This window comes from Takifugu rubripes, chromosome 19 (assembly GCF_901000725.2).
Source record: "Takifugu rubripes chromosome 19, fTakRub1.2, whole genome shotgun sequence".
Classification (NCBI taxonomy): Eukaryota; Metazoa; Chordata; class Actinopteri; order Tetraodontiformes; family Tetraodontidae; genus Takifugu; species Takifugu rubripes.
In genome coordinates, this window is record NC_042303.1 from 10,511,830 (window position 1) to 11,076,736 (window position 564,907).

Here is a 564,907-nt window from a genome sequence, read left to right on the forward strand (position 1 = left end):
AATCTCTGGTGCTTTCTCTCACATGGGGGGGGGGGGGGGGGCAGCTCAGGAATAATCCACATTCTAAGCTTCAAAACTATGAGGACAGCACTTCCCCTTTCATTCACTACATGTCAGGTGAAGCTCTACCCTCTACCAATCCCCTCAGGCCTGACAGGCCAGTTACAGCACGCACGCCTGTGACCTCCAGCTCCAAAAATCCAAGAACCGGTGGGATCCGACAGATACACTGCAGAACATTTCTTTATGATGACTCACTGGGTCGGTGGTGGGTGAGTGTGTACACTGCTGCAGTCCAGCAAAACTTTGTAATAAATCAATAACCGTGTTGAGGAAGAGACTGTTAACCTCAAATTCTTGGTTACTTAAATGTATTTTTAAAAAAAAAAAATTTATATGATATAAATAAATAGGAAAGATTTACTACACAAACATTTCATCACCTTCACTCGCCTATCTTAAGTGTGAGCCAAAGTAATCAATAACAAGACAAAAGGATGTTGAAGGCTGTTAAACCAACTCCACATGTCCAATTCATCCAGCACCTCAAATCAAAAGACAACATGTCCAACAGTAAACGTTCATGCTTCGAGCATTCTTAATGCTGCCAGGAATATGTGCTGCACAGAACATGTGGATACCTGCCTTCCAGTCCTGATGATGGAAAATATCTCTTCACTAACTATGCCAGAAGGATTCAGAGTGTTAGTGGGCAAGCTGGGCAGACTGACTGCTGTGGGACTAGAACGGTGTTCTCAATGCTAGGTTTCTTTAAAGAAACGGGCTTTTAAGCCAGATGACAGATTCATGAATAACAGTGAATGAGCAGTAAAAAGACATGAAGTGAGCGAGAGCTGGTGGAGGAAAGAAGATTGAAATAAGCCATTGGGGAGATGGCAGCTGTGGGTGCCCTTGAATTGCCTGACTCATTACTGCAGCAGCACGGCAGTGCATGGTGATGGGGCACTCAGGGAGAGAAAAGCTCTCGGCTGGGCTCCGACAGCCGGGGAGTGAAAGAAGGGTGTGTTTCTGAAACCACCAGAGGGACGATACAAAGAGCCGCTGCGCTGCTTCGGGCTTCTCACGACATCCTGCATTAGAGCCAGGCACCAAAACACCCAACATTTGGAAAGGCATGAATGTGGTTTAACAGAGTTCTGGGATATATACGGGACAATATATATGCACGGGGGCTCTGGAGTGACAGCTCTGTGTGGGCGATTCAGGAAACAAATTTCTGCAGCTTCCACCCAGATGACATTAGTGCACATCCTCCTACTGCTATAATACAGGGATATAATAACAGGAGTGGTGCACATCATGGGTGCAATCAGCCAAGATGCAGGGAGCCCAGCTAAATTCAATCCATCATATATTCATATAAATATTAATGACATGACTGCTCTACACAGCAGAACCTCGGTGTCAGCCTGATATTACAAAAATAATTTTCTTCTTTGTTTCATTTCCATCTGTCTCCAATTAGATGCTCAAACTCTTTGTAGGATTTGTTTAAAAACTGATTAATAATTAAGAATTTACGCAACACCAGACTAACGTAGAAAGGGATGAAGTTCGACTGTCCACAAAACACAAAAAATTAAATATTTCTGTCTTCTAAGAGACCAAGAGATTAAAAAAAGAGCAACTATTGTGTTTAAAGCTTGAATAACACACCTAATTCCCAAAAATGAATGGGTAAGGAGCCATGGTCGTCTTTTCCCTCTTATCAAGTCTTACACTGCTGTCAAATAGAGCGGAAACATGTCCCCAGGGCAGGCAGACAGCAGGAAGAGCCTGTCTCGCCCCGGTCACTCGCAGCCCCGCCGACACTCTTCATCATCACAATTAAAGCGCAGAGGCTGCTGTGGCCTCCATGGGAGCCGACAGCCAAATTATGGCAACATCGAACCGTCATGGAGAACGCCGCTTATCCCTGCACAGCTTCAGCAATCCAGACAAGCTCTTTGAAAAACACTGCCAGAGCTCTCAGTGGGGAGAGTAATCTAAACACCATTACCTAAGTTGCCAAAAATAAAAAGGTATTATTTCCCAGAACATCAAGCACTTCAGGAAATGAAGGATGCGCCTTTGAAGAGAATGTCTGGCTCTTTTTCACAAACTCTGTATTAAATTCAAAATTTAACAGGCAGAACAAACTAAGACACATTTCCACTCACACAATGTTAAGATACGAGACTCTGAATTTTACTATTGGTAATAGATCAAAACACCACACTCTGCTGCTTTCACTTTTCAATTCAGTATAATATGATGGTAAAAACCAGCTTAAATCAAGGTTGAATCTGCATTGCTGTGTCATTTATTTTGAGAAGTTCTCGTGACCAAGCTGATGAGGCCACAGCTGAGTTTACAGGGATGACAAGCAGCGGGAGGTAAAGCTCCGGCAGGATCTGAGGTCAACAGAGTGACATGCCAGACTAAGGAGATTACAGCCTGCTACACACCAACCAAAGACTGGCTCCAGCATCGGGCAGCCAAACACACTCGTCAACAGAGTTAAGGATGCGTCATCACAGACTCCTGTCACACTGGCCCATCGCTCAAATTCATGTGATTATATACGTAACTGGACGCTTTTCTGGTGAAACATGGAAACGAATGCTGTGCAGAAGACCGCTGACCTCCGACAGGATGATGGAGGACATGTCCACCCAAAAGAGCCAATATCCTGAACAAACTGCAGGTGTACTGCCATGTCTCATGAACGGTGACTCAATATTTCTCCAAAATTAGAGGGGCCAGAGAAAATAGAGACACATAAAACCAGAAAATACAGAAAATCTAAATGCCTAACTTATCAGAACGCTTTCTTCTCATCTACAAACTTCACTTCCGTGAAAAAAATAAAAATAGCTTTACTTTAAAAGAGGCTGCCAAGCTGGCAGGGCGCACGTCCTTCTGTCCCACACAGTCAGAACACTGCAGCTGACAGCTGATGCACTTAAACGCATCGTCGCCGTGTTGTTTTGGGATTTAGATTAGGAATGGCCGGCACTCAACATGATGCTGCAGGCGCGTCTTTAACACATGCTCCTATCTGCTTACTAAAGAAAACGCACTAGGCTACAAGTAAGCCTTTGACAAATATCAGAGAGCAGCACTTTCACACCAGATTTGGGCAGTTCAGACACAGTAGAACAGAACTGTTCCCACGGAACACCATGGGAACATGGTCTTGTTATACTAAAACACCTCGCTTGTAGATCTGAAAGGGCGAGTATGCCAGGCTCATCATCATGCTTGTTATCTGATGGTGCCTCTATGTACTCATACTCCTTTTCAATGTTGTAGCTTTGGGAAGCCTCCAAGCCTCCTGCCAGAATACAAAATGGCAGATGGATGTCGTAAATCGAGCTGCAAGCAGAGGAAAACTCTGGATTCCAAGAAAAGGAGAAGGATCTTGTCCTGGGCCTAATTATTTCTGCTGTCAGATTATACAGTTTTACCTTTCTCAGGGTTCCATAGTCAGAAGGAAGCTTAAGATGTCACTGTGCTGTTTAATTACATTTCCTATGGAAAGAAAACCAAATCAAAAGCAACTTAGTGTTTACAAGAAGTCGATTTAACTCTTAAAGATGTGTGTTAATTTGGGGAAAACTTTCATTTAGTGGTCACTGGTCATGAGAAAAGGTAAGGGTGGCGAGTATTTTCAGGAGGAAGCCAAAGAAAGGAGGAGAAAATTGTGCATCAACACATTATTCCCACAACACAATGCTCAAATTAGTATAATAGGTTCTTTCTGCAGATTCAGAGGAAGATCCTGTTCAGTTTCAGTACTGATGGTTATCCAAAAAAACACATTAACTACAGTCCTGGAAACTGAAAAATAGCTCCAAGTCAAAAATCACGAGGCTCTGATTATTTCAAGATGTGCCCAAGCATTAAGGCATCTGAAAACATGCACGACAAACACTGAAACTAGTGGAAACTAAAAGTTACTTTTATAAAGGGAATGTCTTTATAGCACACATTTTTCTTTTATATCCCAAAACAGACTGAACCTGAGTGAAACTCATAACCTAGAAGAAAGCAAGCTTGAGATTATTAGAGGACACAATAACAGTTAATTGTTCACAGTAGCTGGAGAAGCACACGAATATGAATAACAGGAAAGTTTAATTTTACATCTACAACCACGGTTAATACTTTTGAGTAGCTGCCAATGTGACGGTTTGTGTTGGCGTGAGCTTTAACCAACACGATCCACCAACATTCTGCTATCTGAGAGTTCCATCTCCCAACTGCTGGTAACTAGAAAGGCAAGAGAGGATTTAGAAGTTACAGACCAGAGTGATCAATAACAGCAACCTCAAGAAATGACAGGCTCCGTGGAGTTAGAGCGGGATTGCTTTCTCCGGTAAATGGAACAAAGGTAGAACTAGAAGAGGAGCCTTGTTTCACTGTTATTGCATTTTGGCTACATAATAATACAGCCACTGCCAGGAAGGCAAACAGAGGACCTTTTTGTTACGGCAGAGCAAATATGATATGTGACATCACATAGAAACTGATGAAGAAAAAAAGAGTCTTAATTGAAACGTCCCATTTCCATGAAAGATTCCAGCTAGTGCTTTCAAGATATTGGATTTTTCAGAGCCCAGACATGTCAAGTGTAAAATGTAGAACAATACGATTGCAGCACATTAATATGATCATTGCTGATGGTCGCTACGTAAAGCATTTATACCTTATTACTCAGCACAAACTGTATCATCATTACTCACGAGCGGAGCTGCACTGTGGCAACAGAGGACTGAGCCGTCAGGGCAGCTCCCACACAGCCAATGAGTTTAGCTGAGTGTTTAGAGTGCTGTCGGGTATGAAAAACATTTCAACCTCACCCTTTCTTCTAAGCCGTCAGCGCGTGAGTGACCCAACTGACCTGTATCTCCTCGTAGGCTTCGTCGATAGTGGTTACTTGGTGCTGCTCGTGTAACGCCGGCTCGTCGCAGAAGAAGCACACCAGGCTTTTGTCAGTCAGGCAGAAGAGCTTGACCTTCTCGTGGTCCTTGCAGGGGTAGGAGCTCCTCTGAGCGTTGAGGATGGCGTCCAGCGGGAAGGCCGAGTACCGCTCCACAATGTTGGACAGTTTCAGACTTGGCGAGAGAAGAGGGTCGATGAAGGTCCTCCGACACTCCGGGCAGTCCCGCGTTCCGTGAGGCTCCTGCCTGCTCCAGTGCTCAGTGATGCACTTTCTGCAGAAGTAGTGCTCACAACCGAAGCTGACGGGGTCTTGGTAGATGCTGAGGCAGATGGAACAGAGGAGCTCGTCCTTTAGAGAGCAAGCCATTTGAATCCCCCGACAGCGAGCGGCATCTACGAAGCCAAACCTAAGGAGCTGTGTGATTTAAGCTTGGAGCGTGTGGATCACTGCCATGTGATGAGTGGCAAGATCTTCAGAAAATTGGTATTTCTGTTGTATCTGTTAAGATGGAGAAAACACCTTGATGGAAAAACAAATAATTGATGAGTGTATTCTAAACAGTAAGTTTCTTGGTCACATTTTAATGGTTGAAAACATTCACTTGAAGAATAAATATTTAAGCAAAGAACAAACCTTGTAGAACTAGAGGGAACATAGATCAAATAAACGGAAATGAAAGCAAAATTAAACCCGATCTCGATCAGTTTAGTGTTCATTTACGAGGAACCCCCTCCCTCCAAAGCATCAAGTTACTTAATGACTTCCCTAACTGTGAGAATGTTTTTTAGCCCCATCCCTCCACCCTGTATCGTTTGAAGGTTTTGCTGGCTTGACCAGCAAGGAGCCTGCGTCAACCAGCCGGGAAATGGGGCAACACCTGCAGCGGAATTACCTCCCCTCTTCCGTGAGCCGGTGTGAAGACGCTTCCTTTTAAATGCCCCAGTGATGAGGCGGTTCACCAGCCCGAATCACGCTTTCTACTATGCAACATTTACCACGCACCGTCGCGCCAACATCTTCACTGCAGGTTGTTAAAGGTGCTATTTAAATGGCCTCATCTGCCCTGTTTTTTCCTCCCGGCTGCGATTGTAAACATAAAGGACCGTGAAGGCAGCACGCACGGGGGCAGAATGTGAAGGCAAACATAAAACTGGCTAAACACTGTTCCAATAAGCTACCTGTTAAAAAGTTTAGATTTTAAGGGAGAAAAGGAGAAGTGCCAGCACCAGGATATGACATTTGATAGGAGAAGAGATGCAAAAGGAGTGAGGTGGGAAAGCAGCAACTTACCGGCCACTCAGAGGGGACTTGAACGACTCGACCGCAAGTGTCTTTCAGGAAGAAGAGCAACACACAGCGGCAACAGACGCAACCAACTGTGTGTGGCCACGGGGGAGTTTTAGCACAACGTTAATTAAATAACCGCTTTTATGCGATCAATTTCCTTACGAAACAGCCGTGGTGTTTATATGTAATTCTGTAACGTACAAGTGAAGGGTGAAAATGTTTACAAAATCAACTTATGCGTTTTAATAGGGAAATGGTTCGGACCGCCCTGCTCTCACCCCTTCCTTCTCCCGGTTAGCATCAGCGCTAAGATACGTAAATTACGATAAAACGAATAAGACATAATATTACGCGACAACGATCAATTATATTGAGGGCAGTTTGACACGAGAATAAAGTAAGACTAGGTAATAATATCTCATTAAACTGTCAGCCTGAGACGTTTTTATGTCCTGTAGAGAGGTTTCAATGGGATGCACTGTCACCATGTGACCTGCAGGTGTCAGTAACGTCCGTAGATAAAAGAGAAAGCCCCTAATTCCCAGCACACATCATTTAAATTTAAATAAATCAATATGGTATCTTATAGCAGTATATACAGCTTGCTTACTCGTTGTGATTGTGTCATTTTATTGCAATTGCTAATTCTTAACCATTAAGAGTGCTGCCATGAAATACTGTATTTAAACATGTAATCTCTTAATAACATGTTAGAATTACAGGTGTTCTAACATCTTTCATCTGGCAGCTTAGAATTTATAAGATATACTTTTATTTTTCATAATGTTATGAATAGCAACTCATTTTCAAATAAATTAAAACACCTCCTCACGCACATGCACTGATACACCAAATTAAATCTCTCCTAAACAAAACATTCTCTTTGCATTTGTTCTCTAAGTCTAAAAGTGAAATTCATGATAAGAAGCTATTTTTGTTTGTTCTAAATAATGTTAAATTATATTGGGTGTGTTAGAATTTGAGCTTTATTAATTAGAGGATTTTTTAAAGGTTTTACTCAGCAGCAGACTGATATAATCTTTTGTATTCATTTGCAGTAACTCTTCTTCTTTAAAGGCTTTACAATATTCATATAGTTATTTACACCGAATTATTTACACCTACAAACAAACATTGCACTTGATGGCAAGTCTTGTTGCACCTAGATCTTGTCTGAAATCTCATTGTTTCCAGCACTGTGCTTTGACCCAAACAGAAAAGCAGTCTTTAAATGTCTCCTGCAGGTGTCTCTTGGTGTGCTCTATCCTGCGCTCTCTTGTACAGAAGTCATAAACTGTTTTCCTGCTTCCTGCTGTAGGATGCCCAAAGCCTCCTCTTCCGCTCCAAAAGGGAGCTGAGGGTCTACCTTCAGGTCTGTTGGTGAGACTTTGGGAGTACTCCCAGAGCTGTTTCCTATATGGAAAGTGATATTCACATTGACTTGGGGACTAGTGGTCACAGGGCTGATGATCTGTGGGGTGGCGGGCTGGGAGGAGGACTGTGCATGGACGCTGTTCTGGGGAGGAAGAACCTCTCTCAACAAATTCATCGACTCTTCAGAATGCAGATCGTGAAGAGGAAGAGTGGAGTGCAAAGGGCCGATGGACTCGGAGCTGCTGCCGTTCTCGGTTCTGGTTAATACGTCAGTGCTCCTGCTGCTGTGGCTGTGGTCACTGGTGCTGGGCTCACTTTTCTCCAACAGACACTCCTGTTCCGGTGAGGTCATGTTCAGAGAAATCAGCTGGGTTTCCTGGAAGTACCCAGGTTTCATCTACGGGGGAATTAAAGGGAAAGAAATCTAGATTTGCACTGTCATGTTCTGATTGTACTGAAAGTAAACAGAAAACTCAACAGACTCACTTTCTCAGCAGGCCCACAGTTCCCATTCGCATCCACTTCAGGGTGACATTTGCCAGCACCTGCGACATTGGCATCAAAGAAAGCAGGGTGACGGGGCGTTGAAGGCCATGATTTATCAAGTTAATATCTAAGTGAACACAATGCAACCTTTCCTACACAAGCTGTTACCTTTTCTGCAGACTGTGCTCCAGCAGAACAGCACGATGGCAGAGACGAGAAGGAGCAATATAACCGGGATGCAGATGATTAAAGCTGAGAGAGGAAAACAGGGGAAGGAGAGATTAACGTTAAGGAGACTGCGTGTCCTTAAAGACTGTTTAAAGCAAAACATCAGCTGCCGCACCCAGGTTGTTGTCTGATTTTGAGCTCGGCAGTGGGCTTTTTGTGGGCTGGTTAAAGAAAGCCTCTGGAGCAGGAGGGCTGACGGAGGGTGTCACAACTGCAGGTGTTGCTGCTGAGGCCGAGGTTGGGGTCGCAAACACTTTTGCTGAGACTGGAAAAGATTCCCTAGGTTTACACACAGTGTTGGCAGTGGCGTTGCCTGCTCTAATAACCCTTCCTTGGCAACTGGAGAGACAGAAAGACACACTGATCATGATCTCAGCTGCCAAAGAAAGTCTTATTACAAATAGGTGAAGCAGTCCTCTGCTCACCTTTGATGAGGCTGACAGGGGTCTGTGCTAGAGTCTTTGTCAGAGAACGTGCCCTCAGGACACGGCTCGCACCTCACGTCCGAGTTAACCATTCCTGACAAAAAAAAATTTAAAAAAGCTTTTTGAAGATTTTCCCCTGATTTTCATTATCAAATGTAATTGGAAAAAGTCGGTGACGTACCTGGTTTGGACACTCCGTAGCCAACGTTGCATGACCTGTACCTGACACACGAGGAACAGTCTTTAGAGCCCACCTGGCAAAACATGTTGGGTCTACATCCACACTTGGACATGGTCTGAGCGCTGCAGTTCTGGATGTACTGTAAACCTTTGGCTGGGGTTATGGAGAAAATGCTTCTTTACTTCAGTATTCAACTTGAGTAAAGACTCCACACTGGACCAGATGAGAAATCTCAATCCAGTTTCAGCAACAATGATTTTAACGACATTTGTTGACACTGGATCTACTCACAGAATTTGCATTTTTTGCAGGGGAAGCAGTTGGGTGAGTAGTTTGGGCTCTCTATGTACTGTCCAGGGGGACACGGTTCACACACAGTCTCTGAATTTCTTGAACATTCTTCTTTTAGCCGTTCGCCTTTGGAAACCACAGAAATTGTTTTTTTGAGATGCATTCACGCAGTTTTCTCAAGCCTCATTTATCCAAAATTACCATTTCATTTGATAGGTAAATGAATAAGTATTCTTATTTTTTATGGAGAAAAAGAAATTAGGTGTAATAACAATTTTAAATGAACTTCATTGCTACCTCAATGGCGCTAATGCAGTGGTCCAGTTAGGCTACTGTTTAAAATTATACTAATTCAAAAAATAGGTTTTTCCTATGCAAATGTGTGTTAATGAAGTAACTTCCAGGCCGCCATAGTTATACCACGTACCAGGTTGGCATTTCTTGCAGCACAGGTTAGAACCATCTAACTTGTACTCTGTTGCAGGGTTGAGGCAGTTTTGATCAGCCAGGTACGGCAGAGAGCGGACCTACGAGGGAAGAGAAATGAAACTTACGAACAGAACGCTGTTGGAAGCTCAGCTAAGAACAAACAAGGACAGAAAAGTCCGTGTGAATGGCATATACAGTACATAACGTGTCAGTTTATGAAGTCATTTCATGCGTGATTGTGTGAGAGAAGGTGAACTTTGTGGTTTTTGTGCAGACACAGTGTGGGCTGGAAGGCCCAATATAGGGTCATCGTTCTCTGAGAACCACTGAGAACCTCCCGCTCAGTTATCGGTATGAGTCAACTGGAGGTCTTGGCAGTAGTCTGAAGCCTGTATAATAAAACAGGTCCATTTCCCATCAGGTCCATCAGGAGCAAACCTGCGTGCAGAAGTGCATGATGCAAGTTTCCCTCTGTCAGGTATCAACACTGATGAAAGAACGGCCCCTTGACCAATCAATATCCTGGGAAATACAGCGAGAATCTTGGTGCAACTGTGTACTTTCTGAAAGGTGTACTGAGTAAGAGACTTCCCTTTTCTCACCCCTATCTGTTTTTCACCGTTAGTTTTCTTTTTCCATCTATAGCACATTTAAAACAACGGCAGCTGGCCAAAGTGCCGTACGGCTATAAAACAAAAGGGGTAAAAGCACAAGTAAAGCAAATGTAAAAAACAAAGGATTAAAAACAAATTAAATACAAAAAAACAACAGTTAAAACAATTAAAAAATAATAATAATAAAACAACATGACTAACTTTCCTGAGAACTACTCATTGTTTTTACTGACTAATTACATCCTGACATGCATTCAGCGCCACTACGGTATTTTTGCACATGCAATATTGGAAGATCCAACTCTCACTTCTGTTTTGAAAAGGTTTTAGCAGCATCCAAATCTACACTTGACAGATTACCATTAAGTGTTACACGCATAAACTACGTTCCAGATTCAGCTACTCCTCTTGTAGTTTTTAAATAGTCCAAACATTATTTACTAATGTTGCTGTGCAGAGGTTAAAATAAAAAGGTTATTTTTAGATGTGCTGAGGTGACACGTCCGCTGAATGACCCACAAAACACTTTCAGCTAAACGATGTTACGTTTTGCTTCTAACAAGCGAGAAAGGTCGAGTCAGTTTGTGTGTGAATGAATGTCCTCTGGATGGTGACAGGTTCCGTGACCGAGCTAAAGATCTCCTCCTGCTTTTTGTTCTATCTTTCGGTCCATCTGATAAAAACGCATTTATAGCTACTCTTTCACCCAGATAAGTTTGTAGAGCTTTTTATGAGTGCTGAGTCCACGTGCAGTCAGAGAGGCTGCCTGCCACGGCAGGACCTCCTTTGAGAAGCTAGCACAGCTCAAATGAGTGAAAGCACACACAGAATGGCACGTTCCAGTACATCATATAAAGCATTTAGCTGCATTTGAGTTTCACCTCATACAGGTCCAGATTTTTGGGAATAAAGTTTCTCTCACACCCTGTTGTGCAGTGAGGATGAGTCATAATTTCTGAAAGACCTGTGCACGTGACTTGTTTCTTAACACAGTGGCCCTCATTGACAAGAAAGAGGAAAAAAAAAGATAAATGTGATGACAGCAGAAGTTTTTTTTCTCGCATTACAGGAAACAGGGGTGGCACCCTGGAAACCTTTGCTTCAGACGTGCCGACCTGCACTGCGGTGCCACTGCTGGTAAAAGAGTTGAAAATAATTTCATGACTCTTGGCTGCGCTGCAGCTATTTGGCGGTACAGCAGTGATCACGGATAAGAGCAGGTTTCATCTCCAGGGCTCCCAACAATGGAGCATTCATCCTGAAGCTGCAGTTGCGGAAACTAAAAATCCCTGCAGGTTCAGGTAGTGCGAAGCTGAACTCTGCCAGGTCGCCTCATGGAACATTTAGGCGAGTTTAAGCGGAGTCCTTTAGTTTCGACAAACGCTTCCTTAAAGTTCAAATGATGCCTGAAATTAATTTGAACACACACACACACACACACACACACACACACACACACTTACCTCAGAAGCTTGGATGTTCAGCAGAAGCAAGAGCAGAAGTGTGTTCTTCATCGCTCCCTCACAGAAACTAGAATGAGCGCAGGAATCAGCTGCTGTGTGAACTGGACTGACTGTATCAAAAAAAACAAAAAAGTGGGTCAGCAGTCGGTGCAGACTGGAGCGATTTCCTTGAACTGTGCATACTTGGAGGAAGTAAACGAACAGGGCGTCTCTGAATAAGCAGCATAATGTTTGAGGAGGAAAACCCAAGCCTTGATTCTTAAATCTCTCCTGCTGTTTTGACCTGCGTCTGATCAGGTCGCTTGTGCCATTTTAACATCAAATAGTTTACTTAAATTATAACAATACTTTACAGGTTAATTGCATAAACTGCATTTGTAATAATGTAAATCCTCAAATTGGTTCACGCTCCCTCAGTTGAAGAAATGATTTTAAAAAAAGAAAAGAAAGTGAAAACATTTTATCTGCTCTGGAAATAACGGCAGGTTTATGACCTGGTCACTGGACAGACCTGATTTCATGAGCAAGATAAACCCGCCACTGTATCAAAAGAGGAACAAACCTTTCTTTATGTGCCCGTCCAGAAACAGCATGCTTCCACATTAACTGCCTGCAGAAACAGGGTAATGTGGAAGAGGTCGGTGAGCTGCTGAGTTATGAAAGTGCACAACGGTGTGACTGTGACTGTGGTGGCGTATTAAGATGCGCTGTCTGGATTTTGTGAACTTTTGTGTGTCTAAAAGCCAAAAATAAAGCTAACTGCAAGCTCTATTAATGTAATGCTGCAAGGATTTGAATTGAGATATGAATGAAACCATTATGTTAGTGATACATAAGATATTTTGCCTATTTGTGGTTATGTAGATGCACAGGACTTTTTCGGAATACTTCTTTTCTCATTTCTGCTGTCATTTAAGAGAATGCACTAAATTGTTGTTGACATTTCACTGTAAAGTTTCCCCTCCCACGGCAGCGGTCATGATGTAGCCCAGTCGCCTTTTCACTGATGGTTTTACACTGATGATGTAATTTCATGATCAACCACTACAATGTATGCGTAAAGAAAGCACAAACATGTGCTTCTGCTGGCTGGTTTTGTCAGGCTGGCTATTTCTTGATTAAATGATTACTAAGCAGTAATAATGTGCTGATCTGGCATGTTTGTGCCAGTGATTTATGCAATTTTAGATTATTTTAGCATACGCTTCACATATTCTGATTACTGATCATCACAGTTTCACCTCCAACCTTCATCGATGATTACATTAACTTGGAGCTTCTCTCAGGGCTGTGGGACACCCCAGGGATCCAGATTGGGACCTATTCAGTTTGTGTTCAGCCAACGCTCCAGATCACAGACAGCAAGCGTGTCAGCCGTCCGCCATTTCTTGCAGATGATGTCGAGATGCATGGCTCATTCAGGGCATCTGACTTCCACGATGAGCTGTGGCCAGGAGAACGCCAACTTTTGCAACATGATACTGTCTTTGGAAAGAAAATGTCATATTTATAAATGTCATCCTACAGGTGTTTCTAGTGAAAACGATTCCCTTTAATGAGTGCTATTAAAGCTGTGGTACATTTTAAAAGAGCCTCATTAAAAACAACAGATGAAAGCAGGCATTCAAAAGAACTTTCAATTTTACAAAAAACTGTAGCTCTCACACGGCATGCTAGTCCTGCTCGTTTACTTTCTGAGGTCATTTCAAAAAATTGCTGATTGATCATTTTCACTGGAGTTGCTGGCATACTGTCTGCAGCTGAGCAACAGCGGTGTTGTGCTGTGTGCAGTAATGTTTCCTGTGAACTGTAACCTCAGCGTACTTAATAAAACCCCAGCCGCCTCAGCTCGAAATCTTGCATGAGCCCCGGTGAAGAAATCAAAAACAGAAGCACAGGAGCACAACAACTGGAAAAGGAAGCAGACTAATGTCTGAGGTGATTCAAAATGACTTCCTGTTACAAAATAAGTAAAACACACTATCAAATGGTGCACAACAAGCCACTCGCACACTTAATCCTAATCAGGGCTTCAGTGGTGATGTCAGTAAACACATTAAATGACTCAAGCTGAAACAAAGTTTCTCTTATTGAGTTACCCTTTTCATACAGGTCTCATTGAGTATTTTGACTGGAAACATTGCTTGTGCTATTGATGTTTATTTTTAAAAAATGGATTTAAAACAAGGGATTGCACTCAAAGCTATCACTTCCTGCTGAAACATTTACTGCCCCATAGAAAAGGCAGATACGGTGACGTTATTAAAATGCAGAAGCAGACAAAGGGAATCCTCTAGATGGCGCTGTTGTCACAGGAGCAGTTCAAAAGTGCCGCCTGGCCTTCTTCTTCTTCGGAGAGTCTTGGAAGGTGTGAGGAACCAGGAGAGGCGCATCGGACACCTGGTGATTCGATGCTCGCCGTTTAGAAAAACCCTGAAAAATCACAGCAGTGCTTCAGAGGGGGGAGCTCATCTTTCTGATGATGCTTCAATGAACTCTAACCACTCGTTCTGCTTTTAATTAGGTCCATTTGAACTTTTTTTAAACTTATAGTCAGGGATTTATTTCAAGCACTGTGATATTTTATTGGTGATGTGCGCGATATAAACGCAACTTCACCTGACAACTGATTACTGACGATACAGTGAGTCACAGAGGCGCCCGCTTCCCCTGACTTTCATTATCAGAAAACCTCAACACTCCCAAAGCTTCAACAATATCTTCTGACAACATCATCCAACAGCCTGCAGTGGCTCACCTCCTTCCCGTTCACGTTGCTACGCAGATCGAGGCTGCTCGGAGCCGCAAGTGTGTTCTGACTTCTGTTAGACCAACCCGCGAGGCAGTGCTGGGCAAGACCGGAGGAATTAACAGCAGCTCTTACTTAGGACAGTTCAGTTTGTTCAGTTACTCACCGAAGGCAGCCCCAAACTGTCAGTGTTAAAACTGCGTCGCCGGTGAGCTCTGAATTTGTACGGTGGCAGAACAGCAGCGCGAGGGATGCTGACCCTTTAAAAATCAAAATTGGAGGAGCCACGTAATACATGGAATTAGAAGAAGAGTCTGGATTCATCCATTTCAGAAGGCTAGATTAGTTGTAATCAGACGCACGTCGCATTTACCTGACAAGAGCTGGGTTTTTCAAAGTGTGAGGATGTGAAGTTTTGTGCTTCTTGCAAACAATGCAACACTCTGTGTGAAGGGAGACGGGGAACAGTCTGCTGTTCATCCTGTACCAGAATGCACCTGAAATAAGTTGTGACAGACAGAGAAAAAAGATTACTTAGCTATACTGACAGAAGCCATCACAGAATAAAGAGAATTAAGTCCTCCTACATTGATGGGTGTCCAGATTAACCTCCGGGTTGCCCTCATCGTTTAGCGCAGACAGGCCCAAAGGGGTTTCAGACAATCTGCGACACAAATGAAAGATTATTTCTCATCAATCACACGAGAGCCTGTCCTATAAATGGACCCAGATGCTCACTCTGTTCGTGAGCTGTGGACACACTCGGATTTGTTGAGTGAACGGAACAAGCACAAGTCACTGAAGAACTCATCCGAGCGTTCGATCACAGAGTCCTCAATGTCCAGGACTCCTTACAGGGGACAGAGATCAGGTTTTACAGCTTTTATTTTTTTTAAAAGTGACTTATCTTGGATGAAATCATCAGACAGAGGGACCAACATGATACCTGCTATCCAGTCATACCCCAGTAAAGGTGGCAAATGATGTCTGGTGGAAGCAAGCAAACCGGCACATTCACTAAATGAGACCTCAGGGCTCCCACCCCTCTAGAAAAACAAACAGGTATCACAGCCCATTAGAGGTAGTCTAATAATACACTGCGCAATAAATCAATATTGATACATTAAAAGATAGAAGCATACTCCACGGCCTTCACTTTGATGACACTATTTGTAAACCAGACCCAATTTGTAGCGTTCTCACCGTCCTTTCCTCCTGGTTTTCTGTAAATGACCAAACGCCAGTTTGCTCCTCATCAGGTGATCTGTCATCGTGGATGCTCCTTGTTTTTGTGAAAAAGTCTGAAGACTTGGAACATTTGGCTGATCCTTGTCTCTGTTCTGTGGTCAAAGATGTTGGTGAAACCTCGTGCTCGCAGACTGTATCTGATGAACACACACACACACACACACACACACACACACACACACACACACACACACACACACACACACACACACACACACACACACACACACACACACACACACAGATCACTTGCATTAGGGTCACAGCAGTAGCGCTGGTGGTTCTAAACAATACACAAACAATGGTTAACTGGTTTAAAAGCACGACACACAACGCCACCGTTACCCTTTTCAGCGGATTAAATAAGTACCTGCAAATCTCACGCTGGGCTTTGCTGAAGTTGCCCCGGCGGAGCTGAGTTCCTCCCCCGTCAGAACCTGGAACTCTGCCCGCATCGCCTCCGCATCATAGCGGCCACTCAGGCGCTCAAACGCCCGCTTCTCCAGCTTCAGTCGTTTCACCAAATCTTTGTTGTGCTCCCGCAAAAGGTTCAGTTGTTCCATGCGGGACAGTTTTAAAGAAATTGTGTCAAACTACAATCACAGGATGTTTCTTTTGTGATTTCAAACTGAGGTCCTTCGGCTCCATAACAACCAGTTAGAAACAACGACGTGATTGGATGGCAACGTTTTACCCATCATGCCTTGCGTTTTCTTAAAGCGACAGTGACACTTTGGAGGTCTGGTTTTAAGTTACAGGAATAGGAAGTGAACAACAGGGGGCGCTGTTTACCAACGCAGGGGCGCAGATATAGATGATTAGCGCTGAAATAAACACAGGAAAAAAGGTATTACGAATAAAATGAAAGGAAAAACGCCAATGTTCAAATAGTACTTTATGCTGTCATCACATCAAGTGATTATTATGTGCTTTATTAAGATTTGACCTTCAAATTAAATGTTAAAAATTCAACTAAATTCAATAAAGTGTACAAATTCAAAACGCCTGCTACTTTGATTTACAATAAAAAAAAATAATGGCACAGCTATTCTAAGTTTAATATTTAATGTCAAAGAACATACATTTCCAAGCTGGTGCTTTTTCTTAGGGTATTGATTTACCTTTACCCTATAGTATAGCGCATTCCCACAACACATGACAAACTGACAATTTATTTTGCTTTACGTAATTACATTATTGATTATCGTGTGGAATAAAACATTTTATTCTGTTTTATTGTACGCTTATTATGGGTATTCCCACTGTGATATTTATATTATAATACATATTCTATGCACATGCATCAGATACATACTGGAGGTCTTCATATAGACTTTTTTTTATTAGACATGAACATCTCTTATCATGCAGCATTTTTGTCTGTTTTTATAGCATAGCAACAAGATGATGTGATCAACAGGTCTGCACACAGCATCACCAAGTGAAAGTAAAGATTCTTTGGCTTGATTCCAGTGTTAATGTTTTGATACTGCCCTGCTGTCAACCACACTCCGGTGTCTTATATTATTTACATTAAACCTGTCCATCCGTGGAGCTTCTAATGACGGGGTGGCAGGTGTTGCAGGGTCACAGTCATAATCGTATGCTCGATCCCCCATGGAGAGAATGGCATGGAGCCGCGTGGGCGAGCTGCTTCTCAGTATTCAAGTCACGGCTTGTTAGCATTGAGAGTCGTCTAAGCCAGTCCAGTATGATTAGTTGACCACAGTAGTGTGGAGTTGTACCCTATTATCATTAAACGCTGCCAGTCATGAAGTCATATACTCCTCGCTGTCCTTCTAATTACACCCCCACTGTTAGGCTCCACACAATTACTGCTTGCAGCTGGAACGCTTCATTGTTCATTAGACACAGGGGGAAAAAAGGACACTTCAAAACAAAAACACATGAAAAAGCTGAATTACTGCGACGTACCATGTTGCTTTCCCCCTGAACTGTAAAAGCTATTTCGATGAGAGGTTAAATGCCTTCAAGAATGACACAGGTCCACTCAACATGAGCTGGATCTGGATGACTGCAGAGCAAACACAGAATTGCCTGTCTTCAATGGCGACCCTGTTTTAAACCAGTTTAATGCTGCAGCGTTTGCACGGTTCTCTGCATGTAAAAAGGGTGGATTGCTGTAGAAATCAAACCACCGTTAGCGCTCGTGATGTAAAGGATGCCTTCGGTGTGCTTTCGAGAATGGTTTGTGGTTCGTGATGTCAGACGGGCAAGGACTTCATACTGTGGTAGATTGCCATGGTGACACATCTGTTGCACTGGTTATCTAAACTGGTGGAAATATGTATATTAATGCCACCTACTGGTTTATAGTCTTGGGACATGAGCAGATTATGTTCCAGTTTCTCATTCCAGTTTCACAATCACTAATCGTCAATCAATCATGCTCCATCTCAGCATCCTAGAATTATGAAGAAGGCTACTTATATGTATGGCAACACCAGGTACGAGTGTTAGAACAGGAAAACTAGAGCACCCAAAAATCTCTGAGGCTTTTAACAATGTCACCGACGATGATGTCACCATCTACAGACATTAAGGCTGTCATACAGCTTGTCTCTGTACACGATTCTCTGAGCTACAAAACTTGTTTATAGACCAAGTACTGTTGTGTGCTGGGTATGACGAGACAGTCTACACGGACCATCTATAGGGAACATCTATAGGGAACATCTATAAGGAACATCTACAGGGACCATCTAGGGACCATCTTTAGCATGAGTGGGCAAGTCCAGTCCTCGAGGGCTAGATCTGCACCAGGTTTTCTATCCTACAGACACGCAACAACCCTGATCTATAGGGACCATCTACAGTGTAGATGGTCCCTATAGGTGGTAGATTCTACAGGGACCATCTACAGGCACGGTACCAGTGAATCTCACGAACATTTTACATTGGCAGCTGGTTTGTTCCTGAAGAATGATGACATTGAATAAAGAAGAACAAGGCATTTTTACTGGTTCTGGTGATACAGAGTAAAAGGTCTCCTGTGGAAACATCTTGTGTTTAATGTAACACTTCATCCAGTCAACATGAGAAGTTGAGACACAAGGCACCTCCACTTTTATTTGAAATTTGTGTGACTTCTCTTTATACAAGGGCAAAATGGCCACATACAGGTCTCTACTGGGTCCTGCAAGACCTCCACCACTACTGATCACAACTGGTAGTGATGCCTTTAAAGTTGGCATGCAAAGACACTATAGGAGGTACAGACTAAACATTATTGCTCAGCCCTCTGACACAGCGTCACTGAGACAGCAACAGCTACGACTCCCAACAAGCTAAAATGCACGGTCTCACACGTGCCAGGCTGAGAGCATGCGCGTGAACATTTGGACAAATCCCTGACCCTGAAGACCTGCTGAGGAGACTGACGGAGGTAAATGGAGTGGGGGGAGGTTTGACACATTGAGTGACCAGCAGGATTGTGGAGGGGAAATGTTCTGTGCTGATAAAGAAACGAAGGAGCGATTGGTGCTGCCGCTCTGGTGATAGCGGCAGATGCCATTAAGATAGGGAGGATTAGACCTGCCAACAACACTGTCCAAGCTGATGCAACCTGAGGGGCAGGTGGAGGGATCCCAGCCACGGGGGTCCGCCTTCACTTTGCTTATGTGACCCCCAGGGGTTTAAAAGAGCTTCTTAAAAACTACAAATGCCTAAAGCGCTTCAAATTTAAAATATTCTATATGCTGTGGCCAGATGACTGATGTAACATAAATTATGGAGCGTTTTATAATCAGCGTTCACGTTATAAATGGTTTATAGCCAAGTCAATCAGATTTGCCTCAGGTTCAGACATAAGTCAGACAGAATCGGGAGCTTTTTTCTGGGACTCATTGGTGGTTTGTGTGTTGCTGCATGTCTGTTTTATGGCTGTTTAACACCTGTAGTAAATCAGCCGAGCAGGAACATTCCAGTTAATCACCAGCTTTTGTCTGCAATGGTTTAGTGTGTGTGTGTGTGGGGGGGGGGGGGGGGGGGTGCTGGGGGACATGAAACTGAGAGAATGCTGTCGAGCTGACATGGAAGGAAAGAAAGTGTCATGTCAGACAGACACACGTCTTCAGGAGTTGCACGCTTCAAACCACCAACAGTCGTCTGTGCCGCTATTTCCTCCTGACTGCTGCTTGTAGCAGCTGACACGATACGATCACCTCCTTTCTATGCACCTTGAATATGTTTTCTTTTTAAAAAACAGGGCTTTAAGCCAAGCAATTAAAATCTGAAATATTCCACTCCGGTTAAGCTCCTGCTGGGCTAATCCATCACTGTCTAAAATAGTCCATAATTAAGAAGGAGGGAGAACATAAAGCGGGGATAGCTGTTATTGTCTGGTTCTGAGCTAAAGAATGGAGTTTTTTTATTTTATTTTTTTTAAATGGAGCAAATGTAAAACAAAAACTCTGATTAATGAATCGGGGTCCTAACATGGATATTTTCATAACGGTGTACATTGTACAAGAAAAGTACATTTAATGAGTACACAACCTGTAATTAGGGCTTCCCCCCCCCCAGCAAAGCATTAAAACTACTTCCCCATGATGGTGGCAACAGTGTTTTCTGCTCCGAGAGTTTCCCAGCTTATATTTACTTTACTTTTTATCCCACAGGCTTTTGCAAAATTGAGCAGCCCTCTCCATCAAAAACATACAGGAGGATTCATCAATAAAAGCCTAATTAAAAAGCTTTCAGGCTTGTTTTTCCACTAACACTAATCACCAAGATGGTCCAGTATTTGTTTATGGCCTTTCTCAGAATAAATATACACTGGCTTACAGAGAATGCATTTCCAATAATCGAATTTGAGAGTGCCTGCTTAAGATAATTAGCTTTATGCTTGCATTTGCTCATGTAATACCCAGATTTGAACCTGCAGCAGAGCAGAGATTTGATATTGTTTGGAAGGTCTTACGCAACGAGATGCCGGTGCACTCCACAACACAGATGTGGAAGCACCAGCACAAAAAAGCAGGTCGCGAGTCCCAGATACGTGTAATATTAAAGCTGAAAAGATCGGAAAAGGCCCTCCTTTAAAAGCACCAATTTGATTTGCTCTTCATGGAAGATCATATTAGCAGAGGCAGATTAGTCAGAGCAGATGCTCCTCTGCAGAAACCATAAATCAGCTTCCATTTAGCACAGTTTGCAGCGAGGCTCTCACCAAGTCTCTCCTCATTACTGTGACTAAATACCTGAGAGGGTAAATTAAGGTTTCCAAAATAATAAATGGGATGCAGGTTTCATTTCATTTTCAGACAGAAACTGCAGTAAACCTAGAAAAACACTGTAGGTCTGAGGATACACTCCTCTAGTAGTTCTTGTTTTGTGTCATGTCAGATTTATTATCCCGAAAACAGTTTTGCTCGGTTTACACACACGATTTTGCCTTCATTTGGCTGTCCGGTTCGAGCACTTATAAGTGTATTCAACCTCCCAATAGCTGCTCCTCCCAGTCTTTCCTAAGTTGGAACTGTGCTGTTGATGGGTGGTTGGAACAAGATTTCCACTTATTGTTAAAAGAAAGATAACACAAAAACAGGATGTTACCATTCCTTCCTGTTTATTACGAGGAAGATATGGGCAGTATGAACATTTAATCCTCATCGAGGATGAGGTTTCGGATATTTAGCTGCCTTCGATTGGGCGCTCTGAGCATTTGGGGAGGAGTTTGGTGCTCAAGGGCACCTTAGCAATGCTCTGAAAACTCTGCTGCTACAACCTATTTTTTTTAATATTGTAGATCTTCACCAGCACCAAAAAACTTCCCAAATCTCCAAATTTGCCCTTAAAATCCCCCCCCCACACACACACAAAAAAAAAAAAAACGCTTCCCAAGGACGAGGTAGATTTATAGCTCCATCAGGTTTATATTTGTTATATGATGGTATCAAAGCAGGATGAGCCTTCAGACTAACAGCTGTACTGTAGGCTGTGCTTAGAGACGCTAAACCGATATGCTGATTTGTGGCATCCTCAGTGCCGGGTTCCTCTCTGTCCCTTTCTTGAGACCCGATCTCAGTCAAACCAAATTGAAATTCTATTGAATTCATGTCAAAGTAACATCGGAGAGGAAGTACGGACAAAATTTGTACATTGATTTTGCAAACAATGTACAGATTCCTGGTTTTTGGATCAAACCTGGCTGTGGTTCATCATGCTGATAATGAGCACAGGTGCCACGTAATCCTGGTCTGACCCCGGTCCGAGGGTTGGGGTCCGCCATCTTCCATCTTCCTGAGGAGCAGCTTTTTTTTCTGCATATGCAGAAGAAAGCAGTGTGAGAAGGTCAGTGACTGCTTGTTTCACAGAGAGCCCTGAAACTGATTCACAAACTCTGCTCTTGGATCATCCGTCGGCGGGTTTCACGAGTGTCTTCCCTCCTACGGATTCACCGGACCTTTCTGCCCATTCCTGCCCACCGAGCTCATGCATAGAGGTCATATCATAGCTGACCTCCACCCTTCATGCTCAAAACTGTTGACCTTTTCTTCCTATCTCGACGGTGTCATTTGAAAAAAACCCAATGCCATCAGCCCACCCTCCCTCCCGCTCTCTCTCCTTCCCTCCCTCCCTCCCTCCCTGCGTCCTCCCTCCATCTCATGCTCTCACTCTTTCTCCACTGCCTCACTCAATCCCTGAGCGGCAAACTGAACCGGATAACATCTGCAGCTCGCAGCACAGACTCATTTCTCTCCACACCAGCTCTGAGCGGATGCTCAGCAGGGGTGTTTGAGATATTAGCCCGCTGCGGAGGACCGGCTCGGGGACGTCTGCCATCACCACAGAGGTGAGTCCCTGGGTTCTTGAGGCGGACTGGGTTGAAGTTGCGGCATCAGAAATCCGGGGCTCTTGCATGTCCTTCGTGCATCAGCACGTCCCCTAAATTTACAGCCGATCACTGGTGTGAATGCACGCCGCTTTTGTGGAGGCAGAAACGCTGAAGTAGAGAAAAAACGCGCAGGCGGCTGGCAGCCCGAGCAACGAGTTAATCCTTGTTTGGTTTGGAAGGCAAAGTTTAGATAAGAACAGTACCAGTCAGAGATCAAAGCCATATGTAATCTTAATGTGCTTAACTTCAGAAAACTCCAAAACATTTAGTAGAGATTCGAAAAAGGCAATTTTTTTTAATTGTTTTGAGGATTTCTGGGGGGGGGGGGGGGGTGACTGCAGACATCATTGGTGCTGATGTGTTTTTAGTGGATGTCTCTCATGCATGACTGGGTCACTGTTTTGGATTCGGCCGTTGGTGAATGTTCCGCATTTGCCCAGTAACTCAGCGCTACATGAACACATTTCAAGGTTTCATTGTTTTCTGTTTTGATTCCCAACATTCTAATTTTGGTTCAAAACCCTTTAATGGCTGTTTAGAAAAGACGAGGTCAGTATTGTTAGATGGACAAATACACTGGCACTTCTGTCAGTCAGCTCAGAATATTGTGCACGTTGCTGCCATCAGCTTCTGTGAAGATTTGATGACAATATCGGGAAACGAATGCACCATCGTGGAATAAGAACAGGGTCTGCTCAGAACTGAAGTTTGAAGGATTTAAAAAAAAAAAAAAAAAGTTTGAATCAAAACTTAATTTAGCTCTTTAACTTCTGGAGAAAGAGAGATTTTATTGAAGGTTTTTTTAATTGCTAGATGTTGAAGGTTATTTGAAAATGTTTTTGATTCAATAATTTTTGAATTTGTATTTAACAACCCCGTTGTGAAAAAGAGTCTTATTAAGCACCAGTGGGAACAGAGCGGGCTGAAGGCTGAGTGACAGCTGTGTGTTTAATTTAAAGCGACTGCCGTGGTGTTTTCTGCAGGAGATGCGGCTAAATAAATTGGATCCATCCAAATGACGATCAGCATTTATACAGCACATTCGTTCATGTGGTGGCTGCATTATCCTTAAATTTATTTGTGTAATTACTAATGAAGAGATTGTTCAGCCAAAATTAATTTACCTTTTCATCCTGTATGGTTTTCATCATCCCAGTTGTATTTTTCAGAACCTCATCTTGTGTCAGTGTCTGTGTGAGGGTCTCCCACTGAGCCTCGACCCCCCCACCTGGTTGTTTCGTTTGGAGGGTTATTCATTATTGAACATGTCACATGTCTAAACACTTCAGGTGCAAAACTATATTTTTCTGGACCTTTTAGGGTCTCCTAGCAGTCAGTTTAGGGGCCAAAGCAGAGAGAACAATAACTATCCTGAGATTGGTCCTCAGAGGCAGCTCGTGTGCTGTCCAATGGTGAGGATGTCTACTCTTCATCACCGCAGTGTCAGAAATGTGGTGATGAGTATTCATCAGCAGGGGCTCAGGGGCCACACCCCAGATTTACAGCCCTGTCAGCCGTAATGACCAGCAGGGCTGCTTATGAAGGAACAGGTGCTGCAGGGTGAGCAGATGCTGCTGAATGCCCCCTGTGATCGTCTTTTATCCCCCCCACAAGCGTTCATTTCCAATATTGTCTTCACACATAATTGCTGTGCATAGACAATGGTGCTTTGAAATGTTGGTTTGTTTTGTTTTTTCTTTCAAAATAAGAAAATGTTAAAGGGTTATTTACTGCTCTGAATAATGTGAAAATTTCCCCGGAGTGGCATTCAAAACAAAGTTATTAAATGTTTTCAAGACTCCTCCATGGAGAAACACGGTGACCAGACATCATGCCACGTTCTATGAAATATCAACAAAACTCATCTGTTCTATTTGTGACATTCAGCTTCTCATGAATTGTTTTCCTAATTAACAACCAACCAACCTTTTTTTTAAACCATAACTTTACAAACTGTTTATTTGCATTTATTTTCCCCTGTTGGTTGTTTACACATTGTTGTGTAAATCATGTTTTTCTCCAAGTTTTAAACAGCGTTTCTATAGTCTTAAGCAGTTAATCCTCTTGTTTTTAATTGGTGCAATAATAATAAGATTGCCTCGTCTTTAGGCTGAAACATTTGACATCACATCACAAACACGTGTTTTCAGGCTCAGCAGTTTTGTAAACTCCTGTCGGTGAAGTTGTTGTAGGTGTTAGTCGTTGAAGCTTATACGCACTGCAGGTCAGCTGGCACCGTTTTACTGATGGATCACTACACAGCCCCCACATACACAAACACACACACACACACACTCTCTCTCTCTGCACGGACCATCCCACACTCCAATGCTGTGTTTTCCACAGAGCCGGCTGTCAGGAGGAATATGGGCAAATCGGAAAGCCAGATGGATATCATGGAGAAATCTAATAAACCCGGAAAACATCGCTGGACGGCCACAGAAATCGGCCTGTTCGTGCTGCTGATGTTGGTCAGCTGCGCCCTGGCTGGCCTGGTTGTCCTCTACACCTCGGCAGCCAAAGGTAAGGCCCCACTGTCAAGCTCACAGGGGAGTGATCCGATTCTCACAAGCGGTGACGCTAATGGACACGGGGGATGATCCCGACCCCGACGCAGGAGCACGCTGTTTTATGCAAAGGCGATGCTCTTATCACCCTGTTACCCTGTGACATGAATTGACCCCAGCAGATTCTTGAAAGTTGGAGTTTGAACGCGGATACATAAGACATGGACCCAATACAATCATTATGGTTTCTTATGATGAAATAAGCTCCGGCCCAAACTGCGTCTGATGTCTGTAATCTGATTTTCTGCAGAGCGGTCCAACGCATCCAGCGTGTCGAGGAGCACGGCAGGTGAGTGTCGGTGGAAAGGATAAACGGGCATGTGTCATGTGGAGGACAAAAGTCACTGGCATGCTGTAACGGCAGATCGGTAGAGCATCAGCACGTCACTCCTGACATCGACAGTCCCGATTCACCGGCACGTTTCCACACATTTCTGAGCTGTTAAAACAAGATAATAACTTGTTTTAATAAATGCTTTTTCCAGGACAGCTGCTCCAGTCCAGCCTCAACCCCGTGTGCACCACTGCAGACTGTGTCACTGCAGGTGAGTGGACGAGTGTTGGCCTTTCTGTCGCTGTTTCTTTCTCTCTGCTTAGCGCTACAGCATCAGTTCCCTGCAAAACACTTTTTCTCTCCACATGTGATTTTCTGTGGTTCCTCTGTGATTCCTGACCTCTGTGCACCCCCTTCTCCATCCCCTCCCTCCCCACTTGGCGTCCGCCGCGCTCCGAAGCTGCTCGGCTCTTGCAGAACATGGATACATCTGTGAAGCCTTGTGATAATTTCTACCAGTACGCCTGTGGGGGATGGCTGGAACGGCACGTCATCCCAGAGACCAGCTCCCGCCACAGCGTCTTCGACATTCTGAGGGACAAACTGGAGATTGTCCTCAAAGGTCAGACGAGGCCCACCGCATCTGGAGCCCTGCCTTCGTTCTCAGATGACTATCCTCCCCCCTGTGTGTTCTGTTGTTGCAGGTGTTCTTGAGACGGAGAGAGAACAGGACAGGGATGCCATCAGGAAAGCCAAAGTCCTCTACAGCTCCTGCATGAACGAAAGTGAGGTTCTCCTGATGCGGCTGGAACATGAGTGGCCACTTTAAGCATTTAGTAGATTAACAAATACATTTTGTCTTTCTAAATGAGGTAGTTGCTTTTCCCTGGGATTACTTAAGAGAATTTTACATTTGCAATACATACTGCAGTTCAAAGAGCTGAAGCGCTGAAAGTAAGTGTGTGTGTGTGTGCGTGTGTGTGCGTGTGTGTGTGTGTGCAGGTCTCATAGAGCAGCGTGACTCCCAGCCCCTGCTGAACCTCCTCGAGAGCATCGGCGACTGGCCTGCGGCATCAGAAGACTGGAACACAAGCGCTGGTACGAATACCTGCACCCCCCCCCCCCCACACACACACACAAGTATTCAAGTTCCGAGCAAATATGTTCTGTCACGCAGGGTGTGTAGCTGTGTTTGTGCCGAGTAAATTGCTGAGTTTGTGCTTTGTTTGCTGGTTGGAGGCGCTGCCGCTGAGCCGTCAGGTGCGAGGGTGAGAGCGCGATGAGTGGGCAGAGAAACGGGCCTCACTCAGGGCTACGAAGGATGTTTTAAATAATCCACTCTGCTCTTCCCCGTGCTCCCAACTCTTGCCACTTTAATTATATGTAATCATAAGCGTAGGCTCGTCACACAAGGCTGCGCGGGCAGATTTAGGCCGGCAAAAGCGCTGCTGAGGAGAGTAATTGCTGCGGGCCGTCGCATTTAATGTCGCTTTGTGCAGGGACAAATTTTTTTAAATGAAGCACACTTTGTTTCTATTGCAGGGGAGGCGTGGAACCTTGAGGACACGCTGGCCACGCTTACGGCTCGCTTCCACAAAAAGGTCCTGCTGGACATGTACGTGTGGACCGACGACCGTGACTCTCGCCGTCACATCATCTATGTGAGATCTTTGTATTTGCTTTGTGCTGCTCGTTTCAGTTTCATTTGACCTTTGGTGCAGATGAGCTAAAATACCCTCCCCTCCCATTTTAATTAGATTGATCAGCCCAGCCTTGGAATGCCATCAAGAGATTATTACTTAAATGATGGGAACTACAAAAAGGTGACGTTTACTTCAATTTCACGGGAACGGTGTCATAGTCACAGCTGTTTTTGACTTGATGGTTGGATGACACAGGTTCGTGAGGCCTATCTGCAGTTCATGGTGTCTATTGCAAAGATAACCCGAGAGGACAGGAACTTGACCCAGGATGACGAGCGGCTTTGGGAGGAAATGACCCAAGTACTAGAGCTGGAGACAGACATTGCCAATGTAAGCCTGGACATGGAAGGAAAGGGAATCTGTAGATGGTGGAAATGCAAAGTTAATAGAGATAAACTGGAAATCGGTAAAATCAAACCACAGCTAAAGAGTTTGTTTTTTTTAAACTCTCTCTCATGAATTAGGCCACCTCGCCAGCAGAGGAGCGCCAGGACGTCACCATTCTGTACAATAAGATGACAATTGGAGAGTTACAGAACACGTTCAACTTCAATGTACGTCTCACTTTATTTTGTTCCATCTTGTGTTACAAGCTGGACCAAATAACTGTTACCTTCATGGAAATATGATTGCAGTATCAGGTTCAACCACACTGTGTGGTTATTTAAGTCGTGTTTTGTTTTCCAGGGTTTTAACTGGACGCGGTATATTCAGGGTGTGCTGTCCTGCGTGTCCATTGACGTCCTGCTGGAGGAGGAGGTGGTGGTGTACAGCTCTCCGTACCTTGAGAAGATGAACGACGTTCTCCCCAAACACAGCGTCAGGTCAGCTTACAGGCACGATGGTGCGTCAAAAATGCATAGAACTCTCCAACAGCTGACACCAGCGAATGTGCCCTCCCAGAACTATGCAGAACTACCTCATGTGGCAGCTCATTGTCGACAGGGTCAACAACTTGAGTCGGCGTTTCAAAGATGCCAGAGCCCGCTACAGGAAGGTACGCTTATCATGACCCCGCGATCATTTTGGCCTGCCTGTTACAGCATTAACGACTTGTGCCCTCAGACTCTTTATGGAACCACGGCAGAGGATGCTTGGTGGCGGGAATGTGTCCGTTACGTCCAGAGCAGCATGGAGAATGCAGTTGGAGCTCTGTACGTGCGTGAAACCTTTGCTGGAGAGAGCAAACAAATGGTAAGTGGGCAAGTTCAAAGCTTTGGAAAGCTTTTGTGCATCACAACAGTCCCAAGGTCCAATATTTCTTATTTTCTGTGATGAGCAGAACTCAAGCAATATTCACACAGGGATGGTACCTGAAATTTTTGGCACAATGAAGCTGCAGGTGAACTTTAATGAACCTTCACAGTGTTTTCGTCTGAAAGTTTACCGATTTAAAATATGTTTCAAATTTTAAAAACCTTGGGGAAGTGAAGATGATTCAAGTCTGGGCTCTTATCAACACAATGATCTTGAGCTGGTGTTTGCTGTCAACGGCCGTCAACAGGGGTTTGGACTCCAGGCCGACCTTCTGGAGGAAGGAGCACACAAATGTTACTTGGATGAGGGCAATGGTGGAGCAGCATGCCTACTGGCTTTAGAAATCACTGAGAAAGAGCTAGTTTCCTTTTCACGACCACCTGAGAGAGCTCACCAGAGCTCCTTTCATGAGCATGTTTTATCTCATTGTCTCCACTTAACCCTGAGTCTCATTTGGACCTTGCCGCCTTCAGACAGTAAGAATGTGATGATTGGTCTTGACTTGGTGGTTTTGTTTTTGTCATATATTTATGATTTGTTTTCCTTGCTGATTGTTTTCAAGCACAATCCAAAGCAACTGTCACCTCATGGCCATGTAAAACTGGTCTACAGCTTCATATCTGAAGATTCAAACTCATGACTGTGTTTGTTGTCGATTGCGTGAGGCTTGTTTCCACAGCAGGAACTTCCCCCTAAGGGCCATTTGCTGGAACTTTTATGGGGCCTAACCCACTCCCTGCTCTAGGGTAGGTAGTTACATTGGCCTTGAAAAACTGTGTGGTGTCTGAGGTTTACTCAGCTGTTTACTTATTATTTCTCATCGAAACTGTTGCACAACTCATAGCAAGTGGTCCTTCCCCACATGGGAGATACCACCATTGAGAGGGCCAAGTGAGAGGACTGGTTCCTATAATGTTCCTGCCCCCATATTTACCAGGAGCTCCTGCAGTGGTCTCCTATGGTTTGGTTCTGTTTTACTAGCAGTTGAACTGCTGCTTTAAAGGGAGTAAATAGAATAATGAACAAAGTCAGGATTAGGAGTGGCCTTCCATCAGGCATCTTCTGAAATATAAATTTGTAAATTTGCATCTCATAAATCAGGAAAAACCCCTAAATTCCCCAACACTGCTAAGATGCAGCCAGTGAAACCTAGACACCCTATGAGTTACCGTGTTCACAGGTCAGTGACCTCATCAGGAAGATCCAGAAAGCATACGTGGAAACGTTGGAGGAGTTACGCTGGATGGATGGTCCATCAAAGGAGAAGGCCAGGGAGAAGGTAAAGGAGACACCCAGAAACTATGGCTGTGTTTTACACACAGTTTGGGTGTCATCTACCCTTTATTCCTTATCTTATACAGGCCATGGCGATCAAAGAGCACATCGGTTACCCGGATCACATCCTGCAGGAACGAAACCAGAAGCTTGACCAGGAATACGCACAAGTATGTAAAAGCTGAGTGCATCTCCGCTACCTGCTGTCGTAAAATGAAGGCTCGCATGTACTCATCACCCATTTGTCCTGAATCCCCCTAAAGCTTAATTTCAGCGAGGAACACTACTTTGAAAACATCCTGGAGAACCTCAGGTGTGAAGCGCACAAGAGCCTGAAGAAACTCAGAGAACCGGTGGATCCAGACATGTAAGTTCTGATCCAACAATCACTGCTACATGTCCCCCAACACAGGCTCTTACAGCGCCGATGGCAGGAGCAAAGCACTGCAGGCAGCAGACTGAAAATGTGCTCTCTGTGATCACTTCAAACCCTTTATCTCCTCAGGTGGATCATCGGCGCCGCTGTGGTGAATGCCTTCTACTCACCCAACAGAAACCAGATAGGTAAAGTTGGAATCAATAGAGCCTGTCTGACCAATTGGCGTACTTATGGACCGTCTTTGGAAAGATGTAGTGCGGTGCTCACAGGTTTCACCTCAGCAAAAAGCAGCAATGAAAGACACATCAGAACTTGTTTGGTGTAGATTAAACTCACATTCATGGATATGCGGCTCATTTCCTCACATAATCTGAATGTCTCACAGCCTGACCACGGCAAATCAGCGCTCACCCAAGGTCGAATAGAGTGAATCAAATCGGTTCAGTGTGTCGAGTAATTTCTTTTTTCTCTCTCTCTGACAAGTTTTTCCAGCAGGAATCCTGCAGCCGCCTTTCTTCAGCAAACATCAGCACCAGGCCCTCAACTTTGGGGGAATAGGAATGGTCATCGGCCACGAGATCACGCATGGCTTCGATGACAACGGTGGGATGCGAGCGCTCCGGCAGATATTTTAGGGAGTCCAGCCCATCAGATCCAGCTCTGCTCTTCTTGCCCTTCTCAGATGCCACTCTGTTTCCACACAGGGCGCAATTTTGACAAGGACGGCAACATGTTAAACTGGTGGAGCAATTACTCTGCTGAGCACTTTAAAGAGCAGTCCCAGTGCATGGTGCAGCAGTACGGCAACTTCAACTGGAAGCTTGCAGGAGGACAGAACGTGAGCGGGGCCTTGTCCCACATCACCGGTGTTTCAGTGTTAAGCCTGTTTTCAGGGTTTGGTCCTTGTGGTTGCAGGTCAGCGGAATCAGCACTTTGGGGGAGAACATCGCCGACAACGGCGGCGTTCGTCAGGCCTATAAGGTGGGACATGGACTTGAAGACAGGTTTTCGGGACACACTGCAGGTCTGAAACGTATGTGTGTGTCCGCAGGCTTATCTGAAGTGGGTGGAGACAGAAGGTGAGGAGCCTCGGCTGCCTGGGCTAGACATGGATCACAAGCAACTGTTCTTTCTTAATTTTGCCCAAGTAAGTGAGAGAAACGCCAAGTTTAACCTCTGGCAGATCAAAAACGAGGCAATCAGTAATCGCCTGACTTGTATCCAGGTGTGGTGCGGTGCTTATCGACCCGAATATGCCAGCCAATCCATCAAGACTGACTCACACAGCCCATTAGAATACAGGTAAGGAGTTTATATACCGAGCCAATATCATTATTTTACTATATTCTTACAAATATCCTCCTATAGTTATGGGGTTGGTACCTACATTATAACATAAATAACAGGATATAGTTTTTCTTCATTTTGACTACATCACTGCTACATTCCTTGTGTCTTTAGGGTGTTCGGGTCCCTCCAGAACTTTGAAGCTTTCTCAGAAGCTTTCCAGTGTCCAAAAGGCAGCGCGATGAACCCTGAGCTGAAGTGTCGCGTCTGGTAGAAGCGTTTGCTCACAGTGTTATTTATTTTATTTGGTTTTTTTTTAAACACAACTTTAAGCTTGTACTTCTGGAAGCTGCTGAGATGTTCCGCAACACCAGAACATTTGGGGCTCACAATGCTAACGAGGATGTTTGAATCGAGAAAACACGCAGAAGAAAAAAAGTCCCGTAAGTAGGGAAATTTTAGTAGCACTTAGCTTTTATAAGACAACAACAATTCAACGACGTGTGGTCGTGAATGTGGATAAATGGGGCTTTTCTGGACAAAGCGATGATGGTACTGGATTAGACTTCTTGATGTCTTCATGAGATGTTCTTGCAGGTGTACTGTGCACTCTGTGTATTTATCTATGTATTAAAATGGATGACACCCTCTTTTCTCATCTACATTGGAAACAAAACTCTTAAATTTCATCTCCAGATGTGCAGATCACTCAATTGAACTCAGTCCTAAATCTCTTGTAATGAACATTCCTCCTTAATCATTAATCACGGGCTTGATTTAGCACCACTGGTGTGTCATAGTGAAGACATCCCATAATTTCAAGAACCACAGTATGGGAGTTTGCTGAGCCACGTCTGAATTAGTCACACTCTGCAAGGTTGCTCATTCATTGTTACACAATTATCCAAAGACTTTAAGACTGTTAAATCTTTGCAGCTTTAAACTTAAATTACTCTGAGAACTATAGAAAACTTACAAAGCTACTTTTTTTTTGTTGGGGGGGTGGAGTTCTTCATGTTCTGCCAGTTTTTGTTGAGTCACTGTAAAAATGTATGTGTCCTATTTAGAGATAGAGCACTTGTTGGCAGGTGAATCAAATTATATATATTATTATATTGTGATAGAGACAGTCGGGTGGAATATTTTGACTTTTAGAATGTTTGGCTGCTATCAACTGTGCCGCATGAGATGCAAATGCACCCTAAGTGCGCGCGCTAGGACGCAGAACCACCTGAATTCACTTTAATCAGCTCTTTGTAACATCAGAGGGCGACCAGGACAGTGGAACCTAGTGTAGCCAGAACCACAGAAGAATGGAGACAGTCATTATAGAGGCAGCCGGGCTGTTATTTTCTACTTTTATTAACAAGTGATGGCTGAAGGATCAAAGCAAAGAGCTTTTCCAAGGAGCATGCAGGGAGGTATTGACTGCAGGTGTTTGTGCCCGATAGAGTGTTCAGAGGAAGAACAACAACAAGCGCGTCGCTCGTTTTGTGTGTTTAGCTTTTGTTCAAACCCACGGAACAGAACATGACTTTTGAGGTCAAGCTGACTGCGCGTTAGTGTCGCTCTCTCAGCCTTTAGATTTAACTATTGTCATGTGAAGCATATCGGTGTCCATGGTAAATAAAATAAAAATGATAATACTCTTCTATCAGTCCTTTTGATGAAGTTCTATGGTAGGCGGAGGCTGAAAAAGTTGATTTAGAGTGTAGTTTCTGTTCATGGAGCTGTCTGTGTTGCATTGTTGTGGATTGGAAAAGCTTGGGGAGCTCCAGTGTTGTAGTGCACAAGCGAGCACAATTGCGATGTTTAACATAATCCACGTGGGGCAGAAATGTTCATCTGGTTTGTTTGGTCAGGCACTTCACTGGTTTGAGTCAGCAGCGCGTCGTTTCCTGCTGGAGCACAGCTCAGTTTACCAGCGTTCTGTGTCAAAGGCTGTGTCATCGAGCTGATTGTTTAGTCTCTCGCTGTGGTGCCTGTTGGTCCATCGACAGTTTTTTGGACGATTTGATGAGGCTGATCACGATGTAGAAGAAAGATGCTAAGCAATCTGCTCACTGTCAAATGGTTGTCGGGTCAATATGTTAAACCCTGAACCAGAGAAATGTTATTATTAGAGGAGAACCACTTGGGTTCTCGTGTTATTGTAGAAAGTCAATGTGCTGTATTGCAGTAGTTACAGTCTGGACTCTGGAGGCTTTAATTCTGGCTTATTACTTGTATTTAAATAGTAAAAATGTCTCGTTATGAAAGTAAAAGACAAGCACATATAGAGTTTCTTGTTTTATATGAATGTCTCAGCTGTAAACCAATCAGAGTTTATTTATCTACATAATTATTTATGGTGGAAAAAATATATAGCATTGTTGCTTTGTTGCGAGAATTCCAAAATTTAAAGATGTTTTATGAATGTTCCTGCTGCTATCTAATTATCTAGACTGCCATTAAACTCTCAACTTGTTGGATCTCAAGCGTTTGTTGACGTGTCGTCTTAAATTCTTTTACGCACTTGAAAGTCACCCAGGCGGAGGTGAGAGCGCCACGTGCTTTTGTGACCCCGCCACGGAGAGAAGGACGCCGTGTTCATGTCACAGTCTTTTAAATGAGTAATGAATTATTCTACTGCTGTCATGAGAGGCAGGGCGGCACTGTAATTCCAGTATTTCTTTCCATTTAGTCCATTTCCATTTATTTCCAAGGTCATGCAATCAGATTAAGTTTGTCATGACTTTCAGGAACCAGAGTACAGAATGGAAACTTTTATTATTGTTAAATACATACAAACAAAACTGTGAGCAGAATGATGTGTAAATCAGATAGTAAGTCTTCAAAAACTGATCATTTAAATGAAGATAATGAATATACTATAATATCACTCATGAATTAAAAAGATTGTAGGCAGTGCTTCAACATTCCCACTCAAATCTCCACTCCTGTGTCCGAGCGGGAGGTTGTTTATGAGGGTCAAAGGTCGTCACCGTGTACAAACATCATCGTTACACTGCAAGAAAGGAGAACAAGACCTTCAACAGGGATGAATTCAAATAAACTCAAATCAACTCCAGTGCTTCAAATTTGGCTTTTAAATGCTTGGTTTCATCTCCATGAACCCATCATGGTGACATTTGCTTTAAGAGGCAGACAACACGTGCCGTGAGCTGTGACCGGCAGGTCCCCAAGTGGGTCCCCCCCAGTGGTGAAAGCGGGCAAACCCGGCATTTAAACAGAGTTCAGACAGAAATGAAAAACTTTTGACTTTTACTATTTGCAAAGTGTTTTGCATCTACAGTAAGAAGGTTCGGGGTAGAAATCCCGGTCCGCTCTGCTTTGTGCATTGATCCCATAATTTAAACATGCACGTCACTGTGCTTAAACTACTTAAGAGCGTGTGAGCGGATCCAGGACTGGTGAACGAGCCGAGCTCAAGCTACCCTCTACCTGGAGTGAAGGACCAAATGGGTGTTCTACAGCTAAACATATTCTGTCGTCACGAGTAAAACATGAACACTCAAACGTCAGAATTGAGGACTGAGGTTTCAGCGGGTAACGCTTCAGTCTGACTTATAATCAGTCTGGTTTGTGGGCCTTCGTCAACATTCACACCAGCTCTCGGCCCTCTGACATTCCCAACAAAAGGAATCATTGACATTATCACGATAAACCTATGAGCTCATATTTGGGGTCGACGGTTATTCCGCACAAGAACATCAGATAGCGTGTGACCCACGCTCATTTCGGTGCCCTTTTAACTCCCGGGAGAAAACAAGGTCTATTCTGTTCCAGAGCTGCGGCGATGACATCCGCTGCACTCACACGGGTCATGGGGAAGCCTTGGTGGAAATCTCCCAATCGGACACGGTGCGGCGCAGTCAGGAGGCTGGGGCCCTGAATATCATGCGCCGGGAGTCATGGCCATCCCCAAGTGTGTGACATTAGGAAGCAAGGAATAATACGAGGAATAATAATCTCTCTGTTGGCATCTCCAGCGTGACGCCAGCGCTCAAGACAAGGGTTCTGAGGAACCGTGACACTGACAAGGACAGAGTGTGGAGACAAACTAACCGGTGTGAAATTCTCTCTGAAGAGGGTGCACTAATTCACCTCTGCCTCCTGATGTAAACCAGTCTGCTGAACTGACCACTGTGTTAGTTCTGTACATCTAACGGTCTTGTTTCAGTCATGTGCGAACAATTTCACTGCCGGGTGTCGATAGGGGATGTCATTTGGATGCCTCACCACCGGTCTTTGTCCTGCTTTTGCTGTGGCCGAGATCCCAACAGCGTTGGAAATATCTTCCAGAGGAAGGTAGTCTCCTGGGGAATCCTGGATGAAGTGGAGGAGCACCTTTCCCCCACCTTTTACAGTGTGATATGAGTTTAGGATGATTTTTTTTTTCAAAAACAGTTATACATATAAACTCAGATCATAATTCAATCTACATGTCTAAGCTAACTCACCCCAATATTCATCTTAATTTCTAAAATATACCGTTAAACGCTGTGTCGCTCTAATTTAGTTTATCAGCTGATTCTTTCACACAGAAAAAGTAGAGAATACCAATACAAACAAGAACATAGTGGTGTATATAGTCAGTGATACTGTATGTGAAATATATGGTGCACTTTGATGCCATAAAATCTCTTAAAACACTGGTCTGGTACAGCCTTGAATGCAAACTCTGTCACTTCCATGAACAATATTTGTTACTCCTCAACAGCAAATCACATGAAGGCAGAAGTGTGTAACAATTTCTCGAAAGAAGTGGTGGTTTGCTATAAACTTTAGGACCAAATTGGTGCTGCGTTTCCCTCTAGAGGACGGAGCAAGAACTACACTCCTTTTAAATATTGAGGATGTTTGTACCTTAGTGTTGAAATTCTGTCAATACTTCGTGACCCTAAGTGCTCCCACTCAGCTATTTTTTAAGTCTTAGAGGGAAATTTCTTTTCTTTTCTAAATAATGGTAATGAACGTTTGGACAACATCGTAATGCCACACAGACGTGCAAAACAAGCTACAAAGTGCGCCCCCTTGTGGTGATGCCCAGCACGTCCGGTGTGAAAACGGTTCATACCTTTGGCCACAATTAGCATGCCTCCACTCTGCAACAGGTCACCAGAGAAATTTCCCTCGACGCCATCAGCTTTGGCCTACAGAACAGAGAGTAAAAAGACATCAGATGTAACCGAGTCGGTCTGGCCCTCGTCCCACCTGCAGATTCATGTGGTAAAACGGTGCTGTTTACCTTTGCAGCAACATCACGTACTTTCTTCCCCATGGCAGCAGGGACAACACTTATAGCTGTGTATCTTTGGGAGATGACAGCAGGCAATAGTTAAGCAAAATTAAAAGTGATACTTTTCAGAACAAATAATGATCATAAATATGCCAGAATTTGCATCTAATTGTGCATCTTTCTGTTGAGTCAAATCAAGATCAGTCATTGACCAACAAAATAAATTATAGAACTTTTTGTTTTTAAAAAAACAAAGCTTTTTCATTTGCATCACATATATTAGTTACCTTTTGAAGCCCAAATCTTTGTAGGTTTTCTTTTTTTCATCGACATAAATGGCTGAAACAAAATATTACCAATGATCTTTTCTGTTGTTTGAAAAAAAAAAAAAAAGCAATGGCCTAAGTAAGGAATCCCTGCACGTTCAGTATGAGTGAATCAATATTTAATTCATATATGTGAGGAATGATTACTATGACAAGTGTTATTAAATTGCATTTTAATGACAGGCGCTTGGTCTTTAGCCAAGTCCTTGTCATCCACTTACTTCCTTTGAAAAACCCTCCATCCTTGAACTCTTTGAGCCCGAACTCTTCAGGCCCGATGCCCACCAGGGCGACCCCGCTGGCTCTCAGGTCCGGTTCGAGTTTGCTGATTTCTGCAGCTATCCACCGGCAGATCTGACAGCCAAACCTACGCAGGAAGAAGAGAACCACGGGCTGGTCCTTCCACAGAGACTGGAGCTCCACGGTCTGGAACACAGAAAGGGCTGTTATCAACAGAAGAGCTCGCTTCAGATCTATTCCCTTCAGATCTTCATTACGCCACCCTGGAGGCGCCGCATTAAAGCAACTGCATCATTAAAAGTAATGGTGTTGCGTAATGACAGGTTTAACACAAATCCCAGCGGAGAGAAGATGCACCCGAACACAGAAAGCCAACATTATGTGTTTAAATATGAAGGACACACCTTTAACTCTCTGGGCTCAACAGTCACACAGCTGTTCTCACCTCTCCAGTTTCACTCTTTAGAGAATTCTTTCCAACGGCTGCGAGGTCGATATTCGCCATCTTCGAACGGAACGGTAAAGAGAAGGTGAAGGTCTGTGGAATTTGTACTACACTATGAAAAACATTGTAACTCCCGCAAAGCAGTTACAAAACAGTGACATCCTGATACGCCCACTAAGTGGCTTCATCCAATCAGATTCGGCTAGGGCTAGAACAGCCAATCGCAGTGGAGGTAATATACAAAGAGGCGGGGCTTCCCCTGAGTGGTTTCCGCATTACAACTATGCGAATTAGCCCATCTTCCTTTAATAAACTGAATATTTTTCTGCTCTGATAGTTCATTTCTCCAGATAGAAAATGAAAGCCACAACAGGACAGTGAAGTGCAATTAAATCTGTAAAAAAAAATAAAACAATAAAGGAAATGTCAGTTGTGTAAGATGTTCCAGGTGAGCTCAAAGGTAAAAGGTAAAGGAGGCATTTATTGCGTGTTTGCACTTCCTCGCCTTTTCTCATTGTTACCTTTGTTTTCCATTAACTACTCGTGGCTCTCGGGCCAGAGGTCTCATAACCTGTTTGGCAACCACTCGTACGAAACACAGTCAAACACAGTATTATTTCATGTACCTTTTATTTCCCCTATTTGTAGTTGTTTTTGAGGTTGTATTGCACTTCCTTTGTAATATGTTTGGATTACTGCAGGAGCTAAACAATAATAACTAGCCAATCAACTGTAAAATATAGTAAATATAACTTACATTTAACCAACCTGTATAGCTAAGTGAGTTAAATGGTGAAGACAAGAAGAACTACAGAAATGATAGAATAATAAGAAGAAAGCAACTTGTTAGGTGTTTCCAACTGTTGTTAGGCGATCACAACTGATCATAAATATGTACCTGATAATGCAATAATACACCTTTTTTTTTTTTAAAGAAAGAATTGCAATAATGTCATAAGGTCAAGAGGATCCGTTTAATGTGTTCGATTCAAAATCTGTTTGCAAATTAAAACCCGCATATCGTGCAGATGTTTCCATGTATTTTATGAGTGGTGTCTTGATGTATGGCACGCAGGTTGTGTGCGGACAGACGAGCCGGTGATGCATTTGTCCATTTCTCAGTTGCGACGCTGATGCAGGGAGGGGCGTGACGTCACGGGAAGGACCGGGAGGAAGAGGCAATGGGGGTAGAGGAGAGGGAGAGGGAAGAAGGGATGCTTAAGAGGACGTGGTGACTGCACGAAATGGAAAGCAGAATAAGCATAGCTGACTCCCAGTAGCCGTGTTTGATTAAGAACGATGGCGTGTCTCCTCAATATGCCGCAGTAGACATGAAGAGCGCCCCCCGCGCAGGTAATTACCGTCTTTGAATTACGCATTTTCCCCACAGTTGAATCTAATATGTGATCCCTGCTTTATAACCCATCTGTCAGAATCGAAGGAACTATTGCTGATAATTTAACCATGTGGACAAGAATCGAACGTCAGCGTGAAATGCGTCTGTGTTGGTCCCACGTTCGTTTTAGATCATTCGTGTAGCCGAACCGGCCTTTGAAACGTCAACCCTCGGCGCCTCCATTGTGTCCGTTTTGCTCTCCATGAAAAATTTAAATGGAAACAGTCATCGTGCAGCAGTGCACTCTGCCGCGCGGCAACCACGCCGAGCACATGGGCTTTGCGCACATCACTAACATGCGCATTGGTTGCAGTGCGTCTTGCCCATCGTTGCGGTACTGTTGTTGCTGTCAGCTGATGACTGCAGTGTCCTCTTGGTAACACCTCACCGGAAAAGATTGCCACCCCTTTGAGACAGAGTGATGTGAAATTGAATGACCTCTAATAGAAAATCCATCAAATGCTAACTCATTTTCACATTCTCAGCAGTGTAAGCTTGCTTGAGAGATGTCATCTCCAGGAATGGGCACCCCCAGTGACCCCCTTTTGTCTAGTCCTGGAAGGAGGACATCCTCAACACAGGAGGGTCTGTGGAGGAGCTCGCTCCCCAAAACTGCCAGCTTTCCGACTTCCACCACCCGGCACATCAGTCACCGTGCCAACAACTTCCAAAGGCAGCCTAAGCGTCAGAAGTTGATACGACCTTCGCCGCCGCCACCCCCCAACACACCATGCCCCCTGGACCAGCTCGACTTCAGTGAGCTCCCCCCGAGGCGTACTTTTCAAGAGCTGCTCTTCAATGGCTGCATCTTGTTTGGTATTGAATTCAGCTATGCCATGGAAACAGCATATGTGACCCCCGTGCTTCTACAGATGGGTCTGCCCGACCAGTTCTACAGCTTGGTCTGGTTCATCAGTCCCATCCTGGGTAAGTGTTGCTAACCAGCAGTGTTGTCATGAACCGTGGTCGGGCATATGTCATGAACCATCATGAGCAGCACCTTTCTGTCTTTGGCTTTGAAGGATTCCTGGTTCAGCCGCTCATCGGAGCATGGAGTGATCGCTGCACATCCCGGTTCGGACGAAGGCGACCTTTTATTTTCGTTTTGGCTTTAGGTGAGAAATTAGATGGCTGAGATATGGGAATTATTTAAGTTGTATTAACTCCAAAGCTGCAGCCTTCTATCAGTTTTGTTGAACTCTGTTCACGACATGACAGTATTCACATTCTTCTTCTCTGCTTCTTCACAGGGGCTTTGCTCGGTCTGTCTTTGGTGCTGAATGGACGAGACATCGGGGGTGTTCTGGCTGACACGGCATCAAATCACAAGTGGGGGATTATCCTGACTGTGTGCGGGGTGGTTCTGATGGACTTCAGCGCTGACTCAGCTGACAATCCGAGCCACGCGTACATGATGGATGTGTGCAGCCCAGAGGACCAGGACCGGGGACTGAACATCCACGCGCTACTGGCAGGCAAGATTCATCTTGAATAATCAAGGGTTACTTTGTTGTAGCAGAGTACAGCCAACAGCTGTTGAGTAACATAGCAGAAAAAGGATGGATCCATTATTGACGATCAATTAATGGCTTTATAATCTTGCTCCGCAGGGCTTGGGGGTGGGTTCGGCTACGTTGTCGGTGGCATCAACTGGGATCAGACTCATTTCGGGAAGTCGATGGGAGGTCAGCTGAGAGTGATCTATGTGTTCACAAGCATCACGCTGGTGATCACCACAACCATGACTCTGATGAGTATACCTGAACGACCCCTACCAAAGAGCCAGTCAAACAAGAACTGCAGCAAAAACCATCTAAAAAGTCCCAGCCTTCCCCTTCCTCCCTCGCCCCCGGTGGCCCAGGGCTCGGCCGCTGGACCCGATGCAGCAGACGAGGATTACAACTACAGTTTCTCTGCAAAGTCTCAAGGGTGTAATTCGGACCTTCTGGCACACTCCTGCAGTGCTAATGCACGCCTCTGTGCCGGCCTTACGAGCCCCATATCGCCTCTGAGCCCCCTCACTCCCAAATATGGCAGCTTTATTAGCAGGGACAGCTCGCTCACTGGCATCAATGAGTTCGCCTCCTCATTAGGGACCTCCTACATAGACAGTGTGCTGATAAACTGCTACATAGGGGGGCAGACGCCGCAGGCATTAGCCTCACAGGCCAACACAGTTCCCTTGCCTCCAGCAGACTCCCTTTTCCTGGACGAGTCCACCGGTGGAAGTTCAAGCCATTATTTCGAACAGACTCAGGGTGAGGTGGCGTGTCGTCCTGCTGGAGAATCTCAGGATGTTGAAGCACCACAGCCCCAGCAGAGTGACACTCAGTCTCATGGAGCACCTAGGGCCACTGCTGGGGCTCAGCCTGGTACAGGGTCACACCAGGGTTCTTCCGCTGGGATCCTGAAGCGACCCCAAAGTCTTGCACTCATGGAAGAGCCTGTGTCGGCCCAGGTGGTTGGGCTGGAGAATGGAAGGAGGAGAACAGTGACCTTCAGTCAGCAGGTCAGATATACTAAAAGGCTTCTTGGCTTGTTTCCCGGGTGTTGTTTTAACAAAATGCTTTTTTCCCCTCTGATAAAGGTCGCAAATATCTTGCTGAATGGGGTGCGCTATGAGAGCGATCTGAGCGAGAATGTGGAGACTGTAGAATCCCAAATGTCGATGAAGCTGCTGTGTATAGCCATCTACAAGATGCCCCCCTCCCTGCGGAGTTTATGCACTAATCATTTTTTGGGTGAGACTAATCTCTAGCCTCACACTACAGCACACAGCACCGCCCCGCTCTGAATTTAACGCTCGCTCTCTGTGCTTCTTCTCCAAGGATGGTTATCCTTTGAAGGAATGCTGCTTTTCTACACGGATTTCATGGGGGAGGTCGTGTACGAAGGAGACCCAAAGGCGCCCCACGACTCAGAGGCTTACCAACGATACAACGCCGGCGTCAGCATGGGATGCTGGGGCATGTGCATCTATGCATTCAGTGCTGCTTTCTACTCAGGTAAGCTGCTCCCAGGCCAGGCAGCTGTCGCTTCAAGGAATTTGTGGAATAATGAAAGCATCATGCACCTTCTAACCTGTCGTTATTTAGAAATGTAGGAACACATTCACTTTAAAAAAGTGTTTATAGTCCAACTGGACGTGCCTGATCCGTACACTCCATGTGTTCTCAAAGTTTCTTCTCTTTCTCTGGGTTTCTTCTCTTTCTCTGGGTTTCTTCTCTTTCTCTGGGTTTCTTCTCTTTTTCCAGCCATACTAGAGAAACTGGAGGAGCGTTTCTCTCTCTGCACGCTTTATTTCTTTGCTTACCTTGCGTTTGGCTTAGGCACGGGCCTGACCACGCTCTCCACCAACATCTATGTGGTTCTGTCTCTGTGCGTCACCTACGGGGTGCTTTTCTCCTCTCTATGCACTCTGCCTTACTCTCTGCTGTGTGAATACTACCAGAGCCCACAGGTGAGCCTCTGCAAATGTCACTTCGTTTAACTTCGTCTTAAAGCTTCCTGTTTTTATGTAGTACACGTGTAGCCACCGCGAGCTCCCACGCTGCACCGCCGAGTGCAAAGAAGCTAAAAATAACATTCTCTCAGTGGATGCTGTGGGGGAGCTCTAAAAGTAGGTCCACATTTTCCCAATAGTGCTGCATTCCCATGGATTCAGTCCGACGGGAGACTGCAAACAGAGGATAACTGTTTGATGGACCGAACACGCAGTCCGACAGAAGGACAAGACTCCTAAACACTTGAGACTGATTGACAGTGACGTATCATTGTTGGGGAACCATTGTAGGAATGCTTCTACCAAGTTCTTCATTATCCCGAGGTTGGGAGAACAAGAACAAAGTTTGTTCTGGGACATTTCAGGCTTCAGAACTAGCACAAGTGCAAAACCCCTGCAAAGTCCTCTTCGAGTCTTCCCGCTGCAGCAGCCTTTACACATGCTCGTCATCATTTTTGCGCTGCCCATTCACATGTCTTTATATGACATGATGTGTTGTACTAATTTTCAGAATATCTTCCCTCCTTGGCCAGCTGTTCCTCCCTTTTATACAAGAAGAAATAGGTCTAATTATTGTTTGTAGCATGACATTCAGACTTGGGGTTGAGTATTTGAAATTTAAATACGGACACATTGAAACTTCTCAATAGAGTCTAAAAAGATTTTAAAAATTTACACAGGTATATAAATTCCTGGTAATAAAAGTTCCTGGAAATATTGTTGGAAAAGGGACAGAACAAATGTCTGAGTCAGTGAGCTTTCCCTCCAGCTCACTGACTTCTGCCCTGCATTGGTTACACTAAAATTAAACTATTTGTTCCCCAGTTTTGTGGCTCCTCGGAGGAAGGGACCAGACGAGGGATGGGGGTGGACATCTCCCTGCTCAGCTGCCAGTACTTCCTGGCTCAGATCCTGGTCTCCGTGGCGATGGGTCCTCTGACGTCACTGGTGGGTGGGGCCCAGGGAGTGATGTACTTCTCCAGCCTGATGTCATTCGTGGGCTGCCTGTACTCGTCTCTCTGTGTGGTGTACCAGCTGCCCCCCGCTGAGGGTGAGCACCCTGAAAGCGAGACCCAGCCACTATTGGTGCACATTTAGAAAAAAAAAACACCCTACCTTTTTTCACAATACCTCACACACACACACACGTACACACACACACACACACCGCATATCTGAATGTTGACACACCGAACAGCATGAGTGTAAATAGTTTTCCACAGATCAGCACTGTTTTTCTCACTCACTCACTCACAGACAGACAGACAGACAGACAGACAGACAGACAGACAGACAGACAGACAGACAGACAGACAGACAGACAGACAGACAGACAGACAGACACGGGCGTCTTTATACTTGAATTGTGTCTTTTTACTGCGTGTACCCTGAATCTCTTTTCTAAACTTTGCAAACTCAAATCTGTTGTGACTGCAGTGTGACAAATTTGTGCGTCTGTTTAATATACTCTAATTCTCATTTGTCTGTTATTGTTTCCACGACAAATGTCAGTCTCTTAGATCCAGCTAAACCCCGCCCCCCTTTCCTCCCCTTATCAGTTGTGTGTTGTCTGCATGAGCTACTCCCTCCAAGCTTGTTTCCCTTCTTTGGCCAGGAAAAGCTGCCTCCCTGCATTATCATATTGATATTACAACATTGTTGTTTTGATAGACATAAACACGTGTTTAGTATTCACACACGACAGACAAAGTCTTAAAACAGATGCATCCTTGAAGGCCTTAATATTGAGACACCGAGCCGACAGTCTAAATAAAGCCCACGTTTACGTACCATCTAATTTTTGGACACACAAACCAGCCGCGGCTAACAGCTACAGGACGCACGCTTTAAAAGAAAAACCTGACGTGTACCGCTGGCAAACTCATTCTGGGGCCCCACTAGGCCATGGGAAGGCGTGAGCTGTCACCCAGGCCATGACTTTTGTAATGACGGTCATTCTTGTCATCATCAGGAAGAGACGTTGAAACTGGGGTGTGAATCAGCATTCGGTTGGGAACCCAGCAAAACAGAAGAACTGCAAACAGGGGAGAAGACTCACGTGAACTGTGGGTAAACCCAACAGCGGACGAACAGTGGATGAAAGGACTGGGGGTGGGGGGGTGTCACAGAGCCAGCAGCTTGTGCTTACCACCATCAGTAGCGTGCATGCTTCAGCTGTTTAGGCTTCAGTTTCACTGCGCTCAGCCCATCAACTCAGTTTTGTGTTGATCGAGCATGTTAGCCAGACTCATAGGCTAACGCGGGACGCGCGGTCCTGCGTTCATCCACAAGAAGCAATATCACACCCCCCCACCCACCCACCCCACGTTGTACCATCATAAATTGCTTCATTCGTTCACAACAGGCAGAAAGCCTGATTTCAGGGTGTTTCAAACTTTTCATAGAGTTTATGTTGTGGAAATAGTTTCGGGAGTTTCCCCTGATTGGTGGACACACCAGATACAGTTCTGGTGTCGATAAAAGGTGCTTCCCCAGCAGAATGTCATCACCTAACATGTTAGGCTCCTGGGCTGGCTGCACATACGCCACACTTGTTTCCGAGGAAACATTATCTGTATGGATCATGCTGTTGCAGCTTGGCTAGGTGGGTTTTTCGATCTATGGCCCCCATAGCTCTTGGGACATTATCAGCAATGCTTGTTTTATGAAGGGCTGATTTAAAACTGATCCCTTTTGACTCCTGCATCAGTGTTCTCCCCCCTGAACACAACTGGTCTCAAATTACTAAGTGGGTTTCTGAATATCGATCCGTAGTGTCTTAAGTACACCACTTGGGGGAGCCAGGGAACAAGTCTGTTGTCCATTGTGCGTCCCCTTTTCCATTACCGACTGAGATTATGCCTGTTCCATCCTGAATCTAAGACAGCCATTTTCCATGTTGAACAAACTGGGTCAAGTGACATCATCTGCTGCAAAATCCCAACTCTGGGCAGCAGTAAAAAATTAATAAAAAGCAGGTACCTCACAACCAATCAATACTTAAGTAAAAAGACAATTTATTTGTTATTCAGAATATACAAAGCAGTGGCTGAAGTAACCGAATGTCATTCTGGTTCTGGAAAAAGGCAGTCTTGGACGCAAAACTGGGCCACCCAGCCATAACATAAAACTCGCTGAAATCATAACCCAAAAAAAAACAAGTATAAATGGTACAAACTTGCGTGGAATGCATACAGAACAAATGACCAAAGCATTAAGATTTAAGAGGGGTTAATTAACATCAGATAATCCTGTCGCCATTTAAACAAGATCAAGTATTCTTATCACATAGGCACAGGACATCGCCCCTTTTATTCATTTGCACCATCTGTTATGTTAAGAGGGCAGCCAAGCCAGAGATTAAGTAGCAGCTCAACATAAAATATTACGGCCTCAACTAGTAATGCTAACTGTCTATTACCCCCTGCTTAAAACTTATCTTTGGTCCTTTAAGTGAATCTGAGAGGTCAACATGAGCCTTGGAGGGGTGAGCAGCTGCCTGTATGAACGAACTGTCTGGTCAGCACCGGTATAATAAAGATTGTGCTTTTAACATACCAATATAAAAACATGTGAAATGAAATGAACTGATCTCATGATGTGGCCCTACTATTACAAGTAAAAAAAAGCTCATTTTAAAGACCAATAAATAACATTCCATAAAAAAAGGATGCATGGCCACTTTCTTGAAAGACTCCAGTGCAATGTGAAAACATGGGAGTAAACCAAAAGGACTATTTAGCAAAATTACAGAAAGCACAAGCTCTACGGCACAATGTTGACCAGGCTGGTAAGACAGTGCTGCGAAAGGTGACGGGGGAGGCCTTAGGCCTCCACTTCTGCCTCTTTCGAATCTCCATTTTCCTCCGTCTTCTGCTTTTTTGTCTCTGCTTTCTCCTAATAAGAAGAAAAAATATTCATGTATTAGCAGGGATCAAAGCACTCTTAATGAGTCACCACGTAAAAAAAAAAAAAGGATTAAAAACTGGATTTCTATGCTTGGTGTCAACCCACCTCCTCCTCTTCAGCTGCACGCTTCACAGGCTGTGCATCAGTCTCCTCAGCAGGGGGCTCCTCCTCTGCAGTTCCTGTAAAGCAAAATGTGTCATTTTCAGAAAGTCCATCCCAACGACTCAAAAGGAATCAATATATATATATATAAATATATATAAAATCAGGGCCGTGGAAGTGATGGACATGACCAACCAGAGGAGACACAATTAACCAATTAATAAAACTTTTTGAACATTTATCAACACACCGTCTCCATTTTCGTGTTTCTCCTCTGCTGGTTCTTCCACTTTATCGCTGTGCTCAGCACCGTTCTGCAACACAAGAAAGAAACATCAGTCCAACTGCACGTCCACAGTGTTTGTTAGGACTTTGCTGCAAAACCAGGAAACTGATAAGTAATTAGTCACCAATTGGACGTAACTGGAGACTAACAGGTGCTTCGCTAAATTAATACTTGAGGGAAAAGGGCCTTGCTCACGTCACTCCCTGGAGGATTGGCCTCCACGCCATACTGAAGACACCGGTGGAGGAGACATGCTAACTAACATCTGTGCCGTTTCAGGACCCAAACAAAGCGCTGCGTGCAGAGCAGCTGAAGGGGAGGGGGGCAGCAGTGACACCTGCATGATGAGGGCTAAGACAAAAGGCCATGAGGCTGGTTCCCTTCAACTCACGGTGCCATTAGCAGGTGCTTCCCCCTTGTCGGTCTCCTCTTTCTCCACTTCTACTTCTTTCTTCTCTTTCAGCTCCTACAAAATAAAAGCATGCGAGAATCGGCAAAGCCATTAGTTTGGAAGTGCAAACAACGCCGCGCGAGGTTGATTTAAGGGGCGATAAATTCACTGCGAGTCATAAACGCCAAAAAAAAACAACAACAACGAGCAACTACTATCGGGAACACTTTTAGCCAGGCTTGTGATGCAACGTGAGCGTTACTCGGGCTTCCCGCCCACAGCAGCGGCTCCGCTCTCACCAGCTGGAACGGCTCTACCTTTGTCTGCTCAAGAGGACATTTCTCGCCAACCACAACTCGTTCGACGAAGTTTCCAGACGAGAAAATGAACTGCCGGCGCTAGATGTTGCATTTAAATCATTTCCGAAGAATATCGGTCGACAGCGAGGTGCATTTCACGATAAAAGCCCTTTAGGCAATACCCCCCCCCCCCCCTCAATTACCGCTTTAACTTGCACTAAGTGGCGCTGACGGTAACACGACCGCAAAAAGGGGAAAAACAAATGGAGTCGCAAAAGCCTGTTCTCATTACAAAGAATAAAGAGGACTTTAAGACTTCTCACAACATTTTAACACAATCATTTTTTTTTTTTTTAAAAAGCCTTGAATGAAACCCACCTTGGCTGTAACCTCTGCGGCAGCGGTCGTGTCAACAGCTGTGTCGGCCATGGTTGATTTGGTGAATTAATGTAGATAAAGGTAACCCTGGTCAAGAAAGAGTTTGTTGTCTTTTTTTAAATATCCTGGCTCTTCGCCTCCGTGTGGTCAACCCTGAGACGCTGAGAGAGAAATGGTGCCTCGCCGTCTCCGCTTTTCTCTCGAGCTCGTTGAAAATTCACCCTCGTAGGATGCCGAGAGCCCATCTCGCTCCTGATTGGCCCGTTCCGACCGTTGCCGTATTCTATTGGTCGAGCACCTCGCCAATCTTAGCATAACGTCCCGCCTCCTACCTATGGCGTCGCTGATTGGCCAATTGTCTTAAAGCGCCGCTCAACGGCGAGTTCTTTCTTCTCCAACCGATCAAGCAGGATGTTTAAGCATACTTTTATCAATCTTCTAAAGGTCTGTGGTCTGCTGGAACAATAACAACCGACTGGAAAATACGGATAGATGAATTTATTAGGCTTAGGTAGAACTGATGGTAAAAGTTTATGCACATTGACACACGAGCGGCATCTTTTGTCTTATACCCTACAACCTACATGATGGGGTTTCAAATTACATGCGGGAAGATTGTGACGGCGTGAAAGCCATACGACCACTCCCCCTTTCTATATTTAACACCGGTAATGAGACGTGTTCCTGCTTTAACTGTGCTTTAACTTTCACTATGCGCAGTCCCGGCCAACGGATGCAGACCAGTAATAGCCACATTTAAAGTTTCACACACAAACGTCATGGCAATGAAGCACTACATTGTAATCAGAAATTAAAATGCACATTCTGCAACAATTTTGTGAATTAGGAATTCATGTTAATATATATAATCTGATATACAAATGAAATTTTATAATTGTGGTGCTGTAAATGCAGTGTAACTATATGGCTTTGGTTTAAGGGACAATGTCTGATTATGTATGGGCCCACCATGGACTTACACTATAAATTATGTGTTATTTTTTTTCCAAGGAGATTTTACTCTAAAAAAAAAAATCCATCTTCTGGTTAAAAATGTTGTGCTCTTGTCAACGCACCCGTGCTTGTTATCTCAAAATGTCAGCTCTTTGTTTAAAAAAAAAGAAGTAATCTGATAATGGCTGACTCTCATTCAACTGTTAAAACAGAGGAAGTAGTAAAATATGACTTTGTGGATCCTACACGCTGTAAAACTGCACGGGGTCATTTTTCAGTCAAATCTGACTTGTGACTACAGTTATTTTCTACCAATATCAAACATTAGAATGCCTTTAATGGCTTTTTTTTGCTCCACCTTTTTTCTCATTTCTACCCAGGAGCAGCATTCACTAACAAGTTTAACTGTTGTTTTGTCACACAACAGTCTAACTGGGTTACCCACATTTCAAAGCAGGGACAGTAGGATGATATCTTGTCAAGTCTTTTTTCCTTTCTAATTTTAGGACATCCTGGGACAAATCCTTTACTGCCTCAGTTATGGCAGCTGCATAGAAGCCCCTTCTAGAGCCATTCATCTCAAGTACTCTTGTGAAAACTGGAATTAGAGCGCAAATCAAAGGCCCATGTGCCAACAACTTTGTGATTTATTGTCTTCAAACACCAGAATGGGGGAAAAGGAGTTAAATGCATCATCAACAAAATGTAATAGCAGTGCATTTTAGCCAGGATTTTTAATTAAGGCAAGGGCAACTAAAAGGCTGTACTAAATTTCAACCAAACACGTCATTTTAGCATCTTTGCCTTTTATTTAAGACCGCACTGAGATCGCAAAAGGCCTAAAAGTGCATAGAAACCTCAGTGGAGCAGACTTAGGATGCATTACTCACTACCTTTCTGTAACTGGAAAATGGGAGCAATCACAAAGGCTTTGTGAGATCATTTCTTTCCCCCTTCTTTGCCCACCTCAAATGTTTATCCCGACATATTAATGTATAGAATAAGACGAGCTGTCAATGACCAGCTTGTTCATTCTGCACCTGAGAACTAGGGAAATAAATGTTTCAAAATGTTCGGTCATCAAGGATAAGCCATGAAATATGTGCAGTTTGCGTAGGGATTATTACAAACCTCTTATTTGCCAAACAACAGAACTGTTCATCCCACTTTCCGTAAGCAGAAACTGGAAAACCCTTTTTTTAAAATGCTATTCAGATTTATTAGACCACAGAGTGCATAATGTATAAAAAAAAGCCTCACTGTGTTGATAATGACCTTTTTGAAAAAACTCCTCTTGCCAGAGGAAATATTGCTTTAAATATATTCAAATATTCAGTGTTCTTCTTAACATATAAAAGTATAAAGCACCTTCATTGTACCTTAATTTCTTGATGACAAAAGGGCTGACCTGACTTGAGGAATGTCTTGGTGGGGGTGCCATGTGGGGCCCATCATGGAGCAAAGGTCAGGATTAGGCGGGGGAAGGGTCTGATAATTGGAGGAGTCGGCAGTTGCAAACTGAGCTCTTTTGTTTCGAGCAGCAGTATACTGTGTTGTCTTCCAGGATTTCTCGGCTTTCTAAGGAACCAAATACATTTGACTTCTCCCTGGGGTTCTCGAGTTGATTTTGCAGCTAGGGTGAGAGCGTCCTTACATAAGTGATCCATGATTAACACGATTAAGTACAGTCACCATTGACAATGAAGAGAAGACGCTGCCCTCTGCCCCCGACACACACTCTGTGTCCAATGAAAAGTTCAGGGATGTTCTGTTTAGTTTGATAGAAAGAAGCATAGGTAGAAGACAATTTCATGCAGAAACATGCTGGATTGAAAACGAAACAGAAAGGAAACGTATGTGACATACGAATCAGTAATATGATGAACTGAAAGAAAATGTCACCCAAGCCTCCTCAGAGGTGGAGATGCTGAAACCTGTTGCTCTGGATAATGTTGTGTTTGACAGGTCTCACCGGTATCACTTGGATTAGTCTGCAGGTGCTTTGAGGATTTGGAAGAGCTCTAACAGGTATCTCCAATGAGTCTGACATTCGTGTCTGGCGCTGCAGCCGCAGGACTTCAAAACCTCACTGGACTTTGCACGAGGATGTTTGTTATCTCCTCACCCCCCCTCCGTGGTGATGGTGGGCAGGTGCCGATAGGGTTGTTCGTGTCAAGTTGTGGCTGTATTTCACTCAATTCTTGCAACTGGCTGTAAAAATGATCATATTTATTTACCCAGGTTAGATTTATAGTGATGATGTTTTGTAATGAAAAATAGTGTAAATAAGCTAGTTAAGACATTGTTCTTCTCTGGGGAAATGTGAATAGACTGCTTGATGATTGGGAACTGAACTGGCTGACCTTAAAATATGGTAGAAGCTTCAAAAGGTTGATTGATGCTGAAATGTAACAGAAACCGTTGACTTCCTGTGTCTGAAGTCTAACTGACAGAACAGTGTTTTTCCTTCTCTCGGGTCCTGGATTTGGTAATAAAATGGGTAATAACTGTAGAAATTAGACAAGGTGATGAAACAATTAATGAAAAAAAGTCATTGTAGTATTCTACTGAAATAAAATTTATTTTTCTTTTAGTTTTCCGTCTTCAGTGCAATGGCCACACTAGCTTATTTATTTCAGCAAGTAGCTCCGCCTCTCAAACGAACAGCTGCCCTGCCAGAGAAAAGTGGAAATTTCCAGTAATTCCTGCTGCTTTGCAATACACGCTCCTCCTCCTGCTCCTCCTTCACATTTCCCGCCTTTCTCTCTACCTGCTCCTTCCTGCAGGACCTCATGGCCCTTTCCACAACTCTGTGTAGGGCTGGATGTCTCTTTTTTGTAACAAAAATGAGAAAGAACTGAAACGAGGATTTAGGTGTGTTGTTGTTTCATTTGGTTGAGAGCCAGACTGACTGACAGTATCAGAAGAACTGTTAAGGGTTAAGCTAAGGGGAAGTAATACATGATAAACACGGCTTGTTTAGGGATCACAGAGCAGATGGTGGATTTGCATCACCATTTTTTCCCATGGCTGATCTTACATTCCGATTTATTTCAGAGATGACAGTGCTTCAAAGGGTGTCCTCAAATGACACATTTCAGGGTCAATAAAAGGGGAGGAGACCGCTGCAGATTAAAAAAAAGGTGTGGTTCATATGAGGAAAAGAATTTGATTAACTGATCATTAACTTGTTTACAGGCAGAGAAGATGAGGCTGATGCTACAATGTATTTGTGGTTGTATAACTTCCCGTTAATTCAAGGCCACGGCATGACAATGCATGCACATGAGAACCCCCCCCGAATGCTACAAAAAACACCATTTAATAAAAACTACAAAAAGACGCAAATGAGACAGCTGGACTGGAGAACTTTGAGCGTGCGTTGATGGCATGAGCCACAGTGACCTTAGACCCATTGTAAAGCACCAACAAAGAGCCATCTGCACAGCAACCAAAGCAGAGATGTGGGACTCACACACAGGGAGACCGTTGGTGGGAGGGAGGAGAGGAAAGGGGGGAGCACGAGGACCTGGGATGTAAATAAAGACTGTAATCAATGAAAAAAGAAGAATTTAAAATGGACATGATTTCCTGAAGCAACACAGAAAATATACTACAGAGACAATTCAAGACAAGAGCTTCCCACTTCCCTTTTTTCACGTCATGTAATTAAAGCATTTAAATAAATATCTAAACCAAATTGGCTTACTTGCACAATTGGTTCATCTACTTCCAACATGAGTGCGAAATATGTAAATGGAAAAAGGCACTGAAACCCCAGGTTTAATCTATATGATTCCCCCCTTTTTAGAGGAAATACAGTGGATTTCAAAATGGTGAAAACAAAGACAAAATGGTGTCAGGGACCTCTGTAAAATCACAAATATTTAACAGGTAAGACACGAGACTCAGGATTGCTTAGCAACAGCAGTAAAAAAAAATACTCTAGCAGCTTGTGTGGCAACAGACATTGAAGCTGCTGCCACTCAGTGGTGGATGAGCTCCTAATGAACTGAGAAAACATCAAATGACACATTTTGCCAACACCAGCTTGGCCACTGGTGCTTCCACTACAATTCTTAAAAATGTACATTAAACCAGATGGACACTGGAGTGTAAAAATAGGTGATCTCCTCTTTCCATCCGCAAGACCGTTCAAAAAATCATATTCAGTCATTTGATTGGCCGGAGCATGCACCAGTGCTCGTGGTGGGCAGTTGCTTAGCAACACACATGGGAGGGTGGGGTGTGGGTGGGAGGGTGTGAGTTTCGAGGAGGGTGTTGTTCCTCAGGGGGATGGAGCCTTCTGGGTACAGGCAGACTGGGGAAATACCTGGCACGGCTCCTAAATAAACAAACAAGAGAAGGGGGGAGAGAGAGAGAGTGAGTGGATGTGTGTGTGTGTGAGAGAGAGAGAGAGCGAGAGAGAGAGAGAGAGAGAGAGAGCGAGAGAGAGAGAGAGAGAGAGAGAGAGAGAGAGAGAGAGAGAGAGAGAGAGACTGGGGTATTTTTCAGTCTTGTGTTGTGACAAAAGGGAACATGGAATTTTTATACACTAACATAGTTTTTTCCCCAAACTGGAGCAGCGTCAGTCTGAGGAGTTGACAAAGGACAAAGCAGTCATGGACACCAGCATTGTTCTACCAAAGACTGAGAGGGGGAGGTAGACTTTAACAGGATGTAAGTCATTTTAGCTGCTCCATCAGTCTGATGACAAGCAGAGCAGGGCGGCAAGAGGTCGCAGACATGTGCGCAGCTGCCAGATAAGAATTTGGAAAAACATTACCTGTGTGTACATGTTTGGGTGTGCACACAAGGGTGTATACCTGTTTGGATAAGTCCTAATTATGGTGCCATGATCTAAATATAACAGTGTCAACTGCACAGAGTGTGGCGAGAGGAATAAAAAGAAGGGCTGAAATGAAAAAAAAAAGTATGTTACGGTGTGCTACAAAAGGAAACTACTGAGCAGAAGAAGGAAGAAAACGGAGGAAGATGGGCTTCTGTAGAGAGGAGGGCTGCTGCTGCTGCTGGTACAGCCTGCAGGAGGAGGGCTGTCTCTGAAGGCAACGGAGACTCTTTGTCAAGAGTAGGAAATGAGGTTTCTGTTGTCATTTAAAGGAAGGTTTCTATGGCAATGTAGAGAGCCGTGTGCACAGCAAATTTGCTGGGAGTGGAGGGGGCAATGTGAGAGTAGAATTTCAAAGAACTCCTCCTCCATCTCGTCCCCCACCACTGCCGCCCCTCCGCACCGCCACAGTTCCCTTTTATCTCTGATAATCTGATTTCACAGCCGCACAGAAGAAACTGCAAGAGGGACAAGTCACAGATCTATCAGTTGCAAATGGAGCTTGCTTCGCTTCTCAAAACTGACTCTGACAAAATCCTAATGATCCACCTATTAATTAACACAGGACCTTATTCTTTTTTTTAGTCTATTTATATATCTATCAATCTTATTCTTGGGGGTCATGTCAGCCCTGACAGGGGATGTTTAGGCTTAAAAGTCTACACATCAGGTTCCTTTGGACATTTCAAACTGCATTTTTTTGGCAGGAGGGCATGTGATAACAGCTTGCAGATATGCAAAGTATGTATATTTTGATAAATGTGGCTGTTTGAGGATTCATATTGACTGATATTTATGGAGGTGGGGCGCACAGGCAGATGTCTCATTCATTGCAAGGCAAAGAGTGACAATTTGAATAATCATGGAGATTGTATCAGAAAACCCGAGGAATGAATGTGATCCTCCAGAATGAGCAGGCTCCGGTGTAATGTCTAGCAATAAAAGCTCTTCATCACCTATTTGGAAACAGGATTAAGGGCTACGCGTGCTTGCAAATTCAAATACACAAGGTTCTGCTGCCCCCAACCTCTATGTTTGAGCATAGCAGCATGTGCCATGTAGCGAAGCCCTGTGAGGATGAGGAGCAGACCTGACTGTTGGAGGAGCCACACGGCAACTTACAGGTGAAAAGGGCAGCTGGGAGTCAGAATTTGAATGTTTTTTTTGTTTTTTTTTATTGTGGCGACAACTAAAGAAATTGCTAAATACATTCTACATTAATATTTCACTCTTGGCCTAGGACAGGATGGTTGGAGTCTTGTTTTATAGCAAGCGGCTTGCTTCAGCTTTTTTGAAAGCTTGTATGTTGAGAAGCCTGGCGGTCTTTTCTTCCATCACTGCCAGGTAGGACATGATTTTGTCCTCCAATGAGGACTCCGGTGCGCCCTTGTCCTCATAGCCCATACCAGAGAGAATACTGGCTATAACTGGGAGAGGAGAATGCAATTTTTTATCCATTAAGCATACAAATTAGAATTAATGGAATGTGAAGCACTAAATTTCCTCTGTGTAGACCAATTAAACATTCCCCCACCTGTTTTAATGTCTTTCAGGTTGTTGTTTATCAGTTCCTCATAGCTTTCAAACTCTTCCACTTCAGACAGCAGTTTTGAACACTTGTTTCTGAGGCCACTCAGAAAATCTCCACCCTTTTTATCTGAAGCACCTTTTTTTGAAGAATGGTAAACCTCCCCTTGTATCTGTGGATTCCCAAAACACAATGTTGGGTCAGTGATTTTATCTACATTCCCCCACACATGGTGTTAAATAGCATTTGACAGCTAAAACTTGAATTCACGTGTATTCAGTCAAATATAAATACTTTATTTCTAAATGGGGACAAGATAAAGACATGCTTACCTGCCGAATAATATCGTTATGCTCCTGGATTTCATTTTTTTGATCACATATCAGAGTGTAAAGTTCACATTTTTGGTTTTCATCTACAAAGTGAGAGAGTGAATCAGTAGGTTGTAAAAAAAATCCAAAGTGAATGGTAAAAATCAACTTACCCTGGAGGAACTTGGTGACCAGCAAGTCCAAGGTGACTTTTTCGAGATCCTCCAGGTTAACCACTTCTTCATCGTCCACTTGGAACTCTACTGCTTCATACGTTTGGACCTCTTCTTCATCACCTGGGCTTTCCTCTGTGTCCTCCGGGATCTCCACTAGAAAAAACATGTGTCAGCATTAGTATTTTAAAAGTGAAAATAAATAAATTCTCCTCCATCCATCCAATGTAAGACGTATGTTGTTATGAATAAATCCTGCATTATTTTGTGCCGCCCATGTAAATCAATCACAAGTCACAGTCACAGTCACCTTCTTCTTGGACAGTTTCCTCGGGGAATAGTGCTGCAAGTTCTTTTATCTTTCTTTGGGTTTTGGCAAGGGTGTTCTCTTCCTTCTTTTTCATCATCATAATCTTATTGTCAACGCTGGTCCTGAATGATAGCGCACAACAATTACAATTACAGGATCTAAATGTGGTCAAGTACCATATCACATATCAAACCTCAAATCTCACCTGTCTTCACATGCGAGGGTAGTACGTTTCATATTATCCCTAATGTACATGCCAAGATCATTAGTAACCTAAAAAAAAGTATATTAATGCAAGTGACCTTAACTTGTGTAATGATAAAAAGAAAATACCTTTTTGTGTGGGTAAGTGGTCCGGTGTAGCTGTAAACGGGCACTCTCCTCATGCTGATTCTTCAGCTCTTTCTTCAGTTCTTGGATTTTATTCCTTTGGCTATCAAGGTAATTCAAAGTCTGGACAATTCCACAGAACAAAAGCCAAGTTCAGGTAATGCAAAACTAACGTAAAGGTAAGCTGCTAAGTAGTCTGTTCATAGAATTTCTATATTCCGAAACTTACTCTTAACAGCTTCTTCTCCAGATACTGTACTTTGTTCTGAACCCGGTCTCTCTCTGCACATTGAGTCACGATAGATTTTTGTTTTTTATATTTTATCGTCTCGGTTGTCATGGTTGTGATCTGCCAACCAAGAAATCAAGTGGGCGGTAAACCAAACTATTGAGAAACAGGAAGTGACTGTTGGACAAAATGCACATGTACCTCATGGTCTAGCTCTTCTTCACAGCTCTTCCCTTGCTTTAGGGTTTTATCTATCAACAATACGGCCAGAGTCTGTAGTTTCTTCCTCTTTTCATCCTTCTGCGTCGCCTTTGCACCCGCATTAAGAATGTTTAGGTCTATCTTGAGTTCTTTCTGCTCCTTGACCAGTTTTTGGATGACCTGCCTTTAGTCACATGACAGGAAAACTTGATTAGGCACAACATCAATTCACTCAAACAATACTGAACATTTGGCATTTGCTCACTGTTGTTTGTTGAGCTGCTCCTGAGCCACACGGTTGCAAACCTTCCTTTCACGGACCATGATGTAATAGAGGTTATCCAGTTTTGCTGTGTCTGTTTCAGAAAGATGTTGATTTAGTCTCAGCCACCAAGTCATCAATAACGCCATGAGCAGTAACGGAAAATAACAATACCGTCACACGTTTCTGCTGCTTTGCAGGCAGATAAAAACATCCTCGCTGATTGTGTCGGCTGCATGGTTGAAAATTCACTGCAGAAAAAGAAATTTAAATCCAAGCTGAATTTAGGAATTCCTAAAATATGGTGGAACAAAATTTGGAGAGTAAAACATTCATTACGGTTAAAACTATAAAACCATGTATATTACATTCAATGGCCGTCAATAAATGATGATAAAAACGTTATTCCCGTTGATTGTGAAATTAATCTAAAAAAGATAGAATTATTTTGTAGTTTGCTCTTGTTAGTTTGATTGATCAAAATGAAAATGGGTTTAAAAATAGTTAATGTGAGTAAATATGTGCTTTGAAGACCAAAAAGCGAATAAAATGTAATAACATAAAAGCCTTTTTATTTGGTTGAGGTATCACTGTACGTTTAAAGCAAATGTGTTTAAATATTTGCAAGACATTTCAAAGGGTAAAGGGAAGACCTTTAATGGACACACTTATTTAAAGGGCATGTGTCCACATCCTTTATGAGATCAATGCCATCCCAATTAAATGCTGCTCAGCACAAAACAAAATATTCTAGGTTTACATCCCAGTCTATCGCGATTGCATTTTCTTACTTTAGATCATTGTGGCGGCTTTAAAGGTTAGAACCAATCACCCGTACAGCTTTAAAGAAATCGGCCATCATCCCAACTGCCGTTTCTTTCATTTAGAAATACTGAATCAACGCTTCTCTATGCTATCATTACACCCTGTTGTTAGAACAGTTAAAGGAAGTGTCTCTACATATTAGAATTACTGTATTTGCTCCATCATAATCAGGACGTCATTTCAGCCACGACACCCTCCCCAGTCGTCAGCTCAACCTCACACCTATTTCCCCAGTATTTTAACCCCAGCCTTTGATAAATGATGTCCCATTGTTTGAGCTCCATACCACACTGTCCATTGGACTGATTTTCTGTGGACCCTGCCTGTTCCTGACAGGCCAGATTGTCTCCTCTCCGCCACAGGAAATCACCTCGTTTTCCACCCGACCTTGTCTGCCAGCTCCTTGCCTAGTTTTTGAGCTGGATTACTTACCCGAGGGAATTGTCTTCTTGGGATTTACTTTCTGCTGCATGTCAACATGTCCTTTATTCTGCAAACTGTTTTTTCAATAAAGTTCCTTCTGTATACTAGTGTATGCTTGGATGTAAAAAAGAAACCCTCTTGATTAAAAGCAGGGATTCTAGACCTTGCCATTTATTTTAGTTGGTCTTTGTCCAATTTGGAACAGCCATATTTGACACAAAGTACCAAAGTGCTGTCCATCATGGAAGTGCGTAAGAACATAAAACAATGAAGGCAATAAAACAAGACAAACAATAAAGCCGGATCAAAGACTGATACTGTGTTTTAAAAGCCAAGGAGAGATGGGTTTTAAGATGGCTTTTAAAAATGGGCCTTGAAGAGGCCTGCAATAGCAGGGTTCTCAGAATTTAGAAACAGCAATTGAGAAGGCTCTGTCCCCTCTGAGCTTTCCCATAGATTTTCTTACCTCTAGGAGCACAATTAAAGCAGCTCGGAGAGGTATATGGTGATGTGAGGGAGGACCAGCAATGTCCAAAATTAATACATTGCAGTAATCCAGCCAAGCTGTAATAAAGAATTACTGCTGCCGTGAGTGGATGGTTTTCACCTTTGCAAGTCGTCCAGCAGGTCCTAATTACAGGCCCCGATTGGGTGGTCCCATCTGAAGCCCAGGTTTGTGATTGTTAGCTTAACATGTGGTGCCAAAGGGCCCAAGTCAACAAGGGGAATGACTCACAGGAGCCACTGGTGCCAAACACCATCATCTCTCACCTCCTCTCATTACAATGTAAGAAATTGAGGGCCAGTCTTTTCAGTCTTGGCATGATTAAACATTTCTGTCTTTTGGTCTCAGGCAACAAAGCTCTGGTCCTACTAATGTGTTCCATGATACCTTTTCACTTTAGCCACTCGCTAAAATCTGTGTGTGACTGATTTTATGTCAGAAGGTAAATCTATTGTTGTATATGTCTCCCTTTGTCAATCTTTGCAGCCAACTCCACAACTATCAGACACTTCAAGGCAAATTAAACTGTGCACTTATTCGAATAATGTATTGTTGACAAAAATCACAAGAAGGGAATGTTGTGGATGGCCTCAAGGTAAGGAGTCAGACATCCCCCTTGAAGAAAAATCACATTTCTAAGTCAGAAAATAACTAAAAGCCTCTTCAGAAGAACCATCAAAGGGATCACATCACACTTATTGGGATAAGGATGCGGGATGCATATTCTAAACAGAAACTCATCCCCCTCAAACAAAATTAGGCTTGTGAGACATGATGGCAGGAAAAAACCTGAAATGAGAGAAAGAGTTACTGCCAGACTAAAAGGACAAGAGCAGGAGTTAGTAAATAAGAACATGAACTAGCCTAGCATTGCAGGAAAAAGTGCCAGTCTGAGCTAAAACCTTCGGTCACCTGGATAAATTCACCAACCTGTTTTGATATTTTCTTGCGAAGCTCTTCCTGTGAAATTGGCCATTCTTCCTCATCAGTGAGAGGCGCCTCATCGGGCTCATATTCCGCACTGAGGACACCGAGTTAAACAGGACATTACTGGTCAGACCGCAGTTTGAATCCCAAATGTGAATACTACATATAAATTAGAAACAATATAAGTGGCCCACCTATTCACTGCAGGTTGGAAACTGATTGGCTGCTGAAGCTGTTCTGTATTCTGACTCAGGAGGAATTTAGCGAACTCTTTGGGTTTGTTCCTGTCTGCATTCTTGGAGATGAGAAAGAGCATTTTTGGAATACTTCAACTGTTGCGAAATCATGCAGGACATATTCACTTGTTAAGTGTTTACTTTGGAATTAAGGAAGGCTTGAATGCTGAGCAGTTCAGTGGTCTTGTCCTCAGTTAGACCCAGATGAGACATGATGTTCTCAGCAAGCCCCATGGTGGAGCCCAGGCTGTCCTCTTTGGTAGAACAGTCCCACTCCATTTTCGAGAAAAATCTACTTATGACTGCGTATCAAAACATACACAATATCATAATTAGTGTCAGGAAGATGGGTGTGGGTGTGTTAATGAAGGAGTCACTCATCTTTTCTTCTCTGTATCCCATAATGCACAATTGCATCACTATATTAAACCATACGTAACTTTATGTTTTGCCTATAAACCATAATGTTCATCTTACTTTGGCAAAAGTATTAGCTCAAAATACAGGAATGAGCCCTTAAATGACTGCACGTACTAGAAAATTACAAGAGCATTCTTAAAATACAGATAACGGAAACAATATTCCCACACCTGCTTTAACGCTCCCCAGGATGTTGTCTATCGAGACGGCTTGTTTGTCATAGTTTTCAGTTTGAGATTGAAGTTTTATTTGTTTCTCTTCGATGTCAGCCAAGAAAGAGCCATGGTCCTTTTCATTTTGCAAACTTTTGTCTGTAAAATGTTGAATCTCAGCTTGAATCTGTAGGTTCCCACACAGCAGAGATATATAAGTAAGTGAAGCAAACTGCACTTTTTATCAAACCCACGAGAAAGGACAAGCAAAAGAAAGATGGAAACAAATACCCACCTGGCTGATTTGTTCCTTCAGGACATCGGCTTCATTGTTTTGGTCATTTACAAAATTGAAAAGTGCAAATTTTTGGTCTTCAACTACAAATTGAACAGAGACACAGCAGTGAGATATAGCCAAGCTTTTGCCGCAAAGAAAGTTTTATTATTGTTATCGTACACAAGAGTGACGACATAACAGAAAGGTTAACTCTCTTAAAATGCTACTGAGTGTTTTGATGCAACTTTTTAAACATGTTCAGCACCCAACATAGGTTGTCAATGCATTGATAGAGTTAAGAAGTACATAAGATGAGTTTTCTGAATGTGGAATGAAACAGACTTACCCTGGATGAACCTAGTGACCAACAAATCCAAATTGTCCTCTCCTGTTATGGTCTGGATCTTGCTGAACACCTCCTCAAGAGCATCATGCGACTCCTCCCTTGAGTCTATCCTCTGCTCTTTCATCTTAGACCCTTGAGCAAACAAGTGTCATTACCATCAGCATCAAACCAGAGACTCACACAATATTCTCTATATCGGGGATGTCAGAACCCAGTCCTCAAGGGCCAAAATCCAGCCAGGTTTTGTGTCCTCCCAGGCAGAAAGCAGCTTTCATCGAGGAAAGTGAGAACCCAGCTGAAGGGGTTGACTAAATGGGAGGTCACAAAACCTGGTTTTCGACACCCCTGCACTGATAATGAAAGTTACACATATTGCTCATTTCAACTGGATGTGATAGTTCAGATTAAAGACCGGATGGGAGTCTCACACTGATCTCGAACACTGCGCTCATTGCACTTGGTGGTCATGAACTCCTTGAGGTTACATTCATGTGCGATCAGCCTCTCCAGGTCCTTTATCTCTGCCTTGTACTGGGTGAGGTCCTTCCGTGCTTTCTCCTTCAACAAGATCATCTTGGACTGAGCTTCAGCCCTATATTACAAGAATAATATATTATTTACAGTAAATGACCCAAATTTGTAATATTATCATAGTACTTGTCTCAAATCTTACCTGTCATCATAAGCAGCAATGGAACAATTCACAGCTCCAGAGATCTTTTTGTGTAGATCATGAAGTTCCTATATATAACATAAAAAAACACACATTAACACATAAATACATGTTAAAAACTACGAGACTAAAACAAATTTCTGGTCCCACCTTTTCCAGCCTGTTTCGCAGTTGCTGGAAACGGATCTGCTCAACATGAAGAGTCTGCAGCTCTTTTCTCAGCTCGCTGTTTTTTGTCAGTTGCTCACTAAAGTGAGTCAAAGCCTGAATAATTAAAGGAAGAACACAATCTAAGTGATAGAAGTAATAGAGAACAATGAAACAGAATTCATCCAGTGCCAGTCACTGCCAATAACAAGTGTTTTGTTGCAGATTATATGACTCACTCTGTCCAGCTTAATTTCCAGCGTACGTATGGCCCTCTGAGTCTGCCCTTTCTCAGATGTTTGAGTCTCATTAATGCAGGTCTTTTCCTTTCTAATGTTTGCTATCTTCATTTGCATGTCTGTGATCTGCCGACATTAAAGACACGTAGCATTAACTGTAGGCCATAGAGCAAAATATTGTAGTGAACTTGGGTTTTTATTTTCTTAAGCAGGCAGCCAGTAACTGCCATCCCAGGGTGTGATTTACCTCTTTGTCCAACACTTGTTGATGCTCCTTCTCTTTTATCAGGGATGCATCTATCACGTCTTCCTCGTCCAGCAAAGCGCGGAGACTCTTGGTGTCTTCGTTGTCACGGTGTAGATGTGAGAAGTTTTTGCAGATGCCCAGGTTTCGGTGAAGCTCTTCCTGCTCCTTCCTCAGTCTATCTATTTCCTGCCTGAAATCACATCAAACAATCAGTCGATGGGGGCCACAAAATCCTTGCATGCACACAGTTTGGAGAGTGTGTTTTTTTACTGTTGTTTGTGGATCTGTTCCCGAGCCTGACGGTTGTAGGTTTTCCCATCCCGATCCATGATCCTGAACTGTCGCTCCAGTTTGGCTAAGTCTGATTCTGCAATGAAAACACATTCACATCTTTTAACACAAGTGGATCGACACCATGAATGGAAGTTGATGAATTGAACAACACATGTACCATCAGCCTCTCTTTCACTGACGTATGAAGGGGCACTTTGGGTTAATCGTCTGTGTGCCATGGTTACCAAGATTCACTGCATGAAAACCAAAGGTAAAAAGCCAGTAATCACTTTGAAGGTTTGATCTGCAAGAAATGGAGAGTGTAGTGGATGTTTTCTAGATTGCAAAAGTTGATCAAATGTCCACAGTCCCCTTAATATCACTGTATATCACTTCAGTAAAAAAAAAAAAAACCCATCACATTGTGATTTATTACATACTGCAGCAGTGTACATAGTATTGAAATTCTGTCAATTGATTTTTAACAGCTGAGTAATCAACGTGGATTAGGAACTAAAGCTACCTCCATTCTTTCCTTTCATGTAAAAGAAACATTTGATCTACAATAATATTAGGAAAAAGATGATTGAAAAGTAAAAATTAATCAACAGGGAGAATAGAATTATAATTGGGTTTTACCAGTGCAAACCTTCAAAAATCGAAATTGCTCGATGTGAATTCCTTCAGGGAAACGCATAAAGAAGAAGTTGTTAGCGACCGTTGCTATGCATTGAGTATCTCTATTCCCTGAATTCTGACTGTCAGGCATCTGTTACGTGCGCGCCTTAAGAGCTCATATGTTGCTATTTATGTGGCTTCTAAAGAGTCCACCCTCCATGATAGACTGCATTGATGAAAATAAACACACTTTTGACTGCAGAAAACTGCTATTGTAAGATTTATTAAGGACCCTTTAACATGTACCTTAAACAAAGCTGTAACCTTGCTGGATTCAACAATCACAAATGTCGGCAACACACAATAAGAAACTTTATTTCATTTAATGTCCACACGCACACATGTCTAAATATGAAAATGCTGTAATCCCTTTATAACACACATATGCAGCACTTGGTCTTCCTAAGTCCTTACTTGGTAATAAACATATATGAGGTAAGGATGAAAAAAATTGCACTAAATTAAAACAGTTTTCCTCAAACCATACATTATAAAACACATAAATCATAAGAATTCTGATGTTTAATTTCTTGATCTGACTTTGGTCTATTGCTCTGACTCTGTCTGGGTCTGTGGTTCCTCTTGAGCTGGTGTTGGTTGGAGACCTTCCAGAAAGGTACAGAAGTGATCTGCAGTATTAAGCTCAGGTGTTTTCAACAGGAAGTAACATTTTGGGATGTAGTACACCGCCACCAGACCCAGGTCGCTTGCTAGGATAAAGGAAACATAAACAATGGACCTCAATTTTTCCCCCAGACCGATGTAGATTGGAATAAAGGTCACCCAAATGACACAGTAGATGAGGGAGGAAAAAGTGATGTCCCTCGCCAGGTTGTACTGATGAAGAGGTTTTGTTGCCATGAAGGTGCACATGAATGACATGAGCGCCATGGCAGCAATGAAACCTTGCATGAGGGCAAAGCCAGAGAAAGGCAACACTGGACAAGCCAGAAAGGATCTCACAAAGTCCACCCTCCTGTCTGCCAGATATTCAGACAGAGACGGTCCGTCCTGGACAAACCAGCCACAGATGCCGGCCTGCACAGCACAACAGGTCAGCAGGAGCAGCCACGTTCCAGGACCTCTGAGTACATGCAGGTAAGAGGCTGCTAAGTTTGGGAATTCTGACACAAAGAAAATCTGTTTCAAAAAAGAAGGATTTGAAGTTAAGTAACATTGCTGTACGGCACAGCGACGAGTTTATAGTTGTTCCTCACCTGCAGAGAAATGGACATGATAATGGAGAGGGGCACTGTTTGGAAGGCAGAAATGAGGGGCAGCTGGAGACGACACACCGTGTCCCCTGGTTGTCCCAGGAACAGCAGCAGACTGAGACAAGCTCCCATCAGACCGAGCAGAACCACAATACTCAGAGTCCCCCCTGAAGCAGTCACCAGCACCGTCTCCCTGTGGTTCACGAAGACCACAACCACTGACCCCATGAATAGTACGACCAGCACTATAGCCAGAGTCAGTAGTAAAGCTTCTGGTGTGTCCCAGGACAAGTAGTCATAGATGGGGTCGGTGCACCTGGAGCTGCGTGCCAGAGACCACTGACGGGGAGGACATGGGGTGCACTGAATGTCCCCTGTGAGTAAGACATCATAGTCAACCAGATGTAAAGAAAGGAAGTGTTGAAAAGTTTTGCACAGACAATAAGAGGAACTTATCTGCAAATTTGTGGAGATTCAACTAATAAACTAAGCTTAACAAGGTGAAGCTAACCTAAACCTCAAATGCTGCCCACTTTTACCGTCTTGTGCCTGGTAGGTTCCTGGTAAACAGTCAATACAATCAAAGCAGCAGGAATGGAATCCTTTGACTCTGTGGACCTGGCCTTCTCCACACGCTGCTGAACAGGTGGACTGAGGAACCTGCAAAGGTTGTTGCATTATTTCAGGTGATTTTCGTAAACTGCAATGTTTCATTTGATCAAATGTTCAATTGCATTATAATGGGGTTACATTTTAAATGCTGACATTACCTCTGAGTTTTCGGTGTGCCATGTGAACAGGGACTTGTTGATTTCTAGTTTCTCATTAAAGCTTCCAATATCCTTAAAGTCTAAACCTGATTCTGTCCAGACCCATTCAACTAAATTATAGCCAACATTTGGATTACCACTGGCGTCAAACTCTATCTGTGTGCCACTAAGGTTCAATGAAATGTTCTTTAAAGCCTCCAGCAGCTGCAAAAAGAATTGTTTTTGTGAGTGTTATTGAAAAATGGATCTCATCTTAATCTTTAATCACATATAAAATAAATACATTACCTTCCAGGGATAGATTTTGACAGGCTTTTTACATGCAGTTGAATTGCACTGCAGCAAATTGTGCAGTGCCTGTGCTACACTGTAGATGGCAGCATAGACACTAAATGCTGAACGCTGCACCACAGGCGCTGTCACCAAGCTAATATTAGCGGGTGACAACTTCCAGCAGTTTGGGCAGGGATTAGAAGGATTACCAGAGATTTGTGCTGGAGGGGGTGAGTCTGCACGCTCTTCACTCAGTTTGGTTAACAGTGCATGTGTGTAGGCATCGAGAAGATCCACATTTTGTGTCACATCAGTAAATGCCAGGATGGTACCAACAGACTGTATGTTGGGGAGAGAGGTCACTTGATTGTGGATGCCCCAGCTTGTGCTGCTAATCCACACCCCTTTTAGTTTCATTCTGATGACCTGTTTGAGATGAGACGGGTCAAATCCAACAGGATTAAAGATCAATAACTGTTTCCAAATGATCTCATCCAGTCTTTACCAACCTCTTTGAAAAAGATTTCTGCCTGGTTTGAGAGAGAAAACACAATCACTACGCTGGCTTTAGTTGAGTTGATATTACTGAGGATGGTTTTAACCATTGGTTCCGGGTCTGTGTAGACTGGAATTAACCCCTGATACGCCACACAAATGGACTTATTTGCTGCTAGTTTGGAGAAGTCCTGCACTCCTCGCTGTCCATACGCCTCATCACTGCCCACCACAGCCACCCAGTTCCAGTTGAACTCCTCCAGCAGAAGAACCATGGCTTCGACCTGCCATTTATCACTGGGCACCGTACGGAAGAATGATGGGTAGAGAACTTTATCGCTGAATTTTTCACTTGTGGCACCATAGCTTATCTGAAGACAGAAGATTATAATATTATGGGACACAAACATCACCACTTTTAAATTCCACCATGTATATCGGTTATATAGACAAATTTCCCCCCGATAATTTCACATGACATTAAACTGCTATTGTTCTATAAGAGCACTTTCACAAACAGAACAAATAACAAACAGTAATTTAGAAAATTCTGTTATTTATTTATTTATTTTTTAAATACCGCCTGCCTGGAACAATCTCTGTTTTGTGTCTGTTAACAGAAAATTCTATTTAGACTATCTCAGATTGATTTTACCATCAGGTTGCTTCTACAGACATGTGATTCAAGACATGCACCACAGACAACACATTAAGAACCAAACCTGTGGCATCAAGAAGAATCCTAGTAGTTTTGCTATGACTGACACCATCTCTGACCCATACGGTCCAATCACAGCTGATATGCTGGTCTCATAGTTGGTGTAATTACATTCCACAGACAGCAGGTTGTTGGATTTTGCCGTGAGGTAGGAGATTGTTGGTCTGACGATGACGGCTGACTGTCTGCAGGTGTCATAGATTTCATAACCCAACTGGATTCCGGGCAGCAGAATTTGGTTGGCATTGATTTCATCCACTGTGTATTTCATGGCGATAGCCATGCCCAGTCCGTATGTGTCTATCCTGTCGGGAAGGATGCATCTTATCAGGTTAAACATACATATCAGTTCAAAATCTTGTGTTATTTTCCCTAACGGTCACCTGTCACAGATGATTTGGTCCGGCTCCGTCCTCTGGCTGAGGTTGCTGGTGAGCCGGTTGAGGGGGAAAAGCCCCCCAAGCTTGATATCTCCAGGCAAGTTGAAGAGACTGGTCGAGATGTTTTGGAACCACGCCGGAGTAGCACTGGTCAGTTTAAAAATCCAGAATAAAACCAGCAGAGTGGGAGATACGGCCATGATGCAGGTGGAAGCTGCAGAAATGAGAACATATGCTTCAACCTCAGATGTTGTCATATGCAAAGTGACGCCAAAGCCCCAAACCAAACTGGTCTGATTGGTGCTGGCCCTTCTCCACCCACCCTTAGGATCCCCAAATCACCTAAAATAATAGTTTATATATCATCTTATCATCAAGCATGTAAAAAGGAGTTTGAATCTAGCCGAGCACAGCTCAACATGCTTAAATATCAAAAAAGAGTCGGTTACCCACAATATGAGCAGAATATGAGTTCTCTTGGGTTGTTGTGCATATACGCACGAGTCGTCGATCATCTTTCCGGAATATTTAAATGACATTTGTTTGTGGTTTTCCCTTTGAGCCTTGTTAGTGTTACTAAGTGACAAAGATGGATCTGCAGCAGTATCAGCTCATCCTTGATCACTCCAAGTTGTTGTTAAAGTAAAGCCTCACTTTAACAGATGATCATTTGATGGTGGCTTTAGCATGATTAAAAATGACCATGAGCTTTAGACTTGATGTTTATTCTATGAGAAAATTGAAGAGCGCACAGTTAAATAATCCTGCTGTTTATTTTGTCACAGAGATTAAATAATGGTTAAAATGTTTTCCTAAAAACTCGAGCAAAAAGTGATTTACGATAATCTTTGGGTAACTCATTCTTCTAATTTCGAGTTCTGTTGAGATGAACTAATAGTGAGCTCACAGAGAGAGCTGACAGCACAGTCCAACAGAGCTGGGTGAAATCTATTACACCATGTTTGTAAATGAATACTTTTACCGGCAGTTGGTTAGTTAACATTACAGCAAGGTAGCCCATGAGCAGAACCCCCTCTGTGGACCTCTCGCTGCATCATACTGGGCTGCTCCCAATCCAACAGGTTTTGATGTTTTGCGGTATAGTTTCCAAAATCATCTGAGCCACAGAGCCCAATGCTGTTTAAGTTCCATTTTCTGACATTAATTGCATGTGTGGGCTTGGGTAAAGTACCACTGTCTCTACACATGCTGAGGAGACTCAGAAAGGCATTCGGCCCATTTATGTGGCCAGAAAAATCCAAAAACCTGCAAGTAATCAGACAGTTGGAAGAACTGGACCTGAGCTGTTAGCATGTACAAATGCCATTGACAAACTCTGGCTGACATCTTTCAGTCCATTTATCGGATTTCTTTCGGAGTATGTGTGCGCATATTAATGCAAGACTTTCATTTAAAACAAAATAAACGCACGAGTTGTGTGATCTTTGTGTTCATTGTCCTGCCTGTTTCCTAGACTCTACTCTGCCGATTTGCTCAGTCTGATGCCACTGCCATAAGAGAGAAGACCCCTGGTTTTTCCAAGTTTTTTTTTTTTTCCCATTTCAGAATAATTTCAGAGGCTCCTGGGGTCTGTGCCTCAACATAATCCTGTCTCTGAGCTTTTGAAGAGTTGTTTTGACCTCATGATTTGATTTTTACTAAGGTATGTATTATCAGCTATGAGACCTTAAAGGCGCAGTTTTTTGTCTTTACAAATCCTGCCTTCTCAATTGATTTTTACTAAAGTTTATGGAGTAGAAATATCTAAATGACAATCAGGACAAATTTCTTGAAACATGTTTTAGAACTGACAGATTTTGATCCTGATTTACAGAGCAGCATGTAGCTCTTCTGACACCTCTGTAGCGGCTCAAAGGAAGCTAAGGATACATGTAAAACCTCTGGGAACTGGTTACTGGAAACAGGTCACCAAATGAGAGCAAAGATGGCCACGTATCAGGCTCAAAACACAACAGGAACAAAGAATGACCCAAACTCAACCGTTGATTAATGCTATTATGCTGCAGCTATATGGTTCTATATGGTTCATTTCTTTTCATATTTATTTTTGTCATTTGCATAAACAAGGTGAAGACTCAAATGGACTTCAATGGTTGTTTTATTTTAAAGTGGGTCTTTACTTGCCAGTGGCCCCCTCAATAGGAATTTGGTGTTTTCCTTTATTAGAACAGGTGAAAAAGCCAATAAAATCGTATTCATGCAACAATCATTGTTTTCTATCAGGTACATCTATATCTCTAACATAACACGCTGCTTTATCTTCATTTCATTTCATCAAGAGATTGGGGTGGGGGGTGGGGTGGGGTGGTCAGAACAGGTAAAATATATAGTAAACATTATCAAAGGTCAGGAATTGTTAAAAGTTAACTTTGCTACTGGAAAAGCCTAACCTGTTGAAATTAGGTCTTTCGTTTTACGTTTGTATACAGGTGACTCCACCATGTTGGAGAAGTGACTTCCTGTCCCAGTCACATGACTGTCACCTGACATTTACTATATGTCACTAAGAGACATACTGGGTTCTACAGTAGTCAGAACTATAGCTAGATAAGGTAAGGTTTAAGTAGTTATGTCACCATGGTTTCACAATTCAACTCTTTCAACTCTTTTAAAAGCTTTACAAAGCTTTGCACTACAGATCCAAATCAGTCTCTAGTATCTGCTTGCATGCAAATATGTGATTCTCAAGGAATTCCTACTACATATAATATTTGCTTGAACTAGCTTTGGTCTATTGCTCTGACTCTGTCTGGGTCTGTGGTTCCTCTTGAGCTGGTGTTGGTTGGAGACCTTCCAGAAAGGTACAGAAGTGATCTGCAGTATTGAGCTCAGGTGTTTTCAACAGGAAGTAACATTTTGGGATGTAGTACACCGCCACCAGACCCAGGTCGCTTGCTAGGATAAAGGAAACATGAATAATTGCCCTGCGTTTTTCCTCCAGACCGATGTAGATTGGAATAAAGGTCACCCAAATGACACAGTAGATGAGGGAGGAAAAGGTGATGTCCCTCGCCAGGTTGTACTGATGAAGAGGTTTTGTTGCCATGAAGGTGCACATGAATGACATGAGCGCCATGGCAGCACTGAAACCTTGCATGAGGGCAAAGCCAGACAAAGGCGACACTGGACAAGCCAGAAAGGATCTCACAAAGTCCACCCTCCTGTCTGCCAGATATTCAGACAGAGACGGTCCGTCCTGGACAAACCAGCCACAGATGCCGGCCTGCACAGCACAACAGGTCAGCAGGAGCAGCCACGTTCCAGGACCTCTGAGTACATGCAGGTAAGAGGCTGCTAAGTTTGGGAATTCTGACACAAAGAAAATCTGTTTCAAAAAAGAAGGATTTGAAGTTAAGTAACATTGCTGTACGGCACAGCGACGAGTTTATAGTTGTTCCTCACCTGCAGAGAAATGGACATGATAATGGAGAGGGGCACTGTTTGGAAGGCAGAAATGAGGGGCAGCTGGAGACGACACACCGTGTCCCCTGGTTGTCCCAGGAACAGCAGCAGACTGAGACAAGCTCCCATCAGACCGAGCAGAACCACAATACTCAGAGTCCCCCCTGAAGCAGTCACCAGCACCGTCTCCCTGTGGTTCACGAAGACCACAACCACTGACCCCATGAATAGTACGACCAGCACTATAGCCAGAGTCAGTAGTAAAGCTTCTGGTGTGTCCCAGGACAAGTAGTCATAGATGGGGTCGGTGCACCTGGAGCTGCGTGCCAGAGACCACTGACGGGGAGGACATGGGGTGCACTGAATGTCCCCTGTGAGTAAGACATCATAGTCAACCAGATGTAAAGAAAGGAAGTGTTGAAAAGTTTTGCACAGACATTAAGAGGAACTTATCTGCAAATTTGTGGAGATTCAACTAATAAACTAAGCTTAACAAGGTGAAGCTAACCTAAACCTCAGATGCTGCCCACTTTTACCGTCTTGTGCCTGGTAGGTTCCTGGTAAACAGTCAATACAATCAAAGCAGCAGGAATGGAATCCTTTGACTCTGTGGACCTGGCCTTCTCCACACGCTGCTGAACAGGTGGACTGAGGAACCTGCAAAGGTTGTGCAGCTGGATTATATCATGATATTGTGAAAGAACCGTTCAAACTCAATTACAGAAGAGTTTTCATGTTTTCATAACTTGGTCCCGGAGTGACAGAAGTGGCCACACGATCTACTAGGCTCATGCAACATCCCAGATTCTCTCTCAGTGAAATCCCCAGGCAGATGCGCACAAAGACAGAATGATATTTGGTTTTATTATTGCTTGATTTATGTTTTCATCTTAAAGAAATAAGGCCATGGAAATTCCAATCATTCGGTTATTTAAATGTTGTCAGCTATATTTTGACACCATTGGTTAATCCACAATCATTTTTAATTCTTAAATTACCTCTGAGGTTTCAGTGTGCCATTTGAACAGGGACACGTTGATGTTCAAAATCTTATTGAAGCTTCCAACCTCTACAAATTCCAGTGTTGAATTTTTCCAGATCAACTCAATCAAATTGTATCCAACATTTGGGTTGCCATTGCTGTCAAACTCTAACATTGTGCCATTTATGTCCACTTTTGTGTGTCTCAGAGTCTTCAGCAGCTGCAACAGAAAAAACACATTTTATGACAGTTTTGAAAGTTACAATCTGATTTTTTTTCCCACTCCTTGCCCTGTATTGAACAAGAAATTACCTTCCAGGGATAGATTTTGACTTCAGACGTATTTTTACATGCAGTCGAATTGCATTGCAGAAAATTGTGCAGTGCCTGTGCTACACTGTAGATGGCAGCATAGACACTAAAGGCTTTGCGTTGTATCACAAGGTCCGTCACCAAGCTAATATTAGCAGGTGACAAGTTCCAGCATTGTGGGCACGGATTGGAAGGATAATTGGAGTTTTGTGCCGAAGAGCGTGTGTGTGCACGCTCTTCACTCAGTTTGTTTAAGAGTGCGTACGTGTAGGCACGGAGAAGGTCCACACTTTGTGTTTGTTCGACAAATCCCAGGATGGTCCCAACCGTTTGGATGTCGGGGAGAGAGGTGACAGCATCATTTATGGTCCAGCTTGTGCTGCCAATCCACACCCCTTTTAGTTTCATTCTGATGACCTGTTTGAGATGAGACGGGTCAAATCCAACAGGATTAAAGATCAATAACTGTTTCCAAATGATCTCATCCAGTCTTTACCAACCTCTTTGAAAAAGATTTCTGCCTGGTTTGAGAGAGAAAACACAATCACTACGCGGGCTTTAGTTGAGTTGATATTACTGAGGATGGTTTTAACCATTGGTTCCGGGTCTGTGTAGACTGGAATTAACCCCTGATACGCCACACAAATGGACTTATTTGCTGCTAGTTTGGAGAAGTCCTGCACTCCTCGCTGTCCATACTCCTCATCACTGCCCACCACAGCCACCCAGTTCCAGTTGAACTCCTCCAGCAGAAGAACCATGGCTTCGACCTGCCATTTATCACTGGGCACCGTCCGGAAGAATGATGGGTAGAGAGCAGTATCGCTGAATTTTTCACTTGTGGCACCATAGCTTATCTGAAGACAGAAGATTATAATATTATGGGACACAAACATCATCACTTTTAAATTCCATTCCATTAAATTCTCTCTAGTATCAAAACAGAAGGCCTAATATACAGTCTTAATTATAATTATTACATAGATTTCTGAAATTTGTTCTTGCCTCTCTATGTTACTGTGTTAGGCATCTTCTGGATCTTTTTAAAAACCATATTACTATAATTACTTGAAGCAGAGGGATTTAATTTGGTAAGTTGCCAGATGTTATAGTATGGAAAGGTCACACAAACTGGATTTGATGTAATTAAAAGAAAAATCACTGGAAAACACTGGAAACCAGACCAGAAAAAAAAGTTGTAATAAGGTTTATCTTCTCCAAATATGCTTAAATTAGACTACTCTTTACAAAAAAATCAGAGATATTCACATTACTAAACCAGGTGAATGAGTACTTAATATAGATTTACAAAGCACTGTTCGGGTGCTTACTTACTGTATTATGTGTCTATGGAAGACGATATTCCTTGGGTATCGCTCAGTGATGATAATATTTTGGTAAGATAAGAGTGAACGTGTGTGTGTGGGTGTGTGTGTTTGTGTGTGTACAACCAAACCTGTGGCATCAGGAAGAATCCTAGCAGTTTCCCTATGACTGACACCATTTCTGAGTTGTTGGGTCCAATCACAGCTGATATGCTGGTCTCATAGTTGGTGTAATTACACTGCACGCTCAAAGTGTTGTCATGTTTTGCAGAGAGGAGTGAGAGGGTTGGTCTGACGATGATGGCTGACTGGAGACAGGTGTCATAGATTTCATAACCCAACTGGATTCCGGGCAGCAGAATTTGGTTGGCATTGATTTCATCCACTGTGTATTTCATGGCGATAGCCATGCCCAGTCCGTATGTGTTTATCCTGTCGGGAAGGATGCATCCTATCAGGTTAATCAGTTCAAAATCTTGTGTTATTTTCCCTAACGGTCACCTGTCACAGCTGATTTGGTCTGGCTCCGTCCTCTGGCTGAGGTTGCTAGTGAGCCGGTTGAGGGGGAAAAGCCCCCCAAGCTTGATATCTCCAGGCAAGTTGAAGAGACTGGTCGAGATGTTTTGGAACCACGCCGGAGTAGCGCTGGTCATCTTAAAAACCCAGAATAAAACCAGCAGAGTGGGAGATACGGCCATGATGCAGGTGGAAGCTGCAGTAAAGGCAGCACTTTAACACTGTCCATCATTCGTATACAAGATTACGTAAAAGCCCAGATATAGGTCTGATTGGTGCTGGCCCTTTTCCGCCCAGCTGAAGGTGTTCAAATCATGTTAAATGAGCCCTCAAATATTGACCTACATTTACATTTGTGGTGTATATTCTCAGGAAGTCCAAAGTCAACAGCCCATGTTTATACACTAAATGGATTTCTTAAATCTCCTCTGTGGATCCGCTTTCTGTGCATATATGGGGTCCCCTTTACCTTTTCGGTCTATTTTGTGTGTTATGACTGTTGATGATTCACCGGGTGGTATCATTTTAATAAAACCAGGAATGCTATCCGATTAGCTTCAGCAGCTTCTTTAAATGGCGCACATCACTTTTTTTCACGTGTTTTTTTTAGGTGCTCTGTGTCTTTTACCTCAATCTTTGGTTTTGCATTTCCCATTTCCATGCAAAAACCTACAAATCAAATTGACACATTTCCTCCCACAATGTTTGCATGAAAACTAGACCCAGCTTTTTTCTTTTTTTTTTTTTGGAAACCTAATCACTGTTGTAGGCTAAGGGATGTTGCCTTTATATTGGAATTGCTCAACAGAGCAGTCCTCTGTGGGGCAGGTGTTAAACCCAAATTTCGGGAATAGATTTGCCACCCACATCATCACTCTGGAGGGCATTTCTTCAGCCAGCAGTTCAACTGTGAGGAGATTAAGATTTGCATAATATTAAGAAGCTCCGTGTCTTAAACTGATGCTGAATCCATCCACGTGTTTATTACTGCTAGACTGGAGTTTTTGGTTTAATTGTTAGAGGGATTTCCAAACGATTACGATCCAAAATTGCCCAGATGCAATGATGAGAGTAATGAACAAAAGTGACTTTATTCCTCTGATATTTTCTAATTTTCAGCAGCAACTCATGAAAGTACATTATTCCTCCTTTAGATGGCCGGCCATCAGCAGCTGCGGACAGACGTTAAAATACATTTCACCACTTTATTCGTAATTATTGAGATCAGTTCAAATCTGAGTCCAGTTCAATAAAATGACCTCTTTGTTGTCTGGGCAAAGAAAACAAATGATGCTTCAAATCCTATATAACGCTTATCTTGTTTGTATTTACGCTGTTCTACCACTAGATGGCAGATGTGCGCGTTTGATGATGGGTAATTGGTCTATGAGTTGTTTGAAACCTGGCTGGCACCGTGCTCGTACCTTCTTAAAATAAATATTTATGCTATGAAGATTTGGAGGCTCAGTGTGAGAATATAATATAGACAGGTACAGTTTCTCATGTAAGGATGGAGTGCAGGTGGACCCACAGGTATGTTGCTGTGAGGCCAGCGGACACAATCTGTGGCGTATGTTGTTTAAACTGATAACAGAGGCGAGTCCACCTGCATAAATTGCTCAATCTTCTTTTTGACGTCTTTGCTTCACTCCGAGAGTGTAGAAATGTATTTTGCGATGCGATCGTATGCGGTGTTCTGCAGCTTTCATGGATTTGCTGTTTGACCTGCAAAGGAGGGACATTGTTGCACAACACCTCTCAATCAGAAAAAAAACATGTTGTTTTAATCAAGAGAAAAGCACGTGTCCTGAGGTGGAGAAATGGTTGCTCTTGCCCTTTGTCCCCCTATAGAGGTAATGCATGTTAGTATGGAAGTCTAACAATGGCCCCACAAACTCATGAAACCCCACACACTGACAGCCTGAAAAGAGAGAGAGAGAGAGATCTGTGCAGCAATACCATTCCTTTGCTTCCTTTTGCCCTCCTTTCCTTCACTCTTCCTACCCTCCTGCCTTCAGAGTGGCCAGATCAGCCTTGCTCTCATCAGATCTGAACACTGGGCCTGTTGTTGATGTGCTGTCCACACGCCCCACAGGGGCCGACAAATTATTAGCCAGCCCCTCTGAGCCGCGAGGCAGAAAACTGAACAGAGCTACTGGAAATCCACATCTGCCCACTGATCACTGGTGCTGGGAGAAACGCCTGAATGATGCGGCTCTGTGACGGGAAGGGAAAAGTGTGAATGTACAATCCAGGCCTGAAAACATGTATTTTGGAGATAATTTGCAACCTCACCTAGAAGGGTTAAACATGGCATTTGTCCTCCCCCTTCTTGCAGTAAAACTCGTTCTTCTTTGTGTCATATCTCTGCCTCTCTTTCTGTCCCGGCAGCTCATAAGTATGTTGCAACCTGTACTTCTGTTAGCATGTGCATCCATGTATAAACAGTATGGGATCCATTTAAATGATTTAACACTGCACTGAACGCTATACTGCAGGAAGAAAAACTAACTAAACTACCTCAGTTCTCCGTTTTTGGAGACTGAAACAATGATGTTTACACGGCAGCTTGACGAAAGGAGGAGGTGGCGGTGGGGGTCTGGGGGGTGGGGGGTCCTGGGGGTCGACCACATGTGGTCCAAATCAGGGACAAGAGCTTCCTCTGTGCCAGGCTGCTCTGCTGCTTACACAACAGTCGGCGTCTCGGTGACATGCTGGGGACGCCAAACAAACGCTGAGATTTTATGAGATCCCTCATCATCGAGCGAAGGATCAGAAGCCTGTTATAAAACGCAATGAAAGGCTGTTGGTTGTCACGTTAAAAAAAGATAAAAGGAAAAGATCAAGGCTGGCAGAGGGAGGAGTGTGAGAAGCAATGATGAAGGATCCCGAATTTGTTCTCTTCCTCTATTACGCAATGGCCTAATGTGGTCACAGCCTTTAGTGTGAGGGATGGAGATAGGAACCCATGCACATTGTTAATGAGATACCCTCGGGTGCATCTGGAGCTTACCTGCTCTGGTAATGTTGTCTTTAATTGCACAAGTGTGAGGTCCAACATTAAAGTGACCCAGCTAACGATTGACACAGGGATTCACAACCAGAAGCTATAAAGCAATTTTCAGATGGCAAAAATCGCCTGCAGTGTGATGCTCCAGAGCACATATACACCTTTCCCTTTGTTCTACATGCCACCGCCACGACAAATCTGTCTTGCATCAGCCAACGTGGCTGGAGATCCGATTTGTTCACGCCTCTGGTGTTTTTACCAGCCCTTTGGGCTCTGCCTGTGTGTGCATGTGCTCCTGGCGGTGTGAGGGTGTTACGTTGCATCCTGGAGGTAAGTGATCGCTCCCGCGTGTCATCCTGCTCGCTGTGAATCATTACAGGCCTTATTAGTGATCCGCTGCTGGGTTTTTTGACCGAAAATGTATGATCCAAACCAGGACTGGAAAAATGTTCCGATGCATTTTTATTATCATTGTTGTCAAAAAGTTGCTAAATACTGTTAGGATGTGAAGATCTCATGCTGTTGCTGTCTTATGTGACAAATTTTTATTCTTTTTCCAGCTTATGTTAAGGAACAATGGGCAATGTTGCCAAAGCCAGATGTTCTGCTCATTGAATATTTGCCTTTTATTTTTCAAGGTCGTTGTCTTAAATATGATTGAAGATGATGGTTATTTCCTTGATGATGTAAACAGTGGACGACAATATTAAACTGGGGCTGTTTTAAGGTAGACGAAGGTGAGACGAACGAGGCCAGATTTAATAATTAGGAGGAGGTTAAACTGCTGACGACTGAGCTGGGACCTTTCAAAGTTCTCATTGGGCTGCTGCTGAGTCCATCTTTTCATCACCCCCACCCCAACATTACTTCACTGTTGTCTGGCAAACAGTCTGGCTCCAGCTCCGCTGTTCTGGATCCGGATGAGGCAACAACTGAAACTTGGACTCCATCATTTTTCAAAGTTTTCTTTAGGTTTTACTAGCCATGCTTGAACAGTTGATGGCAACACCGCCCCCAATGGCATGTTCAGATACTGCACCCCCAGATACTGCATCAAAGCATTCCCATCTTACTTTATTAGTTTGAGGAGTTTCTAACAACAATGCCAAACACTGTTTTCAATTTTCTTAGAAATACACCCCACACACATGCACACTCACACACACCTTCTCTGTGTTCCAGACCCTTTAGAAGTGAGGTAGCGTGTTTGTTAGCAGCTGGAAAAACATCCTACGCGTGGGCGACTGGATCTGAACAGTAACAAATTGTTTTCGCTGCGGGGTGAAAAGACTCGGATGATAGAGGAGCAGGGAGCAAGTGAGCGCTGTGGAATTTTACCAGATCGACCTTATGCAAGAGGCCGATGCAGGACAGATGGGGAGAGCTAGCCAGACAACGGTGGAGGAAAGAAAGAGGCGATTGCCCTCACTAACACAGGCTGAAAACAGTCAGTACGTTTACATCTTAATTGAGCTGTGGTCAAAATTCCACTTTGATTTTGGAATTCAGTCCTGATGGGGTTGAAGGGGAAGTAAAGATGGGGACGTCTGCCCGGAACCCTTTCACTCTTCATTTCCATCAAGCACGTGACTCACAAACAGGCTGTCAGTCATCACATGATTTTATGTGTGTTTATTAAAGGAAGGTGTGTCTTTTCCGCTGACTCAATGATTGCTTCCTTTTGAAAACAGACAGTGATTAACATCTGCTGTGGAGAAAGAGGATTATTAGGAAGGAAGAGGGAAGGAATGGGGTTATGGTGGGGGGGGGGTTGCCTGTTTTTAGAAACATAACAGCTGCCACGGTCCCTCCCCCGGGCTCTCTGTCCTCCTCACAGGTTCGAAGCTCCCCCGTGCAGCCACATGCCTGATCGTTTCAGGTAACCTGAATCTGTCTGCATGGTTTTACTGACTCCAACACATGAAATAAAGGTGTGTTTAGACGCGCGGCTCCTGATGTGGTCAGGCATGTAATTCAAGATTTCAAAATGTTATTTATGTCAGTGTGGCCTGTACACACACACACACACACACAGACACACACACACAGTAAGATTTTTTCTTTTTTTCAATCACTTTTCCTGAGTGGTTTTGCAGCCCAGAGCATCAGAACCTTCACAAGCAGCTCAGGCAGAGATGGGAGGTCTCTGGTGTATTCTGACTCCGCCACGTGTCTCCTCCTTGCCTGAGACGTCCTCTGCAGTTATCCTGTGGTCCAGCAACCTTTGACCTGGTGAGAACCAACGGCCTCAAAGCACATTTAGGTCCAGCAAAGCCTTGTTTAATGTGGGCTGGTGTCCACATTGTGTGGACGAGCCGGGGCTACCTCCGTGCCGTTATGAAGCGTACACAGAAGTGTTACAGCAGCAAAGCTTATGGTGTCATAAATGAGAGCACTAGTGTTCAATAAGGCCAATAAAATTCTGGAATCCCGTCACAGTCACACAGCTGGAGCTGGAAATCCTGCTGATAAAAATTATAAAATGAACTGGGGGAGTGCGAGACAATGAGCTCTCCCTGAAACATTATGGAGCTGAAATGGGCCATCAATGCTGTCTAATTAAGGCTATTTAATATGTTTCACTTGCAATATTTTAAATGCTACTGTTATATTTTCGCATAACTTCACGATTTACTTCTCTCTGCACACTGGCAGAAGCACAACACCATCCTTTAACTAGAACAGCCTCCACATCACTCTTATCACTCCATCGGCATATGCTGATGGAGCCCCAGCACCTCCAGCTGCTCATTAGAGCTGCTTAACAGTGTGTCACTATTCAAATTATTTCTAGTGCCGTTAGCCAACGGGCAACTGTGCGCTTTCACAGGAAGAAGGCAGATATGATAGACAGTGCAAGGGAGGATGAACTTAATGTGTAAAAACAAATTGAATATGATTTACCCAGTAGGTAAGTCAGTGAAGTTTTGCTTTTACTTTAAAATGAGCCAGCCTCATCTATTCATTGTCATTATTTGAGCAAAGCTAAATTAGGCTCAACTTTCCTGTTGGAAGAAAGGTAAGGAGAACTATATTATTAAAATCCCTTTAAATTTTCTCAAAAAATCCCCTCTGCAAGCTACGGCAGGTGAGTGACTACAGACCAGTGATAATAGTTGTTCAACAGGGCGACACGTGCAGATGATGATGACAGCAGAGTTCTGTTGCAACTTCTTCCATTTTTTACACCAGCTGATAAAACAAGATAAAATGAGAAATTTAACTGCATATTGAATAATAAGAAATCATCTGATATTTAATGGGTCCTTTATATGTCAGAAGATTTTAAAACTGACTTGATATGCAGCAGTCTGCGACAGAGCACGCTTTATATTGAGATAATTCAGGTTGGCCAGTGAAATTAAGCAAACACATCAGCCCAGTAAAGGCAGCTGATATTCATATGAGGTAAAAGCTTTTAAAGGTCCTGCTCACGCAACAATTATAATGGCCTTTATATTGATAGATGGCCTCAGTTTTTGTGCTTCAGACTCAGCTTTTGCGTCATTCCGGTGACCTTACAGGAAAATCCACATTGCATTACTCAGGGCAAGTGACACTACCAGTCATCACCCTGATCATACACTGGTAATAGAGCTTGTGATGAGAGGTTAGCGCTGTGAGAGGACCGGGCTCCGGACCCAATCACACAAAAGGAACATTTATAGGTCAAGTCTTTAATTTACTCTTTTATCTCTCTTTCTGCCCTTTAACATGATCTAAATGAGTGGTTGTTATCCACACAGTAAGTGCAAACCCTTCCCACCAGAGACACATCAGTCGTATCTGCGTCTGGTCTAAATCTGTCGGTGTGTAAACACAGACGTCCCGGCTGCAGACCCCCCGAATGTCTCCAGTGCGATGAATGATAACCTGCGAGCTGCGGCTCCTCCTGACTGACAGCAGGCTCGCGTGTGAAGATGAAGGCTGCCTCACAACTATAAACCTGAAAGAAACTGGGGAAGGGGTTGGCCTCTGTCAAATTGCAAAACACCTGAATCTGACTCACAGAGTTAATCACACACCTTTACGGTGCAGCAGAACACGAGATGACTGTTTCATACCTGACCTGGCCTGATCTGTCGCCAATAGAGCTTCTCAGATTTTACTTCCTGGGAATCGAATAGTTTTACTGCTATTACCACAGTTATTTCGCTCTTGTTGCACATTTGAAACTCTCCCCTTCAGCCTGCGTTTGTGTAACATTCTAGTTTATTCCTACATTCTCTCTCAACTGCCTACATTAACGAGGCATCGTCCTTGTTCAGTTTTGTCTCGTAGGTCCTCCATCTCTTTGTTTGCATCTGACTGTTTTGAATAAAAGTATTAATCAGGAGAATTTCTACTGACATGACAAGCGACACAAATTAGAAAGGCGACACATTTTAGTTGGATTCTAGCAACATATAACATGTAACTCTATGTACTAATGGGGCAAAAACACCTTTAAGATGGCGCACCTTTAAAGCTCAGGCTCATGATAAAAGGTCAGATTATTGCATTTGCTTACAGATGTTTGGTGATTTCAGTCCCTCTGTACACACTCCATTGATTCCCCCTTAATCCACTCAGGATCTCCGCATCAATGGTGTTAAATAGTGGATGATGTAGTCTTACCTGAAATATTTGTATCCTTAGAAGCTGCCATTCTTACAGTACAAACACTTCAAACATTAAGAGCATTATTTATATAGATGTGTATATTTCAAAACAGAAAAGGGAAAATAATACTTCATACCAAATCACATTGACACTAATATTTAATTGTGTGTGTGTGTGTGTGTGTGTGTGTGAATAGTGTGTGTGTGTATGTGTGTGTGTGTGTGTGTGTGTGTGTCTGCTGTGGGTAAAGTGGATGGTTGACTCCACTGGAATGCGGCGCTGACTCAGTCTGTCTGTCAGCCATGGACATGCTCACTCTGTGGACTTATTCACACTCGGCGACCCTTTCATGGGGGACGGCCTGTTGCTTCATGTTGGATTTCCGGCAGGACTCTTGGAATTTAATTCAACAGAACTCCAGGAAGCTCTGCTGTGTGGCCTTGTTTTTGTCGGGGCTTTACAGCCGCACAGTAAATCCTCACGTTTTGATGAACCTATCAAATTTCTTCTTGTGCAGACTGAAATGTAGCTGTCATGATTATGGGCTTGTCACATGTTGCATAAAACAGAAAAACAAGTTTTTTTTCTCTCCTGTGTCCTTTTATCCCACGTGGATACTTCTGTTGATTTGTGTTCATGGTTTTTTTTCTCAGAAAAAGCCCAGACATCATGAGTTTCAGTCCATTCATCTGAATCTTGACCTGACCTCCAACAGGTCAGAATACCCTCCGTGTTAGCATCAGAAAATATCTCGTCAAGATTATATTACACCATTCTAAGTATTTTGTAATAAACTGATTATATCTGGGCAGCATGATGGTTAAATCTGTCATCATGCAGCAAAGAGGCTCCAGGTTTGAATCCCCTGGTTCTCTTTGAGTATTCCCTCTTCCTATCACAGTCTGGAGACGTCCATATGGGTCAATGGTGAACTGGCAACTCTAAAGTGGCCTTAGGTGTGAAAATAAGTGTGAATGGGTTAGGGCTAGGGCCTTCAATGGGAACACTCACACCAAGCCAAAGGTTCACCTGAGAGCACCCAGTAATTGATGACAGTGGGAATTGGAGAGTGGAGAAGGCACTGTAGGTGGCAGAGTCGTGCCTGAGACTAAAGGAGCTTGTGGTGGCCGTTGCAGTTGGCAGAGCTGGTTTGGGCTATTTCTAAAGGACCCAGGTCGGCAAGGCCTGGGGAAGAGCCATTGAGCAGAGCAGTAGGCCTCTGGCAGCATGGAGCATGGACCAGGCAGTGTCCTAGCATCTTTCTGTCACATCTTTTTCCTGGTGCATGCAACAACTTGCCAAGCCCAGTAAACCTTCTCATCTGGGGAAAGACTGAGGCACACCCCTGCCTGCACTGCTCTGGATGAGGCTCATTGGAACATCACCTCAGCAGCTGCTCAACGGTTCTGGCAGATGGCTGCTATCATTGGTGATAGGCAGTTGTGGAGAGTCTAACGTCAGCCATTAGCACCGGAAAGCACCACCCACCGAAGAAAGCAGTCTGCTTCATCCAAACTGCAGAGAAACCCCAGGTCTGAGGCAAGATCAACGACAGGCCTTCCCCACCCAGCCTCCGATTGGCAGCTGCGGGCTGACTTGGGAAGCCGGCTGACATTCCCATAACACATTACAGCAATCTGACATTGTCCAGAAACTGGCAGTGCAGAGGGAAGAGCACATAGAGGATGCCAACAAGAGGAAAATGTGTCAAGTACCAGGAACTACTGGAGAGGAGCAGGGGCAGAGGCTGGAAAACATTCTATGAGCCCACTGAGGTCAGCTGGATTTGCAGGATGCTCACTCTGCAAGGTCCTTACCCAGCTGAGCATCACAGCAACAGTCAAAAAGAGGGCCATTCCATCTGCCAGCGAGCCTGTGAAGAAAGCCACTCGCTGTTGGGACACAAGTCGGGGCCTGATCAATCCTGGCTGGGTCGCCTGGGCGAGGATGCATGTTGAGACCCAAAACACCCTTTGACCCCAGGTCACAACACTGCTGATGCACCCCAGCGTATCCTTGGAGATGTTTTCTGAATACATGTTAACTTTGACTACCATACATTTGATCTAATTTTATGTGTAAAACTGCTAACTGAGCTAGTGGTTAGCATAAACAAAGTTTTAACGTGCAGCCTTGGCTTACTCAAAGAGTCTTAATTTACCTTTAATGTTACTGGAGAACACAGACTGGGCTATTGTATTAACCTGTAAATCTTTTTCGCACATCGCAATCCTGTTTTTACGCATCATATTGGAGGCAACGCTCATTAAAACGGCAGCAACCTCCGGGCATTTCGTCATCTCCGCTTGCTGTGTCTTGGAGGGGAGGTGCTGTTACATGACAACAGATTGGCAGGTCACAGAGAGGAGCAGAGAGGCTCAGTGGATCCCAGGCTAAGGAACCTTCATTCTGATTTAATTTCTCCTTCTAATAAGCAAACTATTTCAGTCTGATCCCAGTTTTGTTAAATACAGAGATACCATTCAAGCACTTTCAAGCACTTAAACTAAACTTTATGCAGTTTTCAGAAATTGCAACACTGAAATTCAAGCATGTTCAAGGATTTCAAGCACCATCAGGACCCATATATTACTGTATATTCTCTGAGCATGTTATCAGTCTACATAGACAAATTTTCCAATCAACTTGGGTGGTTTGTTTACCTTGCTCACAAACCAGCTAGACCTTGGACAACGTCTGTTGAAACTAGAAAGATCTGAAACAACTACGGTAGATGGATCCGCATGTTTGTGTGTGTGAGATCCTTCTTCACCTCGTCCTGGTCTGTCAAAACATGAGAATGAAGAACGCCAGACAGACACAAAACACTGCTTGTGCTTACTTTAGCAACCACGAATAGCAAAATTAAAACCAAAAAAGTACTTAATACTACTCCTGCTACTAAACATGACTTGTGCATTTGCTAATGCTGGCTTGAGCGGGACCGTTGGGGCCGATTGCTGAAAAAAAAAACAGGTTTCTCACTCTCCCACTGGCTTGTTTCAGCTGCTAGACTGTTAGAGTTCTCACACTGCGCTGCAGTATTGACTCGCTTTACTTCCGCTGGCGAGCTCAAATGTCAAGTACACAGAGTCTAAATCAACCGGATAGACTTAAAAATATGTCTGTAGGCAATTGATCCCGAAGGATCAGTGTCCACCCCTGAGCAAACAGCAGCACACCTCCTGGGGGGGGGGGGGGGGGGGGGAATAGGAAGGTGTCGAGGCATAGACCCGGCATCGATCACGGCCCTGAGCAAACTGCCATTTCAAGACTCAAGTTTTCTCTGGGAATCCTGTGCATGTGCATGTTTCTCTCTCTTCCCTCAGTATAGAACTCTTCCAGCCTTTGGTATGAAATACACACACACACACACACACACACACACACACACGCACACGCACACGCACACACACACACACACTATACTACCCTGGGGCAGAATGCCAAAGAGCTGGAGGAATGTAACCCGCTGACCTTGGCTTGCTGACTTCAACATGGAGACTGGACACTCTGCATCGGAAGAGGAAGCCAGAATAGCTGCGGTGTCCAGTAACGGGAGACAGACTGTTTGTAAACTGCAGCCAGATGACACAGGAGAGCCTGCCGCGCACATGCGTGTGGAAAAGGTGACGGAAATATCTGTGTAACATCTACCAACTGATGCCCAGAGCTTTCGAAGCGTGTGATGACGGGGGTGCTGTGTCGGGGAGGGGTTAGTGACTTTAAAGGCAGCGCTCTCCTGTTCATCTCTGGGTTAACCCCTCAGCCAGGTTTCATAAATCCTGACTTGTTTGACATTTATATTATTTTTTTAAAAACACATGCTGAGTACAGAGGGAGGAAATCCTTGACTCAGTCAGCAGTACTCCAGGTTGCGTCTGAAATATGTTTTCAATTATTACCATAATTTGGGAAGAATCCAGGGTGAATAGGCACAGAGTGAGCAATGCACACGCGTAGACGTTGGCTGCAAAAAGCAATTTTTGCAGAAGTCTCTGGAGAAAAACACCCTTGCATGACCTGACCACCTCTGTGACGAATGGTTGCACAACATGCTGCCGTTTTTTTCCCCCTCTCCTTTCATGCAGTACATGCTGGATCCAAGTTAAGCATCAAAGATGGTGCAGATAAAATGTCCTACAGCGTGCGTTCTTATAAACTTCATTCTGGTTCGTATGTGTCGCTGCAGCCTTGGTTCCCTCGCAGATTAAAAAGAGGACAGCCCTAACCCACTAAACTCGAGTGTCCATGTGATTCTCAGGAAAACAGTATAATGCTGCTCATTATAATTATGCAAGATGTGTATTTTTTTGCTCGTTTGCATAGACAGGCAGGGGTAAACTCCACCCTCTGTGCTTTGCGAAAGGACAGAGATACATGTGACAGATCAGGTTCAACCAGTCACAGATGACAAACCTCCGGAGTTGCCCCATGATAATCTAACAAACAGTTAAGAACGCTCGCCTCTGAAGAAGCTTCATTTATTCACAACAAAACCTTTCACTGGGTGCATCTAAGACTCTTTTCCTATTTTTTTTTTTGTTCCTTTGATGCAAATGCTTAGCACAGCTAATCCCACAAAGAATGTGATACTATAAGCAGGCTCTCTAATCTCATACTTCAGAATATTTGCATTCATGTAGCCAGGATGGTCATGTTTCCATTGTTTGGAGGTGCAAGTAACCCCCCTGCAAGCTGCGCTTATCACAAAACAACGCTGAACGTAGTTGCTCAAGAATCGCTGGGCCTCGCTGTCTCCAGTCCCAGCACTGGTTTATATTAGCACCCTTTTGATTTGGCTGAGCTCACAGGTACAGATTTTACCTGAGGCAGACGGTCTGGTGCCAAACGGCTGTAAAACAATCAGGCCGCAGCAATATATCCTGCTGTCTCGCTGACGGAGCAGGAGACAAACAGCCTGTTGATCCAGGAACAAACAGAAAAATCGGGATGTGGGCCCCCTCCCCTCCCCCATCCGGGCCCAGGGTAATCTGTTCTGGTCATGTTCCATCAGTGACACTCAAGAAACAGGCTGTCAGTGACACACAAAAACACTCCAGACTTCCACCACACTGGCCACAGTTGCCAATTATACACTTAGCACCTCAAGTGTTCGTTTCTGGAATGTAACCAGTTCATTTACTGCAGTGCTATACTGGAATACCAGTGGTTTTAATCAGGTATTTAACCAGGATAAGTGCTGTTTGGATTTGAAATCTGTTTCTGAAGGGAACCAACCACACCTGCAGGCAGCATAGAGTCACCAGTTCACCCGTAGTGTAAACTGGAATGCCTGGAAAACCCATGGGGACATAAGGGGGCTGGGGGAAATGTGGTAAATCCTGAACCAACCCCAATTAATTTATGGACTACAGCATGCATCAGAAACCTGACAACTGCATTTTGAATAAGTGCAGCATACTGTATTGCATGTACCTAATTAAAATGTTTTGTTTTTTTAATATTAAACTAATTTAAAGACCTTATTTGCTTATTTGCTATTTATCCAACAGAAGAATCTCAGAATTCTTGTTTCACACCTTATAAATATGTATATTTATCTTATTTTGTTTTATTTAAATTAAGATCATAAGCGTAAAGTTACGTAGCACATTCTTCTGGCTACTGTATGAAACCTTTATTTGAAATTTTTAAGTGGAAACACAACTGCGTTGTCAGTCACATTGTTTTGACAAAGCTATTGTGTACATGACGTGGCCAAGAGATAAAAAAAAAAAAAAAAGGAAAAAATAACTCATTTTTAGTGGGAATTCATTTCAATGCAGCAGAAGAGGTCAGAGGCGTTTCCATTCCCATAAGCATGCGTAGTAGAAGCAAAATGAATTCCATTGTCATTGGCATCACTTCCATGCCATCTATTCAGGTCATGCTGGGAGATGTAACTATCGCTACGGCAACAAGTAAAACAAACAATGTGTGGGTTCTTTATGTGCGTGAAACACTAGACAGAAAATGCAGCTAGTGGGAAGAGAAGGTCTGCGCCCATTTCAGGCTGGACTCTCAACCACGTCCTGGCTCTGGGAGACGCGGGGTGGGTGGTGGGATTCTTAAAGCGGCCTCGCTCTAATCCGCACTCACCACCACCGTGAACTCTGTAAACACGGTCACGGCGTTATTCCAGCAAGCCAGTCTGGTTGGATCCAAGGAACACGGCTCTCTCCAATAAAGGGTCTGATCCGAGTCCGAGTTGAGCCGCTTGCCGATGAGCTGTTTACATTTTCCCAGGCTTTTGGTAAAGGCGGCGCAGTTTTCAGCATTTGAACTGGCTTTGAAGTGCACAGGTGTTTAAAAGGATCTCATGTTCTTTAATAACACTGAAAGCTCGATTCGACGGCCGGATACTCAGAGCTCCTACATGCTCACAGTGGGGGATTTAGCTGCGGGGCTATTGAGTAATCAGCTATAAACAGCCCGCACTCCATGAAAGCTTCACATTGGGTGTCAAAATGTGGCGTCCATGAGCCCAGCGCATTTCAAATGTCCACCGAGGACACTTCAGCTTCATGCACCGTGCATATGTGCCGTGCCCGTCGAGCGTGCACGCTAACTATTCCACCTGTTGTTATCACAGGTTCTTATCTGTGCGTCCATAGGAGGGAGGGTTTTTATCAGCTCTGCAATAGCAGCCAGAGGGAAAGAGAGTGTACACAACATGACCAACAGCACACCTCGAAAACAGGAAGGAGAGGCCGAGCCAGCAAAACAGCAGGTGTAACTGGTGGCAACATCAGCGTTGATGGGTAACCACGGACTAAAGCAAGACGCACAAATACCGACAGGACAAACAGTCGGAACTCTGTAAGACTGCCGGGCAATATGGCTGACTGGTTTTTCAGTGTGAAAAGGCCAACTGGTGATTCAAAAACGTGCTGCAGCGCTCAGTTTCTTATCTGCTGAACAGGCTGCACAGCCTCACAGCTCTGCTTAAAACAACCGGCACGACTCCGACTGCCTGCTTTCTGACAGCCTGCTCTCGAACTGCCTGCTCTGACACGCTGCATTTGAACTGTTATCTCTTTACTAGGCTGTTCTGTGACAGCCTGCTGTCTGACAGTTCTGTCTCACTGTCTGCTCTCTCATTGCCTGTTTTCTCTTACGCTGGCTGTTCTTTCCGACCACCTGGTCCCTCTGACCACCGGGTCCCTCTGACCACCTGGTCCCTCTGACCACCGGGTCCCTCTGACCACCGGGTCCCTCTGACCACCGGGTCCCTCTGACCATCTGGTCCCTCTGACCACCTGGTCCCTCTGACCACCTGGTCCCTCTGACCACCGGGTCCCTCTGACCATCTGGTCCCTCTGACCACCTGGTCCCTCTGACCACCGGGTCCCTCTGACCACCGGGTCCCTCTGACCACCTGGTCCCTCTGACCACCGGGTCCCTCTGACCATCTGGTCCCTCTGACCACCTGGTCCCTCTGACCACCGGGTCCCTCTGACCACCGGGTCCCTCTGACCACCGGGTCCCTCTGACCGCCTGGTCCCTCTGACCGCCTGGTCCCTCTGACTGCCTGTGCTCTCTGCCTGAGGCAGCACGGCCTGCCTGTGTCCCAGCAGTGTGCCAGCGGCTCCTGACTCAGCCCTCTGTGGTTTGTGTGGGCGGCCTCGCTCCTCTGACTACTCCCTGATCTCTCATCTCTCTCTGACTCTCTCACACTCTTCCTCTTCTCCTTTATTTCACATGAGTCATTACACCAATTCAGCCCATTAATATTTGTAATTACAGCTTCATCCTCACTTCCTGGTCATGGTTTGATTTGAGCTGCCATCAAGTGTGCACAGGCTTTGATTCATAGTGACACATGCTTGTTTCCTTCTTCACATGAACTTGTGCTGATGAAAACAGAAGGTGAGGAGATGGAGGCAGCAACAGTTGTTTACCCTATCTTTGCCCCTCTCCTCCTCCCTTTAGCTCCCAGGGCAAAGAGAAGCCAGGGGAAGCAAAGCTGTTGTTTTGGCTCTCCACTGGGTGCTTCCTGTCATGATAGCGCACCAAGCAGAGATATCTCTGAAAGGAGCTGTTGGAGTGGGCCAGGGAGGGAAGAGCTGGGTGTTTGGGACATCTTTCAGTGGCGCACCACCTTATCTGGCCTGATGTTGGTATGCATCCACAACTTGGGCCCTGGTGGAGTGGGAGCAATCCAGAAAGCAAATAGGAAAAACTCCCTAATGAAATTAAGGACGACTGCAATGTCACCTTCATCCATGATGGCTAACACGTTTCATTCATAACACTATATGGCTGATAGGTCGTTTACGTGACAGTCATCACGTTTGAGTCGGCCCCTGCTGCATGGACTTAGTTTAAGCTCTAATCTGAGTAAACACACAGAGCAGCCACCTCACCGTCTGTCTCGCCTGTCTCCTGCTCTGTCTTCTCTCTTGTTTATGACACAATGGCGGCCTTAAAGGCTGGATCCCTCTGTTTGACTAATGCAAACAACTGGCTCCACTTCTTTCCATATCCCGGGATGCACGTACAGTAATTGTTGCGGGGGGTGGAGCGGGGGTGGTGCGTGTGTGTGTGTTTGTGTGTGTATGGATGGGGTGGGAGGTGAGGGTTAGGTAGAGGTCAGCATTTTTGCTCAGGTTTATCTCATAATGGAGACACAAGCATGAACAGGATGGCTGTCTGCTGATGCTTACGACTCACATATTACCGGAATACAAGTGTAAAATTATTACTGCCTTAATCTCAGATTCTCTTCCAGGGGTATTATGGCAACCTTTTAATTACACCACAGGCTAATTACAGCTTTGACAGAGAGAGATGCTTTAATTTTCTTCATCTTCCTAAAACGATTTTATCTGATTCTGTTGGGAGAATTTTGTTCAGGATGGCATATTTAGGAAATTCAGGTCACGAGCAATAACACAAAAGGTTGTTTAACACACGGGGTGCCACAGTGGGTCCTAACCACTTTAAAACCAGCCCCCATTTAAAGCCAATCCTTAAACCAAGCCAAAGGTGAAAAGGTCAAGTATGCGAGTGTCCTATCTGTTGGAGTATGTGTAAAATGAATGTGTTTGCATGTGGGTATCATAGAAGGTGTTTCACAGAATGTTCCAAATGGTTTAGTAATTATATCAGGATGCTTAAATATGGTTTTAAAGCAAGATTAGTGGGTAGGGAGAGTTAAGTACAGGCTGCCGCTTTCAAAGTGTTGCTTGGAGTGTGGAAAAGAAAAATCTGCCTGTCTGTATTTGAATGTGTGCGTACGTGCCCGTGTGTGTGTGCCATTCCTGCCCACGCACAATTCAGTTTTTTTTTTTATTATAACATGTAGCCTCTTCTTTGCTTCTTTTCAAAGTGTTGCTATTTTTGTTACTTTTCCACAGATGCCGCGGAGCTCTCCCTCTCGCCCTTCGGGCCCCGGAGACCCGTACAGGCTTTGATGTGGGACTGATTTATTTCCTGATAGGCTAAGGTCTGCAGGGTTTGTGCAAAAGAGTATCTTTTATCAATTATAATAACAATTTGACCTAATTGTCTCTAGATGTAACATAGTACAAGCTGCGAGCTGAGGTTCTGAACTTCCTGTTGAGCTCTGCCTGAGGCAAAGTAAATGACACAAAAAGTAATGACACAACTAATTATCAGTGTGGCCAGAGTTTTTCCCACTGTTGAAGCAGAGAGCGGCCATCTTAGATCAAGTTGCAAGCTTCAGACTTGGAAATTCCAGCTTTTAAGTACTGGTAGAATGCTACCATTAGCCAGTGTTTACAGTAACCTGTCTGAAGTGACTCAAACCTGATCTTGCTCCAAATGTGACAGTGAGGGAATAGATAAATCTGCCCCGAATGATGAGCATCATCAATCAGAACATGGAATAGGAGGTGAGATGCACTCAGCAACAGCCAGATCCCAGCTGAACAATGAGATCTGCAAGGTGACGAGTGCCTTTGAACACACCTTCACTACTCACATGAATGCAGATGTAACCCATTATTTTATTGTCTGTGCAGCTCAGAAATTATCTTTAGATAATTACAGTCTTTTATCCAGAGTCTGCTCCCAGTCTAGCCTGTATGAAGCTTGGGATGGAAGGGGGGTGGGGCTGGGGTCTTCTGTTGAAGACCAAGCTTTTTTCCCTATTTTCAACAGTGGGATTATAAAAGTGTATTAACAGCGTACACAGTGTGCATCCACCTGATGATTCCCAGCATCACACGAACTACTACCATGTTTGGCCTCAACATTAAAACCATTTCAAAAAAGAACACCCTATTGTGTGGCACTGTCCTGGGTGCCAACAAGGTGTGTTCAGACTGATTTTGCTGTTTTGATCATGATCAGGTGATGCGACTCTCTTTCTTAAATTAACCTGGGTGTGACACACACTGTTGTAATATGTCACATATGTTTGCGTGACAAGCAAAATGTCAGAATTTATGACAGCCACGGGCCGTGGCCAGCTTGGATTTTATCTGGTGCGCATTGCCCTATTTACATATGTAAACTGTAAGTCACTTCCTGTCCAGTTTCATGGAGCTGTTCTTTGGAAAAAGAGAGCCAACGTTTTGTTGGTATCTGACTGGAAATACAATAAATTTGCACTTAACTCAGTCATTTAAAAAACTATGCTTTAGTTACTATACCACCCTGCTTTGTGTTATAGTCATGAATAAATACATAATAGAGACTTTCTTCCATTTAATTATTCAATGAGTTTTAACCATATTTAAATAGCTTTCACATTAAAACACATGCAAACTTTAGAGTTCTCACATGAGGATTAATTAACTCTCAAGAAAAGGTACAACAACTGTCACGGTCCAAGGTTATTCATCTGGCTGAGCTCTTAGTTTGAACCCCCTGGGCCATCACAGTCCTCCTACCCTTACTGAGTTTAGGACAGGGCTCCATTGACCACCCACGCACGGTTTTCCCCCCGGAGGGCTACATTTTGCCCCAAACATATGCATCTGCACAGCCAGCATGCCTGTGAAGGATGGAAAACAAGGACTGGACCACGTCTGTGTTCTCCTGAAGCCATAAGCGAGCTCATTAAGAGCCCGGTGTGATCAGTGATCCACAGCGTTGGCGCTGGGAGGAATTAATGCGACTCTGGATCAGGTAGTCTGGCTGACTTCATCCGAAGGCCTAAGTCCACGTGTGTATAGAACAAAAGGCGCACTTACAAAGCGCATACTCTGCCCTGAATGACTCAGTCCCTGTCATCGGGCCGCGCCACATGCACTCAGTTATACACACATGGAGAAGGACTGGTTCATCACATGTATGGCCTGCATCCTTCTCTGCAACACACATGTGTGTTTTCCCCCTTTTTACTGTACCTGGAAAAACATTCTTTCAAATCCATGTGCCTCCTGATTTATGCCTCGTGAAAAGTGCCCTGCTTTGAAGGTGAACTGACTGTTGCCTCTGGTGGAACACATCTGATATCTTTATCAGCAGGACCGGGCCATGTCTCTAATATCCCCCACAAGGGAGGGGGAAATCAGGAAATCGCAAACTCTTCTGGGAGACACTCGCTGTTTAAGATTAACAGATCGCCACATTAATAAAGCCGAAATGCTCTCCTTTCCAGGCTGACACCCGGAAATCTGGGATACTCATCGGCCATATGCCAGAGATCAGTGTTTTGAAATGAATACAGGCACCACGCATCTGAAACATGGTGATGTAGCACTGCAAAAAAAGAAAAAAATGAACATTAAGGCAAGATATAGGTGGTTAAAACTGGAAATCTATACATGTAAGCAGTTTCCATCTGCGTAGGCCGGTCCTGTAGAGTTCCAGTGGTGCAGGAACTGGCTCAGGACCAGAGGCCGAACCAGCGTGACGCTCTCGTTATACCACAGCTGTCGTTTTCACAGCTTCTCCTCTGACACCAGACACAAATGAACGTGTTTGTGTGGGTGCCTGTGTATCATATTATGTGGGACGGAATGTGACTTCCAGTTCTGAGTGTTCCCTATTTATTAATACTTCCCAAAATAATTAATACAGGATGTTATCCCCGCGGACATCCAGCCACCATAATTACCACTGTGACTCTTAGTCAGGCTCAGTCACAGGGATGAGTTTGCCAGTAACTCCTCCAGTCTGTGTCTGAAGTGATCCTTGGGTTATGGAGTCTAAACACACCCTGACATCATCAAGGAGGCGGACTGGGTGTCTCCACCCCCTCTCTGACGGCAGGCTGTGGCTACACTTCAAGCACTCAACATAACAATGTGGAGGAGTGATGCAACGATGACTCCTTATTGCTGTTCCTGATTATAATGCATTCCAAAGAAGAAAATACCTGCTTGTGAGGCAATTTACGATAAAATCCTGCAGATTCCCAGAATTCTTTTCCGCCCGATACAGGAAGTGATTAATAAGAGAAGCAGTCGGGGGACTTGGGCAAGTTTGGTGTGGGGAGGTAGAAGGTCTTAGGCTGTTGCCATGTGCTGTCATATATGGAGCCAAGTGTGTGTACGGGTGTGTGTGTTTTACACAGATGTGCCAGTGGTGTTGAAATGTTATCTTTATCTGCAGATGTGGATCGATGGGAACACAAAAACAGGGCCAATGATTAAACAGGAGATCTCTGCCACACCTGTCGCCACCATCTGGACTTTTACACATGCACCATGCCATGATCATCACACACTCCACCACAGATGCTGCAGACCCTTCATGTCTGTTTTTGCTGCAGGCAAAGTGACATTTTTATTTCTCTTTTGAACTGCAGCAACAGTCCGCATGTGTGAGTCCACAAGGTTGCAGACGTTGCTGCTGCAGCTGGAAACTCAAAAGTCATAAAAGCTTAAAGATTTAGTAATAGTAAAAAACAAAACAAAAGAGTGAAACACCAGTTTGCTTCTGACAGGACAGGGTTGACGTCACCTTGAACCCTTTGTTGATGTGCTTGTATCAGTGTGAACTTTGGACAGGAGTTAAATATGCACATAATTTAATGACCTCAGCAGGCTGAGGCAATGCAAACCGTGACCTCTATAGTCAATAAATCATTTACAGTGACAGTGCAGTTGTTCCCATCTAAACTCCACCCTGAGAACCTTCATTTGTGTGCCCTGGTGTTGCAGCACGAAAGGAAACTGCTTCCTCCCTGCACCAGACACAGTTAAACCCCCTCAAAAAAAAAAGAGAAGCTAAAAACAAATGGGCATTTTAATGTGTGTGGATCAAATTTTTCGTGCATCACGGTGCAGAGACAAAGCAGTTTCCTGACATGGATATCATCTTTGTCACCAGTGCTTTCATCTGCCATCTAGAAGCTTCACCACGGCTCGCTCTGCCTTATCTCCCTCCCCAACTAACTTTATAAGGAACTTCCTGCAAGTGATGACATCACAACAGTGCTGCCAAACAAGGAGGGTGGTGGTGGTGGTGGTGGTGGTGGTGGGGGGGGGGGGGGGGGGTGCAGAGGCTGGACAGACAGTTTGCACATGAAGCACATTTATCCCTCTGAATTTGTCTGTTTGGCTGGAAAAGTTTCTGTAGAAAGATTGAATTCACACCCAGACACGTCTGACTGAGCTGGATTCGACTGACTCCGAGTTTACACGAACACGACCAACCACGATGATGTCAACTTAAATCACTTTAGACCCAAACTCTGCTGCTCCTGTTATCCATTTTGCCATGTTTTTTCCTTCTTTCTTTTAGTTTTCCAGGAGAATCCCAAAAATGTGCCTGCAATTCTAAGAAGGGATTAGCTGGAATCTTTTCAGCGCAGGGGCCAAATGTGGACTGAGAGGCTTTTCGGGTTTGGGGATCTGGAGCCCAAGCTGTAAAGGATTTACTAAGTCGGACACAAGAGCACTCTGTTCTCTCCGCACACACCTCGGCTTTCTGCCACTATTGATTCAGCGCGAGTTGTTTGTAGCCATTGTGTTGCAGTGTTTGGTTAGTGTGCATGTCACTGCTGGGTTTGCACAGCCCAGGTGACACCGCTCGCACTCTCAGTACCTACGGAGCGTGTGAAGAACGGCATGGCCGAATAAAGACGAATTTATGCACAAGAATCCCTCCACAAGGGTTCTTAATTGTGCCCTGTTTTATGTGAGCATGTCAGGTAAGCAGAGAACAAGTCTGGCTGAAAGAAAGTGCCCAGGGTGATCTGATAAGCAGGCAGCAAAACAACCCGGGCCCTATTCAGTGAGCAGAATACAGTGCTGATAAGAGGGTTTCTGCGCCCGTTGTCTTTGTTATCTGTTCTGGAGCCATCCTCATTAGTGGCTGTCTCCCTGGCTGCATGAAAATAAGCAGGATGCACTTTTGAAGTGTTATAAAGTTCACAGAATGTAAAGTCTCCCACTACTGTGGATGCTTTAGGTGTTTAATACCAACATAAGGCTCAAATACATAGAGATGGGTTGCAAAACTTTTACTGCACACTGTGATCTCCACCAATGCGCGTCTGAGGGCGCTTTCCCGCACCGTCTCCGCCTGTCACGCCGCACCTACGCTGCGGCAGAAGCGCAGCGCCGACGCTGTGCCTTTAAGGGCAAGTGCGCAGGGTGGAGCGAGCGCCTCTGCGCCGCGGTGAACCTATAAGACATTGCTCTCTACAACAGAAGACTCAGCTCAAAGTGTCACATTATATCCGGAGCGTCACCCAAAAAGCACTGGCGTCCCGGTCCCGATGAAATCTCAAGTTTGAAGTCTTCCCGCTCCCCCCGCCTGCCAGGAAAACCGAGGAGCTATATTTGACTAAAAGAGGAGCGACTCCGCCAGCGGAGGATAACTGTGGAGTTATTTTGGTGAGTCCGGAGAGTGGCTTGAAATGTCTTGTGTGGGCTACCGTAATAGCCCGTGTCACGCCTGCCTATTGTTTTGTATGTTGGTGCCAGCAGGACGGACACCGCTGATTGATGCAAACTTGCGACTTCTTGCTCTTAAGTTTTTGTTTGGTTTTTGTTTTTTGAAGCCTTTTTACTCTCCCCTTTAAACTATTTTTATTGAGAGATTTATATAAAACAAAATTCAAGTGAACACTTACCCATATTTACACATGGATCTCATAAGCATTTTGTCGTCATCTAATGTGTATTTTGACCTCTTTATTGTCTGCTGGCTAAACCCGAGCCTTCTCTATTTTGGGATATTTGTAATTTTCCATCCTGGAAAAAAGGAAGATGACAGATCTGTCTATATCACCATTCATTGCCGTCGCCAAATAGCAGTCTTGTATGTTGTGGCGTGAGTCACCTGCCTGCTAGAGGGCTTCTAACCATTATTATCTCAATCCGGTAAAGTGAGGGGGTGTGCACGCTGTTTGCTTGCCGCACAGGTAGAGCGGGTATGGTTGCTCGGAAACCGCTGCAGGGGTGTCGCGAGCGGGGTGTGAACTCTTTTCAAGCGCTGTGTGTCAATCCAGTCACAGGCGATGTTTTGCATCACCGCCAGCCCCATTAGGCCTCCTCTCTTCTGACACCCATGGCCCCTGTTATCTCCCCACTCTCTCGGCCTTCCTATTGTATAACCAGCGCATGCCCATAAAAAGGTTCCTCAGATGGTCAAAGTATCTAAATTAAGTGACTTAAAGAATACCCCCTTGAGCAGGTTAATGCTCTGCATGGCTGCACATCATTTGTTTAATCCTGTTGCCTGTAAATGCTCCGGTGGTTAACTGCCAGGATGAACAGTCTTTGCACCTGTTGCAAGAGGAAGCACGGGCCCCCGAGGGTTCATTATCGAGGATCATGTTGCTTCCCATCCCCGCCGAACCGAATCGGTGGCCCCGTGTGTGGGGGATTGCATGCCTTGTTGGGCAGTTTGGCTCGACTCGATGCCTCCAGTCTTCCTGTTGTTTTAAGGCTTTGTTTCTGGCCAGCTGTCAGGCCCCGCGCATAAATATGGCTCACAGGAGACGCAGAATTGACGGGGGCCGTGTTCCTCTCAGTCATCACCCCTACATTATACAGAGGACAGCATGTCCATGGGCGCGCACGAACCTCTTTTGTATTTTCCAGGACCGATGGTAACTGGGGCCATGGGTGCACCTGTTTTCCTGCAGTCTGGGAGAAAAATGGATTAACAGCTACGGGCCAATGAGGGCAGTGTGTATGTGTGTGTGTGGGGGGGGGGGTTCTGTGAGCACTGACATGGTGGCTGCACTCAAAAACCCGCACATGCAAAACAGGATTTCACAACAAATTTGTCCTGATACGCCGGAATATTGCTGCTGCACTCCACCATACCTTCACCTACTGTAGGCATTGTGTACTCAGCCCTGACACATACTTGACATGGCAGGAACATTCAGGTCATTTCATTGGAGTTCTTGCAACATCAGGAGGAGCCGTCTTCCTTTGCAATTCAGGCCTGGCAAGATTGTAGCACCACAGCACAGCTCTCTCTCTCTCTCTCTCTCGATCTATCTATCTATCTATCTATCTATCTATCTATCTATCTATCTATCTATCTATCTATCTATCTATCTCTCTATCTCTCTATCTCTCTATCTCTCTATCTCTCTATCTCTCTATCTATCTGATATCAACATGCTCACAGGTCGTCGGTGTCGCGATGACTGGCATCGGCACCAAGTTGGGCTTTAATGATCTAGCTTCACCTCCAGAACTTATTGTAACTTGGTTACCAGCATTAGAGCAAAAGTCATTGGTTGCACATTCACATCTCTTTTCAGGTGGTTTGTGGGTTTTGAAAGTCAGGGATGTCCACTCTTCTGCTGTGTTTGTGTAATTTCAGTCACATTTTTTTTTACATCCTTATCACCTGTTAATTGGATGACTTTGGCAAACTTTAGCTTTTGCAGCACAGCCTGTTCCATTTTATTGCTGTAGCACAGGCAACCACTGCTCCTGACTGGATATCGAGCGTCTGGTTAGGTGGCTTGTGGGCCGCAAATGAACCCAACAGATTTCAGAAGAAGCAATGTGACCGTGTCCTAAAACATCTGAATTCTTAAACAACAACCTCTGTCAAGCTTAGACATTGCTTACATCTTGTCTACCTGAGGGAGGCTGCTACACTGTCAGCTTCAAGGCAGGAGACGTCATATTTACATGATTAAAGCAAATTACAGAACAAAAGGAATGACACACATAGTTTGAAGCAACAAATAAACTCACTTGATGTTGCTTTTTGTACAATTTGAATTCAGTTCTTGCTTGGGTTTATGGCCCCATAACCATCGTTTTACACGAGTGACACCACAAATATTCTTACAGTTCAGGCTGTCCTAGAAAAAAGACTGATGTTTGACTGTGTATTACAGGGCTGAGGCAGTTTTATTAGACAGTAAATCCCGGCAAGCCTAAAATGGCTTAAAGCAAGCTTTTGTCACTCATCTCTCATTGGAGATTGTTATTTTTGTTGAGGTCTAAAGATCAAGTGCAAATGGGCAAAAGGCACAAGCTTTTGTACGTTAATATCAGGGTTTTCTTTCTTGGCTCAGAGGTTGGGTATTGGCTTGGCTCTTCCAGAGTATTTTCCAATATGCGGCCGCGTCCTCTCTCTCCACGCATCTGCTTTAGCCGTCGGCCTCCTTCCACCGTTGCTAAGGTCTCCATCTTGGCTCTGTTGCAGGTACACCAGGAGCAGGAGCAGCCGGCCGAGCCATCCGAGTGTTTCCTGGCTTTGATGCGACCCCAGTGTACCTGGAGCATGTCCACAGTAGGCCTGACTGCCCAGGAGATCTCTTTTCCCATAGAAAACCCCTTCCTAAGGGGCAGCCACTGTCACAGCATGGCTCAATCCAAACCCACCTGGAGCTATCCACGAGAGCTGGACAAGTGAGTGTTCAGGTGCCACGACAAGCCCTCATTATTTTTATTGTACTTGTATTATTTTTTTTATGGCACTTGGAGAAGCACTAAACGTTAAAGTTTAAGTCGGTCTGTAAAGTAATGAGTCCAATTTAAACAGGAATTGATGGCATTTCTGTAATTGACAGCTTCTACTTCACCATGGAAAGTGCGCACACAGATTACAGCTCCCGTCCCCAGCTGAAGATTCCACCTCAACTAAGTTATGAAAGTAGGTAAATGAAAGTAGACGTCTTCTGAAATCCACGCAAATCTGAACCAATGACTGGAGGACGAAAATAAGAGGTCAATCCTACTGTCCTCATAGGGATTAACTCTGTCAGCTCCATAGAATCCTCCTATTCTGGTGTTCCAACTTGACCTAAGTGACCTTGTGCAAGAGTTTATACGTCTTCCGGGTTCAAACCTATGTTGCAGACTTAGTCCAATATCAGAATGTCCATCCGAATCTATTGAAAACCTAAATACGGATGTTGAAACGACAGAAAAGCTCTCGCTGTTGCTGCTGGGCAGCGCAGTGAGGAGAGATTAGGCTTATGTATGAAACTGCAGTCAAGTTATGAGAAGATTATACGGGGAAGTATTTTATATACTTTCTTTTTAATGAAGGATTATGTTGTCATTCACGAACATGCCCTTAATGACGGGATTATTTACTGATGTTTCCTCTTTGACAGGACTTAAAAACAGTCCGGGCTCGCAGAGGTTGCTTCCAAAGAAATGCCGGCCTTCCCATGTTTCCTTGTCCTGCAGTGTTGAACCATCCACCCCGAGTCCTTCTGATGACACCCAGGTGGTCCCCTCGTTCGAGAGGCTTTCCATGTGCAGCAGTCCGCTGGGCAGAGGCTCCAAGCCGCTGCCTCCCACTCCCCTGGAGACGGACATCTCTCTCATGCAGTCCATGGACAGCGAGGTGGAGTTCTTCCCGTGCACGGACGACACCTGCTGCCTCGTGGCCGAACATTGTTCCAAGCCGTCCCCTTTCCGATATGGACTCTCTGGTCGAAGAAGCCTCAGGGACTGCGGGCAGATAAACTATGCTTATTATGACGGTCCGCTGGGACAGCAGACCCCACGGGAGCCCGAGGCGCAGAGTCAGGGACCTCTCGCGCAAGACGTCCGGGAACAGCAGGCGCAGCAGCAGCAGGGGACGCTCGCCTGCGTGAGACAGCAAGCTCAGAGAAAGCTTCGGCGCTCGCACTCGGGCCCGGTGGGCTCGTTTAACAAGCCCTCGCTGCTGCGCCTCACCTGCCAGAAGCGCATCGCTAACGGCACGGATATGCCCGAGGTCCCTCCCCCCGTCCCCCCACGAACACCTAAGGCGGGAGACCTCCGGCGCTTGTCAGGGGAGTACATCGAGGAGGACAAGCCACCCGTGGTTCCCCCAAGGGAGCCTTTGTCTCGAGGCAGCTTCCGCAACCACAGCCCCAAAAGTCTTCCCACGTACCAGAACGGAAAGATGCCCCCAACCCAAAGTTTTGCACCGGACCCGAAGTACGTGAGTTGTCAGGGTTTACAGAGACAGAACAGCGAGGGCTCCCCCCGCATCAGACCCGTTATTAAGAACAATGAGAAGGTCAGCGACACACATTATTATCTCTCATACTGCTGATTCAGTCCGCACCCAGAAGTTCGCAGACGGCCCATCGGCACGCGGCCCAGACCCCTGGGACTCGGCGCCACGCGCATGCCGGCAGGGGGGCGCACGTGGATTTGTTTTAAACATTCAGGTGGAAGTAGCACAAGACTGAGCAGAAACACTTGAAATAACCAGAGAAAAGGAACTCTGACGTCCCTCAAACTGCTGCTTTTTTTCTTTGTTTTTTTACCCCTTCATGTATTCTGAACACACAGGGTACGTGCGCACTGTATTCAGTTACTGGTAATGTTGGAACAACCTGAGATGTGTGTAAAAACAGTCTCTAGTGGGCAGAAATCAACATTGTAGAGCTTATTTTTGATATGACTTTTATTTCATGACATTCAATGTTGTCCTGTTCTTTCTTTTTTTTTTTTTTTTTTTTTTTTTTCTTGGAAGGGGGGGGGTCAGGGGTCCAGGCAGGTCTGGAACCTCCTGCTCTGTGTATTCTGTGTCTGGAAGGTTGAAGATGTTTTTATTGAGATAAACATGGAAGCTGCTTTTTATCTCATATGGGACAAAAGGTCAGTAACCAAACCATGTGACACTTCATATATGAAGGCTAAATGTAAGGCCTCTAATCTGCCTAAGGAAAAATGAAGGATGCCAGCACACAAATCCTCATTCAGTTTTCTCCTCTGCGTCCACACTGTCTCCCCGCCTCGGTGAAGTTACAGTCTTACTCAGGCCGCTATATTTGTCTATAATAGTTTTCTACGCAGTGCGTCACTCCGGTATATTTTACAGACGTGGGCGCATGACCGGTGTGACCAGTGGAAAGTCTGGTGCAGCTCTTCTGGTGCGCTGGTTTGAATGGTCGCGTCCGCGCACCGGCACGGCGGCGGAGACAAGTGTTGTGGTGACAGCCATATTTGTTACTGTGCCCGTCGCGGAAAAGAAGTGCACACCTCCGGGCGTCCGGGTCTGTTTTGACGCACAGAAACGGGCCTGTTGAATGTTCTGTGAATGTATGTTATTCTTACTGAAATTCCATCAAACAGTTGAAGTTTTCTTTCCTTTTTTTTAATCAAGCTGTGAGTTATCGCTCGGAACTAATTTGCCTCAAGCACTACCTCCCTTCGACGTTCATCCTGTATTTCATGTGCTCCTCAGTTTAAAAAAAAAAAAAAAGAAAAAAAAAAGGCAAAAACAGTATCAGTTGTGCTCTGCGAGGGGGAGAAAACCCCCCCATAAAACCCAAACAAAGACAGCTCAGAGCGACCTGACAGGGTTTTTAATCGAGTTGGAACTGAATTGTGGGTTCTGATCAGATATCCTCAGACACAGATTGGATTACGTGTGCATGTTAGGCCAACCTGTTAACAGGCGTATTACAAAGAGTGCAGGATTTACCTACCTGACACAGACTTTCCTGTTCTGCTCATGCATTCCTACCTTACATGATTGCAGTGGGTGTGGTCTGAAAGACTTTGGCTGCTGGCAGCCCAGAGACAGAAAATCGATGATTTTTTTTTTTTACTGTTGTAGACTATTAAGAGTGTCAGGACAATATAGAAAATGTAGCACGTGTGTTGAAGTATCAAACATGGTGTTCACTTTGGGATAATTACTAAGGTCAAATGGTTGTTGACGCATAGATTCCTCTCCCTTCTGCTCAAAGAGGAACAAAAAAATATACCTTTGCTTGTGACTTCAATGTCTGACACAATGTTTACATCATACACTGATGCTATTTAATCTTAAGGTATTCGTATGTCTTATTAGAGATGATAAAAAGTGAAGGAAGACTCGTCTATGGAGACGTAACTGCGAAGACGTGCACTGGGGGGGTACAGTATGCTGTGTACAGTATTTAACAATTCCATTTGTTGTCATGGAGAGTTGATAAAGAAATGTAGTCTTTGAAAAGAAAGCAAAATAAAGTGACTTATTTATGAGTCTGTTCTGCTCTGCCTGTGCCATCCGTCAAGCCTAAACGCTTGACTCAGCTGTTTGTCCTGTTTTATCACCCACACACCCTCATGCTGCGTACCTTATTGTGACTGGCCTCTATCCAGAGACACAAGACCGACTCACAATGGTTGATTGACAGGTGTGCAGGCTTCTTCCTGGTTACACGGCGCTCTTTTTCTTTGTGACGGCTTACATCCTCCAACTCCGGCCCACAGGTTGCTGGTTTTTTTTTTTTTTTTCTTTTCAAGTGCTTAACAATGTCGCGAGTGTTTTGCATTTGACGTGCGTCCATGTCAACCTCAGCAGAATCCAGGGGCCATTATTAGTCACAATCATGATGTCCATCATGAAGCCACGATGGCTTAAACTCGGAGTTCATTCGCCCGGCTGCCCGTCATAATTTTGCACTTTCTTCATATCAACACGTCTTGGACTCGACGGTTTCCACCTTTTCAGCTGTGATCAACTGGTTCCTTTAGATTTTTAAACCTTTTCCCACTGCTGATTTTATATTGCATCCTTCATAACAGAGGCATTGGAGATTTTAACCTCATGTATTCACATTTTGCAGCTTTGGGACATGTTTTAGGGGTTGAATTTTGCTACTTTTGGTCTGAACCATTGCCTGCTTCAGGCGAGCTGCAGGGAAACGAGGAATCCTTATAACGAATGGGTCTCCAAACCACAGGGTTGAAATCCTAGGTCAGGTCACAACCTAGGATGCCCCTGAGCAAGGCACTTCCTCCTTGTATGCAGTGTGAGGATGGGTTAAATGCAGAGGTCAAATTCACTAATTGTGCAATTAGATTGTGCAAATATGTCTTTTTTTAACTGCAGGCAGCGAGGATCAGGTATGAATAAAAAAAGACAAAAAAGTTTAAAAAAAAAAAACAAGATACAGGATTCACACCAGCCTCGTTCTTACACAGGCTCCACATCAGTTTAAATCCATAAAAAAATGAATCATCCTCATAAAACCTGACTCTTTTTATGTGAGTTTATTGTTGTAATCTTGAGTTCAGTTTGTTGACAACGTGGGTCAGTTTAATTTCATTAGTTTTAATAGTAAAAATGAATCTGGCCCTGGTTAATTCACTAAAAATCCCCAACTGCCGAGCCAACAACTAGAGCTTGCTCAAAGTATTATAAATTTTGTTCTTTGTTAATTGGTATATATTCTGTATCAAATCTTAATTTCTGAACAGCAAATTCGAGTTCTGCATACATGAACACATTCCTTATTTATGTGCCTTTAACTGCACATAAATGTGTCTCATTTCTTAAAATTGCATGAGAAAGTCAAATTAAACAGAAGCTAAAAGGCAGATTCATGCTAAATTAACCTTATGTTTGGTGTAACTTTTATTGTTTATTGTGAGGGGTGGACAGAGCTGTAAATATTTAACTTGTAGCAAAGAGCAGTTGGTTAAATTTCAACTGGTAAGGCAAATATGGCGGACACACTAGGATGAATGCAAACACACACAGATCATTCAGGTAAAAGCACCAATCAACTGCGTGATGGTGCAGTGGTGCTGGAACCACATGCATCATCCCATGTACACCCGAAAGAGACATGGTGTGAACTCTATATACTAAAATGTCACCCTCATAAGCATGATATCTGCAGTTATATTTACTTTACATGAACCGGAGAGTTTTCTTAGGATCAAACTCACGTCTATGACGCCATCTAGTGGTGAAACCTTAGACTGACCCCAATGTAATAAAGGAGAGCAAATGCATATCCTAACACAAAGGGAGTTTTATCAAATTTTATTATGAATTCTTCACTGCTGCAACCAAAGCAACTGAATCACAACATGATGTATTTGAGAAGTCCCAGCAACAGTCTGTCCATTCTCCAGATATCTGTAAAACATCCTTATTCTGGATGGTTGCTCAAGCTCCGTTTTTAAATGTCACACTTCTGCCTCCTTCTGTTCTTCTTGCACACCCTCCTCTGCCCTGGCCCGTCGACGCTCTGCCTCAGTGATCGTCATTGGGTGCAGAGGAAAAAATCCTGCCAGACCTTCAAGAAAGATGAAGACACATTACATCACAGTTGTGATTTAATATCGAGGTATTCAATCTCAGGGCATGGCTGTTTGCCAACTCCACCCTTTGGTGCAGTGGCTAAAAATCAAAACATGTTTAGATGCAGAAAACACACCTAGAAGTTTGGCCACTGGCTTGGTGGGGTGTGCACCACAGCCGATCCAGTATTTGACTCTGTCGAAGTTGAAGCTGACGAGTTTCTCATTGTGGATGTTTGGGAGCGGATCGTAAGTGCCCAGCTGCTCGATATATTTACTATCTCGCGCTCTTTTGTTGTAAGCAGCCACTATACGATAGAAGGGTCTGTTAGCTTGTTTGTGGCCGGCAAGAGCCATTCGGATGACCACATGTCCTCCGTGGTAGCCCTTTAGCAGAAGTGATGCTGCAGGGAGAAATAAGAACAGCAAGACCTATCATTGAGTAGTAATGAAATTTGAAACGGTAATCACTTTTCTAAATGTAAAGCAATGTGAATCCAATCCAAAACACAATTTAAACCACTTCAAAACAATTACGGTAGTTAAATGTGTCTTCACTCAATACCAGTCCCAGTAATAATGACACAACTCTCATATTTCACATGGAATTTTTTAAGTGGTGCATCTGGAGACAAGTAAGAGATTTGGTGCTATAAGTATATTTAGACAACATGAATGGAATACATTTTTAAGACTAGTAAAGGTTTACACTCCTAAATGATGAATTATAGTTAGAATTTATAGTCTAGCCTGCTCATCCTTTCTTTGAGGAAAAACTGCATCAATGGTTAATACACCATATACAACAGTATATCTATATTTTTAATATACAGTGGACCCTCAATGACAATTTATAAAATTGATTTATTTGACAAAAGATATCTTTAGCGTATCTGAACCTGCAATACAAGCAATTTTAACCCATGTGCCACAAATAGATAAACATGTTAATATAACGTGTTGTAGAAAATGTTTGTGGTCACAGTGTGTACTCACATAAATGAACCATTATGCTGGCAGGGCGATTCTGCAACAGAAAAATACCACCATTAAACACGAGTAATTTTGGTTTAACAATACGATGTATGAAAATCACAACATTATCAGATAAAATGCTTCTAAATTGCAATGGACAGCAGAGCTATGGCTAATGGCTAACTTGAACGGTGTGGATCTTCAGCAGTTTAGAAGATACAGTAAGATAAAAGTGAACAATGTAATAAATCGTATGTATTTACAAATTGGAAAAAAATGGAGATAGTTACCTGTCTGGTTCGTTTACGAGTTATAAAATATATATGTATCGTTATAAGGATGTATATCCCGCACCACCAGTAATGTCACATCTACCAGAGCGCCGCCATGTTTAAACAGGAAGTGGCGTCATTGCAGCGTGTTGTTGATGTCATTATATCAGACCGGCACGAGGTGGCGCTGTTGCTCCTGCTTTGCTGTCAGAGTGGAATTGCGGAGGCTCATTACAGTATCTTTCTTATATGAAGTTTTTGGGTTTTAAAGGTGCCTACTAAACTATCTATCACCACATCACATGACACTAGTGAAAATACAGTTCTAATCAATCAAGGAAGATTAGAAAAGAATAACAGCACAGTGAAAGGTGATTATATCCAGTGGGAGTTCACATGGGCCAGAAACCCAATGTCACTAACTATAATTTTGGCTAAAGAAAGCCTGCATCTTGTGGAAAAGTAATATAGCATTTATACAAAGGAAGATGGAGCCACTTGTATGGTAAAATGTCGTACTGCTTTCTTATTATGATAATGAACCCCAACGATCAGACTCATTTTGCCCAGCTGAGACCTGCATATCACAATTGCACGAAAGGGCTATTTAACCATTGATGCAGTTTTTCGTCTGTAATATTCTTCTGCTGTCACTCTGTCAGCTTAAAATTAACATTTTCCGTTAGTCATATCAAAAGATTTGTTGTAAAAATAACCAATTTCTTTCTTTAAAATGGCTCCTCTGTGGTAGAATAGTGCCAAACCTCCTGTCTGCAATAAGATCCAGTAAAATATGGAGGGAAAACTGCTTGTGTGTAAGTTGTGAGGCACTAATAGCTCAGGTCTTGTTAACTTACATAACATATAGCCTGAAATGAGTGTATTGTGATAGACATCTTTAACAAATATCAAGTTTTTTTCAGATTGGAGGCCTGGCTCTTCAGCCCTTGATATGGTATATAACGTTAAGGTTTTTGATATATGTAATGATATCATTGCACCCTTCACCCCCTTGTCTTTGTTATTTCCCTTTTGAGTGAAGTGGTATCAATCAGTTTCCACCCTGGATCTCAGAGGAGATAAAAAACCGATGAATCTCGGGGTCACTTTGTTACCTGACATCTCCTCAGATTTCTCCTTCCTGGCTGGAGCCCAGCCACCCCCACCCCCCCACAACCCCTCACCCGTCTCGGAACATGGTGATTTCACACTGCTGTTGTATAAAGCTTGTTTTTCTGTGTGGGTGTGACAGACACATGGTTTTCGGTGAGGAGAGGTCACTGAGAAAAATAGAGGAGTCCTTGTTTGAAAAAAAGGGAAAATATGTTCATAAAATCAATGCATTTACATTCACACATGTGGTTTAAGGAGAATTTATTTATTTGGTTGTTTGTTTGTGTGTTTTTCTACCTACATACCTTAAGGCTGTTTTTTTTTTTTTTTTTATGTTTTCCCTGAAAGATTTGTCAGCACAGATGTGAAGTGCACCCACATTCATTTATGTCAGGACTCTGCAGTTGTGATGCTTTTGCAAATTATTTTCACCAATTTTAAAGGAAAACGTGTCCAATTATCAAGACAAAAATTCCATTTTGACCAAATTGAAAGTGATTTTAATAAACAGACCTAATAGAATGTCACATCCCGACACATGTTTGAAAGGAAACAAATGAGATTACAGGGATATTAGTTATTAATTTGTACATTTTGTCAGTTTGGTTTGTCACAGGAATTATCTCATCAACCAGGCAAACAACTTTAACATCTGAGCAGGAATTTCGAGAGGAAAGCGTCACCATTGAGTTGACCACGTCTTTTCCATGAAAAAAAAGAACCCAAAATGAATAGAAGCTTTACACGGTCAGGCGGCAAATAAAATGCATCTTACATGGTGAATCGGCAATGCGTGATTTATCTGAACGGTGACATTGATTCCAGTTGTGGCTCCCTCTCTCGTGAGGACCTCATGCTCTTTGGAATACCAAGATGAGTTGTTTCTCTGCTAATCATCTGTGACAGTTCAGTTAGAAACGTTCAGATGACCGTTTTTAAAAAAAGAGTAAAAGCAAGGAGAATCTGTCTTTAAACCGAAACGCTAGGAAACAAATATTCTACGATGGTTGATAGTACCACTCTCAAAGATCTTTACATAATCTGGTTTTAAAGTCTTAATTGTGGATTAATGGGGTGCAGAATGAAGGCAACTATTTTCAGTCTCACTTTATATTTGTCTTTATTAAGAGTTTAAACACCTCAGGGAGCTTAAAAGTTATAAAACCATTTGTGTGATGCTCCTCTTTATTTGCAGCAGAGGTTTGATATCACACAAAGATCAAAGAGAAAAGTTATATAGTCATTTTCTAAACAGATCCTGAAGCTTAAGAAGCCATTTTGTGCTAAGCTAACAACCCAACGGACATAATGGGAGAGGCAGCAGCCGCCAGTTCCACCAGTCTGTGCCTGCAACTTGAGTTGATTTAATGCTTGAGAAGAATTCCAAGAAGTTGGGAACTGTGTGTTGCACTTTCTTAAACTCTGAAGTGTTTACTTTCATCGCTGTAATCGCTCCGAAGCCACTTGGAGCACATGGAATATAAGGAGAGGCCTTGTTTTCTCTTCCACACAAATACAGTGTACAAACATTTATTTATGCACTGATGGCGCCTTTCTCCGTTAAGCCTTCAGGAAACATGGCCGGCCGAGGACGCGTGAAAAGAGAAAATGTTCCAGGGGTGAATCTCCTCTCACAGCATCAAAGTTTTCTCCTGAACTTTGACGCCCACCGACTCACATTGGTGTTTATTCGCGGTGTCGCCCAACGTCTGCGTGGCGTAATCCATGTGTGGTACTTATATTATTGATTTTGCCTTTTTTAATATCTCAGCAGTGCGGAAACCGAGAGCCATGTCCAAAACATTCAAGTTTGACAATAATCAGAACAAAATTGGGTTATTGACTTTTTATAATGTCGTTATTACATCAAATATATATATATATATATATATATATATATATTTTTTTTTTTTTTTAAGTGGTTCTAGACGGATGATTTATATAAGCTTTACACATTGCTGTAAAATAGAACTTTTCCGGCAATATCAATAAGTATATTTCCATAATATAATATTTTTTAAGTAAACATGAGTAGGCATGTATTCATTGCTATATATAAGATATATGCTTATATATGGTGCAGGGTTGGGTTTTCTTTCCAGAAGAATGAGGCCTTTCAAACTTGGACCATGTGACTTCTGGTCTGTGCATGAGACCTTTGTGATGCAGGCTGCTTCTTTAAACGGGGATAGACGTTACGGTTGCCGAGAGTACCTAATGGGGAGACTGGTTTCTGTCACAGGCCAGGGTCAAGTGATCTTCCTTCTCTGCGAGATCATTCAGATGGCGGCGCTGAGACTAATTGTGAGTGCGTGCAGAATGGAGGCATCGCTTTTATCTCCATCAACAAAGAGACTTTTTCTTTTCGGATTCTTTATTTTTTCCAAGATGTTTCTTTTTTTGCACTTTGTGATTAAAGCAGGAAGAGAAAAGAAAGTTCCTGTGTGGTCACTTCAGTTTACCAAGCAGAGACTCCATCCATCCATCCATCCATCCATCCATCCATCCATCCATCCATCCATCCATCCATCCATCCGTCCATCCATCCATCCAAGAATCTGCAGACTAAATGGGGATATTCATTCATAATGTAAAGGTTCTCCAGGTGACCAAACATGCCAACCCATCAGGAACCACAGACACGATCTCATTACTACACCACACACACACACACACACACACACACACACACACACACACACACACACACACACACACACACACACACACACACTGTAGTGCACTGGAACCGTATTTACAAGCCATAAACGATTCAAAAACAAGGTCCAGTCCTTTATAGGGAACAATTTAAAGCCGTACAGTGCAGACGGGGTAACAAACAACCCGTCAAAGGTAACTTTCTGCTCATATTCATCACAGTGGGAGCGGTCCGCCGGGGGTCGCGCCCTCGCCGCTGCGCTGCTGCCCGCTGCAGACCTCTGCTGGTGAGGCTGCAACAGCCCAGACACACTGGTGGGTTGTGTGAGAGGACAAGTGGATTTGGCATGCACATCAGAGCGTGATACCCGAGTATTTTGGTGCTATCACATGCCACACACACACACACACACACACACACACACACACACACACACACACACACACACACTCAGTCACACCAATCCAACACACGCAGAGCATCCTTGGTCGTGTAAAATGGATTGTTACACTGGCCGCTGTAATGAAATGATGCCAGCAAATCACTGCATTCCTACAACTGCTAAATGTTTCTGTAAACTGAGCGCACTCGCCGCAGAAATGGCGCTTCCAGCACATGCAAACAACAGCTGTCATACCTTTTGGCCCCCTGAATTCAAAAATAAGGAAAGAAATAACGAACCCGGCTGTTTTTAAGCTGGGTGTCTTAAGCTAATTTTAGCAGAGCAACAGACATCGTTCTAATGCATCCTTCAAGGAAAACTGCTCATCTGTGATCTTTCACATTTCATCGTGATCCTCGCCTGTTTTTGTTGGGGGGTGGGGGGTGGATAAGCTGCCAGCAGCGAAACAGGCTAACATCTTGTGTAATGATGCCCCCATTTCAGCAGAAACTGACACTCAACCAAACATTGCCTTATCTTCGGGACATCGTAGGCGACCATGACAAGTTACACACCATTTGCGTGTTGCTTTATTTCCCGCCGCTCTGAGGCGAATCATCAAAGACAGAAGATCAGCGGTTGGCTGTGATATGCTAGCTTGTTTATTCAGAACTCAGGGTAATGGGCTCGGCACTTGAACTCGCGTCCAACGCCGTCCCCTGCATGAACGAACGTGAAAATAAAAGTGTGGTGAAAGTCAACCTGTGATTTCATGTGACAGTGAAACAGAAGGAGCTACTTTGATGGCTTCTGTTGTGTTAAACTGAAGCGGACAGGTGAGCGCTGCAGTGGCCTGATAAGAGCCGGCGGTTCACACACAACAGGTTTCTCTTTGTTTTGTCTAAGAAAGATTAAAAAAAAATCCCTCCCCGGGACGCAGAAGAGACGGCAGTTTTGGTGTCTTTGTTATAAGACTAATCGGTTGCGTGTTGCTTTCTAGCTTCTAACTCTTGGACTGTCCTCATCTGAAAACACCAGAGCGTCTCTCTTTGTCTACATCATTGACCCTCATTTCTGCTGTCTTCCAGCCATTTCCTTCCTCCGTGTGTCTGCCTCTACGTGGTCGATGACGCTCAGCTTTCACACTGAAATGAGCAGTGACAGAACGTCACCCACTCTGCCACAGATCTACCGGATCTAAAATCATCTGGAACAGCCCGCCTGTTCGCAGGATTTCACCTGACGACACCTCGCTGTCGGCCTGGTGTTGCAACACCGGGCAACATTGTTCCCTGGATTGTTGCGATCTGACAGTCTCGTCTCCTCGGGCTACGGTTTGCGCTGAAAGCTGCTAGCATGCAAATGAGGACAACAAAATAGGAGGATGAAATAAACCCCCCTGCCCGAAAAAGAGATCTGGAGAAATGATTCAGATGGGTGACATGCTAACTCCAAACGGGCCAGAGCTGAAGCCTTTTAAGTGATGAGATGAGCCAACGTTTGAGGTTTAGAGGTTCTAAAAAAAAGAGGTAGGCTGGAGGGAAGACTTCACCACCCAGCTTCCTCCATCGGCCCCAAAAACACCTGCTGAGACCGTTACCAGGCGTGCACGTGGCCTTCGTCACCCTCAGAAAACACATGGAAATCACGCCGAGGCGTAAAAAAGTTGCAGCAGTGAAGATATTTATTAAATAACCAGTACTGACTAAATAGATATTAATCAACTGTTGGCTCCTGTGTCAGCTTAAAGCAGCTCAAATTAACAATGTTAATATTATTTTCTTTGCTCCATAAAGATGAGAGAGGACGACTTTACATCTTCTTCGCTTGACTTTGTGGCTTTTCTCCAGCTTTCCCCTCTCAGTCCACAGAGTGGAGACGCTGAACTGCCTCTTGGTGTGTGTGTGTGTGTGTGTGTGTGTGTGTGTGTGTGTGTGTGTGTGTGTGTGTGTGTGTGTGTGTGTGCGCGTGTGTGTGTGTGTCCTGTGATGCCTGGTGTGTGTTCTCCCTCTTTCCCCGTGAATGCTGACAGGACAGGTTCCCTGGTCCCACTAGTTGTACGGGTGCATGCAGGAACTCTCCGAAAATTCCATTTTATTAAAATGAAAAGTCATAATACTGTCATAGCCCATACATGCATTTTAAACACTACAAATCCATATTTTAAAACAAAGCAAATACAATACTAATATCACTACTTACAGCCTTTAATAATAATGATTAGGATTATAATCAGATTTGATCTAAACTCAATATTTTGGGATGTCCCACCTCATGTTCACCATCTATCATCACGTAAAAGACTTTTTTTTTCTTTTAAAGTGTTCTTCTGGATTTTCCCCCAGTTAATTGCGGTATTAAAGACCCAAATGGCTCATTGTGTGTCGTGTAAACAGTGCTGAAGTAAATCTGATTTATCAGTATTTTTAAAGACAATAAAGATTTTTCACATTTTCTCTGTGATTTTGTCCTCTCGGTTCTTTTGACTGGCAGCTTCAGCTTTAGAAGCCGGATGATTATTCCTGACCTTCTGCGCGTGGACCTTCTTGCAGCCTCACCTACGTATGTGGAGCGCCGTTTATTGCATCTTGTTCTCAGCCTGCATGGAGCTCGAACTGTTCACACATGGCTAATTCAGACCAAATGAGTGTGAGGAATGCTGCATCTCACCCTGCGTATGCACCCAATGTCAGCTCCTCTGTTTGGACCCCCCTCCTGTCAGCAAACATCAGCTTTTTTCCCAAATAAAGTTTTAGTCCAGCTTCCGTCTTGCACACACACTCTTCAGGAGCAATGACACTTCCAAAATGGTCCGCAGATGTGAAAATATCTCAATAAACTAACAAACCTTCACTGGAGTGGAGGGTTCCTGTCTGCAGACGGACTGGGGAGGCAGCGTTTCTCCTCCTGTGGATTTTAGATTTGTTTCGAGTCGTATTTGACTTAATTAACCAACAAAATGTGATGACTTATGTAGATTCATGTTTAGAAATCTAGTTATCCTTGATAATACATAAACACACGATTGATACATAAACTAATTCACCTTTTTCGGACTTTAATTTGTTGTGAAACCATTTTACTGTTATTTATTTATTTTATTTTTTGCCAACAGCCCAGGCAGGTTTTTAACTCCTGGTGTTTGGGTTGAATTTGGGATTGTAGGAGATACAGAGCACAGAGAGGAGATCAGAGGTCAGACTGGGTGACATTTATAAAAGATAACATGAGTCACTGAGATCTCACCAGAAAATATAAATGCTGCTCAATTTAAATTCTCTTTAAAACAAACTATTTGTCTCTGCCCCTTAAGTCTGTTCTCATTTTCTTTGTTCACCTCAGACAGAGAAAATTGGTGATGTATCAGATTATCTGAGGTGTGTGTGCGTGTGTGTGCGTGTGTGTGTGTGTGTGTGTGGGGGGGGGGGGGGTCTCTTCACCTACAAGCCAAAAAAAGTTGGGGGAGGGGGAAAAAGCAGTTAATAACCATAACACAAATAATGAGAGGCTATGTAGGAGAAGTGTTTGAAGAGAGGTTGTGATCAAGATAAGATTTGAGACAGTATCGGGAGAGGAAGTGTGTTTTTGTTCTGTCTGCTGAGGCTGGAAGGAAACTTCAGTGACAGAGTTGCTTATTTGAGCCAGATGCTGCGCAGGAGCCCGCAGAAACGGGCGGAGTGGCCCGGGTTTAGGGTGTGCTGAGGACACGGTGCGGTTCAGATCAAGCATGAGGCGTTCACGGGACCACAGACGCTTAAGTCGCCCACTAGCGGACACAACAATGTATGGACATGTTATTTTTGTTTATGCTATTTTGGCGATAAACTTTACAAACTCTTAAAACGACAGATGTCCTTTCAATGTTCCATCTTAAATTCAGGATCCAACGTGCGCTGATTTGGAGGTTTACGCTTTTCAGTATGAACTGCGACCCAACGTGAATAGAAAATAAAAAATAAAATCAAAATATATTTTTATTCCAAGTGATTGGATTGTGAAAGGGATCGGGAGTACCATTTAAAACAAAATCAAGAATTTACCAAATGTATTGCGCAGTTCAGCCAAACACGTCCCTCAGAAACAATAAAAACGTAACCTGAATGAATTTTAACGATTCAGATCATTTCTGTCGCCACAACAGTTTCAGATCATTTTCTCCAGCGTCGATAATCAGGTTAACAGAGAAAACCTGGTGGACGGAGGCCAATACTGGTGCAGAGATGGGCGTGCGTGCGCGTTGGATAATTACCTGTTGTAAATGCAGAGAAACAACAACGCATTTTAGTATTGTTGGGATTTCCCGTGATTGATGCTTGATTGAATCCAGTGTTTCTGCGTCTGCGGGAGGGTGAGTCGGTCTCTTTGTGCTCTCTGTCCCATGTGAAGCAAACCAAAGCGGGGGAGTGAGGGTCAGAGCTATTCGGCAGGGTACCAGATCGTTCCCACTGGCACATCTGCATGTGAAATCGCCATTTCACCCCTCCACACTTCCTAATTGTTGCTAAAATTATTTGTGAAATTGCCTTCCACCAGGAGTGTTTTCCACGGCAATTGTCACACAATTTACATGCGGTGGGCCCACAGAGTTGACACACGCACCTCTTCTTTTCCTGAAACATGTGCGCTTTTTTGTCAGGGTGGTGGTGGGGGTATTTCCTTAACAATCACCTCCCAGCAATTATTTTAGGGGGGGGGCAGCAACCTGTTGTTTTCAACAGCAGGTCGACCCAAATGTTTTAATTACCGGAAAAGTTAGAGCAGCAAATTTAAATGCTTGTCCTGCGCGTGTTTAACCAGTGGAGAGGTGAACAATTCCAGTCTCCAAGCGGACCAGTGCGTCTTTACGCAGCGTTTGTCCCCATCGGCAGCTTGACATAAGTAGTTTGGATGAAAAATTTAATTTACACACGCTCCCGTGAAGAGGCGACTTCCCATTAATTGGTGATGGCCAACAAAATCTGGAAGGAGGGAGAGTCGACTCGGCATTTTTAACGTTTATTGAAAGAAAGAAAAAAAGAAAGAAATCAAGAAAGAAAGAGTTCCACAGGTTTGGGCAGTTATCTCTGGGTTTAGACGAAGCTTTAGCTGTAATTCAGCTGTTTTATTCGGTGTGTGGAGTCTTTATGAGCGACGCGACAGTGAATTAAAAGTGGAATGTGTCGCTCTGATTGGTCGCTGCGCTTCTGGCTAAACCCACTCGCTTTCATCCATAAAAGAAAGGCCAGGGAGCCTATGGGAGCGTACGGCTGTCTCCTCCTACGACATGCAGGAAAGTTGACCACTTAAACTACTTCCAAGCAGCCGGCAGACATTAGACTGAACCCAAACTACACCGAGGGAAAACAGCACATCTTCCTTCTCAGTCACACCATCGTCCCGCATATTTATTCATATTCATTCCTAGTCGTGGTTATTTCCTTTTTAAAAAATTTTGGCACGTTGGTTGCAGCAGAGGAGAGCATCCTTTCCCCGGTGGTAGGAGGGCTTTTCTCCCAGTTTTCCGCCAGGGACTGTAATTTGACAGCAGACCAATTTTGTAGCGCCGTCAACATCAGCCCACGTTTGACTTGGACTTTGCAAGAACAGCAGGTTCGAGTCTTTTTGTTGTTGTTTCGAGTAGCTACATGATGGCTACTTTGCCAGGAACAGTGCCTCGGATGGTGCGCCCCGCGCCGGGCCAGAACTACCCCCGAACCGGCTTCCCTCTCGAAGGTAAGGGCGATGACAGCATGCGGGATTTCATGCGTGAACTTGCGGTCCCTGTGACAATACTCGTCAAGACTCCGGTCTGTCAGCGTGAGGGGGGCCGCACGGCTCACTCAGCGGACGCATGCTGGCAAATAAACGGGAGTGCGAACAAATAGCGACCTCCAGTCAGCGGTGATTAAGCCTACAACCCAAATGAGGCTGCTCATGGGAAAACGCAAGTGCGTGCGCGGAAACTCAACACGCAGCGTTAGATGAATTATTTATATTTATTTCAACAAAAACGAGGACTATGTTATAATTTGTAACTCTTGCGTTTCCATGGTTATTGTTTTAAAACGAGGCGGGCTTATTCGTGGACAACACGGTTTGGATTAAAATGCCGTTTTTTTACACCCCGAATTCACGCGTTTATTTCATCAACCTCCTACTAAAATTACAATGAATCCAAATAGGTCATATTGGAGGATGTGCCCGACGGTAATATAATAATATTTGGACGCTTAAATTTGTACACCAAACCGATTTTTGTTTAATTCCTACATCACTCCTGCGGACATATGGGCAGTAAAAAGGATGCCTGCGGTATTTGCATGCATTTATGGAGACAGTTTTCCTGTTAGGCTCCGTTCGTGCTCAAGTGCCCGGGAATGAAATGCTGAAAACCCACGTAGCACCCGAGTTCCTCGAGCTCCGGGATTTGCTCAAGTGTTCTGCTGCTGCAAATGGCAATAATACACACGGCAAAGAGATAGCTCAAAGGATCACATCAATATTTGTACAACATGACTAGGAATAATGAAGGTGGGGAAGTGTCGCCCTTTTTAGTGTCTCTTGAATGTGTAATTGGATGCTGAAGTGGCCTGGGACCCGGTCAGACACACTGCTTTAAACATGTCCAAATTGATGGTGCGTCCGGTCTGCAGACACCAGTTCTTTATCACAGGCTCCATTTAGGCCTCCGCTGCTCCGCGGGGAACCTGTTAAACCTTTTCTGAAGCGCCTTGGTGTTTCTTGTGTTTCTGAGACTTCTGTTGTTCGTTGCGGCGCAGTGTCCACTCCTCTGGGCCAGGGTAGGGTCAACCAGCTCGGCGGTGTGTTCATCAACGGGAGGCCCCTGCCCAATCACATCCGCCACAAGATAGTGGAGATGGCCCACCACGGCATCCGACCTTGCGTAATCTCGCGACAACTGCGAGTCTCTCACGGCTGCGTGTCCAAGATCCTCTGCCGATACCAGGAGACCGGCTCGATTCGCCCCGGTGCCATCGGAGGCAGCAAGCCCAGGGTAAGTGGGACCTGCGGAAGTATAGAATAATTATTATAGCAGTAATAATAAGATTAATTATTGTTATTATTATTGTAGTTCACTGTTATCGTTAGTTTTACTATATCGTGTCTTTGATTTGGACTCTCAAAAAATAAAATCAAAACAAGATACGTCTCCCTGTTCCCGTTCTTTTCAAATGTGATAATTCATAGAAATTACAAATGTAAAATTTAACTCTTTCTTGACATTTTAAAATCGATCATTTAAATCCTCAAAATTGTTTACATCGTTAAATATTTAGAATCTCTTTTTTTCCCCCCAAACCTGCAGCAGGTGGCAACTCCCGACGTGGAGAAGCGGATCGAGGAGTACAAGAGAGAGAACCCGGGTATGTTCAGCTGGGAGATCCGGGATAAGCTGCTGAAGGACGGAGTGTGCGACAGAAGCACAGTTCCTTCAGGTGAGGCTTCCTCTGGTAAGCTGCACTTTTTTTTACTTTTTTCCAGCGAACACTGCAGCATCACGTCTCAGCTTCCAACATGTTTTTTTAATCCCCTCAGTTACTGATAAAAATGTTTCAGTGTGGCAGGAAACAACCAAAACCCCGATATTGTGAAACATCATTTAAATTAAAAAAAAAAAAATGCAGCTTCATCATGCAAAACTTTTCTTGTGCCATTTTTGATACCCCCCCACCCCCCCCTTCTTAAATGTATGATAGGATTATATGGATCTTTTATGGATTTTAGGGCTAATCATCCATTTACCTTCTTGTTGCCATTAGTGAGCTCCATCAGCCGCGTTTTGAGGGCCCGATTTGGCAAAAAAGATGACGAGGATGACTGTGATAAGAAGGATGAAGATGGAGAAAAGAAAACAAAGCATAGCATCGATGGCATCCTCGGTGATAAATGTAAGTTTACAGCAGAAAATATATGGCCCTTTTGTATGTCTGACACAGCCATTATTATTATTATTATTATTATCATTATTATTATTATTATTATTATTATTATCATTATTATTATCCAGGGGCGCAGCGGTGTAAGCAGGAAGTAACCTTTATTCTAAATAGATGTTTACGTCCTCCTGGGAAATTGCTCCCCATCCGAGCTAAACGCAGATTTATTCCTTCTTTAAACTCTGAGCCAACAGTTGTTCCTTCACTCAATTATTTATGAGAGCCTTGGCAGAGGGCATTTAGCGGCAGAAAATTAATTTGTGTAGTGAATTCCACCTCATTCACTCACACGGTTAACGACCTCTAAATGACAGCTGACAGTTGACCCGAATCACAATCGATGTCAGCCCGCCGACGTTTCACCACTTGTCAGCTGCTTTGGAAACCAGTGTTTGTGTTATTATTTGTTATATTGGCATCGACAGGAGGGATAAATAACGACGCAGGTATTCGCGTTCAGCGTTTGCCCCATTTTAACTGTTTTGATAAACTGCCTGCGGTAATTCCGGCGGGAGTTTGCGCGTCATCGGAGGAATTAAAACATAGTCCATCAACAATACTTCATATAATTTAATAATATATTTATTTCATTTTTAATGGGATATTATTGGCCTAAATATGTAACAAAATGTATTATATTATTTAATTAGAACATCAACGTTTGTATTATTTGCAAATGCTGTAAAAATGCGCAATTTATGCTATTTAAGCTGTGTTGTTATTACAAAAAAAACCTACTCAATTTTGTAAACTAGAAGACTCCGCTGAGGCTTTTCTAAAAGTCCGAGCTACAAACGCAAATCCTGGAAAGCTGGAAAAAATGAGTGCATGGGCCCGTCTATTCTTATTCAAAATTGGAGCAAAAGAAAGAGAAAAGTTTGGACAAAGGGCACGGAGAGACATAAAAGGAGATGAATTATTCAGCACACCCCGCTGCTAGATAGTTTTGTAATTTTATATAATGGCCGGTTGGAGAATAATCAGTTGATAGCGTGAAAACGGTCCCCATTTTGCGCCACACCACGCGTGAATGTTATGTGAAAATGTCACTATTTAGTCTCAAGTATCCCCAGTGTTTCCATAAAGGGCCAGCAGGGCCGCCGAGTCGGGGGCTCCGCCCGTTGCGCATCGTTGCAGCGACGCAGTGTCGGCGCAGTCCTTATAAAAATTCCTAATTTTATGTTGTTAACTGCGTTGACTGTATTGTTATTTACTCGCGTTCCAGTTACCTTCTGCAAGTAAAGCAAAGACTAACGCCATCCGCGTGGCTTCTAATAACGTTAATACTTATTAGAATAAGCGGTGCACACGATGTTCGCTGAATAGGTGGCTGTGTTCGTGCCGAGTGTAATAGCTCGCAGGCATAGTAAAAACTGTATTTATCCCCAATCAGCCTCTCACTCTCCGAGTTTGAAGCGCAGCCCTTCTGTGGAGAGGGGTTTTAAAGCAGATTAAATAGAGCCTTTTATTTCTTTTCACTTTCATCTCGGAGCGGAGCTCGCAGAGGCTCGCCCAGGGCAGAAAAAAAATCATATTTTTTTTCGTTGACTTATCCAGATTTTAATACTTTATTATTTATTTATTTATCCATTTGTTTATTAGGGCTGTGTGTGAGTGTGCGTGTGATTTGTCTCAGAGGTTACATCACGGATTTATTCCATCTGTAATCTATCTTTATTAGACGTGTATTTATGAGATATTTCTGGATGCGACATTCTGCTCTGAATTTAGCTCCACCTTTTACGCGGCTGTTTTGGCCTTTTTTTTCCTGATACGTATTTTCATTTGGAACAGACTCTTCTGCAACCCAGTCCGGAGCACATGCACCCATTTTGCGAACATTTGTTCCCCAGTAATAACAGCGATGTGTCTGCAAACTTGGGCCCCAGAAACCAGTTAAATCTGTCTGTCACAGCTAAACACCCAACCTGACTGTCAGATGGGTGCGCAGACAGGCGATGGTCACTTCAGCAAATCGCGGGATTACCTGAGGTCTTCGAAGTAATTAAACAGATGCCAGATGGGATTATTTCCGCGCGTCGATGAGAGAAGTGACAGAGAAGCGGGGAGAGGATGTCAGAAAAGATCCAGCTGGTTAGCCACTGGGGGGGAAATCCCTAGGCGTGTGTCTAAATATTCAATAAAAATAAGAGTTTCTGAAAACAAACCAAATCATTTTCTGTCGGCGTTAACAATGTCAGGTCATTAATGTGTGTGCGTCAGGACGCGCGGAGGCTGCGCGCTCTCCGCGGCTCACACGCACCGTATGGTAATATAATGTAGCTATATTTCGGGTCTAAAGCCGCGCTGAATGAGGAGGACAGGGGAATGAAGCGAGAGAGCACTTCAAACAAATCCATCTAGAACAGTGTGTGAGAGATTCACTGAAAGTATGGCGAAGTTATTTAGCTATTAATAACGTTTTTTCCTCAGGCATTGAGAGTGACTCCATCTGCACTTTCTCGCAGCTATTTGGCTGGGTGGAAATTGAGGGAGACCCAAATGTTGGGCAGAGATAACATACCCATCATAGCCCAGACCCTGCGCTGTGCTTCACTGCATTAAACTCGGATTAACCTCCCCTGTCCCCGCAGCCACTCAAGCCACATTTCACTGGAATTTATAACGGTGGGCCTATACTCTTCCTAAAAAGAGCAAGAGGGGCCGAAAATAATAATAATAATAATAATAATAATAATAATAATAATAATAATAATAATAATGCGTTTTATTAAATCTAGTTCTCTTATCTAAATATAAAAAATGGCAGAAATAGTTTTGTGTCATGTCTGAATTTAAGATTTCTGCTGTTTCTCCTGTAATTTATTCTGTGATCCGTTTTTGACATTCAAAATAAAAGATTTGATTTAGGCGTGCATGCCTCCTCAGTAAGAGGTGTGTAATTTAATATTGCTATGCCTTCCCAAAAACATATATTTGACATTTAAATATTTGACTTAACTTAATTTTATTTATTGCGGAATCAATTAACGTGGACTAACTGATTATCTAATTATTGCATTTCTTTATTTAAACATTTGTTTGAATTGCATTTTAAAATCGTTTGCATAAATTTACCCTAAAATTTACCCTCGTCCAATTTACTGATATTTCCATCCAAAAGTAATTCAATTTTTAAATTGCAATTTAAACTTGCACTCTAACTAATGATACATCCAAATGCAGTGAACAGCTACCACTGCTGTAGCAAATTAGCCTATTGGTTCCAGCAAGGTAATACGAGCAAACCGTGCAGCATAAAACACGAGAGCCGTTGCTTATGAGTAATGAGCAATGCATCAATTTTAAGTAGTGCAGTTTAAGGTTGTAGTCCTTCCGTGCGCTGCAGATACGTTTGAGTGTCAGCAGCTTTAAGTGTCGACAGCATCAGACTAAATAAAAAAAAAATGGAGTGGGCTTAAACTCATTGGGTGCTGGCATTTGACTTTGATCACATCAAAAATATTCATAGAAGCACAAACACTGGCTCTGCCGCCATTATTCAGGCTGACAGTGATACCTCTCAGGGCTGTCTATTAATTAAAGTGGCGCTTACCATGTGGGACGAGTCCCTATCTGGGCACAAAAATGGTTTTTCCATCTCTTGTGGGGCTCTTGAAAAGGGGGCAATCTTTCCTCTCCAGCTTCTTGTGGGAAATTTAAAAGTGTACAGAGGAAGACATGGGGATTTCTAGCTCATTTATAAAGACGAGTTTATAATCCTTTCCTGCTTAATAACTTAAAGGGATTCAATTTCTCCCCTCATTTATGGGGTTATGATCGTACATTGTTAGGCACAGATAGCAGCATTTCAAGGTTAACATTTCCTGCTCCAAAATATCAGAGTTTAAGCTGTAAATCCATAGGTGCCCTTTGTTTAGTATATTTCCCCCCACGACTGCTGATAGATCCATTTCAGATGTGGCGTCCATTGATGTGATAACAGCAGAGACGGAGACGACCGACTTGATAAGATGAGTCTCTGCCACCGAGCGCTTTTGCAATGATGTGATATTTAATTACAGCCTATAATTTCCACCATCGAGAATTAAATTCAGCAAGCTTTACGCCGTCTCCGAGGGGCGAAGGTCTGGTGGGGGGGGTCCCCAAACCATACGAGACAAATTAAAGAGGGAGTGTTGCCCTCCAGGTATCCTGTCACAACATCAGGGGGCTTGTGTGCGTCTCTCATTTCGGTCTGTGTTTTATTTCACCCATTTTTCACTGTGAGCGGCTTCAGGACGCTGCGCTGGGCCTGCAGCCCCTCAGCGAACAGCTCAGCTTTGCTCTGTGCAGCTAGGACTTTAAATTCTCTTTCTGTCTTATGCTAACTTCATACAGGTCAACAGGTTGGCTTATTTGATGGCGGAGAGGACGAACCAAAGCTGATCATTTGGCAAATATTGATAACCCTGCAGGCTTCCTTTTTTTTCTCTAGTTCTGAGTGCCCTGAACCCCCTCTAAATATTTACATTTCCCCTTAAAGCCTTTAATGTATTCTCCAAATTGCCGCAGCTTTGTTAGCGGTGATGTTTAATTGGCTGGAAGAAGATGAATGAGGCTGACAGGAATCAGCTGTCTGTCCTGATTCCCCTGTGAGTCTGACTCGGAAATCATAACCTGACCAGCTTTTCCTGCTCCGCAACCAGCTCGTTGAACTTGTCACATCTAATTAGAGTGTTAAAACACTCCGAGTGCATCGGTGGGAAACAGTAGGTGGTTCGTCCGGGGCAGCCAATAAGGCCTTTTTGGGTCAGATGGTGAAGTATTTGGGGGGGGGTTGCTGAGGTAGGGTTGGAGGGGGGTTAAGGAGCGTGGTTGGATGGCGATTGTGTTGAATTGGACCGCTGTGGGCTTTTATTTTCCAAGCAGGCCTTTTTTTTTTCTGCAATTACTTCAATTATGGCCATGCAGCGGGCTAAACAGGCCGGCCTGCATGGGCTGCACAGGCCTGTTTTAATTAGGTATGAAATTAATTAAAGCAGACACATCTTAAAGACTTTTAAGTTTGGCTAATTTTTTCTCCGGCATATTTAAAGGTGTGGATTAATGGCTTACAGCCAAAATGACGTTTTTATGACATCGTGTCCGAGCTGCACATCTAACAGGTGTCAGAATATAACTAAAATTAGAGGAATAAAATCCCATTCATCAGTTTGAATTATTTTTATCTTTAAAGAAAAGTATTTAGCATCACAATCTGCAATTGACGCAACACTTGGTTGCTGATCTGAGGTCTCTGCAGCTTCATATCATCATTTATCACTCACAGTTTAAAAGGCAGCGTTTTCCCCTTTATTTATTGAATACTTTTTTTCCCCTTCCTTGTATCGCCACAAAAACAGACCTGTGATGTCTGACAGCCCACTCTCGCCATTGTTCAACGAACAGCGACTAGAAAAGGACGAGAGAAAGGAGAGGGAGGAGAAAAGGCCATTCTGTTATTTTCAGTCTTGAGTCTTGCTGCATAGGCTATTCAGGCAAGTTGATGAACTCCTCCAAAAAGTTTATTAAGGAGCCGAAAACAATAAGAACTAAAGCCTCTGGGTGCCCGGGCAGACAGTTTATAAACTAGCTTCTATTGTGCCTCAAAGGCAGATGCATGAATACTTTTGAATAGGGGCCTTCAAACTGACACGATCAGGCTGGACAGCAGCAGTTTTAAAGGAAGAGAGGGAGCTTCTGCTGCAGCTCAGATCTCTGTCTTTCTGTTTGCATTAATGTACATCTGCAAAGGAAGGGCTTTGGTGGGGGGGGTTAGGGGTGCCAGGCACTATCTGCCATGGCCACGCATGCTTTTCTCTGGGCTTTGTGCGATCCGGGTGCACTAAAAACTAAATTAAAAGCAGATATGTTGGTGAAAAGACACAAATTTGTATATTTCCCGTGCAGACTTAACGCATGCCGATAATTTTATCATAAGATCTGAGTGTAAACATCGACTTTGAGAAGTAAAAGTAATGGAAAATTTTACTGAGCTTGCGAAACGCCGCAGTCTTTTGTGAAATGGATTAAAAACTCACACTTTTCATAACATTTATGCACTGACGCAGCTGAGAACGCAGCTCTCCCTGATATATATTTGAATGAGGCACACTGGTTACGCGCACTCTAGAAGATACATTATTCTCCTCCTTTTCAGTAAACAATAGACTGTCACTCTTTATCCCTTTCCCCTCCTCTGTCCCTCCCTCTGCAGCGTTCTCTTTCAGCCCTCTCAGTCTCTGGCCCTGACAACATCAGAGGGAGTCCAGTGATTTGTGACCCCAGCAACCCACACTTAATCTCGCTAAAGAGGGGGAGCATCCAGTTTTGCAGCTTGGCGGGCCCCAAATAGGCCAAAGCCTGCTCTGGCAGGTGTCAACATTAGCAAACAATTGGTCCCCAGTCCCATGCCCCGTACCCCAGTGTGACACTGAACCTAAACTATTTGAGGCGCGCTTAAAGGAGCCACATAATGGGGAGAGTGGAGGGGGAGGAGAGGCGGGCGAGGACAAGGGAGAGATTACACTTTGAGACAGCTATTAGCAGGGATGAGGCTTTTCTAAACAAACAACAAAGAAGAAGATCAATACTGTGTTCGTCTACAAAGTGGAGTCATCACTGGAGTATTTATTTTCTGCCCATTGTTTTTCTCTCCGTCTCATCGTCTGAGGGCCATATTGGCAATCCAATTTAGTTCAGAGGAGGTTCCACAGGGCCTATTTCTTCTCCCGGCCAGTTGTGTGTTCGTGCAGTGGGCAGTTCATTCACAGATTTGGTCCCTGTGTAATGAATCCTGATTGGTGGATATTACCTTCAGAGTGGACCAAGCTGGTCAGGGGGAAATTGCACCCCGGGGTTGACAGAGCAGCGCTCGTCCCCCCGTGAGAACAGCGCCCATCGCACTTCATTAGAAAGAAGTGTTTTAGCAAAGACAGCAGTGGAAATGGGACAGGAGTGAGTTGACACCAGGGCTGCTGCTTGATCTCAGGTGGATACGTGAAGGCCGCTGCTCTTCCAAGGCCATTTATTTATCCCTTACTGCTTATTCCTGGAGGAACCACCGGGAGAGAGACAAGTTAGAGAGACACGTGTCCCCAGTACGGGAGATTAGCTTCTACCTGGTTTAACTGCATTTAAATGTGACCCTGGGGTGAAAAGAAACCTGGTGGCAAATGCAGGTGCATCGTGACCCTCTAATAAAAACAAGTAATAAACTGAACGTGCAACCTCTGCAGGCTGCGTTTGTAGCCTGCTGGCCAAACACAAAAACCATATTAACAAGCAACTTAATGATTCTGAGCATTCGGAGCTTTGAGAATGTTCAAGATGGAGGACGTCTCCTCAGGTCAATCAGGCCGCTGGTTTCCGTTTGTCTTGTCCAGACGACAGTTTGCAGAGAAACTGAAGTTTACAACCTACTGAAGTCAACAAGCCATGGAATTCTATTTCCAAGACATTTTGCATAATAACGTATCTGCCAAAATCAGATGTAATAAGAAGTAATGAATAAAAGCTCTCTCTGGCACAGAAGCGGCGTCTTTACCAGTTTGGGTTTTGGCTAATCGCTTGTACTTTGTAGCATTTTGAATATCAACGCTAGAGCTGAGAGCTGATTGAGAAACATAGAGAGAACCATACGGTGCAAATGAATTTCCTGCCTGTCGGAGGTAATCTTGGAAAATTTTCAGATGGATGCCGTAATAATAATTGGAACCTTTGTCGCGCTGATTAACCCATTGTTATCCTGCCAGACAATGAAGCTGAGGTATCACAAATGGGCGTACGGTACACCAACACAGTGTTATCACGCCCATGTTAAATCGTGTGGTAGATGATGGGGTCACAGGCGCACCATTTATAGAAAGGATTGCCATTTCCTCCCATTCGTTGTGCCACCCAAGGATGTCAAACTCTGACAGCTGGCACACATCCGGTTGGGTGTTGCGTTACGGCCATCCGCTGCATCGGCAAGAACAAAAAGCATTTCTGGCTAATTTTATTACAATACAGGAATTGCCCCCATAATGTGCAACAGTAATTATGTTTAGCGCAGCGTGCCCGTGCTCTCCCTCAGTGATGAATGAGAACCATTGACCATGGTCCGCTAGTTTAAAAATCACCATTAGCCTATGCTACTTAGGGCCAGAACATTTCACATTTTATGCTCTTGATCTGCTCCACCACAGAAATATTCAATTGTTTTAATTGCGTGCATGGTTTTCCACAACCACAATGACAATAAACATGTTCCCTGACTGTTGCAAATCAGGAAATGCGCCCCCCCCCCCCCCCCCCACCGAGTTAAAGTGTGTGTAAGTGCTTGTCCAAACAGTGGGGTGGGGTGCGTTCTTTCCGTCCAAATAACAACTTCAAATGTTGTCCCCTATTTTCAACTAATGGGCTTATTTCTGCATCGTCAGTCATTCTCTCCTTGGGGAATATGGAGTCTCTGTATAAAAAGCTTTGCTACTGTGCCACATTACAACCCCTCAATATGGAGGCATCTCACAAATGAATGCCAAGCGCTGTAACACTTTCAGTACGCTCGTAACAAAGCTGAACATTCCTTCATTATAACGGGGAAGGTAAAGGAACGCAGCAGCGATGCTTGGAGTGATATATTTTTTGTGTGTTTTGTCCAAAGTAAGGGTGAATTGATTTCATGATGTACCGAAAAGGTGCTAAAAAAAACCCTGCTACATTCCTCCCTTTTTGGGTTTATGGTAAGGAGATTTCTATAGATTTTTTAAAATTGTTGATGATTTTTGGTTATGTTTCTTCGGTTCCACGTGTCCTCGACATCGCACCAACTTTTCCGCTGCCTAGTCCTGTCCAGAAAATTAGAAAACTTCCCTTGGGCACTAAAAACTGTCCGCTGTGCATTCCTATACTGTGCTCAGTAATCTCTCTTTGGCTTTGTTGGGAAAATGATTTGTTCCTCCAGGAGACCTTGGCTCATAGCCCTGAGACATTACTTTTGGATTTCCTGCAAAGGTTTTTTTTCCAGAGCTTTTCGCCGGGTGAACGGGTGTCATTGCCCCCACCCCGACGGGCCCCTCTTTTCCTCTTAACTTTTTTTATGTTCTCTGTTGATTTCATTACTTTCGTTGTGACCTCAATTAGCAAAGACCCGGGCTCAGGCGTCGACTATCTGCTCCACGGGAGCAAAAACCTGCAAAGCTCCGTCTCCATGGCGCAGTGAGCGTTCGCACATGCTGGCAAAGAATCCCCTTTTTTTTTTGCATCCTTTAAAGTTTTCAAATTTCAAAATATGCACAAATGCTAAAAAGGTGTGAAAATCCAAAAGCCCGGACGAAGCTGTAGAAGTGGCATTTATTTCATGTCAGAGCACAAAAACATCCACTTTGCCGCTAATATTGTAGTTTTTGTCAGGAGCACATTAAAGGAGAAGAATCCCACCCCTCAACCTCTAAACGCTTTCTCAGCGAGGCAGCGCAGAGGCATAGGGAGTCAATATGTCAGCGTTTATGGATGCCCTGCAGAGCTGCACAGGGCTGTCAGGCCCCTATTCATGCTCTAATGGCCCCCCGAGGAGCTCGTCTCTCTGGGCTGAAAAGGCCGGGAGGCCCAGTGGACGCCCTGTTGTTGAAGGTGAGCGTGCGCAGTCATGGACGCGCCGCGCCTTCAACCATATGACAGGAGCCATAAAAGAGCATCGCTCTCGCTGCTCTGTCTCCTCTTCTCTTCTCCCGCAGCCCCAACTCCCCATTCTCCCCACCTCAAACAGAGAAAAGGGGGCTAATTGTTTGTTGTGAGAGCCAAAGATTAGAGAGCCTCCCATCTTTATTCCTCCCTTGCCTTTTTCTCCTTTCCTGCAAGCCCCCAGCTCCTCTTCTAAAGAATGCGATCCTGTCCGAGAGACAAGCGAAGAAAAATTTCGGTATTTTTCCTGAAAATCATCAAAGTTAAAGACCCCAAAATCTGTGGAACGAGCGGGCCGATTTTAGTGAAGGGAGAAGCTCTAGTCCTTTTTAACATCTTGCTGTGAAGCATTAGATAGAAGATACATTTTTACTTTAACTTTTGTACAGCATAGAGCTCATTTTGACTTTTACTTGAAATTTTACCTGATAGGCATGAAACAGAGCTGAATTCAATGACATCTGTCCATAAAGGTGAGCTAAGAGTGATGTTATTCCCAATAGGCAGATGACTTTTATTAGTCTTATGTATACTTACACAACTCACCCAGATTCAATTTCGGCTAAATGTCAAATCATCACCCCGAGAAGGTCACTGACAACCAGAGGAAATCGATGATACATCTTGGCCTCCTCCCAAACTGGCAGAAATAATAAATAAAGGCGCTAACTCCATTGTTGAGTACACGCGCCGCGTTCTTTATAAGTACTTTTGCGGAGTTTGAGTTTTGGTTTTGCACAGGCGGCAGGATACCTACAGGAAAAGATTATTACGTCTCTAAACCACTCTGGTTATCGCTGTCATGTATCTTGTATTCACATAAGGTTCCTATCTTTGATACATCCTTCAGTAAATGCCTTGAATCACATGCCTCCTTTAACTCAGCAGCCCCTGTGGGATGAACAGGCAAGTGCATTAAGCAGAGATGCTGCACCATTCTCAGAAAAATGCAAATTGGGAAGTTGTTAGTTATTTGATGTTGCTGCACACACACATACACAGACACACACGCACGCGCGCACACACACCCCACCGCCCTCCAAACATCTCTCCGCTCCAGTGTTGGTGGCTGAATCGTATGCAGTCCCGAGGACAAGACAAGGCTTTTTATATGCAGGCCTGGAGCCCCAAAGACAGCGCAGAGACAGATGCATGTCAGAGATAGCAGATCTGATCTCAGGCACATGCTTCTTATCACAGGCCTGTTTGCATAATTAGGCCTTTTGATATTCTCCCCCTCCGACTGACAAAAAGTATAATTGCAGCATCAACTACGACAAAAGGCAGGCACAAAATAAACAAGTCACCATAAATAGGGAGAAAAGATGCTATGTTATTTTTGTCCTGTGGGAAAACAAGAAGAGGGAGGAAAAAAAAAAAATTTTTAAAGCAAATCTGCTGTCAGTCACAGTCAACTGGTGTGACTCGGTGCTCAGAGGCTGGTCCTGTGAATGCCTGCAAAACACAGAGCGCGAGGCCTGATTGTAATTATGCTGGAACTAATATGCTTTTCAAAATGAGCCATTATGAGCTAATGCTGCACTGCCAAAGCCCCGTCTGTTTTTGTCCCAATGTCTTGGATAGTTTGCAAAAGGTATGGCTGATATTCGGGCGGCGAGGTTTGACGGGAGGCCTGAGTGAGCGGGTTGATGCAGCTCACCGGTGAGATGAGATCTACACAGACGAGATCCCCCTCATTACAGATTCAGGTTTTATTTTCAGAATGAATCTCCGGTTTCTACCACAACCTTGTTTTGCTGTCTTTGCACGCAGCCTTTCCGATGCTCCGGGTTGTCGTGTGAAGCCAGCTGGTTTCCCGCTCTGCAGGTAGTTCTGTCAGCTCATGACTTAACCTCAGTGTCCAGAGGTTGTAAGTTCGAGCCCCGGGGTGATGTGGGATGAGCATATCAGGTGCGCTGAAGCGTCTAACACATGCGGGCCCGGATGCAATGAAACGGTAGATCCATGTCTTCAAAGCTCTGCAGGTTGAAGAAATATGTGCTCTTTTTTGTCCGTTCTTCTTTTCCTTGGTTTGTTTTGTTGCAGTCTCCCGTCATTGTCTTGATTCACTGTTTTTTTGGGGGGTTTTTAAAACGCGGGACCTCCTGAGAGACGCATGTGCACATCAGAGAAGCATTTTTCAGATTTTTCTGCGCTTATTGTGATCCATCAATACATAAGCATACAGCTAGATCACTTGGTGAGTCGCCTTTGAGCAGACAGAATCTACTTCAACGTCTCGGGGGTGAAGGTGGAGGACGGGAGTGAGTTTGGGGATGGAGGAGCACGCAGGGAGGGGTTTTTGAGGGGAAACAGGGTGATGATGAGGATTCCATGTGCCTGCAGTCTGAGGGGTTTGTCTGTGGGGTCAGTGGTGGAGAATGAAGAGAGCGAACAGGCGTTAAACCTCACAGTGACCCTAAAAGTATTAAAGCAGCAGTCCTTTAAAAAATGCTGGGTTTCATCTGGCCTGGTCCTAATTACATGAAAGCAAAGAGACACCAGGGTGAAATTAGAGGAGGGTTCAAAACAAATAAGTCAATTTACTGTAAATATGTAAAAAAAATTGTAAACTTCTGGCTAAAGTTTAATGAAATTGATCGTTCACTATTTCAAGATAATAATGTTTCTTGACTTTAGACTTTAGAAAACATATTAACCATGACTTTAGAAAACATATTATTTGCCTCCACCTTGTTTATGAGAGTTTATTTTCCGGTATCTTTTGTAGAATTTACTCATTATCTTTGCTAATCTCAAACAACTGCTCACCCACACATTCTAATGCCTGAACCTGATTAATTCCTGTTTATAATGGGCACAATTGTAAATCAATATCAAGAAAAAAAGCCCCAAGTGGTCCCCGGAGGAGAGGGTGCTAATCGTGCCCAGTGGATGCAACATAATTAGATTCTAATTGGACGATAAGTAATGAGAAAGGGTGTGAGAGGTTTATCAATATCCCACAAACCTGTGAAAGGCATTACCGGAGCAGCATTATACAAACACCTAATCAGAATGTACCTTTTTGTGCCGAATGGGCCGATAAGGAATTGACCCCAACACGCCTGCAGGGATTTTGTTCAGTTGGGCTGTAATTGCAAACTCTGAAACATGTCGTCTTCTCGCCGGAGTCTCCCATCGGCACGAGGGGCGTCCATGTGCGCACTCCAACTGCAGTCCCATTTGGCCCCATGCGTTTCCATTTTCTCTCACTCGTGACAGACAGGAGGCCTCTTGACCTTACGCTCCTGGTTCATGTACAAAAGCAGATGCATTAGCTGTGTGGAGCTTAATGGGGAGCAGCGCTGCCAGCTATTGTCTGCTAAGGTTTATCAGTCATTAGCCTGATAGCATGCAAAATGTGACATGAGTGCTGCAGCAGTTTCGGTGCGAAGTGAAATCGGTAGAAGCGCTTGAAACAAAGGGGAGTCAAAGAAGATGTAAGGAGAGGATAACGTTGGTGTCTTCCTCAGAGCCCCCTTCGAGTATGTCTTCTGTCTGGCCCCAGTGTCTCCCCGTAAGATTCGGGGGTGACTTTGGAACGTGATCTGCAGACCGTCAGGCCGGTCTCAAGTGTCGTCATGGCAAGTTAACGGGCAAATAGAGACACGCATCCTCATGAAAACCAACACAGGGATATGTGGTGTATGTACATATTCAACTTTGTGTGTTCAAGGGTGTTCTGCTGCGGAGTGAGTCCGTACTTCAAGAATCAATCTTTATTAAAAAGGATAAAACTGAAGAATTGATTTAATGAATGCGGCCTCATGTCCTGCGGCCACATGTAATCCGGCAAGAATCGTTGCGCATGAGCTCAGGGGGACAGAAAATGTTCGGAGAAGACTCGCAGAGTGGCCTGTAATGATAGTCTCCATATAATCCCATAATTCCTTGTTTAATTAAACTCTGGAGCTGGCCTTGAGACTCTGCCAGCTCTGTTGCTCTTTTGTTCTCACAGTTGTTATTTGGAGGCTCGCTCTGAGTAATCTTTTGTCCACTTATGTCGAAATGTTCGACTGGAGTGAGCTTTAAACGCAGATCTCGGCCGTAAAACGACGAGTTAGGCGGCAGGGACTCGCTCTGGAGAGACGTTCAGGTACGTGATAGAGTTTGCATTCGAGCTGAATTGCGAAGGGCCTCTGTCACAAGCGGAAATCTCTTCATACACCCTCGTCTTCAATGTCTGCCTTTATTTTCCCTCTCCCACTCTTTCTGGACTGAGCCGTGATGCAATCCAACAAGGCCCCGAGCAAGCCTGGCACATCACGCTGCCTTGTCAATGTCTCAATGAGGAAATTATGAAAATATAAATTTTATGACATGGAATGAAAAGGGCCATGTAGTCTGAATAGACGTGCAGAGGTGGTGAAAATGATGCAATTTTCTAAATTCAGTTATAATGGTAATGTGCAATGGTAATGCGTATTTGCTGTCAAAAATTTCCCTGTCGGCCCGGATTGTGGAGCTTTGTGCTTGCATTTATGTTCCTCGAGCAAAAACTCAGCTTAGTTGAATGCCTAAAAAGTAATGTAAAATATGTTCTAATTCATTTAATGACAGCAGATGGAAACACATTGAGCTGAATGGTTTCGCTCTGACATTGTGTTCTATTTTATACTCTTTGGCTGTGTTGAGCAGTGCGCCCTGGGCCAAAAAGCTGGAGAAGCAGGGTGAGGAGCTCAGATTAACCCCTCTACCCACCAACTACCGTGTTTTCACACCCGTTCAGGCCCACACAGAGGCAGAACCAGTTGTCAGAGACTCAACTCTATCAAATAAACATCTGCAGTTACAGATAATATTGCTCCAATTGTATATTCACACAGCAGAGGCTCTCGCTTCATCAGTTCTAAATGTGGATCCGAAGAATGGATCTCAGTTGGTTTAGGGTTGCCTCAAATGGACCCAAAGACAGTTAGTCATCGCCATGACGTCCAACTGTGCTTTTTTTCCACCTCAGGTAACCGCATTGATGACGGGTCGGACGTGGACTCGGAGCCAGACCTGCCTCTCAAGAGGAAACAGAGACGCAGTCGCACCACCTTCACAGCCGAGCAGCTGGAGGAGCTGGAGAAAGCTTTTGAGAGGACACATTACCCAGACATCTACACCAGAGAGGAGCTGGCTCAGAGGACGAAGCTCACGGAGGCCAGAGTGCAGGTTAGACAGGAAGCCGGCGTGGCTGCACGCTGGTCCTTAATATCCTACTTTAGTCCAAATAAGACCATGATAATTGGAACGGAAAACAGATTTGGGTCAAACATGTCAGAATTTGCCTTACTTCTATTTATTTTTCCTGCAACCTTCATTAGAAATCCTGATATTGATCAAAGATCACAACAATATGAGCAACTACAGTCCTATCACTGCCACAAAACCACAGAGCCATGAGCAAAGCCTTATTTAATTATAAATAAAGCAGATTTGAGATAATGCAAGATTTGTACTAGTTTTACCACAATGAAACCTCTGAGAGTACAAAAAAAGCCAGAGTTGAAGGCTCTCCCTCTAAACGTGCAGTAATATAAATATGATGCGCCAGAGAGAACATCCAGCCGCAGCTTTACCATCAGACATGTTTTGACATTTCCGTGTTCACACCTCAGGCACACAAACCTGCCTGACTGGGCGGTCGCTCAGATGTTGCATGTGAGTGAAGGGAGCCGTGTACAGTAGAGTTATAGCAACAGCTGTTCCTCCAACAGGGAGAATGAAGGGGGGAGGAGAAGAGAGAGCGAAAAGGAATGCATTCCTGATGGATTTGTCATTTCGGCCTTTGGCCAGGATCTCTTCCCATCACTTTCAAGCTTGCCGCTGCTTGTAAAACCCTCCACATATCACACGGGGTTCCTCATCCTCTCCTGGGACCCTCTGCCCCGACAACAACATTAATCAATCAGCCGCTAGGAGGGGGGGGGACTGGGGCACCCCTCTCCTCTTACCATTACCATTACCATTTCACACTCCCTCTGAAGCCTGCAAACTCCTCGCTGCATGCTAACTGTTCCTCACACCATAAACATGCAGCGGGGGTAACGGGTTCCACACATGTCTTTGTCCATCTTGGAACTCCACGACCTGTAAGGAAGCGCTGCGAGACTAAGGTTTGAATGCCTCATTCCACGGAGAGGATGGAACACCAATAAAAATAATGTCTGGCAGCAACCACAGCTAAAGGCCTGTGCGGTGTTCTCCGTTGAGAAGTAAACAACAAATTAAAATATATTCTCCTGTAGAATTCCAATTACTTATGTGGTACAAATATATATACGAGGCACAGGATTCATTTTTAAAGCTTGCGATAAAGTAAATGGCATGTATAAATTCATCAGCCTAGTTGGAATGAAAGTGAGCATGTGGGGTAGTAACACCTCAGGTTTGAGAACAAAATCCATTCTTTAATTAGTGGCTGGGTATTCATGGAGCCTGACAGAAATATCTAAACATTAAAGCGCGAGAAGGAATAAAAAAAGAATGGCTGCTGTGTGTTTGCCGTTAGATAATAGACTTAAATGATGTCATGTGGAAACCCGCAGAATGCGAGTCATGGCTATAATTTGCTAATGCTGTTTTCTTCGTAATCTAATTTTTTAAAAGGCTTTGAAAGTCTGAAAAGGTCAACTCAAACTTAATTTTCTTTGAGGGGTTTTGAAGAAAAGGCGCACTGGTGGCCAAAATAAATTCATGCAGAATTCGGAGTGCCGTTTGTCGGGCATGTAAACAACAAAGTTAATTATAAGTTAAGTTAATTTTATATTCGAGGAATATAAAAAGATGCATATCTGTCTGATAGCGTCTCTCTAAATGGGCGTGGATGCTGTCTGGAAATGTCCAGCAGCTGGGTTTTCACCGAGGTGCCCAAACGCCCCATCGCAGGGCTGGAGAGAGGAGACCCTTTGGCCTGGGAGCAACGTATCTGCACAGCTGCGCTGACATGTCTTCCAGATGTTGCTCACAGGCTAACCAGTGTTCGCACCTTAAAACTCATCCGCAGGCAGAGGGGCTGCGGCTATTCCCACAGAGTCATATTTTAGCTTGAATTTGCGCCCGCCGTTGCGTCTCGCTGTTATCCGTTTGTCAGTAAACCTGACGTTGAAGTGTACCCGTGAGATTTAAATATGGCTGCCCAAAGCTGCACTGTGTAAATTACATCGCTGGATTCTTGCACAGGTGACGGGTGTTTGGCTTAGCGCTGACTCACAGCCTAAACTCATAAACAGGTCTGAATATCCCCCCCGTGTGTCCTCGACTGCCATTTTAGGACCTTTTCACCATCCATCTTTATCAGCCCCGCAGCCCTTTTCAGCAGAGCTACCAGCGTCGCTTCACCGCCATGATGCCTGCAATGGTTTTATTACCCCAGCTGACAAATTGAGGGATATGATCCGTATCTCTCACCAATTAGTTCCAGGCTGTCTCTGTGGGAGGGGTCCTGCCAAGTCTACCTTCAGACTGCGCTGCCACTTTCCATCTGATAACCCCGCAGTTTTAACAGGAGCAGGCAGCACAGCCATTCCTCTAGAGGAGCGTGAGATTTTTGACCGCCGCCTCTGCAACGCGGACCAGGTGGGTTTGTTGCAGATAGTCCCCATAAAGCAGAAGCATTCTGATCTATTTAGACTGAGGTTTTGTTTTTTTTTAAGAGGGGGGAATTCTGCGTCTGGGCCGAGGCTCGTCATCTCAGCGTGGCGCCTCTGGCTCGCTTCACCAAGTCTGTCGTATAGATCCTCTTTCATGACCAATAAACTTTCTGCATGTGGCTATTGTACTTAGTGGAATCTAATAAGGTATAAGTACTGCTTTTCATGAAGCGTGCAAATCAATTTGGTCAAAAGGTTTCTTCCCTAAACTGTGGCTTGCGCTGGATCGTTAAGGCGAGGGATGAGCCCTGGTAAAAAAGAAAAACCAGTATGGCTACTGGCATTGTGTCAGAGACCAGTGCAGGCAAACTGGTTACAAACTAGTTTTCCACACACGATAGGAGAGAATAATCCTAGCGGTAGCAGGAGGGAAAGCTCAGTTTCTGATTGTTACATTATCGTAGCAGCAAGAGCGAAATTTACAATGGAGCCGAGTGGTGACGACCAAACCCAACAGGCAACTGTATTCCCGCCAGTATGGGTTTATGTATCATAAAGGAATAAATAGGATTTGTGTAGATTGTCGGGGAGAAATTGTTGCAATGCATCAGTGAGAATGTTCTAACAGTTTCTTATTATTAGAATTTAAATGACTTTGGTACAGTGCTTCTGTACTCCTGATACTTATCAAGCTAATCCCACTCTCCTCTCACATTCACACTCCTAGCTACTTTAATTAGCATAGTGCCAGTCTGGAAGGCAAGCAGGGAGGGAATCAGAGAGAGGGGAGGGAAGGAGGGAGTGGGGGCATTGCGTGGTAGGAGACAGACGGGGATTTGTATGTTGAGTCTGGTTGCATCACCCATCTGTGTTGCCGTGGATATGAAGTCAGCAGCACATTTTGTTTTGTCATTATCTCAGCTCTCGCTATTCATCTACCGAATGTTGCAAATTGGCTCCTGAAAGACGTCACGTATTCACTGCTGGTCTTTGTCAATATGATTCATGGAGGATGGTTTGAACGGGGGAATGTGAGTGATCCGATTTGAGGGACAAATATACTGCAGAGCGGTGTCACATTGATGATGGTTCAGTGTATTATCCCTGATCTTCGATAAGGAAATGAGGAACATCGCTTGATCCCACCGAGCTGATACGGCAGATTAATGCATGGCAACAAACTGGGGCTGGGGACTGAACTGTGAGTGCTGCAGCTGTTGCCTTCTGCAGGTTCACCAAGGTTTGAGGTTTGCAACCGGGCTTCCCTCAGGTCCGCAGCAGCCTCCACCCTCCTGTCTGCAGGGCTCCGTTTGGCTCCTATCTGACGGGTCACAGCTCCTCCGTCCTCGCTGCTCCCCTAAACTTTCAGAAGACGCGGCCAATCCGAGAGCGTCCAGGGGAACCTTTTAGTCCGTGAAAACGAAACAGAAACGTGCACATGAATGGAGAGGTGCACTTGTAGGTAGAGACTGGGAGACATGAAGGAGCGCCGCAGCCCTCTGTACTGCAGAGAATTAAACCGGATTGTGGGGAGCAGAGGAGAATCTGTGGTCCAAGGTGACTTTGTGATCAGGTTCCAGAGCGCAGCTTCAAATCCTCAGCTTCAGGCTGTGGAACAGTGCGCTTATAATGTATGCAAGGGTGCGATAGCATACGGGTACTGGTGCAGGTTTATCCCAGCCGGCTGAGGCCTGATGATTGTTGGACAAAGTCCCTCAGCGTTGCTCGTGTCTTCTGTATTGTCCTGTGCTGACAAGCTGGACCCCAGCCTCTTGGGCAACTTCAGTCTTAATTATATTCATATTTCATTTGTTGGAAGATGTAAAATACAGATCCATTACTGTAAATTATAACAATGCAGTGTTTTCCTGTACATAAGTATTGATTATGATTATAGATCTTAGTAAGTTATGCAGGAAAATTCCATAAAACATTAAATGAAAAAAAAAAATAGTAACATATAAACAAAAAAGGTATAGCATAAAATGTCATTTATGTATTAAAACAAAAAACAATTTAAAAGAAAAAACACTCATCCATTGATAGCAAGCATCTTTTAAATGTTATGTTTCTGTGTTGTCAGTATAAAACCTTTATATCAGTATTTGATAAATAGAACACAAAGTAACCAAAATATTTCCAATAAATGCAGGATTTTTTCATAGAGACAGCTTCATAATCTGAAAGCAGTATGTACCATAATAGTCACGACAGTACAAATTATTTTAGCTTGGTCACGTCACATTCAATAATCTATTTTTGTCAACATTATGAGGACTGACAACAAGCACTCACATTCAGAGTGAGAGAAGGAAGTGAATCTGCTGCTCTGAATAGAGGCTAAATGCTGAAAACAACAACTTGAATCCATTTTCGGGGAGTTTTGTCTCTGCTGTGATGCAAAACCTTCTTCCAAAGCTTGGATGACCACGGGGGAAGGAAGTTAAAGCCGACATAAAAGAGGGGTGGAGTGAGTGGATGAGGTCAGAGGTGAAGTGGCACCGCGGGGTGGGGGTGAAGAGGAGTGTGTGGAAGAAAAGGGGTGTGCCCTCCCCCTCTCTCACAAGGTGCCCCCTCCCCTGCATCAGGCAGCTGTTTGTCTGGCGCAGTAGGAGCTTAGTTCAGGCCCTGGACCACGCTCCACTACATCCCAATAGCATAAATTTCACCAGAGCTACATTTGTTTTGGAACAGACTATCGAGGGATTCAGACAGTTCCTTTAGGCGTGATCGGCCCCGAGATAAAGATTTCATGTTGGTTTTCCAGTTGCATCATTGTTGCAGGCATTGCCTGTTGCACCTTGATCTCCTCTGAGCACCAAGAACTTATATACCAAGAACACACACACACACACACACACATGCCAGGAAGTAGGAGGAAAAGAACCACTTTCAAATTAAGATCTCTGATCGGCAGAGATCCCTTTTAGGCCTCTTCAAGTTTATATGTATGTTTGTGTGTGTAGAAAAAGAGGCAGACCCCAAAAAGGCAGCGAGTATGGCTCTGTGTAAGTCCCCTTGAAAGTGTCCGTCTTTAAGACCTGTTTAAAAGGGACGCCCCCTCTTTGTGTCCACTGTTCTCTGTGGCGTATGGAGGGGCTTTTGTCCCCCTCTTTCATGTGCACTCACAATAGCCCGGGCCATTTGAAACACAACAGTAGATGAACTGCGCTGACAGTGTATTAAACTCTGATGAATTGCCTGTGCGAGGAATAGATCAATGTCCTTCAACCCTTAGCACACAGTGAAACCCGGGCCTTGTCTTGGTTAAATGGAACAGGTTGCTGCCTCTTTTCAAAAGGGCCTGATTAAATTCATGTTTTGTTGGAGTTGAAGCCTTTTTTTAAATGTGTAAATCTTCTGTGGTTCATAAAAAGACCCTATTTTGTCCCCCTACTTTCTTTGGGGCATTCAGCGCTGCTCATTTTGCGAGTATTTGTCCATTTTTAGCTTTGGATTAAATGTTAGACTTTTTTTTTCTCCTAAAATGGATTTTCCCCCCCTTCAAAAACCTCCCAAAAACCACATTAATAGCAGGACAGAGGTGTGGGTCTGCATGTCTGGCCCTTCACAAAGCCACCAACAGCACCACAATCATACTTGAGTTGCTTGGTATGGAGGTTAGTGGCCCATGTCTGACCTTTAAATGACTTCTTCCCACTAAAGAGGGCTTAGGGCAGCCTGTTTACACAGTTCACAGCTTCAGACCCTTAAGCACAACAGGGATGGACCGCAGGGCCTCAGTGGCAGCTCCCACGGGGACCGCTGACACTCCGCTCCCAGCGCTCCACCTAACTGGCCCATTATGTACAGGTGGCAGAAGCCTGAGTGTCTGCTGCAGCCCAAAACTAACCATGTAACACCCAGAGAGTTTAATAAATGAAAAACAAGACCAAATGCGTGCACAGGTACACCTGGAACACATTCTTATAATTTTTTCAGGCTTTTACTGCTGATATTTAAGCATTTATATGCTGTCCGTCCTGTTCCATTTTACATTTTGCAGCAGCCTGTTTGTATTTTCTCTGCGCCCTCTGTTTCCCATTACAGGCTTGGGGAAACAGAGACTTTCTTCTTCTTCCTCTTCTTCTTCTTCTTTTTTTGTGCCAACAAACACATCATATAGAGATTTAAAAACCTTGCCTGAGCACGACACTCAAAAAAGAGAACTCTTACTTTTTTTTAAGAAAGGGAGAAGTGGGATTCAACACTTTTTACCTAAATTGTTGTTCCTTTTACAGGTGTGGTTCAGCAACAGGCGCGCTCGGTGGCGCAAACAGGCCGGAGCCAATCAGCTGGCAGCTTTTAACCACCTGTTACCTGGGGGATTCCCACCTACAGGGATGGCAACTTTACCCACATACCAGCTACCAGATACCGGCTATCCCAGCACCACACTATCACAGGGTAAGACCAAAATGAAAGGGGTGAGGGGGGTGAATGAGGTTCACTGTGAACTCTGATTTTAATGTAATTTAGGTCAAAATCATATTAAGTTCTATTTTTTGTTGCGTCAGCCTTTGTGCTAGTTTTAATAGCATTAAGAATCATATATAAACCATGTGCTTATCTAAGTGTCACGCTGCTGGCAATTATATTTACAATCATATGGTTGTTGGGGAAATAGACGTAAGCTGTCTTTGATTTCATTAAGAGAGACCCTTAATATAGGATGTGTGACCCATGGAGCTGAAACCAGGGCCAGCGTTTATTTTTCAGCTTCAGCTTTCTCTTACCTGTCCACCGTTTGTCTCCTTCTTGGCGTCAGAGGGCAGCACGTTACACCGGCCCCAGCCCCTGCCGCCATCCTCCATGCACCAGGGAGGTCTGAGCGCCGACAGCGGTGCCGCGTACGGCCTGTCGTCCAATCGCCATAGCTTCTCCAGCTACTCCGACACCTTCATGAGCCCCTCGGCGTCCGGCAACCACATGAACGCTGTTGGTAACGGGCTCTCCCCGCAGGTCAGTCCAAGCAACCTCCGCGTGCCTGTGCGAGCGCAGCTCAGTCCTGTACCCGTGCTCTCCAGCCGCCCCTCCTCCACCTCCCCGCACCGCTCCAAACACCGTAATTGTATTTGATTGGAAATTAAAATTCAGAAACAGCATGTTCAGCAAAATAACCGCCAGTGTGGGCTTTTTTGTTCGCCTTCCAAAGCCCTGGATTTATTTTAGCTACTCCAAATTGCTACATTTGTAAAACAATTGGATTAACATCAACAAATTAAAATTCATCTTGATAGCACCACAAGTACTCGAGCTGCTCCAAACAGCGTCTTTGACTTTCCTGGGACGCCTAAATCCTGCGCAGAGCAGCGAGAACACATTCTGATGAAATAATTAGCTAAAGCTTATAAATGTAGGCCCGTAATCTTCTCCACATAATTGTCTGCAGCTCAAAGACTGGAGTGCTAATTGTGATTTCTCTCACCTCGATACAGCTTGGTTCTGATTCCCAGCGTCGGAGCTTCTCCTAATGTGTGTTTTCATGTCCCTTTGTCCACGTTTGAGCCCTCATGTCACAGCAGAATGTTAGCTTTCCTAATTGTGGTTTTAGTCTCTGGAAAGCCAAATATGTCTTTGGTTCTGCACAATGTCAGTGAAACAATGTTATATACGCAGTCCTACGTGTGGATTTCACATGTTAACCTCTTTGGACACCTCCATTAATGAGCGTTCAAATGGGACTTTGTGGTTAGGGTTGAGCCGTAAGAAGCCGCGAAGGAAAAATGATTTGTATTGATGCAAATCGTGTGTGCGGAGTGAATTATATACAATTATCCATCAATACTGGCCACTCTTGCCCACCCTCACCAACAAGATGTGGTTAACAGGCAGAAAATAAGATTGAAATGGTGTGTAAAGAGTTGAAAATGAATTTCAATGCTGCATTTGTCCACAATTACCCCGTCGTTCACACGTGTTTTATTGGGAGTTTTTTTTTCTTCTTCTTCTCCTTCTTCCTCAAATATTTCTCAAAGCAGATTGGAAACATTCTTGGTATTACCCTCTTTCTTTGGAGAAGAAAGAATTAAGGATTTTGTGACAAAAAAGAGATTTTCTCTCCTGCTGGAGCGACGGAGGATAACACGGAGGCTCACAGCGTGTTTGATTGTTAATCGTGGCACAGGGGCTTTAACTGCTAATGCTCTCGCTGCAAAACCTGCAGAAAAACACCAGGAACATGGAGGTGATTTTTTTTTTCATTAATGGCTCTCTCTAATGCAGGGGGGGGGGGGGGGGTCGCTGTGGCTTTCACTGCCTCCTTTCACACACAGTCAAGAATGTGTTCGGATATTAAACACTTCCTGTCATAGGGAGGATTAACACAGGAGCCTTTGGGCAACAGTACAGAGGTGGATTTTCACCTTTCATCTACCTCATCAAGAGGGTTTTGTCAAAGATGCCTTTCATATATATATATTTTTTTTATTGACATAAACTTTTAATATAAATAGTGGTATAGCTGTTTTCTTTTCATTGGGACGCCGGGGAAAAGCGGCGTGGCTGTTTTGATGTGTCACGCTGCATTGAATTGAAATGTACTGAGTGCATGCAGAATGCTGTGTGGCATTCCCATCACTTTCCCAGCACGGACACAAATGTTCCCACTGACAGCAGAATCAGAGTTCGCGCTGTGGCACTGCTGCCTGCTGGGTCGAGCTGGACTGACACAACACCCACCCCGCAAAAAACCCCCACTACCACACACTCATGTCACTAAAACCCACAAACATGTCACATAAAATGCACCTCATCCAGGTCAGGCCCTGTTTGTTTTTGCCTCGGACTGCAAATCGAAAAATTATCAATCGGCATTCATAGCTTTGCAGCCTGTTTCTCCTTCCTGTGATGGAAACACAACAGCAACACAAACAGGTTCTCTACAGAGATGGAAATAAGAATCTCAAATTGCGTGTCGCAGACGGCATCTGTTTGCCCAAGATATGCTTTTGCGTTGGTATGTGCGAGCTATTTCTTCAAGGGCATGCGACTGATGGCCGTAGCTGTTGCTGCAAAGATTGACAAAAATTCTCTGATTCCCAATAAATGGGCTGCAGAGACGAGGTGCCGAGTCTGTAATGGAATCCTGCAGCGTTCCGCGGTCCCAACAGGAGCCCGCGTCCATCGCAATCTCATAACCTATCCCGACAGCCCACATTTTCCCATTACGGGCGGTGGAAAAGCCGTGCGCGCGCAAACTGTTCGCTGTCATTGTGGGATATACAACGTGTTTGGCTGGCGGAAGGAGGCAGCATAGACTGGGGTAGTGGGAGCGAGGCCAGGCACGGCCAGGGGAAGAGTGTGAGGTTTTGTTGATGGTTTTGTTTCATTTTGAGGGCTCAGCAGGTTTCATGAAGATGGAACAGCAAGGACGGGTTTTTCCTCTTCCTTTAGCTGAATATTTAACCTGCTTGATGTTTGTTTTTTCCCATTTAATTCAACACAAACCTTTAAGAGGCCTTCGTGATGTTTAAAATGGAATCTGAAAATGGTATTAGCTTAGCTCTCCTCTCACTGAGGAGGTGGTGCTTTTACAGCTGACACAGTCGCAGCTCCAACTAACCTTGTAATCAGAAACGCTAAAGAGCCTCTTAGATACTTCTTTCGGGCTCTTTGAAGCGGCGTTTATGGGCATTGCCTTTGTGGGGCGACGTTTGGACGGAATTCCTCATTATTGCATGACAGGGACACCTGCTGGGAGAGGAAAGAAAACAACTGTACTGAGCGGAGCGCTGAGGCCAGGGCTGAGATTGGATTTCACCGCTCAGATAAATTTCCAGAAATAATGACACCAGGTGGAAATAAGTGTTTCTCTTGGACTGCATGCGCAGTAGAATAATGTTTTCCTGCATGATTGGAGGGCGGGATACACCAACTGTGAAGGGGGGGAACTCGTGGTGGTCAGAGATCTCGCTGTTACGGAAAAAGGAAGTTTGCAAAGTTTTGTGGGGAACTTTTTTTTTCTGTTTTGCAGTTTTATATAAGTGTTGTGTGTTTTGGAATGACAAGGATGTGAGTGTGTGCGTGTGTGTGTGTGTGTGTGTGCGTGCGCGCGTGTATGTGTGTATATGAGGGCCTTTGGGCTGTGTGAGTGGGCCGGGGCCTACACATCCGCAGAAGCACACGTGCACGCGCGTGCGCACACACACGTACACAGGATCAGAGGCAGAGCGGCTCTCACCCCTGCCTCCCTTTGATCTGTGTCCCCAGGCCTGCCTGCCCGCGCTGCGCTGCACCGTACCACGCACGCTGACACCATGCTCACCAGCGACTCCCCACAACTGTCTGACAGAGATAAGCCAGGGGAGACTCCAAACTGTGCTACTGCTCTTCCATTAGCTAGTGCAGACGCTTCTTTTAAAAACTGGATGAATTATTTTTAAGAACCGAGCTCAGCCGTTGCCAAAAAAAAAAGTGGAGGGTGGAGGGGGGGGAATGTACGTAACAATCTGGAGCTCTGGCTTCATTCCGCCTCCCTCTCTGACTTCTAACAAGACATTCTGCACCTGAATACCAATGAGAGGGGGAGATTCGTGTAGTCCCCCACATTATTAAAAGTTGGGCATTAAGCCTCTCGCCGGGCACTGTGTCAGCTGGCAGGCTCCACTGACAACAAATCAAAGGGGATGAGCACATAGCCTGCATTCATCGCTCAACCACTCGCAGAGCAAGAGGGGGAATACATACTGGTTAATTAGAACTCCCATTAAAACAAATACTGTTTCAATTTGGCAAGTATAAAAAAAGATGTAAGAGGCTTTCAAAAAAAAAAAAAAAGCAGACCTGCTGTTGGCAGCTGCCAAGAAAATCCAGGGATTGTAAATCGTATCCACTGGCTATACTGTTTTTCCTCAGATTATTAGACTTTGCTGTATTTTTAACACTGCTGAACTCTGAGGAAGAATTCAACGACACCAGAAATGCACCTTTGCACACTCTCTCTATCCGGGTTTGTCTTTGCACCCATGGGCTGAGGTCATCACGTGACTAATACAGAACCGGAGGATTTATCGGGGGCCCTCATGCGGTCCAGGCTTCAGCTTTTGGAGGCTCCATTTGCAAGTCACTCAGAAACTCTGGCAGCTGATTGGCTGTTGGGGCACCTGAGCCATTTGTTGCTCCATCAATCTTTCCGTCTGCGGAGCGCTCAAATGAAGCCACCCTCCTTTTCATTCCAAAATATTTTTGGTCTCAGCTTTATGTATTCATAATCTATTTTTCACCTACCAACATTCCTTCCCTCTATTTGGCTTTTTGTCATCCCATGATGCCTTGCCAATAGCGCTTTGCTCTCCCTCTCTCTTTCCCCACCTTCCTCTCTTGCTCCAACTCTCTCCCCTGGAGAGGCAGCTCTTCTCCCTACGCCCAGATGAAAGGCTATGGCGGACAATAAAAATGCTATTTAAATGCAAGGGTGTTTGTGTGCGGGTGAGAGATATTTCCTGCTGAAAGTGAGCTGCTGCATCCTGATAAATAGTAAATATAAGGGAATGTGATTTACATTTATCTTGCAGAGGCAGCCAATATGAATTTCAGTAAATCCTGGAAGATGGGGATTTAAGGAGGAAAATGACTGGGACTGATTCACACGCTGTGTGTCCCACGCAGCTGAAATGCCTATAAGGTGGAGAATGATACTGCCTTTATTAAAGCACAGGCACAGACATCGATCCTATCTAAAATACCTATTACACACAGACATACACATGCTCCCCACAACCCCACTAGTTGGAGGCAGTGCAATAATAATAATAATAAAAATAATAATAATAATAAAAATAATAATAATAATAATAATAATAATATGAAGGACACTCCACCTCTTTGGGTCAGGGGCTGCAGAGGTGATGGGACAGCCAGGGGATGAAGGAAGGCCAGTCGGTTGTGAACCTGTCCTGCTAGCTGGAGGTCTTGGGATGTTGTTTGGCTGCATATGGTCCTTTTTAGTTCCAGATACCTCTCTGACAGGTGCATTGCTGTGATTAATACTCTCTCTGACTCTCTCTCACACCCGCATTTTCCCATCCAACCCCCCCCCCTCTCTCGTTTGCTGTCAGGTCATGCTTCTGGCCCCCTTTATGAATTTGATCTACAGTTTTCCAAGCTTCTGTACGTTTATATAAAGCAAAGCAAAGACTGGGTGATTTGAGCTTGTCTGTGGCTCTCCTTCCTGTCTTCCTCTGGATAATAAGATGTGAGTGTGGGAGGTGGTCGGGGTCCTCAGCTGGTTGTCTTATGCAGCAGCTCTCCCCTCTCAGTCTCCAGCTGAGAGCTATTTCACTATTTATTTACATGTAATTATGGCTATGAGGTGCAGATATTAACACTGTCAAGAACAATTTGACCTGACATTTTTCCTGAGACCTGGCCCCTGCTGTTTTCTGCAAACAGCTCCTGCTCTTCTCTCCTCCTCCTCGCCCTCCACTTTTTGCTCCTCCTCTTTTCCTCTTTCTCCTTCACTCTCGATCGTCCTCGCTTTCCTCCTGGAACTGCCCCCACAAACACACACATACATAGACACACACACTTTAACTCGCTGCACATTGCACCAACGCCTCTTCTAAATTAAACGGCAAATTTTCTGATTCCAGGAGAGTGGTTTTTGCTCTCTGTCTGTCTGTGTGTGTGCGTGTGTGTGTGTGCATGTGTGTGTGTGTGAAGGGGCCTCTCTTGTTCTCAGTGGCTGAATCCATCCCATAGTTACTCAAGCATATCACTAGCAGAGAATAGAGAAGCGCTCCCCACACGTTCTCCAATTGCAGTCCAATAGACGGCATATTAACCTGTGGTTAGGGCTGAGTTTATAGCTTATACTGTGTGTGTGTGTGTGTGTGTGTGTGTGTGTGTGTGTGTGTGTGTGTGTGTGTGTGTGTGTGTTTTGGGGGTTCCTTTAGCTCAGACAGCTCTGAATTCTGGAACATTAAGACTAGCATAAGCTAAAGTCTGCTGGACATGATTTGATTTGATAAAACTCCACAAACAGGGTGAGAATTCTATGGAGAATCCAAAGATAAATATGAACTCTGCTCCAGTTTTGCGTAGCTCAGCCATCTTTGATGCAGCCTGGTGAAGCATGCAGGCGCAGGATGGATAACATGTTGTGAGGAGTGACAGCTTGTTCCAGTGCCCACTAATCGTCCTCATCTGTGCCCGCCTTGTCAATGCCCAGATCCTGTCATTGCCAATCAGCCAATTAATTGAACACAATTAGCACTGCACTCCAACCACCCCCCACACCATATCTTCAAAGGACGCCTCCTCTGCTTCTCCCACCCCCCCCCCACCCTCCATTCTGCCTGTGTCTCTTCATCCTGTGGCGCTGGTGGAAGACACTTTTCAGTTTTTATTAATGTGCCGAGGCCAATTAACGCGGTGGCATGGAGGCCAGAGCCCGTCATCTGCTGCCTGCCACCATCCAGGCTGTCTGCTGTGGCCCCACGCCACCCCTCGCACCACCTCCACCGTGACCAAAACGCTTTAATTCAATTTATGCAATCACTGTTATTTTTAAATAGTCATTTTGTCTGCTCAGATGAGGGGCCTGACTGCCCGCTGGGCTGGCCCTCTCATGTGAGAGATGGGGGGGAGGAAGGGCGGAACATTGTGGGAGCAGGAGTTGACTGACTTGGCGTGGAAGGCGTCTGTGATATTTTTATTTATAATTTGCTGCCCTTTTCTTTGTCTCGTTGTTTTTGTGCAGGTTTGACGTTTATTGCACTACAGATTTTGAAGCAATACAAATGAAACCACCTAAATCTATTGGAATACACCCTTATTGTAGCCAAGATTTCTGCTGTTCTCAAAGTCAGACACTGGCTAGACTCAGGGGGCGGGGGGGGGGGGGGGGGGGGGGGGGGGGGGTGTAGTCACCGATTTAAACACTCTTCTCCCCCTGAAATAACACCCGCAGGACTGGCCATCAAATATTGATCTGAAAGTCGGTGTCATCACTGTGGATCTTTAATCATCCTCCGCCGAGGCGAGTATCAGCCAGGCAGATCTGCTAAAGGTGTAAGACGCTATTCTGCAGCGCTCAGATAACTTACACACATTTGGAGTGCTCGTTTCCCCCCTGTCTGCCCCAGTGACCTCTGCCCAACTTAAAGGTACGTCTTGGGGGCATTTTGATTTGTGCAGAACAGGGAGCTATCGGTGACAGAGGAACTAATCCAGTCTTGCGCAGATTAAGAGTATTTGTGGAGTGGGGCGTGTTGGCGCTGGCGCCGGGGATGGAACAGAAGGGGCTCCTATCAGCTCTCCAGGCAGGCTAGCCCTCAGGCCAGCACAGTCCTACAGGAGTCTTTGTACTTCCCAAAGCCTCCACTTTCCCCTCACTCTCTACGTATCACTTTCTCTTTCCTCCGATGCCCCCCCAACCCTCTTTCTAGAGGCTATCCTTTTCCCACTGTTCCATTTCCTTCCCTTATATTTGCGTGTTTGTATTGCGTTAATTTAACAGCAGAGGAGTGGTCAGGGGCGGGGGTGGGGTGGGGTGGAGGGGCATCAGAGTGTCATAGCAAGAAGTTCACATTTCACACAAAATATGAGAACAGTGGTTCAGCAAGTTTGAGGAAACTGGCAGGGTTGAAAATGCTTTTTCTGTTATTTGTTTTGCTTTTTCCCTCTGGTTTTGTCACATTCTTTCATTCCGTCTGGGAAGAAACCCAACAAAAAGCATCTAGTCAAACATTCATGTAAACAAAAAATAAGTAATTTGACTGTTCAAGAAATTAGAGATGTATGAAAGGGCATCGTTTTGTGTCTCAAGTGCTCTGTTTATCTGAAAGGATGCACATTGTATCAATTTACACTTCCCCATTCACTTCGCCACAGGCTACAGCGCTCAGAAGTTAAGAGAATTAATTACTTTTTTTTATTATTATTTATAAAGTAATCTATCTGTAGAGAGAAAGAGAGTGGAGAAACAGAGGCAGTGGGGGGAAGAGTGGGGTGGGGGGTGGGGGGACGCCCTGGAGCATTGTCCTTTAAACTGAGTCCTGGCTCACATTATCTCTCCCAAACCAGCACTCACACAACGTCAAACAACAAACGAACTCTGGGCTGCTGAGGACGCTGCATGCAAGAGAGGAGAGGAAGGTGTAAGGGGTGGGGGGAGGGGGGTAAGGAAGAAATCTTCTTCTGCTCTGCATACGGAGAGCGCTGGGGAAGAAAAAAGGTTTGTCTTTTTCAGATTTCAAACTCTAAAAGAGCCAGAAGCCGTCCTGCTCTGACCAAAAGTCTATTTTCCGCCTTTGCTAACGTGTCCATGTGCTACAGCACATATTGTGACCCACCTAATTGATCAAATAAGCAATTTTAGTGAGACACTTTCTGTCTTGTTTCCGCAGTCCCACTGTGTTAATCTCAAAATAATGAGGTCAGGGCTGTAATGGTGCAAATCCCGACTGGGGCTAGCAATGCTGACACTGATGCTCACCATTCTGATGCTTCAGCTCTTACAAATAACCTGTCTTCCTCCTGGGAGTCCAGGCCCGCTTCAAACGTGTCTGATGGATTGTTGGAACCTGATTTGTACCACATTTTGAACTAAAGTTGTACCACAAGAAAGGGAGAAACAGAAATCAAGGGGAGGTATAGCTCTAAAAAAAGATCTTTACATATTTTCCAAACAAGCGGGAGTTCTCTATATCTATATTCAACTTTGTTAAGTATTAGAGTGCTGAATGAGCTACATAAACTCCTTAAAAGCAAGTTAAGATCAAGTATATTGATCAAGTATAAGTTTTATAGAAGAGTAATTGACACATTAAATAGAACATAACTCGTCCCATTTAGAGAAAGTGATCATGAAATTAAATCATTAAAGCAGAATCTTCCTACTGGAGGGAAAAATGAGGAGTTTTGATGTCCTCACAGATGACAACACTTGTTAGACTCTAATAAAGCTGACCCAATAAAATGGCAAAAGCTGCTCCAAAGACAATGATAAGAAGTCATTTTCTTTTGAGGAACTTTTATCAGCATGAATAGTATTAAGGCCAATTGTTGGGATACTCCATTTCTCAAGGAAGCGATGTAATCCGGCTGCAATTAACCACTGACTAAAATGGACGTGCCCCCCAGCTGTCATTCTCAGGACACGTCGACAAGCCCCCCCCCCCCCCAATTCAGCATCACAAAGGCATTGGGATGAAGCATTCCTCTCCTTCAGCTCCATATGTGAAGAAGCGCCACATGTGTCCGGCATGAGCAGAACCATAATTCTCTCTCTTATAGATACATGTCACATGCTTTGTCTGCACATGTGGAGGAGATAGGGCGGGGGTTTCCATCCCCATAGAATTAACATGTGGAAACGACTAACCGGCCCTTACGTCTCTGATGTGCTCTGAGTGTTTTATATTTCCTGGGAGGGCTTTTCTAATGATATGATTAATTGGCAGACTATGGTTAATTTTCCCACAGTGGGGTGTTTCTGGCTGTACTGCATCATTTATGGACTGTTTGGCCTACCTCTGCAGTGCGCACGTGACTGTCCATGCGCGTGTACATGCAAACACATGTCCGCGTGTACTGGCCCTTTTTAACCAGCTCCATGATGGGCTAATTGGTTTAGCAGCCTAGGGGCCAAAGGCCAGTTCAGCATAGCAAAACTCAACATGAACCTGATGCTGAGGGGAAGGCTTCCCTGTTATAACAAGAGAGCATGTGTGGGACAATTCCTTTTTACCACACACATCTCTCTCTCTCTCTCTCTCTCTCTCTCTCTCTCTCTGTTCCTTTTCACTTCAAAATATGCAGCATGAGAAAACAAAATTCTTCGCACTGTTCTGGGACGCTGCGCTTCAGTCTGGAGTAGCACTAGAAGTAATCTTTTCCATTTTAACATATTTTGAGACCTTCTTCTGAGGAATGTCACATGCTATTACATTAATCTAGAATATTGAATTGGAGGCTTTTATGTACTATGAATAATACAGGCACTGTGATATTCAGGTTATAGCCCCAACCTGCTCTATCAGTGGGCCCCTCGGTGAGGTTTGTGGAGCCTACTTTATGTGGGGATCTGAGGGGATCATTTACCAGTTCCAACTCCATTACTATTCATGAGATGGGTAGGCTAGGGGCGAGGGATTAGGGACTCCCTTGGTGCTTGTTGTGCTGTAGGCTCAGGCTCAGGCCTAAGGCTCTGGGACAGGGGTTGTCTGGCATGGATGGTGGGTCTATTATTACCCTGGGACCTTTCTGTCCCCCAATAGAACATTTTCTGGCACCCCCAGCTAATGGAAACAGTGTCTCTTGTTCCTTTGCCCCATGAAAAAAAAACATTAAAAAGAGATGGGGAAGTTTTCCATTTTCCCCCTATTTCCAAGTTAAAATGGTGTGTTCCTATTGGCATCTGTACCGTGACATGCCAGGATGGCTCCATATTTGCAGGGGGAAAAGTGCTTTTCCTCAGCTCTGTCAGCGCTTTGATCCTCAATTTTCCAAATTTCTAACATCCTCTGTCCCCTTGCTTCCCTCCCCCCAGGTGATGAGTATCCTGAGCAACCCTAGTGCTGTATCCTCCCAGCCCCAGCACGACTTTTCCATTTCCCCCCTACACAGCAGCCTGGAGAGCTCCAACCCCATCTCAGCTAGCTGCAGCCAACGCTCTGACACCATCAAGAGTGTGGACAGCCTGGCTTCCTCCCAGTCATACTGCCCTCCGACCTATAGCGCCACCAGCTACAGCGTGGACCCCGTCACCGCAGGCTACCAGTACAGCCAGTATGGCCAGAGTGAGTGAATCCAGCATTAACTTTTATGCACTATCATTTTGTTCATTGGAAGCTGTAGCATAAAGAAGCATTGAGATTTTCAAAAGCCTATGAAGCGATGCCCAGTTCTCAGGCAAAAAAGCCTCCTGACCTCTGCACCCTGCTGGCAGAGGCTGACACGTGCTCTTGATAAAGACACCCCCCCCCCTACCCGCTACAAATACACATACAGCACCACTACCACAATCACCACTACCACCATCCTCCCACGGAGCTGCCTTAGTTGCACCCCACTCCAGTTGGATGGAAGAGAGGAGAGGGCCACTTCAAAGAACGGCACACCCTCAGGGGCCACAGTGTCCTCTTACCCACCTCTCTTCCTCATTCTCTGTTCTCCATCTCACACACACATGCACACACACACACACACACACACACACACACACACACACACACACACCCCTAGGGCAGGAAAGAGTTTACTTTATTAGATTAGCATAATTGACTGATGCTGTCATAGCCATTCATAAGAGGTAAAATGGAGCGCAGTTCCTGAAAAATTTAACCAACTCCAGCTACAGGTCCAATAATGAGCCATTGCATTGCCTTTAAAAAAAAAAAAAAACTAATTTCACAAATTAGCAAACAAGTTAAAATGTGATTAAGTCAAATGGAGGATTTTTTTTCACCACTCAGCGTTTAGACATCTGTCCTGTCATGGGTGATGGACATGCAGCTGTTCAAAACAACACTGCCTTGTGTTGTGAGGAAATAACATTTCAAATTTCCTTGAAAGAGTGTAATGAACAATAGTCCAACTCTGTATCTACTGTTAATGTCTTTAATTTGTCTGTGAAACGGCACACGGATGCACGTGACCTGGCCTCGCGCGCCGCGCACGTTTTTGTCAGCGGTGAGAGACTGACGGCAGTGCGGATACGAGCTGATGTGAGGTTAATTAAGATGGTGATTGAGCACAGTGGCTGGTTAATGAATGGAGGAGAGAGGAGAGAGCTGCTGTCTGAGGATGAAAATGATCGGCCATGTGGAGTGTGGAGGGCATGAAATCAGAGATGCCAAGAGTAATGAAGACTGGCACGTAGAACACACACAGGGAGCTGTGTGAGTGACAGCATGGAGACTTTAGCAGGATGCACATGCTGCGTGCCAGCGGCGTGCCAACCTTAGACAAGGGGCGGCGGAGGTGGTTTTATCTTTTATTTTCTGTCTCTGTCAATCGCTTTGCTTCTGCCACAACCTATTTTCAGCCATTGGGCGACAAATGAATGGAGAGCAAACGGGACCCGTGTCTCTGGTCTCGTCCGCCGATCTGATGGCTGTGTTCTTTTTCCGTGCAGCTGCTGTGGACTACCTGGCTAAAAACGTGAGCTTGTCCACCCAGCGCAGGATGAAGCTGGGCGACCATTCGGCCGTGCTGGGACTGCTGCAGGTGGAGACGGGACAGGCCTACTGAGGCCTCCCAGGCACCTCACTCTCCAGCGCCCTCTCTCACACTCCTCCATGTTCCATAAAGTCTGGACTCTGCAGCCCGGCCATGACATCAGCACACCGCCTCACTGTATCACAGGAAGAAAGACACTTCGAGGGCGTGACAAGGCTCAGTGGGGAGCGGAACTAAACTTTTAATTCAGTTGTCAACCACCAGGCGGCTCTGCACCCTGTTTTATCTCTCAGAAAAGCCAGTCGAGACCTCAAAACATCCGGGGATAGATGGCCGCCTCGGTCCCGGGCTCCTCTTTGTCACACGCGCAGTCCGACGCACATTTAGAGCCATCAACAACACTCTGACCTTGCTGTTCATAGTAGTTAACGAGCCGATTTCATTTGAATGACTCTTATTCACATTCCTTTTTGATATTATTATTGTTGTTGTTACATGATTATGGGTAATGTGATTTATGTTGTTCTTTGATTCCATTTGTATCTCTCTCCTCTGTTAGATGTTGGTGTGTGAAACACAGTCAGGATGACTGAGACGATCCGGGGAATGAGTGTCTGTTGCGTGTGCATGTTTCGCGTGTCGGCACAGTCACAAAAGAGAGGATGATCGTTTTCCAAGCTGCTTTTCCTCTGCCTGTTCCCTGAGCTCCAATGTTCGCGAACGATTTGACCTTCCCACTTTCATATTCATCTTGACATTCCGTAAGAACTTGGCCACTCCGTGGGAAGTCTGGCTGGATGCATCCTGCAGGGAATTAAAGCAGAGTTTTGGCGGCCAACAACTCTCCCCTTCTAACCCCCATCCCATCCTTAGCCACAGTCCACTGGGAGGGGGGCATTGTTTACAAAAACAGGATTGGGAAAATTAGCGTATTTTGTGTAGAAATCTGGACCCATCCAAGGATGGCCAACTCAATTCCCCCCCACTCCCCTGTGCTCCTCCCAAATCCCATACGCTGAGGAGCCCTGTGTGAGAGCAGATTTAATCACGCAAAAATAATGTCAAAGTTAATTCTCAGTGACCCTTCCCAACCAAAGTCAGCATTCCTCTTTCTGGGACTCATTAACACTGTGTGTAAATGCACCTTCGGCTAATTTCAAGTCCCGGACTCCACAAACATTCCTCCAAACATTCCACTCACTCCGTCTGCAAATACACAATAAGCACTCCAACACATTCTGATATGAGATTAAAAAGCACTCCCGCTGTGCCATTCACATGCACCCTGGAAAAATCAGTTAATCCAGTCAGCTGTGAAAGGGCACAGGTAAGACCGCTGATTGCCCCCCCCCAACGCTTCCCCTTCCTGGTTTGAACCTGAGCCACATCTAATCCTCCGCTATAACGTAATCACTGAAATGTAGAAAAATATTCCAGCGCCTATGAAGCATTTGTGAAGCACTCAAAAGTTCTGGCACGAGCCAGGACCAGACGTTCCCTCGAGATGTGTGTAATTTCTTTCTTTTTTCTTTCTTTGTTTTTGAATTGAACTGATGTGCACGAGATCGAGTCCTCAGCCGCCTTTTAAGAACTGTACAGAAGGAGGAGCAGTTTGGGTGTCGCTTGTTAATAAAGATTACGTTTTATACTAAAACAAAACTATGTCGGGTGGTAGATAGGCAGGGGATATGCGGACGTTTCCTTAACTGGCTTGTTTCCTGTTCCTTTATTTGTTTTTCATTTTTATTTAATTGGTTTATTCGTTGACCAAATGTTTTCTTTCATTTCTTCGGCCCAGGTGAAGATGAGCTTGTATAAATGAATGAAATTGAAAACAAACAAAAAAAAAAGTGAAAATGTTCCAATTAAAATTGTATAGAAAAGGATCAAACTGAACGGAAAATTAAAGAGCCAGACAACCTGCCTGGACCTCAGGACGGCTGCGAAAGGTGGCTCTGTTCCGACCGCCTGAACTTACAGACTGATTACTAGTGCACACCAGATTTGACTGGACCTCAGACCTGAATGCCTCTGAATGACATTTTCGTGTGACTGACACAATAATGGTGGTAGTGATGATGATGATGATGGGGATGTGATGGTGAAGGAGCGGGCCAGGAGAGCCTTCGGGAAAAAGGAATCAGGTCACATTTGATCTGTGGACCAGGAGGACTTCAGGAGAAGGAGTCACAGTAACTTCGCACTGAATTGCTGCAGTTCCTGCTGCGCCGCTTAGACGCTTCTCTCATGTGTATATTTTAAAAAGAAAAGAATTTTAGAATCGTCTTTAGTGTATCAAAACCATTTCTAACACTTGCGTCAATAAACATTTGGATATTTAAAACTCCTTACCCCTCCCTGTCTGTTTGAACCTAACTTGTTTAGTTGCTTTCTGACATCTGTGCTTTGAGTTCCACTTTCTTCTGTTGCGCATGTGTGTATATTATCATGGTATAATTTATTCTGCTGTATGAAGTATTAGAGTAGTGGGAAACTTGTACTGGTATTTACTACCTTCAGCCTGTTGGTGTGTTTACTGTAACACTGGCGTAACTGTTATCAATTAAAGCTCCAAAACTGATTGGTCTCCTTTGTGTTTACCTGGATGTGTGTGTGTGTGTGTGTGTGTGTGTGTGTGTGTGTGTGTGTGTGTGTGTGTGTGTGTGTGTGTGTGTGAGACATCAGCTGAGCTCTGCATTTAGCCAACAAAAATATGTCAGTTCATAACGTAGCATTTGGTTTTCATTAATATAAATAAATTTACATGTTCTGCCACTTAGTCAACCAGTAATACTTTAGCACTAGAACTGATGTCAGGAAACATCTTAGGGGGACACAACGTGTGCATGCATCCTCAAGCTCATCAGTGGAATCAGAACGGTCACTGTTCCACTGCTGGGCATTTGATGCCGGAGCGATGAGAGATCGGACATCCCACTCATGAGACACAGATTGAACCCGTGTCTAGTTGCAGCTTTAGGAATTCTGTGCAATGACTGCGGAAGAGCACGTCTAAATCTCCCTGGCACGGTGCAAACAAAGGGGGTAAACTGGCTGGTGGAGGATGGATGCATCCGCTCTGCTTTAAATTACACATCAGGACAGATGAGCTGATTCAGTTCTTACCAGCAGCGCTGTTGGAGGTATGTCAAACACGCCTATGGCATGTCCATTCAGTCCAGACAGATTTCAAATACGCCTAAAACACGTTACAGGAGTCTGGAGGAGCTATCAAATATCTGCATAATCTGCGCATAATCTGATGTAAATTAGTCAAGACAGAAAATGATGCCACTTTGTGAAAGATGCATCCCCATTTTATATTCCGCAGAATGAGAACACTTTACTGTTCATTTGCAATTAAATGAAGCTAATTAAAAGCATTGCTAATCACAGGCATTAGCATCATTAATATCAAATAGTATTTAGACAGAAATTGATGCCAAATAAAGTGAGTACTCACATGAATGAACTTTTATTTACATTTAGGTAACTGTCAATCACATTTCGAACACTTGACAGACCAGAGCGGCTCGCCGAATATAAATAGAATATTTGGTATACGCGTTTGATTTACAGATTTAAACCAGCTCCAAAGTGCAATTTTATCGCCAGATTATATCACAGAGGCTCAGTTACATTGGAAATTCTCATCAGCATCTCATTACAAAATATACATCTTAAGAAAATCCATGCCATCTGGAATCCAAAATAGGACTATCGGGTTTCACAGTGTGGTCTTGGGTGGTTGTTTGGCGGCTGCGCATCATCCCTCAAATATTCTGCTGAAAGTTTGTGTTCTGGTTGTCCAGATTAGACCTTGGCATGTGCTATGGTTGTCCCCTCTGCTCCAGCTTGTCTCCTGAGGTGGCGGTCTTGGAGTTTTGTCCCCCCGTCGGTCTGCTGTCAGTCAGAGTGGACGAGGTGGCGGCTCAGGCGCTGGTGTGTGGGAGAGCTTTGTGACACTCTGCTCATCTTCTCCTTTGATCCCCTAATTGATTGACTACAGGAGCACAGGATAAACAGAGCCAAAAAGAGCCGATTCCACTCGCCTCTCTGGAGCAGTTTAGATAAAGTGCAGGGGCCCGGGCTCTCCGTACCTCCGTACCATGGACATGTGGCCATTGAAGGTGGCTCTGTGCCACGGTAGCTTAGCTTGTGGGCTGTGTCCTCAGGCCCGGGGTTTGTCTACTGCCCCTCTGCATAACTGGCGGGCAGTAATGGGTTTGTTTAGATCACAGGGATGGAAATGGAACTCCTGAGCCCCGCTGACGGGACCAGGAGGCCCTATCGCTCAGGAGGCAGCGATAGAGAAATCTCAGCCACCGCCCGGTCATACTGGCTTTCAGGGCCCAGCCCTGGAAGAGGCGCTGCGACTCACGTCTAATTTGGGGCCAGCCTCCCGAACCTGGCTACGCTGTCTGTCGTAAATAACCCACCGCTGAGGGGAAGGCACGCCGAGGAAAAATCTCCACAGAGAGGACTTTTAGAAAACAGGCCAAAAAAATGACTTTAGAATGATTTACACTAGATATGATAATTATATTCTAATTTTACAAATCTGTCTTCAGAAAGAGAGTTCAGAACCGTGTGCAGGTATGCTAAGAAATGATTAAGACATGCTCTGGGGGTCTTGGTTTTATTCTTTGAGATTATGTGTCACGGGGAGTAAAAAAGCTCCCAGCTGTCGCCATGAAAGCTCTTACAGTATAATAATCCCCCAAATCCTGTAATTATGCCAGCATACGCCGTGTACCTGAGCCTCAGCTTTGTGCTCGTCACCTCAAGGATCCCACTGACACAGACGCACAGCTTGGCGCGCATATATTCCCAAACCCGAGTGTGTTATTTTGCATAGGGAGAAAATCTTATTTTCGGAACATTTTAGGTGTTTTGAATTTCACGGTTACCCCTCTCAGGTATTAACCAAAGACAATCTCACAAGAAAAAAAAAAGCAGAATCCTAAATAAGGTGCTGTAAAATCTTAAATTCATTTGAGTGAATAAAATGTTTTCTTTATTTGGGACAACTTGATTTAGTTGTCTGTCGTATGCACAAATCCTGCGCACACACCTTAATTCCAGCCGACCTCAAAACAATAAATACCTGTAAAATAAAACAAAACAGATAAAGTTTGAGAAGAGATCAGGCTGTTAATCATTGTTAATCTAACCTTGAGTTCTATTCAAAATCTGAGCCATCTCTTTCTCTCTCTCTCAGAGTAATTAATATTAATAACAAAAATGGAAATGAGAGCAGTGGCGGCCATAAGTGAAGAACATGCTGGGTGCATTCAGTCAGGAGATTCATATATGAGCCCTTTCTCAGGAGAGGTGGGCTCCAAACAGGCGTGACGGCAGGGCATAGACCGCCATACACAGTGACAATTTTTCTAGATAATAGCCTATCACGCGGGATACAATTTAAATTAAAAAATGCAATTTTCACCTTGAAATGAACAAATGATTACAGTTTCTATACAAATTAAGGCATCCAGGCTGTGCCTCAGTACTGTGCCAAGGCCATGAAACCTGACATAATTACCATGAAATACATTTTCAAATATTTGTATTTTGTCCATCGCTTTAAAACATGCCACTCTGCCTTCTGCGGGTTTGTGATCTCACCTTCTGGGGGAAGTGTGGCAAAAAAGAGAGGAAGAAGAAGAGGAGAAAAAAAACGCCAGAGATGAAAAGCTCTTCAACAGGAGAGATAAAAATGGAGGGAAAAAAACAACCTCCCATACACACAGCAAATCGGCACGGCCTCGGCTCAGCAGCCCCCGGAGCTATCTCTAAAAGCCAAATTACAGCTCCTTATCTAAGGAATCATATCTAGCCGTTATCTTCTCCTGAGATTGGCTCGTCTCTCTCTTATGCCTTGCGCTCATCGCTAGAAATGCTATTTATTCGTGATTACAGACAGCCTTTGAATAAAAGATGTTTGTGTTTGAGATCCAAAGTTTTCGGCAGATTCTGAACTCCTCAGATTCTTCAGAGGGTATTGAAGGCAGAACACCTTATTTGGCCAGCCTTGCTAGGGGTGGTCTACTGCGGAGAGATGGATGAAAGTGTAGCCGATGGGAAATATGAGACAAGACCTCAAAACTTCTCTGACGCTTCATATCGCATATGCTTTCAGAGGGGATTCATACTGAGATGAGGTGTCGAATTGACTCTAAATGCAGAACCTTATACTTGAAATACACAGCGGCACCGAGTTCTGGCAGGTATTTCGTAAAAAGCTGCCAAAAGCTGCAAAGTTGGGCTGTAGAGTTTCTCTCGCTATCTAAACTCTAAAATGAGGGTCAGGCGGTGATGTAAGGGCCACAGACATTAAAACGGGCCTCTGCTGCATCTTCCTTATCAGGTCACAGGACACATCCCTGCACACACATCTTTAAGCCAGAGTAATTGAGCATCTCCAATCAGCCGTGCAGGCTTTGGAACTGTGGGAGGAAAACCAGACAGACACAGAGAGAACATGCAAACTTCACACACAACGTCCCCAAGCTGAGATTTACAACCCCGGAACTTTCGAAACATCAGCAAAAGTCAGAGATGTTTAATTAACACGAATCTACTGAGCTTTTCCTGGTTTTGTAGCTCTCCCGAGCAGAAATCATGCAGTGAAGCTCCCATAATAGCCAGGCTCCCTTGATTCTGATTGTTTTAACCTTGCTGTGGTTTATGTTTGTCCATCATTCCGAATCCATTGTTTTGTCTGATTTCACACTATTTCTTAGATTTTTCTGTCTTACCCTCAGGTGCTCAGGCTCAGAAATAATTGTTTGCATCGTATATATTTATTATTACATTATTTGTTTACTTATATTTATATATTTTATTTTCATCTCAGTGTTTCTGACTGCCCATATTAGTTTTTTTTTAAATGAAAAGTTACAGCGTTTAAAGAGATGTCGAGCTAGTTAGTTAGCTCCTTGAGGTAGCAGATAATTGGTGTTTTTTGTGATGCGATTTAGGGAAATGCAACTTCAAACAGCATTTACATAAGCATCTCCATCACCAAACAATCATTCTATGGCATCATTACATAAATCTCTTTGATCAGAGCCTCAGAAGCATATTTTTCTACATTTTACCCCCAGTGTTGTTAGAACATCCGATGAAATGTCCTTTTAGAGCGGCAGAGCCAGAAATGACTCTTGACCCCTTTAACAAATTCAAAGGCTTATTTTGAAGTGCTTAAGACTCCGACTCCAGTCAAAGATGTCTTCTTGAGAGGATGTTTTTTATTTTTATTTTTTAAAAATCCTCCCTGTTTCTTCATTTCTTACCTTCGCTCTCTGTCCATCTGTTGAAGTCTCTCAGCCAGGGAAGCACACATCAGATTTCAATAGTTGACCTCTTAATGCCGAGGTCAGTGCTGCAGCGGCAGCGATTTCACACTCAAGATGAAAGGGAAATGAACACTGAGGATACTGGGGGTGACATGGGGCCCTGACCAGGCCAGCCATTGCCACTCTGACCGCTTCACTGCACCGGACTGGGATCTGAGAGGAGCTGAGGAGGAGGTGCTCAGATTGAGGTTAGCCACCTGTGTAACAATAGTTTTCCAAGTCGCCCGCCTAAGATGGCCAAGCACTGATTGGTTTTCAGCTGCGTGGTTACCTCAAAGTGAACTGTCGTGTTATTATTGATTTCTGATGCGGCACAGGAAAAGCAGACGCTCAGTCCTTCGCATGTCTCCCAGAATTGGCAGGTCAAGAGAATCGATGTTCCATGTGACCAAAACCGAACTTCTCACCGTCTCAGTGAAGGCCTTCTTTTTCTCCCCTCCCTTCCTCCTCCCGGGGCCATTTGAAACATCTCCTGATGCTTAGTGTCAGACCTCCAGCTGGCCTGCCCGGTTACAAGTGCTCATTACTGCTGCATTTCTCTGAGGCCATTATTGAATGAAGACTGAGACAAGGCCAGCAGTGAATGGACAGTCTGGTCCCGCCGCCCCGAGGCTGGAGCTCCTCGGAGTAATGTACCGCCTAAGTACCTGTCAGCTTCATAAAGGAGGGAGTAGACTGTGTAAATGTGTGTGTAAATAGAGTGTCAGATCAGGACCTCAGGGAGCAGAGGTGGGAAGTGTGTGCGCACGTGTGTGTGTGTGTGTGTGTGTGTGTGTGTGCGTGTGTGTGGATGATCTTTTGTTCACTGAGGCATAATGTAAGTGAGTGCATGTGCTTGCGAGAGTCACAATAATGATCATTTAACCCTCCTCAGCATTCCCTAGAGCTCCATGTTTCCCTCTTTAATGCCATGATGCTCTGGGCTCTCCCCCAGCCCAGCCCACCCCTCACCCCCTCTCTCTCCCTCTCTTTCCCTCCCTCTCTCGCTCGCTCTCTCCCTCTCTGCTCCTCCTGGCTGGGCACAGTCGGGGTGCAGCTCCTTATTCATTCATGAGAGAAGCACCGGATAAATAAAAAGGTTCATTACTGTGCTAAAGTGTTACTAATGACATGTACCTGCCACTGAGCACCTCCGAAAATCTAATGTGACACACTAGAATGGAAAATCTATTCCGCCGCGCCGAGGCCTCCGATGGCGCCGGCGCACACTCTATGGAAATTTCTCTCCGCTTGCCCTCCATTTGTGTCTCCCTAAAACCAATATTTACAATCCCAGAGCTATTATGTCCTACTACGCCCTCTGTGCCTGCTGTTGTGACCTCCGCATTAGCTGAAAATTGGACTTTGCAAACTTAGCAGGGGAGGAGAGACTCTTCGCACAGATGAGAGGGGGCAGCACCAGGGGGGCTCAGCATGAGGGGAGCACCGCTTCTCAACACCTTGCTGCCCCTGAAGTGGTGGTGATAACAGCCAAATGCCGAACAGAATATGGGTGTTTACCGGGCCACTTTCTGTCATTTCCACTCCATCCAGGGAGATTTTAACTGTTTAATCATTAATCACCTTAGACGAAGCGCGAATAATAAAAGCTCAATTCTGAATCTTAATTTTTTTAAAAAACAAAAAACTAAATGATCCCTTGATTGCTTAGATAAGGGCTTAGATCAATGATAATGACTTTATATTTGTCATTTTAAAGCTAAACACAAAGACAAATGTGATTTTTAGATCAATGCAATCTATTTATGAAGACAGCAGACCTCACAAATGCATTTATCGAGATATAAGTCAACGTATTCACAGGTATAATGATGTAAAGTGAATGCAAAGCGAAATAAGCTGAGTCCAAGTTCTATAAGTCATAGTTGCGGAACCATGGTTGCGGCTCTTCCTCCTGCAGCTAAAAGGACCTGTTGAATCTTTAAATGTTTCAGTATCTAATCAAATCTGCTGCTGAATTCAGCTGATTAATTCGTACGGCGGCAAACGAAATGTTCTGCCTTGTTTGTCATGTTTGTCAAGGACTGCTGTCAGACGGGAGGGGAAAGAAACGGAAGGGAAGTTCACTTACTTATATAGTAGAATATCGCCATTATAATCAGATAATTCTATCTAATCCAGACACTGTAAAAGTCTCACTTTGGCCATTTTTACATCACCTCTTGGAAAACCTTTGTGTTCAACATCATATGATGGAAACTAGGAAGAAAAGAACCAAGTGTTCTTCCACTTATGCACCCATGTCAGCTGAGGCAGCCATGGCGGATAATAGCAGCTGGAATTAAAAGTCTCATAATGAAATGTTAAATGAGTTAAACGTTGAATGTTGTTATCAGCGACAGCCGTTTAATTATCCTCCTCCCTGATGCTGTGTACTGGCTCTATGAAGCACATTAGCCAAGTGGATGATTACATGCGCATGAGGAAGCTTCTCCATCAACCTGACTCAGCTGAGATGCATGATTATTTTCTCTCTGTATAGTCAAAATCAGATTTTTTCTTTAAAAGAATATTTTTCATTTTTGGTCTATTTGCATCATGAGCCACAGTTTTTCAATTTATGGGTCAATATCCGAAACTAGCGACTGATTGAACCCACATTTGTCGCACCATTTGTCCTTCAAAAGCCGGCTCAGCTGCTTATTCAGCAACCTGTTCAGTCTGTGATTGACTTTTCCCTCGGCGCCCCCGCAGCAGCTGAAGGTACCCGCCGCTTAAACCTGTTACTGTCAGCTTCTCACCTGGATCATAAGAGCTGCTGCTCGGAGCATGCAAACCAATATCCTGCTATTCTTCGCTCTGGATTCACAGCAATAGCTGCTCACAAAGAGCAGGCCAGACTGCGGCCCGTGTTATCTTATTGAGTTACCTGTAGCTAAGCTCTGAGCGGGCACACACAATGGCAGGCACTTAATGACAGCACAGGGCCTAACCCCTTGTCCTGGGCCTTTTCCTGAGCCTCATTTCCGTGCGGCGGCTGCCATTTCACAGCTGTTAGCCACAGACTCTCTTTGTCATGATTAAGGACAAATTAATAGATGCCTCCTGGTAATCAGCTTTCATTAGGGCTGTCAACCCGTCAGTGGCGCTCGCTCTGCCCCGGACACTGGGTGATCGCCTGCTAGTTGAGAGACACTGCCACTGCAGCCGCCGCCGCCGCCTCCCAGCTGCTGTATTTGTGTATTTGCTGTGGCTAAAGTGTGGGTAACCAGTGCATTAGCACGCTCCTTCGTGGCACAAGTGCTTGTAGTTGGTGCATTAACAGTTCTCGGTGTGGAGCTGCAAGATGGAGGTCATCTCGGAAATGACATAAAGAGCAGTCTTTCTGCTGGGTGTAATTGGCCCCAGCATGCTGAAAATGGACTGTGAAATGTAAGGGGGGGGGTCAAATAATTGATTTTCCCCTGAATGCAGAATCCAGGGCAGGGCTGTTTAGTGAGCAATTTACAAGAGCAGTTCAGCTCAGGCTGACTGGCATATCTGTTGAAAGTTCCCAGGGGCACAGGAAGAGATAACACACACCTGAGACCCTGGAGCAGATGGACAGCAGTCAGTGTGTGATGCAGAGGGCAGAGGCTCCACATCAAACTTACCTCCACACCAGTGCATATGCTGAGGACACACACACACACACACACACACACACACACACACACACACACACACACTCACTCTGAATGCTGGACTATTGTACAGTGAAATGGACTCTCACTTTGTCCACCTCTCTTTTGCTCTGTCCGTCTCTCTTCTCCTCCACTCTGTCTCTCTGCTGCATTTTTGGAATTGATGAAATAAACTCATCAGACTTCCAGCAAGTTTGGCATTGTGCAAGAGAGCTGAAGTCATTTCAGTATGTAGATTTTAGCCTTAAACCCATAACCGCGTTGCATGGTGCATGACCACCCCCACCTGCTGGAGAGAGAAGGCTGGGGTGTGCATGATGGGATAGCGACGTCTGTAAGACAGGATACGGCCTGGCCCTCTCAGCGTTTTTTCTCCCTTCTTCCTCTGCTGCAGCCCAAGGGAATTAAGACAAAAGTCTCATGTCAGATGGCATAATCTTGTGACAAAATAGCATGATATTTGGTGTGCCGAAACTGTGCCCAAACACATGCGCAAGCTAATTGAGACGAGCCATCTGCATGGGTAAATTGGTTTCACCTTCGATTCGCAGCGTTCCCTCAATAAAACGGTGAGTGAAGACTGTCACGACGCAGGACGTTTGTCATTTGAATTCACTGGGAACACAACGATCAGCTACTGTTGCTTTGTCCCTGAAAGACATTGATGTCAAAGATGTCGAGGAGCCATCTAGAGCTGGCATTTGTATGCCACACGTTCAGTTCTCCCGAGCGCTAAATTGCACAAAACAATCTTGAAGATCAATACCAGCATCACCACCCCACCACCACCACCAAATAAATAAATAACCCAAAAAAAAACCCCCAACAACAATGCACACAAATCTCCATCCTCACCCCATATTGTGTTGGGGAGGGCCCCTGTGTTTGCATGAAGGTAATTACAGTGGGATTTGATGTTGTGTTGTATCCAGAATTCTCCAGCTTTAGATCAGGCTCAGGGTGCTCCACCCCATTAATACTCCATATGGGGAACCCAGCTGTGATCAGAATTGGAAGAGCGGGAGGAGAAATCGATTTCATTTGCAGGATTATTGATGTAACCGAGATGCAGTTTGTATGAAACATAAAGTCTCATTTCAGAGGTTATGGATAAAACTAGATTGAGCGGCTGGTTGTTTGTTTTATTCAATGAAACATTACAGAAACAGAGAAGTCAATATATACACTCCCTCAGCCGCACTGCAGCAAGTTACGGAGTTTGGAATGATTGATAGATAGATAGATAGATAGATAGATAGATAGATAGATAGATAGATAGATAGATAGATAGATAGATAGATAGATAGATAGATAGATAGATAGATAGATAGATAGATAGATAGATAGATAGATAGATAGATAGATAGATAGATAGATAGATAGATAGATAGATAGATTACATTGTGTTTTATAGAGAATACATTTATTTGAAAAAAAACATTAAAACTTTAAACAAATCTGTTTATTACGCTGCAGGGGTTGCCGTCTGTTCTTTATGCCAGCATATAATTCCGGCATTTTACATCTTTCACTCGCTGCCAAACCTTCCCGTCCACCTGTTCCCGACATTTTTTACAAGGCTTTCATAAGTCAGGCCTGACGCGCAGGCGAGGTGATCGGCCATACATTAAAAACACCAGCAGACTTTCCCAGGGCTCGGATGGCCTGACAGCTGTATCTTTCAAGCGAACCCATCCCTCTTCCCTGTTATTCCTCCCTCTTTTCCTTCCTGCTCCGTGGCCAGTTTGAGCCCACAGTAGTTCCCACATGTATAACAGTAGCGTTCTGGGTGATGCCGAGCCAGACGGGATTTTTTTTTTTTTTTTCCTTCTTGGTTCTCAAAATTCCATTGGTGACAAGATGAAGGTCAAGATGAGGTAAAGTATTCACTGAATTATTTTTCTGGCTTGATTAGTCTATAAACACAATAAAACACCCTCTAGCAGGTGTGTGTCAAGTTATTCTTTTGTCATAAAATGTATTTTCCTATCATAAACCTGAAACGCGGAGGCCTTGTGGAGCAAATGTTCAGGGTCTTTCTTTTGATGGCCTGCGTAAATCAGCTTGCCTGTCACCTAGGGAAGTTTTATCACTGGACCAACTGGGCTGCAGCCTTTTTGTTAAAAATAAGAGAAGGAAATATTGCCTGCTCGCCATCCGCTTCTTTTCGCTGTTGACGCTCTTTGAAGGGTGCAGCAGGCTGTCACCGGCTCCCATAAGTATGTCATTCATTTTACACTTTACACAAGGACACACAAGCTGCGGCCCCCACCGTCAGTCCTCCCCTGAGCAACTCTGTTTACAGTGACAACAATTAGACGCTTAATAGTGGAGAATGTTGAGGATGATAAAGGAAATTGCAGAATTCCATCACAGAGCATTTGTATTTTGACAAGGGAGAAAGCTGAGCCAAGTAGGGGAAAAAAAGAGAGAACATGCCATGTTTGAGCAGTGTCTGTGAGGGGCCGGTGTTTTGATTTGTGCCTGTGAGGAGGGGGGGGGGGGGGGAGCGGGCCCCTGTCTGGAAGAAAGGGCCAAATCTCTGTTATGGAGCTTAGCTCTCCATCTATCCTAATAAAAAACACTTAAGCCAAACAGCCCTCTCCTGCTCTCCCAGCGTTGGATCCTGGGAGCTACCTGCAGGCCCTCCACAGAGCACTTTTAATAATGGCCCTCACCCCGAGCGGTGGGCTGTCCGTATCCCTGGCTCCCTGACAAAGGTCTACCATATGACAGGGAGGTGTGGTTTGGCTCCCTGCAGTGTCTGTTTTCAATAATGAGAAATTGTGCATTTTGGGGGTTTTTTTGCGACCTTTACCGGTTTCGCCTAACCCGGTTCCTTTTTGTTTATCTCTTCCCTGTTCGCTCCCCACCCCCCCATCCCGTTTCTCATGACGCCATTCTTTGATGGTGTTTATGAAAGCAGTTTGAAGTGGTTTCCATCCGCCGCCATAATCCCTGTTTCTGCTCCACACAGACCCCGATGTGAATAAGCGGGAACGTAATGAAAGACTTGTGCTTTCAATGGCGTAAAACCGGAATAAAAAGTGGCATTTTTTATTTGTTTTGCCTCGTGTTTGATTCTTGGTAATGCAGACAATCAACAGGGTAGAGGAGTTAAGTGCATTATAAATTACTGAGAGGGAGCCACCTCGCTCTTGGAGCTCATCCTGATGCTGCTGCTGCCACTTTGGGTTATGTGAGGAGTAAAGTACTTTAGCGGAGACCGTGGAGCTGCTCCACAGCTCTCCTTTGCATATCAAATAAACAGCAGGGCACGATGGCGGTGCCAACCAAGACAGCCGCGCTACGCAGAATGTACACAGCGCTGCACACGTCTGTAGAGGTGCCATTGAAGTCCCCTGAATACCTCGTATGATACAGATCATAGTGACATATTGTCTGAGACTGAAGTGGCTTGTGTGTGAATATGTATAAAGTCCTGATGATTCAGGCGCTCAGCTTTACCTTCAGGATGCCACTTTTGATTAGAAGCACTGCAGGTGAATATGGTAATGAAAATAAAGTGACTTGTTGGGATGAAGGGTACACAAGAGGGATTTCAAATTAAAAGCGTAAGGCTTGCATGTTTACAAATTACACCGCGTTGATAAAAGTATGCATTCAAACGGTCCGTGCCTTTATTCACAGCAAAAGAAGGAAAAAGAAAAGAAAAAGAGGATTTCCATGCTGAAAGGATGCTGTTTATAGCCCCCTATTCTGTGTGCTCAATCCGTAAGGTGAAGATCCATGACTTTTATTTTCAGGGGTCCAGCAAACAAACTGTTGTATGGATGTACTATTGATTTCACATTCACACGTCCGCTCTTTAAGAGACTATGGGATTGCCCATGAATCCCAAATCTGTGTGCTGCTCACAGTCTGTCAAGTTGACATCCACTCTCTTCTGTAAACTGGCGAGATTATTCACTCAACAGGATCGCTCCCCCTTTCATCCCGTGAACTACAGGCCAATCCGGCCGCTGACAGGCTGGTGATAGCATACAGATGGAAATGAAGGCGAGCGGGGAATGGTGCTGTTTGTCAAACACCGGGGAAAGCTTCTGGGTTAAAGGAGTAGCGGCTGATCTGCCAAACTGGGTCCTCCGCTTCACTTACTGGGAGATTTCAGCACTTGAAATCTGATACTTAACACAGTTATTCTGAGGGCCATATGGATGTCAGACGTATGATCTGAGTACCGTGGTTGTGTATGTTTTCAACGTGGCCACCCAGAAAAGGAGGAGAGCTATCAAAGCATTCAGGAATCCAGTGGCAAAAAGAAAACTTGAAAACAAAATATAACAACTAAAAACGCCCTGAAAACTTTCTCTGTCCTCATGAGAAAAGAGAAAATGGAGAAACACACTTTCATAGCTTTCATTGACTGTGTAATATATATTTTGAAAAAAATATAATTCCTGTCAAACTGGAAGCAACAACCATTGTCTCCTCCGGATCACAATTCACAGCCGCTTGAATGAGACCAATTTAAGCTCCTTTTAAGATAATGAAAATAAATATCAGCGTCGATTTCTTCTTTTTACTGCCCTGTCTTTCACTGTCTTATCAGCACACAGAGCATTTCTCTCTTTCTTAAGGGTCGAATGAAAGGTCTCTCTCTTCTCCTGAGAATCAAGGCGGAGAAGATGCCTGGTCCTGGACTGATTCATGTCGCACACACTGGTGGGATGTTATGCATGGATAATTGATTGTCGAAGCAGCATGGCCACCGTTGGATCTTGATGGTGCTGCCGAAATGTCACCTCACTGATGTTACAGTGGCACGATATTAAAAAGGCTGGTCTCAAAGGCTTCCATCCACGCACGCTTCTCTCCCACTGTGTCTGGGAGAGGCAGCGCTGTTTGTCAGGCTTCTATTTCAGAAGGACAGATCTTGCATTTGCAACCTTATCTGTGCAGGACAGTGCTCCCATTTCCAGAAGTGCATTGAACATTTCCAATCATGGGGGTTTATCATTCTGCTTTTAAAATGGAAATCAAAACTTTAAGGATGGTGAAGAGGGATGGAAAACCTGACATAATTGCACAGGACTTATTTATAGGTAGTTTGTCTTGTCTGAAAGCCTGAAAAATTACACTCCTAAGCTGCAACTTCGCCGTCAATAAAGAACCCATCATTGCTGTGGGAACGTTTTCATACCAATTCATACGACTTTGTGAAAGAAAAATCATTTGAAAACATTTCAAACTTCCCCAGATGATGCGGCAGGCGTTTATATAAAAACGCCGGAGATTAAGTGGGTAGAATCCAGTTAATTTCAGAGTGAGGACGGTGTAGGGAAAGCCGAGCAGGGACTGGTAAACTGCCTTAATCTGCAAAGGCACACGCAGGTAAAAATAGACTACACCTGCACGCCTTTTTGCCACCATAATACTGCAGAGGGAGACCATTCAGCATCCATTTCCATTACTGCGCGGTGGAAAAAGAATGTTCTACCACTGGTTTAACGGGGCAAGATTGGGTACATTGTTCAAAGATTGCAGCGTAAACTGTTGCCGTCATCCTGTTGCACAGTGATACCTGTGCAGGATGTTGCACCATGAATTTTTAAAGAATTCTTTTTCATTATGAGTTTTAAAAAAAATGCAGTTTATCCTCAGAAAGGGGAGGTGACATTTTGATGGTGATAATATAATGTTTACGTTAAGCATTTGGTGTCATTCAAGCGTTTGATTTTTTGAAAAGATGCTTTTTTTTCTGTGCACATCTCTGACACGCTGGCACAAAAGCAGGTTCCTCTTCTAGTAAAGTGTGGATGAACATGTTAGCGCTGCACTAACAGAACGTTGCGTCTCTCCTGCACAACAGCGCGTCGGTGCTGCTGTGTGAATCTTGGCTGGTGTGACAGAGGCGCATGCAAGCAGCAGAGAGAAGAACACCTAAAGCAGACAGAGGGGAACCGACTACAGGGAACCTGGAGAAAGGAGCATTAACAGCCACCGTATGTCGACATATTCTGGGGTCTCACGCGTAAATTTCATTACCCAACTCCCAAAATGGACCATCTAATAGATGTAAAGTGGCCTGAGACAGCTACCATGTGAAAAGCGAGCTGTCACGCTGGGGTTTTTTTCACGAAAAATGAGGGGTAGCAGCTGTTTGGTTCACCTGTCCGGTCCTGTACACGGCTCTCCATCAAACCAGAGGCTACTGTTCTCATGGGCCTGCACCCACAGACGGGTCCGCTCCCTGTAATCTCAGAGGTAACACTCCTACATAATCTGACAACATTTACAAGACCACAGTTCCATGTTTATCGTACTTGTACCATTACATGGTGTTCCGTTTGTATAAACCTCCTGGTTATAGTGGGAAAAATATATGAAATAAATCCATAAACTGCTATATTCTGGATGTAAAAGCACTTTCCTTTTCCCCCTGGTCTCTAAGTGGGCTGAATAAATTAAGAAAGCCACTTTCCTACTGGACTAGATTGTCATGTAGTCTAAACTAGGCACACAAGGTAATTTTCAAGCATTTTCTGGTTGGAGTTGTAACTTTCTGTTTACTGTGGGAAAGTCTTTAGCAGAAAAATATGCAGCGTATGTGATTGAATTAAATTAACTGTTTGCACATATGTTCCCTTGTTTAAAGGGGGAAAGTTACTACAGCTCTGCTTAAGCCTTGGATTATCTGTCTGCGTCCTCTGCCTCTTTAGCATCAATATGAATTCACCCACTCATAGTCTATCGCATATCCACAGAGCTCCCTGAGAGAGAGTGGACCTTAGGGAAGCCCAGGCACGGTGGTGGGGGGGTTCCGGCGAACAGGAGCACAGCTGAGCGGGGTTGCAGTTGAGCCCATGGGCATGGCCCTCTCGGTCTCTGGCAACCACTTTGCTAGGCACACAACACTAATCCTCCTTGTGTCTTTATTGCCCTCTGCACAGAGTAGCAGGCCAGGGCTGGGGGGTGGAGGGAGAGTGCATCGGGGGGGGGGGGGGTAGCGGTGGCGTTGGTGATACCGGCATCGCCGCAGGGCAATGTCAGCATCCCTATTCGAAGATAGGCAACATTGTATAACATTAAGGTATCTAGTAGAAACAAGCTGACAGCAAAATAGACTAAATAGCAATAAAGACAGTGAAATAGAAACAAAGTGTGTGAGTGTGTTTGTGTGTGTGTGTGTGTCTGTCTGTCGGGGGGGGGGGCAGAGCAGCGCCTGCATTAACGGCAGGCCTGAAGAACTGCTGTCTGCCTGGGCAAAGCATGGATGTGCTCGGTCCATGTGTAAACCGGGATCTCTGTGGATGAGTCTCGGGCTTTTAACAGACGCTGAGGCACAGGCCCGTTGCTTTATCTGGTTGGTAGCTTTGCAAGGAAAAGTTTCTGCTTCCTTCCTTGTGTTTTATTCTGTTTCTGAAACTATTTTTGCAAACACCCACAAAGGTCCAGCTCAAAGTTGGCTCACTCTACTGGCGCCACCGTGTGTCTGAGTGCGGCTGCGGCCTGCAGGCGCACAGGTGCATGAAATTCAATGTCACCTTCCACCCCCCCACCCCCCTCCCTGAATACCCCCTCCCCCCTACTGTCCACCCCCAGCTGTCACCTGAGCTCTTGGCAGCATCAAGTAATAGCATCAAGATGCAATCAAGATTATATGCTTGTCCTTCATCCCACGTGCGCACTGTCATATGTGACACACACTGGATAAAATCTGTGCAAAAAAGGAGAGATAAAATGCTTCTAAATGTTAATTAGGGTTGTATTTTTAAACTGCGTTGATGCAAAGCATTAAAACTGCCACTGGATTACTGGTTAGAGGTAATTGGGTTAAATATAGTAGTGAATCTATAAAAAAAATACATAATCTCGCACTGCAAAGTATTTTTAAAGCAGTTTGTATCATTCTTTCTCACTGGAGGATTTTTTCTAATGCAGCTGTGGGCCTGTATCTCAGCTGAACACAACCGCTGCTTGTAAGTGACATCCAAATTAGTAGTCTATTTCCATGTTTACACTGCTCCACATTCTTTGCGATTGTAACAGGATTACTTGGCGACAAATGTTAATTTGCAGAATTCCCTCATTTCAGTTTGAGGATTTTCTTTTCTTTCCGTTGCTGTCTTATATTAAAGAAGAAGAAGAAAAAAACTTTCCGTATTCTTGTCTCCCCGGAGGTTTGATTACGGAAGCCCTTCAGGTTTGGGAGCAGACCTCTGTGAGGAGCCTGATAACACCAGGCGAGGCCTGCATGCATGCATGAGGGAAGACGGGAGAAATAATAAGAATAATACAGTGCAGAGGAATACTCGGCGTTTCCACTATCCCCCAAAGACTTTATGTGATCATTATTTTATGGCGTCACACATATAAACCATGCCAATCTTCAAATAATATACGATTGATCGACTTTTCCAAAGCGCAATATTTAACCTCCCTACAAAATAAAAGCAGCATTTTTAATGCGGCATTTCATCGAATCAATGCAAAATTTATAAACTTTTCACCTTTGTACCGTTATAAAATTAATATTTGGCTGTTGCTTTGACAGTCTACTGCAATGCCTGTTTTATATGTTTTCATGTATACCTTTTAATGGGAGCAATTTAAAAAGAATGGCTCTGTTTTGACCCTTTGTTTGCACGTCTTAACATAATTTGCCATTCTTGCAACTGTCACTAAAATATTTCCTCACCGAGATCCAGCATTTAACGATCGCGACGCAGGAAGATTTGGAAAACGCACACAAGTGAATTAATGTATGGAAATTTGCTCAACTGCCATCGCGGGTCTGGTTCCGTTGATCCCCCAGCTGCATATCTTGGTAATCACCGCTGCCTCTTGGATTCACTCTCAGGCACGCAATAAACAACCTTCTGCCAGCACCCCCTACGCTTTTGTCTAATCTGCCGTTTCACTGGGCTCTAGTTTGCTACACAAAAATCTAAGTGAATCTTTGAATGCACACAGGCACATTAACAAGGGCGGCTGCCTGCACACTGACGGCACAGACGTTAAATCTAGGATGCACCAAATAGATTCCCGAAATGCTGCTGCAGAAGGTAAACAGGCGGACGCTCCATGCTCGGATCCTCTGGTGCCTGCTGGTATTTTTATTAATGAATAAATATTTAGACTTGATGGTAAAGACCGCATTAAAATGCAGAGTATAAATTCATTTTAACTAGTTCTGTGTGCCTTCTAGGTTGACTTTAACCAGTATTTCACAGGCTTATTTAACGTCAACTTCTAGACGCATAGGCAAGAATCTTTAGTCAATGGCGCCATCTGCTGGAAATAAATGAAAACGACCAGGGACGTCTACCTGCATGTCACTCACAAGGAAAATAGTTATTTCTGTGCAATGTGTGCCTGGACTTTCTGTCTAATAACCTACTTTAATGATGTAGTGACCTACAATACTGGTAACTTGATATCCAACATCATTTTTTTTTCTATTAGTGACGTATTTTGCCAATTTAACATTATGGTCGAAATTTTCTAAACATAAAGCTACCTCTCTCTGACTTAGAGTTTACTAAATTGCCTTCATGTAAAGTAGTAATGACGAACAAACTGTCTAAATTGTTTTGTTGTTTTATGTTGTTTACTAAAAGGTTTTTAAAAATACCTTAGTAGAAGAAAGGGCCAAAGCACCAGAAATACTGAAAATGCATGGTGATATCATGCTGCTTTGAATTAGCTGATTTCAACAAGATATTTAGCAAGATATTTTAAGATTATCTTCTTAATAAATGTGCATCGTATATTATGACATATTTAGAAACGGGTATAGTCCAAAGACGCACGGACGATAGAAACTGTCTGCACTTCCGGTTTCGTTGGCCTGCGTGTTCTACTCGCGACACAGTTTTCTCATTATCATCTCGTTTGAAGTGTTTATAAAAATCTCCAGCTCTTACTTTAGTGTCTGCGTGTTGTATGGGAATGATTGCAATCTGTGGACACATATAATTCCTCCAATGAAACGTATGATTCTGCTTCTAAACGTTGAGGGGCGGCGCTGTGACGACACCCACACGCAGAGATTAGAGGCGCAGAGGAAAGGTTTTATTTGTCTCTGCAGATTTCTTTAGCACTATTTCCCACTCGTTGCACTGTGCAGTTTAACCATGGCCGCGAAAAGAGCATTAGTTATCCTGGCTAAAGGTGCAGAGGAGATGGAAACTGTCATCCCCGTGGACATCATGCGTAGAGCCGGGGTTTGTAACGCACCTGTCAGCTTGTTGATTTTATTAGCACTTAGCGTATCTAGCTAACAGTGCTACTTGTGATTGTTATTTAACAACTTAACATGAACTTTAAAACTTACCTTCAGTTAGTCTTCATAATTAATATGATTTAAGTTGTATTACCCATAAAACGTGCCGATCATAGGTTACATAATCCGTTAACATCGCCCAATGTACTCGCTTATTTCACCCGTTAAGGTCTTGTCTGGTGACGTTCTTTTTTAGTTTATTTTTTCCCATCTACTGATATTTTATAGTCATCTTCGGTCGCATTCAGGGAATATATAAAGTTGCCAACGTGAGTTTGGATGCAGGTCATTTTAAATGTCAAAGTCTAACGTGGTTGCACTTCTCCGCCATTTGATCGCCTTCATAATAACGACCCATCAGCAGACAGGATGCCATGTCGGGATTTTGTGCTAATGCTGTCCTTCTGTTTTGCCCTGTCAAACGTGGAGATTGCGGTGACGGTTGCAGGTTTGACGGGAAAAGAGCCAGTTCAGTGCAGCAGAAACGTTGTCATTTGTCCTGATGCCAGCCTGGAGGATGCCAGCAAACAGGTTGGCAACATTAAAACAATAGTCTGGTTCATTTCTCACAGGTTTATTCTTCTTTATGTTCAATGTCTCAAATGGGGAATAAAGCACAAATCTCACAATGTCTGATTATTGTGTTTTAGGGGCCTTATGATGTTGTTCTCCTGCCAGGAGGAATGCCAGGTGCTCAGAATCTGGCAGAGGTGAGAAATGGTCAGATAAACGACTTTAAAGTGTCAGTATCCTCTGTGAAAGATCCCCATGATAACACACTATTGCACCAGCCTGGGTGGGTTCAGAAAGATCTGTGCGTCCTGCTGTGGGTCACAGATTGTGCAGGGATGAAGGTGCCCTTTATAAATAAATGTCACTTTAATGTCTAAAAGGCTGCATAAAAATTGATTTCTTTCTATGAATTTGACATAGGAGGCTAACGGACGACATGCTTGCTGTTTTCAGACATTTGTAGGGTTTATATGTTTCCATCTAGGTCTGGAGATTGACGGCACATTAAGAAATGACGCAGCCTGCAAAAGTAAATTCACCTGTTTTCCATGTCCTCTTTGTAGTCTGCTGCAGTAAAGGAGGTGCTGAAGGATCAGGATGGCAGGAGCGGTCTGATTGCAGCCATCTGTGCAGGTATACTTTGTGAATAACAACATTATGATTATACAAGGCTAACGCCTAATATTGACATGCTTCTGTAGTAAAGTATGCCGGAGTGTGACCCCTTTATTATTGGTCTTATTTCTTTGGATTTATCCACAGTGAGGACTGTGGTGCTTGTTTTTGTATCAAAATAAAATGGAGGTTTGTACTAACTTATAATATTGGATGGTATTTGATTAGGCGTGCTCTTGAAATAGTTTAATATGCACCTTTGCTGCTTCAACAGTTGAACCAGTTAAATAATTGGCATTATTCATTTGAGAATCCTTTTTTGGCATTTGGAATGAAAGGTTGAGGCTTTGATTAATATCTGTTCCCAGGTTTGCCCACAAGTGCTGACATTTTGCTAGACAACCTCCATATTGAGAGAAAGGACACTGAAGGACATTTTTAACAGGGACAGGAACCAATGCAGTGGTGTGGACTGAAGGATGTCCTAGAAAAGGAGTCAGATCCTCACAGGAATACACATTTTACTGAACCCGCAAGACCCACTGTTGTGACCCAACATGAAAATAATTATCCTGATGTTTAGGACAATCAAACGGACCAAACCCACCACCAGAGAAATGGGTGGATGCACTAATGTACCTTTGTGTCCTCCTTTTAAGTTTTGAGCCATTTAATTTCTAAGGTCGTGTCCACGGAACTTTGGAAAACCAATTTTATTTTACGATTCATCGGATATCAGGAGGATGTCATAGCCTTTCTCTCCTCTCTGCCTCTCTCAAGCTTTTCTGGTGTCCCCTGGGTGGGGAACCGGCTGTAACAGGAGAAGCTTGTTTTTGGCTGCCAGGCTCCTGTTCTGCCAGGCGAAAGTGTGATCTTTATACTGCACGGGAAGCCATCCAATGGGTATAATTGATAGCCTTCTATTAACAGTTTTCAAATGATCTCTCTGCAGTACTTGGGAATTGTTAATTCAGAGCTACCTCATAACTGCAGCCTTTTATCCATTGTTTTTTTAGACCTGCGGTGTAATTGGAAATGATTGTACGGCTCAAAATGAAGAGTTGTAGGATTCATAGAGGTGTTAAATCTACTTCTTCTTTTATACAGATGTTTATCTGACAAAGTCAGGTGACACTTTATAGGAGGAAATGGTGAAACAGGACCTAAATAGCTTTGCCCTTCTGCAGGTCCCACTGCTCTTCTGGCACATGGTATTGGATATGGCAGTACAGTGACGACACATCCTGCAATGAAGGACAAGATGATGACTGGAGGTAAATGAAAGGGGATAGAAGAGAAGGCAACTTAAATTGTTCATTTTATATAGTTTATTTTAAACACTAATACATGTAATTGTTTTTAAAGGGCAGCAGGTGGTGCTATTTAGCTATAGTGGTCATTTAATAGTAAAACCGCTAAAGACAATCACAGGAGTCTGGCAAATGCAGTGATTTTTTTATAGGGAACTGACCACTTCGAATGATTATGCAAAATGTGTTGCACTTGCAACTCAACAGGATGTCTAATGATCATCCTTCAGTCCATAGCTGGAAGCACTTGCATTGTTGTGATTCTTACGGTATTGCTCTTTGCCTTTTTTTAGACCACTATAAATATTCAGAGGCTCGAGTACAGAAGGATGGACATTACATCACCAGCCGCGGGCCAGGCACCAGTTTTGAGTTCGCCTTGACAATAGTGGAAGAGCTCATGGGGGCAGAGGTTGCAGCACAAGTCAAAGCTCCTCTTATGATGAAAGACTGATTGTAGACGTCTTCGCTTAACTTGGCAGCATCAACACAAGATGGCTAAACGACTGTAGCTGGCACAAAGAATCAAAGTCAAATGAGACAAATGGTTTTCCCAGAGGAGATGCCGCTTCTGGTTCATTCATTCTGTGTTCATTTGTTCTCTTCATATGTCATTCTTGCATACTAATGAAAGATACCATTCTGCGACATAATGCGTATATCTTCTAAAGTGGCTCTAGAGATTAAAATTATTTTATTTAAATGCCCCACCCCCCCACACTCAAATAGCTTCAGCTATTAAAACACTGCTGTGTCAAAGATGCGTCCGTCTCCACAGGTATATGTTGCCCGTGAGGTTCTTTTGCTAATTGAAGGTCATTATCTTGCAGCGGTTGTTGACAACTAAATATAGGCTATATCGTGTAATGCATTGTGAACAGTTTCGAACGCGGGAAGCAGAATCCAAACAGATTGGCAGACGTCACAGCCAATCAGAATTTAATGCCCGGCTGCAGTTGTATTCTAACCGACCAATAGCGTGCCGGCCGCTGTTAAGAGGGGCGGGGTCTAATGCAGCGCGTGGTAGTTGTGTCAGAGCAACAAAATCCTGAGGGTCTTCTGTCAGTGGAAAAGAGAAGAGAAAAACGCCAAAGGTAAGAGCAACTGGCCTCTGTTTTATCCATTTGCGTCTTCATTTTATGCAGCCTTGTCTACATTGAGGTTCTGTCAGAACGAGAGACATGGCGCTGGGGATTTTTCGTGCCGGCTATTAAACGCTGGTAACGCACTTTCCGCAACGATCATCACAGCAAGTAAGATTGGCTATTAAACGGTGCCGACATTAACGAAACACTGAAATAGAGCCTGTTGGTGATAACACGAGAGCAGCGCAGGGTTACGGGATGAAAAGTGGCTGATTGTTTAATCAGTAGCCGTGATTACCCTGCCAAGTGTGAAGAGTCTCAAGTTCACATCCACGGTTTGACATCAGCGACTCGAGCCGACGCCGACGAAACGGTGCGTTCATTTGATGCTCCCGGATATAAGATGCGGTATGAAATCGCATCATATAAAGCCGCGGACGGAGCGTCGTACGTCAACGGCGGGAGTTGGTTTTGCAGATGTGGGCCGACACCGAGACGTCAGGTTCCAGAGGCTCACCATCCTCCGCCGCCGCCGCCGCCGCCGCCGCAGTCAGACCGCGCCGCGCCGTGCCGCGCCGCGCTGCGCACAGAGGCTAAATGCGCTACAGTGCGGCGGAGGCCAGGTTAATTCCCCCATCAGTGCGAGGCGTCTCCGTGACAGCTGGAAACAATAATCGCTGTCAAACATGTGCGCCTGTCGGCGTGTTCAGAATTAAAGGATTACGGGCGACGCCGCAGAGTGACATATTGGTGAAGTTAGGTCAGGCTGGTGCAGCAGTCATGTCCTCGGTGACACTCGCGTTTGTCATCCCTCTATGAAAGTAGAAGAGCAGAGTTTCACCCTAAGTGACACCGAGGCTCTTTTTTCTTTTAAAGGGTTGAAACAGGAAGGATGGGAGGCGTTAATATCGCCTCTGTCACCCAGCATTTCACAGGAAATGTGAGTTGGTTTCTGGTGTAGACAGCGTTTGCAGTTGCTGGAAATCCACCTGCAAGTCATGCTTTTTAATTAAAATAAAAAAACAAACCGAAAGAGATGATGCAGAAACACACAAGTGACTAATCACAAAACAGGAAGATGTGTCTGAAATAGGAAGAAGGCATAATGCACCTTTCATCCACCATTGTGGAACCAAACAAAAGTGAGTCAGAAGGACTGCAGGGCTGTTGCTCCCATTACAACCCGCCACGAACGCATTAGTTACTTTTATAAATCACATTACATCAAAGTCAAAATGCGTTCAAGTCCACGTGTGACCCGTACCTGTAGGTACGTTATAAAAGGATTCTGCTCAGTTTGGGTTCTTGTTGTCAGTCCTCAGCATTTTGGACGAGCTTGTGCCTGTCACGTCGAAACATCATCACCGAGTCATCGTGGGCAAATATGTTTTACCTCTTTCAACATCCAAGTCTCATCTGTGCTTCCTCATGACAGTTGTGCTGCATGCTCTCAATAATCCTACATTTTTCTGATGGATATTTCTGGAACATTAACATTTTGCACTGTTGCACATAACATGCTAGAATTATTCTGCTTGAGCAGCTATACAGTAAAGAGCTCCGGGCCTGACTCCCTATTTCTGGATGGGGCACTGAAGGCTTGAGTGGGGGAGGGTTAGGCAGAAGTCCTCGTAACTGAGTCATTGGTTTAGCTAATGATGCAATTAGTGTGTTGTACTTTCCGAATTTATTTGAGCGAGATGCTTTGGCAGTAAGAAAAAAATGTTTAAATTGCCCCCTGGGGGATAAATAAATTTGAACTTGTACTACTAGACATTTTTCAAATATCAGCTAATTCATTTTCAATCTCTTCTACAGGTTTATAGCTCCTTATAATCATACAATGTGGAAAGAAGTATAGTTAGGTAGTTCCTTATACATTCAAAGAAGCTATATATTGTGTGCTCATATTTATAATGCAACTGTTTCTATGCAGGTTATTCATTTGCATCCACCAAAACCACTTTTGCACACTTTTTGAACTAGAACAAATACTAAAATTTGAATAATTCCGCATTCCAAGTTCACAATGATGCATTATTTACCCAACAACAAAGGAAAGGAACAAAGAAAATCCTAGTCCATCCTCTTCTTTCCAGGCATTGCCAAAACTTGATCTTTAATTGTTTTTATGAGGGACAGTCCCCAGAATGATGAAAGCTGATATTTATTAGGGCGGCATGGTGGTGTTGGGGCACAACGAAATGGAAAAAACACACACCCGTTCTAAATTGCCCTCAGGCGTGAGTGTGTGTGAACAGAGTGTGTGCCCCTGCGATGGACTGGCGACCCATCCAGGGTGTACTCCTGCCTCTTAAACATTGATTTTAATTAATCCCACGTGTCCTTTTTCCTATCCTCTAGAGAAAGGAGGGGCTTTGTTACTCACTGTGTTATCGCTGCCTGGGTTTGAACTGTGTTTCCACTGAGCTGCATGGGCCGCTCCATGCGTTTCCATTTTTATAAGATATTTCAGTATTAGCAGCGCATCAGATGTTATTTGGCTGCCAAACTTCTATTATCTCTCACCATCAGTCCCACACACAGGAAAAAAACCTCACAGAAGCCAGGTCAAGGTTTACTCTGACGCACTGCTGGATTTTCTGCTCGGTGCAAATGCAGCTTGAATGTCATTAACTAGGGTGGGACTTGCACTGCTGCTTCTGTCCAAGAAAGATGCGTCTCAGGGAAAAAATGGCCAATGAAACCCAACCCAGCAGAGCTAATGATCTATAACGGTGGCTAATGACATATATGGATGAGACATGGTGCTGATAAATATCTCAGTCCTATGTATTTGCAGTACTACACAATCTGTTGATTTTATATATAATACTGATTCACCTTAATGTACAAATGTAAATCAGTATTGAGTATTCGGCTTTGCTACTATAGTACCTGCATTTGTGTGGAGTCAGTTTGGCCCCTCAGACACTTTGACTGTGTTCCTGTTGAAGTGAAAACATGGCTGTCCGCCATGCAGACCATAGAGTGAGAAGCGTGACAAACAAGCTGGTGATAAACGGTCTAAATATAGACTTCATTTTCCTTCTAGTACAATATTAGTCTCATTGCTTTCAGAGTATAGCGGGGCTATAACCTTGTATTTCTAGGTCATATTGAATATGTTCCATTGTGTATTTATGCAAAAATGCTTGAAATTTGTTTTTTACTGCTTCTTTATATTTTAATATTAATGTACAGAGAAATATAGTTTCAACACCAATACAGATATTTTTGCAATTGCATATTTTCATAGTTGATTTATAGGAACCGTTGCCCTGGTACTACGTACGACAGTTTCACAATGAGAAGAGGAAACTTGTGCGGTGCTATTTTACTCTGCAAAGACAGAAGTTTGCCATTGTGATGAATGTGAAGTTCCAACAGCTATTCCATCCTCCTGCTAGCAGATCTGTGACTGTGGCCCAATGAGAGCTGAGCGCACGCTCAGCCATGCTTGATGCCTTGATGGCTACAAGCAGAGGTCTGAGATGTTCTGACTGGGTTAGACCTCAGAGAAAAGCCGGAGACAGTGGTGCGCAACAATGGAGCTGGGGCTGCCCCTCTAGGCAACACGCATAAATATGTACACAGGACGGCACACCATCCTGACAACAAACCAGCACATTCAGCTTCCATTTAAGACTGTTCAGAGAGACATCATTGTTCCAGATATTAGACTGGGTTCAAGGCAATGGTGGATCAGACTTGTTGCTGCAGCCACTGTCAGTGGCTGCGTGTTTGTAAGTCTGACGCCTTCGCTTTTATCTTACGGAACTAAAAAGCTTCTCTATTTCACGGGGTTGTGTGGACTGTGGGGCCGCCGCTTCTTAAGTTCTCAAGGAGCATGAACGCGGTGTAAGGCGCAGTAAGCACATGTTCCCTGTGTTGTTCCAACATGCTCCCCGCTTCATTTCTTCTGGCCCACCCGTCCCCTCTTTCTCCGTTTCCAGTTCCCTGTGATTCACTGGAAGCCTGCTTAGTTGAATGCTGACAGTGCAGAGGAAGCATCTTTCTATGCGTGTGTATTTGGTTGTGCGTAGCGGGGAGGGAGGGAGGGAGGGAGGGAGGGAGGGGCATTTCCTTTAAAGCATGCTCTGCTCACTGTCTCTCAAATCTTACGCATTTCTTCCATCTCTCCTCTGCTCCTTTCTTCGGCTCACTCCCTTTACCCACCCCCCCTCATTTCTGTTCCATTCGCCACTTTCTTCCTGTACCCTTGTTTTCTGTCTCGCACGTTAATCCGAGCCGAGCAGGAGCTCCCATTTGCCAGACTTGTATTGTTTCTGCTCTTCCTCCTCCTCTTTACTGTTTCCCTGATCAATCTGGCTGTTGCATCTCCATCGCAGCTGCGGCATTCTGCATTTTCTGCCTGATCGCTGTGTCAGGAATCTGGAGCACACCGAGGTGGGTGTATTAGGAGCATCTTGGCTAAGTCTTGCTCAATTCTCTCTCTTCCAGCCTCTTGTCACTTTACTCTGTAACCAATAGTTAGAATGAGGAGGCCATTCTGTCTTTGTGTAGCAACTTTCATACGTACTATGGCAGCAGTAGATTATCTGCCTCCCTCATTGTCTCCGAGCTGTCAGTACGTTCAATAATTCCTTCGCTGCACTGAAAATTATGGCCTTGCTGGCATGTATTTTGCTTTTACTTCTGTCTCCACTGGATTACTCTCACCTCTATGAGACACCTTTATAAAAAAAAAAAAACACTCTGAGGGAAATAATATCCCCTGTATTGTAGGATTTGGAAAAAAACAGCCGATTTTGTATTTATTTCTTGTTGCAAAAGAGTGTATGAATAATGAAACTGAGAATTGGTTCAGTGTTAATGGTATTTGTATTCCTAGTTATATCTCACATGTTGGAAGAGAAACCTCCCAGTTAAAAGTCATCCCCAGTGACCACACTTCTAAAGCATTGTTGTTATATGTGTTAATATAATATTGCATTATCATATTTCCCAGACTTTGTGCGTGTCTACATCCATGCATGCCTGGTGTGCATGTATTTGTAGGCATGTGTCACGCTGCATAATCCAGTTGAAAATGTTAAAGGTATTGCTGACGTGTGCTTTCTGCTAGATATATCTAGTTATGTGTCTGGACTCCTTAAGTTTGTAGGTTATATTCTAGTTTTAAAGGATGAATTCTAGCATGTGTAACAGGTGTTGAGGTGTTGGACTTGTGTTTGCTGTTTCAGGGAGAGGAGAAAAAAAGCTCTGAATATCCATTAAAGAACCCCACTTGCACTTAAAACTAAATGTCTTCAATTGCATCCCATCACACAACAGAGAGGAGAAGTCGATTCATCTGGAAAGTATTTTCATGTCACGTCATTCTTAATAATTACTCTTGGATCCAGAAGAACAAACAATACCTTAGTTGATGCTACTGTTGAGAGCTCACTCCCCAAAATAGGATATATCTCTGATATAGAGTGTGTTGTGGAAAGGACGGTTTTTAAAATTTTCAAATGTTCTTTCTTGTCCTTTGGCTACTGGGTATAAGTAACATTAGAGCAACATAAGTGGGTATATTATTTTGACCACTCCTGTAAGCTGGATGATGCTCAACCTGTGGACACGTGTGCGTTACATGTATCTTTGCCAGGCAAATGTGTTATTTACTAAAGGACACTGCTACACAACAGGCCTGTAGTAGGAAAATAAATGACAGAACTTTTGAAATGCGGTAATGCACTATCACAATACACTATTACACAATACACTACTACATACAAGTATTGTTTTGGTCTCCGCTGACGTATTTGAAAATGAATTTTACGCTTAAGTCAAAAATTATGTCATAATTAGAGAGACCAATTTCATTGGATATTAAGGTTCTTTTATAGATCTGTGTGAAGTTTCATGTTGGCATTAATGCAGTTATGTAAATCAAACATTTAATTTAGTAAACATAAATATTACGAGGTCAACCTTTATGAACCACCAGAGCCTTATGGGCATGCAAAAATGCAGACAGTAAAATGGTGTAGTCACACTTCTCATTTACACTGATCTGCCTCATTTGGATTAAGTTGTCACCCAACTTATCATATAATTGGATTCAGTCCAGGCCTACTTGCAGGCTGCCGGTCCTCGTCCAGGATCATATAAGTTCAGTCTTTACTAGTTCACTAAAGGGATGCTGGATAAGAAACACTGGTTTGCACCTGATAGTCCATGAATAAGGCCATCCATTCTTGTCCTCGTCATGGTTACGGGGGCTGCTGAGGTCGTTCACAGAAGTCATGGGGTGAGAGCAGAAATATGCTCTGCATAGGCTAACAGTCTGTCACAGCACACACATCATATAGTCACACACTCACATCTAGGAGCAACTTGAAATCCCCAATCAACCTGATGCGTATGTTTTTCAACTGAACAGATCTTTCTGTGGTAACTCTGCAAACTGCTTCATCACCTTTTCACCACTTACATATGTTAAACGGCATAAATCATAATGTGCTGCAACACCACGTGGGCAACTCCTGAAGTATTGCAGCATTTTGCCTGTTGGGAGTCACGAGTGTCTTGAGCATGTTGACTTTTCTGTCAGACTTTTAAAACAAGGCAAGTGATGTACAAGTCATTGGGGTCGCGCCTGCATATTTCTGGAAATGTTTTGAATGACGACACGCTCTCAGGCGGCAGCTTGGGTTACTGGCAACATATTTCTTCCTCATATCTGGACCGCTGTATCACTAAAGCTGGCTGTTAAAATGTGCTGGCCCACATGATGCTTCTGGTGCAGCTGGATCTTTGGTCTGCCGTCCTCGGTCAGTTCAGGTTGACGTGCGCAAATAATTTTTCTGTGTGAATGTGGTTTTATTTCTGAATGAATTTTCCCTGTAGAGATCCAGAAGGACACACGACTTGTGCATTTGAATAGCTATCGTGCAAAATATCGACCGGCTGTGGTGATGTCGTAAATATTAGTCAATTATATAGAACATTTTGATTGGGTGGGCCTTTAATGGTCACAACTTTGAAAGTAGTGTAATAACGTCGGACATATTTGATTTATTGACGTTAACACGTGAAATTAAATGATCCCATTTCAGGTCTTTTGATTTGTTGGTGCTAATGTCTGTGATGGAGTGATAAAAGAGGGCCAGCTGACCCAGCAGATAGCTCTCAGGCACAGATATAGGAGAGGGGAAAATGAATAGATGGAGTGAAGAATTCAGAGAACCCGAGAGTGCAGGAAGAAGAGAAGGAAACCTCCTAAAAGCTTCAATTTACTCATTTTACATGGCTGCTTTTCAGGTTGAATTAGCTGTTTTACTTTGTTTACATTTTATAAGACTTGGCTACTAATTTTAATTTGTCTTTTATGATTATTGAAAAGTATTGACAACCTTACAGCACGTTATTATCACCTATACCTGGTCCAGAAAATAAAGCAGAGTGTTTATTCTGGGATAAGCTAACAGCATGGGAGGCAGATGGACTCCACCATAGGAGGCACAAATTGTACAGATCAGAGGTACAGTAAATGTTAGTGAACGTTAGGGTGTCTCACATTCCCATATTACAATATGGCTGCATTTTTTTCCAAGAAAGAATTCCATGAAAGATAATCGAAGGTGAGTACAAATATACAAAAACACTTTTGTTTTTTTCAAACATTCGTGACGTCTCGGGCCTTGAAGTGATCATCTGATTCATAGTGAATGCACATACTGGTGTGTTTACAGTTGATGTCCCTGATTTCAGATTCCCTTTCTGAATAAAACACACACTGACATCCCCTCATGCCAAAGCTGTTTGCACTTGTGCAAAGGGTGCAATGATGGAGGATCGTCTGCTGTAATCTCCTCAGTGAGTTCCTGCGCAGGGTTTTAGGATGACAGGGACACAGTCACAGTTGGTCAGAGTTTACACCCGCTGACTTGATCGGGGATGGTGTGTACATTGTCTGAGGGCCAGTACTTTTTGCAGAAGAGCTGTTTCTTTGGGGATACAGTAATCAAATAGTAAGCAAGTACTGAACAGAACTGGCCTTGGCTCTGCCAACAGCAGATACATGGAGAAGAATAAACAACGTAACGTCAAGTCTTGATGCTTCAGAAAACCTGCCATTAGTTGCATGCATGACTGCTTGAGCTCTATGGTGTGGTGTGATGAAAAAAGACGTAGATGGACACTGGCTGTCAATCTTTTTATGGAACCTTAAATAGCCGCTACATTAAAGCATGGTTAGATGGATCTATACAGTCATCGTTGGGGCACGTCCTTGTAGCCATTAAGTTCGTCCTACTTTGCAAAGAAGGTTCACTGACATTATTACTGAATGGCAGTCACAACACACAGACCAGGCATAACCTTGTAGTGATTAGTTTGTCTTTATCATAGCTTGATTAAAATCTATGTGAAGCACATAAGGATGTAACGCTAATTGACATTATCATCATAGAACAACTGCATATGCACGGAGGTAGGGTATTTGTGCAACAACTGACCCTGCCAAGTCAACCATCACTATGAGCTGTGTAGATACATGTGGATAAAAAGACTAGGACCTATACCTTTGCTCATAAGTTGGATGATTTTTATCAGTAGTCCTGAAATGGATGACATTGTTGATATGTTCTAAGATGGAATTCCAATTAGATCATGACAATTGAGACAAATCTGCATCAATACAGGGCTAATATAATCCAAAAAATCTAAAAACTGGAGCTGTAAAATGTAATGATGCAAATTGTGTGCGCTGGGGTGTAGATGGCACCGAACAAAAATAGAAGCAGGGGGGTGAGAAGAAGAGACAGGGCAGAAAATGTGAAAAACGCTCAGAGTGGAATTCCACTGTTTCACGTGTCTACTTGAATGTTGGGCCGCTCGATGACTGCAGCGTGCTGTCAGTGTTTCGGTGCCTCCACGGAAAACATTTCATCTATAGAGCCAGGTTATTTAGCAGAAACAGCACAAACTAAGGCCATTGTCAGCTTTAGTCACAGAAAAGGCTTCTTCGATTTTAAAATAAATAAATAAAAACCAAGCAAACTCCAGGCAGCGTTTAGCCCCACATGCAGAACACAGGGTAAAAACTACTGTATATAAGCACTCAAAATAGCTGAAAGTGGGTTGTTTAATATTTAATCATATTGTGGCCAACATTGGCAGCTTGACCATGCTTATAGGTTCCTTTTGCTTTCAAGGAGTATGTGGAATGTAATGACTGATGTCTGAGGAGCGTGCAGGCCAGGAGAGCAGTTCTGGGACTGATCACACTGAGCAGAAGCTCTTCTGCAGCACAGTGCACCTCCTCTTTAGCGGTGCCCTCTCAGCACGTGTGCGCGGGCACACATGCAGACACCTTCCTGCACGTCTCGATCTTCTTTTCCATATATTTCCTTCTTTTAAGGCATTCTTTTTACTCCCTTGGTCCTTACAAGGCGTGTCAAATGTCACCAGTCTCATAGGGCCGCTCGGTCTGCTCAAACCGACTTTGTGGCAAATTTCAAATGCAACTCTGTACTCTATCCCTGTCATCCATCTATCCTGATCAGGTTATTCTAGGGATGCTGCATATGTTAAAACATTAAGTAGCTGATTCCCAGAGAGGGAGACTTTATTGAAGCATCGTTATTCACTCTCTTTTGTTGGTTGAAATATGTTTTTAGTTGGAGTCCCTGCAGAGAACCCAGACAGGAAGACAGGTAAACCCCACACAGACAAACCCCTGGCCCCCTGGGGAATTGAACCGGGGAGCTAGTTGCTCTTAGACGACAATGGTGCTTTTCATCTAATTTGGGTCGAGACTCTAACCATGACCAACTTGGGTCTTTTACTGAAGTGTGAAATGAAATGACTATTGTTATAGTTGTGCTGATCAATATCTTTTAAACTCTTTGGCCAACTGTATATTTCAGACATTGAGATGATTCTTTTTCTCACTACACCAGGTATCCTATATTTTCTATCATAGTGATGCAAAAGACGCTGATGTTGAAGAGTAAAAGAGTACAAAATAACTGCCACTAACATCGCGAGTATAAAACGTAGGTGTAGCGAAAGGACCTGCGGGCATACTTAAGTGACATATATTAGCAATTTATTTGAGCATAGTCATCCCTTAAAGTTACCTTGTTCAATTTTGCTCAGTGTTACATTTAGAGCTTATTGACTATCACAATCCAACACAATGTTTCTCTACCTCCAGGTTGCCTGTGGACATTTTCAGTACAAATACCATGTGTCATTTGTCTTTTTCTTTGCTGTGCAGAGCTGTGATGGACCAGAGGAAGAAAAAGATGGTTTCATATTTCTACTGCAGTGTCTGTCTGTGCTCTTGGTTTACTGCAGCATTTTCCTTCCTCTGCAGTACCAGGACAGGCCTTATGTCAGTCTCACAGGCCCAGAGCTCTGCTAGAGTACCTCCCTATGTCTCTTTTGCCATTTTTCTCATGATTTCTGTCTATCCAGCTGGTCCGTAAACAAGACTAGCGTTTAAATAATTTCACTATGGTTTAATGCAGGTTCACTTGCCAAAGTGCCCAATGTAAAGTGATGGGCAAGGGCACACAGACTGCTGATTCATGTTGGTGCTGTTGGTGATACAGGCAGCCTGGGCCCATACGTTTACACCACATAACAGTGTATTTGTTAGATCTCATGTTGACTGATGACTCTTTCTCTCGCTCTCTCTGCAGATAGAAATTCTGTGTGAGTGAAATGTAAATGGGGTTTGGACCAAAATAGTATCAAAATTGGGTTTTCCTGTCCTACGTCTTAAGGATTTTTACTTCAGCGTATATTTCCCTACATTAGCCCAGTTGCAGCCGATGATTGACGTGGCTTAAAGTTTGACCATAGAATGAAAAGACAGTGCGTTTAAAAACAGCTGCAGCTGACCCAGAATGTACTGACTTCTGACAGCAAGTCGTGCTTTAAACTGGTCGGAGGAGGATTTGTTACTGCGTTTTACTGTACAAAAATGCACTTCATGCAAACTGCTCTCCGCTTTTTATTTCTCTCTCGCAAGCTGCGACCTGTAATCAAGGGCCTCCCATAGCCTATCAGAGGAAACCACTTATGAAGCTGCATGATGATAGAGGGGGAAGGATGGTTTTTCCTCTCCTTTGATTCATTAAATGTCATAAACGAAGGGGAGATTCTGTTGGACTCTTCTGTTGGCTGATGGAAAATGAGGTTAAGTTTGCTTCCCTCTTACACTCTGCCTGACTGAACTCCATGTAGGATATCCCCGGCAGTTCTCGTCTGTTAGCCTGTCTCCCTCTTCCACAGCCATCTGCTCGGGTCCATGTGTGTTTTCCACAGCTGCCAACATACTACACAACACTGTGCTGCGCTTTCCAGGCCAGCAATGCCTGCTCGCTTTTCTCGCTCACATAAGCTCCGTCTCAAGAGGGAATACACTCAGGCTGGGTGTAGGTGGATTTAAATATGAAGAACAACCTTTTGTGATTCACTTGTGCATTTTGTTTGGAAGACACTGGGATATTCACTAACTAGCCCAACAGAGAATATGAAAATGCTTGTTTTTTTTAATCATTTTTAAATGTTTGGTGATACATGGTACATCTACACATCAAATCGCTTTCTTTTTTTTTTAACTGACATTCTTACGCTACCTGTAATTTAAGGGTTTATTTAATTAATGGTTTAAAGTTTATTTTTAAATGGATTTCGGACTAACATTAGCATCAGTAATGCATGTTCTATTGGGGGGGGGGGGGGTCTACTGGATGATACTGGGATTTTAAAACAGAACCCACATGGCATCAATCCATGCTCACTTCAACCATAATCCTACACTGAACACACAAGCGGCTGCAGAGGTGGGTGTCTTACTACTTGCTCCAGGGTACTGGAGAAGAGATCTTGTACAAACCAGGAAGTCCGTTCTGAAGGCTCTGAGATGCCTGGACATGAGGTCTGAAAATATGTAAATGTTGCCGGAAATATAGAACATTTTCCAACAGAAGCCTATAATGTCTGTTAGTTACATTTTATATATATATAATCTGTTGGTCTATATGCATCTTTAGCTCTTTTCTGGACCAGTTGTGGTTAATAAAAGGTGATATTTCTAAATCCGTTCCTTTTTCATCCTTCAACACTTCCTGCCCCCCACCCTCCAGCCCCCTTCACTGTTCTAACTGCGTTTTAATCTGCAAAGTGCACCTTGGCCCATTAGTGCAGTAAATCTGAGCTCTCGAACTTGAGCCAGGATCAGTCCGTCGTGTACCGCAGTGCTGCAGTCAGCAGCAGCAGCAGCAGCAGCAGCAGCAGCAGCATCTCCAACCGCAGCTCACTACAGGCATCTCTTTGAAATTGCTGCATTGCTCTACTGCGTGCCAGACTCAGCGATCAGGTGTACAAACAAAATGTTTGAAGCCATATCAAAAGGGGTGGAACAGCTGATGGCGCCGCGCTAACTTCAGAGGCTAAATGAATAGGTGATGGAGCCCGGAGGGCCCTGTGTGGTGGTTTTCCCTGCCACTTTGCTCTTTGAAATAATCAGACGCGAGTCCGGTGGGATGTTGTAGCCGTCAAATCAAGGACGATATAAACTTCTATCCCAAATTCTCTCAGAACCTTTGTAGATTAGATAGGTAGAAGTGGATACTATAAAATGTCTCTGAAGTGCCATGAAAAAAACACTTTCCTATACACCCTTTATTCAAAGATTGTCTTATAAAGTTTTCATAAGATAGTAATTGTAAATAATAAGAAATATGGTACAATCCATAGCATTGTCTCTACGATTTAAGGCATTACAAAAGCAACCGTACAAAAGTTCCTAGTGCACTTTAATATCTCTTCAGTCCAACACATGGTGTTCTCTGAGCCGCATCGGGGAGGCTTTTCTGAGCTATGTAGTAAATCTGCTATGAAGGTGTTCATCCCACAGGGTCACGGCACCCTCATCATCACCTGAGTGCATGTATGACGGATATCCCATTGTGGCGTGATTGAAATGAATTGACCGCTGAGCTTTAAATGGGTCCTTGGAAACATGGGGTCATATATCCACTTCCGAAGAAAAAGTGATGAGAGGACAAAGTCACCTTCATGTTATCGTGTCAGTTATGAGCTATGACTCACATGAGCGCAGCCACTGGTGAAATAGGGTAGCGTGGCACGGTGCTGCTCAATTCACCGCTTTGTCAGGGTGACATAGATGCCAATCTCTCCGCGGCACTCCTCATTTAAATTTATCCACCAGGCTAAAGTGGGCTGAAGCAGCAGTGGTCCATCTTCCCTCAGGATCTTATGTTGATTGGAAATCGTCTGATGAGATTTTTCAAATGTGTGTTAATAGCATCTGTGCCTTCCTAACCCATCACCCATCCATCTTTGATGCCCGTCTGTGTGCAGCGCTGGCCTGTTTCTTGGGCAGACTCTTTGAATTATTCATAGAGCGAAGTCTCTCTAAGCTGTGGACCAGCTACAGGTTTACTGTTGTGCAACCACATATGCACGGTCCACATTCGCCACAGAGGATGGCGCATGTAGGGTTAAGATCCTCGTATGTTGGTTAAGTAGATTTGCTGCAGTTTTATTTGAGGAGCAGTATTTTTTTTATGTTGTAGTGCCAAATGGCATCAAAAGGACTTTATTATGAGGAGGTTCTGATCATCTCAGTGCAGCAGTGAGAATCTACAGTGGCTTCTTTCAGCACATCATTTAATATTTAAGCTTGAGTCTGCAGAGTGAAAGCATGACTCCATCTAGTGGAGGTGTGGTTGTCTACATATTCCTGCCAATGCAGAGGATGGCAAGGAGAGGACGTGGGGGTGTTTACAATGCATGCACATAGCAACTCTGTCCGCTCCGTACTCCGAAAAGTCCTTAAGAATTCCCTCAATGTCAACCTAAAACAACCAAAGTGGAAAATAGAATTGCTTGTGCGGATTTAAGTCTAGATCTCCAGGATGTAGGCGGGGCATCATCACAAACTCTATATTATCAGTGTCAGTTACTTTACCTTTCAGGCTTCTGACCTTCTGTGGGACATGCTGGTCAAGATAAACTGGTCGTTGATGCTGATACTGGGATGCACGAGTTGTCAAATTTATTGTGTTAGCCAGTTACATAGACATTTTGGGTTGTTTTTATGACAATGATTACCATAGCAGACATGATATGTTCTGCAAATATCTGCAGAATGTATGTAATGATATAACAGACAGAAACATGGTTTTAAAAGAAAGAATAACTGTGTCACCAATGCACACTCATTCTAGGCCTATACTAATAATACTATTAATAATAATGCTATTACTACTACTACTAATAGTAATAATTCGTGTTATTATTGGTATTATTATTATTTCAGGGTTGTCAGAGTAATTAACTCTTAAATGAATCAGTCCCATTGGTATCTATTTTTACGTTGCAGATTACTTTCAGTTCTTTGCACATGAATCAAGCTCAGTGCACGTCAAGGAAATTCCTGGGAGTTTAAAGTTTCATTTGTTTTAATATCAGCCTTTTTAAAAAAAAAAAAAAAAAAAAAGATGTTTGACTGAGCTAAGATTAGTGTGCAATTCTAGACATGCATCATTTGACATGTGTGCTCCTTCCAGACGCCCGTACGTGACCCACTGCACCGTACGGTCCCCGTGAACGAGCTCCATCCTCGGCAGGTTGGCCACACCCTTTCCCTCCCGCCTCCATGTATCCTGAATCTACCACAGACTCCCCGGCTCGCCTCTCCCTCCGACAAACTGGCTCACCTGGCATGATCTACAGGTGAGTGAACACTAAACAGATAAAACCTCTTAGAGCTGCGGTACGAGATCCGCAGCATCAACCTCAAAACACTCTGTAGTTTCTAATGCACTTTATTCCATTTCCTCCCTCACTTATGTGCTGAATCCTTTCTTCGTCACCCTGTGCCTTGTCACATTTGCCCTTTTAACTTTCTCTTTTCTATGTGGTTTAACCAAACTTCCCTTGTTCCTCTCTTCCTTTAATGCCTTCAGTGCACGTTATGGGAGCCCCAAACGGCAGCTGCAGTTCTACAGGTATCTGCCTGGCTCGCTCTGTCATGTACATGTCTTTGTATTTGCAGAAGCTGATTTACTTTTGTCTCTGCTTTTTTTTGAGAATTTTGGTTTGTTTGAATTAGCCATACTTATCTGTTCTTGAGCATAACATTTCCAAAGCACTCTTCCTTCGCTTCCTTCACATTGCAGCACGCTGGCCACTCTGACGCGTTGAAGAATATTGAGTATAACGGGCATGTGACTGAGCACACAGTGTCATTAGCAGCTTTTATGTGTCATCACGTCGGGACACCCTGCTGGGGATTGTTACTGTTGTTTGCTACAGTGGCAGGCATATGTATAGGTAAAGAGAACAGCAGGTAAGTCACATTGCTGGTAGCCTATGCTAATGCTAACTGTGTTTCTGTTGACTGAATGGTTTTGTATACATTGTTAAACAGTCATCCTATATCACTGACACTGTGAGGCTGCCTGCTTTTTTTTTTTTTTAAACCTCATTATATTGTGGTATATTTTGTGGCGCCTCATCATTTTTAGTTTGTTTGTTCATTGGCTGCTCATGCATTCATTTTCCTATTTGCTCTCTTTACTTTCTCTCTTTAATTTAAAGGTGTTGTAAATGACTTGGACTGGCAGCTGGTCAGGTCAGGTCTGCTAGTCTGTTATGCCAGTAATAAACTGAGGCAAACCCTGCCCCTTGTTTTCCAATTTACAGCCATTAATCTATTAGTAAACCACTGCTCCGGATATTCCACTCATGATGACAAAGTCTTCAGCTGGTGATGTGCGATCCAGTTTAGAATGGAGGGTTGCTAACTAATGCAAATGTTCTCAATCAGTGTCGGTGTTGCCTGTCATTGCATCATTACTATTGAATGCAGAAACAAGCTACAGTACGTGGACCCCTGAGATTCTGGGTTTCTTGTTGTTTTGAAGCAGTACCAGTTTTATTTTTAAATAAATTAATTCTTTTAAGTCTTGTCTTAATTTCTGCAGGGTACATTAAAGATGCTTGGGATAATGTCACCGGTTGAGAAACCATCGTGTAGTTAGGATGACATATTATTCCGTCCAGGCTCGTGTTTATTCCTTCTTCTGCATTAGATTAGGATCATGTTCCTCAGTCTTATTGCATCATCGCCGGCAGATTAAGTTACTTTAAAATTGTAACAAGCTGCTTATTTGGTTAATATCTTGGTGCCTTTTACATTTGACCATTTGAAGTGCAACCCAGCGTATTCCCTGACCTTTATAAGGCGGCTTGATTTAATCCCCCCATTGCTATCTGTTGCTTTAAAAAAAACTGTAATCCGTTTTTAAGGCAACCTTAATGATTCTTGACATAAAATATTTTTACCTATTCTAGTGCTTTCACCATTTTGAGGGACTGTTTGTTTCCGTAAGAATGAAAGAATGAAATTTGGTTCATGACAAATGTCTGTGTCACAATAAAGAACCAAAATGCCCGAGGTTAAGCATAGGTTCATTACAATTACAACCCTGTGGACAGTTTTATACCTTTAGGAGTGATGCCAGTCATTAAGTGCAGTTGGGAAAGTTTAGTATTTTGTCATCAGTTCACATCAGTTATGCTGTAAGCAGATTATATTATTAGGTTCTGTGTGTATGTAAAGACAATAGTAATTCTGCATCTGCATCTTTGGTCATTAAATCCTGAGCTGATCCTGATATCTCACTGGTCTTTGGCTCCTCCTGCCTGCAGGTTACTTGTCTGCACTTCATTTTTACCCAGGTCTTCGCTGACATAATGGAGCGTTTTCTGTCAACATCGCAGCCAGCCACTAGAGGGCAATACTGCCTCCCTTTGTGCATTGTGTCATAGCCAGTCCGTGTTGTTTTTCACTGAAAATGTTGTTGCGATCTCATCGTATGTATGGAATCAGGAAGTTACTTTACTTTTTGTATTTATTGACATGCTTAATGTCTCCATTTTTAGAGCTCTTATTTTTATATGACATCCTTAATTAGACCCTTGAAAGAAAGGTTACTCACAGGCCCCACGGCTTGATTAACTGCTGACGTTCATGATGTTCATGATGGGGGTACACGAACGTGTGTGGTTCGTCTCTTCTGTGCACACGCGTGCGCATCCAGCAGCAGCGGGCCTGTGTGCGGCGTGTGCACGCACCACTCAGGCCCTCATTAGTGTCCAGCTTTTAGTATTCTTTCCTGTGGAACAACAATCAGAGGCTTTTAGCGCAAAAGCTTTGGTGAATAATTCAGGGCAGATATTATTTGCTGCGGGTAGCAGAAACAAAACGGGCCACTAAATGACATAAATGGATTTCTTCCACGAGATCTGACAGGGAGGGGAGGTGGAGAGGTGTTAGCTGTGGTGATAGAGTGTGGTCCGAGTGAGGAGGGGAGGGAAGGGATGCACTCTCTTATTCAATAACTGGTTTAGATGTTTCCTAGTAAGACACTCCCAGTTTGGGTGGACCCACTTTAGGGCTGTCTGCAGCGTGTCTTTATAAGAGCAGGCAAGAACCCCCACATCCCCGCTCATGAGCCGACCCCAAAGAAATCGGGTGAGTTGGAGGAGACGTTTGAAGTCATTGGCAGCGTTTGTCCGGCGTCGGTAGCGTTCAGGAATGCATGCAGATGCATGCTGCATGCGTGTTTTCTTATTTACACTGAAGGCGAGGAAACAGTTGACAGAAGTGCTCCTGTTAGAGGTTTGTTACTGACATGTTTACGTCTGCGTATTCAATGATTCCACCATTGCAGTTATTAATGATTACTGCTGGTCTCATTCTTATTTCTGAATCAGTTTTAATGTTGAGAATGATGAGAATGCTTCTCATATGCTTTATGATTTAGTAAACTTTTATATGATCGATTTAAATATTGAAGGGACACTACAGTGATGGCTTTCCTGATCTGGAAGTTAGTTTTTCATTCATATTTATTAATTTCCTCCAGTGAAATATTATTTCATGTTTTGCAGTTTCAAATTGTCAAATTTATGTTTTTAGTTGATCACATTTAGTGACGGTAAATTTGATAAATTCTGTTTATAATAAATTTGTTGATGCTACAGCCACATTAGGTTCAGGATATTAATATGGATATAGATTTTGTAAAATAAAAAAAAAGATGCTCTACCTAACAAATGTTCCTTTTTGTGAATTTACACATCTTTGATGTGTCATTTATTCTGACCCTTTTAGACGTAACTTTAGATATAACTATGCATTTACTGCATATGATTGACTGAACCTTTATATGCGGTAACATATACAACATATACAACAACTGTGCATATTAAAAATATTTGTTTAAACTGGGCCAACCTTCTAAACCCAAATTAGGGTTTCACACTACATTTGTCTTGGGGATTTTGGTGTTATGTTCACGTTTCACTGTGCACCGCTGATTGTGTCTTTTTGTGGGACACACACAGAATTCTCGTCAGCAAGAATTTCACAGAGGGAGACAGTGGCACGTCTGGCTTTGCGCATGTTTGAATGTGTCCAATTTGCAGATAGCATGCACCCTCTTTTGAACCTGCGCCTTAATCACCAAAGAGGTACCTGAAAGCTTCCTGTCAGTGTAACCCTGCTGTTGTGTTCTTACGGGGGGAGGGTGTTGTGGTACTCTGATTACAGGATGCATGGCTGTGTGCTGTCCTGAGCAGCAGAGCTGTTTTTTTTATGAGAACAGGTGCTATTTAAGGAGGTAGCTGTGACCTGCTGGCTCCTCTCTCCATCTGTGTCCCCACGTTATTCTTTACTGCACGAGGTTACTTCAGCAACTCAAAAGAAAGAGGGGGCATGTTTGCGGGAGGGTATGCCGGAGGTCCGCAAGGACCTCCCGGCAGACGCCGGTCCAGTTACTATCCTCCTGAAAACCTACAGATTTCCAAACCGGCAGCGCCAGGCGGTGTTCGGAAGAGCAGCAGCAGCGGCAGCAACAGCAAGATGCTGTCTATGACATACAGCGAGAGCATCCGCAGTGGAATCAACAGATACCACTCGGACCAGGGGCTTAATCAGCCTACGACCCGGCCCCATGACCAGGCTGAGCTGCAGAGACTCCGGGAACAGAGACTTGCCGTTCAGATTAAGAACATGGAAGACTTCCTGAAGATGAACGGCCTTGCCCTGGAGGAGTGTGTGTCCTATCAGACAGGCATGAAGTACAGGTAAGAGGGAGGCAGAGCTCGGCACTGACATGGATACTCTCAAGACCTGGACAGAGAGGCTGAGAACCAGCAGGTGATGGCAGGACTTCGGTGGAGAGAGATCAGATATTCAAGAGTTGCTGAACAGGTGTGTTCAGTTAAACCTCACTGGCTCTGAAGTTGCAATTGGCCTCAAAGACAAAACATCTGTCTGTTGATGGCCATCAACACATCTGAGTAAATGGTCTCAGTAGGAGATGAGCCAAAACATTCAGCTTTTTTTCCTTCATCAATATCAGTCCAGCCTTTCCTCTGTCCTCTGATCAGATCATGCAAAGGTACTGGCTCAGGTTTTATTTTAATCATCTAGGTCAATGAAGGACAGGCTGCTCCTTAAGGAGTTACGTGTCCTCTTAAAAAGTTACATTTGTGTTGTAAAGGCAGCCTCACTATGAAGCTAAAAGCTTAATATATTATAGGGTCATACTGAAATGTTTCACTGATGAATAACCAGGCTGCAGTGAGTGAAAATAGTAATCGCATTTTAGGTTTTATGTTCATTGGTTTAAATCATTTTAAGAAAACCAAAAAGATTGCTTTTGTGGTTGGCTCACCAGGTATGGGTTGATCAGTCACCACTGCCTTATATATGGTTGCATCTCTCTTGTGCAAAGCTCAGTCAGCGGCAAATAATTCATTTGAGTTCATGTGTAGAAAAGGACGTAAAGTCATCAGTCAGTGTAGTAAAGCAGCTCTATTTTAGTGCTTCTCTAGAGGAGTAGTTGCTGTTCTACACTGGGAAATCCTGTCAGCATCCTCCATGTCTTACTTGTTCTTGCCCACATTTCTGTAATTAGCGTAGCAATTGTATCAGTGAGTACATACAACCTCCCTCCCAAGCTCATCATTATTTAAAATGTATGGTAAAGAAGAAGGACTAGCATAGTTAAGCACTATTTAGTTATTCTAGGCACTGCCATCACCTTTTCCAGCAGACAGAACATTAAGCAGGTCACAGGTTAATTTCTTTAATGTAATTTGATGTTTTTCCTCTAGCCATTGCTGAAATTGTGTTAGTGTTATTGTTATAAATAGGAGCTTTTGCTTGTAAGAGGTTTTGAAAAAGTGGTTTCAAAGTTGTAAATTGTATCACTTTACCATTTAGTTACGCTTGAAACATGGTGCTGCTACTTAAAAGGCCCATTTGAGCACAGAAAACGCTTCTAGTGTTAATGCCTGCTGACTCCAGAGCCCACTCTGCATAAAAGAAGCCAGTTAAAGTTGGATGAGGTGAGACAGGAAGCCCTGTGTCTCCTTTGTTGGGAGTATGTGGATTGCTAGTGACTCACAGACCTTAATGCACATTGTAATGATCTCCACTAAGCTCTTCATACATATACTCTAAATAGCTTTCCTGTGAACTTTACTCTCTTTTGAATGTTGTATTTAGAATTATTCGTATTAATATTATTTTCCAGAGATGTGCCGTTCCAGCGAAGCCAGGTAACAGGAAGATACATTTCCCTATGTTGACCACTAGAGGTCAGAGAAACATTAAACATCCTCACAAGCAACAGAACTCGCAGCAGGTTTTACTGGAAGCATAATTATATTTATTTATCTGGTCACCATAAAGTTAAACACTCTAAAATTTTAAGTCAACAGTATGAGTCTCAAGGATAATTAAAATGCTTGGATTATTGTAGATGGATGGATGGAATTTGCAGAATATTGAGCCACTTTTAGACCCCCTCACAATAACAGCTGACCTCCACAAGGTGGTGCTGTTGTTGCAGCGTTGCCTCCTACTGAAAACAGAGCTTCACTCATTGCATCTGGACCAGATTCAGTTTAAGATTAATCTTCTTACTTTAGAGTTTAAATTGTTTCAACATGCGCGTGAGCATCCATACATTTACAGCTGTCCTTCTAATTATTGCATATGGAATCCTTTCAAAGAATTGCTGCTGCTCCAAATAATATAAATGTGTTTTCGTAACATTTTCACCTCTCTCACGCATGCAATTAAATTAGTGTACGGACAAACCCTCTGGTTAGGAAGTCCTATAAATCTCTGCCTCTGTGAGCTGTTATTTTCTCAGCCTCACTGCAGCGTGTGTTGGTGTGTGTGTCTGTGTGCATCTCTGTCAGCATGGGCAATCGTGACGTTTTTCTCTAGGCAATCCCCTACTCCAGAACTAATTTTAGCCACAAATGCAGCTGGATAGAGCTGAACATACTTCATCTGAACCTGTGCTTCTGAACAATGTTTACTTCAAGCCCACGGCCTGGCAGTTTGATTCCATTGACGAGAATTGTAGAAGTGGTCGCGCTTTTTAGGTGGTTGGAGTTAGATTTGTTTTCGAATGGTCATCTCTCCGGTTCCACTCTCTGCCATCTCTGGCTGGCTTAGGCTGACAGCTTGTCAAAATGTTCAACTCAGAGATAATGTGTGGGAAGAGACGGGAATGCTGCAGTTCAAAATTCTTGTTTATAGCGGCTCGGCAAGAAAATATAAAGGCTGCTCTTTCCCTTGTAGATATTGATATTTCGAGATTTGTCCTTGACAAATTGATTTCTTGACATTTTTGTAGTGAGGGGCGATCATTTTGTATGGCAATGGCAGCTCCATTTATACTTTAATAATTATATAGGAAAGCCAGATCTTTATCTCATAGCCTCGGCATGGAAATTAGATGGTGATGATGTGACCAACCTGTAGAGATACTTAAGATTACTCCCCCCCCCCCTGCTGTGTCTATCACAGGAGAACACAACATCCATCAACTACTGCTCACTAAAGCTCACTATAGTAAATCTAACTAAATCTATCATGAATTGTCACTCTAAGTGATATTAAAAGGCCAAATGAACAAGTAACAGTATCGATTTGTCGATGAAGTCCTCGTAATCACCAGCTGCCTCTGGTGATTAGTGCAATAATATTATTCCTCCTGTCCTTTATGTTCAAGTTATTCCTGTGTTATTCTTTATAGGCTTCAAGGGGATTCTCTCTTTATATAGGGAGAATCTTTGCGATGGGATGAAGATGACAACTCTGCATGCGCCCCCAGTTTCTCTACACATTGTCACTTTTGCTACCATAAATGTGTTGCTTCAGGTTCACATTTATTTATATAGTACATTTTTAACCATCTTAAAAGAAACAAATAAATAGCTGGTTTGACGACCACTAAGACCATCTGTTTGACTGCCTTTACTGCTCAAACAAGAGTGTGAACGTATAGAATGTAAACATAAAGAATGTAAACATAATTGTGCCATTACATTCCTTGCATCTGAGTTAATTTTCAATGTAATTCCTTTATTCTGCTAATCTAACATTTATTTAGTGCCGTGGGATTCCCAGTTTGATCCTTTTATTTCTATTTTTACCTGCACTGCAGTAAGAGTAATTACGCAATCAAGCTGAATTGTGTGGACCGTAGTGTCGACTCCTCCGCCGCTGCGTTTGCTCACCTCGTCTGTTCCCTGAACCGCAACACGCAGACAGTTATTGTGGTACAACAGACAAAAGCATTAAATCACAGCAAAAGTTATAACTTTTTATACCCACACAAAAGCCCGAGAGCCACACCAACCTACTCGACCTGCTATACTCAATTCAAGCCCCTACACTCGCCCACCAGCTCACAGAATTACTAGCTTCAAATGTATAGATGTGATGGAGGAGCGGAGCAGCACCGCGCTGACTGCGGTGCTGACGCCACAGCTGAGAGCAGCAGCAGCCCTCAGCTTTAACCTTTCTGAGAGTTACGGATTTACTGTTAAACAGTTACGGATTTACTGACTGCATTTAAATGAAATTGCTGACCAGATTTGTATCTGTGTGTATTCTGGTAAGACCACACAGTAAAGTGGCAAAGATATAAATAGCCATCTCCCTTCATAAGCCCGGTTTAACCCCCTGTCGTTCATCACTTATCACAAGGCCATCAGAAGCCTGATGAACTGATGACACGGGTCAGTCTGCAGCTGTAGCTTGCTGACAATAGAATCCCAGCACAAAGCTATTTTTTAGCCAATATTTCATGACCATACCGTGACCATATTACATGACCATATTACATCAACAGTGTCATTCTTCCCTTCTTAAAATCCAACTTGAATCTTTCAAAACACCATTGACAAGCACATATAGAAAACATATCAATATTAAATCTTATTACAGGCTCCGTTTCAGCCTGTAAAAGTGTTATGTAAGAGCAGGGGTTTCCTTTCCTCCTTTTTTTTGGCTGTCTCAGCTCTCCTGCTCTGTTAGACATGTCAGTGGGGACCGCTGAAAGGACGGCTCCTCCTGAGCTCCGCTGTGTGCTGGGAGTCTGTCACGTTCACGGGGACTTCACTCACTAATCACAGATGTGACCCGTGTCTCATTCCACTCCTCCCAGGATGAAAGAGATTCTTAAAACAGAACCGAACATAATTATTCTGTCACCTTCCATGATGTTGTGTGTAGACGGCCAGTAAAGCTGTTTTTATATCATAGATTTTTCCAGTGGTCGGTTAGCATGTTTTCTATAGTTAACGCTAGCACGCAGACGTCCATTCTTCCATTAATCCTCATTACAGTGATGAAACGTTCAGCTGTTGTAAAGATTAAGACCCAGGCCGCAGGGTGCATGGAGCTGCTTGAACAGCATTACCGCATGCGTCAATCAGGTCTGTCAATCTGTCTGACCTCACATCACTTTCCATTACTCACTTAAGCCTTTTCACCCACTCTTTTCCGTACACAGTCAGTCATGCACATGCTGCCTCTACGCCGCGTTGCCACCCCCATGTCAGGGCTGTCAACCTTATCAGCCCTGTACTCTAAGTCTCATTAATGCTGCTCAGTTCAGCCCACAGTGCAGCTTAGTTAAATTTTCAGTGGACAGCTGGACAACATCCCCACAAATAAGTGAGTGGTCATTCTCTGGAACACTGAACTGTAACGTGACTATTTCCTTGAATGATATGGGGCACTTCCTGTGGATGAAATGCCCTGGGCGATAAATGAATACCTGACCATATACTTCCATAGTGACACCCTGCTGTGTCTCCTGCTGTTTTTTTTTTTCCTGTCTCAGCATGTTGGCTCACACAGATTTATGTTGGATCTTTTTAATTACCTCTGAGATCTGCAGCTCATTAGATTTTTACCAGTTGCTGACAAAGTTGGCAGCCTCTCCACACCTTCACCACAGATGTAAAATTTACTGTTTCATCCAGTATTTGTTAGGACTTTAAATGCAACGTGATGGATTAACGTAATTATAAATGCAGTTTTTTTTTTTAATAGTAAGTATATTTAAATGTCTATTCAGGGACCCTTGGGTTCTGGGATTGATGCCATATCCTTGAATATGTTTACCCTATTTTACATCAAGGGTTTTGGTCACTTTGTCATCAGTAACTAAATGGCTCCCCTGTTGTTTTCAAATAGGCTTACTGACTTGGACACTGAGTAGATTCATGGTAACGTGATTGTGTTGAGTCTCATTAACTGTATGATGACACAGTGGAAATCACCAGCCCATCATTTTTGCAGCATTTGACATAATGCGAGCGGAGTGTGTAGATTCATCGTGCTACTCCTGTCAGCTGAGGCGTCCTCAGTCAGCCGGTGGGCCACTTTCATTGGCAACATCCATGAAATAGCTTTGCCTTCAGACAGACACGCTGAGGTTTTGAAGGCTTTTTCTGCCCCAAAGAAAGAATTCCGCAATCACTTTTTGGAGGTATTTGAGCTGCCTTAATATTAGCTCAGTACTCTGACAGAGGGCGATACTATTATCAAAATAAATGTCAAATGCATGATTATTATTTTTTTTAAATTGAATCTCCGTTTTGAGTAGCTGTGGGCATTTGCACACTTTGCAGTATCCACTGGTCCATTGTCTATTCTCCAGGGAAATGCTGCTGATTTGGTGAAGAATCACTGCTAATGATAGTACTCCCAACCCCTCTACAGTCAGAGTACTTTGTTATGCTCCGATGATCATTTCTCTCTTTCTCTCTCTCTCTCTCTCTCTTTCTCTCACACTCACTCTCTGTGTCTCTCAAGGATGTCCTTATGATGCTTCCTTTTCCACTAACTGTATACAGTACAATGCTGGCTTTAACCTGAACATTGAATGAAAGATTCACTAATATTGATTCAATGGGTGCAGATTTTTGGACAACCACAATTCACGAGACCAATCAATGCAAGGGGCTGAGGGCTGAGGTATGGGATGTAGGAGTGGGTGAAGACGGATTTCTTCCGTCTGCGTCTGAGTCCAGTACTAACTGGTTTTAGTTTTATTCATTTTATTCATTCAGTGTAGTTTTAACTGTACGGTTGCCAATTAGGCGTAGCACAACTATAATACAATAATTATTGCACTATTCTACCATGGATGTTGTATTATAGGTGTGTGTTATCTGTGTTATGCAGAACAAAGAATTTGAAATTAGCCACAAATGACCGAGATTACAGAGAAGCTCAAAGTTCTGCCCTATTTTGTTTAGAAGACATTGAATATCTTTATTATCGACTGAATTTAATCCATAAATCCTTTTTCAGGCTAACCTCAACTAGTGACATGTCACATCCACATGCTTTACAGCCCAGATGGAATGCTTTTAAAGGAATGAGAGCAAGAGTTCTTAAATTAAAGACAAAAAAAACCTTTAAAGAACCAAGCAGTGAGATGTCAATCATACATTAAATGCACGGTGGAAAAACCTCATCTGCCTGTTGTGTTAATTTAATTTAATTCAGTCATATACAATAATTTGTGGCCTTACTGTTTGTAAATGTTGCTTATTAAAACTGTTCCGGTTCCTTTAGAACTCTTTAGAGTCAATGTAAATGATAAATACAACAGGCAGATGTATCATTGTGAAATGGCTGATCAATAGATTAATTTGTGTGATGGATGTCTAGTGAGTGGGGTGATGCATGCCCATATTGATCAGCTATTGTTGAAAGTCAGTCAATAAGATGTGTATTTTTCCAGACGAAGAGACAAAAAGACAGCCAGCCAATGAAAGAAGCTATAGCAAGGAGAAGTCCCGTGATGATTTTGCTCAACTAGTAAATCTTGGAAGCACAGAACAATACACAGAACAATACGCAGCAAACATGTTTAATTTTAGCACATTGTTTGAATGTTTTCATGTGTCATTTTGAGTATTGGTTGTTTTGTTTTTTTTGTGCGATTGGCAAATGTCAGACCACTGGCACTGTATCTGTACTGGCTGAACCCAGCCCCTCATAGCACTGTCCCCATGTCACGACTCCCGGGAGGTGGTGGGGGGATCTTGGCATCACATTTCTGCAGCTCTGGCGGTGAGTGCATGGACTCTACCCTACGGTAAAGGGAGGCATGGTCAGGCGTGCACGCTTAAATACCCTGTCACAATGGGCCGTGAGGAATGGGAGAGGGAATGAAAATCGGCCCCAAGTGTGCTGCCCATTACCCCGACTGCATGGTGAACCTCCTGAGAGTCCATTCTTAGTGCATATTCTGCTGCCACTGCTGTTAGGCGGCAGTCATGTGTTTAAAGTCGAGGTCATTCCATTCATACTCAAGCTGATATTTACTTCTTTTAAAAAGGAGCTTTTGAAAAGGTCATCGCGAGCTCAATGTAGAATCCAAATCAGATTTCCGTTGAATTAAACCGCATTTCACCTCGGGGGGGCTATTTAAATCCAGTAGAGCAAAAGGTCGTAGCTCCAAGTATAGGGTTGTCAGTTAGCTCCGGCTTGTTTGCTGGATTCCTTTAAAGGAGGAGGTCATTTCTTCCCCTCCTTTATTCACATGTCTGCTCCTGATGGCATCTCGTTTAATTATCTCCCTCCACACTCGCTGGCTCCCTCAGATAAGCTCCAGTATTATATTACTAGAAGCATGTGTCTCATCTGCTGTCTCTTCAGTGTGTGGCCACTGTTGCATTGAGCCACATTTCCATGGTGTTCACTTTCAGACGCCTTTATTATCATAATTTTATTGTTTCCAAGCTGACTTAAAATGCTGCTGTTGTTCTTTAAATCAGTAATTATTCACCCGGAGGAATACAAATAAACAGGTTTGGTGTCCCAAAACCTTCTTTAATTTGGCAGCTGAAGATTTAGCTAAATTAAATAGCTCCTAAACATATTTTTTTTAACTAGTGCTATGATATTGCCACAGGACTTGTTGTGTCTGTGACAGTGTTTCTTTGGGCGTACATTATCACAGATGAAGTTACATAATGAATATTTCATGGGCAGTTGGACAGACCCACGTGAGAGCCCCTTTTTCTGTGACTATGGGCTGTTGTCATGACCACTGAGCCTTCAGTGTCTTCTTTGTCATGAAAGAAAAAACTACACTACAGGGCAACTTTCTGACACGGAACACAAAGCTGTGCACATTTTTAAGCAGAATTATAAACTTGCATTTAAATGAAATTCTATTTCATGCGGCTGTAGCTCTGAATATTTCTTCTCATAGCTCCTCTCCATATCCCTCCCACCTCTCTCTCTCTCCTTCTCTCTCTCTCCCTCTCTCACTCACACCTCCCCCTCTTTTCCCTTGCCTGTGTGCACCATGCCTCTTTACGCTGTGTATAACATACAGAGATGCAAGTTTAATCTGGGCAACGGTCAGAGCTGAGAAGTCACCCTCTCGGTAACGTGCAGTAATATTCAGCAGCCAGTGCTGCTGTGAAGGCGGATTCAGAGAAGAGGTGAAGAGGAGATGAAAAACCTACTGGAGCTGCATTCGTATGTCATTCTGTCCATCTCTTTGTGTGGATCCATGTGTTTCTATTCACAAAGCTTTGCAGCAAAAGGTGTTTTTTCCAGCACCGGGCTTTAAAAGGAAATTCTAATACCCTCGCTGCCAGTCTCTGAACATCTGTCTAGATGATAAAGTGTGCCTGAACTCCCAGGGCAGAAATTCTTACGAGCTTTCTCTTTTGAAGATTGGGATTTTTAAAGAAAATTTTATTCTGTTTTTTCTTTGTTTTGGACTGTTCCTAATCCTTCTGGGCTGCAGCTGCTGTAATGTTGGACTTGGACTTTGTTAGAGAGGATTTTGTTTTTACCTGATGAATGCTCCACTGCAGTTTGAGCACATTCTGATCTGCCTGCTGCTGCTCCGGTTTTTACTCAGACACTTTAGCGGCTGAGCAGTGATTTCTCCAACAGAGGCAAGCGCGCGTGACGCACAGTGGTTGCTTCCGACGGACCGAACCGTGTCACACAGCTCAGAAGAGCCACGGGCTTCCCATCCTCTGCAAGTTTGTGCCGAGTTTTAATCAAGCGCATTTGCCCGCAGTTTGGGCAGCTGCCCCAAAGTCAAGATGCAGGTATCGCTCGTGTGTACGGACCACCGTGGGGGGGTAAGTCGCAACACAGAGGACCGGCTAAACCGACAGAATGCCAACAGCCCCAACCCGGGCACCCGCAGCAAGTTCAGAGCGGTGGCGATGGTTGCTCGCAGCCTGGGACAACTCTCTGTTCAGAGTGTGCCTTCCTCCAGTGAGCAAAGCATGAAGACAGGCATGAAGTATAGGTAGGACATGTCTGCCCTTTATGGTCGAAGATCAATGCCGTCAATTGCATGGAGCAAAAATGTAGGTCTGAAATTTAGAGTTAGGTTAAGAGCCTAAATGAAAAATGTTCACATAAACAGCAAAATATAACACTGTTTTCTTTTATTGTGCTTGCATCACCTGTTAAAGACTGCTGACACTCCGAGAAAGTACATGAACTATGTGAAAGCACATATTTACTATTTAATGCTGTCCATGCAGTTTTTTGTTTTTTTTTCAAGCATGACCACAAAACATCTTACATTTATATTTTTGATTGTTTTTAATGATTAAATATTAAGAGATAAATTACCGGTATGTCATGAAATGTAAACGTGCCAGTGGCCATTGATGTTTAATCTTCTCTGTGCAGAGAACAGCCAAGCACTACAAAGTACCGTACAGTAATCTACACTGAGTGAAGCTAATTAGAATTTACCCTGATTAGTCTCTCAAATGCAAAACACCACTTTGATTCTGAACAGTTTAAATGTTTGCCTGGATTAAAGTGATAAGTCCCTGATAATTATAATTCACTGATTAAGTTATTCGTGTAGCTTTTAGCATTTGTAAATGTGATGCTTTTATTACCTGAGTCCATGTTGTGGAATTTATAGGAGACCTTTTTAAAAACCTTCATTTATTCATTGAGTTAATTATATTGTTTACACTGTCATACTGTGAAATTGTAATTATTTTATTGATAAAGCAAAAAAGTGTCAAGAAATAAAAGTTGACCTGGCTGCTGATAAAGCAGGTTTTGCCAACGGACAGGTGTAATTAAGATCCGTCACAGATATGAGGAATTCCATAATTCCCTCTGAAGGTGCGGCAATAAGCATTCCGTCTGATTCAGCTGGTGGGAGGCTGGCCTTGCTGCCACTGTCATTATTGAGGTTGATGATATTGAATGAGTCAAATCCTTTTTAGTGCAACGAGGCCAGAGGCTGTCGGTGCACTTCTGCAGTGTCATCCAAAGTATAAAACAAGGTGTGTGTGTGTGTGTGTGTGTGTGTGTGTGTGTGTGTGTGTGTGTGTGTGTGTGTGTGTGTGTGTGTGTGTGTGTGTGTGTGTGTGTGTGTGTGTGTGTGTGTGTGCGTGATGTGGAGTTTTCAGAGATGCACTTTGTTTTTACACTGAGTTTTGTGGAATTAAAACAGAATTGAAACTGTTTAGAGATTATTTCCTTCATAAACATTCACAAGAAAAGGGTGAAGAGGAGCAGAGTACCTGCCTCTCAGGCTCAAAGCTTACTGGTAAAAGGAGACGTGAACTTTCTTATTTATCTTCAGTTTTTCATATTCCTGTTTAGACACCTGAAGAGTGTAAGAAGTCTCCTACGTGGGAACATTTTCAGGGCTCATCCACCTTAGATTATTTTACTATTCACAGAGCAGTACAGTGTGAAATTCAAATTGCTTTCATTTGCATACAAGCCCGGCTCTCTTCTTTGTTGGTAGCCTTGACTCAATGGCCCAAGACCATTAATGGATGCAGGTTGAATTAGACCTGATCTCCCACAAGGCCAAGCAAATCCATCAAGGTGAACATCTTTGGAAAGAACAGTGGTTATTGTGGGTTATATAACAGTGGAATGAACCATTTTATTATGTGGCACTGGGTCTGCATGCCGTGACTGGTTAAAATCCTCAGATTTGACAGGGGGAGCTCAACCGACTCCAAGAAGTTATTAAAATGCCCTGTCAGGAGTGAATTAATAGTGCATGTGAAAAGGTTCGTGATTATGTAAAACAGTATTCCTCAGGAAACGGAAGAATTACTGAGAGATTGGGAAGGCAGCACAGGTGGAAACTCAATCCCATAAAGGCCTTACTTTTTAGTGCTCGGGCAGCCAACCCTAGAGAGGCCACAGCCAGTTATTTGGCTTCGGTCTAGAAAATAAGCTGTTGATAAGGTGAATATAGGTGCTTCAGTGGGTAGTATAGCATGCAGCTATAGGAAGGAGTCTCCAGAGGATCTCTCCAAAGCACTAATTCTCCCCAAGGGTGATTTTATTCTAGTTACATTTGCAGTGCCAGCAGCAACTGTGAAATGACATAAGCTGGCCGATAGCAGTGGTATTTAAAGGATGCAGTCAGCAAATTCAGCATCCACAGGATGGAAGATGTGGCATTTATTTTCTTAATTTCTGTTTCTCTCTCAGCGCTGTGTGATTTATCCTCTCTACCACCAGCTGTGCAGAAACAAAGTTGGCCTGGTATTTTTAAATACGCTCACTGTTTCCTCAGTAGAATAGATGTTTAGAAGTCTATGGCCATGGTCTAGACCCTGATGTTGGAGCTAAATTGTTAATTGTCTAAACTGTTTACCTTTTGGTCCCTGTGGTCCCAACACCAATGAAATTGTACTTCTAGCAATTAGATCTAGTTCAAACCTGGTTACTTCAATGCAGAAAAATTAGATTTTTTTTTTTCAAATCATCACTTTTTTGTGATCAACCATTGTTTTGTGTGATATACCCTTACTATATACAGTATATTATAAACAACATTTTAAGACACTGTTTTACAGTTCTGATAATTTTCTGCATGCAAGTTTGCATCAAAATGTCCCAAATGCTTCTGGTTTCTTTATGAAGTCAGTTGTTTTATTTTTACTGCTCTGGTTAAACAAATCAGAGCTGCTTCACCTCCCACCCTGATGTAAATCTAGAAGTAAACAGGACTCGGCCCAGACTGTCAGTAGGATTCCTCACATCTCTGGAGGTCCACTTTTAGTTGCAAAGTTGACAGTGAGTCACAGACTGAGTAAGTAGCTGCCGGCAGTGTTGTGTAGGTGGACGGTATTTAAACCCAACCCAATTGTGATGTATCTTCATCAAAGATGATGATACATCACAATTCATCAAAGATGAAGATACATCTTTCATCAAAGATGAAGATAAGTTGACTGTGGTGGAATAAACATGCGGTTCTGTCTCCATGCGTACGGTAGCTTGGAGTCATCATGAAATGGATCAGTGGAGTCCTTGAAAGCACATTGTGAAAACCCAGGGTTGATGCCGCAACTACACAATAGCTACTGTTATGCTTCTATACTGTTTTGATGATCACGTTTTAGGTGCAGTTACAAACACTTGATGGGTGCTTCAGTATGGGAACATTCTTGTTTTAATCACAGATTTTTCCAGCATTGTTTTTTTTCCAATATTGTGTTATAAACAAAAGCAGAAGCAAATATCACTCGAGCTTGGGCGACAAAAGCTGTGGGAGTGAAGTTTCAGGCTTTGTGAGTGTGGGTGATCACTGGGATGTTTTCCTGCTTTCTGAGGACTCCTCTTCAGAATGCCAATTTTCCTGCACTCCATTTTAGATTATGAAACATATTATAACTACATTATTGTATCAGTACCAGTGCGTGTCCTGGTGAGAATTCACAATGTGGGCAACAGCTTGCCCACATTGTGAATTCTCACAATTGGCCCAGATCTGAGCCACTTAACGTATATTTTACGTGCATTCACCATCTGTTTGCTCCAGGCATCAGAAGAGAAATGGCAATACATAGATCAGTTGATTTAGGTATAAGTTTCACTGTAGGCTCTGAGGTTTTGTTTATTTTGGTGTGCATGCATGTGTGTGTTTGCTGCGTGAGAGCCACACTTGTGTGATGCTGAAGGAGAAAAAGAAGACAGCTGTTCTTTATTTGCATCACTGATGGAGTTTAATTAGAGCCTGTTTGGGAGCTTGTGTACGCACACACTTTGCATGTGTCTTAGCGCCACCAATTTCTCACAGCATGTATTTTCTTGGCTCCAGAAACACTAGAAAGAACCTCAATCCTTGATTCGCTCGGTTGCACAATGCTGTCATTTGTGTTTTCCTATGAGGTATGATAAATCCAAAAGTATATCAATTTATTTATAACATAGCAATTTTATTGCTTCTGCATATATTTTTCATCCAAATTGTGTTGATTTCCACACTATTGACTGCTATCAAAGAATTGATATTTTCTGTTACGGGCCTGCGTGATTGTGCTGCTACATTGTGCTTTCTTTAGTAGTGAAGTGTAATTACATCTGTATCAAGTATGCATATAATTTTCCATGCAAAATAAGATGGTGAAGATGTCTTGTAGCATTTAGAAGGAAGGCAGGGAGGTCAGAGCTTGGCCTTTTCCTCAGGCAGGATAACAGTGGTAGCCCAGCAGGGAAAATCCAATCTCACCCCATAGCACCATGCTTATTCATGTGTATTAAGAGCATCAACACATTTTTAGTTGGGCAGATGGCACCATTTTCCTCTAAATAAATATATTTACACATGACTGCATTACCGCGCTTTAATCTTTTACAATAATTATCTTAGACATTGTGTATGCTTGCTAATTTTTACATAAACGTAATTGGTGGTGTACAGAGCAGAGAATAAAAATAAAGTGTCACAACTTTTAGTCCTGTATGTACACACAGTATATGATAAGAAGGTGTTTATCTCTTTTAAATACATACCAAGCTACTTTTTTTATCAAAAATTCCATACAAAAACAGTATTTAAACCTGTAATCCCCTCCGCAGACAATTTTATTTTTTCCCTCATTATCAGAGTTTGTTCCCTAATTGGTTTTGATGTATTGAAGCCTGGCAAGAAATTGTGATGAGAATCAAAACAAATCCAGCCCCCAATTGTTGTTTTGTTCAGTCCAGCTCGGTTTGGCATCATATCTGTCAGTTTTGACGGACCAAAGGGTAATTAAGAACAGTTATTTCTTTTTATTGCCAGTGTTTCGGCAATGTTTACATAATTGTTCTCAGATCAGATTGTCTCCTATCATTCCATTAATTTATAGCCTTTTTTAATGTTAAACCTCTTTTAGTCTCTTGGCTTTATTTGAAGTGAGTTTAGTCTTTGCTTCCATTCCATTTGTAGAAAGTCGTAAGAGAATGCTGCAGGATTCCCACAGTTCATTCACATCATTTTGTCTGAGCACTGGGACAATATACTTATGAATGTGTAACTGATTTAGCAGACAAGATAAATGTCAAAACTATTTTGAGTCATTCCTTTAATTAGTTAATGTGTGTAAATGGCTTTTCAGTGCAAAGTAATCCCACCCGTCATATTCAATTGCCTATTTGCGACATTTAATCCAATCTGCGTACTCAACAACACCCCCTTGCTACCTTTCAGTATAATGGATGTTATGTAAACCTGAATAAAATAAACCACCTTCATTCAGCAGGAGCAACTGGCCTTAGAAGTTTCCCTTAAGTAGGAGCACGGGTTTGGGAGTATTAATAGTTCTGCTCCATAAACACATCTGTCAGCACGGTCCTCTTTACGACTCTGCGACCTTGTTTCCATATTCATTGCATTGCCCGTCCTGACCACTAAGTTCAGCTTTATATGTATATATTCATATCCACACGAGCACACTTGTGTGCATCGCAATAAATTCAAATGTCACAAAAAAGTAGATTTATTTCAGAAAATGTCTGAATGGTGATTTATTACTGATATATTTGAAGCATTCATTTCTTTGCGGATGCATTGGAATAAAGAAAAATATGAACAGATACAGAACTCAATACTTGATTGAGACTCCTTTTGCTTGAATCACAGGAGCACTTTGGTGTTGCATGGGCGCGATGAGTCCCTGGCACTGCTGGTCATTTCATACTTCCATTGTACTGACCTCTTTGGGGGGAAAGCTTTTTTTTTCCTATAGGTCACCTTCTATCAAAAACTGGTGATTGGGTTGATTTTATTATATCTGTATTATATCTTATACTTGCGAAGCACTTGTAAACTGTTGACTAGATCAAGTGGGGAGGGAGAGCAGAGGGCTGATTTGACCTTATGCTTCAACGAGACTTGTTGTGGTGTGTGTGTGTGTGTGTGTGTGTGTGTGTGTGTGTGTGTGTGTGTGTGTGTGTGTGTGTGTGTGTGTGTGTGTGTGTGTGTGCTGTGACTTCCCTTTGGCTGCTGTGCTGCTGCTGTCATGTTCCCCTTGTCTGCTTCATTATTGAGGAGGGTGAGATAGAGCTGACTTTTCCTGATGTGGTTCCTGCTGGTCAAGGCCCAGTGGGAACCCGATCCCTGTCTGCTCCTGTGCTAGAGGGCAGTTGCAGTAAAATATTAAACCCAACAATGTGCTGACAAAGAGACATCCTTACAGTGAGAACAGAAGCAAGGGCAAGGCCATGCTTTCAGGGAAGCACTGCGTTACTACTGCACGTGCAGTGTTCAGGCTTGTGCAGAAGAAGCTTTAAACTGCGATAAGTATCGGCAGATTGTCTATTTAATAATGTCTAAGTTTGCTGAAATCAGTAAAACCTTCAGGTTAAGCACGCATTACTGAGTCTAAACAGCCTTTTACCTGTGTGAAAATCCAGCAACAACATTTTTTTATTCCATTATTCTTAAATAAAGTGCAGCTTGACTGATATTTGACGGTACATCAACATACTAAAAACTTTTTATTTACATTTTATTTTACAGTACAGAATGTTAAGAGATTGTCAAGTCTGCTCCGTAATTCATTACTTTTAAGAACAATATACAAATAGTGGTCGATCTTATCCAGCAGTTTGCCAGAGGGGACTTGTGTCACTGTGCTGCATGTGTTAGGGAACGTGGTCCAAATAGATCCTCTTATCTCTCTTTACTTCTGCTCTGTGGTTTCCTTTGCATGCTTTATTTACAATTATAGACCTCCCTGACCAAAATATGTATTTAATTCTGGAAAATTGATTTGATTGCATGTAAAACGCCCTAGATTTGTTTTAATTATTGTTTGTCGTTTGCTGGCTGAGCTGCGACATTGAACTCCTAAAAAAGATCACGAATATTGTTAAGTCTTGTTAGTGCAATGAACATTTAACTGGCGTGAAAGCACATTTGGGAAAGTAGATTCCCAAATTTGTTTTCAAAGGTTTAGTCTGTGTTTTTTGGTGCAGACCACATTGACATGAATGTGTTCTTAGTCACTGCAGAAACTCAGCAATCTTCACAAAACACCCCCACACACATGCGTGCGTGCACACATTTAACATCAAGCCTCTGTCTCCCTCTCTTCTCCCTTTCACTGTATTTCTATAGAGGCAGTCGTATAAAAATAAATTAGATATCCTCCCACCCACTCACTTTGACTCCTGCACATGTTACATCATCTCTAAGGCCACATTTCTTTTAAGTCTTTACACCGGCAGCTTATCTTTTAAAGGGTCTTGACCAGGCGTGCCGTAACAAACCTGCATTTGTAGATTCTGTATTTTGCACATTAGCAGTATAGAGACGCCTTCCAGAAAATAAAATCATAAAAAGCAAATTACAGCAAATAGAGTTATTCCTTCACTTATAATAAATATGTTTAAGTTTTTCCTTTTAAACACACACATCTCAGAGATGTTCAGAAGCTCCACAAAGACGCAGCCAAAGCTGTGATTGTCAGCAGAGAGGTCTGTCTGGGCTGTGATAGGCTCAGAAACGCCAGCTTTAGGAGCAGTTGTTGTGAGTAGCAAAGCTTCTGCTTTGCTATGGGGGATTTTAGTCAGATGGCGGCTGAGTGATCCTCGTGTGCTGGAAGAAATTTTACTGGATGTCACGGTGGGCTTGTCAAAGACCCACATCTTGTCTTTGACTTTGCTCTGGTTTTTCCCAGTCATATACAGAATATTTACATGTATGTTGGGTGTCATCATATATGCCACTGCCATAGCTTTAAATTTCTTTGTAGAGGTGCAGATTGAGATTAAATCGGTCAATACATGTGCCCTGTTCTTCCCTTCTGTGACTTTAAGCTCCCCCTACAGTAAGAACTTGGAGGAGAGCTTTCTCTAACATCAAGGACAAATGATAATACTGTTGTTGATTTGTGCATCAAGTAACAATTAAATTAGGCTTTAAGACCTTATTTTTATGCTCATATCTACTGCTGGAAGGTTGTAAAAAAACAAAACAAAAACAAAACAAAACACTGCAGCCTTGGTGCTGCTTTAAAGCTAATGCAATTATTTGTGTTGACAGAAACCTTGGGAAGTCAGGCCTCCGGGTGTCCTGCCTCGGATTAGGTAAGAGTCACATTTGCTGCATCCAAACAAATTTGTAGAACAGTTGTGAGGACAACTGAGTAGACATTGTTGTTGGATACATCTTTGAGTTCCCAGTGAATGCTGAAGCGCTAAGCCTAAAGGTTAAAAAAGAACTTCCTTAGCCATATTCCATTTCTTGCTCGTGCAGAATCCCATGTGCCAAACATGTAACCGACTGTCTGCACGTGTTTTTGTGTACGTTCTGACCCCCACATTCCTTGTCTCTGTAGGAACATGGGTGACATTTGGTGGACAGATAACAGATGAGGTGAGAGCAGATGGATTTTGTCATCTTCTGTCAGTCAAAGCATATAAATGGATCCCTCCATATGAGAGGAGCTATCCTGGTGTAACTAAGAAGCCTATTTTTAACAAAAAAACATCTAGAGTGAGTCAGAGAAATGCAGCAACTGATAACGTCATAGCAAAACATTAACAGAGCCTTATTTTGTATTGTTTAATGACTGAAGGGTCGTTGGCTGCCTCTCACCCCATCCTCTCCCCTCTCTCGTCCACCCTGACTCTCTCAACAGATGGCAGAGCAGCTGATGACTCTGGCCTATGAAAATGGCATCAATCTGTTTGACACAGCGGAGGTCTATGCTGCCGGAAAGTGAGTATATCCAGTGCCACAGATCAGTAGGCAGTGAGGCCAAATAATCTATGTGATTAATCTTAAAGGCTCTGGGTGCAGAGTACCCTTACGCTGAGCTGCTTGTGGAACAAGGATTAGAGCTGATGCACAGCTTTGACACACCTATACACACAACATAAAATCCCCAACATTCCACCAGAAAACTGGTTTATTTATTTAATCCATGTATTTGTCTTGTCAAGCGTATGAAAGGTCACGTGTTTACTGTCCATATTTTGCCTAGACTGACCCTGGATTGCCTTACAACTGTGCATTGTTTACAGATGGGTTAAACTGAGGTAGGGATTAATCTGGTTTTGTACTAACTTGGATGCTTTTAAGTAATCCCACGGATTATCCTGCGGCAGCCGTATTCCTGATTAACTGCACCAAGTCCTCTTTTTTTTTTTATACTGTCCAATGAACATCCTAAGTATTTTCTCTCGAGGATACATCAGAATTGGAGTGTCTCGAAATAAAGCAAAGGGAAAAGATGATGATGGCGCTGTCTGTTACAGTGGCTTTGATCATTTCTCATTTTATACCTTAGAGCTGCTAAATAGCCTCAGCGCTCACTTTTCTGCTCTGGGGACAATTCAGCAATCTGATGTTTTGGGATATGACTGGAAAAAAATGTTAACAGCTGACACAAAGGTATTTGTTCACTCAGCATCAATCCATGAAAATAGAGACAGACAGAGCAGCAAATGTTTGTGCCCTCTTGACTCACATGGCATCATTGGCAGCTCAGGTGTTAATCTTCATAGTTCAGAGGATGACGTGAATAAATCAGTAAAAAAAAAAGAAAGGTACTGAGTGGTGATTGTACATTCAGCTGCTGTGATGTTGCCAGTGTCAACGGATAAACAAACCTGTATGTGGCAGGAGGTTCTTGTTGTTGTTTCAGTCTATTTGTCCCAGTTTAGCCCAGCAGAACTGGATAGATACAAAACAAACCTTCAACACAGATAAAGACTCATTTTTAATTCTAGCAAATTTAGCATAACCGTCCTAATTTGCTGGCTGCTGTTTCCCAGAAATCTATAAATAAACATGTGTAATTGCAGGAGCAAACAGGCCCAGCTCATCATATGGAGCCGCCGTTATCAGCACGCACATATGGTGCTGAAGCAAAAATGAAAGAGTGCGGGTAATTGGCAGAACAGCATTTCACTCGTTTTCTTTCAGGATTAAACATTTTGCTCCAGTTGCATTTTAATTGCTTTGTATTGTCTTATATCACTGACAAATTGGATGCACATTACAAGGGAATCTGAAAGTAATAAAATATTGTAAACCATGAATAATTCAGTATTATGTCATTGGCTGTGCCGAAAGTCATGACATCAACTCAGAATACAGACCTAATTAATGGTGGATGAATGGAGTCCACCTGCTCGGGGCTCACTGTACCTTATGGTGAGGTTATGAGAGTACTCGCATTTTCACAGGGGCAGCACGCTGCGTGGGTCTTTTCCGAATGCACTAGCGGAGAACGGGAAAGCTGCACGTACAAACACAAATGTTATTGTTCCCAGGGGAGTGCTGGATCGCTTGTTGTTCAAATGGTTTGAGTCCAGCTGGCAGAATCTCAAGGTGCCAGTCATGGCCTGTTCACCTACTGTAGCCTTGTTGGATGTGGGTTGAGCAGACTGTGAGAGGCGTATACGCACCCGCAGGTCGACAACGAAATAGGGAGGGCTTGATTATTTGCTTGTTGCTGCTGTTAATTTACCTTAACACAGCTGGAAGGAAATTATAACACAGTCCAGCATTTATTTCTAAAGTATTACCCTTTTAAACATCTGAAATGTCTTATTACAGCTACTCATGCAGAATTAACATTAGAAATTAAATTACATAAAATCAGAAATAAATAATCGCCTATTAGAGCAAAGTAATACTGTTCCCACATAAATAAGAACAATAAAGTAAGTAACAAGTGAAGAGACACTAGTAAATGTTTGTTGTAAAATCCGTGTGATATTTGTATGGAATAGCTTAGACCATTTCAAAGCTTTTCACATCTGGTTTTAACTGACATTTCTGCCAATGTGGTGGTCCACTAGTCTTAAACAGACTAGCATAGCTGAAAATAACATTTCTGGTTGTCATTTAATTCAGAACCACATCGGTTAGAGGGGCAAACCTTATATATCTGCAGCATTCAGATACATTTCATATCAGCCATCAGTCAGGAGGATGTGTGTGTGAGAGAGACAGCCTCCTGACAGGTTTCAACTCGGCTGTAATGAGCCCCCTCGTTGGGCTTAATGTCACTCATTGGGACCCCTGTGGCTCCTGCTGAGTGACATAGCGGTGGTTCCGTTGCACAGCTGGACAGAGGCCATGCTCACTCAGCTCCCCTCACTAATTCACACTCAGCAGCCTGGTACAGGTGTTCTTTCTAACATAGACTTCCACAGCAAGAGCATTGAGTTGGACTACTTTGTTTCATATGTTTTCCATTGACTTCATTCAATCTGGTCTTTTTCTCACCCCCCCCCCGCAGGGCAGAGGTGGTCCTTGGAAACATCATAAAGAAGAAAGGATGGAGGTATGAAGGCAGACTTTAATTGAGTTTGCTGGGTTTTAATTTCCGTCCCAGCCAGCCCTTCACTAATCTTGCCATCTTGACATCACATGTTGGGAGGGTGGGTGAGCTGTGGACTGGAAGGATAAGAAATGGGAGAGGCAAGATTCATGCAGGAAAAGAAACTAGAAGAATCAGTGAATAAAGGATGAACTTTCGTGCCTTGTTGCCGTGGTTAGCTCGGTCAGGTTACACACCCACAGTGTTCCCTGATGCTGGTCCAGTCCTGCACGGTCACACTCACTGTGGGATGTGGGCATGTGTGATAATGAGGGGAGAAAAAAGGTAGAAGCACTTGGTTTCCCAAATGACATGTAGGCGCTCTGATACACGCTATGACTCTTTTGTTTTTGGAATAGATCATCTGTTACCGATGCACTGAGACGTGCTTTTATTTTTCAGGCGCTCGAGTCTGGTGATAACAACAAAGATCTTCTGGGGCGGAAAGTATGTTCCATCTGTTTCTTTGGCAGAGATCACACTCTCAGATGAGGGATAATTCCTCCTGTATGATTTCTATTGACAGGCTGCTCCGGTAATGGGGTCATGTCATCCAGATTGATTTGATGTAGTTTCAGTAAACATTCTTCATTAGATCCTATATTTTAACGATCTCCTTGATGATACGTTACCATGGACATCAGTTCTGGTTATTTGTTTACATCGGGGGTTTTTGGGGCTTTGTTTTTGTTTTTTTTAGAGCTGAGACTGAACGAGGTTTATCCCGAAAACACATTATAGAAGGTAAGTAGCAAAGCTTCGGGTTATTATATCAAATGCTGAGACTTCAGCAAAAAATAAATAAACACTCTGAGTATAATTAGTTGCTTTGGCTTGAGGGAATCACAAGTGCATTTTAATAACTGACAGTTTTGGGGGTTCTGGAGTTGCCAGTAAAACTTTTGTGTTCAATATTACATAAGAATAAACAGCTCGTCTGTGTTACTGCTGCAGATTTTGATGCCATTACCAAGGAAATGAAGCAGAGCTCAGGCTCTCACTAAGTGTGGCACTTGTTTCTAGGTTTAAAGGCCTCTCTAGAGCGACTGCAGTTAGACTACGTGGATGTGGTCTTTGCCAACAGACCAGACCCTAATACGCCGATGGAAGGTAATTGCTGTACTGCTTCTATTCACTCTTTCATTATTTTGATGTATTCTCACACTAAATGGTGTTTTTTTTTTTAGATTGCATGTTTGAAACCACACCTCTCTTCCGTCTCTATGACTACTGGAACATGAAGACTATACAATGTGAACTGAAATGTCTATTTTTAAAGTCCCACCTCCACATTCAGAATGAGCAAAGATAGTGATGCAGGAGACCTTTAAATGGCAGAGTGCTAACTGTGTGTGTGTGTGTGTTGGGGGGGGGGCTCAGTTGGTCTCACAGTACACATCTGCTCCCGTCTCAGAGCCCATTTGGTTTAAAGTTCGGTCAGAGGTCACTTTCCTGCCTTCAGCTCTACGTTCCTTCACAATACTTCTATGAGTAGTTAGTCAGAAGTAGCTGGTGTTGCGTGACATTAAAATCAGGATGATTATTTTGTCCATCTGCCCTTTAAAGAAGGCACAGTTCACATAGACAGATTTGAGTCTCTGTCTTCAAACCAACTGCGGTCAGACCATCTGGCATGAATTTATTCTGGTATTAGCTGTGGGGAAATAACTCTGGGGAAGAGGAGCAGAGCTGCTGTTGTGTCAGTTAACAGGGAAACTCTGTTAACGCAAGCACCTAGAACATGATGGGGGGGCTAGTTTGTCCAGTTTGGTTGCAGCAACACCCCTGATTTATTAGACTTTGCTGCTCCTGATCTTGTCCTAGCTGAGCTCAAAGCATATTTTTTGATTTTATTTTATTTTTTTTGCCTTGGGGGGCGAATTAAACCAAATCTCAGCAAGACGGAAATTAGAGTCGGTCGAAGTAAGATTATAATCACTGTCAAACGGGGGTTAGATATGGCCGTGAGATGAAATCCCATATCTGATGGCTTTAAAGGAAATATCCTGTCACGTTAACAGATAAAACACATCCTTGCTCTAAACGCTACAGCAAAAATCTACCAAATGTGCTCAGGATATTTACATGCTTGTGTTTTTTTTATGCTCTTTTCCTGATGAGAGAAGAAGCTGTCCAACTCCTCAGGATGTTCACATGAATGTTCAAGTGCATCTCGAGCAGATGAATAGCTGTCCCGCTCATCAGAATGAATCACTCCACTTTGATTAACATAATCAGCTTTTCCACTCCTCCCATGTGGTCCAGTCTATTTGGATTGCAAATGATAACAAATACATCTTTTATCATAAGCAGCTCGTGTGCTCGCGCACCACACTACCCTCCAAGGACACGGTTGAGAGTGACGAGAGAAAGGGTTTATCTGTAAACGCATCGGTGATGAAGGCACTTAGACAAGTTTTGTGTTTCATACAGAAACCGTTCGAGCCATGACCCACGTTATAAACCAAGGCATGGCCATGTACTGGGGAACATCACGCTGGAGCCCCATGGAGATAATGGTGCGACTGTCGACGATGAGTTATTCAGACTGATAATAATCAGCCTTTTCAGAGGATCTTTGATTCATCCCCCATTTCTGTGTCTTCATTCTGTTTTTAGGAAGCTTACTCTGTGGCGAGACAGTTCAACCAGATTCCTCCCATCTGTGAGCAGGCTGAGTACCACATGTTCCAGAGAGAGAAGGTGGAGGTGCAACTACCTGAGCTGTTCCATAAGATCGGTGTGCAAAAGCTCATCCCTGATTTTGTTAAATCAAATGAATTACACTCCAATGTTTGACCAATAAATGTCACCGTCAGCTCTCAAAACTAGCTGATTGCGATAATTGATCCTGCTAAAAACAAATCACTATTGATTTTCTATTTTGTTCCCATTTGTGGCCGCATCTGTTGCAACACCAGGATTTTAATGTTGGTCCCTTCTGTCCTCAGGTGTGGGGGCCATGACATGGTCGCCACTGGCTTGTGGGATCATCTCAGGGAAATATGACGGCAGGGTTCCCCCCTACTCACGGGCCTCTCTGAAGGTAGAAAAACCTCGTTCACTCGTGTTTCTTTCTCCCTCTACGATCGCCGGCATCACTGTAAACTGTTCCCTGCTGGTTGAAGGTTGTTTGTTTATCGTTTGTTTTTGTCTTTCAGGTGCACACCTCATGCTTGTGTATGTGTTGTGCGCCGTGTTGACGCCGTGTCCTGTGTACCTGTTCCCCAGCAACGCTGTTTGCCAGCTGGTTTCAGCTTGTCACACATTAAGCCCACTTCTTCCATATGCTCACACGTGCATCCACACTGCTGCCATACACACATTTAATGAAGTCTGCTGGCTTTATTTCAGTGATACGCAACCGATTTGAAACCACAACTGAAAACAATTTTGACATTAACAACAGTTTGAACCGCAAAATAATCCCAAGACCCCTGGAAGCCCCGGGAACATGTGACATGATGTGTTGTGATGTGATGCAACCATGTGTCCGTGTAGTGCAGTGGCATGTTGTCTGTCCGTGACTGTCGTTCTTCTGGGTCATCAAGTCGAGCTCCATTTTGGTGTCGTACATGGTGTTTGGAACGTGCTGCTCCGATGTTCGTGCTGCATTTGCTCTTTAAACTCCGTCCTAATGTTCTCTGGATTCTGCCTGGTTGCTAAAGGTTTCTTTAAAGGAAAATGCTGATAAGCAATAAGTGAAGATGGAGTTATTCAGTAAGTGTGGGTTCCTCTGTGTTTCCCTGGCTGCAGTGTTGACTGCAGGAGACAGAGTCGCCTGTTTAAAAGCAGGCCCCGGTGACACAGCCCGACCTGTGTGAGCAGGGCTGTGTTTTTGAGCAGGTGTGCTGTGTTTTCGACAGGGTTACCAGTGGTTGAAGGACAAGATCTTGAGCGAGGAGGGCCGGCGTCAGCAGGCGAAGTTGAAAGAGCTGCAGGCAATCGCGGAGCGGCTGGGCTGCACTCTGCCCCAACTCGCCATTGGTACGCAGATGCACTTTGCCGCTCTCTCTCTTTCTGTCTGTCTGTCCGTCCCTCTGCCTCGGATGGTCCGGGGTCAGCGACGCTCTCGGATTTCTGGTTTGACTGTTCCTGTTTTGTCATCTGTGTGCGCGTGTGTGTGTGTGCGCGTGTGTGTTTTTAACAGAAATAATAAGAAAAGTGGGACATAAAGGATGGAAAAAGTGATTCAAGAGTAAATAATCCAGCACTGATGGTCCTGGCTTCCATTGACTCCAGTCTTAGACATCATTTTAATTTGCCCGTGATGAGAAATGCAAACATTTCCAGTCTGCATTTGCTTCATCTTTGCATGTGTCTAAGTCTCCTGTGTCAGCATGAATAAACCAGCCCAGCCATAAGTCCTGTAGCCAGACAGTATTGATTCACTGCCGGGCAGAAAAGTGAGACTGCATACCCCAAAGACGCCGATCCCCCAGCCGGTAAATTCGAGCCTCTCTCTTCTATCTCAGTGCCGATCGCAGCAGATTTTTCACTCTCACAGTAATGCGGTGTCATAGATTAGGTTTCACGGGCCATTAGTGGAAACCCTCATCTTTCCCAATTACCATAAATCCTTCCAGCTCTGCTGAAGGCGCGCACAGGAGATTAATTTCCCCTGTGTAGTCCTCTGCATCACTGTGGAACTCCGATATTGAATAAAAACGATAAAACTGTCTACGGCTCAACGCTGAGGCCCATTGCTCCCTGAGCCAGTGCTAAATCAGATGTGAGCGACAGACAGTTCATACATGCTGTCGGTACCTCAGTACTTTTTTTTTGTCATTTTCGCTTTTTTGGGGGGGTTTAATCCCAGTATTTGTACAGCTGGATTCTACATCCCTCTGTGCTCTAATCTCTTTAGGAGAGAATTTTCCTCAATTGTAAAAGCACATAGTTGCATTGTATAACAGAGCCTGTCACCATAATAACACAACACAAAAAAGAGCGTTTCTGCCAGATTGTTCAGGCAGATCTTACAAACTCTTAATTATTTTTGTCTTTTCTCCCTTGTATTGTATTTCACATGAGAATGCGCTGACTTCAGTGCCTCAGTCACGGAGCCACGTTTCACTGTTGCAGATTTAGATTAAAATCTACAATAATCTCAGATTTATTTTAGGCAGCCTTATCGGTAGTGTGATAATAATCGACTTTGTGCTTCTCAACTGTATTATTAGGCACAGATGAGGTGGTTTCGGCATCTTCTTGATCTGTTTCAAGTCTGTTGTGGCTGGAATTTAGTTAGATGCCACTTGTCGAGTGGGATATGTTCATATGTTTATCAAGATGTTGCAGTCGTGTGTATGTGTGCGTGTGTGTGTATGTTAACATGCAAATGCATGTTTGAGTGTGAAGCAGAGGGATGCTGTGAATGTGACTGTGTCTGGTGGTCGGGGGTGTCATTGCTCTTTACTGGTCTCCTGCAGCGTGGTGCCTACGGAACGAGGGGGTCAGCTCTGTCCTTTTAGGGGCTTCCAACACTGACCAGCTGATGGAGAACATAGGAGCAATACAGGTGAGTGTGTGTGTCTGTGTCTGTCATCATGCAGAGGACAGTCAGAGGTGTATTTGTAAGAATGTGTCCTGACCTGTTACATCAGGCGCCGTATTCGTGGCTTTTATTCCATAACAGCAGCCCCCGTCTCCCGAGTACACTTCAGCCTCTTGGGCACTGCTGCACGCTCTGGTACGCTTTACTGTACTGTGTTAATAAGGTCGGCCGAGTATCTTTAGCCGGCGGAGTTGGACAAGGCAGCAGCCATCTCTTTTTCTCTTGATAAGATGCGTCCTCCTAATGGACTCTTCTGATTGGTCAGGGTTTCTCTTCCCTCCGCACATTTTGCCTGGCTCAATAAAGAGCGTGTGTGTGTGTCTGTGAGTGTGTGCGTGTGTGTGTGTATGTGTGTGTGTGTGTCTCCTCTCTTATTGTGTTTGATATTTCAATTTCCAAATGCTATGCTTACATTTCCCAAGGGCTCTGTAGATTTCCTTTCAGTGAGTTTTACATCACACACACGAAACAGGCACACAATCCTGAATCTGAAGAAATGAGATCATATTTTTATCCTTTAAAACTAAAAAAATACAAATCTTCTTCATTATTACTGACATCCTATAAAGTCTTTCTTTAAATTCCTATTTTCAACCAAGCACGGCATCAGCTACTGTGCTGAAACTCGCCCTTCAGTGCCTCCTACAGGCTGCAACGTGTAACTGCAAATGTTTTCTAAAATTGTTCTCTCTCCCTCTACAGGTTCTTCCAAAGTTATCATCGTCCATCACACATGAGGTGGACAGCATCCTGGGGAACAAGCCGTACAGTAAAAAGGACTACCGCTCCTAACGCGGGCCCCCGGCAGGGCTACACCGGGCCTGCAGCTGTAGCTGCGGCCCACCTTTGCCTGATCCTCTGTTTGCTTGAGCTTTTACTGAGTGAGACCCTGGCGCATGAGTCAGCCAGGGCACCTCATTTAGAGTCACGGGGATAAGAAAGGGGGGTAAAAAATGCAAACACATCTGTGGGAAACAGTAGGGCGTGACAAAGAACTACTTTAAAGAGAGATTAGAGATATACGCTCATAGTAAAATCACTTATACATCCATTTCAGCTGAACATTTTTTTAAAACCATAGACAAAAATATCTTTAAAAAGTTTAAGCACACGCTTGCTTGGCAGCCAGATTTTGTTTTTCTTTTATAGAATCAAGTACAAGGAAATCCATAGTGTATGAATATGAGAATTAGCCTGTTGCACATGTACCATAGCCATGCATTTGTTCCTTGGACATTCTGTTTACAAATGTGTACTGTACTGAGTCTGTCACGGTTTCTATGAAAAAAGCAAAAAGCCGTCTGTGTCGTTGATATTGTCGGTGTACCAGAACAATCAGCACTTTAGTATTGTCAGTATCAGTGTTGGAGGGGAGTCGGGGGGGTATTGTAGTTGTCTTATCTCACAGCCATTGCACTGTAGAATCCTATTGCCCTCTCCTCCTGTCTCCGTCTCCACTGGCAGTATGATGCTCCCCATCTGCCACCGAAGAGATTAGTTGTGTGTGCACCCCCGACACAAGGAGCGGGGCGGGTGCGCGTCGCCGTGTCACCTGCTCTCCGCTTTCAGGCCGCGGATTTACTGTGGAGGATGCGTCCCTATCGGCTCGGGGCTCACGTCTGAAGGGACCCAGTCAAAAAGACGCCGTGTGCAGGTGTTTGGCCTTAATTCCACTTGCATCGGGCTGTGAGGGCTCAGCAGCTGCACAGCATAGACGGGAACGCTGACTGGTAGAAGCAGCGTATTTGGTTGCGAGGTAAACGGTGTGTGTTTAATCGTTGAGTGGCAACAGCTCAGGGAACAGAGCAGGAGGCTTTAGCGGTGTGTCGACGTCCACGCGGTCGGGAGTTTGTCTTTAATCGTCTCTTCCTCCGTCACGTGTGGACGCTCGGGAGGACCAGTGACATTATATCATGGCTTAAGCCAAAGATCTTCTCTGTCATCACTCTGTCTCTCTCACAACGGTTTCACTCTCGGCTCCTGCAAGATTCTAGAAGTCATCTTGAAGCATGTGCTCTTTCAGCTTGTTATCTATGATATGGACTTTATGCCATGTATATCTTTACTTGAGGATGCTGTTATACTATATAAAAAATATCTCCATATACCGAATGCAGAGTACTCGCTTAAGGATGTTTAGGTTACATACAACCTGAGTCATGCCAGAAGTATTATTCTAAATGTAATTGCACCCTATATCATTTTCTCTATCGGGTGCTCTTGCTGTGATTAAAGCACAAGTGGATAGCATGTGAAACACCATCAACGCATGGATCAGCAGCCCCACAGAACATATAGAGTGATTAAAACAATGCTACTTCCACTTATTAACACGCATAGATAAGGAATCTTTACTAACAGCGCATTGACTCATAGCGGACAGAGAACAGGCAGATGCTACTATAGCGACCGCGCTAGCAGGAATAATGGTATGAATGAGCTGTAGGTGCTTCTCAGCAGAGATGGGACTGAGGTTTGTTACACCTCCAAAGGGATTTTTAACAGGTGCAAAATAAGTTCATGTCTTAATGTGGATCCCTTAATGTTGGTGTGTGTGTGTGTGTGTGTGTGTGTGTGTGTGTGTGTGTGTGTGTGTGTGTGTGTGTGAGAGAGAGAGTGTGAGTGTGAGGGGGGGGGGGGGGGGAGGACAGATAAACTAATCCCTTGCTTTGATCCATGTATATGTTTGGTTTGCTGTGTCTGACTAGATTGAACCAGCACAGGCTGAGCTTTTCTGTCACAAGAAGGGGAAATTAAGCATATTTAGGTTGTTTAGTCAGCATAGTGCCTGTGTCTTCATGTTTTCATCTGTAGGGAGGAGGTTTGAGACTTGGAGAGAAAGATTTAGTAATTGCTTTTTAACTGGGGCCAGGGGTTAACCCTAACCCTCTAACCCCTAACCCTGAATAAAAGAAAAAAACTAATGGTGGGACCAGAGGCAGGCTAATTTAGCTTAGCATAGAGGGGAAATGTGGCTTAAATCCAGAGCAAATATGATGCTCAACACTCAATGTTGGGGCAACCCAAAACTCCAGAGGGCACAAAGGAATCAAACCTGATGCTAAGCTAAGTTAGCCAGTTTAAGCAGTTTTCATCTGTGCTCGGTACACACAGAAGCATTAACCAAAAAAAAAAGCAGAATAGTCCTTTAATCGGTATCGCTGTGCATCTTTGTGTGACCGTCGGTGTTCTGCCGCACCGACAACGATCCTGTGGCGTCCTGAGGTTCCTGCACGTTCCTGAAGTAGGACTGAAGCGTACGTTCCACGTGCCCTAAACTGTGTAGGAGGCTCTCGTGCTTTTCAGTGGTCCTAGTTTAATGATGTTCACTGTTCTTAGATAAGGAGAAAGCAGAGCCGCAGACGACAAGATGGCTCTCAGTTATACAGAGAATATATTTTTATGTTTTAGCCTTTAATGAGAACAAAAAAAGAACTTTTTTATTTTTTTCCATCATGCTGCATTTTTCCTATCAGTGTTGTATCAAATTTCAGACTGACAAAAAAAAAGACGGTGTGTAGTGGATGCTTTACGAGGAATGCTCTGAAACGAAGGATGGACGGCGTTAGGAGAGCCTGGTATTTCTGTACATAGTGACATTTGTATATCTTTCTGGTCGTGATCACCTCTGCCTTTTATTTTTCTTTCTTTTTAAAGTTTTTTTCTGCAGGCGTTGGCTATCTGCACTGTGCTTGAATCTGAATTTAGACAGGATGTACAGCTTTGATCTTCAGTGAAAATGAAGTAACGATAAAATAAGAATGGTTAAAAAAAAAACTGTGGCACCGTCTTTATTTGCATTGGGGTTTTTTTTTGTTTAAAAAATCTACATGGATCAGATCTGCTGTGATGAAGACACTGTTCAAACGTATACAACCGAGTCAGATATAAATATAAGTGATTTTGTACAAACAATAAGCCAGAGAGGGAATTTCAGGTTCTCTAGAAGGTCTGATCAAGGAGCAGTGATGAGATCTGCTCTAGAATTGATGCTGAATTGATGAAGGAAAACAGTCAAAGACTTTTTATAGGATTAATCTGTGGATTTCCCAGCTGAAAACGGTGGAGATTCACTGAATTCACAAATGGTCTTTTTCTGATCAGTGAGCAGTAAACGCATCACAGCACCTTTGACCTAAAAGCTGAGTGACAGAATACAAAATGTTGCCCTCATACCACATTTCCAGCAATATAAACAGGTTCTTTTAAAAAATATATATTTACAGCATCAACAAAATATATCAAAAGCACCAAAAGGCCCAGTCCGAGTGTGACAGTGCAGCTGTCAGGGTGTTTGCATGGAGCCCGTCCAGGTGCCGCTCGCTGCCACGAGCTTCGGCTCACGTCGCGTCAGCTCAACGTCGCCGGGTTCTCTCCCGCAGACGCGGCGCGTTCAGCCGCTATAAGGAGTTGTGCTGTGCGTCTCTCCCGCCGCCGCCGCGCGGAGGCACACCTGCGGACACGCAGAGCGACGCGGCCAGCTCAGCAACCGCCGGAACAAAGAGGAAGTGCAACCTCAGCGGCTGTGCATCAAAATCAGACAGGAAGCTGAGTGATGTCAGCACTTTTAACTGCTTATTTACTCTGATTTCGCCGCGTCAGCTGAAACGTCAGCTCTGCTCTGACTCAAGGGAGAGCTGAGCTCGTCACCTGCTGGAGCCAAATGAATGATGCAGCAGAAGGTGTGTGTGTGTGCGTGTGCGTGTGTGTCCTTTGTTACCGCACCTTCCTGACAGGCCGGCCCGATCCAGCTGTGTCGGCAGCTGCAGCGGCCGTTGCGGGGGTCGCACTGGGCTCCGTTTTCACACTCGCAGGTTTTGGCGCAATCTGGCCCGTAAAAGTTCTCCGTGCAGTCTGACGCCAACGCACAAAATGTGACGCAAACAACACAAATGCAGAAGAAGAGCGGCTGTTATTTGAGGTTTCAACACAACCCGAGTTACTGGTCAGCAAGAATAAACCACAGGTCTAACAGAATAACGGCCTCTTCCCGTTTTCCCCATAACTGCCTCTTTTAAAGACAGTAAAGGGAAAATTAAAAAAAAAAAAGATTCTAAAGCTCTTATGAAGGTTACCGATGTCACATCTGGGTCCAGTCTTTCCTGAGGAGCAGAGGCACCTTCCCGTCACGTGGTCGCACGCCGCCGCGCCCTCACAGTTGCACACTTGTGCACAGCCGCCACCGAAGGTGCCCTGTTCACACACTGGGACAAGATGGAGGGGTGGGTGGGGTCAACAGGAGGGGTCAGCGGCGGTCGTCGTCATCAGCCTTGTTAGACTCACGTCTGTGGCAGCGAGCGCCGCGGTATCCCGGGGGACAGGCGCACTGGCCGGTTGCCGGGTGACAGGAAGCTCCGTTCGCGCAGTCACACTGCAGCTGGCAGGAAGGACCGTAGAGACCAGGAGGACAAGCTGAGGATGACGGATCAGCACGTCGGCATGGTTCGACAACACCCAGATTCATGTGTTGGAAAAAAAGAAGCGCTTTATTTCTACTCACAGTGCTCACACTGACGTCCGTAGTGACCGGGGCGGCAGCGACACGCCCCCGCCACTCTGTCACAAGTGCTGTTGTTCCGACAGTCGCATTTGAGCCGGCAGTCGGCGCCAAACGTGCCTGCAGGACATTCTGAGACGACAAAAACGGGTCAACACAACAAACCACGGCAGATCCTTTACGCGACAATAAACCATGAATGAATCAAGAATGCGGGTCCTGGTGGCACCTTCATCACAGCGCGCTCCGGTCCAGCCGAGGCCGCAGCTACAGTCGCCAGTGGCGGCGTCGCACCTGCCGCCGTTGCTGCAGTTGCAGCGATGGAGACAGCCGAGCCCGAACCAGCCCGGGGGGCAGCCTGGAACCGGAGAGGCGCTGGGATTAGAGCCTCTTTATTTATTTACTACAAGCAAAACGATGAAAACTACCGAACGCCTGCACGGGCCCCGATGTCATTAATGGCCTTTGTGGCGTCTCACCGTGTCCGCAGTCCTCTCCCCTGCGTCCGGCGCCGCACAAACACCGCCCGCTGACCGGGTCGTTCCGGGCTCCTTCTCCACACGCTGCCACCCGAGCGCAGTCTGGGCCGAAGCGCCCCGCCGGACAGGCTGAAACCCCCCGACATGGACACGTCACGCATTGGTTGTTTGTCGTTTGTGCTTCACCTGATGGTAGTTTCACACTCACTGGTGTTGCAGCGCGCTCCTATGAACCCTGCCGGACATTCGCACGCCCCGGTGGAAGGGTCGCACCTCCCGCCGTTATCGCACTGGCATTCTCTTTCACAGTCCGGTCCGTAACGTCCTTCCTCACAAACTAATGACAAACACCAAGTTTAGCCGAAGTTTTCATCCTGTGACGTTTCTAACGTGAATAAAATATCTGACGTACTTCTGTCACATCTGGGCCCGTGAAAGCCGGGGGCGCAGTAACACGTCCCGGCCACAGGGTGGCAGTGTTGGTTGGTCTCAGAGCACTGACAGACCTGGTTACAGTTGGGCCCAAAAGTACCTGGAAGACAAGCTGGCGGAGGAAGATGTTGTTTCTTAGCACAGCCCTTCATCTAAACTTTAGACTGTAAAGGCTGTGAAGCCAGAGGTGAATGTTCCTGTGGCGCTCACTCTGCTCGCAGCCGTTTCCCATGAATCCCGGAGGACAACCGCACTCCCCAGTGACGTGATGGCAGGAAGTCCCCCGAGGACAGCTGCAGCGCTGCTCGCAGTCTTTCCCGTAGCTGCCCGGCAAACATGCTGAACAGATGAAAGCAAGAATGTGTTTAGAACTGCTAATCCCTCTCTTCTGTCATTTCAAATTAAACATTTTGTGAGTCAAGTCTTTTTATCCAGTTGTAATTTTTTCTTGTGCCCTATACCTGTAACAGCCTGAACATATCAGCTCCAATGTCTTTAAAATGATTTGATCTATCAAACAAATTTAAGTTAGGTTTTCAGGCTTTCCAAAGAGGAAAAAGGTGAATTCTCTCTACATTTCTGTTTGTCATTTTTTTTGTATTTCAATAAGTCATCCTGTTTTTTTATTTTTTATTTATAAGACTTAATTGTTCTCAAACAAGCTAAGAAAGAAAAGCACTGAAGGTGTGTGACCGGTCAAGTGGCTACCTTTGTCACAAAGTTTTCCTCTCCACCCTGGGGGGCACCGACACTCCCCTGTCACGTGGTCACAAGACGCCCCGCGTGCACACTGACACCTCGCTTCACAGGCGGAACCAAACAGGCCCGGGTCACAAGCTGAGCACAGGAGGATTATCTCAATGACAAAACTGCACGCCGCTGCACTTCCTGTGATGTCACAGTGTCTCTCGTCCGCTCACCCCTCTCGCAGCGCTCTCCGATCCAGCCGGCGCTGCACCTGCACCGTCCGGTCCGCCTGTCACACTGGCCGCTGTTTTCACAGTCGCACTGCTGCAGGCACTCCTCCCCAAACCGACCCACATCACACTCTGCAAAACAGGAGCGGCGCAGGAGGCATGAGAGGGTATCGGAGGCCGGAGAGACCTCTGCCAGCAGATAACACAGTAGAGTCCAGAATGAAAAGACTGTAGGCTGAAGGAATGATGCTAATGATGAGCTAACCTCCGGCTGATCCCAGTAACACAACTCCAGCTACACTAGAACTATTGTGATGAATAAATGCATATAACAGCAGTTTATCTCTGACTTGAAATAATGGTTTTACCAAGTCAGCAGTTGCTGTAGCAACACTAGGAAAGCTGGTTTATTTTGTTTGCTTGCTAATTTTGAACCGCCTGAATATGATCTGGTGTAAGTGTCAGGAATTCAAATGCACTAGAAATTTCTTTTGTGGGTCCTCCACCATCTTACCCAGCTCACAGGCTGCACCCCTCCACCCGCTGGCACACACACAGTCCCCGTTGGTCTTATTGCAGAAAGCTCCGTTCTGACACAGGCAGCGATGCAGACAGTCTGCGCCATAAAACCCCGCAGGGCATTCTGGGAGAGAAAAATGCAGAGAAACACATCTCTTCACCCATCAGTCACCTGCTTAAATGGCTGTTGTGCACTGCTTTTTGTGTTCTCACCCACCTTCTGTGCAGCTGGGTCCGGTCCAGCCTGATGCGCACGCGCACTGTCCACTGGCCGGGTGGCAGATGCCAGCGTTACGGCAGCTGCAGGTCTGGTTACATCCTTCCCCATAGGAGCCGGCGGGGCACGCTGCCAGGAGAGGGGCAACAATATCATTACCTCTGCATGAACTCTGCTGATCAAAAGTGTCTGATGAGTGATCTGGGTCGTGGCACTGCGGGGGCATCTGTGGCTCATCGTTTGGAAGCTTTGTGTGATGAAGCTGTAACTCACTCAGGTTGCAGAATGGTCCGATCCAGCCAGCTGGACAGGAACATTCTCCGTTGATATGATTGCAGCTGCCGCCATTGAGACATAAACACTTTTCCTGACAATCCAGGCCGTAGAAACCCCACGGGCATGCTGAAACAGGTCGAAACATATTGGATATAAATTTATCTACCCGCTGACTAGAAAATAAACATGAATTTGGATTTCCAATGAGTGTAATTGTCTTACGCTTCTCGCAGTAGGTCCCTGTCCACCCCTGCTGACAGGTACAAGCTCCACTCACATGGTCGCACAACGCGTTGTTTTCACACTGACATCGTTGGCGACAACCGAGACCAAACATACCTGTGGGACACTCTGAGGGAATCACACATGCACGCACACACACACACGCAAATGATTGATTAAAACATTAAATCTGCTGCATTGTGTTACTATGGCTCCCCCTGTTGGTGGTATTAGGTATGACACTTTACAATGTGCCGCCGTGCAAATTAGTCATAAATGAATCGTGTTTTTCAAATTCATATATTTCTTTGTAGGCATGATAAAACAAATTACAAGAAAACATTTCAGACTGATCTAATATCAAATGTCACAAGGACTGAGCAACAATTATCGACATACTTTGCTGACACTGGTGCCCAGTGTAACCAGCCTCACAGTTGCACTGGCCGGTCACAGGGTCACAGCTGCCATCTCCGTTTCTACAGTCGCATGTTTCAGCACAGTCTGGACCCCAGTGACCTGCATCACAAGCTGCAGCAGATACGTCACATTTGACATAAACCGAGAGAAAATGACGCATCTGCAACTGAATCCTGCCGCCGTGACGACGCCGGCGCTGCACTGTTACCTTTCCTGCAGTGGTGTCCGGTCCAGCCGGCAGCGCAGGTACACCGCCCGCTCACCCCGTCACAGCGAGCATTGTTCTCGCAGATACACTTCATTTGACATCCTTGACCGAAACGTCCGCTCGGACACGCTGCAGGAGGAAAGAAAACCAGATGCCGGTTTTAGGAAACTGGTATTCTGGGGGACGTGTTGCATTGGTTCGCATCCAAAAGCAGCACTGAATAATTTCAAGGAATCACTGCACCGCCATCTTCTGCAGCGGGATCACTGTTTAACACGTTACTACGGAAACCAAGCAGTGCACAGTGCTGATACTTACAGTTCTGACACAATCTTCCCATGAACCCCGGAGGACAGAGGCAAGACCCGTTATGTTTATCACAGACACCTCCGTTCTCACAGACTGGGCAGGTTTGTGAGCAGCCGGGACCCCAGAACCCTTCGGGACACACTGAGAAAAAAATGTTCAGAGGATGTTTGTCACAGGGGACAAACTATAGCAAAGGAATACAAACATATGTAGTTAAATATATATAATACGAGCACTCACAGTCCTCACAGTGCTTTCCTGATGTCCCAGCTGGACATTTACATTGACCCGTCACTGGGTCACACACGGCGCCGCTGCAGTTACAAGAATGTGCACAGCCTGCTCCAAACTTTCCCTCTGGACACTCTGTTCACAGGGGAGATCAAAATGAACAAAATCTAAAAGCAGCTGAGCCAGACGGCGTTTAAGCAGTGTGACCTCTGTAGGCTCCCGTACCCTGGTCACAGTTCCCGCCGTGACGACCCGGAGGACATTTACGCTGGCACTCTCCGGTCACATGGTGACACGACACTCCAGGGGGACACGTACACCTGCTTACACAGTCGTGTCCGAAACTACCGGGGTCACATTCTACAGACAGAGCGGGAAGTTGTTTGACCTTTGCTTCCTGTGAGGAGCTGAGGAATCTGACAGGCTGCTCACCGTCTTTGCATGTGCTGCCCCTGTAGCCTGGTTTACAGACACAGGTTCCGTGGCGGCGGTGACATTCTAACGCATTCTGCTGGACACACCGACACTCCTCAGAGCAGCCTGGACCAAAAGCCCACTTAGGACACGCTGTTGGTGAGAACAACATGCAGACCAATGGTGGTTAACAACAGAAAAGACAAGAGCTGTGAAGTTCCTGCGAAGTATTTACAGGCTAGATTTACTGCCTGTGGCTGCTAGGAACATTTAGAGTCCTTCTGTTCCAGATCTTATGATCTAGTCTTTCTATAAGAGCTGGTCAGGTACAGTAGAGAGACTCACGGAGGTGGCAGAAGCGTCCGTAGAGTCCAGGGTCACACAGACAGGCTCCATAGGTCCGGTGGCAGCGCCCATTATTGGCGCAGTTGCATTTTTTATTGCACATTTTCCCAAAAAAACCCTTTGGACAGCCTGCACGCAGGACACAAATCAACAAGATATTATGATGGCACCATTAAAAAGAACAATAATGTGCAGGGACAAATAAAGAAGCTGCTCACCATCCTGGCAAAACTCTCCGCTGACCCCTGGTGGACAGCGGCAGCTCCCAGAGATGGGGTCACAGCTCGCACCATTTTTACATTTAGAAGGGAAGGAGCAGTTTTGACCAAAGAATCCCTCAGGACATGCTGGGAGATTGAAAACCAAACAGTCCCATCACTGCTAATAACAATGACATACGTGTGTGTTCCTGTGTGTCTCACTCTGGTTGCAGATGAGGCCAATCCACCCATCGGGGCAGTCGCAGCCAGTTTTCCACTGATTACATTTTCCCCCGTTCGTACAGTCATCACAGGTTAGACTGCAGTCGTTGCCAAAAGTGTCATCCAAACACACTGGAGACGACACAGCGGTGAGTGAGACACTAAAAACCCCATTACGGCAAATTTATGGCTATTAGGGAATCAATGGGTACTGTGGCAACAAAGGTCAAGAAAGATGGAAAACTTGCTCTGGAGGAAAATAATCATCTAACTTCCTGTTTCAGGCTCCAGTTAGCTGCCAGGACACATGAGCCTCAGCATTCCTGGAGCAGCGGCGTTACAGTACATACAGCAGTAATTAATCCCTGACGTTTGTGGGTGTTTTCCGCCTGCAGTAAATGAGTCTCTGACAGTTTGGCCCCCCTCAGAAGTCAGAGTCTGGTAATCAGATACAGCTTCCTGTTCATGATAACGAGCAGGCAACACTGCGGCGACAGCGGGAGGGAGGCGGGCTCACCAAATTTCTCTGCCAGGTTACTCTCAGCCCTCAGCTCGCCCTCGTCGTCTTCATAGTCGTCGTAGCGCTCCAGAGGCAGGCTGTAATCTTGAATCAGTGTGAGCTGGGGTTGACCGAGAGGAAACTCAGTGGCGCCTCCGCTGGACAGGGCTTCAAACACATCTTCTAATGCTGCGGAGGAACATTCACGGTGAGACACACATCAGAGAAGCCCGCGTCATGTATAAACTCTCTCTGCACATCATCTTTAATAAAGGTTTGCTTTACTCCAAAGTTCCAGCGCTCTGTTGCTAACAGGCTAAACCTCTTATTGCATTTTCGGCAGCGTGCGTCTGGTGCGATTGTCTCATGTCTGCTCTGCTTAACGTGACCGCCAGTACTCACGGATGCAGGACTGGCGGTCCTCGTCCAGGCGGAATCCCCGGCGGCAAAAACACTGAAAGGAGCCGGCGCTGTTCTGGCACGTGTGCTCGCAGCCGCCGTTCACAGCCAGACACTCGTCTACATCTGAACACAGACGCAAGAGTACGCTCAGAACTGCAACTCTCCCACCGTCAAACCAAAAGCAGCCGCCCGCGTGTTCTGTGACGAGGCCCTCCGAATCGAACCAAGACAAAAGTCTTCAGTCACTGTGTCGTCTGAGGACTTAACGTACCGTTGCAGCTACACCCGTCTGAGCTGAGCCTGTATCCTGCCGAGCAGTAACACTCGTAGCCTCCGGGGTAGTTGGTGCAATCCTGCTCACAGCAGGAGCTCTGCTCTCCACACTCGTCCACGTCTGCCAAGTACAAGAACCACAACGCTGAAACTACCCCAACCAGCAGCGTAACGCTCACATAATGAGGTCACGTGAAGCTGCAAAGGTTCATTAGGGCTAAAATTAGAACCAGAAGACGGAACCTAAAGTGTTTCCTATGAAACATTTGGCTTGTTCAATTGACATCAGTGTTTGTTGAAGCTATTGGGTCATTTCTAATAAATCATCATCATTTACACATTTACAAAACCCTGACTAATGGAATAAAGGCTTCTTGTTGCAACACCTTACCAATACAGGTTTTGAGATCATCATCCAACCTGTAACCGTGGTTACAGGTGCAAACGGGTCCACCGGTTGAATGCTGGCAGTGGTGCAAACAGCCGCCGTTGTTGCTCTCACAGCTGTTCACGATCTCCATCTCGATTCCTGTCAGAACACGAGACAACGTTAAATTAAAATAAACATCTGCTGCCAGTGAACGTGAGGTGTGATAAAAGTCATTTTTGGACACGGAACACACTGTAGCACTGTTTCCCGTCAGATCCCAACTCGTAGGCTGCGTTGCACACGCAGACGTAAGATCCCAGCGTGTTGTGGCAACCGTGAGCGCAGTTGCTGGTTTCTGTCTGGCACTCGTCAACGTCTGCGACAAACACATGCAGGAGAGAAGGATGTCATCACGGTAAAGAAGGGCTGCGTCACGCGTTCATGTCATGAGACGCACGTCGTTGTGAAATGATGCCACCAGTCTGTCAATCTACCTTGACAGGTTTTTCTGTCTTCTGCCAGAATGAAGCCGTCTCTACAGTCACAGCGAGGCCTGGTCCCGTCCAGCCGGCACTCGTGCATGCAGCCTCCGTTCTGAACCGCGCAGGGATCCGGCACTGCACCAGAAAAGAAACCCGTTACCGTGAGCTCACAGGGGTCAGCGGCCCTGATGCGCAGCTGGTGAGGAGTTTCCACCCGTTTGCATCCTTCTATCGTTCCCTGCATGGTTCTGCATGTGTTTGACTTGTTTAAGCCTGTCTGGCATCGCTGATGAGAACCTTCAGTTCTGCCAATATTAAAGGAAGCTGTTCACAGCCAACAATTACAAAATAAGAGGCAATCCAGTACAACCGCTCGGTCACGGAGATGGGACCGATTAAGTGAAGGAAAGACGGTGAAACGCTCATTACCAAAAATGAATGAAAACACATTCCACCAGCGCAGACATCCTGTGATATAGCTTTAACGGTATGAGGCAAAATATTTTTTTTATTGTCTGGTGGTTTTATGAGCGCTCGTCATCCGTGTTTTCCTTCTGCCTCAGCTGAGCTATTTAGTTTTGCTTCAAATAAGAAGTCGGACACTCACGGGTGCAATGCTTCCCGTCCTCCGCCAGCACGTAATTGGGTTTGCAGCGACAGCGGAAATGAGTGGAAGATTGCTGCACGCAGTAGTGCTCGCACCCTCCGTTGCTGATGGCGCAGGAATGGACAGCTGCAGGAGGGGAAGAGAGGAGGCAAATTATGGCACGGCTGAAGGTCAGACAGAAAGCTGAAGACAGAGACAGAAGAGGAAATCATGTGTCAGGGACCATAAAGCGTGACGGCCGAGCTGACATGGGTACAGAAGAACACCGCAGACGGCCACGTGACCCCTCCATCAAAAGGTCAAAAATCAGAGATCTAACTGTCAGGAGCTCTGAGCCGCTGTTTTCCTCAATCATCTCCTGCCGTCTGTCTTCGTCCTCTTGAGCAGACGTCCTGGACGCCGAGCCTCAGATGAAACAACCGGCTCGGACCCAAACGGCCCTTCTTAGAGATTCTTTTCAACACCCATCCATCATAAGGGCGCGTCAAACCACAGGCTGCTTTTCCAGCTCCAAATTGTTAAGAAACACGCCAAGTTTGTGAGATACACCTGACCTCAAGCTGGATCGATCTGAGGACCTTCGCTCGGCTCCTTCTGGGATGATTCCAGATTCTCCTAGTCGGCCTCGGGCAGCGTGATTATCGGCAGTCGGGTATGCAGCCCTAACGGGGAACTCGCTCCAGATGTGGACTCCAAATTAGCTCCGCAATTGTACATTTCTTTAGCGAGATATGTCACAGGCTCCCGGGGACAGCGGGGACGAGACTGCTCCATCCGATGAAGCAATGCTCCGAGGAGAGCCAGGAGAGACATTGATTGTCTCTAAATGACGGAACAGGCTGTCTGCATTCCTGACTGCAGGGACCAGGGCCAGGTTTATAATCTCTGTTCTGTTTTTGAGCAATCCTGCTCACATTTCCCTGATGTGACAATGAAATCACACTCTTGTTGGGGTTCATGGAAACGCCACGAGGTCAATGCTGCTGGGAGAACATTCAAGATCAAGCTGTGAGGTTTCCGTTGGTTTTACTGAATGGGCCAACTATTGTCAGAACCACATAGAATCCAGAAGATATCAATCAAATTTCTCAGGAATTACACTGACACCCTGTCAGAGAGCCACACGCACACGCCCCAACAATAACCTCCTCACCGAGGCAGGTGCGCCCGTCCACGTGCAAACGAGATCCTGGGTGGCATTCGCAGTAGTAGGATCCCCTGGTGTTAATACATCTGTGCTGGCAGCCTCCATTGTGGACCTGGCACTCATCAATATCTGCAGGCAGAGACAGGAACAGAGACAGACAGAAGGAGACAGATGGGAGATAAATGAGCGCAATTTGCCCAAATTCCTCCATTACGGGAACAAAAAAGCCTATTAGAGCTGCTGATTCTGAACTGAGAGAGGTTTTAAATGCAGGTTCTAGGATAAAGGACGTGATGGATGAGAAGGAAAAGTGTTCCATAAGGGGACCGCAAATCAAACAAATTCCCCATGTGGTAACAACTACTGAACATTTAAAACCCAATTTAAATTCCTTCACTTCTCTGGTCCTTGGGGAGGAGCTGATCCATGGAAATCCAGATTAGAGGATGCAGAACATACACATTCTTTTCAGCGGCGCGTTCAGATCACAAATAAACAGGAGGAGGTTCTACGTCTGGGAAAGTGACAGCGAGGGAAAGAAGAGCGGCCTCACGTGTGACAGGATTCCAAATTTAAAAAAACACATTCTGATGGGACTGGCAGCTGTGATTGGAGTTCTACACCATCAGATTTAAGCAGCTCAGCTTTGTTTGGGTCCGAAGGAAAACTGAGACACCAAGTGGAAAAGTCCAGGAAGTTTTGTTAAAATTAACCGAGAGTGGTTAATGACGGTGTGGCTGAAGCAACCATGGCAACAAGGTGACGAAGGTGAGAGCGAGGGTGCTGCAACAGGCCTGAGAGAGCGGCCAACGCATCATAAAAGACGATCAGTCTTCTCCTCTGACAGTGAGAGGAGCCGCCCGGCACAGTTTTGACTTCAGGCAGCGGTTTTCTGCAGATACTGTTTCAAAGATTCACACAAAGATTGCAAAGATTCTCTGACTTTGTCAACAACTTCAGGGACTTTACCGATGAAGGATTGATTTCACATTTTTAGGGTGGCAGATCATCTTTGGGACTGAAGCGGCAAAGAAGCACGCAGTGGAGTGTAAATAAACTCCAGTCTGGGAGAAATAACCGTCACATAAACACGGTTTACTGTCGCCTTTGTCTGCTGCTTCACATGAGGCGTTTGGGGTCTTTTCTCCTGCACAGTGAAAACTAAATGTCTTGATTAAAAAACAGAAACTCTGCAGGATCCACCGGGTTTCACAATCGGTACTTAACCATTTTAAGAGAAAACGCTAACTAAATAATGAGCTTAACGGGAAATAAACACGAAAACTATTATGGTCAAATAATGAGTAATGTGGCAACTATTTGGTAAAGGTAAAATATGTGACAACTTAAGCCCCAAGCTACAACTTTTGTTCTCCTGATGAAAGAAAACAGTTTTTCCAACAAACCTGAAAGCTGATGTAAAAGAAAGAAAGTAAGTCTTTTCTGATGGAAGCAGAAGTCCTAGAGCAGCATAATATAATATAATATAATATAATATAATATAATATAATATAATATAATATAATATAATATAATATAATATAATATATATAGTATGGGTGGTTTTGGGAACAATTATCTCTTCAGCTTATAAGCACTCACACATGTTCACCATCATGCTGCTGCTTTGGTGCCTCAAACTAACGTTCTGTAGAAGGAGAATCGTACCGGCACACAAGTCTCAGCTGAATGAGAATTAAATAAAAATAATAGCATTTTTTTAACAGTATTCGAAGCAGGAAACAGCTCCTGGAGGCCAAACTTCAGCCGTCCGGGAAATCTGGCAGCAGCCGTCTTTCCATATTTTCCACCCTTTCCGTAGGTTCTGGTTTGGTTCCTCGTAAAAGGAAAAGGGGGGAAAAGGATGTTGGTGTGTGTTGGCGTTGAGCTGCTGTCGTATCAGCTGCAGACTCCAGAACACGATCCCCTCTGAGCTCCAAGCCAAAGCCTGAACAGTGGCTGGCTCTTACAGGAGATGCATTAATCCTCCGACCGCCGCGCAGCACCGTCCTGCTGGAATACTGGTCTGGGCCAATTCCAGAGAGATGATTTATTTATGAACTGAATAGAATGATTCTGAGTCTCCAAGGCCAACAGATCAGAGGGATTTTTAGCGCTAGTGGCATTAATAGATATGAAATACATCCCAGCACAAGATCCACTGCAAATAAAAGACTTGAAATTAGCACAATCTGTCAGTTTATCTGTTTAGACTGTTTATGTCTGATGACTCATGTTTTTAGACTGTAATCCTTATTGATAAAGGCCAAGCGCCCTCTCTGATGGGAGCCAAACAATCTGTGCAGTGTCAGACATCAGGACAGCAGACGCCTCGTCAGCCTGTTTAGCTGCCCTGTCAGCAATGAGGCAGGATAAACATGCTTGAGTATGATTTCATGACTTACCTGGTGCCAGGTAGCCAATGTGGTGGCCTCGGTATCCATGGTAACAGTGAGGTCTGTAGCAAATCCTTCTATAGTAACTGTACTGATAGTTTGCCGCGGAGGTAACAGATACCATCGCCAACAAGAAAACCCAGTAAACTGGAGAGAAAATCATGGCTGGATGGGGAACGCAACGCTGGAAAATGTCAGCAGCAGACTAATTAACTCAGACTTTGTATTTGCTGAGTATTTGTCCTTAAAAAAGAGTGAGCGGTTTCCAGGTGCTGAATCCTGCTCTGACATTGGTGCAGCTTTAACTTATTCACTCCTGATCCATCTCTCCTCCCTCCATCCCTCCGTGTCCTTCACCCTCCCATTCACCAAAAGTAGAAATATTTACTAAAAGGTCCTCATTCCCCTCTCTCTCTCTCTCTTTCTCACTCACACAGATACCCACATCCTTCTATTACTGTCTTTGTGAGGACTTTTATATACATAAAACATTACCCAGCTCCCAACTCCTAAGCCCAACCAGCCTGCCCCCAACATGAACCCAATCCTAACCTCAACCTTCTGACCGTGTTTTAACCCTCAGATGGTCTTTTGAAATTCTAATATGGAGCAAGAACACACACTACAGGAGCAGGATCAGTCATTAACACAGCCATAAAGCACAATAATATTCACCATCATTTCCAACGACAACCAGTCCCACCTGCAGAAACCGACCAGCGTCATGTGAGTAACAAGGGAACCAGTCGCCACACAGGTCTCAGGGCTGGTGATGGCAGTCAGGAGCCAGATTATACATTTATAATCTCACATAACAGATCGCTCAAAAAGTGGAGTTGCTTCAAAAGATGGGGCTCCCACAATCCTCAGACAGGTGCTGACAGACCAGTCCTGCCACTGTCGAACCCACACAAGCTGCTGGACTCCACAGCTTTGAGTCAACAACACTGATCATGTAAAAATCACAAGGAGCTACTCAATCGAACAGGCGGCATCTCAGCCAACATTTTATTTTTACTCCATTCAACAGAGCCGTATCAGATTTCCGTGTCAGCGGTTTTTGGCGTATTAACTACTGGCAGCAACTGTTTTTCATTAAATTGGAATCTTGAGTTTTGCCAAACGACAGGATTCCCAACAAAAGCCGGGTGGTTGTAAGAGATCCAGTCCCCCAGAAACCTATTCAGCAGCTGAATGAATGGACCTCTTCTGTGATCTGCGCCCATAAATCTTCACGCCGGGGCAGAAGCGACTGCCACACATGTGGTAACCGCAACCACGCACATCATTCTCCCTCAGTACTGCAGCCAATTAAAGGCTATTACAGCTTTAAAGCTGGGAGCTGCTGTTTTCGTCCAACCTACAGCCGTATGGCAGAGGGAGAGATCAATGCCAGCTGTGACAACTTTCCCATCAGCTCTCCTCATAACCGTGACAGGAGCTGGTCTCCGACTGCTCCCTGCTCCCCCGGCCGAACTGCAGAGGAGCTGAAGCATCTTCTCTCCGGGCTTGGCTGCAGCACACAGGAATGGTTATTGATCAAACGGAGCCGTGGCGGACGCCTTCCAACCAGCGACATCAAACTCTGACAAAGTAAATGGAGGAAAAAGCTCAGTTTTGTGCTGTTTCATCATGGAGCTTTTTTTTATTTTTATTTTTTTTTTTTACAGATAATCTGAGCCAGGAGCGGTTCTGCCAGTGGATTTAAATGAGATCTGTTTGATGTTTGCTGTCGGCAGAATCCAGTCACTGAATCAACCTTCAGCGAAACACAAGTCACTTTATTTAAAACCGGTTGATGCTGACCCACCAGACATGAACACAAACACACAACGCCACGGTACCGGTTGCACACTTTCACGTGTCGGTCAAGCGGCTTCACATTTGTAAATGCATGATAAATATATAAATATAATATAAATATATAATAAATAATAAATGTATGAACGCTTCAGTTCACATCAGCAAAGATCTTCGCCATCTGTGGACCAGATCAGTGTCCTTCAGTTCTGGGCTCCCAGTGTTAGTTGTTAAATACATAAAACTTTATTGCACAGTGATCCTTGTGGCGGTTACATGTCAATACTTAGATGTATCCTGTTGAGAGCAATGTGGGACGTGTACCGTGAGCAAGGCAGGATTTCTGGAGCCATGACTGACAACTGAGTTTAATAGGGCAGAATGACCTTGACCTTTGACACGCTAGCAGCAAAAGTCAAGGCAGCTTGTCTGAAAAAGTTGAAGACATTCTTTTGCTGTGTCTCACAGGAATGAAAGAGACTGCCGGGAAAATCTAAGCAACAACGGAAGACTCACCCTGGCAGGTTTTCCCATCTTCGCTCAGCTTGAGTCCAGGAGGACACCTGCAGTAGAAGCTTCCAATGGTGTTACAGCAGAGAGCCTCACACCCCCCGTTCGTCTCCTCGCATTCATTCACATCTGAGGGCAAAGAAGGTGCAATCCGTTAAAATAAAAATAAAAAAACAGCCCAGCGTTCTGTTTTGGACACCGTCATCTTCATGTCACTGAATCTGTTTCTACGGTAATTAAAGGTGATCTAAAGCATAATTGCAGGAGACTTTGCTTATTTTTACCCTCCTTATTTCAGACTTTAAGAAAGCTTAAAAATAAACTAAGTGTATTCCAAATCATTAACATCACACCACCTCCCCCTCGGAAGCAGGATTCTGCTTCATTTTTCACAAAACCACCTTTTATTTCAGTTCCTTCAGCCTCACATCCTGCTGAAGCCATCATCGGCCAGACCAGATTAAATCTTTCTCTCCTGTTTCCAAACTCCGTATAATGGCTGTGGGCTGATGCAGGTGCTGACAGCTCATCACATTTGTGTGGCGGAGCTCCTGCATAATGTTTAAGCATGATGGTAGAAATGGACTCTTCTGCTCCGTGCTGCAGTTTCAGGATATGGATTTGTTGCTGGCAGTTTTTTTGTATGTGTTCTCTGGGAGCTCACGTTTACACTGTGTTGTCTAACTCTGTGAGGTCTTTAGTTTGCTGAAGAAAATAGGGAGGAAGAACTCATTTAACACCCGCCTGCCTGTAAAACATCTCCGTGTCCACAAAAGCAGAGTGTCGGTGCACAAAGGAAGGTTGAAATTGAAATGAAAACGGCTTTATGGAACATTTTTTTTCATCCTCAAGCAAAACTCTGCCCATTGCATCATTAAAACAGCAATAAATGGCTTCGATTCAGGTTGTAACACATGGAAATGGCCACAATGATAAAAAAAAAAATCACACATTCAAGTAAAACATTACTGGTACTTCTTACTAGCTGAGTTTTTTTTTAAAAATATCCATATAATATCTTTGTGCTGAGATGTGTTTTTTATTTTGTTCAGGCCTCACGACAGATTGGTTCCATGAGTCTGGGTCCTCGGGTCAGAACGGCTGACTGCCTTTGGCACAGTTGCTGAAACTTATAAAAGCAAAAAGAATGTGTTTAAAGAAAAATATGCAACAAACAAGCCAACAATAGTCTGATTCATGACAACTGGTCAGAAATAGCAACCAGAAGTGAGGAACACGCTGGTGTGTTTGTGCTCTCTCTCGGCCTGCATCCACCCCCGAGGGCCCACACCTGCGTGGGAGCCGGAGCTGCTCAGGGTCAGTGTCATGCTTGTCACTCTCCCACTTTCTGCCCAGTAAGAAAACAGGAATGTTGATCTGGTGCAGGTCGGGAAGACAAGAATGTAGAGGAGCGGCAATAACAGTTGTTTGTGAGGAATTAAAGGGTTTCGACACAGCGAAATTTGTCTTTTTGTTTGGCTTTGCTAGCCGCTTCAAATAAATCCCCTCAAACTACAATAGTCCGTTACATCACAAACTCAACTCAAACAGAAACCAAACCATAAAAGTAGATAGTTCGCTCTACGTGGAAAACTCAGACAGGTACAGGTCTGAGGTTTAACTGCGGCTCTACCTTCACCTGCCTCCAGGGTACGTTGCAGCCGTACATCAATCCAACACTAACGGCGCACGTCCAGCTGAGTGTGCAGACGCAACTGAAAAGAGCAAAACAACTGCAAACAACAAAATGTTTGAAGATCCCCTCTTCATCAGACCACAGGCTCCGCCTCCCAGACCCGAGCCTATCAGACAGCTGCCTGTCTTGATCAGATCCTTGTTTCTGAAAACAGAGGCGTCTGCAGACTCGCCTCCACCCCGGGTCAGAGTTAAAAGGTCAGGGTGGAACACATGCAGGGAGAACCTCAGGGACCCCTCAGCATGTAGCGGATGTTCAGACAGTTGATACAGGCCTTTGTGTCACAAGATACTGACTGAAAATAGGTGAAGAACCAGCAGCTGCGATGTGATGAAACTTCAAACACAGGTTCAGCCCTTTAGGTCAATGGAGAGGTGCGTTAGCGCGCTAATTTAGCCGAACAGCTGGACTCATTCAAGCAAAAATTGAACATTTTCAGCTGAAACAAGAAAAACATTCAAACTCAAACTGAAGTTTTCATGAGAAGGAAAGAACTCCTCAATGCTGGACAGTACTGGACCTGTAGTTCTGATCAAGAGCTTGTTGTAACTACAGTAAAGTGTATCATGGGTTGTAATTAATGGTCTTTAAAATCCCACATACAGCTGTTGCCAAGCCAATCAAGTAAAGAATAAAAGTAAATAAACTGGGTTTCTCTAAGTTGTGCTGAAGAACACCACCTCATGTGTTTTGTGTGATTTCCTCTGATAAAGACCGCTGGCTTCCCCACCCTGGACCCCAGATATCATCTCCGGAGGTCATGGGCCAGAAAACTGTAGCACACATTAGCGATCGGAGACGCCACTTTCTATCTCCACCATCCTCGCAGATGCTTTCTTTTACAGGTGCTATGAAGAAGACACCTGGCAGAGTCTGAGCGATCGGGCAGAGGGTTTGTCTCTCCGTGACACACATCAAAACGTGGCGGCGCGATGGTTAATGACATCTCCCCATTCCTGAACTGGAACTGATGATTTACATCAAATTCCTTCACAGAAAAGTAATCTTTGACCTCCAGTGCAGGGGACTGGAAAAGCACTTTACTACATGTAGCTGATGGAAATATAGTCATTTACATTTTAGAGTCACAACTCTGTCCTCTGGGGTACAAAGTTGTAAGATATATTGTGATTATTATGTATTTTAATCTCAACGAGCACTTCTGCACCACATGCACATCACGCTTTATACTGATCAGCAACAGTTAGCAAGTTACATTTGTTTTATACCAATTTTTTATTTCCATCTCCAAAGGCAGAACATCAAATTCAACAATGCCCCCTGCTGTTTATCGGATGCTACATCATCCTACATCTTGAGAGAACACAGCTGCCACAATACAATAACTAAGAGTCAGGGAACACCACATTTTACTTGTCAAAGTGCCCGCTCTGGGAAAACATCGTCTGCCCCGGTTCACCGCGCTGACGGCTCCAGGAAACTATGCGTGCTGCACGAAACATGCAGCCACTTCCAACGCTTTCATCCCGTTTGATCCATCCTGATTGCATATTTAGGGAACAACTCTCTTCCCGCTTCCCTGCAATTGTGGCCAGCTGAGTGGCGAAGCGGCGCTGTCGCTCAGACCCAGCGTGGCCTTCCTGAAACCAAACCCACAAACCGTTTCTCATACTGACAACAAGCTAACCGAGACCACTGAGGTACTGACACACGAGGAGCCGTGCCTGAGGGGTAGAAGCAATTCAAACAGTCCCGCTATCATTAATTAAACTGCATTAAAGTCCTTACATGTGAAACGCGTCTATCTTAATGGTCAACAGATGATCGTGTGCTGATCCGTGATCGGCCCCCCTCATGACAGCTGGTCACCGTTGGCGCTTTCTTCCACCAAAGGTTTCTCGTGTGTAAAGTCTCTGGCTGTCTGCCTCTTTTTTTGAAGGTCGTTTTGTTTTCCTACGCCTCTCCTCCCTGTGGCGTTGACGAGAGGCGACAATGGAGACGAGAAGCTCTGACGGGAAAAGCTGCGAGAAGCCGTCTGACAGTAGAATGAAAACTATCAGTGGCGCAAAATTGAGTATTTCTGTATGTGTGACCACGGAGGATTTGAACGCTACATTAAAGAAAAATCCAAAGCTGGAGTTTATTCGGCGAACATTCTGCTCTGCTGAATGCTGAGTTCTAATCCCTGTTCTGATCCAATTCACTGCGCTTTAACTGAAGTGTGTGTGGGTCCTCGTGCCTGCGTGTGTGTGTTATGGGACACCCTAACTGCTTCCCAGCCGTGTTGATCTTGCTGTTTTTCTCCCTCCCTCGCTACATCTGAATACCTCAACTCCCTCGTTCCCACTCGCAGACGACTCAGATCCCCTCATTTTGAGTCTCGTGATGATGCAGCCTGTAAACAAACATCCGCCTGCTGATAGGACGACCTCAAATGGTCGTGTGTTTCGGTCTGAAGAATGTGTTTCCCTGTGTCTCACACACACCTGACGATAAGGTTGCAGGCAAACACTCCGACGGTGGTCTACCCCTCAAGTCCCCACAGCGGCCATGTGGTTTCCACAGATATCCACACTTGTTCCACTGGAAAAACTGACAGATTCCGATCTCACATCCAAAGGAAGCTGGCGTTATTGTAGACTTCTGTCATTAGCTAAACTCTCTTTATGTTGGACCTTCAGTGATGCAGAGCTAGAGTTTATAATTATTATTTGCTTCTACTGAATAATAATAATAAAAACAGTTTCGAGAGGTTACGTCCAAACCTGAAAAGTAGGACTGAAAGTAGGGCAGATGCATAAATTGTGTCTCCGGAAGACCATTTTGACCTGGGGGAATTGCCCTCTGACCATTCGTGTGTGCTGCGACCTGTTGAGGCCTGCGGCCTCCAGCGTGGCTCAGAATCTCTGGGATGGCACATGAAGGCCGGCATAAATCCAAAAATTACGGCTCAGCTCTCCTTGTCTGATGTGTGCTGCAGATATGCTGCTCTGGTATGTGGAGCAGGAGAGGGTCGGTGCATGACAGGCCATCGTGTATGTGTGTGTGTGTGTGGGGGGGGGGGGGGGGGGGGGGGGTGGGGGGGGCAGCAGTCAGCAGGAGCCGGCTGACTTCTGACTCCAGGATTATAGCCTGTTGTTGTGTGAGATGTTCGACAGGATGGTTGATATTTTCATTCCAACTGTTGCTCGCAGTAGAAGGTCAGACACAACAAGGAGGGAGCTGCTGCAGCTCTCACAGTGGCTCCACCCTGAAACTTCTACATCAACCGATTAAAGATTCCAAATATGAATGTAATATTTTCAACTCGTTTGTGTGGGATTGTTGGATGATGGATTTATGTTTCTGTCCTCTATATGGTCTTTGTGGCACAGATTTGATCCCTAAATGGGAGTCAGTGGGATTTTTCCAGCATCGGATCATTCAAGAAAATAAAGTTAAATTGCTAGAGCTAGAGTAAGTGTTTAATGTCACAAACAAACATCATATTCGTTTCAGCCGAGCTGTGAGGTGGATGTTTGGGTTGAGCAAGATTCTTGTGGCTGTCTGACATTTTTGTGGGTTATTTTCCAATAAATGCTGGACTGCTGGCAGCAACAGAGCGAGAAAAGCATCTTTAAATGCTCGAATGAAGGCCACTAATCACTTGTTTTCACGCCTCACAAGCAGCCGACACACACTTGAAGAGGATGACCGCTCCTCCAGAGATAAGGCTGCAGGCAAAAGTGATTCACTACCATCAGAGGAAACACAGGCAGGACGGACATAAATCCACACTGATGACCCCTCTAATTGTGTTTTGCCAACTCTTGTCGCTGCCGATTTAGCGTCAGCCGTCATTGTCTCACTCAGGGGTGACCGGGAGCGACCTTTCATCAGAAATGCTGTAGAGAGCCTAATGAGACAGGGTGGGAACTCAGACTCAGCATAATTACAGGAGATTAGGGAGTCCCGGCAGGTAGCTGGGCGAGGATGTGCCCCGCCACAGAGCAGCGCACACCCTGTCATTTCAAACGCCTTTTCTGACTCCACAGGCTGCTCTGATGTCACCATAGGCTGTCTCCGTTTAAAAATAAGAGAGGGCGACAAAGCATCTGCATTTAATATGTTGTTTACGTGCCTTTTTAATATCAGTGATCTCCACGCCTGCCTGTGCCTCTTTATCGACTCCCTCCTCAGTGTGAACAGTTTTTATAGCAGAAGTGGAATTCTCGCGTTTGTGCCGAGAGCGTTCTTTTTATCCAGAGTTCTGTCGCTAAAAGTCTCGTTAAAGAGAAAGTCAGCAGGAGAAAAAGCAGCGGAGAATGTGTGAGAAAAGACTTCCAGGAGAATTTCTCCCTGCAGTGTCCACATTTCCATGGCTTCCCTCTGGAGGTCACACTACGCCGGCTGCGGACAAAGCCGAAAGAACCGGATTAAACTCTGACACAAAAACAGCAGCGGCTCCATTTAGTTTCCACTTTACGGCTGATGAGAGCGATCGTCTGAACCAAAAAAGGAGAAAAAAAAAAGATAAGACGCGAGATTAAGTCACCACCTGACTTCAGTTGAAGCAGCTTTCAAGATGCTTTTTACATCTGAAGCAAAGGTATCGCCATTAAGGCTTGTTTTGGTTTGGGGTTTGTTAAAGTCATCAGAGCCCTGAGAACGAGTTACGCTGCCTCTGAGGAGTCGAGATGTTTCCTCTCCTGGAGACTCAAACGTTCTGCTAAAACACAGGTTGAACTGATAAGACAAACGTGTCCATCACGTTACAGGTTAAGAAACCTAAATTTTGTTTTTGACCTCTTAATGGAGCGGGGTCACAGGGTCATGAGCTCCTCCCATTAATTACGTTCTCTCTGCTTTTCATCTTTACATTTAGTTAAATCAATAAATAATTAAAGTACAGCCGGATGGTGACCGAGCATGTGTGAAAGCTTTGACCAATTTCTACTTATTATTTGAAAAGCGGGTGGGGGTGGGGGGCGTTCCCAGGACCCTACTTCCTAACACATCCCAGGGGAGAAAAAGAAATGCTGTTATTATTCATATAAATGTTTTATAATGTGACATTTAAACCACATCGTACACTCACAGGTGCAGCTTTTACTTTCTGTCAACACTGAAGGTGGAACTAAAGAAGAGGAGCATTGACAGCGAAGCAGAACTTTTGCCATTCTCAGGGACGGAGGGACTGAAGGCGATAATCTGTGCAACTCAACTGAACCCGCGCCAGGGTAACCGACCCCAGAGTGCACGCGTGGTTCTTTTTTTCCCTTATCTTCAGCTGTTTCTCAAGTGTTTTTCTCCTTAGAAAATTCTGACAGGATGGAGAGTTGAGGGATTTATTTTTACTGCGGGAGGAGGGCCAAGGCCGCCGTGCTAAAAACGCCTTTCTCGTTACCGTCCTCTGGTGCTGACCCTGGAGAGCAGGTGGACCCAGAGCCAAAGACGGATCCAAGAGTGCTTCTTCACAGCTCTGACCATCAGTCAGGCCCTCGCCGATGTCAGCATCATGTGTAAAATGACTTCCCCATCCGCTGAGGATGCTATCTTTAACAACGCGGCCCCACGCGGGAACCTCCAGCCCAACTAGGACAGACACCATCTGTGAGTGTGGCTCCCCTCTGTCACTGACAGTCTGGGGGGGGAAACAGCACTGTCAGCACCGTGGCCCCCTGCTGTTCAGGAGTGCTGAGGAGCCCTCAGCCATTTCATTCACACGCTGGTTTGATCTTTGCCTCTTTGTTCTGTGAACATGAGGTCAACACAAACGTCACCCCCGTCCTTGGGTAAATCACTCCAGCGAGCGGTCAGACTAATAATGATCACTGCTGATTTTACGCTTCATAAGGGGGGGAAGTGATGCGCTGCTTTGTTGCCATGTTGGAACTAGAACCAAACGCCCAGTAGGATTAACGACTGATGTGTGAACAGCAAAGTCTGGCACCGGTAGTTTATGTGTACCGTGTGTACCAACTGAGTCAGAATAAACCCTGTGTGAATACACCCAAATGTTTGTGCAAGTTTCTTTTCGGTAGAGAAGAGTGGCGTCAAGGGTTTCAAAGACATTGGACTCAAGAATAAATGACACCTACAGAGACCTTCCTCTTGCAATGAATTCTTGAACAGACCAACCCTGCAAGCCTGTGAACTTCAAACGGGGCTGAGACGCTCAACAAGTGGCCTTTTACAAGACAATGAATTCCCACAATGGCCCCGGGGTTGCTGTCCTGACCTTGCTACCAAGCTAACAAGAATTCAAACTCACAGTGCAGCTTCAAGACGAAACCAGAATAAATGTGTCAAGTCACATTTATCTCCAACGCACAACTTGTTTTAAGGCACATTTCAAATTGATGGCACATTCAAAATATACAAAATGTGTTAGGGGTTGAAGAAAAATCTGATTTTGAGTCACTACTGGTTGCTAATCTACACAGAGCCTCAGATAAAAGGAGTCAAAGATGATAAACGTGGCTGAGACAGCTGGATTTAGATCCTGCTCATCAGTGAAAGGGTCTGTCATTAATAAAGGGCTGGTTCTTTTGGTCCCGCCCTGACCCTCAAAACTGAGACCTCATTTGGGGAGAGCAAATAAACACCTTTACTGTACCAGGGAATGAGCTCTTTCAGTGAAACATTTCACAGATTGGCCACAACAAACACGAGTCCAACAAACACTCGCGGTGCAAAAACGAAGGAAGGACAAAAGCAGCAGGTCCACATGTGGCTTGGAGTTTAAACAGGACCTTTTTCTGTCCACATGCCAAGATTTACCCGTGTCCACACAGATGCTTGTAAATATCTTCAGAGGTTAAGGGCTCTTACCCAATCCATCGGGTTTAGGTTTAAAGAAAATATTTTACTTTTTATTCAGACAAGGGTGGAATTTTTAAAAGCTAATCCGACGATGTTTCGTGTTTCTGCCTCACGAGCATCTGTTTGTCTGCATCTGAGCCCAGATGTCAGCTGGTATGAAGATATCTGCCTTGTTAAACCTTTAAAAGCCTTGAAGCTGTTGATCCCAGCACATACCGCCTGTTTACTGATGACAGGCCGGATACCGAGTCCCTTTAGGTGAAGACCGCCGTCATGAACTCTCTACTTGTAAGGTTACAAATAACATCCCATAACCTGAAGTATCCATATAGATGTGATGTCATCGAATCTAATCTAGTACCTGCGCAACATGTCTGAGAAAGAAGGAAGTGGTGGTAGATGTTGTTTCTGAGAGGAAGGCAGCTTGAAGGCAGCCGTCTTCACTCACCACCGACTGGAGCAACCACCAAAATCCTCTGTCATTACGGCCCAACGCATCACTCAGATGTCTGCCTCTATCTATTGTGGGCTGAGGACTAATGGTCCCCTACGTACAAGGCAAAAACACAGACATCAAAACGCTTCAGGTGGGCATCATCACGCTGAGGAATAGTCAAAGCCCACCGGATGACGTGGTGCCATGAGGAAGTCTTTGCAGCCGTGTAAACAGGACCAGTGTGGATGGACGGCTGGGAGGAGACGCGGTCTGCAGGGACGGCTGAAGTCTGAGCTGTCTGCGCTTCTCTATGATTTCACATGGTTTGACAAATTCTCTCCAATGATTCCACATATTAGTTGTTTATTATTAGTTTCCAAGTTGCCTTCGACCAACCTGTGGCTAACTCTCTAGTACAACGTGTATTTGCCCCCAAGAGGGGCAGATGTGAGTCATCCCACCCACACCCACATCCAGCTCTTTCTGTGCCAGTCACTGGGCAATATAACTTCCTAAAAGGTTTACGGACTAATAGCCCCCAATAGAAGGATCAGAGTGTGTGTGTGTGTGTGTGTGTGTGGGGGGGTCTGCTGCATTACTCCCCACCACTGAGGGGCCCTCACATACCCACTGATGACAGTTATCATTCACACGGCAGAACAATGGCTGTGGAGCTCAGTGTGTGGGGGGTAAAGGAGTTTAGGCGAGCTGCTACACAGAGCGGAGAAAAGTAATTGTTTTCTTTTTTTCAGCTAGCTACCGTTTGTCCACTCTGGCTAGTTGGAATTTACAGCTGACTCAAAATGTTCTAATGACTTTACAGTATGGCAAAGAGAACCAATTATTCAATGACTATTTTAGAATACGAAGTAAATTGAAAGGCCAGAGGTACAAAATATTCCAGGATTTCTTTTTTTCTTTTTTTTTTAAAGGCATTTTAACACAGAAATGTTCAGGTGCTGTGGTGGAAGACAGTCATATGTTCTTTCTCGGTGTGTGTGATGAAGATATGTTTTTCTTTTCTGCTTTCTTTTAACGGAACACCTGAGTATATGTCAAAACAGCTGGTAGGATTCCAAAGCTTATCAGGAAACTGTCTTGTGTCACTTAACAGAGTGAAATTACTGCTGTCTATCTCACAAACACACCTTCCCCTGCTGCTTATTGGCAGAAGCTTGGAATCCTCATTAACTTCAGGAGCATCTCATCATCTTCCCATGACATACGAACACAGAGCGCCTCATGTGCACAGGAGTTAGGCACCACCGGGCGCTGTAAAACATCAGTGCTTCCCTGTGAAATATGACACTGGGCTGGTTGTGTCAGAGCCTGGACCTTGTGTCCAAACATACAGAACATCGCTGTTAATCTTCACTAACTTGCTGTACAATCAATCGCTGATTTAATCTGAGTTTATCATCTTTATCCTCTCTGCCGCCCCACTGCAACACAACGGCCATCATTTTTAATCTCTGCTCTTTCCAGCAGCAGGGAACCAGTTTCAAATGTCTTTGACAGTCTTTGGCAGCTCTACTTTGGGTTTATTTTTAATTTTTGAGCCCAGGAGGTCGCCTCTTCAGCAGCGATCATCATATTCAGCAGATGGTTTCAATCCTCTCAGAAGGCCTCTGGGCCCACCAGGACGTGTTAAAGGCAAATAATGGGTTTAAGCAGTGCCACCACGGGTCTGTATGGTCATGGATCTTCTACTCTTATGATTAAGACTGTCATTCGAGCGTGAAGTAATCAGAAGTAACGGCGGTCAGCTTAGCCACCACGGCGAGCACTGATCACAACGATGTGCTGTAAGCACTGCGCTCCAAATGGTTTGATCTCAAGTAAATAGAGCCGCCAACAAGGATGTGAGTGTGGTCAGATGTGTCATGAGGAGAGTGGTCCTGAATGTCACATGAGTGAAAAAGCTGCTGCCAGACAGCCTGAAACCTGCTCGGAAAACAGGTCGCTGGTTTTCATTCAGCCTTGTGCGAGATCCGATTTCAGGGACAGACGCGGATGAATTGACACGGAGAGGAACTTCCTGTCGTGTGGTATTATCAGAAAAACAACAGAATCCTTCACTGTTTTACTTCAACAGCCTAAATTCAACAATGGAGCTGCTGATAAAATAGTTGAGCTGCTGGTAGCGCAGCCAAATGCTGATGTGAGAAGATTCTCAGCCGCTCGTGGAGAAAATGATCGCTGAGGCAGAGTTCAGCGGGGATGCTCGGCGGGCCAGACAGCCAAAAAGGTGTTTTTAATCGAATGGCAGCGTGGTGTCGCTTTAATAAGTCTGCAATGTCTGTTCGTAGCTTAAACCCTTGAGGTTTCTTAAATATACACCACCGAGGCAGGATGTGGAAAAGTTGAGAACAGGTTTAAGGTGAGAAAGTCTTAAAAGTCAGGTCTGAACACATCATCTCCATCAAGTGAAATCACAGAATGTGTTCTTCCACCGCACTGAACCAACAGAAAGGAAGAGGAGCTAAAATGGAGTGGTAGGTAGTGGTATTTGAGCGGAGGGCTTTGAGCTCACCATACTGGCAGCTGGGTCCGCTGAAGCCTGCAGGGCAGTCACAAAGCTGGGTAGACCCCTCCTGACAGCGGCCCCCGTTGAAGCAAACGCCGTAGCTACACACCGCTGAAACATAGAAAAAAGGAAAATATTAGTAATAGTAGTAATATTATAAGCAGCCTCAGTCCACCTTCCCACAGAAGGAGAATCCAGATCGTGGATTCTGTGAGGACACAAACTTTGGCCCAACTGAAAGAACAGTCTATTTTTAAACAGTCAGGATTTAATGTGAGCACTTAAAAAAACAACCCTCTTTCCAGCAGCGGTTCAGTACGTTACCTGAGAACAACCCTAACTGTTGCGCTGAAGCTCAATCGTTTTCACAAACCGCAGCGGCACAGATGTTAAAGAGGGATAAAATCACAGAGTCCGCAGGGCCACTGTCTCAGACCCAGTGGCCCTGCGTCCATAAATCCTTCAAATTCAAGACGTGAAATTCAAAGAATCCAGGACACATCAGCGCAAACAGACAGCTAGCATGCGCGTCCACCTCATGGGTGTGCTGCTGCACACATAAATCATGATGATCCTTCACCTGAATAGAGCGTGCACGTAGAGTACATGTCTGCCAAAGCCTCCATGTTAGCACCAGCAGAGGTATGCTTGAGTTCACGACCACATCGGGACGTTTAGTTCCATTGTTTTACATTGTTTTTATTCAACAACTTCTCACAAATTGTTAGCGTAACTTGCGCGTTATATAAAGCCTGAATTGTATAAGGGCCTCTAGAGTCTCTGCTCTCTTCTCACCAATGTGAGAACATTGTGTGAGGTGACAGATGATGGATGAACAGGGGAAAACTGCATCACACTGGCCTGTGTTAATTACACCAATTTAAATATCTCCCATTTATTTGGGACAATTAAGTCGCTGCCAGCTGCTTGAATTCAAATAGATGTGACAGCTCTGCGTCAGCATGAAAATGTTTTAAATTGCTGGCAACAAAAAGAAAGGTCAGATGTGTTGGTGAGTTGCTTCAGGGTAACGTGACTAAGTGACAACCAGTGGAATGTGCCTTCCCGTCTGAGAGCTGGGCACTACACCAGCACATTTTTGGTCCCTTCTCCTTAATCTCCCTCTAAACAGCTGTCTGATGTGACAGTGAACGCATCAACAGCATTAATGAGAGAAAATCAGCAGCTGCTTCACAAAGAACATAGTGAGCATCCTGATCCGGGAACCTGAAAATGAACAAGGAGCTCGGCTCCTGGACGCGACCGCCGACCGTGAGCTCGTCTACAGTTGATTGATCTGCCCGAACCACAGAGAGTAACTGTGTTTAGAGTCACTCACACACACGAAGGTCGGCTCTCAGGCCTCCATTAGGTGCTATAATTGGCACACGCAGGACTCAGAGCTTTATTTTACAGCCATCGGGAATATAATATTTCAAAGGATTCCTGTGAAAACTGGCAACAGAAACGCTCAGATGGTCTCTAAAAGGTTTCTTGAGCAAGAAGGTAGGTTAGTTTAGCAGACAGCTAGCTACTGTTTATTCTGTGAGTTTGTGATCCGAGGAAGTGGTTTATTGGTGCAGATTTTATAGTCTTTGAAATGGTGCGAAAATATCTGACATCATCAAATCTGGGAACTTGTGGGTGGAGCCAAAGGAAGGAACGAGGAAAGAGGACGTGATGTTCTGCATCGCTGCTGTCACGGGTATTGAAACATCAGGTTAATAGATAACCCATGTCCACATCTCGAGGATGCAAAACTGCTATTATGAAGCTAATAAAACTTTGTATTATACTAAATTATACTTATTCAGCTCTCTACACTTAATTCAAACTAAAGAATTTCATCTCCAAAATTGGATTAACTGCTTTAATTTAAATTACTGATAATTATGTCTATTTTCGTAATCATGCAAATCATTTGGACCTCTCAAGAGGATGGCAGAACTAAAGCCTTCACAGCATCCAGATTATTCTGTTTAGTCAAAAACTTTCAAGGGACTGCCTCAAATGGCTGTAATGTGGTTGCTGTGGAAGATCTTGAATAAGGATGGATTTTGGATGTATGTTTGTGTTTAGCTACACATAATGTAGACCCAGTGAGTGTTGACTTAGCAGCCGAGTTGTTGACATGTGTGATCTCTCTTACACTCACACACACTCTCATACACACACAGACCACCCATGGCTAGACAGACAGACGACCATTTCCTCACTTTTGGCCACTAAGCCTGTTTCACATGGAGGGATCTTCCCTGGCCTGCTGCCCGCCACAAAAGGTCAGTACATATGGAGCAGTTAACGAGGACGACAAACGGGCAGCTCCATTGTCCCGGACCCTCAACCTCCCTCACAAAGAGCGCTGTTGGCGTCAGGCATCAGAACTGACCAGCCCTGTCTGTCTTCACCCAGCCCGTGCCTGCCGCCTGAGCTAAGAGGTCGGACTCTTGAGTGAATGGGCCTCCAAAATGGTGAAGGGGAGGAAGTCACCGGCAAAGTGGAGAGCTCTTTACGTTGAGGAGAACCATTTAGTCATGGAGCCAATCGAAGCCTTCCAAAAACAAACAAGTCTGTTTTCAGAAGACAGAACGCCATTAGATCAATTGTAAGTTTAACAGATGTGGAGCCAAACTAGATCGGACAAAACTATCTTTGAGGGGATTTGACAGAAAAAGAAAGTGGGAGTGGAAGTAATCAGCATCTTTTGTGATAAAAGCTGGGAAATTTAGGAAATGTATTTGGGAGCAGAATTTAAACATTTGGTCAAGAACTGATAGAAAACTCCTTCGGGTCAGATAGAATAGAAATGGCTGGAAACATTTGAAATAAATGTGATAATAACCAGATGTTTGCTGTGTTTTCTCTGAATGTGGCTCTAATTATGCTTGCAGGAGTACAGCACCACAGCCGTGGCCGGCTCTCACTGTGACCCTACTCTAAAGCTGTAGCCTCGACATTACAACATAGGCACTTTACCCTCTCTTCGGAATAACTATTGACGGCCGCATTGGCACTGGCACTGGGACTCAGACCCTCTCCACCTCCCTGGTCACAGCCACATCCGTGCCGGTTACAAACCAGATTGATAAATGAGGCCTAACAACTGCAAATCATCCCACTAATTACCTGACACTGACATTTCATTAGGGAGCTGAAGGGGACAACGCAAGAGACCTCGGTGCTGCCAGGCTTTAAATCACTGTTCTCAACACAAAGCATTCCCATCATCCCAATCTTCCCTTTTTTTAGGGGATTTCAGAGGATTTGCTAAAGCTGTACATTTTGCCGAGCAGATTTTCCCCCTTTGAATATTGGTGATCCCGATGAAAGCAGCCTTACAGATTGCATTGTGCTGACGGAGGAACAACGCAGATAGCGCGCTGCAAAGTGCACAGGAGTGGCACAGGGGAGGATTGGGGTGTGAGTTTCTTTTTATCCCGCTTCAATGGCTCAGAGAGAAGGGGTGATTAGTTTGTCCCACCTCAAAGCGCTGCCTCCTCTTTGGTTACAAAGATAAAAAAGCCCGGCCTCACGTTGAAGAGAGCAGCCATTGTCACAGGGAAAAGGAGAAACAAAGCCTCCTCGTGTATTTAAGTGGAGGCAGACACCGGACGGTCCTGAGGAATGCTTCTTAAAGATGTTTTTCTTTAAGGCAGTGCTTTGGGTATTTAAAGACAAACCAGACTCATTGAACAGCAGACATGATAATACTTCCTTGTATAATACAATACTGCAAACCTTTTTCCCTGGAAACAAAGAGGTCTTTGAAAAGAGCGCAGATGCCATAATAAGGCACTGATGACAGGCACTTACAGGGGATCTGCTCCTGCTGGCCATCCCATTCCCATCAGAGCAGACCTGGAGTATCGAGGTTGTTGTGGTGCTTTGATGGGCAGTGAACAGACAGGTTATTTCCTGGTAAACCGCTGAGGGCGAAGCACCAGAGACCTTCCTGTCACGCCAGCAGACGGGGTGACAAGCTATTTACAGGAAGCTTTTGCCAAGAGTCCACCTATGGTATGCAGGTTATGCGTTCTGGATCACTGGCTGTAAAATCCCATCAAAGACGACTTCGTGGTCTCAGCAGTGTGAAACTAAGCTTATCCACCAGGAGATGAGCTGCTGGCATCCCCAGTGTGACTAACGGAACTATTTTTCCACACATCTACCCATCAGGGAGGATTCACGCCATATTTGTTGTTCTTTGTGCAGCTCAGCAGGTGGTCTCTCCAGTTCTGTATGAGAACGAGGAACGCCAATATTGCGGAGGGGCAGAGGTCACAGATATGACCTCATGGCAGGAGGACTCTGGACCTGTGGAATATTCATGCATTTTTTAAATCACTTATTAATCTCCCCAGCATAAATTTCACCAGGGCCGTGAGGGCAGAAGAAAAACACAAGTGGAAACTTCCTTTTAAAAGAACGAGAGCCGCCCACATGGCGCTGGCGGTCAGGATGGGCAGAGAACTGCTTAACCTTTCTGACCTTTGCCTGAATACATTTCTGTCAAGAGGTCTGCGCCAACAATGAGATGATGTTTGAAGCACTTCTTTCCCTTAAAAATTTAGGGAAAGGCTTTTTTCTCCTCCCCGTGCCCAGCCTCTTTCTAATTGACCAGAAAACCAGAAAATATGAACATCACTGGATACTTACGATAGAGACAGCCAGCTTCCCCGTTAAGCTGGGACCAACCAGGACAGCATTTGTTCACAGTCTGATAATCCTGCCTGTACACCTGCCTGTAGGCGGTGTAGTACGCTGTCCTGTGAACATGACAGAACATTCAGAACATTCAATTTAAAAGCGATTCTTCCATTAACACAATCACGGACCTTTGTGAATGACTAGCCGCAGAAAAAGAGAACAACAATCACGTGAGCTCCTCAAATGACTCCTGTTGAGCAAAGTTTCCCAGACTTTTTAAGTAAGGTGCCGCGTGTGAGACTGGCAGACTCGATTTCAAAGAGCAGTGCCCTTCCCTTTACTTTGGGACCCCTCTCATTGCTCCTCAGTCATTACACATGGTTTTGTTTACAGCGCCTAATTGTGGCCTTGGGCGACCTTCAAAGCAGCCTTTGACTTTGCAAGAGTAAATAATGCAGAGAAAGCATGTGAGTGACCTGGCGAGAAACCCCCTGACGCCGAGAGATAGCCTAAAATGTTAGCGTTGCTCTCTCAAAGGAATGCGTGACTGCAGAGACGCCCGGGTGAAGCAGCTCGTAACGCCCAGTGACACGGGGGCGACACCTTCCATTTACCTGCGTGAGAGGTTCAAAAGGTGTGATTTACAGATGAAGAGGGGGCAGGAAAGAGGAGATCGGGGCGTGTCATCTCATCCCATTTGAAGATGGCCCTAATGATGGGGCCCTTTGGGATAAATTCTTCTTTGTGACTCATCAAAAGGGCAACAGTAACGCGGCGCATTACTCACCTCCTCTCGTACCCCATGCACCACGACTGTCCCACGCAGCCTTGCTTCCACACTTTTACCATGCGTGTGAAGGCCTGCACACATGGCTGCCTCTGAGCGACCAGCGTCATCTCCCTCTCTATACACACATTGGGCCTGGGACCAAAACAGGATGAAAACAAACATGGCGTCAACGTGTTATCCAGGGTTTTTAATTTAAGAGCCCACAGACAGACACGAGTTGCGAAACAAATGTAAAACTGACAGATGAATTGAGCTTTTTGTACCTGTCAACACTGTCATGTTATTAAGACTTTACCCGTGTTGTGGTGAGCAGCTGTTTATGCTGTCTGAGTTTTGGTATTTTGAAGACCTCGGGGGAACTCCAGCGGCGCTCCATGAGCTACAGGGAATGACCTGACAAATCTGTCAGACCTCAAAGTGAAATTGTTTCTTATGTCCCCCGAGCACATGTACATTTCTCTGTCAGAACAGATCATTTGACCCTAGAAAACATCCTTATTCAAACTAAAGTGTGGCTGTTTGGATGCAAAAAGCAGCCACATTCATGGTTTTCAATACATCTATAAAAACACAGAGATTTTTCTGAAAGCAATTGACAGTAAATGTTTACTGTTTTTTCACCGGCCGTGCATGTTTCAGCCTGCAAAGATGAGACTCTGCTTCGGGAGATGTTTAACATTTTTAGCCTGGGGTCAAATACAATCAATCTTTAACTGCATATGCACACACAGTGTGTCTGGGTTGTTCTCCAGGTCCAACACTGATGCCATTCACCGCATCCATGCCCAAACGTCCATAAAACCAGAGGAGGCAGTTCAGCATGTGGAAATCTGCAGGAATCTTGAGACAGCATCCAGCTGCTCTGTTTCATAAACAGCAGTAATTACTCTTACCTCCCCCAGCTCCGCGTGGTTAAAAACGCTGCACACAGACCACGCACATATAAATCAAGTTCATTCTCCGTTAATCACTAAGAGGATGGAAGTGTCTGTAATAATATTTGTTTGTGACGGGGGTGCTGACGAAAGCCGATAAGAACATCAGAGCGCGCAGGAGCGCAGTCGGCTTCATTCTGGCAGCACTAATCCAACTGTGGTTCTGTTCAGGTGAAGCTTTTCCAAAACAAAAAGTGCAAAGAAATTTGAATCCATATTAACAAAAGTGTACACCAAGAAATAAGAACAACGGCAGCAGGGATACTCACATGTATGATTGGAGATTGTTGGCACCGTCGTAACCAAGTCCGTGCGTAACTCCAATAAATATCAGAAAAAGGTAAAAAATAACTCCGTCCATATTGCTTCTTGGCTCAGTTTCAAAGATTACTCGCAGATTCACTCTTGGGAAGCCAACATTTCATTCATTAAAACTTAACAAACACGGCAATTAAGATAAATCCGAACGGCGGGGTGAATTTATAAGGCGCGTAAATGATCCCCGGCGAGAAAATGGTCCAGAAAAGCGGCAGCCATAAGGGACGGTGGGATTCCTTCCCTTTTGGCCGGTGCGCGTGTGTGTGTCGTGACAGCGCAACCACCTTCGCCACCGCAGATGTTGGAGTGAGGGGTAAAGAAACTCCTGGAGGCAGACCACTTCACTCCCTCCATTGATCGTGGCAGGAGCTTGGGAGGCGTGGTGGAGAGAGGTGGGGGTGACATTTGTTATTATAAGCTCCTGAAACGGTCACGGGACACCCTGGAAATGCGCCTGTGATCTCGTCTTGGTTCTGGAACTCGCAATGTTCGTGTTTGTATGAAAGTCGCAACGCGCGTGAATGAGTGAATCTATTTGGCACTAATGATTTTAGATGTTTTGATAATAGTTGAAATGCGACTTGTTCGTGTCATCTGTCCGATGTCTCACTTAACAGAACAAAAGCAGGTGGGAAGACGCGCAGGAAGACGCGCGCAAAGAGCCACGCAGGCGGAGGACGCCTGTGATCTGTGACCTATGTGATGACCCGTCAGTGGAGTCAAAGAATGTTTGGGAGCGAGTGCGGACGAGGGTGGGGGTCCACGCCACCTCTGCTGGTCACTCTTCGGGGCAAACAGCCGATGATGCGGTCAAAGGGCCAACGGCCCGGAATGACTACCGCAGCTCTCAAAACAATGCTTTCATTGCGCGCATGGTGCGTTCATGACCCCAAGGGGTGCAGGGTCACCGCAGTCGCTGTATCCTCCCAGCACTCCCCCTCATACACCAGGCACCTCGAATTAGATCAGGGGCTCTTAGACTTGTCAGAACTATTAGACGATTGGACGTGTTACCGAGGCGCAGCCAAACCTCAAACCAAGTCATTTCAAGTGACGTCTCCATACGATTGATGTGTTTTTCGAGAGTTTAATGACGATTTTTTTCTGGAACACAAAACAAATAAATACTATAATTGATTAAATCAGGAATATTTGGGGGATTAACAACATAAGTCTCTTAAAGAATAAAGTAGATCAACCATATTGCCAAACTCAGGGATAAGTGACTGTTGTGCCAACACTATTAAGCTATAGTGTCAGTTAGTTTCAGAGGTAAATTTCATTTTTAGTCCAAGATCCAGGCTGACATACCTGGACATTGTGGACCACGCTGGAGTTCCAGGATCAGCTTCTAAAACAAATGGGTTAATGCTGCCACCGTGTGGTAGATGTAGGACACTGCGATGCATCCTTGTGGCAAGTGAAGGCATCTTGGTTTAAAGAATAAACAAAAAACAACAACCCATTAATTCTAAGAAATACATGTCTGGGAGAAGACCTGTTGGCTGTTCTAGATTTGTTGTTTTACAAATTACTAATTAAAAGGGTGATTTTAAATGCGTTGACTTACCACCTCCAGTTGATGCATCAAGAGAGATTTTTTTCCCTTCATATAATATTGCTTAGTTTTGGTTAGTTAGTTAGTTAGTTTTGTTTAGTTAGTTGAGTTCCAAAGTCCAGCGTCTACTGTGAGGTTCTGTGCGTTGTCACTTTAAATAGAAGCTGCCAGCTGGATCACTGACCCTTTTTCTTGAACATGCACTGTGTCATACACAGAGGACGTGTCTCTCTCATAAAAAGTTCTTATCTTAAGGACGCAGCAGTGCAGCTGACGGCGTCTGCAAGTGGCAGAACTATGTCTACGTCTTCAGAGAAAAGGCCTGTTTCCCTGCTGGGAACTATGTCGTTCGGTGGCCGCGCAGACGCCGAACAGAGTCGGGACATGGTGAAAGCTTTCTTGGACAGGGGACACAACTTGGTGGACACGGCTTACATGTACTCGGACGGGAAATCCGAGACCATCATTGGGGGCATGCATTTGCCTAAAACAGGTATTTAAGAAGACACGCCGGGTGCAGCTGTGCTAACACATGTAGCCTTTAGCTTGAACGGTCGCTGATGGCAGCAGCTGGGAACTCTGGGTAACCACGCAGATTCAGCACTTATTTCATTATTTTTTAAAACTCTTTTCAAACAAATGTGTTTTAAAGCACAGTTTTATCCAAAGGTCTGTCGATAAAAAGGAACTCTTGGTGTTTGACGGTCAAATGGCTGACCTTTATGGGTTTATGTAACAGTAAGCTTGGCTACCAAGGCCAATCCCTGGGATGGGAAGACTCTGAAGCCAGAGAGCGTGCGTGCACAGCTGGAGACCTCCCTGCAGAGGCTCCAGACAGATTGTGTCGACCTTTTCTACCTCCATGCACCTGACCACCAGAACCCAATTGAGGATACTCTGAGGACCTGCAACCAACTCCACAAAGAGGTAAAAAAAAAAAAACAACAAAACAACCCCCCCCACCACCACCACCAAATAGTTTAGCAGAAGTCTAACCTTCCATGTCAAAAACTAGTCCCCAGTTTTTCAAACTGCTGACACCATGCTTTTAATATTAAAGCACAGCTTTGTTTACTCACATTTATATGATTTCCAGGGGAAATTCAAAAACTTTGGACTGTCAAATTATGTGTCCTGGGAAGTGGCTGAAATTGTGTGCATCTGTAGGCACAACGACTGGATTGTTCCTAGCGTTTACCAGGTATTCTGGCACAAAACCAGCTTGTGAAGATTAACCCTTGTTTTTCCCCTTAGTGACCCCTTTTACTTTTGTCCTATCCTTTTAAAGGGGATGTACAATGCAACTACACGGCAGGTTGAGACGGAGTTGTTGCCGTGTCTGAGGTACTATGGAATGAAATTCTACGCATACAACCCTCTTGCAGGTGAAATTAACACAACATTGCCACAATAGTTCAGTCTTATATGTTGGAATGCCGAGTTTGTTGTAGTTGATTGAGGGATGCATTTGTTAAAATCTTGGATCAGAATTTGATCAGCTTCTGCAGTCTAACCATACAAGATACTAATGTGTTGATATTTAACTCTTCAGGTGGCCTCCTAACTGGAAAATACCATTATGAAGACAAAGATTTGTCCCAGCCAACGGGGCGATTTTTTGGCAACAGTTGGGCCAAAGCCTACCAAGACCGGTAAAAGAGCAGACATTTTTTAAATGTCATTTGTGAGTTGTCACCACAGAGAGAAAGTACAGTGTTTTTCTGGTCAGATACTGGAAGCAGAGCCATTTCCAGGCGGTAGATGTGGTTGAAAAGGCTCTGGACATGGTGTACGGATCAGAAAAACCCACTTTAACCTCTGCTGCCATGCGCTGGATGTACCACCACTCTAAACTGAAGGTACCTGCTGTGCAGGACAACTATTCAAGCCTGGGTTGTCATGGCTGCATCTGCACTGACAGTTACTTGAAAAAAAAAAAAAATCTTCTGCTGTTCCAGAGTGAGCATGGTGATGGGGTCATCATTGGCATGTCAACTATGGAGCAACTGCAGCAAAACCTGGCTGCTGCAGAGGAGGGTCCCCTCAACGAGCGAGTGGTCGCTGCCTTCGACGAAGCCTGGAACCTGGTAGCTCACGAATGCCCCAACTACTTCCGATGAAGATTTAAACTTAATGAGATGCACCTAATAATTGGATAAAATATCTAAAGCCTTTTTTCTATTTTTCTAATCTTTCTACAATTTCTTAATTTATCAGTTGGTGTCTAAATGAACATGTCATTGTTCTTCAGCAAAGCCGACAAACTCAGTGCTTCAAAAAGCAAAACAATGATCACCCTATCTGAGCTCCTGAAGCAGATGGGAGAAAGTCCCAGGTCAACTATCGATCCAGAGTTTAATGGTAGCAGCCAGACAGAAGCCTCGGCTCAAAAAAAGTCATCAATGGTGTAATCAATCAGTGCCCAGGATTAATAAGCACGTTGCGAACAAAAAGGTAAATATTACATTACATATTCAGGCTGTTTTAAAGGCAGGAACCATGTGAGCTGACTGGCAGGAGAGGCTGTTGTTCAGTTCAGCCCCTTTTATGCACATTTCACTATGACGAATATGATGATCTGAGTTCAGTTAAGTCTGTGCTGGATAAAAGCTATAATACAAGACCTTAATACATGGAATACAGACCTTTAATTAAAGGTCACCCAATTGCAGAAAATACATAGCTCATTCTAGTATTGGACCATTTTTGTGCAACAGTGGTTCCAGCAAAATAAAAGATTCCAATGTGAATTTTAAAAAAATAATTCAGGTTGGCTTAAATGGTCAAGTATAAATTTAATCTTCTGTAGTCTTAACATTCCCCATCAGTATTCAGCTCTGGTCAAACAGGGCTGCTTTAGAAGAGGGGTGACCATGCTAGATGAGGCTCTGAAAGATTTCAGTGCCAGCCACAATCACACTGGAAACATCCAGCAACAACAACCAAATGGAGATCTATGCATGTTCTCTTTGTTGAATGTGTTATTAAATGTTAAAACTTAAGACAAATTGCTTAAGAAAAAAAACATTTTTTGCAATCTGTATCGAATAAATTTACATTAAAATACTTTTCAAATGTGACTGGATTACTGAAAACTCAACTTTGAAACAAAACTGAAAGTAGACACTAGAAGTTCAGGTTATGGGGACTTCAGGGAGTCAGGATGAACACAAGTTTCTTTGCTGACAAAGGTTGGCCAAACAGTCTTCGAATGACATGTAAAAGCTGCTCCCATGCGGGAGTTTTATTCTCCATCATCACTGTCGTCATCATCCTCATGGTCCTGTATGGACTCTTCCTCTCCCATAAAGTTCTCAAACTCCCCCGTTTCTGAGTTCCACATGCATTTGATCTGCACCTTGAACTCTGCCATCTCAATGCCAAAAAGTTTCTGGAAGAGAAAAGCAACATATGATTCACTTTGTCTCATCTTTTTTTAATTACATGTGGACTTCTTGCATATGCAAATAGCAATATCATATATGACCATAAAGAAATTGGCCACAGGTGAAACCAAAACCCGAAGAAGAGCGACCACACAGATAGATCCCATCAACAAATTTAAAGGATATTATCCTTTTTTGGCACAATGGTCTTAACTGAAAGATGGATATTGCGGGGTTTTTTTATTGAAAGGGGCTAATGGACATTTGCTAAAAAGTGTTTGCATATTGGGAGGCTTGCAGTATTTATGAAAAAAGATCAAATTTTGCCCTTATTAAAAATGACACCTTAAATCTGATTGAGGCCAAGCAGCATATATATAAATAACCACCCCAAATAAAAAAGCAAAGCATCAGCAAACTCCAAACAAAGGATCATCTTTTGTTTAGTACACATAATCTTTATGTGTTGATATATGAGTTGTTTCTTTTTTCTTGCCATAAAATTAAATTAAGCAATATTATGCCAATAATTCCGATTCAATTGTGGTGCTGCTGCTCTGGGTCGTGGCTCTAAGTGACATGAAGCAGTGCATCACTCCCACAGAGGGTGAAAGATGAAACGTGACCCCTGTTCTCTGTCAGAGAATTAAATAGTCCAGAACTCACCAGGATGCGAGTCTGTTCAGGAGTCAGCACATCTCCTTGTTTACAGACTTCGTAGTCTTTCAGCAGCGTCACCACACCTGTCCGAACATCACACAAACGTGCAACAATTACATTACAACTTACCAATAGGGTTAAAAGAACGTGGCAATTTTGAAAAAGAAAAAACACCCCACTCAAATGTGGTGTGTTAAGAGATGTTAAAGTTCATGTTAAACAAGCCTAAACTGATCTACAAAAGAACTTAATAGTTAAAAAAAAAAAATCATTGAGAATTCAAGTCTTACTCCATATCTCTACCTTTTTTGAGAGCAGCCGGGAGTCCCAGCTGCCTTAACTGTGGCTCCATGGAGTGAGGAAACTGTTCCAGCGGTCCCTCATCCAGAGTTACATCCATCTGTGCTTGGTTGCCTGACCGTGCATAATCCATCTCCTTAAAATTACTGAAATACCTGATGTAGATGATATTTGTCAACAGACTTGCAAGCTGGACCTGATCACTGCAATGCTAGTGAAGTACGTCATGCATACTTACTCTTGTACTTCATCTTTTGTTTTATTTGTGAAAAGAAGCCCCACTTCTCCTCGTAATTGCTTGCTGACCTGTAAACAATCATCTTCACTTAAAAAATAAAACGTATCTTTATTCATTAATAGAGGATCTTACCTACCTTGTGCAAATTATCTCTGTATTCATCTGTGTCTCCTTTACCCAGGGCTATGATCATGACTTTATTTTTGCCAAAGAAAAACCTGTGGAACAGAGTGCAAACACATCAGGGATGGATTAAACCTGACGTCCATAACATTTCACTGACCAGTAAACAGCCACCTGTTGTCATTCTTACCTGCTGTGTTTCCAAGCTGTTCGGATGTCCTTTATTTTGCTATTCCTCATATTGGCCACGGAAAAAATGAACAGATTTCTGTAGGTGTCCACACATTGCCGCAGCTGCAAAGCCAAACGTTGAAAACTGAGGATCGAAGCAAGTAGCTTGGAACAGCAAACATTTTTCTTTAAATTTTCAGAACATGCCACACAGCTCTTACCTCCGTGATCAATTTCTGTTTAACCTCTAGTCCTTTCTTGACCGTTTTCGTTAACGAAACTGGTGAAAACACACAATGATGCTACTATCAGCACGATATACGCCAAATGCTGCAAACAGGAGCTCAGCTAGCTTTTTGCTCAACGTGTGTGTAACTCCTCAAATGTCACAAACAGCGAATGGGTCAAAAATGGTAAAATGTTTTAAAGGCTACAAGCTCAATATCTGACGGTTTAGTTTGAAATGAAGATGAAAATGTACTTACTTTTCTTGTCTCTCTTTGACTTCGGCATGGTTTCCTCTCACGAGCAACAGACTCACACGTGAAGTAAAAGGACCCCAACGTGTTTCTGGTCTAGATTGGCTGACCACGTCACGCCTGACTACAAATAAAGTGACATGAGGAAAATGTCTTAAAATAATCATCACGGAACTCTGTGGTGATTGGAAAGTCATCCAAAGTGAAAAGTAACATTTAAATCAAAGACCACTGGATAATTTATTACAGGCGTTAAACCTTTCTGTTTTACATAGGTCCCTAACTTACTGCTATATTTTAGTATCTATTATCAAGGAATATCCATTTTGGTAGTTTAAATGTTCAATGTATTACTGCTTTTGTCACGTGTAAATGAAACTTTATTATTTCCAAGCAAACTTTACTGACATACAAAAAACCCTTAAAACGTATACAATACATTATACGGGTTCTACCACGAGGGGGGGTGTTTTTAGTATATTGATGAAAGACTCAGGATAAGGATAAGGATAAGGATAAAGGATAAAAGACTTTATTGATCCCACATCGGGGAAATTGCACGTTACAGTGGTAGCCCATGGTGTACAATACAGAAAGTACTAAAAAGAAAAAAAGAAAAGACTCTTCTATTATGTACATTGCTATGTACATTGTACAGTATATACAGAAATTAAAAATTATGTACAGGAGTGTCGGACAGTGTGAAGAAAATTTAAGGTTTGTATATTTTAAAAATTGCTTCTTTGCCCTAACTAAGCTCAACTCTAAAACACAGCCGCACGTCTAGTAAATCCATCACGAAGCCATCAACTAAAGTAGAACATTAAACACTACTTATAATTTGACCATAAACAGGCAGTTGTGTCCTTTGTTAACTGGTTTGGAAAACTGTATGTAAAAATAGACCCTTACCGATAAAAAAAATACATTAGCTACACTGATCAAGAAGGAAAACCTAAATTAACCAGGGCCTGATGCGTCCTGCATGGCTTAATTTGTTGGATGGGTCGGCGCGCTGTGCGTCGGATGTATTTATAGGGGGAGGTGACGTGGGCGGGGCCAGCGTGGGTAACGGTGCGGAGTTTGGCACTTCGCAACATGAACCGCGCACCTCACGAGGAGGCCGGCCTCCGACGTCCTCTGCCCTGACACCTTCCGACCGCACCACATGGATACCGGATAGAGGCAGAGAGGGTGGACGCTTTTGTCCGGATTGTGCGAACCGGGTCCAGCACCAGCAGCTCCTGACACACAGACGCAGCGATGAGGCTGACGGGAGGTGCTGCTGCTGCGGCTGCTGCTTGTTGTGGTCTGCGACAGTCCTCTGGCTCCCCAGGAAGGTAACGATGCCTCATCAGAAAGGACTTTCTGGGATTAATATCTGCTTGTGCTGCAGTTTTCTTGCGTTGTGACTGACCATCCAGCAGGGACGGTGATGCTAACCAGCTTCCATCCTCATAATCTCTCTCCGCATCTGCATTGTGAGGTAAAAGCCCTGCGGGAGGACACCGAAGGGATATGATGAGATAAAACTGACACTGTTTGCCGCGCCCGAACCAGACACAGGTGGAGTACCGGCTGTTGATGTTTTCCAACATGAACTCGCTCTTTGTGGCCGACCCTGCGCCCGCTCCGGTCTGCGGCCCCGGCGGCTCCGGTGCGGTGACCAGCGCCCTGCGGAACGACCTGGGCTCCAACATCCATGTGCTGAAAACGCTCAACCTGCGATTCCGCTGCTTTCTGGCCAAGGTTCACGAGCTGGAAAGGAGGAATAAGCTACTGGAGGGTCAACTTCAGCAGGCTTTGGAGAGACAGCAGTACCGCCACATTTACGCCCGTGAGGTTGCCGTGCAGACGGACGGAGCGGAACCTCGACTGCCGGGCACCATCTGGAGCTTTACCCACGTCCGGAGGCAAGGGGAGCGCTTTGAGACCCTGCAAGGGCCTGGAGTGACGTGGATGCACCCGGACGGAGTCGGGGTCCAAATAGACACCATTACCCCGGAACTGAGGGCTCTTTATAACGTGCTGGCCAAAGTCAAGCGGGAAAGGGACCAGTACAGGACAAAGTGAGTAAAAAGCCCAGTCAAAAAATCATTCAAGATGTGTTCCTGCTCCACATCCACTATTTAACACACTTTATTACAATTACCTGGTAGTTTTTTGTTTTCCTAAATAAACACAACGGATAAATTAATACTGATTGAGAGTCACACCATCGCATTTTCACAATAGTATATAAAATAGGACTTGTTAAAATTGGAGTATTGCTTTTTTAAATGTTGGTTTGTATTAGTTCATAAACGGGAAACACGTTTAGCATTGTTTTTTGTAAACTAAAACACTTATTCTCTAAGCTCTACAATGATTCACTTCCCTGAATTCTGAACTGAAGTTTCTGGTTTGGGCGATTTTGCCTGAGAAAATGAGACATAAAGAAGGAAACTACTGAAGAGTCGAGCAGAAACGGAACATCGCATGGTGTAGATGCGCTCTGCTGACACGTTCCCGTCAGCTGCAGACGGAAACAATTATTAACAATTATTCATTCCAAAACTTCAATTAAACTCAAACATAGAACTAACCAGTCCCATTAAAACTGACTCATATATCACCTGTCAGCACAATCACACCCAGGGGTTTATTGTCTGTCATGGCCACCCTGAATTGATCCATCAGGCAGATATAAACATCAATCATGAAGGAAACGATCTCTGAGAGCCTCCATTGTTCACATGTGCCCGTCACTTCCAGCAGGACTTCTTTCTGCCCCCGTGTGGGCGTGGCTTGCCCAATGACGCCTCGCCGCGTGGTTCACCGAGATTTCACGCCGGTATTATGCTTGAGGCAGTTTTAACTTACAGTGGATGAGCTGGACTAATGTTTCTCACACACATTTGAGGAAATTCCTTTGGCTATTCTCACATTCTCTGGGTTTCCTGGAGGGGTTGCTGCAGCGTCCCCGGCTGACCCACGCCACTGCTGGCCTGTCTGTTTTTTTTGGTGATGGGATACATGCCAGGCAGTGTCACCCCCTCCCCCCGTACACACACACACACACACACACACACACAAACTCTGGCAGTGTGAGGTCAGCTGTTACGAATGCCGACTTTCCCGTGAGTGTCCAGACACAGAATGTGGGTCCCACTCTTCTGGGAAGCTCCGCATCCTGTCCAGTCATTCTGCGTAAGACCAGCATTTCCTTTTTTGTGCTCATCCACTCCCGAAGATGAATGGGCAAATTGAAAACGGCTGTTGGGGTTTAAATATTTGGGTCTCCTCCAGCACAGAGGGAGTGTCTGTGGTTTAATTCACTAAAATTTATTGGTGAGCTGCATGTTGAACATGACTTATGAGCATAGTACTAGGTACTATTTTGGGTGTCTGGTCATACTTCTGAAAGCTGACTGAAGACTAAAGGTTGCACTTTTGAGTCAGTATTGGCCCATTATAAAGAAAACCTCTCTTTTCCTGCCCCTTACATTCCTTCTCTGAGCTCGGTAATTGCGTCACTGCCGCTAAATCCTCTTAACTACAGTCACGTTCAGCGTTCAATCCCACGAGCCCCGTCCTGCAGAGCCTTTTCTGAGCCTTTACTTCGTCCTTCACTCGGCTCTCTGTCAGCGTCGACCCCGCCTCCTCCCTCTGTGTCACGCAGGCGGCTTTGTAAGGCACATCTCCCAGGCTGATTTATGAAGGCCTCACCAGTGTGGACACACACAAGGGTGCAGACGACCAGCTGATACATTTCTAATTTGGCCCTTACTCTGGCACCAGGAGGTGCTTGACTATCATTTTACAGTCCTTTAAAAGTTTTACGCCTCTGAAGTTTGATTAGGCTGGTTGGAACGAGGTTATTTTGCTCGTAGATTTCCCCTTTAGTTACTTAAAGGAACATTTAAGGATAAAAAATGGTGTTGTGATCAGCCTCTGGACTCAGATGAAGCAGTCCCTCGTTTTTACCTACCTTCATCGTAGCCGAGGTTGAGGCAATAAATAAATAAATAGTTTTGCTGTTCTCATCCTAATTTGGGAATTCCTGGAAGTAAACTGCGCAATGGGTGTGTCTCAGACATTTATTGGCCATGGGTGGGGTTCACATGTGAAACTGCGTTAGAGGAGCAACTCCACACACAGAGACACGTGGATACAACTTCATTGTGTGCAGACAAAGTGATAAATACAGATCAAATTTTTCGACTAAATCTGTGCACATTTCACAGCGGTTATTTGAAATCATGTAAGTAAATATACTTGTTTTCTTTTTCTTATCAGCCCAGTAAAGCATGTGAAATAAATAATCTTTGATGCCTCCCTTAAGCAGAACATTTAACGAACCTCCTGCCTGTACTGACCTACATTATATTTCCCAGTCAGCTTTACTCCGTTTTCTATTAGCAGGGAATAATGTGGTTCTATTGCAGTTACAGGATGTATTTGTGGATCTGGACAAAAGCTCTTTACTGGCTTGTGCCACATCACGGACTAATTTGATCTTTATCACACAGTTAGGACCTGTTCATGCCTTCTAATGTACAAAGGCTCCCTCCGTGTGGCCCAGCCACTAACATACAGGACAGGTTTCAGGCTATGAACACTGACTCCTGTCACATTGCCTGCCTTCCATCAAAGCAGGACGATGGAGGTCAACAGCAGCGCCCTCATCCTCTCTGGTATCGTCTCACTGCATTACACCTTTATAAAAGTCATCACTTCCATGTCATTGAGTCTGAGGAACTGTCGCCAGCATGTGATGGCGCATAGAAGGTTGCGAAAACAGTGGCTGACGCTGAAGACGCCAACTGACGGAGGTATTTGTTTGTAATTTACATGTGGATGAAGGGGTATTTTAGAAAGGATTGTTTTGCTTGCAAATTTGCTGATACATTTCAGATAAGTTCACCCTTCCCCAGGGCTCTCTGGGAAGGCGCACGGTCACCTCATTCCCTCCCGCAGTCTAAAAACATGCACATTTGCGTGATTCTAAATCTCCTCTGTTAGTATGCGGTGACCTTTGACCCTGATTAGGAAGGGTTGATAAAAAATGGAGGGGATGGACAGTGTTCAGGCAGCAGTGATACTGGATCTCAGGATGTCAGAGATGGGCTGTATTGTGATTCCACCCCCCGCCCCCAAGGCGTAGTCCCCCTGCATGAATAATTCACACACTGCTGAATTCAGATCAATGCAGCAAGAATTCGGCTAAGATGCTTTCCTCAGACTGATCTGTTTTACTTTGTGCTTCCTGCTTTGAGCGTCGCTTTGGAGACAATTCAGGGGGGTGACGTGATGAAACAGCAGGGTGATTTATTCTGCCACCCCAAAGCAGACGGTTGCCCTCTACTAAGTCGTGTTTCTCTATTAAGTTCAACCCAGATGAGCTCTTCGGCCTCAGTCTTTGCTGCTGACCCGCCTTGCGTAATCCAGGCCGTCTATTCATTAAAGGGATTTTCTCTAAGCCGTCACCTAGCACCGAGCCTTCACCCTTCAGCCAGCCCTGCACTGCATCCTGGCACGCAGCCGCTGCAGCTCTGCACTGGGGGCCTCTGGAAGTGGAAGACTCCCTGCTGCTGAGATACACAGGGAAGAAAGGGAGCGAGGTTCACCAAGTCTACAGCCCTCGCCCTCCCTCTCACTCCCTTTTCCTGTCTGCCTGGTCTTTTATCGTTTCTGCACTGGCCGTGTTTTGCACTAAAACGGAATACTTTAAATCTAATTTTCAGCTTTAACAGCAACAGCATCTATAGAACAGTTATAGATTTTTTTTTAATATCACATCACATTTGGCATCTGTCCTCTGAGTTCAATCTCATCTCTGCTTCTTTCGTTTTTGGGGACTTTAACTGTGTTGCAGTTAAGTGCTAATGGGGAGACACTTCTGAAGGCTTGCTGTTCGGGGACGGTAGTCAATGTTCTAAACTGGAGTTTCAACCACAAATGCTTCACCATTTAACAAGACTGAATGGTTAAAGAGTAAGTGAGCACTGAGTAATTGATTTGGGATAATGGTTTTAGAAGGACTGGGGTAACTGAGGAGCTGAAACACAGAGCCACCGACTGGAGTTGAAGAGAAAACCGAGAGATACCCAGAAAATGTACAGAGTCAGACTCAGATAGAGCAGAAAGAATGTATTAATGATCTGTGTTGGAGTAGCAGAAGAGTATTTCTGTTCTCTCCGTGCTTGAATATTCATGGTTATCGATGCAGCTGGGAGCAGTGGTGGCATGTTAAAGCATTTGGGAAGTTCACTTGTGTTTCAGCCAGATCCATAAGTGCTACCTGAAAGTTTTTAATTCACAGGGAAAAAAAATAAAAATCAAACAAGCACATTTTTGTTCAGGCCCGTTCAGTAAATGTGGAAACGGAACTCTTTTATCAAAGATATGAATGTGCTGACAAAACACAATGGATTCATTACAAAAAATGGACAAAAAGACCACATTTTGAATGATTGGTAATGTCACTTCTTTGGGTGAGGATGATTCCTGAGAGATGGAGCACCTGTGGCTCATATGATCCCGGTCCTTTTGTCCTGAATGCTTCAAGTCTGTATGGATGAGTTCTGCATTATTGTGGTGGACAAAAGGACAGGAAGGGGTGTATCAGGCTTTTAAAATACAGACAGGAGCTGTTATGGATCTGTTATGAATCTGGTCAACGGGACGAGATCTGGAGTTCTTTGTTCGCCATTTGCGGTGAAGAAATCCCCTTTAAATGGAGCAGTCGCAGAGATGTTTGCTCCTGGGCTTCGTCCTGCAGGTGTGTGTACGCAGATGTTTCACCTAAGCTGACAGTAAACACCCTGACCAAGGAGAATTCACAACAGAGATGACGATCGTTAGCGTTCCTGCGGCCCCACCAGGGCCCGGCCCAGGCTTGCGGGCTGTTGCCTCACAAAAAAACGTGACTTTTATCAGCTGAACCATCAAGCGTCTGCACCGGCAGCTCAGAGATGTGTATTAGCATTTTATTATTGAGGGGCAAACCACAGTGACGGGAATTGGCTGGGGAAAAAATGTAGAGTGGCACTGCAGGGGAAATAGACTTTACATCAGCCGCTTTGCTGCAGAATACAGTAATAAGCAGCTTCACTATTGTTCCCCTGCAGCGCTGAACACGGAGCTCAGAGTCAATAAATGCTGCAGTGAAATCACTCTAACAGTGTCATAGGAGTCACGCATTCTCTGGACTTCAAAAGTTGGCGTTTGTTAATCTATAATTGTTAATAGGTTGAGGCTAGATCAGGGGCGAAACAACCCGCTCAGGTTTCTACAAAGGCACACGCTGAACAGATCAAGGAACTGATCCAGGCATGAACAATTATCCGTTTGTCTTCAAGGTGTTTGAAGATCTTAAATTGTTAGATAATGATATTTTTCCAGGTAAATTATTGCAGTGTGTTTTTCCCCCTGAAGCTTGAACGGAGCTGTGGCACAACTCAAGTCAGGGAGAGGATGGTAATGACAGGCTTTGGTAGATTACTTCATAATGCTTGTGCAAAGAGGAAAAAGCTCCAGCCCATACGGCCACGGAAAAGCAAATGTAGAAGCGTTGTCGGTCCAGGTCAGGATGGATGGTTTTGCTTGTTGCAACACTGTCTCAAAATAAAGGGGCGGATCCAAACCTTTTCATACTTCACACTGTAATTATATTGTTCGGTGTTGGAGTTGCATCTCGTAATAGATATACTGTGATCAGGCAGAACTACAGCTCTGTGATCACATGTTGACAGCACCAAGCTCTTGACTGCACCAAGAACTCCGCAACAATAAGTCTTAAATGGGATATTTATGCTCAGGAGAGATGATAATTTCAACTCAAATACATTTAAGATTTAATATTTTTCGGGTACTGGGATTAAAACCTCAGACTCCTGGACTGGAATCAGGATCTGAGACCCACTCCTGAACTACGACCTGATGATTGAACACGATAACTCCAGTTGAGCACGCCATATTAGAACGACCTGCCTCACATCTCACATTATTCCATTTGGTTTTGCACTGATCCATACGTGCACCTTGGGCAGGGTGTGGAGGTGCGTGCATCAGCTGATACCGAGCTAACAGCCCGTCTAAATATGAAAATGCTGCAGTCAGATATGCAAACATATTCACTGACCTCTGTCCTGCAACTAATGAGACTAATACCAGCATAATCGAGTTATTCATGAGGATAAACTGCTGCTTCAAACACTCTCTATGGCTACATTGTATATTAAAACAAAAACTAAACTGTTCAGATTTGCATTGAGTAAAATATATATCATTGTAATTTGGTCTAACTGAAAGTTCAGTGAAAAGCTGCACACCATCAGGATTTTTTTTATCGCTCCTCTTCTGGGATGCCTGTTGTTAATAAGCTGTCTGTATTTTCTCATGGAGGGAGCCTCCCTGCAAGTCAAAATGTTACTGGCCACAACTCTGAAATGCTTCAGATAAAGACGAGCCCTGCAGGCCGACTACAGAAGCAGAGAGGAACGTTTCAGCGTTCCAGCCTCTGCTGACCTTTTATGGTCAGCGTGATCGGTCATGGTGTAAAGTTCAATTTAACCCGGCTCGGCTTGTTTGAAGATACTTGATCAGCATCAGGAACAGCAGGAAGCTTTAAAATTAAACTGTTCCAAATATGTGTTGTAACCTCAAATGGTTCAAATGGTTATTTCTGACTTCTGTGACTTCTGAAGTTTTTAAATGAAGGTAAAAGTATTCAGATATGCAGATACGTAAAATAGGACAGAGGTCGAATGTCTTTACATCGGTTTTGTGTTTTACATTGCATTAAGAGTAAAGGTGCTTTTGTAGCTCTTCAACTCATGGATCAACCATGAACATCCAGGATGCTGTAGAAAAGACGGGTTCTTTTAAATGGAACAGTTTAACAGCAGTTCAGGATCAGTCCTCAACAGACTTAATACGTGATTAAGATTACACAGCGTAGACGCACCACATATGTCCGCTCATGTTAATGTCCATGCAGGTCCACACCCATTATTCACAGCCTGTGTCAAGACTTTTAAGAGTGTTCAGATGGTCCAAGAAAAATCAATTCATCATCAAGTTATGGCAGAAATAACAAAATGAAAGGGTAACACGGGGGCTCTGGCAGGGAACAGCCGGTACAGTTTGTCTCTATAGATTCTCCAGTGTTTAAGGTCACAGGTCATTGATTTTGGATCTGAGAAAAATCGAGTTCCCATCATTTAAAACATGCCAATTCACCCTCCTGCTGATGGGCCATTAAATACCACCCAAACCATCACGTACTTTGAGATAAGAATTAAAATTACATTTCAAAAGGAAGTCAACATCCTTTATGTTGAGTCCAGTCTTGAGGAAGCTCTGACATCACGCTGCCTTGGGAAAATGTCTGCCGTCACTGGGGTACGTTTCTGTCCCGCCTGCCTCGGAGCGTCTATATTTAAGTCTGCTCGGCTGATGAGCGATGATCCTTTCAGGAGTTTTTACCCAGCTCACACCAGCAAGCCCAGGATCTTTATACGCGTTTCCTTATGTGCAGGGCGGTGGCGCCGTTTCCATGGACACAAAGGAAATGAAACGAGCTTTGACCTTGGTGTGTCGGCCTGACAGCAGAGACCCCCTCACGCCTGCCTCACGTGTGTTCGCCTGATCCGTTTCCCTCGGCCTCATCATTAGCATGCTACACATGTGTCCCTCTGGAGTCTGGGAACACTATAGATTACAGAGCGCCATGGCATCTGATCGATGACCTACTATAGGGCCCCCCCCACCCACCTATCCCCAGAGCCTGACATTACTCCCCATTTCCATCTCCATTCCCATCATGCTCCTCCCATCCTGCTGTGATTATTGAGAGAAGGGGGTTCTGAAAATAACTGAGTAGCCCAGCCTGTATGTAGCTGCGAGGAGACATCTCAGACCCCCATAGGCGTCACGGCTCGTGCCCAGGAGTCACGTGCGTGCTCAGATGTGATTAATGAAAGCTGTCAGTGTCTGCACATGATGTGAGCAGCTGAGGTGTTTGCCCTGCATGTAGCCTGCTGTATCGATCCCCCGGGCTCTGGTCATATAGCACTTCCTGTCTCCGCTTTGTCAGTGAAGACAAGAGCTAAAATCCTTGCATTTGGATTCATAGCTGCAATTTAGAAAACATTTTTGGAGGCACAATAATATACTCGAAAAGACCAGTTTTTACTCCAATTTCCAGGATTTGACATGGAGCCTGGGTGTCTGTGGAGCTGCCCCAGGTTAAAACTGTCATTTAATCCTCCCTAGTGTCTGCAGACTAACAGCTGTTTACACTGGAAAACATCTGGTAGAAGGAGCTCTGAATTTACTTAAAGTAAAGTTAGTTTTTTTTTTTTTACAATTATTTTTCAGATTAAAAAATGGAGAGTGACTAATCCGGGGGGATTGGAAAGCCTCATGTGTGTCTTGTTGCTTTAGATCACACTTTGAGGTTATCCTTTAATGTTTGCAGAGCGATAAGTTCCGCCCTTTTATGTTTTCCACTTCACTGCTTTACACTGGGTGTTGTCTGACTTTAATTGTATTTGTTATGAGTAGCTAAGGTTTTGTGCGTTGAGACGCCGCCACACCTCAGACGTTTCCCTGTTCTCCTTAGGTATTTACCGCCTGTTTCATAACTAGTGGTAGGACTGTTAAGGTTGGAGCATCAGAGAAATAAGTATAATTCCTCCTAACAGAGGCAGAGCTGAATTAAGTCTAAGGATTCTGAAAGCTGCCGACCTTTCTCTGTGTTTTTGTTGTTACAGATGTGGACTCGTCCACACAACTTTCAGACGGCTGACAAATCCCAGACATAACCGCACAGGATGGGGAGTGTTGCAGGAATGTTATTGTGCAGCAATCCTTTTTTTAACCATTTTCACAACATGTAATTCTGTACCTCTCAATATACATCTGTTTATTTGTCTTCAACAATAGTCAGAATTAAAGGCAAATTGTTCAACAAATTAAAATCCCCAGGAATCGTGGCCTTTTCAAAACTTCCACTTTTATATGAGAATGGAGGTGAGAAAATTCTTGATTCTGACTCATTTTTGAGTCACACATCCTGAACGAACAGCAGCTTTGGCAGCTGACAATGTCCTGAGGTCTTTTGTCCTTGTAAGGAGACTCTGGGTGTGTTCCAGTAGATACCAGCGGTGCAGCTGTGGCTGCTCGGACGCCCTCTCTGTTTGGATCAGACGCTCTCATCTGGACGCCTGGAGACGGCCGCCGGTACAAACGGTTGTTAAGTCGACACTCGGATGCCCGATTTTGTCAATCAGTCGGTTTGATCCTACTGAAGGGAATAAGGAGGTGTTTTATTCAGGGTGCGATCACACACTTTATGATGCACAGCCAAGTCTGTGTCTGCGGGGAGGCGATGCGGTCCCGGACTCCGGTGACCTTATTGGGAAACCTGCTGCAGACGGGCGGGTGTGTGGGTGACGGCGGAGCAGCGCTGGCTGCATTTTTAGAGCACGGATGTAATCAGAGCGCCGGCTGGCACACCCTGCACAGAACACTTCCCTCTAATTAGACTGTGTTCATTCTGAGTGTCCTGAATAAAAGCATGGCTCCAGGTTCTAAAAGCAACTTCTGACCACGTTTGCATTTGTACGTAATAACAGCCACACATAAAAATGACCCACAATTCTGCAACAATGTCATTTCAGCTGTCTCCCCTTCGGAGCACATGTGGGCAGATGTGTGCTGTTTAAACTAGCCTATCACTCCATGATGTTAACAATCATCATCTTCTGTGTTAAAATGGACTCTGCTAAAGTCAAACGACATTGCAATATGGAAATGACTATGACTACTAAAAGTATAATTAACCACAATTGAGCCATTATTATTATATGCATTATATACAGTATAAGTGCTGGGTGAGGGCTGAGGACAGAAATAGAATGGAAAGACAGCATAAGCAATGAGAATTTAAAAAGAAAAAGTTGAAGAGAAAGAAAGTGCTGATGCTGTGAAACACTCTGGAGTCTGTCTCATATTACTGTCCACTGGAACCGTCCATGTGGGCCACAGTGGCTCGTCATCATCATCACAGGGATGCAGGATGGTTACTGCAGAAACCTGAATGGGCTCCTGTTCCACGCTGTGACTCAGCACCTACGTTGGGGGCCCAGAGGAGCCTAACGGACCGACACAGAACTGTTAAAGATGTTTCATATGTCTCTGTTTTACTGTTAACATGAGTAATGTGATCACGAGGGGAGGGGGAGAGATTTATGCTACTGTGGTGGTGCTGGGGGTATTTTTAGACTTCCTATTTCTGCAGCTCCTCCGTGTGATTGGTCACCTGTCGCCTGTGGCCTGCTAAATGTAAAGTAATAGGTTATTAGCCATAATTAGAATGGCAGCTGCATTATCACCCTAAAGAATGGGTTTATCTGAGAATCACAGTTCCAGTGTGAGGGTGCTTAAAGCCGTGGTTGGAATGTCGTTGGGGGAATTTGTGGAATTTCTCAGCCCAAAACTGCGTTGCAGCATAAGCGACTGCAGATGGAGAGCGTGTGGGAAATGTATGTGCACAGAGGGAAGCGTGAAATCAACTCTGCAATTCAGTCCAATTTTGTTTTCCCCAAAAAATATTTAAAAAGTTGGGGAGGTAAATGGAATTCTAACGCTGTCTTCCTTGTCGGGACAACGGGCTTTAAAGGAATTCCATCACTGGAAGGAATTTGGGATTGAGCAGAAACAGTCCTGCAGGACTGTTTTCATACTCATGGACGTTTATGTGCAATGAGCCAAACTATTCATGAGAAGTGTTTGGAGGAGGGTGGAGCTCCATTCTTTGCTTTTTATTTGAGGCCCAGGGGTTGTAAAGATCGTACAAAGGAACAGGAAGACAAAGGGCTGAAAGCAGAGGGGTGGCGCCTGATCCCCCACTGACAAGGACATTTTGAAATCAAAGATGGGAGAATTATTCCCACAAAGGGCTCATTAACCTGTGCCGTGGCTCTCTGGAGTTATTGACCCACCTCTGTGCTGTGTGTTGCAGATGGGAGGAGGAAAGGTCCAAACGAGAGCAGCTGGAGTCGACGGTGGAATCCATGCAGCAGGTGACATCTACAGCAACATTTATGTTCAGCTCAGATGTGTGTGTCAGATACCATCGAACGCGGCACGGGCCCATCGGGGACGCCAGAAAATCAATTTTAAGGACCTTACCCGAGACTGTGTTATAACACGTTCCTCTCTGCTGTTCCCGGGATCGATCAGGAACAAAAACGTCCATTTTTCTCTGATTCTGGGTCAGCAAAATCCCAGTTAGAGAGGTGGAATGCCATCCTCCGGGGACTGGTCCCTTTTAGAGCACAGAGGCAGATGTGTGGACCTGGAAACCTGAACAGAAACAGACAGGAAAGAAGAAGCCATTAGGAGCTCACATCCAAAATGGCTGCTACACATCAGAGCCGGTGTTTGTCAGGTTTCTGTGACAGAGGTGCTTCAAAACTAATGGGATCCTTCCAGACTCATAATGTTAAGAGACGGAGGCTGGGAACATGGATCTTAGTAACATTTGATGTGAAGACATCGATGTTTGTGGTGAGACATGGAATTCTGGGAGGTCAAAAGCCATGATTTAACAGAGGAAGTGCGCATTCTAAAGAACACCCTAAAAAACCTGCGTCATGCAGGCAATACAGTAGCTCTATTCAGCATCGGTTTCGCAACAGGCCCACGTGCAGTGATCTCTCATCACAATTCAAACCCAGATGCGTCACACAACAGCTTCTAAGCTCCAGAATACCAAAGAATAACAAACATTTTATCTTCCCCAGAACATGAAGATTACATAATAAAACAAGCACATTTGTGTGAGTTAAAGGGATGCAAAGATGCGCCAGGAGTGGTAAATATGAGGAGAGGATTTGAATACATTTGATTTTTATGGCAGCTGTTTTCTCCTGCTGCTGTGTTTCTTGCTAAACAGGCTACTAGTTAGTGCTCTTATAACCAGACAGCTTGCAACTCTTCCATATTAGGACCCCGAATTCTGCATTTGAATAATGCCTCCTCCTGTATTTACACATGCAGTGGCAGCAGAAATGGGTCCCTGGATCAGTTCAGTTATCATCTATGTAAATAAAAAATTCAACTCTGAACTGGCCATAAAAAGCTAAACACTAGTCAATATGAAACGGGGACAACAGTATAAAAGGTTTGAATATGTAAAGTGGTGTCGGTTACACAGATAGTAAAATGGCCTTGTTTGACACATCTTAGGATTTATTGTGTTATTAGAAGCATGCTAACAGTATCTTTACTGATCTGCCGTGTGGCGTGTTTGAATTCCCCTGCTGTGATCAGAGTGCCCAGGAGTCTTCAGAGATCCAGGATGAGCTGCGGGAGAAGGTGGACAGGCTGAAGGCCGAACTCGTGGTCTTTAAGAGTCTGATGAGTGACGTAAGTGTGGCTTCAGAACAGCGGCGTCGGCGCTTCCCCGAGCCCGATTAAGCATTCACGCCAATAAGTGCTGCGTTAACTCACAATCATAATGTATTTCGACAATGCCTGATTTTCTGTCTGACAAAGAGAAACATTCAGGGGGTGGAAAGCCTCCAAAACACAAAACAGGCACTAAGCAGCACTTCCTGTTGCTTCCTGTGGGGCTAAATACTGCATTATTCGTGCTAATAGATAAATACAGAGACGGAATTATTGTTTTGTTTTTTTAAATCCTGTTCATCTTCATGTTTGGCATCTGAACATTGTAGGTTTTTTTTTCTTCTTTGTTTCTCACTCTCCTTCCCTGGTGGTTTATGACTCCAGAGGCGGGTAAGTCACGTGGAAGCGCAGGTTCATCGTAGGGGACGTAGTCCTTAATTCCTGTCTGCTCTAGATTCGGTGACCTCTTGTTGCTGCTCCCAGAGGAAAAAAAAAAAATACCTTGTCAGTGTTCCACCTTTTACAGCAACAGGAAAAACCAGTTTGTGATTTAGTGGTAATGAAGCAGTTTACACTTTCAGCAATGATTTAAATCCAGATTCAAAAGGAGTAACAATCACTAAATGCTACTATGTTAGCTCCACATTTAAAATCGTTGACCTTAATGGGGGTTCCCTCGATCCTGCAGCAAATGTCCGAGCTGGACTCAAAGATCCAGGAGAAAGCCAGGAGGGTGGACATGGACATCTGCAGACGCATCGACATCACGGCCAAACTGTGCGACGTGGCCCAGCAGCGCAACTCCGAGGACATGACGAAGATGTTCAACGTCAGTCCGGCGAGATCGCTCCCAGAGAGGGTGAGTGAGCCATCTGACAGCAAAACGATGAATTCAGGAGTGGCGTCAAGTCAGCGCTCTTCAGATGGAGCCAGAGCCGACTGTGTGTGCGTGGGTGGGTGTGTGTGTGTGGGTGTGTGTGTGTTTGGTTTCATCATGGACTGAGTGACCCCTCTGTTGCAGCGGTGCAGTCGCTGAAGAAAGCGTTTCACAGCTACGCATTTGTGACCATTTGAGACTATTTGTGACTATTTGTGACTATTCTGTGCTCATATATACGATCAAAGAAATCCAAATGTCCACGGGTCAACTTTTTGGTGCGCACAAGTCCGACAGTGCTGATTAAAGCCGGAGACTAAATCCTGTGCCAGTCAAGCTTCTTAGGTTGCGTGTTAATTGGATTAATTAAAGTTGGACTATTTATAAAGTTCCAGCATCAAGGTAGGCCGAAATCAGCCGGTAATATGGGAATAAGCTGCAGCTGAGATGCAGATCAAATGGGTGCAGCAGGAGCTAAAAGTAGACACGTGTTTATACACAGTAATATTATGCACGGGCAGGGAGGTTGGAGGTATGGCACCCAAACAAATGTTTAGTCTACTTGGTGTGTGTGTGTGTGTGTGTGTGTGTGTGTGCGCAGGGGGCTGTGGCATGCTGCAGGAGGAAAGAGCGAAAAGCAGTGTCCGATGAGGAGAGCTCAGAGATGGACGCCGAGCCCAGCCCTTCAGAGGAGGAGGCCCCAGCGTCACTCAACATCACTGATGAAATGAAGCGAATGCTCAACCAGCTGTAAGAGATGACTCGGGAAAACACGCACGCGCGTGCACAAGCACGCACAGGCGCAGGGTTGAGAGAGAATTAAATACTGCGGATACTCTTAGTGCTCAGTGCTTTCCTGCAGCGCTGTTAATGCCTTCAGCGCCATCTAGTGGTTACAGGGGGTATTACAACCTCAATGCATCGCGCTGATTAAGCATAAATCACCAATTGGTTAAATTTGCTTTGTTTCTGTCATGCAGTTCTTTTTGTGTGTTTTTACTGTTGCAAAAAAATCCTTTCCACTAACTTTCCATGTAACCTCTTGTCATTAATTGTTTTGTCATCTTACTCGCCACATCCTGTGGTTGTGTGACCTCTGCTGGCTCCTGTTACACTCGTCTTTCCTCTTGTCTTCTGTTCTTTCCGCTCCCTCTCCCACGCAGACATTGCTCAGATAACTCCTCTGTTGCCAGGCGCGAGACCTTTGAAATAGACGACGACTGCGACAGTCTGACATGGGAGGAGAACGAGGAGACCCTGCTGCTGTGGGAGGACTTCGCCAACTACAACATCCCGTGCACCATCGCACTGGCGACCTGCTCCAACGTCGGTCCAGCCGACGGCCCCGGCGAGGCGGCTGAACCGGTGAGCCCTCTCCCAGGGTCGTGACCCTCTGTGTGGTCATTAAACCGCTGTGTAGTCACGAAACTGGTGCAGAGCAGAGCCGAGATGACAGAGGGATAAAAGAGTTCCTCATACATGATGAATGAGGCCTGTCTGTGCTCTCTCCAAGGACTCCCAGGATGGAAGTCTTGGCAGCCTTATTGATGAAACCGAGTCACTGTTTAAGACCAGAGAGCAGGAGTACCAAGAGACCATTGGCCAGATCGAGGTTGGTATCTAAACTTCCTTGCATGCTTGTATCAAGGTTACGCCCAGGCTTTCGGTTTTGGAAGTTTAAGAGGTCTTCGGCAGACCAAACGAGACCACGTGAAGTCTAACGAGCAAACGGTCCCTTGTGTCAGATGGAGTTGGCCACAGCCAAGAGCGACATGAACCGGCACCTGCACGAGTACATGGAGATGTGCAGCATGAAGAGGGGCCTGGACGTGCAGATGGAGACGTGCCGCCGCATGATCAAGGGCGGCAGGAGCTCTCCCTCTTTCAGCTCTGTGGCCAGCAGCGACTCAGGGAACACGGATGAGATCCAGGATGAAGGGTCCGAGAAGGACACCGAAGCAGAAGTCCCCGTCAGCTGATGCCGCGTCCCGCCTCCTGGCAGAGATCGCCGGCTCCCACGCGTGCAGAGACGCACGCCCGTGCGGGCCGGTTTGAACTGCTGAGGTTCCGACAGTTGCTGACCCGGAATGGTGCTTTTATGGTGTTTCCGAGAGTGGGAAGATCTCAGCTGTCCTCCTCGCTGTGGCCTTGCTGGATCCTCGTCCAGAACTTCACAAATTCCAGGCGACTCAACTAATGCTCTCTCTCATGCTTTAATCCTGGTTTAAAGGTTTTTGGTTGAGATTCTTCAAATTTTGTTGGTTTTTTTTCCCCAAAAGAATCGCAACACAGCGCCGACTCAGCTCCTCCACACACATTTCCTGTGATTTCGTTTTACGTTGTTTGGGACGATTGATGCTGCACATGAAGCATTTGAGGCTGAGTATGTTCTCACATGGACAGGAGTCAAGGAGACGCTTCCGAGGAACCAAAAATTGCCAAAGTCGACAGAGGAAAAGACCCTGGATGCATCTAGACACTACTGAAGTTCTATGCAATCTAGCTAGCCTTATTTTTGGACTGGCTTTTTGCCCTTCCTTGTTTGTCTTAAAAACAATATTATTAGCCTTTTAAGCAAAGCAGGTGTTTTATATATATCTTATTTGTATTTTGGATGATTGTTTGAGTGTGATAATATATCAATATAATTATTTTTTCAGCAGTAAAAACTCCAACAGTGTCGTCTGGAGCTGAATATGATGCTAATATTTGCTAGATGCTATCGGACATCGTCCCGATCCGTACGCGAGTGGAACTGCTCCTTCGTTTGTGGTTCGGTCTGTGGACGTTTAACTGAAGAGTCGTTTCAAAGAGAAGCAGAACCAGAGAATGAAATTAAAATGCTTGAATTTCCTTTGCGCCCTCTGTCATTTACTGTTTTTTTTTTTGACTGTGTTGTTTCCGATGATGCCGTATCCTGTTCTGCCAGAGGAACTTCCTGCTTTGATCTTTTCAGTCTTTGGACTAAACTCACCTAACTGAACCCAGAATGCTGCAGGCATGTGATCGGAAACCCCAGAGGCCTTTTTTTCAGTTCATATCAAACTGTTTTAATAAGAGATGTTGGATCTTTTTAATCACCTTTCTACTGTAATGTTACTGGATGAAAGATTTCATCTCAGCGTCTGACAGAAGCAGAAGGTCGAAATTCAGGCCTTTATTATCCCTGAATGTTTGAGTGGCAAACTTAGCGGTTACAATGTTCTTTGCTTTAATTTTAAACATGGGATCCGGGCTGTTATATTCTTTATCCTGTGTTTGAAGCCCTCTTTTGTTCATGTTTCGTAATCGTTCTGTCAACAAAAAGTGCGTCGCTAAGACCATATTTATCATTTATTGACTCTTTCCTGTATTCCAGATCTTCGTTCCGACCCCCTGAGGTCGCTACTCGAAAAACTTGTATGCTTTTAGTTTTAATTTGATGTAAAACCAGCCTAAAGACTAACAAAGAGCCATTTTTAACTTGTACTGTACTTTGTATCAGCATCATCAAGTGCTTCATGTATGGATTTACTTTTTTCGAGGCTGTATTTTTCAGCATAGATTACTGTTTGTGTCTTTCCCGTTGAGACCAGCGAAGCAAAACACAGCTCCGAAACGAGCTACCGACCTCACCAACGGCCTGCGTTCGCACACATTTACACCATTTGTCGCCCATTCCATCCCCTAAACACAGGTTAAATCTCAAAAGCGACCCGGTGCAGCGATCGTAGCCCGCTTGGAGGCCAGCTGAGGCCGAGGCAGGTTTTATATGCAGCCACGTAAATGCAGGGATACGCGTCGTGTGGGTTCCTCGTGCTGTGTAAATGATGTAGCAGCCCGTGTTTGAGTGTCGCCAGGTTGGGTTGGTAAAACTGGTTTTAACAGTGAAACATTCATCTGCTTTCAGAGCACTTTTCTCTCCGCATGTTCATGTGTCGCTGGTTGTTGTTTATGTTTCATTGCAGCAACACGCGTGCTCGTTTAGAATCTCTGCTGTCGGGGACACTTCAAGCATCACAGGCAACAACTATTCAAGGTCATCATTCTGCTTTAATTTTGCAGCTTTTGTCATCTTGGGTTGTTTTCTATTTTGTGTGACACCGACTATGTATTCATGTGGTTCAGGTGATGGCTGTTTTTAATTTTGGGGATAAAATTAAATATAAATGATGGTTTGGATAAAAATCAGGGATATTTCTGGTTTCTTTGCTTTTTGATGGAATGAGTACCGTAGAGATCATTTCAAAGACTGAAAGAAATCGCTGCAAAAACGCATATTTAATCATTTCTAATAAAAACGAGTAATAGAATTACACAGGAAAACAAAAACTAATTACAGAGGCAGTGTTACAAAATTATTTTTAGTAAAACGTCAAGAATCAGCATAAATCCCACCTGACTAAAAACCCATAGTTTCAAAAATGTGATCAAAACCTTGTTCTGGCCATATTTAAAGAAATTAGTACTCCAAATTTGACTAAGAAACACCTTAAAAGTTCATCTGAGCCGCCCAGGCCTCATTTTGCTGTTTGGTTTAATCCTCAGCCACCTCACAGGAATTCAAAGTCATGAGTACCTGCGGGTTCTGACCATGTGGCGTCTCCACCTCTCGCTCTCCGTTGTCCATTTTCATACCTTCAACTCCAGGAACACGATTCTTTTGGCCACAACTTCCTCGCCGTATTTGTCCCGCAGCTGCTCCCGAATGGCCGCATCGCCTGACACCAGCAGGTCGTCGTCGCAGCAGTGCCAGCGCGGCCTTGAGCTGAGAGGGTTCAGAAGCAGAAGCCGAGCCTCCGAGAAGTCTCCGCTGGTCTTCAGCAGAGCTTTAGTCACGCTGACCAAGTCCTGCAGCACAAACGGGGAGATCTCACCTCATTTTGATGAAGCCATCTAAGTCATTTAGCACCAAGTTGAAGTGGTAAAATCACAAGAAGGTGTCGCTCACCTGTTTTGTCTCGCACATTAGCTCCGTAAGTCGCTGTTTGTCATCTTCCAGCTGAGCCTGCGTTGGTGAAACGTTGGAGATGGTCTTCACCGGTGGCTGCAGGTTAGATCCGGCTGGAGCCAGGCGGTCACCTGAAGAGGCCTGAGAACCGCCTTCCTCCTGAGTTTCAGTGTCAAAAATGAACAGGTGGGCCCTGGACATCGCATCGACGGCCTCTACAGTGCCCCCTGGTGGTTGACAGGCGTTACTCGGGGCCTGAGTCTCCTGTAAGCTCTCCTGAGGACCCGTTTCAGGTTCAGAGGTTGACTGTGGGGAGGCAGCTGTGTCTTCTGTAATTAAAGGAGGTTCTGTTTCTGTGGGGTCCTTCATGTCTGTTTTAGCTGGATTATCAGCAGCTTCCTCATCAGACTGCAGGAACAGAAGATAAGGGCAGAAGAAAATGACTCTGTCCACATAATAGGCCCACTCACAATATTGCTCATCTTTATCATATTGTACAAATTTGATTCTTAACCAGTAATCTTACATCACTGCTATCTTCAAACTCCTTAGTGGCCATCTCAAGAATCCCCAAGTTCCTCTTCTGCTTGCTCTTTGCTTTCTGTGGTGCAGGTTCTACAAACAATGAAATGACTCTTCTATTGATGGTGTCATCACGTTGGACTGCTTCACATTGATGAATGTAAAACTAACCTGTCTCAGGAGCAGAGGCTGCCCTGAAGGCCTTATTAGGACTCTCTGAAATTCTCTTTCCTCTGGCTTTCTTAGAAGGTGGCTGTTCCACTCCTCTGTCCTTTTGAAGATCAATCTGGGCAGCTGATTTGGTCCTCTTCGATCGCTCCTCGCCATTTATGGATGATCTGAGGTTTCTGCTGTACTGTTTTGGTGACGGGGACTTGTCAAGCTGAAGGGGCCTGCGGGGTGACCGTCGCTGCGGAGTTACCGACCCCGGGGAGGACGTGAGCTTCTTTTTTTTCTGTGTAAAGGAATCAGGCTGAGCTGGAGAGGACTCCTCTGGCACGGGTTCTTTTTGTGGAGAGACAGCTCTTTCTGGTTCTGCTGTCTCAGAGGGAGCTGGTTCATGTTGTTGGCAGTCAGATGTTTCCGCTTCAAGGGTGTCCTCTGGATTACTGACAGGTTGTTCCGCCTTTGAGTCAACGGCTGCTATTTTTTCTTCTGTGCAGATGGGCATTTCTACCTGCATGTCTTCAGCTGATGGAGCTGGCACTTGAGTCTGTCGGAGAAAAATCTGTTTAGTTCCTTTCCCCTATTCCACCCATGTCTCAAGCTATACTCTGGTTTTCATTTAAAATGTGAGTTTGAGTCGGAGCCTCTCTAATAACACTGATTTTAGTCAACATTGAAAATGTTGCCGTTCATTAAAGATTTAACTGTACGATAGCCCCATCTAGTGGCCAATATGGGGAAGGACTATGGCGCATTTAACTGATATTTTACATCTGTTTTTAAATTCTATCCTTGAGCTCTAAAATTATTTTTTATTTGTTAAAATATGCTGAGAAATGCATAAATTAAGACTCGACAAAACATGGGTCAACAGTTTGATCGCCTCTGCTTCAGTTTCCACCTCTGTTGTTGCCATCTCCAAACCCTCAGATTGTTTCTTTGCCAGACAGACTTTGTAGCGGCATTTCATTGACTGCCAGCTGTGGCTGGTCAAGCGCTCCTTCTCCATTTCTTGCCAAATACGGTTTCCCCCAGCGTCCATCTTGTGTTTGCTGACATAACTGAGAATAGCAGCATCTTCTTCCGCTGTATAAGAAAGCCTGCCTGTTTACAATCAAACAATAGATATGAATTGTCTTAGAGAATTCAGATATATGAGCTGTTTTCTTTTGAGTGCTGCCCAAATGTCCTATAAATGTTATAATTCCTACCTCCATGAGCTCTATGTTTGGTGTTTAGCGCAGCAGAAGACCCAGGAGCTGTGACGGGATTTAGCCTGTAGCTCTCTACATCCAGCTGCTCGTTGTTCTTGATGCAGTCAAGAATGTATTGCGTGGACACATACCTTAAGAGAAAGAACATTTGTGGTTTTCTAGATCATGTACAAATGAACCAGAAATTTACTATCCACAAAAACTATTGAACACATGGAGTTTTATATTCACAATTGGATGCATCGCAACAAGTAAAAATTTAAGTATATTTTCAAATCGACAACTGCACTTTTTATTGCCTGTGTGCGATAGGACGGATTTAGATCTACCTGATGTCAGCTTGTCATGACTGACAGCCATGCACTTTTGAACTAGCCCAGGGGTCGACAATCCAAAATGTTGGAAGAGCCATATTGGACCAAAAAAACAAGAAACAAATCTGTCTGGAGCCGCAAAAAATTAAAAGCCTTATATAGGGCTTATAATGAAGGCAACACATGCTGTAAGTGTCTATATTAGCTGTATTCGCTTACGTTCCAAATGATAAGTAGGCTACAAACACATAATGATGAAATGTTTATTTTCCTCGCAGCGCATCCTGGAGAGGATGATGCACCACGTGGCCACTCTGCTGTACGATGGCGCTTCAAGTTTAACTTCCAATATAATGAGATGTTAAAATTAAATATTTATTATACACATTTATACAGCATTGGAAAACTTTAAGAAAGTTTGTCACGTTTTTCCTCCTACCAAAATTATATTAAAACAATTTCCATTTTCATATTTTTGAAAAAGCTCCAGGCGCTAAAGAGCCGCGGGTTGCCGACCCCTGAACTAGCCAAACTGGGTTAATAGGACTTCTCTTGTCCTAAGAACCTTTAGCTTCAGGTAGCACCCACCAGTGAGTGGCATTTTCAGGAATGGAGCTTCCTGCCGCGGGATCGATCAGCAGGATCGAACCCGGCTGCTGGACACTGCACAACACCCCTCCTCCTGCCACGATCAGCGGCTGGAGTTTACGTTTGACGGGGCCCGGACACAAGAAGAAGTTCATAGGTTGGCCATCCACATCCATGAACAGAACCGGGGAAATTTCGGAATTTGTGACATCTTTCTGCTTAAACACCATGGTCCAATATTCCACCTGGATACAACACAGAACTAGAGAAATTGGAGAGGGCAGAAATTAATGTACAGAAATCAAGCGATATCGTGTGGGACTTGCATTTGTTGTGTACACGTCGGTTTACACCATTTACAGGGTAATCGATTTTCTTACTCCATAGATAACGCCAAAAAAAAAACCAAAACAAACACGCCGTCTGCAATGACAGCAATACCAAATTACTTTTTATGCACAAGATGGATGATGGACGGATAAAGTAATAGCATAGATGTTTATGATAGTGTAGATACTTTCTAGATGAAACTCAGAATTCGTATTACCGATGTCTTATATCGAAGGATTTGCCGCCGGATCCACAGGATAGAAAAACAATCTTCTTCCGGGTTTGCAACTTCTTCATGGAACGCAACTAAGTAGTATTGTATTAGCGCCCCCTAGTGATCACAAATAAATATAATACTCGAACTCCAAAACAATGCTTCATGTTTAGTATTTCGTTTTCATATTACTATTATATGATAATTATTCACCGTAAACTATACATATTATGCTATATATATGTATATATTAAAAAATGTCTTTCTCCTGCCTCCTTCCTTCAACGGCTGGGGAGTCTGAGGGTTCTGTGCAGGATCTTAGCTGTTCCTAGGACTGCACTCTTCTGGACAGAGATCTCTGATGTGGTTCCTGGTATCTGTTGGAGCCATCTACTGAGCTTGGGTGTCTGCCCCTAGTGTCCCAATCACTACTGGGACCACTGTTGCCTTCTCTCTATCTCCTCTTTTTTTCCTTGGTATTTTTCCAGCTTCTCGTGTTCCTTCTTCCTGATGTTGCTATCACTTGGGATTACTACATCTATCACCACCACTGTCTTCTGGTGTTTATCCACCACCACTATGTCAGGCTGATTGGCCACCACCATCTTGTCAGTCTGGATCTGGAAGTCCCACAGGATCTTGGCCTGCTTGTTCTCCAGCAATTTGGGGGGTGTCTCCCACCTGGACCCTGGGACCTCCAGTCCATACTCAGTCCAGATGTTCCTGTACACTATGCTAGCCACCTGGTTATGCTGCTCAATGTATGCCTTGCCTGCCAACACCTTGCACACAGCTTTCCTTGCCTTGATGTCCGTGGCTCGTATCTCTTCCAGTGGCCAGGGTATTATGCCAGCATGATTACTGGCAGTGCGTAGGTGTTTATGGCCTGGGTCTTATTCTTAGCATTCAGCTGACTTTTCAGAATCTGCCTTAACCTCTGGAGATATTTGGCTGGGGCTGACCTCCCAGCTGCCTCCTCATGGTTACCATTTGCCTGTGGGATCCCCAGGTATTTGTAACTGTCCTGCACATTGGTGATGTTCCCTTCAGGTAGTTCAACCCCGTCAGTTGCAATCACCTTTCCTCTTCTAGATATCATCCGCCCACATTTATCTAGTCCTAATGACATCCTGATGTCTTTGCTGTAGCTCCTAGTGAGGTGAATCAGAGAGTCAAATTCACGCTCGTTCTTGGCATACAGCTTGCAGGAGGGACAGGGCATCTCCTTGATATATGCCACATCTGATGCTCACCTGCGCAATTGGCTTTGAGTTGGCCTCCAGAGTCGTGTTCCACAGCTTCATGGAGTTCTGGATAAACTCTTAGTGTCCTGTTGATGTTATACAGCTTTAGGCACTCGAGTATCCATGTGTGCGGCATTGAGTTATAGGCTTTCTTGTAATCAATCCAGGCAATCCTTCTGGGGGTCCTTCATTATGAGGACAGTCCGGCCTTGGGTTAGCCACTCTGGGTGGTTCCCTGATGTTAGCGGCTGGTTTACCTGTGCTACCAGGCATTCATGGAGTGCAGTCAGCTTCTTAAGCCGGTTGACGTGGATCTCATTGGGCCCTGGTGCTGTCCAGCTCTTCATTTTGGACACTCTTGTTTGGATGTCTGCTAAGGTGATGACTACTGGGTCTTGTTCTGGAAGTTGGTTGTGCTCTGTCTGCAGGTCTTGCAGCCATTGGGCATGAACAGCCAGATGGAGCAAATGGAGAAGGCTAGAGGCAAAAATCATGGCCACGTGGAGGGAAGAAAAAAAAAAAATATATAGTTTCTTACACAATTTCTCTACTAATATTCCTTTAAATTTGTGTAGGAATAAATGAGGCCTTTATTTACTGCATCTACACATTTATGCATTAAGGGTAACTTCACATCCTCCTTCAAACTTATAAATAACACACACACAGTTTAAAATAGTGTTGATAAAAGAAAAGCAGACTCAACAGACCTCTGGAATTTAAAACATAAGCGTAGGCTCCAGTGGGAGAAATTATGTTTGATGAGCTTGAATCTCCCCATGAGATCTCATATTCAGTCTCACACAGGTTTAATATTTTTGTGCTCTTGTATAAAAAAGAGAAACATGCTCATTTATTTGGACATAGAAAAGCCCAGTGTTAATTTTAATTCTTCATTTAGAAAGAAAAGGGAAGGAATTGGGCTGGCCTGTTTACAGGAGGTCTTACTGACCTCGCCTCCTTCACAGTCCTGACAGCAACCTTATTGTTATTGGCTCCTATTGTTCCTTTCTGTCTTCAGCTCAGCTGTCAACCAGCTGAAACAATATAACAGGTCCAGAGGTCCAGAAACTCCTAAGAAACATTCGGTGGGTATGTTTGCGAACAATCTGTAGTGATCTGACAGTCACTCCTGTTATCCATCTTTGACCTCTGCCTTCAAATATTCCCCCCTTTCCTAATCTGTCATCATAAAAAGGGCTGATGTCAAATAGGTTTTACGCTGCAGTGTGATTGTAGCCTGCAGAGGGAGATATTACACAACTGCACAAACTGTCAGTTACCCATCAAACGTAAACGTCTTACTGATCACTCACACCAACTTGAAATGAGTAGAATTATAAAAATAACCCCAACAAAGTCAATTATTAATGAGTTCTACTCACAGTCTTCATTCAAATATCCTATTAAGGCAACTTTAAAACCCTCCTTGGTGTGGTGAGGCTGTTTGAGGTGAGTCCACCTGAAAGAAAATGTGGAGATAAAGTTCCTGCACAGGTCAAGGCACTTTGCTTTACACAAAATGGACTTCAAATCAGTTTGTTATCTGATCATACATTATTTTCTCTCTATGTTTGAGAACATTCTTACAGGATAGTGCCTGAATGGTTAACTTACCAGTGAAAAAAGACTGGAAAAATGGGAATTACGTTCAATATGTGAATGCCAAAAAATTCCAAAAGATAATAACTTGCTTGCTTTCTGAGAGCCGTGCTAGTCTATGTTGATGTATTTATGCTAAGCTAACATTAGCTGACTACTCCATATAGAAAGAAGGTGATTTTACGCTGATTAGCGGATTTTTACTTCTTTTTTTATTGTTTTGGTGTATCACGCGTGATACACCAAAATGTCAAGACGGAAATTTCACAATGGAAAATTAAACCAAATCACTTGTGCTTTTGTGTTCACATGACAAATTACTTCATCTGAGTCATATGACTTGCCTAATTTAACCAGGTCACACTCTAGTGCACTACACCAACGTCACACTCGGGTCTCATTCAAAGTTAATGAATGAGTGAATGACTCTGGAAAAGCAGACAGTTAAACCTGACATCACGCAGAGTCTGAGGTGAGGTTGCTTGAGTGCGCTTCATTTATGTAATTGTCCCTGTTTGAACAACACTATAGGACTGCCAATGTGGTCACAAAAGTACACAATTTCACCTTATAACTGTTCATTGTGGTTTATTTAACAAAAGTTTTAGTTGATGTAGATGAAAAAAAGGAGTAAAAATTTAGACTTTTGCACTTTTAAATCTTTCATTCTTGAATCAAAATGATCCAAACAACATTTTAACATTTGTCCCACTTCAAGTTATAGTTGAATTATGCACACAAAAGGTGACATTCAAATTTTTTGTATTAATAAAGAAAATAATGAAAATTACAGTTTTATATCAGTAATTGACCACAAATCAAAGACAGCTGGAAAATAACACATTTTATATTAGACATATTTGATGCTGAACACTGATTAGTTACGATTCTTAATCAAGTTTTTATAGATTTAATGTGTAGACTTTAGTGGAAACAGTCAGTGATTTGTGTTGTTTGTCTCACAGTAGCAGGTGGATCCCTTCAGAAATGTGGATCCACTCGCAGATACCACACCCTGGTGGGAGTTGAATTCCTCTCCGGTCCGGAAAAACAAAAGAGGTTAAAGGAAAGCTGCCGTTTCTTAAGGAAATTAGACTAAAACAAAACCTCCTCGACTCAATCGAAGCCGGTGTCACTGGAGAGCAGAAATAAACTTTGTGGGAAAAAAATGAAACTGGCAGATCCCCAGCTCAAGAATCTTGGCAGTGTCCGGGCAGCGGAGAGCTCAGCCGTAACAAAACGAGGATCTGCTGAGTCAACATAAAAAGCCCCGCATTTCATAACCATCATCGGCCATTCAGGAGGGCTGTCATCATCTTCAGAGCCAGAAGTCCTCCCACCATCATCTCCCAATCCAGACTGTTATTTTTAGAGTTTTTAACATTCTCACGCTCCGACTCTAATCTCATCTTCTTTTTTCTTTCCTACAGCTCATCCACGTTCCTCATGTTCCTTCACAGATCATCTCCCAGTGTCTTCCTAAAGTTATTTCTGTCTGACTCACACATACATCTAAAATTTTAACTTCAAGGACAGATTGGCTTTGACATATGACAATAATCCTCTTCCCTTTATCTTCCTCGGTACTTTTTGGTCGGATCGCCTATGCTCTGTAGAAGGCTACAGACAAACATGGACTTTTACTTTTACTAGTTTTCATTTACATTTACTAGTATTGATGAGGTTGACTTTGACTTTTACCTAACAATTTTCAATTTATGATTCTTACTTTCATGGAAGAACAAGTGTTAGTAGTTTTTTTTTTCATTTTTAGTCTTTCTACACAAGAGCTATACATAATCAAGATAAATGACTGTTTCTCATATCAATAAACTTTTTATCTGCTAATACTGATGGACTTTAACACCACAATAGGCTGATGGTATGACAAGTATAAATTAAATATACTGGAATTGGTCATGAATTTAAACTGTTTTTTCCTCATATACATACACAGATTTTGAAAGAAAGGAAGAATCCTAAGAGGACAGCGTGTACGGTGTATCCAAACATACATTACCAGGTGTTTTTAATAAGGCTGACTAATATTTAGGTTCCACTGATCCATATATTTGTAAAACTTGATCTAAGTGTCGCAGGCGACCGAACACAGATCCGTCATCTCAAGTGTGCTCTGACTGTGCGCTTGCTTACAATGCAGAAAAATCCAGACAATGTAAATGAATGTGCGGTGCTGATCTGACTCTCACTCCTCCCGAATAGTTACACCAGTCAAAGCATTTCCACGTCCGATGAGATCTGAACTCACAGACTTTAGTCACTGGCTCAGTTCAGCAGAGTTCAGATGTTGCAATCATGTGCGTGTGTGTGTTTGATAACACACACTGAGGGCAGCTGGTGTAACAACCACCCAGAATGCTTCCAAGAGTTACTGGCACGCTTCAGGGTTGTATGTCGGATGTGCATTTTGGAAATCTGAAGAGTGAGGCCACACAAGATTTTAAAAAAAAAAGAAGGATTTTTTTTTTATTTGCAGCTGAGGCATCCATCCGATCTGGCGGTCTGCATCTCAATTTCCCAGGAAAAAAGAAAAAAGAAATCTGACTGACATGGCAGATGCTACGCACGTAGTCAAAATGATCTGAAGGGTCAACAACTCAGGCCGACAATCATTTATACAAAAATAATGTCCATAACAAATATATACTATTGCGTTACATATCCCACGTTTTAAAATGGCGTTAGAAAAGGCACAATATGGCATACAAATAAGATTGGACGCGTGCCTGTCGCTGGCTTCACACTTTCTCATGAAAATAATAATCTGAGAATCTGCATGTGTGTGTGTGTGTGTGTTTTCACATTAGTTCTGAAATGGGCTCCTGCCTACAGTGTGTGTAAAATATTCAGATATTTCTTCCTTATGACACAGCCCAGATAAGCCTCAGCTCATCCCATTCTGTCATGTTGTCCCCATTGTTGCGGCCGGGTGCAGTTTTGAGTTGGAGGCAACTAAAAACTGTCCAGGTTCAGCAGTCCCTCCATGACCGCGCCGCTCGGTTCTCTCATGCCGCTGCCTCGACGTATTTCATGATTCTCTCATTCGTCCTCGTCTCTTTTCAGTCAACCTTTCCGGCAACCTCACATTTCTCTTAAAGACGCCGACACCTTTTTCTCTCCTGGTCCATGTTCAATACAAGTCCTTCATGATCTCCTGCAGAAGCGGGTGCAGACACATGTCCACCTCCCTCTTCTTCAGCAGCTGGATGAAGTGGACGTGGTCGGTGACGATCTGGCGCAGGTCGGTCATCTTCTGGAGCAGCTTCGCAAACAGCTGCAGAGAGTCTGGGTGGCTGATCTTCAGCTGCAGCTCCAACGAATGAAGCACCGTCTCCTGGAGACGCTCGATGGGCTTCACGTTCAGCAGGCCGGGACGGTCTGGGTGAGACAAGTGACACATCTTTTGAGGATGGGGCAAGGAGTCAATAGAAAGCAGTGACCCTGCATCGAGAGCTGCTGGAAACTACAAATTATAACGGATTCTCCGTGTCTGTAACAGGAATGCTCTTTTACGAAAGCTCTGTTATCTACACTTGGAGCGCCACGCTCCGTCCTTTCAGTTAATTATTGACCTGATTTGTATCCGCATCAGGTCAAGGATTAACTTTTATCAGGCACCCATAGCCAATTGAGGATTATTAGAAGATGACAAAGAGGTTTTAAAGTGGGATTGCGTGACCAAAGAAAAAAAAGATCAGCAATAATATCCTGCGCCTGTCAGAAGAGCCTGATAAATAGTTCAAGGTGGGCCATACAGTCGGACCTTTTTTATAGTTTTTATTGCTCACTGACCTTTATGTGGACTGTCCTAATGTACCCAGTCCGCCAGTAAATTACTATTAAGAAACAATAAGCACTCTTTACAAACTACAGAGTTTTATAGCAAAAGTGTAAACTATTTCAGAAGTTGTGTCAGTGTGCAGTGGGGAATAGAAACCGGGCCAAATGGTGACAGTGTCTGACATGTCTTTTTCTGGCGTCCCTCAAGGGTGCTCCCTAGGACCCTTTTTGCTTTAGTGTACAATCATATTGAATAAGTCCATCGTCTTTTATATATGTGGTACGATCCTTCTATGAAACTAGGAAACACATCCGTTGTGGGTTTAAAATGAAAGCTACGCCGAAAATCCGGGCTCAGAATAACGTAACTAACTAACCTCCGCTGAGGATGATGACGGCCAGAAACAGGGCCATGTCGTTGTCATCCAGCTCCAGAGTGTTGAACTTGACAGAAAACTCAAATTTCGGTTCCATCATTTGACCAAAGGGTTTCCTGAGACTCTTGAGGAATTCCCGTGTCATAAAGATTTGTCCATAAGAGATGAGGGTCCCGTCTTTGTTCATCAGCGGTGCCATCATGATGATCAGGATCTCAATCACGCCGTACTTCAGCAGCGTTACCTGCGGCGAGAATAAAGACACACTGAAGAGTCGAAGTCGAGTCTGACCGTGCTTTGTCTGTTCCTTTATATCAGCGGTTCTTCTCACCTGGTCATTGAGATCCAGGTCTATGAAGCCTGGGATGCTCTTGGCGAACTCAGTCACTTCTCTCACTGCCTCAACGGAGCGAGACTGACAGCTGTTAAAGAAACGCAGCTCCAGCTCATCGGAAATGTTGCCGTCCGACCCGCAGTGAGCTTCAGTGAGACCTGTGTTTGGATGAGACGTGTGGTCTGACTTTCAGGGATGGAAACACTGGACGTATTTTCGCCAAGCTCTAAAGGCCGTGGTGCAGCGACGGACACAATATGTCGATGCTTCAGTGAATGAAAAAGATATTTTGAAATCTTTGACCTAAAGGGAGCTATAAAACTGCCCGACGTCTCATGTGGGAGCATGAATTGATAACTAATTGATTGTACGCTCCCTCTAGACCAATGAATCACCACAGATATGTGGAATGTTTTTATTTATATAACAGATAAGAAGATAATCTCATGATAGCTGGATTTGAAAAGTCACTTCAGACCATGTGCGTCTAACCTGCGAGTCCTGGGGCGAGGGCGGGCGCCAGCTGCTGCTGATGATGCTCTTGACAGGGAATCTGTCTGCAATTAATGAACTGCTCGCCTTCCATTAGAGACTTCATGTCGTGGATGACAAAAGGCTGGTAGAGAGTGGATAATAAGGGGACATTCAAGTGAAAACGTGTCCCCCAGCTCCTCATATCTTTATACAGAACAGTCAAAATGACACAGGTCGACGGCGCAGGCTTCAATCAGCTTTGGGACCAATGAAATATTAGTTTAGCAACTTTAGCAATTCCGTTGTGCATTCAAGTTAAAAATCTAACAGCTGTGTTTAGGGCCAGCTGAAGCTATGAAGAACATTTAGTAGAAATTTAGGCACATTTCTTGAGGAATAAGCCAATCCTGGCCAAAATTTTTCAGGTCTTTTCAGGTCTCTTAAAATAAAGAAATCAAGACAAGCAGGCTCTGGCATCACTTTCAAGAGGATGAACGAAGCTGCTGTTGAAGCTCCAGTGCAGACACGCACCAGCCCAACACATGAATGACACCATTTATGCACTCAAACCCTCCTTTTTCATCCGTGAACACGGATGAAACAAGACAGCCTGCAGCAAAGTAAAGTCAGCGATGCTTTTGTGAATCAAAAGGTGAATTAATCAGGCTGAGCGAGTATCTGTTGCCAGGCAGCAGACTTGGGCTCCCAGCTGAAGAAGCCCTGTTTTAACTACGCAGTCACGACAAAGAGCAGAAACACGGGAGGCACGAGAGACCTTTTTCTCGCATTGGAATCAAGCCGAGATTGATAAACCCGCTTATGATAAGGAAACTCGTATAGTTGGATTGGCTGTGGCGTCTTAATGGCCTGTGATGATTGATGAAGCCTCACATGTTGTTGTTTCACATTTCTGATGGGGCCTTTAAATATTATACATATAAAATCACAGGAAAAAAAGGATGTGAAGGCATCCTTGCTTGTTTCAGATTGTTTGCGGTGCTTCGAAGGAGACAGATGAATTCTTAGAGGTCTTTTTAAATTATTATGACGGCTGCTGAGCCCACAGCTGTGTGTTATGCTCCTATATCATCTGCTGCTTTCTTACGCTTTGACCACTGCAACATGAGCTGTTTTCTGAAGGCCGAGACCTGCAGAAACCTGCCCATCCACTTCCTCTTTCAGAGCACAAATAAAAGAGCCGAACTAAATAAGGGTAAAACACACAGCTACTGCTAGCTGACTGAGGAAAAAGCTGAAAACAAGGAAGAAACAAGTCCAGCGGCTCAGAGAAGGAGGTAACATTACAGTCGGCAATGCCTACCGCTTTGTCTCCGGTCTTCCCAGAGAGGATGGCTCTGGCCTTGGCCTTGGTGAGGGGGAAGTTCTTTAGATAGGCTTCATACAGATGTCGGGACAGCGCCCTCAGATCCGCAGCCTCTGGGTGCATGTGCTCCAAGTCGGACGAGAACTCCGCCAGCAGTTTCTCCTTCTCGGCCTGAGGCATTCGTCCGAATCGGATGGCTGGGAAACGAGACGCACGCACACAAACGACATTAAACGTGCAGACTGAAAGTAAGACGACAAATAAAAACTATAGTCTCCGCAGAGACACTGCAAATCTCTTTCCTATCTGATCACGTTGAACTAATTTAGAGCTGAAAGTTAATTTGTTTTTTTAATATGTGACCATAAATGCCACAGTGTGGACCTGCAGTCTGTGTAATAACCTTTATGGATGAGCACCTATGGTGCATGAATGCATGATGGGACAATTATTAATCATGTCTGCTCTGATTACGGCTGTTTTTCACGCAGTTTGACCCCTCCCCCGGCCAAAGTTTTATTTATTTTAAAGCCCAAGTCTTTAATGTGGTATCAGTCGATAACAATAGTGACATTATGCATTACAAAGGCGTATCTGTAATGAAGATATTGCATTGAACGCGTGTTTTTCTTTTTTACTCTACTCTCACTGAAATCCGATGTGTTGTGAAATAGCTAATCCCTCTTTTTCTGTTAGTGGATGTGATCAATTATCCGTCTATCCAAACATGCACTGCATTGACTGCAGCCGGTGATTGCGTAATGCAGACGGGCCGATGAACGCACGCCTTAGGCAAATGAATACAAACTAAAGCGGCCCTCCTTCTTGCTGGCAACAAGCCTGCCGCAGTGACACAGCAGGTTGGCAGGATCAGTTGAGGTCCATGTACGCCGATGTGTCAATCATTGATTGAATAAAAACATGCAAAGACAATCTGCAGAGCTGAGCCTCATAAAAAAATAACTCGTCTGATACGCGAGGCACTCGGTGTTCTGCAAAAGAGAGTCTTCAGGTGAACGGAAAGAGAACGCTGTCAGCTTTTTGTATCCAAAAACAACACAATTCAATCACAAATCTGTCATTCTCAAGGTTTTTAACCGATCTCAGTTGAATCTGTTGCAGAATATTGCAAAGTTGTGGCTTTTCAGCGCATTAGTGTGTTGGACAACATTTTAGAATCTGTTAACGAGTTTACCTAATACATGTATGTAAGTATTACGTTAGATCCACGCAGCAAAGTGACGACTGTTGTTGCTCAGAACGTGCAAACGTGACAAAAGGGAGCTGCCAGTGTCGCTGTGTGCACGCCTAAACATGAGCACACTCACCAGTCACGGTCAGTGACTGATGTAACAGGTAGAAAAATAACGTTTGGAGGGGATCACAGGCACAGGACAATGACTGTTTTTTTTAAATCATTGTAGAATCTGTTTGGACACAGTGAGCTGTCATCCATAATACTAAAGCCAATAACGGCATATACCTCTAATCATTAAACTGCAGGGTTATACTGCACAAACTGGTTTTTATCAAGATCCCTCATCTAAAAAAATCAGTTTTCTTGACAGTGTTAAACTAATGTTATGTTCGGTAACTGTACGATTTTGAATAAAAGTTAAACAGCTAGCTATTCAAATGGAAATCACACTGTTTCTTATTCAGAAAATCAACTTAATAAGCTACTTAGATTTCAGTACTGAGAGTACTGACAGTGCCCACGTTGTTCCAGCTAAAACCACAGCAGGGGTCTCAGATGTGCCACCAAACCTCCAAGTGGAACTAGCAGCAGTGAAGCGTGAGCAGAGTGCTGGGCAGCCTCCTCGCGTGCAGCAGTTCACTGCCTTTTTAGTGCAGCTACCACATGATTTAAGTGCAGGAAAGTATAGTGCGGCACGAGGGTCAACTAAAGAGCACGGAGGAAGCAACGACACCCGCATCTGTGCACAGCTTTGAGAATAAAGTGACAGCTATGTGGTGTAGATCCTGGCGCTGTACACTGAGGCAGAAGGTGTCGCTTCCTGCGCCACAGTTACAAAGAAGCATCAACGAGGGGAGCAACGCGGTGTCACCACCATCTTACCGTTGTGTGACATGCCAACGTTGAGGCATTTCTGGAAGCGGCAGTACTGGCATTTGTTGCGGGATTTCTTGTGAATGCGACAGTGAAGATCACAGTGATCGTAGACCAGCTTTAACCTGATGGTGCGTCTGAAAAAACCCTAAAAGAAAAGAGGAGATATTTGCTTCAGCTATTGCTAACGTTTAGCGCAAATGTTTTGTTTTAGATCATGAAAGAAAAGTCTTATTTAGTAATAAAACATGCACCAACAAAACAATGGGAACTTCTTATGCATCATCGTTTTTGAAAAAATAAAATAAAATAAATTCATTTTTTACTTTGGAAATTTCTGTTTGCATTGCTAATTTAAATTAGTGGGGAAATCATTAAGTCCCAGTTAGCTTCAAACAACTTATGCTTCACTGTGGCTTCACGCTTTGATGTGTTTAACCTTGAGTCCAAAGAGTCGCTTATCTCTGCTATTTACAATGCAGCTATGGTCAAACTCGCCTTTAAACAGTCACCGTTTTTAATAGCTGTACTGTTTGCCTACAGAGAGAAACTGAATGGCGAGCTGCACTGAATATAGCAGCACATTACCCAGAATTCCGTAAGGCCCCTCTTATTTTTTTTTTCCGGAAGCACACGGATCCCAAACTGGATGCTGATGTGTTTGACATCTGCATTCCTGTCAACCACAGGAGCTATTTTTTTGAATCACGCGTTATTTAAAGAAGAAGGAAACTGAAGGGGGTCAACGCTCCACCTCAATAAAGAATGTTTTCTGTTTTGAAACAATTAAGTCCTTGCCTGCTTGGCTGACCCCCACTTCTGCAGCATCTCCCCCGGGACTCACGTAGAACAATAACTACTGTACCTCACAGAAGCTTCATTCAGCCTCGGGAGCTACAGTACGAACACAATCCCCCTAATAAATACAACACAACAAGCCCAACTGTGTCAGGGAGTTATTTTCTGATCACTGGTAAGAATGAGAGGGCAGAAGACATTGGTTATTTATAGATTTGTCTCTATAACACAGATGTTTCACTATTATTTGTTACATGTAGGGCAAATATTTGAATCTGTGAATCTTTTAGAAATACCAACAATGCGTTGGTATGTTTTGCATTTCTGTCTTGTTTTTTGTGTTACAGCAGGGGAAGTACATGTAGTACATATTTCTTTACAGAATGTACACTATCCTGTAAGAATGATTTGTTTGGAGAGATTTGTATCTTTAAAAGAGAGAAGTAAAAGGCTGCTGCTTCTGTCTGCAGACACCAGTGTCAGAATTGACACCACCTCTTCATGTCTCAATATTTCAAAGAAAATGGAAGCACATGTGAAACTTCACCCACTGCATTAGTTGTGTTTAAAGACAGTGGGGATTTCAAAGATGCTGCAGAGGTGCCTGCAGAATGACAACGTTCCGAGCTTGTGGCTGAAGTGAAAGACATCAGAGAGATAAACCTCACACCTCCCATCACCACTGAATTATTTATTCCACCAACATGACAGAGTGACAGCTAAAGAGAGTCTGGCCCAATATTCAAATCTCACTATTGCTGCATGCAACAAGCAGAAATATAATCAAAATTTAACCCACAATGCATTTCCCAAATGAACGGAGGTCGTTTCTCCGGAAAAACAAAGAAAGCCATCTGTCAAACAGGACAACTTATTTTTATTTCCAATTACTGGATGTTTTAGCTTCCTGCTTCATGTTTTGACTGCAAGGCCAAAGATATGGAATATAGAACTGAATGTTATTCAGAAGAGAATGAACTAGCTTAGCGGTAGAAGACACCATTCTTTTACCCTTTTTAGAAAATGTCAGGTAACAGTTGTTACCTTGAATGAACCCGTAAATGTAAGGATATTTGTTCACTGGAGCTCGATCAGAGACCTTTCCCATTCTTACCTTGCAGCCCTCGCAGGCATGGACGCCATAGTGAAACCCTGAAGCTTTGTCTCCACACACTCGACACTCGATGTTTAATGCTGCCGACGTCGATGTGTCGTCTGGGATTTTGAGCATGACGGGACTTTCAGAGACCTGCGGTGGCGACTCTGGCTCCAGCTTGATTGAGTCTGGGAGAAGAATCAGGCAGGCAGGACACCAAGAGACCGTGATGAGCTGTTCTCATGTTATCTTTCCTCTGATTGATAAAGCTTTTTGTCTTTGAACTCAGTTAGCGCGCTGTGGGGCAACGCAGTGTACAGAAAACTGAGTGGACTTACTGCAGCTGTGCATGTTCAAGTAGTCCATGTTGGTCAGGTGTTCCTCGCTCAGCGGAGGGCTGGGGTCATAGGCCATATCGGCGGGGGAGATGCAGGCTACAAGAGAGGGCGACATGGAGGACTGGGTGGAGGAAGATGAGATGGAAGCGTAGTCAAACGTGGTCAGATGCTTCAGGTCGAGGCTGTGGGAGTGGTCGTACAGCTCTGGCACGTCCATGCTGTTCAGGCTGAAGCCGACAGGCCAGGCGAGGAGCTGCTGGGTGTCCACCATGTCCGCTGCGAAAAGACACAGATGAAGCGGTGACGCCGCAGCTGATGCAATATCCTCTGCTGACCGTGTGTGGCCTTGTTGAAAGAAAACAGCGCGTCAGGCAGCGGAGAGAAGAGGGGAGGAAGAAGTACGGAAGGGGGGATAAGATAAAAACAGGGAACCATGGAAATATGCACCGGCCAGCAGACATGCTGATGTGTAAACAGGCCTGCACGCAGAAGACCCAACATATGCGCTGCAAACATGCACGCAACTGTCCACAAGTTCGTGTCTGCAATCTGTTATCTGGGGGGTGGGGTATTGTGACATGAAGGGCGCCTCCAGACGCCGTCTTCCTCCGCCGCTGTCAACCGAATCGTGGAGAAAGTCGGGACTGTTTGAGGTTCTGTCTCAGAGAAAACCTTCCGGGGGACGGTGAGATTTTCCTGCTGTCAGGAGACTTGTCTATTTTCAGTCATTAGGAGACACACTGATCATTTACAAAGGAAACCAACTGAGCCTCCGTCCTCCCAAATTCACTCTTGCCAACATTTCTGCACTCCTCATCTGGCAGTCCTTTATACCTCCACCAGGGAGGGTGTTTTTTTTTTGGTACAGATTTGTTTTTTCTAACCACTTGGCTGCTACAAAACACGATGGGAGGATAATGAATGTAAGAAATAAATAGAAGAACCCCTAAAATGTGGGTGTGGATCTGTCTTAAGGGATTATGGAGTTTTTGTTAGATTTTATGATGAGACAGCATTGGAATGAAAAGACAGGACTGGTTGAATACAATCATTTCTTTCAGTATCGGTCACATGAACACACATTTTGAATATCGAGCAATAAATTTTGAACATTCGCGAGATCTTGGGAACCAATTTGAAGGCCGCTTTTTAAATATTGACACTTCTGTCATTGTAATGGCTAACTCTGATCAGACATTGGAGGAACCAAACCTGCAGACGTGGTTAAAGTCCAGTCAGTCGAACGCGGTGTGCACCAAAACACACAAGGCTGCACATTAACCTAACCAGGACTCAGCAGCATTAAAGCCAGCATTCCTAACTGACATAATGAAGGAATTTATGACTGTGTCATGTTCATGTATGTATTTTACAATATGTGGGTAGAAACAATGCAGTATTTCATTTAGATTTCACTAGAAAGAAGGGGAAACTAAATGCTGGACCTTCCATGCTTTCTTACTTGGGGAAAGTCATGCACGCTCTGACCTTGATTTAAAATAAGCGAAGGAAACAACAAACTGCTAACAACTTATAAATAATCAATTGAGTGAAAGTGCAGAGTTCTCAAAATAAACCGCCTCTAATCAGCTTCGAGTGCCTGATTTGGAAAAAACAAAATGTAACAAAGAATGCGTTGCATTATACAACAGGTCAGAACAAAAATAGCCACGCTGGGATGGCACAGTGGCACAGCGTATGGGAATGTCTTGAAATGGTTCCAAATTAGTTGGAAAACATCCCTGTGGAGCAAACATCCTCCTTTCTCAAATACTTATTGTTTCCGTTTTACTTGTTTGGACCGTGACAAAGAAAATCAGCAGGGGACCCACTTAAGATTCACACTGACTCTGATATTGTTCCAGGATCAGAGAGGAGAGGGTGTTGGTGTGTCCGCAGGTTGTGGCCTCAGCAGTCTTGGACGCTCCTGAAGGGGAAAATGCTGACTATTAATAACCAGGGAACCTCCGGTTTTCCCCAGTCTTTGGCTGGGTGCCAGCTGATCTACACTTAAAATAAATGGAACAGTAAAGGAAGGGTGTGTGTGTGTGTGTATATATGTTAGTGTGATATCCATGCGATTTAGGTCAGCACGTATTTATTCAGCCTTTTTTAAAAACAAAAAAACAACTGTATAAAAGAGTACAGATAAAAAACCTCAAACTGCAACGCAGAGAGTCGGGTAACTGTGTGATGACTTCTGTTGGTTGCTTTGACACATTTTTGACCAGTTTAAGTGATTGATTATCACAATTGTGGAAAAGCCAATGTTATATTTGCTAAAGGAGGAGCTGCGTTCACAAACCAATAGTTGAAACTCCATAAACTATTCCACTTATGAAAGTTTGGCATTGAGATTGCAAAATATGAACCGTAGTCGTCAACCCATTAATTATCAGGAGTATTATGGGAGCATCTGGACAACAACTGGACTTTTGCCACACCCCAATCTACAAATATTTCTATTACAGATGTTTATTGTTAGGGTTAGGGTTAGGGTTAGGGCTTTTTTCATATTTAGAAAAAAGTAATGGCATTTGAACCTGTAAATTCTAGGCGATAGGAATAAATTCTTAAATGAATTGAAATGAGGGAGAAACATTCAACCTACTTGTGTTAAAGTAATCTGTTATCTAAGAAAGCAACATATAATTTGCCCCTTACATCATTTAACCACATATAGTGCTTTTATAGCGGCAATAAAGGGTTCTTTGATTCTTGCCTGAATCGAACTCATCTAAAGAGCAAAACATACAGCTGATTCCTACAAAGGCCGACAGCCTCCACACAGCAAAATGCAAAAGTATCCTTAATAGCTGTGGCCTGCTGGAGCCACCTGATGCACCTCGGGAAAGAGCTTTGCGTGACATTGTTCCACAGAAACAAGTTGGCACAAATCTCCTGGAGGAGAAGAGTTTGCTAATAATGCCGAATTCTGCGAGTCGGTTCTGCGTGGTCAAACAGCCTGTCAGACGCCATAAAAGGTGACCGATGATCAGTGTAGTTTCTGCAGTGTGTCTTGTGTTTACAAAGGCATGTGTGTGTGAGCACATGCGTGACAGGCGTACCGGTTCCCTCTCGCCAATTCTCAGATTTCCACATGTCAGAACTTGTCTTCACGTTGAGAAAGCAGCATGTAGGAGTGCTTTCTATCAGCTATTGTCTCGGACGTGATATAATAAAGGCTAACGTCAAACTGGTAGGCTGGTCTAGCAGGCTGCTGTAGTGACGGGCCCTCACGGAAACAAGGTGTGTGAGGCAGCCTTTACACGATTATCTCCCTCATCTATATCCATATCTGCCATCTACATAACAGTCAACATGAGGTGGAGTGGAGTGTCTAACCCCGAGCACAATAAAAGAAAGTGTGGGATTTTATGAATGAGTTCACATCAGAAAGCTTTCTTTTAAAAAAAGTGTAATTTGTAGTATCATCGTCAGTTTTCCTCTTCTAGGGTGTAGAAACCACCCACACAGCAGCAGAGTGAGCTGGTTAACAGTCGAACAAAGACAATGTGAGGACTTCAGATGAGGAAAGTCACCGCTGAAGCCGTTTCGCGTATTTATGTGGGAGACAAAAGGCGAAACTCGCCCTGCTGCATTCAGGGGCATTAACGCTCTTATCTGTGCTGTTAGACAAAAAAAGGTTCCCACCCTGACCTGTATGCAACCACACTGAGGTTGAGGCAGCCAGTAACATTTACTGTCTTGGAAAAATCTAAAAGCAGATAACTATCCTGGGAGATAATCCTCTTTTTTCATTTTTTAACGTTCATTCACTTTTTATCACAAATTAAGCCACAGAAATTCTGAAGAGACATGTGTGACGTGATCACATGATAAAATGACAGCGTGGATTGTTTCCCTTTTAGACCAAAGTGTGTTTTTCCTTTTTGCTGAGTGAACCATTTAAATCATCAAAAAATTGCCCTGACAATGTAAATGTGCGTACGGGTGACGCGATGACAAATGAGAGTTATTGCACAAAGCTCTGTGACTTCCTGACCTCTTGATGTAGGAAAAAAAAAACCTAATCATGTGGTTCAGTGTCACTGACTCGAACAAAGACACGTCTGTGTGAAGCCTGTGTCTCAGCCATTTCTCCAAAATGATTAAGTGTGCTTGCATTTGTTCCTGTTGCCGACCCCCACGTCCTCTTAATATGGCTGAACATTCAGTTTCTAAAATATCAAGTTGTAGCTGATTTTTTTTTTTTTTTTTTAAAAAGGGCATATATGTATATTTCACACTATAGCGCAGGGGGCTTAAAATCACATGTTAAATAAATTAGTTGATAGTGTCAGCGCTTCAACAGTTTCTATTATGCTCTCACTCTTCAGGAAATGGGCAGGAAATCTGCACTTTTTTTAAATTTGTTGGTGTGAAGACGCAACAGCCAGATGAGTGTGAGAGGGTTAGGGTCCCCTTTTTCTGCGCCTGAAAGCCTTATTTCAGTTTACTAAAACCACGAGCACGGTGGGAGGATCTATACCACAATGTGAGTCTGCTTGGCAGCACACTGACTAAAAAAGAACCTAGACATGGTTTCATAGTGATGAGTTTAATTTTTCTGTCTGTCTGTCTTTCTGTGTGTGTGTGTGTGTGTGCGCTCTTATACACAGTACACAGTGAGGCCAAGATGCACTCTTCACCTGTATCCTCCTCACCCTTTTTGGGTGATGAGAAAGTGTTGGCTGGTCCTCATAGCTTCAAAGGTCTGTGCGAAGGTCTACACTTTATTTTGAATAAGAGCTGACGCAGATTCAGTTTTACTCGTGATTTTTGGGGTAACGACAAAGGGCTGGGGAATCCTTCGTATAAAAGAGAGCCCTCACAAAGATAGCAGCACAAAGATAGCAGCACAGTGTGTGTGTGTGTGTGTGTGGGTGTGTGTGTGTGTGTGTGCCAGAGAGAGAGAGAGATTGTTTCACCATACAGACCATTATGAAACTTGTACAAACATCAGGTAAATGTGAACGTTGAGTTAGGGGAAAAGAGTTCTCTGTAAAGGTTACAGATGACATAAAAGAGTACCTCACTGATTCGAATAAAGACGTTTGTTCCATTTCCATTAATTATGCAGCGATTCAACTTTGCGTGTTTGACCATTTGTGGGTCTAAATTTCCACAAATAAAATAATTGTGTCTCAGTGTAAAGAGCCAATGATGGTATTTACGCATGTTTGCATTAAACTTGGGGGCTGAAATGTGACTGAAATGCGAAAAAATGAATTCCCTCATCTGCACCCCAATAATCCTATTAAACGCACAGGTATAAAGAAGTTGGGAAGGTTGGTATTGTTTTTTTATACAAACTCTGTGTCACTAATGCCTTTGCTTTCTCTTGGTTGTTTGGGAAACCAATAAATGATCATTATTTAGATAATTTCTCAGAAAATCAGTAATAGTACAAGGACGCCTCACTGCAGAGGGTGACGAGCCCTTTTATGACCAAACCGATCATTTATCACTGACCACCAGGCAATGGTCGTCACGACACACCCGCGTTAAAATACAGAACATTCACTGGATCTAACAGCCCAGCAGAACAGATTTGCAAAACTCACACACACACACACACACACACACGCACGCACACGCACACAGGGTATTCACACTCACCCCGATTCTTCACTTTGAATTAATTTTCAGGTCAGTGACCAGCGAACGGGTGACGGCAGCAGTGACAGTAAAGGCATTTCTGTGTGTATATATGAGACTTTGCTTTTCCCCAGGAAGTGATGACCAATAGAAAAGGACACACACGCGCACTCACACACACACACACACAATCTCTCTCTTTCTCTCCCTGGCAGAATCTGGGCTCAGCAGAAGTTCAGACAGCTAACTATCATGTGGTCAGTGTGTGTGTGTGTGTGTGTGTGTGTGTGTGTGTGTGTGTGTGTGAGAGAGAGAGAGAGAGAGACAGAGAGCGAAAGACAGAGAGAAAGTCCTAGTCCTCTTGTACATTTATAGTATTAGTATATATATATATATATATATATATATTAGTATTTAGTCCTTGACTGCCCATGGATGTGGATGTGTGCATTTTTGTGTGTGTGTGTGTGTGTGTGTGATTGTGTGTGTGTGTGTGCGCGTGTGTGGGTTTGTGTGTACAATGCAGACATTAGATGCAGATGATTTCCTGTTGCTTCAGTCTGACAGGCGACCTCATCATGCCTCTCTAGTTGCACTTCTCCCCCACAGTTCCATCAGTCGCTGACATGAAAAACGGCGACACATTCATTTCTAAACGCAGAAGAAAAAGGGCTGATTAAAAAAATCCCAAACCAAAAATCTCAGACAGAGCTGTTTTCTGTTGTGGTCACAAACAGATCAATAATGAGGTGACCGCGTCTCATCTTAATGTCTTGGTTTGTTCTGTTCGAGCGAACTTGCCTCCGTTTAGAAGACCGAACGGAGAGACTTCAGCATCGGACGGTTTCACACTTACGAACAAAAAAGCTTCAGGGTCTTCCAACCAAGACGTCTTTTCAAACTCGACGCAGATGTGGCTGACGTCCACACTAGTTTAGCCAAACTCGGCAGCAGAAATTTGCACGGAAACAGAGCCTTTCGTGTTTGACTGCCTTAATCTGCATCATATCGTCAAACAGGTTGGCAACACAGGCCACAAAAGTAGCAGCACAAACGTGCGTGTGTGAGTGTGTGTTTGTAAGCGAGCGTGTGCATGTTGTTGCACTTGCTTCATATCAAGTACCATAGTACAGTAAATATTTTACTAGAATAGTAAGGACATTGTGAGGTCTTGGCTGGTGCAACTTCAATGGACTGTTTGAGGCTTAAGATGTGGTTGAGGTTAGGATCAGGTTTAAGTCAGGGTGGGGGGGTGCAGATTATTAGGGTAAGGAGCTGGGGGAGGCATTTTTAAATGAAAGTCCTCACAAAGATCGAAGGATGTGTGTGGAGAAGTGCCATAAAGTGTGTCGTAAAATGTGAGCAGTGAGTGAAATTTCAGGGTTCGTGTATGATTTTCGCACCAGTGTGAGCAACAATCACCTAAACTCAATGTCAGAACCCCCCCCAAGTTTAAGTATTAGGTCAACCCTGAAACAATTAAATCAAAAAGCGAATTTTCTAATAAATCCACAGCTAAATTATCACGTGTAAGGTCACAGCGAACCTAACCTTGGCTCACTAATTCTGAACAGTTTTGTCACTTTTAAATTCCACAGATATCATATTCACAAACACACGAGTGATGTGGAGGTCACGCCAACTGGCCCTCTGTGTTATCTAGCCCAGAGAGACAAATGGTAGCCAAAAGTGGCATCTTTTTAAATGAGCTTGACAGCAATTGATGCTGCTCCGCTGGTAGACGGGCGCACTGAACATTTGTTCCAGCCAAGAATGTTGATCTACATGTTTTCCGAGAGCTCTCAGATCTTTTAAAGATTAGCAGCTCTGTTTTCAGCACAAGCCCAGGTCTATATTTTGGTGGATGAAGGTATGGCAGCCATTTTCGGTATTTTCCACACAAGCCAGGTGCCTCACTGGTACGACTCTTTTTTTTTTTGCTTCATTAACCTGTAAATTTAACAAGTTAGGTCAGGTGTGTGGGACGTAAATCAATGTTAGCTACAAGACACATGAACGCGTGTGAGGCGGTGCTGAAAAGTTCATACCGAAGCGCAGTTTCATCACGCCTGCCATTGTTATGGTCAGCTTTACGATCGGCACGTGAGCCTCTGCACGGCAGAGACCCCCCGAATGGTTTCGCCATCACAATCTCACACAATTACAACGCACAAACAAAAGGCTCCAATCTGACTCTTCAATCTGACAGACCATGCTTTGATATTCTCCACATCACCTAATTATCCATTGTGATTGGAGGGCTGTTCCTTTCCTGAACACACACACACACACACACACACACACACGCACACAGATAACACTGCCGCAGTGTAAATAAACACATCGAACCCCTCAACTGCAAGAAAGGACAAACATTAATGGACAAACATAATTTTTGCCCGTGCAAGGTCATGTGAGCGCAACAGTACTTCAGATATGCTCAACATACTGAAGCAGGTCAGGGCGACAGGGAGAACACCAACAGTCGTTCTAAGGTAACGACTGATGTGTCTCTGAAGCCTCAAGCGTTTCCTTACGAGATAAGGAGGAAGAAACGCTGAAAGCTGTCAAGGCCACGCTATCGCTAACACACTGGGATGGCTGTCGCGCCGATGTATGAAAACTTGTGCGCACAGCGAGACGAATGCACGGATCGGGTCACACCTTTTATGCCAAGCGAACAACACACGGACAAACACGCACCTTTAAGCCCAAGTGTTGCATCACAGACGAGGCACGAGGGATAAACACAGGATGACCATGACAGAAGCACAGAGATTAGCTATTAGCATGCTAATGACAAAAAAGCCAGTCATGGCCTCCACCCAGGGGAATTCTTTGGTAAAACTGTATTTTGGTAGAGGAGCATAGCGCCGGGCTTAGGAAGAGGGAGAGGTGCCACGTTGGAGGGGTCGTGCCCTGTTCCTCGAAGCGGAGAGGAAAGGATGGGAGTACACTGCGTGCAGCTGTTTTTTAGCTGCACAATAACAAAACAACGGGTGACGTGACTCTTGCCCGCAGAACATACGGTAAACGCGTGCTTTTGGAACGCTGACAGAAGCCAATTTGGAAATGCACGTAAAGGGCTGGAGGTTCGAAGGGAACAAATGACACGTGGAGGGCTCGTCCAGGGTGATGTCAGGTTTACCTGCCTTCTGTGGAAACATCAACACAATTCGGTTTATATCTATCGCATTCAAGTATTACTTCTACGTCAACAGCAATTCTCTGGTCTCCATTTCCCGGAAATTGCTGGAACATTCTGATCAAACTGTGTATCGACCTTGCTCACTGTCATTTTTTCCCCAAAATGGCAACAGCATCATCATTGGAGGGCTCTATTCTATAAGCCTGGTCAAAATCCAGTTAAGGCAAATAAATGTTATCTCATTGGGAGCTAGAATGTCACTGATATTAAAAAAATGATTGAAAAATCATTCTCCCAATGATAACTACTCTCTAAATAATTCTAATTACTAAATAATTTCTGGGACAAAAATGTCCTCCAGGAAGAGGGAAAGATACTGTTAGGCTTTGTTCCTCTTTAATTTCTGTGACTCTTGTGTATTGAACCACTGAGGTTTTAAAAAAGATGACACAGGGCATCATTCAAGCATGTCAGCATCCAGCGGCCACACCACCACGTCTGACTCCCTGGTTCTGACCCAGAACTAAAGCTCCCGGTTCCGGATCACGTGAAGTATTGAGGATATGCTTCATCTAGGTTTTTGTTTTTTTTATTAGCGTTACCTGACTTGTGTGTCCTGGTGGTGACTCCCCCATGAAAAGTTCCACTTAACTTTCTATGAGTTACAACCCAAACAACTGAGTTTGTTCAGCTGACTTTTTAAAAACTGATTTTAAACAATGAACCAAATAATTGAGAGCATTTATTCCAGGAAGAATGAAAAGTCCCCGCGCACGGTGCAAAAACACCTTAGTTCTGAGAAAGTTGAGCTTTGGAATCAGGCTAAACGTGCCAAGAAGCTGTGTAAAAAATAAAAAATGTAATTTTAAAGACAACCACGACAACAACGGCGTGAAGGCGAAAGTGGATAATCAGATGCAGGCGGGACTCTCGTTAACTGCACAGTTAAACATCTATCCTTTGATGAAGCACTCCTACAGCTCTGCAGTTTCATATTTAACTCTTTTACCAGGGATTTCAACCTCACCGGCGCTACTTTTACCACTCTTGCAGACTGTGGGGGCATTCAAAGCTCGAATCTTTTCACTTTTGTTGACCCGGACCACATCCACGTGTTCTCTGCACATTGTGAACAACCTGTTTCAGGCCATGTGAGGGACAACATAAACATTACATAGTATGTGGAGACACTCCTTTCATTTATGACAACAGAGCAAAGTCCACGTCTGTGTTCACTGGCTGCACACACACACACACACAGACACACAGAGACACACACCCATACACAAACAGATCTCGAGATAATTAATTATATAACTCAATAAGACATTACACATGCACTCTGGAGTTAAAGCAACTGACTTGGCTGAGATTTGTTTCTGCTACGTTGGACTCCATTCACTTTCTAATGTGGTCCATACTACACCGTTGACCTGCAATATGTATTCCTAGAGAAATGACCTTTTATAACTTCTCTTTTCAAAGGGACGATGTCTCAACCAACCACAAATATGTCATGAGTTCTCCCACTTTAAAATAGCTGCGTTATAGCCGCGGTCATATTTTAGCCCTTACGCACATGATGTCAGTCCGATGGATTTGAAATTGCATACAAGGTTAACATGTTATTGCATTTAATCATCTAATTGTGCCGTTTATCTGATAATAAGATTGCATAAACCTTTGTGTGAACCGTTGATGTGTGCTCCAAGAAATAACATGGCAAGTTTTGGTATTTATTTGTATCTCTGTGGATGACTTTTAAAATAATAATAATAAGACTCCTTCAATATTTATATCATAACTATGATCAGATATGTGACCGTCATTATGAACAAGGGCTAATTAAGTTAGACTAACATCTCCATAACCTTATTCAGAATAACATGTACTTTTGTAATAATGATGTGTCCCTGAATCGACTTAAATAGAAAAACATAGAATAAAATCCTACGGAAAATGACGGATCCAGCTGACATTGCAAATTGCGCCACACCTGTCTCACAGACTATGAATATCAGACGCTTTGATTGAATTTCTTTATGCATAAATGTATGAACAATAACAGAAGGTTCAGTCCCTGGCGAAGGTTTCCCTGCTGACTGTGATATATGATTAGCAATATTAACCAGTAATTAAGACATAATCAGACAGAAACGTCAGACGCTGCACATGTGCTGAGTCACGGCTGAGATTTTTCCATTCGATGCAAAACAAAAAGAGAGAGGGAACTGAATAAAGGTTGTGCAACATCGAAACGGTCCTGTTTGGATAATGCATGACACCAGAGCCAGGCGGGGGAGAAACAACACGGTGAATATGAGAGGAAAAAACCCAAAACAGAATCTGGCAGGTTCGCACAGGTGAGTGGACATCACCCACCTGTGGGACACAAACAGAATCCGGGACTCACCTGAGAAGTTCTGCTCACCTTGCTGGCTCAAACCTCTCCCTGGTGTTTGCATCTCAAACCTGCTCTCACACTGGGACAAACTGGGACAAGCTGACACCTGACTGGGTCCCAGTTGTCAGTCCTTTGACCGGCCCCCTCAAAGACACACACACACACACACACACACACACACACACACACACACACCCATCCGACCCCCGCCCCTTTGCCACACCACCTACACGCTACTGGACTACTTAAGTACAAAACTTATTAAAAAAAAAAAAAAAAAATTTAAAAAAAATACTTCAACGAGCAATGTGACCTATCAGTATCGACCGTACCTTAAAACCCTTAACGGGCGCTTTAAATCACTTCAAGTTGCTTCTGTTTAACGCATTTCCGCCATCGGTACGGGCGAACCGGAGTGACTGACCTGCCCGCCGCTCGCTGCCGCTGCCCCGGGTCCGCTGCTGTCGCCTCGGCTGTGCCGCGGTGTCCTCTCGCCTCGGAGGTGGCGGTTCCTGCTGCTGCTGCTGCTTCTCTCCTCCCTCCTATCAGCTCCACGCGGTGGTTTCAAATTACCCGTGAGTTCTGCTTGTGACATTTATTTTCTGTCATTGTTAATTTAAACTAGGGGACTGGATTCTTGGACCGGGTTTGACGTTTTCCTTTTTTTGTTTGTGTTTTGTGTTTTCTCTGGCCGGACATCAAGGTGTTGCAAGACTAACATTAACATAGAAGTTAGAGGGGGTTTCCAATCACACCAGAACCCTGAAGTGGCCTTGGATTTCGATTATTTCCAATTAATTTACTTTTTTTTTTTTTTTATATTATAGTTGCCTATTCTACTAGTCTAACCCCCCCCCCCCCCTCCCCCCCCTTTTTTTTTTTGAGTTCTTGTTTTAAGTTTTACCATTGCAGTCTTTCACTATCAGGGGTGGAGTAGAGGCTTGTATTGTTTATTAAGGTATTACATATGTTAACATGACAGTTGAAGTCGATTACTGTCACGTCCCAGTGACATTTAGTGCACGGACACGTTGAGGTCAGGAACCCTGGAGCTAAAGATCAGCTGAAGCAATCTTTATGGCTTTTTGCCTCACTTTTGTTTGAACAATGTAAAGAAAAAAAAAGAATTACCTAGAATTTACTAACCCCCACAACAGGAATGAATAAACTAGCATTTAAAGCACCTTATAGACTTCCATTTTACATTTACCTGGTTTAGTTACACGTGTACAAGGCATCAGCTTGTTTTGTTGGCTGATTTATTGCTGGCACTCCCCCCACCCCACCTTAGTCAATTAGTGGACTAATGATGACTGATGGGGACCATTACTGTATCATTTCAGTTCAGATCCAGTGTTCTCACTACTCCTGGTCAGGTGACAGACATTCTTTGGTTGGACTCGCCTGAGCATTGTGGTGAAGTTGAAACGTTCCAAGTGGAGCTTATCTGTTCCTCTGGGGACCGTTGCTAACAAAACTGAGCAGAAACTGTCACATTTATGGCAAAATGATGGTTTTGCTGCCGCGCTGCCCTTCACTTGGTACATTTAAAGATGTAAATCATGAACCAGTGACCAAAAACAATTTCTGTAGCAGCAGGCCACGTCGTAATTCAATCAGCCTAATCAGGAAATCACGTTTTTGAATTACTGGAGCTGTTGCTACCTTGTGTCGCCTGGACATCCGCGTTAAATGACAAGCTGAAAGATTGTGGTTGTGTACAGAACACAAGATTCTTGAACTAGTCTAACCAGGAGTTCAGGGATGACAAAATAAAATATTACAAAGCAGTGACTAAAGGTAATGTGCTGTACAATCAACACATACGCTTAACTTTTCTGCCTGAAAAAAGGACACACGTAATGATCCACTGTAAAAAGATAATCTATAAAATACAAAGGGGTTTATTTTTAACTGTTATTTAAGCCTTAGACTCTAATGTCCGTGAAAGAAATCCAAAAAAACGGAAAGAAAAAGTTATTTTTTGTGAATTCATGTGAAGTGTGTAGACCAAAGAAAGGGAAGAACTGAGGTCACTGAAGCCAAAAGATTCTGCGGACTATATTTCTCAGCTGATGAAATATCGATGCATTATGATTTAAAGGATTTCCTTCAAACCGATAGCAGTAATAGTAGTAGGACTTTTGTAGTAGTAGGACCATCTTTTTATGGTTTACAACCAACTTGAATATTGAAGTTCTCTCGGACACAAACTATAATTTAAAAGTTTACATGAAATTATAGTTAGTTAATATCAATAGGTAACATGTAAACACCATGAAAACAACCATTCCATAGATTCTTATATGTTTTTTTTGGTTATTTCTCCATCAAAGTGGGGAAAAACCTCATGACTGACAGGTGATTTCTGTTGAAGATTTCGTGGGAGACAGGAGCCGGTAACGCTTCCGTTTAATCCCAGTTCTGAAAAAAAGCGTAATGACGTTCGTCACCATCTCAACAAGTCTTGTCAAGAACCAACCAGCAAGTGTGGCGAGAGATAAGGAGCCCAGCAGATCATATAAGGAAATGCTGCGGCGGCTCTTGCTGACTCATGTTGGCAAATAAAATCACGTGATTAGATGCTGAACTTGCACATACTTGGTAATTAGCACCTAATTCGGAATCATTTACCATAGGAACGGATAAAAGGGTTCAATTCTGGCCCTGAGCTGCCCTGTTTTTGTGGGCTACGGATAAAAAATGTTGTGTTACACCTTTCATCACAAGTATCTAAAGGCAATTGCCAGATAAATAAATAAAAATGAGTGAAAACAAAAATAGTTTAAGAGTATACTTCACTGTCCCTGCTGTGTTTTCTCACATGTAGAACCGTCCTCCCCACGCAGAATTTCTTCAAGCCCCTGAGAGTTTTGTTGCCACAAACAAATAGGGCAATATTTTCTGAGTGTTTATTCGGCTAAATCTTTTGGGACGGACAATCAGGCATCCGAACAGATTCTTCTTCAGATGTGTCTTCACTGGACCCTCCTACACTGTTCTGACAACATAACTGTCCTGCGCGGACATTTTTCTGGGTTTGGTAAAATGGCTCCAACAATGGACCGACTTCTGTGCTCCTCTCCAGTGTGGTGGGATGAGCACCAACACCAACAGTGCGTGTCACCATTGTGTTTGACGCCCACGTCTGTGTCCCGGCGATGGCGATGGAGACGTTCCCACGGACGGCGCCAAGCTGGCCTTCTCATGTTTCAGAAACCTGTAGAAGACTGTTTCCTGTGTCTTCCATCACACATTGGTGTGTTGTAGCAAACAGAGCCTGTTAAAATAATTAAATAATCCCACTGAAATGAAGAGTCCACCCTATAACAGCGACCTCTTCGTATGGACCCGGAATCTGAACCTATCCAATAATTTGTCCTGATCTTGTTTATTTGGGGAAGAGGCCTCTGCGTTGATGCCATTTTTGGGGTTTATGGCACCATTCCCAAGGGACACGTCAGCTGGAGGGGGTCATGTGACCTATTGTAACGACATAGTCATTACTTCTTACACATGTCAGTGCTTTCAATGTCTATGAACAAAAACAAACGTTTCGAAGGAACATTAAGAACAGGATGCTAAAGTAAAATCTTTGCTTTGTGATATAGCGCCATCTGTTGGTCTAGTGCAGGTAGGAGAAACGCTCATCTAAAAACCCCTTATATGCCCCCCTCTTTCTCTTATATTTAAAGCCGCTTCCTTCATTGTCCCATATAAATGTTTATCAGTTGTTTGATGTCGAATATATGGACAAAGACTTTAGCTGTATGTGAAATATAAGGGCTGATCCATGAAAGCATAATATTACATTCTTGTGCTATTCTTGTACTTTTTTTATCACAACACACAGAATGTGGGGAAAATAGATGTAGTACCTCATTACAGAAATCTTACTGGAACAACATCTTTATTCTTTTTTTTGTCTGTACAGAAAAATACCAGTAACCAGGTCATGCAAAGCAGCATCAAAAAATAAAAACACAATACAAAAACAAACATTTACTATACCATAAATATGGAGCAAAAATAATACTCAATATTACCAAAAATAAACTCCTGAGATGACACATACATACGTACAAATACAACAAGTTACATCTTACTTGCAACAAAGTAGACAGTTTGATGTGTGGTAACATGTATTATACTCTTTTTTTTCATTTTATTTGACATTTTGTAAATTCGTAATTCTTATGAACCCAACAGAACATGACCAGTCAAGTTTCATTCCAGGCTGCCTTCAATGAAGCGCAATAAAATGAATGAGTTTCATAAGAATTGATCGGAAATCGAGTGTCCGGCTGCAGTAAAGAGCAACCTGGAAGAATGCCGCTGAAGAGAACCATAAAGGGAATGTTAGAATAAGGTCATTAGCAGGTACACAGTTCCAGTATGGAGATGTCTAATTATGATAAAGTGACAGCGCTCAACAGTGATGTCGAGGTGTTATTGCACTACTGTCTCAATGTCTTCTTATGAGAATAATCAACAAATTACAATACTGTCGATAGATCTACACAGAAGTGAAAGAAGAGATCACCAATCACAGCTACAGACATGAGTCTTTTCACCCCATGAAATGCACTGACCGACTGGCTTTGATTTATTTAGTCTGGGTGTTGCGCAATTCCAGAAGTCCGAGCTGTATGTCAATGAATTTCTAGTTGTAAAGGACTCAGGTCTGCACAGCTAGTAAACATAGCTGTGAATTGCAAACATGTTCACAATAAGGCTACAACATCGAGAGAGAGAGAGAGAGAGAGAGACAGAGAAAGAGAAAGAGAGAGAGAGGGGACGAACCTCGTCACTGATAGAGCCACCTTCTGCTCCAAAAGTCATACTAAGCCACTTGGAGGAGCCATGCATAAAACAAGTGAACACAGATGAACGTACACGTATACCTCAGACTCCCTCACACAACAATCACCATCGAGGCTCGCTAGCCCAGCAGTCAGCAGTCAAGGACTGGAGTCACCACACACAACCTCTATAGGGCTAGTGTGTGTGTGTGTGTGTGTGTGTGTCTGCACATGTTTTTCAAACTTTGATTGACGGTGGGTTTGAAAACATCTAAATCAAACCACAAATGAAAGAGTTATGTCACTGACACAAGCCTGCATCAACAAGTTTCTTATTTTTGGCTTTTCTCCCTTTAAATTTATAAATGTTTAGGTCTGTAGTGCTGTAGATATGAATATATACTGTATATACACTCCATCTTTAAATTTAAATAGTTCTGTTGTGATATACTTTGATTTTTAAAGTGTGCTCTGGGGAAAAATAAATTCTATTCCATTCTATCAATGACGTAACTCCTTCACTCCGTTTGTCTTTTATTTTCCTGACACGTCTGATCCAGCAGGTCCACTCTGACTCAAGCTGAAAGGGGAGGAGGGAGGGAACAAACAGTACACTAACACACACAGTTTTAATCTCAGACCGGTTCACATTTAATGTCAATCAAGTCATTACTGCAGTAGAGTTAAATGGGGTGGAGGGGGTGAAGGGTTGGGGGGCGGGGGGGGGGGGGGGGATGACTGACCGACAGGCTTGGTCACATCTAGTCAGAAAAAAGGCTGGCGAAGGATTTTCGGAGATTGCGGATGGTCTCGGCCTTCGCCTCTTCTTGGCCGTCGCCCCCAGAGCTCGAGACCCCACGGAAGAAGGAGGAGTCGCTGAAGGCGTTGAAGGCATTGGTCAGGGACTGGGACTTACTGGAGGAGAACAGAGGGATGAGAACAAGGAGGGAGGAAGGGGGGGAGATGCTGGGTAACATGTATGTAAGAAGGCCAACGTTTGTGCATTGGACTTAAATGTTGACGTCTGAATGAAAGATTAGTCTCTTACTTCAGGAGAGGGTGGGTTTTCTGCTGGGATGCTGGTTGATCTTCCACAGCACCCGAGGCCTCTGCTGGGGCCGCGGGTGCTTCAGCTGAGGCGGGCTCGGTGTTCTGGGGAGCAGCCTGGGGTTGAGCCTTGGCCGGAGACTGGACATTAGGCGGGGACTGGCTGGTTTTGGCAGGCGACTGAACCTGTGCTGGGGCAGGAGCAGAGGCTGAGGCGGCCTCCTCAGCCTTACTGGCTGCTGGGTCTTGGCCTGCAGGCTGGGGTTTAGGCAAAGCTTTGGCGGGAGGTGGGGTTTGTGGCTTTGGCTGGATGTGAGGCTTTGAATTCCTGCGTACAGGAGGGATGGGCTTTGCAGGTGGGGTGGGCTTGGGGGGCAACTCTTTTGGTTTACCAGGAGCAGCAGAGGGAGAGCCCTGAGACTGGGGCTTAGGCTGCTCCGTGGTCGGCGCTGAGGCTCCAGAAGAGGCGGAAGTTGAAGGAGAGCCTGCTGTGGCTTTGGTAGTGGGAGAGCCTGGAGTGGCTTTGGTAGTGGGAGAGCCTGGAGTGGCTTTGGTAGTGGGAGAGCCTGGAGTGGCTTTGGTAGTGGGAGAGCCTGGGGCTGCTGCAGCTTTAGCAGGAGATGATGGGGAAGCTTTGACTGCAGCTGGGGTGGAAGAAGAACTTGGATCTGGCTTTGCGATGGACGGGGCTCTCGTCATTGGTGGAGGTCTTGGCACTGGAGGCTTGTTGACAGATCCAGCCCTCTGGATTGGGCCTTGCTTCTGAGCTGGACCTGCAGCTTTCTGTGTCTGGCTAGGCTTTGGTTCAGATGGTCTTCTAGTTGAGTCGGATGATGGCTCTGCAGTCTGTGTTTTCACTGGTGCCCCTGACGAGAAAAAAAAACCCCCATCGTCAGTTAATAAATGTCAAGTAAGGAATTCAACATCCAGCAGGGGGCAATATTGGTCCAGTTAGGGAAGGGAGGGCAACCTGAAGGGGACGAAGAATTTCAACTACAATATCGAAAATAACTGTTGAAAGCATTGAATTGTGGAAAATTTGGGGCAAGGCGAACAGTTTCTTCCATAAAATGCAAAGCTGCTTCTGTGAAGGCCCACATAATGAAACCACAAATGGTGGGTGAGTGCTGGTAAGAGTGATACATTTACTTTCACTCCCTCCCAATGTTTGGCAAAGTTCATTTTTTCTTCTGGTCCAGTAACTCTGGCTGACAATAAATATGCCTACACACTGTTAACTAGGCAAAAACAGAGTGACACAGCCCTCCTACAGCCCCCGCAACACTTGGCAAGAAGGCATGTTCACTTAAGCAGGATATGAAGCTGTTCAGACAGACTTAGTGGAGGATTTTAAACACATCACGAGGGCAACTGAATATTTACCCTCCTATTTTTGCTTCAATGTTTTCATACAATAGTTTGATGTTGACCTTCTGGTTGTCGTCTATAGCAGGTGTGTCTTTTTAATCTAACGGTGTGTTTGGATGAGATTATTGGACTGTACTAAAGAATGTATCAAATGTGACATCACAACAGTAGGGATAGAAAATACAGTATATTCAACCTTGGGGCTGTGGGCGCTGGCTCGAGGTCCTGTTGGGATCCGCTAGACCTTCTTTAAGAGCAGCACTCTGGTTCAGAACAGGAGAGAGAACACAGGTTTAAAAAAGAGAGACACTGTGAATCTAAATTACAGTAAAAAGTCAAATTGGCATTTAGATAATGTTCAATCTGTAGCATCTGCACCTGTTGTGGCTGCACAGTGGTTGGTTTTTGGCCTTGAGGGGAGCGGGTAGGTGAGCGGGAAACACTGGACGACCTCTCAACCAGCGCTTGGTTCATGTTCGCCAGCACCACCTCTGAGATGAGCTGGCGGTCCTCAGCCTGGTGGTCCCCGATCAACTGCATAGATGAACCCACCACCTACAGCAGAAGGGGGGTGGGGGTTTCCAGAAATGATTACTGAAAGGAACTATAGAGGTCCTGGAAGGACAACAAATAATTATTATATAATTAAAATGAATTATTTATATTATTAGCATGGTAAAATTGTAAGCCACTTTGGTTATTTCTCTCTCTCTCTCTCTCTCTCACACACACACACACACACACACACACACACACACACACACACACTCACAGGGTTAACAATGTGTGATTTCTTTTTAGATTTTCAGAAACTCAACCCATCTTTATTGTTTTAGGATTTAGTTAACATCTGTGTATACAAACATGTATCCACCCAGCAATTTATAGATCCCAACACACTTTTCCACATGCAGTGACTCATTACGAAACAAGTTTTTCCACATCACCAGAGTATAAAAACTTAAAAAACGGAAACTACTGACAGGCCTGTGGCCTGAGGATTTAAAGGCTTTGCTTGTAGCCACGGTGACTCTGTGTTGTGGGTTCCGCTGAGGTTCCTGTGTCATCTTCTTGCATAACCTCTGATGATCAGTTGAGCAGAAACTTTCTAAAAAAAAAGTTGTGGCTATGACAGGATCGGAATTTTTACCCAGAAGAGACAAAAGCTGACTTTTGGATCAACTTAGCAAAGCATTAAGACAGTTTTGGTTATTTTTGGTCAGGACCTAGAGTAAATATATAGAACTTGCAACATTTTGATGAATACTGCATATGAAATACCGGTAGTAGGAAAAGGGTAGCAGCATTTGTACTGAAAGAGCATTTTGTCAAGACAACCTAATTAAAAACCCATTACTGAGAATCATGCTTACTCTTGAGGTACGACAAAGCTCAAAAGCATCAAAGCTAATAATGTGTAATCAGGTTAGGTTGAAGCAGTTTATCCTCTGTCACACAACTCAAGGCCCCAGTGGTGTAAACTGGGACACACATGCTAAATTTAAGACTCAAAAACCTCATTAGTGCTCTTATGAAACACAACACCCACATGCAGATGTCAACAATTACACTGATGCCGTAACAGCCACACAGTCGCTGTTAACTCAGCTTAGTGCCGCGTCAGCGCTTAATGAAGTTTCTGCCATTCCCAATTCTCCTCTCTCCACCTTTCTCCTCACCTCAGTGATGTAGTCTTTACCATCCTTCCCACAGATAGCCTTAACAGCGCAGATATCCAGCCCCCCTAAGATCTCTGAGCAGGTATCCACCCACAGCTTATACCTGTCACAGAGGGAAGCTCAGTTAGCTCTTCAGCTACTGTGCAACGCCACATTTTAGCTACCACTGCTGCAGGTTCCCTGTACTCCTGAGATGCTGGCACCTTTTGGTGCTAGGTCAGGTAGAGCCGACCTACTGACTTCATTGGATAAATTGAGTGATAAGTGTTTCATGTGATGATTGAAACATTGTTATGGTGAAAAGTGTTGAAGCAGGAAATGGAAACAGTTGTTGGGCAAATCAAAGACTACGAGTTTTACTTAGAATAATTTTTCAAACTGGGGCTGGAGTGAGTCAGAGCAAGTATAATGCATCATGGATACGGGTCTGTGAGGTATGCGTCATCCTTTTGGTGGCATTTGTATCAAAGTGACCTATTTGAGATGGAGCGAGCGCTCGATTAGGATGCTTTCGAGGTGCATTTCTATCACAGTGCATTTTCTAAAATCCCTCCAGTAAGCTCATTGGAGGGATTATATATCTAAACTGGCCTGGGAACACCTATGAAGCTCCCAAGGGATTTCATAAGTGCTGGAAAGTCCTGTTCATCCTGGTTTTACCTGACCTAAAAGAAAGAGAGAAGGGGTACATGGCCAGATGGATGGATGGACATTTAGAGCAATGTAGAGTAGCATCTATGGTAGTATCTGTGAATTTAGTGCAACTGGAAAATCCTTTATTTTCATTGAAAACTAGTAAAAAACATAGTTTTGTATCAAATGTGTGCATCTCATTCTGCAGCAGCCTTTACACAACAAATACATATCCTCGCCTGTGCTTTAGCGTGTTAACACTTGTCTCACATGTTGAGTGTCATGCAGAGGAAACCTGCAGCAATCGTGCATTTTTAATGTCATTTTCCTGTCTCGATGGGACACAGAGGCTTTGGAAGGGTGTTTAATGTAGGGAAATAAAGCTTTACACACTCACTGCCTGGCAAACATCTGCATATTCAACCAGTGAATGTGAATTGAATGTTACAATATGATGAGTGTGAAAGAAAAATCACTTCCTCTCTACATTTAGTTTCTCTCACCAGTGGAGAGAGTGTCACCCTAAACTGTCCTGTGGATTGACCTTTACTCTCATTTAGTGTCCTGAAGTAGCTTGGGAGCTCTCAACCATATCTTGTTTTTCATTCTTTCCATGACAAAACACCCCTGAAGGGATCAACAAGTTAGATGATTCTGTTGTATCCAAGGTTAACGGTCTCTGTTTGGGATAGCTAAAGAAACACTGGCCAGCCAGTGGTCTTCCACCCATCGTACACCTCATATACTGTTGGTATGAATGTCTCCTTGGAGTTGGTGCTGGTTCTGCATGCATGAACTGTTGCTGTGTTGGTGCCATTTCTCCTGACCCCAGTAAACTTTGCTTCAGTGAGTCTCCAGTGTGTCTCTTCCACAACCTCCTGAATTTCCACCACCGTGAGTGTCACTAATGTGGAAGTGGTGCTCACTTATCGGTCATGGCTACTTGTTCCAACATGGCAGATCCAGTGTTACTTTTCCAATTCCCGGAGATGGAGGTCCGCCTGGAAAAGCAGAGAAGTCATGTGTTGGATTAACATAACCAAAACTGTACCGCTGACGTAGAGCGCTCTGTAGCTAGTAGAATTTTTGGATGACTTAATCGACGTGATCATGAGGCGGTTTAGCACAGGACCCTTTCTTTCCTTTCATGTTTAGGGAGACATGAGCACGGCTCGGATTGCCCTGACCCCTAAATATAACATGTCAAAACAACTACTGTGCAGTTTAGACGGCACCACACACTTTATAAAGACTAATGAAGGAGAGACAAACACACACATGTACGCTTTGTAGTCGGCGCCGATTTTCTGGACCCTGATGTCATACTTGGCGTCTATAAATGGCTCCGTGGTGCAGTAGGTTTGAGTGATGGCCACCACACTGGCAATGTCCTGGAAGTCACTGGCGTTGTCAACTTTGACCTGCAAAGACAAAAGACAAGGGACAGAAACATGTTTGAAATAGACCTTCACATTTTCATGTTTTATTTGGAATAATAACTCTAATTTTCTTTCATTCAGAACGTAGAGACGCTGGCATCACTGTCCACAGTGTCTTTAATGGACGTGCACTTGTGGAAGGGGTCAGGAATATTACCTTTCCCATTCCAGAATGGGCGTGTCCAATCTTCACCACCACAGGGAAACTCGGTGTTGTAATCTGGAGGGCGAAAGAGTTCCAGATTAAAGAGAAGCTGATAACCAAGATGCAGTGAACCAAATGGATGGTGTGCCCTTTAAACTGGAATAATTGTAATAAATGGTTCCGTGAATATACTGTAATAGAGTGACGGGTAGGATGCCCTCCCACTTTACTAAACCCCTTTGCTTCCTATTGTTTCCTCTCCTGCTTTGTCAAAAGAAAAAAACCTTCTTCTCAGGATCCTTCTCTGTCTACATAATAAAATAAAGTGTCTGGAATTATTTTCAACCCATATAAAGGCAATTCATTAGTCCTTGTAAAACATGAAAGCAAGGCAGAACAGGATCTCATTATAAAACTCACTTATTGCAGTTGAATGTTTTTCCCCCTCTCCTGTAACTAAAACTGCAATTTAGTCATCACACAGAAGTAACGTAGTAGCCAGTTGGAGACAGGGAGGAAGAGGAGATCAAAAGAGACTACAAGAGCAGGCAGAGGATGATGTTTTTTTCCACTTTCGTTTGAGGAGGCTGTCCCTAAATTGTTGAGGACATAAGAGGCTCCCTGTGTCCGACCCTCTCAGCATTCAAGACCAGGGTGTGAGTGGATCCAACTATTGTAAGTTTCTCTGCATGTTGTCTACAGGGAGGGAGGGAGGGAAAGCCAGAGAAGAGAGCAGTGGCACCAGCCGTCCCCCCAGCTCCAGTTAGCCTGCATTCAGAGGTCTCCTTTAAACTTATGAAAGCATTTTCATCCACAGCTGCCGCTCAGCTCAGCAGAGCTCATCTCACTACCTTCTCATCCATCCCTGGGCCGCTAGCTGCTGACCCGACTCGCTCTCCCGTCGGACTCTACGGGACCAGAAGCGTTCAGCGTCGTCATGGCCGGGTCTGAGGAGCGGAGCTTGAGTTTGGGGCTCTGGGTGCTCCTTTTGCTCAGTGCGGGCATGGAGGAAGTTGTGGAGGGATGTAGCTGCCTCCCAGCACACCCACAGCAGCTATTCTGCAGCTCCGAGATTGGTAAGTCAAAGGGAGGACAGGGGGAGGAATAGAGATCTCTGTGTGATCATCTGGAGTCTTTTTGTTGCACATTTCCACCTTTATCTCTAATTGTAAATTCCAGTCAGCTTCACGTAGCCCTTGTCTATTTTCTATCAGTTTGTCTGTTTAGGCCTGTTACGGCCTGAGTTCCCCCACTCATCCATTTTTTCCTTCACTAACTGCACATGCCAAGACCAACACTCTGCTCTGACTTTAAGCACTTGGCTCCAGACTGCAGAGAGCTGGAGTATGTGCTCCTGTCAAAGGTTACACTCCAGCAGAGAGGGGAGACAGAAGAGACAGTAGATTTAGCCAGGTTCTTTGTGCTGTTTCAGCTTTGCTTTTTAGCTTTTTGAGGTAAAATGGAGACTGTGACCCATTTTCAGAAATTTTTAACCAGGACAATCTTTAAAATATGAAGCGTGTTAAGTGTCCAAAAAAATAATCAGATTGTATCCAAGAGAAACAACACGTGCATGAGTGTTTTTCAATCAACCTCAAACGCTGTTTGCCTGACAACTTCGCAACTCTAACTATTGAAAATATGTTGAAATTTATGGGCGTAATTTTAAGGGCTGAACCCACTAAATCCCTTAATGTTGAACAAACTACATTTGAGGTGCTAACATTAACAGTTTACAGGTTCTATGAAAAAGACCAACTAAAATCCACACTATTAACGTAGCTGGTTACGTTTTTATGGTCAATCCCAAAACATCCTCTTCAGTGCTCATCTTTAAGATCTCAGCGTCCCCTTGGGGTTTTTGCATTAACTTTTGTGATGGGTTGTGGTGTAACGTTGTAATGTCCCAGTCTATCTTAGACACACAGCAACATAAGAAACATATTATGTGTTAAATGTATTGAAGTTGCAGTTTTATCTTTGTTTATATATGCTGTAGATGGTACATTTTTTAACATCATTGCCTTGGAGCTTACTATGTGACAGACAGTGATTGTTAGCAACGTAACTCAAAAAGTTATAAACGGATTCTAATGAAATGTTCAGGAAATGTTGATAGTGGTCCAAGAAACACACGATTCTATTTTGGTGATGTTCTAGAATCCAGAGGGACTTTGACCTCTAATCTTCTAAAGATCATACCCCAAGGTCAAAGCAAATCGAATTTGAAGAAAAACAACCTACTGTTATGTCATCTTGTGTTACTATTGCCTGAACGCTGCATACTGCATGAGTGCTCCACATTATGTTGACAAATGACCTGCTAGTCGGAGGTCTGCATGCTCCAATCCCATTTCCTAGTTAGACTCGAGATAGATGGATCAGTGATGAGCTACAGGTGATCCGGCACAGCAGGGCCCAAAAAAACAGTGTCTGTTAAGATAGCAGCACATAATACACATAATGTATAATCTTCCTGGGGCTTAAGGCCAGTGAGCCAAAAGGATCCTTTACCAAAAGAATTTCTAGATTCTAAATACATATGTAGCGAATGCAAAATCTCCAGCTGAAGCACAAAACAGAAACACAAACAGGTTTTACTGATTTGTCATTAGCCAAGCGGTACAATTAGGGTCAGCTCAAGCTCAAGTGGGAAAAGTACCAAAATAACTGCTCCAAACATCCCACCATTTGGCATGCTTGGATTGGAGTGCTGGGAACCGGGGGAGTAAACAGATGAGAGTATTTAAGGGGAGGACTTAGAAACACCGTGGTTCATTGAGCGCTTAACGAGGAGTTGTTGCTTCCTGTCCCATTAACAAGCAAGCAAGATGTTAGCTCGCAAAGTTACTTCACAACCTTGTAGTTGACTTTCATTTGTTTGCTCTGTCACGCGCTTTACTACGGTAGGTTGGGCAGCTGGTATAGCAGTGGGATCGAAATGATCTGGTTTCTTCTGCTATACTCGGTGCTCCAGGTCCGTGTTTATTCCTAAAACATGCATTCATATAAATGTCAACTTCATTATCTAACAAATGGGATAAAACATTTTGCCCATATGAATGACCCAAATAAGGAAAATCCCTCTTGTTCTCTGAGCTTTTAAGAAAACGTTGACGTCAGTCATGTGTGGTGATACTGTCTCGGGTGTTTTTTACGCACGGGCTGGTGCTGGCCTTTGGTTGACCCGACAACCCTGTCAGAGTAGAAGAGCCGGATGAATAAAGCCGTACATCTGAGTAATATCCCTTCTGGACAAACCATGAACTATTCTCTTGCTTGTGTTTGGTAGTGTTTTTGGTGTGTGTGTGTGTGTGTGTGTGTGTGTGTGTGTGTGGGAGTGTGTGTCTCCGTGTTGGATTTGAACCATGCCATGCCAACCCAGCCTACTCCATCTCTCTTTCATTCCCTCACTCTCCGCACTTCATTTCCATGTCTATAGGCTCAGTCTATTGGTCTGCATACTAACAATATCCGTGTGAAAGCCCGCTGACAGTCCAGCTTTGTGAGCTCCACAAGGGCGCCGATTCATCGTGGAGGGGGAAAGTTACTCACTACATCAGTTCTCATGGTCCAACATTGCAATATTTCTCTTTGAATATGGAGCTGTGAGGCAGATGTATGACCATTCTCACTCTGCAGGTGTCTTTATCCCCGCTTCGTGCAGCTGGTTACCTAGCTTGCAAGCTCTGGAGATGTGTGGGTAGGGGGTAGGGGGGACATTTCTGAGTATCTGGGCCACAGTTTGACTCAGTTTAGGAGGAAGATATGAGTTTTGATGACCGGTATTATATACAATATCTGTAGTCAACCAACACTCCCCCAAGGATGGAAGAAATTGATAAACTGCAGTTTAAAAGGTCGAGACCTTGAGCAGGACCTGCAACACTTGCCTTGTCAAATCTAAAATACACATATCTGCTGAGAGAAGACACCCTGATCACCACTGACCTCAAATTCCCACAGCACACACTAGCAGCACAACAACAGCTCAGTTGCGGCCATTTTACCCAACAATTACGTTTCCTCTGACAGCTTCACAGCGTGAGGTGGGATCATCCCAGAAATGGGTCAGCGCTCCCTGGAGAACACACAGGAAGTCTGCTTGTGATGGCAGCTGCATCAATCTGCCCTGAGCCGATTGAACAGGAAAATGTATTGTTACACCAGTCGGTTTTCAGTACAGGCACCTCATGGTGGCGCTGGTGTACCAGTGAGAACCAAGTGGGAAAACAGGGTTCCAAGTAACTATTTTGAAGGCCCAACTGTTTTTTGGAGTGCATAATTGTGGGGAAAAGGAAGAAAAACTGGCAATAAACACCTGATTTTAAACAAAACTGAACACATGCTGGATGTTTGACTGTTGTATTTCTTCATGCGACCCTTACCTGGCAGCCGTGCACCTGTGTGGCCGTTGCTGAGTCTTGACTCTGATGTGTAAAATGAGAACCTTTCTTCTTTCCTGCTCCATTTCATATTGTTGAAGCACTCAATTGATGCTTATGATGCAGTACAGGAATTTACAGGAATAGTTCCAGGCAGTATTACACTTCAGCCTAAATGCTGATTAAAGTCTTAAATTAGTGTGTGTGTGTGTGTGTGTGTGTGTGTGTGTGTGTGTGTCTGTCTGTCTGTCTGTCAGTATTATCCAGTGTGTATTCCTGCTTCTCCAAAGCTGTTGTCAGAGAATGCTGAGCTAGATCATAAAATCCTTAAAAATCCTTTAAATCAGGGGTCCCCAAACTTTTGCCTGTGAGGGCCACATAACTTTTCCCATCTCTGATGGGGGTTTGGGGTCAGCGGGGGTGCCTAAATCTATAAATGTATTGTCTTCCAGAAAACCACACATAACCAAATAACCTTTTCGGGATATTCACAGAAAATAAGGCCAAGAAATAAATAACACTATGAAATAAACAATTACCAAATAACCCTCTCTTAGTAAATAAATAGCACAAGTCACCAAATAAATAGCACCAGTTGTGCCGCGCTGTGTCCTGCACGTCTGTGCTCTCCTGAAAAAAAGTCAAAATTCTTTCGTCTTCTGCCGCAGCTGGGCATATACATTACCCCTGATTTCTTCAATGTATCTGGTGATTGTACTTTCTGACAGACTCACGGCATTAAATACGCCTTTCTTCTCAGGACACACCTCTTCCGCGACAGCATTCATACATTTCTTGACAAACTTTCCATCAGTGAAAGGTTTAAAAAGGTCAAATACAAATGCACATATATGAAGGGAAAAAAAAATCAAAATGCATCTCTGGTATTGTTCAGGGGCCGGGCCAAATGTAGAAGTGGGCCGTATCTGGCCCACATGCCGTAGTTTGGGGACTGCTGCTTTAAATCCTTAGGGATCCTGGATTCATCAGAGTTAATCCCAGGGGATGCATAATAGCAAAACTGATAACATTTAATAACTTTAACTGAGTTTCATGGTAATGTTTGACAGTGACAAATCATTTCTGTTAAGGTGATGATTCCAATCATCGATGAAAAAGAAGATAAATGTAGCAATAACATCTGTGATACCTCAAACTGATGAAGGTGATCATGTCTGAGTGACCTTATCAACAGTGGTTTAAGGACAGCGACTATTTTGCCTGCTGGATTAAAGTTCCAAGTTTTTACACTTTTCTACTGAGTCACGAAGCAACATTTCAGCTTCACCTTTTTGTGCTTTTACACTCCATGTCAGGCTTGAGTCTCTGTGTTCTCTAGTTTTGATGCAGTATATACTGTACACAAATGTATTCTGGTATCTCCCTGTGGGTCAGTGTGTGTTCATTTAATGGGAGTGTGCAGGCAGAGAGCTACTTGTTATTCCACAAGGGTTTTGATTTCCCTCCCAGAGGAGAGAAGAGACACATCCGGTGTCATTATAGAGAACTAAAACTGTCTGTGAGTCGAGAGAGACGGAGAAAATGATCTGTCCGTCCATCTGCATGATTGTCTGTCTGTCCATCCATCTCACTTGTTATATTGACTTTGCCTTTAACCTCCACATATATATATACTGGAAATGTATTTTTTATCCCGACAGTGATAAGGGCAAAGATCTCCGGGGAGAAGATCGTGTCTCCTAGCAACAACTCTTCACCTTACATGAAGATGATTCAGTATGAAATCAAAATGATCAAGGTGAGATACCTTAAGAAGCTAAAATGTCTGAAACACGTCTGTGGATCATCTTTGATTATCAATTTTTAATTATTTTTTTTTTAATTTTGTTTCTGTTGGCCTCTATGTAGATGTTCAAAGGTTTTGACAAAGCCAAGGATATCCAGTATGTTTACACTCCAGTCTTCTCTTCACTGTGTGGCGTTAAATTGGACTACAACAACAAAGCTGGGTATCTGCTCTCAGGTATCTGTGTGTGCCACATTTTTTGACTTTAGGACAGACAAAATGTGCAGGAAATTGAAAACAGATCACATTTTCTTGTGTACATCTGTATTTCTGGCCAGAACATACTTCAGTTTTAAGAGATTTGTTTCCCTTGAGGTTTTTACTTTCCAGGTAGCAATTTCGCTAGTCATTGCTAAGGGGGTTAAATGCCGACTGATTTGGTGACGTCTTTGGTGGTTCTGATGTAATGTGACTCAACAGGAAGTATGTGGCGAGATGGAAGAATTTCTGTTGGCCAGTGTGATCTGGTGGAGTCCTGGGACAACTTGTCACTCTCACAAAAAAAGAATCTCAACTACAGATACCAGATCGGCTGTGAATGTCGGGTGAGTAAAGATGCTATCTCCTCTCTGAGGCGCTTCATAAAACTCGTGGCTCTTTTATCTGATGGTCTAATGTGTCCACAGAGACATTTCTATCGCCAAAGCCAATAATCACAATGACTGAAACTCACTTCAGGAACAAACAGTGAGCAATATCGCTAAACCCAACACTCTCCTCTCCTCAGATCAACACCTGTTACACAGTTCCTTGTGTGTCCACCGGAGAGAATGAGTGCTTGTGGACGGACTGGCTGCTGGATAACAGCTTAAACGGCGAGCAGGCTCGACAGTACGCTTGTATCCGCCGCTCTGACACGACCTGCAGCTGGTACCGTGGGGGACCCCCTCCTGAGAAAGACTTCCTGGACATGACCGACCCTTGATTTGCAATATGAGTGTTCGTCTCTATTTTCACTTGTGAACATCACACATGTCTTGCTTTTGTAGCTCAACTGTGCATTCTAGTAAGTCCCGAAACTGAAGATAGTATTGGCCAAAGGCGAGTGTCAAATTTGAATGTCAATCTTTTACTGCAGCAACAACAACTAAAATGTAACATTTAACATCAATAACGAAACTTTGTAACACAACTGAATTAAAAAAAAAAAAATCAGCAAGACCCTGTTTTGAGCCTTAGACAGCAACCCCAGTTTTTGAATCGCTTAACCACAAGTATCACCCCTCAAACAATACACAGCTGAGACACACAGAAAAAGACAGTAAAAGTAACAAATGGAACAATGCTAATGATAATACCCAGCTGGCACACTGCTGGTCAGCTCCAGTCAATTGCGTCATCACAAAGGTCCCAGTAGCCAAACTAATATTGCCTATTGAGTCCTCCAAATTCAACAGATTTAGATTTTTTTATTTTTTTTTAAAATCCCCTCAGTAAAACCTCCCAATAGTACTTTCCCCAGTAGCAATGCTTCCAATAACAGTCAGACATCCCCACACAATGCTCTTCGCTTGTTCTTTGGCCCAGAACAACAAGGGCATAGAACTGTTTCCTGCAACCCTGAGAACAGCAAAAGAGAAAAAAACCCACTTCTGTCATAATTTTGATTCCTCGGTCATAATCATGCCTTTGTTGAGTGTTTTAAATGTTTAAACCCAGAAACAAAAGGGTGCGGTTTCAAGAGTCGGATATTCAACCAGTCTATTAACAACACTCTTGACAAAATCTAACAAATTTGAGCGTAAATCTTGTAAATCTGAAATCGTCAAACATGTAAATATTGTGTTTCGCAGAGAAGTAACAGTGAAAAACTTCCAAACCTAACCATTTTAGGGCCTAGAGGTTTTTGTGTGTTTCCTTTCCTCAGTACCATTTCCTGTGCCAAAAATCTAATCCGGTGCTTTAACAACAGCACTCCCGCCAAGACGCCAATCCACCTGTTTTTAAAGGAAATGATGCAACAGGACAAGGTTCAATTCCAGTTCTTTCAGTTTGAGGGCAAGACAAAATCAACTTGAGCTCACACTGTTAACGAAGGATGGACCACCGGTGATTTAATAGCTCTTTCCAGGCATGAAGCACTACAGAGACTTAACATTAGCCTGAATTGATCCCTGTCTTGCTACTGCATTACTTCACTAACGTCACACAGGTCAAGAGGATTATTTAAAAGTCATGAACTGCTCAGTACACTTCATTTGAAATATGCCGCTTCATTAAATTTGAACTTTTCTGGTGAATGCATATTAACTGCATGGCTTTAGTGAAGTGTTATCAAACGTTTTCATGCCTGTTTTATACTGGAAGTATTGTTGGGGGTTTATATTTATGTCTGAGTATCTGTCTAAATAGAGTTTTCTATTTCCATGTACCAAAAAAGATTGTATATAAAATGTCTTGATGGGAAAAAAGAGACTGTTTTCTTTTCTTTCCCGACAGCATAGCTTCACACACCAGACGTTACCTTGACGTCGACGACTCAAGGAGGCAACACTTGAAATGTAACTAGAAATAAACCTAAATTTAAGGTGTGAAACAAAACCAGAGTGCTTACCATGTCTCTGTAGTTGGGGTAGAAGGTCTGATCGATGAGCGGAAACTTGTCAGATCCCAGCTTTTTCTGACTGTTGATCAGCTGGGAAAACTGGGAAAAATTGGATTTTCCAAAAAAACATGTGTTACCAGTGTAATGTTACAGCACGAGCCAAATGAGCGACGCTGGCAGCGCACTGTACTCATCACAGTGTTTACACATTTTCGGGTTAGCTGTTACATATGCAAAAGAGAGTGCTTACAGCCCACGGCTTGTCGCAGAGGTTGTAGATGGAGTCCAGGGAGTTGACCGAGGGGATGCCGGCATACTGCAGACCGATGATCAGGTTCCTAAAATCCTCGTTCTGGGCCATGCTGAAGGCGTGTTGACGCACCAACACAAAGTCTGGCCTGAAAGATCTGGTTTGAAAGGTAAAAACAGCTAAATAGATCAAAAGAGAAAATAAAAAAACACTCACACGTGAACATTAAATGAAGAGCAAAAGCGTCAGACTTTTAACCCCTCAGAACATTAACCCTGCACCTTAATTAAACTGTCTGCTGCAGCATATCAAAGACTTCTCTGGGCCAACTTAAACAATATTTGCTGTTTTTCTCTGTAGGACGACCGGCTGTAGCTGCCCGTTTTCTCAGTCCACATTGGGAGTTACTGTCTCAATCAGCATTCTTCCTCACTCGTCTGAAGCATCGCCCACAGATTTGTGTCATAAAAGTGGTCATGCATTCGGCCTGGGTGGGTTTTCTTCTCCCTCCAGTGATCCAGTTCGTGATCTACAGCCCTGTAGATCGAGGTCTTCAAAGGACTTTGATCTTCAAAGACAATGTACTTAATAGTTCAGGCAGAGACCTGATGCATAGTGCATTTGTAGCTTGACTGCCTGCAGTGAACCTGTTTGAATTGTTATACCTGGCACGTCATTACTTTATTATATTATAATATATAATCTAATTAATATTTTTATTTCAATTATACTGTCATTTATAGCAATTGTGCTCACATTAGTTTAGTTCCATAATGGACGTAAAGGACAATGTTTCAAGTAAGCACCTTTGCACAAAATATCATTGATAAGTCATTGATTTCAATCACACGTGTGTGTGTGTGTGTGTGTGTGTGTGTGTGTGTGTGTGTGTACGTGTGTGTGTGTGTGTTTTTCATGTACCATGTATACATGGTTACGTTCATGATTCGTTTATTTTTTTGTCATCACACATGGTTAACACACTTCCTCATCCATACACTGAAGCGTCACCCAGAGATTTATCTTATCAAAGTGGTCAAGCCTTCGGCCTGGGTGGCTTTTCTTCTCCCTCCAGTGAACCAATTTGTTTTTATGGAGAACTGGACACACCAGAACTCATATCCCATCATCAAAGGACTTCCGTCTTCAAGGACAATATTGAGTCAGCCAATCAGAACAGCCCTGTAGATCAAGGTCTACAAAGGGCTTTGATCTTCAAAGACAATGTACTTAATAGTTCAGGCAGAGACCTTATGCATAGTGCATTTGTAGCTTGACTGCCTGCAGTGAACCTGTTTGAATTATTATACCTGGCAATTCATTACTTTATTATATTATATTATATAATCTAATTAATATTTTTAGTTCAATTATACTCTCATTAATAGCACTTGTGCTCACATTAGTTTAATTCCATAATGGACATCAAGGACAATGTTTCAAGTAAGCACCTTTGCACAAAGTATCATTGATAACTCATTGATTTCAATCACACACGTGTGTGTGTGTGTGTGTGTGTGTGTGTGTGTGTGTTTCCATGTACCATGCATACATTTGTTTTTTTGTCATTACACATGGTTAACACTCTTCCTCATCCATATACTGTAAAACAATCTTTTAAAACAGATTCATGATGAAACTTTGTTTTAGCTCCATATTCAAATTGTTGCATAAAATCGAACCACACTTTGACTTGCAGGCATTTTTCATTGTTCAGATCCTCTGTTTGATACAATTTAGGTTTTCCCTGAGATTATAACCTCCCTCCCTTTCTCTAAACTTTTCCAGGTAGTTTTTGGCAGTAGATATTTTCTTTGTACATTATTAGTGCTGTTTTGAATTTGACAGTATAGATATTTCATAAACAGCAGGTTTGTGTGCTCTCTGCATTCGGCCTTGTTAATTATTCCGATTGCTCTTGTTGTAGAGCGCTTTTACAGCTGGTTCCCCAGACCTCCTCACAGTCTGACTGATATGGTCAACACTGAATCATATAAGACGTGTCATGATTTAAATGCAATCAATGTGAAAACAATCCAGTTTTTCTTTGTTGCAAAGCTGCTGCAGAAACAACCTTACTTTTTGGAAAATTCATTGGCGTCAGTGTGAAAGTTTAGTCTTGTGGAACTGAAGCAAAGAAGTAAATGTTGAAGTAAATGAATTCAGTTGAATTGACAGTTGCATTGTGGGTAATGCTGTCACCTGGTTTAAATATGTAGAATGGGACGGATAATTGTTTGCTTAATTGTTTAGGAGAGAAAACTTCCTGTCCTGCTGACTCCAGACAGCCCAATTGTCCACCGGTGGTGAATACCACCAGACCGGGACGTCGCACCAATCAGCTCGGTTATCTGGAGGGGCTGGCGACGGAGTTGTGGAACCATCAGCTGTCCAGGCAGTTTCACTTCCTACTGAAACCAGCGATACTCCCCGTAAGTGACACAAATATTTAGAATAATAAAGCACTTTTAAAAATATTTTACTGAAGTCAGTATTTGCAGATATTGTAGCTGTAGTCAGATGCTTGCTAACTAAGTCCTTCTTGTCTTGCAGAGCTACTACAAAGTTATTACGACTCCCATGGACCTCAGCACAATCAGGGAGAGGCTAAAGAACCACTACTACCAACATGCTGTGGAGTGTGTTCAGGACTTTTTATGGGTCTTCAGTAACTGCTATAGATTCCATCAGGTAACGGGACACTTGACATCCATCAGCACCTTTCCCATCAAAAGAGGGTTTTTTATTTTGCGTGACGTCTTCTCTCCACAGCCGCAAGCAGATATTGTGTCGAAGGCCAAGTCCCTGGAGGCCATCTTCTTCAGAATGCTGTCCAAGATGCCGTTTCCAGAACGTGAAATCAAGACAAAAGAATCCACAGGACCTTCAAGAACCCCTCTGAATGAGGTGACGTCTCTTCCTTTTATCCATTAAATGTCTGGTAACATTTTAAGTTAAATGCGTTGCTGACGGAAACACTGACTCTAAATCATGAAATTGACATCATTAAGCACCTTTATCCTCAATATCATTTGTGGATTTGTGGATTTCTTTGACTCCATTTTGAGTGTTTTTACTAACAGCTTAACCTGGTTCATTCTTCTACCAGGCTCAATTATTAGCACCAGCAAAGAAAATTCCACAGGGGGACCAAATACCGATTAGTAAGTTAAACCAAAGCCCACTCTGGCCTTTCCTGGTCTTTGTTGCTCCCATAACTTTGATTAAAATTTTATTTGTGTCAGGGATCAGAGGCCGCCAGGCCGATACAGTTTATAGAAAACCTGCAGTGAAAAAGGCTCCATCTGCTGAAACGGTAATTATCTTTGGCTTTTCCTGCAAGAAACACCTGAAAATATTCAGATTCAGATTCCTTTATTTGTTCCACATGGGACTATATATATATATATATGCATAATCAGCCTCTTGAATACCTGTACATAGTACAGAGGGTGTATACAACATACATATCAGAATATATAATATTCAGTGTGTGCTACAGCAGGCATTATGTTTGTTGTGCAGTCTGACAGCAGCCGGCAGGAAAGATCTGCGATACCGCTCCTTCACACAGCGAGGGTGGAGCAGCCGCTCACTGAAGGAGCTGCCCAGTGCTGTCAGGGTGTCCTGTATCAATTTCTGAAGTAGTATTTTCTTTTGTTTTGTTTTCCAGCCAATTTTCGTGAAGAATCCGAAGGCCTGGGAGACACTCAAGGTTCTCCCATCTGAGAAAAAGCCAATTCCCAAACGTAAATATTCCTAAATATCACCAATATCAACATTGTATTAACCAGTTTATGAGAAATACGGGTTATTGACTCGATTTTAATCTAATGGGCAGTAGAAACATCCACCCTGCTGCAAAAAGCTGAAGAACAGGGGAGACAGGCAGATGTGAGTACCACCTCTATGCAACCGTGATCTCTTTGTCTTCGAGGAGGAAAGGTCATTTAACATTTAACAGTGTCCAGAATATGAAATAAAAACTCCAAAACAATCCACAAAAGTACTGTCAAGAAACCCTCTGAATGAGGTGACGTCTCTTCCTTGACGTCATTAAGCGTCTTTATCCTCAATATCGTATTTGTGGATTTCTTTGACTCCATTTTTAGTGTTCTTACTAACAGATTAAACTGGTTCATTCTTGGCAACTTTTTTTCCGATTTACACCCAAACTGAAAGTCTGACCCCCTCCATAGGACAAAAGGCCTGGAAAGAGGAAAGCCCACAGCTCCTCTGGTCCCACGCTGCAAAACGCCAGAAGAAACACCAGCTCTTCCTGCAGTGAACCTCCTGCTAAAGTTAAAAAGAGCATCCCCCACCAGAACGGTGAGGCCCAACACAGAGCATTGAACACATTCTGACACTAAGAGAGCCAAGATCCCGATGATGAGAGACCAAATGTAGATATTTAGCTGTTTTCTCTTTGACAGCTTTCCCCACTGCTGTACAACGGACAGCCCAGAAACCTCCTGCTGCTGGATGTCCAGTAAGGATAAACCCACATGTGAGATGTTGACAATGTCCTTTGTTTTAATATTGACATCAATCCTGATCTTCTACCAGCCTCAATTAAACCCAGCAAAAAAACTTCCACCGGGGGACCAAGCACCGCTTTGTAAGTTAAACTTAACCCACTCTGGCCTTTCCTGGTTTGGCTCCCTAAACTTTAAAATTAAAATTTAATTTGTGTCAGGGATCAGAGGCCACCAGGCCAACCCACTGAGCAGAAATCCTGCAGTGAAAAAGCCTCCACCTGCTGCAACGGTAATTATCTTTGGCCTTTTCTGCATGAAACACCTGAAACTATCATTTACTGAAGTACTATTTTGTTTTGTTTTGTTTTCCAGCCAATTGTCGTGAAGCATCCTGAGGCCTGGGAGAGACTCAAGACTCTCCCAACTGAGAAAAAGCCAATTCCCAAACGTAAATATTCCGAAATATCACCAATATCATCATTGTACTAACCATCTTATGAGAAATATGGGTTATTCACTTAATTTCAATCTAATGAGCAATAGAAAGAGAGCCAAGATCCCGATGATGAGAGACCAAATGTAGATATTTAGCTGTTTTCTCTTTGACAGCATTCCCCACTGCTGTGCAACGGACAGCCCAGAAACCTCCTGCTGCTGGATGTCCAGTAAGGATAAACCCACATGTGAGATGTTGAGAATGTTCTTTGTTTCAATGGTAACATCAATCCTGATCTTCTACCAGCCTCAAACATCCACCCCGCTTCAGGAAGAGTCAGAAAGAAACAGACTTCGAAGAGAAGCTCAAGAAGAGCGGAGGAGACAGGCAGATGTGAGTAGCACCTCTATGCAACAGTGATCTCTTTGTCTTTGTGGAGGAAAGGTCATTTAACAGCTCTTCTCCTTTATCCTTTTTCTCACAGTTAAATGGGTTTGACCTCAACCTGCAAGCCAGAGTCATGGAGGAATTTGAGAGAGCTTATTTTTCATGTGAAACACCTTTTTACTGTGATCTACTGTATTGATGTATTGTATTTATTATGGTTACCAAAGATTAAAATGTTGAATAGTAATAGTGTTGGCTGATTTTTATTCGAGTAGATGCTCACCCTGCATTTTTTTTTCTTTAGCGTTCCGATTGTAAAAGTGTCTTGGAATGTCTTTGCAGATTAGACAGTGTTAAAGCCCATCACCGCCAAAACCAGTGTTCCATTTAACTCTTAATAATTATCTGTTAGGCTTGCATTATCTCAAGCCAGGAGGGTTTTTTATTTCCTCAGATTAATGATAACTGTTAATAGGTCCAACCGACGCTACCAACCAATCAGATAACTTGAATTTGAGGAGTCTCCCTGCTGCTTTTCTATGGCTGCATTAAAACTAATGTTATCTGCAGCAAATCATAAATAAAATGTAAAGTCCTGCACAGTGTTTTAGACTAGTAAAGTTCATGTGGGAATGGTGGACGGTTTGGGCAGGGTTGATGGCAAATGAGGAGTGGGGGGGCACCTTTGATAGGTTTTGCAGGGTAGGCACCAAGTGGTGGTTATTAATCCGTCGTGTGTGTGGGGCCTCACCTGACCACTTTGGTTCCGCCCCTGATGGCCTGCATGTCCACGCTACAGGAGCCATTTGATTGTGAGATCAGGTTAATTTCAGAAAACTCAGCCTATTAAAAAAGAAAACACAAGTTGCTTTCAAAACCAGTGTATGGCAAGGACAGTAAATAATTGAAAAAAAGATAATTTGGAACAATTATAATCACATTTCCCAACCACCAATAATTGTTCATAATATGCCAAACTAAACGAATACTTCAAAGGTCCATCCAGCGCCTCACTGGTTGCTATGACGATATAATCATGTCTGTCTGACGAGCATAGTGGAGGAGACCCACATCAGTCTTTATAAAGCTAATAAATATGCCTCTGAAAGGCATATTTATTCACATTAGGATTAATATACAAAGAAAATACAGTAAATATGCCTTTGAGAAGGCGTAATTTTATCCCGTCGAAACATGACCATGTAAACACTTGCACTCCATAAATGCATCCAATAGTTAGGAGACTAAAACCACGTTCAGCTCAGGTGACAACAGATTTAAAATGGGGGGAAGTCTTTGCTAATCAGATTCTCAATCATACAGGTCATAGTTATCCAAGGTAGTTTTCTGTGTCAACTGGACTGTTTTTCTTCTCTTTTGAAGACATTTCGCCTTCTATCTATATTTTCAAGCTCTGTCCCCAGTTAGTTCAGAACAGAAGAAGCCTTCTGGATAGAAAAGAGAAGAAGAACAGTCTTCAAAAGAGAAGAAAAACAGTCCAGTCGACACAGAAAATTACCTTGGATAACTAATCATAAGTTGAACTGCAAGCGTGTAACGCTACATACTGGACAGCTGTTATGAAATATTTCCATGCATATAATTAATATAGCCTTTTGGTATTCCCGGTTGACCATATGGTCATATTTTTGTGCATATATTTAAGTTTTACACCATCTCAACAAAATAATCTCTGTCTGTGAAACGTGCATGGTGTCTGCTCATACTTCCCATTCATGCCTCCCAGAGGTTCTAAACCTTTTAGAAAAGATTCTGCAGCATCGCAGCTATATAAAACATGTCTAGTAATTTACCTGCTCCACTTTGATGTCATACTCCCCGAGGACCTTCTTGCCCCGAAACACTTTGGCCCTGCAAAGGAGAAAAAAAGGTTTAGGTTGTATCCACGCTGTGAGTGTGCTGCCCTCTACTGGGCAAATGAGGGAGGACAGAAAAGTGTTTACGCTTCCAGTTAACGGAACAAAATGATCTGGGACGTCTTCTTTGGCACGCTGTCAACAGATCAATAGACGAATTGCACAGCAATCAGCCAAACATTGAAACAAGAACAGATCAACACCAGAGGAGTTTGGCCATTTAAAGTGGACCCCGACAGAAGTGCAGTCATCTATCTCCATCCCTTTATTTTTTGAAACAATTCCATTCAAATAATTCATCACCAACAAGAAGCAGCTGTTGGCTCCGCACCATGTGGATGGGTCCTTCCATGCCATCTCCCAGGACATTGTGAAGCAGCTTGTTTGCCTGGTCCATTAACTTCAGACCATCTGTCAGAGGAATCTCACTGACGCCTCAAACGACAATCAATGCCCCGATAAAATATGTGACGTCAACGGTCTGAGCGAGTTTCTGCAGGACCAGAATTATTAACACTGGGAAACGTAAACACGATCTAGATGTTTGCAGTGTCCAGGGGGGATGTATTGATCAAGCAGGAATATTTCAGCCTAATTATTTTCGACTAAAGCGTTTGTCGCTGCCATTAGAAGTGATATTTATTAGAATGACTGATGTGGGTCCACCTTTGTGGGTGCTGGGACTGGTTCATTGGGACTGGTTCGTTCATTTTCTTTCCCAAATGAAAAACAGAAGAGAAAATTAATCTTTTTGTTTATATCTATGTTGGCGAGCTGAATGTTGATGCAGTAGTAGGAATAATAACTTAATTATCTTGCAGTCGCCATACCTTCCCTATAAAAATGCTTTTTTTAATCATTGCAATATATATTACGGCCGCTAGATGTCACTAAATATTGGAAATATTACACACTACTCATGCACTACCAAACACTAATTATAGATCAATTATGAGCTTTCACGATATTTGTGATTTTAAAAACATACAACAAAAAAACTATGTACATATAGAGTATGTATGGTTATAAAACAGTTCCGACCAAGTGCTTCCATGATTGCTGACACAGAGCACAACCGTACTGGGACTTTTCACCGACAATATTACTCCGCTGTACAGACGTTCTGATAATCTTTAAATATTGTTACGTCAGCTGCGGAGCTATTTGTTTGGCGTAGCCGCATAAATTATTTAATGAGCTTACAAATCACAATATTTCGTGACTTCTTACTGTTAACTAACAAAATGCGCTTTTGTATAAACGAAAAACAATGATAATCTACGACCGAATTACGCCGGTGTTGATATTCAGATGATATTGCTTAAACAATACACTACATATAAAGATAATGACAATCCACAATAAGTTTTAAAAAACTAGTGTCTTGACAAAAAAATTGGAACTCAACTTCTCCTTATTAAAAGTGCTTAAAAATACCCTTCGGCTAGTGATTAAAATGAATTGTTTGGCTAATTTATTCATCAAATTATTCTATTAATAATTTAAATAACCAACTGGAGAATGCTGTGATCCACAAAAGGTGGTGCGTCTTCAGTCTCAAGGCTGACTCCCACTGATCTAATGATTTATTTTGTCAGCATGTGGGGGATATTAAATGAAAACTACAGCTCACACCAGATTAACCCGTCTGTTGAAATCACAGCTGCCATGTTCTCTTCCATCCACAGCAGGAAGAGGAGAACCCAGATTGTTGATAGCACAAAAGTCATCATCTGTGGTGGTTTGATGGCGCGTTAATGCCTGTAGCATGGATAAACGTCTACAACATCTGCGCCAGAAGCGCCGGAAGATACTGTACATAAATGCTTTGGAATAACAAGGCCAGTCGCATGGAAGTGTGTTTGTTCCTGCTTAGTGCTGCATAACAAAGAACTTGGAGTGAAGCAATCTGGACATTTCCATTAAAGCCGCAGTGCATTAGCAGAAAATTCTTTTGCTGTTTGTCGAGCGTACATGGGAGAAAGTTCTGTTCCTAAGGGTTATTCCATATCAGACATTTGAGAACTCTGTTTGTGCTCGGCTCTCTGAAGCTTTATTGAACCTTAAAGCTACCGGAGAGCATTCTGCTGAAACTAAGATTAGATAAATCCCTCCTCTTCAGCGCCGATAGTCTGTTGTGTCGATTGTCTTTTAGGGTCATTTGATGCAAACCCAATTTTCTCATTGATCTGTGGAGTCCGGGAGTCTGTGGCACCCACCAGCCTTTTGAAATCAATGCACAGGAAAAACCAGACGGCAAGGAGAGCGCTCACAAATCTCACCCTCCTTATAGCATCATTTCTATTCCCTGATTGATGGAATCTATACATAAAACTGAACAAGGCATCATGGGCATTCTAATATGATATAAAGTTGTACTGGAGGGCTGATAATTCTGTTGGGTCGAGGGCTTCTTTAATATTTTAGACACTTGTTCTCTTTGCTGCGGTTGCTCAGGCAACAAATCAGACATCTTACCACCTGCTCCCAAGTACAAGTAAGAGAGATAATAACCAAGTTTGAAAGGGCTGCCAGCTACAGGTCTGCAGGAAGGCTAATTATTTAACCGGCAGAGATATTCTTCCTGTAGGTGCAGTCAGACAATGTCAGAGCAAGATAATGAGTAGAAGCCATTAACTCCAGGGCCCAGGAGTCGCCCCATATTTGCACGTCACAGGATGTCATTGTTTAAAAGGGTTCTAGCAATTCTGTATAAAGAAAGATATACCCAGTTCTCATATAAGCATGTTTTTATTGATGTAAAGACTTCATGCAATTAACCAAAACAGCAGCAGCCCAAACATCTAGACAGAATTTGATCAAAATGTAACCCAAGCGACACAACTAGATCAATAGGCAGGAAGTGAAATGACCGCTGCATACTGAACAGCTGGCTGCTGTATACCCAGCAACAAAAGTCTGTGACGCGCGGCGCTGAGCAAAGGTAGCTGCGAAGAGGCTCAGATCTTCTGCTGTCATGTCAGGAAAAGGGAGGGAAGAGCAGGTTTACAGAAGTGGGGAGGTGGCTGGTGTGACCCCCAGCCCCCTGACTCAATACAGGAAGCAAAGATTGGATCAGTCTTTGACCGCAGAGGGTTAATGTTCCCTCTCATATTTGACTTTTAGCATCTGAGGACGGCGTACGGACGGAGCAAGCTGTGATTGGCTGGGTCGGCTGCACGTGCTCAGCACATAAAGTTCTCAGTCAGCGGCTCATCTCTTCTGCCCCGAAGTGAAGATGTCGCTTGAATTATTTAACTGTGGCACAGAAGGCTGCAACACCTTCTGTCATTCACTTCCCTCACTGTGTGTGTGTGTGTGTGTGTGTGTGTGTGTGTGTGTGTGTTTGTACTCTGTAATTTGACAGTTTTCTTCTTCTTGCCTCTTTATTCTTTGGTACCTCAGTGCTTCTCCATCAAAACTTGTGTATTTTTAATGAGCATGTTCCTCATCTTGACACGCTGTCTCCAGAAACAGATTTTGTACTGAAGATAAAGGAATTTAATAATGTCATTTTTTTGCAATTATTTTGCAATATGGCTTTGTTTTTTTTAAATTAAACTGATCAGTTGTTTCAGTGTCTTCATTTGGAAAACACTTGACTCCCAAAATAACCTGGTTCATCTGCATCCTGAGATAGAGTTAAAGATAAAAAGTCACCCGTCTTGTGTAAAACTCACTTGTTGCCTGTCAGCTATATAATTGATGCATCCCTGGAGAGGGAGATTGTAGGAGCTGCACAATCTCCAGGAGAAAATCTGTCTAAATTGCAGTCTGAAAAACCCAAAACAACTGAGTCATCCCTCAGCAAGGTGACTGCTTTAACCATGCTGAGGCAGAGTTTCACTGCAGCAGCACGGGAGGAAGATAAATCAAAAGCTGTCTTGGTTTGGCACAAATAAGACTTTTCATGCACCTCAACCAGACGGGCGTCTACTGATTGTCCTGTGCCTGCTGGGACGAGACGATTTCAGCAGTTTTGTTTCTACAAGCAGATTATAGTGAACTACAGTTTAGCTTTAAAGGTGCACAGCCACCTACGGAACAAAGATCCGGGCTCACAATAGCTGCTAGCTTATTTGCATGTAAAAATAGGAGTTGGCATGGATCATCTGGGAGACAGAAGAGCATCTGTGCACCTAAAACAAGCTTATGTGTGGGAAATGCCACTGTTAGCCATGTTCCTATGCCCATCTGCTAGATTTTCAAAGTTCTCAACTAATGAGTAAACCAATTAGCTCTTGTGGCCAAAAAATATGATTATACGTGAAACGCTGCAGCAAAAGCTCTGTGAGCTCTCTAAATTAGTGCAGAAACAACACTGGTGTTGATGGGGAGCTGCAGGCTGCTCACCTCCGACTGCTTCCTCTTTAGCCCGCTGGTTTGTTGGAAAGCAAGTCAGGCCGGGCGTCATGAACACGCCGTGGTTGCTCGTGGCTTCAATTTTAGAAATTTTAAAACACCCTTCCCACTATGGATAAACTGCAGTTACTGCATCCCCAACAGGCACTTGACGGCCATTAAAACCAGAATGGAGATCTACACTTCATCCTACTAGCCTCTAATTTCTGCATCACCCAGCCCTCCGTTTCACCCCTCCTCCCCCGTTTGTTAGCATATACACCGTGACATCGCTCATCGCCACGTAATGTGTTTGCACAATCGACAGCACAGCGGTTGCTGAATGCCGTGATGATGCTCGGCAGCGTTTTATGCGGCGTGTCACCGGCACCCCTGTTTTAGAGAGAGTAAGGGAGACATTTCCACAAGAGATGTCAGAGAAGGTGATTCGGCACGTGTCCACTGAGAGCTACGTAATTATCTGCTGCAGCCGCCGACACCATGCAGTCATGATAAGGTGGAGCAGCAGTGTTTGGATTTAAGTGAACTGCGGCTGGATTAAGTTATAGAAAGGCTGGCATCCATTTGGAGGGTTGTTTTAAATGGCTGGGCCATAAAAAGGAAATATCAGGGCCTGTTTTAGGGTGAAGCTACGCTGTGTACTGTTGGCACACGCCGCTGCGCTCCAAAGACTCGGCCGGAGGGAGACGAACGCTCCAACTGCACCGATGGTGGGAGGGGAACGCGGTGTATTATTCCCAGCAGGTGGAGCTACGACAGACTAACACCTGAGGACACCAGCGCCATCTTAAGAAGCTGGAGACGGCTCATCCTGGGCCCGTGGGGACTCTCTTAGACGGCCAGAAGTCCTTCACACGAACACGGACTGGAGCGAGAATATTTGAGTCTTGTTTGGCTACAGGAGGTACAGCACATAAAACAGCCTTGAATGACCTTTTTAACTGCATTAAAAATAACAAAGCAAGAAGAGCAAATATAGTCTTTCCATCCAAAATGTCACAGCAAAGCTTTGGTAGTTGCTCCATTACTCAGAAAACCCATTCACCTTTTCTTCCCAGCTATTGGCAGCTCACCAGACCTCTAACAAGCCAGGTCACTTTCTCAGTCAATACCTCAATGACTGTTTTTCCAGTTGCGGCACAAGCGTCTGACAGACTCCAGCCATGTTGAAAACACCTAAAATGGGGTTACAGGGAGACATAACGCTGGACATTTGCATCCTAATGAACGCTTTATTCGGGAAATTAATGCTCCCGTTAGCACAATTACAAAATTGAAATAATCCGTATGGCTGCCAAAATCCCACTTTAGAGTCACACCTGTGACTCTCAGCTCTCTGATGATGTAACGACACAAATGTCACCTAAATTCTGATTAAAATCCACAGATTATATCCTTCAAATGACAGACTTTCCATTAAACCGGATGATAAGATTACCATGCCTCAAATGTCCAAAAAAATGAATTGTTTAACAAAGCACTCAGTAATATAGACAGGAAGGAATTTTAAAATGGAGGATGAATGAAGGGAGGCCGTGTTCTTTCATTTGCAGTTATTACCACAGAATGTCCATGAATTGCTTCTTGCTTTCAATCATTTGGCACTCTTCTAAACCAGACCCGAACACCCAAAACCAGCGCAAGCGTCTGACATCATCATTATGGCAGCCGGCGTTTGGGCCTCTGTGCTGCCAATCCCAACGTTAGCTTTTAATTCACAGGCCTCAAACCTGATTTAAAAAACCTGATGTGGTGGCGCCAGTTACTGTACCCTCTTAATTAGAGGGTAATTTAGTACTATAGTTTCATTTATTAAAAAATAACAACAAAAATGTGTTAAGAGCTGCTTTTCTCTGAGCAGTTGATCTGCACAGCCTGTAGAATCACAGAAGCCATTTTTGTTGGGGTTAGAAGGGATGAAAACTGTCTTGTTAGTTCCCATTTATCACTCAGCCAGGACTAAAACAACCCTCCCACACACAGACAGAGGCACATGCATCATAGGCTTACACTTACATGCTTTTATTTTCCGTCCAGAGAATGGAGGGAGGGGGGTGTGTGTCAAAAATGTAGAGGTAAATGTGCGACTTGACGCACAGCTGGAAGCAAACAAGCGCATTTGCATCTCTCCACACAGCAGTGTACAAAGTGATGAATGTATCAATTTGTGTGTTTACATCTTTCTCCACAGCACACATGGATAATTGAACGATTCGCTCATTAATACCGTTTGGCTCGATGGAACGAGGCTGTCAGGGGTCTTGTCGGTGGGGTATTAACTCCTGCTCGTGGAACGTGCTTGAGCAGCGAGGCCCAGTGGGGCAGAAAGACCAGTATGCAGTGTGGCGTGATGATTACCACCCTGGAAATGATCGTGTCACAATGTGATCAAATCCAGAGTTGTTTTGATTAACGAATCGCGTGGAGAAACGTTGCCAAACACATATGATCCAGGTTATAATAATGTAAACGGGCTAAGCCTAAGCTAACACTCCTTCCATGAAGCACAGCATAGCATAAGACACTGATGAATAATGCCAAACTCCACTATGAGAATCGCTGCAGCACTTAAAGTGCAAATGCCATTAAACAAACTTTAGACAGTGAGTATTAGTCAATGTTATAAGTCAATTTTACACCATAAAACAAACTCATCAGGAAGGGAAAAGGTGAAATGACATTTGCCGGAACCCAAAAGTGGTTCCTGACATAAAAACACAGCCGCCATGACCTCTGTCGCTTTGTCCAGAGTAATTTCATCTCTCCTTTTGTAAAAGAGTCAGTTTGTTTCAGGGCTGTTTGGGATGTCAACCAACTCTATGCCAAACACTCCATTTAGGCTCGCAATGGGCAGCAACGTACTGCAATACAGTATTCCAACCATATAGGTTCTTTATTCCAGTAAAAATAGCACTACAGAATGCTCTCAACTGGGACCCAAAATGTGCTCAGGTGCTTGTGCTCTTTCATTATGTGCTTAAATCCTCTTTGACAGCCTGACCGACTTGTGTTCATGGGTCTAGTGTTGCTATTCCTTGTGTTTTTGACCCTGTGGTAGCTTTTAAGGGTGATGCTTAATGCTTTGGCCTGTTGTCTTCCTTTCAGACTGACAACCTGTATATCTGTATATCCACTCATCATTGGTGTCTTTATCCCACAGCGGCGTCGCCGGGGGCTAGAGCCAATTTCTGCTGCCTTTGGGCAGCGTACAACCTGGACAGGTTTACCAGCTCCTCTTGTATGTGACCAGAGGTTTTTATAAAATGATGTAATCGGTTTTGGAGATGTCTCATCACATCACAGACTAAACAGACGGCTAGTCCAGCGCACTGAGCTGGACGTGAAGCTTCGCCATTCAACAGTTCCACACGAGTTGAACAGGCAACACGAGTCATTCATGGTGGCGTTATAACTGAAAAGCTTAATAACAGGTTATCTGCATGCTCTGGGTCACCTGACCAGGCACACACAGCTGCTGTGAACATGTACGCACGTGCAAAAGGAAGAATTCCTGTCTGCCCTGAAACCTCTCGCTAGGTCCTCTCCACTGTCCTCCTACCGTTAGTGTGTGTGTGTGTGTGTTTGTGTGTGAGGGAGGGAGCTCATCGGGCCGTGACATGGCTGAGTGCCGCAGCCGTGGGGCAGTCATGTGACATGGTGCTCGGGCAGACGATGGCGACACGTGTCCGCGGGTCCCCGGTCACCATTCGGAGATTATTTTTAGGAAAATTCAACCTGTCCCCAACTGTCACGTCCTTGTCAGTCACACTCTGCTTCAGTGTCATGGCAACACACCTCATCTCTCATTCTCTCTGTTATGTTGACATTCGTTCAATTACATTATATTTCCTTGTTATGATGTGATTTTCAAAGACAATTTGTCCTTTGGCTCTAATTCATTATAGAACGCGATGTTTTATTAAACCGAATGTACCCTGTTATTAAAAATAACACCTTTGGGTGATATTGTTTTATGCTTCTTGTTGTCATCACCATTTTCACAGGTTTTTGTTCACAGGAAGTTCAAAATCTTTTATTCCCATTTGCAGAACTGTTTTGATTAAGAATCAATTGAAAACTATTCAACTAACAATGAAAATGCAGCATTTGCAGGATTTGTGATATCAAAGATTAACATAATAGTGTTTGTTCCATTGATCTCTGTCAGAAGAACACTATTCAAACATGTACTTTATCTCCCGGAGGATCAGACAAGATTAATCGCTCCTGATTTCTGACATTCTTGGGACTTGTAGCTATGCTAATTGCCTTGTTAATTGCCTGTTATTAAATTCAGACACTCTGCAGTGATTCTGAAGCATTCCTTATGAATATTCAGTCCCCTGAAGGATACCTGCATTCAGCCTCCTCCAGTGGATCCTCACAGTGACCTGATCTCTAAATGTCTGATTTTCCTAAGGTCACGTCACACAAACGGCAGCGAGTGAATCTATAATCCATTCACTTTCCCCTTTGATGACTGGAATGTTGACTTGAGCTGATATTTGTATCTGATGGAGATCCTTTTTACTCCGTTACAACCCACAAAGACTGAGTAAATATTTTAAAAAGCCCCATGCTGCCATAGTCAGCAGACATATTTTGTTGAAACAACAGCCTGAGGGGCAGAGACGTGCAGGTGAATATGGAGGCAGTTTCCCTTCTGCTCATCTGAAATCAGTCCATTAGCCCAGAAAAGCAATAAACCGTCACAAAGGACTGCTGCTGATTCTGCCTAGAGGGTCATCTGTCTCCAGTCAGGTAGCTTATCGCGAGTGCGACCTCCAGCTAAGAGCTATTCATGTTGAATCACAGTTTATCTTGGTTGGGGAACGTTGCTGATGGTGAGAGAGAAGCTAAACTGCTCTGTTTAATGAACGATGAATTCTCAGTATTGATCCACGCTTTTGCAGAAGGGTTCATGTGGATTCAGCCAATATTAATTTGGACCCCAGGGGGTGAGAGTGCCGGCTCTCTGAGGTCATCTCCATGTCTCCCTGTTGTTTATGACACTGCAACACCTGAAGTCCACTTGGCCTCCAGCAGATCTGCAGAGAGTGTAATCAGGAGAGCTTCCTGTTGTCCTTGTTGTCTGGGACCACAGTCAGTGGCTTTTAGAATCCAAATTTGAGGATTAAATCCAACCTCTGTGGAAGCTGTACCACCTGTGAGGGGAAATTTGCAAGCAGATGATCTAATGATGTGGCCAGAGGAGCCTCATTACCGCGAGTCTCGTGTTCTGCTGGTCGGATGTCGGTGTTTCGAGGATTTCTGAGGGGTCGGATGGGCTGAGCTGTTCTTGTTGGACAGTTTTTCACTCACATCACACAGGAAAGACAGAAGCAGCACGAAGCATCAGTGTGGGTGTTTGAGACGTGCTCAAGAGGGAGGATAGTTTCTGGTCACGACACACACACGCACACACACACACACATACATATATATACACACAAATACACACTTACATATGTGTTTGCATAATGCTCATCCAGTTCTGTAAGCCGAATCATAAAAGGGTTTTGAGACATCATGTGACTGTTCAGCAGAGCAGCGTGTTAAACACATGAATTTGCATGACTGAATACGCTCACACGTGCCTACCGTACATCTGCACCCAGATCCACATCTACAGCCAGAACTACCTGCGAAGGCATCTGCTGGAACCCTGAGAGCGATGGATTGAGCCGCTTCAAAATCCCGACCTCAGCTCCGTCCAAAACAAACTGGACGGTTCTGTTGTCTGTTCAAACAAAAGCCTGTGGTTCGAGTTGCAGAGGACACGAGGAAGCGTTGGTGTTGATGTTCCCTGAACAGCTGCGAGAGATGGACCAACCAAACGTTCCGCTTTAAAATGGACCAAAGCAGTTAGACTCACTCTGATATTTGTTTTGCTTTGGTGCAAAACGCTGCATATTTCATGAGCATTCTGAAATGAAATCATCCTCGGAGGCAACAACATTTCTAGAGTTTCAGATCTGCCGTGTAGTCTAATAAGCGAGGCCATTTGAAATATATGGAACATTGTAGTCTCATTTTCACACGCTGCCAAGATGACACCAGGGTGTTCTACCATCACTCTGTGTGTGTTTGCTGTGTATACCAACGGGTGCCGTTGGAGCATATTGCATCTCCAAATCAGCAGATTCACGCCGAACCCATCACACCACGCTTTGCAGCCCAAGCGAGGAGAGAAACTGAGTATAGGCTCCGCTTGTTGTTTTTCATTTAGATAATAAAGGAAAGCAAGATTATCACTATGATAAAAAACATATAAAGGAAATAAAACAAATCAGCCAATTACTGATGCGACGGTCCTTTTGCTGTCCTCCTTTTCTTTGTCCTAAACTCTGGTGTTCATTTCCCATCTGTTTCCATGGTTATGATGTCATTGCAGCAGAAATAAAATAAATCACCTGTGTGACTGGAGGGTATCGGAAATTTTAGCCGGTTTAGTCATTTCTTAAGCACAGCTTTGCTGGACAACTACAGGGCCGGAGGAGGAAATGTATTAATGACACATTTATCTGCAGCAGTGTAATATAACAGCAGCCCAGAAACACAAATATATACCTGTGGGCCACCGAAGTAGTCAAATAAATTCCATTTCATGCAGCGGTGCAGCTGCTAAAGACCTCATAAGCAGGCGGAGCCGCTGCTCCCTGGCTCCATTTGTTCCCTTTAGTGCTGCTGAATGACAGATTGATCACGGCAAAGCTCACTTTCATCAGGGTTCACTTCAGAGGCAGAACCGAACCGTACGCCGTCATCCACACTGTCACTGTTTAGGCGCGAAACCATTTTCGACGCTAAATTTAGAAAACGCTGAAGAACAGATGGAGATGGGTGCAGGAATGCGTGGAGCTCTGCATATACAGTGTAAGGCCATTATCAAAACCACTTCATCTTCAGTGAGACGCTCTGTCTGGATCATACTGAAGTCAATGAGGGTTTTCAGATACAGATGAGGTCCGCGAGGCCTCTGATGTGATTAATGATGATGGCTTTCCTCTGTGTGACAACTTAATATTAGTCACAAAAAACAGCCAGGAGCCGCACAAATAAATTCTATATTAAAATCTAAAATGCACATAAATTGACAATTTCACAGAAAATGAAATACAAACAGACGAAACAGCCATGAAAATGGATGTCTGAGAGCCATTCCAAAGAAAATACCACCATCTTATCTGACCTTTTGTGTAAAATTAAGTCCCGAAAAAGTGCAAGCGTACAAACAACTGTGAGCTGAGTGAGTCGGCCGGTAGCTCAGAGTGGTGTTGGATCGCAATACCTCCTGTATGTAGCTGCCGATCCGCGTGTTCGTTGAATGAAGACTTCGAGAAGTAAAGTACCAATTTCAAAATGTATTTAACAATAGAATCAATTCCAGACACAAATATTACAGAGCTCCGGGCCAGTTCATAACCCTAGCAACAACAGAGTCAATTGTCAGGGCATGAAGTCTGACAAGCTAACTATCCCTTGGCCCAGTCCTTTATAGTCACACACATGCAAATTCACAATGTCCATGCAATCCCCCGCTGAGATGTCCCCGTCCTCTTCCTCCAGTCCCTTTGGTGTTGGTAGAGTTCTTCTCTTCCATTGTTTTCCCAGGCCAGATCCCATTCTTCATGCAAATGTGATCATCATCAACCCCCCTGATGTCCTGTTTACAATGAGTGTTTGACACCCCCTGCCTGACTGGCTCCTGAGATAACAGTAGATCAAACAACAATCCTGCAAATGTCTCTGTTCTTAATTACATTTAGTCTACCTTGCCTAACTTCTAAGGGAAGACAGGAACATATGGTGAAACACATAACAACAAGATAAAGACAATTCTCAACAGTGGCTTTACATCTATCTGCAGTAATCCGTCGAAGGATGAGGAGCCTCTCATTACATGGACTGGGCTGACAGTGAGAGCGAGCTGCTCCGGATCGTCGTCAGGGGAGCAAAAGTCGGGAGCTGAACTTGTTATTGAGCAGAAGCGGCTCATGATTATGGATGGAGTGTGTTCCCTTTGACTGAACTCACCTTTTGCCTGTTGTCTCCTGCCCTCCCTCCACAGCTCATCAGTACATCTTTTCTCTTCCCTCTTCCCTCTTCCTCTGTTATTTCATGTACCGGTACTCCTCTTCAAAATTTCCGATACCCTCCAGATTCCCAGCCAGATTACAAAGGTACCAGCCACTACTGTAGCTTAATGAGGAGGACAGACCTCGCAAAACCCAAAACCTTCTCTCCTCACAGCTCAGGGTCTGTCTCAATTCTGTTGTCAGCCTTGTGTTCAATGACTAATCGCTGCATGCTGGACAGGAAAAAGAGACCTGAATGGATCACTAGTGGGCTGATCACATTACAGCATGTTTATGCTCAGCACAAATGCTTATTGTCATTTAGACCTCCTGAAGTGGCACATCATCCCCTCAACCTAGTAACCATATGCAAATAATATGAAGTTCAAGTGTGTGTCTGCATCAGCTGCACGAACAGCACGACACCAGGTTTGCACGGAAGGGACAGATCTGGCCGGGCCGGCTCGGCCGACAGCATCCGAAGACATAAAAACCATAAAAACAGACCCTGAACCAATCAGGATCTCTACAGGATATTTGAAATGAACAGTCGATGGCAGCTTCTTTGGTGTGTCATCTGTTTTCTTCTTCAAGAACATAATTTGGCGTATCATCAAGTGTTGGATCATTATTTCCCAGACAGCTTTTCAACCAGAAGCTTCATGGATCGAGAAACTTTAAAAGCCAGACTCGCAGGCAGTCTGAGAGTATTTTGGTGGAGCTGGGAAAGGGGAAAGGACAACAATGGTGCAGGATTTCTACAAAATGCTGGTCAACCCTGAAATACAATGTGTTTCCATGGTAACCCGATAAGATTTTTCAGAAGAGGTTTCCTTGGACGGGCTTCAGATGACAGAAAAGAGTTTGAAAGAGAGTAAATATGTGAATAGAGACATGTGACCCCATCTAATCCCCGTGCCCGCGTGAGGCAATGGCAAAGAACACCATCCTTCAGATCCTATTTGGACGGAAACTAACAATTAGCCAGTAGAATGATGACGAACGTGCTGCCTCCCAGTGATTCCAGGCCTGATAACATCTCACAATAAATGATCTCCTACCCTGAATCAACCAAAATAATAAAATTATACCTAAAATTCAGCCAACTTTGTCTATATTTATTTGATTATTATATTTCCGACTCTGCTCTAACATAGAAGCAGCCATGAGAAATCCACTCGATAATAAAAGGATCTTTATTGGTGTAATAATTTAAAAAACAACAATACTGCACGTTCCGGTAGGCTAAGGGGGAACATACTATCAATAATATAGATGCAACACAGCTCTGCAGTGTGAAGTGTTAGCAGATCGATGCTCCTTCTCGGTTGTCTGTGCTGACAATTGAACCAATTTTGTGCGTAAAAAACATCTTTGCACTTTGGTTTACTGAGACTTTTGCCTCCCTCTCTGGCTTGAGCCCCTGTCTGTCTTCTTCCTTTGACAAAATAAGGGGTAAACATCTACCAGGGCCAAAGTAGATCATGTGGCCAGAGTAATCCAATTGTACCTGCAGCAACTAAATCACATCATCCCAGCAAGGCTTGAGAGAGGAAGTGCGCTTCCATAGGCTCGCTTGATGGATGGTCAGTCTACTGAAACACTTTCCCTCCTTCTTTGCTCCTTTTCTGTTCTGCTGTTTTAAGAGCCTTGGAGCTATTTTCTGATCTGTATGATGGTCTGATTATCATCTGTCTGTGGTTTGACATAGTCATGTCAGCCAATAAGGATCCTGATACAAAGATGGTCCAGCTGGATGAACATAAAATCTGTAATCACAGAGATGTGATAGAGAGGGGAGATATAAAACAGGGTCCACGTCTGACCTTTGATCTCTTAGACTTTGTCCAGTTTGTATTAGACATACAAATGGAGGAGACCTGTCTGCAGCAACGCACTGTGCGATCACATAAATGTCTCTTTTCGAACAGAAAATGTTCCGATTTATTGAAGAGGAATCGTTGTTGTCATGGCAACAGCGGACTGTTCCCTTTACAGGTGATGTGATGCTGATTGGTCTGCAGATTGATGGCATTTAGATTCCTCTGAGGTACGTCTCGTGCATAGTAATAGGCTTATCTCTCTCTCTCAGTTCTGCAAGTCAATATATGCGATTCACAAATTTTCCAGTCCCTTGACGCGAATGTTCAAGTGGTTGTTCCTGCAATTATGCTTGCAAACATCATTAAAAATGAGCTCAGTGTCACACACACGACTAATCGTTGTTTTTCTCTCTGGAGTTGAACGATAACCTGTTTTTTATTAGAATGTTTAATGAGACCTTTTAAAGCTTGTGTGTGAGAGAATTCATTTGATTTAAGAATTTAAGTGTGACCCTGCCACTGCATAAGATGACGTTTCGAGCTAAGCTTTACTCTGAACGAGGATCCAGAATCATATTCAGAATAGAAAGCTATTTGTCTGGTGGACTTGCATGAAGGAAAGAACGAACCCCACAATGCCAACCCAGATCTAAACCCCATCTGTGGATTACAAACAGACCACCTTTCCTTGAGAGAAGAGGCTGGTTCCATCCTGTCCAGACTTCCTTGCCATTCTTTGGTACTGGACGGCACAGATGAACTGGAAACTTTCACTGTAGCGTAGGGAAACTCTACAAATATAACAAGGAACATATTTTCGCTGCCATGTTGGTGCTTTACTCTTGCCTCCTCTTCTACCATGACGCCTCATGAGTCAAAAAAACCACCTGACAGCTCCTTTCCTCATCCTCTGCTCGCCCTGGATGACATCAGGCCAAAAGCTCAGGAGTGAATCTGATCAGGTGCCAATCACTGGTGCATCATGGGACAGACTAATGTCACCTGTATTTTTAGCATAACATAGCATAGCAGAGAGTACATAATAAAAGAAGCCAAATTACTTCAAGACCATTTTCTTCAGGTTTAATCCCATTACATGGATCACAATTTCCCTCTCAGAATGTGCAAACTTTAGCAGTTTTGTCATGTCCTTTATCGAGATAATCCACAGTTTAGCTTTCAGAACATTCTGCAGCCTGTGACTTATTGGATGGAGGTGTTTTTATTTTTTGGACGAGAGCCCAACAGGCTGTCTTTGCTTAAAGGCTTGTTGCCTTGCAAATTTATGATGATGACACGGGCAGAAATTCCTTGTCACTCTTTACACAATGGCAGCAGCACATGATAAAAAAGAGCAGAATCACAACATAAAGGAAGCTTTGCCGTCTACCACTACAAGGTTCAGTCCAAATTAGTTAAATAGCTATGCTTAGCTTGACATTATTATCCCTCAGGATCCTGGGATAAAAGCTCTTCTTAATGCTGGTTATTACTCAGTCTGTATCGGCATACCCTGCATCACACGTCTACATTTACTAATAGTCTGGTCTCTTGGGAGTGAGCACAGGCCTTGTGTTTACTCAGATATTCCTCAGTGAGTCAATAGACCCATTACCTTTTGGAAATCTCCATTGCATTTTAGAAAATGCTAATCAAAATGTGCAATGAATGTGAGTGTGTGTGTGTGTGTGTGTGTGCACGCTGCAATCCATTTTCCCTTGTTGACCTAGTAGGGCTCGCTGACACAGTCCGATAGTTTCTCCCTCCCAGAGAAACGGGCTCTGGAGTCATTTCAAACAATCTGAACGATCTTTTCGTTCCATTTATTCCAGTTGCGGTTGCCCAGCACACACAGGCCGAGTGCTATAAGCGTTAGCAAGAGGAAATGAAGCAGTGGCAGAACCACCCTGCACAGAAATGTTGAGCTGGGTGCTTAGCAGCTGACTGCTTTGTTTTTTAATCCCTCGTAACAAACTCGGATGTTCGAAACTAACTGCAGAACATGATGGACAGCTGAGCTTCAACGATGCCTAATGTACAACAACTCCATTTCCTGCTTCTCCTCAAAACTGACTGCAACGCAGTGCTTGCACACTGATAGTGTGTGTGTGTGTGTGTGTGTGTGTGTGTGTGTGTGTGTGTGTGTGTGTGTGTCCGTGCTTTTTCCAAACAAAGAGCGACCAGAAATGTGTGAACGCAGGCACATTTGATTGCATTTATCACCCAGAGGAGTGAGGAGAGATGTGGCAGCTCCTGCATCATCATCAAACCTTAACTGCAACACTTGTTTTATGTCACACATTTGGATAAAGGATCCAGGTCTAATTACTAGCAGTAATTACAGTTAAAATGATGTTTATAGCCTCAAACGTCTGCTTCTATGTATTATCCTTACTTGGTGACCAAAAAAAGCCCCAAACTAACCTGGTCAAAGCTGGTGTTTTATAACTGCAGAGCAGCTCAGGATTGGACTGGTAAAAGCAACAGTGGAAAATAATCTCTTCTCAATGGTATTTAGGAGCCAATCAGCGCTGGGGCCAGGCGAAAATAATCAGATAAAGAGAGACGGGTGAAGAGGGGATAGGAGTGACGTAGGCAGACGCAGAGAGAGCGTCAGAGGAAAAGAGCAGATGCGGCCTTTGGGCTGAAGCTGCTGAATCACCATGTCTCCTCTCATTACTGCATCACATCATGAAGCCCGAGCTCTTCCACCCCCCCAGTGCCGCACGCAGAGACGGATGAAAGGCACAGAGCAAAGGCAGCAAAAGGAGTACGAGATGGAGGAAAACACATTGCGATTCCCAAATCCGCTCCCTTCTTTTCTCCCCCCCCCCCGAGGTCTCATCACCTTGAAAGGCCGCAGGCTCTGTCTCCTCTTCACTCACCTCAGCCCGTCTGTGCTTCTGTTACGTAAAACACACACACACACACACACACACACACACATGCTCTCTAAATGAAACCACACAGGAATAGAGAGACACTCCTCATAACTTGCACTTCACTGGCTGTAAAAATCAATATTGTTTAGCAGAATGCTTCTCTCTCCCAGAGGTTCTAGTCAACTCTTGAGCATTTTGGGTGAAATACACCCTGCAAACAAAATGGAAAGACATTTGGAAACAGCGCCAGCTGAGATGTGAATCGTCATTGGTAAATATAAGTTTAGATATTAAGATGCCAGCAATGGTTTTCTGGATAAGCCTCAAGCTCAGACTCGAGTCAGGAGGTTGATCTGCAACACAAATCCTGCAGCACACACTGTACGTGCACGTACACAGCTCGAGTCCATTTTGTCACAGTGTGAGTCCACAAGAATCAGAAATCAAGCCACAAAATGGTGCTTTGAGGGGGGTAACAAAGTTATTTCATGTTTTTATTATCCTCACTTCAAGCATATCTAAAAAATCAGCATTAAAAATAACACTGATAAATGTGCAATAATTAACAATAGATCAGAAATGTAAAATTGCATTGAACATGTAAGAGAATAATCTGAAGATTAAAGGTAGCTCACAGGTATGTCTGATGCAGCACATCATCTAACCAATGCTGGTTCTGAAGCACTTGCAGCTTTTATTAGACACGAGTCCTTCAGCATTACAGGCGGTGTTAATACGTGTTTGCCATGAGTAGAGCCAGTGTTTTCCTCTACAGGCATCAGACGTCCAAACTGGCTCAGTAATGCCGCCACATCGCATCTTTTGTTGATGACGGGGCCTCAGACGTTGCTGTGTCATGGTGGTGACGGCCATTCACTTCAGCACAAGGGGCTGCTGACTCCCGTACAGAGCGGCCATTCTGGTTCAGCACCGGAGCAGTGAAACCTCAGTGTTCACGCATGCTCCGCATCTCTACACACGGGTATTTCCAGAGCTAATCCCCGCGCTGTCGCTTCGAGATCATAGCATCCGTACGGAGTGAAAAGCATTCAGGCTGCTTCATGCAGTGCTGTAATCCAGACCGGTTTAAAATGACCTGGCACCAGTTTGCTTCCTGCTGATAATGTAATTGTGCATTAAAATCCTCGCAGCACAAATGGGTCATTGAAGCATTTACAATGACATGTTCTATCTTATTTCAGACTTTTTTAAAATATCATTTATATCCTCAACATCTAAACTAAAAATTCCACGTCAACAAAATGCATTTAAATATCATTGGCATTAGAGAAAATTAAACTTGTGTCTCCGTTTCTACACATTTGTCCGGTCATAGGTCTAAAAGTGTCAACATCAGCATTAAAGGAGTATCTAGTTTGAAAGCGTAGCCTTGTCAGAGCAAAATGGTTTTTTTTTTAAGCGCTGACGCTGTAGCTAGGAACATCCAGGAAAGGGTGAAAGACAAGTATGAACTTTTCCGGGGGAAATTTGGCCCTGTTGTTGCTATGGCCAAGATAATCCCGTCAATGAAATTCATCAGAACCTGCACAGAAGATCAGTCAATGCAGGAACTTCCAAGAACGGACAGCAGCAAGTGGAATATGTGAACTAGCAGAAAGCGATGATTTATTAAGAGCTACATCGTCTTCTGTGACAGTATGAAGTAGAGCCCGATACGCTGTTAGCCAAACTATGCCATCGAGGGTTGAAGGCTTACTCACAGATCTTCAGCACACACACACACACACACACACACACACACACACACACACACACACACACACACACACACACACACACACGCTCGTGTTTATGTAAATGTGAGCACGCTGTGTCACAAATGCAGTCAAAAACAAGGGCATTTGACAGAGCTGACAGGTAAGACACGTGAATCCGAAGCCCACAGTAGAGCTCTCCTGCCTCTCTAGATTAGCAGAACTGTTTCTATTTTGGGAGCAGTTTCAGTGAGAGGAGAGGAATGCAGTTTAATAGAGGGAACAGAGGAGTTAGAATTCATAATTCGCTCCCAGATCTTGTTCTCTGGCTGACAAGAGACCAAACAAACTCCACGCCAAAAGTGGAGAGCGTCCCAGATACTCACAAACGGTCAGCCAATGGACCACTGGACAGAACTCAGCTGATCATTGGATGACTTACCACTCGTGCTGGGGCTCGTCAATCACCAGCAGGATCTTGAACTTCTTGGAGAGAGAAGGAGACGGAGCCGACTGCTCCACAAACGCCGTTGCAGATGCAGCTGTCTGCTTGACGGCATTGGTGATGGAGCTGATAGAGCTGAAGAAGCCCGAGGAGCCGCCAAAGGAGGAGGATGAGGTGGATGAGGACTGGGCCTGCTGGGGCTGCTGAGACATCTGGCTGAGGCGCCGTTCCTGACTTGCGGGGGAGCTGGCGGGTGCCTGGGTCGGTGCTGCAGCTTTGGTCGGGGACTGAGCTGGGCCTGGTGCTGGGGATGTGACCTGCTGGGTTGGGGAAGATGCGGTCGGCGGTGCTGGAGCAGGCGGGTCAGGCCTCTGGAGGTCTGTCATGTAGCCATTGGGAAGGTTGGACATGAAGGTGCTGTCGGAGAGCCGGCGTCGGAGGAAGTTCATGGTCGCAAAAGGTCAATCGATTTGATCTCGAGTGGGTCTGGATGGAGGGGCCGCAGCGTCGTGGACGGGGGGGATCAGAGGTTAGATGAATGACAGAGAGCGACTCAGTCCTGTGGTGGAGCAGGGCGCGTGACGGAGAGCTGCTGCCGTGCTGGAGGAACGGAGAGCAGTGAGGAACGGGAAGGATGGATCGAGCTCTGGTCCAGTCTTTGAGAGACAGCTCTCCAAAGCACAGCCAAGCCAGCGGAACCGCGCGTGTGTTATGTGTTGATCCTCCTCCTTAGCCGCACGCCTCCTCACAAATGTGTGACGTGTGTGTCAGAGCGAGGGAGAAAGAGAGAGAGAGAGATACAGAGGGAGCGTGAGGGAGAGGGGTGGTGACTGCCTTCCTGCCCCCCCGAGCTGCTGCTAAGCAAACGTGCTCTGGAGATGCTGCTCTCTGTGCTTATCTCACCCTTTCACTCATTCATGTTCCCTCGGTCCTTTCCCTCTCTCCCTCATTGTCAACCCCACACACACACACACACACCTCCCTCGCCCCCCTCCCCTCCTGTCATCACCATCCTACATCATAGGCTACGCGTGCGTGTCGTGCCGCAGCTTTAAAGCGTTGCGTGCCGTGTGCAACCACTGGAAGGGGGTTTCCTGCAAGGATGCATAAGGTGGAGTTCACAGATGGCAGCACCATCCACCCTGCAGTGCACGCCCCTCCTCCCTCTCTCTCGCCATCCTTCCACCACTCATTTCTGTTCATCTCTCCTTCCCTTCACCCTTTGTATTCACGCTGGGAGAGGAAAGCATCATCATCATCTGAAATCTCCCTCAGTTATGGTGGCGTAATGGAGGGCGGGATTGGTTGGTGAGCTCAACCAGCCCGCACACAGAGGAGAATGCCGAGCAAGGAGGCGGAGAATCGATGCTCTTATTGCTCGAGTGGTTTAATAGGGGAAATGATTCCCTCCAATAAAACGTTTTGCAGTCATTACCCTGCAACAACAGGGTATGAGGGCAACGATGGTGCCGGGCATCATCGAGGGTAGCATCTCCAAAATTCATTATCAAGATTTAAAGGACAGTAAATAGAAATGTAGATGTTACTCCTGTATGCAGTACAGAAGAAAATCGAGACTCATTTAAAACGTGAACCCGAGCACAAAGGAAAACAACAAGAACAAACATGTCCTTCACAATGCCCGTTATACAACCCATGAGGGGTTGTTCAGCGTTACAACATTACCCTTAAATACCGGGAGCAACAGCAGGCTGCTCTAACTGTGTGGTACTTTTAAACAGAGGAGGAAGGAGCACAGAGAAAAAGAGCTCCAAGATGAGCAAGACTATTCAAGCGGGAAGAAAATCCGAGGAACAGAAGCGTGACTGCAGCAGAGAAAATAGTCTTCTACAGGCCTCACTGAGAATGATGAGTTTTTCACAAAATATATGCAGATGTTATTCAACCTAAAAGTCAGACCAATCCATTTGTTACAAGAAAAATGTGATTCCATCTCAACTGACAGGAAAAGTATTGCTTGACCTTAAGGCTGCTGAAGGGCTTCTACAGACTGTCTGAATTTAATTAAAACGATCCTGCAACTTTTACATCTCCTTTAAAGCTCTTTTAAACAACTCTGCAAGAACACTGAAATACTACTGATCTAGATATTGTTGTATAGATATAACAAGGCTCTGAACATATATGGTATATTCTCACATCAGGACAAATAATATGACGTAATGTGTGTGTTTTTTTACCGTGTATCTATTAAAACATAGAATGAATTAATGGGAATAACTGTTCAACTTCCATCTCTTTAAAAAACAACAGCTTTTTTGTCTATATTGGCTCAAGTATGAACTCATATAACAGTTATTCTGCAGTCAGCCAGTAGGTGGTGCTCAACATACCTCTGCTCTCACATCTGTCAGATGTTTCCCTGGTGTAGCAGACATGCGCAGAGATGCTGGTACAAAAAAATAAATCGTACAGACTCAAGTGGATGAGATGTTTTTGTGCTGAAGATTTTCTCCTGCCGTTGCATCTTTCTAGTGAGCCGTAATGATCCGGTCCAGTGGAGACGAGGGCTACTGCCCAGAATGAGTCAGATCCTAACTACGTCGTTCATGAAACACATTAAGATCATGTTCCCAAACAGCCTTTTCAGATACTAATCGTGCTGTGTCAAGTACTCAGAGTTCGTTTTTCTGAGATTTACTATAATTCTCTGAATTTGAAGGTCACGTCCTTCCCAACATGGTTCTGAGGCGTTAACTCAGAGGAGGCTTGTGTGAAGTGCACAGTTATTGATGGTACCTTGTTTCATTTTTGATAGTTAAACCTGAACGTCTGAATGAAGAAAAAGATTAAATCATCACGAGTGACCTTTGAATTAGCTTCCGATAATTGTAGATCAAGGGAAGTTGCTACGAGTCTGAGTCTCTCAATGAACATTAAACGTTTTGTGCAAGGATGAAGCTTTGAAACTGAATCACCCACTCAGATATACCAGAGGAAAATCCTGCCAAACACACATGAACCCCCCCCCCCCCCCCCCCACACACACACACACACACACACATGAGTAAAAGTTAACTCACGTGAGCTGATTGTGAGTCGATTGTTCTGTGTATTTAAAGGGACAATAGAACAGTGGAGATTGAAAACTACCATGGCAACAAGAGGAACAGAAGTTGTTGGAAGCAGGAAGGCTAATTTGATATTTTAAAAAATTCACACATTGTTGAGAAGAGCAAAAAGGAGACTCGAGTAAATAGTGAGGGAAGCAAGACCTGGATGTCACACTCTGAAAGGTGACCAAACATGTATGTGCACATTCATGTGCATGCGCTCAACCAATTAACTAATGCAGGTGGTACAGTTGGCCCCTAAATCACTTATTGACCTGATGGATTGATCTTCATAACGTTTGCAAGCAGAGACTTTTGTGCAACAACCCGTCCAAAGAAGCTGGATTCAATTTGCCGGACAGTCCCCTGTCCTGTCGGTGTTGTTGAACAGCGTCTAATTTTAGCTCAAACACACATTTTAATTGGACGTTGGCTTGCCTTTGACTCACAGATGATGAACATTACTGCCATGTTGGCTGCTCGGTAACGCTGTAACCCAGCAGAGGAGGAAGATAAAAGTGACTGCTTCGGTCCGCATCTTAGTGTGTATCTATTTGTGTGTGTGTGTGTGTGTGTGTGTGTGTGTGTGTGTGTGTGTGTGTGTGTAATGGTGCATCTTCTTTTGATGTTCCTCCACTGAGCACGGGCAGCAACAGTGATCTCCATGGCAACCATTGTGCAAAAGCTGAAAGGATTATCCTAGCAGGTGCATATGTGCGAGCCTGTTTGTGCAGGACCTGCTAGCATGCGTGTTGTGAAAACAATCTGACATGGTCTCTCGAGCCAATCCTGTATTTTCTTCTAGTGCATCTGCTGTGCGTCTGTGTGACCCATCAACACATTTGTCTGCATGCTGAACTGAAGTGTGTTGCTAAAACGATGCCTGTGCTGATCCAGCAGGGGAAAGAAATTTGATCCAATCAATTCAGTTTTCCTTGTACTGCTTGTTTATACCTGAAGTTTTCATGGTACTCTATTAACTTCATTCCTCTGCACCCTGACTCATATGAAAATGAGGTCAGTAGAATGCTAACTTCCTCTTTACTTTCCCTTTTAAACTGTTTCCCCCTGCTTCCCAAGCCTTACTTAATGAATTATAAAAAACATTGCATTGTCATCATTGTGCTAATTTGCCTAAACATTATATGAGCATGACTACAACAATATAGATAGAAATAAAAATGTGTGTGTGGAGAGTGTAATCCTATTTATAAATCAAAGGCGTAGATAATGCTGTCAATGAAGGCATCATAAAAGAACCTTCCAGTTCATAAATCCTTTATTGAAAGTACAATCCAGTGAATTTATCAATATTCATTAGCCTAAAATGATCTCACTGCAGAGGATAATATTTTCCCCCACCTGACAGACAGTCCCACACTGAGCTTCAGACATATTGCTAACTGTCATGAATCCTCATTGCTAATTCATTCAGATAAATGTGAATATTGTGCACAGTGTTCGAGCAGCTGAAGATGGATGATGTTTTCACACAAGAGCTTGCTGCCTGCAGCACAATGGCACGGTCAACATGAAGATTTTGAAATGAATTTAACCAGATTTTCATTATTAGATGTTTTCATTAGAGCTACAGAGGCAGGATTTCACTACAAAACTATAATACATTATACTGTTGGTGTTTCATGATAAATCTCTTCTATTCAGTCAACCAACAGTCACAACCTTGTCCGACCTGTGAGCATCACATCATTAATTAATGGGAATATCTGTGATTACCCTGTAATTTTTAACCAAACGCTGTTGTAAAAGAGTCACTAATGCCACCCTCATTAGTTCAAGAGGTCTGGAAAAATCATGGCAATTGTAATAGGGTGGTATAATTGGACTACATTTGAAGACATTTTGTAGTAATTTAAAGATGAGTCTGTTACAAGGTGAAGGTCAACTTTTTCTTTGCAATCCATGCAGATAAAAATGGAAACAACCCAATAAAGTGAAATGGCTGTGTTTCGTGTATAGGCTTAATTACAAACAATTATTATTATTTTATATATTATGTAATTACTTATATACAGTACATTCTTTTTTTAAATAACCTCCTTTGCAGCATTGGCTCCTGATAAGCTCGTCCTAAAAAAAACATTCTCCGGGACTGGGTCCTTCTGTCCGCTCTCTGACTCTGGAGTAAACCTTGGTGAAAAGCTCCCTCTCCTGGTTGAATCCAAACCAGTTGCAGCGCTTGAAAAATATCTGTTATTTCCTCTATTTTAAAAAAGAAAAGTCGCAAATGAACCATTTGGTCAAATGTTTAGACCGTTGACATATTTCGCTTTTTGGCGAAATATGTGAGATTGGCTGGTTTTACTTGACGATCACCGAAGACTTCATTTCCCATGAGCCTTCAATATTCGCATGCTGTGACGTAGATTTTATGCGACAGTTAAACGCACAGCTGAGCTAAACAAACCAATACGACGGGCACATGTAAACTTAGAACGTATTCATTTAGTGTCAGTTTGGCAACTGTTGCGTTGTTTGGTTGCAATAAATCACTCAATGTTAGTTAGTCAATGTTTGTTTTGGATTTGTGTTGAGTAAAACTGCATGCTGTCTTAACTTTTCAAATGACATTTGCTTCTGTGACATGAGGTATATTTCCTAATTAGTCATCTTATTTCTGCCAAAGTCTAACTTTAAATTATGTTTTTTTCACCCTTAAAAATCTTAAAATATGTAATTAGTACAGAGTCTCTGTTAGATGACCTGACGCATTAGAAGACGCTGTATGTTGCTGGACGCCTCCACAAACCAGTCACATTGAACTTGTCACCACCATTAAAGATTTCCTCTGTTTTATTCTTTTATGCATCTATTGTACAGATTATCTACACATTTCACTATTTGTTTTCCAATTTCAGGTGAAAATGCTGGTTCAGAATGAAAATGCAAAGCTCCGCGATGCTTTAGTGTCCAACCTAAAAAGTGCTGTCAGAAATGTGTGTAAAATGTCAGAATATGGATATAATCTTTTATTTTCTTGATGTAATAACCATGTTTTTGGCAACCTTTTAAATTAAATATGGAAATCTGCACTTTCACTTTAAATTCATGTATCCATTTTAAAAAACTGTAAAAATAAACTAATGTATATAATATAAAATGTTAAGAGGGTGAAACAGTAGTAGATAGATGGATAGTGTTTCAACTACATTTATCCTTGATGTGCTCGTGCAGGTTGATAAAAGCCCCGAAGGCCAGTTTATCCAGTTGATGGCGCTGCCTCGGACCCTGCAGCAGAAGATCACAAAGCTGGTGGATCCTCCAGGGAAGAACCGAGACGTGGAGGAGATCCTGCTGCAGGTTGCTCAGGATCCAGACTGTGGCGCTGTAGTGCAGCAAGGTCTGCTCCTAAGAACACATACAGACCAGAGAAGACCAATGATAGATGGAGGAACACACGGAACCTGCTGTTCAGTTTATGGTCTAATATTTGTGCATTTAAAAATTTTTTTTTTTTTTAATGTAATCAAACTCCAAACCATGTCTACACTGGCCACACAGCTGTATTCAAGCAGATGTGTAGTCCACCTTCTTTCTGTTATGATTAACAGATCAAGAATTAAAAAAAAAAATATATTGGCTTTGCAGGATTATCAAAAAATGGGTGATCTAATCTATATTCGCAACTGAAATTTAAAACTGTGGCCTTAATTGAGCAAAACTTACGTGCTGGACTGTAACAGTTACAAATGCATTTTATTGAATAGATTGCATTTAAGTAAACAGCATTTTATTGATTGATTAATTATTATTTTTGATTAATTTCACGCTTGTCTTAAATTGTCATTTTATCTTCTGTGTACAGTATGAACTCCCGATTATGTTATAAGAGAGAACTTCGACTTTCATCCCATATGAGTCACGCTGTGACACCTTCACCGGATGTGATGCAAGGTGCTCATTATCATAATATATATACTGATGTCATCGCCTCGCTCCTGTGCCAATCAGTGCGTTTCACTTTCACCACCTGCTAGGAACTGAATTCCATCATTCCAGGCATTCCTGCCCTCCCTCCCTCCCTCCTCCTCCTCTTCATTCCCTCTTCCTCATTAATGGTCTAATGTGTCCACAGAGATACTTCCATCACCAAAGCCAATAATCACAATGACTGAAACTCACTTCAGGAACAAACAGTGAGCAGTATCGCTAAACCCAACGCTCTCCTCTCCTCAGATCAGCACCTGTTGCACAGTTCCATGTGTGTCCACCGGAGAGAATGAGTGCTTGTGGACGGACTGGCTGCTGGATAACAGCTTAAACGGCGAGCAGGCTCGACAGTACGCTTGTATCCGCCGCTCTGACACGACCTGCAGCTGGTACCGTGGGGGACCCCCACCTGAGAAAGACTTCCTGGAGTGTCAATCTGTTACTGCAGCAACAAGAACTAAAATGTAACATTTAACATCAATAACTTTGTAACACAACTGAATTTACAAAAAAAAAGCAAGACCCTGTTTTGAGCCTTAGAAAGCAACCCCAGTTTTTAGAATTGCTTAACCACAAATATCAAGTCTCAAACAATACACAGCTGAGACACACAGAAACAGCACTACAGAGACTTAACATTAGCCTGAATTGATCCCTGTCTTGTTACTGCATTACTTCACTAACATCACACAGGTCAAGAGGATTATTTAAAAGTCATGAACTGCTCAGCACACTTCATTTGAAATGTGCCGCTTCATTAAATTTGAACTTTTCTGGTGAATGCATATTAACTGCATGGCTTTAGTGAAGTGTTATCAAATGTTTTCATGCCTGTTTTATACTGGAAGTATTGTTGGGGGTTTATATTTATGTCTGAGTATCTGTCTAAATAGAGTTTTCTATTTCCATGTACCAAAAAAGATTGTATATAAAATGTCCTGATGGGAAAAAAGAGACTGTTTTCTTTTCTTTCCCGACAGCATAGCTTCACACACCAGACGTTACCTTGACGTCGACGACTCAAGGAGGCAGCACTTGAAATGCAACTAAAAATAAACCTAAATTTAAGGTGTGAAACAAAACCAGAGTGCTTACCATGTCTCTGTAGTTGGGGTAGAAGGTCTGATCGATGAGCGGAAACTTGTCAGATCCCAGCTTCTTCTGACTGTTGATCAGCTGGGAAAACTGGGAAAAATTGGATTTTCCAATAAAACATGTGTTACCAGTGTAATGTTACAGCACGAGCCAAATGAGCGACGCTGGCAGCGCACTGTACTCATCACAGTGTTTACACATTTTCGGGTTAGCTGTTACATATGCAAAAGAGAGTGCTTACAGCCCACGGCTTGTCGCAGAGGTTGTAGATGGAGTCCAGGGAGTTGACCGAGGGGATGCCGGCATACTGCAGACCGATGATCAGGTTCCTAAAATCCTCGTTCTGGGCCATGCTGAAGGCGTGTTGACGCACCAACACAAAGTCTGGCCTGAAAGATCTGGTTTGAAAGGTAAAAACAGCTAAATAGATCAAAAGAGAAAATAAAAAAACACTCACACGTGAACATTAAATGAAGAGAAAAAGCGTCAGACTGAACATTAACACTGCGCCTTAATTAAACTGTCTGCTGCAGCATATCAAAGACTTCTCTGGGCCAACTTAAACAATATTTGCTGTTTTTCTCTGTAGGACGACCGGCTGTAGCTGCCCGTTTTCTCAGTCCACATTGGGAGTTACTGTCTCAATCAGCATTCTTCCTCACTCGTCTGAAGCATCGCCCACAGATTTGTGTCATAAAAGTGGTCATGCATTCGGCCTGGGTGGGTTTTCTTCTCCCTCCAGTGATCCAGTTCGTGATCTACAGCCCTGTAGATCGAGGTCTTCAAAGGACTTTGATCTTCAAAGACAATGTACTTAATAGTTCAGGCAGAGACCTGATGCATAGTGCATTTGTAGCTTGACTGCCTGCAGTGAACCTGTTTGAATTGTTATACCTGGCACGTCATTACTTTATTATATTATAATATATAATCTAATTAATATTTTTAGTTCAATTATACTCTCATTAATAGCATTAGTTTAATTCCACAATGGACGTAAAGGACAATGTTTCAAGTAAGCACCTTTGCACAAAGTATCATTGATAAGTCATTGATTTCAATCAGAGACATTTGTGTGTGTGTGTGTGGATGTGTTTTCATGTACCATGTACACATGGTTACTTTCATGATTCGTTTATTTTTTTGTCATCACACATGGTTAACACACTTCCTCGAAGCGTCACCCAGAGATTTATCTTATCAAAGTGGTCAAGCCTTCGGCCTGGGTGGCTTTTCTTCTCCCTCCAGTGATCCAATTTGTTTTTATGGAGAACTGGACTCACCAGAACTCATATCCCATCATCAAAGGACTTCCGTCTTCAAGGACAATATTGAGTCAGCCAATCAGAACAGCCCTGTAGATCAAGGTCTACAAAGGGCTTTGATCTTCAAAGACAATGTACTTAATAGTTCAGGCAGAGACTTTATGCATAGTGCATTTGTAGCTTGACTGCCTGCTGTGAACCTGTTTGAATTATTATACCTGGCAAGTCATTAATTTATTATATTATATTATATAATCTAATTAATATTTTTAGTTCAATTATACTCTCATTAATAGCACTTGTGCTCACATTAGTTTAATTCCATAATGGACATCAAGGACAATGTTTCAAGTAAGCACCTTTGCACAAAGTATCATTGATAACTCATTGATTTCAATCACACACGTGTGTGTTTGTGTGGGGTGTGTGTTTGTGTGTGTCCATATACTGTAAAAAAAATCTTTTAAAACAGATTTATGATGAAACTTTGTTTTAGCTCCATATTCAAATTGTTGCATAAAATCGAACCACACTTTGACTTGCAGGCATTTTTCATTGTTCAGATCCTCTGTTTGATAAAATTTAGGTTTTCCCTGAGATTATAACCTCCCTCACTTTCTCTAAACTTTTCCAGGTAGTTTTTGGCAGTAGATATTTTCTTTGTACATTATTAGTGCTGTTTTGAATTTGACAGTATAGATATTTCATAAACAGCAGGTTTGTGTGCTCTCTGCATTCGGCCTTGTTAATTATTCCGATTGCTCTTTGTTGTAGAGCGCTTTTACAGCTGGTTCCCCAGACCACCTCACAGTCTGACTGATATGGTCAACACTGAATCATATAAGACGTGTCATGATTTAAATGCAATCAATGTGAAAACAATCCAGTTTTTCTTTGTTGCAAAGCTGCTGCAGAAACAACCTTACTTTTTGGAAAATTCATTGGCGTCAGTGTGAAAGTTTAGTCTTGTGGAACTGAAGCAAAGAAGTAAATGAATTCAATTGAATTGACAGTTGCATTGTGGGTAATGCTGTCACCTGGTTTAAATATGTAGAATGGGACGGATAATTGTTTGCTTAATTGTTTAGGAGAGAAAACTTCCTGTCCTGCTGACTCCAGACAGCCCAATTGTCCACCGGTGGTGAATATCACCAGACCGGGACGTCGCACCAATCAGCTCGGTTATCTGGAGGGGCTGGCGACGGAGTTGTGGAACCATCAGCTGTCCAGGCAGTTCCACTTCCTACTAAAACCAGCGATACTCCCCGTAAGTGACACAAATATTTAGAATAATAAAGCACTTTTAAAAATATTTTACTGAAGTCAGTATTTGCAGATATTGTAGCTGTAGTCAGATGCTTGCTAACTAAGTCCTTCTTGTCTTGCAGAGCTACTACAAAGTTATTACGACTCCCATGGACCTCAGCACAATCAGGGAGAGGCTAAAGAACCACTACTACCAACATGGTGTGGAGTGTGTTCAGGACTTTTTATGGGTCTTCAGTAACTGCTATAGATTCCATCAGGTAACGGGACACTTGACATTCATCAGCACCTTTCCCATCAAAAGAGGGTTTTTTATTTTGCGTTACGTCTTCTCTCCACAGCCGCAAGCAGATATTGTGTCGAAGGCCAAGTCCCTGGAGGCCATCTTCTTCAGAATGCTGTCAAAGATGCCGTTTCCAGAACGTGAAATCAAGACAAAAGAATCCACAGGACCTTCAAGAACCCCTCTGAATGAGGTGACGTCTCTTCCTTTTATCCATTAAATGTCTGGTAACATTTTAAGTTAAATGCGTTGCTGATGGAAACACTGACTCTAAATCATGAAATTGGCGTCATTAAGCACCTTTATTCTCAATATCATTTGTGGATTTGTGGATTTCTTTGACTCCATTTTGAGTGTTTTTACTAACAGCTTAACCTGGTTCATTCTTCTACCAGGCTCAATTATTAGCACCAGCAAAGAAAATTCCACAGGGGGACCAAATACCGATTAGTAAGTGAAACCAAAGCCCACGCTGGCCTTTCCTGGTCTTTGTTGCTCCCATAACATTGATTAAAATTTTATTTGTGTCAGGGATCAGAGGCCGCCAGGCCGATACAGTTTATAGAAAACCTGCCGTGAAAAAGGCTCCATCTGCTGAAACGGTAATTATCTTTGGCTTATCTTTGGCTTTGGCTATATATATAGATATATATATCTATATATATATGCATAATCAGCCTCTTGAATACCTGTACATAGTACAGAGGGTGTATACAATATACAATCAATCAATCAATTTTTATTTATATAGCATCTTTTACAATCAAAATTGTTTCTAGGCGCTTTAAAGAATCCCAGGGCCTAACCCCAAACAATCAAAGGTGGCAAGGAAAAACTCCCCTTTAACAGGAAGAAACCTTGAGCAGGACCATACATATCAGAATATATAATATTCAGTGTGTGCTATAGCAGGCATTATGATTGTTGTACAGTCTGACAGCAGCCGGCAGGAAAGATCTGCGATACCGCTCCTTCACACAGCGAGGGTGGAGCAGCCGCTCACTGAAGGAGCTGCCCAGTGCTGTCAGGGTGTCCTGTATCAATTTCTGAAGTAGTATTTTCTTTTGTTTTGTTTTCCAGCCAATTTTCGGGAAGAATCCGAAGGCCTGGGAGACACTCAAGGTTCTCCCATCTGAGAAAAAGCCAATTCCCAAACGTAAATATTCCTAAATATCACCAATATCAACATTGTATTAACCAGCTTATGAGAAATACGGGTTATTGACTGATTTTAATTTAATGGGCAGTAGAAACATCCTTCCCGCTGCAAAAAGCTGAAGAACAGGGCAGACAGGCAGATGTGAGTACCACCTCTATGCAACCGTGATCTCTTTGTCTTTGCGGAGGAAAGGTCATTTAACATTTAACAGTGTCCAGAATATGAAATAAAAACTCCAAAACAATCCACAAAAGGACTGTCAAGAAACCCTCTGAATGAGGTGACGTCTCTTCCTTGACGTCATTAAGCGTCTTTATCCTCAATATCGTATTTGTGGATTTCTTTGACTCCATTTTTAGTGTTCTTACTAACAGATTAAACTGGTTCATTCTTGGCAACTTTTTTTCCAATTTACACCCAAACTGAAAGTCTGACCCCCTCCATAGGACAAAAGGCCTGGAAAGAGGAAAGCCCACAGCTCCTCTGGTCCCACGCTGCAAAACCCCAGAACAAACACCAGCTCTTCCTGCAGTGAACCTCCTGCTAAAGTTAAAAAGAGCATCCCCCACCAGAACGGTGAGGCCCAACACAGAGCATTGAACTCGTTCTGACACTAAGAGGGCCAAGATCCCGATGATGAGAGACCAAATGTAGATATTTAGCTGTTTTCTCTTTGACAGCTTTCCCCACTGCTGTGCAACGGACAGCCCAGAAACCTCCTGCTGCTGGATGTCCAGTAAGGATAAACCCACATGTGAGATGTTGACAATGTCCTTTGTTTTAATATTGACATCAAACCTGATCTTCTACCAGCCTCAATTAAACCCAGCAAAGAAACTTCCACAGGGAGACCAAGCACCACTTTGTAAGTGAAACTTAACCCACTCTGGCCTTTCCTGGTCTTTTTGGCTCCCTAAACTTTAAAATTAAAATTTTATTTGTCAGGGATCAGAGGCCACCAGGCCAACCCACTGAGCAGAAATCCTGCAGTGAAAAAGCCTCCACCTGTTGCAAAGGTAATTATCTTTGGCTTTTTTCTGCATGAAACACCTGAAAATATCATTTACTGAAGTAGTATTTTGTTTTGTTTTGTTTTACAGCCAATTGTCGTGAAGCATCCTGAGGCCTGGGAGAGACTCAAGACTCTCCCAACTGAGAAAAAGCCAATTCCCAAACGTAAATATTCCTAAATATCACCAATATCATCATTGTACTAACCATCTTATGAGAAATATGAGTTATTCACTCAATTTTAATCTAAAGAGCAATAGAAAGAGAGCCAAGATCCCGATGATGAGAGACCAAATGTAGATATTTAGCTGTTTTCTCTTTGACAGCTCTCCCCACTGCTGTGCAATGGACAGCCCAGAAACCTCCTGCTGCTGGATGTCCAGTAAGGATAAACCCACATGTGAGATGTTGAGAATGTTCTTTGTTTTAATATTAACATCAATCCTGATCTTCTACCAGCCTCAAAAATCCACCCCACTTCAAGACAAGTCAGAGAGAAACAGACTTCGAAGAGAAGCTCAAGAAGAGCGGAGGAGACAGGCAGATGTGAGTACCACCTCTATGCAACAGTGATCTCTTTGTCTTTGTGGAGGAAATGTCATTTAACAGCTCTTCTCCTTCATCCTTTTTCTCACAGTTAAATGGGTTTGACCTCAACCTGCAAGCCAGAGTCATGGAGGAATTTGAGAGGACTTATTTTTCAGGCGAAACACCCTTTTACTGTGATCTACTGTATTGATGTATTGTATTTAATTTGGTTACCAAAGATTAAAATGTTCAATAGTAATAGTGTTGGCTGATTTTTATTTGAGCAGGTGCTCACCCTGCATTTTTTTTTTCTTTAGCGTTCCGGACAGATTGTAAAAGTGTCTTGGAATGTCTTAAACAGTGTTTAAAATGTGTTTAACAGTGTTAAAGCCCATCACCGCCAAAACCAGTGTTCCATTTAACTCTTAATAATTCTCTGTTAGGCTTGCATTATCTCAAGCAAGGAGGGTTTGTTGGTTTTTTGTTGTTTAATTCATGTTTCAGTCAAACTTAAACTGAGATGCTTATGTTCCAAGCACAATATATCGTTTCAAACAGTTATTTGTTTTTGCCACCAAGTAGCACTGTAGAGCACGTTTCCAAAAAAAGGAACGAACAAGAGTGTTTTTTTCTGTTGGTTTTTGAGTTGTGGGAGAGGCTTTTTGATTTCTGGCCGGACGGTGTGAAAAGATCGGCAGCAGAGTTTTGTGAAGGTGGCACGAAAGAGTTGTTTGTTATTAGAGAGCCAAAACGTCAAATCTGTGAGTGAACGAGATGGAATTGGAGATTCTTTTCGACTGCGCCACTACTGCTCTGTGCCAATTAAGCTGGGAGCGGATCGTGAACGTCTGCAAATATCTACGTTGCATTGGAGGTAAAGAAGACGAAACAGTTGCTTTTAAAAGCAGACGGGTATTGATTAAAATGGCAGAAAACAAGTTGGATGAGATCGAACGAGACACAGATACTCAAGAAGCAAATCGAATCATTCAAGAACTGTTGGCTTCCATAGAGGACGAGGCGGAATCCGGCAAAGGGGAAAGTGGAGAAGAGCAGGAGCGTCAGGTCAATATGAAAATAAAAGAAAAGTATCTGGAGCTGCAGCGGTCCTGAAAGACGCTGGAGGACGAATTGAAAATGCTGGGTGAGAAACTGAACATATCTGAGGATGCTAAGATTAGCACCAGCCACAACTCATTCCTAGCTAAGGTGCCGGAAGTGACTATCCGCTGAGAATTTCGGATCTGTGGTCAAACTGGGGAAGGTGGGCAGCGCATCAAGCTGTCCTTCACAAATCTCATACACCAGATAGAGAGTGGGCTCTGCAAGGGTTGGGGTGAGTCTGAAATAACTGAGGCCGTGATAAGAGCCATCAGCCCAGGCTTGAAGCTGTGAAACATGCTCGAAATAAAGAGTGAATTGACTTTGCCTCAGCTAAACACAATATTGTAGGGACATTACAAAAAGGAGCTCAACAAGCTCAAATGGACCAGAACCAAGGCATCAAGACTGAATGAGTAACAGACAAGCAGCAATAAGTGGGACAACTCACACACTTCCTCTGCACAGAACTCACCACAAAGGAAGACCCCAGAACTCCCGAAGGGGAAAGCCCAGACAGTCCCACCAGAGCCAGAAATGCACACATTGGTAAGAGAGCTTAAAACAGAGGTTGCTGAAAGGAAACACATGGCGCGAGCCTCCATGAGTGCTGGCAAGTCAGCGAACACCAGTAAATTGGCAGGGAACTAGGGAACATGCAAGAGCTGCCAGGACAAAGGAGAGGGAATGGCCTGCACCCACTGTTTCAAATGTGGTCAGTTAGGCCACATCTCCAGAGGATGCAGGGCTCCGCATCAGGCGCAGGGAAATGGCAGAGGGTTGCTGCAAAGGGACCAACAGTGACCTGACCAAAAAGGCCAGAGTCCCACCGCTGCGGCTACTTCCTACGAGAGAGGAAGGCAAGTATGAAACTCCACACCTGTGCAGGTTGTTCATCCACAGCATATTGCTCCAAGACATGCCAGAGGAATCATTGGCAGGTACACAGACCCCTTTGTAGAGCCATAAGACTTGTAGATGAACACATAGCAGAAGTAGAGACGCACAAGAACAGATTCCCAGATATATGCCAAGTGGACAATCTCTCAGCAAAACAGGGTAAGGTATTACCACAATTTCCAGACTATAAGCCGCTACTTTTTTCCTACGCTATTTCCATTATTTGTCCCACACGGGGAAATTTACAGCGCAATAGCAGCAAAGCACGCAGAAAAAATAAAATTTGAGATAAGAATAGGAAATATACATAAAAGGATGTATATACCGTAAATTCCGGACTATACTTTTTTCCTACACTTTAAACACTGCGGCTTATTCTATGGCGCGGCTTGTTTATGTTTTTTTTCGTGGCGCACTATCACAACTATTGTGAATCAGTCATTTTTACTAACCCTCATCAACAAGGAAAATACTAGAAGAAAAGCATATGATGCGACTTTTAAGTTAAAAGCGATCACTCTGGCGGTTGAAGAAGGAAATCGAGCTGCCGCGCGTAATGTTGGCATACATTACGGTAATCAATGGCGAGAAGGTGGAGACGCCCGCCTGAAGACCTGATTCAAAGCAAAAACACAACACCACAGCGATGAAAATAGAAGATTTTAGAGGTGGGCCATCGGGGAGTTTTAGATTGTTCATCGTAAAAAAGCATAAACAACGTAATTTGTGTGTAGCTGATACAAACGTATATTTCAAGGTAGCTGCTTTACAGACACCGTTAGAAAAAAAATCATTTACCAGTACAATATATTTGTTTATGTTGCTAAGCAGATTAAATTAAAAGAAAAGTTAAAAAATCCTGACATGATAAAAATTGGATTTAAGGTCTTTGTATAAACATACACGTGAAAAGAGTGGCTGTTGTTTCTTACCTGTCTGTTTGTCACTCGTCAGTGACTCGTCTCTTACGGTAATAAAAACATATAACGGTACTGAATGTTTTCGATCTAATTTTTCATATTACTACGTGGGATACCTGCGGCTTGTATAAATACAAAAATGATTGTCTTTCTAAAATTAGACGATGCGGCTTATAATCAGGTGCGCTCTATAGTCTGGAAATTATGGTAATTAAACTAATAGGTAAACGGTGAAGTGTACTTTTGATAATGTACCGGTGACAGCATTGTGGGACAGGGGTGCTCAGGCAACATTCATAAATGACAAGTGGCGAGCTGAGCATCTACCAAACTCCACTATCAGAGGCATAGATGAACCCCTATGACTCTATGACCTCTTTCTGACTCCCATGGACCTCAGCACAATCAGGGAGAGGCTAAAGAACCACTACTACCAACATGCTGTGGAGTGTGTTCAGGACTTTTTATGGGTCTTCAGTAACTGCTATAGATTCCATCAGGTAACAGAGTAACAGAGGCATAGATGAACCTCTAGGGACAGAACCTCTGAATGGACTTGCCGCTCATCAAACAGAAATCCCATTCATGCGATGGATACCAGTGGAGTTCCATCTAAGTGGAGTAGAGACCCCGAGTGCCAGCCTGCTAGTACCAGTACTGGTTTCAAGTGATCCAAATGTAGCTGAAGACCCAATTATTGGTTAATGTGATAGAGGAAATTATAAATGAAAACTGAAGCAACAGCAGGGCTCAACAGCAAGTCGTGCTAGAGAAGTTGTGAGTGGTGGATGGATTGAGTGAACTACGTAGCGCACTCAATTAAAAATTAGCTTTCGGACACTACGGACACTACGGCGCACGTAAAATGACGTAATGTTGTTGCATAATAATAACGAACCGTTCCCCGGGAAAAGTGGCCAGGTCCATTTAATTATTTTAACCCATCCGAAACATACCCAAACACATTCAGCGCTCGTTTCTTTGAAAGTGCAATATTCTACCCTATTATTATCTTTATATAATAATAATAGATTAAAATATTAATGTCAATAACAATAACATAACACTTCCTTATTATCTCAAATAATTCGTGTCCGGTGACATTTTCGCGCCATGACATGATGGTACATTCTCAAATATCTATATAAGTAATACAGGAATTTTACATACAGGAATTTTACATCACAAAATGGCTCCAGAACTGCTTGTCATTATCTTTAATATTCTTTTGCTGCGATCCCGCCGTCTGGTGAGGAACAGACGCGTCCGAAGGACAATTTTGGCTCTAAGATCCAGATATCAAACTGTAAGTGAGGGAGAGGGGGGGAAACATTTGATGGTAGATTGATTTCCACATTTATGTGTTATTTTAAGATGATCATATTGTATCAAACAGCACAGTGGAAATTTGCCTTTAACAAAAACAACAACAACTTTGTTTTACCAACAGAACGAGCAACCATCACAGTATTGTGTGCAGAACAGGCATGTTCCATTGCTGGCGATGTACATTGATGGCCAAACTGACCTCCGCCCAGACTTCCGTCTCTCTCGGTCAACGGTGGCCAAACTCATCCATGTCCTGCGCTCACCGTTTGACCATGGCTGGGGTCTGGAAGTGGAGGTTTTAGTCTACCTTTTCTGGCTGGCAAGTGCAACCTCTTACCGTGTGGTGTCAAGGGGATTTTCAATTCCACGGTCCACAGTCTTTGACATTGTTCACAGGATGTCAGACAAAGTTCTGTCCCTGAAGAATCGGACCATCAAATTTCCGAGTCTGGTAGACATTCCTAATATTGCTGCTGGATTTCAGCGCCTGTCGGGATCACCGGCTCTTCAAAATGTGGTGGGCAGCATTGACGGGTGCCACATTAGGATTAAGTCCCCAGGTGCACATGCTCACTGTTATTTCAACATGAAGCTTTTCTATTCCATCCAGCTGCAAGCAGTGTGTGACCACCAGGGCCTTTTTATAGACATTTTTACTGGGTACCCAGGCTCAGTCCATGACGCGCGAGTCCTGAGAAACAGCCCTCTGTATGTTCAGGGACTGTACCCACCTGAGGGATATTGTATAGTTGGGGATGGTGGCTATCCGTGTATGTCCAGGCCTATAGCCCTGGTTACACCGTACAGGGAGCCAGTGGCAAATATGATGGTGGCCAGGTTCAACAGACATCATGCAAAAGCCCGTTCTGTGATAGAACGGGCTTTTGGCATTATGAAGACCAGATGGCGGGCAATATTTTTTAAAGCTCTGGAGGTGAAGCCTGCATTTGCCACCAAGGTCATTGCATGCTGCACCATTCTGCACAATGTGTGCTTGCAGAATGGTGACAGCATGGAACCCTCAGAAGATGCACTTGGGTCAGATGACACTGGTCAAATGCAGCCAGACCTACAATGTGGAGAGCAAATTCGGAACAGACTCGCTGCTGCCCTGTCAGCACCAACCCACCTCCCACCAGCTCTCCAAGAGCATGATTACATTTAGGACTGGTCTTTATAATCCAGCGTTTTGGAGCATGATGTCTGTTGAACCTAGCTGGTTCCTCTTAATTTGAAAGACTTTTGTGTTCCATTTTTGTAAATAGTTATTAAATAATCCAAATTGGATAAATGCAATTTCTTTATGTGTGTGTTTATGTAAATAGTTTTCATTTCAAAATCAAAAACTGTATCAATTAAATTTACACTTTGAATAAAGCATTTGTTATCAACCATATGATGCGAAGAAAGCAATCTTTGATGGAAGTTAACTTGATTTAAACAATTTAATATTACAAACACAACAGTACAATTATACAATTTAATATATACTTTTTTACATTTTATCTAGGAGTTTCTCTAAGAGATCTAAAAGTCTCTCATCCCTGGCTTCCTCTCGTGTTGCCCTTTCCTCGGCCCTCTCCAGCAGCTCCAGGACCCTATCGCGCCGCTGGCGCTTGCGTGTTGCTGGCCCTGGTTGCTCCTCCTCTGTCCCTGACTCACCATCAGGTCTCTCCGGGACTGAATGTGAAGAGCCTGACGTAGAATGGCCCTCCCCCCAGGCTGAGGCAATGAGGCATGGGGGCCGAATGGAGGGCTTGCCACCTATTGCCTCATCCATGAGCAGGAACTATTTCCACTTGTCAGCAGTGACCTCCCCAGACTCAGACCCAGACCCTGATGGTGGTCTCCGAAGCTCCTACAAATAGGGAATAAGCGAATAATTCAAACAGTAATGCAACATTTCCTATAATTATTAGTCTGTTACATTTAGACCAAATTTAAAGCAATTATTACAAACCTTGTAGGTTTTTTTAAGGTTCTCCCACTTTTTGGCTGCTCGTGCTGGAGTCAGGTTTCCAGTGAGGCCAATTTCCCTCAGCACAGCTCTACAAATTGGAACAAGGACATAAACAAATTGCAGAAGTCCATCAGTTTAGTTTCTGGATTGTGATCACACCAGATTCCAAGTTACAGCAATACAATACAGTATTTAATAACATTTTGCCACCACCCACTCCCATCCTGCTGCAGCAGAAAACCTCTTCCCGGAGAAGAGGTGGTCCTTCTCCATCCAGCATCAGATCATCTTATTTATATCATCGTCACTCCCTTAAGAAATCAATTCAAGCCATCAGTCTGCGTTATATTAATACCACTCCTACAGTACCTTAAATTTGCATTTGAAATGCACCGACTCTAGTACGGCAGAATTAAAGCGGTACGTAATCTAATAAGATGCTTATAGTCGCGTATAAATAAATAAAGGCAAAAAACATTTAAAATGGAGGCAGCAATGTTCAACTAAAGTGAAAGAATTTTACGCTCTAGTAAGATATGTGAAACAAATACCATATAATAATAATAACATAATATTACATACATTTGTACGTCATGTCTGCTCGTTTACCCGACATCGACAGATTACCACGTGATACCGTAAAGGCTGATGGGATATATTAGCGAGTTCGGGTGCATCGGTTGTACACTACTTTTTGCAGTGCATTGTGGGATACATTGAGTGCACTCGCGATGCTCACTAAGAATTCGGACACTATTTCAAAATGGCGTCCACGCGATTGAGTGCACTATGTAGGGTATAGGGGGTGGTTTCGGACACAGCCTGTGTGTAGACTATCGTGAGCACAAACAAAAGACAGTGCCAGATAAACACTCCATTCTTCGGATAAGACACGTTGGACAGTCTTACTGGGAGTTCATGGTTTTCTGTACTAGATCAAGGCAAGGCCTACCACCAAGGCTTCATAGATGAGGACAGCCAGCCTCTCACTGCCGTCATCACACCATGGGGTCTTTATCAGTGGGTGAGAATCCCATTTGGCCTGAATTCAGCACCTGCCTAATTTCAAAACAGCATGGAGGAATGTTTGTGGGGCTTGCGTGATGACATTTGTCTGCCTTACCTTGATGATAACTTGGTCTACAGTAAGTCCTTTAAAGAGGATGGTTTTGCAACAATACCAGCAGCATGGGGTGAAGTTCACACCAAAACAATGTGAATTGTTTAAACCAATGTCAGATTTGTGGGCAGGATAGTTTTAAAAGATTGGCACCGCATGGACCATGTAGAGGTGGCACCAGAGAGAGAACAGTCTTTACTAAAGAGGTAGCTGTCAGTGGGTATAGGTAACACAGAGGCAGTAAAATGTGAACGCTGAAACATGCCTCTTGCCCCTGCTGGAAGATACCTCAGTTCCTAATGTAATATTGAACAACACAGCGAATGTTGGCTGAACTGTGTTTTGTGTGTACTGGGTTATACAATAGTTCAGGACTATTTATGGTCTTCATTAACTGCTATAGATTCCATCAGGTAACGGGACAAAATTTCCTAAGTAGTATTTTGTTTTGTTTTAATTTTTTCAGGCAAGTGTCATGAAGTATCTTGAGGCCTGGGAGATACTCAAGGTTCCCAAATGTAAATATTCCTAAATATCACCAATATCAACATTGTATTAACCAGTTTATGAGAAATACGGGTTATTGACTCGATTTTAATCTAATGGGCAGTAGAAACATCCAACCTGCTGCAGGAAGCTCAAAAACAGGAGAGACAGGCAGATGTGAGTACCACCTCTATGCAACTGTGATCTCTTTGTCTTCACGGAGGAAAGGTCATTTAACATTTAACAGTGTCCAGAATATGAAATAAAAACTCCAAAACAATCCACAGAAGGATTGTCAAGAAAGCCTCTGAATTAAACTTTGTTTTTGCTCCACATTCAAATTGTTGCATAAAATCAAACCACACCTTGACTTGCAGGCATTTTTCATTGTTCAGATCTTCTGTTTCATACAAATTCATTTTTCCCTGAGATTATAACCTCCCTCCCTTTCTCTAAACATTTCCCAGATAGTTTTTGGTCAATGTTGAATCATTTAGGACCTGTAATGATTTAAATGCAATCAATGTTAAAACAATCCAGTTTTTCTTTGTTGCAAAGCTGCTGTATAAACAACCTTACTTTTTGGAAAATTCATTGGTGTCAGTGTGAAAGTTTAGTCTTGTGGAAGTGAAGCAAAGAAGTACCGTATTTTCCGGACTATAAGCCGCACCTGTATATAAGTCGCAGCCGGTCAATTTAAAAAATAAATAAATAAAAAAAAGATATACAAGCGCACCGGGTTATAAGCCACAGATATTTATGTTGAAAAATTAGATATTTACTGCATGTACAGAATGCAGCAGCGCGGTTTCCTTCCTGGCTAGCTAGATCAATGGCCTTCAACTTAAAACCTGCATCATACGAACTTCTTCGTGTGGGTTCCATGATGAAGGGGCGAGGATTTGAAAACAGTTGGTAATTTGTCGTCCGTGTTCTATCTGCTAAAGAAAAAGTAGCGTTTTCTTCTTTGCATTGATTTTTCTTAGTTTTGATTCTAGTTCCGATTAGAGCGCCCCTAGCGGTGGAAGAAAAATCCATAAATAAGCCGCACCATAGACTAAGCCGCAGTGTTTAAAGTTTAGGAAAAAAGTAGCGGCTTATAGTCCGGAAAATACGGTAAATGTGTTGCACTGGCAGAATTCAGTTGAATTGACAGTTGCATTGTGGGTAATGCTGTCACCTGGTTTAAATATGTAGACTGGGACGGATAATTGTTTGCATAATTATTTAGGAGAGAAAACTTCCTGTCCTGCTGACTCCAGACAGCCCAATTGTCCACCAGTGGTGAATACCACCAGACCGGGACGTCGCACCAATCAGCTCTGTTATCTGGAGGGGCTGGCGACGGAGTTGTGGAACCATCAGCTTCACCATCACTTCCTACTGAAACCAGCGATACTCCCCGTAAGTGACACAAATATTTAGAATAATAAAGCACTTTTAAAAATATTTTACTGAAGTCAGTATTTGCAGATATTGTACCTGTAGTCAGATGCTTGCTAACTAAGTCCTTCTTGTCTTTCAGAGCTACTACAAAGTTATTACGACTCCCATGGACCTCAGCACAATCAGGGAGAGGCTAAAGAACCACTACTACCAACATGCTGTGGAGTGTGTTCAGGACTTTCTATGGGTCTTCAGTAACTGCTATAGATTCCATAAGGTAATGGGACACTTGACATCCACCTTTCCCATCAAAAGAGGGTTTTTTATTTTGCGTTACGTCTTCTCTCCATAGCCGCAAGCAGATATTGTGTCTAAGGCCAAGTCCCTAGAGGCCATCTTCTTCAAAATGCTGTCCAAGATGCCATTTCCAGAACGTGAAATAAAAACAAAAGAATCCACAGGACTTTCAAGACCCCCTCTGAATGAGGTGACGTCTCTTCCTTTTATCCATTAAATGTCTGGTAACATTTTAATTGTTTTAATTGCTGACGGAAACACTGACTCTAAATCAGCCCTTCTCAAATAGTGGGGCGCTCTCATTGTCAGAGTGTGCGCAGGGAGTATTACCGGTAACTCTATGGTGTAGAGTTTTTTTGCACCAAGCATTCGCTCGCACACACCACAGAGCAAGAGATAGGAAGTGCAGTGAACAAACCATCAAGAGACAGCATGAAAAAATACTTAACAGTGATGAAAAGAAAGGCGGAGAGAGATAATGAGACAAGCGAAAGTCTCCCGAAAGCTAAGACGAGGAAATATGACGAAGCATATATAGCGCTTGGCTTCACTGCGACTACGGTGGGAGAAGAAGAAAGACCGGTGTGTTTACTGTGTCTAAAAATGTTGGCAGCGGACAGCATGAAGCCAAATAAATTAAGGCGTCAAGACATTACACCCCAGTCACGCTGATAAGCCGCTTGAGTTTTTTCAGCGAAAACGTGCTGAATATTGGCAACAATCTTCCCGCTTTGTGAATGCTACTTCAGTAAACCAGCGAGCACAGTTGGCATCATATAAGGTAGCGTACCAAATAGCTCAGTGCAAAAATCCCCACACCATAGCAGAGGAGCTGATACTGCCTGCAGCAATAGACATGGTCTCTGTCATGCTGGATGAAGCAAGTGCTGCAAAAATAAAAACTATCCCTCTGTCCAATGACACTGTCGCCAGACGTATAAATGACATTGCTGACGATCTTAAAGAACAGCTGGTAGATAAACTCAAAGACAAACGTTTTGCCTTACAATTTGATGAAGCAACTGACAGCAACAAAGACTGTTTGTTCATTGCTTATGTACGTTTTGACATGACAAACTCCGCCTAATGCTGAGTGGACACACTGTGTTATACACAGAGAAGCACTGGCATCAAGACACCTTTCCTCTGAATTAAGTGAGGTTATGACTGACATTGTAGGTGTAGTCAATTTTATAAAGACCAGACCACTAAAAACAAGAGTCTTCTCTGCTATCTGTGAGGAGATGGGAGCTGAACATCAAGCTGTGCTGTTTCACAGTGAAGCAAGGAGTCTTGTCCCGAGTTTTTGAGCAGATAAGAATGTTTTTGGAGCAGGAGCACAAGTCCGAAGTCGCAGAAAAATTTAGTGATGAGAACTTTCTGGCGAAACTGGCCTACCTGAGTGACATATTTGGAAAGCTAAACTAACTAAATCTACAGCTTCAAGGGAAAGATAAACACCTCCCTCAGGTCACAGACAAGATCAGCTCTTTCACCCGAAAGCTTGCAATGTGGGGCAGTTCGACTTGATGAAGGACATACTGATTCATTCGAGAACCTGCATGAATTTGTTGACACTACTGGCTATGATGCCACTTCAGTGATTCCACATATTAAGCAGCACATTTCATCACTGATGGGATTCTTTAAAAAGTACTTCCCTGAAGACAGTTCCCAGTATGACTGGGTGAGAGATCCTTTCAATGCACAAGTTCCAACTGGTTTCAGCTCTGCAGAGGAGGACCAGTTCATTGACATGACGTCTGACTCCACGTTGAGACTGAAGTTCACATCACAGACACTGAGTGAATTCTTGCTGGGTGTAGAGAGGCAGTACCCACTCTTAGGGCAGAGGGCTATGGGCATCCTTCTTCCTTTTGCAACATCTTATCTTTGTGAGACTGGCTTCTCTGCTGTTGCTGCACTGAAGACCAAGTACAGGTCCCAGCTAAACATTGAGCAGGAGCTGAGAGTTGCAGTATCATGCTTCAAACCCCGCTTCGAAAAGCTGTGCACTGCAAAACGTGCTCATTGTAGCCATTAATCCTGACTTCCTCATTTTCATAAAAAAAGTCAGCACAAATTGTTTCATTGAGTTAATGTTGCTGATCAATTTAAATTTATTATCATTTATTGATTTTATTTTTCAGTATCAAATGGTTCAATTAGTCATTCAAAAAAGTTTATAGTTTAAATAAGAATTTTATTTTATTTTGAATTTCAGGTTAATTGATGCACTTTATATCGTTTCTGTTACAGACTAAAAAACAATGTTAATAAAGCTATTCTTTGTTGTACGTTGGCCTATATTTCTTTCTTTTTCTTTTTTTTGTTTTCTTTAATGTTAATAAGGATACAATGTTATGCAGGGGTGTACTTATAACAATTTCCTAGACAAATGATAGTAATTATAGTCACAGCGAGAGTGGGGGGGCGCAAAATGTTTTCTTCTTCCTTTCCATTAAAAAATTAATTGAGAAGCACTGCTCTAAATCATGAAATTGACATCATTAAGCGTCTTTATCCTCAATATTGTTCGTGGATTTGTGGATTTCTTTGACTCCATTTTCAGTGGTTTTACGAACAGCTTAACCTGGTTCATTCTTCTACCAGGCTCAATTATTAGCTCCAGCAAAGAAAATTCCACAGGGGGACCAAATACCGATTAGTAAGTTAAACCAAAGCCCACTCTGGCCTTTCCTGGTCTTTGTTGCTCCCTAAACTTTGAGTAAAATTTTACTTGTATCGGGATCAGAGGCCGCCAGGCCGATACAGTTTACAGAAAACTTGCAGTGAAAAAGGCTCCACCTGCTGAAACGGTAATTATCTTTGGCTTTTTCTGCAAGAAACACCTGAAAATATCAATATCAAAGCAATTCCTCCAGTGAACCTCCTGCTAAAGTTAAAAAGAGCATCCCCTATCAGAACGGTGAGGCCCAACACAGAGCATTTAATACATTCTGACACTAAGAGAGCCAAGATACCGATGATGAGAGACCAAATGTAGATATTTAGCTGTTTTCTCTTTGACAGCTTTCCCCACTGCTGTACAACGGACAGCCCAGAAACCTCCTGCTGCTGGATGTCCAGTAAGGATAAACCCACATGTGAGATGTTGACAGTGTTCTTTGTTTTAATATTAACATCCAAACCTGATCTTCTACCAGCCTCAAAAATCCACCCCACTTCAAGAAAAGTCAGAAAGAAACAGACTTCGAAGAGAAGCTCAAGAAGAGCGGAGGAGACAGGCAGATGTGAGTACCACCTCTATGCAACAGTGATCTCTTTGTCTTTGTGGAGGAAAGGTCATTTAACAGCTCTTCTCCTTTATCCTTTTTCTCACAGTTAAATGGGTTTGACCTCAACTTGCAAGCCAGAGTCATGGAGGAATTTGAGAGGACTTATTTTTCACCCTTTTACTGTGATCTACTGTTTTGATGTATTGTATTTATTTTGGTTACCAATGAATAAAATGTTGAATAGTAATAGTGTTGGCTGATTTTTATTCAAGCAGATGCTCACTCTGCATTTTTCTGCTTTAGCGTTCCGGACAGATTGTAAAAGTGTCTTGGAATGTCTTTGCAGATTAGACAGTGTTAAAGCCCATCACCGCAAAAACTAGTCTTCATTTTCATTTAACTCTTAATAATTGTTAAGTCTCTTTTAGGCTTGCATTCTTTCAAGCTAGGAATTTTTTATTTCCTCAGACGCAGGATAATGATAAATGTTAATAGGTCCAACCGACTCCAGCGACCATAGTTAGGTGTATTCCGGGGGCCAGATCGGGCGATATAGAAGCCAATCTAAAGCTACTGGCGAGAAGTAAACGTAAATTCAGTAAAGTTATTATTCACGTCGTAGCAAACGACACCCGGCTTCGTCAGTCGGAGGTCACCAAAATTAATATAGAGTCGGTGTGCAATTACGCAAAAACGATGTCGGACTCCGTAGCATTCTCTGGTCCCCTCCCCAATCTGGCCAGCGATGAAATGTTAAGTCGTATGATGTCGATTCGTCGCTGGCTGTCACGGTGGTGCCCCGAAAACCAGTTGGCCTTTGTTGACAATTGGAGCAGTTTTGGGGGAAAACCTGGTCTGATTAGGAGCGACAGTGTAGATCCCACCAGGGATGGTGCCTCTCTCATTTTTAGGAACTTGGCCAATTATATTTTGACCCAAAGCGACCTGACATACCAGGGTCCAGACCAGGATTCAGAGTTGTAGTCTTACACACCTCTCTGCTGCTCCCATAGAACCCTCATCCACCAACAATAACATTACCAAAAATGGAAGTAGGAGGAAGGCCTCATGGTACACATCCTCATGTGAAGAAAAATCAGGACTCAATGGGCCCCAGCATCACCTCTAAGCAGCTCTTCTTACAGGAAAAACAAGTCATCCATCACGAGCTTATGAAAAGGTAAAGCTCCCAGGACACATGTGGAACATATCCTGAGATGGTGCCAGGCTGGCTGAAAAACAAGTTGTGGCCTTATATAGGTAGTTATAGTTCTGCTGGACCTGTGCTGCTTTTGATACAGTTGATCACAGTTGATTGATAGATACCAGTTTGCTCATGTCCATGGCATTCCCTTATACAGTAGGGTTAGCCATGGAGTTCCACAAGGTTCTGTACTTGGACCAATCCTTTTCACCTTGTACACACTTCCTTTAGGAAACATTCAGCAGCATGGAATAAATGTTCATTGTTATGCTGATGACACTCAACTATATCTATCCATGAAACCAGAGGAGACAGAGCAGTTAGTGAAGCTTCAGACCTGTCTTAAAGACAAAGTCTTGGATGTCTTTAAATTTCCTTCTCCTTAATTCAGGAAAAACTGAGGTCTTGGTGTTTGGTCCTGAACCTCTCAGGAAGAGATTAGATCACATTATCACTCTAGATAGTATCTCCTTTCCATCTAGTCTCTCTGTGAGGAATCTTGGAGTAACTTTTGACCAAAATCTGTCCTTTAACTCATACATTAAAACAGTCTCTAGAAGTGCCTTTTTTTCACCTGAGAAACATCGCAAAGATCAGGAAGCTACTAATGCAGCATGATGCTGAAAAGTTAGTCAATGCATTTGTTATTTCCATGCTGGACTATTGTAATTCTTTATTGTCAGGGTGTCCAAATAACTCTTTAAGAAGCCTCTTGTTGATCCAAAATGCTGCAGCTAGAGTTTTAGCAGGTATTGACAAAAGAGATCACATGACTCCTGTACTGGTGTCTCTTCATTGGCTGCCCATTAAGTTTAGAATAATTTTTAAAATTCTTCTTCTGAACTACAAGGTCCTCAGAGGCCTAGCTCCATCCTAAATGGAGGAGCTAGTGACACCTTATCATCCCAATGGACCGCTCCGTTCTCAGAATGCTGGTTTACTTGTGGTCTCTAGGGGTAGATTGGGGGGCCGAGCATTTAGCTACCAGATCCCCCTGCTGTGGAACCTGCTCCCAATCCAGGTACGGGATGCTGACTCCTTGTCTACTTTTAAGATTAGACCTAAAACCTACCTCTTTGAAAAAGCTTATCATCACTAATTCTGTAGTTCCAGTGACTATCCTAGACAAACTATCATACTTAGGGTCGTCTAATTATTAGGTTAACATTTTAGTTATGTTTCTATAGGCCAAGACTTCTGGGGCCCAGAAACATGTGGGAATGGTGGGAAGGGTTGATGGCAAATGAGAGGATTTGTAGGGCAGGCACCAAGTGGTGGTTATTAATCAATCGTGTGTGTGTGTGTGTGTGTGTGTGTGTGTGTGTGTTTTTCTATGTACCATGTATACATGGTTATTTTTATGATTCTTTTTTTTTTGAATGAGGTGACGTCTCTTCCTTGACGTCATTAAGCGTCTTTATCCTCAATATCGTATTTGTGGATTTCTTTGACTCCATTTTTAGTGTTCTTACTAACAGATTAAACTGGTTCATTCTTGGCAACTTTTTTTCCGATTTACACACAAACTGAAAGTCTGACCCCCTCCATAGGACAAAAGGCCTGGAAAGAGGAAAGCCCACAGCTCCTCTGGTCCCACGCTGCAAAACCCCAGAACAAACACCAGCTCTTCCTGCAGTGAACCTCCTGCTAAAGTTAAAAAGAGCATCCCCCACCAGAACGGTGAGGCCCAACACAGAGCATTGAACACGTTCTGACACTAAGAGAGCCAAGATCCCGATGATGAGAGACCAAATGTAGATATTTAGCTGTTTTCTCTTTGACAGCTTTCCCCACTGCTGTACAACGGACAGCCCAGAAACCTCCTGCTGCTGGATGTCCAGTAAGGATAAACCCACCTGTGGGATGTTGAGCATGTTCTTTGTTTTAATATTAACATCAATCCTGATCTTCTACCAGCCTCAATTAATAAACCCAGCAAAGAAACTTCCGCTGGGGGACCAAGCACCGCTTTGTAAGTTAAACTTAACCCACTCTGGCCTTTCCTGGTCTTTTTGGCTCCCTAAACTTTAAATTTAAAATTTGATTTGTGTCAGGGATCAGAGGCCACCAGGCACCACTGAGCAGAAATCCTGCAGTGAAAAAGCCTCCACCTGCTGCAACGGTAATTATCTTTGGCTTTTTCTGCATGAAACACCTGAAAATATCATTTACTGAAGTAGTATTTTGTTTTGTTTTGTTTTCCAGCCAATTGTCGTGAAGCATCCTGAGGCCTGGGAGAGACTCAAGACTCTCCCAACTGAGAAAAAGCAAATTCCCAAACGTAAATATTTCTAAATATCACCAATATCATCATTGTACTCACCAGCTTATGAGAAATATGAGTTATTCACTTGATTTCAATCTAAAGAGCAATAGAAAGAGAGCCAAGATAGCGATGATGAGAGACCAAATGTAGATATTTAGCTGTTTTCTCTTTGACAGCATTCCCCACTGCTGTGCAACGGACAGCCCAGAAACCTCCTGCTGCTGGATGTCCAGTAAGGATAAACCCACATGTGAGATGTTGAGAATGTTCTTTGTTTCAATGGTAACATCAATCCTGATCTTCTACCAGCCTCAAAAATCCACCCCGCTTCAGGAAGAGTCAGAAAGAAACAGACTTCGAAGAGAAGCTCAAGAAGAGCGGAGGAGACAGGCAGATGTGAGTAGCACCTCTATGCAACAGTGATCTCTTTGTCTTTGTGGAGGAAAGGTCATTTAACAGCTCTTCTCCTTTATCCTTTTTCTCACAGTTAAATGGGTTTGACCTCAACCTGCAAGCCAGAGTCATGGAGGAATTTGAGAGGACTTATTTTTCAGGCGAAACACCTTTTTACTGTGATCTACTGTATTGATGTATTGTATTTATTATGGTTACCAATGAATAAAATGTTCAGTCGTAATAGTGTTGGCTGATTTTTATTTGAGCAGGTGCTCACCCTGCTTTTTTTTTCTTTAGCGTTCCGATTGTAAAAGTGTCTTGGAATGTCTTTGCAGATTAGACAGTGTTAAAGCCCATCACCGCCAAAAGCAGTGTTCCATTTAACTCTTAATAATTCTCTGTTAGGCTTGCATTATCTCAAGCTAGGAGGGTTTGTTGGTTTTTTGTTGTTTAATTCATGTTTCAGTCAAACTTAAACTGAGATGCTTATGTTCCAAGCACAATATATCGTTTCAAACAGTTATTTGTTTTTGCCACCAAGTAGCACTGTAGAGCACGTTTCCAAAAAAAAGGAACGAACAAGAGTGTTTTTTTCTGTTGGTTTTTGAGTTGTGGGAGAGGCTTTTTGATTTCTGGCCGGACGGTGTGAAAAGATCGGCAGCAGAGTTTTGTGAAGGTGGCACGAAAGAGTTGTTTGTTATTAGAGAGCCAAAACGTCAAATCTGTGAGTGAACGAGATGGAATTGGAGATTCTTTTCGACTGCGCCACTACTGCTCTGTGCCAATTAAGCTGGGAGCGGATCGTGAACGTCTGCAAATATCTACGTTGCATTGGAGGTAAAGAAGACGAAACAGTTGCTTTTAAAAGCAGACGGGTATTGATTAAAATGGCAGAAAACAAGTTGGATGAGATCGGACGAGACACAGATACTCAAGAAGCAAATCGAATCATTCAAGAACTGTTGGCTTCCATAGAGGACGAGGCGGAATCCGGCAAAGGGGAAAGTGGAGAAGAGCAGGAGCGTCAGGTCAATATGAAAATAAAAGAAAAGTATCTGGAGCTGCAGCGGTCCTGAAAGACGCTGGAGGACGAATTGAAAATGCTGGGTGAGAAACTGAACATATCTGAGGATGCTAAGATTAGCACCAGCCACAACTCATTCCTAGCTAAGGTGCCGGAAGTGACTATCCGCTGAGAATTTCGGATCTGTGGTCAAACTGGGGAAGGTGGGCAGCGCATCAAGCTGTCCTTCACAAATCTCATGCACCAGATAGAGAGTGGGCTCTGCAAGGGTTGGGGTGAGTCTGAAATAACTGAGGCCGTGATAAGAGCCATCAGCCCAGGCTTGAAGCTGTGAAACATGCTCGAAATAAAGAGTGAATTGACTTTGCCTCAGCTAAACACAATATTGTAGGGACATTACAAAAAGGAGCTCAACAAGCTCAAATGGACCAGAACCAAGGCATCAAGACTGAATGAGTAACAGACAACCAGCAATAAGTGGGACAACTCACACAATTCCTCTGCACAGAACTCACCACAAAGGAAGACCCCAGAACTCCCGAAGGGGAAAGCCCAGACAGTCCCACCAGAGCCAGAAATGCACACATTGGTAAGAGAGCTTAAAACAGAGGTTGCTGAAAGGAAACGCATGGCGCGAGCCTCCATGAGTGCTGGCAAGTCAGCGAACACCAGTAAATTGGCAGGGAACTAGGGAACATGCAAGAGCTGCCAGGACAAAGGAGAGGGAATGGCCTGCACCCACTGTTTCAAATGTGGTCAGTTAGGCCACATCTCCAGAGGATGCAGGGCTCCACATCAGGCGCAGGGAAATGGCAGAGGGTTGCTGCAAAGGGACCAACAGTGACCCGACCAAAAAGGCCAGAGTCCCACCGCTGCGGCTACTGCCTACGAGAGAGGAAGGCAAGTATGAAACTCCACACCTGTGCAGGTTGTTCATCCACAGCATATTGCTCCAAGACATGCCAGAGGAATCACTGGTACACAGACCCCTTTGTAGAGCCATAAGACTTGTAGATGAACACATAGCAGAAGTAGAGACGCACAAGAACAGATTCCCAGATATATGCCAAGTGGACAATCTCTCAGCAAAACAGGGTAAGGGATTAATTAAACTAATAGGTAAACAGAAAATGGTGAAGATAGGGGTGCTCAGGCAACAGTCATAAATGACAAGTGGCGAGCTGAGCATCTACCAAACTCCACTATCAGAGGCATAGATGAACCCCTATGACTCTATGACCTCTTTCTGACTCCCATGGACCTCAGCACAATCAGGGAGAGGCTAAAGAACCACTACTACCAACATGCTGTGGAGTGTGTTCAGGACTTTTTATGGGTCTTCAGTAACTGCTATAGATTCCATCAGGTAACGGGACACTTGACATTCATCAGCACCTTTCCCATCAAAAGAGGGTTTTTTATTTTGCGTGACGTCTTCTCTCCACAGCCGCAAGCAGATATTGTGTCGAAGGCCAAGTCCCTGGAGGCCATCTTCTTCAGAATGCTGTCCAAGATGCCGTTTCCAGAACGTGAAATCAAGACAAAAGAATCCACAGGACCTTCAAGAACCCCTCTGAATGAGGTGACGCCTCTTCCTTTTATCCATTAAATGTCTGGTCACATTTTAATTTAAATGCGTTGCTGACGGAAACACTGACTCTAAATCATGAAATTGACATCATTAAGCACCTTTATCCTCAATATCATTTGTGGATTTCTTTGACTCCATTTTGAGTGTTTTTACTAACAGCTTAACCTGGTTCATTCTTCTACCAGGCTCAATTATTAGCTCCAGCAGAAAAAAATTCCACAGGGGGACCAAATACCGATTAGTAAGTGAAACCAAAGCCCACTCTGGCCTTTCCTGGTCTTTGTTGCTCCCATAACTTTGATTAAAATTTTATTTGTGTCAGGGATCAGAGGCCGCCAGGCCGATACAGTTTATAGAAAACCTGCAGTGATGGTGTTTGGTCCTGAATTTCTCAGGGATAGATTAGATCACATTATCACTCTAGATAGTATCTCCTTAGCATCTAGTCTCTCTGTGAGGAATCCTGGAGTAACTTTTGACCAAAATATTTCCTTTAACTCATACATTAAAATAGTCTCTAGAAGAGCCTTTTTTTCACCTGAGGAACATCGCAAAGATCAGGAAGCTACTAATGCAGCATGATGCTGAAAAGTTAGTCAATGCATTTGTTACTTCCACGCTGGACTATTGTAATTCTTTATTATCATTGTGTCCAAATAACTCTTTAAGAAGCCTCTTGTTGATCCAAAATGCTGCAGCTAGAGTTCTAGCAGGTATTGACAAAAGAGATCACATGACTCCTGTACTGGTGTCTCTTCATTGGCTGCCCATTAAGTTTAGAATAATTTCTAAAATTCTTCTTCTGAACTACAAGGTCCTCAGAGGCCTAGCTCCATCCTAAATGGAGGAGCTAGTGACACCTTATCATCCCAATGTACTGCTCCGTTCTCAGAATGCTGGTTTACTTGTGGTCTCCAGAGTCTCTAGGGGTAGAATGGGGGACCGAGCATTTAGCTACCAGACCCCCCTGCTGTGGAACCTGCTCCCAATCCAGGTACGGGACGTTGACTCCATGTCTACTTTTAAGATTAGACCTAAAACCTACCTCTTTGAAAAAGCTTATTGTCACTAATTCTGTAGTTCCAGTGACTATCCTAGACAGACAAACTATCATACTTAGGGTCGTCTAATTATTAGGTTAACATTTTAGTTATGCTTCTATAGGCCAAGACTTCTGGGGTCCAGAAACATGTGGGAATGGTGGGAAGGGTTGATGGCAAATGATAGGATTTGCAGGGTAGGCACCAAGTGGTGGTTATTAATCAATCGTGTGTGTGTGTGTGTTTCTATGTACCATGTATACATGGTTATTTTTATGATTCATTTATTTTTTTGTCATCACACATGGTTAACACACTTCCTCATCCATACACTGAAGCGTCACCCAGAGATTTATCTTATCAAAGTGGTCATGCCTTCGGCCTGGGTGGCTTTTCTTCTCCCTCCAGTGATCCAATTTGTTTTTATGGAGAACTGGACTCACCAGAACTCATATCCCATCATCAAAGGACTTCCGTCTTCAAGGACAATATTGAGTCAGCCAATCAGAACAGCCCTGTAGATCAAGGTCTACAAAGGGCTTTGATCTTCAAAGACAATGTACTTAATAGTTCAGGCAGAGACCTTATGCATAGTGCATTTGTAGCTTGACTGCCTGCAGTGAACCTGTTTGAATTATTATACCTGGCAATTCATTACTTTATTATATTATATAATCTAATTAATATTTTTAGTTCAATTATACTCTCATTAATAGCACTTGTGCTCACATTAGTTTAATTCCATAATGGACATCAAGGACAATGTTTCAAGTAAGCACCTTTGCATAAAGTATCATTGATAACTCATTGATTTCAATCACACACGTGTGTGTGTGTGTGTGTGTGTGTGTTTCCATGTACCATGTATACATTTATTTTTTTGTCATTACACATGGTTAACACTCTTCCTCATCCATATACTGTAAAAAAAATCTTTTAAAACAGATTCATGATGAAACTTTGTATTAGCTCCATATTCAAATTGTTGCATAAAATCGAACCACACTTTGACTTGCAGGCATTTTTCATTGTTCAGATCCTCTGTTTGATAAAATTTAGGTTTTCCCTGAGATTATAACCTCCCTCCCTTTCTCTAAACTTTTCCAGGTAGTTTTTGGCAGTAGATATTTTCTTTGTACATTATTAGTGCTGTTTTGAATTTGACAGTATAGATATTTCATAAACAGCAGGTTTGTGTGCTCTCTGCATTCGGCCTTGTTAATTATTCCGATTGCTCTTGTTGTAGAGCGCTTTTACAGCTGGTTCCCCAGACCTCCTCACAGTCTGACTGATATGGTCAACACTGAATCATATAAGACGTGTCATGATTTAAATGCAATCAATGTGAAAACAATCCAGTTTTTCTTTGTTGCAAAGCTGCTGCAGAAACAACCTTACTTTTTGGAAAATTCATTGGCGTCAGTGTGAAAGTTTAGTCTTGTGGAACTGAAGCAAAGAAGTAAATGTTGAAGTAAATGAATTCAGTTGAATTGACAGTTGCATTGTGGGTAATGCTGTCACCTGGTTTAAATATGTAGACTGGGACGGATAATTGTTTGCTTAATTGTTTAGGAGAGAAAACTTCCTGTCCTGCTGACTCCAGACAGCCCAATTGTCCACCGGTGGTGAATACCACCAGACCGGGACGTCGCACCAATCAGCTCGGTTATCTGGAGGGGCTGGCGACGGAGTTGTGGAACCATCAGCTGTCCAGGCAGTTTCACTTCCTACTGAAACCAGCGATACTCCCCGTAAGTGACACAAATATTTAGAATAATAAAGCACTTTTAAAAATATTTTACTGAAGTCAGTATTTGCAGATATTGTAGCTGTAGTCAGATGCTTGCTAACTAAGTCCTTCTTGTCTTGCAGAGCTACTACAAAGTTATTACGACTCCCATGGACCTCAGCACAATCAGGGAGAGGCTAAAGAACCACTACTACCAACATGGTGTGGAGTGTGTTCAGGACTTTTTATGGGTCTTCAGTAACTGCTATAGATTCCATCAGGTAACGGGACACTTGACATTCATCAGCACCTTTCCCATCAAAAGAGGGTTTTTATTTTGCGTGACGTCTTCTCTCCACAGCCGCAAGCAGATATTGTATCTAAGGCCAAGTCCCTGGAGGCCATCTTCTTCAGAATGCTGTCCAAGATGCCGTTTCCAGAACGTGAAATCAAGACAAAAGAATCCACAGGACCTTCAAGAACCCCTCTGAATGAGGTGACGTCTCTTCCTTTTATCCATTAAATGTCTGGTAATATTTTAAGTTAAATGCGTTGCTGACGGAAACACTGACTCTAAATCATGAAATTGACATCATTAAGCACCTTTATCCTCAATATCATTTGTGGATTTGTGGATTTCTTTGACTCCATTTTGAGTGTTTTTACTAACAGCTTAACCTGGTTCATTCTTCTACCAGGCTCAATTATTAGCACCAGCAAAGAAAATTCCACAGGGGGACCAAATACCGATTAGTAAGTTAAACCAAAGCCCACTCTGGCCTTTCCTGGTCTTTGTTGCTCCCTAAACTTTGATTCAAATTTTATTTGTGTCAGGGATCAGAGGCCGCCAGGCCGATACAGTTTATAGAAAACCTGCAGTGAAAAAGGCTCCATCTGCTGAAACGGTAATTATCTTTGGCTTTTCCTGCAAGAAACACCTGAAAATATTCAGATTCAGATTCCTTTATTTGTTCCACATGGGACTATATATATATATATATGCATAATCAGCCTCTTGAATACCTGTACATAGTACAGAGGGTGTATACAACATACATATCAGAATATATAATATTCAGTGTGTGCTATAGCAGGCATTATGTTTGTTGTGCAGTCTGACAGCAGCTGGCAGGAAAGATCTGCGATACCGCTCCTTCACACAGCGAGGGTGGAGCAGCCGCTCACTGAAGGAGCTGCCCAGTGCTGTCAGGGTGTCCTGTATCAATTTCTGAAGTAGTATTTTCTTTTGTTTTGTTTTCCAGCCAATTTTCGGGAAGAATCCGAAGGCCTGGGAGACACTCAAGGTTCTCCCATCTGAGAAAAAGCCAATTCCCAAACGTAAATATTCCTAAATATCACCAATATCAACATTGTATTAACCAGCTTATGAGAAATACGGGTTATTGACTCGATTTTAATCTAATGGGCAGTAGAAACATCCACCCTGCTGCAAAAAGCTGAAGAACAGGGCAGACAGGCAGATGTGAGTACCACCTCTATGCAACCGTGATCTCTTTGTCTTCGAGGAGGAAAGGTCATTTAACATTTAACAGTGTCCAGAATATGAAATAAAAACTCCAAAACAATCCACAAAAGTACTGTCAAGAAACCCTCTGAATGAGGTGACGTCTCTTCCTTGACGTCATTAAGCGTCTTTATCCTCAATATCGTATTTGTGGATTTCTTTGACTCCATTTTTAGTGTTCTTACTAACAGATTAAACTGGTTCATTCTTGGCAACTTTTTTTCCGATTTACACACAAACTGAAAGTCTGACCCCCTCCATAGGACAAAAGGCCTGGAAAGAGGAAAGCCCACAGCTCCTCTGGTCCCACGCTGCAAAACCCCAGAACAAACACCAGCTCTTCCTGCAGTGAACCTCCTGCTAAAGTTAAAAAGAGCATCCCCCACCAGAACGGTGAGGCCCAACACAGAGCATTGAACACATTCTGACACTAAGAGAGCCAAGATCCCGATGATGAGAGACCAAATGAAGATATTTAGCTGTTTTCTCTTTGACAGCTTTCCCCACTGCTGTACAACGGACAGCCCAGAAACCTCCTGCTGCTGGATGTCCAGTAAGGATAAACCCACCTGTGGGATGTTGAGCATGTTCTTTGTTTTAATATTAACATCAATCCTGATCTTCTACCAGCCTCAATTAATAAACCCAGCAAAGAAACTTCCGCTGGGGGACCAAGCACTGCTTTGTAAGTTAAACTTAACCCACTCTGGCCTTTCCTGGTCTTTTTGGCTCCCTAAACTTTAAAATTAAAATTGTATTTGTCAGGGATCAGAGGCCACCAGGCCAACCCACTGAGCAGAAATCCTGCAGTGAAAAAGCCTCCACCTGCTGCAACGGTAATTATCTTTGGCTTTTTTCTGCATGAAACACCTGAAACTATCATTTACTGAAGTAGTATTTTGTTTTGTTTTGTTTTACAGCCAATTGTCGTGAAGCATCCTGAGGCCTGGGAGAGACTCAAGACTCTCCCAACTGAGAAAAAGCCAATTCCCAAACGTAAATATTCCTAAATATCACCAATATCATCATTGTACTAACCAGCTTATGAGAAATATGAGTTGTTCACTTAATTTCAATCTAATGAGCAATAGAAAGAGAGCCAAGATCCCGATGATGAGAGACCAAATGTAGATATTTAGCTGTTTTCTCTTTGACAGCTCTCCCCACTGCTGTGCAACGGACAGCCCAGAAACCTCCTGCTGCTGGATGTCCAGTAAGGATAAACCCACCTGTGGGATGTTGAGCATGTTCTTTGTTTTAATATTAACATCAATCCTGATCTTCTACCAGCCTCAAAAATCCACCCCGCTTCAAGACAAGTCAGAGAGAAACAGACTTCGAAGAGAAGCTCAAGAAGAGCGGAGGAGACAGGCAGATGTGAGTAGCACCTCTATGCAACAGTGATCTCTTTGTCTTTGTGGAGGAAAGGTCATTTAACAGCTCTTCTCCTTCATCCTTTTTCTCACAGTTAAATGGGTTTGACCTCAACCTGCAAGCCAGAGTCATGGAGGAATTTGAGAGGACTTATTTTTCAGGCGAAACACCTTTTTACTGTGATCTACTGTATTGATGTATTGTATTTATTATGGTTACCAATGAATAAAATGTTGAATAGTAATAGTGTTGGCTGATTTTTATTCGAGTAGATGCTCACTCTGCATTTTTCTGCTTTAGCGTTTAACAGATTGTAAAAGTGTCTTGGAATGTCTTTGCAGTTTACACTGTTAAAGCCCATCACCGCCAAAACCAGTCTACATTTCCATTTTACTCTTAATTATTATTACGTCTCTTTTCGGCTTGCATTATTTCAAGCTAGGAGTTTTTTTTTATTTCCTCAGATGCACAGTGAAATGTTAATAGGTGCAACTGACAATTATCACGTCCCTCAGTCACACTCTACTTCAGTTTCATGGCAACAAATCTCACCTCCTTGATTTGACAGTACAATCCAGTGAATTTATCAATATTTATTTATTAGATGTTTTCATTAGAGCTACAGAGGCAGGATTTCACTACAAAACTATAATACATTATACTGTTGGTGTTTCATGATAAATCTCTTCTATTCAGTCAACCAACAGTCACAACCTTGTCTGACCTGTGAGCATCACATCATTAATTAATGGGAATATCTGTGATTACCCTGTAATTTTTAACCAAACAGCTGTTGTAAAAGAGTCACTAATGCCACCCTCATTAGTTCAAGAGGTCTGGAAAAATCATGGCAATTGTAATAGGGTGGTTTAATTGGACTACATTTGAAGACATTTTGTAGTAATTTAAAGATGAGTCTGTTACAAAGTGAAGGTCAACTTTTTCTTTGCAATCCATGCAGATAAAAATGGAAACAACCCAATGAAGTGAAATGGCTGTGTTTCGTGTATAGGCTCCAAACAATTATTATTATTTTGTATATTATGTAATTACTTATATACAGTACATTCTTTTTTAAATAACCTCCTTTGCAGCATTGGCTCCTGATAAGCTCGTCCTAAAAAAAACATTCTCCCGGACTGGGTCCTTCTGTCCGCTCGCTGACTCTGGACTAAACCTTGGTGAAAAGCTCCCTCTCCTGGTTGAATCCAAACCAGTTGCAGCACTTGAAAAATATCTGTTATTTCCTCTATTTTAAAAAAGAAAAGTCGCAAATTAACCATTTGGTCAAATGTTCAGACCGTTATTATTTTACATTAACACGTCCAGGAACCTTTTTCAGAGCTTGACTGGTTTTGCTTGACTATCACCGAAGACTTCATTTCCCATGAGCCTTCAATATTCGCATTCTATGACGTAGATTTTATGCGACAGTTAAACGCACAGCTGAGCTAAACAAACCAATACGACGGGCACATGTAAACTTAGAACGTATTCATTTAGTGTCAGTTTGGCAACTGTTGCGTTGTTTGGTTGAAAGAAATTACTCAATGTTAGACCACGCGTTTCCATGAATGGGGACATAAATTCCATTTGCATGTTATGTTAGGTTAAGTCGCTAACTGAGTAACTCGTTTATTAGCTAGAAAAGATACCCTGGCTAACTAAAATGACCCTTCCAACCTTGCAAAACATGGGTGTGATTTACAGACGGATTTTATCCGAGTTTCCTCAGGATATTAGTTTAGCTTTTGCTTATGGATCTGGTGTTTTCAAACAACACGGGACTAACCAAGGTCAAATGGAGGTTTGTGACAAATGACCTGAATGTTTTAGTCGTTACACTTTTAAAATAAGCGAATAAATATTGATCAAATAGCTCAAAGGACTAAATTCCTGTATCACAGTGTATAGAAGTATGTGTTAGCATGAGCTTCTGTGTGTGTGCAGATCTGTGAAAAACTTGTAATCCAGAAAAGCCTATGTAACTCAACAGTGTGCCCCCTGTACATCCCAGTATTACTGTGTGTTAGAAACAATGATGTCCTCCTTTAAACACAGAAGAACATGCTGGACTTTGTGATTGCTGTGGATGATCCAGTGACTTGGCACACAATGAATCTGCTGCAGAATCGTAAACACTACTCCATCCTTAAGCTGCTGGGACCAACCACGGTCAGCTCCATCCAACATGATTATGGAGCTTCTATATATTACAACACACTGGTGCCTGTAGATGGAAGAGTTGAGTAAAGCTGCATGCTGTCTTCACTTCTCAAATGACATTTGTGGTATTCTTCTGTGACATGAGGTATTGTTCCTAATTAGTCATCTTATTTCTGCCAAAGTCTAACATTAAATTATCTTTTTTCACCCTTAAAAATCTTAGAAAATAAAATATGGTGTAATTAGTACAGAGTCTCTGTTAGATGACCTGACGCATTGGAAGACGCTGTATGTTGCTGGACGCCTCCACAAACCAGTCAGTATATTGAACTTCATCGTCACCACCATTAAAGATTTCCTCTGTTTTATTCTTTTATGCGTCTATTGTACAGATTATCCACTCATTTCTCGATTTGTTTTCCAATTTCAGGTGAAAATGCTGGTTCAGAATGAAAATGCAAAGCTCCGCGATGCTTTAGTGTCCAACCTAAAAAGTGCTGTGACGGCATCCTTCCTCATGTTGCCAGAGAGCTTCAGTGAGGAAGACCTCTTCCTCCAAATAGCTGGTCTCTCTTATGCTGGTAACTACTATTGCGTCACTAAATGGATCATTTTAAACTTTATCCAAATACTTTAGATTAAATTCTATCTATCCTTGTACATGTTGGTTTATTGTTGATAACTTATATTAACTTATATTAACACTAGTTGTCCTTACCCTAACTCTAACCCAGCAATTCATATTAAAACCAATTCAGTATTTTAAAAGTATGTCATAGCAGATAAGAGACCCTTGTGCTACTTTTTTCTGTTTTGCTTAAGGGGATTTCCGGATGGTAATTGGAGAAGATAAATCTAAGGTCCACAATATTGTCAAAGACAACATTCAGCACTTCCGGATTCTGTACAGCAACATCTTGCGTGACTGCCTTCAAGTGGTCTACAAACCCCAACAGGGAAAACTGGAGGTAAAATACAAAATATAGTTGACATTACAAAAGCGTGTAATTATTGTCTTGGAAGTGCCACACCATATCTACATATATCTGCCAGGACCTTGTCCCAATAGCTCCAGTTAAACTTCCAGCAAAACAGGAGATCCATCTTTCATTTGCTTCATTTATTTGTAAAATGATGGGGGGAGACCTAACCTGACTATGAAACAGTTTATTGCTTTCCAACAGTTCTAAAATGTCAGAATATGGATATAATCTTTTATTTTCTTGATGTAATAACCATGTTTTTGGCAACCTTTTAAATTAAATATGGAAATCTGCACTTTCTCTTTAAATTCATGTATCCATTTAAAAAAACTGTAAAAATAAACTAATGTATATAATATAAAATGTTAAGAGGGTGAAACAGTAGTCGATAGATGGATAGTGTTTCAACTACATTTATCCTTGATGTGCTCGTGCAGGTTGATAAAAGCCCCGAAGGCCAGTTTATCCAGTTGATGGCGCTGCCTCGGACCCTGCAGCAGAAGATCACAAAGCTGGTGGATCCTCCAGGGAAGAACCGAGACGTGGAGGAGATCCTGCTGCAGGTTGCTCAGGATCCAGACTGTGGCGCTGTAGTGCAGCAAGGTCTGCTCCTAAGAACACATACAGACCAGAGAAGACCAATGATAGATGGAGGAACACACAATTCATCAAAGAAACTATTATACTATGTATATTCAGCACATTTGCCAATTTATATGAATGCGGAGTGTTTTTGTTCCTTATTGAAAGTGAAATCATTTTATTAAAAAAGTAGCATTCATACGAGAAAGGGGTAAAATCTTTAATGTTATTTTGTTTCTTAGGTATTTCGTCAATTGTGAAATCTTCCAGTATTACACAGAGCATCAAAGGCATTGCAACAGCTGGTGAGTACAAAGATTCCATACAGTTATTCCAGTGGTTCAACAACTGCATTATAATGGACGCAGAAATATTTAGATGAGAGATTTCTTACCAAATAATATATCCATAATGGATTAAATGAATCATATCAGCAACCTGGAGATAAAAGAGGAAATTTAAAATTGCCACATAATGAGACACTATAAATAAAGTTGCAAGCTAGAATGATGTTTTAGCATGAGTGTATAACAGAAGAGCTCTCTATCAGAAGTAAGCTAGGTACTGTATGTATCAAATTTTTTTTTTTACAGAAAGCAGCCCTGACCAATTCGAAAACGAATTTCCCGTGTGCCTTGGTTCTGTAGATAGTAACAGAGTTTTATCACCATTATTTACATCAGTAAGTGGTCTGAGGCTAGAAGGATGGGGCCTAATAATTAATGATAGTGGCAGTTTAGACATCTGTGATGAGTGTTTTGAAAGAAACCGCTCTTTAGTAGCTACTATTAACATGTGTTTTCATTGTGTGACCTGGTTCAGGCTTGTGGAAGACGGTGTCGTACAGCTCCAAAAAACTGTTGAAGATGTGGAAGGGATGGAGGAGGAAACCATCCGTCTCACAGATGTCCTGATCTAAGTCCCTGACAATCCAAGTTCATCTTCTTTACCCTGAAACAAACAGGTGCAGGAAGGCCCCTCCTCTACACCCTCCAGCCTTCCTCTGGATGTGTTACTGCATTGCCTCTGTGAAAGAAGAGCACTTACCAGAACTCAGGTCCGACAGAGACTTGTGCAGCTGTCTTGAATAGCATCCTGCTGTCATCCTACTCGTCAAAGATCCCAGATCTCTTTGCAATTCACTTTTGAACCAAGTTTTTTTATATTGACGCTCCCCGTTTATCTCAGTATTCAGGTTATTGATACCATCAGTTATCTCTTACAAATGTTATGTTTACTATAAGTTAAAGTTATAAATGACCTATAACTTATTGGATAACTATAATTTATCAGATTGCTGGTTAAATGCATTGACTGGTTCTTTACATACACCTGATGTAATTTACAAGAAATAGGATCAATAAACATCATTTTAACATCATTTGATTTGATAACTTTATTTGGGCATGTTAGTAAGAATAAAGACAAGTAAAATTAACAGAAACAATAAATTAAATCTGTCTTGAGACCCTCTAACCAGGTCAGGAATATCTTTAAAAAAAAACCTTTATGAAAGAAGAAGAATCCCTGAAGAAGATGAGGGGTCCCTCTCGTTGGGATGGGCAGAGGTGCAATAGATGCCACATACACAGAGAACATTATTGATATTATTGATGACGGTGAACATCAACATTAATAATGGAATTCCAGAAAACAGATGATTGGTCAATGGTGAATATTAAGATTCTTCCTCCCTGTATTTATTGTTTCTATTTCAGGTTGGTTTTTTTAAGGTTTACTAAAAACAAAATTTTCATGTCATCAAACTCCAAACCACTATGTGGGCTACACAGCCTTATTCAAGCAAATGTGCAGTCCACCTGCTTTCTGTCATGATTAATAGATCAGGAATTTAAAAAAAAATATTGGTTTTGAAATTATCAAAAAATGGGAGATCTAATCTATATTTGCAACTGAAATTTACAACTGTGGCTTTAATTGAGCAAAACTTACATGCTGGATTCTAACAGTTACAAATGCATTTTATTGAATAGATTGTATTTAAGTAAACAGAATTTTATTGATTGATTGATTAATTATTATTGATTAATTTCACTCTTGTCTTAATTTGTCATTTTATCTTCTGTGTATTACCTCCCATTATGTTATAAGTAAGAACTCTAAATTGTGCTACAAACAAATCTGCTTCTCCTTAACTAATAAATAAAAGTTTTCATTTAACAAATAAGATAAAACTGAGACAACAAAAACGTGACTGTTTTATTTTAAAGTAACACAATTGAGCAATTCCCGCAGACAGGAAGTTAAACATCGACTTTCATCCCATATGAGTCACGCTGTGACACCTTCACCGGAAGTGATGCAAGGTGCTCATTATCATAATATATATACTGATGTCATCGCCTCGCTCCTCCGCCAATCAGCGCGTTTCACTTTCACCACCTGCTAGGAACTGAATTCCATCATTCCAGGCATTCCTGCCCTCCCTCCCTTCCTCCCTCCCCCCTCCTCCTCTCCTTTCCCTCTTCCTCGTTTAGCTCCAGCCAAGACTGTCTCGACTGTTCTGCCACCATTGTCTTTCCTCGTTCCCGTGGCGTTATTTGTGTAGGATATTTATCTGCCCTCGTGCCTCAACTTTCCTGCGTGGACGTTGCCACGCGCGGAGCTTCTGAAAGTGGCGCTTGAAGCTGGTCGGTTCTCAAGACCCACGATCGGTTCGGGTATTTCTGAAGAAAGTTTTTAAAAGTATGTTGCTAATTTGGTCAGTTTGTGTGAAATATTGTCAGTTTAATTGAAGATTGCGCCAAGGACCGATTTAAGACGGCAACAGAATTTAAAAAACCCTGCTCGGCCGCGCACTTAACATCCACTAATCGGCGTCCTGTAGCACGGCTACGCTATAAAACTTCTCCAAATTAAAGCCTGCGTTTTGTTTATGACACGATAATCACGTAATTAGCCAGGATTATGTCTGTTACCGGGCCTACATTCAGGCGCACCTGTTATGGTTTCTTTTAAGCGTCACATTAATGGTTTTGCGCGCATGGTGTCAAACGCGTTGTTGTGTTGTGACAGGTTTCAGGAGATCTGCGGCGAAATGTTGGCAGTTTTATCTGCAGCCATAACACCAACTCAAGGAAAGGTATTCCAAGAATGTAGGATTAAAAGGAATTTCATACGTAATACACGTGAGACATGCCCTCATTCACAGGATATTGTTATGATTTTACAGGGAACGTTTTTGTCAAGTGTTAGATTTTCCTTTTCCAGGACGTGTCACTCAGAAACGTTTAGAAACAGCAGCAGTGGCAGGTACAGAGGCAGCTGCCATGCAATAATGCCACGTTAAAATATGAAATAGAAAGTATAAAAGGTGGCCATAGAAATCTTCACAAAACAGTCTTATTCCAGCCTGACAATATGTACTGTGTCTAATCAGTTCACAGAAGCATTTTTGTTTGTTTTAAACCATTTTGTTCAGGAATGTTTTCAATATTTTTGATCTTCCAAAAAAGATTGTGATTTACTTGTGATGTCTTTTTATTGGATGTGCATCACCATACACTAAAACATAAAGTATACATGTCTTAAGGTTTTAGGTATCAAAATGTAGGATAGTTTTGCTTGTACCTTCTTCTGATACCCAAACTCTCTGATCCACAGGCGCTCCAGCATGGAGACACCGCTGGATGTTCTCTCGAGAGCGGCGTCATTTGTTCATGCAAATGAGGAAGATGGTACGTTTGATCAAACTGCTCCCTTTGGTCTTTTGTATGTCAGCGTTAGCAAAGGCTTCTGGTTTTTCCTGTCTGCTCAGTTCGTGCAGGAGCTACAACAAAGACAAAACAATTAGTGCGAGCATGGCCGCATTGCATTAGTTGTTAACCCCGGCCCTGTTTTCTCCCGTAAAGACAATATACGTCTTTGTGCTGCGAGAGATTTAAGTAGTAAATCCAGGCCAAACACCCCCAGCTCCCACCAGCGCTGATTTTCACCCCGCTTGATGACTTGAGTCAACTTGTACTCACACAAGGTGGAGCTGGATCTACATCTCAGCCAGTTCTCCTCCTGTTTATATAATTTTTCAGAACTTCCCCTGCACTCGTCCGTATACACCACACGTAAGGCTTCTAGCATTGCTTCTAAAACAAATCCTCCTGACCTGTGGGCACACAGAGTAGATGTGCAGAAGTATTTCATGGAGAAGCCTAGTGTGCTGTTTTCAGCATTGCTCCTAGCAAGGCCTGTGGTCTCTTGTGACACCTAATCTAAAGTATTGTTGCAGACAAACAGGAAAAAGTATTTTTCAAACCAGGTTATGGGTGCTGTGATTGGATATGAAGTGATCTGAAATGAACAGGGAACGCTGAGTTGTTCAGAGGAAAACGGCCGGTATAAAAATTCCAATTAAGACGTGTGAATATTATAATTCACACATACAAATTCGGTTTTCTCGTCTATTTCAGAAATATAAGAAAATGACTTGAGTTGGGGTATCCACATACTGTTTAAAATATAAATTGAGCCCTGTTAAAGGCCTTTGTTTCCAGGATTATTTGGTTCAAAGGAACTGGCTATTATCTTGGTGCACTTGTGAGTAAAGGCCAGTGGAGATCTCCTCCCTAATCCTCCTCTCACTCATGTCCCTGCAGTGTTTTTGTTTTTTTTCCTCTGCGTTGTCACTTTTTGTTGTGTCGTTCACCGCCTCTTTGTCCAAAGACAATGCACTTAACCTGTTTGGACAATAGCACAAGAGCTAAGCTAACCAGCCAGCTACTCCACAGAGAGGTTATGAGTCAACCAACCAGACCAGCAGCCAGTTGAGTTTTCTGTCCTGCAGTCAGTTCTTTTGCTTAAACTGATGATTGCTCCTTATGAAGTTGTCATTTACAAAATAGTATTGTGCATTTACAGAGAGCTAAATTCTTGAAACCCTCCCTGAACCATGCCATTCATGACAACCATGCACTGTCACACAACTGTGGATAACATTACTTTCCACTCATCTCACTTCAAAAAAACTGCCTGTTTTCACGGAGAAATCCCAAGACTAATTCTAAGAAGTGCCTTATGTCTGACAATACTTCATACTTGGTGTTACCTCGGCAGTAATTTTGGCGGTGTGGAACAGTGAACTCCACCCTTTGCTTTATTGACAACAGGTACTAGTGTGTCTCATTGTTGCAGCGTGGAGGTTGTCCATCGTCATAAAAGTGCTCCTCTTGAGTGGTGCGGCATTTTATTTTGTGTGTCCCTCTGTAATAGCTTTTAAATTTTGTCCTTTTTGTTTCAGTTTGTTGTCCTAATTTGAGCGTGACCTACTAGAAACAGGTTGTGCTGTGGGTGAGAGGTAATTTGACCAAGAATTCATGCCTGTGGGTGGAATCAGCTAGATTCTGGGTGTGTGTGTTTCTTTGGTCCTGGTCTGGGTTTCTCTTCCCCCCTGAACAACAAAAACTGACTGTAAAGAAGTGGATGCGGAGCACCAAGACTCTGTAACTTATATTCCCCTAATGGCTGGATCAGGTGATACCTGGAGAGAATAAATCGTGGAGGTTTTAGTAACCGCTGACACAGGTTTAGCTTCATTTGGTGTCGAGATGAACCGATGTGAGCCTGACGCACTTAAAGGAGCTAGATTGGTATCAACAGGCTAATATGTCCATGAAAATGTTTCCTTCTACATGTAATAAGGCGTCCTCTGTTGACACCACAAACACCTGTAACTGGAGTGGACTCAAACTGGTGAGTGCAGTAATCCCTTCAGCATCTTTGGAAAAAAAGAAGACATGCTTGTACTATTTATACAGATTAAAAGTGATACAGTAGTGATACAGTAGTGATGCAGTAGTGATGCAGTAGTGATACAGTAGTGATGCAGTAGTGATGCAGTAGTGATACAGTAGTGATACAGTAGTGATGCAGTAGTGATGCAGTAGTTGGTATCGATGGCCTGAAGGCAAGTGACTCACACAGGCGTAATACTGGTTGCCAGCCTCTGTGAGAGGAGGCTGTGGAACTCTTTCCAGCGAGATTACACATGGCAAAGCCACTCCGAGCTGCACTATTCAAACATTCCCAGTCTTTCTGGTGGAAGATTAAACCCTCCCAGATGTTGTCACTGATACCCAAGGAGCAATTACTCCCGGATGTCGACTGGAGGTTGGGTCAGTCCCTGACCTCTGCAGGCTGTGTGTTCTGAGCTTCCTCAGGCGAGACGCTGAAGCCCGAGGTATTCCCACAGGCGTAGCCCTCAGTGTGTGAGCGTGAGCCCTCAGGCTGCGACTGAACAGGTGGCACGTTTATGTAACACGGGCTGGTGAAGTGATTTCAGGAGTGATGATGGCTGTAGAAAGTGCTGCTTCACATAAACACGTCTATTTGTGGAAAAATGCATTCTTGTTGTGCTCCGGAAAGTTCGCATGAATGGTCTTCTTCCTACTTTGCTCTGAACTGCTCAGGTTTCCATCTGTTGCTGGTTGGCTTGTGCTGTGTTGTGATCACCCTCATGAGCCGTTGGCTCCTATCAGTGTTTGTGGGTCAAGGAGTCTTCAGTTATCAATAAAGATTTTATGAGGGCCGCAACCATCTCTTGAATAACCTCCCCTGCATGAATCCTGCCATTGTTCCTGACCTGAGCCTTAGAAGAGTCATTTATTGATCCATTCATGGATTATTGGTTGGACAAGTGGATTCAGTGAGGCTCAATATCTTCCGGTTGCTTTGGAGACCAGGTCCAGAAGAGCAGCTAAATCTGGCCAGCTGATTACCAGCTCTACTTAAGATATCGTTTATTTTCTCACACTATGAAATGCCGGTATTGGTTTTAGCACATTAAAAGTAACGCCATGTAATAAGCTTATGGGAGGAGAAGTAGAGGCTGCATGGGAGTTGGCATGAACTGGACCTGCTGTGGGAAGCAGTAGTTGGGAGGTGTAGCGTGCAGCACTGAGCCAATTACTGTTCTCTAGCCACTCTCACAGCCACTTGACATATTGGGATATTAGGGTTGGCTTCAGTTCTTATGTTAAGTTTCTGACCAACCAGAAAGTCAATCCTGACGGCTTAATGTCTGAACCATCATTATGGAACGCCACATTTATCCCGTCTTCTCTCCGTGTTGCTGTCATCTAAACTCCCTGCCGTTTTCTTTTCCTCTTCATCCACTCCCTCCAGCAGTCGGACTTACTCTGCTGTCCACTGATCGGAGCGCACGCATCCACGCACGCCACTGTCAGTGCTTTGTCGAGCCTCCAGTGGGAGCAAACAAAGGGGACGCTATGGTCGCCATGTCAAATGTCAAGTGTCACTTGCAAATCACAAGGTTAAATACAATTAACCCTTTGTTTTGTTCCGTACATGCAGCGTTTCTCTTTTCAGCTTTCGCCACAAAGATCTCATGCCCATAATTTCAAGCCATGCTGTGTATTCAGGCCAGCCCCCCCCCCCCCCCCCCCTCTCTCCTTTGTGGAAAGACCGTTGTACATTTCTAAAAAGGGTTATTGTTTAGTTAATTCTTGGAGCTGTATTTGAGTTCCATGTTATTGTTTTCGCTCCCAGTGACCTGGGAAGGGAGGGGGGGTCACCTCTGAATTTGGGGGCTCTTACTACTGGTTCAGAACTCATGTCCTGCATTTATTCTGCGTAAATGCCACAGTTGCTGCTTCCATGGCCGCTGTGCTGTCCTGGCCAGGAAGCTGTGCTGACCACACATACTTGACATTCTTTGCTTTTTGATAGAACCCTCCATAGTTACTCAACAGGACTGCAGAGTTCTCTTAGATAAGGTTAAACAAGAACAAGTGCTGTGAGCGTTTTTGGTGGCAGATACAAATGGAACCTGTGAATATGGTCATCTGAGCGATAACTCCATGGAAGTCCGACAATATTTTAGATGCCAAATCTATCATTCAGGCACAGACAGAGGACATTGATCCGTAACTATTCTATACTCAGTACCAATAATATCATAGCTGGACATACGTTATCTCAGAGTTTGAGGGGATTAGCAGACGTCTTGTTATCATATGAGACAGAGAGGTGTGAATAAACATGTGTCCAGGCCAGGTCAGAGGGAGAGATGAGACCAGAAGAATAACTTTGTTAAAATAAAAGCAGTTCTGCTGCTTTCCTGTAAAGACTGTTTGTAAAGGAACCAAAAAAACAAACCCAAAAGAACAACAGCATGCTGTAGCTTTTAGACGTCCCGTCCTCTGGGTTCATTTGCAGATGAAGACACTGTTGGATTGAAGGCCTGGTTGATCTTGAGCTATTATTTGGGGATATTAACAGACTTGCTATGATGACCTTTTCTGTGATGTAGATGCATTTTTATTTGGAAAATTACAGGGACATTTCCTGGCGAAAGCTTGATATCAACAAGGTAAAATATGCAACTTGTGCAGAAGTCTGTCCTCTGGTTTTTGTAGTTGTGGTTTGGTTTCTGTGCGTATAATCCTGAATCTTGCCGTGCCGGGTTTATGGAAAAAAAAAAATCAGAATTAAATAATCAGGTTTACCAAAACTCTTTTGTCTTAATTCATTACGTCATTGTGTAAACAAAGCAACATAATCATGTTGTTTTGGTATATCGGACCCAATATAATTTATTATACTAAAAGTCGACTAACTTTTTCCAATAGTCACCCCCACGGGGCTTTATCCTGCCTGTTGGTGCAGAATTTTAATGAAAAAACCATTTTAGATGACTCACCATGTGCGGTGTCCACACACACCCTCTGCCAGGAGAAGCCCAGACCTGCTGAGACACACAGGCCTGCAGGGAGCCCGTGGGCGGCGCCACCTCGTCCCCATTGATCAAAGGTGATTGACGCAGACGCATAAATAAAGGCATCGGTCGATTCGTGCTACCACGCCACACACCCTGAGTGTGTTAATGCGTCAGTCAATACTGTAACTATCTTATTTTGATTTTCAAAACACATTTTCAGTGATTACTTTGTTTAGCCAATATCCACCGTGAAACCGTAAAGCTGGTAGGATGGTTTGGCTCTAACAGCTCGCTTGTGAGGGGGGAATGTGGAATAGCTTCAGCTTGTTGTGTAATTGCTAATCTCCTTGTTTTTAACCACTCTTGCAGTGTGTCGAGCCACAATAAAGATGCTGCGTTTCAGAAAAGAGCAATTCTAACCAACCGTTTCATGCTAAGAAAGTGAGACCAGTGTTAGGATGCTAAATTATACATCTGACAACAAGCTAGTGTATGAAATAGCAAATATGTTTTAAATGTATTTAGTTTATGAGCTCATGTATGGGTTATATATCATTTTAAGCCCCAAACACAAAAATCTGGTTATTTAGAGGCCCATAATTTTAACAAGTTTTGTTTCATTAAATCATCAAACACTAACACTGCGCCACTTGCTGTATTAAAATGCTTTCCAAAGAATCCTTGAGCTATGACCTACAGGTAAAGTGGTCCAGGGTATCAGACACAAACCTTTTTAACACTGATTGCCACGATCAGGCGTTTCCAGCAGGGGGAGACTTTGAGCTGTGCAGTTTGGGTGCTTGGTGTTCACACACTTGTGTGAACTGGAGAGATTTGAACTTTCTCTGCTTTTTCCTCTGAATTCCTCCAGACGTGTTTGGGCTGATGCTCCCTCTGCCTGTTTGCATCATTCTGAGCAGCACCGGATACTCTTCCAGTTGTACTGAAAGAAAACCGAGGATACATGCGGGTGTTTCCTTCTTTTGAATAAGGAGCAACTGTGAATTATGCGACCTTTTGGGCCTGACTTTCAGAATTGTTTTGTTCTGCTCAGAACTGGTGTTACAGCCACAGGCTTTAAATGTACTTTACAATGAAAAAAAGAGTAAAAAGATCTGCCAGCTTCATCCTGCCTCCTAAACTTTGGCTTGGCTTCGGAATTTGCAGGGATATTGTCCAATGTTGACGTGTTCCTTCTCATTTTATGGTTTTGTGGATAAAAACCGTTAGCTGGAAAATGCACAATGTTGCTGTAAACGCCATTTAAAGGCGGAAGCACCACCACGCCCTGCTCATTATGTCCTCATTAAACAACCAGAGGAAAGCCTTTTCTGATGACAATCATATTCCCAATCTGTTTATTCTCACAGCCGCCCCATTCCTCAGGAAAACGGTACCCCGAACTAGACACCAGGGGGCAGTAGAGAACCACTGCAAAACTTTACTGACTGTTCATCTTTACAAACTCTTTTAGTTCGTTTTATGTCCTTCTGGTAACTTCATAGTCTCTTACAGTTATTGCCTATAACCTTTAGAGATTTCTTCATAAAGAAATCATGAATACATCATGTTAAATAATCCCAAAATTCCTGATTTATGTTCCCCTTGCTGCAACAACAAACCTTTCTACACTTTAGTGCCATGTGAACTATAAAATTCCCATACTATATTAACAGGGATTCACTCGGCGAATATCAGTATATAAAGCTGGCGATTTAAATAGCACCACTTCTATGTAAATTCCAGGCACGACGCGTGCGTTAGAGCGTCTTTCTGTGGTTTATTACACCTCGCGGATCTGCATCAGTGATCTTTGTCACACTTGACACCGTCTGTTGGGGTGTCTCTCCCCCCTCTTTCCACTCTGGATGTGTTTGGAGAGGCTGATCTTGTGCGTAAAGCATCCGTGATATTCGAGGCGCTCCAGAGATTTGTGAGCATGCGCAGTGCGCCGCGGAGCCAAGCCGCGGTGGGGTGTGTGGGGGGGGGGAGTCACAGCGAGCCCAGCCTGCGTGTCAGTGCAGTCGACTTACAGCTGGCTGTGAGGACAACTGACGCTTCCCTGCTCTCTTGAACTCGTTTCTAAGTAATCGAAGTGGCTAAAAGTCGCCGGGACACCCGGGAATCCGCCCCGAGGGTTTTCTGTGTGCGCGGGTTGGTAGTGAGGGAAGTTGGAGGTCGGGCCTGTCGCTGTTTACCCGTCGAGAGGAGGGGAAGAAGAAGAAAAGCTGCTCGTTTTGACTACCAGACAACGAGATCAATGCTACTCACGAAAATGGACCTGTTGAACTACCAGTACCTGGACAAGATGAACAACAACATCGGCATCCTCTGCTACGAAGGTAAGCGGGCGCCTGTGGGATGTTTGACCGGGTGGTCGTGGGCGAGTTAGCCCCAAGTTTCCAGGAGCCGAGCAGAGAAAACTCTTTGGGTGTTGGGACTCTGGCCAGGGCTGAGATTTGGTGTTCGGAGCCCAGTTTAACGTTCTTTACGTTACATTTGGTTGTCACCTACAAAAAAATGGTTACATTGACATTTAACCTAAACGAGGTTTGCCAGATTATCTATTGGATTGACGATCCTGTAGTTGTGATCAGCCTTAACCATTAACTATAACTACAGCTACAGTGGCCCCCTGACTCACTGCATTACCATTTACTCTCTAACTCTCCCAGGTTAATTATCCTTAATTTTGTTATGGCTGCAACGTGTAGATAAACCTTGTGTATTTCGTCTTCTCCCCCTTCTTCGTGATGGTGCATTGCTCCACAGTTTCTAATGAGGTGTTCTGTCATTAATGGATGTGCAGCCGCTTCAGGTCATTATGTTAAATACTCTATTAAAAGTTAGGGTTGGGATCTGTTCTGCATAATTGTAAGAGTGTATTTCTTGTGCTTTCATCCACTATCTCTGTTTAATTCTCTTGAAAATCCATTTTTGCTGAATGATCACACTTAATGTTTGGTCTTCTGTATGAGCAGAATTGTGTATTTGTGATTGTGTTGTTGAGATCCCTCTTGACCTGAGGAAGATGGCCCCAGTTGTCATGTTTCCAGTTTTAAGAATGCATTCCACTGTTCTCATTTCACTAACTGTGAAGCTCGATTAAGCGTGTCGGCAACAGCCACGGGGTCAACGTCAGTGCATCCAGCTTTCATGTGTTGTTTCATCCATCTGAACAAAATGGCACGAGTGCTGCAGGAGCAGAATTAGAAACGGTGGAAATGAATTCCTGCAGAATGACTCCAACCGGTGGTGGGCTTTTCCCTCCCTCCGTGCTGCTATGAAAGAGCCGATACGACAGGAAATGAGCAGAGACAAGAATACGAGTCCTAGTAAAGTCCTCCGTGTTCAAACATGTCCAGCAAAGACGTAGATGAAGAGCCCTGTGATAAATGTGAGCGTTCTGACTTGTGTGCACGAGTGCACATGCTGGATTACATCTGCTGACAGTATACACACACACACACACACACACACACACACACACACACACACACACACGAGTGCTCACATACTGGCACTCTGTTCTGAAGCCCTGATGGGACAAACGCAGACAGAGTGACTCATATTTCTTTTGTGTACCCTGAAAATGGAAAATGCTGGATGTGTTAGTGCAAGTAGCCTATTTAAGTGTCCATTGTTTCATTAAATCATCAAACACTAACAGCGCGCCACTTTTGCTGTTTTAAAATGCTTTCCATAAAATCCTTAAACTGTGACCTTTTGAGAAAGGAAAAAAAAAGAAGTGCATTTGGGGGATTATTTTAGGAGGATTCTGATGTGACGTTTTAATTTAACATGTCTGATTGTTACCTGTACTGATTGATTTTGACACATTTTCACATTTATTATTTCATGACATCTAAGCAGCTCCAGCTCTTCTGTTGCTAAGCGGTCCACGGTGGACGGGGAAGGCTCACTGTCTCTCCGTAGTTGTTCACCTTTGTCAACATTTCTCCTCCCTCTTCCTCTTTGTGCCGGAGATCAAAGTGACACTTCCACTTCCACCTCGGCTCTCTTAGGCGTTTGACACCCAGTAATACTATGGAATTAAAGGTCATGTTATGGAGAAACACAGGCAAAAATAATACATTTTCTACTTGGTAGAGATGCGTGAGGGCAAGCTTGGGCTGATCTTTATGAAATCTCTCGAGGGGGATAAAACAGGGAAGTGGAAAAAAGGTTCGCCTCCATTTGTAATCCAATCTCATCCTGATTCTAAGCTGTTTGAAGTTCTGTCAAGAGAAATAGACTTTGATCATTGCGTAGACCTAATGAGCTGAGAGCAGAGAGGGCTCAGGGATACTCCTGTCCTGCTGCCCTCCTCAAAAAGAATCTGTTGCTTGGCCAAAAAACAGAAAGTTCTCAGTTTCTCTGTGTTTAGATGCAGCATTCCCATTTAAACCAGAGAGAGCTTTTACACCATATTTGCATCCACAATAGAAAGGTGTGACAGGACAGCCCACAAGGCTTCGTATTCTGTCCCGATTCAGCACCTCTGATTTAATTATTGTCCTGAAAGTAAACTGCTGAGTGGTGTTGGTACGTGTAGTTTCATCTGTCTTCTGAATGAAGTCACAGAGCTGTGGAGCAGCTATTTGGTTTCTCTTGTGCTTTGCTGTGTTGCCAGCAAGGTTAAAACTGCTCAAATATTATGTTCTTTGTCCTCAAAGCTGATTTACAATGCAGATTTCTTTTCTAGTGACTGAAAAATAATGTTGTACTCAACTTTAGTTGACCTTCCCTGCTTTCAGCTAAAGATCTTGTCTCTTTGATGGTCGAGAAGGTCAAAGATCGTCCAACACCGAGCTCTTCATTCATCTCCTGGTAGCTCTTAAAGTATCCTGCGCCCTGATTGGTCGGTGTCACAGTCTCCCTTCTTTTCCTGCCATCTTCCTGTCCTGCCAAAAAGAATGATGTCACTCTTGTTACCATGGTGCACAGTGGAGCGAGTAGGAACATGCCAGAAAGTGGGAGGAGGTGGAGGCTTTGCTGAAACCACTCGCACACAGGAAGAGTGTGTGCGTGTGTGTTGGGGGGGGGGAGACGAGGTTTATTCCTAATGTAACTTTTGTCAACAAAACAGATAGGGTGTCATGTGGCGAGCAGCAGAACGTACTTGGAAGTGCTCCAAATCGGAGCAGTTGTTTGGTTTTTGAATATGGAAAAAAAATATGGGAAGCCGCTGGTAGGAAATGGAAGCTTGAGTTTGGAGGCTCAGTGTTTTGTTTGGGAAAAGTCAGACAGATACAGGAGGCCGTAGCAGTGGAAAGTCCCTGCGCTGAGGCAGAGCCAGTGGTAGTTTTCCGGACTTCCTTACTCTTCACTCCCACTCACTGGCTCCTCTGTAGGCCCTCTGTACTGGGGTCCGACTGGAGGAAGACAGAGAGATCCACACAGGCAGCAACACACTGCCCAGCCCATCCACAACTATTTCTTCCAAAACACTGTCAACCACACTTTTCTGCTTCATGCTGCAGGTTTGTGCTCCATTCAGTGTGCTGGAGCTGACAGGAAACACGCAGCACGTCAGATAACATCGAGCAGAAAACAGTGGTTTCACGCACATTTTGGCTAATCTCGGTTAAAAAGAAAAACAGACGTTTAGGTACCTTAATGGACACGTCTCTGCACCCGTCAGGATTGAGCATCTCCTTTCTTTTCTCCTTTGTCTTCCTCTACAGGTGAAGCAGCTTTGCGGGCTGACCCCAGACTCCACTCGCTGTCCCTGTCCTCGTCTTCCTCCTCTTCTTCCTCATCACTGTCCTCGTCCTCGTCTTCTGTCTCCAGCCACAGGACGGGTCCTCCCCCCATCAGTCCCACCAAGAGGAAGCTGAGCGGAGACCTCGGGGACAGCGACATGGACGACAACGAGCATGTGGCCAAGATGAGCAGGTTATTTGCCACACAGCTGTAAGTACACATCATGTTCTTTCCTAGGTGTTAATTTCTTGAGGCGCTGAAGTCAATTTCACCAAATAATAGGTTTAAATGGAAGGTACATACAGTATTCACACAACGAACTCACTGTTTTTAATCTAAAAAACGTATTTTTGGCCTGTGCGCACCAGTGTTTCTCTTGGCCATTTGTTTGCGGGTTCCCACTTCTTCAGGCTGCACAAGCGAACTTTTCTGAGAAGTCTCTCTTCGGACTACTGAGTGCTACGCCAGTTTCAGCTGGCTCCACAGCACTCCTCAATATAGCCACAGGTTTCTGGAAGCCTGGAAATGAGGACCGCACCAGAGCAAGATTAGTCACATCTCTGGAGTTCCCACATTCCCACTTCCAGAGATTCCAGAGATTCTAGAACATTGATTGGTAGCAAACAAGTGCTGGAGCTGAGGGCAGTGGTGTCAATTAGCTTGATCCGTCTCTCGTTGGCCTGAGTCAGTCACGGGACTGCTGCCATTGCTATTTAGAGACAGACGAGGTGTTGGGCAGAGTGGGGACATTTGCCTTCGTGCCAGGGTTTCACTGGATGCTCTTTTATAATAAAAGTACAATCCGGTTTTATCTAATAACACGTTTATACCATCATTAATAATGATGTTGCTTTTGTATCATTTTCAGGCTGTACGAGTGATTAAACATAAATGTTAGTCACTATAGGAGCAACAACAGGGTGCATCTTGTGATTATCGGGGCAAAATAAGGATTAATATGAGTTGACATTTGTGCACAGTCATCTTTTTTGTGTTAAGGATGCATCTGTCATCAAGGCACCGCTGCTGGGAAAACCCAGGCAGCATTTTCCTGCTTTGGGGTTTATTCTCAAGCCTTTCAACTCTAGGAATATACTTCAGATTTCATGCACAATGCACTCTCTCACTCTCTCACTCTCTCTCTCACTCTCTCACTCTCAGTGTCTCTCTGTGCCGTTGACTTGCAAGTTTATTTCACATTTCTAAAGCTTTGAGATGGGATTTTCCTAACTGGGAGCCTGTTTGCCTGAGGACCATATAAACCTTTCTTTTAATGTAATCAGCAGTTTGCTGCGAGGCTTCCACTGACAACACGACTCGCTGAATGATTTGTTGAAACCTGTGTTCAGCTCAAGGAAAGTTTTCTTCCACTTTCAAATTGTTGTGGCTGCCCAGAGTGACTACAGGGAAGTGGAGAATGATGGGTTAGTGCTGTTACGCTAAGATAAAAATAGCACGGAAAAACAACTTCCATTGTACAGAAAACACCAGGACACTTACAGTAAAATGACTTGGAAAAATGCTGGAAGAAGGCCCAAAAATGAACCCCCGAATCTCTCTGATACACAGACACACACTCAAGCTCTCTCTCTCTCTCTCTCTCTCTCTCTGTCTGTCTGTCTGTCTGTCTGTCTGTCTGTCTGTGTGTGTGTGTGTGTGTCTCAGCTTGAATGGTTGGATAGTTGTTCTTTGTCTGGAAATTGAGGGGGATTGTTGGTGAATGTTGACACAGACACCTGACACCAGCTCACCCTGAGCTGGACTTGTAAGACAGGACCAGTGATGGCTCTGCCTAGTTGTTTTGACTTGATTAGCAATTTAAGGGGGTTTCTTTAAATTTATGACTACTCTCTGCTAAAGCTGACATCCATAACATTAGCCGTGGTTTCTAAGACCTTATTTCGATGAATAGACTCAAGACCTCAAGATTTTATTCACGTAATGCGTAAAATGAATCTTACCTTCAGAACATCCTGATATGAATATTTGGAGTTATGAAGGTCATCGTCAGCTTTGACTTGGAGCTTTTTCATTTGCGTTGCACCATCTAGCTAAAGTATGTAAATTACAACTTCACAAGTGTTGCAGAATATTTTCTATTCTAATTTTTCTCCAAACTTTACAGAAAAGGTTCTCGGTTGATCCTGCAGGTAACTGATCAACAGACACTCTGGCTTCCTCTCTATAGAGTCTGTACCAAACAATGGAGGCGATTGTGTTCTTGTTTCCCAGTGTGTGGCTCTTTGTCACAGGAAGAAGAGAGTTTTCATTAAAGCGGTGAAACAGCAGACCGTTTAGGGGTGGGATGGACACATCTTCACACTCAGCGTCACAATTTTGATACTAAATTCTGTTCACATGTTGAGAGAAGGCCCCCACATGTTAGCGTAGGCTAAAGGCTACCACAGATATTCATTACATGATAAACAGAACATGTATATGTGATTATGAGGAAGTAAACACTCAGTTTTGGGACAATAATGAAATTCTATCTAACTCAAATCCAGTTTAACGACGATGCTCCGCTGCAGCCTACGAAAGCTGCAGCTGCTCTCTGCTGGGAAATTCATCACCAAGTTGTTCTCATGGAGGTTCTCCACAGGCCATATGGAAAGAGAATAAGCTTGTGAGTGTGTTGAAGTCATTGTTACCTTGTTTTACATGGAAATGTGTGTAGAGTGTGAGGGAAGTGAGGAGTTCTGTAGTCCTCTGGGAGCGGGTTCATGTTTGGACTCATTGCGATTGTTCCCAGACCTTCTCTCCAAGCGCTGATAACACATGCAGCCATCAAAAAGAGCATTTGTCTTTACCCTCAACTAACAAGAACATTTATACAAATAGATTTAGATTTCTATCAGGAATTACCGTTATTTTAATGGGATCTTTTCGATTGATATAAGTGATCTGTATCCTTGTGGTAAAACAAAGACAACTAACAGCAAAAAACTGATTTATGAAGGCAGAAAGTAGATAAACATATAGTGTGTGCTGGGTGTATTTATGTTGTGGGTTCTGCAGGCCTCGCAGGGCTTTGGGCCTTGTTGTAACCTGTGGTTGAGCCTTAATCCCGCGCTGCCCTTTTTTGTCTTCTCTCTAAAGCCTGATTTCTCCCAGATGTTTCCTGTGTATATCTGTCTCACTGCTCTCCCTCCTGACTTAAAAGGAGCAGGACATGAACTTTTGCCAAACCAAAGATTTGTAGCGAGGTTTTCTGTGAAGAGATTGGAGTACAGTGAGGTGAAGTAGTGGAGTGCAGCAGCTCCTGTATCTGCAACAGAAAACGGTTCACTCATCAAACTGGCAGCACATTTTAGACAACATACGTTCACGTCTTTCGCTCACACATTTTCATTTTGTTTCGGTGCGGAGCAGCTTTTGTTTCCAGAATGTAGAATAAATATATTTAGCTCTCTCTATACGTGGTTGTTATTTTAACCTCAGGGACGGCCCAAGGGAGGGTGTTTCCTGGATTACTGCACAGCTCTGAATGATCCAAGGGGTGTCATTTTGTTGATATACTGCTCCTGTCCTGTGGACGTCACTGTTGGACCCCTGCTGTTTTAAATTAGAGGATCTTTCATGGAAAAGAGAAACTACGGGCATCAGACTCCAAACGACTGGGAACACCGTTCAAATGAATCAGTCAGTTTCTAACGAGAGTCACTGTTTGAAGACACACTGAATCTTGTAGAGGAGCCGTTGAGTCCCGGGCTGCCCCCGAGGTGTGTTTCTGCATTGATGATCTTATACTGATATTACTGATTGATCAGTTCTGCCTTACCTCCTTACGCCTCCTCATTTGCCTCCTCTGCCCCCTCTCTTCTGCCCCCCCCCATCCCTGTGGCCTAGCCTTCATCCCCTCTCCCCCCCAGCTGTGACCCGAGCCATAATTGAGAGGTGAGTTAGACTGACAAAGACCCACAGGGTGGCTTTGAAGCGCCTGATCTCTGGCATGAAATTCAGTCCAGGTTTTGGTGGGCAGTCTGGCGAGGGGAAGGTGGGGGCGGCAGAAAATTCGACCTCTTCACTGTTGATTGGTTGGATTTGTTGATCCCGCTCACTGGCCCCCCCGGGTTGGGCCCCTCTTGTGCGAGGATGTGGGCATGCCTGCCATTTTGGCAGCGATCTGCAGTTGGAACAACTTCTACAACTAACTAAAGACCCAGCAGCTGGAAGAGAGGAGCCGTTTGTCTGAAAGCTAATCAGGGGATTGTTTTATTTCACAATAACAGTATTGTGTGTGTGTGTGTGTGTGTGTGTGTGTGTGGGGGGGGGGGGGGGGGGGGGGGGTAGATATTGTTAGAATTAAACTTCATGGTCCCAGAAGAGAATCATTTAAACAATTGTTTCTTTACACATTTATCGAAGTTTTAGCCTCATATGTCGAGGTGAAAGCCAATGTGGAAGCATTTGTGTGTGTTTTCAGAAACTGCCAAGTCTCTGTTGGACCCCCAGGAAGTTCTCTGGGAAGGCAGGAAGACAAAAGAGGGGAGGGGGGCGCAGGGGTATCCCCGCTAATGTAAGCTCCCGGGACAAACAGAGGAAACTAGCAACCTTGTTTTTTTTTTCTCGTAGTGAAGGTCCAGAGCATTCACGTCCCCCCCACCCCCCACCCCCCACCCCTGTGTTCTGTAAAGAACGTTACTGTGGGCTCCAGATGCTTGACCCAGCAGTCGCGTTGCTCAGCCACACGGACCTACAACTGTTTCATCATCCAAGCCAATCTTTAAATGGCCTCGGCAGCGTTTCATCCTGCAGTTGGTTGTCGCCTTGGGGGGAGAATGAGTGTGTGCTTGGAGAAGATGGTGTTTGAGAAGAGACAAACGAGGCTTCCAGGGAGGAGGTCCAGTAAATCCTGCTCCCTGGAGCTGGGCCTCAGATTGGAGCAGTGGAGTGGACCGACAGGCAGGCTGCAACACAGTTACAGACACACACACACACACACACACACACACACACACACACACACACACACTCTGAGCTCAAACAGAGCTACCTGTTTGTGGACGCCAGCGTGCTCAGTATCAGGCTCTTGCTTCATATCAAACATTTCCAAGCCTTTATCATCTTGGCTGGAAGGAGAAAAAAACCCCAGAATCTGTTTAATGCTGATGTCTCTTATCCTTATCTCTTCTCTGAGTGATTAAAATGTGAGTTTTGGCAGAACAAACCCTTTTTTTCCCCCCACTTTGATATAGAAATTGCATCTCGTCTTTGACCTAAAGCACTAAGTTTATGGTTGTGTTCCAAATAGCAGAAGTCTGAACCAGAGAAGAATAAAGGATGTTCAGTTGAAGCAAATGAAATCAGTGTGTCCCTGCTGCGTATGACTGCAGGACGCATCACGTGAGCCTCGAGTCTCCCTGCGCATCAGGTTGATTTATTGATTGTGGATCTTTGAACTTTTTGCCCATTTGCTTCTGTTGAGGAAGTTTGAAGGAGCTTTTACAAAACTCTCCCCAATAATCCGAGATAAAGAGGGTGCACATGTGATCTCTGTAATAACCCATTTACAAAACGCCCTTTGTTGAACTCCTCTTTAGTTTCTCCTTCCATGTTTAAGAGCCTTTTTCACTTTTTCTGCAGCCAGTCCTTTTATTTTGAGCTCGCTCTCCCTCGCTCGTTCTCTCTTTTTCTCTCTGATTTTTCCTTGAGCTGTGTTTTATTGGCTCTAATGGAAAAGTACAGACCTGAGCTCCAAATGCCTTGCAGATATTAGCAGGGTGATACAAAGTAGAGTGCTTTACAAAGCTCAATTTATTAAAAAAAAAAAAAAAAAAACCCTCAAGGTTAAAAGCAATTTTCATGTTTTGCTGCAGGTTTTCTGCAACTTTAAGTTGAACACCCACAGACTTTTGTTTCTTTGTGTTTTAGGAAACCTAACGGAGACTACCGCAGCTCTCCCATTTCTAAGGAGCGCAGCCGGAGCCCCATCGGGGGGGTGCTGGTGCCCGGTGCTCTGGGAGTCCACAGCAACCACCTGTACGGCCACGCCCACCACCACCACCACCACCACCACCACCACCTGGTGGGTTTAGCCGGTATGGACCAGCCGCTGGCGCTCACCAAGAACAGCCTGGTGGAGTCTGCACGGAGCAGCGCGCCAATCATGGCCACGGCGCCGCACACAGTCGGCGCCGCCGAGCGCCAGCAAGTAAGCAGCGCCGGGTTCTGAGCACATTTAACATTCGCCGGCGGGACTTTGAACCCTTTGACCTTTTTGGTTCCGTAGAATCGTCCTTCCGTGATCACGTGCGCCCCGGCCAACAACCGCAACTGCAACCTGTCCCACTGTCCGGTGTCTCACAGCAGCTGCTCCAGTCTGCGCAACAGCTACAGGAGGACGAACAGTGAGCGCGCGCACACACACGCACACACACACACACACACACACACACACACACACACACAGCAGACACCATTGGTGCAGCTTCATTGGCACTTTGAAAGTCTTTTCTTTCATTCTGGAGAGAAACCCCCCTTTTTCCCCCCTCTCATTCTTCCAGCCAACACAGCCTGTGACCCCGTGATCGAGGAACATTTCCGCCGCAGCCTTGGGAAGAACTACAAGGAGCCCGAGCCAGTGGCCACCAACTCGCTGTCCATCACCGGATCGGTGGACGACCACTTTGCCAAGGCGCTGGGCGAGACCTGGCTGCAGATCAAGAACAAGGGCAGCCCCTCGTCGACCAGCAGCAGCCCAAACTCCTCCCCCGACACTCACATGGTCACTCACAGCCACTCTCCCTCTGTGCTGTCCTGAAAGGGAGGGATTTGCCCCCGTCCCCCCAGCCCTGACCAACACCCGCTCCCCGGTCACTGCGTGTCCTCCACCAGTGTCCGTCTGCTAAAACAACCCCTCACTTTCTCTTCAATAACAGAACAGCCTTTTTTAGCGCTCTGCCCCGGTGACAGCAGACGGGAACCCCGAACGAGAGACGAGGGTCCCGTGCGGAGACTGGACGGGAGCGTGGAGCGGCCCCTCCCCTCTGTCATCACCTGAGCTTGTCCGGCTCAAGCCAGCGTCTCTAGGTTACATGTACATAAAGAGCGAAAGCAAATGTCTTCAATTATTCATCTTTACAGCTGTTTTGTTACAACATGCCCGACACATGGAAGCAAAACCCCCCAGAATCACCTGACTGTGCTACCAAAGAGACCCTCGACAGCTTCAAGTCATCTGCTTGTCCCCTTTTTGTCTCGTCTGTTGTCACTTTCTTCTCTCTTCGCTCCCCTCTGGGGCGGGGGCAGCTAATCCAACATCTGATCTGGACATCCCAGAATCATTTCACTTGTTTAGCAAAGGGTAAAAATGGGCAAATCTGCATGTTGGGGGCGACTTTAAAGGCTGTGGGGGAAGAAATGAGCAGATGCACTCTCCAAACAACACATTTGGTTGTGTTAGGAATACTTTCCTGTAGTTTCTGGAGCACAGTCGGGTCGTCGCAGCTTCAGACCTCTGCTGGGCTCCTGGAGGGGGGGTGGGGGGGGAAAGGGCAGCAGCTGGACGCTAATGTGAGGAGAAGGTGTTATTGAGTTTGAACGCTCCGACTCATTGTGGATGTATGAGTGCTCCGAAAGGCTAAACAAATGCTTCTACACATGCATGTATTTTGTTTTTAATAGCTGGTATCTATTAATGTTTTAAGCATTTCAATCTTAACTACCATTAGCCTTCTCATCTGGACGTTAGTTGTTACTTGTTTATCAGTAACAGACATAGACACCATACACTCACTGCTGGGTCAGTTGTACTCATTATTGTTGTTGTTGTGGCAGTTGTGTATTTCATTTGCTTTCCATTAATACCGGTAAGGTGACGTCTGTAGCACAACAGCCTCCGGAAAGGCTGTTTTTAACCAGGAGCGCTGCGTCGCCCCTCGGGGCATTGGGCTCGTGAGGTCACGGTGGTTTTGGGATGGGAAGCCCTTGAATGTTTGAAGATGTTGATCCATCGATGGTACAGGACGCTCCAACCCATCAGCTGGACTTAACAGAGGCAGATGACCTGGAGGTGAAGCCATGGCGGCGCTAGCGTCAAACATTAAGCTTTTGTGTTCAGTTGTGTCATTGTTGCTGCAGGTTAGCGAGGCCGCTGCAGTCTGGGGAAGCCAGTCGAAACGAGCCCGGCTCCCGTGGCCATACATTCCACTGGGGAGAGCTTTGTACAGATCTCAGACTCTCTCTGGGTCTCCAGAACAACTGAAGCAGAGCTGTTTCCCAGTTCTCTGCTTCAGACAAGAGATGCAGAGAGAACACGTTTCACTTGGTTTAGAGGACAGATTTCAGAGAAGTGGACAGGAAGTAGGTGTCCACACATTCCATCCTCAATCATCGGGTCAGGTGACGACGCACCGGCGAGTTACTAGCGTCACACAGGTGACGGCTTCAGGTCGGGTCGATGAGGATTTTGATGCCAATGTTGGCAGAGTTCAGGAGCTGAGCTCCTGGAAGAGCAAGAGTGGTGTCGGAAGACGCTCCAACGCCACTGGAAAGGCTTTTTAAGGTTTGGCTGCGGCCCCCCTCCTAAGATTAAGTCTCTGCTGATGGAGTTTGGATGTGGCACATGCTAGAAAACACGAGGGAAAAGGGCTCCGTGTCTATTATTATTATTATTATTATTATTATTATTATTGTTGTTGTTGTTGTTGTAATTCATTATCATTTCACTACCAACATGTAGGTAGGAGGGCGTCTTCGCCTGTTTTGTCTTTTCACAGCCCCTACACAGAGTAGGAAATCACTTAAATTACTTTTTTATAATAACTTTAAGACCATCATTACGCTGTGCGTAACGAATGTACAGAGAAAAAAAATCGTAGGTATTTTTTGAGGAATTATTAATTTGTTAATGATATGTAGCTATTTAATTGTTGTTTTTTCCTGTCCTTATATTGTAATCATTGCATTTTCTTTTTTTTTTTCTGTGAGGAAAAAGTTGATCTTTTTTTTTTTTTTTTTAAATCTTTTGTCTCAGTAAAGGTTCAAGTGCAGGAACACAGCAAACGTATGAAACCACAATAAGCCACTGGTGTTGGAGACAATCGCTACTTCCATTCGCTCCTGATGTTCTGTGAGCAGCAATTAACAGGACCCATCTGTGTCCCTATGATAGAACAGAGACTTTACCGCTGGTCCAGGGAGTCCTGCTGGACATTTAGCAACCTTTTATCACTGCAGTTGAGCAACTTTAAATGTTTTCTCTTCTACATTTGAGTTTCAAGGTAAAAGCTTCAAACCCTCTGAGGAAACCGGGCTCATTTCCACACATCAAGTACTTGGTTACTATTGGTTTCTTGTCCTGTTCATGTCTGCTGGGGCCATTCTTCACCTGTAATTAAGTTAATAACAAATGTAGTGGTAAAAGAAAGCAGAGTTGGACTTTACTCTGTACCACTGTTTCCAGGTCCTCTTTGAAGTGGAAGTAGCATGTACTTAGTGGTAGTAATACTCAGAACTGTTATGAATTAAAGTGTACTGAGAAAACAATGTGTGGCTCTGTCCCTCTTACTTAAAAGGTTTTGGCAGGCCACCTTTTTTGTATGTAGCCTTGATGAACAATAAAGTGCTTTTAAACCACAATCTTGTCTGCTTTGTCCCTTTTGGGGTTGTGGATCCTGTCCCAGCTGCATGTGTGTGTTTGCTACCTTGCTTCAGGGTACTTCAGCATTGTCTTCCCTGTTTCTTTCCCTGTCTGCCCTGATGGGTCTTGAACTGACAACCCTCTGCTTCTCAGCCCAGTCCTCAACAGGCTGAGCTACTGCTGCCCCCACCTCTAGGGTGGCAGTAGCTTCTTTAGCATCACAAATCTCATTTCTGGTCCTGAATGGGCGCCAACATTTAAAGCTCCACATAAGAGAGAAACGAATCCCAAATTTCACTTTATTCCATGAAACAATCCGCTCACGCTGGTAAACTACAACATGATGACTGAGGAAACGGGAATGTGCTCAGAAAGAGGCTGTTGCCGTCTCGGGAGCAACAGTTGCTGGATGCACAGTAAACAGATGGAATTAGCCGACCGCAGCCTCCAGGCAGAGATGTGTTTAAGGGCTGCTATATTTCATCCCACACTTTCCCACCAGATCCCTGCGAAAGGCCGACAAATGTGTTAATGGTCGAACTGGGAGTGATGAAGTGGCGATCGAATCTGAATATGCTCCACGAGGAAGTGAGAGAGGTTCGTTCTGGCTTCAGAGGCCTCAGCGTGGGACCCCTTCAATAATGCGCTCCGTCTGGAGTGTGCGTTTCTGCTCCGAGATTCCAGGAACGTGGACGGCGTTTCCGCTGCTTCCGAGGGTTCAGTCCTCAGATGCTTTCGTCGTCGCTCATGTCCCAAATCTGAGGAAACATAAATAAGTAAAAGGGAAACTTTAGTGGTCTCCATCCCTGCTTCAAAGTGCAATCAAACATTAAACATTTCTGCACTGTGGGATTCATTTTATCCCACATTAGGACAAACCATAAGACCCATTTACTTTCCAACCAGAATTCCTACAGTCCTGGAATAAAACCAGAACGTTATTAAAACATTGGTCATGACACAGGAGTTTGACAAGAGCGACACGGTTTACAGCCCCACACGCTTGTACTTCTATCTTTGTGAGGACGTTCACGTCCCAGCTCCTGCCAACCGACCAGTCTTGGGTTTAAGGTTGAGGTTAGAATTAGGTTGAAGTCGTAAACCTCAAAGCTTCGAGATTCAAAGACATTTGTTTTCAGTTCTAAAACGTCCAGATGAAAACAGACAGACAGCCCTTTGAAGTCCAGCAGCCAAAATGTCCTCACTTTGTTAGCAGAATGAAGATTCTGGTACTCAAGAACACACACACACACACACACACCTTTTCACTACTGTGTCAGTAAACAACAGAGCTCTCCTCATGGCAACAGATTCTTCACATTCTCTCTCTGTAAGACGTAATTCACATACCTTTAACGCTGCCCAGAATGTCACACACACACACACACGCACACACTCACTCACGCACACTCACACACACGATACAGCGTTGACACACACATGCTGCATTCCTCTCCATGCGCTCTCCTAGGATTTAAACGACGTGGGTTTCAGCCCGCGGGTCGATAAAATCTAACGGGCCTCTGTCGTTTCCTGCTCGCAGCCAAAAATACCTTCAGAGCGCGAGCAAACGAAAAAGTCCAACAGCTTCTAAAAAAGGAAAATAATCAGATGGATGGGTTCATGGTTACGGGCCAGATGATCCAAACGCAGAAATCTGGTTTGCAGACGTGCTAACGAAAGAGCTAATGATATAAAAAGTCGTTATTCGCTGTATTCAGTAGGAAAAACGAGCTTAATCCATCCGTTCCAAGAACGAAAATGACCTTCGGCCTGACCTTTGAACAACAATGTTTCCAAACGCGTTTGTGTGACGTTTAGATCGTCAGATGCAGCAGGAAACCTTACGGAACCCTGCGGGGAGGGCGGCTGTCGGGGTCAGTGGGACGAGCAGCCGCGATCACCTCACTGGGGTTTTAAACCTTCACGTTGGATTCTGGGTCGTAATATTCGGTTGTTTTTTTTAATAATCATGAAGCCAAGCGTTGCTCCCCGTTGATTTGATCATCGGCACTTCTGGAGGCCTGTGATTGGACAGGTACGAGGCGCTTCTGCTCCGCTGCTGCGAGCATCAAAAAGACAGAGAGCAAAGAGCTCTTTGAAAACACTGGAGCCCCTCTCTGGACGGCTGCCAGCCTGCACTGACTGTGTGTGTGTGTGTGTGTGTGTGTGTTTTGACAAATCTTTTGTGGGAAATGAAAAGGGGGAGAGGAAAAAAGGGGAACGCTGGGGGGAGGGGGCTTATGTAACCTGAACAACCCGCTCAAAGCGAACAACAGTGGAACAACTTTTGCTTGTCATTTAAACGTCCGACACTGGACACATAAACGCACCATGGCAGCACCTAAAGGGATTGGCTGTCACACAACCAAGGAGGCTCTTTCACTTTGAAGCCGTCTTATCGCGTCAGGACCTCGAGTGGCTGTGAAATCATAAAAAACCCGAACGGTCGGTTGGCCGCTAAGCTGCATGTAATCACGCGTAGATGTGTTTGTTGGTAATCGGCTGCGCTCTGGCTCCGAACCCTGATCCGGACTAGGTGTTGATACGAGGCCTATCTGATCAGATAGAGGAGCTCTCAGCTGCGAGGTGATCCTTCCAACAGGAAACAGCCACCAGCACCAGCGCCGCCACAAACAACATGTCCGAAAGCACCCCGCTGAGTTTCCGTCAGCGCACAAGTATCAACCGTACAGACGATTTACACACACGAGCACCCGGGCCCCGGGGGTGGGGGGGTGGGGGCACAGGCCTACAGGAACACATCCTTCGTGCGGGTGGCCCCGGTGGGGATCCGGCTTCTGAAGCTATTTAACTAGGCAGCCCTGCGCAAACCGCTGATGGGCTTTGATACTAAACACACATCTGCTTTACATATTAGCACTGACACCAAAGCACCAAGTCAGGCTTTCATCTGCCTCCCTCTGATATGCAATTAGCCAACCGCGGCGAGCGGCGTGCTTCACAAAAGCTGGAGAAGGCCGTTAGGAAGAGAAGTAGGAACTCTTTTCAGGCTAAGCCTCTTTTATCCTGCTGATTCTGGGGAGTTAATGTGAGGTTTTACAAAGATAAAGGGGCTCCGCGCGCTGGTATCGCCAAGATGCGGAACACTGACCACATCTAGATCTTCTCTTTGTGCACGCGTGCCCATTAATCTGATTCATGTGATTCTCTTACAGCTGCAGCGGTGAACTACAGAACTATAGAAAACAGAAGTGACGTCGGCGCGGAGCGGAAGACGGCGAGCGCTAAAGAAGCTTTACACAACCACAACCATGAGAACTGAACTGATCAGAAAGTCGGCGCAGAGATGTGCTTCAGATCTGACTCCCCGTTTGCATCATTCAGCACGTACGGCTGGGAGGGCGCTTCCCCTCTGCTGCCCTCCTTCCGTTTCCTCCCGTCTTTTTTTCCTCTGTTGTTCTGTGTGGAAACGGCCTCATAACTGCACAATGGCCAAAATGTGTGTGTGTGTGTGTGGTACTGCCAGAGAAGGTTTTAAAGGTCGATATTTCCACACTCGCATACAAACACATAAAACTCCACACACGCACGGTGGCGACAGGCGTGAATCACGGGCATCTCCAGACGGGTGCAGACATCCTGGGGATCGGGTTTCTGGTGCGGAGGAGAAGTCAGCTGTGAAATGGCACTTTGAAGAACAAAAGGCGTTACGAAGTGGACAATCACCCGAGGGAGCAGCCTTTAACAGGAAACCTGACCCATTAGCTGAGGGAGAGAGGAAAAGCTAGTTTATTAGTAACTTTCGTCGCCTGACTGACTTCACTTAAACGGTAGATTGACGGATCTAGTGAGAATAATGGCGAGATTTTAGTTTTCCTTGTTTCACCGTACCGTTCTGCGGGGGGGGGGGGGGGGTTAAACCGTGTGTGCAATTATGTCTATTATTGTTTGCTGAGAGCTTCCTCTGGCTTTTAATGTGGGAAGATCTTCAGAGGATGCTTATTAATAACCAGCTGCATGTTAAAAACTAGGTGGTTTTCTTGAAGTCTAAAGACTGTAGAGACGCTGCAACGTTGCCACAACAAAGAAGCTCCTTTTTAATGTTTGGGTTCGCTCGCAGCGACGGAAAAAAGGTGTCCCGACGTCACCCAGGGAGTGACTGGACTCCGAGCTGGAGCAACCATGAGGAGAAAAAGCAGACGTGGACGACATGTTGACACTTCCTGGAGCTGTCGGCTAAGCATCGACTTCCAGGTTCATACATGTGCGCACCACAAGGCAAACATGTGCTATTAATCTTCCATCCGGTTTCTAATGGTATCAATAAGTGACAGACCAAAACCATTTAAAATTGCTTTTGTTGTCACAGCCAGCCGCAGCGTGGAGTCCTGTTTGTGTGTTGTTAAATGACGTTTCTGGTTTTTAAACCATCCCTGAGCTGCTCTGGGGATTCAAACCCTTCACCCTGTGTTCTCAAGTCTCTTCCAGCCTTTTGGCCTCAAAACTATGCGTCCTACTAAATGATCAATAACTCCTGTTGGCATGGAGACGATCCCTTCTTGTCCTCTCGAGTTTGTGAGCATTTCAAGGTGTTACTGATCTTCCGGCTAATTCCTCCCTGCTAATAGCTGCTCATTATTCAACAAAGCATTACAGCCTGGGTCGGAGTTTCTGTCCCCGCTCACACACATGGCAGCAGCCACCGTCAACAACACCGTCTCGAAGGTGGATTCATGACACGTTCATGTCACAGCGGGAGCTGTCCTAGCCCGGTGCTGTAGCATGTAGATGGCTAAGGTTTAGCCAAAACAAAAGCTTCCAGCAGTCAAAACAGGTGAAATAAATAGTTGCTGCTACCTGCACACACATGTGCACGTGTCCGCCATCGCAGACGCTGAGAGGCACATGTGCATACCAGCGTGCAGCAGGGGGGGAAATGACCTCACGCGACCCGGTGGAAGTCCAAATGCTGCCACAGCACGCCGCATTCCTGGCTTCCCCTCAGACATTCCTGCACAATGTGGCGGCCATGTGCTCCGTGGCCGTCTCACCGGCGGGGAGGCAGCTTCAACCCGGGGTGAGAAGGCAAAAGGTCAAAATCCAAAAAAATCAACCCTGGCTATAATCTTTTGTTGGGCAATTGTAATCAAATCTCTCCTACAGCTTAATTCACATCACAGCAAACTCTCATTCACGGAGCTTTTCCTTCTAATTTGTCTCTAACTTGCCCGTGTTCCTAAACTAAAACTCTAAAATAGTAAAAGCAGGATGGCCCCAGCAGGCCGACAGTGGGATAATAGATGTCTGCTCTAAAGTACAATGTTCAGGTCCGGTGGGAGCCAGATTTAGAGCGTCCTGCACGCTCGCGTCACTCTGTGGTGCGTTTGAGGGAATCACGGCAGCTGCAGCTTCCGGGAGCCACAATCTGTCCCCACTGAGGGCTTCGCTGCTTCGATTCAGTTGAGATGCAACTGGTTTCAGCTCCACGCTGATGGTATCTGGGCAACGTGGAGGCCTGGAGCATCGGCCTCATTTTCCCCACCTCGGTCTTCAGGCACCTGATCTGCAGCGTCCCGATTCACAAGCCTCCGTTCTCGAATCAGCGGGGAAACAAACGTCGGGCGACGGAGTCCGTGTGCGGACGCACATTACGACATTACGCGTTTCTATTTCCAGGCCATAAACCCGGCCCAGATTAGAAAATCAGAGAGCTTTACTGATCCACTGCGGTGCTCCGAATGCCTGCTGGTTCCTAAAGTTCTGTCTCTGGTTACTACGCACGATCTCATACAAGCAGAGCTTTGAGGAATATTGTTTGGCAGTAAAAACACTCATTTAATTAAGTATTTCCAGATGAAGACGAGCGCACGGCTTGAATCCGTCGGTTAGTCTGGTCTGCAACCCACAACGTCTAAAAAGGACAACGCAAACGCTCGCCAGACAATCGAAATCTAATTAAAACCTTCCACCGGCGGAATAGTGAAGCTAAAAGTGCTCCGTGATATTGGCCTCGGTGTAGCATTAGTGGGTCATTTCTGGGGAAGGTTCCAAAGGTCTAAATGACCATTGTGTTCTCTCTCAGTTCCTCTGAGTCCCTCTCTTTGTTCCAGACCTCAAGGGGAACCAGCCAGTAGAGGGTGGAGACACGTATGTGTGTAAACACAATCTCACCACTGAGACCTGCAACAGGAAGAGGAAGAGGAAGAGGAAGAGGAAGAGGAGATGAGTGGAGAAGGAAGAGAAGAGGGCCACCTCCAAAGCCACCTGCCCTGTTGGCAGCAGATGACCTCTGACCTTGAAACAAAGCTGATGCTGATGAGATGAGATGAGATGAGATGAGATGAGATGAGATGAGATGAGATGAGATGAGATGAGATGAGATGAGATGAACGACACAAACGAGCTCTTTAAAAGTAGCTGGTGAGACGAGAGCAAGCGCGGGGAGACGCAGTCCGAGGGGGCGGGGCAGCAGAAAAGTGATGGACGATGGAGTCTGGGAGAGAAAGTGCTGTGACCCTGGTTCAGAGGCAGCTTTGGTGGGAAGAGCATTAGTGTGCAGGTCCCAGCTGAGGTCACGTCCTCTGGCTATGTTTTCATAAACTCTCCAGCGTGGGGCGATCCAGCGAAGCGCCGCACCCATCAGCGCGTGATGACGGGGGAACCAAAACCAGGAAGAGTCCACCTCTTCCCAGGTCATCCCGTGCCCTAAAGCGAGGGTGGATCTTGCTCCTCTTCCCTAGTTCTCTTCGCTTTTGATCTAAGTCGGTCGAACTCGACTGCCGCCGCCGCCGCCGCCGCTCCGCCCTCCTCTCTGTTCTCTGAGTCGTATCAGCCAGCTACAACAACAGACGGGGCCTCTCACGGCTGGGTGTGGTGGCTTGTGGAGCAACAGCTGGGTCCTGTTTGTCTCTCGAGACGCTGAGACTCGCTCGTCCTCTCTGTCAGGACAGCTCTCCGTGCGCGACCTCATCTTTAAAACAATCTCCACATTCAGTGTTTCTGCTCCTCTGGCGCTCGTTCAACCCCTCAAACCTTAAATTCTCCCTCATTCTGCTTATCAAACACCTTAAATGATCTGCTTTCTCTTAAAAGTTAGATTTTCCTCATCATTTTCTGCTTCTTTTCTGTTCTCTCTCTAAATCTGCCCCCCCGGTCCCCGGCCCCGGCCCCCATTTCCTTCTGACACACTTCCTGTAGGCTGTAGAAGGTTATCAAAACAGTCTGAGTCACACGATTGTTTCATAACTGGAGGTTCTCGTACGTGTGACCCAAATATCACCGGTAACGTATCACCAGAGATTTACGACCTCCACCTTTAAACGGTTGCAACATCTTTACAATCCAGGAGAACTTTCCCCCGGTCGATGACGCTTTAAAACGTCTACGCTCGCGTCTCCATCTAAGGCAGCGTTGGGAACGTCCCCCCCCCCCCCCGAACAGCAACAACACTTCCACTGCAGAGGATGTGCTGCCAGTTCAGACCTGCCCCGGTTTAATTAGGGCTGGGAGTCACAGCCAAGAGGCCTGTGGTCAGAGGCACAATCGGACGCCATAAAAAGCTCTCGTGCACGCAATTTACACGTGTGCACCTGAGCACGGAGCGAGATGCCTCTGAGTGAACCGCAGCAGAGGCGAGCCCTGAATCTGGTGCTTGGAGAGGCGGCCTTTCATCACTGAGGAGCTTCAGTGTCACTGATCAACACATCTGTGAGAGAGAATTCTGGGAAATAAACCGTGGCCATAAATGCATCATGTCAACGAGGAGAGAGGAACGACTGAATGAACATGCAGAGGTTGAAACGGGGGCACCGACATCTGCACGTGTGTGTGTGTGTGTGTGTGTGTGCGTCCGTGAGAACCAGAGGCATGATGCTATCACTGCTGTCCATGTGCTGGATGGGGCGTCAGGGGGGAGAGATAAGGATGTGTGTGTGTGTGTGTGTGTGTGTGTGTGTGAGTGTGTGTTTCAGGCCAGACCTCCAGGGCAGATTACCTGTGACCAGCCAAGCAGAAAAGAATGAGGCTATGAGACACACAAACATGTACGCGAACAAAAAAAGGGGCCTTTGTTTACTTTAGTTCCTTCTTCAAATCATTTGTTCGGCCTCATCTGAACCCTCACCGTCAATTCACAGCCTAACTCAAGCACATATTACAAAGCACAAACACACACACACACACACACACACATTGTGCAAGTCCTCCTAAATTTATGTAGCTAAAAGGTGGTTCTAAGACAAACAGGAAAAGCAGACCTTCAAAATAAAGGTCCATCTTCTGTCTTTCAGCAGAAGCCCAGTCAAGCTCAGTGGAACAGCTGTTAATCTGTTCTTTTTTTAAAAAAAAAAAAATTGTTTTCTTACATTGGTGGTCTGTGAATTACTGGCAAGTTTATGCATATTTACAGTAGACAGTAAATATCTTCTGCAGTGCTGGAGCAGAATTAGTCCATCTAAAAAGCATTCACTCCCGTCTCTCTCCCAGTTTCACCTATTAAGAGTCAAATCCAGCCAGTTTGCCAGCGTTGCTGCCTCTCTCCCTCTCCTGAGGTGCTCCCTGGACCTTCTTACAACTCTAATTCATATTCCACCAGCAGTGGATGGAAAGTCAACATCAACTATCAAAGAACGGGTTAATGTTCATATTACATACATATACATGCAATTGGAGTTGTACATGCTAAATATAGGGCTTTTTTAAAAATGACATGCATGCGTGTGAAGCATCGGTGAGTACACGTCTGATCTAAAAGTGCACTGCTGACACAGATACAAAAATAGTGGTTCAGAGCCAGCAGAGGGGAAGAAGAGATGACTAGATGACACAAGTGAAGCTGCTGCAGTCGTCTGTCTGCCTGTCTGTCTGTCTGTCTGCCTGTCTGTCCTTCCACACAGTCAGCTGGTCGAGGGGCCGCACACGGGATTGAGGCTGCAGCAGGCTTCCCTGTGCGGTGATGAAACCTGGGCTTTATTATGACCGATGACAATGACTCCGCTGATTGATGATTGGTAATTCCTAATGAAAGCTGTCTATGTTTAAGATTAGAGACAGCTGTCCTGGGAGCCCAACATCCCCTCTGCCTTCAAACGTCCCCGTCTTCAACTGCGACCAAGTGTATTATTAAAGCAGAGCTGGCACAGAGGAATCACGCCACTCTCTGTCACCTCTGTATCTGACACTGACAGAATAGTCGTTTATATTAGCGTGCACTATATTTATTGTTGGTACTGGATCAATTTTGAGGCTTTGACTTTCCTATACGATGCAGTAAATGTTTTCATTTATGGTTAAGACGATGCTGTAGGCAGTAAAAACTTCAAACATTCAGCAGAGCGTGTGCAGAGTTTATAAAACTCTTAATATGTTAAACCCCTGGGTGGCACAAAGCTTCTGAATTTAGTTGAGGGGGTTCAGCGGGGCGTAGACTATGTATAGCATGGAGCATGTGTGTGCAAATGTGTGACGGGCCGATGCGGAGGGAGAAACTGGGCCCAGACAGGAAGGTGTCTGTCCATCGCTGACATACGTCGCTGTAAGCGGAGCGCAAGCTTAAAATTAGCCGTGCATTAGATGTCAAGCAGACATAGCTAGCATACATGAAGGACATAAATACACACATTTAGCAGCAGTGTTACACGATGACGCCAACGTACACGTCTTGCATGTTTACTGACGAGTCGGATAATGGATCTGATGTGGTCAAGTAGATCCACATGTTGTTGGGCTAAACACTTCAATTTTCACCGTCCGTTTCAACTAAAGGGTCCCATCATGCACTGCTGGGATCAGTTGTCAGTGTTGTGCTTCTCATCTTGACATTTTAAGCACAGAGTTTGCGACACCAAACACATTAAACGTGAGAGGCGATCCTAGGATGTGACAAGGGCTGGACGCAGAACATCTGCTTTCAAAGAGCAACCCTGCATGAAATCCGAAGGGCCAATTGTGTCACACCCCAGACACTCGCGTGGTTCATTCGCTGATCCCTCACATGCGAGTTGTCTGCTGTACAATCTTGTTTGACATCAAATATACGGGATTCCTGACCGGTGAAATTCAATTCTCACCCGTCATTCTGCTCTATAATAGAATGAGAGACCTTTAATTAAAAAAAAGCTTATTTTGAGGATTAAAGGACAAAAACGTTGCTTCAGAATGATTCCTTTAACGGTGAAAAAGACACAAACTACTGCTGATGCTGCATGTGCAACATTTAGGACTTTTTAGTCAGTAGCTGGAGAAAACTGGTAGAGTTTACATTTTAAATCAATTCCAGGGTCTCTCGTTGTCTCTCTCTTGGTTTTACAAGAGAGCGTGCAGGGTGCCAATGAAAAAAGCAGCCTTAATGTTTTTTCCCTGGCTCCATCTGGTAATAATTGTAGCATTTAGCAACCGTAGCTGTGTTTGGATAAAGCCCTGACATACATGGGGCCCTCTGACGTTCAAGAGAGTGTGTGTGCGCTTGTGTGGGGGTGAGTAGGAAGAGAGCCAGAAAGAGCAAATAAAAAAAGAAAAGAAGCTTACAACTGGTGAGAGAGCTTTCCCGCGAGTGTGTACATTCATACGTCCGTGCACTTGTGTATCCCCGATGAGCCAACGAACGTAAATCACCTATCTGCAGCCCACTGTTTTACGTAGGTCAGAGGAGAGCTGAGACGTGGGTGGCTGCGTAGCCTCCGCTCCCTCGGGGCACTAACACAACTCGAGGTGATGATTTGTGGTAGATGATGGCGCGCACACTGTTATCAAACACAAGCGCCTCCTGTTTCACACAACATTGCCTCTGTGCGCTATAAGAGTGGTGGCCTCGAATGGTCTGAGCCTGCAGCAGGTTGGACCTGAACCCAGCGTGGAGCAAACAGAACAGTTCCAATAAGCCCCGCATAATATTAGGGGCAAATTGAGGTAATTTCAGAATGATTTCATTTCAAAATAAAAACACCGAGGGGATGATGATGATGCACAGGCGCAGGTTACACCCTCGACGTCTTATCAAAAACACAAACCCTCTCTTTGTTATTCAGCTCCGCGCTAAGTCCAGTGGGACTCAGTGCCGAATCGGTTGCTCAGCACAGTAAAAAACAAAATCTGGCACCAAAGAGCTCTGGAAAAATTAATGCAAGGTATGAGCAGCATATTACAATTGCAGTGGCTTCACTTGCCTCAACTGGCGGGGGGGGGGGGCTGTCATAAGACCCAACCTGAAATAAGCTGTGACAAGTCACACATTCTTCTCCAAGTCCAGTGTGTTAATGCTTCATCTTGTGACTTACTGGCAGAGCTGACTGGAGTAGGTGGAACACCAGCTCTTTGTGCTGAGAGGAGGGTCCTCTGTGGGGCTTTCACAATGAGACAGGATGTGCAGGCACACACACACACACACACACACACACGCACGCACACACACACACACACACACACACACTCACCCACACAGGGCAACATAAACTGAAAATGATGAATAATTAAAACGAGGCATGGGCACCCGTCACAGCATTTCTGACAAACACTGATGTAGATCCAGAGATCTTGATATTTCCAAACTCTACTCAAAGCTAAAATCGGAAAACAACAGTTAACCTGCTAAAACTATTCTGTATGAAACATAATGAGACTCAATTAGTGTATGATAGCAATCACCTCAATAGACTTTATCAGGCCCTGACTGGAACCGGCGTGTGGGAGGGGCTGGATCCGGTCTCAAAAGCCGGCGGAGGATAAGGACAAATCACTTGAGGTTACACTAGTTGGAACGCAGTTCACAACCAGAGGCAGAAAAATGTGCTTGTGCACTTAAAATTATAAATAAAATAAAAAGTTTCCCAAGTTTATTCAGTGCCTGTCAACATCCCTGGGAGCTACTGATGTAAGTCTGCTCACGCCGACATCAGGTCACAGCGCCTCATTGAGCTGAAGGATCTAACTCAATCTACAAATCACAGTCTAAGAGCTGGTTGCATTTCGTGCCACTAAAGTATTAAAAAGCAGCGTGTTCCTACTTTAAAAACAGTTACCGGTAAATGTGTTCGACTGCCTGATTGTGCAACTGGACCTCCAGGACTTCTCTCATTTTTTGAGGTTTCCTTCAGTAAAACTGATGTGGAAAATGGAAAAAAAAGGTATTCTGCGATATCTTTCCACAAGCACCAATCGTAGAACTATATATTTCATAAACTTCCAAAAAAAAGACAAATCCTGGATAAACTACAAAAACAGCCATCAAATTTACTGGATTCATAGTAATACAGAGTGTGAAATGAGAGCTCAAAAAGAGAGCTCTCTCTCTCTCTCTCTCTCTCTCCCACGCACACACACACACAAACAGAGCTTTCTGTCAGTATAAACGTTAACCAAGCCTGAACTCCCCCAAAACCTTGTGGTGAGGGCATAAAAAGTAGTTCTCGGGTTACAAAGTCTAGAATAGTCCTTAAGTACATACTACAACTATCTGGTGACGAAAAAAGTGGTCACACACTCTCCAGCGCACACACAGTAATGAAATCACCACCATGGTTTTAGGAGCGCAGACGACGCTGCAGGAATAATATTCGTTAGGCAAATAAAGTATTTTAGGCTAAATGTAAGCAGCAGTTCAATATTTATACACCATATCATTTTCATTATTTTAACTTCATAAAAATAAATCACAGCCTTTGCAAAAGTCTGGCTTTGGGTAATTTCATTAGTTAAGTCATTATTTAAGCCACTGAAAGTGACAAACGTCATCTGTCCTGAGCTAACTTCTTACAGACTCTTCCAACCCCTAATTTCTCAACTGAGAATCGTCATTATTCCGGGTCAGTACATCTTGAAACATGAAGTATAGACCCAAAATGAACTGCAGGCCTGTTTGGAGCGGCTAACCACATGAAAAAGGTAATAATATGGTTTCACAAGCAGAGGAAAAGTTCTGTCTTTTCCTAGAAACGGGGAAATGGTGAAGAGTTGCCCTCCAGATTGCAGAATAGCTAATCTGTGTACAGAAAACAGGCGCTGTGACTCCTGGCGCTGGTGGAGGGGGCAATAAAAACAACCCCGCAATCAAAACAGACTCTCCGACGCAGAGGAGCAGGGAGGAGTAACTGCGGGAGACAGAGAAAATGACTGGGAGTAGAGGGAGGGAAAAGAAGAGGGGCCTCGGGAGACAGCGGGAAAGAAGAGAGCTTCATTTGTTTTCAGAAATCACTTTCTCATCTCGCTCTGCTTTTCTCCAAACCAACGCTCGGGTTTTCCCCCCCCATCTTGCTTTGCTCGCTTTCCTCTCCTCCCCTCCTCCACCAGTGTGTTCCGATTAGGTTTGGTGAAGAGAACACATGGGATTTTCCCACAGTTCTACGGGAGCAGACCTAACCCCACGCCCACGCAGTTTCTGTCTCTCCCTCCACTCCCTCTGTCCCATGTCAGGAGGGAGGACTGAGGAAAAGCATCCACGCTCCACCGCGTCTTCTCCACATTTGTGGTCGCTCCTGTTGTGCTAAACAGTACGTTGCTATGCCGACAATTAACAGGGAAAACTTATCGCTTTTAATTAATGGTGTATTACACATTTGTGGAAAAATAAATCAATTGAAGCAAGTTTTCAAAAGTCTACAAAAGTGGCACGGTTAAATATGTCCGTGTCTCTGCTCATTATCGAGGCCTCGTCTCTTGTTCCGTTCTTCTCCACCATACATCTCCTGTGTTGACTTACCTCTGCCGCCTGTGTCTCCTGATGCAACAGCGTCAGGCCTGTCAGGTCTTCCAGGAAGGAGTGGGAAGAATTAAAGACCTTGGACAGGAAGCTGAAGCCTTCTCTCTCATAGTGGTCCAAAACCTGAAGGAGAGAATGTTTCATGTAAATAACAGCACATGCGTCTTATTCGTCACAATTCTGAGTGTGTTTGGTTACAAAGTTGCTCACTGCTTCTGACAAGAGGACACCGACTGGGTGATGCTTGCTCAAAAAAGAACAAAAACAACTGATATTAAAGCACGCAATGCTCCGTCCTCGCTGTGCATCAGCACCACAGAAGCAGAGGTGCACAACTCAGGTCTACACAGAGCCCACACGGATGTTCAACAGGTGTAGGGTTTCCTCTGCCTCAGACACAACACTCCGTGCGTGTGTGTGTGTGTGTGTGTGTGTGTGTGTGTGTGGCAGGTCTGCAGACTAACCTGGCGTCGAGCCTTGGTGCCAGACACACTGCACACAATACAAACCGAGCCGCCCTTCCTGTGGTTAAAACCTCTTTTCGCCATCTTTTATGCTATTCATTCCCTGCTCCCATCGATGGGATCCATTACACACGACAACAAGCCCAAACTAAAAAAAAAGAATCTGTGCAAACAGAGCTGCCCATGACAACAAGCAGCAACATGATAGCTTTGATACTGTTGTGTTTTAATAAATGAATGAATACAGAGACAGGTTAGGGGACTGAACTCTGCTATAGGTACAGTTCTTGTTTCAGTTTGAGGTTTGAGGTATGAAGTAAATGACTACTATTAAGTTAGCTCTCAACATGCAGTCATCCACATCTGGAGTAGCTGAAGTCCTACACATCCAGTATTTAGACACTCGTGACAGAGAGTACACACGTGTTAAAACGCTTCCTTCCGCTCAGAACCGCATGAATCTCATCTGGGGTTTTGAAGTTGTTTGTGGATTCTATTTAAAATAATAACTTAATGACTTAAACCATCAAAGAAGGAGAGCTTGCTCTGTGTGTGTGTGTGTGTGTGTGTGTGTGTGTGTGTGTGTGTGTGTTAGAGATTGGGGGGTCAACAGATCATATGGAGCTATGTGGACTACTGTGAAGTAAATTACTTTCAAAACATATATTAGATGAGATCAAGCAAATCTAGATCAGGAGACCTAGAAATGACAATTTAAAAAGTGAAAGACCTGTGATGGAGCCCTGAGGGACCTCACAGATGAGGGGCGAGAAGGCGTGAATTAAAGTCCGAGAAGCTTTACTCGTGTCACCGGCAACAGCACTAAAGACCAAAATGCAGGATCCTGGAATGTGTTGCAGCATCACTCTGTGTTTTACTTCTGGGTCAACTTATTGTTGCAGGTGTGTTGGCAGTAAACAAGTCTGGTATTTAATTGAAAAAAAAAGTCTTTTCTCATTTAAAATGTTTTGAAAAGTACACATATGTCAACTAAATAAATCAATCTGGCCTGAAGTGTCACAAAAACCTAGAATCAGGCCAAATACTGAAGGAGAGTGTTTGTAGTGCTGCGTGCAGTGCATGTTTCAGACTGACAGTCCTGTAGAACACAGATCAACATCACTGATTTTCAGATTTAAAATCCTTAAATATGTGAGTAAAATGCTCCTGGTGATTCAGCGGCCTGGACTTCCTGTGTTAACATGAACACTGTTACACATTTGCCTTTGAAAATGCAAAGACTTCCAACTGACTCATTCCATATGGGCTTCTGGGAAAAATCAGCTGGAGTTCCAGGAAAACTCATCACAAATGTGTGGTTAAAATTGCACAAAGCGCCAGACTAGAGTATGTTATGATAGCATGCGCAATGTTGGTGTGTTATTTCAATAACTAGCCAATTTTTGTTTTCTTTTTCATGTTTCTGGTCCCAAAAGTCTTTTTACATTTAAGTGATATCACGAGGATGTCAGCCATAATAAACAACTCTGCCATCTGTTTGCTGTTAATAAATCAACATCAAGTTAAATTAAACGAATGACAATGAAGGCAGTGTCCAGGCCCATTCATACCAATATAATTAAAAAAGAACATGTTAGCAAATCCCAGCTATAAGTAAGAAATTTATTTTAAGTCGTAATAAAATGGCCTTGATCTGTCAGCAGACTTTAAAGAAGTTAATGTTCATTTCGAATGCTTAGATCACTGACACCACTAGTCTAGCCAGAATATTCTCATCAGAAGCGAAGTGTCAGCCCATCAATAATGTTTAGTTTTGTATTTTGGTCTGTAGCTCCGCCCTCCACCAATCCCCACATCGCTAATTCATTAGCGTTTCTGCATCAGGTCACCACTGAGCTGCAGCTACAATTGTTTCGGATCACAAATATCTGACGCTACTAGACCAAAAAGGCCTTGTTATAATTCCCAACAAGGTCACGACAAAGTCTGAAACAAAACAATGACCTGTGTAGGAGAGGCCTTTGAAAGATGGAGACGGCTGAAAAAGAAGAAGAATTTTAAAGACCGACTCCAAAGTTGCTCGTTTTCTTTTGGACAGGAAAGTTTTAGCTAAGTTTGGCTAACTTAATTCTGATTAATTGAGGCATGGACCATCCGGCGTGAAGCATAAATTTACAGCGTGTGACTCGTGGCTTGCCATTGTAGCTCCCTGTAGTAGATGTTTGTGCTGGATCTGGCACCCTAACTGGCAACCTCTACTCTGGGAGGGGGGATACAACACGTGACAGTGTGAATGTAATTGCAGTTCAAGGTTTGGCCACAATAGGTCCATAAAACTCCCTTAAATCTGAGAGAGAGGGCAGCTTATTTACATGTGACAAGTTTATTGAACGCAGGTTTTAAAGGCCACATAGTACAAATGCAAAACAAAAAAAGCTGTTTTTTTATTGACAATAGTGGCAGAACGTTTGGTAGTAGTAGTACAGTTGCAGTAGAAAGTGTCTGGCACAGTGTAAAATGAAGCCATGTCGGCTGTGATTTACGATCTTGATTTACGCACACACACGCACGCACGCACGCACGCACGCACGCACGCACGCACGCACGCACGCACACACACACACACACACACACACACACACACACACACACACACACACACACAAACCCGCGCTGAAAAAAGCCCCAACTCTACAGGAACTACTCCAGCCCAGACAGGGGCCAAATTGTTTTGTTTCCATAGTGACCTGGCAGCACACAGCTGACTCCAGCAGGAATACACACAGACTGTCACACACACACACACACACACACACACACACACACACTCTACAGTGAGTGGAGTGAGAAATGGACGGAGGGATACACATGTGGGACGGCGTCCAAAAAGGGAAAGAGGGTGAGAGATTAGAGAACAAGGCAGAAGTGAAAGAAGAGAAGTCTCATACGCAGAAGAAAGAGGAAAAAGGCACATAAAATGTAAAGCAGAGAGAGGGGGGGGGGGGGGTCAAGGTGTGGGTGGGATGCACAGATTCACTAATTTCAGTCAGAGATCATCTTTCGTCTCCACTGTTGTTCATTATTCCTCACTACACAAGCTCTTCTCCGAACCCCGTCCCGGCCCACGAACCCTCCACTCAGACCAAGTAATCTCATCGGTCACACGGGCAGAAACGTGACACCTTATGATGGGCTGGAACTTTTCTCTTTTCCTCCATGAGCAGGGGAGGTGGAGAAAACTTTTAGAGAGCGAGCAGAGCAACGACTGCCCCAACCCCCCAATGTTTTTTTCTTGCTTTCTTCCCCCGTGTGTGTCTCGCTCGACCTTCACATGAAAGTGATAGATCTGGTGTTTTATGACCTCTTTATAGATACAAAGACGGCATTGAGATCCGGGGAGAAAGAGGGAGAGAGAGAACGAGCCTTCCACTCATCACAACACCCTTTCTTCAGCCCTGCACTTCCTCCCTTACAACCCTCCCCCCCTCTTTTAAGAAAAAAAAACTTTCTCCTTCTCAGTTGTGGTTGACCCTCCCCCTTCCTGGTCTTACATTAATGGAACCAATCACAACTCTGGACGCTGGGAAACACAAGACCACCTGGGACCACGATTGGCCAAGTTGGCTGTGGACCAGTAATAATGTGCTGAAAAGCCACAGGGGTAATTTCTCCCACCCCGGCGATGATGATGATGGCAGATCTTAGATACGGGGGCCTTTCAACAACACGTACACACGCATACGCTCAGCAGCGGTGGAAGCCCCACTCCTACAACAATCACGGACATCAATGAGCAACCGCCTCTATATGATTACCATATGGGTTAAACTGCTTTTCTTAGGATTTGCTTACGCTCCCTGTTCCTCAGAAACATTTCAGCCAAGTTCCACTGAATGAATATGGAGAACCATCAATGTCAGGAATCAGCTCTCCCTGCTAGAGCTGGAAATTCCGTTTCAAAAGAGTAACATGTTCCTATCAGCAAATCACGTCTCATCAGGTGAGCGTCTGAGGTGAGATTTAGGAGTTCTGAATCAGTGACTCTGAAATGCCCGCAGGTAACATGATCTACTTACAGTGGCTGAGCAGGCGGTGCATTTGTCAAAGGCCAGGCTGGCTGGCAGGACGTTGTCAAACCTTGAAAGAAAGCCTCGAATCTGTGAAAGAAGAATCAACACATCAGAAAGTGACATAACGCACTCTATTCACTAATCTGTAAATTCCAATTATAGAACAAAATATTTACCTCATCATGTAACAGACTATACAATATTTAAACAAGTAGCAATGGGGATGAGGTATATGTACAAAGGCTTTACTTGTTTTTTTATACTGCAGGAAATAATTAAGTTCAATGATACAGTACCTTATTTTAAAAGCAATATGAGAGCGCCCCCTGGTGCCAAAGACGCAGCATTGTATGTCTCGTTCAGCTACATTTATTCCTATAATTGAACTACAACTGTAACAGGGCCCACGTTAATTAACTATAAGGACTTAAATATATTATTTATTGAATATCTTAATGGTTTAGTTTACCTTGTCAGTGTAATGGGGTTTTGCGTGGTTGAGCTACATAAAACTATTTCTCCCAATCCCTCATTGCCTTCTCATGGTCACATCTTCCTGTTTCTTTCTCTTAATAAACACTACTGAATAACGTTCGAGTGACGCACTTGGACCAGAGTATGAAAGAACATCCTGGCTCCAAAGTTCTCGTGGCGGCACATACATCAAACATTTCTTGTGGAAAAGGAGTTTTTCAATCAGCAGTTCAAATAAAATCCATCCCAGCTGAGAATGTCGGGGTGAACAGGCTGCAACATCTCCACGCACATTCAATAAAGTACCATTGATTGAAACAAATTTAGTCAGATAAAACAGTTCCATTCCACAAAAAGAAGCTTAAGGCTTCTGCTCTTGAACATCGCTGGACAGATAACACTCAGACGTCACCCGGGATGAAGGAAAGAGAGATGAGGAGCAGACAATCACGAGCAGGAGAAGTAAAGTGGCCACGGGAAGCACGTGAGCAGTTAAATGTCAGGGGAAGTGAGTCTGTGACTCAGCCCAAAGGATGCGCGTGGGCAAGTGAGACAGACACGAGCAGATCAGTGCAAAACTTACAGAGAGCCAAGATAAACTCTGTGGATTAAATATAATACCGGTCATTTGATGGCTGTAATTATTAGTGGCTAATGTCTATAGAGGACAAGGCCACTGGTGCACAAGATCTATGGGATTATTGTTTTGATGTTTTTCCAATGTGGTGGGTGTTTCCCATCCATTAGACAAGGAAAACCTGGACAGTAGGTCAGCTTCTCAAGATGCATTTGAAAATAACGTGGATTTGCTGTAAACCTCTTAAGTGATGCCACAAGAAACGTCAGGGATAAACCTGAAGGAGCTAAAAGTCAAAAAGTAAATTGCTCAAACATGTCAACACAGAAACAGCCTGTCGCCGCCACCCCCCTCCCTCCTCCACACACACACTCACACATTTGCATGCCATTTTTATGTGGATCGTTCGGCTGAAATGTCACAGCCAGCAGACAAGTCAGGCAATCTCAGGGTGATAATGAGTCCATTTGCATCTTTATCATCACTGCACATGTGAAAAAACAGCAGAAGGACGCAGCCTGTGCAGCTGCAGAGCAGCTCCTCTTTTACTGCCGGGTGATCTCCCAGTCCAGACTGCATCATTATCATTCCCATTATACTAATTACACTTTCCCCAGCAAACAGCAAACCTTTTAAATGATGAGGATTTCTTCAGCTTCATATACCACACCTTCATTTTATATCTAAATATGAACACACGTGATGATAATTAGTTCTGATTACACACTCTAGTGCCTGTTAGTGGAGAGGTGGAGTCTGGAAAATGGATGCTTTACACAAGACTGACACATTTGCCAGCACTGAATTCATATTTGTCTCTGGCTATATTCTTCTACATAAGACTCAGACCTGTCAATGCATCCGTGTGGACGTTGCATGAAGAATGTCTGGTCTCCTTCAAGCCGAACAATTACATCAGTTTGTGACAACAGAAGCGATTGATTTGGACAAAACAAAAGAGCAGAAAGTGCATGAAAGTAGCAGTTGAGCGAGTGTCTGACCTGATGCGGCACCAGACCGAGAGAGGTGGGTGGTTCGTTCATTCTGTCATCACTGCTGCTGGCCACGGCATAGCCTCTGATGGTGGAGAAAGACAGAAGGAGGATTACAGAACATGCCAGTCGAGACACAATGTGAAAGGGCTTTTCCCTGTTGGATAGAAATTAAGTTAAGAAAATGAGTAAATTTCAGAATTTTTCCAATCTACAGTAATATACATATATGAGTGTGTACGTATGTACTGTACATTTTACATTAAATCTAAAACATTACGGTATAAAACACTGACCATGCACACATTTTCTGCTTATTTAACCAGGTTGATAAACTAATAAACTTTTATCCAATTCTCGTGACCGATTGTTTAAAAAGAGAAAGAAGGTGGAACAAAAGAAACGAGGAAAGTCTGCGTGTATTTTTAAAAAAGGGGGAAGGAAATATGCAGCTAGGGAAAAGCCCATTTGCTCTATTCCGACTGTTCCTTTAGCCACTTTGCTAAAAATTCTCTGTAGCTGCTTGAAGCACAGCGGGGAAAGAAGATATGATCTTATCCAAGGTTGCAAGAAACTGCGTTAGCAAGAACACAGGCTTGTTAAAATCTAAAACGTTGAACATGAGAGAATGCCAGGTCTCACAGCTGGAGCTCCATTATCAGAAGGAGTCTTAACAGCCTAAAAGGTTTTGCAGGAAACATAATTCTTCAGGCACATCTAAACTCGGGGAGCTGGACTGCAGTCTGAAAGTGCCTCTCGGTCAGAAGCATGTCAGCGGGTAAAGCATGAACAATGAAGCCACAAGAGTCACTACTCAGCTTCCAACCTAGCCTCTTTCATCACCTAAGGAAACGCAACATGTGCAAAAGGTGGAGACAGCTGGCTATAGCTGCTAATTCCAACGTGCACCCACAGCCCCACCAGCGCCATTGACGTGTTTATTACTATAAGTGATAAAGTGACACATGAGAGGTGACAGAGCTGTGTCTGCTCACCCTTCGCTATGCTGCAGGATGGACACCATCATCTCCACAGCCAGAGCTCCCGCTATCATGGCCAGACCTGGTCTGCTGACCGTGCACTGCTGATCTAGCGTCCGATCCCTGGTCGACTGGTAACAACGTCAGCAACAAAAACAAAATATCAGGTATAGATTGAAAAAAATAGTGAATACAGTTTTACTCAGAAATAAGCTATGGTGCGTTTCCCTCACATCTCCTGGGGCCACAACATCATTACAGAAGTAACATCCCAGCTTGTGTCCGGGAATGTTGGAGAAGAGAGACGATCCTGAAAAAGAAGCTGCCCCCCCAGCTGGCGTGGACGATGAAGACGAAGCGGAAGAACAGGAAGGAGATGAGTCCGGGCCTGCAGAAACGCTCAGAGTCGCGGGAGGCTTCTTCAGGCCGTGACGCATCACAACAAACGTGTCAAAGCCAAGAGCTGCATTTACCACAAGCTGTGAAGGGAAATACTCCAGTTACAAAATAAATACACGGTAATGAGTACGAAATGCAATATCTTTTCATTGCTCACATAGAAGCAGACTCAATTACCCAAATAGTTTGTTTAATCAGTTTGGGAGGCAGGCAATCATGTTTCATTGGAAACAAAATCATTGGAAAACCAAATGAACTGTTCAGGAAAAACAAGAAACACCGAGAGGCTGCTATCTCCACTCACCAGCCACCTGATCAGGAAAAAAAAAAAACTTCAGCTGCTTCTTAACACGGATAAATAATCAGCCAATCACATGGCTGCAACTCAATACCCTCGTGATTTTGAACCACCTTTCGAGTTTACAGAGACTGTTTAAAAAAAAAAAAAGAAGAAAATATCTCTGAAGGCACAAAATATGGAACCTTGACAAAGAAGGGCTACAGCAGCAGAAGGCTGCTTATGTCAGCTAAGAACAGGAAAGAAAGTCTATAATTGCACAGAATAACCAAAATTGGACAGTAGAAAATTGGAAAAACGTTGCCTAGTTTGCCTCTCCATTTCAGCTGCAACACTTCGATAGTCAGGGCAGAATTTGGCATAAATGACCTGAAAGCCTGGACCCACCCTGCCTTGTATCGATAGTTTAGGCTGCTGATGGGGGTGTGTGGTGTGGGGAACATTTCCTTGGCACACATTGGGCCCCTCAGGACCAAGTGAGCATCATTTAAACGCCACAGCCTACCTGAGTGTTGCTGCTGACCAGGTCCCTCCCTTCATGACCACAGTTGTACCCATCTTCTGGTGGCTACCTCCAGCAGGATATTACACCATGTCACAAAGCTCAGATCATCTCAAACTGGTTTCTGCAACATGGTGATGAGTTCACTGTACTCCAGATCACCAGTTCTCAATCCAATTGAATCCCTTTAGAATGTGGTGGAACGGGAACAACTTTCATGTCAATATGTACCAAAATCTCTAGGGAACATTTCCCACACCTTGTCCTAAGTATGTCACAAAGATTTAAGTTCTACAGTTCTGAAGGCATAATTGAGTCTAAGGTTCTACTAGCAGGGTGTACCTAATAAAGTGGCCGGATTCACCGCTCTTGACTGCCCAGTTCCAGAACTCTAACGATGAAACTGAAGGTTGTACAGCAACTGAAAGCAAACTAAATCAAAGCGCTCTGTTATACTAATATTGACCTGAGACTGAGAACGCAAGAATGGACTAAGGTGACTCGGTGAACCTAACCTGACCAACTGTCCAACACCACCTCATCGTCCGACTCCTTCTAGATCAGCTTGGATCGTCATATGCAGCCGTTTCATCCTACCTTCCTCTTGCTGGCAGCAATTACTGTGGGCAGCCAGCGGCTCTCTCGCGTGTCCATCAGTAAGAAGATGACATCGTGCTCTGAGATGAGCTTCTCCAGCTGCTCTACGTCCTCCTGTGCCTGCGACAGCGTAGCCTGAGAGAAACTGACCGGGTGACCAGGCATGGGGATGCTCATGTTGTGTCCTACAGCATTCTGCATGGGACAAGAGAAAAATTATTTTACAATCAACATCATATAATTTTTACTATAATTCATACTCATGCCAGGACAAGGCCTCATGGGAGTTCCAGCGGAGGGCTAAAGGCTTATTTAACTTGTGGCTAACGTTCCAACACAGGATGAGCAGGTTAATGATCTGGGGTTTCCGCTTTCTTCTTGGTGTCCTTCTAAACCTCATTTTAACCTGTAGTAGTTTCACATTTAAAAAGAATTGCTTTCATTTATAAATAATGACGCTTCATCTGCATGTGAGACGATCTCAACAATGTTATACAAGGACAGCTGTAACCTGCTCCTTTAAAAGGAGATGCTCCCCAGGCTGCAGGGAATGGACTAATCAGCAGAGATGTGCACCCAACACCTGTTAGCTGCTAGACATTATAGACATTATAGTATCATTACTGAGAACCAGTCTGCAGACCTGTGAGACAAATGGAAACATATAAACTAATATCATACCGAAAAACAGGAGAGTCAAATGTTGAAACAAGTTTTTAGTGACCAAGGTAGTTTTCTCTGTCAACTGGACTGGGTTTCTTCTCTTGAAGACGTTTTTAGTGACGCACATTGCTGTTTGTTTGGGTTTTTTTTTACCCATTTAACACATGTACTTCCTTTTTTTGAAGTATTTTGAGAGCAAAACTCATAGTCCAAAGTCTTGAAACTGCACTTATCTAAGTATTGTGGATTTGTGAGGCTGTAGAAATGATTTTCAAATTTCCATTTGCACCTTAACAGTCTCAGGAAAGACCTAAAATCAATCTTAGTTGTTATACTGGAAAAAGTAAAAGACTGAGCCAAAATCCTCGCTGACCTGATTTTGTGATAAAATTCTAACACCATTAAATTTGGAACAAAAGAATGATCCATCGTGGTGAAAGTGTTGATTTATTCTCAGGCACACCACGAAATCTGCTCAGGAATGAATCATTCTCTGGTTCAGCTGACACATTTATGCGCTCGCAGGTCACTGTGCCTATAGCTTTCCATCTCCTCTCAGACTGCCACCTGATGCCCCAGCTTGATGGGAAACGAACAGCAAAGCGACAGAGAGCACCCAACATGCCTTCATGGATAAAAATAGAGCAGATGGAGGAGTTGTGACTATTTTGTGTCAGGTTTTTTCACTCAGGCCCCAACAACTGCAGCAAGAAAGTTCGTTTTTATGTTGAAATAATTCATCTAAGGTGCTTTAATTTAAAATTGATGGTGATCCTATTCACCGAAGGTGCTACACTCATGTTTGGAAGAACCAAGGTGACATTGTTTGTGAGACAGGAATCTCTTTCAAGACAAGAAGGATATGAGCAATATAATTTCATACACTCACCACGCCAGGAAAGATTTTGCTAAGTCGTTCAACAGCTGCCATTGCTTTGGATTTCCCTCCTCCGAGACAGTCCTCAAACTCGTAGAGCGGCTGGCGAACTGGGTTGGAATATGAAATCTTTGCATTGTCTACGAACGTGATGTGTCTGACTCCCCAGCCCTATAAATACAAAACAAAAATATATTTAGTTTCTCCAAAAATGGCAAGAATTTTGGACATTTGGAATAGAAATATATTTAACTTAAGAAGTGGGATATTCTGAAGTTACCAAAATGTACCATTTTAGCTGAAAAAAGAACAGATATGCACACTGCCTGGATGCTATGTGTAAGTGTGAAAGTAATACAACTGAGCTGGTTACAGACGGTAAAATATTAATCCTTTATGAGAAGAGCTTGCAAACAACACTCATATTACATAAAAGAGCTTTTACAAACATCCATTCTTCCATCCAGTCGTACCATGAGCGTCCTGGCTACATTGCAGCCCAGCGTTCCAGCCCCAAGGAGAAGACACTTTGTGTTGACCACCTTCTCCAGGTCCAGAGTGGGAACCAGCCTCCAGCGCATTAACTTCAGATTCAGGTCCACAGATGACTCTGCAAGCCTGCACGAAAATCAAGACAACAAATTACCGACTGACCAAATTTATCTGGATGAAATTTAAATCAAATTACATTCCTTCTTCTGAGCTACAGGCTAATGCAGCCATGATCAGCCCATGAGCATGCATTTATTCTACTCTGTACCTCTTAGGATCCATGCATTCACTCAGGTTGACCATCCTGGGTCCCATGGCCCCCTTAGAGTTCTTCTCCCAGCCAACACTTTTAGGACATGCTGATAAGTAAAATAAATAAAAATGATTAGTATGGCTCACTATTAGGTAAAGCTTCTTTCAGTGTTTGGTAGCAGATGATAATCAAATGTATTATCACAGAATAATACATTACTGTTCATTTGTTTAGATCAGTGTCCTCTGCCCACATTCTAAATAGGATTGACCACTGAAAAAATAGACCGATGTAAACACAACATTTTATCCTCTTAAGAAAGAGACTAAAGAAGGTCACACAGAACTAAAGATAAATATTTTTCTGGCCCATGGGGATCTCCTCAAACACAATAAGCTGCAGAAGTGTGGACATACGCACACACACGCAGAGCGTTAATATTTTTGGTGTGTATATATGCCATGCATTCCTTCATACATCAAAAGGACTGAATAAAATATCATAATTTACCAGAGTTGAGTGGAAGTTCTGGAAGTTTGATGTGAAAGATCAGACTGTGCTGAATGGAGCGGTTCCCCTGCAGAGTTCGGTCCCTGAAACATAGCACCTCCACTATGTCTAACTTTGAACCCCTGACACACACACACACACACACACACACACACACACACACACACACACACACACAAAAGGCAAAACAGTACACGGTCACATTTACAGTTCCATATGTGTGATTAGTCCATCACAAACTATTTACAGTTTATCAGAAAGCAAAGAGCTTTGTACAGTAAATAAGCAGTTCTTTGTGCTGCCATCTACAGCTGAGAAACATGCATCAAGCTTATCACAATCTCAGTCAACTCTACAACGCCACTGTTGCTAAGCAACAAGGGGTTTTATTCATCTTCAACATGAGAGCTGCAGAGATCTTTTAACACGGTTAAATATGGACCGTTACCCGATGTTCAGAAACAGGAAGCTGTTCCAAAAGAGATTTTCTGAGTAAGTTGCGAAAGTTGCGCTTACCATCGGTTTGCTAAGAGGACCAGGAGATTTCTCAGGGGCCAGCCTGGGTGTTGAGATAAAGTACACGGATCATAGACTCCTATGGTGACCTGAAGAAAGCAGGTATTTGTCACAACTAAATCCCACCCGATGGCTGAGCTCATGAAACTCACAAAAGCGCGAATGAATGAACAAAGAATATTTTTTCAACAACAATCATGAAATCACAAACAACAGCTTTGGTACCTTCTTGGTATCTGTGACGAATGCATCCCAGTCTGCGAGCGGAGCCACCTGCACTGTGTCAGCTGTGTACTTCATGAGGAAATATGGAACAGCAGTGGTCCCTCTTTTCACGCACAGTTCATCGTATGCCTGCTGCAGAGCTGCAATCTGACAAAATGGAACAATAAACAACAACCATTATGTGTCTGAGAGGTGTCTGGGAGCTAGGCCACAGTGGCTGTAGGCAAATATTCCAGTTCAGAGTGGAAAAAAACAGTAGGACTCAGGTCATCTGATATTTGCAGTGCTGAGCACAACCATCTGCATATTTCCTGAAAATTATGATATGAACATATAACAAAGTTCTATGTTTTTTAGATCTGACAGGTGTTTTAATCATTCAACCTGTATCTTTATCAGTGCTGAAGTCTGAAAGGCCTAAAATTATGAGCCAGTAAGGTAAATGAATTGATTGACAGCAAGAGAAAACATCAAATTACAAATAAATCAATAGATAAGGTCAAATGCAGTGACTCGGAGATCTTTTTAAATGTAAAACATGTACAGAATTCTGAGTTTGACAAGAAAATGCAAACATTGCAACAGACGAGGAAGTAACACCTACGTATATCCTCTTTTTGTTACCCAAACAGCCATTTAAGTAGCAGGCCATACCTGTTTTGCTGAGAAGACTTGCTCAAGAACAGCTGCAGGTTGGACAATCTTAATTCCTTCAGGGAAACAAAGTGCAGGGAAGCAGAACCAGTAGTAGAAATGGTATTTTTTCAAATCCTGAAACACATATCGGTTTAAGAAAATGGCAAAAGAAACATCAGGGATGAAAGGGCAGTCTGATATAAGGATATTATTATGTAAATCTTTAAAAGGTTACACACAGCAAAGGTCAGTAGGATAAATCTGCAGAGGATGGAGGGGTCGTTAATTGCACTCCCAGACTGTATGGCATCCCATATCTACAACGCAAGAGGTGAAAATCTCAGGTCAAAAGCTGCTCAACTGATTAAAAACAGAAGTGAAATTACAGGAGAGAGAAAATTCCCACTGATCTCAATCACCTCTTTGGCTTCTTTCTCCAGCAGAGCCTTCTTATCGGTAGTCTTAAAGGCATCGAGTGTATTGGTGTTGAAAAGTGTTCCAGTAACTGGACAGCAGTGAGCTGGAGTCGGACCGTCCCTAATGGTAAAAGGAATGCGGATCTGAACAGACTTCTTTTGTGTGATGAATAAGTACAAGTTATACACATTGAGAGTCACGACATATTTCTTATTCAATCACTAAACTGCAATTGTTAATGGTTGGACAATGCAACAGCTGTCTTGTCTGCTTTGGCTCCACATTCACATGCACTCCCTGTGGTATTGTCACCTTGCTTTGTGGAGTCTGAGGATTTGCAGAATGTATCTTCTCTTCTATGCAAGATGTCCTTGCTTTTGATTTAAATAAAACAGCTCATGTTTTAGAGCTTTTCCTACATCTCATTTAATGAATTCACATTCTGCATGTGTAAATCTGTCACTGACAGAGTCACAGGAGGACATTATTACTCATTTTTAGAATATTTGAAAATAATATTTCTTCTTCTTGTATTAAGTCTAGTTCCAATAACTGCAATGGCTTCTTGGTATGAAAAAACTCTCCAACATTAAATACAGCTTTCAGATTGGTTCCCTTCTGAACAATAGTGTCTACAATAGGAGCCTTTACATGAACAATTTCATACTTACACTTCAAAAGCACTAAACTCTAATGTCAGGCGAGTGGGCAAACCAAGTGGATCACCTACAGGACAGGAAGAACAACAGAACAAATTAATTTTTGCGATAAAAATCCTAAATAACAACATATATTCATATCAATGTGAGGTTTATACACATCTTCAAATATCTCTTATTTGCTATAAAACTGTATAAAACTCTATTTAAAAAACACCCCAAAAGGTGAGACAACAATACAGCACCTGAAGGGTCAAAACACTCACCATTATAATAATAACCTTTAATACACTTGGGGCTCTCATCCAGTCTGTAGTCATTAAGTTTCTTCTGCGTAAGCTGATGCCAGAATCCTGCCTCCAGAGCACTGCTGAAGGGTGCAAACTGCAGCTTCAGGTCTGCAGCGGAGGACGATGCCTCATTGGTGTCAGATGCCATCGAAACTTTACTAACAGGTTGCACAAATCCAGACTAAAAAAAAAAAATCGAATTAATTCCTCAAGGGACAGAAAATATAGTATACTAATATATAGAGTATAGTAATAATCAACCTGTAATCTCTACAAAAATAACAGTTGCAAGTATTATTATTAGAATAGAAAGTTACTATTATAATTGCATATTTGTACAACAATTAATAAGGATCCACAACATAATTTGATGTTTAATATTTCAAGGACCTCTCTTCTAATGTTCTATTAATATGCCTCCAAGTCAAAAGAACAACTTCATTTTATTTTGATTCTCTTATCATCATGGGACCAATACACACAGTTATATTTTTTGACATTTCTGTGGGCTTTATGGTTTATCACTTAACAGAATGCTTGAATTGAATAAATATGCAGACCCAACTACTTGGCATTACAACAATTTTAGATTTCTTTTAAAAGCAGAAACATCTGTTACCCTTAGCTTTTAAGCGTCGTTTATAAAGTTTTGGGAAAATTAATGTAGCTGCAATCTCTGCTTGTGACGCAACTCTTTAGTATTTAAACACCCGATTTGCTCTGTATTAGCATACATTCTAGTCAAAGCTCGGTGAACTTCAACTGTTCACATTTTTTGGAAATCCTGTCAAGCAAAATAACATTTCTCAATGATAAACGGCGGCAACGTTAAATAGCTACATTCTTAAATATATGACAAGCTGAGCTTCGTTACTTACCAGAAATGCTTACTTCCTGGCAAAGTTGGTCATGTGATCGAAAGAATTGTCAATACAGCAATGCATTGTGGGTAGTTAGCCTGTTAGCTTAGCTGTTTTAGTAAGAATCCGAGCTTTTCTGCCTTATGGAGCATGAACCATCGAGTAAAAGATGAAGAACCAAAATATAAACAAGAACGCACAAACGATAAAGCAAGAGAAGACGGATAAAAACTTATACGCGCCGTTTCTTTTCATATCGGAGTAAGAAGAATTGACGAGAATCAGCTGCAGGTGCAAGCCAACAAAATGTTATACCAAGTTAATCATGTCAATAAACTTAATCAGATTAACGGTATGTTAGTTTTTAATTACTCCAGAAGTACGAAAATGTAAGCATAAAATGAATTGCTAATTGTCACCGAAGTCGTGTTAAGACAGGAATGAGAAACATTTGCCCACCGGAATGTGTGACAACCAGTTAGGGATCGTCTCAAAATCAAGTGCTCGCGGGGAAGCGACTAGTGAAAGAGATTTAGGGCGCAACAATTCCGATGTGTGTGCAATAATGAATGAAGTATCGACACACCTATTTGAAACAACAAAAAATGTTCATGGTCTGTAAGGCAAACATGAATACTATTAGAATAATTATGAGACAGATAAAAAGGCATTACTACAATAAATTTTATTATCAAGGCGCATGCATCAAATACTTAAACAGCATAAAAACATTTGTAAATACCTTATTAACAGTTGTTGGCAAACATGACAGCAGATTTGTGCTTGCTTGCTTCCTCCTAATGCTACTTTTTCCTGCTTGAGTCCAGATGCCTCTCCCTTTGCTGCAAAGTGGATTTTAAATATGCTTATTATATTGTAAATATGCTTATTTTTTATATATCCGTATCTTTATTCTTATTTTACTGTATTATTGGGGTTTTTTTGTCTGCCATGCATGCAACAAACACCAAGTCAAATTCCTTGTATGTGTAAAAACGTACTTGGCAATAAAGGTCTTCTTTTCTTCAAGTGACTCTTGACCCCATCTTCGTTCAGGGTACATGGTTATGAAATAATAATACTATTATTTTACCAATAAATTACACAGCGCTACCTACAAAAAGACAGCAATGAGCCAATCAATTGGGAAAAATATGGTTTATTCAACATAAACGCATTCGAACACTGAATATATGCCACGTGTGATTCGTATAAAAATATTTACTTTAGTTATTGGTCCATTTTACCTTCTTGCTTTGTCTTTTTATTTTTAAAATATCCACATTATGTAGTCTTGTTAATGAATTTAAATTATTTTCATGCACTTCAAATTCACAGGTGCCCATGAGGTTGATATCTGGTGATTCATAGTTGCAACAGCTGCTCCAGGAAAAAATTTAAAAGGTGGTTGCCAAGGCAACCCCCTTTTTTAGAATCTTTAGAATTTAGCCATATCTCACATTTTCCAAGTGTGACTATAGATACAGGTGTTGATAGGTGTCGAGTTGTTCTGCTAATGCTGCATGTTTTTTGTGGAGTTTTTTTTCTTCATTTTACATGGTAGCAACAAAAGATTTACAAAACACAAACCTTGTATATTTCTATTGTGTCCTTAAAGCTGGTGGAATAACTTGAGCTTGCACATCAAACTGGTCTTTTACATATTTTATCATGATTAGCATAAAATTGAAATCATACCTTATTGCTGTCTACTGCTGAATGTCAAACAAGGCAGAAAACTAAATTTACAATTTAAAGCACAGATTTGCAAAGGTGTCAGACGGTCATTCGAGACGGTTCCCTCCTTTTCTCCACCTTGCAACAAGGAATCCTCAAAAACTTTTTAAACACTCGTTTGAAGTTCCCGTTGCACAGTGGGTATATAAATGGGTTGAGAGTGGAATTGATGTATCCAAGCCATATGGTAAACATGTGAAGCTCATGGTGCACACACTCTCTGCAGAACGCCATGACCATGAAAGTGATGAAGTAGGGTATCCAACACAAAAAGAAGGCCGAGATGATGAAGCCCAGCTGCTTGGCCGCCTTGTGCTCTTTGTGGATCTTGAGGCTTTGGACGCGGTGGCGCGATTGGCCAATAAACTTTTGCCAAGTCTGCCTCAGAGACTTTGCATAAGCTGGCTTAAAAGGGTCAGCTTCCTCCTCCTCAGTCCAGGGCACAGTGTGAATTTTGGAAAGCGCACAAGTCTTCTTCTGCATGTCTGACACACGAGTGAGGTCACAGATGCCACTGGCCAACTTTGGCCCGCTGACGTGATAATCATCTAAAGGGGCCTGAGGTCTGTCTGTGATTGATTGATGATTCCCAGCTGAGCGCATTACAGTTTGCTGCTTCTCCTCAGGAGTCAAGGAGCAGCCTTTGACTTTCCGCACCAGTCTGTGTTGTCTCTCTTTGATAGCAAGAAGTGACCTTGTTTGCTGACCTTTTACGCCAATTTTTCTGTGAGACCTGGATGACGCTTTCTTGGTTTTATCTCCATCGCTGCTCGGATTTGTTTGTGGGTCAGTTGGATGTTGCTCCTTAGAGAGTTCCCTCGCAACATTGCAATCTTTTTTGGATGATTTATGCTCGCTAACAGGCGTGTGAGCGTTGTGTTCATTCTCGTTTTCCTCAAATGAATTGGTGGGGTGAATGATTCTCCCTCTGTCTTTGAGATGTTGCCTCACCGTCAAGTAGATGTGCCTGTAAAACCACAGCATCAGAACCGAGGGCATGTAGAAGTTGAAGACGGCCGTGACGACTTTAAACCAGGTAACAAAGCGGAAATCTGTGTCGCACTTGTTCTCTTCTTCAGGTTTCAGGTCGACGTGTGTGAACAACCTCCAGCCTAATATAGGTATGATCCACAACATGGACAGCAGCCAGGCTCCCGCGATCATCGCGCTGGCTCTCCCCCACGTTCGATATTTCAGGTACTTGAGTGGCTGTCTGACAGAGCGGTAACGGTCCAAACACAGGATAAACAAGCTGAAAATCGAGGCCGTACTAGCCACGTAGTCCATAATCAGCCAGAACTGGCAAATGGTGCGGCCCAGCTTCCATTCTTCCTCCAACAAATACAACAGGTTGAGAGGCATGACTGTGGTCCCAACAATCAGGTCTGCCACAGACAGACTGACGATGTAGAGGTTCCCGACCGTGTGGAGGCTCTTCTCTTTCTTCACGGCGTAAAGAACGAGCATGTTCATTATCACTGTGACGAGCGACAGGAGCCCCAGAGAGACGGCAAGAAGGCCGGTGTGAAGGTGCGAAGGGAAGGTCGGGGTGTGGTTGGATTTCAGCGAGGCAGTGTGTACCACGATGCTCCAGTTAGCCTCACTGCCCCTGGTGCTGAGGCGAAGAGGCCCGGCGGAGGGAGACGGACCCGACTCCATCACGCTGCGAGTCCCCTTTATCATGCAGTCACATCACGACAACGGCTGTGCAACGCGCCTTGTTAGTACAGACGATTTGGATCTGGCTGTAGGTTACACATCTTCCTGGAAAACATAAATAAGCTTCATGATCAATTTACCCAGACCTTCCCTAATCAGCTACAGCTAATTAAATCATGCCAGCAAATGTGTGTGTAACTGTCTGCGTTTCCTGTTATCTCTTCATCTGAACAATAAAGTAAGGTTTCCCACCATCTCCTGTGGACTTTACTGGTCCTGTTGTAAAGAAAACTCCCTGTTGTGGTAAACAGCCACAGACATCATGTCAAACCACACTGTGTCTGGTCATCATCTATTATTTAATATACAGTCGGCATGCTTCCTCCTAATCATGTTATGATGTCAAATCTTGCACATCAGTGTTTCAGATGTAGACTTAGAGTCTTCAGGGTGAAACCCTATAATTCTTTATCCCTGTTTTTCGCTGCCCAGCTGGCTTTTTTGACACCAGGAGAGGTGGCAAACCCTGAGAAGCGCTTAGCAAAGGCTTTTGACTGGTGTCAGGAGGAACTGAAATGCTGCTGCCGCACAGAAACAGATTATGAATATGGTTTTATGACACAGCATTTTAATTATATTTTGGAACATTCTCTTGCACAAATTTTCAATGTTGACAACTATGCAGGCAGAGTTAAAGAAAATTATACCAATTATTCCCTTAAAAGAAGGTCAGAAGTTCTATTCATTATTTTATTTCTTGACTCATCAAACACAATGTTGATTTAAATTTCTCTTTGGACTAAATCGGTCTGGGCACTAATTGATGACACAGTCTGGAGGAGGATCAAAACACAAGCAAGTAAAGAGGTCATTGTTTTGGAATAAAGCACAGGAATGATAGATCAGACTGTGACTCATTCTCCTTCACTGACGTGCGGACATTCATATAAGTGGAAATATCAGAAAATGTTTGCTCATCTCAGCTCTCATGTCTTCAATGATTACAAATTATATACAATATTGTCAACACCAAAAGTCATGTATATTTCTATATTTCACCTTATGTCAGTACTGCATATGATTCAAAAATGATTAAAATGCACAATATCTCAGTCAAGTGAAGGACAAATTCAAATGACGTTACATTCATGCGGCGTTCAATGACCCTTACTTCATCGAAGGTCCTTCAGTTGCTTTGAATCATCTTTAACTTCCATAAATATTTTTTGTTGAGAACATTTTTCCTCCTTCTGTTTAGATCTTCTTGGACGCCACCTGCCCCCGCGACACAAATATTTACAGACCTCCTTTCTCATGTCTGAACCGGTGAGAAGATTACGCGAGACGCGCCGCAAAAGCAACGGAACCAATCAATCAGTGCGATTATCGCCAATGACGAACGTGGCTCTCACTTCATTCCACAGCAGCGAACATGCGTGGACGGAGGGAAGCGTGGTGAACGCTAAAACACCACCTGTTACACCGCCGCAGAGAACTGGCACGCAAAAAGCCAAAAAGTTCCGTCATTTGTCTGATGTTATGCGCGGTTTAGAAATCTGCAGATACAGTACCTTCATTTGAAGGAAGGTTCCGGGGGTCCGTTTTATTCCAGCCTTTAGGCAGGTTTTTGAAACGAGTGAAAGACCGATGAGTGGCGAGGATCCCCTCTCTCCCTCCCTCTCTCCCTCTCTCCCTCCCTCTCTCCCTCTCTGTTTATCTCCATACCTGGTGTGCATTAATTGATTCATTCATTCATTTGATTTGCCCGCACCCTCACGACAGGTGACGTCACAACACAAAAAGGCATCAGAGATTAAGATTAGGTGACAATAAATACAGCAAATCCGTATTTAGAGTAAAGACTTTTACACACACACACACACACACACACATGGGACCATATATGGACCAGATTTAGGTTAACTTTAAAGTTTTTACTTTCTGACTTATGATCACCCCAGTGACTACTTGTCGAGTCTCCTCTTCATCAGGGGCCGTTTCATTAATGCAACTTGAAGATGCTTTGCTCTCAAGTGTCTTCTGCATCTCATTTGAAGTGGCTCTGGTCTGTTTGTCTCGCCAGTGTTGCCGCTCCATCTCCACCCACCATCAGTGTTAAATGTCACTGACATCAAGGAGGTGTTTGCTGAACTTTTACATGATCTCTCAGTTCCTGCTGGCTTTCCTGCACTGCGTTCTTCCTATATTTACACGCACAAGTCGGTTTCTTCAACAGTGCAAACCCTGCTAATGTCTCCAGAATGAATAATGTGGGATGCAAGCGTGAACCCCACCTGACATTTAACCGTGTATTCAGATATTCTCCTGATTGGAGGCCGGAGTCGTCCCGAGAGCTCCGTCACATCCTCAAACGTGAGCACATCTCACAGCCGCAGGGGGGGTGATGGTTGCGATGATCTGCTCACCCTCTCGAGTCTCTTCTGATGTTTGACCCATCATGAAAAGAACGTTTGACTGAACTGAGCTCTGGCCAGTTGGGTGATTTGATTCGACTGCACCGACACATGAGAAAGTCAAGAAGTATTTTGAGTTTTAATGCATAAACCATCCTCAGGTTGTCCTCTCCAGTTAATCAGATGAGATCCATCCCCATCATGGTGAATGTTTTGTAATACGCACAGCTGATGAGCTTTCAGACAGATAATGAATCATTTCAGATCAGTATGCTGATGTTGGAACAGATGTGCTATTGCTATACATCACCACTAGGGGGGTCTAAACACCACATCAGTGCAGAACCAAAATAAAGACGGGATCCCATTAAATTATGTGATGACTGATGAACGACGCCTCTTTGACAGCTGCTCTGTCAAAACTGACTTTAGGCACTATGTTGATTCCTTCAACTTTGTTTTTGTTCTTTATTGTCTGACAAAAATAAATTGGAAGAACAAGGTTGGTGTTAGGGTCAGTTATAATTCCAGCTGCGTCACTGAGTAATATTGCAGAACCTGTGTGGGTTTTATTTTTAGTTGACTTTCACTGATTTGTTGGAGGGGGAGTGCTTGTTGATCCTTTGTGGCTCTGCCCACCTTTATTCACGGAAGAGGTCGGGATTCATTTCAAACGGCACCCCTGCACCTTATAAAAGGATGGATGTGAAAGCAAAGCCTCCTCTGCACAACAGTGGCGTCCAGGCCGCATTTGCTGTGTTTTTGTTTGTGAAGCTCTCAGGGGTGGAGAGCTGCTGTGGTCGGTTTTGTTGATTCACTGTAAAACACTAAGGACGGGGGTTTGAACAGCTGCTTTTTTTCGTTGATTTTGAGTGTGATTATGGATAAGCATAAAGGTCAAGTAAGAAACTTCTGGAGCAATGCCCTTATAATGCTTTGATGACATTGAACTCTGAAAAAGAAAAAAAAGGTGCAGTTGAAAAGGCATCTTAGTTTTAGAAAGAGCCAAGCTGTGACTACTGAGGTCGGAAGACAGCAAATTCAAATTATGTGTTGTTTTTTTAAGTAATAGAGTTAGAATTCCGGCTGATACATACAGCTGTACAAGTATTGCGACAGTCAGTGAAAATCACATACGTGAATAAACAGCGACACCTGCTGGCGATTGTGTTTATTGCAGTATGTCGTTCGATAAATCAGAGCTCCCTCATTAATCTTAATGAACACCCACCGGAACTAAATCTGTAATCTGGCTGAGCTTCATTCATCAGGTGAAAAAAAGACTTTTATGTTTCTTATAATATAACTTGATTCAAATGTTGGTTCAAATGGTCATTTTGCGTCAATAATTTATGTAAACATGTCAGCATCAGCATTCCAGAAAACTATCAGCAGATTGGGAAATCGTATCTCTGAGACATAAAGTATCATGTGTGAGTTTCAGGTGACCTTGTGTCCTTTATTTATGTCAATTAGAACTCTGCCTCGAATGAACAGACGGATGCTGGACAGCAGGAGACGCTGTGAATCACATTCTGAATGTATGGATCTGTATGAATGACGTCTGTTACCCTGTGAAGAATCACACCGGCCTCCAGTGTGTGATATTGCGAGTCCGGCCGGACTGCTGACTGTTTTGGGATGCTGTTTGATCTTAATAAGCAAAAGTGTGGGCATAAAAAAATACAATCCACTTTTATCTTTGACATTTCCATTCACTCCTTTGTGTAAATATAAAATGTCTGTACAGTTTCACCTTAAAGATCTTACAGTTAAAGTTCTTCTGAATAAAAACAGCGTTTTTCTTAATTCACTGTGCAATGATGTTTGAGGAAGATTGTGGCGTCGAAGCCTGAATAAACAAACCATGAACCTATTCCTAATCCTAACAATGATATCGTTACTTTAAAACGGCACTTTTATATGAAAATTCACATTAACTATTTATATGTTGCATATGTGAAATTTTTATTTAAGTTTTGTAACAAAAATCTGTTTGACTTTTCATCACTTTTACAAGAGAACAATAAAAAGATGTTTTAAATCTTTTTTTTTGGTGGATGAATGAATAAATGCTTTTAAAACTGATTAACTTTCCCACTTTTGCCCTTTATTTCACCTGATCAAACTTCAGCGTTTTCAGTTGCTCTTAAACGAAATGAGAAAAAAAGTAATTAATTCTTTGAGGGATTAATTGAGATTTTCTCTCACCGACCTTCGGCTTCTGGTTCTAAATCCGTCCCTCTTTCTTCCTGATATATTTATTGTCAGGTTTCCATCAAAGAACCAGAGATTTTCATTTCCTTTTGTCCCAAACTGTGATTAAGATGAAAGTCTTGTTTTTTTGCCTCGACCGGTCGCTCGTACAACGATCCCAACCGCATTTCAGGGGATCCGTTGGAGCCTGAAGACTGTGTCCTTCTGGAGTGTCCTGAAGCAACACCCATTATCCTCGCAGCTCTGCCGAGACAGACTTGCACCAGCATCTCTGTGGCAGAGGCAAGAGGCGAGCCTCTTTAATAAAGAGACTCGTAATTTCCGCAACGAGCCGCGTCGCTTTGATGACAGTTTATATTTAACATGAAACCACTTGAGGAGATAAAAAGGGCTGCGCTGGCTGGAGCGGACGCTCTGTTCCTGCCTCCATTCAAACGGGCCTTTTCATTAAAAACGTGCAGGCTGAAAGCAGCAATTTCCAAAATGAGCAAGAAAGATAATTGCTGAACATATTTGCCTCAAACAGGCGCATTCTGTGAGGTCATCAATCTGGATCAGCTGACTTGGCTGCAGCCCTTCTGTCAGCTGGTCCTGCTGCATCTGATAGATGCTTTTGTCCGTCTTTTTGCCATCGCGGGCGGCCGACATTAACTCGGATGACAGAAGCCCACTTCACACGCCCTCTACATCATCCTCACGTTCCTTTTTATAACACTGTCATCACCCCCCTCTCTTCCTCTCTCCCCTCAAATCCCTCTCCTCACCCCTCTCCCACTTAATTTTCTCCAATTTACTCCGCTCCCCAACGCCTCCTCCTCCTCCCCCTCCCTCAGTCTCTTGGGCATTTTGTAGTCACACAGTCAGGCATGTGAGGTGAAGGACTTACATAATCTGCCCTCTCTCTGTGTTCTCTATCTGTATGCTAATAAGAATAAAATGGAAGTAAATTCTGCTTTTTTTTGATGAAATCTGAATTCTTAAATCTTCAGAGGCAAACTAATGCACCAGATACGTATTTGTTAGCTTCAAAGTTAAGCTTCAGACAGACTTTAATCTTTTTACTAGAAGAATTAGAATTGCTAATGATATTTTTTGGATGAAAAATGGTGTATTTACATGTCATTGCCTATGCCATCACGATGCCGGGGACCATTCTGAAAACGAATGAGCTGCAAATACATTTTTATCGCTGCTCGGTGCTGGAAAAATGCATAATCTGTCCTGAGTAAGCAAGAAAGCCACCGGGCAGTTCAACGCCAGCGACGTGGGTAAGCAATATTCAGTCAGCTCCCAGTGATAGAGGCTCATCATGCAGGTCTGAGCAGCCTGGAATTCCATTTAAATGCTTCCATTTTGCAAAATTTCACCTGGATAAACCAGCAGGCTGAGGGGGATTCAGATGATGGTCAGGGGATATTCTGGGCTTTAAATATAGAAGTAAGCTACTTTAAAATATTCAGGTTCCTCCTCACAAACACAGAGATGTGCCTAATTGAATGCATGAAATAATTAAACTCTGTGTGTGTGTGTGTGTGTTTGTTGTGTGTAAAGGTGGGTGGGTGACTGGGTGGTAGATTGACTTGAACCCAGGGGCAGTCCTGGAATAGACAGATTCACTCGTCTGTTTCTAATGAAGAATAATGTACTGCCCTGGACACAGACAAAAGCCGTGCTTCGGTCACACACACACACACACACACACACACGCACACACACACACACACACACACACACACACACACAGCAAAGCAGTGAAATCCCGCGGGCAGTTTCACCGTGGCTTGTCTTCATGTCCCGTGCACATTTGTGAAAGGATTAAACCTGCTGCAGATGGCTCCGTCTCCTCATCCCACAATTAACTGAAAAATAAAACCCTCTTTAAGGACATTTTTTGAATCTCTAATTTAGGGCCCATCTGATTACCAACTCTGATCTCTGGATTGGATCATAATCATATATAATCTCAGGCAACAACAAAGCCACAAATAGGCCTAAATCATCCGCGTCTACTTTTTGAAGGATCATTTGGGTAAAGAACATTCATCCGTTCATCATCACGCAGGAGCGACGCTTCTCACAGCATCCGTTGCACATCCGTCTCGGCCACTGTGGACTGATTAATGTGTGTCCCCTGATTTGATGGCGCCGCCGGCGCTCGCCTGCCAGTGACCCTCATCCGCTGTCACGCACCCGTCGCCCGCCAGGACGCGCTCTCCAGCGCCTCGTCTGCAGTGGTGAGCTCGGTGGTCTGCTGCACGTCACACACTGCTGATAAGGACGAGTCCCCCGAGAGGAGGTGCAGTGACACGGTGACACGGGGGGGGGCGGAAATGATGTCAGGAGGAATAGAGACATGAAGGACCAGAAAGCCAATAAGAATGGAGGTAGACAATGGCCAACTTCAAGTGTTTCTTGGAGCAGGGTGCTTTTCCTGAACTGGAATGGACATTGCTTCTTTTGGGCGTTTAAAGGTCACATGACAAAAGAGTCATATGATACGAGAGTGGATGGATGGATGCAGAAATTACTGCAGATAAGAAAGTTGTCCTGGGCTGGACCCACAGTTCTTCTGTCAAAGTGTATCGTTTGTTCACCGATGTGGTTGAGTTGGTGACCCTGTTAAAATGGAAGAAAGCAGCAATCATCTGATCACGCGTTTGTTCTTTAACTGATAGTAACCTGTTAAACCTCCCGCTATAACAACCAAGCCAGAGTTTCTGAAGGACGGCGATGAAAAAAGAGGACACATTCTGCACCGCCGAGATAACAAAGCTTGGCAACACTTCATTCTTTTCATTCAAATATAGTTTCAAATTTGGCAAAATGGAGAAACAAGCTTATGTTTGTATGGGAAAAGGAATGCGGGTGTGAGGGATCATTCTTTGGTGGGACTCAGTCGCAGGTTATTGGAGTTAAAGATGAACACAGCCTGTAAAAAAACAAAACAAAATTGCATTAAAAGGTAGTGGATCACATGAAAGCACACATACATGTACAGTATGGGAGTTGTTTCAGCACCCAATGACACTGAATGTCAGGAGGGGGGGGGGGGGGAGGGGAAGAGAAGGGGAGAGAGAGAGAGGGAGAGAGAGAGAGGGAGTGCGCATTATCTATGCAATTTCAAGCCCTGTCCATCATGTGGCAGTGTGCAGCTTCTTAGGAGCTGCTGCCACAATGGAGAGCCAGTCAAAGTCAGCATAATCCCCCTCTCTCTCTCTCTCTCTCTCTCTCTCTCACACACACACACACACACACGCACTTCTTGCTCTCAGATATGTCTGGTCTTTATCTCTGCCTGCAGCTTGGAGCTTCCAGCCCGCCTCCCCCCCTGCTGAGTTCTCCCGCTCCCCTCTCTTTGATGCCTTTTTGGAAACACAGGACCTGCTAATGGAGACAAGGAAAAGGCTCCTCACTGCAGCGCCTCCCCGTCATTCATGCCAATTCATTACAGTAATGTTGTGCTGAGGAGAGGTGGTGTTGGGGGGGGGGTTAAATGAAGACAAAACAAAGCAAATTTGCTGTGTCTGTTTCCCGTTGCTTTCTCCAAAAGGCAATAATGGCATTTAGATTAGGTCATCAGAGGGGGAGAAAAAATGGGCTGATTAATTCCATTGAATTCCATTGTGTGGTGCTACAGTGCGTTGCTCTAACGTGATGGAGACAAAGGGGACACTTCAGTAAACAACACACATGCGTCTTATTCACAAACAACCTACAACTCAGCATTTGTTGTGTGTGAGTAATGATCAATTAGCAGCAGATTAATTCATTTGTGATCATCTAACGTGAATTGACATTAATGTCGCCCTTTCTGTTCGAAATGATTAAACTGAACAGTTAACAGTCATAAAGCTGAATCAAACACTAAACTCACAGGACCCTGCCCTTGTATAGATCAGTCTCCAGAAGGTATAGCCAACAGCAGGCCCTCCATTCTGAGACAAGCATGCACGTATCCATCATTCTCCCAGCAGCCCACACAAACACTTACACCCCTCCTGCTGCACGCTCAGAGTCAGTGATCCTTACTGTGCAATCAAATTCATCTTTCCTCTACAGACTGACAATTTGATTTATGGCGCTGGTGTTGCACTCAGGTCCTGGCTGCGAGGAGAGAAGGAACCACTCAATTATTACCTTTAATGGCTTTATTCCACTTCCACAACGGCGCTGTTGTCCTGGAATGGCACCGAAATGCTGTTTGGTATCAGGCTCAGCGTGTTTCAGGAGGATGATGGAAAGGTCAGGACAGCTCGATTCCAAAGGAACCCGACTTGCCGGCGGTGAGAGCACCAGTTGTTTCATCTTTTCCTCTCTTATTAGATATTCGGAAGATGGATGCATGATCAGTGGCCGTGAAAAAAGGGTCACGCGTAGGCGCAGCCATTTAAAATAAAACATGTGACATGCTGACATGAGAAGGAGCAGTGTGATTTTAAGATGAAGGACGACTGGGGACAAGACGTTAATGCTAATGCTCGTTTTAACAGCGCGCCTTTATTCAAGCGGAGGATCCAGCATCCAGGCAGTATTCTGTTCAGACCTTTTCATTTGAAGGTAAAGGACTACGATCAACATTGTCCGTTCAATATTTAGGGTGGATTTTGTCATCTAAGGTCAATATGATGAGTCAGTTTTAGACAGCATCAGCTGTCATGGTGATTAATGGGTCTCCAGATGTCATCAGTGTCCTGCAGTCATGAGAGTGGCAGATCTGCATGTCACCTCATAGACGTCCTCAAAAACTCTAGACAGACCTCAAAGAACAAAATCTGTGTCATATTAACAAATATTTTAACTTTTAAACCATAAATGCCAAAATATCCCCAAAACATCAAATCATTTTTTCTCTCTAATGAACAACTGAGACAGCCTGGCAACTCACGAGTGTTCATCTGCTCAAGTAATCAATGCTCCAACAGGATTTTATGAGATAATAATGGCGATAAATTCACATGAAGTTGAAATAATTCTGTCAATGGTGACCCACATTCATGGTGGCTAAACCATTAATCAAGCAGTCTCAGTGGAGACCAGCAAACTGCTACAAACTGGAGGAGGCCATCCAGGCGGCGTACCAGGAGCCCCCGTCTCTCCCAGGAACAATAACACACATTATTAAGTGCTGGGTTTGTAGAGGCTAACCCCGCTGCCAGTGCAAAAGGAGCCTTCTGTGTGGGTTGTTGTAGCCCGCCGGCTACACGAAGGACTTATTTTGAAAGTGATAGATTAATAGATGAATTCACCAGAGTATCACAGCACAGTGGTGTCAGAAGGCACATTTCAATGTTGGACTGAACATGAGCTGGAGAGGAAAAATGCAAAGCAAAGAGAAGCAAAGAGAGGCCAGAATTCAGGAACACACTGGAGTTCGAATTACAGCGATGCACAGCACACAAATAAAGAGTTTGTACTTACAGTAGCGACATTTCAGGTCTCAAACGTTTCATAATCATCATTTAGGATTTAGCAACTATTTTGATCATCAAATGCCAGTTTGAAATATTCGTAAAACATTAATTCTATAGCAGAATTAACAAATCTTTCCAATAAATGTGTAATTTAATCCCATTTACTGATAGTTTGATTTGTCTGGGTCCGAATCACATGAGCCTTTGATTAAAAACAAACAAACAAACAAACAAACAAAACATTTAAAACATAGTGCACAGACAGGAAAGATGTTGAGATGGTTCCGTTTTCTGGCAGCTGCACCTGGTCACCGTGCGCTGCAAACATGGCTGCGAGGGGTCTGGGTCCCGGGTCAACAAGCCGCTCTCTGCAAACCTCAACGCTGAGCATTTGAGGACAGTCAGCTTCATTTCCACAGCCTGCTGATCATCACTGCACATCTATCCAGTATATTTAAGAAACAGAACATCGGTCCCCTCACCTTTAAATCCAGTTGTGAACCTAAACATCTGTGTGTGTGTGTATATTTATAACAGTGCAATAAAGGAAGGAACATCATTTGAGATCATTGTGTGCAGACAAAAAGCATCGGTGCGTGTGAGAACCTGTGGCAGCGGCTGAGCTGCTGAGGTGCAGAGCGGCGCCCCTGATGTCAGCGTGCCTCGGACCACGAGGCAGCGGGCCAGTAGAAGGAAGGCGCCCCTTAGGTTGCTGAAACACACTTAAGTCTTTAATGCATTGGGCGTGTTGGTGATGGATCCTCTGTCCTGTCCCGGTTGGATTCGGAATGATCTAATGACTCATTCTACATCTTTTCCAGCTCCAGCACGACTCCATACATACTGGACCCTGTATGTTCATGTCCTCCAACACCATTAATGCACCAACGCTTCCAACAGCAACCTTCCAGCTGAGGGGAGCTCTGATGTTAATGTGTGTTAAACAGCCAGGTTAGAATGGAAGAATGGATGGTTTAGAGATGGATGGAGGGGAAACTTGAGGTCATTTCCTCCTCTCTGTCTGCCTCGCTCATCGTGAGTCAGTTATAATCAGGTTAGGTTTACGAGTCCAGTTCACAGAAAAATGGATGCACAAAGATTTTAGATTCACCCAACAAAATTCAAGTCTATTAATAAAAGGGTATCTGCCCTGTTCATCTCAGGAACAGTTATCATGCTCTTTTTTAAGTTAGGGGTATTGACTCTTGCATAATTTGCATGCCTGTAAACACACACACACACACACACACACACACACACACACACACACGCACGCACACACACACACACACACACACACACACACACACACACATTTTTATGCAGGTTATGCATGGTCATATTAGTTGAGGCTCTAGTAGCAACTTATGGGACTCAATATGAAAGCAATAATAATCTTCTGTGTTGGTTTATCGGGACTTGATTACAAGGAAGGTCCTTTAATGTGGTTGAGAAAGTGACATTAAAGATGGCAAAGATGTATGATGTCACTAATTACAATACATGTAGGATGACTCAGTGTGTAAATGTCCCTTTAACCTCTCCCCCCATCATCCCCGGTGAAAAAGATTGTTTCTGGGGTCACAGCTGATTAGCCACTTGTTGACCCATAACTGGGACCATGAGATGAACTCCTGATTCATAGAACCTGATTGATTTCAGAGATGCTTTTCTCTTTGTTAATCCCCCAAAATAATTATGTAGTCTGGGAGAATATTCCTTATTAATTATTATGCTTTACGTTATGTGGCAGATCCAATCAATATCACAGCCTGGTGTACACAAGCGTGCAGCTCCTCCAGCTCCTGCGGTTCCTGAGCCTAAAGCAAATGTCCACGGCAGCCTGCAAACAAATGAGTGAACTGCAGCATGAGATCATTAAAATGAACCGTGCTGCTATCATGCTGTGCCTCGGGCCCCGGGAGGTTTGATGCTTTAATGATTGCCCTATGCATCGTGTATGAGTGAAAAAAATAATTGTCAATTTTGATACTGCTTTGTGATAATGGAAAAATGTAATAATTATCCAATGCTTTTTACCCCATGGGGCACACACTATTAAATCAGAGTAGCTTTAACCATTTGTGCCTTTTAACAGCCCGTTAATGGAATTTTCCAACAGGAAGTATGAATTATTTTGGTTATGGACGATTATGTATTTATAATATTCATCAGGACGAGTCAGACACACACATTAAAACTGGTTAGACATCTACAAAAGAGGTGGCTGGAGGAGTTCCAGGGCTCCATCACCGCAAAAAATACAATGAACAAACCCCAAATCCAAATCCAATACAGATGACCATTCTAGGACATCAAACACCGTTCCTCTTGCTAAACCCCCCCCACGGCAGATATGTTGCCTTAGACACCAGAAATATCATTCTGGAGCTGCTTGGAGATCATGAAAAAGCCCCTGAGGCATCAGCGTGGCCTCAAAATTAACAAACCAATCGAGCATCAGTGGGATGAGACCACCAACCTGTCCCCAGAGCACCCAAACATTCCATTAATTAATGTGAAATGTAGCAACATAAAGCGGGTTTATTATAGCTGGACAGATGCTTTCTAGACACAACTTGAACATCCTCTTTGTATTCAGAAATCAAAGACGTATTTATTCTCAACGGATACAGCAGATGCAACCCAGCATGCCATAAAGGCATCATGGATCATCAGTCCCAGTACGCTGTTGGGTCGTTTCCCTCCGAGGGCCACTCAGCGCATTCACCAACTTCATAAAAGCAGCCGGAGCTTAATTCCTCTAGCCCCCGCTGCACTAAATGCTGAAGACTGAACACAAAGAGAGCTTTCCTTATGAATGTCCAACGCCCTCAGCCCCTCTCGTGTTACGCATGAGCTCGCAGAGAGCCGTAAACGCTGACACAGTGACACAGAGATTTCTGTCCTGAAGATGATCTTTGTACAAAAGTCATTGTCCAAATGTGTGCTGCTGTTTTTGTGTTTGTCTCTTGGCTACTCCGACATACTGTAGGTGCCATCCAAAACAATTAAAATAGTTCTTCATTAGCACGGAGTACTTGGTAACTGATATTTGTGGGGAGAGGACTGTAATTGTGCAGTCTTTTTCATTATATCATAGACAAAGAAAACGATTAAGAGAGGGAAGGCACAACCAGGCACAAACAGCACACGTTAGAGCTATAATTACTAACAAACACAGCGGCTCTTCTGACAGAGGGGGGCTGGGTGAAGCGGAGGAGCTTCTGAAAACCTCCATTCAACCCTCAAATATCCACCTGACCTTGACCCTGCACTCACCCCGGGTCATTCCTCCAGGCCACTCTTATACAACCGCCAGAGCTCGAGAGTGTCGAGCAAACAGTGAAAAACAAAGACCTGGCCAGTCAAGACTTACCGTCTTCTAACCTTCATGAGCGAAACGCTGAAGGCGAAGAGCCCAGGCTGTGAAAATGGTTGCTTCCAGACATATATTCAATTTCTTTCTTACCTGGTGGAGACACAAACACCGTGCGTTCATGTTGGAATCATGTAAACTAGCGCGTTTCAATGGGTTTCCCCATGTTCCATCTTCCTCAGGTGGGTTTTCTCTGACTTTAAACAAGCACCTCCATCGACCGACAGAAGCGGTTCATGTCAGAGGACAGTTTTCTCTGTTTGCAATAACTACTAGTGAATTTTTCACTATAGACTGTTTATAAAGTGTACACAATTAAATAAAGGTTAACGGCAAGTTGTAAAAAACTGCTCATCAAATACAAAATTGAATGAACATTTCGCCCCTCTTTCAAAGCCAGCAAAAAAGCTGTTTAGGAAAAATAACAAACCTGACCCTAAACCGACCCCTTTTCACTGTCACAACCAACACAAAGAGCTTGATTCACGAGTCAAGCGAAGGTACCGAGTGGCTGTAGATCAACCTGAACAAACAGGGCGTCACCATGAACACAACAGTTGAAGTGACCCCCTGCTGATGGGTTTCCTAGAAATTCAGCCTGGACCAACACTGAACCCTGTAATTACACCAGACAAACTGTTCTCAGATTTCACCCCAAACATACAGTGTAAAACATTTGAGAGAACATAATGGAGATTTTTAGACATCAGGTTCAGGGTGAACGTGCGTGTAAGGACAAGTTACAACCCACAGTGCACCATCATCTCAGAATCCATTTCTTACATTGTGTGTTTTTAAAAACATAATTGGCTAATATTTGCAATTATTTGTCTCTTGGTTTTGTGTTTTAATTTGATGTTATTTTTCACTGAAATATTGAATAATATGAAACAAAAGTGCTCCAATGAGGGCTCCTTTGGCTAAACATAAATATATAATTGCACAGTGCAGAGAGCATAGTCTCCTCTGACTTGTTTCGCATTTATTCTTTCATGAACAATCTTATTAGAAACATTTGAAGAAAATAAAATAAAGTCATTTTATTGATGGCATTCGAACTCTGTGTTAACTGAACAATTCTTCATGTCGATTTCCAGCCTCAAAAGAGACGCAAAGCAGCCTTGAAAGTGATCCGTGCAAAATAATGCACGCTCCCTTTCTGACAGAGAGAGAGACGTATAGATCAGGCTGCTGCTGCACCTCCTCACTCGGATATTTGATTTGCACTTTTCTGTATCTGAATATTGAAGTAAGACGCTACCAAATCCCCCTGTTCGGTTGTCATGGAACATTTTGCAATGTGTTCACACCCTACAGCTCACTCCCCCCGTCGCGATCACTTCGACTTTCTCCATTGTCGCATTCCTTATCCCCCCCCTCGCCTTGGCTGAGATAAATAGGAGGTATTTAACTCTGATGTGAGAACATTATGTCTCCTGCTCAGTAGAAACTACATTTGTCAGTGCCACAGGGCTTTCTGCTCTGGGTAATTGTGCACTATTGTCTTGCAAGGCTGCTTGGAGATATTCCTGCTGCAGAGAAGGAAGCGAGGTCAGTGGGAGAGGGGCAACTCGTGCGACGTGGAAATATAAAGAATGCGTTGTTCCGGTGTGTGACACATTCAGCGGCCCGTATGATTAATTGCATCATTAGCAAATGAAAAAAAAAAAAAGCCACGCTGTTTGAAATGCACCATTCTCTAAATGACTTAATTGTTGCCGTTATAAAGTTGTCAGATCAACTAGTTTAGTTTTACTTCATTGTGCGGACTACTTTTTTTTTTTTTATATGACCTTTGTGTTGTAACTGAAATTGTCTTGAGACCACAGATATTAAAATGACTCAACGTAGAGGAGTGAAAACTCGGCAGTGTTAAATCAGCGCGTTTCACTGGCAAATCCGATTACACCCTTTGCAGTCTCCAAACCTCAATTTTCCTGTTAAAGCAAAGAGGGACCTTGACTTTCATTAGTTTGCGCTCGTTTATAAGAGGCTTTTCTCCACACTCGTGCTTTTTTGTTGAAAATAATATAATGTGAGTTGACTGCAGCAACAAAGACATTTTTAGTGAGCATATTAGAATTTCTGTGACATCACTGTGGTTAACACGCAGAGTCCAAAACAGATTTAGGTGCATTATGTTCAGTAAAAATACTTACCCATAGAGGAGAAGAACCCAAATGTTCAGGACATTTAAGATGCTTTACCACAAAGCAGGATGGTTGGGTTGGATGCGACGGCACGATCTCTCCGTTAGCTGAAATCTCCAAATTCCCTGTGCATTAAGAGGGGCAATTCAGAACTGTTTGCGTGTCTGTTTAACTCAAAAATATCACTTCACACCAGTTCTTTCTTGGTTTCTAGGTTTTCCTTCCGACTGAAACCATCGGTGGGCTTCAACAGTCGCGGTGCTATAATGCAAGAGTAGCATCACAACAGTGTTGCGTGTGTCACAAATTTTCATGAGACTGGGATGTAGATATCGCTTGTGCTTCATACTCACGCAGTGGAAATGCTAACCAGCTTTAGCTGCACCGCTCCAAACCATATGTCAAATAAATTATATAGCTAGCACTGCAAAGGCAGCTGGGTAATTGGGCCTATTCTTCCAAACCCCCTGCACCAATAATCAAAAAACAACGCCCCCCTTCCAAAAAAAAAACAAAAACCCACCACACTTGCTTGAACTCCATATACCAGGAACTTACTGCTATACCTGGGTGCAAAAAAAAAAAAAAAGAATAGAGCTCTAGAATTTGAAATAGTTCTGTGTGGAGAACCTCCATAAAAAGCCCTCTCAGTGGGTTGGCTGTAGAGCTGCACTCTGTAATCAGGACTTGCTTGATGGCTCGCCTCACTGATGACGAGTCTCGTGAAAAGTCCCAGTGGGAAACGAAATGCTCACCTACTCTGAGTTATTCACTCCCAGTACACATGCAACCTCCTGCCAACAACCCACAATCACACTTGTCATTAAAAAGAAGGAGCTGTGGAGTAGCATCGGGGTCCTGGAACACAGATGAATCTCCAAGACAGTGATACTACATTTCTTTGAGAAACCACGCCTATATTGCACCATATCAAATCTAGGCCTATTCTATTAGTTCAGGAATCTAGGATTGCGTGCTGTAATGTGAATTGACAACATTAAAAAATCATTAGAACGTTGCTTTCTGCTGTAAAGTTTAATGTGTACACACTTAAGCACAACAGGCTGTGTTCTGGGAAGCAAATATTTAGACATGTAGATGTGCATCAGTGTGCTTTGGGGCTGTGAAGCATCTCTTTGTGCTCTGAGCTTACAACCTTCCCAAGCTTCCCGCTCATTCAAATGGTAAACCACCAGAACTGGCGCTTAATTCAGCGGGTGACATTAGCAGTCTGCTCCAGCTCCCAACACTCCAGCCTGACTTGCTGTTTCCCACTACTTTCTCCAAAAGGAGAAAAGGAAAGCATTTAGTGAGAAAAGAGACAAAAAGAGAGACGGGGAGCTGGATGTGGTACACTTAATCTGTAATCTGTCTCAACTAGTCTGAAAGCTTTTCCAGCCCAAAGTGTCAGTGTTTGACAACATGGTAACAAGGCTCATCAATCAACTCCAGGTAGCTGTAGATGGAGGCTGATATTCTAACTATCTTGTGATAAAAACATGAAAAAAATCCTACCAATTTCTACTAATCTCACCTAGTCACAGTCCTTGATGTTAATTATTTAAACAGAAATGGATGTAATGCATATAGAGGGCAACGCTAAACTGCTGTACTGCAATGCTACAACATGCGAAGACCTTTGATGATCGTTTCCCATGAATCTGCTTTGCATAAATGCTGATTAGCGAATGCTACTGACGGATATATATGCCATTTTGACACGATCCAAACTGCAGAGTTGCTCCTCACCAGAGGTGCCTTGTACGGGAGAGTTTTCTCTAGTCATTCAGCTTTAAATTAATTCAATTTTAAGCTTCTTGACAAGCAAGAAAAGATAAGAACGCAGTGGGATTTCTTTTCAGGACTCCATTATCTTCGTCATCCACTCACAAAATGGGTGCGCGGCGCGATGCGTTCCACAATTTGGTGATGGAGCAGGGGGCCCGGCTCAACATCTGTCGGCAAACATAAAGCGACTGCAGGAGACGCACGCCTGCAGAATTCAACACAATTTTGCGGGGGTGAAACCCGTGTTAATACCCAACTGCCTCTCGCACATCCAGCTAATTGCCTCTGATTTCTCTCAGCACACCCCTCGGCATGAAACAAAGACAAGAGCCTGTTCTGCTCTGCTGGCTCAGGTTATGGCGAACGAGAAATAGATGAGCTTTGTCCTCTGCACCAGATTTGCATAGTAGCTGTAGACTTTAGAAGGAAATACAAACATCCATCTAGCACCGTTTCCTCCCTGGTGCTCCGAATTTGACGTTACGAAAACGAAAACAGCTCTCATTGGATGTTTTAGTGCTCTTTAAGGCCGCAGCACATCTCAATAGTGTGATAATAATGAGCGATCTGAACCGTCGTGTAAGTCATTAGACTGCAAGTAATGTTTATGTGTGTGTTTGTGTGTTTGGGAGGGCTTGACGTCTGAAAGCAGACGGGCGTGACATCAGATTTCCTCCCCTCCGCAGAAGCAGAATTAGAAAAGAGAGGTTTGAGTGCTCTCGATGCTTCATGTAGGACGCAGCCCTGTTCGGATGTTGGGCTGGCGAATGACACAGATATCTGCTCACCCCCACCGTCCTCGCTCGGTGTTTGCCTCCCGACGCAGTGAGGATGGTAAACATGGAGAAACCGTTTCCCTGCTCCCGATGTTGATGCTGATGTGTTTACCTCCGAGCAACTCCGTGGCATAAGTCCAGAGTCAAGGAGACATCAGAAGAGCGTGACTAAAGAATCAAACCCTCGGTTACGCTGGAGAAGAAATTCATGTGCATCACATTTCGTCCAGTAATATTGACTATATCCCCTGCAACAGACATGCGATGAGTAGTGAAGTAGTTATGTAACAAAGGCATGCCTGTGCATTATAGGTCAATATTCAGAGCCTGTAGAGTCACTATAATGGCAACTGTAGCCATTATGTGTACCATAAAATTAGAGTAACTTTGTTAAACAAGTCACATTTGTCACAATAATAAACTGAGTGGAGATGCCTTGTGGCAAGAGGTTGGTAGCACGAAACAGCCCCATTTTTGAATATAATTTAACATAAGCTACAGTGGATAGTGAAAATCATCACAATGTGTTGATATCAAACACAATGGCACCGCTTTAAGCGTCAACAGCTCCACAAATGCTGTTTATTTGTTTACAATAATAACTCACAAAACACTACGATGATTAATCACTGCCGAACATAAATACATCTGAAGCCAGAGAAGACGCAGCTGGACTAGAGTGAGTGCTTCTTTATTTACCAATGTATTATTGTTCTGTTACCTACAACATATTCACAATATAAGAAATTAAGGTGTCCAACTTTTGTATAGTGTGATGAATAAACATGATTTCTAATGAATTGTTCCACATTTACATTATGAACAGACAGGATTCAGCTGCAGTTTCTTTGTTGTTGTTACATATTTGGGAGGAACGCTACAGAAAACGGGTTCAACGCCCAATATGTCTCAATCAGCCAAGACATTGAAATGATGAGGTAATGCTTTCTGATAAAATTAGCAAGACGAGAACTCACTCCCAGGTGCACAATTCAATATCTTTTGCTTACTCCATTTCCCACAAGGCAAAGCGTGCTGCCTGTGAGACACGCTATTGTGCCACCACTCCTGCTACATTTAGCTGCTAATGTGGCAAAAAGAAAGACCTTCACTTCCAAGTCGACATCCCATTACCTGTGTGCTGATGATTTGGTGGCAATCAATTGGCCAGAAGTGACTTGAATTATGTTTCAGGGACTTGAGGTCCAAGGGTCAGTTTAATTCTTTGCTTCATTGTGCTTGTGAACACGTGATACCGCTCAGTCACCTCAGAACTTTGACTAATATTTCTGCAGTAGTGTAAAAATTGAAGTTGCTCTCTTTCCTGCTCTGATCTTCAGGTGGAATCAGTGGTGAAGGCCTGTGGCTGTAGTATAAAAGAGCCCCACAAGTTCATTAAACCTTATTGATTTCAATTAAGGGCATTGTGTGAGGGTGTGGATGGAGGTGAAAGACTTGTTCAAACCCAATTTCTCCGTCACATTGCTGACTAATGTCCTGGAATGTTCAGCCATAATAGTCTGTTTGTACTCCGCTGATGAATACAAACTCTGTATCACTTGGACGCCGTTTCAGATGGGACAAATATGCTTCGAAGCGGTGTGTATGGGTGTGTGCACGTGTGTGTTTGTGTCGTTTATTTGGCAGGGAAGCCATGCAGGCAATTAAAAGTGCTCATTAATGCTTTGTTAGACAACACTCCAGCTAATCCTATCATATGGCAAGCACTGATAAGGGCATTTGCCTCTCTTACTGCCTGCCTGTCTGGCAGTCTGCAGGGAGCAGATACGCTATCAGCCCACTGTTGTAAAGGTGAGCAGAGAGAAGGACGCAAAGGCTCACTAATATTCTGCTGGAGGTCTGGTCTGTCCAGTTAAAAGGATCCTGCGGGTGAAGAAAAGGTCTCGCCGACTGGGTTCGGTCCTTATGTGGAATCGTTGCAGACGATAAAGACAAAAGAAGCTTCTGATGTGGGTTTCGATTAGAACCAATAAGTGTTTTGAGTCGCTGTAAAAACAATTACTAAACCCCACATATTTGGATTAAAGGAAGCCTTTTGTTCGGTCACTAAAGCCATCAGTCAGTTCAGCCCAGATTTTAAGTGTTGGCTTTATATCGTGGGAAAATTGGTCCCTTCCAATGTCCAATAATCTCACTTGCTGCAAAGTCAGTTGCATAAACTCGCTGTCTTTCACCAGAAACAAGTGAAGTCCAATCGCTGCCTCGCAGCAGAAAGAAGAGTCCCCCCCCCCCTCTTTTTTTACGTTCTTCCCCCATTTTGCCGCGTATGTCAGCGCCCAGTGATGGTGATGTGTTCTGAGAGTGTGCATGCTACTGCCAGCCTGGGCTGAGCTGGCAAGGGAGGGAAGAACGGATTACCATTTTCCACAGTGTGTGTATTGTTGGGGCCCCGGAGGTGACTCCAGCGTTGCCGCTACCTCTGCTAGACTGGAGCTGTCAGAGCCGCTCCGCTCATGTCTGCGTCATCCTCAACAGCCAACACTCCTGCCGCTGCGGCACGCTCAAATGAGCAGACTTTTACAATATGTATGACTACACATGAGAATGCGGTAGATGTGCGTGCGTGCACAGATTCATGCACTCTGGCAAATACGCACAGTTAGCGGCAGGACGAGAGGACGTCTCTTACCTGCTACTGTTTCGCAGTAAACGCACGCAATCGAATTATTCCCAAAAACTGATTGATGGCGAAAGAGCAGAAACGCGGTATCATGCAGTATCATCTAGTCCACCCCAGCTAAGCCTCTCATCTGCTCCCCTGCCCCTGTTGTTGACCTCGTCCAGACGCCCATGTGGTGTTTTTAATGCACTGTGACACATTGTGGCCAAAATAAGCAGTCAGTGCTATGGCTGAGGAGGAGGAGGAGGAAGAGAAGGAGGAGGAGGAGGAGGAGGAGGAGGAGGAGGAGGTAGATGGAATCCAGCAATGATGGGGCTAAAAGACAAGGACATAAAAAGATCCCCTGGAAACCCATCCAGGAAGGTTCTGAGGGTGAGGCTGAAGACTGTAGAAGTGACACGAGTGAGAGCAAAAGTTCTGACCAACTTTGTTCTGCCCAGCATCAACGTGCAGTCATTCTCAGCAGAGGCCATGTTTACTCCCATGCTGCTATCCTGCCTGATCAGGTGGCTCTTCTACCAATAAACATTTCATGTTTACCCACAATGCTCTGTTCTTCTTGACAAAGTCAAAGGGCTATTTGCAGCCATATATTTGATTTAAACGTTTCCATCTAAATCTTCTGCACATTTTACTCAATGTCATGACTTGTTTTGTCCAATCTATATATAGCTCACAGAGTAAAACCCTTGAAATGTTTTTGCCAGCAACAAGAACTTAACTACGTGATTATGGTTTGGTCCTTCTGTTATAATATTCTTTCTTATTTTCGTGTATTCCAGGGTGTAATAGCAGCTGCTGTAACTATAATGGAAGATAAAGTCATTATTTTCTGTTTAGTGCCTTGCACAATTTAATTCATACCTTTTTAAACACAAAATTACACAATAAGCAGATTTAATATGAAAAGTTTTCATCAAATTCCAAACTTTTAGTTATTTATTAATCTCTTTATTGAACATTTGGGTCGTTATTCTCGGTCGTGTTCTTTATGAGAGGCCTATTTAATCTCTCCTTCCAGAACTGCAATAAAGATTTCTTAACCAGATCATCTTCATCATTATTTGCAAAAGTCATACTGCAACATTGTGGCTTTGATGTCTAACGCTGGTCGTCTCTGTTAGACAACCAACAGCTTTTCTGGCATCCATCATGAATTTCATATTCACACATGGGGAGGACCGCAAAGTCCCTACGTGTGTAGAGACACACAGTTAATACACACGCACATAGATGCATGTTTGTAATTCTATTTTTCTGAGGACCCTACTCCCCAGCCCCCAACCCTAACCATCACACCTAAAGCGCTAACCCCTGACCTTGGCCTGACCTTGACTGTAAAACATGCCCTCACCCTCAAAGACACACTTTGACACAGTGAGCCTCACGTATAGTTGTGAGGACCAGTCAACATGTCCTCACCTCCTAAAAATGTCCTCACTTTGACAAGTACTGCAGCATCTCATGTTGGTGCTTCCAGGAATGGAAACTGACACCCTGATTAATTCATGTTCCACTAAACACACCTATGAATAATAAAGGGGCTCCATCAGTGTCTTTGTGGTGTGCGTGTGTGTGTGTGTGTGTGTGGGGGGGGGATTATGCACCATTCAGGTAATAAAATGATCGACACATTCTAAATACATCTGTGCTGTGGACCACGCACCATAAATTGTTTAAATTGACTTTACATGATGGGCTGTCCTATTTAGCATAAAGAGAGTTAACAATGTGACTCGCTGCCAAAACATTGCATTTCCAAGAGTTAAGGGGAATTAATCAGGGAAATGTCTTGGTATTCAGGAAATAAGTACTAAAAACAATATTTAAGAATATTTCCATGAATCAGAACTTTCCCATCAGAACTTGTCCTTTTTAAGGTCTATGTTGACTTACTTTAAATCGGCCTCAGTTTTTGTGTGTAATTAATAATCAAAACTACATGACACAGGCACTATAATCTATAGGTCTTTATTTATTTCTGCGGATAACATATATTCAATGCAATCATGCACTTTCATAGAACACCATCTAAAGACATTTATTATAATTTTTTTTTTACATAGAGTATTTTACATTAGGCCCATGAAACAGCTAAAAATATACAAAACAATATGCTCTGACTAGACATATCTATTACATATTTATTATCATCTTTATTATTATTACTCTATGCTGTTATTGTCATTATAATTGTACATCTGAGACATAAGTGCTCCTTGTTTCTGAGATAATATTATTGCAGAAAACAGCAAAGAGTATCACATTTTTGTTCAACATTTAGACAAATGAAAAGAAAAACTCAAGTTGTACGGACATTCACAGATACATGTATTACACAGTCCAGTTTACAACATCATTCAAGAGAGAAAACTGCAGTATGATAACTTTATACAAAATTCACGTTGAACCCTTTTTTTAATCGTCATTGCACATTTTGATTCACATAGCTCTGAGAAAAACGTACGTAAACAGAAATCAAACGGGACCGATTCGACCTGATTCCTGTCGCATGTAGCTGCCACAGAAGCAAATTGTCATAATCCTCCTCCAGAGTAATACAGCGATATCTGCGTCCTCTCCTCCACTGCTGAGCAAAGATGATATGTAGGTTTTTCCAAATCTTATTCAAAGATTTAGTTTCAGTTGTGTTGGCTGATGTAACCTCAGAATATTAGCGGCGCTAACAGTGCTCACGCCTGGTTCTCGCTCTCGGATTGAGAACACTCGACACACGGGCTCTGCTTAAAGGACTGGGCGAAAGGCTTTCGCACTTCACTTATCTATACTTTTCCATGTGAGTGTGTAACACTGCAGGTATCCACATCCCTATCCGTTGAGCGTTTGTTGTCTTTGTTGTTCTAAGCTCTGCAAAAAACACCCTTTACTAGCTACATTTTTGACTTGATCAAGACTTAAATTTGAGATTTTTTTTCGCGACGCCTTTCCCTGGTTTGCACGATCACCTGACAGCTCTGTGGGATCTTCTTTTACACTGAGCCGTAAAAGTGGCTGGACTAAATGAAACAAACATTACTGCGTACAGATAATCCGAAGTTGCCGTATTAGCTGGGGTAGGATGGGGCCGCTGTGCCTGAGGGGGGACAACGGTTTTCGATTTATTACAGTTGGCAGGCTAATGAAGCAAACCCACCAAGGCTGCCTTGGCAGATATCTGAAACTGTATTTGATTTTTACCACAATAAACATGAAAATGATATCACGGTGTGTAGTTTCGCGACGAATATCGGACTCAATCCAACATAGTGAGCGTTGCAGCCAGTCTCCGTCACAACGTGTACTACCTGCAGCGTATTCTTGGTTCAGTGATGCTGCATTCGCAAAATCTTTTATCTGCGTGGTTGTATTGTGAGAAATATGATGACGGGACTGTTTAATGCTTGCTGCTTGAGAAAGGAGGGGTTTTTTTTTCTAACAGGGGGAAACGTTGGAAAGGCAAAAATATCTGCTGTCTTCACAAAAATAAAATACAGTATTAATTGCTTCACTATATAATAGCAGTATCTGAGAGAATTTGGTCACATCCACCTTTGTTCCTGAGAAATGGGTTACTAAGTTGACAAAAACAAAATGGTGCCAGTCACTTTACGAAGAAAAGCCATTGTCTTGAATGCAGCAGCCTCTGCAACTCACTCACTCACACTAATGGAGATCAGTTTAAGCACGGTCTTATTACAGCACGGCTTTGCCTTTAACTGGGTGTCGGGTGAAGAGAGAATATCATCATGCAGAAACGATACATCTAATCCTGTGGGTGGAGGCTGTCGAGAGAACCATCCCACCACATAGACCGACCGGGCCGGACACGTAAAACCAGTCCTCTCTCATACTGTATGCGTATGATTTGGATCCTTGTCAGTCTCACACACGGAACACGACTTACAAATAATTCTACAAAGCAACGCTTCTAAAAATAAACGGATTACTTTTTGTTTTGTTTAACAGTTATAACAGTCTGTTGCTATTTATGCTGTGGAAATCGTTTTTGCTGCTGTCACAGGTTTCAGTCGAGTCAAAAGGTAGTTGTACGATTCAAAGTTCTCTTCTTGTGCTTTTGGAAGGTATTCCCAAAGGTGGGCGGTAAACGTTTCAACTGCAGGATCCTGCAAGGGTGTGATAGTCAGACTAACGTATAATTTACACATACAAGCGGATTTGGCCTTACCTTTTGCACATTCCCATATTGCCTTTGCCTAAAACTGATCGATATTCAATTTCAGTGTTTGAAAGAGGATTTTTTTTTACCTACTACACTGCTTTTATGTATTTACTTCATTTACATTTTTTGCCTTTTTACAATAATTATAGTTTAGTATATTAATTATGTTCAAAGTAGCACATTACTATTTCATGTGAACCTCCAAATTTAACTTATATGTTGAATTTACAGTAATTCTCTAACTCACAGTTCCATTTCTAAGTGGACTAACTTTTGCATGATGAAAATCATAGTATCAACAACAGTTTCTCTGGGCAACTTTTTCCTCATCAGTTTTATAACTCTGCATTATACAAGTAAGGAAACTGAAAACCCCCTAAAAAATAAATGTGTAATCAGGTTGGTCTCATGTGTCCCCAGGAGGTAGGTGAATAAGAGCAGACAAAAGGCGTCTGGCCATCGTTCCCAACCTTGATTACGTTTATCACAAGCAGATCGCGAGTCTGACCACCGAGACGGAGACACAGGCGGCACTTTCTAGATGTAGGCCTCCTCGTTGGCGGGGTTCTGACTCTGGTTTTCTGTCTGTTGGTCCGGACCGTTTTCCTGAGACTTTACCAACGTCACAGGTTTGATCATCATTCGCAGACGCTGGGGGGGCGCAAGAGAGGAGTCGTGATATTAGTGATTTCACATGGATATAAAATGCACAGATGGTGTGAAAATTACAACCAGACACTGTCATATAGCATTAGCAGCAACCGCAGCTGTAAAATGTGCCATCAACCCCCCTCCATGCACTCTGACAAAAGTCACCTGCTGCACAGCTGCTAGTGGGATGGATGCAACGCCCAAGGCTCCAAGCCTAAAACCCTGGATTTCTGAGATAATCTCAGAAGAGACAGATGCTGCTCCTCAGCAAGATAGTGCTATTTTTCCTTTTTACCATCTGTTATTATTTTTAAGGAACAGTAACCTCTAACACAAATTATAGAAATTAACGGCTGAATCCCTTGTTTAAAAAAATGGGTAAATCGAAGCCTCTTGACCCTGTAAAACCCTCTGAAACATTCTGGACAGTAGCATGATGGGAGCGGGATGAAGAAGCCAGTTACTGTATATGAGGTGTTTGTGAAACTAATTGTCCACCTGGGCGCAACGTGCTAATCAGCTGGCTGATTGCTACAATTAGACAATCACATCATCAGCTGGAATGGTACGATGTGACACCTGCACATTGGCCTTTGTGGCAATACGCTGCAACTGCAATTCATGAAATCATTAAACACTTCATGTAAACGATGCGGGTGTGAAAGGATTAGTGATTAGCATCGTGAGCTAAGTAAAATGCTGTCCTCCATCTTGCACACCCTGCACCATAATAACAATAAACAGTGGCTGCCGCACAAAACCATCCAGGACGGTTTAACTGAACGAAGCAGTTGCCCCGGTTGTTCATTACACTATAGTTTGTTTATATCTTTACCCATCATGCAACGCTCCCTCTTTGCAGAATAGGCTAAATCACTTCTGTGGAACGACTTTAAGCAGCTTTCAATGCGGGCGCATATGCAAATATTTTAAGATGTGAGTCAAGATTATACAAAACTAGATCATGCCTATCTTCATAAGCATGCATTATGGGAGATTGACCAGTACAAGCAACAAGGTGACCCCAAGTGTGTATTGAATCTCAAAAATCCTCAGAGCTTATGTTTCTGCATCAGTTTCTCAAAATATCACCACCCTCTTAAAACCAGTGCATTACCCAGGGTGGATTTGTCTCACGGACCAAGTAATCCACTCCAAACTCTTAACGGGGAGCCCACCTCGCTGTCAAGTGCACATTAAAATTCGAACCAGCCGATAGAGGAGAGATGCCCTGAGGTTGTTAATATGACCTGGAATAAAGAATGAGCTGCGGCCTCTTAGCTCAAACAAATACTGAGGCATCACTAGGTGACAGATCAGGTGATTTTAGTGTTTTATTTTGGATTTTGGAATAATCTGTACATTCAAGCTGTTGCATCTAAAAGTCCAGCTTGTTATCTACGCGGTGAAGCTTGAAGAATTAAAAATTCTCTGCAGTGATGTGCATATTTGACTGCTTCAGAGCAAGCTTATGAACAGCTGCATCACATATTACAGTGATCTTACCTCTTTGTATGTGCCTTTGAGTGTCAGGAACATGTAGCCCATATAGCCAGGGATGAGGGTCATGGAGGAGAGGGCCATGCACCAGCCAACCCCCTGGCCCCAGGCTGGGAACACGTAATCACCCATGGTAAGAGGAACCATCTGCACTGCGCTAAACAAAAAGACTCCCTGCACAAAAGGACGGGAAAATGGTGTCAACAGCTCGACACCGTGTAATTCTGCAGAAGGAAACACTTTTGACCATATTTGGTTAAAGATCACATGGAACTGGCCAACGGTAACACAATTATAATTCTGAATATAAAACATTTACAGTCAGACGAGCTGCACCGAGTGACACCGCTCTGCACAAATAAAAGGATGAATATTCGTAATTAGTGCACTTACAGCCACAATGAGCGGAGTGAAAACAACCCAGCAGGCCTTCCACCACAGGCAGGGCCTGTACCCAACCATCTCTTCAATGTTGTCATAAAATTTGTCTGCACCTGGGAGCAGAGAAAACGAGCTCTAATCTATGAAATCAACTATTCAGACTGATATCTGATCTTCTGATTCTCTAAAAGTCAGAATTATAAAGAATCCTTCGATGGGGTGGAACAGTTGTGTGTCTCACCGTAAAACCAGGAAATTGAGACGCATTCGAAGAAAACAAGGAAGAGAAGGCACATCCCACTGGCTGAGTAGTAGTCGAATAGCTTGAACACGTACAGTCCTCCCTGTAAGAAGAGCCACAGAAGACGAAAATGAGAGAGCGAGAACCCGCACAGGCGACGGGTGGGTGGAGGCAGGACGGAGCTGGTCAAGCAGAAACATCGGGGCAGAGAATTACAGCGGCGGTGGCTGGTGTCACCTCCCTGATGTGAGGATTTACTTGTGCAATCATTTTCAGAAATGGATCGGACATGGCCAGTGCAGACTGAACGTCTCCTCTTTCGCGTGTTCACAATCTCCTGCATCTATTGGGTGTTCAAGGGAACCGACGCGAAGGGACCTTCTACAGTTCATCAAGGCTCGTGAAGCTTGATATAGTCCGCACTGCCGGTAGCAGCAATTAGGGATTGTGCATGAGTGACGAAATCCAGTTTGGCAGCAGAGAGACGAGGCGGGGTCATCGCGTGTCTCTACCAAACATGACCCTGTCCTGGAGTCATCCAGTCAACTTTAGATCATTTCCTCGCCTGATGCTCATGTGGAGGCCAGAACGAAGTTGTACTGACTTCAAGTAGCTTCGACGGGATTCTATAATATTTATTATCACGGTTCTAAACCTGCTTGTTGCATGTTTCAAGAAACATCAATAAAGACTGTGTTAAATTATACTTGTCCATTTGATTGTCAAGACTAGATTGCTTAAGTGCTAATGTGACTTCACTCTCCCCGGCAGGGACTAACCAACCTTCCCTTCATCGGCCGTCTATTGCCCGCGACTCAGGTGAATAAGCGAAACTGACAGTCTGTGACTTTGATGTTGCCTCACGTTTACAGACTGGAACATGGTCTGAGAGCTGCTGTCTAACAGAAAGCACGACCTTGCTGCTTGACACGCAGTTTGATCTCCTGTGTGTCCTACTGTAGCATTGCAGGTTAGTGGAACGGCCTCTGGGTTGTCCCGTGTCCCGTGGGACGCTCTTACATCTGTAGAGGGCGTTTTATTATCCTGAGCAAATGTTACGCAATCGAGGCGAACCCCACGGAAATGGTGGCAGGACGTTATTTGATATGGGGCAAATAAAAAGAAATTCAGCCTCAAAGGGTGTAAACACAGGTTAGCAGAGGATCCAGTAGCAAAAAGGACCTTCACCTGTGTGATGTTGGAGAGTCCAATAATATAAGACACGATGCAAACAATGGCGATGAAGATCTCCCTGCGTTTTCGGAGGATGTGAGGAAATTCATCGACCAGCGCGGTGATGAACCCTTCCACGGTGCAGAACTGGAGAGATTGCAGAGTCACATTGACGCTTGTTATGTAATACACTTTAGCCACAACAACAAAAAAAATACTCTTAATCTCTCCTTCTGAGACGGGCGACCGCCGCCATAATACCTGGCTGTCGATTCCCAACATCAGCAACATGGAGAAGAAGAGTATGGCCCAGAGAGGAGAGATGGGCAGCTGTGTGACGGCCTCGGGATAAGCCAAAAATGCCAGGCCAGGTCCTGATCAAAGGCAAATGTAACCACGTACCACACACCATAAGACTAACACAGTATACTGAAAAGGCTTAAATAATAAACAGAATCCAGCCACAGCCTAAAAGGATAACCTCTAGTGGGTTGGAGGGTTATTTACCCTCGATCGCTAGTGCTTCCTGTCAGGCGATTGTCAGTATCGATTTCCAACCTTGACTCCAATTACCTGAGGCTGCCACATCGGCGATGGATCTTTTTGTGACGTTGGCCATGAATCCCACAATGGAGAAGATGACAAAGCCGGCAAACATGCTGGTGAAGGAGTTTATGCAGCAGACAATGATAGAATCTCTGTATGAGAGAGACAAAACAAAAAGGCAGCCATTGTCACGCTGATATCAGTTCCTTATCAGCCAGTCGCACATTGTAGCGTGGGGAGGGGGGAGCGGCCATTTTGTCTACTGCAGCAGCGCAGAAGCTGTGCAAAATTATGTTGACTGGTACTCGGGAGCTGGAGGGACCGTCATCAAAATAACAGAGATAAGCACGACGGAGCTGTGCACAGACTCACACAAACATCTGATTCAGCCGACATAAGGTAAAAGCTGACACAGCTGGAACCACAAATGCACCATCAAAACCCAGAAACGGAATCCACTGACAGCTTTGATTAGTTTTAAAAGATATGCTCTTTCTGATGACATAGTTTCCTGAAGGTCGTCACGGTCACCCACCTGTACACATTATTATTGAAGGTATTGTAGCTGCCGAGAGCGATCAGTGAACCTAATCCCAGCCCATAGGAGAAGAAAATCTGTGTAGCAGCATCCAGCCACACCTGAAACACAGAGAACAGAATGAGTAAAGTGCTTCTTATCTTCCACTGGTTCCACTCGTGTCTTCTTGGCCCATGACCAGAGAGAGCGTACCTCAGACTCTTTGAGTTTGTTAAAGTCTGGTGTGATATAGAAGAGGATCCCGTCGATTGCACCAGGAAGGCTGATGCCGCGGCAGAACAGTATGAAGAGCATAAAGTAAGGGTACGTGGCCGAGAAGTACACCACCTGTGGAGACACAAAGAGCTGTTTGAAAATATGTGCAACAAAGTGTGCTGTTGAGCGGTTCCTCAGGACCAGATAGTGCAAAACATGAACTCGCCTGTTCCAGACAGGCTGGACGACCTCAGAACTGAGGTTCCCTTGTGTTGTGAAGGTTGAAAAAGGACAGTAAGATACATTTCAAACAATAACCCAAACCCTAAAAACATGAAACTATGAACTCACTAACAAGCGAGAATAAAGGTGAGACAACACAGACATTAAAAACTTTCTGTTTTCTATCTCAGAATTGAAGATGTGATTAAAACTACCCTAATGGTAGTTTCCCCTAAACTCTTCCTTCTAAAAGTTGAAAGAATCTTTTATTTTCTGAACTGGGAATGTGTTCAGTAGTGATTAGCGACGCCTTTGGAGCAGGAGGTGACTCGAGGGTAAGTCAATGGCCATTCTACTGCAGCACTGCTCCAGGCAAGGGCGCTGAGATGCTGGCAAATCTGGATGCACTGATTTCTGCTTTCTGTTAAAATGGACAATGTGTGATGATGACAATGAGTGATGGGCCAAGTCTACGCAGTTCATTTTAGCGGCTGAAAAGGTCTATGCTGCATGTAGAGTGAGTTAAAATGAAATATTTGTAGAAAAATCTGATATTGCAAGTCTCCGAACGTGTCCCACATGAATACCCCTGGTGGTCGTGGTGGGCATTGTCAGAGAGACTTGCTCATGTTTCCAGTGTTAACAAGAAGCACAGAAGAAAATGTCCAGTCCTCAGCTAGAAACTGGAGTTATTTTGAACTCATTTTTTTAAGATATTGTGTGAGCACCTTTAACTTACTTTGCCAGTCCAGCTGACTCCCTTCCAGATGCAGAAATAGACCAGTACCCACGCAATGGCGAGTGTGATAGCTAATGGGATCCTGACCTCCCCGGGCTTCTCCAGGCCTTCTGTCAGTTGGTGCACATTGCGTCTGCAAGGAAGATGGCAAGTGAAATCACTATGAAACATACCCACAGTGTTTGCTGGTGTGTTCCCCATATGACTTTTGCTTGTTTTATTTTGCGACGAAGATCAATTCATGGAGCTCAAATACATTTAATGATCCTCGTGGTTTGAACAGACACAAGGGTCCAACTTACTCCCAGAACTCCACCACCGCACTGGTGAAGTTGCTTGTGTCTGGGATGCTGTAGTTGTTGAAACAGCGTTCCGTATTCCAGGAATTACCACAACTCTGCCACGGCAAATCCTGAGAAAGAAAGAAAGAAAGAAAGAAAGAAAGAAAGAAAGAAAGAAAGAAAGAAAGAAAGAAAGAAAGAAAGAAAGAAAGAAAGAAAGAAAGAAAGAAAGAAACGATCACACAGGCACCCTTTTTTTCTTGGACCACTCTCCCACCATTGAGTCCTATTCTCTCTGTAACTGTCGAGCAGCCAAGTCCATGATGCTCATTGTAATTTCATGCTTTTCTCAGAGCCTTGAATGCCTCATCACAGTTGCATTTATCAATACCTTGTGTAAAGCACTAATTATGTGGGAAAGGAAGTAATAAATGTCACACCATGTTAAGGTTTGTGCATATAAACCAGGACTTGCAAATAGAACAGTCCATAGCTGAGCTTGGTTGTGACATAAAGAGGTTTAGTGGGGGGTGGGGGATATATCAGATTCATGGATTCATTTTGGAACAGCAAATACTCACAGCGGTGAAGGAGTTGTACAGATAGTAAATAGCCCAGGAAATTATTACAATGTAATAGATATTTAACCAGAAGGACAGAACAGCAGCAGCCAGACCTACACCTAGAACAACAGAACACAATGTTATTTATGTCTTCATTAAGATAAATACACAAGGGTACGAAATAAAATATAAAAAAAAGAAAGAAGTTGCTATTTTTATTTTAAAAATAAGAAAAATCATAGCTCATGATGTAGTTGAACTTAACCCTCAGGAAACTGTCACATGCCCTTTGGCCTGAGAGATCATGGATGGATTTTTTGGTTTTTATTTTACCTTTAAACATAGGTGCCAACTTCCACACTCCCAGCCCTCCAATGGAAGTATATTGCCCAAGAGCCGTCTCCAGAAAGAACAGAGGCATGCCAGCAAATACGAGGGTCAAAAAGTAGGGAATCAAGAAGGCTCCTAAATAAGGGGTGAGAGGTAAAATGGTATAAGTGAAGGTCAATCTTTGAAAAAAAACATTCATTATAATCCACATTGGATATTTGCGTTAGATTTCTCAAGTCACCACCAGGCGTTCGTCTGTGCGCAATTACGCACGTTTCTCGTATAAGGCGGCAAACATTTTAGATCATTTATAACAAAAATTCCGGGAAAGAGGAGGATATTGTTGGTGGCTGGTTTACACTCCTTTTGTTGTGTTTAATAAAGATATAGGCCACAAAATCCTGTTTACCTCCTCCATTTTTTCCACACAAATAAGGAAATCTCCACACATTTCCCAATCCAATGGCGTATCCAACACAAGAGAGGAGAAAGTCAAATTTTCCACCCCACGTTTCTCTCTCGGGAATCTCCTTTTTCGTCTTCTGCACTTTCACCACCAAGGTTTTAGGTTTGTCGTTTTGGGTAGTAGCGGGCGCGTCGGTCACCGTCTCTGTTAAGACATGTCCGTCAGAGGCTTTGGTCCCATTCGTGGCCATGGTCGCTGTGCGCGTCGGTCCAGACAGGCGTCAGCTTCTCCGTCCTGCACAAAAAGCTCCCAAACGTCGGGCACAGAATGAGCACAAAACTGGTGGTCGATGGTAGAACGAGGGAGCAGCGCTGCAGAGGTCCAGTAATTCTGAAAATAATCCAAAAAATAAAAATAAAAAATACATTTAGAAAGGATTTGGATTGCTTGTTTAAAATCTTTATTATTAGATGTCAAACAATGAGATGATACGATTTGCTTGATTTTTAACAAGCACAACTGTGTTTTTTTGGAGTAATTATTGATACCGATTTCTAGTAAAAGAAAAAGTGGCAAATAGTTTTTTATTTATTCATTTTTTTTATAATCGGTGTTTGTGGATTAATAAAAAATGCGGTTTTCTTAAGGTGCTGAGAGGCAAAAGTGTGTCCCACGACCCCAGAAATCTTCGGGATCAAATAAACCCGTCATGCAGTAAGAACGTCTTTAAATTGCCAGAAGAAAATGTATAGCCTGCTTTTGTTCTTGATTTACTACGTTCTAGATTCAGTGGCCCATTTCCTTCTGCTCCGATGCAAGAAATGAGCAATTAAACACATTTAAGAGGCACTAATGTCACGTAAATCACCTGGAGAGGCTATCACTCACTCGACAAGGACAATTTCACCCAATAGGATAGGATCGAGTGAATCTATGCGTTTTTCTAAATATTTGAGTATTATAAAATAGTCATCTAAAAAGAGAAATAAAAAGTAAGCCATTGCGTATCTATTTTCCCCCTATTCTTTAAATCTTTGGATGGAGCGCGCTCCGCGTTGCTGTGCGTAATTGTGAAAAGCAAGCTGAGCAAACGCAGGGACGAGTCTTTTGGTATTTTAGAGCACATGAAAATTCAAAACCCCAAAAATTAAAATAAAAAATCAATCTAAATATTTCTGTCTACTATTATACTTACGTTAAAATCCTTCTCCGAATGGGCTCTTCGTAAAGGAAATCCGAACTGAGCAAAAGTTACTTCCTTCCACTGAGGTGCAAACTTTGTATCCTAACACACAATCCAGAGAGGAGAGGACGGTGGACAAATGCGTCTTTGAGAGCGAGCTGTTGTCCTGAAAGCGCTGGTGCTGAGAGAGAGAGGAGGGGAGTGAGGACGGGGAAAGGAGCTGCCACCGTCTGAGTTGAAGCGAGCAAGGACGTAACATGGAGCGCAGGATGCTCGCTCTCATCTACACAGCGTCAATGTCACCTCAAAGTCGACCCTCCCCAACTCCAACATTTCCTCCACTCTGATGGTTCGGGAGAGGAGCATCCTCTTGTCTCAAGGTTTTATATGCTTACTCCTGATTTTTTTTTTTACCTCAACAATCTCTCTCTCTCTCCCCTCTCTCTCACCCTTTCTCAACACAATCACCACGTATGTATAATTTTTTTACACCTTTTTTAACTTTCCATGAAGTCAGCGTTCATGCTTCAATTACTTCAGACTTGAACATGTCTCTACTGTGTTGTTGCATCAAATTCAGTTGATCCAAAGAAAGGGATCCAAACGGAGATGCCAACCACTGCTGGCGAAACATGATAAGGGGGACCTAGCTCATAAAGTGAGATAAATGAAAAACTGTGGTTATAATCTTCTTAGATTATACACACACACAAACACATACACACACACACACTCTCTCTCTCTCTCACAAAATACTTAAGGGGCCACTGCTGTGTAAAACACCACAATAGCTTAATACTGACAAAAATATATAATATATAATATTATAGAAATGAAATGAAAGAAAGTACAATGAGATGGGATAAATCTGGAACATCACAGTTGCGCAGTAGGAATAAATACTCAAAATTAAAATGATCCTCGTTATGAATACATATCTTACATTAAAATATGTAAGAAGTTCAGGATGTTTTCAAGGGATAGACAGGGGGTCTTCAGGCTGTGGAGACAGGATAATGCCCAACTGCAATACATCAGGAAGGTAACCTACACGCTTCACAGAGCAGTGTGTGTGTGTGTGTGTGTGTGTGTGTGTGGACGGGGGTGGGGGGGGGTCAGAGGGTGGAGGCCTTCTCCAGGTACCTGTGAAAAGGGCGCAGATGGTGCCCTGGGCGTCTGCCTATGTCGCCTATGAGCAGGGCCGGCCCCGTCTCTCACTGTCTATCCAAAATGAAATACGCTTGTGGAACATCCCAAAATGAGCCGTCTTAATGGAGACTATAACATAGAGCTAAATGATTGGGTTCTCATGGGAGATTAGACCGTCACTGCTCTTCACAGTTAACCTGCTGAGTTTTGAGAATGAGCGAGGATTAAAACAGTGTCGGTGTATTAAACCTACCTTTGAGAATGGCGAGCATGAGACTGATGAAAGTCGGTGATATTTCGTTACTCCTGTGAACTCAGTTTGAGTAACGGCTGTCAGGTCGCACCTCAGCCCGAGGCAGCATGTACATTTTCTATATCACCACCCAGCAAATTTCTTCTTCCTAAAGACTGCAAGGAAAGAGAAAGGAGTGCCCAGATGGCACACCAGTAGGACCAGTGCTTTAAAACAAAATTCAACCTTTTAATCCCCGACCAGCTGATTGGCCTGCAGGCTCTGACACCTCAGATGTGCATTTAAAAAAAAGAAAAAAGACCGTAGCTTTCACACAGAAAGAGATTCAAAGTGGCGGGGTGATGAGAACGTTTGGCGTGTGCTTTTAGTCCTGGCCCCACCTGATGGCGAGTGTGTGTGCAGCCGAGCTTGTAATTACAGAAGGAGGTGGTGGTAATAGAGAGTGGAGCCCAGGCAAACACCCATGAAGACAACTGGTCTGGTTTACTGCTCACGCATGAGACAAACGTGACGCTGCAAAACTGCAGAAGCTGATTATCCCTGAGGTGGCAAACCCATTAGCTCATAGCTGGAGATTTCCTTTACATGCAATTATAATCACTCAATATAATGCAAATATATGTTATTGACTGTGAATATGCTGTTATTGTTGCATTTTGACCTTTTGTCCACCAGGTTTGTGCACATCCAGGGGAAAAGATGATGTCAACATGTCCTTTAAGCAGTGATGTCACTTTCTGAACACACACTTAAAATGGCAACAACCAAATGAGGTCGCTGGGGGGTTCGCGTGTTGTCAGGATCACTTCTGTGTCACGCCGTGAGTCGAAGGAATGTGTCTGACTCTTCATTGGTAAGTCAGTCAGGTAGGACGCGGCTCGTCCTCTCCAGAAGTCTCGCTGAGACAGAGACAGAGACAAAGTGCAGCGTCTGTTGCCAGGTGATGCTCAGAAAAAAGGAACCCGGAGTGCATTTCTAAAACAGTGGAAACACAGGAGCAAAGATAAACAAACATTGGCCTCCTTCCCTGCTTCCTTCCCTTTTCTCACAGCCAGGTGGGGATGTGGAAGCAAGAAGCCTGTAAACCAGCCTTCGTTAGAAGTTTTCTCCTCAGACCTGCTGCTGAGGGCTGTCCATTAAATATCAAACACTGATCAGCTCTTATTAGATCCACAACAGCATTTGAGAGATGCTGAATGTATGTCTCTCAAGGACACTCATGAACAAATACACACACACACACACCCTTGCACTTCTGTCTTTGTAAGGACTTTCATAGACATAAGAGACATGCTCCAGCCTCTTACCCCCCCCCCCCCCCCATCACTAACCTCAACCTTAAAACCACATCTTCACTCTTAAACAGTCTGCTACCTGCTATAAATATGCATTTTACTACTCACATAATACAAGAACACAAACACGCATTAAAGCCTCTGAACAGTTGTGCCCTTTGCCCCGCAATTAAAATCCATGTCATGATTTTAGGGTGACTGTTTAATGATTATGAGCTTAATCAATCAATCAATCAATCAATCAATCAATCAATCAATCAATCAATCAATTATCCCCAGTTTATGTATTTGCTGTTGTGCTGCAGAGCTTTTTTTTTTACACACGTTTTTTAAATACATTTTTTGTTTTTTCTGTCTGTAGCTTTTATCTCACATTTTTAAAAAAGCAATTCAATGTCCAATTATTGGTCAACATGTGTTGCCCACCAGAAAAAATATTGGCTCACTATTAAAATCACAGCTCCTTTTTGGAGCAGGGCGCCAGCCTCCTGATATGGGAATATCAATAGAATTTGGCCTCTGGTTGTGTTATAATTTATAGCAGAGGAGGTTCATTTTGCTTGTTCACCTGTATTAATGTTCCACATCAATCTTCTCCTTCATACGGCATCAGAGAAAAGCAGAGCCGAGGGAATTCCACACTGGGTAACTGGTTTTATTGGGTTGTAGATACAGAAATATTAATCATAACTTAGGGCAGCTGAGTTGACACCTGGAGGACCCTGTGGAACCTCCACAGTTTTATAATAAATCAGAGCTATTGGTAGTTGAAAGCGGCGCATTAATTACATATTTCAACAGTAACTGTGATGTGATGGTATTCTCTCTCTGTATAATATGGAGCTACAGCCCATATTTGGCCTTCAGTTCTGCTTCCAGAAGCATTTTATGGTTTGTTAACCATCATGAATGTAAGTGAAGCAGACAGACGGTGAAATTTACACTTAATGGGTTTCAGAGAATCTACATCTGCCACCACCTGCACCCACAACACAAGAGCAGGGGACGGACGGACGGACAGGCGGACAGGAAGTCTCCCGTCTCCTTTCCTGCTCACTGTGCTGCAAACACGTCCGTAGAGAGAGAGAGAGGCAGCGAAACACAGAAATCAATATCATTTTTCCAATGTAAACTACGGAGATAGCTAAATGAGCCCGGCTCACCTGACCCTTTAAATGCTAATTTATGCTGCCATAAATGAACCCACCGGCATTCGGTTATGTGTTGCTAGGCAACAGAGCAAGGGGCCGTTCAGTTTAGTTTGACCACATCTGTGTGGGCCGGTTCCAAGGTCTCCTGGGCTACTTGAGCAGCGGACCGAGATTGGAACTCTGGAATTAAAGGACTTCTTAAATCTCGGAAGGATATAAATTTGGGATAAAAGTTTTCCAGGCTGCAGTCGCAGGGAGCCCGAGGTTGCTCAAAGAGGTGAAGATGGCCGACAGTTCCTGACTCGGCGTGTCAGTTAAAGTAGGAGCACGTGGACACCGAAAAGGGTGGAATCAAAGGTTCAGTTAAGCCGTCTAAATGTCTGAATTCTGCAGGGAAGGAAGCGGGATGGATGAGGGAATGACGCACGAGGCTGCGTGATATGAACCAAAAGACTAAAAGGCTGCTGAGATGTTAATACTGTGATCTGGATTATGGGTCTCGTTTTCTGTAGGAAGGCTTTAATTGGTTTTACAGCAGAGATGATGGGTCACATTACACAGATAAAAAAGATATATAAAAGAAATGATTTTAATTGGAATTTTAATTCCATAGCTGATAAGCAATCACACGGCTCATTGTATTTTTATTGCTTATATTGTGCAAACATTGCCTGACATTCATCCAGATCTAACATTCGAATTGTATATAATAAGGTTTTTTCCCTCTATAGCTGCGTTTTCATAACATCTTTCATAACTGGAACATTTGTGGTCCTTGTTTCCTGTTTATGCAGTATTTCTCGTGGCAGGCTTTCCTTGCTACCATTTTTACCATGGTTGACATTTCAAGGGCGAGCTTTTCAAATGTCCCCCAGAGAATGAAGGAGCGGCTTTTGAAGGAGATACAGAAATGTTTTTTTTTTTTCAAGTGGACTCAAACATGCCGCATATTCCATCCTTCCAACGTAATCCTGCAACACTCTTCTATGTTAGCGTTGCAAGGCTTTCTAGGGTTTGGCATCTGACTCCCGCTGGCGCCTGCTGAAAATACACACGCAGAGAGTTAGAGGGCACTTTAATGCAGCATTAACTATATGGCAGGAAAAGACAAATATTTAAAGTGGTGGCTTTCAAGAAGGACTGCATTAGCTGCATGGCAAATAATTATGACTACATTTGAGAATGTGTGTAATTGTCACCGCATCGCCATTGAAACATGACACCGAATCATCTACGCTCTTAAATACATGTTTTAATCCTGTACCAAAGTGAATTTACAGCCACAGAGACGTTTAATTCTGTCCGGTTACTTTAGTTTTGAATGTTTCCCATCCATCACTGAAGCTTTTTTTCATTATTTTTTCCCCCAAACCGGCCCTGCCAGGAAACTAATTTAACCCACTATGTAAATGCAGTTGCAAGGAGCCGACGTAACCTTGCAGACTGGAAGCACGTGGAGCAGCCGTTAATGTCTTTCTGTGCAATGACACACTCGGTATCTCGGAAAGCTGTGAGCCGGCCTGTACCAGCAGATGTCCTCGTGGGTGTAGGTTAGTTCAACATAATTGACTGTGTAATGATCCCGTCACACACCTTCCACACTGTACCAACCCCTCCGGGAGGAGACTGCGAGCCTCCACTGAAGCGGAGTTGCTCCATTAGACAATATATCAGGTGCTGGTCACAAACCTTTTTGTTCTGTATTATAACAGCGTCCTGTAGTGTGCTTGTACTAAAAGCCCTGTGCAGAAATGACACAGCAGGACGTTGTGCACCTCCACTGTGGGCATTTTACTCAGACAAAAGGCATGTGTTTCTTTTTATGGAAGCCATTATGTGCTATTGGTGCTACTTTGATGCATCAAAGCATGGGAAACAACATCTGTGCAAATCTGTGTTTTTAATTCCTGTCATGACCGATTGTTGACTCAGAGAGAGAAGGGACCGACCTGATCTGTTATCTGGAGTTTTACAGTCCTCTCAGTCCAACGCTATGATGTTCCCAGTGGTTCCATTTCTGTCATCATTTTTATTGAAGAAAGACAAATAAGAATAATTTCAGAGGGTAGATTTTCTGCACGTGTGTGATAGAAAAGAGTGCAGGTGTCAGCAGTCTCTTCCAGCCCTCCTACTTATCCTCTATTCACTCGGACCGTTTCTATGGTAATGAATAAAATGATTGCGACATGGGTGATTGGTGCCAATCCTTCAGTCAATGGGCTCATAATGGACACACACTCAAAGAAATAATAGTTAATTAATAATTTTAAAAAATAGATTATGTATAAAATGTGTCACTGAGGGAATGAAGATGCTGCAGTTTGTCACATTATAAATTAAATTCATTATTAAAAGGAGTGAATTAAATCAATTTTCAACCTTATCTGTGTCACAGAATGGAAATGCTTGTTTTCGATTAACATGAATTTCCCCACAAAAACTCCAGTCACTTTGTCAAACATTGTGTTTACGTGACTAAAGATATACTTCTGAGGCTCCAACGCAGGGATTTAACTGGATTTATGAGGACATAATCCAGTTTTTGAAACACAGAGAGGCATTTGCAGATGAAAGGACATATTAGCAGCTTAGAAAGTAAAAAATCTATTTTACTAACAGGCTGAATTTGCGTTCCTACTCATGTTTGTGCTTCAGCACCACGGTGGAGTGAACAGCTCCTCCATTGGATGGCGAGGGTTCGTCACTTCATTATTACTGAAAAAAATAATAATTTAATTTACTGATAGCTAATAGAGACACTTTACATGTCTTTTCAGGTCAGAGCAGCGCATTTATCACTCGTTCTTGAGGGACTGCTGGGAAAGATATAACCGGCCATGTGGAGAATTTCGACTTTACTTCCTGGTGGAGGAGCTGCTGGGCTCTGTTTTTTAATGTATTTTAAGGCAAAGCTGCGTATGACTGTGGGGTGTCATAATAATTTAAAAACAAAACTAAAACCAGCCAAATGAAAAGATATTTCTGGATATGTGCTGTAGAGCTGTTACTCTAAGGTGTGATTGTAGTAATCGATTGTGTATTTCTGTTTCCTTCCCTGCACCTTTCCTTTGCCTCTTCCCCTCTGTCATGAAAACTCTGCTGCTGTTTGTAAATAACTTTTATTTTACCATAAAATCCAACTTCTTCTTTGGTTCCTTGTCTCTGTATCCATCTGTAGGTATCACCGACTTCATGACCATTTCATGACCCACTCAGCTATTATACTGACAGCTCGTTGTAATTAATTCTCTCCTCTACCTGTCCTCCCCCCTCTCCTCTCTCTCTGCCCAGCCGGCCATCAGCAGGAGGGTCCCCCTACATGAGCCTGGTCCTGCTCAAGGTTTCTTCCTGTTAAAGGGGATTTTTTCCTTGCCACTGTTGGTTATTGTGGGTCAGGCCCTGGGATTCTGGAAAGCACCTAGAGACAATTTTGATTGTAACAGTGGCTATATAAATAAAGATTTGATTTGATTTAGTTATTTTCAAACAACATAATTATTTGTTTTTATCATTATAATTAAAACATTTTTTATAGTGAAAAGGTCTGTGCCAGATGTAAAGTGTAAAATAGGTAAACATGGGAAATTCACTCTAATTAATGTCTGGGGAAAAAACTCAATCACTTAGTTCTTGGCTGATTAGGTTCAAGCTCGTAATATTTTGTATCATATACTGTGGTATTTTTTAATGTTTTATGTATTTCTTTTTCAGCTATCATAAGAAATGTAGCTTAGCATGCTTGTTCTGTGAAAAGGAGAGATGTCAGTTAATTTAAGTAAAAATTACAGTTCATTAGTTTTTAAAAATGACATTAAATGAGTCCTAAAGGACAATCACCTTCCTGGAGGCACATTAAAGAACAAATGTTACAGATGTGTACATTTATACAGAGGACTGTGGATTGTAGTGATCTCTGCAGTTTTGGGGCAGAAAATCACTGTCCTTAGTGTGACAGGCTGACTCCATGTATGTAGCAATTAGTCCGTGCAGACTGGAGGCAGATGCATGACTGATGACCACGTTAGGGTGTCTACTGAGACAGAAACATACAATCTGATCCAGCCTTCAACACATCAGCACACCCCAAACTCAGGGAAACAAATGTGTTGGACCTTCTGTTGATGTGACGCTCTTACTGTTAGCGCCATTTCTATAGTATTTAGTGAATGAAAGGAGCGATCAACAGCCTTATATCAATTATTTCTCAAATGCAAATAATGGTTAATAAACAAATAAAAAAAATTTGCAGATTAAATCTGTTGGTTTTACACAAGATCAAATATAAGAAAAGATAGATAGATAGATAGATAGATAGATAGATAGATAGATAGATAGATAGATAGATAGATAGATAGATAGATAGATAGATAGATAGATAGATAGATAGATAGATAGATAGATAGATAGATAGATAGATAGATAGATAGATAGATAGATAGATAGATAAACCTATGCCCTGGATCTACATTTCTGGTATGAAAAAGGGCTGTTATCATTTTCAGCATTTTATTTTTCACACAATTCTTCGCATTATCTCTGTTATCAGTGCTGTCCATGCATGACAGCCTCTCGGGGATTCACACAGGATAACAGGCATAACAAAAATTCATTAAAAAAAGCATTTATGCTCTATTTCAGTTTTAGTAAACAGATATTTACATTTTCCCTCATGCCCTCAGAGCAAGGGCCAGCTGAAAGTATGATTACACTACACACTGATGGTTTTATTGATATAACCGGGGAGATTGAAACTGAATAATGAATGAAAACTAGAATTAGCCCGTCACAGTTCTGTAGCTTCGGGAAGTCACGGCGCGTTTTAGGTTTTTAGACTATGCATAACATGCATGCAGTGAAGGCTAGGGTTTAAAAGAATAGATGAAAGGTTTTAAGGCAAAATCAACCGAGTTTTCAACCAATTTTAACATAATAACGGTGGTTTCTGGAGTATCGAAGATGTGCACGGATCAAAACACGTTTTAGAAAAGACATTTCACACATGATTCCTGCTGAGAGAAGCCTCACACCCATATTTAGGGCCGAACTGATGATCGAATCCAGGTGGAGGGCCATCATTTCTAAGAGGACACCTATTTATAATCTCACCTTTGGTGGAGGTCAACGCCAATCAGGAGCTGCTGTTGTTGTTTTGAGAAGATCATTTCTGAAGACATGATGGGAAATGGACCTATGATGACTTCCTGTTCTTCTCCTATGTAGAAACGGACTAAAATATTAAGCAAACACTAATATTTGGCACTTCCTGGTCCACCAGCTGGCGGAAAAATGACTGAGGTCAACACAAAAGGTCAGTTAGGGAACGTGGATCATCCAGAAGAAAGACTTGAACAACGAGCAAGATCAAGCGGTTGGACGGAAGGAACAAAAGTATTTCCACTCACACCAATCAGTCATCATGAATTTGACCTCTGCTTTTAACCCATCCTTTACACTCCAGCCGTGAGCACACATGAGCCAGGCGCAGGAGCAGTGGGCCATTCCCATGATCTGTCCTGGGATTTGAACCATCTTCTGGTTACAAGACTAATCATCTTGCCCCCCAACGTACGAAGGTCGGAGAGGCAAACATTATAACAATGAGGCAGATCTTCAAATGGGATCTCTACAGTAGCATAAAGAAAATGATGAACTGCAGGATATTTGTGCACCACTGAAGGAGAAAACACAGTAAGAGCCTCCGTCGTAACGCCACCCTGATTACAGCAGATTACAGCGTCCATTAGACTGCAGCTGAGCAGCCAGACGTGATATAAGGACAAGACTTTAAACCATTATTGGGCATGAAATCCCCATCTTTACCAGTGTCTCGTCTAATAAATGTGAAGGTCTAAATGCATTGAGAGGTTTGTGTCGATAGATATTTTAATCTACAGCTTTTCTGAGCTGGAAGTTAAGGAAAGAGAGCTGTTGTGGATAAAAACCTCCAGGAATTATTACTGCAGTTAAAAGATTTCTCTCACTGATTCTTGGAAACACATTTTACTACAGCTCCTCAGTTCTTAACTGAACCGTGACGTCAAACAGACGCCAATCACTGGCTGGAGAGGATCAGCGTCTGGGATTCGGAGCGTCAGACTTGAAGAGGATCTGTTACATTTATACATTTACATATACAGTCAAATTTATCCACATTCACACCCTAAAATAACGAGGCAGCTGATCGAAAACTTCCACTTGTGCATACTTAAAGGTGATATATTTTTCTTTTTATTTGAGTGTTTAACTCCTTTTTGGTTGTGTCTTTGGCTCACTTTTATATTAATATTCAATTGTTTTGTGGAAAAATCAAAAAACAATCTTTCTCTCTAATGCAACCATTAGCTAGCTGGCACTGATGTAATTCTGCCGTTGGCCTTTAGCCCCCGCTGTTAAAAACCCCAATCAATTTATATTTTCTATAGTTTGGCAGCTGATCAGTTTCCCAGTGCTAATTCCTGCTAAGTGATTGGCAGTGAAATACTGCAGCTGCATCCAGGGATTGGGAATCATTGCTGCGCTCCTTTAGCTGAAAATTTGGTTTAAAGTAATTACAGAGAGATCAAAGATCAATATTCATGCCTAATGCACTACAGACTTTAATATGGCAGAAAATACATGTTGAAACAGAAATCGATTTTTATCGTGAAACCAAGGTTACCATCTGCACGACTCTGATTTAAAGAGCCCATTTAAAGGGAGACTTTATGATAGGAAATTAGAATTGACTGTCCTTTAATGTAAAAAGCTGATGAAAGTATCTGTTAAATATGTCATAAATCAGAATCTACTCCTGTTAGCAGACAGGTGATGGGGGACATTTTGTAGTCTTCATATAGTCTTATTGATGTTTAATGACAATATAATAAAGGAACATTGACCCAGATTTTGAACTGCGTGACCTCCTGATTCTGACGTACGTTTAAGCTCTATTAACAGTCCCCCGGCTGTTACGTTTATCCAGCTCCTATAAATGTACACACAAATATGACTTTTGGTTCTGTATGTTCAAGAGTAAATTCGGAATATGCTATAACTCAGCACAATAAGTCGTCTTGGATCAGGTACCAGGATCAAAACCAGCGCTGCAACAATCAGTCCAACACAAATGATCAGCATCAGTCTGCACGGTCACACCATGAAGAAAATGAAACATTAATGGATGTAAAGTGTCCTTTTTTTGTTTATAAAGGAGCTATTTTAGTCAAGGTTATTATTTTTCCATCAGGGCTAGGAACATCTGTAGCAGAATGGTGGAGCGTAAGATTAGATATGCATCGTGTGAAATGCAGTTTTAGATTTGCCAGAGCTGCTCCACCGAGTTAGAAGCTCTCTTGATGTTATATCACAGGAAATGCTGGAATAAAACTCAAAAGTTTATTAACGGTGCTTGGGTTCACCTGTGATTTCACCCACACCATGGTGCAAAGTGTGATCTCAATAAGGAGGAGCAGGAAATGTTCTTTTTATCATTAATAGAGGCAACTAACACAGATCAAAGCAACACAAATGCAGGCGTCCTGCGTACATGACGGTGGACCATCAAATAGCAGCAGTTCTGCGTTCGGAGGAAAATCTAAAAGGATGCAGAGCTTCATCCACTTTGTCTAAAATAGCTTGTTCACTCCAACAGAAGTGAAGAGGCACTTCATACACACGGAACACAGCCTTGGGCGCTGAATTAGGACAAAATTATCCTCCTCTTCTCTCCCCGACTTATTTCCGGGCAGCCGCCCATGGCACAGTGCACCAAATAATCTACTCGTTATCAGACGGCACATCGTTACACGGCGATAGTCTCCCCGTGCTGACGCACCATTAGGCAGAGGGATTCTGGGTAATGTGCTGGACAGCTTTGTGTCCATCCCTCTTTGTCTCAGGAGATGCTTGATAAAACCACAGAGAATCAGATAAATGTCGGCTTGTGTGAGCGCGTGCCGCCGCTTTATTAATGGAAGCGGATTGTTGAGGCATTGTTGTCGATTAGGGACCTTCATTATTCTGATTTAATGACAGCAGATGAGCTGTGACACATGTGATTCGCATCGGAGTGAAAGAACACAGGATGACTCCAAAGAGGACAAAGCGAGTGATGAACTCGTATACGCTCAGAGCTTTGACTCCTGCCCTTTTCTTTCTCTAAATATACCCAAAATCTCATCTCACCTCCTCTGTTGTCATGTTTTATTCACACTCTCAGTGTATGTTTATTTATATAACACCTTCAAATCACCCACCGCTGATGTCCAGGAATAAAAAGACAATTATAGTAAAATACAATAGGGGACATCCAATTTACAAACCAAGCACCAAAAACAGGAGCAGCACTGTGACTAAATTATCTTTAAATGAGGAAAAGGGGCAGAATTTGATGGCTTGTTGATGCGTAATCGACAAAATCCATTTTCAGCATCTAAAATAACATACGAGCTGGCTCAGGACGTCAAAGATGTCACGGCTTCAGAGCTGAAGTTAATCGAGAGGTGTAACTCTGACTAAACGCTCCTTCTTCACCTACAGTTCAACGATGCAGACACTTGTGCGGTGAGGGAGATGGTGTGGGAGGCGTCCGCCTAGCTAGTATCTATAATTCTCCCTTTTGCTCTCAGAAAACAACTGATCCAACAGCCAGCTATCTTTGGACACACTCCATTTTATTCTTGCAGAAGCAGCTTCCTATCAGATCACAAAAATGTCCGAATTCTTCAAATCTATTAGATTAGATTTGAAGTGGCCAATCTGACCCTCCTTACATGTAAAATAAATACAGCTTTGATTAAGGAGGTGACTGTATTGTGCAGAAAATTAACTTTTTTCCCCACTCCATCCAACTGTTTACAGATTTCTGAGCCACATTCTCACAGAGGAAAATAATTACCCATACTGAGCTGAATCAGCTAAATTGCAGTAATAAGTCAGTCTATATTCCAACAGCACAGACGTTAGCATCTATTCTGAGCTGCAATTAGCTGCATCACACTTCAGGACTAAATACATAATTGTTGGAGTTCAGGAGGTGCATTTACATTGTGATTGTTGTGGTCACACACGCGTCATCAACGTTTATGTGACAAAACGGAATCTACGTCACCAAATCTTTGGAATGACCTTCAGCTTTGGGAACAATTATGGACAGACCGTTATGTCGGACATCGCAGTGACAAAATTAATATAATTCTGACTCTTTTTCCAGATAATCAGAACTATGATTGGAATAATCCAGTTCAAAGCAGATGCTAGCATTAGCACATAAATCTGTGTCCCATTCCATTCAGATAGTTAATTCAGAGTAAATGGGGTCAAACACACACGCAAATTATTTTTTTTTAATACATTTTCACCTGACATTTTCTCAAGTGGATCCTGCAGCATTTAAGAATCTTGGAAAGGTCGCCATCAGAACCAGGTAAGATGCAGATACGATCAGCTGTGAAGAAAGGCCATCAACTCAATCATTGACAACATTTGCCGTAGAAACACATAAACTGCGGTTAAAGATGTTGGACGAGCGCACAGTCAGAAGGTCAAGCGGCAGAGTTTCACGCCTGTTTTAAATGCCAGTGCTCCCCAGCCACCGTGTTTGTGCACAACACACGTTCCTCCGATGCTCCGCGTGCTCCTTCACGGGGGAAAGCCGAGGGCTGCGAGGGACGTGTCCCCTCAGACAGATGTCAACCCTGGCTTCAGGTGGTAACCTTTCTCAGCGACAGGTAGGAGCAGAGCGGGGAGGGGCTTCAACCAGCGGCCAAGTTCATCAACACTTGGGGGGGGGGGGGATGTGTGCTCTGGATCGTGCCTGGAGAGTCTGGCACTGAGGAGGCAACAGAGGTCGACCTGAATGCCGGCGTTCTCCAAAAGCACAATAAGCACAGATGAGAATAGATGAGAAACATTCAGTATCACACCATATACTGGGAAGAATACTGGGAAGATTAGAATGGAACAATCCTGGCGAAGAGGTGGGCGTGGCTGGAGTGGGACAGAGGCAGGGTCAGCAGAAAAATTCTGTCCAGAGTGGCGTGAAGTCAAACACTCCAAACTCAGACTCCTTGTTCGTTTTTACATCCACATAGACATCCTCATGAGGTTCTGCTTCTGGTGGATCCAGCGTGGATTTGAGATACCGCCACCTGGCACCAATCTCCCGCAGATAAGAGTGTTTCCTAAAGGTCGCTGTGTCCCATATTCCACAGTTTAAGCAGGAAATGTTCCAACAGAAGCCCCTCAAAAGCATCAAGGGTCAAATTACACTGTTAACCTCAATTATGTCGTGCTTTACAACTGGGGCAAGAGGTCGCCGCTATGATGAGGCGGTTCAATTTAGACTAGCCAGAGGTGTTTGGGATGGATAGCATCTCTCTCTCTCTCTCTGTCTTTCTCTGTTGATTTGCCATTTGCGCATAAGAAGGAGCCCTCAGCTCTGCAAATAGCAGAAACCAACCATCAAATAGACTAAGTGGTTCCTCTAAGACATGTGAGGGAAAGAATAAAAGCAAATTGAAAAAGTGGAAAGCCTCAGATAATGCTGAGTGTGAGGCCCAGCGGTCAGAAGATGCTCAAAGTTTGGCCACAATTATTTATTTCTGTTGTGAACGGAAAATTCACAGCAGGACAAACTTCCTGACAATCTCAAACCCCATAAAAACTGATGAGGTTTGTTCAGAATTCTGCAGTTTGTGGAGACGAGCAGCAGATAGGAGAAACAATATAATGGTGAAAAATCTACCCATTTTTTAAATAAATCATATTAGATGGTGCTTTAGATAAGACCAGTCAGACCCTAACTCAATGTTCTCAGAGAAGTCCATCCTCATATCTTTGTTTTCATTGTGACGCGCTGGGCTACCTGAGTTTGGTTGCCCTGCCAACCTGTATTTTTCCCTGTATATCATGGCTACCACATCTCCCCCAATGTCCTTCCATCATGTAAAATGCCTTCAAGGTCTAAAATGCCTTCAAGGTCATTTGTTCATTCAACATTTCCTGGTGTTGAGTGTAATAACGTTGTAATAAAACAATGCTGGAACGACATTATCGTCCAACTCCAGTGCTGCTGTGGTCCAGTTTTCCTCCTCAGCATCATGAATTCCACATCAGTCGCTCGAGTCTGCTGCTCCAAATCTCATGAGGTTCACTCTCAGAGCGGGAGGGTAATAAACTACGTTCCCCTCAGCCAAATCTGCGGCGTTCCGGTGTCCCAGCTGACCACTGACCCATTACACCAGTTAACACTACATGAATTATACTGGGGAACACAGTCAGTGACTGGTCACGGACTGGAGCCTCATTAACACCAAGCGTGTGACAGGGATGGAAGTGGAAGCTGACCTGGTGTGGACGAAATGCTGTATCTGTTTTGCTTGGTGTCCGTGCACGCTGCTGCTGAGGCTTATACGTGTGTTTGTGCGGAGTGACGCCTACGCTGCGCAATCCTCCAAGGTCAGGGTTAAATAACAGGAATTACACAGCTGCCAAAGCCCATTAATGCAGAGACGCCTGACCCATCGGGCGCCCAGCAAACACACCACGTGTGCTGGATGTACAAAGCAACACAAAACACACTTGACAAACCCAACACACCTGTTTACCACACAGTGACCGAGACCCTTTGTGTTTTGATAGTATTTGCAATGCAGTTACTTTATGCTGCAGCGTTTTTTATTTAGCCTCTCCTCAAAACCAGGAGGACTTCTGACGGGTATGACGAGGGATGGTTGATGCCCCTTTTTCAAACTGGGTTTGAGTACTCACCGAGTATCGATACCACTAGTGCTTTTAATGTGTATATATACACCTACATATTTAAATGTGGCTTGTTTTAATGTCTTTTATGTCACTATGTGACTATCAGTTTTTTTATACTTGAGTCGTTAGCTAGCAACATCAGCATGGGCAAAGTTTCATAGTTTCAAAACGACACTGACGTCAATGACCAGCTCGGTTACAGCCAGTCATACAAATTGTTAGGCTTTAGTTTGATCAGGACCCGAATGCAGACAGGAACCAGCCAACTAGGTCTCACAAAAGGGTTTATTGAAACCTAAAAAAGCCTCGAACGCAGTGGGGAAAACACGCTCAGCACAGGGAAAAGATTCTGCCCATTCCTTTTCCAAATGAGGGAGGCGTGGTGACCTTGAGCAGAGAACAAAAACAATTATAACTCCTGAACCTAGAACAAGAGGGCAAATAACTGAGTCCACGTTGATCACAACACTGACAAACGATCAGGCACTGGTGAACAGGAGCCCAGGGCCTAAATAGCCAGTCAATTAGCCAGCAGCAGCTGTAGGAAAGTGGCTCCATCACGTCCCCTGGAGAAAGACCAGAGCAGCAACAAGGAAACCAACCACTAAAGAACACCAAACACCACCCAGAACCCTGACACAAATGACCTACAAAACCTGAACATCTCATCCAAAGCAGCTGATCAGATCTTCCGACACACGACATTATCAGGTGTAACTCTTTGGCAGTGGAAATCCACAGTTCACAAAAATAGAATAAGTCAACGGGGAGTTTGAATCAAGCCGGGCGAGATGGGCAGCATCAGGCGACGAGGTTGGAGAGCTGCAAACGAGGACATGACTAGTTCAAGGCACGGAAAAAAGAATAACCAGTTGAAAAGGGTTGTGAGCCTAACTGTTACCACGGAGGGTTGACCAACAAATTGTTGATGGCGGAAGTGTGAACTTTTCTTTTAAAGCGGAAGGCAGGTGATGATAAGCTGTCCAACCTAGAAATAGACACAGAGAGGAAAGACGGGCGAGAAAAAGAAGGGAGGGAGAGGGAAAGCACCAGGGACAACTCCCAACAGTTTTGGTGATGGGAGCAGCCATGATTGTGTGGACATTTGTCTAAACAGGACGTGAGGTGGCCATTTACCGTGGTGTCGCAGCGAAGAGCACTGCTCATGTTTCGCCTTGAGTATCGGCAACTGGTATCGGCAGTTATGGGCCCCGATACTTCTGATAAGATAAGGTATCGGTATGTGCCTATCACTAGTTATCACACACAGTAATGGTCTATTACTATGGTTTGGTTACAAAACAGTTGTGTTACAGGAAAAAAGAAGATTTCTACAAATGAAAATATCGTTATATCCATGAGTGATCAACTGTTAAATGTTTCAGCTAGAGTAGAGAACAGCTAGTGGGACTATAGTGGAACTAGTGGAAATTTAATATGTGGAAGTGGTGGCAATGACTGAAGAATAAAACAGTGAAGAATAAAAATAAAATCTAGTTCATACATGCTGCAAAAGATGCTGATAATGCTGATGGTAGATGATAACACCACTGAGCGGCTCAGCAGTCACTTTGTTTACTGCCAAGAGAAGAAGAGAAAGGGGGCAATCAAGAGGGAGAGAGAGAGAGAACTGTCCTCAGGCATCTTCTCCTGTGACCCATGAACTGAGGATGCAAAGAAGGTGACAAGTTGTGTCCTATTTGACATCCCTGCCCCTGCAACACTCTCTCTCTCTCTCTCTCTCTCTCTCTCTCTCTCTCTCTCTCTCTCTCTCTCTCTCACCCACTGCTCAAAGAGACACAGATCACACACTGACCCTGAACAGCGAGGAAGTGTTTGTGTGTGGGTCAAAGGTCAGAGAGAGTTAACCCCCACAGAATGTTGTTGGTAGGATGGATGGACGGATGGATGGATGGATGGATGGATGGATGGATGGATGGATGGATGGACGGACGGACGGAGGGAGGGAGGGAGGGAGGGGTGCAGTAAGAGTTTGTAATAAAGCTCATTTATGACATAAACTGTGGGGTCTAATTTGAAGGGTGAAATAATGTGTTTATGTCCTGACAGCTATAACAGTAAGATGACAAACACAAGTAACGTGTAACATACAGTATAACACAGTTGATTTGTGAATAATTTTATAAACACATTAATTTAGATTCGCCACAGCAATCTCCCTCTTTTCCCGACGCTGAATAAATACAGTAAACGCATACTTTTCCTTGAGAGAACATCACGCATATTCCAGGTAATTCAGCTACTCTCACCTGCTGATATTTGATGTCTGGAGTTGTTGGCGCTTTCATTCAAAAGGAAAGTGAACATTATTACCCTCCTCGACCTCCCAGTTTCCTGTCCAACCTCTCTATTCAGCCTCACACCAGGTGCAGAAGCCATTTTCTCGCTGCCTCCATTCATTACACACCAGATTACTCTCAATCTTGTCCTCCTCCTCATCATTTCCTTTCTTCGTCCTTCTATTTCCTTCATCCTTTGTGGTTTATGTCACTGTAAAATTCCCATGTTTTTGATGGTCATTCTTTTGTATCTCTCCATGATTCCTCCAGGCACAGGCATGTGCACAGATGTGTGAAAACATTGCATAAACACTCACATGTTTACATACACACCCCCACACACGCACACACGCACACAAGCACACACGCATGCTGCAACGTTTGCACAAGAGCCTGGAGCAGAAATGCAAACCTGAAATACGGATTGTTGCATGGAGTTAAAGTCAGTTTGAAATATGCTGCCCCCTGCTGACACAAAAACACATTATAGCCAAAGACACTGTCGCAAGCCTACACACACACACACACACGCACACACACACACACACACACACACACACACACACACACACACACACAGATACAATTTAGAAATTCCTCCAAGGTCAGTTGCGGAAGAGTTTAATCCTTGGCTATATGGTTTTAATTGATTAAACATGACCAGTAACTTTGGGATGTCTTATAAAAAAAGCATTTCAGCATTTTAAAAACAAATTGATTGAAGTAGACTGGTGACAGGGAAATTTGTATGAAATTTAATAAGCTGAGAATGCTTTTAATCATTTCCTTTGATTTAACTTAAAATGTTTCTTCCTTTGTATTTTAATTTCATCCACATTCACTCATTTTTCATCTTAAAGTCCAATTCTTTAAACATCAGCTCAAATACAAATAAAATATCACTCTAGGCTTTTTTTTATGGTATTTATTATTAAAAATGAGTAAGCAAGACAGTATAAGTGTCCCCTGAATACCAACATGTGTGTAGAGAACAGAACAAAACAGTCCAGAACACATGTTCATTGTACTAAAGACCTTTTGAGTGAAATATCAAAAGTCAAACCCACCAGATTTAAAGTTTTTTTTTTAATAAATTTCTGTTCAGACAGCTTTCACCTCAGGATCACAGATTTTTAGACAGATATGTAAAAATATACATCAACAGGTTCGGTGTTAATCAGCAGGCTAGAACTTCTAGTAACTTTGCACAGAACATCAGTGAGGAGGTGCCAACGTCATAAATGCAACAGCAGACTGACCAATCACAGCTCAGACGTGAGGGGCTGCGCTCACTAACCACTTCCACCGTCTCCATCATTGCTTCCTCGGTCATGCACTTGCTCAGCTCTTTATTCCCATTCTTTCTGAATTTTTCGATGATTTTTCTCTCACCATTCTGCAGAGAAAGGAGAGACTTGCGTCCCCTCAGGCACGTTCCTGTGATTGCATTTTCATAAGGAAACAAGGACAAAAGGAAGGAAGGGTACCAGGACAGAGAAGTGACATTCATCCAAACGTGGAGACCAGCTCATTGACTCCCACCGCAGTTAAACGGGTGATGGCGGCAGATGCGCTTTCACCCCTGCAGAGCAACGTTAGCAGATCAGTTCATGCTTTACAGTATGAGGAGGGGGCAAAGGTCACAGGAACACTGATCGATAGCGAGCCCCGATGTTGACATCTGCTCCGAAAAGCATTCGGCAGCTTCAAACATAGGCCGCATCATTGCTCAAACCCTCAGACAGAAGTGGGGGAAGCACATGAGTTTAAAGAGGGGAAGGAAGGACAGAGTGAGGGAGACAGGGGGGGTGAAACGCTCCTGTGACAGGCGTGTGTCTTCTTCTCCAGACTGGGGAGGAAATGGAAATGCAGGGGTGGAAGCTGCTCTGTCACTCTGAGTTAGGCTCAGCATAATTACTGTGAAATGACACATACCCACAGCTCGCAGGCAGGCAGCCAGAGGTGTGGGTTAAGACTCAGCCAGCAAGTCTCTGCCTTGTTTGCTAACTGTATTCAAAAAGAGGGGCGGCAGTAAAAACCAGCAAAGCCTTCAAATTCCAACATGGTCGCCAATAAAGTGTCACACTGCTGCTGGAAGGAAAGTATGGAATTCAAGTAAATCACAGAAGGCCTGTAACGTTCCTTAGACCTCGCAGTCACAGCTGGTTCTGGCAAAGCTCTAGTTTCTGTACAGCTCCACGGGTTATGCAGGCTATTCTTTCTAAAACCAGTAAAAATACATACAGTCGGATCCTTTCTCAACATGCAGACCATGTAGAATAGTCCCCGAGCTGCTACACCTTAGATTTGGGTGTGGAAACACCAAACGAGGAGCCACACAGTGAAAGCCTTTGACCTCAACACCTCAGCGTTGTGCTGAAGGCCCAGACAAGCCTGACCGGTACCGAGAGGCCACCAGGACAGGTTTTAACGCTGTGCCACGAAGCAGATCTTTAATAATAATAGTTAGAAAAGATGAAAACGGCAGCTTTAGTCACACTGTTAACTGAAAACAACACTGTGTTATCAAGGGTTGTGCAAAAAAAGAAACAGACTACATCATCACGACGACTTTCCCTTTTTTTTTTTTTTTACAAAGCAACAAAAACCATCCAGTCATTTGTTTCGTTTCCTGTTGCCGTGTAACGAAGGATGACCTCCGCTGATCGGACAGCGAGCAGCACGACGACTGGGGTCAGGCGGGACCACTAGAAATGCGTCTCCTTCTCTGAGATGGTGGATATTTTCCCGTCGGCCTTGAGTTTGGCGTCGTTGGCAGCGTAGGGGCTGAGGGCGGCGTGTTTCCCCCTCATTTTCAGGTCTTTGCTGGGAGTCGTCAGCTTCTTTATTCTCTGTTGGGAGGACAAAAAGGTTTGTTCTAATAATGTTGCGGAGGCACATAAAATGATGTCACTCGTGCAAAAATGGAGAACGCAGACACACGTCATTTATCTATGAGGACAAAAAAAAAAATGGCCTAATGCTGAGCCTTGAGGGACACCATTTCTTGTATATGTGTCTTTAGCACTGACTTTATACCAATTCAGAATCTGGTTTTAGCAGTGCTGCTCTTAATGATGCTGTAATGGTTAATTTCCAGTGCTGTTCTTGTTCTGACTTTACTCCAGTAACTATTTCTGGCTCTACAGGCAACTGTTGTTTTGAACAAGACAAATGGGAAACAGAATGGCTTTTTAGGAAGTGCGAAATTGATATCTGGTATCAAAGAACATTTACTAATCAGGAGTTTGCTGCCCTGGTTTTTACCTCGCTGAAGGTCCCGGGAGTCTTCCAGATCATCCATATCATTCCAAGAGGGATGCAGACCATTGAAGACATGGCCATGAACCAGCCGATCCCATAGCCCCAGTCGGGGTAAGTGTACACGTTGTTGTACTTGAGTGGTTTGTATTTAATCAAGAAGAAGAGGAAAATAGCCTGCAGCACACGGAGAACCGCATTAGAGCCGTAGATGTCGTTTATGCTGTTAGTCATCTGAAGTGCAGATGTTGCCCAACTGTTGTCAGATGTTTTGTGACATGAAATATGGATTTGGTTTGTTCAGTCAGACTCACAGCGCAGATCCCAGGAGTCAGGATCATCCAGCACCACTTGATGAAAAAGACAGGTTTGTAGCCAATCATGTCCTCAATATTCATGTAGAACCTGTCACTACCTGCAGTGTAAATAAGCATCACTTATGGCCTTATTAAAATTCATTGAACAATTCAGAGATGAAACAGTGCAACGTTAACATCATAATGTGTGAGTTGAAGTCTTGCATTGTCGTTTGTTCATATGCGATGCGTGCGTTTGCATGTTCCCACCAGTAGAGGGCGGAAAAGAAATAGGTTTGTACGAGAGACGAAGATGGTTTTTTGGGTGTGCGTTTTGAGGGCGAATCCGCTGAAAAGATGACAAAATCCAGACACGATTGGGTTTAAATCTGAGGACAATCTGAGGCTGCTCTCTTACCGTACACCCAGCCAATACATATAGACTCGAATATGGCGACGAAGAGCAGGCACATGCCGCTGGCAGCGTAGGCGTCAAACAGCTGGAAGACGTACATCCCTCCCTGACAAGAGGAGACAGGCGTCAGTTCGCTCTCAAAGCTTTTAAATGGGCATCAGAGAGAAAATACTAATCCATCTCTTGATCTGATAGGCAGCATCCGACAAAGAAACCCCTGCGGTGACAGCGCTCAGATGTGGCGAAGATTGATGCGTTTGTTCACACTTTCTGGGATTTGACATCAGACTACAGCTCACCTATGATAAGGATGCCTGAGTGAAAATCTGTTTGGGTAATAACAAAATTTAAAGTTCATGATTTGAAGTGCCAAAATAACAGCCCATCAAAAGATTTCCACCTCTATCTTACCTGCCCTGCACAACAAAACTGATCCTCCTACTCCTTCCACTAAAAGGTTCATCATAAATAAACCTTCACATAAATTTCAAAGTACAGGTATCATCACAGCTCTATATTTGTGAGCAGCTAAGAACACCATCAATAGATAAAAGCTCAGCAGAGAGACCAGCTGGAGCCAGATGTTGACGCAGACTCCCAGGCAACGTTTAGTTTCTTGTGACATTTCCATCACGACTTAATGGAGGACTACAGACAAGATCCAAATCCTGAGCCACATTTTTCATGGCACCAACTGCTCAAAAGGATGTACGTGGGGCGATGGTGAAGGAGGGGACGATGTCTTCAAAGGGATCCTCACCTCTGTACACATGATGAGTCCTATGAAGAAGGAGACCACAGACATTCCCAGGATCAGCAGCTCTCGGCGGTATCCTCTCCTGAAGGTCTCAGGGTACATGTCCACCACAGCTGTCACCAAACTCTCCACGCACACAAACTGCAGAAGAGGCGACTTGATAAAAGCTCTCCTCACGTTCGCTCCCCTTTTATCGTGTCTATTTTTTTATGCGCGTCCATTCAATACAGATCCACTTTTTAAAAAATGTTCCTGTCGAAATTGGCTGGTAAGGGGAATTAACCACCCACATTCCTGAGTACATGTTCCTACTGAAGAAGAATCAGAAACTTTAGGTCTGAGATCAGATTTTGATTGGACACCACGGCAAAAGAATACTTTTATCACGATATTTCCCCAAGCAGGGTGACGTGTAACGTGTCCGCGCTTCCTCACCTGACTGTCCAGACCGAGAAAGATGAGCATCATGAAGAAGAGACAGGCCCAGAGTGGGGCCAGAGGCATCATGGTAACAGCTTTGGGGTATGCAATGAACGCAAGGCCGGGACCTGCATCGTGGAGGCACCAAACACAAGAGGGGCACAGATTTATTGAGGTCTCACCGGACGGCTGGACCTAAATTTCAGATGACAGAAGCTTCCACCTGCAATGTGACAGCGATCAACTCTGCAGCATTGTGCATTAACACTATATCTGTATCATCACTGAAATAAACATGTTGAATACTTCTGGCACATGTACTAAATCATTCATCCTGGGGTGAAGAAAGCAGGAGAGTCTAGTGGGAGAGTTGTGTAAGCTCATAGTTTTCCATTCTAGCTCAGACCAGAGATGGGGAGGTTCAGGGAGACCCAGAGACGTACTGAAATAATCCACAGAAGTGTTTTATTCGCATCTGCTGTGATGTTTGCTCACCAGATTCTGCCACGGCCTCGATGGGGACGTTCTGCTCGTAGGCCATGAAGCCCAGCACAGAGAAGATAGCGAAGCCTGCTAAAAAGCTGGTCCCACTGTTCAGACAGCACAGCATGATGCAGTCTCTGACAGGAGGAGAGAGAGGGAGAGAGGCTGTGGGTGAAGCTGGGACACATGCTTTCACACACAGGTATAAGTATAAGTACATACGCAGCAGGTGAAGGAGTCCATCATACCTGTAGCAGTTATTGTCGTAGGCATTGTAACTTCCCAGAGCAGTGAGACAGCCCAAGCAGATGGCATAAGAGAAGAAGATTTGGGTCCCAGCGTCCACCCATACCTTCAAAGGAAGTGGGCATAAACATATTTAGTGATTATCACATGAACGGAGCAACATGGAAGACAGAAGTCAATGGTGGTTTCAAGGAAGCCCAAACCCTAAAGCAGGTCAAAGCCTCTGTAATTTTAGAGGCATCTCCAGGAGCACTCAGCCTTCTGTCACATGATGGACAGTAAAATGATCTAAACGCCGAGGTGTTTCTGCGCCGAGAGTGTGTGTTGCCTTTACTGACACCTTGTTGATGACAGTTGGAGCAACAATCACTGAATGAACCAAGCAGGGTTGAAAAGCTCTGCGACTGTCCACAGTACTGAAAGACATCTCCCTCAGTATGGAGGGCGCCGTTTCCTTTAAAGGCAGCGACAAGTCAACGTAGATGAGTCTTTTCACTTAAGACCTTGTATAGATGTAATAACTCAGTTGTTTTTAGGTCGTATATAATGACTGCTCATGGATTAACATTGAGAAGAATCATAATGAATAGATTGGTTGTATTGTCACCACATTAGGTCAGACTCGCCCAGACATCCAGGGCTTCATGTGGATTTACACATGTACAATTCTTCCCTGAAACAGCAGTAAAATTTGCACTGGACCCTAGAAACCACCCCAGGATAGCAAAGGCAGCGCTCCTAAATTCAAAGCTAATGCAGCATGGCTCTTTGAAAACTCTCTCACATCACCATTCAGCCACTAATCTCATTTCCCCACCAACAAACAATTAACAAACGCACGGTCTTTGCTCCCTCTCAGGAGTAACCACGGTAACTTCTGTGACCTCACAAACACAGGACTGTTCCTGTGGAAGAACAGGCCTTTCTCTCCTAATGTTCATTAATGTTCCCTTTAGTTCACCCATGCCTGATGGCCTGCGCAGTGCAGGGAACCCTTAAAGGCCCAGGCTCGGAGAGAATCGCCTGTTGATGTTGTGCCTACGTTAGCCAGGCTGTGTTTGGTGATGCTGAGACTGGAAAGGTTCTGCTGCGCGAACGCCGCCAGAGTGCATTTTGTTATGATCCCGTGCTTGAATTATATGTCATTAGTCCACAGAAGATACACGTCTGTCGCCTTTTAACGCTGCAAAACATTTATCTGTTTTCAATATTTCAGTTCATTTTCAGGCACTGTTGACATCTGCTTCTGCTGAAGAGCTTATAGTGTTGTATTGGATGGATGGCTGGATGGATGGATGGATGGATGGATGGATGGATGGATGGATGGATGGATGGATGGATGGATGGCTGGATGGATGGATGGATGGCTGGATGGATGGATGGATGGATGGATGGTGGATGGATGGATGGATGGATGGATGGATGGATGGATGGATGGATGGATGGATGGTGGATGGATGGATGGATGGATGGATGGATGGATGGATGGATGGATGGTGGATGGATGGATGGATGGATGGATGGATGGATGGTGGATGGATGGATGGATGGATGGATAGATGGATGGATGGATGGATAGATGGATGGATGGTGGATGGATGGATGGATGGATGGATGGATGGATGGATGGATGGATGGATGGATGGATGGATATCGATGGGACGACTTTATGATATGGACAAAGGTCTTTTGGAGTTGTTAGATGTAAATGTTTAGCTTGTGCAACGGACTGGTGCTGTTCTTTGGACAACATCTAACCAGCTGATCTAGAGTTGACACAACGTGGCCTGAGAAGGTCCTGCTTTTGCAAGAATGTGATGATTTCACGCGTTTTCTGACACAACGCTGTAGTGATGGTTTCAAGATGAAGCTGGTGAAGCTTCATCCTGGCTGAGGCCATAAAAGCAAAAAGCTGTTTTAGAACTTTGTGCAAAAAAGCAAGCATCCATCAGGTTCTGAGAGTGCTGGTGCTGCTAGTGGTGTGTGTGTGTGTGTGTGTGTGTGTGTGTGTGTGTGTGTGTGTGTGTGTGTGTGTGTGTGTGTGCGTGTGTGTGTGTGTGTGTGTGTGTGTGTGTCCAGTGTAGTGCAGAGCAGGAGGATGGGAGAGAGTGAAACCGCTATAGGAAAGGAAGCGAAGAGCAGAGGCTCGATGAAAGTTCAGGGGTACGAAGAAGAGGGTGAGGGCCACCGTCTCTGCACCGTCTGGTGAACAGAGACCCGATTGTTCCTGAGGAAGTTAATTTAACATTGGTGTCAGAAGTAATGGCTCCCTCTGCCAAACAGCACCACTTCTTTATCCCGCTCCTTCGCTCATTTCTGCCTCATTCACCGCCTGTTCTAAAGCGTCTTTGCTTGGGTCAAAGATACGGCGGTCGTCGAGAGCCTGAGATAAAAGGAAACAGTGCACACACTCTCCTGCAGCATGTCTATTTCTGCATGGAGAAAAGTGTCTGCTGTGTTCCGAGCACTTTTGCAGCTGAAGGTTGTTGAACACACTTCCTGCGCTGCCATTGTGTCCTGCAGCAGCTAAAACAGAACCAGAGGGGCAATTTGTTTTTCACAAAGGCTGTCGGTTGTCTTTCAGCTCATCCTCTTCAGAGCTCTCCTCCTAAAGACGACATTTGCATTGATTACTGTCGCCATGACACCCGATCAGCTGATATTTCCTATTGCACTGTTGCTTAGCGACCTGACTACTCTTCCATCCCGGACGAGATCTCTCTGTGCGAGTGAGACGTTACAGCTTGACCTCTATGATCGCTGCTAACCTCGTCCTTCATCACCACGACAACGACGGCATCACAGAGGAGGGACTGTTGGCAGTCGCAGCCTCTTGTCAGGCGTTCAGAGGAAAGTTTCCTCCACAACTCCGCAAACAGATGCGTGTGCTCGTATCGAACGTGTTCCTGTCAGAGACGGTCCGAGGGAGAGCTGGTGTGTGGGCGCTCGTTGGTGCACGCCACGCGATGGATCTCCATCTCCTGGATCTGGACCATCAACCCACACCCGAACCAGCTCTTCAACTCTCCAGTTGGAAACTGGTCTGTTACAGTGAAGTTTTATATCGCTCGTTTTCTTTTTCTTCTACTTCTTTCGATCACTGATATTCCTCCGTCTTTTGCACAGAAAACACACATTTAAACTTCTATCGTCGACATAATCCAGGACTTTTAGCCAAACCCAACCATCATAACTAAAGTCCTAATCCTGACCCCTGCCCTGACCTTAACCTAAACCCTGCAATGTTCTATTAGGTCTTCCCTACAGGTCCTTGATCCATGTGTTGCACCCACATTGCTTCGTATATGAAGCTCCCACGAACACCACAGAGACATCAAACATCGACAGTGTCACAACAGCAACACCGCAGCTGCTGCCGCTGTCTCCAGCTGTAGATGGGATCCTACCTGAGGGTCAGACAGACGTGAAATGTCCGGGTAGAGGTAGAACTTGATGCCGTCGAAGGCCCCCGGCAGCGTCACTCCTCTGATCAGGAGGACCAGTAACATGACGTAGGGAAACGTGGCTGTGACGTACACAACCTGCGGAGACAGGATACAGAGGTTTGGATTAGGGATTACAGTTAAAGCATAAAATGCCAGAGAAGTTTAAAAAATAAATCAGAGACCACTGGATCCTGAACAACCTGATTAGATCACCGTGGGAACATAAATGGGAGGATATGCTCTCAGATTTAGTTAAAAGCAGACCTTACCAGCACCTCACTGTCATTATTTTCCAAAGCAGGCCTACAGTGTTCACGATGATGCCCCCTACAGGACAGGTGCAGTTACAACAGAGTGAACCGACATGAACCCAGTACAGCAACAAGGCGTCCTCAGCTGGACATAAATACATTTCCCTTTCATTTCACTCTGTTCTTATGTTTTGGTCCACTGTGTCTTTGTCATATCAGCTAATATTAAATAAGTAAAAATAATTTTACACAATTGAACCTCCCCGTCACCCCAAAAGGGATTAAAGCTGTCAAGAAAGTAACGATTATATTTATGGTATTGCATATTTTTAAGCACTAAGAGGACATGACTGACCATAGCATCATCATCCTAGAGGCATCAGCTATTGAGTACATTATACACTTACACACATTACTACAGAGCTGGCAGGGTATCACCAACAGGGCCACAGTCAGTTCCGCAGTAGTAAACATCAGACATACCTTTAGTAGAGTAGATAGCACATGCTAACCAACAAACCAACACTCTGTTTCCTTTTGAGCCATTCAGGCTTTGCGGAATCGTGTTCAACATCTCAAGACTCTTGGAAACCCCTTGAACAAAGACCCTGGCCTCTTGGAAGGCAGAGGCGGGCAACATACATCCCCCCAGCTCTCTGGCACCCAGTCAAAGTCCAATTGAGGACAGAACAGGACAGAACAGAGCCGGGCCAGGAGAGCGAAAGAAAAGAAGGCTCCTCTGGCCCCGTCTCTTAAAGCGGAGAAGTCCAGAGGAGTGAAGCTGGCAGTGTGGGAAAATGTGCGTTTCTTTGAAGCATGGCTACACACACATACACACAAACACACACACTTCATTCACAATGTTCAAATGGGTGTGCACATACTAGTTGCAGATAAAGTGGACCATTCACACACAGTCCTGTGGACAATTACCCAGACTCCCCTGCTCACTTTACTACACACCTGCTTCATTGATTTGATTCATTTGTCACTAAATATCCAGAAGAATAAAGATTTGGTAAATATAGAGCCTGTGTCCTGTCTAAGTTATGCTAATGCTAGATGCACCCGCCTTTAGATGAAGCAATCAAACCTCCTAAAACCTCTTTTTCCTCCCTTTTCATCTCTCTGAAGATGAAAGGACACTACCCTGTCCCTGTTCTGATGCTCTACAGGCTCCCTCCAGCTCCACAAGAGTCTAAGCTGCCCCAAATTTACTGGTCAAGCGCGGCCCCCAACTCGCCGTAAATCTAACAGGAGGGCTAAAACGTGAGAATGGGTGTTGGAAACAAAAGCAAACAGTTTAGCCCAGTCTGAGCTGAATGAACCATGGGGTTTGCGGAGAAGAAAAGCCCCCCCCCCCCTTCTTTTGCAGCAAGCGAGCTGTGGTTAATTTCTTATAGTGGGAGAGAGAGCGAGGCAGCAGAGAGGATGAGGATGTACTCTGCATGCTTCTCATGAATGCTCCATTTTCCGTCACTGAATACAGGAATCAATCTCAGACTAGCTGCTACCACGAAGCCCCCCCACTATCACTGCCTTCAAAAGACTTTCTGGGAGTTATAGATTTCCTATTTTCAGACTCCATCATGTAACTCTATTGTAAACAGCACCACCTGCACATCTTCACTTTTGTGCTCATTTCTCTTCTCTCCATCCGTCGTCACCTCTTTGTTCTGCAGAACAAGGGACGGTTGTCTCAGATCTTGTCAAGGACCCGGGAGCAGCATTCAAGAGCGTGGAAACGGGAAGGCCAGGGCCATAAATTTGGAGTTGGTTAGCAGTAGGTCATTGTTCTTACAAGGGGGGCTTTTTAAGGACAGAAAGTAATGTAAGCCTCTTTATGACAGCATTTAAAGAAGAAGAAGTCCAAACGTTTTGGAAAATGACATCTTCCCTGTGCATGTCTGCTGCCTGAAAACAAAGCCACACAGTAAATTTGAAGCACCTTGCCGGTTGACTTGGGTCCTTTCCAGATGCAGAAGTAGCAGATGAACCAGGCCAGAGCCAGACACATGGCCAGCTCCCAGCGCACTCCTCCCATGTGCTCGATGCCATCTGATATCTTCAGGACTCTGCGCCTGAGTGTGCAAAGCACAGCACAGCAGAATTGTCATTCAAGAGGCAGAGATCAGTCTTTGGTTGAAATGTAGGCTTAAAATTAGGCTGTCAGCTTTTTCTTTCATCAGATGTTGACGGAATTATTGCATAAATAAAAGCAAATTGTTTTCGAGTTAAAATCTTTTCCCTTTGGATTACGAAAAGGCGTTTTCTTGTAGCTTGTTGTTGTAGTTTGAATGTTAAACTGCAGGCTAACGTTTCCAAACGTGATTTTAAAATCCAAGCAGTCGTTTGACAGGCGTGATTGCAGTTTGAATGCAATCTCAGCAATTATTCAACGCCCCCAAATATATATCTTGCATGAACCTCAGTTTATGTCCCCTCCCATCATACGCCTACAGGTGCACCAGTGTAGGTGTGTGTCATATGTGGTTATTGCATCATGGCATGTCGGCGGTAGTGAGTCAACAGTGCGCTTCCTGTTTGTTGAAGCCCGGCCAGGCAACGACGGTGGTGGAGGCTGAGAGGCCGTTTCAGAGTTAGCGTGCTGCACAGTCCTGCCAAATCTTTGCCACTGGGTTCACCCCAGAGCCCCTGACCAACCATTGATCATGGTGACATGTTCTTGGTGGCCGGCCACAGACTAGGTCCAACACAACCCTCCCTGGTCAGCGAAAAGGGCAAGACGTGAAGGCTAATGTGTGCAAATACGCCTGTGTGTCCTTGAATGTGCGTACAATGTGGGGGAGGAGGCCTGCCCAGGCAAAGGAAACAGGAGCCAAGAACCTTCAGATACACTTTAACCAGCCAGGAATATTAGCACCAGGTTTAGCAAAGAAACGAGCTAATTGACTTTGAAGAGCGTTTCAGCTCCTCTACATCATGACTCTGCGCTTTTGTGCCGATGATTTTAGTAATATTTAAAAAACAAGTCACCCCCCCACCCCCCACCCAAAACATCAATGACTGCAGGTTGGCGAGCACCTGGAGCATCAGACCAGTGAAGTGATACTAAATCAGGACGTAGGCGCTACTACTAAAGGAAGTGCACATCACACATGGACTACAAACACTACGGTATGGTCAAAACAATTGGATGTGTAATAACTGTGAAGGAAAAAGTACTACTTCTCTCTAAATTCTAATTTGTACTGTAGAATTGACCTTTACTCTCATTTAGTGTTCTGAAAGATATTGTAACCAGGTATTGTTTTCCATTCTTCCCAGAGACAAACTAATGCCGAAGAGACCAACAGGCAAAATAACTCTGCTGTATCCAAGGTTAGCATCTGTTTGGGATAGTAAAGGACATATTGGCTGGGACCATACACGGTTGACACAAGCCGGTAAACTTCCATTTCCCTTAGTATATACCTCTCGGAACAAATGTCTCATCAGAATTGATGCTGGCACTGCATGAATAAACCGTTGCCGTGCTGGTGTCACTGCTCCTGATATCAGTAAAATTCATTTCACACAAGTCATCGGAGTCTCCCGTGTGTCAGAATTAGCACAACAATAATGCTGTTGATGGTTGTCGCCCTATGTCAGACCCCCTCTGAGCCCCTTTTTCCACTGCACCTACAGAGTTCTGTTAAATTTATCCAAATCGGGCTGGTGACATGAGTGGTATAGAGGTCCGACCCTCTGCTGCCATTGTGGTCTATCAGCATAAGATACTTTTTCCAGGACTTGTTGTGGCATGTTCCCTACATTTAGCTCCAGCAGCTTGTCAAATTTTCTTCCATGGACTTGGTCATTTAATCTTCTCCGAATCCCGATTCCCACAGGAATATGTTCAACAGAGACTGGGTCTCATTCCTTTCACTTAAGTTCTCCTTCAAAGTCAAAATCCCTGCGAAAAGCAGCTAGCAGTTGTCAAATCTCTTCTTTAGTAGAAGTAGCGCTAAGCTAACACTTGTTGTTTCAGAAACTTTATGATTATGTAAAGCTAATAGCTACAACATTTATGATTAAAAGTCTTTCGCTGGTTGTCTGGTGAACCAGGCTCCATCATAGCCTGGTTGTCTGGTGAACCAGGCTATGATGGAGCCTGGTTCACCAGACAACCAGCTGAACTGCCCCTGAACAATAAGGTATAAATGATATAGGGATCTATCGCCAACGCAAACGGAGTTTTGCCTGTGTGATATGATCTGTTGAGATCCACAGATGGACACATCCGGCTTGTTTCGGACGTTCTGTCAGGATGTTGAGCTCATGTTGTGCATACAGTACAAAACAAGGCGGTGTGTCTTGGCTCAGGATGCGCTGAGCCTGCTTTTGGCTGTTTCAGCCAGCAGCATGCTGGTTGGGCTCTTTGTCCAACTTCCTTCGCCCTGTCTCTTAAAGGGTTAAAGTTTCAGAACTGTCACGTGTGTCAACATAGCTGTAGATGCGCCCACATGGATCACAACTGTGCTCAGAACCCTGGCTGTGACATTTGGTACAGAAACTTTCCGTCTGACACCGTGGAGTAAACGGGGCCTCTGGCAGCCAGTCAGAAAGTGTGGTCGGACAAGTTCTGATTGGCTGCCACACGCTTGGCTCTGGCTGTGAGACAGCTGGCCTACCAGGACCTTCTGACACACAAATATGAAAAAAGGCTGACTAATTATTGGGGGAAAGGCTGTGCGGAGGGTCAGCGGAGCCGTCTGCACGTGCCAGAACCTCCTCCCAAACGATTAATACGTCACATCATGCCGGTTCTCCTTCAACTGGAGAAACAGAGCAAGAAAGAGCCGCGATTAAAACTGTACTCACTCCCAAAACTCAATCACAGGCGACGTGGCGTTGGGGTTGGTGATGTTGGTGGCGTTTTCTCCATAGTAGTCAACGCAGTTCTCTGCGGAGACGCAAAGGCGTGACACACACAGCGGTGTTGCAGTGCGAGCGAAGGTGCCCTCTGCTCCCGCCTCCTACCTGTGTTCCAGTAGTGGCCACAGCCGGCCCACGGCAGCTCCGTGGTGAAGCAGTTGAAGAGGTAGAAGATGGCCCAGGCCAGAATCACGACGTAGTACACGTTTAGGTGGGCTTCGATCACCTGTGTGGCGTAACCGATACCTGATGGCCAGTCAAGAACATCAGAGCTGCAACGATCACGTCACTACTCATTTGATTTGTAATATATTTGTAACTACGGCTTTGGGATCATGAGGACTCTTATGAAAGATGGAGAGGGAGAGTTGTGTCACCCTCAAACAGTGGGCAGACTTTCCTCCAGCAGGTGATGCCCCCTTCGCTGGTGAACTGGCCCAGGGCCGTCTCCAGGAAAAAGACGGGGATCCCGCAGCACACGAAGAAGATGACGTAGGGGACGAAGAACGCTCCTTGATGCGCACCAAACAAGAACGCAAGAGCAGCATCATATTTCTGCATCGGATCTGTTCTTAACTTACTTTCAGTGCCACCCAGTCCAGATTTTTAGTCATCACTTTTTATTCAAAGGTCTCCATCAGCGAGGAGGCTTACCTCCTCCATTTTTGTAGCAAAGGTAGGGAAACCTCCACACGTTGCCCAGCCCGATGATCTCTCCGGCCACAGACAGGAAGAATTCGACCTTGCTGTTCCACTGACCCCTCTCATTGTACTCCCCGTTGTCTAGGCTGGAGCTGGACCCCTCCGGGTCCCTGCCTTCCTCTGGTTTACCGTTTATAACGGGCCCGCTCTTCTCAGCCGTCATGACGCAGCAGCAGCCCGCTGAGAGACAAGAAAACCAACCAAAACTTTAAAAGGAGGCGCTTTTTTTCCCCTGTCAGGAATTTGTATCTTTGATGAGACATCTGGAATCTGAATGGGAATAGTGTAAAACCACGCCCATCTGGAGAGAAATCTCCGCATGTGAATGTTCAGATAAAGTGGAAACGCTTTAATTATGTTAATTACGCAAGCAGAAAAGGTCAAGAACAAATTAGATGTTGCGACTTTCTCATAATGGAAATTCATTCGTAGAAAAAGAACATTTTACGAAGAAGGTGTAACTGTGACTTCAGTCTCCTTGAACTATGTCAACAGCTTGTGAAGTTCGAATCAATCTGCCAAAGTTACAAACTCAAAGAAATCGTGTTTGGGACATTATTTCGCAAAAACGGCGCAAAGATAAGGGTGCTGTCAGACTTACTCACCAGTGTCCTTCGGAAAAGTGAATCTTCTTTGAGGCTCCCGCAATGATGCGCGTTAACAATTGTCCCCACACAACACGGGAGGGTTTCTTCTGATCCGAGGGTGAAGGGGGTTAGAAACCGGAGAGAGGGAGGGAGTGGTGCGGATATCTGCGTGGAGTGGAGCGCCTCGGCACTCTGACGTCTATATAAAGGAAGATCCTGCGCGGAGTGGACTGGATCTTGCACCGGGAGGCTGATGAGCTGCGACTGCGCTCCCACACACCGAGCCGTCAACTCTCAAAGCGCCTCGACTTGGAAAGGAGCCATGAGAGGAGCAGCCGGGTTCTCCTCTCAGCGCGCACGGCGTCGCCGCGGCGCGCAGTAGCGCAGCGGCGCATCGCCGGGCGACGCGGCGGAAACGCACGTCCAAACACCGCGTTTCTGCAGCTCAGACACTTTTTGGAGACGAATATAAACGTGATTCCAGAGCTTTTAGACTGCAAACTAACAGACAGAACTTAACTTCAATTAAAGTTTCTACAAGTAAATGAATTACGTAGACTACAGCGTCGTTGTTAAAAATGACAGCAAGCATGTGCAAAAAAAGCAAGGCGTTCATTTATTCAAAACCTTTGTGTTAGCTTTAATTTGCAGTGCGTAAATGTCAGAATTTCGTCAGTGTGAAGGAAAAATTACTACTTCTCTCTAAATTCTAAATTGTATTGTAGAATTGAACTTTACTCTCATTTAGTGTCCTCAGCTTTCAATGACGATATCTTGTTTTCCATTCGTCCCAGAGAGACAAATAAGCAACCATTTCTGCTGTATCCAAGGTTAGCATCTTCTTTTTGGGATAGTTCATGACAGACTGACTGGCAACGTACATGATTGACACAAGCCTGTAACCTTCCCTTCCCTTCCCTTCCATATACCTCTTGGTACAGGTGTCTTATCAGAAATGGTGCTGGCACTGCATGAATGACCCGTTGCTGTGTTGGAATCTGAATTTCCCCAATTTGTCACACGTTTCAGCACTTTGGTGGTTCCTTTTGTTGTGAAGATAAGGTAAAAGCACCGAAATCGTCAAACATGTTGACATTTATTGGTAATTTGATCAAGGAGAAGTTTTTTCAGCACAGAAAGCCTCTTCAATTCTCAACATACAAGCTTCAGACTAACCTGAACCACTGTTAGAGGTTGCTCACCTCTGCTGTAAAGGGCTTTCTATCTGGACCCTCTGCCCGACCTCCTGACCTTTATTGCACTCCTGTTCGTGAGTGAACTTAATGGTAAACTATTCACCACAGGCCCAATGAATAAAAGGAACAACTTACATCACTTGGAAAAAAAAAACACATCCCTACACGCAACAAGTTAAATAGATGTGTTTAAAGCGGAGTTGTTGGTTGGTTGGGGGACTTGTGGGAAGTCAAGTCTGGCTCTTCAACCAGGCACTGACCCTGTTTGATTTATGAATTGATGTCAACAGTGTGGCCCTCTTTGTCAAAGCGGTGGTTCATGCGGCTTTGCTTGCAGAATACCAACACACAGACACACACACACACGCACACACACACACACACACACACACACACATACACACACCCCTTTGTCCCCTCTGGAAGTCAGTGTGCGGCTGAGAATACAAGACGACATGTTTCCTCACTTCGAAACACTGCAGCGCCGCTGCCACCAGTCATCACCCGTCAGCGGTCTTAAGGTCTTAATAACCTGCTCAGAGAACCGTCGAGGCCTTCAAAGGAGGTCGGTATGGATTTTTTAAAAGTTGGTTGGTGCACAAATCCAATGCTCGGTTTCCAGGCATGACAGACCCATTCCACCAGGAACTCCCCCGACTCTACAAGCATGACCTAGTCTCTAAGAATCTCCTCACAAGGGTCACTCGCCATTCGAAGCCTAAAGGAGGCGTCCTGCATAGAAAGTATGGCCACCCAGATTGGCTGGCAAACATCCTCTGTGCCTTTCAGTCGGAGTCAAGTCCTTTATTTACCTTCCCCTGTATGACACTATCAGTGGAGGGACTGAACGGTTCCTACAGGTATGCGGTTGCCTCGGGTTTCAGATCTGTTCCCAGCGCCGCCGCCACAGGCTACAGAGTGGGCCCAGTCGGGGTGATAAAGTGAGCTGTGGTGTGTTCGGGAGGCATGGTAGAAAACAGAAAACCTTTCTGGAGAGGCCGGACGGGTCTGTTGCTTGTCTGTTGACAAGATGGCTGCGGCTTATTCTCCTCAACCTTTTATCCGCGTGGCCTACTGACTCCAGAACAAGCAAGACGCTCTGAAGCAGGGGTGGGCAAATCCAGTCCTCGAGGGCCGTATCCAAGCCAGACTTTCTGTCCTACAGGTAAATCCTTTCACCTGGGGTTCCATTTAGCTTGGTGAAAGCGGTTTCTCCCTGGTAGGATGCAAAACCTGGATTCCAGCCTTCGTGGATTAGACTTGCCCATCAGAGGAGGTCAAATCCATTCCTCGAGGGTTGAATTTAAGCCGGGATTGCATCCTGCCAGGCAGGAAATGCTTTCACCAAGGTGAATGAAACCCCAGGTGAAAGTGTTTACCTGTAGGACAGAAAGTCTGGCTTGGATACGGCCCTCGATGCCCACCCCTGGTCTGAAGCGATTGGCCAGTTCGGGCAAAGAGCGCCCCCCCCCCCCCCCCCCCCCGAAATTACTCTTCCATTGGTCGTCTGGCTCAGAGGGAACTTTGCAGGACATTTACCAATAAGTTGCAAAAAAAACCAACTGTTGCTAAGGAAATCCATCACCGATTGCTAACAAGGTGCTGTGAGAGAGAAAGCCAGAGATTAGCTAGAGACTGAGGTGCAGGGAGGCTGGAGGGATGATGGAGAGCAGCAGCATTAAAAGTGAGGGTGAATGAGTCTGTTTGTCTCCCTCGGCCTCTCCTCGCATGATGTTGCGTAACAGCCACGCTTTTATTCCTCCTTTCATGAAAGCGCCTCAATTTGTCCCTAAATCTCTTCAGCAAACATCTTTTATCGGGGACTGAGCGCTCCCTCACATCCGCATGCGCTGGTGTGTTCGTCTGGTCTTCCAGCATGGGGGAGCAGCAGCCTCCACAGTGGTCCCCAGGTGAGGGGGGCAGAACCTGCTGACCTCTGCATGGGGTCCAAATCCACAGTTGTGGAGAATGCATAAAGTCCAGATAGGAAGAGATCCTGAAGCGTTTTGGTCTGAGACGATTGATGGCTGAGTTAACTTGGTTCAGTTAACCAAGTTAACTCAGCCTGTGGAGGATGAGGGGGGTTGTTTCCGACTGCAGCCTGTCAGCAGGGAGCGATCAACTCAACTCAGGAGCAAACCTTCCTCTGCTGAAGTGAACTGTAGCTGAGGGTCTCCCAAAGAAGGATGGTCTGTATTCCAGATTTAAACCATGCTGATCGACAAATAACCGGAGCAGAGGAATGGTTGTACCGGGGGTTTTGGATCTAAGCAGCTGTGATTCGACCTGTGGATCAAACAGGAAAAGAGCAGCGATCCAGCTGTGCTCAGCTGCTGCGGTCATGACCGACATCATTGACATTTTCCAGGAAACATCTTCCTCAAAGGGAGGCGAGAAGAGACAGGAAATCAGGGAAACCCTGGAAAAACCTGGGAAAACAGGTCAGATATGTCATTGAGGTGAAGCCTGAGGTTTCAGAAAATCAAAGAGGAAATGAAACTTTATCAGAATATAGCTTATTGAGTTATTAAAATCTGAACCTCAGCACGTAGACTGTCATCAGTGTTGATTATCTGAGCAGTCCGGACCGGGTCAAAGGTCAAACTGTAACTTTTGAGTTCTTAGTCAGACGTCTTCACTTTGACGCAAGTGTGGTTGTCGTCTGGACTCTGCAGAACACTGAAGAAACGTGCTCCACGAGGACCAAAGAGGCCAAACACAGAACCAACAAAGTTCCTGCAGCTTCTGTTCCGTTCAGTCAAACAGGGAGAATCTTCTTTCATCAACCTGACGTCCAAAACCGGAAGTATTTACACCCAACAGTGGTCAGACAGTAGGAGGGTCTGGTAATGGTGCTCAAAATGCACACACACACACAAACGCGCACACACACGGGCGCGCGCTGACCCAGCCTACTGTTATCCTTCGGAATCCAATAGCGTCTGTGCTTGGCAGGGAGGTTGCATTGAGAAGCTACCAACCAGGCCACCCAGTAGTGAAGCGGCGCTGCCAGCAGCAGCCCTGGGACATGCCAGCAGAGCTGAGAGGGCTACAGCCACTCGCTGAATATCAATAATAATGCTGCTGATGCGACTCCTCCGTGCGCACATGGCGCTCATTCATCCAGACGGGTCAAAGTGTCATGTGGTCGTGCTGTGTTTGACGACAACGCGTCCCCCTGACAATCGCTGAATGGTCACTTGGCAACAGTTTCCGTTTAGACGTGACAGGGGAGGTTGAACATCACGATGGTGTTGCTGAGCCTTTTGTTGAAAGCACGCTAACGGATCGCACCAGGCGTATAAAAGTGGCAGATACGCCTGCAGCACGTTCGCTTGATAAGAACTGTGTTGATCATGTGGTTTAATGCTGAAGTTTTGATTGATCTCACAACAAAACCAGCCAATGAGAGACTCCGCTGTGGCGACAAATGTTGTGTGTGATGTTCTCCCTTGAAGCCTCTTCCCTGAAGCCTCTTTAACCGTCTCTGACAGTATGAAGGTGATTTACTGCAGCTCTGACAGTGACGCTAATGAATCCGTAAAGTTTACAGACGGGAGCGATATGGCTGAAGTGGCACCTGGCGCACGAGGCTTCATTCAGGCAGGAAAACCTGACATTTCTGAAACAGTAGCAGCCCAGCAGACAGAGCTGTTTCTAGACACCCCAGAGGCCTCAGGCAAGAGGAACCACTGAGGTCCAACAACACCAGCACCATGATTCAGTCCAGAAACCTTTTGTTTTAGAGGTGATGTTGCAATCAAAAGCAAACGGATTATTCTGTAAATATGAGTAATCAGCGTGCAAGTTGGCAGCGCAGGAGTAACTTACACAGCCACTGACAACAAAAACAACACAACAAATTCAAATTGATAAATATAGTTTTGAATCCAAAGTCTCTACTGTAGTTTAACTAAGCCGTTGATGTGCTGTAAGCTGGTCTTGTGCTTGGTGGTACGGGGCCAAAATGGCATCACTACATTTGTAACGTCAGATACGATAAAAAGCCGATAGCAGGGGCCCCATTAGGGAGATCCCCAACACGTCGTGTCAATGCCTCTGAGGGTTTCAGGTTGGGTCATTGATATGGATCAATATTCGGCGTGTCTCAGGGCTCCTCCAGCTCGGAGCTCCAGGCGATTGCCTGGGTTGCCTGCCCCACTGCGGGTTCTCTGCCAACAGGCTCCAAATTACCCCGAATTTCTCACAGAATTCCCCAGAATGGGGCGAAGTGTCAGTACTGATAACTGCCTTAATCACTCACTGGCTCGATGAGCTCAGGCGTAATAAACGCCTTCATTTACCCCGCTGATTTGTCAGGGGAGTCGGATCATTTTCAACGTGATGTGCAATTAAACTTTCAGCTATTCTTAGTTCTATCTGTCTCCACGTTCACCTGTCAGACAGCCTCTGGATTCATGGGCTATCAGGACATCCAGGATTGCAAAGGATGATGGGTAATGAAGATAAAGGGGAAATTTCTAATGAATAAAGTGTTTCCAGCCCACTTCAGCTCACCTTTACCCCCTGAGATGAATCATTCTGAGGAAAACAACATGTCCTTCCCTGTGGACGTCCCACCTGTAAGGCCACAGACAAACCTCAGGCTTCTCCATTAACAGGTCATTTTATTTACCATTGTTTTCCTGCTTCTGTCTCTCCCTCCAGTCCCAACTCCTTCCCTCGCCTCCGGCTCAATCCAATTGTCCTCACTCCCAGAGAGAATCACGTGAAAGTCTTTGATGAGTGTGAGAGGATCCAAGCGGATTTCACTTTGCCCTATTGTGCACAAAGCAGCGCACGTGCTGGCCTCCATAAAGACTGTGGCACAGATGACCCCTGTTGATCGCAGGAAGTAATTGCAGCATCCCCACGGACCCCCCCATGGTTACCAATGTTAGACAAAAAAAGCAAGATTCAATTAATTAAGCGCAATAACTTAAGAATTGAGCTCAGAATCAGACATTTTTTTAAATAGTCCCGTTTGTTAGTGTCAGTTTTGCTGAAGACTGTGTGTGCGTGCATATGTGCGTGCGTGTGTGCATGCATGTGTGTCATTCCCACAGCTCCATCCACCAACAGGAACCATATTCTTCTTTATACCATTAAGAAAGGTTCCAGGACTGGCATTCAAACACATGTACAGTAGCCTGCGTGCATGCAGACAAACGTCACATATACAGACAAACGCGCACAAGTATACTGGATACACATGCCCCCACAGAGAAAGATAAAGAGTAATTTCAGAATCAACCCATTTGGTGGTGGTGGTGGTGGTGGTGTGTGTGTGTGTGTGTGTGGGGGGGGGGGGGTTAAAAAAAAAAAGACTGAGGGCCACAAAACCTCCACCAGGGTTGGCTGATTGTAAAGGACTGTCAGTTACTGCAGTCTTCTATTCGGCCAAAGGGAAGCAGCAGGATTCAACTTGGGGCCCCATAAAGGACTATTCTTCCTGGAAATCGGCCCTCACACATGGACCTGAATACACTGGAACGATAATCTTCTGAGCTGTGGGAGCCCACTCTATATTCACAGGCTGTGCCACCCCTGCAGGCACAGCAGTGCATGCTAATGCTGCTACGCACACTCTCAGGCTAATGCCAAAGCTAATGCTGGGTTAGGGAGCTCTTTTCTTTTGACAGCGTGATGACGGTATATAGATACATGATGGCACTTAGTCTGTAAGTAGGAACTGGAAGGACAATGGGAGTTCTGGGCAAAAGCTTAAACTCTGAAAAATGTGCAGTCCCTTGATTGGCCACTAGACTGGGTGTGCAAATATTCTCTGACCTGCATTTCAAAAATGGCCGACTTGACAGCTATAGTCTCCATCAGGTCCATGAAAGCTTTTGGTATTAACTCGTTTAAACATTTTGCCAAAGATGCTATATGCAGCAAAGGAGTCTGGGTAAAAACAAGATATCCACTGGAGATGCTGTTATATTGGTTGAGGCAAGAGAAAGCAGCTCAGCTACCCCTGGTGGCAGGCTGCAGTATACCAACGAGCGCCATCCACCCCAACAAGCAACCCTAAATAATGTCATGCCACTTGCAGAATCATGCAATTTGTTGTTTTCAGGTTAAGGCATTTGGATAATTTTGGTTTCAGACTACAAGTGTAATAAAGTGATGAGCAGGTCGCCTCAGGTTCTCCAGTCTGTCCTGCCCTGCTACATGACAGGTGCATTGAGAGGGTTTGAGACTAGTTTTTCTGCACGTGTGAGGATCATGCGCACCAAGAAAGGCTCCAAAATTCTGATCCTAATGCTTCAACAGTTTTACAAAAACATCATCCTTTAGGAATCTAAATTTTCAAAAAGATATTTCCAAAACTCTCCAAACAAAACGGCTCAAGCATTCTCGAAGAACCTGTGTGTAGGCGGATGGAAGGAAATTAAGCGAAATGCTGCCCTCTGGAGGACATGTGCTGTCAGGTCAGAAGTCTTCCATGACCTTTCTTATCCCCCAGTGAGCCAGACCCGGCAGATCTCCACGTCCCTCTGATTTCTTGCATCCATTGGCCAAGATGTTGACAGTCAGAGATATTTTGGGCTGCACGTTGAAGCCTTTGCTTTGATCTTCTTCACCCGCCACTGTCCATGCCATCAAGACTCCCGCCCAGAATCACTTCAAACGTGCTGAGGGCATCTGTGGTTCCACATCACAAGAAGAAAATCTGCCATGTCGAAATCTTCTTAACTGTGTCTGCAGCTCGGGAAAATCCTCGGTGAAGTGTTCTGACACAGCCTGACGAGCACACGTGATCAAAACATGTGAAATATGACACACACTTCTTACAGCGTGCTGGCTGTGGCTCCTTTACAGATTCTTAGCAATGTTCAAGAAACAGTTTCGAATGAAGCTTTGGCTCCTCCACTGCCGAAGTGCCCCTCAGCAAGGTCAAAGTAAGGTCAGAAATGTAAACAGAAGAGTTACGTAAGTCACGTGCTAATGCTCGTTCACGTGTTGGGTCTGATAACGGAGTTGGAAGTATTCCACCTCAACAACACAGTGAGGAAAGACTTCTACTCTCTTTGGAGTACTCAACTACTTGCTCATTTACTATCACAAAGTTATTTTTTTAATATTAGTCATTGTACGATATTTGGTAGCATTTTTGATTGAATTTTATCTCTGTCAAAATCATTTTTCAGTGTTAACTTTTTTAAGTTTCTCACTTTATCTAGTGACAGGTGTAGTGAAAGTAATAGATTACAATTATGCAATATGTGAAGTAATGCAATGTTAAATGACATAAGATCATAGTAACACCACCTGAAGCAGTTTCAAAGGTGAACGTTTGGAAATAAAACCACAAATATTCAGCATGAAGACTAGGAAGGACACCAGAACAGGACATGTGACACTGGGCCAGAACACACACAGCTGGGTCATGCTGCTCTGAGAGGTTTATTTAGTGATTTTTCCTTTTTTTTTGGTGTTGATTTATTAAATTTTTCACTTGCGCTCCTGTCAGGAGGATGGTCAATGGGACAGTCAAGCAGCAAGAGTCACAGTTCATCATCATCATCATCATCATCATCATCATCATCATCGTCGCCACCATAATAATCAACCTTGTCGTGGTATCATAAATATAATAATGCTCATAATAATAATAAATTTCATCATCATTTAACTTTGTCCTCAAGCTAGAAAATAATTTACATCACATGTTTTTTGTTGGGTTTTTTTTCCACTGACTTTTGAGCACAAACATTCCAGCAACACACTCTAGGATTAAGGGTGGGTAACAATCAGAAAAGCATGACTTTTTGCATAGTATTAAATGAACAAAGACATTGAGTTCTTTATTTACAATTATTGTATAGATAAAAAAAAATCATAAAAACAAGATGAACACTTAAATCACTTACCCAAACATGGCTAAGTATGCCAAAAAGTTATCTGTTGGCATTTCTTTTTCTTAGTTCCACAAACTGCATGCTGCTAAATACAGTACATCGAGGCAGGTGAGAGTATATTGCGAGAAGTGTCATTGATATCATCATCATCATCATCATCATTATCATCATCATCATCATCGTCGTCGTCGTCGTCGTCGTCGTCATCGTCAGTGTCACTCAGCAACAGAATTTTTGAATGTCAGATGGTGTGTTGTCATTGGGATGGAATCGCAATGTTTCTGACAGGAGCGGCTGCGTTGGCTGCATGGACACGTGGCGGTGCATGATGGGAGATGTAGTCAGAAGGGGGTTTCTGTTTTCACACCAGTCAGTTTCTGGATTTGTATTTACAGATACCATTTTAAAACGTGTCCTCCTGTGCATCCTATTGGAGCCCAACGTTCCCCTGGATGTAAAACTTCTTTGATAACGAACTGAGTTTGTTCTTGTTTTTTTTATTTCCTGTTGTCAATATTTTTCCAGACAAAGCAACTGCTGATGACAACAACATAAACTCTAAGCAGAATATGTGAATCCAGACTGATTTAAACTTAAATAAGACAGATTGTTATTCAAAATGCTCCGAGTTGGGATTTTCAACAGGCCTGAGCTGACTGGTAAAGCTTGTTCACCCTCTCCAGATGGACCGGCTGACTGGGAGATGACAGAGGAGGATTCAAAAAGAAAAGACGCTCATGTTATGAATCTAAAAGCTGCAGTCGTGTTAAGTAGAAAAACTTTTTTTTCTTCTTAAAGTTGCATAATGATCCTATCAGGCTGGCCAATGACTTCAGTTAGACAGGGGACGTGTTTGTCCTGCAGGTTCTCTGTGGTGACGTCTGATTAGTTAAAGCACAATAAATAGTCCTAACTAGTGGATACAGTTGAGATGCTTAAGTACCGTATATTCTGTGACAGCAGGAAGACAAGCTCGGTTAAAAGACACGAAAGCACATCTAGAATTACACCACAGAAGTTTTCATTCATAACCAGATAGTGCAGAAAGGATCATCTTTTTTATATATATATAGAAAAAGAGTCAAAGCAACATTCCGTTTTCGTGGTAACTTGTCTTTTTTTTGTCCGTTTTTTTTTGCTTTGCTTCGATGTTAGAAAATATTGAGAGCTTCATGGAGCATCGTGCATTTCCCTCTGTAAGAGGGAAAAGCTGATTCTGTCAACCAAAGTCAAATCAAGTCAAATCAAGTGTAAAATCTCAATCAAAAACATGGATTTCTGCTTTTTTTTGGTCACATGTGAATTTTTCTTGTAGGTCCTGATTTTTCCTTGAGGCTCTGGCTCCAATATGCACATGGTTGGGTTTTTTTAAAAAAAGGAGAAAAAAGGAGTGAAAAAACAAAAATTCCCCCTCTGTCACAAAAACAGGAGGCCTCTGTTTAGAAAAGGCAAGCCGCTCCAACTTGATCCCAACAATCATGTAGTGTAATACTAAGATTCCACATTTATTAAATATCCCGTAATATTTTGGTTTCTTTTTTTTCCATCAATCCTCTAAAAATATCTACAATATTTTAAAAGACAGCAGGCAAATTCCAGCACGTTTTTTCCTTTTTTTTGTATGTTTGTTTTTTGAGTAATGACACACCAACGCAGCTCTGCTTTCAGTGAGCTCCGGCTTCTTCGCCTTTCTACAAACCAGGAAGTTTATCTCTACGAGGTTGTAAACAAATTACATTCTCTTTAAGACATAAATAAGTCAAAGTATTTTCAGCCATTGAAGCAGGAACAAGGCAACATGCCGACAAACAAAGATAAACTCTCTCTAAATATATTTATATGTATTTATATTTATAGAATAGATCCTGTAATTGCTATCGTCTTCAGTATTATTTTGTGGTCCTCTTTTCTGACGGGTGCAAAACTACTGTGCAAGTTGAGCCCTCCCACGCGTCTCTTTAAGGATGAAGTCTTTTTTTATACAGTTGCATGTTACATGTTCATGCCACACAGAAGAGGAAAATTTGCAGGCAGGAACTCAGAGAAGCTGTCTTTCAAGTCCGCCGTGAGACCCGGCCCGGCCCAACAAAAGACCTCCGATAAAACTAAAACCCCTTTAAATAAAACTCGGGTAATGTACATTCATGCAGGAGCAACGATAGTAAGAACAATAATAATAATCAGAATGAGAACCAGAAGAAGAAGGTTTTCAATTTAAGCTATTATCTGTATCGACAGTGTTGTTACTGAGGAGGGGGAGCGTTGAGGGGAGTTTGTTTTTGAGATTTTCACTCCTCAGCGGTTGTTTCGTTTACCTCCCGGTGCCACTCGAGCCCCCTCCGTGAAAGTGTAGTCAGCGGCACGTCGCACCGCCACCGCAACCGCATACAGCCATGAGAGCGGCATGGCTGTGGAGGGTTTAGTGGCTTGGCTGCGCTACCTTTGATTGCATGTTACGTTTGTTCTTCTTTTCACCTCATCACCACCGCGTTGTCTCCTCGGTGAGAGAAGCCTTACGAGCTAAAAATGTGGAGATGCTGCCAAAGGAATGGACCTGTACAGCTGCTGAATGCAGGGTGAGGAGAACTGAGCCGGACTGAGAAGGGCGAAAAGGTGAGAGGTCTGGAAGGGGTTAGGTGCCCCCTCCCGTCGCAGACTGTGAGGAAATTACAGAGGCCAGGTTGGCGTCTGGGTTAGAGGCTGGTCTCCAAGCTGTGAAGAGGGCTTGCTGGACTGGAGGAGGCAGCTGATTTACTGGTATCGATGGTGAGGTTGATGCCACTGTCAATGGCGTTGTTATTCTTGTTGGGGGAGGAGGGCTGGCTGGAGTATTTTCCCCTCCTCCGGGCGGAATCGTCGTCCGTGTCATCGATGAGCGGGATGCTGGGGGTGGAGTCGTCTATCCTAAACTCAGGGTGCGTCATGAAGTTGTGGATGGATGATCTAGAGTCTGGTTTTTCCAGGCCTTCGTAGAGGGAGCTACGGAACGCATTCACGACGCGGATCTGCCGTGGGGAAAAGCAGAGAGAGCGCGGTGAGAGACGACGTCCCGGGACAGAACCGAAGGGTTGGCGGGGAGGGAGAGAACCTTGCAGTTGTAGTGAGGAGGAGGAGGAAGAGGAGGAGGAGGAGGAGGTGGTAAGGGAGCAACAAGAGAAAAGGCAACTGCAGTCTGTGTTACATTTTCAAATAAGATGTCTACAACTCGCTCAGGTTTGGCGTGCAGAAAAGCCGTGAAGAACACAATCATAAAAAAAAGAAAAGAAAACTGTACATTTCAGGGAAAAATAACCAAAGCAACATAAACGCTCGTTGTAAGTATACGCTTTCGTCCAATGTGCTGTATACCTAGAAACAAGCCATGTTAATAAATGGAATGCTCACAGAAAACAACCAAACCAAAAAAAACCAAACTTCACATGCAAGTTTGAGGAAATCTGGTGGACGAGGTCAGTAAAAAGGAGGTTAGATCTGAGAGATCCAATCAGGTGATTTAAGAACTTCTGTAGGTTACCAGAACTCGGTCTGGGAACAGATCCACACAGACTCGGAATGACACACACGCACAGCACAGGATGGCTGCAGAGTGGCTCCACCTCGCAGAGTGGGTGATGGAAGACATCAAACTCTTAATGAGTTTGATGGAAATGACATCAGAACAACACCCGAAATAAGGGACAAAGAGCAAACGCTGCAGCTCCAGACGGGAGTGAGACATAAAAAAGACAGAACCACATGCAACAAGACTCGAGGACACCTGGCACGAAACACGTGGAGGGGGAAGAGGCAATAAATTTACTGTCTGACACTCAACTCCATGCATGACTAAGTAAACACTCAAGTACAGGTTGACCTTTAGTCAGGGAATCTGTAGGATTTTCATTTTTTTTAAAGAAAACCCCAAAGTATTCTATGATCAAACTGTCAAATCAAATCTGCTGAAATGTGGGAATATTGTTAAAGGCATTCGATTCCTGTTGAACATCTGCAAAGACCTATGTAAATGTCTACTGTCTGTTTTTCTGAGCTCATTTATGAAAGGAATCCTAAATCCAAACTGAAGCAACATGAACGATGGTGTTCCTGCACCCTTTGACAGGACACGCTCCTACAAGCGCGTGTGCTCTCATTTTTCCAGAACAAGCTGATTATAATCAGTTAGCTCTCCAAATTCCCCAAATATTGTAAGCACTGCAGTGCTGTCGTAACTTTGTTGGAGGATGCTATAAAGAGACAAGACAGACAAAGAAAAGTAATGAGAGCAGCCTGTCTGGATGAGTGCATATGACAGGATGTCTGACAAGTAACACTGATGAGGTGTCAAAAATGGGTGGGGGGGGGTTGAGAATTTGTGGCTGGCGCTGCGGAGGATCTATGTCCGTTACTATGGCAACATGACACTCAACTACGAGGATAGTATGGAGCGACAAGACGGGATGAATTATTGGTGCGGTGCCATTTGGTTGTTTTTTTTTTATATCCCGAACGAGCCCAAAACCTAAATCCTACATCTGATAGAGATTAGAGGACGAGATAACGTGAAAGAAAGACAAAGCACAGTCCCTGATACTGACAGCTCCCACGTGGAGGTAGCGTTTAGTTGCACCATTTGAGAGAACATCCTGATTCAGCAGCGGAAGAACAGCAGCATCCTTCATGCGCTCTTGTATCTACGTGATGATTCAGCTGGAGAACACATGGAATAGCAGCTTCGTTTTGTCTCAGCTCATGCTCTCCTGATTTGTTCTAATCAGACCGGGCCGCAACCTATACTTGAATGTTTACACAGTCACTGTGGTGAGTTGAATTGGAATTAGTTCACGTTGTCTGTAATGGTGTAAAAATGGGACAACTGGTGGATGGGATGAGCAGAGGGAGACAAACTCACAACCTGAAATGTCACGCCGTGGGTATCACCCTTAGTCCTGCGCTCCTAGCACTCTGAGGAAACACACACACACACATTCAACAATGAGAAGACAGTACACCTAAAGCATGAGAGGAGACTAAAAATGAGTCCAGCATGAACAGCAAAATAGGAGAGAAGAGAGACAGGAAATGATCAAAGCAGGGCAGCAGAAAAGTGGGAGGGGGGGGGGGACTTCAGAGATGCCAACCACAAAATGGAGGTGGTTATAAGCCTGCGGGTTTTGGTTCACGACACGATGGCATCCCTGAAGCAAAAAAAGGCAGAGAAGCAGACTGACAGAGATCTGACTCACGGCCAGTAGTGGAAGGAGCAGTAGCAGCAGTAGTGCTTGTAGGAGAGGAAAGGGCATTGGACAAGGACACGTGACTAGGACTAGAAACATTGGTTACATCCTGCGTCTGGCTGGTGGTGGATGACTGGCGTCTCAGAGCCCCGGCCCCCTGAAAGGAGGTGCCGCTCTTGAAGGTGTTGACTACTTCAATCTGTGGGAGGAGAGTGGAACAGAAGACAAATGGCTGCTCAGAGACACAGAGAACAAATGGCAACATAGGCTGGCTGAATGGGTGAAACTGGTGGTGAAAGTACAGCGTCTCAACCATGACACAATGAGAGGGATGAGTATCTGGTAAGAAAACGGGTCTTTTACCTCATCATGTAAGTTTTGATGCAGTTCTATTGTTCTAATCATTGATTTGAAATGTTTGCAGCTATTTGAGTTTCCATAAAGACTTGTGCCAATGTCATCCAGAAATCCAGAAAACTACCATTTATCCTTTTTTGATGTTGAGCCCAACACCTGTGTGACCTGTGAAAGATTCTGGAATACATTTTGAGCTCTGCTTCTATGCTTAGGGTCTTCCAAACAAATTTGTGGGGTCATTTGGGACAGGTTCACTCTGTACCAGTCCCATCAGAGAGATGACATAAACCACAGTGTCACAGTGACAACGGCGTGCAGGGCAGGTCACAGTGGTCCAAACAGCCGATCACATCAGTCCAGGAGACGCTCCGTGTACCTAAATAAATCTCCTTCACACAAAATAACTTAGATACATGATTAGCAGACCAGACAACAGAAAACAGGTCTAATCTTACTGATGTAAAAGTGAAGCACGAGGAGATTAAAAAAAAATAGCATGATCCATCCAACATGATAAATAAGACAAGACACGGAAAAGAGGAGAAGAAGCGTCGTCCGTCCATTCCTACCTGAGTCTGAATGCGGTTGAGTCCTCTGAACCAGAGGATCTGTCCTCTCCTCAGTTCCCTCTCTGCATGGTCGATCTCCTCGTTCTCTTCATTCACATCCTCCTCTGGTAACTCATCTTTCTGAGTTAACTGGCCTGCCCTTCGCAGGAAGCGTAATTTGCTATTGGGTATGGTGGCTATCACCTATCCCATAAAGGAGACAGAGCATGGGGTCAAAGGGGTCACCAGTCATAAACAGACATGCTCGTAAAGCACATGACATAAATGGAAGAGCAGCAAAACCTCACGACAGGAAATTATAAAGAGAAGACAGACACAGATGAATCCAGAGGTTACCTGGCCCCAGACCAGCTCCCCCAGCCCAAGAAAAACACACCACATCCACTTCTCCAGGTCCAGAGGCTGGCAGCTGAATGGCTTCCCTCCAAACTGCACGATCACAATCTGCACAGGAGAACACACAAACCAATAAACTCCATCCCTCCGTCTTTATTAAGAATGAATTCTATTTTTTAAAAACCTGCTTTTACCTGCATCGCAAAGGTACCGAAAACAATAGAACAGAAGATGGGGTTCCTAAAGATGCCATCAAAGACGTTCCTCTCCCCGTGGATTTTTCTGGCATTTATTTCATTGAAGAGCTGCATCATGACAAAGGTGTTGAATATGATGGTGTAGTGTTCAGATGGAGGCGAGTGGAGGGGAGCGTTACGTCCACTGTCAATGTCAAAGATCTGCTCACCTACACAAAAGGAGGGGGGGGGGGATCATTTTCTACATAACACTTACGGAAGTGTTAAGGAGTAGCCTTTATGACCATACCAACAAAGAGCAGTGTGAAGATGATGATGAGCTGATAGACTCCATGTCCTAGGATGTTCTTGGTCATGGTGCTGGAGATGAGCGGCTTGTTGCGACCATATGGTTTCCTCTTCAGCAGAGACTCTGTGGGAGGTTCTGTTGCCAGGGCCAGAGAAGCAAAGGTGTCCATGATAAGATTCACCCACAACATCTGCACTGCCTTCAGAGGGGAGTCCTGGAGAAGGGTGAAAAAGACACCTGTTATCTACCATCAGAAAATCAGAAATTAATTATAAAATAGTGTAAAGTGTGCGTGCACATATTATATTTCATACGGCTCAATACGCAGCACATGGTTTAGTAACAGACACAATGCAGAGTTTTTCTCTCTCTCCAAACTTCGATGGCGTTACATCTGTGGATAAAACATGTGATTTAAGTCTGACCTGTGTGATGCAGGCACCAGTAAAGGCCACAATAACAGCCACGACGTTGACAGTAAGCTGGAACTGAAGAAACTTGGAGATGCTGTCATAGACATTCCGGCCCCACATCACTGCCTTGACGATACTGCTGAAGTTATCATCGGTCAGAATGATATCCGACGCCTCCTTGGCCACATCGGTGCCGGCGATACCCTGGAGGAGTGAAAGAAAGTGGAAATAGGAAGTCAGGGACGATGACACATGCATCGGTTTTTGCTTTGCTTGACACCCTTATTCCTCAAAGGTAATGAAGGACAATATTAAAGATGATGAAAGAGGCATTTTGAGGCCAAAATTGTGATGGTCTAGCTGTTTTCACCTCTTCCTAATAGCGTCTCGAGTGAATACAAGAGGTCAGCTTAAAGTTTACAGGTTGTGTAAAGGAACAAATCCATCATTTGCAACCAAATTTAGAGATTTGGAACTATGGGTTTGCTTAATGGTAGAATTTCAACACATACAGCTTGTTAACACATACACATCTTGCTGTCTTGACACCCACATGCTGACAATTTGTAAAGTCAAAAACGAACACTAATAGAGGGGCTTAAACTTTTAATTGTGGGTATTTGGCTGTGACACAGCAAGGACACACATTATCTTGGAAGAGACAACAGACACCAGAGGGTGGACAACTGTTCAAGGAATATGACTTAATGTTGCATATTAAATTAGCTTAACTTGCACAACATTGCCACTATAACTATTTCATGAGCATTAGCCAACGCTCTGAATGTTAACTATAAGTTCAGTTAGGACAAGCTGAAACGCCCGCCATGTGGCTTTGTTTAGTTACATGACACGATGTCTGTGTGTATGATGGATATTGTGCCTATCATAACAATCTGAATAATAAATAACTAGATTAAAAGAGAACAACTTTGAAAACAAAATTCTGACTCGTATAACCAAGTACTGCAGGTAAATTGCGTGAGCTCAGAAATCCACTAGGGGGAACTCCATGTCCACGCTGCCTGAGGGTGAACGTTACAGGAAAGCCAACATACTGCAGAGGCGACGACGATACCTGCAGATGTTGAGGCTGATCTAAAAATACAACCAGGGGGGTGGAAAAAACCGACGGTTCGCTCACCATTGCGAATCCAACGTCAGCTTTCTTTAATGCAGGTCCATCGTTGGTGCCGTCTCCTGTCACAGCTACCACCTGCCTCTGGTCCACCATGGTGCTGTCAATGATACCTGAGAAAGAGACATACACACGTCATAAAACACAGCAGTGGTTCACAGCAACCGTCGCCTAGACCGTTGAAAATGCAGTAAAACATCTGCAGACACACCAATATCAGAATAAGTTCACAGTGAGAAGTAATGTTACATTAATGGAGGACTGATTAGGAAAAAATGCAACAGTGCAAGAAGTTCACCTTTAACAAGAGTGTGTTTGTCAGTCGGGGAGGATCTTGCCAGGACGCGAAGTTTAGGCCAAACCTTGTCAATACGCTCCTGCTCCACCTGAAGATAAATAAAAATGAAGCTTATTTGCATAGTCATCATTCCACTGGTGGATGTCTCTGTCTCTGTCTCTGTCTCTACCTCTCCTTTCTCATTGCGGATCCTCCGGTTGAACTCTTTGCCGTCGATGCAGAGGAAGTCTTCTCCGGGGTGGATGATGCCACACTTGATGGCGATGGCCCTGGCCGTGTTGATGTTGTCTCCTGTCACCATGCGCACTGTGATGCCAGCACGCTGACACCTCTGGATGGCGTCAGGAACCTAAAGAGTGTTTCATCATCCCGATTTTGTTCAAAGCAGATATGCCCAGAGTACAAGTAAACAGTTCGTTTAAATCTGTAAATTTAAAAGCTGAACCAACAACTCGGCGAGCAAACACCTCCGGACTCTCTGCAGCAATATTCTGTCAGGTCACGTGAAAACTTGGCGCTCTACTTTGTAAACTTGCTGGAAGTTACCTAAAGGCTTCATCACTGAAACCAGTGACCTGCTGCGGAACGAGAGAAGAACTGGACAGAAGAACTTTACTTTAGTTAAATGCTTCTGTGTTTTAATGTGTATAAAAGAGCTCTTTCCCCTCCAGAAGGAAGCCAAGTAAAACAAGTGGGAGATATTACATATGGAGATTGATCTGTGTTAAAACCAGCAAGCAAAAGCAGGGTATTAATTCAGAAACACACCATCTTCCTGACAAAGGTCAGCGTGTGGGGGAGCACTGCTCTCCAAACCCACACATAAACAAATGTGTGCTCGCTTCCATTTGCTCAGACTCTCTGACACATGCACACATGTCAAAAATATGCACGCTTTCTACTTCACACTCAACGGCACTTGGCCATGTTGGGCATACGCATGGGAACCCATTTTCCCTCGCAAGCACACCACCGAAATGCAGTATCAGCTCTATCAGTCGGAATGTGAGGAAAGGATGGTTTTGAAGGTGTCGGTTCAAGTTACTGTGTGTAAATCAGGAAGGTTTTAAGTCAAACAAACTTAATTTCGACATTGCAGGCGAGATGGTCTGTGGAGATTAAAGTTAAATGAACAAACAAACAAAATGGAGCCTGCTCTTGCTAAAAGGCACACATACATTTTGACTATAATTCTATTAATTCTAATTTCTAAATTAAATGTGTTAAATTATGTTTTCCATAAACATGAGGTCTGGGCATTATGTACATTGTTAGAACTTTAGCATCCTGCTTTCTCAAAGGCCCTATTAATGATCTGATGTATGTTTTACTCTCTGTTCCTCTAGATCACCCTTGCTGGTTATCCAGGGGAGGAGCTTCAGAGCAGAAGAGGAGAGTCTAGGCTTATTAAAAATACAAAAGAAAAGGGAAGAGGCCAGCAGATAAAACTGGAAAATAAGAGTCCAGCGTCAGAACAACCGATGTTGTTGCACTTCTGATTTTCTCTTGTTTTTCTCATCCTAATTCTTGCTGAATCTATCTTTGTACATCTTCGACTCTGCACTTTTTGAATCCTCTCCTTGTCTCTCTAGGGAAACTATGTGGGGCTGTCAGTTAATAAAGAGCTGCAGATTCAGTGGGAAGAAATGAAAGACTATCAAAGCCACCAAACTTGTTTTGCACTCTGTGTGACCTTTTTCTGCAATGCAGTCAAGATTTTTCTCTCCCAATATTAGCGAGTCTTGCTCAGAGACGGGGAAGGATAACAGAAAACAACACAATGCTACTCTTCTTCATTAAGTGGGTTATTTTAATTAAGCTCCCATAAATAGAGGAAAGGGACAGAGGGAGGGGGGGCAGGGGAAAGGTAAGAGAAAGAGAGAAACCAGAGAAAGGTGAAAGACAAACCCTCCAGAGGAGAAAGGAGGAAACACGAAAACATGATGAGAAGAGGTTGAATGAGAGAGCATGTTAGTGAGAGTAGGGAGGGGGATGAAAAAAAGATGAAAGGAGGAAGTTGAATTATGCAGTAGTCAGTAATCTTCCTGCTCCCGTGAACCTGCACAGGCTCCGTCAAATAAGGTCACTTTTCCTCGGTGCAACGACCCAACCTGACTTTGCTCCTATTGATATAATCCTTCGGATTCGAGCCAAATTTAGCACCGCTGGAATAGTTAATCATTTATATTGTCATAAATAGGAATAAAATGCTCCTGCATTTCCATGAAACATTTATTATGCCACGATAAAGTAGCTAATAGAAGCTAAGAAAGAAAGAAAGAAAAGGGTGAATTATTTATAGATAAATAATATCATTAATTTATAAAAAAATTACAAACAAATTCAATCAATAATTCAGTAAAAAGGAGGTTGGGAGCTACACTGCTAAATTTCTTTTAATGGCTCCTCTGCAGGGTCTTTACCATCCCTACAGGACTCTGCAGAGCAGTTTCCATTCACTTCAGCTGTTTTTTAGTTTTCTAGAACAAGAAAACATTTCTGTCTGTGTCACAGCTGATGCTGGGTGTAGCTACAAGTGCAGAATGACCTGTGCCTGTTACAGAAGCAAAGAGCCTTTCAGGGCACTAATGTTGAATGACATCATCCTTATTCATGTTGGAAAAGAGAGATGACTTTTTGACTTTTACCAGAGAAAAATGTAGAAAGGGTCCTAAACCCCTGCATGAACTCCCTGCTACAGGCTGCCTCTGTCGGAGCATCACGCATGAGAACGGTAAATGACTGTTTCTGACCTCTGGGCTTTAAGCCGAACAGAGAGAGAGAGGGAGAGAATAAATATATAAATATAGAATATAAAAATCCTGTTGGGAGCTGCTTATGAAGTCAAACATTCCTGAGGCAGAATAGACAAGAGCTCAGTTTTACAGGTGACAAAGCTGCATTCTAAAGGACTAAAAAAGGGAGATGTCACTCATGTGCAATGGTTTTTTTTTCCCTTGGTAGACGTGATTGATACTTCTGTTGGCCCTGATTTCCTGTTTCACCTACCTCGGATCTGACAGGGTCCTCGATCCCAACAACACAAATCGCTGTGAGGTCACTGAGGATGTTGTTCTCATCGTCCCAGTTGGGCTCAGGGTCACCCGAAAAATCCCGGTAGGCCACGCAAATGGTCCTCAGCCCGTCACAGGCCATGGGCTCAATCACCTTCTTCACCATCTCGTCCTTGTCACGTGGACGGAAAACCCTGGGCTCGCCGCCTTCATTCAGGATATGGCTGCATCTGGAACAGAGTCGAGGGGTCGTCAGGAACATGGTTCATAAACTGCTGACCGTCGTTTTAAACACTATCCCACGCTCACTTTTTTAGAACAATCTCCGAGGCGCCCTTGCTGTACATTCGGAAGCTGCCGTCGGGCAGTTTGATGACAGTGCTCATGGACTTGCGAACCGAGTTGAAAGTGTAGACTTTGTAAAGCTTCTCCTCTGGGATCTGGTTCCTTATTGGCTGGTAATCCCGCTTCAGGTCCAGGACCAATCCCAGCAGGCCGCATTCTGTCTTGTTTCCCACCTGTTTCGGCAGCCCGCCTTCCTTATCTGGAGGCTGGGGGAGGAAGCAGAGGAAATGTCTATTTTAAGGCCAAAATTTGATGCAACAGAGCGGCACCACTCACTTCCTGATTCCTGTTCTCTTAGGACCTTTGTTATACTGTAAGGTTTTGATGATTAAAAAAATATTCTTTTCATCCTTCATGTTGTGTAAGCTCCTTTTGTCTAAATCATCAGACATTAAGCATGACACGACTATTGACAGAGCTTTGCAACAGTAATGCCGCTTCCTCCTTCTGTGCGAGGTAGAGCTTCAAGTAGCTGCTGATAATAACTGACTAGCTGGCAGGTGAAAAGGTCATTCTGGTGGGTGGGTGGGAAATGAGATAGATGGAATCCAAATGGAATGCTCTGATTTCATGCATATGGCTCGTCACGCTGCAATCTGGACATCAGCTGCTTTTAGACATGTTTTTCTACGGTTTAATAACTATTTCAATATTTCCAAATGGCGACACGGCTTGTGTGTGAGTGGCACACGCATGGCACAGTGGGTCGTCTGTGTTCCAAAAAGTCGTGCGGGCTGCGAACACAGAAATACCTTCAAACGTTACCTAACAACAGTTGCAAAAACAAACTTGTGGGCTTTTCCTGGATGAATATGAATTGACATAAATACGAAATAAAGTAAACATATATTAATTTCAAAAAGCGTCTAGAGGGCTAATTAATATGTATGCAACTATTTCACCACAGCAAATATGCATGTTTAAGGTTAGGTTCGGGGCTCTGTGCATACTTGAGTATGCATGTGGAACCGAGCACAGTTGCGCTTGCAAGTGTGTGCATGTGGTCAGCTTGTGGAAGATTGGGCGTTACCATGGTAATGCTGAACAAAGCATGCAGAAAGAGAGAGAGAGACTGGGGAGGCGATGTGTCTCTCGCCCTGCACCACTTGGAGATTCTTACGCTGTGACTCTCTTCAAGGACTTTTACTCATCGTCATTTCACGTCCTCAAGTCTTTGTTTCTCTTTTTCAGAGCTGCAATCACTCATTTTCTGCCAACTTCCAAATCACATTTCCTATGAGACACACATTTTGCTAACACAAGCAACAACGCACACGCTGTAAATGTTGTTCTTAATATTTATTTGAAAATGCTTCTATTCTATATTATATTAGATATTATATTCTATATATAACTAATTATCATTTTCAACCTAATCGCTGATGTGATGCAGATGCTGACTAATTTGGACACAGCTAAGAGTGTATTGTCGTTACTGCCGTTACTCCTAACACGCCTTCTGCCAGTTTGACATGAGCCTGACAAAAAGAGGACTTTCTTTTAGCTCAACTCCTTTTAAATGTTAAAATCTTTGTTTGACAAAGGCTATTTGGGTTTCAAAAAAGCAGCCAGGGAAGAAGCAGTCTGAAGAGGTCACAATGAGCTCCTGGAAACCCTGATGAGTAGAAGATAATCCCCTTTAGTGACATTTGCTTCATCCTGATACCTGTTAGATGGTTTTAAGCTGAAGGCCAAGCTGACGAGGGGCTTCCAATATAGTATCAACAGTACACTTAACACCTACACTCAGATGGAGAAGAGCCTGTCAGGTGCTCTGCACCCTCTCTCTAACACACATGATGAGCTGCGACTAACCTGCAAACAAGGTTTTGATAAATGATTCTAATACGCTGCAATAATGTGCCAATGTTCATTCTCTAATATAGATTATAGGAGAAGAAGCTCTCCAAATGCCTCTTCTGGGTCGTCCTATCACTGTTATGCTGACGACACCCGAGTGTGCTTTTCTGCTCAACCTGCTAAACATGAGCCAACTATCATGGGTCCAGTACTGGTCTCTAAATTCCCTCTACACGCGGACAAAAATTTAAATCTTTCTTTAAATTGTCGGTCTTAATTAACCATTACTTCGTTGGCTCACAGTAAAACCCTGAATTCAATATAAGAGCCTGTTAATCATTTACAAGGCATTGCATGGTCTTTCCCATGGTCACTACATTTCCAGTCTCCTTGTTCTCTACTTCACAACTTCCCCTCTTTTCCCCTATTCCCTGATGCAAGCTCAAATCTTAAAGGGAAATCTGCCTTTCTGTAGCTCCTCCAAATCTTTGGTGCAGCTGCAGCTCAGATCAGCTCAACCTGCAAGTTGTTTTAAGAGACTTCTATCACCTCTAATCACCTCTATTATTTAGCTTTCTTGGCTAAGATTTTTGGAAACCATTAAGATTGAAGCTACTTAAGTATCGTGCAGCATCCATCAGCAATATTTATGGACAAAGCAAGAAACAACCTACTACCACAGAACATGCTGAAAATGTTTCAGGAAAGAGAGGGATAGTACAACTTAAGTGGAAAATCAAACTTTAAAATTTGCACAACTAAGAAAATGTTCTCTTCCTATCAACTGCTGAGATAAAACTCTGGAACTCTGGAACCTTTAACAATGTTAAAACACAAATCACTTAAAATACAACTATTTTTTTTTTCAATAAGTACAGGAAGAAAGAGTCCTCTGGTTTTTAAAAAAAATCCATGGAACCATCTGTTTTCCTTTCTTTCTTTATTGGTGTCTCTTTATTTTCCCAAATATGTTCAAAATAAAAAGTGACCAAATCAAAATAAAACCTTCTCGCCTTTGTGACTTATTAACATAACTACTGTTGGTGGGCTCAGTTGCAAACCAAATAACCACTCTAAGCCTGAGCAACTATCACTGTATGGGTTATGTTAGCTCAGTGTGTTAGCAAACACACAGATTTGAGTACACACGCACACACACAGAGAAAAAGTAGAAATCCTGTCATATGAAAAGCTCTAAAATTCTATCCACAATTTTGCAAAAAGAGTCATGATCTTAACACTACTTCAATTAGTATCATAATCACCTTAAATTAAGTACTGTTCCATCCAGTTTTAGCTTCCAATGAGTCCTATACTGTAAATGCATTCCATTGATTTCGTAAACAGAGCAATTGATCTGTTGTGCTGCAGCTGTTGTGGGCCACAGTTTACAGGTTTACAGATGCAAAGACAGATAAAATCCCATAAATCATTAACATCCTATCAGACTGCTGGACCACACTCACTTAGTAATTTGACAGATCTGGCTTATGTTCGACTGCGTGTCTCACAAACACAGACACAAAGATAAATAATTTATGCAGAGTTTGGGGTAAATAATAGAATTAACGCTTTTGCCTAATGACCAGTGATTACATCAGGAAGACACTGCCTGTCATTGGCTAATGACGGGATGCAACAAATGATCACGTCTGCTGTGTTTGCTCCAAGACATGGCACGCTAAACTAAATCTGAATGACCAGCTGAAAACCATGATGATGTGATGTAGTTTAACAGGATAATTTACTCATAGCTAATCGAGTAGATGTGATCTCGCAGATATAATGTTGCATTTATTTCTGCTTTTGCCTGATTGGTATTACAGCAGTCCTCCAATTAACTGGAAAGAAACATTCCTTCCAGAGAAGTAAACATACTTACAGTCAACATGCACTGTGTTGGTAGCAGTAAGATGCACAAGCTGGATAATTCTACATCAGGAAAGCAAGGCTGGAGCAGTAATCGACCATTGTGGGTTCAGGGGTGAAAGAGAGTGTGGCTCAGGTGGTAGAGAGGCAGTCTAGTGATCAGAAGATTTGCTGTTGGACCCCTGGCTCCTGCAGTCTAAACATCAAAATCTCCTACCTAAGATAATTACCAAAATTTATTTTGGAACAATCATCTGCCTTCAAATGACTCAAGGCAGCAGAAAAAGCAATTAAATAAAGTGAAAGCAAACAAAAGCCCTCCGAGGTTTAGCTTTGACGCACAAAGACAGTTGCTGAAGTGGAACGCCCGTTGTTGGCAAGGCAGGACTATTGTTGGCACGTCCTGGTCTGGATGTGGCTGTGGACCAGCTGCCCTCTCCCTGGCCCCTGGGTGCTCCTGCAGGCAAGGACATATGCCAGAGGGAGAGCTGGCAACGTTGCTTCCTGTTCCACCTGGGGCTTGTCTTAAGCCACTCCCTTTTGTCTTGATTCTTGTTCATCATATTCTCCTTATAATTCAAAATAATAATTCCTTTTTTGAACTTTTTACCCTGTCTTTCTTACTGTTTTCTCTGATTAATTAATTTGATGAGATTGACCACTTCTTCAGTTTGTCCTGCTCTCTCACTAGACGGTCCACAGCTTCTCTGCTTCTATCCTCCCTTGTATTCCCTCGGTACATTTCAGAGTAGATAATATTCTAGCTCTTCACCGAGTATACCGGCCAACTGAACTGAAGCCTGAAGGCATTCTGGAGGACAGTAATACTGTGCAGCCTTCGAGTCCAGGATTAGGAGTAAAATTCTGCTCTGTTGTTTTGTTGTTTTCTCTAATCTTCCTGCATTTTGTCTGATACATTTTCTTGTTTTTAGCATTTTACATTTTCAAATAGTTTGCTTTTAACTTAATTTATGATGATTTGAAACCAGAAAAGTGCAAACTGTCAATTCCATTTAGGTCATTTGAAATGGGTAGTCGTCACCTTCATCGTTTTCATGTAGGTCTCTTTTTTTTCTGTGTCCCTGTGAGTCAATGTGTTGTGATCCAATCACTGGTAAAGTTGGGGCAAGCTGACAATACTGGTGATAGAATTCACAACTTGCTGAGTGGTGAAGAAAGGCGGCAATATGAGGAAGCACCATCTGGGCTGTCAGAACCGACCTCAACAACTCTGGTTCCAGTAAGACACTGAAACCATGCTGTTCCAACTAAGAACAAGACAAGAAATGGGCATGATTATAATACGGTAGTTTCCTAGCTTGCTTTCTTCAGTTCTCTTCTTTTTGGACAAGAGACTTCCCAATCCTATTATCTCTCCCGTGTTTTGTGTAAATAATGAGTCAAATGAATGATCAAAACGCTGCAGTACATGATTATCTGTAGAGGTGTGTGCATGTGTGTGAGTGTGTGTTACAGTGTCTTGAGCAGGTGGTTGAAGCAACATGAGACTGAATCCCACGACACTCTTACAGCCATGTTAAACTCTCCAACGTGCTACACAAAAATACATCTGTGATCTACACAAGTGCTACAGTAGGTGTTATTCTGATAGGACAAATGTCAAATTCGGAGAGCAAGAAGTGACTAAAGTCCATTTCAGAGGCAGCGTGGGGTCCAGCAGTACAAAGGCTACAAAATAGGACCTCACTGCAGCATCTCAGTCCTAATGTGACTATTAACTGGATTAAATCTGTGATAATCGTACTGTGAATGAATGCTTAAAGGTTTTGAAATTCCAAGCCCCATCCATTAATCTGCACGTACAGGATGTGTTGTTGAGCTCAAACATTAACAACGAAGGAAAGAGTTATTCAGTTGGGTGACTGTTTTCTGAGAGGTTTTATTGAAAATAGTGTACGTTGCTCTGAAAGGCAGAAGTGGTTTCATAATCATGCCCTTGAAGACCATCTGAGCAGCTGTCCATAAGAGACACTAACGATGGTGTGATGAGAATCTATTTATGTCCTTGTTTGTACTATTTTCAGACTAAAACCAAAAGAAGAGGTGTGCGTACTGGAATCCGCAATACAAAAGAGTTTGTGCACATTTATTTTGAGTGATTATAGACCCCACAGTCATGGATTCATTGTGTAAATGTGTGTGACTTCCTTCCCTGAGGATCAGGATTCTACACTTTAAACTGTGAATGTGCTGACAGAAGACATACAGCTACGCCAGTGGCTGTATTCTGAAGTCAGAGAGGCAGTTGGGAAACTGATCCGGGAATCAAAGCCTGCCTCTTTGCATTTGTGCTTTTGTGTGGTGGTCATCAAAGACTTCTATAGCCATCCTGGCATCCCACTGGATTGGCCTCTTATATAAGAACACACCAGCCCGCATACTGCAGAGCTGTAAGTGGTACTGAGGGAGTGGGGGCGGCTGGAGGAGAGAAGAAGAATACATTAAATATTCTTCAGAAATTTGCTCTTATGTCTGCTTTCTGAATTCATGTCATACCGATATGGCTGTCCTTGTAGAACATGTCTCGAATTTGGATCACGTCCCTCTTTAATTACCCACCCTGGATGACGCTCTACTATCTACTAACTATTCTATCAAATGCTCTAAGAATTTATGTATGCGCGGATGAACTGATGTATTAACATAAAGACCGTCTGGCCAAGCTAATGGGCCATTTCCACTGGCACTTAAACTGATCCACACCACAGTATTCAGCAGTGTCATAGTCTGCAGTGTCATTTTTAAAAGGACTAGTAACACCTCCTCCACCACAGGCCCAGTGGGGGACATCCCATTCACCCTCCCAGAAGAAAACATTGTAGGTGTCAATTCATTTCTGGGGCTCAGAACAAACATAACATTTTCCTTTCAAAGCTGGCCATGTAAACTACGGCATTAGTACCTTTGAGAGAAAATGAAAAAAATAGAAAACTTGCCATTTAAACCTCAGCAAGCCAAAAACTCAAAATAATTTCAATACTTCAGTGTAAGAGGCAACCTCATTTGTGAATAGAGGATTATAAAACAAGCTAACTGTGCCATTTAATCCACCAGGACTAAGCTATACGCAGCCAATTGCCTCAATTTCATTGATCTTAACAGTTATGGGGGAACAACAGGGTGATGTAATCCTGTAATGCTTGTCTCCACACAGGGGACATCTTGCTATTGCAGGAAATCGGTAGAAAATGCTGCAGGTAAAGAGAAACTAAAGCGACCTCAGTCAGTTGACAAGCAACTTTGAAGGCAGAAATGAGAAGGACACGAGTTGTGGTAGGAGTCCATCGTTGTTGGGTTGTTAAGCATGATGGACCCATATGCCAAAATATGAAGTAATGAAACACTGTGGAATAAATAAAAAGAAAAACTGTTTCAGTTTCTGCATGTACTTGAACTGTTTATCTAGTTTTATAAGTTTCTCATTTTTGGACTAAATTCAATTCTCAACCTTGAGGTTGTGACAGTCTAATGAGATTTTGGCCTCTTACTGACTCTGAGCAAAATTCCTTTGTGGCCCCGAAAACATGTGTCAGATTCAAAGGCCACATGTTATCTTCAGAATTTAAAGGGGTTAATGCAATTACAATAACTGGATGAATGATTGAATACAGACAAGAAATATGGCAAATGTGTTGTGATGACCATTTACGCTGCCTGTTATGATGACCTTTATTTTAACGGAGATGTCATTCTCACTTATGAACCTGCTTTTCATCAAAAAGAGGTGACTGCATCTTTTGGGTGTATGGAAGCTCAATCCCTGAGATCTTTATACAATATATAGCTCCATAAGAGCATATTTGAGAAATAATAACAGCTGAATAATAACAGCTGAAATAATAACCTCTAAATTATTTTAGATTGGATACCGAGAGACACATGATGAGTAGTCTGGCAATATCCCGATCTGCTTTGAGAATATAAAAAATCAAAAGCCCGTCTAAATGCCTGACCAAGCCTCAGACTGTGATTGTCTTCATTGTTTAAAAGAACGCTGCACAGTTGGATTCAATTGGTGGGCAATGTTCTGTGTATGAGATTAGAACTTAAGGTGAAAAGTGATGCATGAGGGAGTGTGGAATGATTGTTAAATATATTTTACCCTTGTGCCTGCTTTACTATGCAAATGTGATCAGTGAATTTCAGAACGTTGGCTAATCTAGCACTGGTTGGTTGAAGCATTACTTGTGTGAAATGTTCATCTTCCAGGAATTTGAATTCTCTTACCAGTATCTTAGTGGTATAGGCACTGTTGATGGAGATGGCATTGACCAGTAGGTCCAGTGATTTAGGTGGAAGAGCTCCAGGATCTGGGATGGTTTTGTAGTGCACATCTCCCACATAACACTGCACAGCTGTCATACGGTTGGTGGTTAGCGTGCCTGTCTTGTCGGAGCAGATAGCTGTCGCGTTGCCCATCGTTTCACACGCATCCAGGTGCCGTACCAAGTTGTTGTCTTTCATCATTTTCTGATGTTTGACGAAGAAAAAAACATGGCAGTGATTAGGGTTTGTTGCGTGAAACAAGAGGAAAAAGGGAATGGCTATTTACGGCGCCTTATAACTAAATCCGATGCTCCAAATCAAACTACCTCTGTGTACTCAATAAACATGCGGCTTTACCTTCACAGAATAAGCCAGGGAGATAGTCACAGCCAGCGGCAGCCCCTCTGGCACGGCCACCACCAACACGGTCACGCCAATGATGAAGAACTTGACAAAATACTGGATGTAGATCGGGGTGCATTCAGGTAACCAAGGGCGCTTCTGCATCACAAAGTTGTCAACGGCAAAGTACAGGACCAGGATGATGACTGTGATGGCAGACATCACCAAACCTGAAGGACACATGACAAGCAGAGTCAAGCAGAAAAGTTAGTTTCTGTGAGAGCACAATTCAGGAGTGTTTGGTAGCTGAAAGGGTAGGGGGGGGGGGGGGGGGGGGGCTTCAAAAATCCACTTACATTCATGTGTGCCAGTGTAAACAATGATCTGCTGTGACAGTAGATCTCTTGGTTATAGAGGGGATTTCCATCACTCTCAAATATGATTCAGTCATCTTAAATTATATCAGATGATGGCAGGAAGAGTTTGCTGCTTTCGAAGTAAGACTGTGGTATTTGCTGAAATGAACTAATGCATAATAGAAATGCTATAATTCAGGTCATTCATGCAGGACTACATGCAGTCACTAATGTTTCTCAGAAGGATGTGTACTTCAAGACCACCGACAGCAAATACGCCACAGCAGCATCAGCATCACCAACACGTAAGAGTATTATGCTTATAGACTTTTTGCCAAACTTTCCGAGTCCCAGGAGACCTTTTGTTCTCTTCTGACAAAGTGTCCTCATTGCATCAGTCGTAACCCAGAACTAACGTGGCTAACTTTGGCTGAACAACAATCCCACAGTCTTACTGCTCTGATGCCACCCTCAGTGGGCATTTATGACTAAAAATGCTAACAGCTAAGTGTTTTAGACATAAGCCCAGTTGGTGCTCTAAAAGATTCTGTAAGTACAGTGGAATAGATGTCTACTATTTGGTAGACATTCAGAGATATAATGTGTTATTACACACATGTAATCAACATAAGGAGGTGATATCACTGTGCATATGTAACACTGTTATAATAGTGCTGTGAAAAGATGCGGAGCAAATTTGTAGTTTGCTCGACCAGACAAGATGAGGTTTTATTATCTTGTAGTTGTGTAGTTGTACCTGTTGTGGCTGCGAGTGTGACTGTGTGTGTGTGCGTCATCTGCCGAACCTGCTTTGCCGATCTGTACAGCCAGTTTGGTCAGCTTCCCTTGCAGCACAGACTTCTCTTTCTTTGGAACGGACACTTTCTTCCTCTCTTTCTCATCTGACTCGCCGCCCTCAGCGCTCTTTAGAGGCTGCATCTCCATGGCAGCTGCTCCATCCTGCTTCTTTACTGTAAATACCAAAAAAACAGCGGTCACGGTGTTAAAAATGCAGGTGAGGGGGTTGAGGAGAGGAGGGAGAGGCCAGACTCCAACAAAATGCCTTCAGCTGTGTCCCTTAGTGCAAAAAGATACTGCTGAAGTGTTTTTCATTGCAGTGAAAGTGTTTGATGGATGAATGCAAATTGCCAATGAGTACCAATGAGTCCAACATCTGGGGTTTTTTTTATTATTAAACTAAGAGTTTAGAAATAGATTTTGATTTTGAACACAAGTAAACCCTCTGTAAGTAAACCCACACGCACACATGCAGGTAAACCCACACACACACACACGCACGCGTGCACACACACACACAGGTCAATTCAATGATCCATTTCTGCTGACTCTGTGGATCTGTTACAGCCAGAACTCCTTAAAAGAAAAACGGACAACGAAATTGGTAACTGGTAGTAACATAAGAGAAACTCTTAATTTGAACACAGCTTGATGAACTTCATTTTACTCCCCAAATTAGGGAAATCTCCAAAAATGCAGCATGCATAATATATACGATGACAAAAAAACACTTCACCTCACATAAATATCTATACATTAATGGTTATTTTTACAATAAATAATTATCATGGTGTTTTACATACACATTTCCCCAATTTAAGATGATCATTTTTTTCTTCGGAACCGATGAGAGAAAATATTGAATCTATTTGGAAATGCAAAAACTCTTCTGGCTGTTAAATCCTCATTTAGCTGAAGCTCATTGTCTCATTCCTCTTCCTCACACACACCCTCACTCACACCACACACAACACAACCCTCCTCTGTTAATGTAATCCATTTCCGAGTTCCCAATAACAATGAGGCGTCTGGTTGATGCCCGCAAAAATGCCTTTTAATGCTGAACATTTGTCATGCTGTCTGCTTGTTCTCCTTGTTCTGCTGTTCTATCAGTCAAGACAGATATTGTCTGTTTCCAACTGTTTGCTGCAGATGAGCAACATCAAACACTTGATGCTGCCACACAGGCAGGACAAAGGTTCTCCCTCTGAGAGCTGTGATCTACAGTCCATCTGCTGGTCTGGACTCTGATCGTCAATCTCAGGTCAGAGTCCTCTTGGACTCTTTTCTCCCTTGACTTTGAAAGGACAGTTTTTGCACCTGTGTTCTTTGGCCCGTCTCATCTTGGGCTTGTTTTAACCCAGGAAACGTTTAATATTGCAGTGAAACATAAATCTACTTAAAATCGATTTGTTTGCTTAATGAACCAAACTTTCCTTTGCTTTTGTAACACAAGGTCATTATTTAACGTCAGCAGTAACAGGAGCAGGACAGTTTGGGGCGTTTCTGGTAGGAAAAGGTAGCTCAGGTGAGGAAGAGGCAGTCACTGAGGTCAACAATACGACAACAACAACAGAACAGAACAACAGACCAGGGACAACACACCAGTGACAGACAGAGTGAGTGTTCTTAGCTGGATTGTCCTGTTGGTTTCACCCAAACGCACCTGCAGGTACGAGCCTGGGTCAAAAACACTACATTTCATTTACTCATCCAGTTTGTGTTTTTTAGTGATTGGTGGGATCAATTAATTATTGGAAGGATAATGAGTTGTTATGAATATGAATTAGGATTTACAGGGTTCACCAAGCGTGGAGGAAATTACATTTAGCATCTTTCCAGATTTTTTTCCAGCTTCAGTTGGAATTTAATCTAACAATTGAACCATCGTCAAGCCAAAATCTTATCAAACACTTTATGCTACAATTTTGTCTTCACCTTGAACGCACCCACACATGCTAGCAATTGTGTATTTGACACTTTTATGCATCTTTGAACTGCATCAAAAGTATTAGTTATGGTTGCATGTGCAGTCCTTAAAGTTAATGTTCTCATTTGACAGAGCTGTCATATTTCATGCCCCAATTTAAATTTGTGAATAATCCATCTGAAGTCAAAGCAAATATTCACTTGGTAATCTTGTGTTTTTACAGCATTCACTTGTGTCTGACTGTGCTGGCATTTAAACCCATTCATTTAGGCCACTGTGTGGAAGCCCAGTCCTCGATAGACACAGTCCAGCTGGGTTTTCCGTCCTCCCAGGCAGAAATCCGCTTTCTCCAGAGCAAGTGGGAACCCAGCTGAAAGAACTGTCTACCTGGTGGGATTTTGGACCACTTTTGTTTTGAGACCTTGACTGAGATTAGTGATTTAATTCTTGACCAGGACTGAAAATAAAACTTGTTTTGCACTGTTTTCTAATTTGGGTGTGCTTTTTCTGGTTCCAGCCTCATCAAGATGTTATCAGAACGGATATGGTTACTTTCCTTATTTTAAATCAAATAGCCTCATTGTTAGTAGCTTTGAAATTTCCCCAAATATATTTCATTTAAATCATAAACAATATTTATAATATTCTACTTTGTAAATTTGTTATTTTATACACTTAAATAGTGAGACAGCTCTCATTTTCACAGTTTTATAGAATCTATTGGATCTCAAATGTTGTCTGAAGTAAAAGACTATAAATGTTTTCATTTTGCCCCTGACCCAGTGCTTCCACCATGCATTATAGAAGGGAAAATAAGAGGTTGAACAAGAGGGGGAGAAAGGAGGGAGAGGAGCAGAGAGTGAAATATGTGGTTCGGTTACCTTTAATCTGGTTGCTCTCCATATTGCCATCTTGCATTTTACCTATGATGGAGACATACAAGACAATAACAACAGGAATAACCAAGGCAGACAGGTCAACAAGTTATTGGCACATAGACAATGCACACAGTGAGAACCAAAATCACAAACAGGGTGACAGGAAAATGACTTTTGATAGAAATTCTCTGACTGTCACATCACGATACTTAAGCAGGGTAATATAATTAGAAGCTGCATCTAATGTAGCAGATGGAAGTGAGAGACAAATACACTGGTGTGCATTTTCCTTTAATGTCTGTGTAAATTCTCAGTCATCCAGGTCATTGTATCCAAGGTAGTTTTCTCTGTCAACTGGACTGGGTTTCTTCTCTTGAAGACGTTTCGCCTTCTATCCAGAAGGCTTCTTCAGTTCTGAAATCGCTTGGGAGAGAGCTTGAAAATATATAGCCCCTGTGGACCATTTGCATGCTAATGATCCGGGTGGTCACCTGAGAGTCGTTAGCAGGGTCGTTGGTCGGGTCGTTCACCTAGTTTCTGTTGAGGTGTCTCCCCTTTGTCTGCTGGGTCACATGGTGATGAGTCACTGGGTCTCCTGGAATGGTGTGAATGTTTGTTTTGCTGTTGGAAGGAGTGGAGGACTGCATTGTATGTGGGTGATAGGAAGTGCCTCAGGCCACCACCTCTGTTCAAGGATGGTTTCTCCAATTTAACATGGATAGCTTCCTTAACCCCCCTTTCAAACCAGCGGTCTTCTCTGGCCAGTATCCTTACTTGGCTGTCCTCGAAGGAGTGCCCACTCTCCTTTAAGTGTAAGTGGACTGCTGAATCCTGACCCGAAGAGGTGGCACGTCTGTGTTGTGCCATTCTTCTGTGGAGAGGTTGTTTGGTTTCCCCAATGTACAGTTCCTTGCATTCCTCCTGGCACTGTACAGCATAGACAACATTACTTTGTTTGGGTCTTGGTGTCTTGTCCTTTGGGTGTACTAACCTCTGTCTGAGAGTGTTGCTGGGTTTGAAATGAACCGGTATGTCGTGTTTCTGGAGGATCCTCCTAAACTTCTCCGAGACTCCAGACAGGTAGGGGATGGAAACGCTGCGACGTTTGTTTCTCTCCTCCTCTCCTTCGCTGAGGTCTCGCTTTCTTGAGGTCCTGGTGAAGGCCCAGTCTGGGTAGCCACATGTTTTGAGAGCTGTCTTAATGTGGTCCTGTTCCTTCTTTCTGCCTTGGGATGTGGTGGGTATTTCTCTGGCCCGGTGTTGGAGGGTTCTGATCACTCCCAACTTGTGTTCCAGTGGATGGTGAGAGTCAAACTGGAGGTACTGGTCAGTATGTGTAGGTTTTCTGTAGACTTCGATGGTGAGATTTCTGTCCTCAGTGATCTTGACCGCGCAGTCCAGAAAGGCCAGACTGTTTCCTTTTACATCTTCCCGGGTGAATTTTACATGTTCGTCTGTTTCGTTGAGGTGATCGGAGAAAGCTTCCAATTCTTGTGTTTGAATTTTGACCCAGGTGTCATCAACATACCTGAACCAGTGGCTTGGCGCAGTTCCTGTGAAGGATGTCAGGGCCTGGGATTCCACCTTCTCCATGTATAGGTTGGCAACTATAGGGGATACTGGTGAGCCCATGGCACAGCCATGTTTCTGCCTGTAGAAGCCTTCTCTGTACTGGAAATAAGTGGTGTTCAAACACAGGTCCAGCATGGTGCAGATTTGGGTCGGTGTTAAGGTGGTTCTTTCTGTAAGGTTCTTGTCCAATAGAAGGTGCTTGTGGATGGTGTCTATGGCGCTGGCGGTGGGGATGCACGTGAAGAGTGACGTGACATCATAAGATACCATAGTCTCTTCTGGAAGTAGTGTGAGTCCAACGACTTTTTGAGCAAAGTCTTGGGAGTTTTTGATGTGGTGTGGGGTCTTGCCAACCATGGGAGACAAGATGGAGGCCAAGTATTTGGAAATGTTGTAGGTTACAGAATTGATACTGCTTACTATGGGTCTGAGAGGGGTCCCTGGTTTGTGGATCTTGGGCAATCCATAAATGCAAGGGATGGTTTCTCCTGGATATAGACGGTAGTATTGTGGTCTGTCAATGGCTTTATCCTTTTCCAGCTTCTGTAGTAAGTCTACCACCTTCTTCTTGTATGAGCTGGTGGGGTCCCGCTTGAGTTTCTCATATGTGGCGGTATCTGTCAGGAGACTGAGTATCTTGGTGTCATAGTCAGTGGTATTAAGTACGACCGTGCACCTACCTTTGTCAGCTGGTAAGATGGTGATGTTCTTGTCCTTGGCTAAGGATGCAATGGCCCTTCTTTCCTCATTCGTGATATTGGAGGTGGGAGGTTTTGCACTCGCAAGAGCGGCTGTTACCTTGAGTCTGATCTGTTCTGCTTCTGCTTCCGGGAGTTTGTTGTTTCTGATGGCAGTCTCAGTGGCTGTGATGAGTTCGACAGTCGGTACCTCTTCAGGGGTGACTGAAAAATTCAAACCTTTGGACAGCACTTCCTCCTCGGTTTGTGTGAGCTCCCTGTCTGATAGGTTTTTTACCCATTTCTCCCGTTGTGAGTCAGACAGGGATGTGTCATGGTTGGAGAAAGGGTTGGTTCCGCTGGGGTTGTGTTTTGCCAGTAGGGTGGTGAATTTTCGGATCTGACGTTCCTTGGTCCTGGTGTGTTGGTTGTACTGAGTCCTGGAAACGAGTTTGGCTATTTCTTCCATTACTTCAGAAGGGAGCAGTAGGTGTAGTTCCTCCCTTCTTTCGTCTAACTTAGCTTCCAGGGTGTTTATGGTAAAGTGGATTTGTCTGATCCTTTCATTGAGTAAGCGTTTTTCCGTCATGTGAAGAATTACCTGGGCTCTGTGTCCTTTTACTGTTGATCTGATGCGTAGACAGGTGGGAGTTACTACAGAAGCTGGAAAAGGATAAAGCCATTGACAGACCACAATACTACCGTCTATATCCA

The 564,907-nt window shown here is 43.8% G+C and overlaps 34 protein-coding genes and 5 long non-coding RNA genes across 87 annotated transcripts in view; 16 read left to right on the forward strand and 23 right to left on the reverse strand.

Annotated features, from left to right (window-relative positions):
- Positions 1-7,050, reverse strand: part of trim62.1 (tripartite motif containing 62, tandem duplicate 1) — a 19,595-nt gene extending 12,545 nt beyond the window's left edge. For 2 of the 3 annotated variants that reach the window (XM_011613992.2, XM_003973337.3), the window contains exons 1-2: positions 6,239-7,050; positions 4,907-5,446 (exon numbers count right to left, since the gene is read on the reverse strand). In XM_011613992.2, coding sequence (XP_011612294.1) covers positions 4,907-5,314 — 408 coding nt within the window. In that variant the 5' untranslated portion in view covers positions 5,315-5,446; positions 6,239-7,050. Of the gene's footprint in view, positions 1-4,906; positions 5,468-6,238 lie in introns of all 3 variants that reach the window. The other variant, XM_029826352.1, reaches the window with a different exon arrangement.
- Positions 7,051-7,198: 148 nt separating this feature from the next.
- tnfrsf1b (tumor necrosis factor receptor superfamily, member 1B) lies at positions 7,199-13,135 on the reverse strand. 4 transcript variants are annotated; one of them, XM_029826350.1, is made up of 11 exons: positions 12,975-13,135; positions 12,289-12,336; positions 11,727-11,836; positions 9,648-9,747; positions 9,221-9,346; positions 8,930-9,082; positions 8,749-8,842; positions 8,439-8,662; positions 8,264-8,347; positions 8,096-8,154; positions 7,199-8,006 (listed from the first exon to the last, which is right to left on the reverse strand). In XM_029826350.1, the coding sequence occupies exons 2-11, from the start codon at positions 12,317-12,319 to the stop codon at positions 7,497-7,499; spliced, it is 1,491 nt and encodes a 496-aa protein (XP_029682210.1). In that variant the 5' UTR covers positions 12,320-12,336; positions 12,975-13,135; the 3' UTR covers positions 7,199-7,496. The 4 variants fall into 4 exon arrangements, with proteins under 4 accessions (XP_029682210.1, XP_011612296.1, XP_029682211.1 ...); XM_011613994.2 differs by lacking the exon at positions 12,975-13,135 and having other exon boundaries at positions 12,289-12,379; XM_029826351.1 differs by lacking the exons at positions 12,289-12,336; positions 12,975-13,135 and adding an exon at positions 12,238-12,262.
- Positions 13,136-13,797: 662 nt separating this feature from the next.
- Positions 13,798-16,778, reverse strand: miip (migration and invasion inhibitory protein). Of its 2 annotated transcripts, none has more exons than XM_011613995.2 (9): positions 16,094-16,778; positions 15,679-15,860; positions 15,422-15,521; positions 15,214-15,325; positions 15,063-15,139; positions 14,849-14,972; positions 14,642-14,735; positions 14,485-14,574; positions 13,798-14,159 (listed from the first exon to the last, which is right to left on the reverse strand). In XM_011613995.2, exons 1-9 carry the CDS (start codon positions 16,284-16,286, stop codon positions 14,049-14,051), a joined length of 1,083 nt encoding a protein of 360 aa, XP_011612297.1. In that variant the 5' UTR covers positions 16,287-16,778; the 3' UTR covers positions 13,798-14,048. The 2 variants fall into 2 exon arrangements, with proteins under 2 accessions (XP_011612297.1, XP_011612298.1); XM_011613996.2 differs by having other exon boundaries at positions 15,439-15,521; positions 16,094-16,233.
- Positions 16,779-22,363: 5,585 nt separating this feature from the next.
- On the forward strand, positions 22,364-33,801 carry mmel1 (membrane metallo-endopeptidase-like 1). Its single transcript, XM_003973338.3, has 24 exons — positions 22,364-22,540; positions 24,929-25,105; positions 25,400-25,438; positions 25,635-25,694; positions 25,884-26,045; positions 26,128-26,208; positions 26,426-26,521; positions 26,966-27,084; positions 27,181-27,246; positions 27,322-27,456; positions 27,591-27,680; positions 27,814-27,950; positions 28,030-28,123; positions 28,192-28,320; positions 29,564-29,662; positions 29,745-29,828; positions 29,922-30,025; positions 30,164-30,222; positions 30,521-30,640; positions 30,742-30,875; positions 30,953-31,018; positions 31,089-31,184; positions 31,263-31,339; positions 31,499-33,801. Exons 2-24 carry the CDS (start codon positions 24,949-24,951, stop codon positions 31,596-31,598), a joined length of 2,304 nt encoding a protein of 767 aa, XP_003973387.3. The 5' UTR covers positions 22,364-22,540; positions 24,929-24,948; the 3' UTR covers positions 31,599-33,801.
- Positions 33,802-34,069: 268 nt separating this feature from the next.
- On the reverse strand, positions 34,070-37,756 carry prxl2b (peroxiredoxin like 2B). The gene is made up of 7 exons (XM_003973339.3): positions 37,578-37,756; positions 37,114-37,318; positions 36,854-36,905; positions 36,576-36,639; positions 36,405-36,480; positions 35,567-35,685; positions 34,070-34,331 (listed from the first exon to the last, which is right to left on the reverse strand). The coding sequence occupies exons 1-7, from the start codon at positions 37,635-37,637 to the stop codon at positions 34,305-34,307; spliced, it is 603 nt and encodes a 200-aa protein (XP_003973388.2). The 5' UTR covers positions 37,638-37,756; the 3' UTR covers positions 34,070-34,304.
- Positions 37,757-38,719: 963 nt separating this feature from the next.
- Positions 38,720-44,976, forward strand: slc45a1 (solute carrier family 45 member 1). 6 transcript variants are annotated; one of them, XM_029826610.1, is made up of 10 exons: positions 38,720-38,930; positions 39,459-39,900; positions 39,996-40,088; positions 40,224-40,448; positions 40,584-41,482; positions 41,561-41,714; positions 41,802-41,978; positions 42,228-42,433; positions 43,301-43,423; positions 44,448-44,976. In XM_029826610.1, exons 2-10 carry the CDS (start codon positions 39,480-39,482, stop codon positions 44,547-44,549), a joined length of 2,400 nt encoding a protein of 799 aa, XP_029682470.1. In that variant the 5' UTR covers positions 38,720-38,930; positions 39,459-39,479; the 3' UTR covers positions 44,550-44,976. The 6 variants fall into 6 exon arrangements, with proteins under 6 accessions (XP_029682470.1, XP_029682471.1, XP_029682472.1 ...); XM_003973340.3 differs by having other exon boundaries at positions 38,721-38,930; positions 43,301-43,526; XM_029826611.1 differs by lacking the exon at positions 42,228-42,433 and having other exon boundaries at positions 43,301-43,526.
- A 494-nt stretch (positions 44,977-45,470) lies between these two features.
- Positions 45,471-48,045, reverse strand: LOC101065239 (prothymosin alpha). Its single transcript, XM_003973341.3, has 5 exons — positions 47,841-48,045; positions 47,164-47,238; positions 46,737-46,800; positions 46,490-46,563; positions 45,471-46,372 (listed from the first exon to the last, which is right to left on the reverse strand). The coding sequence occupies exons 1-5, from the start codon at positions 47,889-47,891 to the stop codon at positions 46,301-46,303; spliced, it is 336 nt and encodes a 111-aa protein (XP_003973390.1). The 5' UTR covers positions 47,892-48,045; the 3' UTR covers positions 45,471-46,300.
- Positions 48,046-54,792: 6,747 nt separating this feature from the next.
- Positions 54,793-57,361, reverse strand: LOC115246853 (uncharacterized). Its single transcript, XM_029826619.1, has 11 exons — positions 57,162-57,361; positions 56,991-57,081; positions 56,726-56,909; positions 56,525-56,644; positions 56,299-56,418; positions 56,171-56,238; positions 55,966-56,087; positions 55,656-55,811; positions 55,504-55,586; positions 55,178-55,343; positions 54,793-55,070 (listed from the first exon to the last, which is right to left on the reverse strand). Exons 1-11 carry the CDS (start codon positions 57,223-57,225, stop codon positions 54,907-54,909), a joined length of 1,338 nt encoding a protein of 445 aa, XP_029682479.1. The 5' UTR covers positions 57,226-57,361; the 3' UTR covers positions 54,793-54,906.
- On the reverse strand, positions 57,205-63,395 carry LOC101078712 (coiled-coil domain-containing protein 63-like). 5 transcript variants are annotated; one of them, XM_029826618.1, is made up of 15 exons: positions 63,317-63,374; positions 62,856-62,981; positions 62,675-62,771; positions 62,405-62,594; positions 62,158-62,283; positions 61,922-62,035; positions 61,772-61,839; positions 61,527-61,690; positions 61,099-61,230; positions 60,771-60,853; positions 60,494-60,662; positions 60,045-60,205; positions 59,862-59,962; positions 59,671-59,761; positions 57,205-57,238 (listed from the first exon to the last, which is right to left on the reverse strand). In XM_029826618.1, exons 2-15 carry the CDS (start codon positions 62,914-62,916, stop codon positions 57,236-57,238), a joined length of 1,560 nt encoding a protein of 519 aa, XP_029682478.1. In that variant the 5' UTR covers positions 62,917-62,981; positions 63,317-63,374; the 3' UTR covers positions 57,205-57,235. The 5 variants fall into 5 exon arrangements, with proteins under 5 accessions (XP_029682478.1, XP_029682477.1, XP_029682476.1 ...); XM_029826617.1 differs by lacking the exon at positions 57,205-57,238 and adding an exon at positions 58,895-59,529 and having other exon boundaries at positions 62,856-62,931; positions 63,327-63,361; XM_029826616.1 differs by lacking the exon at positions 57,205-57,238 and adding an exon at positions 58,896-59,529 and having other exon boundaries at positions 63,327-63,395.
- Positions 63,396-63,767: 372 nt separating this feature from the next.
- On the reverse strand, positions 63,768-67,405 carry tas1r3 (taste receptor, type 1, member 3). Its single transcript, XM_003973342.2, has 8 exons — positions 67,209-67,405; positions 66,830-67,130; positions 66,122-66,478; positions 65,628-66,038; positions 65,340-65,543; positions 65,109-65,229; positions 64,573-64,943; positions 63,768-64,495 (listed from the first exon to the last, which is right to left on the reverse strand). The coding sequence occupies exons 1-8, from the start codon at positions 67,403-67,405 to the stop codon at positions 63,902-63,904; spliced, it is 2,556 nt and encodes an 851-aa protein (XP_003973391.2). The 3' UTR covers positions 63,768-63,901.
- Positions 67,406-69,957: 2,552 nt separating this feature from the next.
- Positions 69,958-73,945, reverse strand: LOC778008 (taste receptor, type 1, member 3). The gene is given in 8 exon segments (NM_001078629.1): positions 69,958-70,551; positions 70,629-70,999; positions 71,165-71,285; positions 71,627-71,830; positions 71,923-72,339; positions 72,423-72,779; positions 73,379-73,679; positions 73,749-73,945. Coding segments are annotated over 8 exon segments (2,562 nt in total).
- A 21,895-nt stretch (positions 73,946-95,840) lies between these two features.
- Positions 95,841-101,956, forward strand: errfi1a (ERBB receptor feedback inhibitor 1a). Of its 2 annotated transcripts, XM_003973403.3 has the most exons (4): positions 95,841-96,137; positions 98,929-99,134; positions 99,296-99,378; positions 99,845-101,956. In XM_003973403.3, exons 2-4 carry the CDS (start codon positions 98,983-98,985, stop codon positions 100,777-100,779), a joined length of 1,170 nt encoding a protein of 389 aa, XP_003973452.1. In that variant the 5' UTR covers positions 95,841-96,137; positions 98,929-98,982; the 3' UTR covers positions 100,780-101,956. The 2 variants fall into 2 exon arrangements, with proteins under 2 accessions (XP_003973452.1, XP_029682793.1); XM_029826933.1 differs by lacking the exon at positions 95,841-96,137 and having other exon boundaries at positions 99,007-99,146.
- Positions 101,957-104,480: 2,524 nt separating this feature from the next.
- Positions 104,481-106,165, reverse strand: mrps16 (mitochondrial ribosomal protein S16). 2 transcript variants are annotated; one of them, XM_003973343.3, is made up of 4 exons: positions 106,022-106,165; positions 105,753-105,783; positions 104,894-105,160; positions 104,481-104,752 (listed from the first exon to the last, which is right to left on the reverse strand). In XM_003973343.3, exons 2-4 carry the CDS (start codon positions 105,763-105,765, stop codon positions 104,643-104,645), a joined length of 390 nt encoding a protein of 129 aa, XP_003973392.1. In that variant the 5' UTR covers positions 105,766-105,783; positions 106,022-106,165; the 3' UTR covers positions 104,481-104,642. The 2 variants fall into 2 exon arrangements, with proteins under 2 accessions (XP_003973392.1, XP_029682794.1); XM_029826934.1 differs by having other exon boundaries at positions 104,894-105,163.
- A 9,236-nt stretch (positions 106,166-115,401) lies between these two features.
- Positions 115,402-155,030, forward strand: pax7a (paired box 7a). 2 transcript variants are annotated; one of them, XM_029827122.1, is made up of 9 exons: positions 115,402-115,869; positions 116,916-117,151; positions 117,464-117,593; positions 117,918-118,046; positions 132,706-132,905; positions 139,567-139,732; positions 140,094-140,287; positions 150,819-151,068; positions 152,406-155,030. In XM_029827122.1, the coding sequence occupies exons 1-9, from the start codon at positions 115,782-115,784 to the stop codon at positions 152,519-152,521; spliced, it is 1,509 nt and encodes a 502-aa protein (XP_029682982.1). In that variant the 5' UTR covers positions 115,402-115,781; the 3' UTR covers positions 152,522-155,030. The 2 variants fall into 2 exon arrangements, with proteins under 2 accessions (XP_029682982.1, XP_029682981.1); XM_029827121.1 differs by having other exon boundaries at positions 115,403-115,869; positions 117,464-117,608.
- An 18,385-nt stretch (positions 155,031-173,415) lies between these two features.
- park7 (parkinson protein 7) lies at positions 173,416-176,879 on the forward strand. Its single transcript, XM_003973344.3, has 6 exons — positions 173,416-173,623; positions 174,112-174,213; positions 174,333-174,392; positions 174,759-174,828; positions 175,998-176,084; positions 176,414-176,879. Exons 1-6 carry the CDS (start codon positions 173,534-173,536, stop codon positions 176,572-176,574), a joined length of 570 nt encoding a protein of 189 aa, XP_003973393.1. The 5' UTR covers positions 173,416-173,533; the 3' UTR covers positions 176,575-176,879.
- Positions 176,880-177,078: 199 nt separating this feature from the next.
- On the forward strand, positions 177,079-226,526 carry kcnab2a (potassium voltage-gated channel subfamily A regulatory beta subunit 2a). 4 transcript variants are annotated; one of them, XM_029826687.1, is made up of 16 exons: positions 177,079-177,214; positions 191,773-191,938; positions 192,172-192,213; positions 213,901-213,944; positions 214,196-214,233; positions 214,499-214,578; positions 217,112-217,156; positions 217,595-217,639; positions 217,893-217,936; positions 218,216-218,302; positions 219,626-219,711; positions 219,812-219,932; positions 220,144-220,238; positions 221,059-221,179; positions 222,625-222,713; positions 223,452-226,526. In XM_029826687.1, exons 2-16 carry the CDS (start codon positions 191,862-191,864, stop codon positions 223,539-223,541), a joined length of 1,104 nt encoding a protein of 367 aa, XP_029682547.1. In that variant the 5' UTR covers positions 177,079-177,214; positions 191,773-191,861; the 3' UTR covers positions 223,542-226,526. The 4 variants fall into 4 exon arrangements, with proteins under 4 accessions (XP_029682547.1, XP_003973396.1, XP_029682548.1 ...); XM_029826688.1 differs by lacking the exon at positions 177,079-177,214 and adding an exon at positions 181,328-181,615; XM_003973347.3 differs by lacking the exon at positions 192,172-192,213 and having other exon boundaries at positions 177,080-177,214.
- Positions 215,229-216,121, reverse strand: LOC115246859 (uncharacterized). Its single transcript, XR_003885953.1, has 3 exons — positions 216,013-216,121; positions 215,472-215,535; positions 215,229-215,358 (listed from the first exon to the last, which is right to left on the reverse strand). It is a non-coding gene; the product is annotated as an uncharacterized lncRNA (long non-coding RNA).
- On the reverse strand, positions 226,525-261,980 carry megf6b (multiple EGF-like-domains 6b). The gene is made up of 40 exons (XM_011614013.2): positions 261,828-261,980; positions 261,569-261,687; positions 260,209-261,361; positions 259,002-259,136; positions 258,224-258,333; positions 253,574-253,678; positions 242,150-242,272; positions 237,444-237,566; positions 236,291-236,416; positions 235,696-235,818; positions 235,455-235,577; positions 235,223-235,360; positions 234,830-234,952; positions 234,559-234,681; positions 234,175-234,345; positions 233,658-233,789; positions 233,454-233,582; positions 233,236-233,364; positions 232,909-233,043; positions 232,702-232,836; positions 232,486-232,611; positions 232,255-232,386; positions 231,937-232,065; positions 231,708-231,839; positions 231,309-231,437; positions 231,084-231,212; positions 230,811-230,939; positions 230,589-230,717; positions 230,078-230,206; positions 229,866-229,994; positions 229,368-229,496; positions 229,138-229,269; positions 228,934-229,062; positions 228,726-228,854; positions 228,476-228,604; positions 228,250-228,378; positions 228,033-228,161; positions 227,825-227,953; positions 227,475-227,603; positions 226,525-227,202 (listed from the first exon to the last, which is right to left on the reverse strand). Exons 3-40 carry the CDS (start codon positions 260,298-260,300, stop codon positions 227,150-227,152), a joined length of 4,785 nt encoding a protein of 1,594 aa, XP_011612315.2. The 5' UTR covers positions 260,301-261,361; positions 261,569-261,687; positions 261,828-261,980; the 3' UTR covers positions 226,525-227,149.
- akr7a3 (aldo-keto reductase family 7, member A3 (aflatoxin aldehyde reductase)) lies at positions 261,975-263,989 on the forward strand. The gene is made up of 7 exons (XM_003973351.3): positions 261,975-262,308; positions 262,555-262,742; positions 262,912-263,016; positions 263,104-263,200; positions 263,368-263,467; positions 263,545-263,674; positions 263,774-263,989. The coding sequence occupies exons 1-7, from the start codon at positions 262,014-262,016 to the stop codon at positions 263,933-263,935; spliced, it is 1,077 nt and encodes a 358-aa protein (XP_003973400.1). The 5' UTR covers positions 261,975-262,013; the 3' UTR covers positions 263,936-263,989.
- A 580-nt stretch (positions 263,990-264,569) lies between these two features.
- mrto4 (MRT4 homolog, ribosome maturation factor) lies at positions 264,570-267,277 on the reverse strand. Its single transcript, XM_003973350.3, has 8 exons — positions 267,179-267,277; positions 266,915-266,973; positions 266,713-266,816; positions 266,536-266,617; positions 266,400-266,467; positions 266,165-266,316; positions 265,868-265,944; positions 264,570-265,206 (listed from the first exon to the last, which is right to left on the reverse strand). The coding sequence occupies exons 1-8, from the start codon at positions 267,204-267,206 to the stop codon at positions 265,060-265,062; spliced, it is 717 nt and encodes a 238-aa protein (XP_003973399.1). The 5' UTR covers positions 267,207-267,277; the 3' UTR covers positions 264,570-265,059.
- A 1,384-nt stretch (positions 267,278-268,661) lies between these two features.
- iffo2b (intermediate filament family orphan 2b) lies at positions 268,662-286,622 on the forward strand. 2 transcript variants are annotated; one of them, XM_029826685.1, is made up of 8 exons: positions 268,662-269,241; positions 280,185-280,245; positions 281,498-281,593; positions 282,264-282,434; positions 283,054-283,202; positions 283,616-283,817; positions 283,966-284,064; positions 284,198-286,622. In XM_029826685.1, the coding sequence occupies exons 1-8, from the start codon at positions 268,757-268,759 to the stop codon at positions 284,429-284,431; spliced, it is 1,497 nt and encodes a 498-aa protein (XP_029682545.1). In that variant the 5' UTR covers positions 268,662-268,756; the 3' UTR covers positions 284,432-286,622. The 2 variants fall into 2 exon arrangements, with proteins under 2 accessions (XP_029682545.1, XP_011612316.2); XM_011614014.2 differs by having other exon boundaries at positions 283,646-283,817; positions 284,198-286,619.
- On the reverse strand, positions 269,512-269,906 carry LOC115246858 (uncharacterized). The gene is made up of 2 exons (XR_003885952.1): positions 269,788-269,906; positions 269,512-269,687 (listed from the first exon to the last, which is right to left on the reverse strand). It is a non-coding gene; the product is annotated as an uncharacterized lncRNA (long non-coding RNA).
- Positions 286,623-286,693: 71 nt separating the features above from the next.
- Positions 286,694-290,842, reverse strand: LOC101080073 (telomeric repeat binding factor 2, interacting protein). 3 transcript variants are annotated; one of them, XM_029826684.1, is made up of 9 exons: positions 290,733-290,790; positions 290,512-290,608; positions 290,186-290,430; positions 289,281-289,414; positions 288,971-289,173; positions 288,076-288,616; positions 287,909-287,997; positions 287,383-287,790; positions 286,694-287,282 (listed from the first exon to the last, which is right to left on the reverse strand). In XM_029826684.1, the coding sequence occupies exons 3-9, from the start codon at positions 290,413-290,415 to the stop codon at positions 287,064-287,066; spliced, it is 1,824 nt and encodes a 607-aa protein (XP_029682544.1). In that variant the 5' UTR covers positions 290,416-290,430; positions 290,512-290,608; positions 290,733-290,790; the 3' UTR covers positions 286,694-287,063. The 3 variants fall into 3 exon arrangements, with proteins under 3 accessions (XP_029682544.1, XP_011612302.2, XP_011612304.2); XM_011614000.2 differs by lacking the exon at positions 290,512-290,608 and having other exon boundaries at positions 290,186-290,447; positions 290,733-290,842; XM_011614002.2 differs by lacking the exon at positions 290,512-290,608 and having other exon boundaries at positions 290,733-290,813.
- A 5,212-nt stretch (positions 290,843-296,054) lies between these two features.
- On the reverse strand, positions 296,055-315,570 carry pparg (peroxisome proliferator-activated receptor gamma). Of its 2 annotated transcripts, XM_029825888.1 has the most exons (9): positions 315,351-315,570; positions 304,189-304,533; positions 303,869-304,038; positions 301,966-302,104; positions 299,883-300,082; positions 298,580-298,703; positions 298,085-298,245; positions 297,754-297,997; positions 296,055-296,974 (listed from the first exon to the last, which is right to left on the reverse strand). In XM_029825888.1, the coding sequence occupies exons 1-9, from the start codon at positions 315,400-315,402 to the stop codon at positions 296,727-296,729; spliced, it is 1,683 nt and encodes a 560-aa protein (XP_029681748.1). In that variant the 5' UTR covers positions 315,403-315,570; the 3' UTR covers positions 296,055-296,726.
- Positions 315,571-315,766: 196 nt separating this feature from the next.
- LOC105417844 (metalloproteinase inhibitor 4) lies at positions 315,767-335,057 on the forward strand. Of its 3 annotated transcripts, XM_029827440.1 has the most exons (7): positions 315,767-315,916; positions 327,157-327,234; positions 327,332-327,530; positions 332,501-332,598; positions 332,709-332,823; positions 333,067-333,191; positions 333,374-335,057. In XM_029827440.1, the coding sequence occupies exons 3-7, from the start codon at positions 327,392-327,394 to the stop codon at positions 333,569-333,571; spliced, it is 675 nt and encodes a 224-aa protein (XP_029683300.1). In that variant the 5' UTR covers positions 315,767-315,916; positions 327,157-327,234; positions 327,332-327,391; the 3' UTR covers positions 333,572-335,057. The 3 variants fall into 3 exon arrangements, with proteins under 3 accessions (XP_029683300.1, XP_029683299.1, XP_011612305.1); XM_029827439.1 differs by lacking the exon at positions 327,157-327,234 and having other exon boundaries at positions 315,768-315,916; positions 327,272-327,530; XM_011614003.2 differs by lacking the exons at positions 315,767-315,916; positions 327,157-327,234 and adding an exon at positions 327,035-327,129 and having other exon boundaries at positions 327,272-327,530.
- Positions 320,861-362,886, reverse strand: syn2b (synapsin IIb). The gene is made up of 13 exons (XM_029827428.1): positions 361,922-362,886; positions 342,557-342,614; positions 341,494-341,585; positions 335,442-335,598; positions 335,201-335,290; positions 326,467-326,529; positions 326,149-326,291; positions 325,797-325,871; positions 324,238-324,340; positions 322,937-323,113; positions 322,755-322,821; positions 321,192-322,056; positions 320,861-321,058 (listed from the first exon to the last, which is right to left on the reverse strand). The coding sequence occupies exons 1-13, from the start codon at positions 362,371-362,373 to the stop codon at positions 320,905-320,907; spliced, it is 2,496 nt and encodes an 831-aa protein (XP_029683288.1). The 5' UTR covers positions 362,374-362,886; the 3' UTR covers positions 320,861-320,904.
- A 5,033-nt stretch (positions 362,887-367,919) lies between these two features.
- Positions 367,920-370,514, reverse strand: LOC115247017 (synapsin-3-like). The gene is made up of 4 exons (XM_029827441.1): positions 370,502-370,514; positions 370,286-370,442; positions 370,045-370,134; positions 367,920-368,367 (listed from the first exon to the last, which is right to left on the reverse strand). Exons 2-4 carry the CDS (start codon positions 370,394-370,396, stop codon positions 368,161-368,163), a joined length of 408 nt encoding a protein of 135 aa, XP_029683301.1. The 5' UTR covers positions 370,397-370,442; positions 370,502-370,514; the 3' UTR covers positions 367,920-368,160.
- On the forward strand, positions 368,823-369,901 carry LOC115247018 (uncharacterized). The gene is made up of 2 exons (XR_003886106.1): positions 368,823-368,913; positions 369,196-369,901. It is a non-coding gene; the product is annotated as an uncharacterized lncRNA (long non-coding RNA).
- Positions 370,515-372,284: 1,770 nt separating the features above from the next.
- Positions 372,285-392,376, forward strand: LOC105418452 (bromodomain-containing protein 4B-like). Of its 5 annotated transcripts, none has more exons than XM_029827436.1 (15): positions 372,285-372,576; positions 372,698-372,835; positions 372,917-373,051; positions 373,254-373,308; positions 373,390-373,460; positions 373,939-374,014; positions 374,106-374,158; positions 374,464-374,593; positions 374,698-374,753; positions 374,831-374,882; positions 374,963-375,033; positions 375,118-375,193; positions 388,089-388,144; positions 388,223-388,309; positions 392,252-392,376. In XM_029827436.1, exons 2-15 carry the CDS (start codon positions 372,725-372,727, stop codon positions 392,351-392,353), a joined length of 1,131 nt encoding a protein of 376 aa, XP_029683296.1. In that variant the 5' UTR covers positions 372,285-372,576; positions 372,698-372,724; the 3' UTR covers positions 392,354-392,376. The 5 variants fall into 5 exon arrangements, with proteins under 5 accessions (XP_029683296.1, XP_029683298.1, XP_029683295.1 ...); XM_029827438.1 differs by lacking the exon at positions 392,252-392,376 and adding an exon at positions 388,401-388,517; XM_029827435.1 differs by lacking the exons at positions 388,089-388,144; positions 388,223-388,309; positions 392,252-392,376 and adding exons at positions 375,355-375,410; positions 375,488-375,574; positions 375,666-375,827 and having other exon boundaries at positions 372,287-372,576.
- Positions 384,610-385,374, forward strand: LOC115247019 (uncharacterized). The gene is made up of 3 exons (XR_003886107.1): positions 384,610-384,776; positions 384,898-385,035; positions 385,111-385,374. It is a non-coding gene; the product is annotated as an uncharacterized lncRNA (long non-coding RNA).
- A 2,058-nt stretch (positions 392,377-394,434) lies between the features above and the next one.
- On the forward strand, positions 394,435-400,673 carry LOC115247016 (bromodomain-containing protein 4B-like). 3 transcript variants are annotated; one of them, XM_029827429.1, is made up of 17 exons: positions 394,435-394,550; positions 394,632-394,766; positions 397,388-397,566; positions 397,688-397,825; positions 397,906-398,040; positions 398,243-398,297; positions 398,379-398,449; positions 398,807-398,882; positions 398,975-399,027; positions 399,333-399,462; positions 399,567-399,622; positions 399,700-399,754; positions 399,835-399,905; positions 399,990-400,065; positions 400,227-400,282; positions 400,360-400,446; positions 400,538-400,673. In XM_029827429.1, exons 4-17 carry the CDS (start codon positions 397,715-397,717, stop codon positions 400,637-400,639), a joined length of 1,134 nt encoding a protein of 377 aa, XP_029683289.1. In that variant the 5' UTR covers positions 394,435-394,550; positions 394,632-394,766; positions 397,388-397,566; positions 397,688-397,714; the 3' UTR covers positions 400,640-400,673. The 3 variants fall into 3 exon arrangements, with proteins under 3 accessions (XP_029683289.1, XP_029683292.1, XP_029683290.1); XM_029827432.1 differs by having other exon boundaries at positions 398,978-399,027; XM_029827430.1 differs by lacking the exons at positions 394,435-394,550; positions 394,632-394,766 and adding an exon at positions 395,723-395,769.
- A 1,187-nt stretch (positions 400,674-401,860) lies between these two features.
- On the forward strand, positions 401,861-405,555 carry tamm41 (TAM41 mitochondrial translocator assembly and maintenance homolog). Its single transcript, XM_003973433.3, has 8 exons — positions 401,861-402,250; positions 402,505-402,687; positions 402,833-402,925; positions 403,040-403,190; positions 403,432-403,577; positions 404,030-404,195; positions 404,417-404,479; positions 404,997-405,555. The coding sequence occupies exons 1-8, from the start codon at positions 402,113-402,115 to the stop codon at positions 405,086-405,088; spliced, it is 1,032 nt and encodes a 343-aa protein (XP_003973482.1). The 5' UTR covers positions 401,861-402,112; the 3' UTR covers positions 405,089-405,555.
- Positions 405,556-406,649: 1,094 nt separating this feature from the next.
- On the forward strand, positions 406,650-428,154 carry vgll4b (vestigial-like family member 4b). 2 transcript variants are annotated; one of them, XM_011614016.2, is made up of 6 exons: positions 406,650-406,880; positions 407,799-407,872; positions 418,554-418,782; positions 424,447-424,726; positions 424,805-424,922; positions 425,079-428,154. In XM_011614016.2, exons 2-6 carry the CDS (start codon positions 407,809-407,811, stop codon positions 425,333-425,335), a joined length of 948 nt encoding a protein of 315 aa, XP_011612318.2. In that variant the 5' UTR covers positions 406,650-406,880; positions 407,799-407,808; the 3' UTR covers positions 425,336-428,154. The 2 variants fall into 2 exon arrangements, with proteins under 2 accessions (XP_011612318.2, XP_003973458.2); XM_003973409.3 differs by lacking the exons at positions 406,650-406,880; positions 407,799-407,872 and adding an exon at positions 414,841-415,208.
- Positions 428,155-428,440: 286 nt separating this feature from the next.
- Positions 428,441-457,997, reverse strand: atg7 (ATG7 autophagy related 7 homolog (S. cerevisiae)). Its single transcript, XM_029825927.1, has 19 exons — positions 457,540-457,997; positions 456,638-456,842; positions 456,384-456,438; positions 455,715-455,832; positions 455,535-455,612; positions 455,314-455,430; positions 454,660-454,806; positions 454,435-454,523; positions 453,919-454,040; positions 453,424-453,514; positions 453,137-453,281; positions 452,676-452,834; positions 451,124-451,318; positions 449,561-449,806; positions 449,343-449,458; positions 448,357-448,432; positions 446,311-446,391; positions 441,810-441,932; positions 428,441-428,913 (listed from the first exon to the last, which is right to left on the reverse strand). The coding sequence occupies exons 2-19, from the start codon at positions 456,807-456,809 to the stop codon at positions 428,881-428,883; spliced, it is 2,163 nt and encodes a 720-aa protein (XP_029681787.1). The 5' UTR covers positions 456,810-456,842; positions 457,540-457,997; the 3' UTR covers positions 428,441-428,880.
- Positions 430,892-432,491, forward strand: LOC115246739 (uncharacterized). Its single transcript, XR_003885822.1, has 2 exons — positions 430,892-431,151; positions 431,335-432,491. It is a non-coding gene; the product is annotated as an uncharacterized lncRNA (long non-coding RNA).
- Positions 457,998-458,670: 673 nt separating the features above from the next.
- hrh1 (histamine receptor H1) lies at positions 458,671-462,583 on the reverse strand. Of its 2 annotated transcripts, none has more exons than XM_029827526.1 (2): positions 462,489-462,583; positions 458,671-461,022 (listed from the first exon to the last, which is right to left on the reverse strand). In XM_029827526.1, exon 2 carries the CDS (start codon positions 460,939-460,941, stop codon positions 459,298-459,300), a length of 1,644 nt encoding a protein of 547 aa, XP_029683386.1. In that variant the 5' UTR covers positions 460,942-461,022; positions 462,489-462,583; the 3' UTR covers positions 458,671-459,297. The 2 variants fall into 2 exon arrangements, with proteins under 2 accessions (XP_029683386.1, XP_003973484.2); XM_003973435.3 differs by lacking the exon at positions 462,489-462,583 and adding an exon at positions 462,089-462,360.
- Positions 462,584-483,648: 21,065 nt separating this feature from the next.
- On the reverse strand, positions 483,649-495,165 carry slc6a1b (solute carrier family 6 member 1b). Its single transcript, XM_003973411.2, has 15 exons — positions 494,835-495,165; positions 493,643-494,029; positions 493,237-493,368; positions 492,922-493,022; positions 492,362-492,471; positions 492,060-492,192; positions 491,096-491,230; positions 490,901-491,004; positions 490,393-490,517; positions 490,081-490,193; positions 489,835-489,966; positions 488,647-488,749; positions 488,418-488,518; positions 488,031-488,198; positions 483,649-486,524 (listed from the first exon to the last, which is right to left on the reverse strand). The coding sequence occupies exons 2-15, from the start codon at positions 493,887-493,889 to the stop codon at positions 486,411-486,413; spliced, it is 1,818 nt and encodes a 605-aa protein (XP_003973460.1). The 5' UTR covers positions 493,890-494,029; positions 494,835-495,165; the 3' UTR covers positions 483,649-486,410.
- An 18,625-nt stretch (positions 495,166-513,790) lies between these two features.
- On the reverse strand, positions 513,791-528,745 carry slc6a11b (solute carrier family 6 member 11b). Of its 2 annotated transcripts, none has more exons than XM_029826752.1 (15): positions 528,469-528,745; positions 527,820-528,047; positions 527,543-527,677; positions 527,271-527,411; positions 527,112-527,193; positions 524,236-524,368; positions 521,998-522,132; positions 518,593-518,696; positions 518,357-518,481; positions 517,877-517,989; positions 517,445-517,582; positions 516,688-516,790; positions 516,288-516,388; positions 515,980-516,150; positions 513,791-515,564 (listed from the first exon to the last, which is right to left on the reverse strand). In XM_029826752.1, the coding sequence occupies exons 2-15, from the start codon at positions 528,028-528,030 to the stop codon at positions 515,421-515,423; spliced, it is 1,836 nt and encodes a 611-aa protein (XP_029682612.1). In that variant the 5' UTR covers positions 528,031-528,047; positions 528,469-528,745; the 3' UTR covers positions 513,791-515,420. The 2 variants fall into 2 exon arrangements, with proteins under 2 accessions (XP_029682612.1, XP_003973461.2); XM_003973412.2 differs by having other exon boundaries at positions 528,473-528,744.
- Positions 528,746-537,014: 8,269 nt separating this feature from the next.
- atp2b2 (ATPase plasma membrane Ca2+ transporting 2) overlaps positions 537,015-564,907 on the reverse strand; it is a 73,401-nt gene continuing 45,508 nt past the window's right edge. For 8 of the 13 annotated variants that reach the window (XM_029826364.1, XM_029826367.1, XM_029826365.1 and 5 more), the window contains 15 exons: positions 561,948-561,989; positions 559,145-559,309; positions 557,998-558,212; positions 557,602-557,844; positions 549,649-549,890; positions 549,335-549,569; positions 546,495-546,674; positions 546,326-546,413; positions 546,034-546,140; positions 544,902-545,093; positions 544,477-544,690; positions 544,185-544,396; positions 543,991-544,098; positions 543,655-543,837; positions 537,015-540,520 (listed from right to left, as the gene is read on the reverse strand). In XM_029826364.1, coding sequence (XP_029682224.1) covers positions 540,209-540,520; positions 543,655-543,837; positions 543,991-544,098; positions 544,185-544,396; positions 544,477-544,690; positions 544,902-545,093; positions 546,034-546,140; positions 546,326-546,413; positions 546,495-546,674; positions 549,335-549,569; positions 549,649-549,890; positions 557,602-557,844; positions 557,998-558,212; positions 559,145-559,309; positions 561,948-561,989 — 2,738 coding nt within the window. In that variant the 3' untranslated portion in view covers positions 537,015-540,208. Of the gene's footprint in view, positions 540,521-542,406; positions 542,457-542,737; positions 542,928-543,654; positions 543,838-543,990; positions 544,099-544,184; positions 544,397-544,476; positions 544,691-544,901; positions 545,094-546,033; positions 546,141-546,325; positions 546,414-546,494; positions 546,675-549,334; positions 549,570-549,648; positions 549,891-557,601; positions 557,845-557,997; positions 558,213-559,144; positions 559,310-561,947; positions 561,990-564,907 lie in introns of all 13 variants that reach the window. The other 5 variants (XM_029826374.1, XM_029826369.1, XM_029826376.1 and 2 more) reach the window with 4 other exon arrangements.

Bases quoted from the DNA above. Each gene is read 5' to 3' on its own strand.
- prxl2b (XM_003973339.3), bottom strand. From the start codon at position 37,637: ATGGCGAATATCGACCTCGCAGCCGTTGGAAAGAATTCTCTAAAGAGT. The intron at 37,319-37,577 runs GTGAGAACAGCT...TCTGTGTTCCAG, and splicing joins TAAAGAGTGAAACTGGAGAG to ACCGTGGAGCTCCAGTCTCT. The intron at 35,686-36,404 runs GTATGAACCGTT...ACACTGTAAAAG, and splicing joins CATGCTAATTGTGGCCAAAG to GTGGGGGAAAGGTGCTCCTC.
- miip (XM_011613995.2), bottom strand. From the start codon at position 16,286: ATGGAACAACTGAACCTTTTGCGGGAGCACAACAAAGATTTGGTGAAA. The intron at 15,140-15,213 runs GTGAGCATCTGG...TTTGTGTCGCAG, and splicing joins GTCCACAGCTCACGAACAGA to ATTGTCTGAAACCCCTTTGG. The intron at 14,160-14,484 runs GTGAGCCACTGC...GTGATTTTTCAG, and splicing joins GCAACGTGAACGGGAAGGAG to GGTTTTTCTAAACGGCGAGC.
- LOC101065239 (XM_003973341.3), bottom strand. From the start codon at position 47,891: ATGGCCGACACAGCTGTTGACACGACCGCTGCCGCAGAGGTTACAGCC. The intron at 46,564-46,736 runs GTGTGTTGATAA...TTTGCTTTACAG, and splicing joins GAAACACGAAAATGGAGACG to GAACTGCAGAGGAGGAGCCC. The intron at 46,373-46,489 runs GTGGGTTGACAC...TCTTCTTATTAG, and splicing joins GTGCAGCTGAAGAGGAGGAG to GAGAAAGCAGAGACAAAAAA.
- errfi1a (XM_003973403.3), top strand. From the start codon at position 98,983: ATGCGACCCCAGTGTACCTGGAGCATGTCCACAGTAGGCCTGACTGCC. The intron at 99,135-99,295 runs GTGAGTGTTCAG...TGTAATTGACAG, and splicing joins TATCCACGAGAGCTGGACAA to CTTCTACTTCACCATGGAAA. The intron at 99,379-99,844 runs GTAGGTAAATGA...CCTCTTTGACAG, and splicing joins ACCTCAACTAAGTTATGAAA to GACTTAAAAACAGTCCGGGC.
- pax7a (XM_029827121.1), top strand. From the start codon at position 115,782: ATGATGGCTACTTTGCCAGGAACAGTGCCTCGGATGGTGCGCCCCGCG. The intron at 115,870-116,915 runs GTAAGGGCGATG...GTTGCGGCGCAG, and splicing joins AACCGGCTTCCCTCTCGAAG to TGTCCACTCCTCTGGGCCAG. The intron at 117,152-117,463 runs GTAAGTGGGACC...CCAAACCTGCAG, and splicing joins TCGGAGGCAGCAAGCCCAGG to CAGGTGGCAACTCCCGACGT.
- vgll4b (XM_003973409.3), top strand. From the start codon at position 415,127: ATGCTACTCACGAAAATGGACCTGTTGAACTACCAGTACCTGGACAAG. The intron at 418,783-424,446 runs GTAAGTACACAT...TTTGTGTTTTAG, and splicing joins AGGTTATTTGCCACACAGCT to GAAACCTAACGGAGACTACC. The intron at 424,923-425,078 runs GTGAGCGCGCGC...TCATTCTTCCAG, and splicing joins CAGCTACAGGAGGACGAACA to CCAACACAGCCTGTGACCCC.
- hrh1 (XM_029827526.1), bottom strand. From the start codon at position 460,941: ATGATAAAGGGGACTCGCAGCGTGATGGAGTCGGGTCCGTCTCCCTCC.
- slc6a11b (XM_029826752.1), bottom strand. From the start codon at position 528,030: ATGACGGCTGAGAAGAGCGGGCCCGTTATAAACGGTAAACCAGAGGAA. The intron at 516,389-516,687 runs GTAAGAGAGCAG...TTTACACTGCAG, and splicing joins ATGTATTGGCTGGGTGTACG to GTAGTGACAGGTTCTACATG. The intron at 515,565-515,979 runs GTAAAAACCAGG...TCCTCCCAACAG, and splicing joins CTCCCGGGACCTTCAGCGAG to AGAATAAAGAAGCTGACGAC.
- syn2b (XM_029827428.1), bottom strand. From the start codon at position 362,373: ATGAACTTCCTCCGACGCCGGCTCTCCGACAGCACCTTCATGTCCAAC. The intron at 335,599-341,493 runs GTGAGGCCCCAC...CTTTCAAACCAG, and splicing joins GGCGGAACCAAAGTGGTCAG to ATCTTTCAGGCCAGACTTTG. The intron at 322,822-322,936 runs GTGCAGATGCTA...GTTCTGAACCAG, and splicing joins CCACTGTGCAGCCACAACAG to AGTGCTGCTCTTAAAGAAGG.
- atg7 (XM_029825927.1), bottom strand. From the start codon at position 456,809: ATGGCATCTGACACCAATGAGGCATCGTCCTCCGCTGCAGACCTGAAG. The intron at 456,439-456,637 runs GTGAGTGTTTTG...CCTGTCCTGTAG, and splicing joins TAAAGGTTATTATTATAATG to GTGATCCACTTGGTTTGCCC. The intron at 449,807-451,123 runs GTAGGATGAAAC...TTCCCTTCACAG, and splicing joins TTGCTGCCAGCAAGAGGAAG to CTTGTGGTAAATGCAGCTCT.
- tas1r3 (XM_003973342.2), bottom strand. From the start codon at position 67,405: ATGGCCGTATCTCCCACTCTGCTGGTTTTATTCTGGATTTTTAAACTG. The intron at 66,039-66,121 runs GTTGGTAAAGAC...CATCTCAAACAG, and splicing joins CAGAAATCTTTTTCAAAGAG to GTCATCAGAATGAAACTAAA. The intron at 65,544-65,627 runs GTAATGTATTTA...TTCTTTTTGCAG, and splicing joins TCAAAATCTATCCCTGGAAG to CTGCTGGAGGCTTTAAAGAA.
- mmel1 (XM_003973338.3), top strand. From the start codon at position 24,949: ATGGGCAAATCGGAAAGCCAGATGGATATCATGGAGAAATCTAATAAA. The intron at 30,223-30,520 runs GTAAAGTTGGAA...CTCTCTGACAAG, and splicing joins ACCCAACAGAAACCAGATAG to TTTTTCCAGCAGGAATCCTG. The intron at 30,876-30,952 runs GTGAGCGGGGCC...TTGTGGTTGCAG, and splicing joins AGCTTGCAGGAGGACAGAAC to GTCAGCGGAATCAGCACTTT.
- pparg (XM_029825888.1), bottom strand. From the start codon at position 315,402: ATGCAAACACCAGGGAGAGGTTTGAGCCAGCAAGGTGAGCAGAACTTC. The intron at 304,039-304,188 runs GTAAGTCCACTC...TTCTTCTCCCAG, and splicing joins CTTGAACATGCACAGCTGCA to ACTCAATCAAGCTGGAGCCA. The intron at 297,998-298,084 runs GTGAGAAGAACC...TTCTCGCCGCAG, and splicing joins ACCTGGATCTCAATGACCAG to GTAACGCTGCTGAAGTACGG.
- LOC105417844 (XM_029827440.1), top strand. From the start codon at position 327,392: ATGGCCGGGTCTGAGGAGCGGAGCTTGAGTTTGGGGCTCTGGGTGCTC. The intron at 332,824-333,066 runs GTATCTGTGTGT...GTGACTCAACAG, and splicing joins AGCTGGGTATCTGCTCTCAG to GAAGTATGTGGCGAGATGGA. The intron at 333,192-333,373 runs GTGAGTAAAGAT...TCCTCTCCTCAG, and splicing joins AGATCGGCTGTGAATGTCGG to ATCAACACCTGTTACACAGT.
- akr7a3 (XM_003973351.3), top strand. From the start codon at position 262,014: ATGCACTGTGTCATACACAGAGGACGTGTCTCTCTCATAAAAAGTTCT. The intron at 263,201-263,367 runs GTGAAATTAACA...TTAACTCTTCAG, and splicing joins CGCATACAACCCTCTTGCAG to GTGGCCTCCTAACTGGAAAA. The intron at 263,468-263,544 runs GTAAAAGAGCAG...TTTTCTGGTCAG, and splicing joins GCCAAAGCCTACCAAGACCG to ATACTGGAAGCAGAGCCATT.
- LOC105418452 (XM_029827436.1), top strand. From the start codon at position 372,725: ATGGACCTCAGCACAATCAGGGAGAGGCTAAAGAACCACTACTACCAA. The intron at 373,461-373,938 runs GTAATTATCTTT...TTTGTTTTCCAG, and splicing joins AGGCTCCATCTGCTGAAACG to CCAATTTTCGGGAAGAATCC. The intron at 388,145-388,222 runs GTAAGGATAAAC...ATCTTCTACCAG, and splicing joins CTCCTGCTGCTGGATGTCCA to CCTCAAAAATCCACCCCACT.
- park7 (XM_003973344.3), top strand. From the start codon at position 173,534: ATGGCCGCGAAAAGAGCATTAGTTATCCTGGCTAAAGGTGCAGAGGAG. The intron at 174,393-174,758 runs GTGAGAAATGGT...TCCTCTTTGTAG, and splicing joins GTGCTCAGAATCTGGCAGAG to TCTGCTGCAGTAAAGGAGGT. The intron at 174,829-175,997 runs GTATACTTTGTG...GCCCTTCTGCAG, and splicing joins GATTGCAGCCATCTGTGCAG to GTCCCACTGCTCTTCTGGCA.
- mrps16 (XM_029826934.1), bottom strand. The intron at 104,753-104,893 runs GTGTGTTTTCTG...TCTTTCTTGAAG, and splicing joins GCCAGTGGCCAAACTTCTAG to GTCTGGCAGGATTTTTTCCT.
- LOC101080073 (XM_011614000.2), bottom strand. From the start codon at position 290,415: ATGGTGTTTAAGCAGAAAGATGTCACAAATTCCGAAATTTCCCCGGTT. The intron at 289,415-290,185 runs GTGGGTGCTACC...CTTTCTCTTAAG, and splicing joins CCTGAAAATGCCACTCACTG to GTATGTGTCCACGCAATACA. The intron at 288,617-288,970 runs GTGGAAACTGAA...TTTCTCCGACAG, and splicing joins TGGAGATGGCAACAACAGAG to ACTCAAGTGCCAGCTCCATC.
- tamm41 (XM_003973433.3), top strand. From the start codon at position 402,113: ATGACCCTTCCAACCTTGCAAAACATGGGTGTGATTTACAGACGGATT. The intron at 403,191-403,431 runs GTAACTACTATT...GTTTTGCTTAAG, and splicing joins AGCTGGTCTCTCTTATGCTG to GGGATTTCCGGATGGTAATT. The intron at 404,196-404,416 runs GTCTGCTCCTAA...TTTGTTTCTTAG, and splicing joins TGGCGCTGTAGTGCAGCAAG to GTATTTCGTCAATTGTGAAA.
- mrto4 (XM_003973350.3), bottom strand. From the start codon at position 267,206: ATGCCGAAGTCAAAGAGAGACAAGAAAA. The intron at 266,817-266,914 runs GTAAGAGCTGTG...TTGGCTTTGCAG, and splicing joins AACAGAAATTGATCACGGAG to CTGCGGCAATGTGTGGACAC. The intron at 266,618-266,712 runs GTAAGAATGACA...TCTGTTCCACAG, and splicing joins ACAGCTTGGAAACACAGCAG to GTTTTTCTTTGGCAAAAATA.
- iffo2b (XM_029826685.1), top strand. From the start codon at position 268,757: ATGTTTTCCAACATGAACTCGCTCTTTGTGGCCGACCCTGCGCCCGCT. The intron at 280,246-281,497 runs GTGACATCTACA...TGCTGTGATCAG, and splicing joins CGGTGGAATCCATGCAGCAG to AGTGCCCAGGAGTCTTCAGA. The intron at 282,435-283,053 runs GTGAGTGAGCCA...GTGTGTGCGCAG, and splicing joins CGAGATCGCTCCCAGAGAGG to GGGGCTGTGGCATGCTGCAG.
- tnfrsf1b (XM_011613993.2), bottom strand. From the start codon at position 11,952: ATGCTGCTTATTCAGAGACGCCCTGTTCGTTTACTTCCTCCAA. The intron at 9,748-11,726 runs GTAAGTGTGTGT...CTTCCCTCGTAG, and splicing joins TGAACATCCAAGCTTCTGAG to GTCCGCTCTCTGCCGTACCT. The intron at 9,083-9,220 runs GTGAGTAGATCC...CCATAACCCCAG, and splicing joins CTGCAAAAAATGCAAATTCT to CCAAAGGTTTACAGTACATC.
- kcnab2a (XM_029826686.1), top strand. From the start codon at position 205,679: ATGCAGGTATCGCTCGTGTGTACGGACCACCGTGGGGGGGTAAGTCGC. The intron at 221,180-222,624 runs GTACGCAGATGC...GGTCTCCTGCAG, and splicing joins TCTGCCCCAACTCGCCATTG to CGTGGTGCCTACGGAACGAG. The intron at 222,714-223,451 runs GTGAGTGTGTGT...CTCCCTCTACAG, and splicing joins AGAACATAGGAGCAATACAG to GTTCTTCCAAAGTTATCATC.
- slc45a1 (XM_029826609.1), top strand. From the start codon at position 39,480: ATGTCATCTCCAGGAATGGGCACCCCCAGTGACCCCCTTTTGTCTAGT. The intron at 41,483-41,560 runs GTCAGATATACT...CCTCTGATAAAG, and splicing joins CAGTGACCTTCAGTCAGCAG to GTCGCAAATATCTTGCTGAA. The intron at 42,434-43,300 runs GTGAGCCTCTGC...TTTGTTCCCCAG, and splicing joins AATACTACCAGAGCCCACAG to TTTTGTGGCTCCTCGGAGGA.
- LOC115246853 (XM_029826619.1), bottom strand. From the start codon at position 57,225: ATGCAGCCGACACAATCAGCGAGGATGTTTTTATCTGCCTGCAAAGCA. The intron at 56,239-56,298 runs GTATTTTCTTTT...ACTTTTTTTTAG, and splicing joins CCACTTACCCACACAAAAAG to GTTACTAATGATCTTGGCAT. The intron at 55,812-55,965 runs GTGACTGTGACT...TGTTTTTTCTAG, and splicing joins GGAAACTGTCCAAGAAGAAG to TGGAGATCCCGGAGGACACA.
- LOC101078712 (XM_029826617.1), bottom strand. From the start codon at position 62,916: ATGGCACACAGACGATTAACCCAAAGTGCCCCTTCATACGTCAGTGAA. The intron at 61,691-61,771 runs GTAAGATTTGAG...CTTGTAATATAG, and splicing joins ATTGCTGCTTATGATGACAG to GGCTGAAGCTCAGTCCAAGA. The intron at 60,854-61,098 runs GTAAGTCTGTTT...TTCAATTTGTAG, and splicing joins GGTCACTAGGTTCATCCAGG to TTGAAGACCAAAAATTTGCA.
- slc6a1b (XM_003973411.2), bottom strand. From the start codon at position 493,889: ATGGCCACGAATGGGACCAAAGCCTCTGACGGACATGTCTTAACAGAG. The intron at 490,194-490,392 runs GTAATTGGAGTC...GCCTTTGATCAG, and splicing joins CGCCGATGTGGCAGCCTCAG to GACCTGGCCTGGCATTTTTG. The intron at 488,199-488,417 runs GTAAGTGCACTA...CCTTTTGTGCAG, and splicing joins TCACTCCGCTCATTGTGGCT to GGAGTCTTTTTGTTTAGCGC.
- LOC115247017 (XM_029827441.1), bottom strand. From the start codon at position 370,396: ATGGCCCAGAACGAGGATTTTAGGAACCTGATCATCGGTCTGCAGTAT. The intron at 370,135-370,285 runs GTAAGCACTCTC...AATTTTTCCCAG, and splicing joins TCTGCGACAAGCCGTGGGCT to TTTTCCCAGCTGATCAACAG. The intron at 368,368-370,044 runs GTAAGCACTCTG...ATGTGTTCTTAG, and splicing joins ACCCCAACTACAGAGACATG to GAGCAGACCTTGCTGCACTA.
- megf6b (XM_011614013.2), bottom strand. From the start codon at position 260,300: ATGGACGGAGTTATTTTTTACCTTTTTCTGATATTTATTGGAGTTACG. The intron at 230,940-231,083 runs GTGAGTTACAGC...CTCTCCTGGCAG, and splicing joins CGGACCATTCTGCAACCTGA to CGTGCCCCGCCGGCTCCTAT. The intron at 228,605-228,725 runs GTGAGACGCCAC...CTCCGGTTCCAG, and splicing joins GGGAGAGGACTGCGGACACG to GCTGCCCCCCGGGCTGGTTC.
- LOC115247016 (XM_029827429.1), top strand. From the start codon at position 397,715: ATGGACCTCAGCACAATCAGGGAGAGGCTAAAGAACCACTACTACCAA. The intron at 397,826-397,905 runs GTAACGGGACAC...TTCTCTCCACAG, and splicing joins ACTGCTATAGATTCCATCAG to CCGCAAGCAGATATTGTATC. The intron at 399,463-399,566 runs GTGAGGCCCAAC...TCTCTTTGACAG, and splicing joins GAGCATCCCCCACCAGAACG to CTTTCCCCACTGCTGTACAA.